At 37.4% G+C, this 545,386-nt stretch overlaps 7 protein-coding genes and 1 long non-coding RNA gene across 33 annotated transcripts; 1 reads left to right on the plus strand and 7 right to left on the minus strand.

Moving 5' to 3' along the window:
* Positions 1-37,098: 37,098 nt before the first annotated feature.
* Positions 37,099-58,459, minus strand: ARL5B (ADP ribosylation factor like GTPase 5B). 4 transcript variants are annotated; one of them, XM_039388503.1, is made up of 8 exons: positions 58,253-58,458; positions 50,866-50,953; positions 48,032-48,092; positions 46,730-46,877; positions 43,728-43,811; positions 41,928-42,079; positions 39,980-40,019; positions 37,099-37,238 (listed from the first exon to the last, which is right to left on the minus strand). In XM_039388503.1, exons 4-8 carry the CDS (start codon positions 46,871-46,873, stop codon positions 37,119-37,121), a joined length of 540 nt encoding a protein of 179 aa, XP_039244437.1. In that variant the 5' UTR covers positions 46,874-46,877; positions 48,032-48,092; positions 50,866-50,953; positions 58,253-58,458; the 3' UTR covers positions 37,099-37,118. The 4 variants fall into 4 exon arrangements, with proteins under 4 accessions (XP_039244437.1, XP_027576359.2, XP_027576357.2 ...); XM_027720558.2 differs by lacking the exon at positions 50,866-50,953 and having other exon boundaries at positions 58,253-58,459; XM_027720556.2 differs by lacking the exons at positions 50,866-50,953; positions 58,253-58,458 and adding an exon at positions 56,036-58,205.
* Positions 58,460-58,664: 205 nt separating this feature from the next.
* NSUN6 (NOP2/Sun RNA methyltransferase 6) lies at positions 58,665-86,012 on the plus strand. 9 transcript variants are annotated; one of them, XM_039388502.1, is made up of 13 exons: positions 58,665-59,306; positions 61,226-61,315; positions 62,020-62,175; positions 63,837-63,916; positions 64,633-64,742; positions 67,439-67,592; positions 68,923-69,004; positions 70,003-70,122; positions 73,846-73,990; positions 75,716-75,864; positions 78,457-78,582; positions 81,461-81,665; positions 85,906-86,012. In XM_039388502.1, the coding sequence occupies exons 2-13, from the start codon at positions 61,241-61,243 to the stop codon at positions 85,995-85,997; spliced, it is 1,494 nt and encodes a 497-aa protein (XP_039244436.1). In that variant the 5' UTR covers positions 58,665-59,306; positions 61,226-61,240; the 3' UTR covers positions 85,998-86,012. The 9 variants fall into 9 exon arrangements, with proteins under 9 accessions (XP_039244436.1, XP_027576313.1, XP_027576310.1 ...); XM_027720512.2 differs by lacking the exon at positions 85,906-86,012 and having other exon boundaries at positions 63,840-63,916; positions 67,436-67,592; positions 81,461-81,965; XM_027720509.2 differs by lacking the exon at positions 85,906-86,012 and having other exon boundaries at positions 58,668-59,306; positions 67,436-67,592; positions 81,461-83,178.
* A 1,722-nt stretch (positions 86,013-87,734) lies between these two features.
* Positions 87,735-338,627, minus strand: CACNB2 (calcium voltage-gated channel auxiliary subunit beta 2). 9 transcript variants are annotated; one of them, XM_027720503.2, is made up of 14 exons: positions 338,410-338,626; positions 327,000-327,092; positions 171,814-171,933; positions 128,401-128,523; positions 123,934-124,070; positions 122,051-122,127; positions 117,968-117,987; positions 114,628-114,708; positions 114,292-114,350; positions 111,229-111,338; positions 96,777-96,928; positions 95,997-96,092; positions 94,581-94,766; positions 87,735-89,935 (listed from the first exon to the last, which is right to left on the minus strand). In XM_027720503.2, the coding sequence occupies exons 1-14, from the start codon at positions 338,506-338,508 to the stop codon at positions 89,447-89,449; spliced, it is 1,842 nt and encodes a 613-aa protein (XP_027576304.1). In that variant the 5' UTR covers positions 338,509-338,626; the 3' UTR covers positions 87,735-89,446. The 9 variants fall into 9 exon arrangements, with proteins under 9 accessions (XP_027576304.1, XP_027576302.1, XP_027576300.1 ...); XM_027720501.2 differs by having other exon boundaries at positions 87,735-89,938; XM_027720499.2 differs by lacking the exon at positions 117,968-117,987 and adding an exon at positions 118,133-118,266.
* A 26,718-nt stretch (positions 338,628-365,345) lies between these two features.
* SLC39A12 (solute carrier family 39 member 12) lies at positions 365,346-399,244 on the minus strand. 7 transcript variants are annotated; one of them, XM_039388505.1, is made up of 14 exons: positions 399,069-399,169; positions 397,850-397,968; positions 397,616-397,725; positions 393,445-393,726; positions 390,751-390,958; positions 389,151-389,353; positions 385,123-385,294; positions 382,338-382,510; positions 380,431-380,583; positions 379,114-379,224; positions 376,777-376,840; positions 372,572-372,730; positions 371,084-371,271; positions 365,346-366,812 (listed from the first exon to the last, which is right to left on the minus strand). In XM_039388505.1, exons 3-14 carry the CDS (start codon positions 397,703-397,705, stop codon positions 366,684-366,686), a joined length of 1,932 nt encoding a protein of 643 aa, XP_039244439.1. In that variant the 5' UTR covers positions 397,706-397,725; positions 397,850-397,968; positions 399,069-399,169; the 3' UTR covers positions 365,346-366,683. The 7 variants fall into 7 exon arrangements, with proteins under 7 accessions (XP_039244439.1, XP_027576370.2, XP_039244438.1 ...); XM_027720569.2 differs by having other exon boundaries at positions 389,151-389,323; positions 397,616-397,968; positions 399,069-399,244; XM_039388504.1 differs by having other exon boundaries at positions 379,114-379,221; positions 397,616-397,968; positions 399,069-399,244.
* Positions 399,245-417,515: 18,271 nt separating this feature from the next.
* Positions 417,516-419,831, minus strand: LOC120324698. Its single transcript, XR_005566199.1, has 2 exons — positions 419,763-419,831; positions 417,516-419,237 (listed from the first exon to the last, which is right to left on the minus strand). It is a non-coding gene; the product is annotated as an uncharacterized LOC120324698 (long non-coding RNA).
* A 6,051-nt stretch (positions 419,832-425,882) lies between these two features.
* LOC113987639 (macrophage mannose receptor 1-like) lies at positions 425,883-457,970 on the minus strand. The gene is made up of 30 exons (XM_027720579.2): positions 457,881-457,970; positions 455,243-455,638; positions 453,963-454,136; positions 451,959-452,117; positions 451,039-451,152; positions 449,523-449,669; positions 447,926-448,108; positions 447,222-447,379; positions 446,713-446,823; positions 445,441-445,556; positions 444,863-445,011; positions 443,643-443,842; positions 443,226-443,353; positions 442,996-443,083; positions 442,274-442,403; positions 440,042-440,080; positions 439,772-439,935; positions 438,699-438,766; positions 438,207-438,307; positions 437,425-437,567; positions 437,120-437,225; positions 436,142-436,338; positions 434,558-434,660; positions 433,636-433,868; positions 432,272-432,437; positions 430,528-430,680; positions 428,902-429,018; positions 428,471-428,638; positions 427,358-427,393; positions 425,883-426,931 (listed from the first exon to the last, which is right to left on the minus strand). Exons 1-30 carry the CDS (start codon positions 457,948-457,950, stop codon positions 426,732-426,734), a joined length of 4,317 nt encoding a protein of 1,438 aa, XP_027576380.1. The 5' UTR covers positions 457,951-457,970; the 3' UTR covers positions 425,883-426,731.
* Positions 457,971-459,777: 1,807 nt separating this feature from the next.
* LOC113987640 (macrophage mannose receptor 1-like) lies at positions 459,778-490,452 on the minus strand. Its single transcript, XM_027720582.2, has 29 exons — positions 490,338-490,452; positions 488,963-489,136; positions 488,415-488,576; positions 487,387-487,500; positions 486,145-486,291; positions 484,747-484,929; positions 483,701-483,855; positions 482,417-482,530; positions 481,427-481,542; positions 480,382-480,530; positions 479,340-479,533; positions 477,976-478,103; positions 476,698-476,785; positions 475,991-476,135; positions 473,688-473,723; positions 473,423-473,586; positions 472,851-472,918; positions 471,936-472,036; positions 471,415-471,554; positions 470,395-470,509; positions 469,596-469,771; positions 468,805-468,907; positions 467,217-467,446; positions 466,556-466,721; positions 465,052-465,198; positions 463,875-463,991; positions 462,873-463,040; positions 461,055-461,084; positions 459,778-460,671 (listed from the first exon to the last, which is right to left on the minus strand). Exons 1-29 carry the CDS (start codon positions 490,423-490,425, stop codon positions 460,427-460,429), a joined length of 3,963 nt encoding a protein of 1,320 aa, XP_027576383.2. The 5' UTR covers positions 490,426-490,452; the 3' UTR covers positions 459,778-460,426.
* A 2,244-nt stretch (positions 490,453-492,696) lies between these two features.
* On the minus strand, positions 492,697-526,417 carry LOC113987641 (macrophage mannose receptor 1-like). The gene is made up of 30 exons (XM_027720584.2): positions 526,324-526,417; positions 524,196-524,597; positions 522,372-522,545; positions 520,960-521,118; positions 519,928-520,041; positions 519,309-519,443; positions 518,178-518,360; positions 517,409-517,566; positions 516,641-516,754; positions 516,195-516,310; positions 515,750-515,898; positions 513,402-513,601; positions 511,851-511,978; positions 511,150-511,237; positions 509,767-509,908; positions 508,683-508,718; positions 508,389-508,564; positions 507,760-507,827; positions 506,086-506,186; positions 504,266-504,402; positions 503,139-503,253; positions 502,436-502,632; positions 501,151-501,241; positions 499,542-499,774; positions 498,560-498,725; positions 496,786-496,938; positions 496,231-496,347; positions 495,862-496,023; positions 494,148-494,180; positions 492,697-493,517 (listed from the first exon to the last, which is right to left on the minus strand). The coding sequence occupies exons 1-30, from the start codon at positions 526,379-526,381 to the stop codon at positions 493,348-493,350; spliced, it is 4,275 nt and encodes a 1,424-aa protein (XP_027576385.2). The 5' UTR covers positions 526,382-526,417; the 3' UTR covers positions 492,697-493,347.
* Between the last annotated feature and the right edge of the window lie 18,969 nt (positions 526,418-545,386).

Genomic DNA, 545,386 nt, shown 5'->3' on the forward strand with positions numbered 1-545,386 from the left:
GTAAATTTATTCAATTAAATTAATTTATTGTTAAAAAGATAAAAACAAAAACAGGAGGAAACCTCAAAACTTTAAAGTACATTTACTAAAAGTGACATCTGGTGGAACAACTGGGTGGTGGGAGGTTCACCTTATGTTTGAGCTGTTCACATTAATGAATTTCAGATAATCTGGTGTTTCATGCATTCATGCATTAGTGACTTTGGCTTTTTGAGGTCACCAGAATGGTGAGGACATCATAGGCTTCTTTGTTAATAATAGATTAAATATGATTGCAAAGGAAATTTCACAGGTGATTGGGGGATTTCAGTAAAGACATTAGCTCCAGCTAAGCACTTATAGATTCAAGGAGACTCTATGTCATTATTGGCATTTATGAGTAGCTTGAATAAAGCTCTTATAAATTCTGACATACTGGTATTAGTGGAGTGACTTATTCCTGACACTATAGGTCTTAAAAGTTAGGACTATTAATAAGAGAAAATGCAGTTGAGCAAAACACGACCTGAATTAGAAAAGGGCCAGGGTTGGGTAATATGCTACCATCAGTTACAATAGGCTGAAAAAAACCTCTATGAGAAAGGCTATTGGTAAATGCAGAGTTACAAATAATAAATAGAAATACTACATATTACTATAGTACCCCGCTCTGTTTTTCAACCATGGAAATCATTTCTTTTGTACGAATGGGAAAGCTGATCGAAAAGGATATGCTAAAAAAGTCAGACACCCGCTTTTAGTCCCTTGAGGATGTGACTAAAATAGTAGAATCTTGCATAAACAGATTTATAACCACACACATCAAACATACATTCACACTGATTTTATTGGCATACACAAAAATGCACACAAAGTAATACTAAGAAGGGCAGTCGTATTTTTGATGCAATCACATGGAGTGTAATGAGAAGCACCAGATTATTTTTCCTTGTAAAATGTAATCACTCAGCATTCCTTCACCCTTCTGCCATTTAGTACTATATGATATGTGTGATCTACTGCAACCACTACAAAATGAAACTTACTTTTTCCTAGCTTGCATTCAGTTGTTGGACTCCTCTCATCTCAGTAGTCATTTTTGCAGTCCTAGTGGACCTCTTTCCTTGGATGACATCTACATTGTTACATGACATAACAATGCTAACATGGAAGTGCTGCTGCGACCAGATCCTATTTTGGAGCCAGCAGGTCCACCAGATGAGATTTTTTTCCTTTTACAGCACTAATCTTATGCACAAGACAAGGAACAGAGCTGCCAAAAAGCCACTGAACGTAGATATCTGCAGTTCAATGACTCCATCACTTTACACAGCAAAAAAGTATTCAAAATTGAACAGGGGAGACTATCTGCCAAAAGTGGAAAAATATATTATCTAGCAATGCTGAACAAAATGATACACTAAAAATGGAACTTCAAGCTCAGTAACATTGCTTAACAGTCCAGAAGAGAAGTCTGTGTGTTTTTTCAACATAAATGATTGAACCACACAATTCATGATGAGAGTCAACATCATCAGTTGAGGGATGGAGCATTGTAAAATGACAAAGTGGTAGTTTCAGACAGAAGTCAGAATTGGGCCTTAGCTGTGAGTCTGGTGCCACTTTAACCAAAGAGAGTCAGTGGACATAAGAAAGTCCATAAAAGACAGAGAAAGAAGTTCTGAATGCTTCTGGAAAGAACAGCCAGGACAAATATAAAGGAAGATAAAGGTAAAACAATATAATCTAAAAAAAAAAAAAAAAAAAAGGCAAAATAGACTGAGATAAAAAAAAAAGTAACAGAAAAGCAAAATAAGGAAAAAATGGATGAAAAAAAGGCAAGGGAATGTTGTAATATTAAGTCATCTAGCACATTTTGAGATGTCATATTGGTAAGGGTATGATTTTCCCCAAAAGGAAAAAGATTTAGCAGGAATAATTAGGAAGAGTATTAACTCATATTCTTTCCACGAGTAAGGCAGCCCCCTTAAACTGAAAGCCAAACAAATTAAGAATAAAACAGGGAAAATTCAAAGAAGCTCCTCTGGGCCACCTTTGACATCTTCTCTATGTAGTTTACAGTGAAGGTCTAAGAACAGATTATATTAATACTATGGAAAACACAAATTAAAATTTCTTCCACAGGAGGAGTTCAGATAGGAGTGTTTTTGCTATATGCATGATTGTCATTCCAGGGTAAGATTGCATCAACTCTTTGTTCATTAATTCTTTGAAAGAGTTTTCCAGTTCTTCTAAAGGCACAGGTTTAATGAAGGGCATTTCAGTAGTAGACATTTGTAAATTGATCAGTCTACCATAACAAATAATGAAAACGCTGAGATTTGTATAGTACTAATTATGATCTTTCTGGATGATGTCTATTGTGGTTCTTTATTCAAGTACCAGTGAGTCCAATTATCCTTCTATCATATCACGTTGCGCACCTAGACAATTTTGATGTCCTTTGCTAAGTTATCTTGTTATTTAATGCAACTTTCATTTTGCAACAGTGACCAAAATATCCAATTTTAGAAACATCTTAATAGCTATATTTTGTAAACAGTGTACTGTTTCCACTCTGCAGCTGTCAGGTGTATATTTTTTAATGTATAACTTCATTAATTCCCAGTTAATTACACTGAACTTATCTTAGAGCAAACCTCAGCTGGTTTATGCTTTTATACTGAAGACCAGAAAAAGCTGAAATTTTTACTTAATTTCTCTTGGAGTAACAGAGGTTCAAACTCACTTAATTTGGTATTGGAAGAAAAGGATCATCAAATGACTTCTGAAAGCCAAAATGCTCAAACTGAGTACACTTCTAGTGTAACATTTCCTTAGTGTAGATGTCCCTGACAAAATTTCCATGGAAAAGCAATTTGTGTACTTTGTATCTGCCTAATAAAAGGGAGGGGGGAGGGCTGGGGAGGCAGAATACAGATGAATTTAAACTACTCAGCATCCATTATTTTTTTTACTTTTGAGGATTTTTGTTCCAAAAAGAAAAAAGTTCTGCACTAGTTTCTCCACATCAGTCCCACTCATAAAAGCTGTACACTACCCCTGTTCACCTCTACTCATAGCAGCACTTCCATGAACAGCTTTCTGTTTGCAAGAAAAGTGGACAAAAATTAAAGTAAAGCTGCTGTAGGAGATGATGACACTTTCATTTTTTCATAGCACGCAGCCATGCTAAGGTAAACAAGTGTGGAAGTGTGTTTACATTTAGGCTAGTTCTAATTTCTCCGGAAAAGTGCTTCCCATAGGACTTCAAGTTCTATGAGCACACCAACTATCTTCTTTATGGAATACAAATTATAAATCTGTTTTGAAGATGTTTGTTTGAAGAAACTCTTGTCTGGGTTTTCATTTTGTGTGGTCAGTTGTTTTTTTACAAGCCATGGTTTAAAAGTGTTTATAGCAAGTAGCATTAAGTACTCATCAGCATATCAGAGTAAATACCACAGAGACACATGAAAGCACAGTTTTTCACCAAAGTTTGGTACATGTCCATGAGGGCTGCAAAATTCTGAAGTTTGCTTCAACTGTCAAGACTGTCAGAGACACAGTGTATGAAAAAGGGATGTCATGGCTCTACAGGCAGAAAAAAATCAAAGTCAGCTACTGAACTTCCAGCAAATTTATCAACAGAGTAGCATAGATTGTGGAGTATAGATTTCTTTTTTTCATATGTATGGAAGAACTGACTGAATAAAAAGGAAAATATTCTTGATCTCTTTTGGACATGTATACTTTGCTTATCTAAATAAAAATTTTGTTTTAGACATGTTAATGAAAAAACCTACAATGTACAAAACTGATAGAAATACTGAAATGAGAATGAGCATTTGCCTAAACTGTTTTTCATAGGCTCTCAGATGGATTTGTTCTTTTTTACAAAGCTTTTATTTACAGTTCCCAAGATTAGCCTCTCAGCAATCAATCAAGTAGCCCTCTATCACCCTGACACAAAAAGATTTGGGAATAATAATCCTTTCAATAAAGAGATATCAGCATTCAGAAGCATGCAGAGTTATAATAAAAATATTCACTTCACCTAGTGCATTGTTTCTAATTCTTTGATGAAAATCCCTTTCCTCTGCTGAAATGGCAATAGTGTCTAGACTTTGTGGGTTCAAGCAACATCTGGTACTAAATGGTGCTGTCCTAAAAATTTCAACAAACAAACAAATTTATTGTGGTTGAATCTTTTGCCCAGTTTTTGGAGCTGTATTTACAGACAGAAGCAACTGTGGATATTTCTAACTTCAAGCTCCTTTAGATTATATGATCAGTCCAATTACTTTGTTTTACAGCTTGGCAGTTACTGTATGGATTTTTCAACAGAATTTATAGAAGAAGATTGCTGGAACATCATATGCACATGCACAGTGCCTCCCTACACGTGCATTTTTTGATTATTCTTTCCCCTGAGGGCTGTGAGCAGATCAACTGTTGCAGGAGCCATAATTCTAATTAGTTTTAGATGGGAAGATCACATTTCCAAATACTTTTGTTCCTCTTGCAAGTAATTTGTCAAGTTTCTCTTCATTAAATTTGCTTCTGCTAGTTGACACAGGTAGGGATGCTGCAGAAGCCTCAAAACAGAACCAAAGTCTTTGGCTCTTCATCAAAAGCTTAAATCCTTTGGAGTTCACCAATCTGTACTGCACATTAATGAGTGTTCATTTACAAATTTAAAAGGAGACCATCAAATAGATAAGAAAAATAATGTGATAGTTAAAAGGTCATATTATCATTAATGTATAATATTGAATTTTTTTTTAAAGAAACAGTTTCTGCCTTTTACACACCATTACTGTATTCACTGAAATCAATTTTGGCTTTATAAAATACACTGTATGCAAAGTTTCCAGTTCTCAAAACACATTATCTTAGAGGGAAATAGAAATACCACACTCAGCTCTCACCTAAAACTATACCTTTTAGTCCTACTAACAGACATACAAGTTTTATGAAGGGAGGAAATATATTCTTCCCTTCAAATACACACTTATCTTGCACTTTTCACAAAACACACCTCCTTCTAAAATGAGGTTTAAATTTTGGGACATTTCCAGAACTGGCAGCCAAATTAGCGATGTCATATACCTACTGTCATGAGAGTTCCAATTAAAGATATTCCAAACATTTTTTCTTCTAACGTTTAAAATGCTTTATTTGCTAGCCAAGTGCTGGGGTTGTCCTAACCTAGATCAGATGTTTGTAATCTAGTAGAGGGTGCAGCTATCACCGATGTGTGCAACCTCTATGGGTACTCACTTGGAAAGTGAAGGCAACTATCTCATGTTCCAACACAGATCTGAACCAGAAATGGATTTGGTACATCAGATGTGGGGAATTCACTCTGTAGAGGTCTTCCGCGAAACAATTTGTTATCAAGTTCCCCTCTCCCCTCAGCTCTAAATGCCCATTTTTTCCAGGAATTGCCCAGAAATAGCTACTTGTCAGGACCGGAGAATTCTGAAATTGGCAGCAGTGGAAGGCAGCCCTGGTCAAATTAGTGATTACACCAATGAATTGGATATAATTATTTTGTGGATATATTGCAACAGAATGATGTGCTTACCATAGAAACCATGACTAAGAATACAGTTGCTATGTCTGAGGGAGAGCGTTCAGCCATAATTGACAGATTATAGTCCAGGAAGCATTAAAAGCTGAATGAGATAAGGTTTCACACACAGTTCTAGAGCATATTTGGGTCTATTCTTACTTTTGCCAATCACAGAACATTCACTATTCTTTAATGTTTACAGTTGTCCAGCAATTTACTCCAAACAATACATATATATATGTAACTCTATATGATATGTTATATGGAATATAGCATGTAACATAATAACACAGTATCTCATTTATATTTTGGGACTATTCATATATACATTTTATATATTATAGATGAAAAAATCTAAACCCAAATGTTTTTATGTATTTGCTATCAATATTATCCTTCCTCATGGTATCATAAGCAATTGTACACACAGTAGAAAGAAATCATATATGCCAGTTGGGGAACTAAAGGATGCACATGTTCTTCTGCACCAGATAGAGTGCTCTACTGCATGTTCACTTTTCCTATTGGTGTTATACCTCAAATTAAACTAGCAATTTGCAGGACAAAAAAAAGATGTGAAGTTTTGCTTATTAGTGCTTTATAAGTCCCACAGGCCATTTGTAGGAAAACTTTCCCCTCGGACAAAAAAAGGAAGACAAAACCAGAGTCTATCAGATTTATATGACAGCCTGAATACAGCTTTCAAAAGCACAATAGTCAAACAATTATTACAAAGTGATGAGTATCTAGAGTTTTAATTGAAAATAACATGATTCCCAGGTGCCCTAAAGCTTTGAAAGCCATCAAATTATGTCCAGTTCCTTGAAAAAGTACTCGTGTAATTCAAGACATCCAATCCTAATATCGTCTTATACTCTAGCACAAAGTCGAAACCATTTTCTATCAGCTTCCATGTTTTTTTTCTAGACAATAGAAAAAAAAAGACTCGGGGGTCAGGTTGTGACTATTGAGATGAAAAATAAAGGAAAAAATTATGTGAAGCACAACCCCAGCCAAAGGAAACTGCTAACTTCTGCAGCAAGTTATCTGTTATCCAAAGAGGGGAAAAAAAAGTCTATGCTTCAGAGGTGGAATTGTCTGACTTGTATCTCTTTAGATTCCAGAAAACACTGGAGTGTGGAAAACAGCAAGATGTGATGTCACAGAAAACGTACAAAAGGAACAGACAAGTTTTATGAAGCTTATGTTATTGTGCTAGTTTTATCAGCTTCTCCATAATTACAAATTATGTCTGTTTCATTATTGCACTATGTCTCTCTCAGCACTTTTAAAATTGAAATTACATGGGGCGGAAAGTTCTGAGTAATATAGTGTTAATCTAACAACTCTTACGATACTTTAAAAGATTTGGATCTGTGCTACTGAAACAAATAACAAAACAAAATAACCACATCAGCTGCTTCCACCTTTACATTATAATGATGAACTATTTATTTCTTACGTACAGGCTACACAGAAATCACACCTCAGTTTTATAAAATGCATGTATAACTCACATACCGGTGAGACATCTCAGGTATGTCTAGGAATTGTTATGGAGAACACATCCAACAAAGCTGGATGACTAATGTAAAGAATTTCTTTGTTTTCCATATCAAAAATTGTGAAAGATTTTGTAATATATAAATCATCAGAGACAAAACTATTGCAGCCTTGAGCACAGTTTTTTGCCAGCAACAAGAAAAAGAATGGCCTCAAAGGTAAATACGTGCTAGAAAAAAATAAACAAACAAAACCCCTGTATGTGTAATGGAAAAAAAAGTTGTAAGTAAATGTAAAGTAACACAAGTGAATGAAAACTCCATTTGAATACTTAAGAGCTAATCCACACTAGGGAGATTTTTTTTATCTGTTATTCCCTTTACCATTACTTAATCCACTTCAGTCAATGCACTTACAGAAAAATGAGGGTTTTAAAACACAGTATAAAAATTTGCCCTTGGAGAAGGATTATAAAATCTCACCAGAACAAACCTACAGGGTTGAACTTCACCAAGGAAGAGTTTCTACTATTTGTAGCAGAAAAAGCCTTATGAACATGAGTGGTTTCTAGGAAGACTCTTACTAATATTCAGTTAATGGTGGTAGAGGGGAACTGGGACAAGAAACAGGTCTCCATAAGAGTCCTATTCCCATCAAGACTAATACCCAGTAAATGGCAAAGCCTCCAACCATTGCACTCAAAACTATAGCACACCACAGCTGTGGTGAGAGAGGGAGGTGATGAATTTTCAACATTATATATATTAAAGTCCATAAAGTCATATAATTTATATCAGGGACACATTGAAATGGACTGAGTTACCAGCTAAAGGATTGTCAATGAATCTGAATAATACCATGTACATTTCGTAGCCTGTGCACTTTCTTCTCATATAGAAATTTGCATTAGTTTTTGTTGTGTGGTTTCTGACCTAATCTTTTGCCCTTAAAGGCTGGGAGCAGCAAAGCAGAAAAGCTTCAAAAAGTTAAGATCTACAGATGTAGAAAGCTTCAGCTTTGCATGTTCCCATGGTCTCTTCTCCATGTCTGCTTCAATTCCTAGTTCATAGCTGAAGTCTGCCTTAGTGGATCCTGAACAATTCAGCTTTCCTTTGTTGCCCACAGTGGAGGGGAGCCAGAGCAGCACTGCAGGATGCAGTTCAACAGACTGGCACATGCCCACAGCGAGACAGCCAGGCAGTGTCAGACTTCAGGGAGATGCTTTGCAAAGCCAGCACATTTATTTTGCAAATGAGGAAAGGACAAAAGCCATGGCATCCTCTGCAGTGACAGTACAATGTACAGATTTGGGAAAGTGAGGAGTCTAGCAGGTTTTTGCTGGGAACAGCCAATTTGAGGAGCCACTCTTCCTGCTGACTTTTCCTGTGGAGCCTATGGAGTCCCCAGAGCTAACAGCACAAAAACTACTAGAGCCTCAGCTATATAATTCCTAAGTGTTTCGCTCTGCATTATATTCTATTAGGAATGAATAAAGACATTTTCAGCTATCCATTTTTGCTTAAAACTAACCACAAAATAAAATAATAAACCACAGATAAACAAATAATTCCAACATAAAGCAATATCACCTCTGGCTAACTTCACTTCCTTGTCTCCCATGTTCCCTAACTAACTGAGCACAGAAGCAGTAATTTCAATTGTGCTTTCTCACTTTCACATTTCAAAGACATAAGCTATGTCCCCAGCTACTGAAAGGTGTATGAGAATATATGAAATCCAGAGTGAATGCTCCATCTCGTGGCACATCATTATGTTCCCTGTATACAAAAATACACTCACAAAACCATGACTGTATAGTTCTGTTCAGATTGAAAATGCAAAAATGAACAGCTTTTCCCAGAATTAGAATAGAAATGCACGCACATACGTATGTGGTGGTAGGAAGCAATTACAGTTTGAAATCCCCAATTTGCAGTAAAATTTCTCCCCATCAAAAAATCCCACAAAATCCCCAAAACCAAAGGTCATAACAAACCAAAAAAACCCAAACAAATTAACAATAAAATAGAATTTCTGATATAAATTCTTCACAGATTTCATAGAAAATACAGCCAAATAGAATAACTGGATTAGTTAATCTGACTTCTTGTCTGTTATAGGTCTTTAAGTATTGATCAAATACTCCAATATATACAAAAATATTGTAGCCTTCCAAAATTAAAATCTATGCTCCAAGAAATGTGTTGCCACCTTAATTCTCCAGAGATAAACTTACCTAGCTATTTTCTGCTCCACACATAAATAAAATCAATCATCAAACCATTCTCTGGTTCATTTGCAAAACCAGCATTGTCAAGAAGCTAGAAGCCCTTGAAATTACTTGGATTATATCAATATCAAATTAAAATACTGAATTAAGCCAAGTAATCAGAAAGTCAAAGAACTTGGAAAACCTAACAGCAATTCTTTGAATATTGGGAACATGACACCAAAGTATTCTTTTCTTGACAACCATGTGAACAATGATAGTTCTTAAAAGTCCTGGAAAAAATCCACAATAGTAGAGTATTACCCTAGCACTATTTCATATATGGAGGTTTGCTACCCTTAAGGGCTCAGAGAGATATTGTTTTTCCTAGGTTCAGATTGTTTTAATCTCTTAGTTTTCTAAGAAATTCTAATTTTGCTTCAAGAACTTCTGCTTCATCTCCACAAAGTGCTTCAGGAGATATCACAGGTAGTAAGCACCAAAAATAATTTAGCTTATCCTCCATGATATCCACTGTAGGATCACATCAGGATACATCTATACTATTGGAGCCTCACCTGCTTTGTTGAATTCAAGTGTGTTTTCAAGTTCTCTGGGAAAAGTGAATCTGTAGGCAGCCCTAATGCTTGCAAGCCTTCTGCCTCTTCTTCTGACCACAGCTAAGACCTTTATCAGAGAAAACCCCATGCTTCAAAGGGAGAAATCTATTACTGAATACCTATGCACTGACAAAACACTAAAGAAGCCATCACACTACTGATGCCACTAATTAATGTTTCACAACCTAGATTCATTTTCAAAACAATACTAAATGGAGAAGTTTATAAAAAGTCTGCTACATTATCGAGACATCCATTTTCCTAAACAACACTCTGTGAGACTCAGATCACATGAGAGGCATAGGGCATGGCATTGCACTCACAGATCATCTCTCCTTTATCCATGATGGAACACCAAAACAGAATTCACCACTACTGCTGATAGCAGCCAACTGGTTAAACTGCTTTAGAGCTAAAAACTAATGGTGAATAATCACTGCAAACTGAATCCAAAGTGTGACTATTTAGTTGTTCATTTTCAAGGTCTTTAAAGAAAGTACTAAGCCAACAGAAATGCATGAGAAACTCCTCCAGATGTCTAGTTATATTAAATTTGAGGGACAGCAAATCCCAGCCCATCCACCCCCCAAGCCTTGCTGTTTTACTTTTGATAGAAGAAGAAATATCAAGACAGACAGGCAGAAAGGAAAAAAAAATTCTTTTTTTTTTTTTTTTTACCTCCAACACAAAGGAGAACTTCAAACTTAGGATTCATTTGAAGTTTTTATTACTTTGCATTCCCATTATAGCTATGGTCATCTGTCTCTGATGGTGGTGACAGGAAGCTGTCTCCACCAGTTGAGATACACACAGTCGTGTTTCAGACACTCATGATCTTCAGCTGCAGTCATCATGACTATAGTTCATAGCTAAGAATGTCTAAAAATAGCAGCAACCAGTCCTAAATAGTGTAGTCTACTAAGTGTCAGAGGTCACCATAAATACACCAGACTACCACTCCACTGTCTGCACTGAGTCTCCAAAGAATAGTGCAATTCAAGAGCCTTTTTCTGATATGCACAGACTTCATTGATATTAGAACCACTTGCTTGCTTCCCAGAATGGGCACTGAAACATTGATTAAAAATTGTAGGAATAGCCATCAAGAGCCAGTTTCATTTTTAACACTATATTTATCCCAGGAAACTCATATGAAAAGTGTGACAAGGACATTTATAACAGAGACAAGGAGAATGCCATATGACTTGTTTGTGATTAAAGCCTCTCAGATATCCAATACTTGGACAAAGCTATAAAGTAATTTACGAATCAGTATTCAGTCAAGATTTTGCAGTCAGCATGATCAGCTTAACCCATTCTTTTCCTTGTGGTAAACAATATTTGTGATTTGTGATAAATGATAATTTTTTGACATTACAATGTTATTCTAAGAGATAATGAGTAAAAAAAACAATCAAGTGGTTCATAAGCAATCATTTATCTCAAACTCGTTACTACCTGTTAGTAAATGCCATAACTTCAGCTGAAAGACTTACTGAAGCTTATAAAGTCTAAAGTACAAACAAGAAGACAAATAACCAACAGAATGCTAAGTTCAGGGGTCTCTAAGAAAATCAATGCTCTGATTATGTAAAAGATTCCTGAGACGGAGGGGGAAAAAAGCTAATTTAGAACTAGAAAAAAAGAGCATTTATAGATCTCAAGGAAAAATGTTTACCTTACTAAGTTTTAAAATCATCAGAATTAGATTGTACAGGCAAGCTAATATAAACAGGGTAGGTGCAGGAATTAAATATGACTTTCTGATAAAATCTGATTAAAGATAACCATAGAAACATTTTCAGTAATGTAAGCAATCTATCACCACTATTTTATCTGCTATGATCTTGCTTCTACAGACAGCACATATTTTAACTTAACTGAAACAAAATTAAAACAGCTCCAAATTACATTCTGACTAACTGAATCTCCCTTCCTGTGTTAATTAGACATAATGTTATTCACTTCATGCTCCCTTACTCAACAGCTGATGTTTACAGTCCTAAAGCAATGTCACGTCATTGTAGGTGCATCAATTTCTATGTACATAATCTATCTGCACCTTTTTATGCCATAACATAAAATTACTCTGGATGTATACTTTTCCTTTGGATAAGTCAGTGTATCTGGACTTCATAAAGTTCTCCTATAAATATGGTTAAGCCTCCCCACCAACAGCTGTATCCCAGAGACATCACGCTGCTCACTGTGTGACCACACACGTCACCCTTCTATGGCATTATCTGGAGACTTCTCACCAGAGACAATAATGTGACAATGTGTATAGGAAGCACAATGAAAAATAACAGAAAATATGAATATGTAGAGGTGTTAGAGGGAATTAATTTTCCTCTTACATCACGAAATAAAGTAACTCCTAAAAGGAAATAAAAAACCAAAGTGTTTTCACAACCTTCCAGTAGAAAAATAAGCGACTATGGATGTGGAAATGTGATGTTCAGGACATCTGGCTGCTTGATGTATTACTAAGAAATGCTTATCTGCACAAGTTTTAGGTAATCTTTGTAAAGGTGACATAAGCTACATTTCTGCTGGACATCAATTTGTACATCTGACATTTCACCTTAAAATATACTGGGATTTCTCAAAGACCCAGAAAGAAAAAGGGTTCCAAGGTAGTGGCTCATTGACAGCTGTCCATGACGCAAAAAATTAGTTCAAATAGACTAATTAACTAAGTGTATTTTGCAGACTAGCTGTCCAAACCATTTCAATTAAAAATATTTAAGTTGAACATACTAGACTTTGTATAGTATTTACTACTGAAAGAATAGAAACAAGAAGAAACTTAGATTATTATCTGAAGCACTAATGAACCTTTCCCTGGTAATGCCACATCCTGTTTCTGCTGATGCTTTAGCATGAACATTGACAAATTGGAGATCAGAAAAGAGTTGCAAAAACCAGTCCAGATTTGGGAAAACTATTTTAAATTGAGTCTTTTTCAAAGGTCTATTTAAGATGTTTCAAGGAAGGTCAAAGTCCAGAATAAGCTCTCTAACCAGAAGACAGCAGAAAGCTTTCTCTGTTAGTCAAATTCCTCCCCTCACCACAAAATAAAACCAGTCAACTGAGAAGACAAGCATGGAAGCATTTCGTCAGCCCTTTTTGTGAACAAAAATTATTAAAAAGAGGAAAGCGGCAGGGAAGAGAGTGCAGTACAAGTTTGAATAGAAGGGGATAAATGAGAGATGGATTATTTGTTTTAATATGTTAATATAGTATGATTGAGAACTATTAATTTGATAACAAACTTCTGCTTCCCTTATTACAACAATCCTAGTATTTGAGCCATAAGGGAATAAAATGTTTTATCATCTCCAGTATTCATAAGCCTTTACCCTTTCTTAAACCACAGTTAAGTCACTAATCTTATCTATTTTCTTTTTAAATGATTGTACAGGATACCCTACATAACACAGGACAAGGGAACTTTTATTCCTTCTTCTCTGTGACCCTTCTGTAGCTTCTTTTTCCAGTAAGCTTTTCTTTCTCATGCTTATTCAAAATCTGCCTGTGCTTTATCTACCTTTTGGGTTTTTTTCAGCCCAGTAAGGGGCCTGAAGTTCATTTCAGCTGTGCTGCTGGGAAGAGCTGTAACTGAGGAGCACCAAAGACACCCAGGACTGTAGAAAAGAAGAGCAGTAGACACTGTCTGCAACAGTTTTAAGAATGAAGTCCAGAGAGTCAAACATTGCTGGACAACATCTGCTTCTCATATGTCATTTTGTGGCAACTTTAATTTAGATGGAAACATACTGGAAAGCAGGAGAACTCTAAAAGACCTGAAGGTCACTGGAAACTGGAGGAGCATAGCAGTGAAAAGCTACTGAATATTTGCTCAGCTCTGTGTCTCCTTCACAGGTATCTGCTACAGTTCCTCATAACAAAGAGGATACTTGGGAACAATTTTTTGGTCTAATTCCATCCAGATAACTTTAAGTAGGAGCAAGGAAAATACAAAATAAAGAAGGGGAGAGGGATTAAAATAAAATACATAGATATTTCTGCATCAACATGACTTGCACATTTCTCGTTAGTTTTTTGACTACTTTTTATCTTGCATCCTTAATGCTAAATGAGTTCCATACCAGCTAACTAATTTAATCCCTTTTTGATTTCTGAATGCTTTCATTAACACTTACTTCAGAGAATTGTGCAGCCCATGGCTACAGTGAATAGCTGTTGCTGTCTTCAGAGGGAACTGATGTGGGCCAAGCTACAGCAGCCGTGCCGAGTCCACACCATGCCACAGCAATTATTTTCACTTGGAAAGAAAGGGAACAGAGATTCAGTACCTGCACTCTGCCAAGTTGGCCATACTTTCTTTTTGTTAGATACATTTTTTCCCTTTTGATTCTCATTAATGATCAGGACAACTTCATGCAAAATGACTGCACACACTTGAAAATCAACAGCACTGTTTGTCAAGAACCAAAGGAGTGCTTTTGTGCTACTATAGTTATGTAACTATACAAAGGAGAAAATAGGAATTGTTCCTAATCAGTTCCTCATCTGTTCCGAATTAGAAAAGCACGTCTTCATACAATTCCAAGTCCTTCAAAACCTCAACCTGTGGAATACATAACAAAAAATTATCACAAATGGTTGCATAAGAAATATTTGTTGTATAGAGAGTAATCACAAGTTTTCCATGACATGATGCATTATCATCAGTATGACCTTGAGTGTAAGTCTGAGAACACTGAAACTGTTGACAAAAGGTAAAAAAGTGAGCTACCTGAAACTTAGGACCCCTAGATGCTACAGTATTTCACAATGAGCCTCTAAATAGAAACTGATACCAGCCCCAGAGCAGAGGGCAGAAAAAACATGAAGCAGAGTTGACCAAATAATGCTTTGGTGCCTCAGAGCATTGTGTAAATTACAGTAAGCAGATTTAGGCATTCCATTTAGGAAGAGCAATAGAGAGGGAGCATGAACATGCACTAGAGGAAAAATCATTATAAGAAAATGAAACAAAATCAAATGAGAAGCATATATATACAAAGAAAATCTATGAAAAGGGAAAATGTGGATGCATATATTGTGATCAGACTGAAATTTAACTTCATATTTGACACGTTCTGCGTGTTGCAGTTACTCTCTCATACAATGTTTGAAGTGAAAGACAATTTACTATGGGAAAACAATTCGAACCACGTATCTAGGGGAAGAGTTCTTTAAGAGCAACCTTATTCATCTTCAGACAAAACATAGTCCTTGAATTCAGATTTCCAGATTTCCAGAGCTGAGCTGATCTCCCCCTGGTTTCAGTAGAAGGATTTGATTTGAAATCTTGCAAGCTCCCTCAAGCTCCTGCCCGTGTCCCTCCTGTCCATCGACTTGAGCTGATGAGGATCATCTGGGTGCTGCCAGGCCATCCCATGCCTACATGAAGACCCAAGCTGCTTTTCCATGGCCAAGGGGTCTGTCCTGAACATGGATGACAGTTTTCACTGAAGTCATACAAAAGTCATACAAAAGATAGTACCTATTGGGTTTTCATCACTCTGACAAATTGTCAGGAAAAAAATAGACTCTGAAGTTATTAGGCAAGACCTGACAGTGAAGAGAAGGTAGGGGATTCAGCTGCTTAAATACTGGTGTATAGTGCCATATTTACCTCTCAAGCACCCACAATACCCACACTGGACTATCAGATGTGACTCAGCACTTATTGGACTCCATCCCCATTTTGAGCTGCAGCTAGTAGCCAAATAGGAAGGGTTAAAGTATTGAAAATTATTGCTTTTTCTTTTGTATGGCACAACAGATTTTTACCTTTTTTTTAGATGAATGGTGGAAAAATAACAGGACAATCCATAGTTTTTCCTTTATCTTATTACAAATTTTTTACATTTCTGGATACACTTCCACATACCAAACACTGTTCTATCTAGGTTTCAGTTCACTTTCTCTTTTTTATCTAGTTACATTTCTATGGAGAATAACAAACATTATTTTTCATTCTTCTGTGCTATAAAATGCAACATTACCAAGTGAAAAACTGAGCTATCATTATCTGCCAGATATCCCATCCGCTGATTTAATTCAAGATAAAAATAGCCAAATGGCTTTATATATGATAAAAAGTGGGAAAGGCAGATTGCTTATAAGATAAAAAGAAGAAACTATGATAAGTCAATCATGAGCACAGGAGATGAGAGTTAATACGTGTTGGTGTGATGAAGACTGACATGCCCATTACCAAAGTGGAACAATTTTTAGCAGTAAAAAGATTAAGCATGATGGTGTGAAATAAAAAATTGACTAGACTTTACAGAACATGGAAGTTCAGAGGCTTCAAAAGGGTTATTAAAATGTGCTGTGAACAGAAGCTTCACTGAGTAAAAAGAATCAGAGAGATTCTGCTACCCCTTAATGTAAGAAAAAAAACCCCAAACTTAATTTTTCTACATCCACAAAAAATGCAGAGAAATTATTTATAAGTAAGAAACAGTAAAAAAAAGAGTGAAAAAGAACAGTCAACTGCAAATTGCTGCAGAAGAAAATGACAAAAGTAGAAGATGACTGCCAGGCAAACACAAACCTCAGCATTGCCAATTAGTGACCTAGAACTTGAGAAAGATACTTTTAGCCACAGATGTACCAGATATTAATTTATTGGATATTATTTTAAAGAGTTGGTCATTTACTGCTGATCATCTTATGAGAAGCTGCAACAGGTATTACTTTATTCTAGCATCTTCATGGGTCTTTGATTTGTGTTTATGTTGGATGATGCAGTAAGCAGCAAGTTCTCTGTCTTCAGAGCATCACTTGAGCCCTCAGAGGACAAATGACAGAGTCTCTTCTGCACTGAAACTGCGGACCAACAGATTTCCACAGCACTGTGGCTTTTGAGATAGTGAGCCACACACTGATTAAGGGTTTTATCCAGCTTTAGAGGTGCATCCAAGATGAATGTTTATAATTTTGTTCATTCACAATTATACAGTGAAGACAACAGAACTGGACCATGGTATCAAACACCATGATACTTATATCATACTGATGATGTATACCACCCCAGGTTCAGACCTTTTACTCTTCTTTTCATATATTCAATTTTATACTTATCATTGAAGTTTTTCTAAACTGGATTGACAAGCCTTTTGGTCTAACACAAAAGCAAGCCATTAGAATTGTAGGCTTTACATTTGAAATTATGACCTTTTAGTATATTTATTTACTCTGTCGAGTTTTATGTAGTATATATCAATACAGTATGAGCATTTCAAGATGCCCAAGAACCCTAACCTTAGGGAAATATTATACCTTACAAAAACTTCATTATTTTCTCATTTAATTTTTTTGTCCAAATACTTATGAATTATACACAAATGAAGTAACTATCTTTGTAAGCCTACTTACTCATAAACTAAAACAAAACCATCAAAAATGCATTCTTTTCAATGGGATATTGATCTCAAAAAAATAATGATGGTATAGGATGGGATTAATCTGAATTGGTAAAAAATCTACACTTGAGCTAATCATGTACAATTACCTTCAAGTGACATTTAGCAGACATAGTCAGAGGTAGGCAGGGAAATTCATGTCATCCTAATGCTGACATCTAACACAGGACAAGTGAACCACATGCTATTTCTTTTAGATGACTGCAGAAGGAGCATAGTGTAAATATCTTACCAATGTACAACAGTAATATTTAACTGTCTAAATTTCGGATTGATGATTCTCATCCACAGTGTCTACCAGGCATTTTTTCTGTTTGCTTGTGTTCATTTTACCACTATTTGTTGGAGAGCTGCTGATGCCCAAAGAATGTGGTTGCAAGTAAAGACTGATGGAATGAATGTGAAAATTCCAGTTATTCTAAACCTCATGCTGGTCACAGATCATCACTGCTTGACAGTTCCCATTTCTGTGGAAGTTTGCTAAGCCCTCATGACTAGGTCTATAAGTTTAAAAATGTGGTCTGAAAGATAGATAAAACTGCAGAGATACTGCCCTCTGGATTTCAGATAGCACACAACTATTACCTGCAGTGAGAACTTTGTGTTTTGCTGAAATAGATGTTTAAACTATTTTTTGCATCACAGCACTCTGGAGAGATCTTAAAACTGGGATTTGCTTCAAGCTATAGTTATTAGAAAGCATAGAACAAAAACATAAAAGGAAAAAAATAATCTTATGCATTTCCATTAGTAATATTCCTTCTATGAGGTCAGCTTAATTGCTTTCAATGAAGAATCAGTAGCAAATTTCCATTTATATAATTATTAGCTAATAAGGAAGACCTTTGAATTGGAGAAAATACCGAGGAAAAATATCAGTTATGAGGACATGGTTGTATCAACTGAAACTTTCCAATTGTTTTTTTTAATTGTCAAATTTTCAGTCATCATGATACTTCGATTTGTGTGTGTGTGTGATAATTGTTGGTCTGACGAAACAGTTGCCTTAAGCACGTTCCTAAACTCACTAAAACCAGGCTGAAACAAGCAATAGCAAATACTTATGCAAAACACTGTATTGTTTCTCATTATTCAAGCTTCTGGGTGAAGTAAGAAATTTCATTGTTTCAGTTTTCTGTTTTTTAAACACTCTCAGGGTCAACTAATGCCCAGTCATTGTGCAAACACCAGTTTTCCAGTGATCCATCAGCAGGACAGTGCAGAGTACTGTCATTACTAGCACAGTGGAAGTGGTTTAGGATAGTTCTCTTAGAAAAAATAAAAAGCTTAAATTCATGAATGTAGTTCATGACTACTGAAACTAAAGTTAATTTCTGTCCTCACTAGGGGGATTGAGTCCCCCTGAGTGCACTCCAAGCCAGGGTTCACCTCCTCTTCTACACAGGGCTGCACTCACTCCAAGGATTGTTCCAGCCCAATGAGGCAAGTACAGTCACACACATAAGAAATATGTTAATTGTAAGTAAAGATAAATTATTTTCTATTTGAACAGGCAATAAGAATTTTTCAGAAGGCTCTGATAAATTAAGGCTCATCAAGATAAGATCTGGGCTTTGGTTCTCACAGCATACATTATTACCTGACATTCCCTACTGTGTAATACAAAATAGGGCAAGGTTAAAACTTTCTGTATTTTAAAGCAGATGTGATCTAAGTAGATATCAGGAGAAACACATATTTTATTTCTTTACATAGTGCATGCCCCAATTCCATTGTTTCTAAATGAGACATTTTTATTCAAACAAGAGAAGTAAGTTGGTCTGTAACACATCAACCACACATTTCTTTTATTGTAATTTATTCCTTTAAGAAATAACAGGGTCTATGTCAGTCAAAGAGGAGGGGTTGACATGCATTTCGTATTTTTTTTATTATTATTATTTTCTTCACAGTAATTTTCCTATTAATTAAAGAAACAAATATATCAATTCAATTGGAACTGTATAAGGGAAGAAAATATCAGCTCTAATTCATTTTTTTGACATTTCTTGTCATTTAGGTAACATACATTAATATTTGGTGGTAATATATTTAAGAAAGAACCTTTATCTATTTCCTTCTCCTCTATTTTCAGAAAGGTATAAAGCTTTGTTCTTTCTCTTTGCTTGTTACAGAGATGAAGGTATAAAACCTGTATCATAGTCTAATATCAGTACCTCAAAATTCTTTCAGTTCTTTGTGCCTTTCCTGTGGTGCCTGTGATTAATCTCATGCAATAGGGACTATTAAAAATAGACAAGAAAGCTAAAACTTCAGAAGTATAGGAAACTTGTTTCATTAAACCACCCTCTTTTTCTCATACATAGCTGATGCCATTTCTGGAAAAATACCTGTAGTGTAAGCTCAAGGTACAAGCAAATACAGCAGGGCATACTATTAAGAATTATTACTTCCTGTCATGAGGAAAAAGTAATTTTAGTGTCACGATGGTTGAAACTTTTCTGCAGTTCATTGAGCTAATAAGAACACTCGTGGGCACCTCTCTCTCTTCATGAGGAAAATAAATAAACAAACAACAGCAGCTTTTAACAGCTTTTAACAGCAGCAGCTTTGCGATCAATACTCCCATTGATTTTGTGTCAAGATCTGAAGATTGAAGAGAGAGAAACGTTATGCTACTGAATTATGTTACTGCATGTCCTGAACACCTGAGGACCAGGATAGCAGCTAACCTGCAAAGATGAGGAATGTTCCTGTTGTAAGTGTCACCTCTGGCTCTGAGAGGAGAAGGATGTGCGCTCAGTGCTTCTGTCTGGCTCATTCCGGCCGCTGCTGCCTAATCATGAGCAGGATTTGGATACCAAAGTGAGCAGCTCAGACCTTGCACTGCTTCCCAGGCAGGTTCCAGCGGGAAGGTGGAGGGCTAAACTGGCATGACAGAGAATGGGGCTCAATTTCCAGTAAACCAAACCTGTCCTGCCCATATCACAGCAGAGGAGGGAAGAAATAAAGAGCTTAGAGGGATTTTCACATTCAACTATGAAGTGTCCAGGAAAGTTTTGGGATAAGCATCTTAAGACTGTAGAAGCTTCCACATCAAACGTTGGGGAACTTCTTTGGGAGATGGATGTATGTAAACTATTTGAGATTTGAGCAATGTTACATTTTATAAACAGCAGCAGCGATGTAGGGGTTTCAGCAATTGATGCTCAGAAATAAAAAACAAACTGTAGCCTGGGGAAGACTGAATGTATAAATGCAATAATTCTTTCTTCCCCAAATATTTTCATTACACACTTAAGCAATAAGAAGAGTCAGCTTCCTCTCCAGTAGAGAATATGGTAATCACTATTTTAATGTTAACAATTTAACAGTTTTATCCAGGCAGGTCTGATTCAGGAACAGGTCAGTAGATACACCGGGGAATTTGTAACCACTTTCAACCTATGCACAGGTCAAAGTATAACAGATGTTAATTCCAAAACCATGGTGCATCAGGAACTGACACACTATTGCTAGTGTGATATTGAGGAAGAGGCTGTTGGGAAAGATCAGAGTTGCAGAAAATGCTGATCGAAAGCAAATGGAAAAGATAAAGAGAAATAACATGGGAAATACACCAGCACAAATGATCTAGACCACAAACATCTTCCTTAGATGGTGAGATGTTACAGTTTGGAATAGCTTCCAAATGTCACAGTTTCACTAAACATGTGCCAGAAGTTACCTTTTTTGTGATAAATTTTAAGATAGTTTTTATTCATCCAGGATTCCTGCGATATCCCGACACCATTTCTCAAACAGAACAACTGTGCAACAGATTCAACTAGGTTCCTGTTTGGAATATGGACTTTTCTTACTTATTTTTTTTTTAGAAAACCTGAGTTTATGGTCACAACACACACACAAAAGGAGATTAGAGACAGAGAAAGGTGGAGAGAGCAATACCTGTTGTATAGTGATGTCATAGGAAGGAACACAGAGATTAGACTTAAAAATCCCCTCAGCAGCTTTACTGCACCTGTCAGCCTGTGTTCTCTCAGTAGTTTCTAAACTACCATTATTTCCATTTTTTCAGATAGGGAAATGGGCCAGAGAGGTGAAGCAACATTCATAGACCAAGTCAGTAACACTTTGGCAATAAGTGCTATTTCTAATATGCGAATTTTAAATTCAGTCATTACTGTAATACTTTTTCTAATTATTTGATATTTTACAAGTTATCAAGAAACTGTTTACACCTTTATTAAAGTACTTGTCTTACCTATTTCCTTGTTGTGAAAAAGACACTTGATAGCCCAAGGGGAACAACACAGGATTTAAAAAAAATATTTACTTCTACCACCTCAATGCTAGAAATAAATATTATTAGTAACAGCAATTTCTTAGAACAGTGCAAAACATGTCTTCAGTGTGACAGGTTAGGAGTAACATTTCAGCAATCTCACCTTGCCTTCTGATTCAAAAAATTACTTGGCTCTTACAAGCACCACTTAGCCTTTAGCAATTTGAGTGCAAGTTTCAAACTAAACACAAAATTTCAGATTTCCCTCACAGCGATGTAACTATATGGTAAAACATTAGGACGAGTTTTCTGAGCATCACTTTAATTTAGAATTTTAATATAAACATGCAATTACTGATATGCACTGGTCTGCGTGCTGCCCTTAATTTATGGAAAATTGCTCATGACCTGTGGCAATCTATCTGAAGGGGTGGCCTATGAGAGACAGAAGAGTTGAGAAGTGCAGCCCAGCTGGGCTGTCACCACAGTGCCCTGCTGGGTGGGCTCTCTCTCACCGTTTGAAGTCCCACTGAGTGGGGTGGGCTGGAATGGGGGAGCAGGTGAGGGCATTGGGTGGGGGGAGATTCATTTTTAGTGTGCTTGCAGATGTGAGGCCAGGCTGCTCGATTCTTTCAATACTGAAAGTCCATACCAGTCTGTTTTCCAATCTTTCTTTCAAGAAAGGAAAGGTAGAGCCTAGCTTCTTTGTGGGGAATAGAGGCTAAGCCTTCTACAAAGTGATCAGCAGCCTCCACGTTCACCCTGCTTCCCAACAAACCTGTCCTCCTTGATACAGCTCCCTCCATCACTCAGGTTAAAACCTCCCCCAGACAGTTCAAAGGATCAGTCATCATCTGTTTCTCCTATATCTCTGATTTCAGGAAGTCCTCTTGCCACAACCCAGAACTCCAGCACCCATTTCCAGCTTTTTGTTTCAAAGTCTGTAGCTCTCTCACAGCATGAAGCACCTCTGCTACACTTAACCAGGGCTACATTAAATAATGGAAGCGATGAAACACTCCTAGGAAATTATCCCACAGTGCTAAATTCAACACTTAGAAAATAATGCATCACTCTCACCCAGGTAGAAATTACTCCAATAAGAAAAAGTGATTTTAAATGGAGCTTTGACTACACAGTTTCAAGTAACTATCAGAAAGGCTTTATCATGAAATGTTTACATTTTAAATTTTGACAAATCCAATTAATGCATTTTTTTCTCTTTGAAGTATTGTAACTTGCTGCTTTTCTTTTTAAAAAGGATTTAAATAATTTATTTTTATTTCTTTTCCACTCTCAGTTCCCCATATAGTTGTATTTTATTTTACCAATCACTTATGCCCTATTTTCAGAAACTTCAGTCACCTGCTTGTGTGAGAAAAGTTAGGCAGCTGAAAGCATGTTTGTTAAACATCTTTTTACAGCACCTCTGTACACCGAAACAAGTAACAGTTAAAAAATAAATCCCACTATCCTTTGATAAAGAATGATTACTTGTATGACAAGTAAGGCAAGTAATATTTAGGAAAGAAATAACAATAGTTTTAGAAAGTGTTCCCAGGCAATGGTTCCCCAGCAGTAATAAGGGCAAATTAAAAAGTCTTGGTGAACTCCATCTTTTGAAATGTTGCATGTCCCACAACTCTAGCCTCCATTTCCCTATATTTATTCACTCAAGATAAATAATAAAAAACCAAACCAAACCAAACAAAAAAACCCAACCAACCAACCAAAAAAAAACCCACAAAAAACCCCCACAGAATCCCCAAACCACATAACCCTCACTAAAAGTAAAACTGCTGGACTGTTGCTTAGGCGATATGTTACAATTTTTGGAATGCAACAGTGAGGGGACACTGAATCAAAATAGGGATGTTTGAAGTTGTAGGCAATCAAGAAAAGCTGTATAATCTGAAAAAAAGGCTGCTACACCTACAATCTACAAGACAAATGCACGGGTTTTGGCTGTGGGAGGATTCAGGATGATGAAAATTTGTTTTGTTGGAACTTCACTCTAGGTGTTCTGCTCTACTGCACTTGTAATTGCCTCATCTCTTCCTTGGCTGTCCAACGTTCATGCAGTGCCCTTGGCACCCTCTCTTCATTCCTGGCTGCATTTGCTTTTTCCTGGTCCTCCTAAGCAGGGAGGTGGTGGCTGCTTCACACGCAAGGAAGAAACCGGCACCGCTGAGAGAGAGTCTGGAGGCAGTAGCAGAAAAATGATGAAGAATGGGGAGTGAAGTACTGAATTATGTAGTTTTTATGAGCATGTTGAGGACATGCGAGCATACCTGAATCTCTCAGGGATATCCCTGATATCCATCCCCACTTGGTTCAGTGAAGGGAAGCAGCTTTCTGGTCTAAGGCAATCACATTGTGACAGGATGCAGATACCTCCGTTGGAGAAAGTGTAAGAATCTGTCCCTAATCTGAGCACTGGAAATGGAACATACTCCAGCCACAGCTACTTCTGCATAATATAGCACCAGCTGCTATTATTTTCTGTCATGTTATTTTGCTCCTGAAATTCATCTAATTGGAAATGATGACAACTAAATAACAATTGAACAGTCTACAAACTGTAGAGATAGTTATGGGGACATTTACAATGATACCTGTACTAGGTATGCAAAGAAATCTATTAAATCAGTTGGCTTTGGATTATATTTGAAATAAAAGTCTACCCTCAAAGGGAATCTGATTGCTACTTCCTAATTTTACATAACATTTTGAAGGAGATTTAATGTACAAATATAAGAAACAATGAATAGAGAAACACTTCTATTTTAATGTTCTTTCTCAACTGATGTCCTTAATAAAGAAAAAAAAATAACATCACCTACATATTGAAATCATTAAATAGCTCTGTAAAAAAACCCACCTATAACTCTTCTTCGGCAGCACTTTTCTTTATTTTCTTTCTTTATTTTTTTTTTTTTTAATTTTTCATCCTGATGATGAATGAGAGTGATTTACTCAGAAGTGTTTTCACAGCAAGAGAAGGACACACAGCCAGGCAGTCCCCAAGAAAGCTTTATCACACTACTACTGTGCCAAACTGCAGGATGACACTGGTGTATAGATAATGTCCCCTGAGGACAAGGGTGCAAATTCATTTTAACTTGTGACACATTCCAGATTTGAATTCAAGCTGGTACCTGAATACACCAGGCTGGGGAGCTCCTTATATGCAATTCTGCTCCACTCTCATCAGAACAGCTAATTTCATACCAGAGATCAGTCATATAAGTAAGGTCTTGTCTTTTAAACCTCAGTTGTGCCTGCAAATAACTCCCACCTGCTCTGAAGCTTTTTGATGCCTAAGTTATATCTCCAGCCCTTTCACATGATATTTTCTTGACATTCTATCATGTAACATTCCCTACTATAAGGAAATGGTTGAATGAACCTTTCACTATGACAAGTGAGTAAATAGCCAAAGTGGGAAAAGAAAATGAACTGAGCCATCAACACTCACACATAACTTCCTGAGTAAGAATTACAACATCACTAGTTTAGAGGACTACTCCTTAACTGTCACTTACCAGGTATCAGTTACATTAAGAAGATGGTTCTTTTCTCAGAGTAGCGATTATCTGTTAATGTCTTAATGAAACACACCTTGAATATCCCTGTGCAGACTCAAAACATAATTAGCAATATACTAATATGCTGGCTCCAATGTCAACATATAGGAATTATCCAAGCAGTTTTAGAGACATTTCAGTGCAATACTTTCACCATCACTAGATCTACTACTTTCCTTTTAGCAATTTTAAACTTTTTATGTTATGTCACATTGATTTTTGCTGGGGTTGACAAAGACAGAAAGTCTTAATTTGATCACATAAATTAGTGGAACTGTTAGTGTGCTTTAATCAAGCAAGCAAAACAATTTCTTTGCAACTATCTCCTCCTCCTCTTTTCTTATGGGAGTGAAGACAGACATAAACCTACAGGGTGAGATAGTGACAAAGAATACACATCCAAACACAGCTGTGTCTGTCCATAATTTTGTTCATATTTAAACACAATTTAAATTGTATGCATTATGCATTTTTAAGACATTTTCCATACAAACAGCAAATTCTGCAATCCTAAGAAGCTCAGCACAGCTGCACATGGCTCAAGCCAGTACACATTTCTGATGAAGCTCTTCATACAGAATGCAGCCCCATTAAGCAAACTCACTAGAGAACATCCCTTAAAGCTATTAATTATACATTAGGTGGTGTATACAACAAAAATAAAACAGGTTTTATTATTTAACATCTACTTAGTGTTTAAAAATGCATGCTGCTTGTTTGGACAGTTTAAATGGCACTCAGGTTCCATGCACTAAGTCAGATTGAGTACTTTTGGTGACTCTCAAAGTCAAACCACAAAAGAAATGTTATTTGGCACTTGCCTGTGTTTAGCAGATTCTTGAGAGCTTTAAGAGGGTTGATAGCTGCTGATAAACTTACTCTCTAGCTCAGTAAAGCATATTTACAATTCTGGAAGTAATGCGGCACATTAAATTTTCACAAGTTATTTATATCATCGACATGACCTAAGTTTTTCAGCAAGTCATAGAAAACTACATTGCACTTCCTTCATGAATTTGATTACATTTTATTGTTTCCTGTTCATTCTTGTTGCTTTACATTGATGGTGATAAGCAGACCATTTTACGTGAAACCTTTGCAGTTTGAATAATCCACTATACAGTACACATTATGATCAGCTGCCAAAGTAATTCACTGATTACCATGGAAGACCACATATCAGTAAGACAAGCAAGAATCCACAGATTCAGTGGAAGGTTGTCAGAATTGAAGAATATTAGATTATAATTTGAAACATTGCATTCACACAGAATAAACCATGCAAATTTCATTACACAAGTACAGATGGTGTCAGGGTATCTGCTGAATGATGAATTTGTTGTCAAGTGAAAGAGGAGCTGAGTCAGCATATCAACCATTCCTGCAATCATTGCTCTACAACAATGTGACTGTTTTTGAGAGATGCTTGACACCTGTAATGTTCACGGTTCATAGCAGTTAATGTTGTTCTTCTAGCTTTTAACTTTTATTGCCTCCAAGATACTCAATCTCAAAGTTTGCCAGCTTCCAATTTGCAGCTGAAGACATGCATAGTGTCTAAATTGCTATCCATTAGAAGGGTCTTCCTTTAACATCTTTGTAGAACCTAAGTTGTGTCTTGTTTTCAAAGCACATGTTGCTGTCATAAATACAGGCATTTAATGTTAAATTTGAGCTGCACTTCCAATAGCATTCATATTTTTATGAAACTTGAGTTTTTTTACCATATGATTATTTTAATGAATATAATATTTCACAAGCGTGGAATAAAAATGTCTATTTTACTGTAGCAATTTGCAAACAGATATTTATGTACAGAATATGGTTTGAACTACTCAGTGTAAGAGGAGAACTGCTCTATAACAGTATAGAGAGGCCCCTTCTTCCAGGGAAGCAGTTTATAATAGATGTTAAAACTTCTTATATTTTGATGGTAAATAAAAGGAAAGTTGAGCTGAAAAAATAAGCTGAATTAAAATATAGTTATATTTACCAAATATCTTTAAGACTTTAAATTTTAAGATCCCAATGAAGCTCTGTGTCATTACAAAGTACAGAATACTGGATGAAATAAATTGCTAAAAAGGAACTCTTTGATCTCTAGAGCAAACAACCAAGATCAAATAAAATCATGAATAATACTATTGAATAAAGTAGTTTAAATCTTCAGAAAAATATATTTTACATCACAAGTGCATCTCCTTTAGGCTTCATCCAGTATCTAGTGGGGGAAGAACAGAAGGCAGGACTGGTGCATGTGGGAAGTACTTAAAATACGTATTTTCTATATTTGCACAGGTCTCAGGTTACTAAGCACCATTTTATACTAAGGAAACTGTTCAAATGAAAAATGCATGCAATACAAAGACAGTATTAGTTACTTGAGAATGGCATTTACAGTTATAATACTCTATGCTATTCAGATGGCCCAATTTATTAAGTTTCAGCTCCACTATAATATACAAACCTTGAAAAGGAAACTCAAAATCTTTCGAGTTGATGCTTCACTTAGAAGCTTGGGAAGGAAAGGACAGAAACAAAGAAACCACAGAAAACAAACGAACATTCAGAGAATGATGAAAAACAGAATATAAATTAGAATTGTGTCTATTTTTTTGCATACACCTTTATGACACCTAAGCCTTCCCCTTTCACCACACACTCCCCCAGGTCCAACCCCACATCCATTTTCTTTGATCACATTGTCCTTGTGATGAAAAAACCCAGGGATTTAAATAACAGAAAATCAGGATCTCTGAACTAGACCTGGTTGTTGAATTTAAAATACTATCTATTGCTAAAACTTCATCCCCTTGATGTTTTATTGTCCTGTTATCATGGTATGTGCGTCAGAAACCTGATGCAGTGCAGCAGAAATCATTTTAAAGTTATTTATAAACAGTATAAAGCACTGAACAGCATGAGAGTTAGCAGACTGACACACAGAATCAGAGTGAATGTGACAGGTCTCCATTCTAAGTTCAAATATCCTAGAGGGTAAATTAAAGGTTTTTCTATACCAAAGAATAAACCTCAGAGAACATTTTGGCTGTCATTGAGCTTAATATTAGGCTATGGAAAAGTTGAGCAATATCTGAGACAGAAAGGTTCTGTAAGGCTTTTGTTTGTTTACTAAACACCACAGTTTGGATTTCACATATATTTTTCAGAACAAATCCAGATTTAGAATTTGACATGAACTGTAGCTTTCAGTGAGCTTTTACATGAAGCCTAAATTTGAGATATTGCTGAGAAAGGTACTAAGCATTTTGAATTTTTATTTTGCGGATTGTTTGGGGAAGTAAAAAGAATTTAATAGCTTCTGATTGTGCTGTCCATTCTCCCAAAGCACAATTTACATTGGTAAAATTTCTCACATGCTTAAATGCAAGAAGTTTTCTACACCGTTCACCTGTGTGTGCATTGTGGAGGGAAGAAAGAAGGGACAATGTTTGCACTTGCCAAGTGGTTGTTTCTTTTCTGCATCTATCCATCTTACTTCTCTCAGGAAAAGTCAAGAGAGGATGTTGTTAACACCAATGTTGTTATTATTTCTCTTGAAGTCACTTAATGGTTGATTTTTAGCCAAATAGGCTTCCTGAGTCTCAGTGTGGTCACATGAATTCTCAAACTGATGCCCTGGGCATGGAGACAGGACTGCAGGTGAAGAGGCCAACGTAGGCAAGCACTGGCACTCAGTGCTTCAGTCAGTGCAGACCAAGACAACTGGACAAGGATACAGGCCTAAGTTTGAAGCTGGCCCTGCTTTCGGCCAGGCACTGAACTCAGATGTATCTTCCAGCCACAGTTCTACTCCAGCTGCCACAGAGCAGGGCTCTCTGACTCACACAGACTTTGATGTTTTCTTGCCTGGGCAGACTCAAGGCATTTCCACCTCTGAGGCCTTTTCCTTTTTCCTTTCACCACTCATTTCTCCTTTTACCACATATGCAGTATCCTACTCAGACACCCTATAAGACAGCCAGCAAAGCAGGCATCTCCTTTTGAACAATTACTGAAGAAGGTATCAGGGAGCACATGAAGCTAAGAAAATACTCTCAATATCTGTTAACAGTGAAACGTCTTGGAAATGTGAAGGACATCAAAGAAGGTTTAAAAGAGCACTTCCATTTCTGGCTCCTAGAAGTGGGTTCAAGAGAGAAAGGAAGACAGCCACAGGACACTGTTGTTCCAAGCTACTAATTCTGAAATGGCTTCAGCACACTTTTAAATAGACAGTATAAGGAGTAAGTGAAGGCAGAAGGAGTCTCCAACTAAAGACTGAGAAGATAAATATGGTTTTTAAACTTATTCTAGAAAGAATCCAATAAAAAAAAATGGGAGTGTGGGACAAAATGACCCAGAACCTTTAAGGAAATAATAAATTTCCCATTCAAATATCACTCAACTAGACACGAAATTTGATGACAGAGCAACCTACAGCACTGGAAACATGACAAAATGGCAGAGCAAGAGAGAGAAGAAGGACTTGCAGAGTCTAACACTGGAGTCAAAACAAGACAAAAAGCCGCACAGACCATTAAATTATCTGGCAGATTCACAAGCCAATAATATGCACATCACTTAAAAATAAAACAATAAAGACGCTCCATGATTTCCCAAACAAATGCAAACATTAACAGAGTACAAACAGCACGAGCAGGGCTGGAAACAGCATTATTAACATATTGGAAGAAATGAACAACACTGCACTAAAAAGTGATTGGGCTATCAATTTTAAAGAAAGCAGAATGTTAACTTCAAATTGGACACAGATGAATAATCTGGTGTTATCAGGACATGGTAATTGTTGCTTTTGAGAGAAAAGCTGCAGGAAAACAGATGAAACTCAAATGCTATAATAAAGATTTTATTCCCAACCAAAGAAGTTTATGAAATAAAATGAACAGAAAACTAAGACACAGGAAAAGGTACAATCTACATACAGTATTGCCAAAGGGGGATAAAAAGCCTAAAAGAGAATAAAAGATGTACCATGGTCTGTGTTTCTTCACCGTAAAGCCCATATGAGGGGCATCAAGTCCAAAACAGCTATGGAAAGAGTTTGAGGGTTTTCCTCGGGGAGAGAGGGCCTGACAGAGCCCATCTACTTCCTGTTCCTCAGGCACAGAGAGCAGAGGAGGCTTTTCTCATGTGTGGGTCTCACCAGTTGAACTTGAACATCTGGAAAAAAAAAAAAAACAACAAAAAAACAAACCAAGAAAGACCCCTGCCTACTGGTTTCTGATCCAGTGGGCTGACCTTTTACCAACTCCCTATTTGGTTCAGCACACCTTGTTTGGGCCCACATACATTTAATTTGTTCCTGCTTCATCAGGATTCCATCCATAATAGAAGTAGGGCTTACAGGGATGCCCAAATACAAAAATCGTACACTAACCTTTAACTACTCCATTTATCACACAGTACCATTTTACAGTCAATGTTTTTTAAACAACAAAACCCAAAAATTCCATTATATGATTCTACCCCATCAGTAGTGATGATAGATATGTAACCGCTACTTGAAAGCGAAATTCGTATATCCACAGGATTAATACTATTTCTGTGCATTACTCCAGTGGAAATTTCTCCAATATCTGTTTTTCTAAAAATAGTTAATAGGAATTTTATTTTAAAAAGTAAAAAAAAAACTTTTGAGAGCAGAAAAAGGGATAACAATTTTTGGATGTGTTTGGAATGCCAGTACCACCCGAAAAGGACACAGTGAGGGGATAACTGACCTTGTCAGCTAGAAACAGTCTTTTCTTTTCCTTGGAACATTTAACTCATTGATGCAGTCAATTACCTTCAGGTAATGCTTGCTTCAGGGGTTTTATTGCTGTATTCCTTTGAAATGAAATAGATTTACTACTCAAGTTAGACATATCTTGCCTGAAGTTCCAACAGCACTTTAGCATAATTTTAGCAATATTAAAATTCTCTCTGATTCTAGTACTGTACATTAAAAACAAAGCCACTGACATCTGTATCTCAAAACAATCAAATATTTATGAATCTTGCAAGTATTTTTGTCCATAACCCTGAATTCATTAGTATGTATAATAAAGGAGATTTATAGGTTCAATAGCTAATTGTTACTCATCCCATTATAAGTGTATTGGACAACTTTTAAATTGTCTTTATACCTCATAAGTGGTTGGGAGAGTCCGAGGGTCTTTGTCTTAAACCAGAAATCCTGGCAGAGTCAAAACAGGGCACAGCAGTGTGCCATGCTTTATGACTGTCTCCAATACAGTCTCTGCCCAGGAATCTTAGAGAGTTCAGTGCTGAGAAATCCCAGATGACAAGTCCTCAATAGAACAGAAAAGAGAATGGTTGGAATGTAAAGCCTGTGGCTCACACATGGGGCCCTTGTCTAGTACTTGTTCAGTACAATTAAAAAACTCAAATTCTTTTCCCTCCAAAAGAAACCCAGGACAAGGCAGACACAGATTCACATGAGGCAAAACTGGTTTGACCTCAGATGAGAGTACTTCTGCCCCTTCTTTATTTCAACTTATAGTTAATATTTTTTATTTTTATTTTTCCTTCTTTTTTCCTTTTTATTTAGTAAGAAAAAATTATAAACCTATACTAGAAGAAACAGTCTTGACTCCACAGAAGAGACAATCAAACCAACAACTGAATTAAGAAGGTACTGAATTTAATTGCTTATTATCCAGACATAAACAATTCATGTTAATGTAAAATCCCATTTTCATTGCAGCTAAAAAACAGAGCAAAAAGAAGATTCAGAGGAAGCAAAAGAAACTTTCTACAACTCTTGCAGAAAATCAGTGTATGGAATTGCAAGCAGTCCAATACTTTGTTCGTTAACTCCTAATTAGATAGGTCTATAAAGAAGAATGAGTACTGTTGGATTATGTGTCCTACTGCAAGTCCCCAGACACTTCCTATATTGTTTATTTTCACAGAAGCAATAGGATTTAATTCTACAGTAATTACTTCCCAATTTTCCTCCAGAACAGAAGTATATTACATTTCCTACTAAATTGAAAATGGATTATATCAAGTAGCTGCCGTCTTGCAACTCACTGATAAAAGAACAGAAGGAAAATATTTTAAGAGTTTGTATTAATCCTTGAAAGGTGCTGAATCCAACAGCAACTGTTGGATGGGAAAAGCAGATCTAAGAACTGAGTGTTTGGGCCTCTGTAGGATCAATACTAATCTTGTTTAATACTCGCCGGAGAGACTATAATATGTATCTGCATCAACTTCCATTACATGTAAGAGAAATTTATATATATCTTTCAAAAAAATCAGGCATTCATATTTCTTTCCAAGTTTTAACATTAATCTTTCAATTAGCTTCTTCAGCCTCTGTCTAATTGTGGTGTACTCAGCTGAAATCTACACCAAATATCTAGCAATGCCATTTTTAAAAAATGCATTCAAAGTTTTTCCCAACACCGGAGTATTGGCATAGTTGTTAAACTTCGAAGCTTGACCAAAAGGTCTTTTCTCAACATGAGATTAGAATAACAAAGCTCCAAGCCTAAACTAGTGAACTAGTCTACAGAATGGAATAAAACCTCAAAGGGGATGTGGGAGTTGTTGACGGAAAAAGAAAAACGCTCAAATGATTCAGTGAAAGGACTGCATTAAAAGTACAGTCTTGAAAAATGAGGGGCCAAACCAGAGCTTTGTTTTGTAGAGAAAAGGTGTATTTTTTCTTAGAACTGTCAAGGATTTTGAACAATGTTAGCCAGTTACCAGGATTTTCTTAAGTCACTATCAGTTTTAGCAGCACTATTTTTGAAACACATTCTCTGAGGCTCTTTGAAAGAACTCAGTAGACATTTTCCCAATCAACAGTGCCTTTTTATTCACTAAATTCCAAAAGCTTAGTGGTTATATCTGAAAATTTCAATCAATACTTTCACTACATTTTATCTTTGTACCTTTCGTTTCAGTTTCCAGTGTCTTCAACAGTCATCATGGCCATTTCTGGAGAGCAGTGCAGTGAGACCAAAGTCATCTCTGGAGACAGATCCTCCTCATTCTTTGTTGATCCAGCATGTGCATCATGTGCCTTTGTAGAGCACAGAAGCCTCTGCACAGGGCTTTGGAGACAGCTCCTGTGGGCTGGACAGCCAGCCACAGAAATTTTACCTACACAGTCCGGGTGTGGGGATCTACAGGTCAGCTTTCTTAAGAAATCCTGCAGTTTTGACACAATTCTGTGCTAGTACATCTCACCCTACAGACTCAGAGCACAGCTAAACTATGTCATGACTGCTCCCAACCGCCCCACTAGATGTCTAAAGTTTTTTCCATTAAACTCTTTGATACAACTTTTGCACTGCCAAAACTGATAGAAAGTGAGTTTCAAGAAGTTCTTGCTCACCATTTCATTATGTTTAGAAAAGACCTGAAATTATGATCTTATAGACTTCACTCCCTCTCAAGGTGCCCCAATATTTTTTACCACCTCTTTTCTTGTCCTGTACAGAGGATGAGTCCTCTGAGACCATACAAGGCAATTCTACCTGTAATGAAGATTGGCTAGCAGTAACTTTCAATGTGGGCATAAAAATGAAATGCTAATTATTAGGCAATACTCTCATCAATAGCAATAACAGAAATAGTTTTTTACAACACTAGAGAGAGAGAAATACACAAAATACAAGAAATATGAAATATAAAGAAAGAATCATAGCTTCCCACTTGAATTTATATAAGACTGTGTTTTCCTCTTGTGCATATTTAAATGTATTTTACAGAAAATCATTTGAAATTCTGTACACATGCTGCCCAGTTGAAGACTGAATACTATATTCCATGAGTAAATATGATGACACTGGGCTTTGCAAAGTCAGAAAGAAAGATTTAGCAGGGACCTGAGACCATTTTGCTGTTTTCCCAAAATTAACATTGTTTCTACCTTGTGAACAGAGCACTAATTCTAGTCTACCACTTCAACTGCAAGGTCTTTGTGCTGCCACTGCCTTTTGCAAGGTTTCCTTCTTCCAGACTCATTCCACCTGCCAGAAACTCCAAGTTTTATTCAAAGAAACAGAACTAACCAGACCGAAATCTGCTGGATGTGCAGAGGGAAGTGAAAGGAGTATTCAGAAAAGGATGAACTGAGGAAAAATAAAGCAAGAAGCAATGGTAGAAATAGATGAGTAAGAAAATGATACTTTCTTCAAGTGCAGCACTGCTCATCACTGAGTAACAACATCCTATCACTGCTCTTGCTTCCCTGCACTTACTTCCACCAGTGTCCATCTCCATCCCCACTGCACACTATTCATCTTGAAACTCCTTTGCAATATTGCGCAGAAGTTTAACTTTCAGAATGTGCCAAACAGAAGATACTGACATTACAAATACACACTGAACTAGCACACTCACATGCTTAGCTTGTCTCTCTCTAAAAATATAATTAGACCAATTTTTTTCCAAATATTTTCATACTGCCAGGCTGGCAATGTTTTGTATAAATCTTTCTTCAGGTCTGAAACAAAAACAGTAACTTGTGAACTACAAATCAGTTGAGAACAATTGTTTGGAAATCAGTTTGATATTGTTCATCAACAATTAGAGACAAGGCAGCTCTAAGTGTCAAATGGGTGGATGCCAGAAGGGTGAATGTGGTGAAGCACCTCCTCTAGTTAGTCATAGAAGAGCAGTGCCTCTACCTCCATAAGGAGGTGACCATGAACACCTACCAACCAAGTCTCAGGTACAACTCAAGATTGGCCAAATTCTACTGTCTTCATTGAAGTCATCAATAGGACGCTCCTTAATAGAAGCCAGCATCCTCTTCTACTGTAGTCAAACAGCACTACCTTTATTTTCCTATTATGAATTATCTTATCTAAACCAAATGCACACAGCTTTCCAAATGCCAGAATTACTGAAGAACTGGTAGCAGGACACATAATCAGGCAGGACACATCCTCTCACCCCTATCTGAACTTCAGAGAAAGAAAAATCTTTCAGGAACAACTGTCTCTCAGATACTTCACTGATTTGCATTAACCTTGCCACATTTGGTACCACTATACATTCCTTAAATCTTTAATATCATTTTTTATTAAATACTGAATCATTTAACAACTATAGTGGAATTAAGAACTGTTTCAGAGGAGACATCCATTACATCAACTGCAACAGAAACGACATAAGCCATGAAAGCCTATTGGTGGTAATGACCACTGTGACTGTTGCTATTTTGAGCACTGCTTACCATTAATGATGATCTAAACCTTGCACCAAAACTGCTATTTTACTTGAATTTAGCCTTCATATGCAGTAAGGATATAGTGAAGACTACAAATCATCATCACAGCTAAACACATAGCAAGGTGACAGTTCAAATGTTACAGATCCCTGCAATTTCTGAGAAGTAGTAGTGCAACTTTGCAGCACACTAGAGGAGCAACTGTCAATCAACTGAAGTTCAAAAAAAAATAAGGCATGTCATGGACAACAGACAGAAGTTATAATGAAATATGCCAGGAATTGTATTCATTCTTTTTGTTGTCTGTATTCTCAGATGCAGCAACAATAAAAGGTGTGGAATATAATTCTAAACATAAATTGAGGTGGTGAAGCCACAATAAATGACTGAGACAAAATGTTTTTAAGATATAGAACTGAGTTCAAATTTATTCATACCTCACCGTAAGCCTCCCTCTCACGGAAGTGATTCAACTTTCCCGTGTCTCAGGTAGATGCTGAAGTATGCAAGCAAAAGCAGATTTGGTACTGGTTAACTGATCCTTTCCTGCCATCTAGGGGACACAAACTGGTGTGCAGAGGACTGTCTTCAGTTACATACAGGGAAACTTTCTATACAAAAGGTTTCTCTCTACCCAGCAAAACAAAAATCAACTTAATTGAAGAGTAACACACCTACCAAGAAACAACCCTAACTGACAAATAGCACAACTATTTTATTAGAGACCAAACTTGTAACAGTTTAATTCTGGCATAACCCTAAAATTTTCTACAGTAAATTTCAGTTAAATGACCAGCAAAAATATTGAGGTGGTAATTTAAGCCTCGCTTTTATGACATACACCCATGTCTTCTGAGTTACACAGCCATGAGAAAAGCCTTTTGATTTTCCTTGATTCCTCAAGACAGCAAGATGTGTGATGCTATAAGCAGTGTGTCACTGTCAACAGCCAATACAGAAAGAAAAAGGATTGTCTGTCAACCCAGAAAGTGAGGAAGTCAGAAAAAGCCTAATTGTTTCACACCTGATATTACGAAAATTTAGCTTAGAAACTTGATTTCCAATACATCACTAATGTGAAGTCTCCAGTCTCCTGCCTGCATGGCGGGCATACACATTGTGTAAACATCATGCACCTTTCCAGTGCACCACCCTCTAGGAAGCGAAACATAGAAACACTCAGTGTTGAAAGACCATCAAGGTAATTTTGGAAAAAGTTAAAGGCTTTTCCAAGATGCAAGTTTCTATTGATAATGTTGGCATTGTGACCAGGTTTCTCATACTTGCTCTCCTCACTGTTGCCTTTCAGACTCTTTCATAAGGCAGACTCTAAAAACGAAAGGAGCAAACTCAGCTAAACACTAAGCATAGTCAAATGCACAGGCAAAAATCCATACAAGTTTTTTCCCACTCTTTTGTTTGGATTTGTTTTGTTCTTACTTTGAAAGGGAACAGTACACTAAAACAAACTCCCTTCACTAAAACAAACAAAGACCCACGCTTCCCATGGCTGAAACGATGTGACAGTCTCTTCTCCCAAGATGAAAAGAAGCAGGTGTCCAGCCAAGATGTTTTGAGAACTGGTTACAGCTGCACATGATGCAGGCCCTAAGTCTGCCCCACTGAACAGACTGGAGATGAAATTAAAGTGACAATGCTACCCTTGTGAGACACCTATTCACCAAAGAGCACTCACAAATAAGAAACCTCTCAAATTTAACAGAACAACTCAATTTTATTTTGACAACAAATATTTTGAGCAGCTGTGCCCAAGTCCTCTCCCCCTTACTGTGTGCCGTGTGTTTAAAGAGCTGGAAAGAATCACTCGTTTGGGAATACTGAAGCTCTTTACCACCTACACAAGAAAGTAAAAAAAAAAAATAAACAAATAAAAAGCCATGTGCCAATGCATTTACAGCAGTATAATATAAATCTGCATAAGACATCTTAATTTCTTGAACTTAAGCTGATTAACACTGTTCTTTGGGAACAACACATTAAATACAGAATACTTTCAAAGTGCAAAACTATCAGCAATATATTTACTACATTCAGACTAGCAAACATTATGCAGTATTTGGCAATGCAAAGACATGCAGTATTCTAAGGTACACCTTTAAAAATAATTTTAATCAAATCACTTCTGGTTTAACGGGCACCGAAGTTATTAAAAACAGACCCCCAAAAATCCCACACCAGGCCTTTTTAAAAAAAAGACCCAAAACAAATCACAGCAACAATGCTGTGAACAAATTGATATTATCAATAAAACTGTTGTAGAAAATGAAGTTATTAGGTGATCAAAATCATAGCAATTGTCAAGAATGTTTCAGTTTTTAAAGATATTCAAAGGTTTTAAGTGCTAAGAAATTAAAAAAAACCCTTCCATTATTCTGATATTTTAAGGCCTACAATCTGACCATTTCCTCCTAATCAAAGTTATATGTATTCCCTCAGGTGAGACTGGATTTAGAATCAAACTAGAGATTTACAAATGGTTTTAGCCAGAAGGCATTAAATACAAAATCCTTTTTTTTGAACAATCAAAAGGCTATATATTCAGATAGTGCTCTTTATAAGTATTCAGGGCTACATTTCGAATTACATAAAAATAAACTTGAAAATAAATTTAAATTGCAAACTGAAATTAAGTCACCAAAGAAGAAACATCATTCATACTTTTATTTTATTTTTTTCATTTATGATTTTCTTCCCTAAGAACAAAAAAAAAAAATCTTATTTTCGCACATTAGAACAGCTGAACATCAGAGCAAGCAGTTTTATATCAGATCTTAACCTTGCCTTGCATTCATCTGTTTTTATAAACTTTTCACTGATTTTCATTATTTTCTGAGTTTTTGACTTAATACTCAACAGTCTTTCTCCTAAATGTGACTTTTGTTAACCAGCAACAATATACAACTTCATTCAACCAATCACTGTTTCCACATGTATTCAAAGTCTTTTTAACATTTATAACAACATATTTGTTGATACTTTTAAAATTTCATTAAGTTTTGTTCAAGTAAAAATGCAAGCAAATTGAAATTTACAAAGTTTAAAATTTTATTAAAGAAAAATCCATGTGCTTGAATTATCAAAACAAGATTTAACAAAAACATTTTGTCATTAAAGGCCTACAGTCAATTCGCAAAATGGTTCTGGTAACCAGACTCCACGTGGCTTTTAGGCATGCAGAAGTATAGAACGGTACTTTTGGAAGGCCTGGCAAGCATTTATGCAGGTTAGGTACCTGACTGCTGCTGGGACTTCACTAGGAATTAGGTGTCCACTATTGGTTTCGGTTTGTTTTTTTTTTTAATCCTCATATGACTTTTTGGGCGTTTAGTGGTCAGGTTTTTTGATCCTTAATGTTCTCAATTAATTCCGTATCTTTACATTATCTTGATAGATCTAACTTCATTCTCTTCAAATTGAATTAAAAGTTGCTAGGTCCAATCCTTCACCACCTGTTTTTCAAATTTCAGGTGAAGGAATCTAACTCAAACACCGCCAAAAGTTCTCTCCTTGTGCAAATAAGACTAAAACCAAAAATTAAGGCAAAATAATTTCTCTGCAAAAAAGTCTGAAAACAAACGTGATAGTAGGTAAATAAATGTCAAGATTAGCTTCAGTCTGAAGTCTACAGACACAGCACCATGGTATTGTTTTGTTTATAAATCTGGCTTCCCTTTTGATTTTGCATTCATTTAGAAAACAGCATTCTCACTAAAAGGTGAGGAAGGCTCATGTATACAGAATTAAAAACTTTAACAATATACAGCAAGTCTACACGTAACACTGGCTGCTGTGATCCCAAATTTAATTATTGAGAGATTTATTTTTAAAAAGGTATTCAAGTTCTAAATGACTACTCTAGCACTTAATAACAAAATTTTTTATCCTCTGTACAGAGATGTATTTTCAAGTAAAAGAATCATCTCCTAGAACTACATATCAGAGAAACTGAGACTGAAACAGATTTTTTTTAAGGCAGAAGTTCCACTGTATACCAGGTTAAAAGCCACCACAATATTAACTATAGCTAACTCATTAAGGACTTAAAAATTCATATTCGTAACTATTAATTCCAGTGCTGGCTAGAATGCTACTGATGTTCTGGGAAGTCTAGCTGGAGATATGGTTATCCTTAGAGGTTAAAGAAAGTTATGGCAGAGTAAAGTTAACCTAATCACTACTTTTAATCATTAAATAAAATGTGCTCATTTATGTTAGTAAGTTATACAAACTATTTAGAAAGAGGAATTATGAAATACTGACAATGACAAAACAGATTTTAAAAGGCTACCATCAAAAAAGTTAGAATACATATTCAGAGGAATTTCAATGCCTAAAAACAGATTCACATATGTTCATCCACCGGAAGATTAGTGTATTAAAAAAAGTTAAGAAAATACTTTTGTGTTTCAGTTCAACTGCACTTGATTCAAGCACAGCTTAGGAGTTGGCTGATATAAATTAAACATGGTCACTGCCTCAGCAGCCAAAAGTACAGAAAAATGTACATGTTCACAGGATAAATAGAAGTCTCTTCTTTTGGAGGAATAAAAAAAAAAAGTAAAAAAGCTATCTCACTCCAATACGGGAGGTCATCCACTCCAAGCCTTGGCATAATCTGAAAGATAAGAGATGTTATTGGTACTAGTTCTATCCCAAAATCTTGAAAGTATTTTCTGGTTGACTTTATGTGTAAAAACATCTACTTAAAATAAATTAAATCAGCTGGAAATGGGATTGAAAGCTGAGCAGAGTAAGCAGTGTTTTAAGCTAATTCTATAGGCTTTAACCACAAGGAAAAGGTCATGCATACTATTTTATTGAAGTCTGGCAGCACTTCAATTTTTTTTCCTTGTAAACCTGAGAGACACTACTCCTAAATGCTAACTCATAAGCACCTGGAACCAAACAATTTTTTTCTTTTTCTACAGATTTCCCAAGAAAGACTGCCTACAGGAAAGCTAGACCTTTATATACTAACTAAAAGACAAAGGGTAGGTTAACCAGACTGAATTGTTTAACGAAAAGGCAGTGTATCAAGAATTCCAAAATCGCATTACAAAATTAAAAGTATGTTTATATTGAATAATAAGACTGCATGGGATCTAATCTGCTTACTAACTCAATCTCCATCTCCATTTAAAAGTCTTCCATTTTAGAACATCGGCTTTCCTTTGATTTTCTAGCGATCTAGTTACCTTGTTTGTGCCCCCTAAACTTTACCTTTGTAAAGTAAATCATGACTTAGCTATCCAAGAATGCTAACTTCATGAACACAGGGTTAATCTCTCTAGACTTCTGTCAGATCTTTCCAAGGAAGACTCAGCTCAGCAATCTAACTCTGGGATTTTTTTTTTATATATTGGTCTTACTATTGTCACAGTTTAAATTATTCTAAATATTCACTTTTTTTTACAATAAGAAAGAAGCAGCCTATGATGGCCTCTCTTTCTAAACTAAAGTTCATATTTATTAATTATTACTTTCTTTCAAATGTCAAGTTGGTTGAAGACCTTAGTACATAAACTGAGTATTTAAAAGTGACTTTAGCAAAATTGGTAGAAGGAAACCAGAATTAACTCTTAGAATGAAACAGACTCAATGAAAAAACCAGTTTGTCCTCAGTAATGCATCCCACCCTAAGGAAGTTAATGCCATCATTCACTCTTCAAGATATCTCCACTACATTAGAAAATACTTCATATTAGAAAGCTCTCACTTCCCAAATACTCAGTTGGATTCACTATTTTTGATGTCACAAGACTGCATTATTATAAAGGTTGTACAACACAGTTGAAAAAAAATCTCTAAATATTACACATTATAAGACTGCTTTAAAAATCAAGATGAAAAATTAACGCATTTTACACCTACAAGCAAGGCATTATTCAACTTGTTAAAAGGCATCCAAAATTGTTTTTTGATCTTCACAGACAAGAGATCTAAGGAAAGTTCAGCTTCCCATTTTAGTAATTGCTGGCATAAGGTATTCAAATTTCAAAATTAGCTACATTAGCCAGATATAAACAAAATGTTAAGTATTGATAACAATTTTGGCTTTTTATACCTTTTCATCTAAACTATGTTTCAATGCTTATCAAAAAACCCAATCAACCAAAAAAACCCCACCCCAACCCACCAACTTAGAAGCTTCCTACAGATTAGAATGTAAAGGAAGAAAATAGGAGCTTATTTCTTTAAATACACCAAGACATACAGAATAAAAGAGTAGGGCACTGAGAGTAGACAGTTATGCCAACAGCTACATATTTGGGTCAAAGAGTGTTGTCTGTTTTTTGTTTTGGAGTTTTTAACAATAAACTAAAAGACTTTCATACAAACATGGAGTTCGAGCTATGAAAAAACCCACAAAGTTAAAAAAAAAAAATGAAAAATTCAAAATACCCCTCTTAACTGTAAAGAGCAAAAAATATGTTCTTTCAGAAAATCCACACTGGCATCAAAAGGATTCTACATCAGTATTCTCATTTGCCACAAATTGCTGTACTAAGCAGTAAGCATTTACCCTTCTCCTGTCAAAGCACAACAGGATTGAATGTGCCACGGGTGATCCTTTATGGAGCTGAGGGTGAGGTATGTAGATATCTCGGCAGCTGTCATGCAGCCTTTCATGTCCTGCTTGTTTGCAAAGATGAGAACTGCAGCCTTCCGTAAATCCTAGAAATGATTTAGAGTACTCATAACAGTTATTATGAAAAACTAAAAGGCTATTGTGCTAATTTAATTTCTTAAAAGAACTGTATTCAAACTAATCTACAATTACACAGGAGTATGGAGTTTTAACCAACTTTCTGTAGTAAAAATTCATTACATTAAGACTGAAGAGACTAATTTATTCAGTTCTCCATCACAGAGGATCAAATTGAAATGTAATATGAGTACCATTTTGGTATCGGCAACATGTTCATATATAACTAATGAAAGTCTTGTTAAAATATATTTCATAATGCTCCAAACCACCCAGCCAGCAGAATTATTACTGGTAAATATTTCAAACTCTACAATAGATACTATTCAAAGGGAAAAGCCTGCTAGATATCATTCCCTTGAAATCCCTTTCAACGTCATTAAACAAGTTCTGCAGTGACTAAAACAGTAATAAATTAAGAAAGCTATCTGAATTCATGTAAGTTTAATCCTGGTGTTCCAAAAAGGGAGCTGTAACAATGCTGCAGCAGCTTTAGTAACTACTCAAAAGTTGCTTTGTTTCAGTGTGGAATTTAGGATTCCAAACAGCACTGAGGCAAGAACTGGGATGTATGGCTTTAGAGGTGCAGAAGGGTAAACAAATGCAATACTCAGGAGGCTGACAGTTGCAATTAAGTGTTCAATATGCTTCAATGTATATTAAATCTGGGACTATTTCTCCATCAAGAGGAAGAAAAACAACAACAAAGTTTTATGATCTAAAGCTGAAAATTCACTCCTACAAGTAGCCCAATCTAGGCCTACCAACTGTTTTCAAGAGATAGCAGATCACAATTTCATAAGAGTTTAAGACTGGAAACTAATAAACTACATGGGAAAACTTCACCACAAGAAGTCATCTTCCCACTTCTTTTGGTAGCGTATTTGTTCCTTACTACTAGACTCAAACTACTTTAATATAAAACCGTAAAGCAAAAACTCACTTATTCAAAACAAAGCAAGATTCTCAGAGAAATGAACAGAATTACTTGCACTGTACTAAATCCTTTTCTTTCAAAAACGAGGGAGAACATTTAGATTTAAAACAAACAACTTAGCTTGAGAGTGTTTAGCTAATCCAATGTACATGTTAGTTTAGAAAGTTTGAGGGAGTTGACCCAACGTTGAACAACTCAAACAAAAGTACAAACAAAACAATCCATAAGGAAAATGAACTGAAATTAATTTATCCATAGTATCATATATGTTCCTTAATTTTAAGGAACAGGATTAAGACAAACAAGAAAAAGTAAGGAATTCCATTTTTCTAAAATAAAAATTTAAAAAAAATGTTTCTTGAAGTTTTAACCATTTAACTGAAAGGAGACTGTGGTAGAGGACAATAATTCCTTTTTAAAGTAATATGAAGCATAAGATATTTTAAACTTCAACATCTGCAAAGATTGATCTGATTACAATCAAGCAAGCCTTAATAGAGAGTGCTTCACAATAATTTTTCTGCTTATTTATAGTTTATGTGGTTGTAAAATGTGACTAACATGCATGCACATTTATTCTCAGATTTTTTTTGTGACAGTATAATTTTTGTTAGCATAGGAAGCATGTAATGTTATTTGACTGTTCTCATCAAAACTATTATCCCAACTCCCCACCATACCTCATGAGCCAGCATTCTATAAAGTTCTTCTTTTGTAATAGAAAGTCGCTCTCTATCAATGCTGTCAACAACCAGAATGATGAACTAGGAAAAAAACCCAACAGTAAAGTACGTAAGTAAAAAGTATAAATTACAGAAAGCACATTTTCAAGAGATCACTAACTGCAAGTCTTCCTCTAGAAGAGACATACACTTGCAGGACACTAGAAAAGTTTTATTGTTAGTCTTTTGCTAGAGTTGTGGGAATCATACATGAAGATTATAGCTAAAAAAAATAATCTAACGCATGCTTGCACATTTCAGCACTATTATTAAGATCTGCCTATATGTACTACGGCTAAATCTCCTTTCAGGCTATATATCATACTCAAAATAGCTATGTTACTACCAAAAAGCACCTACAGATAGTGGATTACATTTAAAATGTGGATGACAAATGTGCTACAGATGTCATCAATGAAAACAGCTGCTACTGTCCACTACTACTTGCATACTCAGGAAATTATAAATCTGAAATTGAAATTATGTACTTTTAAAGAAGCATATTTTACTTTACGGTTCAGCATCATTTTACTCACAAGGTTTAAGAAAGATTATTTCAAAGCAGTACATCAGATGTCACAAAGCTATGTATCTGTAGGGCTTAGCACTATGTTGCTGCAAACTTCATTTTACCAAGGACCTGTGCAGTTGGCCTCTCACAACTTTGCACCCTTCCATCTTTTGGTGAAGCCCTTCCAGGCTTTGGGAGACGGCTGCAGCAGTGATTTTACCCTTACTATTCCCGTTAGGCACATTATTCTTATGGCCTTGCACTTGTGGACTCTGGGACACTGCTAGGTCTGGTAGATCAGGCCTCCCATAGAAAGCAATTGTCACTGGTATGAAAATGACTGTCTACTACCCACTCTTTCTGCTCCTTGTTTTGTACCTTCTATTTTATAGCCTTGCACTAGAGAGGAAAAAGACACAGCATTATGCAGTAGGTAACACTCAAGCAAATTCTCCTAAGCATCACACAACAGTATTTGCACACAAAGCATAACAACTGATCAACACTTCAATACTTGCCCTGCCCAGTGTGCTCCAAGCAGTGCTAACAGCATCATGGGGGGGACAATGAGTAGGGAGACCAAGCACATTCTGATGAAAATTATGCAGATACTATAATAACAATAAAATAAATTACAGGGAACATATGCTACACTGGAGAGGAAACCAGGAAGATTACATTCATCTGACAGATTCCATTACTTCTATGCCCAGATGACAGTACTTCTCAACCCCTTTTCTGCTTCACTGTAACTCTCTTTGTTCACCCGCAAACCCAATAACTTAACCATGGGAGCTCCCTCCCCTTTCCTGTCCTCCCAGATTGTTATCTTTAAGTCTGTCTTAACATCCTCTCTGTAAGAATATGATCTAACACTTAAAACAGAAGTGCAGAACTAGCCATATTAAGTTGAAACTAATTGGGACAGGTATGCACTAAAATGCTTATTTGTGGGACTTTTACATTACTCCAAAGATTTTGTGTAGATTGCTCCAACTTGCACACAAGGAAAGAGAGAAAAGAGAGACAGTAACAGAAAAGGAGAATTAGAAATCACTGCTATAATTCTCCAACATATGCTCCAAATCTCTTTGCCTCAGAAAATTAAAGAGATTCATTAGCCATTGAGAATGACCACAGAGAATGAAAAACTAAGTCAATTTAATGCTGCTGTGACTTTGAGATGCCTAGCAGATGAGGAGGAACAGTAAAGGAATTATTCATATCAGGGAGGCTAGGATTGGCATACTAAACAGATCTCTTTTCTTCCTCAACTGTTTCCAGCGGACAAAGCTTCTAAGTAAAAGGGAAGTTCTTCTTTCCAAGTACTAAAAGGCACTGGATTTCAAACACTTACTAGCCAGAGTATGATGAAGAACATCACAAAAGTATCAGAAAAAGAACTAATATATGCATCTCTCCAAATTCCAAAATCAAAGGTACTCAAGGGACAAAAGCCAAGAACTTACTGCTCTGTAGCAGATAGTGCAAGCAGAAGTGTCTTCAGCCTCATGTGTGTCTTAGATGTAGCTATACTTTTCCAGAAAAAATTAAAAATTACTTTAAAACACTAGAGATGAAGGTTGAGATGTCATCACCAGGCTTTCAGTAGACCTAGGATGGTTGCTAATCTCATCTCTCTCCAAGAGAAGCATAGGACAGAAAAATCTCATTTTACAGGAGGATGGAATACTTACATAATGAGCAGTATCTACAAGAGATTTCTGCTTTTAGTAGAAATTGTAAGTAATTAAGCCTAAAATAGTTTACATCACTGTAGATGTCTCAAAATGAGTCCTCAGAGATTATATGTGCATTTTGTATTGATAACCTTTTGGCAGCAAAAAGGCTGGCATAAAAAACAAACCCCCAAAAGACAACTGACACTGAATTCCAACCTTTCCAGCAACGGCAGCTTTGCCAGTACCTCATGAGTATTGCAAAGCTAGACTTTCCTTTACCCTTGGATAAAAGCCACAAGCTGGTGAGCTTTTTAAATACCGTTGCCTAGGGAAAGTTTCATTCTTCATCCTTAATTATCATTATCTCAAAAACATTTCAGACTAGATGTACAGAAGTCAGGTTGACCACTGCAAATCCTCCCTAAATTTGCAAATTACAATGCAAAATTTTCATTTTAATCTACTTAAAGAAACCATGCAAGAAATCTGATCTGAAATGTACATTGATATCATTTATTGTCTAGGAAAAAAGTCTAACTTCATAGTTTATATCATAGATCAAACAACAGTACTGTAAAGTAAACAGGAAAAATACTTCAAATATTACCAGAGAATTGGCTGCATACCAGAGATACCTCACACTTTTTGGGTTTGTTTTTGCTCAATAAGATTTAAAAACAATACAGCTGCAATCTTTATAAAAATGTACCAATATTCCTAATAAATAAATATAATTTCTAACAAACTTGCAAAGCAGCTTCTCATACCTCTGTGTTTGAATAATAGGTATTCCACGATGACCGTAATGATTCTTGTCCTCCAATATCCCACATTAAGAAATGAGTGTTTTTCACCACTATTTCTTCTACATTGCTTCCTATGGTTGGAGAAGTATGAACCACCTCATTCATTAAACTAAAGGAAACAATATCACACAAAGGACCAATCAAAAAAATCCACAAGGCTTGTTACAGCTCAGTTATAATAAATTTGTTGTAGAAAAAGTAAATATGTGTAACTGATAAAAAAAATAATAAAAACCAGGCATATTTTAAAAAAGCTATACATTTGAAATTTATGGAATGCAGTGACTGTAGACATGCTTAAAGACATCAGCAATGAAAAATAAGCACATAAAAGGCATAACAAATGGATAAGCATCTGCATTTTAGGAGGACTCTCTTTTTAAAGGACATTAACAGATACTTAAAAAGCACTTGTCTTAAAGTAGAAGCTGCTATTCTAAAGATCCCAAATATGGGAATGTTGAACTGTGCAAAATACAAATCAAAAGATAATTTTATCAGAGCACTCTACTTAGTAACTCAATATTACAACCAATCCCAAAGGACTGTTTGGTTACATAGCCGAAAATTCCTCAGTTCTACCTTTAAACTTTCTCAAAAATGCTTAGGGAAAAAAAAGTATTTTTGGAAAACATACTCTGCTGCTTTTGTATCCAAATATACGGACAGTAATTTAGCTCCATCCTCCCTCTTTTCTACAATTACAATAGTAATTATGGTCCTGCTGACATTCTTGAATTTATCATGGATATTCTTGTAATGCTGGCAAGATTTGGGTGCAATGATGCCATTGAAAATGCCTAAGGTAGAACCTGGGCAAGATGAAATACTATTTTTAGGAATTCTCCATCACAAATTTTAGACACAGGAACAGGGAAACATTTGGAAATATTTATGGATTTTTGCAGAGTGGCTAGAATTTCCAATTAATTTAAAAACATGCTCTTCTCTGCAGTTACTGGCAATAGGATTATTTCTACGCTTACAAATTCAGATAGGCTTTGATGGCAAAAAAATTGCAGTTCACTTTGTGCTTATATGTACAATTTTGTTATTCAATTTACAGTTCAGTTTTAAAGCATGGCAATTGCTTCTCTTATCCTTTAAATATTTACTCTGTTTAGAACAACTAATACTGTTAACGTACAAACTGTGATCTGGAAACCTAGAGATTCTGCCAGGTTACAAAGCTGAATTTTCAATGATTAAACAGTGACAAATACTAAAATGCAAACAGGAAAACAAAGTAGTTCATGTACTTACAACTGGTAAAGAATAGTAGTCTTTCCAGCATTATCAAGTCCCACTATGATTACTTTGTGCTCTGGATATACAAAAAAAAAAAGAAGACAAAAATAAATTACTGGAAACAGCAACAGTTATAATTCTGGTAAATCACTTTTCCTTACTGAAGAAAGCAACAGCTTGTTTGCCTTATTTCAATAGCTTACATAGAATAGTGGCAGCTTCAAGACAAAAAAAAAAAGCCGAACAAAACTACAAAGCCTCATCTTCTCTTGAGACTACAATCTTGGGAAAAGTCAGCACTGGAGATCTTCAGAAAGGAATAGTTACTTCATCAAAAAAATCTAGTTTTAGAAAGAAAAGTACAATGAAAAAATGTAACTCGTAGCAGCGTATCATCTTAAGAACATCACCAAACATCCAAAGACTGCAAAAACATTAGCCTAATGGTCAAGGTTCAATAAAAGCCACTTGTTAAGGGACCACCATTATCCATATAATAGAATCTAAGAGGAATCTGCATTTCGAATAGACTGCAAATTCCAACTTTTCAACTTCTAAATTGAAAGTCACAGAATGACAGAATGGTCACAGAATGACAGAAGGCCTAAAGACACCTCTGAAGGTCACCTAGTTCAACCCTCTATCTCAACCAGGGCCACCTGGAGCCAACAGCCTAGGATCATGGCCAGATGGGTTTTGAATGTATCCAAGAATGGCAACTCCACAGTGCCCCTGGACAACCTGTGCCACTGCTCAGAGTTTCCTGATGTAAAGAGAGAACCTCCTGTGTTTCAGGTGCTCTGTTGCCTGATCCTGTCACTAGGCACCACTGAGACAATCTGGCTCTGTCCCTTTTGCATCTCTTTTCTCATATGTGAGATGTTCCAATTCCTTAATCATCCCTGTGGCCCACCACTGGACTCTCTCCTGTATGTCCATTTCTCTCTTGCAGTAAAGAGCCCAGAACTGGACACAGTGCTCCAGGTGAGGCCTCACCAGTGCTGAGTAGAAAGAAAAGATCATCTCCCTCAAAAAAAAAAAAAATAAAAAAAAATAAAAATTATTATTAAAAATAAAATCACTTTTTCCTGCATCAGACAAACCCAGACCCTCTCTGCTGCAAAGTCCAGCTTATAGAATAGTGATCTTTCAACTGCCGCAATGTCAATTTTTCCAGGCACGGGGAAACAAAACAGAAAACAAACAAACAAAAAAACCCTTCAGAATTTATATGCTTCTCTGTAAATAATCCTTCTAAGAATTTCAAATCCAGCAGCACAGTCTATTAGAATAGTGGTTCTTCTGCTACATGTGTGAAGTTAAAGGGTACCAATCCACTTACTGACAAAAAGGCAAGTCACTTGAGACCGGAAAATTTGCAAATAGATACTAGAAGTAAAACGTATTTACAAAGTCTGTGAACAAGCTCACTTTTGAAGGGATAATATTTACAATGTTAGGGCACTTACTCTAAAGCAAAACATGGTTCACAGCTTAAAGATTTCCTGTAAAATACTGCACTTGATTTGCAAGACTTATAATAAGTTGGTAGAAAATCAGAAGATCTATCATAAATGTCAAATTGGTAGGGCTTTGCCCACAAGTGGGTGGTTTATGGCAGTATTAAAGTGCTTGTTTTCTGGGTTTTGTTTTGGTCTTAAATCTATTGACATGTAATTACCTATATCTTTTCATACTGAAAGTGACTGTAATGAAAGATTCCAGTTTGGGAATTTTAGAAGTTTTGCTAGGCAATACCATCATAGCAAATGCTGAAATGTATTTCCTTGTGCCAGTTCCCCTACTACTGCATCCTGTCAACACATTCTGAGGAAAGAATTTTTCCTGGCCTTAAATCCAATAGTACTTCTAGCACCATAAGCAGCAGCGCCAGTAATTAGTAACATTTCCCAATACAGAAATACTACGAAATCCTCTCTGCTTTCAATGCTGATAAACCATCCCTCATAGTTTGACTGTCCATCTCTTATTCAAATTCAGTCAAAGAGCTCTCAAAGTTCAAACACAGAAATACTCTTTGGTTGTTTTCAAACCAGACATGTTGTCAACCATTGCCTGGAAGAAAATGACCCTACTTAAGCAACATTCGTTTTGAAAACGAATTCCAGTCAGGCATTACATTGCTCTTTCTCACCTTTCACTATAATACAATGCTTAGGTGTGAATTACTGGAGTGCTGGATGAAACAATATCACCCTACTTAAAGTAATAAAAAAGATCTCCATTGAGATGACTGTTTTTGAAGTGTGAATGGTTTGACATTATTTGGAAAAAAAGGCACAGCTTATCTGTGTTACCCCATAGTCAAATGGTATTTCACACAGTAACTGAATAACCACAATATTCAGACAAGAAATAGTCACACAAGTGTTAATTAATGGTGATCTGGAGATGAACATAATAAGGTGAACGCATTGGTATCTCACACAAATAGCAGTTTCCACCTTTTATTAATGGCAGTTGCTATTTAATATAGTAATGGCAAACTCTAGATATATATTCTAGATTATTATTCTATGTTTCAATTCTATATTTCCATTCTATAGTTCTAGATATAGAACTATAGTAATAGAAAACTCTTCACTTACAAACGCATTCAAAAGTTGAAGTTCTGTCTAGTTTGGTTAAAATACAGAACATTAACACACAGATGTGCATTAGAGGAAAAACACGTGAACTTAAAAACTGCCAAACCAAGAGAGAACAGAATTTTAGCAAGACAAATACTTGTTTACAAGAGCAACTAGTAGAAGACAGATGCCACATTTAGGAGAAAGGACAGTTATGGGGTAAACCATAGGCAGTGTTTATTGGTGTTCTGTACTTACAGACTAACCCAAGTTTCTCCCTTTCACTGGCTGGTATTCAAACTCATTTTGGGTTGTATTCATGAATATCTTCCCAGTCCACCATGTTCTTGGCAAAGGAAGAAGAAAATCCATAACAAAGTTGACAGAGCAGAAGACAAGAGTCAGGTAGGAAGGGGGAGGAAGTATAAAAAGTAGGCATATGTGGGGGGGGGGGAAAGACAGTATTAGACTACTCTTTAAAAGAATGCAAAGACTTCTGTTATATCAACCATTCTTAGCTCACTGTTAAAAAAATAAAGTAGTATTGTTAAAAAGATTTCTGGCAGTCTAGTATTACAAAACCGCAGGACAGTGAAAATGATCTTCTTGAAGAGGTTACAAGAAAGACATAATATGTTCTTTTTTTCACTTACTCATATATATTTCTCTGTGGTAAAAGGGCCCAAAACTGAAGATTCAGTTCTCACAACTTTGCCCTTCCCTCTTTTTTCAAAAGTTAAATTAAAAAAAAAAAAATAATTTCTAAATACAATAATGAAGAGGCTCTTCCAACACACTTAAAAGAAGAAATGGGTACCAGAAAGGTTCAGACAAAACACACACATCTACTTTCGAATAGTAAGGATCTTGGAAGCTTCAAAGTTGAAGACAGGATGCAGATAGAAGTCTGCTGAAGAGGAGGCAGGAGGAATAGCATATTTCTAAATGTCAATGGGGTTTCAATACAAATACTCAGTTTGGATACTAAAAGCTACCTGAGAGTCTTCTTTAAAGCACAAAAAAACCTGCTTAAATACATCTTGTATCTCCAGACTTGATTACAAGAAGGCAGAGAAACTGTCAATAGTATTTAGTAGTCATTTGAACCAAAATCTATTTGGTTTTGCAGATAATGGTCTCTTCCAACCTGACTGTTCAGTCTGGGAACTGTCAGCAAGCCTAAGTGACGTGAACTGTGGAGTTCCAGAAGTTCCTTGAATTAGAGCTTACCATTAGTTTTCTTAAAGCAATTTTTACAACTGTAGCAATTATTCTGAGCACCCTGAAGACTTTGAACAACCACCATTTTAAAATAATTAAAAACCAGATTTGTGAGCTTCTTAATGAACTTACTATACACACACAAAAAACCCCAAGGTATTGACAACTGTCAGTTACCTTTATCAGCGTTGTTGACATTCACTTCTGGTCTTTTCCTTATAGTTTCATTAAGAGCAATCTTGATAGCATTGATAGAATACGTCACCCAAGTTTTACTCAATCATGTAACACAGCAGTAACTTAAGCTGCTCCACCATTTATTCATATTACTACATGTTGGTTAGAAGACTGTGCCATTTCAGTACTGCACCATAGCTTCAGCAGGTCATTTTTGAAATCTGATTTTTTCTTCAAACTTCCATAAGTAAGTTATTTTTATAGTAAGTATAAGTAAGTTCAATCTTAAGTCACTTAGTAATTAGCCTTAAATGACTGCGGGGCACGAAATTTTAAACAAAAGCAACACTTGAGGCAATGTTTTTTGTCAATTTCAAAAATAAGGAAAAAGAATCAGGAAGCCATTAGAAAGTCACCTAGAAAAGAGACAAAAGTCTATTTTAAGCCCAATTGCTTCTCTTATGAGTAAAAGTACCTCTATTTCAATTCACATCATTCAATTACTACTTGATTATGACACAATATATATGGAGAGCTGAAAGACACAGAAATGCTTATATTCTTCCCTCCTTCAGGCCTAACCTCTGCACTGAAAAGGCCCAGAAACCAGAAAACAAGATTAAATCATCATGGCTAGGCTTTGCGAACGAAGATTTGGGAAGGGCTCTACCCACGTTTGTTACAAGCGCGTTGGTGGTTAAAAAGGCCAATACGAGACAGGCACGTCCAGTTGCAAAAGGCACAGCAGAAAGACTCCTTAGGTGGTAGATTCTGCAAGACAACATTCTTTCTGCGTTGTCTTTTCTCCTCAAGGGTGATCCTGCGTGTTTTCTCAAAAGCATCAGCAGCGTTATAGATGCTGTGTCTCCAGACCTCCCGATTGGAGGTCAGAGTAGACCAGTTATGTTGATCAGTATGGCCAAGGCTGAGATGTTGTTCCAGGGAGTCCTTGTATCTCCTCTTTGGGGCTCCTCTCATGCGGCAGCCAGTGGTAAGTTCACCATAAAGCAAGATCTTAGGGAGGCTGTGGTCCTTCATCCTGGAGACGTGTCCTGCCCAGTGAAGCTGTGTTCTCAGTAACATGGCCTCAATACTTGTGACTGTTGCTTGTTCTAGAACAGATGTATTGGTCACATAATCTGACCAGTGGAAGTTTAGGATTGTACGGAGACAGCGTTGATGGAAGCGTTCTAGGAGTCGCAGGTGGTGGCAGTAGATGACCCATGATTCAGATCCGTATAAGAGAGTAGACAGCTCTATGGCTCTGTAAATACTGATCTTGGTACTTTTCTTCAAGTGTTTATTTTGCCAAACTCCTTTATGAAGCTTTCCGAAGGCACTATATGCCTTTGCTAACTTGTTGTCTATCTCTCCGTCAATCTTACCATCCGAGGAGATGAAGCTACCTAGGAAATTTAACTGCTGGACTGATTTGGGCTCTGATTTGCCAATGGTGATATGGGGATGATGGAAGATGTCCTGAGGCGCTGGTTGATACAGAACTTCTGTCTTCTTCAAGCTGACTTCCAGCCCAAAGAGCTCAGCACCATCTGCAAAGCAGGATGTTAAACGCTGCAGAGCTGCTTCTGTGTGTGCGACAAGGGCGGCGTCATCAGCATAAAGCAGCTCCCGGACAAGATGATTTAAGGTCTTGGTGTGGGCCTTCAATCGCCTTAGGTTGAAAAGGCTTCCATCAGTACGGTATCAAATGTAGATACCGTCCTGATCATCGAGGTCTGCCGTGGCCCTTTGGAGCATCATGCTGAAAAAGACTGTGAATAGGGTTGGAGCGAGAACGCAGCCTTGTTTCACACCATTCTTTATTAGAAAGGGCTCAGAAAGTGCATTGCCATAACTGACTTGGCCGTGTTGATCCAGAAAACAAGATTAAATAAGGCCCTGGAATACCACCACCACCACTCAAACAAAACCAGCCACTGCTTAAAGACTATTGACAAACTCAAACCGGAAATGAACCCTTCCAAATGTATCAGAGCCAAATAGATATTCCTTGACAGACTGTACTCAGACTGTTAACCTTCCTCTCTTTCATTAGTCATTGACTCATGGATCAGCACAGGCAACACCCAGTTTCCTTAAACTGCTTTGCAATGCAGCTTTTCTTATTTCATAATCTCACATACCAGATTTGGAGAGTAGATTGTGCACTAGCCACATAACATTACTTTAACTGTTGCATTTTCTTACAAGCCAGCTTGGGTTTGGCAAAATGGGGTAACCATAATCAAAATGGGCTGAACCAACTGGAACAACTTCTGTTGCATGTACAGTGACTTGAACAGACAGATTCAACTCCCTTGTAGGAAATACTCAGATGCTACCCAAGACAGAGGGCTAAAACAGCTGAATACAAGTAATAAGAAATGCTGCAGGAATAGTTCAATAGATACGCTAGTCAACAGACACTTAGCAACAGAATGTCTTTACACACAAATTAGGTCCAGTCTCTTGACCTTCCTTGTAGTATCTTATCCTTACCACTGGAAACGCAGGTAGGAGAATCAAATTGCAAAAGTTGTAAAGAACATGTGTAAATTAATAAGACAACATTTATAGCTTTAGTAGGATCTAAAGGTATCTCCATTACAAGGTTTTCCTGCCAGGCAGAAGTCACTATGAATGAACTCAACTTTATCCATACCATATGGTTATTGCGACAGGACTGAACCCCAAAGTACAAAATGAAATGTTAGTTATCTTAAGATGTGCATTTTTCTGAAAGCTACACATATATCTTCTTCCTGCAAGTTAACAGCATTAATTCACTGGGAAATATTTCTTTAAAGTTGTCCAGACATTACTGATCAAGTACCTTTCAAATTGGGCATCTTCAGCTTGGCTATTAGTCACATTTATGTAAAGCAAAACTGCAGTGCATAATTAATAATACTCAAATGAATTGCCAATGATGCCCTGTTCTGTATTTTCGAGCACTAAGGTACACCTCCTCCCCCATGCTCTATTTGATGGAACACAGACAGCACTTTTCAAATCTTTGCTTTGTTTAACCTTTCATTTTGCCAGTATCAAGTGCCCCAAACTATCAGCACAACTCACACTAACCACAACAAACTGAAAGTATCCTCCTCCCACACTGAAGTCTATTTGCATCTTTGGAATACTGCCTCTATACAGTCAAAATCAATGTGTAAGGTACTGTGCTGGTCTGCTCAACAAACAGCTTCATGGGACAGCCTATGAATTCCCCAAGGAATTGTCTAGATTTGATGTAACTAGAAGAGTAACCAAAACCAACTCATAAATTACTATCCTTTATTATTAGTAATGATATTATTTAGAGAAAAATAGTTGTGCAAATAGAGCATAATTTCCCATTAGATGGGTCGAAACTTTCCATTTGAAGCAAACTTTCTAGAATAGAAGTTCAATTTTGGCCATGAAAAGAAACTAATTTTCTTTTCTGTGGTCACCACAAGAGGAAAAAAACCAAATCAAAGCAACAAAAACCAAACCAACAATAACTCCAGCAACAAAACAAGATCAGAACATACCCCAGAAACTTCTTATTGGGATAAACACCAAAGAGTAAATATTTCATGATATCATCTCATCTATCTTAACTGTGAGACAAATTTTCATTAACATTTTAAATATATGAATGCATTGGGTATGCATGGTGAGGTTTTGAAAGCGGGGAGAGCTACAAGGGTGTTTTCTGTGAGAAGCTGCTAGAAGCTTTTCCTATGTCTATGGAGCCAATGCCAGCTGGCTCCAAGGTCAAGCCCACCAGCAACAGGAGTAATGCCTCTAGGATAACATATTTAAGATGGGGAAAAGTTATTGCACTGATGCAACAGTGGCAAGAGAAGAGAGGAGCGAAAACATGTCAGAGAAACAACTCTGCAGACACTACGGTCAGTGCAGAAGGAGGGGGAGGAGGTGCTAGAGGTGCCAGAGCAGGTATCTCCCTGCAGCCTGCAGGGAAGACCACGATGAGGCAGCTGTGCCCCTGCAGCCCATGGAGGTCCATAAGGGAGCAGATACCCACCCGCAGGATGTGGAGGACCCCATGCCAGAGCAGGTGGATGCTCAAAGATGGTTGTGACCCCATGGGATGCCCATGTTGAAGCAGTCTCCTTGCAAGACCTGTGGACCCATAGAGAGAGAAGCCTATTTTGGAATAGGTTTGCTGGCAGTACTTGTGACCTCATGGGGGATCCACGCTGAAACAGCCTGTTCCTGAAGGACTGCACCTTGTGGAAGGCACCCATGCTGGAGCAGCTAGTGAAGAATTGGAGACCATGGGAAGAACACACTTCGGAGAAGCCTGTGGAAGACTGTCTTCCATGGGGGAGACCCCCCACCAGAGCAGGGGAAGGAGTCTTCCTCTTGAGGAGGAAGGAGTGGCAGAGACAATATGCGATGAACTGACCACAGCCCCCATTCCTCATTCCCCTGAACTGCTGCAGGGAGGAGGTAGAGAGAACCGGAAATTAAGTTAATCCTGGGAAAAAAACGGAGGGACGGGGGAAGGAGTTCAGAAATTCTGGTTTTATTTCTTATTACCCTGTACTGATTTGATTATGAACTAAATTAATTTCACAAGTTGAGTCTGTTTTGTCCATGACGGTGACTGGTGAGTGATCTCTCCCTGTCCTTATCTCGACCCAAGAGACTTTTTTTATATTTTCTCTCCCCTGCCCAGCTGAGGAAGGGAGCAATAAAATAGTTTTGGCAGGCATCTGGTATCCAGTCACCATAATGAAGAATAACTTTTCTTGCAGGAAATAATATACAATAACAGAGACAATGTGTTTTCCTGAAGATAAATACTGACATCATAAGGTACCACACAGGACAACACTAAAAGCCCCCAGTTATCGCCTGATCAGTTCTTTGCTTACAGATCTCTCTGGAGTCTTTAGAGTTCTTCACAGAGGGAAAGGATTTGCAGATTGCACTATCTGATGAAAACCAAAACAGTACTCAGTATTTTTCTGGAGAATTGGGGAAACCTTACCAAATAGGTTTGAGAGTTCAGAAAAATAAGAAATCAACAACAGCAACAAATTTAGAAGACTGTTAGATGACTTCAGGAATGATGTGGTAGGATAGTAAAGATAAATGATCTGGGACTGGGATCCCTCCCAATCTCATCCCATGAAAGACAGTTTGATACACAGATGTCAATGTGTACACACACTGAGGTTTTGCTCTGTTATTTACAAAATTAGGACGGGTTATGTGCAAACACAGTAGCAAGACTATTAAAGGGATACCAGGTGTATATGCCTCCAAAAACTTGCAACAGAGCACTGAACAAAAAAGTTTATCTGCATTCTTAGTAACTTTAAAATGGAAATGAAGCGTGCATGTGGAAACTTGATGAGAAAACAATTAACATCAGTTTGCCTTCTCCAAGCTCAGGCCCTCAAGGAAAAACAATACAAGCAATAAATTCCTCGACTCTTTATTTTCTAACCAAAGAAGGCTAGGTAAACAAAATTCATTAAAACAAATAAATTAACAGATAAACTATAATTTTCTATTTTATGATAACCACCTGAGTAAAGGTGGTGGCAGCCACAAGTTCTGAGCTCTGGACTACAGCATGAGTCACAACTGCGGGCCTGAGCTAGAGAGGAGAGAATGTAAAGCAATCCTATCCCCTTATGACCTTTTTGTTTTTGGCTGGAGAAGTGATTTTCTTGGGACACTAACTGTATTTAACCAGCATCTTTGCCAAAACACAAACAAATCTTCACCTCGAAGGCCCCAACACGTTTAGCGGGTTTTTTTTCCCGTTTAAACTAAAGACCAAAATAACATGACTTTAATAGGAGACCTCGACTCAAAAAACTAAGGTCTGCAAACAAACACGACCGTCATCGTCCATCAAAGCTTCAGCCACGATCGCGGTGGCAAAACCCGGTCCGAGAGGCAGAGACGTGTCCGCCGTGCGATCCCGGGAGCGCAGCGCCCGAAGGGCCGCCCGGGGCACACGGGGCGTTTAACGCGGCCAGGGAGGAGGGGGCGAGGAGGGACCACCTCGGGAACTGAGACAAAGCGACCCCGAGCATGAGGCGCCGCGGCACCAGCGCTCCCGGCACTGCACAAAGGAAAGACCAACTTTAGGCTGGGCGGGCCCCTCAGGGGAGACTCGGCGAGCGGAGCCGGCCCCGAGACCCCCCCGGCTGCTCGCGGCCCCCGCAGCTCCGCGGGCTCCGCTCGCCGTCCCGCAGCCGTCCCGGGCCCGCGCGCCCACCTTGGCTACCGAAGAGGCTCCACAGCTTGGCGAAGATCAGGCCCATGCCTGGCCCCGGCTTCCCACCGAGCCTCCTGGACACCCCGGGCTCAGCCAGGCGGCGGCGGTAGCGGTGGCAGCAACACCAGCTCCCCCGGACACCTCCGGCAGCGGCCCCGGAGCAGCGGGAGTGGGCGGGCGGCGGGAGGGGCGGGCACGCGGCACGGTACGGCACCGCCCCGCCCCGCCCCGCCCCGCCCCGCCAACGGCCGCACGGCGGGGCCGCCCCAGCGCCGGCACGGCGGGTGCGTCACTGCTGCGTCAGCGCGGGGGCGGGTCGGGGGCGGGCCGGGGGCAGCGCCTCTGCGGGGCCAGTTGCGAGGAGAGGCCGGCCGGCCGCCCAGGTCTGATGAAAGGCCCGCGGGGCTGGGGCTGGGCACGGTCGGGAGGAGGGAGCCGCCTCGCCTCGCAAGGGAGGGGAGTCGCGGTGCCCGGCGTTGCAACGGGAGGCGCTGGCAGCGCACCTCGCCCGTCCCCGTGTCCTTCAGCCGGGCAGTGCTGTGGCAGGTCCGCGGCCTCTGCCTTTGACAAGCGTTGCGGGTTTCAAGGCTCACAGTTCTCTCCTGTGTAGTAAAGCGTGTAAAAACAGCTGGGCTCGCTTTCAGTGCTGTAGTGCAGGTTCCTGCATACTGAGCTCTTGAGCGGGTACCCGGGTTTTATCACTCAGGAGAGGTCAGTCGGAGAGCACGAACCCTGCTCCGCCCTAGACGGGGAATCCACAGGCAGGAAGGGTGGAAGAATAAAACGTTATTGTAATCCACGCATTTCAGCTTTTTCAGAGGGAAAACATTAAAAAAAAAAAGCGCTCAGCAACGTCTTGTCCAATGAGCTCGGGTGCCCCCGGGCTCTGGCCCCGCCCTGTTGCCGCCCTCCCTGTCCCCTAGTGGAGAGCGGGTGCGGCGGCTGCACCTACTCCCCGCCCCGGCCCCGGCGTTCCCGGCTCCCATGGCGACTCCGCACAGGCGGGACTTCCTGCGGTCGTCCCGGATGAGGCGGGACCGGCCCGGGCCCGGCGGTAGGTGGGGGGCTGGCGGCGTGTCGGGGTTTGCGCCGGAGGGTCAAACGCGGTCCGGCACCGGCACCTGTGTGCTCCGCCCTTCTCGTGGTGTCCCAGCTGTCCCTCGGTGTCCGTCGAGGCTGAGGGGGCGGTGGCGGCAATGGCACCTCCCCCGTACTCCTGGGCTGAGGTGCCTCGCAGGGCGGCGAGGAGCTGTGTGTCCTGTCCTACCCCGTGGTGTTTTCAGTAATGGACGGATGGGGAAATAAAGGTGGGCGCCCCAAATTCCGCTCCCCACAGCAATGAGCCGACTGACTTTTTCCTCGTGTGTGGAAGGGTGGAGAAGGAAGGTTTGAAAGAGTCGGCATCTCTGGTGCTGACTGCGTTTGACAGCTCGCAGTGTCCATTTGCGTAGTTAGATCAAAGCGCTGGTCCGGCGTCGCGTTCTTCGCTGCAGTTTCCTCCCCACTGAGGCACAGAGAAATCTGCAAGGAGATGGTGAATAGGGAGGGGAGGCTCCCTCAAGGGCTTTCTTCTGAAGTCCGTCAAGCCTTTACTGTGTACGGCACAGCAGGTCTGGGCAAAACAATACCTCTCTCAGGTGTCGAACCTGCCACCTGCTGAACGCTTGAAGTCCGAGTCTTGTAGTTGGAGGGGCACTAAGGCTGTCTCCCTCATCCGCCTGGCTTCCTGCCGTGTCTGAATTTATAAGCTTCTATCCCCTCTCAGCTCTGTTCCCCATTGAAGATTGCAAACTGTTTAGTTTTTCCGTATTTGAAAGCATTTCATATTTGAAAGCATTTTTTCTAAGTTGCATTGGATCTGTTCTGAGATAATGGCCGCGGAAAGGGTATACATACTCTGCTCAAGCTGAAGGTTATGTGGATGTGCTCTGAACCTCCAGCTGTGTGGTTTTGACATTTCCAGGCAGCTTACAATGATTTTATTCTTTTGAAAGTTCTTTTTAACTGAGGAATTGATTTTCATTTGTGTTGTTCCTCTCCCTGAAATAAGCACATGTGATATTTGTCATTCGAATGAATGTCTTGAGTCCACATACCTTAGAGTTTCTGTGACAGGGAGCTGTTCTGCAGTCATGTTTCATACCAGGTCTGATGAACTAGTCACGGTCAAGTTTTAACTTCTCCTGTTACACATTCTGTAACTTCCTGAAATGTTCATCAGCTGTGGTTAAAAGCATAGATCTGGCATCATGCTTCTGTGTGAGTCTGCCTGTCTATACTGGGGGAATTGAAATCCCCTGGGTACTCTTTTTACCCACTGACGGATGCCAGACCCCCCTTCCCAAAGCCCTTCTGGGTAACTCCCACCAGATTATATACTGGGTAGACCGTTCTGTGGTGTGGAATATCCCTTTGGTCAGCTCGGGTCACCTGTCCCGGCTATGCTCCCTCCCAGTTTCTTTTGCATACTTCCTCACTGGCAGAGCATGAGACAAGAAAAAAGTCCTTGACTTAGGATAAACACAACTTAGCAAAAAGTCAAAATATCCGTGTGTTATCAACACCATTCTCATTCTAAATCCAAAACACAACACTGTAAGAGCATCTGAGAAGAAATTAACTCTACCCTAGCTGAAACCAGGACAATGGGACAGGATTTGGAGGTGGTAACACTTCCTTCATATTTCAAACAGTGATACAGTAGCCTTGGAAGGTATGACTTGGAAGGATGTGGCAGCAAGGAAACCAGTAACCTCGCTGTAAGTTGACTGCAAGTGCTAAATATGTTAATGAACATATTCTTCAATGTAATTAAGAGTAGTGTTGAGTGCAGTAAAATTGCATTACTAGAACAGAAGAATCAGAAACCTCGGCCTAGGTTGTGAGTACATCTTACGTTACATTTGTAAACTTAGAGAATATGATAAGAAGCACTATGAAAATATTTTGCTTATTTCCATTCCTTACCAGCAGATTTTATAAAGGAAGATGTCCTTTTTCCCTAAAATCTCCTTCCAGTGTGAAGTTGAAGAGTATCTCACCAAAGTGTTCAGAAATAACGAGGTATGTGACATGGATACTACTAATCATCAACAAATAATCAAATTTTTTGTGTAACTTTAAGACCTTACAATAAAGTAATTGTCCTCACATTAGAAAGAGTTTTTATTAAAACATATTTATATTTAAAATATAAAATTAATGTTTATGCCCATTGGCTCAAAAGAACATAAATACTTAAATTAAATTTAACACAAATCAGAGAATTCAGTTGATTCCACTGAAGAGAGATTACAGATAATTAACCACTTATTAACCACGTAATATTTACAAGACATACTCCTTTACCCCAGTATAGAACCAAAAATATGATAGACAATCCTTTAATTCCTAATGCCAAAGGATAAAATAATTACATTTTTGTATATCAATATGAAAGTTACTAATTCATAGTTTTGAATCTACCCTTCCATTTCCTTAGGACTGCTTTTTGTACAGTATCTCTATCACAGAGCAGTTACTTTTGATACTTACTGCAGACTATTTGAAATGATTTTGCTAATACAACTGTTTTTCCAATGAGTGCTTTTCAAGAAATTGATGAGGCTTCCAGTGGAATTAGACTTCCAGATACTGACATTTCTCACTATTGCACACCATACACCATATTCCTCCATTTCTATGGAATGTTTATTCAGTGGTGTCCTTTTGCACTGAGCAAGAGGCTGCTGTGTGAATCTCTTTAATATCAAATCTCTTCCTTTCAGCTTATCACTGCTTTAGGTGGACAGGAGGCAGAGAATAAATATCAATCTCTATTAAGTCGTCTGTCTCATCCACCAAGTTTTACAACTGTAAGAGTTAATACCCACTTGGCCTCAGTGAAACATGTGAAAAAATTGCTGTTTGAAGAGATCCAGAAGGTTTGTGCAATTTCTTTGTTACAACAGAAAGAATAATTCATCTTTTGCCTGATTATGAGAGCTTTTCATTACTGGAAACTACACCTTACCTTAATGCATGTCTGGTAGTATTAACATTATGCAATCATATCCATTTCCTGTCAGCATTAAATGTTAAATGAAAATTCACTGTCTAGCAGTATTCCTCATCTAACCCATCCAAGAAAGGCAATAATAGAGGGAAAAGGCAACCAACTTTTTTCACGTGGCAGATCCAAACCTTAGGATTGAGGTACTACTGTAGTAAATGCTGTCAAGGTGTCATAGGTCTATAGAGAAGATGGAAGATAAAAACTGTAGTTCAGTATGCTGTCTTCAGCATGTTTAGAACATTTTTTATTTAAGATTAAAGGAGAATGCCTGTATATCTCATTGCAGAAACTGTTTAGGAAAGTGAGAAAATCTGTATGTTTTAGAAACTGGAGACAAAGTGATGCTTTGCAGCTGCTGTATTTTATTTTTTTTTTTAACCTGTTTTTAATTTTTGTATAATTTTGTGGATTTTTACTTACCTTACTTAAACATTTATTTATATGATAATATATAAGCCATCATGTTTAAGAGGTTTATTATTTTGAAACTGTGTCCTAGATCTTCACTCTGTCTGAAAGGATCCAGTTCTTCTTTAAGTAAATTATTAATGCTAGTGGGTGTACAGGGAGCTTTTGCATGACAGGAGCCAAGATGTTTCTGTGATGCAGAGGCAGTTGACAGTTTTGTGCTGGCTGGAATGGTAATGAGCTATGCTAATTTTAGCTTGATTGTAGAAATCTGCAAGTGGGTATTGCAGTATGATATTTTGCTTCAAGGGAAAAGGCTTTGCTGAAAACTGACTTAAGACTGGCTTTTCACAAACTTTTTGTATTTTGAAGTGTGATTAGAAAAGGAAGCCACATAACACAGTTTTGAACAAAATTATGGTCATGGATTGTTTTCTTTTTTAAGGGAAAATACTTATTTATCAGAAGCAAACTGATTTATGGTTTGACGTGCTTTAAGGTTATAATTTAGAAGGCTCAGGAGAGAAGACATTTTTTTAAAATCCAGGAACCTTTATAAAATGGCAAGCTGTCATTTTTTTTTCAACTATCTTCACAACTCAGCTCTCAGTATCCAAAGTTAAGCTGACAAGAAAAATGAAAAGTAGTGCCAACCTGGCATGTTAAGTGAGACAGACAATACACGAGTAGAGTTAAACAGTGGTTTTAAACTGATAACATCAAAAAGATAACACAGATTAGACCCAAGCTTCTCTGGTGGTGTTGCTGTGTTCTGATGACAACTCGACTCAACCTTCTTCGAGAAAAAAGAAAAAGCCAGTGGTAGGGATATGAGTGTTGAAACACTTTCCCACTCCCTGAAATCAGTTCTCAGTCAATCCCTTTGTGGCCTTGTTATTTCTCAGTTTATTAAATGTTTAGACTGTTACACCAGTATTTTTAATATTGAATGTCCCCTTACACACTATTTCTCACTCAGTTTTATCTGTTTTCAATACCTTTGTTTTTTGTGCTCTACAGGTATAAATTATGAATGGAAAAATAGTTTTCAGTCTAATTAAGTATTTAAATATTAAGTTTATTAGCAGTGCCTAATAATTACGTCTTTTGTTAACGAAACAGCAGTTCAAAGGACTATGTGTTCCAGTTCTTGAGCACCCAGAACTCCAGGACATCCTGTTAATTCCTGTCATTGGACCCAGGTTTGAAATTTTCAGTCTTTCACCTTAAAATGTTTTAAGACATTTTACTTACAGATTTCTTGTTAAACAGTTGTGATAGCTAACTCACTACAACTGAAGCACAACTTCATTTATATTATGACCTTGTGGACCATCATATACTAATCAAGTCAGAGTTTTAGTTATTAAAAGATATAGGAAAACATAGAAGGAGTTTTGTGCTTATTTATGAGACTAATGTTTTATAGGAAAAATGTAACATGAGTGCATCCTCCTTGGAAAGCCAGGTAGGTGGCATACAGAAGAGCTGAACTTTTGCAGCGGAATATAGAACTATAGATAAATATGGGCAGGTTTTTTTTACACTGGAAGAAATCAAGTGGAATCAAGAAGTACTGAGAAGTTTTTAAACGCAAAAAAATTACTTTACAATCACCTGACCTAGAAAGGGATAGAGGATTATTTCTCCATCCCAGTACAATTTTTTTGTATTCCTGTGTTAGCTTCTGGCAGAATGTGCCATAATCCGCATTATTTTGAGGACTTTTCTTCTTGGCTCTTTCCTTTGACTTCTCTGGGACTAAAATAAATCTTTTACATGTAATACATGATATTTAAGTACTTTTTCTATTATATTCTGACAAAATCAGTATTTATGAACTAGAGTTTACTTGGGGAGTATTTGGCTTTTTTTCAGTATACTTTTTTTTTAACTGAACTACATTTTGTATTTCTAGGCGAGACTTAAAAAAACATCCATCTGAAGTAATTGTTGGAGCCCAGTGTGGATATGCAGTACTTCGAGGAGCACATGTTTATGTCCCTGGAATCGTATCTGCCTCAAGATGTAAGAGTTCTCTGAATACACCCAGTTAAGTTGTAAAGCCAACAGAAAAAGTGTCAGCCTTTGATGACAATTTCCAATAAATAGTGACATGAAATTTTTTTCTATTCACAGCTGAAATTAATCTTAGTTGTAATTTATGCTAATTACATTTTTAAGGTTTTTCTGGCTTTTTTTTCCTTCCTGAGATTTTCACTATTTTTCATTGTACTTGTAATGAATTAAATGTAATTATTTCTCACCTGGCCTGTTTTAAATTCCTTTTTCCATATGTAATTTCTACCTTAAGTATTAGTTCTCAAGGATTTCACTTTCTTGGTCGCATTTCAAAACCTTTTTAAAGAGCATTTTCAAAGTAAAACATGGCTTTTTAAGAATTTTTTTGAACTAAATACTGTAACTTTTAATATGGATGTTCAGTTGAATAAATTTACAGAAGTTAACTGCTTTCCAGTCTTGTAAAGAAAACCCAGAAAACACAGGATGCCACATCTGGATGGTGCCTGGATGTATCTTGATTATTCAATAGATACTGTTTCCAGATATGTTATTTCTTCATTCAGTCACAAAGCCACTTACCTTCATCATCTTGTCAGATTTTAAGTTACAGATCTATAAAAACCCTAATTTCCTTTTTTTTTAATCCATTGAAAATTCATTTGATACTATTTGTGTATGAGAGATCTAGTAAAAATCTTTTTTCATTGATGAGAAAAAGCTTCAATTTTAATGTCAGATTCTTAAGAAATGGAAATTATGTTTCAATGCCTGTGAGACAAGATTAAAAAAATCTACATATACATGCTTTGTGTTAAGCAGCCTATTTATTTTTTATTTAAAGGTCAAATTATCTTTATGTAAAACCAGTATAATTTTGGGTGATTCACCTTATTATTCTATTGTGATGAGATCTACTAATCATCATGGTTCTTATTATTAAACAAAGTGAGTCAGGAAAGCATTTACGTAGTCACTTCAATTCTCTTTCAGGAAAAAAAGACTTTAAGAAGTTTTGAGCATGTGCTTAAGTCCAATTCATTGAACAGAAATGTTTTTCAATCTAGGACTCAATAATGAAATAAGTATATTGCCTGAGCAGTTGTTGAAGCTGCTTATTTAGACAACGTAATAAATATTCAAATCCTGCTTTGAGTCAGCTAGTGATTTATCATAATTGCTGCATGTAATTATGCATGCAACATCAATTCAAAGAAAAGAAAAGATATTATAAAACTTCAGGAACACTTCAGGGGAATTGCAGATAAGAAAATAAAATTAAAGGGCATGCTACCCACTTGATGCCAAATATAATAAGGCTGTATTAAGCACAGATGGTCTAACTAGGGAAAAAAAATAGTACAGCAAGAACACATTTAATCACCGAACTTCCAAGCCAAATGAGGGTAAACTAGTGATTGGGGGACTTTGAGTTTAATTTAACTAATCAAACCCTAAGCTTTATGTTTATGGAATGCCAGAATAAGCTACAAAAAACTGAAGAACTATATACGGTACTAATGCATTTTGAAAGGACAATTGTCAGCAGAGAGTGAAATAAAATCATTTCTGTTTGATTACTGCAAAACATAATTGGCAGATATGCTGTAGGTTTTCGTTCAGTGAAGTTTGATCAGAGTGTGAGCTATCACATAATATTTTGTGTCACATTGTGTAAAAAGAAGCTATGCAAAAAAAAAATATTTCAGTGTCTACCCAACAAATAATACCATTTAAAATTTTCAGGGTATTTGTGCATAATCAGAAGGCCACTTGAAAATGGAAAAAAAAGGATTCCCAAGTGCAATTCAAAGAATTCCTGGGAAGCTGAACTGTCATTAATCTTACTTGTTATACCATCTGGTTCCTCCAGCTTGTCACTCATGTCAGAAATGTAATTCTGGAATATTGTTTATTGCTTTCAGAAGAGACCTTAACTTTTAACATTTTTCATCCAGTCAGTGCACAGACCTTGCTCACTCTTCTACAAAATCATCTAAACCATCCCCCTTTTCCATCTATTTTTGTTCTAACTCAACAAGTTTTTTAAAGTCTGAATGATTACACTTCTAGTGTTTGGTGCATATTTACATACTTCACTGATCTGGTAGGTTTTAATTGGAGATAAAAAACTCTCTAAGAGGATTATTGAGAACAGCAGTTGCCTTAGAGGGAAGAAAACCAGACTAGAACGAGAATATATAATCACTTGTATTAAAGCAATAGTTAGAGAAAAAGCAGCTGTAGCTATGTTCTACCTAGCTATTGAGAGGTCATTAGACAAATTTAGCATTACTGTCTTTGTTTAGTAAGTGTGAACTGGTCTTGTTTGATATACTCATGTGCTTGGAGCGCATGGAGAAGACTGCATCCTGAAGAGCGTGCTGAAAATTTATGGGTGACCCTGCTGTGATCAAATAAATAAAGTGCATATTTTGTAACCTCTTAGAAAACAAGGCCCACTATCTGACTTTGAGCTTGGTGTTTCTCAGTAGCTCCAGTCATCTGGTAGCCATCATTTACCACCTAACACTATAATGCTTTATATCGGTTAATCGTCTTTGATTACATGAAGAAAGTTTAAAGCTTGATAAGATACAGGAGTTGAAGTAAGTAGTCTACTGAAAATCCTAAATTATGTGGTCACTACTGTCTTGTTAAGTGTCATGTTGATCTCAGAGTTTCTGTTCTTCTATCTGCAGTTGTGAAAGCTGGAGATCTGGTCTCAGTGTATTCAGATATTGAAGGGAAGTGTAAAAGAGGAGCCAAAGAATTCAAAGGAGTCAAAGTTTTCCTTGGAAATGGGATTTCAGAACTGAGTCGCAGTGAAATCTTCAGTTCAAGTGGCCCACTGAAGTAAGTCCATTGTAACTTCAATCTACACCTACAAATTTGCAAAGGGAAGGAAGAAGCTGGGAAAAGATTTGAAATGTTCTGGACCCTATGTGAAAGCATAAGATGGCCTTGACTGAGACCTATATTGTATGTTGGGATTTCCAGTTGTTTTTGGGGAAGCGTTTAGTTTCGTAGTGGTATCCAGATACCAGTTTATATGAGTGGTAGGAGGAAATAAGTGGGAGCTTTTTCATAATTTGTGTACAGCATGTGACTTCAGCAATACAGAACAAACAGAACTGACAAATGTTCTCACTGTGGCAAAATTGCATTTTGGTGAATTATTCTGTGCCATTTCCCTGTTTGGATGGAACAGAAGTCAACCTTGCCAATTTCTCCATCTTTTAAAAATATCTGTGAGGGCCTTTGTTTTGGTGGGACAGGGGACAGAACATAAGGTTCTAGATATCTTAAAGAATTAATAGCATCTGCCAAGATAGTTATTTATTTCAAGATTACTTGCTTTTCTATTTTGTTGCTGAAGCATATGGTTTATTCCTCTCCTGTCATCTAAAACACATATAAAAAGTGAATCTGGTCTCTACAAGTTTGCTTTCTCATACCCTTCCTTCTCCATGTTGAACTATCCAGTACATATGCAAAATGATACTCATTCTTGTTGTCTTCAGTAATCTTTTGTTTTCAGGCTCAGACTTGCTTTTTCTTGGTTTTCTTTTTCTTGTTGTCAATTTCCTGATACATTTGTTTTAACAATTAAATCTGTGTCAGGATTTCATCCATATTTAAAACCTCGGGTTGCTTCTAAGTTCAGACCTTTGCTTTGCAGGCAAATCGATGTACCTGTAAGGCTTTTCATATAAGATTTCTGTAGTTATTTGACTGAAACCTCGGATAGTTTACAAAATGGAGGAAAATCTAAGTAGGAAATCATATGCCAGTGCCCTGGTGCATACATGGCTAGCCAAAAGCAGTTATGGATTGAAGCTAACATATTTAGAACTGTTTTTATGCATTTCTTTACAGTATCAAGGCTTGGATTAGATCTTGGTTTGTCCTGTGTAGAAAAACATAAATTTGCTTTATGCAATTTTACAGATGATTCCAACTTACAATGTAGTGCATTTTTTGTCATGGTTTACTCAACTTAATGATGTCATTTTTAAGAATATCAGATTACAGAAGTATGAAAGTATTTTTATGTCATTTATAAATTCTTTCATTTTTGTAAGATTGTTGTTTGAAGCTGCTATTTGTAAGCATAACAATTTTAATTGAATACTGTTAAAATTTATAAAACCGAGTAGTTGAAATTTTTTTTCATGTTTTTCAGGGGGCTGGGCGTAAGAATGATAGAGCCAGTCTACCTTAGTCCTTCATTTGACAATGTGCTCCCTAGTCATTTGTTTTTACAGGTATGTTTGTACAAAAATGAAAGTCTGTACTATTTACAGAATAATGAATATTGTCTTAGCACACACTAATTATGTATTCGTTGTGTATTTTAGCATCTAATTCAGTCTTTGGATTTAAGGAAAACAAAGCATTTGGAATGAAGTCAGTATCTATATGTAGGTGGTTTAATTATACTGTGTCTGAGATATGATAAGGGACTTCAAAGTGACTTAAGAGATATTTAAAAATTTAGAAATTCTTTTTGCACAGATACTCTGCATAGAACTATTAGTTTTTGGAATCTGCCTATGAACTTTAGTTCATATTAGTTTTTGGAATCCGCCTCTTTCAGGGTACATAATTCTGCAGACTATCAGGAAAATCTCCAAATATTAGGTTGGCCTTAAGCTGTTATTTAAGTGCTAAAGACAACTTTAAAAGGTTTTTATACCTTTGTGTTGAACTAAGAAGAGAATATTTCCATATTGTCTAAGATGCAATACTGCACACAATTATTGCACGTTATTTCTCTTCGGAGCACCTATTCTGTTTATACGATTAATAGTGCAGTTCAGCTTCTTGGTACTTTAGATCAGCAAGTTTAAACTTCTGCCTGTTGATCTTACTCTTCTTCAGTGTACTGCATCAGTATATTAATATACTAAATGTTCCAACAAACAGGTTCATATATTTGTAATAGAGAGAGCTGCTCTGTGTCTGAGACAGTATCAGCTTATTTTATTTTGACTTTTAGCACTGTAGTCATGAATTCTTAAACTTCAGTCATAGACACTCATATATAGCTTTAAATGAAAAACTAGCCACTGGAGACTTCTGACCTATACTGTCCTTTTTATATTATGCAAATAGTTAATTTTCTGTTAAAGAACTGAGAGCAATATCATAGGTATCTTCACTGCTGAATGAATTATTTTATTCAATGAGTTTGTCGTTCCTTAGTAAAGGAATCGATGCAGGGTATAAGGTTTGAATTCTCCTATATTTGTTTTTATGATAGAATTTACCTTCTGTGGTTGTGAGCCACATTTTAAACCCTCAACCAGGAGAGAAAGTTTTGGATATGTGTGCTGCGCCTGGAGGAAAAGCAACCCATCTTGCAACATTAATGCATGACCAGGTAAGGGAAGTCATTGGAAATTTTCCGTCTAAAGAAGAAAGTCTGACCATTGTTCATTTGTACAGCTCCCTTCACTTAGCTGTCAGAATGCACAGATAATTTACAACAGCAAACAATATTTTGACATTCTGCTTACCAGTATATTTTGCTACACATCAGAGTTACTGAAATGGGCACAGTCTTTATCAAATAGTCACCATCACATTTAAAACCTTATTTGCTGCAAATTGACTTGTTGAAATATGTTTAATTTCACTTTTAAATGCTATTAATTTACTTTTAATCAAAGAATTTGTAACATGCAAGGCAAACTTATGCAGGAATATGCTGAATTCATGAAACTGAGATACATGAAAATTGGGAGTTACTACTACGTGCAAAAGAAATGCACAACTCTGTACAAAAACATATTAAAAAGTTCCTAATCTGATTAACTTTCTTCTCAGTAAAAATTATCAATTATGCATACAGATATGAATCTTAGACTGAATTTCTAGTCTGAATTTGTCATTCTGTGGTAGAATGTCACAAATCCAAAACTATCTCATGAGAAAGTGACAAAAATGAGAAGCAACAAAACAATACATAGAGAAAGACAAAGGAAACTAGCACATAATCAAATAAGAATGTAGGAATAAAAATTTGCATATATTAAGTTGCTATATGCACAATGAAATACAGAAATGCAGGTTACTCTTTTCTAGCAGAGAGGGGAAAAGCACATAATGTTTCCTCTAAAAATTTTGTAAGGTGTTATTATTTTTGTTGGTATAGGGTTCACTAGAATATATCAGATCATTTAGAAGTCTTGCAGTTTCATTATGTGGTGCTTTGACAGTTGCCTGTGCATTAATGGGAAGTACAGTGTTTAATGATATGAATGTATTTAGAAAAGGCATGTATTCAGTTCTGTGGTGGTTTTATCTGTAGAAGTGTTTTCTTCCCTCAATATGGAACATTTGGAAAAGGCATTAGACAGTCATTAGACATTTATTAGATAAATATATAAAGCTTCCAGTAAAGAATTTTAGTGTGATAAATAAAGGAAGTCTGGAAATCACATATTTCTGTCATAGATTCATTTACATCTATAGTTTTTCCATCTGTGTACGTATCCTTAGTCACTTTACATATTTTGATTGTGCTTACCTCCAGTTGAAGTGGTAAAGAGTAAGAATACAGATAATGAATATTTATCTGGATTGATTTTCCTTTTTTGAGTATATAATTTTAATTTAATATATGGAAAGATAAAGACATTGAAAAAAGCACTGCTTTTTGGTTTTTAAGTTCCATTCACAGATTTTCTATACTGAATTTCTATAGATGGTATATTGAATTATTAGCATTTCAGAATATTTGAAACAATCTTACTTTTTTGTTTTATAATTGTAGAAATTGGTGTATTGTTTTAGATGAGATAATCAAGATGTAAAATTACTCTGTTAAGATCTTTTAAATAGGAATTTGGAATAGTTAAAATTTGAGAATTTATTATTATCTCTATCCTCCTTCAGACCACTGTTTTTTCCAGATGTCTTTTACATAGTTGTTCTGGCAGTGGGTGACATGGGTCACATGGGGAAGAAGTGTTGTCTGCCAGCTCATTCTTTTTTCTGAGTCTCTCAAGATGCAGCCAGAGAGTTTTGGCCAATGGCTCTCATGTCCAGGTGAGGCCGATGATGAGCAGTGTTCCTCACCAGTCCTTTTTGGCACCGGTGCTCTTTAGTATCTTTATCAATGACAGACAGTGAGATCAAGTGCATCCTCAGCAAATTGGCCAATGACACCAAGCTGAGAGGTGCAGTTGATACACCTGAGGGACAGGATGCCATCCAAAGGGAACTGGACTAGAGAAGTGGGCCCATGGGAGCCTCCTGAGATTCAGCTAGTCCAAGTGCAACCTCCTGCACCTGGGTCCAGGCGATCCCAGACAGGAAGGCTGAAAGAACTACTCACTGAAAGCAGTCCTGCTGAGTTGGGGGTGCTGGTGATAAGTAGCTGGACATGAGCTGGAAATGTGAACTTGCAGCCCAGAACCAACCATATCCTGGGCTGCATCAAAAGCAGCGGGGGCAGCAGGTGAAGGGAGGGGATTCTGCCCCTCTGCTCTGCTGTGATGAGACACCACCTAGAGTACTGTGTATGGTTCTGGGGTCCCAGCAGAGAAAAGAAGTGGACCTGCTAGAGTGGGTCCAGAGGAGGCCATGAAGGTGATCGGAGGGCTGGAGCAGCTCTGCTATGAAGACAGACTGAAAGAGTTGGAGCTGTTCAGCCTGGAGAAGAGAAGGCTTCATTGTGGCCTTCCAGTACTTAAAGAGGGCTTATAAAAAAGAAGAGTGATTTTTACATGAGAAACACAGATATTAGGAGGGAATTCTGTACTCAGAGGGTGGTGAGGCGCTGGAACAGGCTGTCCAGAGAAGCTGTGGATGCCCCATCCCTGGAAGTGTTCAAGGCCAGGTTGGATGGGACTCTGAGGAACCTGGTCTAATGGAAGGTGTCCCTGTCCATGGCAGGGGAAGTTGGAATGAGATGATCTTTTAAGGTCCCTTCGAGCACAAACCATTCTATGATTCTGTGATCTCCTTATATCCACAGTACTGCACATGTGCTGCAAATCCCATTATAGCAACAGACATAACTTTGAAGCACAGTCAGTTCTTAGTGGACATGTGCAATGGGTTGAATGGTGTTCGGGGAGAAGCAGTGGCACGTGGTTTGTGAGTGCTCCTGTAAGAGGTGATTTGGCTCACAGTACCTGAAGTCTGGACATCATTGATGCAACATATATCCTTTTGTACTTCTCAGTCGTAGACCTACATAATGGCTAACATGACATACAGACAACATCTACATTATTAGACATGTTACCCTTCCATAAGCCTTTAGAGAGCTTATGGAGTGGAGAAAAGTTGTCATGTTTCCTCAGCAGATTCTATTTTGCTATAGCAAGTCTAGTAGAGGGTTTTGGTCATTTTTTTGGGTTTTTTTAAATAGTATTATGGTTCTGGATTTTACTGATGCTGCTGTTTGCTTTCCTTTCTGTTTACAGGTTTGATGTAGCAGTTAGTGGTTTGTGTCTGTTTTAATTTATCTTGGGAGAGGGAAAGAAACATTTTGATTTCCATCCCCCCACCTCTAAATTTATTCTAGTATTTACACTATTTCCCAAAATAAATTGAGTGGCAACTACTGCAAGTATAACAGTATGTTATGAGTCTGAGCAAGTCAGAGGCAGGGCTGTGGGCCTCATTTCCTCAGGACTGACTTGTATGTTGTCATGTTTGTTACCATCTCCATGCAAATTTAAACCTGTTGACCTATTTTACCGTGTATTTGAGGTTTTTACCCTTTTCAAATGATTACATTTTTACTTTAGTGCCCAGTAAAACAGTTCAAAACAAACAAAAAAGAAAATAAACAAAAAAACCACTTGCCAAAGTCAGACATTATAGGGTCCCTTAGACTGACAGTACCGAGTCAGTGCCAGTCAGAAGGCACACAGCTTCAGACTAGTATCTGGACTAATGTGGGTATCATTGAGACTACGGGCAAACAAGGACTGTAGGAGTGTGGATTTAAGAATAAAATGATTCCGTAGGGAAAACTAAGCTTTATTCATTTCACTGCTCATGGCTGGGGGGGGGAAAGGAAATCAAAAAATGCACATCCATTTAATCCCTATGCTTTTGATGAAAACTTTGTTGTTTTTTTTTTCAGGGTGAAGTAATAGCCATGGACAAGATAGCTAACAAGGTCAAAAAAATCAAGCTGAACGCTGAATTGCTGCAATTGAATTGCATTAAGGCCTTTTGCTATGATGGAACAAAGGCTCTTTCAGTTGAGAAACGAGAGGATGAACAAGGTAAAATAAACAATTTGGCTTTTCGAAGAAAATAGGAATGTTTTGCACTAATAGTATTAAACCTGCCACAGGTCTACAAGTCCTTGAAATTTTGGCAGATTCCTAAGTTGTTTCAGCACTGTGAATGTGCTTTTATTTTCTACTCTTGTGATTATCAGCTTCTCTATGAAGCAAATACAAAAGTCAAATGATCTGTCCTTATCACAACCTAATATGCTCAAAGGAAATGCATTCCTTTCCCAGATAATATCAAAGAAAGAAGAAGCCTTAAAGCTTCTTTCATGATCCTATTTAACCCCTTACTCTCAATTGTCTGACCTAGTCTTAGAAAAAAGCTATTTGTGCAGACTTGCTTGGCTTTCCTGCCTCATAATCCTCATCAGTAAAACTGGGTTATTAATACCTAACTCCCAGGAGTGCTGCAAGGTTTAGTTCATGGATGTTTGTTCAGCTGTTCAGCGAAAAGTTATATAGAAGCCCGGTGTATTATTTTAAGTTCATTTCATTTGCTTTTCTGAAGTGCTGCAGTTATGATACTGGTTCTGTTCCCATGACAGAATGATTTAAACGGTATCTGCTGTCTTGATTATTTTTAGTTTGTTGTGTAAAGTATGCTGTTCTTTCTCACTCTATTTTATTTCAGTCAGTGGTTAGCCTAAGTAGGAATCAGATTGCATAATTCACCTTCTTTGTCCCTATGCCTTGCAGTTATTCCTGCTTTGGAGGAACAAAGATACTTTCTTAATAGTCTCTTTACGAACATTAAATATTGTAGGTGGTGTGTAGCAATTACACTGATGAACAAGAGCAAGATGTACCACCCAGAGATCCTGAAGTCTTTTTTGTACATCCCTGCAAGCAAGACATGACATATTTTGAACATTTTAGTAATGGATCAGAGGTAGATAAATCAGATAGACTCATTTTGTAGTGCAGGAACAAGCTAGTGAGCAGTAGTATGATAGTAGAAGTATGGGAGCAGTAGTACCTGGAGATACTGAGCTGGACAGCCTCTCTAGAACTGAGGAGGTAGAAACTTTTGGGCTGTTGAGCCAGTGGGGTTCAGATTAAAGCAGGCTCTGCGTGTAGAAGATACATATTCCCATATCATCCAAGTAGTAGTTAGAAATTGTTCTTGTCTTTTCAGTCCTTGTTTATTGAATTGTCCTGCCATGGAGACATCATGTCACACATTAGAACTTGTAATGGTTCATGTTATTATGAAGTGCTTTATTTTCTATGGATATGCATGCATCACAAGAAATAGTTATCATATTGACATTCCAATTATTATTATTTAAGGCAGTCGTAACAATTAACTACAGGTTTCTCTCAGTAAAGGTTTGTTTCAGTTATGAGCTAACTGTGGTTCATCACAGCCTATATGTACAACTCTGTACTCAACATCTCTGACCAATCATATTTCCACTTACTTGTTTGATTACTTTTACATATTACTTTCAAATTACTAAATTAAGTTTAAAAATTATTATTGCCTAAAGGGATAATTTCTGAGCTCACAAAACTTAAACTGTTTAGTTTTCTGGGAGATGAAAACTGCCACCAGCAGAGCTGAGACTTGTCTCTAGCTGAGACTGCTTTTGCAGACACTGTCTATACTACATTAATGTTTTACATCAAGGAAGCAGTAAAAGCTTGTCCTTTTCTGCAGCAAAGTCTCAAGGAAAGAAACACAAATTTTACATTACTATGTGCTTTTTACAGAAGGACCTCCATTCTCACCAGAATCATTTGATCGAATACTTCTTGATGCTCCATGTAGTGGGATGGGACAGAGACCAAACATGGCTTATTCTTCAACTTTAAAGGAAGTGACCTCTTACCAGCCACTACAGCGCAAGCTTTTCACTGTGGTATGTATTAAACACTGAGTAGATAAGCTAAATTGAACGTAAATGCTTCTGCAGCATAAAACTTCATACTGAAAAAATGGTGCCTTATTTTCCCTACTTTTTCAGCAGCTAAGAAGTGTAAGGGTCCAGTTAACCTCTGAGCTCCACCATATCTATTGCTAGGTGAAGTCAATTCATTGGAGCATGGGAAAGGTATATGTAATACATAGTAAATAAAAACCTTTGTGTTTTTTTAAATCCCTCAGTTCCATCACTTTTAGTTTATAATAATTGCTAGGGTCTAAGTCACAGAGAAAGTTTCTTAGGAACCTGCTGAGGAGTGTGCTTGGGCTGATGCTGAAAGATAAAATTTAATGCAACTTGTCTAAATCTGAATGACACCTCCTTTTTTTATAAAACCTCCATTATTCTTTATTGGACATAGGCAGGAATATGGTTATCAAAGATGAGGAAAAGGCTGAGGTATTTAACACCTTCTTTACCTCAATTTTCAACAGTAAGGGTTGTCCTGAGGACAGCTGGCTTCTGTAGCGTAGACAGAGCTAAGAAGCTGAATAGCTCCCCTGTAATCCAGAAGGAAACAGTTAGTGACCTGCTGAGCCACTTGGATCCCCACAAGTCTATGGGACCAGATGGGATCCACCCAAGGGTGATGAGGGAGCTGGCAGAAGAGCTCGCCAAGCCACTCTCCGTCATTTACCAGCAGTCCTGGCTCACTGGGGAGGTCCCAGATGAATGGAAGTTGGAGAATGTCACGCCCATCCACAGAAAGGGCCAGAAGGAGGACCCAGGAAACTACAGGCCCATCAGCCTGATCTCAGTGCCTGGCAAGGTTATGGAGCAGATCATCCTAAGTTCAATCACACAGCACCTACAAGATGGACATTGGATCAGACCCAGCCAGCATGGATTTAGGAAGGGCAGGTCCTGTCTGACCCATGGGATCTCCTTTTATGATCAGGTGACCTGCCTGGTGGATGAGGGGAAGGCTGTGGATGTGGTCGATCTGGACTTCAGCAAAGCCTTTGACACTGTCTCCTACAGCATTCTCCTGAAAAAGCTGGCAGCCCAGCTTGGACAGGGGCACTCTCTGATGGGTTAGGAACTGGCTGAAGGGCCGGGCCCAGAGCGTGGTGGTGAACGGTGCTGCATCCAGTTGGTGGCTGGTCACTAGTGGTGTCCCCCAGGGATCAGTGTTGGGCCCAGTTCTATTTAATACCTTTACTGATGATTTAGATGAGAGGATTGAGTCCACCATCAGCAAATTTGCAGATGACACTAAGCTGGGGGGGAGTGTCAATCAGCTGGAAGTCAGGAGGGCTCTGCAGAGGGACCTGGACAGACTGGAGAGTTGGGCTGGTTCCAACGGGATGAGGTTCAACAAGGCCAAGTGCCGGGTCCTGCACTTTGGCCACAACAACCCCCTGCAGCACTACAGGCTGGCACAGAGTGGCTGGAGAGCAGCCAGGCAGAAAAGGACCTGGGAGTTTGGATTGACAGGAGGCTGAACATGAGCCAGCAGTGTGCCCAGGTGGCCAAGAAGGCCAATGGCATCCTGGCCTGGATCAGGAACAGTGTGGCAAACAGGTCCAGGGAAGTGATTCTTCCCCTGTACTCAGCACTGGTGAGGCTACACCTCAAGTACTGTGTCCAGTTCTGGGCCCCTCAGTTCAGGAAGGATATTGAGGTGCTGGAGCAGGTCCAGAGAAGAGCAAGGAGGCTGGTGAAGGGACTGGAGCACAAGTCCTATGAGGAGAGGCTGAGGGAGCTGGAGTTGTTCAGTGTGGAGGAGGCTCAGGAGAGACCTCATCACTCTCTACAACTCCCTGAAAGGAGGTTGTAGCCAGGTGGGGGTTGGTCTCTTTTCCCAGGCAGGTATCAGTAAGACAAGAGGTCTTGGTCTTAAGCCAGGGGAGGTTTAGGTTAGATATTAGGAAGAAATTCTTTTACAGAGAGGGTAATCAGGCATTGGAATGGGCTGCCCAGGGAAGTGGTGGATTCTCCGTCCCTGGCGGTTTTTCAGATGAGACTGGATGTGGCACTTAGTGCCATGGTCTAGTAATCATGGTGGTAGTGGAACAAGGGTTGGACTTGATGATCTTGGAGGTCCCTTCCAACCCTTCTATGATTCTATGATTCTGTGACACATATTCAAAGTGAACGACAGCTTGAAAAGCAGCATAGATATAGCTTCCATGCCAAATATGTGGAAACAGTTGACATCTAATATAACTGATAAAAGTATTGTGTATCCATGGTTGACAGCAGGTGGTGAAAACAGACCTACTAATCTGTCTGGGATATGCAGAGCTGTATAAATAACAACTCTTACAAGGTGAATCATCTCAATGGCATTAATAAACTGCATGAGCTATAATGCCTGTTTAGAAAGAAGAACCTTTCTAATCCGTGGGATCCTTTACTGTATTCCCTGAGAAGAATTAGTATCCTAATGCCTCTTTTAGAGAGATTTGAGTTTAATTAAGTGCTAAGTTTTAATATTATAGCTTAACGGATTCTTGCTTCATGTTGCTTAATATGAAAGTTTTTACATTTAAAAATAAGCTGTACTATTGATTATTCTCCTTGCAGGCAGTGAAGTTGCTGAAGCCAGGAGGTGTTTTAGTATACAGTACATGTACGATTACACTTTCTGAAAATGAAGAGCAAGTTGCTTGGGCCCTGAAAAGATTTCCATGCCTCCAGCTTCATCCACAGGTAATAGTATTTTTAGGGTACTTCACGCAATCTAATGAGCTTGTTTTGGAACTGTAAAGTTATACACTATATTTACTATCAATAAATCTCTTTTTCACTGTGGACAGTTTTAACTGCTGTGGATAAAAATAACGTGAGGATTTCAGCTTTTTTAAAATCTAATTTTGTGCTTAATTGAGCTTCGTTTAGGGATCATTAAGTAGTTTCCCACTGTGTATTGTGGTTATTTTGATTTGTGCAACAGTCTTTTAAAACACAACAGGGATGAAAGATAGTTCAGACAGATTGTCTTGCAATTGTTCTTTAATGCATATATTTTATTCTCTTCTTTTGCACATTGATAGGAAAGGTGAAAATTATTTTATTAATGCCATTGAAGTCGTGACAACATACATAAAGGATGGGACATAAGTGAAAATAAACTTGTGTTTTGAAGAAGGAGGATTTTATATGTATGGGTGCTATTTTTGCTTTATTTAAAGGAATGAGGGAACAAATTTATTTCAGGCTAGAATTTTTTATCTATACCACATACTCTGTACAGTTAAAAAATATCTGTTACCTTTATTAGTACTTTGAGGGAGTCTGTCCCTCCCACTGTATGCATCCCTCTTCCTCTGATGATGTGATGAGCTGGGTGGGGTAGTTGTTTATCGTCATGGCTTTAAGGAAAAATCTACCTCCAATCCCTGTTTAGCTTACTTATACATTCTGTGATGACTTGTACCTGTCTTAAGAAGTTTAGATGAACCTTTTAACTGAAATTAACAAAATACATACAACAGGTATACAATAAGAAATTATATGAAGACTGGTAAAGATTTAACAGAATTGAAGCTCTTCAACAATTTGTTTGTTCTGTTCTTCTGTCTGCTTTCTCCCCATCCATTTACTAGGAATTTTTCAGTTCCAGCCATTTCAACTAAGATTATACATTTTACCTAACAATATAAAAAAATTCTCCCTGATAGAATTACAAAGTGAAACACAAGCCCTATTAACTCAAATGCAAGATTAATTCTGGTTTAATAGACTTTCTCTCACCTGTAATATCAGTCTTAAATAAAGCACTGTTCTTCACACACAAACGCCATAAGAATAAATTTTTTGTGAATAGTATATTTTAAATTAAATGACACTGAATTGTTTACCCATAGATAGTTTCTAGTACCTTATAACAAGTTCTCCAATAGTGTAAAGTAAGGTGATATTTTCCAATGAACAGGAACCTGGAGTCTAAGGTCTACTTACCTCATGTTCCTTTATGTATTTATTTCCTATGTTCTTTAGTCACTTATTGGACACCTCCTTTTATGCCCAGTCCATTGTTTCCCCATTTCTCAGTTTGGCAACAGATCCTGGAATCATGTTGGGTAAGATGAGTAAGGAAAGGAGATGGAGCCATAGGTGTCGTTCTCATAGGTGGAAGTTACCACGTTGCAGCTGATCCTTTGTGCAGACTTACTTCCTCTTAGGCATTACACAGGAGATACTGTAGATCAGCTTAAATGCAGTAACTTAACTGGAAGGAAAAATGAAAAGGTATACGAAAACACTGGTCTTTCTTTGAGCAAGTTCCTTGAACCTGTGCAGTACTGTTTTTCATAGATTTCTACCTTTCCATCCTTCTACTGCATTACTTCAAGTTGCTACCCTTGTCTCCCTTTGTATGTTATTTTTCTCTCAATTTGCAATAGACACCTCTTTTTGTCTTTTACCTGGAAAACATTGAAATCTGTTGAGGGGAAGGAAAAGAAGAATCAGGCTGCAACCTTTTGGCTGTCCAGCTTTACTGCACACAATATGTGGTTAAGCAGCTAACTCACATCATGTGCTGACTGGGTGAGATCATGTGTTTGCAAAGTGTGATGACTGACAAAATGCTCTGCTGCAGGCTGCATTATAGACTACATTAGACTAGATTGACAAAGGAGATCTACTTTTGATATTGCAGTGCCAGCTTTTGTACATTTTTTCTATTCCTTAATGAATGCATTGAAAGCAAATCCAGCTAAGAATTAGATTTCTTCCAGGAGTGTATTAAATAAAAAACAGTCAAGGCTACTCAAAAGAAACACTGAGAAAAGGGCTGTGATTTTAAGCCCTTCTCCTCTCCAGAATTTTGATGCCAAATGTCATCTCCTGAATTCAGATACCTAAGCGTTGCTTTCTTTTTTTATCTGCCTCATAGACATACACATGTAACAGTAGTCCCATTTATCTATTAGTCTTATTACATGACATATAAAAAATCTGAAGTTCAGATTTTTCTGCTGCATCGTTTGCCAGAATGATGCTTCCTCAGGCAATAAAGTATTCTGGACTGGGGCTTTCAATCTCTGCAGTTCAAGTTTTCAATGTGAAGAATCCAGGTATTTCTACTACTGTTACTGAGTATATTAGTAATGGGCTAAGGAATGACTATTTTTTACTTAACTAATAGCTATTAGTCAGTACACAGCTATTAGTCAGTACACAGAAATGCTGCATCATTTAAAAGTGGCAACCTAAAACCTTTGGACCAGCTGTCTGGTGATAACAGCTTTCTTGTGATGTTTCAGTCCTTTGAGTAATGAATTGATTTAGACCTGTGTACTCATCATCAACAAGTGCTCTAAGCAACGGGTTGAAGTGGGTGAGGGGCACCACCACCTCCTCAAAGTACTCTGAACCTTGTATATATGTTTGTATAATATTGGCCAGATGAAGGCAAGAAAAGAAGGCCACATTACTTCTGAATCCCACCTGGTGTAAATGATACAAACCTAGCTTTTCCACATTACCAGTTAAGTATTCTGCATATACTCAGCAGAATACATATAAGGCCTTTAAGAATTTTACAGATGCAATAATTTGCTTTTCTTTGTTACTTGAACAGGAACCTCACATTGGTGGAGAAGGCATGAAGGGAGCTGGACTGAGACTTGATCAGTTGAAGCTGTTGCAGAGGTTTGATCCAGCTGCTGTGACATTGCAAGGAATGGATATTAATTCTTTGCAAGATTCCAGAGAAGATGATCTGATCTCATTGGCAAATAAGGACTGTATAGGATTTTTCATTGCAAAATTTATTAAATCGAAGAGTAAATAAGGATCCGGGAATGCAACCTGAAAAAATACCTCAGTGAGTCTAAGAACAGTTCAGACGTGAAGTGCGTTTCTTCCTGCTGCAATGTTACCAAGCCAACGGACTGACGGCAGGGTTGCTATGGCAGCAGTAAAATCTGCCAGCTGTTCTGATGGGAAAAAGCCACAGGTTGCAGCAAGAAAGTCATGGCTGGGGGAAGGGTAGTATCATTTTTAAGTCTTCCTTCGCTTTTGTATTTACAGCAGGTCAGTGCCTGAATGACAAGTATGTTCACTCATACTGGTGTTGCTTATCTGGTGCAGCAAGCATAGGAAGGGGATGTAAACTACTTTATGAAATGAAAACATAAATAAAATAAATGGGAGCTATTATAATGAATTTTTGAAAAGGAAGTTTCTGTGGAGGTTTACTGATAGTTAATGTTTCATTAAATAGTGCTTCACAAAACACTGTAACATGTTACAAAGAACTGTTTTATAAATTGATACTTAGAACCTCATTTCTCTTTTATTTTAATACAAGCAAGATTCTCTGTACACATAGTATATACACAAAATACGATTAGGCTTTGTAGCATGTCTTTTATAGCAGCATGAATATATTAAACCATCTCACTCTGGGAATGTAAATAAATATTGTTTCAACATCAAACTTCCCATGCATAAACTGTATTGGTTCTGAAATAGGCTACTGGACTGGCTGACAAGTGACAATTTTAAAATCAAACATTTGCAACAGAAGGGGCTACAGTTGTGATTAATATATTAAAAGACAGAAAACAATGCATAATACCATCTGAAATGTTGCAAATCACCTTTCAAAGAACTAAGAATATTAACTCTTTATTGGTTAGAAAGCATCACCAGCTAAAATCATGTGAAAATTGAAAATGGAGAAGCATGCTAATGAGAACTGCCTTAATACATTGCTCAAAGATTTAATAACCTAAATTTCTTAAAGATGTTAGCTGTATTTGAAAATTCTGCTTCAGTTCCAGTTTGAACAGGATTCTCTTTTCTCAGACCTGCTGGAACTGACAATAGCACTAAAATTAGAAGGAAAGGTAAGTACAATTCAAAAACGTAAACTGACATCTGTGTGTGTTTGTTTCTTTCCTCTCTCTCATCAATTTCCAGTTTTAAAAAACATTATCTGAAAAATGTCTGTCTTTTCACACATAACTATTTGTTGGATTAAAAAGAGCGACAGTTCTTTTATCATTTGTCTTTCTGCTGTCAGAAGTGCATTTGTATTTGCTTGCAATCAAAACAATCTATAGATTTGTTTCTCAGTAGTCTGGTTGTTTACTTATATTTTCTATAAATGTTTTGGTACCATATGTTTTCTACTCTTCTAAAATAAAAAACAAATGTCTCCTGTTCTGCCAAGGTTGATTAGTACATCCTCTGTAAGTCCTATCCTAGAAGGATAGGAGGATGGAATTCTTGTGTACTACTCTGCTTTTGTTGGTCACTCCTTGCCATTAAACACAACATATCTAAAGAAGATTTAAAGTAATTTTGTTTCATCAGTAGTAGGTGAGATATCCTATGTAGAATCATGAAAGCTTGTACTATAAATTACGGTCTTTTTAGTCTAAATATGGCTAAAATAATTACCTGGTAACAAATTGTTAGTATGTGTTGAAATCTTTAACTCAGTGCTAGTAAAAAAGCATTTTCTTTTTTGCAGAATATATAAATTTTGTAAACATTAATCAGCACACATAGACTATATACTGAAGTTTGTATATTTATATAAAGTAAGGAACTTTACCTCCAGTTTCAGTAGCAGGATTTGTGCAATGCAGAATTTGAAGGAATTAAGATTGCTGAATTTTTAGTGGAAGATTTGTTGAGACTTTCCCAGATTTCTTTAGTTTTGGATGATAAACAGGCTTTTCCAGAAGGTGACCTCACTTGATTTTATATGAGAAATTTCTTGGGGGTGAGGAGTGCGAAGAAAAAGTAGCTAACTTCTGTTTGATTCCAGTGTAATTGCAGACCAGACTTCAGCTGAAAAAAATTACTGATAGATGAACTTTAACTAGTAGGTTTGTTTCTGCAAAAGTCAACTGCTAGACTTAAAAGAGCATTCAGCATATTAAAGGAATAAGCCTCAGCTCTTTCCACGAGGCTGCTTTCCTTGTTGTAGTTGGGGAGAGACTTCGTCATGCAGTTCAGAACAGAAAGTCAGTTGAGATGCTCCAAATCACACCTTGAAGGAGCCAGCATCCTTTCTCTGACTACAGGTTTGGCTAATTTAGATGACTAAAGTTCGATGGATGCCCTTCTTTTTTTTTTTTCTCCTTTTCCAATCTTACTGTGACTTTAACTAGAAGTGTAGGAATGCTTTCTCATTGACACATTTCTGATGTATAGTGTATATATGTTTTAAATACATAATAGGATTAGTTTCCTATAAGAATCTTTACACTCTGAATAATTATACTTCAGTGATTGGTGCTGAAGCACAGCTGAATATATATATATATATATATGTGCTTATATATACCATATGAGATATTTATATAATAAATTTAAAAAGTTATTGTTCTTGTCATTGTAATGAAAGATTAATCCTACAAAATAGATTAGGCATGCAATCAGATCCTGTCTGTAAGAAAGTCTGAAAAGTAGTTTTCTCTATCTGCAGAAAGAGTGATTAGTAATAGTGCCAAATCTAAATATTCATCTTGGTCAATATAAAGATACTAAAATAGGCAGCCTCATATATTATGAAATTATTATACAGCTTTTTCCTGTTTCAGTGTTATGGAATGCACCATTTTTTGGATCACAGGATTTCATATGTTTTTTAAGGTAAGGGGAGTATTTTAGTAAAAAATAGGCTGGTGATGGTGATCAACAAAAAATTACTTTGGAGTGGGTAGTTTAAACTATAAAGAACCTTCTTTTTATGTTTGATTGTTCATGACTAAAAAGTTTATGAACAAATCCAATTTTGTACTGCATGATAGCATGATAGATAAAAGTGGCAAGAATAAAGTAAGAAATGAGAACATGGATGAGTTAAAAGAACCAGCTTAATCTCTATTATATCTGATATAAATCTTTTTTGAGTTTGCGTAGGAACACATTTCTAGGGCGGTAAGTTATAAAAAAAAACTGTCTATAAAACTACTGTAAGCTCATATGTAACAGTTTGTTATATAAAAGTGGGGAAATAAATTACAGACAAATTGCCAAGCAATAAATTTGATTGAATCACATTTGATTAAAAACATTCACAGTAAAAATGGCATCTGTATTTTACAGATGATAGAAGAACTAAAATTTTGGTGAAAGATCTGCAATAAAGTAATAAATATAAGTAAATGTACACCAGAAATGTTATATTACACTCTGAAAAATAATTTCTCTGTTTTCCTTTAGACTGTATAATCAAGTTTTTTGCAATGTGCTTGATTTTCATGGATGGAGAAGAATTTAAGTCAAAAACATTTGGGAAATAGCTTTCAGCCTGATGTGTTAAAGCAATCAGAGGTCAAACATAACCACAAACCAAAATAAATCTTGAAGAGTCTTTAGTAACTAACAAACACAGGAGGTGGTTTACACCAATTTTTTTACTTTGAACAGACATTGATTAAAAGCAGTCAGACCACTCCCTTCATTCCAGCTGAGGGAATCATAGTGGACCCCATTAAAACCTTTGCAGGTGTCACAGAACGTGAGCATAACTTTACAACAGAGCTTAAAAATTATATTTACTAACAAAATCATAAAAGACAGGAAGTATTAAGGGGCAGGGTATTAGACCTGGGCAGGAACTGCATGCATAGGAAGAGTAACCAGGTATGCAGGGAGAAGTAAGAATGGGTCTTTACTTTTATTCAGGGTTTAGTGAGTGGAATTCTATTTCCTTATCCTCCATTTATAATAAGGGCTATAGGTTTAAGAGTTTACAGATTTCTGTGAAGAGAAATGCTCCACTGAAACTCTCTGTGGCTTTAAAACTGATCTTCATTAAATAGGTCCAAAGCCTTAATTTTATACATTGAGAAGCAAAAGTTACAGAACTCTCTTCAAATTCTGAACTCCGGATGCCAGACACAGAATATGAATTCATGAGCATTCTAGAAGAATTCTTTAAATTCTAGGCAATAATTTATGGATTGATTTAATAAAAATAGTTACTTTCAGCTCTTAACTCCTACTGATGCTGCCTCTGTGCACAAAACTCTCATTCTTCCCCACTGTCCTGTCCTTTAGCTGGTCTGGAGACTGTTACTGTCACCTCCTTCCAGTCCCTCCTCAAGAATTCTTTCTTCCATGATGTCTGTGTGACACTAAACAACTGGTAAAAATAGACTCAGGCTACTCAGCACTGATGTATATTCATTTGAAAAAAACCACACAAAATAAGATTCATGTCTAACGTATATACATGGAAATTTGGAAATGCATCGCATTCCTTCCATGTACTAAAATTCTTTAGAAAAATATAGTTAGAGCTGCCAAGACTTACATATCACTTAACTATTTTATCTTCCTCCCCTTTCCTTTTGTTTCACTGATTTTATTGTATTTTAGCTCATTTGAATAGAAATTTTACAGGTTGCTTCGTACCACACATACATAAGAAGACTCTGGAGCTCACTGGGACCTCTACCATTTCTCAGATTCAAAACCCTGAAACCAGATATAGAAATACAAACTCATTAGTATCCTAATGCAAACAGTAATATTAAACTTTCTATTGGCAAAACTTTGCAAAGACATTTCATCACAATAACCTTTGATATGTTCTCCAGCTGGAGTATATTTAAAGCTTCTTATTGACATAACTCTGTTAAAGTGCTTTTCAAAGTAGTGCTCAGCAGGCAATTGGTATTGTGCAATATATGTAGTACAAGCTCACATTACAAATGATTTCCCACTCTTAAAACAGTAACTGAAGGAAAGTATCTTAGCAAGGCTAATAAAAACCTATTCAGTGAGTCTGTCTAAGAAATATGCGTTTTTGTTAGTACATTGACTGTACATAATCAGCAGCACTATACAAAACATGTTTCTATGACTAGCTGGATTGGGACTTGTCCTTTTTTGTGATAAGATGTTTATACTCCATAAATCAATTTATAGGCCATACTTAAATACTAGTGTTTGGACTATGCTCTTTATTTTCTTATGTCTATACATGGCTACCTACTCCATAGTTTTCATATACTACTCAGTGCTGTGAAATTCTGCCAAATATTCCTTAAAAATACTTTAAGAAAGGTGAAAAATAAATACTCTCTGGAGCAAAAGTAAAAACAAACAAACAAACAAAAAAAACCCCACAAAACCCCCCCAAAACCAAACCAAAAACCCAACAGAAAAAGAACAAAATATTCAAGGTATTGAAGTGGAATCACTTCTTAGAGAACATAGCCATCATGAGTTGTAGAGAGCAACAGCATTTACTGAAGCTGGCAAATTAGCTAAAGCCAGGCAATATAGAGCAAGACAATATAACTTCTCTTCCCACTTACACATGATCTGATATGATTCAAACAACAAAGTCTTGCAATGTTATTTTTCACAGATACCCTGAAAATTCTCTTGCATCAAAAGCCACTGTTTATGTACTCTTATATATCCATTTACTAATACAACAGATCTACTTACCTATTCTTCCTTTGTCTACAAAGTCATATAGTGATGTTTAGAAAAATGATGAGAATTTTATTTCTAGAAAAATAACCCTTTTTCTTGTGTTCCCTATAGTTCATGCTTTGAGCCAAAACCTACCCCTGAATAACCACAAGAGTCAGCAGCACTGGGAGAAATGGCCAGATATCTGACAGCAGAATTTCTTACTCTCAGGTTGTTGTAAAAAATGCTTATAAAGCATCAGGGAGAGGGAAGGGAGAGGGAGAGGAAGGACAGAGTATGTTTAAAGGAGTTAAACTGAATTACTTGGATGCTGAGATAGGAGATTGGAGAAAACATGCACCTGCCATATATCTTATCCATTTCACTAAAATGATATTCAAAATCAGGCAATGCTGATATTCCCAGAATTTAAATAATAAATAAAAAGAACTTCCAGCTAATTTAATTATTATCGCACTACAGTCTTTATATAACGTGCTATTTACAGGGAAATACAAAAAGTATTTCATTCATACAAGTACTACAAAGACTATATGTGATGCAGAACAGCTTTTACACTAGGCAAGGGTATGGAACCTGGAGTCAAAAATAATAGTGAATTTGCCCCCACTTACCAGTGCAACAGGTGTTCAATGCAAAACAAACTGTTCACTCCCTTTGATTTCAATGCATTTTCTTTAGAAAGCTCCTAACAAAGCATTTTGTCACAGTCATTTTTCTATACTCTCACCAGCAGCACAACATCTTAGGTGAAGGAAAAGCAGTGAGCTGGCTGCAGAGTGGGAATGCAGAGGAATTGGCAAGTGTAGAAAAAGTGGAGAAGCTACAAAAATTTATTTTCCGACAAAATATCTCTCCACAAGCTGTGTAAACTTTTCTTGCTAAAACAAATAACTCTAGAACAAAGATTTTACATTTCCAGTGAAACTCACAGTAACATTTGCCTGTTTTTGCTCTCCCGAAGTCTCAACAAAGAGCCAGCAGATTTCTACTTTCCCAGTTACTTGGGTCAGTAAACTCCCTCATATTCCCTGACTGCAATTTGGATTTTTAAATTAAAAGACAGAATGAAGAAGCAGACTTTTTGGGCTGTTTGAGTAACCTTTGTTTTCTTCAGTAGATTCTCACATTTCACTGCCTAATGTGCACACGCACACGTACGCCCATCCACCACCCACCACTCACATACACACCTCCAACATGTGTGCTCTAGTATACTGACAACAGAACAAAAATTAAGCTGTGCCCATTGCAATCTTGTGACCTGAACAGAGAAGAATAATTTATAGTGGTAAGTCATTATCTTTACCATAACCTTGAAATGCAAAATTGGGTTTGCAAGGACAGCATAAGGTAAAAGAGTTACACCCTTTATCTCAAGCACTCATCCATATTTACAATAAGTATAAGCTTTCTGCTACAGAAGAAGAAGTATTTAGATTGAACACTGTTACAGATTTCCTAAGTGAGGCTAGTTCCAGTTGCCAGTAATTCAAAAGCAAATCTGTTGACTTGGCATTAGGACTCTAAAACAGTGTGATCAAACTTATATAGTAAGAAGGTGTCTGCAGAAATAACATTTATAAACTGTATATACAGTACACAGTACCAGTACATAGAAAATAGATTTTGACTCCATGATCCCCTGTGTGTAAGGCAAGACAATTCTGTCTTCATATGGAGACCACCAGAGGTACAAGCGACAGAGTGGTGCTTAAATCAATATGCAAATCAAGTGCATACAAATTAAAAATCAGAGCAGACAAAAAGTTTTAGATTCTTTTATGTGCTGATCTTGGCTTGCTGAATACACGGGAAGTTATTAAACATCAAATGTACCTTTTTTTTAAAAAACACTAACAACACCTTGATGGCAACAGATATTGTTCAAGTGGCAGCTACCAAAAACAGCTTGAAAAATGTCATAGTACAACATCAGGAACTCTTCAGTTGTACCACACTAATTCATATAGCACTAACCAAAAAAATAAGTATATGAATATTCTATTTCATGCTATTGCTATGCAAGCAACAGCAATACAAATCAGCATACAGAAGGATACCATGTGTTCTGCAATGAAGAACTCAAAGATATTTTCAAGGGCCATTGTTACAAGACTTCAAAGAAACACAAGACTGCCAGAGGCAAAAGTTACTGACGGATGTAAACATCCCTGTTCCATTCTCCCGCATCGTTACGTTTTTTCGATATCACTTCCCCATCCTTGTCACAATATTGGTCCCTTGATTTATGACGACTACGCTGTTTGTTGCATTCATTGTGGTCCTGCTCGCGGTCCCTCTCCTTTGAGCGATGCCTTGATTCTCTGTGTCTGTGATCACTGCTCCCATGGGACTCGTCTCTGTGATTATGATCCCTGTGAGAATCATAGTGGTCACCGTGGTCATGTGAGTAGTCCTCCTTTGGCTCTACATAAGCTGAATCTCTGCTGTCTTGTGTTTCTGAGTCAAAAGTTTCTTGCCTGTGAAGGCCTCTACCACCACTGCGATGGTTGTGGTGTTGGCTTGAGGAAGAGCGGTGCTGGGATTTCTTGATGGGTTCAACTCGTGCTTCCTCTTCAATTTGTGAACCACTGCGTTCAGGGACCGAATGGTCATTCCTCTGGTCTCCTTGAGATCCCTGCTATCAGAACCAGCAGTAAGTTCATGTACGTGAGGTACACACTGAAAAACTTTCTCCAATATCAAATTCAACTAGAAAGTACCATGAAACCAATAAAATTCGAGTACACAACAATCCACTTTGAATCTAAACTAGAAAAAAAACCATTAGAATTCAACTTTTACTGAAAATTCAGTATTATAATACAAACAATTCCTTTCACTCTCATCAGAATGGAGGGTGGCACTTGGGTTATTCTATGACACTTTCATGTCTCTTGTGATGTTTCTGATTATTCCAGTTAGCAGTAAGTGCCACCACCCTCCAAACAAAAAGAGAGCATATGGAAACAAGATAAACTGCAGAAAAATTAGAGAGGACATATCATGCCAGGAAAGGGCAGGTATCAGTCGAGAGTTTACAGACGTCAGCTTGGAAACAGCCACTATGGGAAAGTGATTTTAGTGGGCTGAGGAGGTTGATTACACCGAAGAACCAAAGTACAAAACCTTGGCTCTTTTAGAAAAGCTTATTTTTTAGGAAAAAAAAAGCAATTGAATCTGGTATGAATAAAGTTTGTATTATGATACTAATAGTATCACTGACCTTTTGTTTTCTCAGCAATCATTTCATTTCTTCATGGTAATGAAAAATTAAACTTTGACCTTATAATTTTTAGAGCTTGAGAATATAGACCATTGCCAAGAAAAGCAGGAGGAGAGTGATATTATCACATACAGAATTTCCTAACACACAACTGCTATTAAAAGACTTAAATAAAAATTACCAGGTAATAAACCTACTCTTCACCCGCATAATGCTTTGAAATCACTGCAAAACGAACAAGTGACATTATTTAACTCATCTGGGGGTTTCATTACATTAACCAGCTTTTGTTGCCAAGCCACAGCCAAAGACTTTTCAAGCTTAATTGCAACAATTTTAAGAAATAGTTTATGTTGAAATTGAATTATCCTTCTCATAAAAGGTGAAGAATGTCAAGACAAAATCATCCCTGCTGGCACAAAATTAAAATAGGTTTTAACAGAGGCATTTGTTTGTGAGACTGCTCTGAATTTACCAAAGTTAGGCTTAAGTTTGCCCTTCAATGTTCAGAGTTGTCTAAAAATAAGGATTGCCTCCAGAAAAGTTCATGAACATATCTTCCTTCTGTCTTCTGGAAAAGAGCTAGAAAATTTTGTCCTTCAGCCACACATCCTGGAAGGTGGGTTTTCTAGCAACCCAAAAAGTAAAATGACAGGAAATTGGACAGGAAAAAAATCTGTATTTCATCAGAAACTTATAAAAAGCAACATATTTCAAATCAGCAATTTGATAAATTTGACCAATTTTAATTTTCTAAGAAAGCATTTTATTCTGTAAACTTTCCAGCAACTAGATGGCTTATTCCATGTGTTCCTAATTTGAAAAAAATGGTATAGATGAGAGCAAGGTAACAGGAACAGCAGTCAAATTTCTTGTTTGTTCTTGTTCTTATGATTCTCAAGATGATTCTGATTTGCCAGAAAGGAATGTAGTAATTGTAAACATGAATAGATGTGTTCAAGGTGAAATGAAATGACTCAACAGAGGTGAACTGTAAACGAAATCAAGTGAAAAGTGAGAGTCCAAAGCAGTGCCTGTTTCAATGTGTAAACACAATTTTTATCAGTTCATCACCATGACTGTTTTTAAGGCACATAAATTTGGTATACATATGAAACCCTTTCATTCTCATATGGTCAAATGACACATATGTATGTACCTATATATGATCAGGACTACTAAAAGCCATCATTGCTGTGGTTTGAGAGCAAATGCAAAATGTGAACCTGCTTTGAACACAGTGCTACTTTTACAAGCTCAGATGCATCCTTTCTGCTATGACGAGTACATGTGAAGGAACATAAGGAATGAATTTAGACAGTACCTGCAATTTCAAAACAGTGTAGGGCTGTTGGATTTTATGGGCAAATTCACTTGCCCATAAATGTTACAGGGACACTGAACAGGTAATGTTTGAATCTGGATTAGAGTCTGGCTTTGTGGTTCATAACCACATTAGGGCTCTGATTTGGATTAGATTCTGCTGTGCTGGAATTTTATGGCCCAGTCTCATAAGGCCTTTTGTCTAAAATGGAGAAAGTTTGAGATAAGCCTATTTCATTTTTTAGGCTGTAATTTCAAAGAAGTAGAGGTTCTTAGAAAGAAGTTTAAGGAGTGTTGAAAGAGGAGAGAGAAGTCTGTGTCCACCAAGTGAATTTGCCTTGCTCCCTATTTCCGTGCAGCGGTCCCTGATCGCCTGCACCGTGTGTGTGTGAGGTTGCTCCAGTCTTTTTGGAATTAGTCAACAATTTCCACACGAGTTTGCTGCAAAGCTCTCCATCAGGTGGACAGGAGGTGTATGGTCTTTGCTGATTTAATTTCAAACAGTCCCAGGAGGCCTCACACCTTCAAGCACCTCGTGCCGTGCAACACAGTCAGGATCATTCTATAAAAACACGACTCTGGCAGCTGGCAACACAAATCTTTCTTTACAACGTACACCCAGGACTGAAAAATCATGAAAAACAAGTATGTTTCATTGCAAAGGGGCACTGCATTGGACTTGGGGGAGGATGACTCCAATGCTTTGCAGTGCAGATGTGGCTCCTCCAGGCTAAACAGCTGGTGGTTTGGCCTTTCCCAGCAGAGCAGTCCACAAAAACAGCACAGGCAGAGACTTTAAATTCTCTAAATAGAGGATCTTAACACTGTTGAGAGAATGGGTTATGCCACCATGATAAGGAAATAAAACCATTCTGTGCCAAGACAGTGACTGGCTCAGGTTTTAGATGTCAGCTGAAAATGTATCATAGGAAAATGAAACCAAAACAATGTAAAAGTTCTGTGTTCCATAAGGCACCCCTGTTGATTCACACTTCTGTATTAGCAGACCTACAAACAAACTGTGACACTGCAAATACACTCTCATTTTTAGTCCTTAAAATAAAAATGTTAGTTTGTAAGGAGCACAACATTCAGAAAAGTGTTATTAAAACTCTTGTAATAGTTCCTCCAGAGAACGTGGTTAATAAAATGAGTAAGTGAACTATAAATCCACATCCAAAAGGCATAAAAAAACTTAAGCAAAATAATTAAAAAGTTTACAAAGCAAAAAAAAAGTTTATCTAGCAAGTCTGCACACAATAAAACTGAATTTCATACTCAGAAATTCTTCCAGCTCACAATTTTTTCAGGGCGTTTCAGCTCTGAGGACAGAAAAAAAGGCAGAAATGAACTATAGCTTACAGTCTCTTTTCCTGCAACTGCTTTTGAAAGCAAGAGGAGATACCCTTCAAGGTGGCTAAATTTTTCTTGTTAAAGAACAAAACCGTAAAGTCTGTGGTTTTCTAATGGGAAATTCTTTGACACAAAAAATGATTTTGCAAGACCATAACAAAAACCCCACCATTTTTTTTGTATTTTAATTGGGGTGCAGATACATTTTTTTCTTTGATTTTCTAAAAGGAGCCTTTTTTCTTAGCCAAAGTTATGAATTGCAACTTGCATATGTATGTAACTTATGGGCATATATGGAACTCAGGTAGAAATTTAGATGTATTTAGCCATTATTTTATCTGGGACAGATGTATTATAACCCCCACTGTGATCTTCTCAGCCTCAAGGCAACACTCACTATTTAAGTATCATCTTTAAAGACCTCATTTTATGCCATGCAACAAAAATACAAATGAAAGCATCTCCTTATGCTGAGCACCTTAATATAATTATACAAACAAAAAGTTGAAGGAGAATAGAGGGGACATAATATGCCCATATCAGTGGGCACATCAGTGTAGAGGTGGGAATAATGCCTATTTTTCCCAGCTCGCTAGACAGCGTCCTCCCTGTTCAGAACATTTTGCCTCTCAATGTCTTTCTGCACAACATGTGCAGCAGGACTCAAGTTTTATGTCAGAGTTTGGCTTGAAGGAAATATGTACTTTTCACAGCAGTGGCCAGTGAATAAAAGAACAAAGAAAACACTAGAAGGGCCACTTTGACCTTGAGACTTTACCAATAGAGTCAGTCATTCTCAGCCTCTACAACTCTATAGCCTATGGGAAGATTGGAACAGATTTCCCTCCAACATTTGTGGATCTGCTCTGTACATAACCCAATTTGTCATGTAGGGTCTCTGGGGCTGGGATTTGCCTTTTAGCAATAGTCTGCCCATCAGTCAGAGAGTTACCAGAGGCTGTAATGTGCATAGTATTAGCCCATTTTTATTTCTCTCACTGGATTACATATGACCAGCTACAAAAATGCTTGTGGCTGGTACACATATTACTGGCACAGTGGTGTCCTGGGCACAATAAAACCTGAAGTATTCCACTTCACATCAACATATGTTTTCAGTCAGGCTGGCTAAGTCCTTGAAATCAAAACCAGCCCCCTGGTCAGTACACAAACACATGCTACTATGAATACAATAGTAATAACAATAGCATGCTTGTGTTTGCCTTTTATATTGAAAATGGTTGAATGTTCACTGAAAAAGCTCTTACTCTATCAACAGCAGTGAAAAATATCCAGCATATTCTAGTATCAGCCTACCACTGTGCTTTGGAAGAGGAAGAAGTTGACAGAAAAAAAAGAAGAGATAGTATAAAAACTGTACCTGTAAATTAATATTTGGACCTGGGCTAATAGGAAGAGTGGCTGTTGCAAGTGTGCGAGTGAGAAGCTGGTTAGGAGGATTGCTGCTAGGTGGATGTGTAGCCTTCCAGTAGGCTTCCAGATAGTCAGCAAGGTGTTCACAAGCATCTTCAAGCTGGTTCTCATCAAGAATTACATCGAACATTTCCTGATAAAGGAGAGGTTATAGTGAGAATAATCACCAGCTAAAGGGACATCAGCTAGAGACATTGACCACACTTTCCATTCATCAAAAATGAACCACATTTCTAGTACCTGTATTAAGATATTTTACCTTTTTTGTTTGGTTTTGTTGTTGTTGTTTGTTTTTTGTTTTTCTGAATGCAATTGATACAAAAGACAGCAATCATAACTACCAATAATGTTGCTAAAACAAGTCCTCATGACTTCCACTTAGTAATGCACAAACAGTCAATGAAGACATGAAGAAGCAGCTTGAACAAATCTTAAAACTCAAATATGCAGAAAGAAGTGTTAAATATTGAAGTATTTAGCTATAGGAAAAAAAATGAAACTGCAAGAAAAGGGATCACTCCCTATATCTAGAATAACTAAGAGAACACTAAGACAAACTAAGACCAATAACTAACAACAGTAAGAAACACAAGTAATACAGATACTTCAGTTTCCAAGTGTCGTACAAATACTAGGCAAGAGATTAGTCACATGGTCTAATTTTAGGCTTCTGAAGTTAGGAGGTGAGTTTCCTCCACTTCCTCCCTGTTCAGGGAGCCAGAAGGCATCTTTGAGCGCCTGTGCAGGTCTCTGTGAAGGTCACTGAACTGAACCTTCATTTTCTGGTCTCTTACCCATACTCTTGACAGCTGAGTATGCCGGTAGCAATGCATGTCATGTTTAAAAAACAGTTGGGGTCTCATCACCTCTGCTTTATGGTTGAAACTGAGAGAATTTACTTCAGTGCACATCACCAGAAGAACTGCAGAGCTCTCAGGTACCCCTCAGCTCTTTGCCAAAACTGTGACCAAGAACATCAACAGTAGTGGCCACGGTGATATATGCCCCAGGGGAGCTACTGAAACCATTGGCCTTATCCTAAACTACCAGAGATAAAGCGTAGTCACTGAGAGGGTTCAATTTTAGGCCAAAAACACCCTAAAACTGTCAAGTAAAACAAACATTCAGTTTATTGAAGCACTGAATGTATCAGCGCACATCCTAATAACTGCTTGTGACTAGGACTTTTTTTCTCCCCTGCACCCTTGTGATGAGCCCGGAGTCCTCAGGAGGCATTCTGCAAAAAAGCAATAGTGAAGCATGGCCAGAAGAGGGCAAACATTCCTGAAAATTATGTAATAAACCTTGTGCTTGAAAAGAAAGGCACCTTTCAAAGACAAGACATAAATTAACAGTAACTCACGGGAGGACACTGTGCCAGTTTATCAGCTGCCACCATCTGAACATTAAGGTGTTTGGCCTGAGATTTCCCTCGAGATTTTATCAACCTCTGTAAAACCTGTGAAAAGTAAGACATTAATGAAAGTGACCAAGTTCAGACTTCATGTACATTTATAACCACTTAAAATGTTTACATTTTAAACTGCTCACTTGCGCAGAGCAAAATCTTAATTTGCTGGCTTCAGGAACATTTCCCATGCTCTTTAATCCAGAATGAGCTAATTTTCATTAACTTCCAGACATCTTTTTGTTACAGTCACTAAAAGGTCCCCCTCCTACTTTGCTCTGCTGCTTCTATTTTTTTTTCTAAGTTGAATTTTTTTAATTGATCTCCTGAGTTCTCTTCCCACAAATTCATCCTTTTCTTTCAAATGCCTCTTCGCAAGGTCTGTGCATGGTTTTTTCAAGGAATGTTACAGTTTAGCAATCGTGTGAAAATGTTTCTTTCATTTCTGTATTATTTTGATTCAACAAACCATTAGCATTACTTTACGTGATTGATACTAAAAGTGCAATCCCAACTAAAAAGCCCATTGGAGCTACAGCATCTTTTCCAAAATGGATCTTGGTAACACTAGATCTGAGATACCTTTTTGATTAGTAATACTTCACCATCCAAAGAGAAGCAATAACAATATATAGCCTCTGAACCGGAGTGAAGACATGTGATTATCTGAACTTAAGACCAAAAAATAAAATTAAAAAAAGACTGAAAGAGCATGAAAGTGACTACAATACTTACTTTAGGAGAAGAAATCTTCACATATACTATAATGGGAGCCAGAGAGGTTTTGCTTAGTTGAGCTGGGTGGTTAATGGTATCAGCATCAAGCACTACTAACTGCAGTGTCCTTGCTAATTCAAAAATCCGTTCGATTTCACTTTGAACTTCAGCTGCAGAGAAATAGAAAATTAGAGTTACAAAAATACTAAGAGGTGATTAGTTTGAAGAAATGTAAAAATGTTGTAAACTGGTGTGCTGCTCCTCCTCTGCTTGCAGGAGTTGTTATCTGTGCATGTCCCTGGCCCACTACAGTAATGAATGCAACATTAATGAGAGCATTTCATCCCCGGTTTGCTGCCTTGGCAGGCAGCACAGCCTGCCTCTTTCACCTCACCGATTCCTGCCATTCCAGACTGGAGAGATACTGTTAGTGCCTTCTTACAAAACCTCGGATCATGTATGTAAGAAAAAAAGAGGTATGAATGCCTGCTGCATCAAACAGTAATCTTACTATGCCACAAATTTCCTACATGTAAATAATTTCAGTTCAGACTTTAATCTTAGGCAGTAACGAGTTTGCTCAAACTGGAGTGCCTGAGATAGGCATTAGGAAGTACTGAAGTGCCTATATTAGCAGAAACTCATGTTTTTCCATTTATTTCAACTTATCAAAGCTCTGGAAAACAGTTTCCTTCATATAGTGGCCTCAGTAAAAATTTTGATTATTATGTGTAAAACACTTTTTCAGGAGAAATAACTCAATAATCCAAATAATGCTATGGTGTCTTCCTCACAACCCCAGAAGATCTGGTAAGGTGATTTTCCCAGAGAAAAATCTTCTCTTCTGGTAGTCATGCTCCCAGCTCCTCAGCACCCTGTCTGATTGGCAGTACTTTTCAGGACAAACCTCTCCAAGACAGATGGGCTGCATCCACTTTCACAAGTGGTGTAGAAACTGTCTTCATTCCCCAATGAAACAAAACTGAATCTTGTAATAGCAAAATCATCCTTGAAATGGAATCACATTTTCCTGCTCAAATTTTGCTATAGGCTGGGAAATTACAGAAGCTGGGTGATTTGTGCAAGTCTGCAAAGAAAGTCATCAGGTAGACAAGGCAGTAATTCATAAAGGTTTCCCTTTAAAGGTCGTGCACGCTCCATGAACCAAAATCAGATTAGGTGTCTTGCCCATTCAAGGTAAATATTAGAGGACAACCAACAGAAACTTAAAGGTCAGTAAGAGATACCAAAAACTTAATAGAGAGTTTCTTGAAATTACACTATCAGCCTTTTATCCATTGTACTGGCAAAAGCTTTACTTTTGCTTGGAAACACAATCTATGTGATTAGAGAGGGTCTCTTTCAAGACATGTGAAGAGATCGATTTTTGATATCTTAGAATAGCAACTGAATAAATCAGGTACCATAATAAGGCTGCAAAATTTCCAAGAGAGAGCAAGGCATCCCAGCTAGTTTAGCTCAGTGTTTTGGTTCCAGATCAATAGGTGATTGCTATGGTCATTTTATAAATGAAGTAACCTCTAAATGGTCACCAGAAAAATCTATATATGATATCCTTTATTGGAGGAGGTTGACATTGTTTTGGATCTATTAGAGGTCACTTCCAAATGTTTGTAGTTATCTCCAGTTTTAGGTGAGTACATGCCAATCAGCCATTTACAACAGCAAACATCGTGAGGTGTGCATGGCCTGTGGAAAGCATTAGTGCATGCTTTTCTGCTGGTCAATGAAAACACTGTGGCCCAGCTGCTGTCTAAATTAGGACCACATTTTTTAAGGGAGAACTGATGGTTCTTGGCACATTCATGATTACATTTTCTGCAACTCTGCTGTGTAGAGACACTGCTGAAGTCACTGAACACTGTTGTCTCAGAGTTTTGGTAAAAGATAGTCGATAATCTATGCCTAATTTAAGTCCAAATGACAACTAGAATAAACATATCAGAGATAACTTGTCATGCTGTTCTGATGACAAGTTTGGATTCCTTTCCTGCAATTTCAAACCAGGCTCAACACTTCAGTCAGTATAACAATATCAGTTAATGTATCATTTAAAAACCATTCCAGACTGCTAAAAAACCCTTGTTCAAGACAATTTATAACCAGCAAAATCCGCCTCTATGCCATTGTATCATAATTTTTTCTGGGATAGCAGTATTTGCTACTTGCTTCTTCTTGCTGGAAGCACTTTTCTGCCACTATAGAACACATCTCTGTGGACTAGATTTCCTGATATACTTTTTGAATCACCCTTTGCCAGAGCATGCCTCAGGATATGTTCTATTGTGAAATATACCCAGGGCAATAACTGCAGGTAACTATGGCTCTATGAACCAATAGTTTCCACTTGAATCTGAAGATGGAGAGATGTCTTTTTCATCGACTAAAAAGTATTTCAGTACTTATTTTTCTAAACTTGAATGTAGGAGAGAAGGTCAAGGAACTACACTGCGTGATTGGTGAACTGATATATGTGCCTCATATATCATGTGTGCCCACTCAAGAATGGATGGGAAAAATGCCAGAGACTGATGAAGAGGTCCCTATCTCCTGTTCCTTAGAGCACTTCTTCAGCATCTGGAAAAGCTTTCATTTCACTTGAAATCTTCTTTGAATTCAAGCTTTACACATAAGATTGTGCCAATTACTTACATAATAGTAGCTTCTCTTTTTAGATGACAAAGACTTTATCTACTGCTATAGCTTTGGTTTTCATCTTTCTTTAGTAACATCTCTCAAAAACCTAATTCTATACCCATAGATTCCTTCACAACAAGACACTCAACACAAATCTTCTCTCAGACGTTTGCCCAAAGTAAGCAAAGAACTCGAAATGTCATCTGGGGATAGTAACACAAATGTCACTGATAGTTAAAATAGGGAGCTGAGAACAGTGACAGAGGGGTATCTTCAAAGCAGCACAGCAATAGCTTTGCAATCTTCCCACCTCCATGAATACTGTCTATTTAGAATAATGTCCCTTCTTATGTACTGGAGAGGCATAACTGGAGTGAACTTATAACATTAAACTCCAATAAATTGTATTTGCAAATCATGAGAGGCATAAAAATAATTAGATCTACTATGACAACCATCATGAAATGCTGGCAGCCCAGCTACAACACTCAAACCCAGAAATCAGCTATCAAATTTTAAAGTCACCCTTACAATCTATTTCATATGGCCTCCTTAGTAACCAGAAAGCAAACATATTTTAAATGACAGGAGCATGTAACTAATTATCCCATACAACTCTAAGAAACAGTAAGTACACATCTCCCAGACATCTTTACATATAGCACATTTAAACTTATTTCCAAATATTAATTCTCAACATCCTTACTGCGCCTTGAAATGAAATTCAGTGCAGTGAGAGCACTAGTAAAGGGCTTATCCCATTATGGGGGCAGACAAATATTCTTTACACCAGGTGGACCTTACAAGTGAATTTCAAGCAAAAGTCTTTAACAGTTCATTACAATAATCTCACCTGAAGTAAAGGCAAAAACACAACAACACTGCATTTTATCTATGTCAATTCACTAGTAACATGGTGAACTATGGTGGAATTTAGAGTCACTTATATAATGCCATGGTAAAAGAACATTCTCTATGCTCCACAGTTGGAGAAACATAACCCTCCTTCAGACTTGGGCTGAAAGCATCCATAGCAGCCAGGAGTCACTGGGACACTCAGCTTGACAGAGCAGTGGCTATGTCAGCACTTTGTTTTAGGAAGACCCTGATGAGATGGAAGTTTCATGACAGGGATGAGACACAAAATGGACATGCTTCTGGCCTGCAAAGGCCAAATTAGAACCACAAAATATTGCTTAAAAGCAGCAAAGAGACTTTGGTCTTCACAAGGAGCAGTGAGGTTCACAAACTGTCAACTGTGCACAGTATGACTTTTATATCCTATTTAATTTGACCTTGGCTACTGTCTATGGTATCAGTGGTTCTGTTTTGTTCATAGAAACAGATATGTAAATTATTGCTTGGATTCCAACAGCTACAGAGACAAAGCATTCTAGTTTTTTAAACGGGGCTCCTGATACTACAAACATATGGCATGAAAAGAACTCACCTAAGTCAACATATGCCATATAAAATGATTAGCAGCACCTTGCACAAAGGGCTTTCAAATAATTTCGTAAATTAAGGAGAACAGCATCAGTTGCCATGATTTTTCTTATACTAAGTCTTTTATACAAACACAGTTGCTTGAAAATAACTAATTACTAAATTCCATTAATATAATTAGAGTAATGAGAAGTTTAAGGCAACCTCTCAAATTCACAATCAAGGCGAAAGAAAGAAATGTGGTTTTTATTCCCAGTGCCTTAAAAGCATGTAGATTGTCTTGCACCAAAAAAAAAAAAAAATGCTGAGAAATGAATAAAGGTCATATCTGAAATCCAAGAAAATGAAAATGAAAAAAAAAAGGAAGCGATAACTATTGAGCTGGGCCCACACAAGTCTCAATTAAGAAGAAAATCATGAGCTTGACTGACAGAATTAAAATTTTAAATTTTTTTGAACGTGTGTGTATACAAGGTTATATTGAGTGAAAAATCACAAGAGTGTCTACATTAGGTATTGCTGTAAACCAGAATGCCACAGCAGGCTACCCTGGACTGCACTAGATATTTGTGCTCACTGTATACAAAGCGAGGAGGCCAAGAAGCTACCAAGGGTAATCCAGTAAACTACATAGTGTTTGAGCAGACCAGAGCAAGCCAATAAGAAAACCCACACGTACATAAGTGTTTGGCCTCTTCCTTCTCATCTTCCTCTTTCCTCCCCTCAAGCACCATGCTGCTCTGGGCAGGCAGGGAGCTAACAGAGGGGTCATACTGGGTAGGGTACAGAGGGTTTCTTTCCTTCCCCAGCCAGGGAGGTTCAGTCCTGCAGTCTCCAGGCAGGACTGTGTTTCCCACTCCACATTGTGGGGGCATCCCAGTGCTGGGGAGCAGAAAGCTGCAGCCTATGCTGCAGTGTACCCAGCTAAGAAGGAAAAAGTCTTGGAAAACATAAGCAAGTAAGAGAGAATAAATGCTTCAGCTTAGTCCTCAAGGTAATTTGTCAAAAGATACCTGGATTACAGGTGTTTTAATCAAATTTCTAACACAAATGTAGTTTAGTGAATATGCTTTCATTTCCCTGATCTCCACCAAATACCTTAGCCACTAGCTTGCTACATAAAAAGTGGAAGGTGGAAGTGGGAGGATGACAATATTTTCCAGGAAAAGTGGCTGCATGTGTTACTCATGCCTAACAGATGGGGCTCCTGCAAGGGATAAGGCAGAAAGGAGAGAAGCATGTCTGCTGCTCTGCTTGGCACTCCCGTCTGGGCTCTGCTGAAGGGGAGATGTGGGGTGAGGTGCTGCAGGAAAACAGGGTTTTCCTCTTCCTGCCTGCTGAGGCTCAGTTTAGGCAGAATTCAGATGGCTTTTAATGTACACACATGTCCAAGTGGTATTGACAGATACAATGCCATGTTTGGGAACTTCAGCATAACCAACATCTATTTATAATGAACTAACATCTCCTGAAATGCAATACTATAATTATGTGAAAATATAAAACAGATAGTGTCATTTAAAAATGCTAAATAGCACATAAAAATATCTACATCCTCCCCTATTTCTCTGGGCTAGCAAAACAATAGCATTCATGGAATGATGCTTCTTATGCCAAGTTTAAACTGGAAGTAAATTTTAATGGCCTATGACTGGAAAAGATTGAAATCAGCAGATTGCAGCTGAAATAAGTGGTTGAGCACTGCACAGGGGAGAGCTGCACTGAGATGGAGATGACTGTGCCAGGCAGAAGTGGAGCAGCTCCAGAAGGTGCCATGCAGTACCATGGCGCGGCTCCCATCATTAGGCTTCCCTACACTCTGTTAAGGAGTAATTGGGATAGTAAAACTGGGCAAAGAAGTAGTCTAAAATTTATATTGCCCAGGGGACCAAGCAAGTCTCTCTGCCTAGTTCAGAAGGGATATCATCACATCAGGTTGGCACTAACTTGGGTACTTTTGTACCGCGCCTCATTACTCAGTGCAGTGCTACAGACTTTTACAGCTCTGGTACATACATAGGCACTAAGTAAGTGTTCCCTAGGTCTGTTGTTTTTTTACAGAACAAACATAAATAAAAATGTTCAACATTTCTCACAGATAGAATATGGAACTACTCTATCACTGGCTATTCAACCCCTCCTGCTGATGGTGTGCCACTCGCAAAACATTTGCGTATTCACTGAGTGGGAGAGATACTGACTCTGCAGCCTGATGCTTAGAGTGGGAGGCAAAACACATGGATTCCAGTTCCTTCTCCAGGGAAAGTTTAATTATTATGCGAAGTGCGTACGACTCAGCAGGACCAACCAACAACCATCCTAAAGGTGATCATAGCCCTGTCATGGGGATGGAAATTATGAGTTCATACCAGAGAACAGGAGTGAACCCAGACTTCTTTGCATTCTGCTTAAACAACTCAGGCCCATAATCTTGGATAAAATGAGGATAGAGATACCAACTTTTAATCAGTTGGTGAGCCCAGGAGAAAGAAAAAAACCTGTATCCATTCAGCCTACAGTGTGAATAGTTTTAAGACATGCAGATTGTACTCTGCTTTTAAGCAAACAGCCAACTGGCTAAAAATATTGGTTTTTATATTGATATCTGTAACCTTAAAAATTATTCTAATACATTGCTATATTCCTTTGTCTCTAGCATGTTTTGTTTCAATATAATTACCAATTACACATATTTCTGTGAAGTATTATGATAAAATATAGGAACATGTTGCTGGGAGTTATCTCTAATTTACAGAAATTAAGATTTTTTCCCTCCATATATCATGGGATCATAGAATCAGCCGGGTTGGAAAGGACCTCTGAGATCAAGTCTAACCCTTGATCCATTGAAAACACTCAGGAAATTTCATTAAAATACTTTGTCAATACTGTATCAAAAACTTATTTGCAAGTTATAATACTGGAAAGTTAGGACCAAACTTCTAATCCAGAACTACCTAAAGAATTCATTAAGGAAACTCTCACCTTATATGTTAAGAAAATCTTGGCTGGCCTAGCAGGATAAAAGAGCATTTTGGGACATGTGAGATTGATAAATTATAACCGGTTCAGGAACTTCATGCTACTCTTTCCCCATTTGTGTGCAAATAGAAGTGTAGCTACATCCTCATGAAAACCCCAAACCTCTTATCTGCTATATTAATTACAGCATTCTGGTTTAAGGCAGGTTTAGGTTTAACAGATTAAAATATCTGAAGATTTAATGCCTGAAAGTGAGAGTTATGGACATTTGTCCCAGCTACCTTGAAGATAAAATTAAAAAAGGAACAATCAGGATTTTCCACAACACACTGAACACCTTTTCTGTTTTCTTTAACTATATTAGATCCTGGAACACACTCTTGGTTAAATCCCAGTTTTGCATTCCTGTTTCCTGGCCTCTGGAAGTAAGGAGGGATTTTTATGAGGCCTAGCTAGCACTCTTTTAAGTTTATCTTTGATTTATAGTTGGGGAAGTATTTACTTCAAACAACTGTCATTAAATTACCAAACATGGAGAAGACATAATAACATTTCATATATGGATATAATATATAGTGTGTATTCATATATATATATATATAGAAACAAAACAAATAAATTGTTACCATAGTTTCAAGCATTCAACTGGCTTTTTACACAAATATCAAGAAAATAAAAATATGAGGCTGAAATTTGCACAGGAAATCCACTACTATTTCTTCAAGCATTTATATTTCATTTTCAGAAGACAAAACTTTGGAATATCAACCTAATGATGTAAATGGGAGCTCTATACGTTTTCTATAGACAACTTTCCAAAGGTTGGCACTCAATTGCACATGCAAACTGTATGTAATTGCACATGTAATGCCTGACAGGTTATTGCATGTGCACAGAGAAAGCAAATAAACAGATTCCCAGGCATGTGACTGCAATTGATTTAACACATACAGGATGACATATTTTACATCAACATTCATACATCTGTGTCAGAATATGCAGATTAGGTGCACATACCTTAGAAGTATACAGTAGAATACCTAATCTTTAGCGTTTACTTGTCAATGTCAACTCTATTTTTAGAATTACTTGAAAATAAATAAGGAAAACCAGCAAGGTTTTTTAAAAGAAAGACTTAGCAACACAGTACAGGATCAGCTTTTGTCTATCCGTGAGCCAGATGCAAGAAACACACAGTGGTTCTGTGAGGTACAATAAAGCACTGAACACAAAACAGCAGGAAAAGTAATTTGCAAGCTTGTATACATACCTAAAACATCTGGAAAAGGAGAGCATTAATGAAGCAAAGAATGGAAAAAGCCAAGACAATCAGGTTTTGTACGAAGCATACAGCATGAGGTAAGGTTATAACAAGTGTAACATACACAGAAAAAGGTTTGGGTTCTTTTGACAGAGAAATGCAGCAAAAGCACAAAGCTGGTTCAGCAGTTTCTGCAAATGGCATGTATCCATATAAAAATTTAACTAAGCCAACTGGGGCTGATTTTCAGGTGAATGAGATTTAACCATGTACTGTACCTTGTTGGAGAAAAAAATTCTGTTCAAAATGACAGATTTCTTCCAGGCTTTTAAAGAAATTAATCATTTGCCCTTTCCTTAAATTTAGTTCTAGCATCTCACATGTTAAACATGTATTGACAAGCAAACATTTCTCTTTATATACAAAACAATTTTTCACATAGGAGAGGAATAAGACTGTACTGTCCTCCTAAATCTTTACAAGTCAAACACTATTTTTTAAAAATTCTTGATAACATTAATTTTGTACTAGATATGCAGTGGTAGCATTGGTTTCCAATGATTCAAATCCCAAGTCTATTTTTAACTGATTCCATTACAAAAGCAAACTGTCAGTCGATAGGTGTATGTAGCATTAAGCTGATTGAGACTACCCTATAATCCTGTATATCCAGTTCCTCGTGGCTATTCCTACTCCTGGTTATCACATTGTTTGTCTCTGCCTCTTTGAAATTAATTCTGGGTTATCTATTAAATCAGTTCCAAATAATAGTGCTCACTTCACTGTTTTCTGTGCTATCTACAATTATGAACAATATACACAATATCACAGATCTACATTGGGTGATAAGGTAAGAGTTCTCAAAAAGGGGGTTATTTATTTCTCAGAAAAAAAGTATTTGGTATTAATATATCAAGCACACTACCTTTGTAACATATTAAGTAATTGACAGAACACTTATTAAAATAATACTTAAAACCCAACAATATATTTTCAAAAGTCTAAGAAATAGCCTTCTCTGCTGCAGTTAAAATGCTGGTCACAAATGTGAGCATAAGTGAGGGATAAATCAGTGGCCTGGCTGTCTAGCTGCGTGAGGTACCACTTCACAAAGGTGGGTGAGTAAAGGAATAGTTTCCCATTGAATCTAAAAGGAGGTAGGGATTTGGATTAACATAAAGCAGTTCTGGGGAGCTGTATTTGCTATAATAAACAGCCACTGAAAAGAAGCCATTGAGTAATTTAATATCTCTTCATTGTCAAATATGTGTTTCAGATCTCATTTAGAACACATGGTTCTAATCTTTCTCTGAAAAGAGAATGAATAAACTATTTATGGGCTACTTTATGGAACTTACTGTGGTGGTACTTCATTGACCCAATAAAACAATTTTTCACTTTGAAACATCCTGGTTAGGTGAGAAGCTGGAATTATTCATATTTTCCAGATAGAAAATTGAATTACAAAGAATAATCAGAGGTTATGAATAATTTGGGGGGATTCCATTTCAGAAATGGAAATCCTGATTTCTGGGGATTCTTTCTTCCAAAATGGAACATAACCTTGAAGCTTCTTTTAGAAGTCAGTACTAAGACTCAGGACATTCCTGATGCTGCTCGGTACTGTCAGTACAGGATACCAGTACTGATCTGAGAGGAGGGAAGAATTCTTTGAGCTAGGCTTGGAATGACAAGAATACCTCCGAAGTTAAATGTCAGCAAAGAGAAGAGCCTAAAATAAGAGGATTTCTGGGGAATGAGAAGTCACAAGGCTGGTATTTCACAAGGTGCCCAACAGAAGCTCCAGTAGTCCATAGGACAACCTGGTTTCCATCTTCCTTTTCCAACTCAATGTATTACCATGTAACATGCTGATTTTAATGGCATAACCTATTGTTGACAGGTTCAATGCTTGTATCTCTGTTTCAGCTACAATACTTAGTACTTCTAAAAAACATGCTTGAAGCATGCAGAAAACATGAGGGAAAAATAGCCATCTTTATAAAGTCTGTAAATAACTAGTCCAATACTATACAACATTTCTGTATCAGAAGCAGCAAAAGCCACTATTGCACTGGGCTCTTCAGTTAATTCAGTAAAAAGGGAGTCTCCTTTTGTACCCTTCAGCACTGCACCTCATCTCTGACTTGGTAAGCCATGACAGCCAGTGACAGGATGGGAGTCAGCGTGGAGGAACCCAGCAGGAAGGGAAGGAGGGGGATGCTCCTTCCCTCTGTGCCTCCATCCTCTGCTGGCACCCACCCTGGCTTGAGGCACCGGCAGTCACCCCGGTACATGGCATACTCTGCACTGCCTTGGTGAGCTTTAAAGGCTGTCATCTCTGGCACTAAGCCTTCAGTGGTGTCAAGGGGCTACTCGTTGGCCCTGGGTGAGTGTGCCCGCTGCTGGGATTCAGAAGAGAGGCCCATGGCACACTGTGCTGCAGTGCTGTAGCTTGCAGGCCATCAGATACAGCAGATCCCCCTCTCACTGGGGTCATCCCATTTTTCAACAGAGAATTAACACCTGATGAACCACAGAGATAAACCAGTGCTCAGTACGCTTAAGACTGAAATTTAAATCCCTTTCCAAAACAGGAATATAAACTGAAAATGTCCTGTTGTGTTTTTAGAGAGTTTCATTCGCCTTCCTGATGTTTCTTGCCCCATACACTGTCAAAGTTAATATGGGGAAATAAGGGAAATAGCAATATACTGAACAATTCCAATTCCCCACATTAGTTTGCATATTTTTTTCAAGAAAACTAAGGCAGAGGATTGGTGGAAAAGTAGTGTGCAAACACTTAAACAAAGACTGAATCACAGCATACATAAACCTAAAGCTACTAAGAAGCTACACAGTTAGCCTTCTTACTATCACTTCCTAACCTTTATTTTTCACAACTTGAATTGTAAATTATTAAAAGAATAATATTCTTTTAACAGGATTTAATAGGATTTTTTGTTGGCTTACAGCAAATTTGTCACACAAACTAAAGAAAAAAAAATCCACTATATGGTGTGAAATTGCCACTCACCTCTTCTACTTCAGCCAACTAAACACTCAAAGAAGAGGTATGTTGTTGTCTTCCTTGTGAACCGCTGCTAGGAGAGGCCACCTACCATCAGATTACAAAGACATTTTCTGAGTCTGCCTCTTATTTCTACCTTGAGGTACATTTCAGGTAAGGAAGGAAACAGGCTGTTACACTTCTTGTACTTTTTTAATTTTGCCTTGCGCAATGGTTTTCCCACTGTCTTACAAAAGCAGTTACCTTTTCGGACTCCAGCTTATTTTATTTTATACCAGTTTTCCTTCCAACACACTGCTGCCACATCATTTCTCTGCCTGACTTCCTTCCTGGCTGGTTTTTGTTTTTTTTGTCCTTCCATGGTTTACACCATGCCTTGAACAACTATCCCAACTCCTTCTCCATAACTCCAACCTTTTCCATAATGGATTTTCACTACTTGCCTTCCTCCCTGAGCCTGGTCAGCCACCTCTTCCTCCAGGTAAACATCTTCAAAGAAAATGTCTTTTTATGCCATATTCCATGCTGCACAGCAAAGTAGGGATTGCAACTTGAAAGATGAGCATCTTTCCACTTTAGTTCTGCTTGGCTGACCTGATTCAATCTGCTGGGAGCAGGTTCTGCTCAGCATCATTGCTGGACCTTGCCCAAGAAAGGCTGAGTCTTTAGGCAATTCAGATGCAAAGCTTGGCATGTCTTAATGGCAGCTTCTAACAATTTGGTAGTTTTCTTGTTATTTTCATTAAAAATGCCCACAAATATGTAACTGAAATTTCATTCAATTCACTAGCAAATTTCAAAACCCTGTTAGTTTACTGGAACTACAGAAGTGTTACAGCTTCTGAAAAAAAAGGTTTTGAGAATATTTTGGCATAGGTAAAATTAATTTTTGCCCTAACTCCATGGTTAAAATGACTCAGTTGCTCTATCTAATATTTCCCAAGATACTTCAGAATTACTTTGTAAATCAGTTAATTTTTAGAACAATTATAAGCAAATGAAGACCTGATATGTAGCAGGAAATCTTAATTAATAATAACAGGCCTGTTACAAAAACTAGAGAGACATATCTATCTATACACATATTTACATATACACATAATTCCTGTCGTCTTTGAGTCTCTCCAACTGAAGTTCTGTCAGAACTTCCATTTTAAATACCTCTATCTAAAAAAGTACCTTGACACAAAGAAAAGATGTTGATGCTCTCAAGGGTAAGGTTCTACATGAGAAGAAGGTGTACAAGATTGGGCAGCATTTAATTTTTATAAAATTTTTTTCCTGTATACATTTTTGTGAGAGCTGTTTTACACATGTGAGAATATTTTAGCATGAGGAATAGATGATATGCTTTTTACTGCTGCATATATTTGTGCAATATTACAAAATTGCACACACTTTGATGATCAGGTTGGGAACTCAATCATCATGATTCTGTTCATTCCATGACTGGGTGACCTCCATCCTTATTACCAATTTTCAGTTCTATTCAAAACAAGTGACACTTCATATTTTCAGTAGATTATTAAACAGACTTTGGTTACAAGACTGAAATTCACATAAAAGAATATTTTTGTGTGTAAAGATATTAATTATGTTGTTACAGTACATTGCGTTTTGCTATTTGAAAACACTTAAAATAAGACACTCCTGGAAGCTATCAGACTACTTGCAAGCAAAAATTCAGACTCCACGTAGCTGAGAGCAAAGGTTTTAAGAAGTAAATTTTCAAGAAAGGGAGGTAAAACTTTTTAAGGCAGAGAAGCTTTTTCTAAGAAGGACAACTATATTAGGCAAGCGTTAAACATTCAGTCATGGCACAGGTGGAGTCAGAAATTTTTTTGTAACAAAACTGATAAAGAATCCACTTAATAGGATGAATGAAATTCCTTTCCTGTTCCACAAAATTTACAAGTTTTCAAGATACAATGCTGTGTTTGGGGGAAACCAAGCTCTCTCGAAGGGTACTAAGAGGAACCTGCAGCAACGTAAAGGCAGAAGGATGACTAGAGCATTCACCTGTGATCTAGCAAGTTCCTCCTTTTTTTTGTATTTGACTGGGGAATTGAACAGGACTTTTTAGGGGACTTGTGTCCCATATCTCAGCTGGGTGCCCTAACAAAAGTATATAGACTCCTAGCAGAATTCATCTTATATTCCTAGAACAGTTTAAGTTGGAAGGAACCTTAAAGATAGATCATCTAGCTCCAACCTCACTGCATGGGCAGAGAACCTTCCACTATACCTTCTAGCTAGCTCCAGGTGTCTCTACACAGGAAATGCACTAGTGGTAGCAGCAGAGTCCTGGATATAAAAGACCTCACACTATAAGATCAGTCAGGAATTACGACTCCCAGGTGTCCACCTTTTCCTCTTTGCTCTAAGGACACCTTATGACGACAAGCTCCAGTGGAGACACCTGTATTGCAGATGGTAACATTTAGTTACAACTTCCCAGCTAAGCTTGTTTTTTTTTCTGGCTAATAAATGTTTAATTATTTATACAACTGGACAAGCTTCACTACAAAATGACTCATGTAAGATGACAGACGTGTATGCTATGAACCTAGCTATACAGTTTTTAAGAAACATTTAAAAAATATTTTAAAAACACTTTTGCATCCTTCTTTTTTTGTACCAACCTCAGGATTAGTTTAAACTGATACAAAATTCATAAAATGTGTACCTCGATAACTTTTTTCAGGCCTCATATCAGTAGCTGTCATTACTAATAATCTTATCAAAGATAATGCACAATATAATAACATCCATATAATTCCAAGTATTTGAAAACTGTTACTTTTTTTGAACTGGAAGAACATGTCTTCAGATTTTATATGGATGGTTACTTCTCCCCATCAAGGCAAGCAGCAAAACATTGAAACTGAGCATAAGCAGGATAAACAAAAATCAGGACTTTATGAAGTTTGCATGGTAGCGATTTTAAAATGATTTCTAGTGGCAGGATTTCTGGATGATGGGAATTGTGATTTTCTCACAGCAGAGAGAAGGCTATTTTTAGCTTACTCATATGAATTGAGAGTCGTATACTTTACAGGCAATTTGCAGATAGCATCATTACAGGTACTTACCTAAGCTTGATCTCGTGTTGGATCGCTCTATTATCGCGTGCTTACTGGGATTGTTTAACACTGAGCGTTTGGCAAGCGAGATGTCTGCTGTGACTCGTGTAATTGATATACTGCAACAATAAAGACAGTAAGATAGTACAGAATGTTACTTCATTTAACACTAGAAGATGGCTAAGACCATAGGAAAATTACTTCTTCTCAGAAGAACAGTATGCTTCCCATAATGGGAACAGAGGAAAAACTTTGTCTAACTAATACTGCTACAAGAACTATTGATAAGACATCATCCTTCTGTACAGTCCTGAAATGCAGTATGACCACTGCCTGCAAAGCTACACATGCCTGGGGAGAGGGGAAGCAGGAGAAGGTCAGAGATGTGCTGCAGAAGATGGGACTTCCCTGGAGTGCCTGGGTCCAATGAGTCCGTGCAAAGTCTGACTTTGCACAACTATGCCCAGTATGAAAAGGCTGGTTTCTCTTTTCCCCAATTTCTTGAATGGTACTGAATGACAAGCTGGCATATTTTAGCCATACGTATAAGACATATGGGGATAAAATGGTAACGGTAAGTCTTAGCAGGGAAACTAATACATCAATATAATCTATTTATTTATTTAAATTTTATTGTTCAGTTTACTAGCATGTGTTTTTTAACAGAGTGTAAGAGTTACCTATGATTTTCCAGAAAGATCCAGCAATATGCTGGCCACCTAAAAATGGGAACTGTAACACAGAGAAACATGTACTTGAAAACTGGCACGCTCAGTTTTGTGTTTATGAGGAAAGATGGGCCAAGAAAGAAGTGGTTACTTTCAGTTTGCTACATAACCTTCTGCATATTCTTCATCCTAGGAAAACAGTTACTTTGGTTTGTTTCGCATTACAGGGTCAAAATACACTCTTAAGTTCCCTTTCAAATTCTGGTCTAACGGGGTTCAGAGGTCACATTTTTCCAGTGCTGAAAGTTAAATCAGACTGATGATATTCCCTTGTTCTTCCTTGTAGGATTTTACTTGCAATTGAAAAGGAGGAAATGGATTTGCTAAGAACAGGGAGGGCTCCTCTCTAGCAAGCACTGTCAGATGCTGTTTGTTCGTACGAAATGTAATCCAACAGGTCATTTCCCAGTGAGCTTAACATGTGTATACCCTTATCTAAAACCCTAAAAATTGTAACAAAGCCAGAAGTTAATATGGAAAAGCAGAATTATTTGGACAATACAGATCAGTAATGTAATTTTGGAAATTTAGACATGATTTAACTTAAACTAAAAACGTAACCAAAGATTGTGATTTCTGGTACAGCTCCTCACAGATAATGCCATTTGTCTTAAAAATAAATCAAACTCATATTGGGGTAGTCATCAGTTATATTTATTTGTTAATGGATATACACTAGAAACTTCTACAACTTTTTGGGTTTTTGGTTTGATTTTGATCTTTTTTCCTGCCAGTCTTCCTTCCTACATGTAATAGAAATTTTTTGTCCTTTTTAAATGCAATTATGGTATATTGAACCAAGCCAGATTTATCAGTCTATTTTTCTATCTATGAAAAATGCTATTTTTCATTTTAACGTCTTTCTAAGGTCATTTTAATGTCTTTTGAGACATGTCTCACCAGAATGACCAAGTCTGCTCCCAAAACAAAGGACATGTATGTTCATATTGCGAAACAATTGCAATGAGAGCAGGGACAGCAGTGTGGCAGCTGAAAGCAGTAGTATGAATCTAAGAACCTCCTGTACAAATTTGTTCAGGACCTTGATTACCAATTCAGATTGCTAATAAAGTTTGGAATGATTCAAATCTGCTATTGTATTCAGAGTATTTGTGGATTCACCCTGCCTCAATGAGATCTACAACTGAAAATCAGAAATTCTCTAAAATACCTAAAGACATAAAAACACAGTATTTTTTTTTTGCTTGCAACAACCACTGTTTTGTTAACTTCCAGTCCTGAAGGTATGCGTTTAAGGTTTGACGACCCTGAATAATATAAAGAGGGATTTATAAGTGGTTAGGTATCAACATCACTATTCTGACTGAGAAAATCCAACGGCTTAAACAACAATGCATTTTAAAGAGCTGAAGCTATTGACAAAAAACCTCAAGCTCCCTCTTCAAAGTTTTGACTGGACAGATAGAATAGTGTTACTGATCTGTCCACTTCCAAACTAAATAGAAAGTTACAGATATTATAACACCTTCCTGTTCTTTCAATTTTCCCCCCACAATGTCAACCCATTAGTGCATATTAGTCTGTAGCTTGATCCAGTCACAAAAAACGTGTGGAAAATGCACCTGATGTCTCTGCTCCGTGGGTCCGTGATGTTTGAGCTACAGATCATGCTGCTGCTTTTAGAGGCAGATTATCATTTGACACATGTACTACAGTAATGTCTGAGGGCTCAAACACAATCTGAGTGGACCTTGCCTAGTCTGCTGCCACAGCGCTCAGATCAGAACCCAGCGAGTGCAGCTCGTCTGCTACCAAGGGTGACCATATTTCAGCAAAGTGGGGGACTGCCTTACCCCTGCATCCCAGTCCTTCTGAAACTTCCCACTACAGAGCCCAGAAGTACTGTCAAACCAAGATCCTATCTTGAGGGATCAAATTTGGATTTGACAATCCCATGTATTAGATAGTCAGAATCTCATAACACTCTTTCCAAGTTTGATGCCAAGTAAAGAATTAGAGCTGAGGAGAAATGGTGGCTCTTGTCATTTTGCTCAGAACCTGAGAAGCACTGATGAGGTATCACTTGAAAAATATATAAAATAACTTTTTAATTTGTAGATAAATATCTAGCAATTTGGAGTGTGTATGTTGCAGTCATCAAGGAGACATCCTTTTTTCCACTCAAAGATACACCCCTGAACACTTCCCACTGCCACACAACCTCTGCATGTTCTGCCAAGGAAACTTTCAATACACACTAGAGTCCACTTATCAAGGAATTATCCATCATTCTTGATTTTCTACAATGTCATAATTTCTTAAAATCCTGGTAGTACCTAAACAGAACTTGAACTGAAGTATATTTACATTGCCAAGTACTTACCGCCCTTCGAATCTATGTTTTAAAAAATCAAATAATGCTTTTTGCATCATATCTGTTACCTAGAAGCAAACAAACAAAAAATTAATAATCATATAGGAAATTCATAGTACTTGATGCTAATAATATTATATAATAAAGCTGACAGTAAATCATATCTGAACAACAGGATCGGAATGCAATTTATTCTTCATCTCAATTCTGACATGAAGTAAAATACAAATAAGCGTCTACTTACTAGGAGTAAAAACTGTCTAGATATTTGCCTATGATATAAAATATCAAATACAAATGAAGCACAGTATTTTGGCAAATAAAACATTCTCAACAATCAATTACCTCATATCCCTTCAGAGAAGGCCCCACTAAAACTACTGGTCGCATAGAAGGCACTACATCATAGGGAGGGATGTGCTCTGTCTGCAAAACAGATAAAGTTTTCAGTGTCACAGTACCTAGAGAAAGTTTATACACTGTTTAGAACATTAGGAACTATGAATTTCCAGCGATGTCACCAACACAGGAATCTCTTTTAATTAACTTTTCCCAAGAACTTGTAGCACAAGATAAGGACATATGAGGTTCAGGGATTTGTTTTGAAAAAGTTTTTTTTTGGACTTTAGGTTTTCCCACTGTTTTCACATTTGCTCTGGATAGTTACAAAACTCTATTTCTCGGACATGCATATGTTCCTTTGCATAATTCTTAACTGGTAAATTGAAAAGGTTATTTCCAACAGCTAATGATTTGAAATGATTGACTCGAGAGATGTGACATCTGTTTCCCGCAAAAATTTTATGTAGGAAAATGATGAAAGGGAAAAATAAAACAAAATGGGATGGAAAAAGCATAACATCTCTTTTTTTAATGTTCAGATCTGCCCACTGCTTGACAAAACATTGTGACATCACTGCAAATTCCCACGGCAGCACTCATAATCTGACATCCACATTTGCATCCATGATTCAGTTGCAAAATGAAACCAAAATAATGACTGATTAAGTTAGTACTTCTAGAAAATTATCATAAACAGAGCTTGGGATAGCAATTTTTCCACTGTGGGAAGTTCCTGTCACTACCCAAGAATGGATCCTGTTAGTACAATATTTATCAAAGTACTTACTGATGTATCATGCACAATTTCTAAAAAGTATTTTAAAATACAAAGATAAAAAGATTACTTCCTTCCAAAGATTGCAAAGGTTTTATATTGTTATCATAATGCAATAGAAACAAATTAAACTGTTGGTTTGGGGTTTTTTTTCTTTGTTAATAAATGGCTATTTCAACATATATCAATCACCAAGAATGGGTCTTATCAGAAAAAGTTTTTTGTTCATATGGGAAGTTTTGGTTTATCTTTGGGAAAACATGATTGAAATCCAAATCCAGAAACATTTGAGTGATATGGAAAAAGGAATGCTGGATCTATTCTTCTAATGCTTACATAGTACAAATACATCAGTCAAGATAACAGAATACAGACACTGTTCATTGTTCTAGTACTCAATGTATCCCAAGGTGTTTCACAATAACATTAAAATAAGTATATACATTCCAAAACACAAACCCACAAAGACAGACATTAGTACAGTGACAGCACACGGTGCTACACAAGCAGCAGTCTAAAGCAGTCTAAAACATAGAAAATATTTTTGTGAATGTTCTTTAACATAATTTATTTTGGTTTTTGTTACCTGTAGTTTCACCAAATAATTAGTAACATAAGAATGAATACCAGTGCCCAAGGCATCATAAGCATGTGAAATGGATTTATTTTACACAGCACAGAAACTGACTCAACACATTTCAAAGCAAACCCCTGCAATTAAGGTGTGCCAGTATCAAAATGCAATCCTCCACTGTTCTTGCTAATATTATTAATAATCTGGTAAGTGTATTAGAGACAGATTCAATGAAAAATTCTTTACAGATATGCAAGTGCTTATAGAATGAGTGTCCTGATGCAACAGATTTTTGTCTTAATGTGACTAACTCAACTGAAGGCATACATGCTAGAAGTTGACCAGCTATTTGACAGTTAGGGCAGGCATAGAAATTACCTTATTTGATGGAATATGAATTATTCTTAAAATCTATTCTGTCAAAATGGGCATATTTTTTCTCTAATCTTTAAAGCTTGAAATAATGAAGCTCTCAGCAGAAAATTGAGTAAGAGTTATCTAATGGAAGCATTAAAGTTCTTTAATTTAGCATTAGAGAATCTAATGTCAGTGAGCTATACAGTTTTCACTGCAGATTTAAGTTCAAATAGTAACTCATCCTGAAAACCAGCAGTTTTGACACTATGGCTTTTGCTCAGTGGTTTGACTATGTAGATTAATTTGAAATGCCCATCCAGTACTTAATGCAACTTAATCACAAACCTCGCTATATCCAGTAATGATTCCGATATGGAAGAAAAGAGGCACCAGAGAGTAGAAGAAAGAGATGTGACTAACCACCATCCAGGTCTAAGGTGGTTCATCTAGAAGATGAACCTTTGAAAGATGCTTATGCAGACAGCATCCAATACATGTCAACATGTATTATTCTTCCTTATCATTTTTGTGTGGTTATAAATATGATTAAGTAATAAATTACTCAGAAACAAGAAACTGTTGTTGATTTCCATACCGGGCATAACAGACCCTACTGAAGCCAATGGTCATGACTTCGGAAATGAGAAGGATTCAATATTATTTAAAAGAGTTCAAGGAAAAAAGAGAGACAGAAACAAAGTTCTATTTACTAAACATGAAAGCATCCACGGCAGGGACAACAATGTCACTTGGCACTATTTATAGGCACTATAACAGTCTGTTATTACCTGTAGATTTAAGTGACTGGTTAAAAACAAGTGAATAAGAGCTATGAAGTCTAAAGGTTCTAAAACAACAAAAGTAGAAATATGGTATTTCACTGCATAGTTTGGTTGCTACCTAATGTCTTGCCAACTTATTCCAGCAAGATCCTAGAAATGTATTGCAGCTTGTTGTAACACAATGCCAATTGCATAATTCTTTAGTTATCTGGGTTATCTATGGAGAGACATTGGCTCTTCTGGAAACGACCAGTGCCATTTCCAATAGCTGAGATACTAAAAAGGTCTGACTGATGGGTGACAAGAACATTTGGCCGATAATTTATACATGACAACAGGAAAAACTCAAAGTAAACTGTCAAAACAAGTCTGAGGTTTTCCAATGGTGTTGTGCACCTGCAGATTTTGCACTTAGTGAACTGGAAGCTTAAATATGGACTAAACTAAAAATACAACAATTTTGATTATTCATTTTCTAAGTACAAACTGAGTATCTGATAGACTCCAATAATGATTTCAATAGACTGAGAAATAAAAAAAAATATAATTGAGAAAGATATAGAAAGAATAAACAGGCACTAGAGAGGTGAATTATATGGATTTTCTATAAATAATTTTCTCAAACTTTCAGAAGACCTTTCAAATGTGTTCTATTATTCCATCAAAAAGGATAAGTACTGTAGCAGAGTTTCACAGATACACTGAACTCTTGCCTGTTTTCTTGTACTGAATCCACTAACAGCTCAATACATCTCTTCCTCCTTAATTCTAGAATAGCTGCATTGTTAATCCGGAGTAACAATGCTAATGATGCCAGTGGCAGGATAAACACAGGCAATGTCAATATAAACTTACCGATTTCTGCTTCTGCTTAGCTACAGCAGCATGGAAAAGAAACAAAGAACAACAAAGCATGCATGTTATTGGCTTGTCAAAGGACGCAGACAGTTAACAGGACTAGAAATGTGACGCAGTGCAGGTGAGCAGGTGGACAGATGGGAGCTTGGAAGTCGGTGTTACCTTCTTAAAGAAGGGCATTCTTTTCTCTTTGGAGTGGGGTGATGTTACACTGTTTGCACTGGGTTTGGGGGAGCGATGGTTTGCTGGAATATCATTTTCTTCTGCATCTAAGCCAGTGGCATCTATGTCTATAGCTACATACAGACAAACAATTCAGAATTATCAGATGACAGGGAAAGTAAAGATAGGTTAAAAAAGGAAATTACGGGTAAAGAGAAATAAAACTGTCCAGAGTAATAAATAAATAAAAACTAAAAATCAACCATGAGAACAAAACACAATAAAACAAAGGGAATAATTTAAAGGTGCAGGACATTAGGATTAGAAGACAGAAAGTGATCTGTAACAGCTATTGTAACATTTACAAAATAGACCAATGGCCAGGTTTGTTCTTCTTACACCAGTGTAAATCCAAAGTAGTTCACTGGAATAGATAAGACTTTCACCAATGTAAACAACAGAACTTGGTCAAAACATTTGGATTGTTTTATAGCAATGAACCCTAGTTCCAAATGGGCATCATCAACTGAAATTTGAAATGTCACTAGCATGTCTATAAGAAATGAAGAAACAGCAGAAAAATCACTTTTGAAGACAAAATCATCCTGATATTGGTACAATAATATCTACATTTATCACAGGGTGGACTACAATTGGCATTTTCAACCCCTTTAACTAAAAATGCATTGTATCCATAAGACACATTTATTAGGAATAATTAAATTTGATCTACTAATAGTGAAAACTAAAATGAATGGGTAGCAGAAGAGCAGAAATTTATCCCAGCTTGACTCAGAGACATGGATCCTTTTGTAAAGAGTGAGGATGTAGACAGGGCAAAATGGAAGCAAATACAATAAACCACTGCTGTTCAACCTCTACTCCAAAAGAATATATGGCAAACAATACTTATAATGTAACTATGAATAGTTTACCCTCTTTAGCAAGTAAATAGTAACAGTTTCAATAAAAATCATCACAGACTCAGTAATAAATATAGTATCGAGACGCAAAGCCACGTTATCCTGAATGCTGAGTCCAACAGATACCTGCCAACTACATGTAAAACAAACCAAAACAAACCAAAACAAAAGGTTTCTTGTTTACTAGGATCAATTCTGATCTTAAGTAGTGATTTAAATTTGTCTTCAGAAAGCAGGTAGGTGCACAAAAGTGAACCAGAAGTGTGTTGTACAACATCACTCTTGTGTGTGAAGATTTTACCCACCTTTTAACGCACTCGGGTAACACAGGTTTATCTTGCCATGCCATTATGTCAAACTGAATCTACCACTAAATAGATCTGTAAGCAGAATCGTTTGCATTGACTTTATCCAAACCCTTAATTAATCATTGCAAACTATTATGAAACCATCTTAGTGACCTGCTTTCATCTGCTTGACGAGTGGGACATCAACTAATACAGTGGCATGTGGTATTAAATTATGTAACAAATAAATATTTCTGTCAAGCCTACATGCAGCTACTGATTTAAGAGACAACTGGAGCAGTGATTTCTTTTGTTTGTATAAAGTATATTTTCCCATTTGAATTATCCACATATCCCTGAGTCACTGTGCCTTTGAGCTCGCCCTTCCCAGGAAAGCCGGTGTGTAGATCCACATCCTGTTTCTATAATCCTGCTCCTAAAAACAGCCACAGAAGCCACGTAACATTTTCTTCTAGCAACACTGTTCCTTCATCCTCTTCATAAGTATAAAAAGAACATATTATCTTTTCTTGAATACAGGCCAGCACAGATGCTGTAAATCACTCATAATAAGGCATATTAAAACTCCTTCAGTATGTTCAACTAAAATTGTCAGTAAAGAGAAATCAGAGTTGTTAAGCTTTTCCTGTAAAAAAGAAATGCAGAACTTGATCAGCTAGATATCAATATCTCCTTTTCTCATTCTCAGTCTTCACACTATGTACATTCTTCTGTGACAGTTCTTATGCTGTTAATTATCTTTATTTCACTGTTTTTTCAAAAGTCATTTTCACCATTATGATCACTCAGTTTGGTGGCCCACAAGGACTGTATGAATTGATTACTATATCAATATAATATTGATTATTTAAATTGATATGAGCCTCCCTTTCATTTGTTTTTCACTGGGTCTTAGTCCTGTTTGTGGGTTTGATTTGATTTGGTTTTTTCTGTGGCCCTATTTTATACTGAAAAAAACCATCCCTGACTCAAGATTAAAAAATGAAATTAACTTGTTCAGTTAATATTCTTCAACCCATTAAAAAAATTATGTGTTTGCAAGTGTACTTTCAAAAAGAGGAGGTTTCGGAACGATAATTGAATTGTACTTCAAAATCACTTGAGTTCTTGTGTTAGTCACAAACTATGTCTCTTTCACCTTTTTTAGGATGTCTTAAGATAAGCAAAAAACTATTGTAGACTCAAAATCTTATGATCACAGAATCAGCTAATGTGCACTATTCATATCAATCTTCCAAATCTTCAATGTAACTGAATAAATTTTACCAGATTTCCTTCTTTCTCCAGAAAACCATGATTTTGAAAACTACCACCTGAAGAAACAGCTCAATGCAATGAAAATTACAGGATGGCTAGCAGTCAGCTGGTGACATAGGTATGCTATCTGTTCTCTTACCTCTAAATTCTGGGCAACTTTCTGGAAATATAAGTAATGATCTTCAAGTGGGTTTTGGATAGAAAACAATATTACAGCATTTCAGATGTTCTAACTATAAAATCACAATATAGGTCCAAAATAGATAAGTTTACTAAAAAAATGCAATTGTTGAAAAAGTTGGCCTTAACAGTAAACATAACAATTTAAAGTCATCATAAAATGGAAGATTAAGGTGTAGTCTACCCACTTGTGATGGACACACATTAATAAACTAAAAAATATTTTCAAAAAAAAGAGAACTTAAATGAAGCTGGAGTTTTGATAAACAAACTGCAATCATAATAAAGTTGGTTGTTATAAACAAATTCATGGTTTCACAAGAAAGACAGAAATATTTTTCAATTCATTTAATCAAATGAAGCTACTAACATAAAATAACTGAATTCCTCTGTCTCTGTTTTAATGTCCACGTATATTCCCTAAAATCTTCAGCCTGATTTTAAGACACCTGCTCAGTAGGCCAGGCTATGTATAAATGAATATGATTGGAAAATACATCTTTGCCCCAGCAGACAAGTCACTAGTAACATTCATTAATATCTTCTGCTTTCAGGTATTCAAAATGTACATGCAAAGATAAAACATCCAGCAATGCAGCAGCTGAATTCAATAGAATTTTTTTTCTATTGTAATCTGCTACGCTTTTTTCAAGGAGCTAATGCCAGCTTTCTCCACGAACTCGCCATGTATTTGCTTCATACCTCTTGAATCCAACCCACCTGAAGTTAAATCTATCTGTTGATGCTCTAAATGCAATAGTATTTGTGAAAAATTTGTCGAAGAAGGCAAAGAAATATCCAGTATCCTAGAATTATGTGAAGAACATTCTCAGAATTGTGAAACCAAAAGTTGCTGATGTTTTAAAAGACTGTCTTTCTTGATGCTACTGCAGAAACCTTTCAAGAATTTTCATTTTTATTGCTGCTTTTTCTCCTGTACCAGAAGGTATTTATTGTTCAGCAGGAGTGCTTTAACTATCCTACTGTAATGTAGTCTCACCAATTTATTATGGCTTTGCTATAAAACTCCATGGTAGAAGCAAAGAGGGAATATTGTGCCTGTCACTGCCTGAACTTGCTGGCATTGACTCCATTACTTCAAGTCTACCCAAACCAGCCTTACATGCTAGTGCAACACTAAGGTTCTACCTATGAAGTATAGGGAATAAGAAAAATAGAACTAAATCTATATCAATTTTAACAGATTAGGTTGATTGGCCTGTAAACCAAAGGGTTTACAACCTACTCACCAGATGATGGAGGCGTCGATTTTCTGGAGCTAGGAACGATGTCACCCAAACTGGATGAAGAGTTTCCTCCTGATTTACTGAAGTAAAGTAATAAATTAGTTTGAAGTTCTGTAGCTTTCTCAGTATTTATTCTAGTTTATTTATTACCTGCCTTCTAAATGAGGTGTTAGCTGTGAGACAAACAGCAGTTCTGGCAGTGGTATAAAATATACATCTCGCACAAAATGCACGTACTGCGGACTGAGGAAATGCAAACATCAATCATGCTCCTTGTGCTACTTCATGATCTTAATGTAATCCAGTTATTAATATGGTATATAATTATAGTTATTAATACTGGTATATAATTATTAATATTATAATCCATTACTAAGACTAATTCTTAAGCCAGTAAGCATATCTGTTTCCTTTGACTGAAGAGTTATTGATAAATCCCTAATGAAGATGTGACTGTGTTTGTCTACCTTTTTTCAATTTAATTGAAGTACAAATTCTTTTTGCTTTCTCAATACAAGATAGCACCTAGGAAAAAAAATCTCTCAAAGTTAAAGCAGTCTAGGGTTTTGTCACGTTCCGCTTTGTGAAAACCTACTCAAGTTATGAAAATCAAGCAATACTTTTAGTCATTTATTTCAGTTACCATAACGAGAAAAGCCCTGAAAAGTATGTAAGGAAGCCTACTTCACTCTTCAAATAATTCATGTGATAGTACTAGTTTCCACTTTCTCTATTTTAAAATATTAATAAGCATTAAGTTAATGCCTTTGTGGTGTAGGACAATGTTATCTTCGGTGAGAAGTTCTGGAGAATTTGGAAAGGGACCAAATCCCTGGGACAGATCTGGGTGTATCAGAAGTGTCCCAAGAGGAATAAGGAACCCAGCATCCTTCTGCTGAGGACAGCACACGCATGGGAAAGGCATTTCACAGCTGGCAAATGCAGCTGAGTGCTGTGGAATCGTGGTGTCCTCCTAACACAGACATGCTCTTCAAACACTCCAGCCCTTCCTGTTGAGGATGGACATTTTTGGAAAGCATTTTTGGCTTCCCAAATTGTTTCTAGTCCAGTTCAAGGTCTGTCCCACTCAGATACACTGGAAATATTTGTTTCCTATATACCTACAGGTTAACAATTGGTATTTGCTTCTACATGTGTTACTGGAAAGCTACTTTATTAAGAATTCTACAGCAAAGATGGCATTATTATTATCTTGCAGTATTGTTCAATACATAGATACTGACTCTTTTTCTTATGCAATGATGGTTGCAGTCAGACATAACAAATTACTTGACATGACATTTCCATCATAAAATGTAGCGGTTTTAAAAGCTGTATTTGTAGGCAATGAATTTGACAAGACCATTTTTTCCCCTAAGAACTAATGGGCACTGGCTTTGGCTTACAAATAAATTCATCTTAACATTTTCTCTAATTTATAAAATGAGCTTTAAAACGACTTATAAATAGCAAGATCATGAAAACAAGTAACAAATGCTACAGAATTTAGATAAATTATTTTTTAAGTCAAAAATTGTGCATGTACATTGTAAATGTACTAACTGAAAGGTATATCAGCAAATAATTTATGAAAAAAATGGACCAACTTCCATTGTAGGTCACCACAGATCAACAATTTAAATATCTACTTTTTCTCTAAAATAGCAACGACATTAAGTGTCTTATTAATTAATAATTTAACATGTAAAATATGTTATATATTCTATAATAACGTATAACCAATTATATATTAATTCCTTCATTATTTCAAAGTGTTTGTAACTGCCATTTACGATAATTAATCATACATACGAACAATACATAGCACTAATTTCCAAGTTGTTTCACAGACAATGCTACTATTTTTAATGATTTCTTGTTATTACCTGGAGTAGAATTTTCCTTGTTTTGCCTTTTGTTCATGCTGCAGCCTCATGTTTTCTAGTTTGACTGGACTTGGTATGAATCCTATTTCACAGCCTTCTTTTACCAATCGTCCTATCCACCAGTCATTATTAAATTTCTACAGATTAGAAAAAAAAAAAAAAGAAAACAGTAACATACTGAGAAATTACTAGATCCGGGATAATTTTGTTATTAGTTTTAATTTGCAGCTATGCCATTTTTTTTTAATTCTTCCCTGCACTTAATCACTCTGCTATGCTATTACGGCAGTGAAGAATTGTGGTAACATTCAGAAATACATTAAAATAGTTATTCCTTTTAAATTATTAAAATCCACAGTGCTTAAGCAGAAACCTTCCTTCATAGACTTTTTGTTTCCTTCTGGCTTTTGTTTTCACCCATTTCACCATCTTTATTTTTTCTTGCTTCCCAGTATTTTTCCCTCATACAGGAAAGTTGCTTTTGTTTTCCCTTCATGGTTCTCCTCGGAGAACATCAGAGACTTCTTCTGATCTACTCTGACCTACTGCTACAATTTTTATGACTCTGTAATAATCTATTGGTTTTACTCCATTATATTCAGTTCCCTATTCAAATTAAAAAATACTGCTTCTCAAACTCCCCCACTCCTCCAAAGTCACCAAAATCTTCTGAAATATGACCAAATTCTGCTGCTCATATATGCTCTACTGCATATAGCTCATGTGATCTGCATCATAAACTATGATAGATCCAGAAGGAATGGATATCTTTAGATAACTAAAAAACCCTTACAATTATACAAATCCACAAGTAGTCCAATTAACTGAATTTAAGCTCTATGTAATATGAGATAATGACTACTCTAATTCAATACATTTATTCATACACACACAAGGGGGTTGGGAAGGAGCTTTTTTATTTTTCAGAGGTCTGAAGAGCAAAACTATTTCCTTTTTCCATTACTATTTATTCACCATTTTTGGATGAGAATAGGTCACCCTTTTATATGGCCCCACATGCAATACTCTCAGTGTTCCATGGGAATAACTACCACCAAATATGAATTTTAGATAATTTGGATTATTTATGAAACTGTAGAAGAACATCTGAATGTGAAAAAAGTTGCCTTCTTGAATTTGAAGCTCCTAATATAAATATTATAGTGCTTTTTAATTATTTATTAAGTAGCTTTAACAAGTGTATAGTTAGGAATAAAACATAAAATGTGTGGGCTCCCACACAAAGGAATTAATTTCACCACGAATACATCATTGGTGGATCATTGATACACAACCTAAATTGCAGTATTATCTTTCATTTTGGCAACTATAGAAATCTTGTGAGGCTTGAAACCAACTATAAGATATTTAACTCACAAAAAAAATAGAGATTAAAATAAAAGCACTTTTAAGCACATAATATATAAGAAGATCTGTAAAATATGAATCCAATGGGATGCCTTTATGAGTAAGAATACCAGCATTTGATAGGGAGCTAATCTGGAATAGCAGTTTCTCAAAGACGTATTAGACTGAAACATATAATTAAAATTATAACCTTTCATTGCAAAATGCTAACTAAATCATCAACTTGGTAAAAGGAGGAGACAGATAATTAAAAACCACCATTAAATTACAATTTGAACAGCCGCTATTATTTTATGCTGTCCTACAGTACAACAGATTACTACATAACAACGTTAATTTTATTTGAAGTTATAGAAATGTTAAATACATAGAAATTTTTCTTCATATAAAAATAAGAGCATGTGGAATTCACTTTTGCAAAGTCTCAAAGCTAAATGCTGTGTCAGTATATGAAAAGGAATATAAGATACTTTTATAAGTAGATAATACCATACATAATACTTCCTAATTTTAAAAAGCAACAATGGAAATCTTGGTAGTGAGGTGTCCAGCTCCCAAAGTGCTGGCCAGGGTGAGCGATTTTCTGTAATTCACCTGTGCTTGGAGTGCCAAGGGAAACACAAAATATGAATTAAATGCAAAGCAAAATTATGACCATGAATTAAAGCCTCAAAATATTCAGAAGTGATCATGATGAAGCACACATTTCTTCATGCAGGAAGGAATCCTTCATCTTTATGTCCACTTAGTTTTAATGAATGTAACCTAATAATGAAAATAAATTTCCCTCATACATAATCATTGCAATACTTTTCACCATTGTCCATGTACATTTTGAACTGAGTTTTTTCTTTCTTGAGCCCTCTCAGCAGCAGAAATTAGTGAACAGTCCTCAGGGACAAGAAGAGGACAGCATTGGTCCAGTACGGCATCATTACACAGGCAAAACTTATTGGACACTAACTTAGGTTTCTTTATTTCTAGCGACAAGTTAGGTATAAAATATAAAAGCAATACTTCATTTTATTGTCACATATGTTTTTTTTACTTTTAATCTGCATAAATCATTGAAGTTTGGACATTTCAGTTCTCCCAGCATTAACTACAGGGAGAACCAAAAGTACTGAAGGAGCAATATCTGTTGGGATACAGAGGCCTGAAGAGCAAGCAGGACATGGCCATGGAAGATGGAGGGGGAGGACAGAACTATGCAGGAAAGGGGCTGCTGCTTGGAGCACCCTTCTGGGGAGGTTCAACCCATCCAGACACAACAGCTGCTGCCAAACATGGAACCAGAGAGTCCAAGTCTGACTTGCAGATCCTTCCCTGCTTTTCCATTCCAGTGGTGCGCCTGGACCCGGTCACAGGGTCCCGTCCCCAACCCATCTCTGGCCTAGCACTGCTAGGCAGCCAACTTTCCTTGACAGCTTAGAGAGAAAACCAGGCGGTTTTAAAGGCTATTCGCACAGAGTGCCTCTTCTATTACATCTGAGACTGCAACAACATTTTAATCTATTTTTCCATCTCTCAGTGCTACATGTGGCCACAGATATTACAACAACTCAGTTGAGCTAAGCTTCCTTTCAAGGTATTTTTGGAGATTCAGAAAAGTTCAGAGAAATTTTTCATCCTGATGCTCTCCCAGGTATCTGTACATCTGAGACTAAGTTGTGCTGTGAGGAAAAAAGCATAAACTTTAACACAAAACTGCTAACACTGTGTTTCTGGTTCATATGGAAACAGGGAAAACACTTGATGTAAAGCCTGAGATTACCACTTCATCTGAAGTACAGATGGAATAGATGACTACAGAAAATCATTTGATCTAACCAAACTGAGCCATATTTTCCAGTGCTTCAAGACTCACCAGAGAATGATAGTTTTCTTTTGCCAGAACTCTGTGCCTTCTCATCTCTACTTCTATTATAGGACAGAACAGAGCAATTCTTTCACACTACTGTCAGACAGAAAACATATGTCCTTCACTATATACAATTGGAACCAAAAGTATCCCCTTTTTGCATGTTTACTATACATGGAAAATTTTCACCATTAGTCATCAGTATGAAGGCACTAGAAGTCCATTTCTTGTGTTTCTGTAGCCTCTGTCCACCTGTATTTCTACCTCTGTATTAGGAATGTTTCTTGCTTCTGCAAAGCACTTGCACTACCAGAATCAATCACTGTGCATCATCTATCATAACTATTGAGGGATTTTTTGATAGTCTAAAATGGGGCAAAGCCATAATTTCACATGCATGGTTAGGTTGCTATCAACCCAAGTTAACTTTCTAGTTCTTTTGTTATAAATTTCCATTTTCAGATAGACCATTTTGAAACAAACCCCAATGGAATATGAATAGAAGCTGGGAACCTCAAACAATGAGGGAATGATTCAGAAGGCAGCGGCACGCTGCAGAGGACGGCCTGCATGGCAAAGTTACCAAGTTATTTCTTTGGGATTGTCTTGCAAGGAGCAAAGAAATAAAATTACTCTTGGTGTTTGAAAATGTTAAAATTCAAACTTTTCAAAGCCAAACTACAGGAAAAGAAAGCCAATGCAGCAATCTCAAAGCACCTTTTATGAAAGTTGCTATCATCTTGAAACATCATACCAGTTCTCCAGCATGTAACTGTTAATAAAATATTGTCTGTGCCAGGGAATTAACTTCAAAGAAAAAAAAAAGAGACCTGAGGATTTTGGAGTTAATTGAGATGCAATCACACAAACAAAAGAGAAGCAACCCTGGACTGCTGAATCACAATGAACCCTCATAGTACTAGGTTAGAAAAAAACCACAAATATTTTATCTTTGAATAGTCAGACACACACTTTTAAAGCTATAAATAAGGGACTTTTACTAGACAAGAAAAGTGCTTGCTTTCTGAACTTCATTAATTTGATTTTAAGGAATTTGTGTCTTTGCTTGTAGGAGGATAGCATTTAAAAGAACATTCAATTCCTGATACAGTTACCTTATTTAAATAACATTTGAAAAGTGCTTTAACAATGTGAAGTATTATCAGCATTGTGAAATATACCTGTTACTCAAATATACCCTTAAATAGAGATTCACTTACTCCTCTGGTTTTACTTACTTCTTTAACATGAAGAAAATCTTTAGCCTCAAATGAGATGGCCATGCCTGGGACTGGAACATCGTCATCATGAGCTGCACTGTACCCAACATTTGTCCGAACTGCAAATGCAACAGGTTTTGACTGCAAAAAAAAAGATAAACAGCCTGAAGACTTCCCTTGCGAACATATATTTATGTACAAACACATACACAGAAAAATTCTGTAAGTTATCCTTTTAAAATCATAACAGTTACAGAGAACTCTCATTGCATCCATGCAAAACATAAAGAAGAATCGCATTTACTGATACCAGTTATTTAATATCAACACATTCCGTAGAATACAGAGTTTTAGAAAGTGATAGAGCTCTGAATTAATTTGAGATAGGTCAAGTCAGTAATTAGAAACTACAATTCAGTTGGTGATCCATATATTATGCTTAGTTTGCAGTTCTGCTTCGAGTTCTGTGCTTGGGGCTGCCATAAGAGGTAGGGTTCCAAGAGCTACAAAGCCTACAGCCCCAGGGACACTGGGGCTGAAAAAGGCATGCCAAGGGGAGCACAGCATTGCACCATGTTTTTCCCTCCATACCTTTCTTTTCTGGGCTCCCACGTGCTGGTCACCTCAGCCTCATTGCTAAGGCTGCCATTAGTGAAGCCCTCTCAGCCTCAGCCCTCAGATAGTGTTCAGGGAAAATACAAATTTGGAGAAGAGGTGCCAGCAGCTGTTAGTGACCCCTATGCAAGTCATTCACTGCAAGCCATTCTTAGAGCACAGCAACGTGCCCCAAGATCGTCATGTCATAACTAAATACCAACCACAGAGAGATTTGCTCATTCTCATAACTCTTTCTATAACTTTTACTGCTACATCAGTGAGTTTAGAGGATTTTCCCAAGTTTTGTTTTCAAGAAGTCGTTGCTGGAAGAGTCAGTGCCCCCACTGGCCCCCAGCCCTGCCTTCCACCTTCTCCTTCCAAGCACCACTGGTGCTAAACACTTTTCTGCACAGGTATGGTAATAAAAGCTGCCGTCCAGATCAGCTCAGACTGTAACTACTGAGGGCTTCCTCCTCTCAAAGGTACAACCAGAATACAGGAGAACTTATTCTGCTTTATTCTATGCTAAATATCACCTTGACCTTGGTCTCCCAACAAAGGATATCACACACAGTATCCCTAGGACCCACCATTGTCCTACCCTAGGCTAAACCTTCAGCCCATCCCAGAACTCTCCACACCACACTTATTATCTAGTCTGAAGTGCCTATACATTAAAGCTGGTAAAATATTCTTTAAAATGTTGAACTAAGTCTCAGAGGTGCTCACAAGTGATTGAGGAAGGCATGACATAACTCTTCATCTTAAAATATAGTAAAACTTCTATCAGACGACAATTTTAGCTTTATTAGTTGGTATCCATCATCACTTCAGCTCGGTAAAAAGTATGGTATTTTGCTGAGCTGACAAGCAAAAAAAATAAATCTCATTTCCTATGTAAGGAATTTCTTCCCTTTCTTCTCAACGTAGAAGTTATGAAAATGCACCCCCTACTTCATGACAGCAAACATGAATACCTGAAAACAAAAATCATTCTCTGTTTTTCTGATTACTAAAAATCCCTGCCTGCTGTACCCACGATTACTCACATGGTGCCAGAGAACGGAGACCTGCCACATTAAAATACATTATAAAATAATGAGGGAGATACATAAATAATTCTAAAGGCAGGATGATGCCACCTAGCCTGGAAAGGACAGTTGGAAATAAATGGAGAGAAGGATCCCTTTATTGCTTCATTTAGGTCTAATGTGCTGTAAAACCCACAGGGTCCCAATAAAGCAGACTTGAAAACTCCTTAAATAGGCCTGTATTTGAATGAACTACCACAAACAGACAATTACATCTATGAGCACATTCTAGGAAGGCTTTCTAATTTAGAAAGCTCTTTCATAACAGTGGGGTCAAGAGAGTCTCTGTGTCCTGCAGAAGTGAAACTAGCAGTTTCAACAAAACTAAATTTTGCAATGGGACTGCAGAATTGGCTTCATGTTTATGTGGTATTCTGGATCTAAATACATGTTTGTACAAAGGGATGATCAGGAAATTATTGGAGAAGAACTTTATCCCATCTGTTCTTTCTTCTGGAGTCAGTGAAAAAAATTTTAAGAATCTTAGGAAAGATTTGGGTAGAAGGGCTCTAAAAACTGAAAGTGTCACCACTACATTAATCATTGGACTCAATGATCATAGAGGATTTTTCCATCCATGATGATTCTATGATTCTATGATTTAAACAGACACTCATTTAAACCAGAAAGCCAATGGCAGATTAAAAAATGAAATACAGGTGAATATATTTACAGGTTGAAATAACACATCTCAAGCGTTGACTATCTCTCTTGCTGCTTAGCCACAATTAGAACATTGCAAATAGTCAATGGGTTTTTTTTCCAGGTAACCTGTTCTAGGAAAAAAATTAATTTAAAAAAAATTAGAGTAATATGTGAAACACAACAATGAAATAAACAGACAATAATTTTTAAAGTCTATTTTCTTCCAACAAGGAAAATCCTATTGCTGTTGAAACATGTTTCGTATATTACTCAATGGATATAGGTTATATAAACAACTTGATTATATTTTTATCATGCAAGAGAAAAAAAGTTCAAATCACAAATAATATTTTTAAAAATATGTTTACACAACAGATAGGCCAATCAGATTTACCCATTAACAGAAAAAAAAAGTAGAAAAACATATAACAAAAGGCAACTGGTTTAGATGAGTTTAGTAGATGTATTTATTAGCTATCATACTATGTTAGAAGATGATAGCCATAGTTTTTATATATATATATACATATATAAAAATATATGTAATATATATATATATATATACACATATATATATGAATATATATAAACACAATAAAAAACTAAGAGCTGTCTTAGCTCATTGTGTTGGGCATCTTTCTCATACCCTGATCTTTTCCAGTGTGTTGCAAAAGGAGTTTAGGCACTTAACACAAATTTCTGGACATCAGTATAAGAGAAAGGTATGTAAACAATAAATCCTTAGTGAGTTAACCTTGTTGTAACCAGATAAACTGTTAGAAGGGCATCATGATATGATTATGCATTCATGATTACATTTCTGAAAATGGGCATTTATGAAAGTGATCATCCAAAAATAAATTTTGGTGATTTCTCCACATCAATTAAAAAATCTTGCATTGTTGATGCAACAGGTATGTCCACTTCCTAGCAACTCAAATTTGTCTTATTCATCTCCTTTACAATTCTCTCACTATTACTACCGCTCATTTACCTTACATAGAAGATACCAAACTATTATAGAACTAGACATGCCACAAAGAAGTAGTCACACAGGCACTGAATTCAGCAATATCACGTATCTTCCTTAAAAATAAAAGATAGCATAAGTTACTGGTTTTTAATATTCACACAAAACCCGAAAGCCTTCCTGAATGTAAAAATTACAGACCAACAGAGGTGATGCTTTCTATGCTATTACAAATTTCAACACTGAAAATACAGATATGAATAAGCATTAAATTGTCAAATGTTCTAAACAATTCTTAGTATCAAATAGTATCTCATCAAACAAATAATTTGGTGTTATTAAGGAAGATAATTTTCTAAAGCATAGGAAACTGTCATTGTAGAAATATATCTCAGAACAAGAACTGAAATATTGCGGAACAATCTGTGCCTAACACTGATAGGAGGGACACTATGCTTGCTTATCCATTCTCACAATTTCTGTATCCTCTAGCAAATATAAAAAATTGCTCAAGTGTTGTTACTTACTCCTAATAGTATCAGTGGATGAAAGACTTTAGGCTGACTACAGACTTTAAAATCTTTGCAGCATTGCAACAAATAGACATCTTCAGTAAGTTAGTGTCCTTGACATACTTAGAAGTGATCTAAAATTTCCTGTTAGAAGACAACACCTGGTTATCCAAGAAAAAGAATAAAATAGAAACTACTCCAGAACTATCTTAATATGAAAAAAAAGTAACAGGTAAAACTCCTCTGTCATTTTCTGCCATCAAAAAATTAATTTCTATGAGCAGAAAAACAACAGAGAACATTGAGCTACAGATATTCCCAGAAATGGAATGTCCCATTTTAGATACTTGTCATACTGGTAGAAAGGGAGACTGAATTATCATGGGATTAGACTACAATACTTCATCTAATTGAATATTTAAAACTAATTAATTTATAGAAGTTAAATTCTAGTCTTTTTACATAAATAAATAATTCTGAAGCTTTCCCAGAACTGTCAGATTAACTAGTTTTCCTGAACTACATTGTCTTGAACTAAAAAAGCTCAGTTGTTACGTAATTAGGGTCTGATGAAAAAGAAGTAATTTTTTTCACATATGCATATACTTTAAAATATATCTAGAATTTGGTTACATATCCTACAGTTCTAAAATTAGATTGGGTCAAAACAGTTAAGCACTTTCTGTTCATTCTCTAAATTTATATGAAAATGGGATGACAGTTTAGCACTCAGTTAATCCACAGACTGGACTACAAGGACAGATGCTCTGAGATGTTAAACAGTTTAACATTTCATGTCTCTCTAAAGAAACAAAGTAGCCTGGAGAAGTTCATATCTCTTCAGAATGAACACTTCCACTTTGTTTTTCTTTTTTTCTCCTGTAAAAGTACAACATTCAACAGACTGAATAAACCCACAAGGAGAACAACCAGACACGAACATTACCATCATCTGTACCACTAGGGTAGCAGGGAACACACTCTGGAATGGGGTTCTTCATGAACCAGTTTCAGCTTCCAATTTAAACTCAGAATATAAATCAACAAAATTGTATTCACCAACTGTTAAACCATCTTTGGCTTACACTTTGACAACCAACACAAATTAAAGTGAGTCTAGAGTGACCTTAGTCAATTTAATCTTTTTCTATCTGGATCTCACTTCTCCCTTTACAAGTTATATTTACTTTATACATCTTCATACTAACCTCATTACTAAGTCCATACTATTTGCAGTATTATTATACTTTATTACTTATGTTCCCTCACTCTTGTGTTATGACTAACTCATATTGAATGCATACACAAGCACTTGCACATTGTACCTGTCTCAGTCAATTTGTCAGTTTAAACAACTTTGCACCTGCTTGGTTGAATTTGTATTTGAGAAATATTTCATTCAACAGCACAGCAAAATAATACAATCTCTTTTTTAGTAATGCACTTAAAACATAATAGGATCCTTTTTCCTATAACTAATTTCAGATATTTTATTCTGTGCCATAAACCAAGCGGAGGCAGTGGATCCCAGCCAAGATGACAAATTTTTTGACACAGAATTTGCTCACACAACAGGTCATCTCCCTCATGGCCACTAATTTTGGGAATTTTGCTTCATAATTGAGGTATCTCTATTCCCCATATACTACCAAGATGTAGAAAAACTGATGACAGCATTCTCCAAACCATTTTCATACACCTGGGTTTGATCTAGGATCTCTGATCGATCTCATTTCTTTCTCTATTCCATCATTCTCACAGTAAAGGCCCTTCTGTATTTACACCAGTTTATATGAAATCAGAATATACCTTTACAAAGGCAAGAACTGACTCAAAAAAGTACTACAGTTACCATTTTGACAAAACACTTGTCAAAGCTGGCATCTGTGTTAAAGTTCAGAAAATGTATCTCAAAGCAAGTCCACTCCTTCCCTACTTCTACATAAAGCTACTCATCCTTCACCCTAGCCACTTTTCACAGATGCATGTAACCTTATTCGGAAAGCAAGGAATTATTTTTCTCTTGGGTAATGAATATAATGGGTCTCTATGAAACCACTAGCAGGTTTGAACTCATGAAAATTTAAAATGCCATGCCATTTCTTTCGGCTCAGGGAAAGTGATTACTGCTACTAAACTTTTCATTAGCAGTCTTGGTAGGGAGCAAATATGACAAATGATGGCCTATGTTTGGCACTATTTCCACAGAGTAGCCCTGTACATAGTATTTGGGCCATAAACAATATTAATACTCCACACAGGACAAAGATCAATAGCACTCTGATGACCTAACGACTGCTGTGTTAAAAGCATGTCACTGTATTTTGCCCTGCTAATGACAGTCAGACGTATAAAGCAGAAATAGTTCAAAACCTATATGTTTTAGAGAATTACATGATTTTCATTACTAAAGAAATTTACAATGTTATGAAATATATACTGTCACAAAAGTAGCTTGAGAATGCAAAAGCAAAAATAATAACTGTCCTATTTTATTTTGTACATTAATTTATACATCTGTTACACATGAAACAATAATAAAACTCACCTGAGAACATAGACAATTCACAGGTAATTTTTGTTCTAAATGCTGATTATTGCTGGAGCCTCATTACAGATAAGTAATTGTCCAGTCTCTAACAATAGCATCTGCTCAGCAATCTCATTGCTAAGGAAGCAATGACAATTCATGGATGTCCCAACTGAAAACTAGAGCATACGAAGCTGCTGTCACTAAAAGCAGGGATCAATAATTTGACATCCCAAGAAAGATCAGGTTTTCTTTTATTAGTGTGGGTGCATATACCAAACAAGTCTGATAGCAAGCCAGAACCACAGAATAATTGAAGCAGGAAGGGGCCTCTGGTGTCTCCTAGTCCAAAACAGATCTCCCTGCCCAAAACAGGTCTGGTTACATCAGGCTGCTCAGGGCAGTGACCAAGTGAGTCTCGAGCACCTCCAAGAACAGACAATGCAACCTCTCTGTGCATCCTGCTCCGGTATATGACCACTGTGATGGTGAAAAAACATGCAGTAACTATAATTCTCTCACGTATCAATGAGTGAGGGACATAACAATCTATAATGGATAACAAATACTTGATTATATACTCTAGTACATGCAAAATGAAATGTTATTACTAGTAGAAATCACCAATTTACAGTTCTAAGTGTAAGGGGTCTAAAAAGAAGATTTGTGCTCTATTCAGCACTTCCAACAAAATGAAGGAGCTGAAAAGTACAGAGGGAGAGCAAAACACAATACAGTTGTAGTTAATAAGTAGCAGCCTAGGCACAACAATGGTAGAATGACATTCAAACTCTCCTGAATTATTAAGGCTTTTGATAGCATGGATACCTCCTGAAGGATTGGGAGAGAAGTGGTCAGACAGGAAGTTATTTGATCTGAGTGCATTTTCTCACCTGTTTCCAAAATTAGGGCAAGGTGAACTGTGCCCAGCCATTACCTTACAAAGGGTTGGCTCACCAAATTCTTGCCTAGGAATTGTCACAACTGCTGCTCTGGTGCCTGACACCAATGTGCACCATCCTGTAAGAGCACCCAGCAAGGAGACGTGACCATTACACCAGCCACTGCCGTGATCAGCCCTCCTCTTGGACTCTGGGCAAGCTATAAGTGTTGCTGCATGGAAACAGCTTTTAAAGCTTAAGTGTGATTTTCCTTAGGATTGAGGCCCACTGGTGAAATTTTCTGAGGAAATCTCTGAATCCTTCTAGTTCCTTGGAATCCCTCCTACAGCAAAGCCTGGTTTCAGTGCTAAAGAGAAAGAAAATTTAACACATCCAGCTGGTACAAAAGAGAGTCTGCCAGATTCATTTTTTCTTAACAATAGGTAGACTTCAGAGGAAATTTTTTTTTGTCCTCTAGTACTCTCTAGAGATACTTTTGTTACTATTTTAGCTCATCTTCACACACAGCTTGAAAGTCAAGTTTCCTACTTCCTTTTGCGAAATCGTATTTTAATAGAGTCACCGATGTCGGTTTACATTCAGCTCAGGAGGCAGCAAAGACTGAAATAGCTTTACTGACGCACACCGAGCTTTCTCATATGAGCAGGGTCTTTTTTTTATTAGAGCATAATGCCAAAACTCGATGGTGGCCATGTGTTGTCTGCATGCAAGTGTGCCAGAAAGGTGGCTCTTCAGTACCACCCACTTGAGGAGTTAACAGGAACCGCTGGAAACAGGCACAGCTGAAAAAGTCTGTTTGTGCTTGCTGAAAACATGCTTATTCTGGCAGCAAAAGCCAGCAGATGAAAACTGTCATTTGCAATAAAAATACTGCGCTGGGATTTCAAGTTCTTTTTTTCAATGTCAAAATGAAGATATTTTATGCTTATGAGACATTTTAAGCATATGAGACAGCATTTTAGTAGATCTTAACTTTTTGGCTAAACTGAGGTTCACATAGAGAGAAGATCTGCAGTAACATTTTCAGGCTATTCACAAACAAATATATTCCAGGAAAAGCATAAATCTGTGACACAGTAAGCTAAAGTAAACACTAAATTAATCAGCAATGCAGTGGTTGGTTAAAAACGTAGATACTATTATCAAAAGCTCTTGAGAAAATGCTGCATTGCTGAAAATGTTTCTTAATTCAGTATTATGCATGCAAGTTTTATTGCTGGTTTCAATATTTAAATAATTTTGCAGCTTATTTTTTCAAATGTATGAGAAAGTCTTTATGATTGCTACAGCCAAAGGTTAATATTTATTACAATGTCTCACTTTTACAGAATATGTTAAGTGGTTTTTTTTAAGAAACAATGCTGAAAAATTCTTCCTCTGTTCAAAACATACATTTTGTAGCTAGACTGCTCTATTTCCAGGAATTATATGAATATAGGTTCCAAGGATGATATTTTAGAGTCGTAAAAGTCAAATGTTCTATTAGCTGTTAACTTATATGCAGAACTAAAACTGAGAAGGTATATGAGGACATGATACACACCATAGCTGACTCAATGCTCCTGCCCGTTTCACATGATTACATTTTATAGCCATAGCTTATGTTATCCTATCCCTCACCTGAGTTATCTATTGTTTGTGTAGGTCTTGCACTATCTGAGATACTTCTCATTTATAAATTCAAATGGAATCTCAACTGCAAATCTCCCTGACAGCCCAGATACAGATTACAGAAACATAGAGCACAGAAACACAAATATTTAAAGCTGTGGTAAATGAATATTTGTTAAAACCTGAAAAGTTGAACATCTCAGACTTAGGAAAAGTGAAAATGGGGCTACCTTTAACTCTGGGGAATGGTTGTGGTATCTTTACCTTAGCCCTCAATATGTATAGTATTATAGCTCAACCATTAACTTCACAATCCTATATTTTCCCTCACCTCAGTACTATAGAATCATAGAATCATGAAATCATTAAGGATGGAAAAGATGTACAAGATCACTGAGTCCAACCTTTGACCGAACACCACCTATCAACTGAACCATGGCACTCAGTGCCATGACCAGTCATTTCTTGAACAAGTCCTGGGACAGTGACTTCACTACCTCCCTGGGTAGCCCATTCCAAAAAATTCTTCCTAATGTCCAACCCGAATCTCCCCTGGCACACCTTGAGGCCGTTTTTCCTCTTGTCCTGTCACTAGCTGCCTGGGAGAAGAGGCCAACATTCTTTCAGGTAGCTGTAGAGAGCAATACGTACTATATCTTACTTGCATGCAGGAGGGATCTCTCCTTACAACAAACCAAGAATGTGTAAAACTCAAGAAGCTCTCTAGAGCATCCTACACCCCTCCAATGGATTAATTTTTGCCACTAAAGAGTGAGGCTCCCTCAGTTCAAAAGAAAAAAGCAAGTGGTCACTAAGGTATGATTTATCTCTTTTTAAAATGGCATGAATAACTTTTTGCCTCTCTCTATCCCCCAAGCAGGGAACTAATGAACCAAACCCTAGACAAGAAAGGAGAAACAAAACAATCAACAACTAGCTATTAAATATAATCAGACTATACAGTAATGTCTATAGCATTATAGACATTATATATAGCACAGGAAAGCTAAGGTAGCATAAACCACTTTACATCTGTCATTTTCTAGCTTTAGAGCACCTGACATTACATACACAGTTTGCAGGTTTTTCTATGTAATTATGTGTGCATGTGTTAATTTTCCACATTTAATTAAAACAAACAACAAAAAGATCACTCAGGCAATGCATTTGTATTGTCACACTGACGTTTTCAAACACCATCAGTACGACAGAAATTTCTATATCCACTGCCAAAAAATCATTGCAACTTCCATCACAGAATTGACAGACTGCAAATGGTTTAATATTTTGTAAGAGGCAGAGGACTAGAATTGAGGCACAGTTTGGCTCTGCTCTTCAAATATTTGCTAAAAGCAGAACAACCATGAGTCTGGGGAACTAGAGCTATCTAAAACAAAGAGAAACAGTTTTATCTAAAACAATTTTATCTAAAACAATTTTATCTAAAATTTGTCCCTTTTTTTGTTGTTTAAATAAAATTTACATAAAGCTTATAAGAATCATATAAAATATTAGGCCAAATATCATTATTTTGGCAGAATGACAAACATAAGAAGAATAAATTCTACATCACCAACTTTATCTTTTATGATTCTCCTGTATCTGTTGTAATCCTCCTTTTGTGCTTTAAGCAAAAGGGCAATTTTTGAGTCCTCAGCCTGACTATCACTGTGCCTGTGCCCATCTGGGAGACCACTGAGCACTTACCCCTTCCCCGTCTCTTTGAAGGGAAGAGTTCCCAGGAAGTTTAGTACCAACAGAGCTGCTGTTGCACTGCAATTCTCCTGCCCTGGTACAAGAAGAGTCATGGTCTTGTTCATATGTTCTGGAGATCTCTTTTTGCCAGAAAAAAATCCTCCAAAGATTTAGAATTAAGCTAGAGCAGTACTAGGGGTTCTCTGACATAAGCCAGAAACCAGGCAGAACCATGTAGGAGAGAAGCCAACAAAAGGACAGCTAAAAGCCAGGCTTTGGGCCACTCTGCATCTGAGCTGTGCCAAGAGCAGCCCATCATCAGCACCTACAGACTTATGAGAGCTCTCATCTCATTCCTTTCCAAAAACATTATCTCAGAGTAATGAGATAAAAACAGAATTACTTCTCTTTAATATTTCCTAATATTCTTACTTACTTTTCCTTAAGACATCCCATTTGTGCTCAGAGCACAAGATAAAACGTGTTTCCTGGTGGGTGTATGAGATGCAAGAGTGAAGTGCTATGATGATGATATCCTTACAGAATATATTATACAGCTGGTGCACAGCTAGTCATCTAGCCAGCAGATGAAACATTAGCTGGCAATAAACCTTACTCTTATTATAGCGTAGAACTGTTGAGGTTTCATTCCGGGCTGGATGCAGCAAGAGTTATTATAAAAGCATAAAATAAAATGACAAAGAATTGTAACTATTTTCTAAGAAAAAGAGACATGGCATTAAAATGCAAAGTGGCAGTAAGAATTCTAATTTGGGTTTCTAGACATTTTTAATTTACTCTACTTTCTTTGGCTTAGTGGACTGAATTTTCTGTGGGTATGCAGGGACACAGTTCCTCAGGCTGAACCAAAGCAAGCAGAGCTGCCTGTGATCAGTCTTACCAGGGAATCCACCCTGTGTGATACACCTGCCTATCTGCACAAGCTGTTTTATCCACAGACAACAGGTATTACACATGCTGGTGTCTCGTTCATAAGCAGCTGCCATTTACACACTCAACATTACACAAGGTGTCATCACCTGTTGCTGCAGCAGGTTCTCCTGGCAAGTGACTGTCAACAGCCTGAGAATCAGCCCTTCTCCCCTCCAACCCCCAAACTGTCTTGCCCTTTATTTTGTAGGGTCTAGTTTATATTAGAGTAATCCAAAATCTAGTTTCTCTCTCACTGCCTCATACGGTAGAGGGGAGAACACCCAGAGGAGGACAAGGACACTCAGCAGGGGATCTCATCACTTCTTTCTCCAGCTGGCCAAAGCTCTCCTTGCCTTTTTTCTCTTCCTCTCCCCTGTTTTTTCTTGTTTTTCCCCCTGAAGTACCTTTCCCTGTAAAGAGCTGACGTATGTCACCAACTATGGATCTGGTGATACAGTTCTGTGCATGCCAGCGTGCCTCAACACCCTCAGTGCATACATGCCGTTGTATGCCATGTAAATGGCTATTATGACACAACCCATGTGCACAAAGTGGCACCAGGAATACAGGACAACAGATGGTAGAATTCTGCTCTTTATATTTTTTTTAAATTTAAATGAGTTTTATTAATTGACATTATATTTCCGTATTTACTTAAAGAAATTAAGATACTGGAGTGAAGCTTAAGAGTAGAATATTAAGCTGCAATGCTGTCAAAACATTCTGCTTTTTGTGAATAAAAACTTTTTGCAAGATATGGAGAATGGAAAGACAATAAAGTCAGTAGTTATTATTTAAATAATACATTTCAAGCTTTTTTTACATTTGTATTTCATCCCAAAGAAATATTCTTCGTTGCTAGCATGAAAAACTTTTAAAATTGGTTGATCCGCATCAAAGTAAAAATTTCTAGTATATGTTTTCATGGCTGTGTCAGTTTTTGAGTCAGACATTGGGAGACAAAAGCGTGTTTTACTCGTTTTCATCTAAAATGAATCCTTTTCTGCATAATGAGAATAAAAATTACTTAAAATGAATAAATATAAACACAATATTAACTTTACACAGCTTTGTAATTTTCATATTACTCTAATGCAACATGTGCTTAAGCTTTCAAATATTCACTGTAAAATAACTTATTTAATAGTGTATGGTATCATGGTGGGTTTGTAAAGATTGGTTTCACATGAAGCAATACAGATGTATCTAATTAACCAGCATCCAGTTAAAAAACAAAGAGAATTAATTCTTCTGCTTATGTATCACCAAACAATTTACACAAAATTTTTGTTGTCACTTTTTATTCTCACCGATATGGTGGTGGAAAGAAGTGGAAGTCCACTGCACAACAGCAATCATGTCTAATTAGCAAAACAATTATGTGATAATTGCATAATCAGAGTTTACATGAAGAAGATAGCATTTCCTGGATTGGAGAAGAAGTATGCTTCCTAAACCAACAAATACGTAGGCCTTCTCTGAAGTTCAGAATGCACTATGGGACAGACCATCGAAACTCTTTGATTTAAGGATAAAATTAGGAAAAAACCAACCAAACAAGCCAAGGAAGATACATGAAAGAGACACATTATAAGCAATCAAGTTTAGAGAAGATAATAAGGGTTTTATTTGAATAATTAACAATTATATAAGGATAGTTCATTGTCTTAATGCTATATTTAAACTCTGTAGACATTTATGGAGAATGGAACCAAGAAGGGCAAGAGTAACCCGTTTGAATGTGCTGGAAGCCACAAGGAGGTAAAACAAAATAAAGGGGGCTGTTCTAGGTTTGCTTCTAATCAATTGGTAGAAACTGTTTAAAACATGAAAGTGGAAAGAAACAAATGATCAGGAATTGGAAAAACTCACCAACAGTGAGGAAAGACTGATAATAGGAGAATGAATACAATGGTCTCCAGGAAAGCAGATTTTATTACACTTTCAGTGTATTCTCAAGTATAAGTGCTTCCCATGGGAAGCAATTCCCAGGGAAAAAAATAGTTCAGGAAAGTGACAGGTCCTCAGTGAAATAATATTAAGGGCACAAGCACAAATTAACCAACATGAAAAAAGATGGAAAGTTCATAACCTGAAATTTAGGAAAGTATATTAAAGGGGAAATTATATTAATATAATAGAATCAACAAAAGGGAAAAATCAGCATAAAATTATATTCAAATAGTAATAATAAAAATGTTTTTCCTCCTGCTTTTAATTTATACTAATAGTAAAAATAGATCAAGAAAAGAGTTACCGCACCCAAGAGAAAAGTCTAAACTTCACCCTGATTATGAAGGAATAAAAATTAAGGGTATACAAAGAAAAACAGAAGTGAGACAGAGGTTTAATAAACCTCCAGGTATAGCATATTTTGCTCTGGCAATTTTTGAAGCATAGTAATAAAGAAAAAAGGACTAAGACAGATGGAAAAACAGTTGAGCTAGCTTCAGTTTCTAGAAAAATCACATTAACAAAAAAAAATAGCTTATGCAGAGAAAGCAAAGATAACAAGGAAAGTCTCTGTAACAAAATACGTCACACAGCCCTAATTCTTTCCATAGGAGAATACAAAGATGGCAGAGAACCCTCTCTCTGCTGGACTGACTGATGCTCTGAACTTTGCTCCTGTCTCACAAGCAATTTTTAAAACTAATGCTAAAGTAAGGGGACTGCACAACGGATTGGAAAAGTTAACAGTTGCTATGAAATATGAAAAACAAATTAATTGATATTCTGCAGCTTTGTATTTCTTGTCTATTACTATTCAGAATTTCCTTTACCTATCTGGATGATGAGAGACAAAATGTCCTTCTTAAATTTACAAATACTGAACTGGGGGAAACTAAAAGACCCTGAGATTAGCTCAGTCGGTTAGAGCATGGTGAATTCAATCTCTGCATGGGCCATTCACTTAAGAGTTGGACTCAATGATCTTTGTGGGTCCCTTCCAACTCAGAATATTCTGTGATTCAGCTGTGGAAGAAAGCAGCAAGTCTGCAACACTGTCTTACTAAACTGGAAGAATAATCTAAACGACAAATAGAGCACAATTTAATCAGGAAAGCTGCAGATGGCCAGAAACTTATCAACTTTGTAAGAAAGAAATGTTTAACTGACTCAATGTCTTAATGACAGGATTGAAGAATTGGATCACAATTAGAAGTGACTGTCATAAATGTGTGAAAGACAGCACCCCATGGAAGATGACCAGGCAAGAATACAGCCCACATGGCCCAAAATGATCTTTCCACACAATTTGAGAGCGGCTGGGGCCTCACGCAGCACGTGCTGCACCATCTCATGGAGAAGAGTTAATAGTTTGGACAGGAGCAGCAATGATGATAAGAGGTGTAGAAAACAGCAGGGAGAACACAGAAAATTACTTATTTTTAACTGTCAGGTTTCAGGGAAAAGTTACGTACGTAACTGTGTGGTACGTAGAAGAACAGTCTTCTTGGGAATGCCTTGAAATCCATTTAAGTCTTAATTTTATTTTACTCTGTGAAGTTTTTCACATTTACAGAAGTCTATTTTAAAAACCAAAATATGTCCATTTACTAAATTATTTTACTTTTAGAGTTCATCTCCAGTCTTTGCCAGCTATTATGTCAAAAGTTTGATCACTTATTACTACTTAAATATTAAGGAGAAAAAGAAAGAAAGAGAGGAAGGGAGAGAGGGAGACAGAAGTAGGAAGAGAGAGAAAGGAAGGAAGAGAGAGGAAGGAAGAGAGATGAAGGAAGGAAGAGAGGAAAAGAGGAAGGAAGGAAGGAAGAAAGGAAGGAAGGAAGGGAGGGAAGGAGGGAGGGAGGAAGGAAGAGAGGAAGGGAGAAAGAAAGAAAGGAAAGAAAGGAAAGAGGAAAGAAAGAAAGAAAGAGAGAGAAAGAAAGAGAGAGAGAAAGAAAGAGAGAGAGAAAGAAAGAGAGAAATAAAGAAAGAAGGAAGGAAGAAAGGAAGGAAGGAAGGAAAAAAGGAAGGAAGTAGCATCAACCACCAGGCAACAGACTGGAAAATCTAACACTCACAAAACACTCAGATTCTCTCTGTTTCACTACTTCCACTTTGGTCAAACTCTTGCTGGACTTCATGGTGTCAACAGCACAGCAAATCTCCTCTCCTGCACCTCATATTATTTTTTTCTATGAACGGAGATATTTCTAGTGAAGTATTTCTTACCTACCTTTTGTCTCCAAAGCAAACACACAGCTCTGTATCCATATATATTGGATTACTTAATTACCTTTTTATGGTACTCTATGAACTTCTCATGTGTTTATTAATGTGGCATCTAAGGTCTATATATCAAAATTCATAAAAGCATTCATAGTCAGCTCACAGTGGCAATATGCAGGCAGGGACAGACTGGAACCAGAGGGACAGAAGGAAAGATTTATTTTTCTTGGATCCTACAAGAAACAAAGTGGGGTTTATTCAACTAAAAAAGTTAATAAATTGCTAGGCAGAAAACAAGCCTTAAAAAAAAGAGCAACCTTACTCAGAGCAGAAGTCACCTATAGCAGGTCGGGTCAGGTAGCAATTTACTGAGATACAGAAAGTGCAGAAAAGTGGCCTGTAAAGCACCCTTTAATCCCTCACAATAAGGAAGCTGCCCGTGTTTGTATGGAAGAAAGACAGATCAAGCCAACTACAATGGTGGTAGGCCTATCTGTGAGCATAAAGATTACAAAAAGACAGAAAAAAAGTAGAAAGTACGTCAGGAGATGGAAGCTCAGAGGAGCCAGAAAAATAGCCAAACATCCTGGACTGCTGAGCCCAAAGGACATTACCAAGAATTTAACATCGATATTCAGACTTTCCCACAGAGTCAACCCTCAAAACCTAAGGCACAGAGAGAAAAGTCTAAGGTATCTGCTACTCCCAGGCTGGTCCCAATCCTAGTCTCCTGGCAGTGCAGTGATTTCAACACCCACTCTCCCAAGAAACAGGCAGGGAAAAGGACAAGAGACGTGAACAAGGTGGTACTCCAGAGGGCATTTTGTTCATTTGTCTGCTGCTTGGAAGTCAGCACAGAGGGTCAGGTAACCAGTGATTGGCCTCCATAGGCCAGACAGGGAAGTGTTAGAATTCACTCATTCAAAGCTTTTTACACCCGCCAGGAATGTGGCATTTAAAACACCCTGAAGACTGACAAAACTGTCACAGAGGAAAAATAAATAAAGAAAAAGGCAAAGAAGAGAGAAGGAGTGAGACAGCTTAAGCTGTGAAAGAGCGAGTTAGAAGAGAAATTGGTAGGATGCTGTTCTGCCACTTGTCTTTGAGCAGCAGCTGACTGAGCTTGCTGGGCCACTGGAAGCAGCCCCAGCACAGGAGCTAGCACCACCCCGCATCTCAGCACTGCCCATGGAGAAAATCAGTAGAAGTAGTGCTAGATCTGGCCTTTAGCTTTACCTCTGATGTGATTACAACACAGCTCTCCCCAGTCAACAAAAGCACAGCAGCCAGCAAAGCAAGGACATTTGAGCAAGCCTATTGCTCAAAATATATTTTAAAATTCATTCCCCCTCCTTCTTTTCCATCTGTACCCCACGTCACCTTCAACTGTTGTGTCAAGTGCTAAAGGAAGGTCACAAGAACATCCAAGTTCAAAACTGTTCACTATCTGTGTCACTTGCTCTATGTGGCTTGGCAGACCTTCTTGCCAAAATGTTTATGTGACAGACCTAGGGGCCACAGAGAGGAAGGAAAATCTTGTAAGTGACCAGAATCTTAAAAAATTCAGTGTCGTAATGCAGTGCAGTTCCTAAAGTAGCTGAGGCATTTTGATGGAGAGTTGTCAGGCCTCAGTTACACATTTTTGTCATGCTTCCATCCTCCTTGACTGCAGCACTGCAGCAAGGTGGCAGGAAACAAGGAACCCTGGCAAACACAGCCCTGGGTGGTAGGGCTGGCCCTGGCTGTGCTGCCAGGCCAGAAGCAGATAGCTGCTGCTTAGGCAGCAAGTCTGTCATCCTATGTACTGGATTGGGGTTTTCTGTTCTATAAAAAAAAAATAAAAAAAATAATTTCCGTATAAATTCTATCTTTTCCAGCTGTTTGCACTTTTGTGATTGGAGCTACAAAACAAACACCAAGTAACTCTTCTCATCAGTTACAACTGTAAACTGATTACTTTTATTTATTCTCATTTTATGTAGCAAGTCAAAGGCAAAAGTTATAAACAGAATTTAAGCTGGAAGTATTCCCCCTTTCTTACAGTTCAGCTTGTATAATGTGTTCTGGCCATGTAACTCAATGTTCTCATAAATCTCCCAAAGCCCAACCCCTTCTGACTTTTTTTTCCCCACTTTTCTTCCTTTTTTTTTTTTTTTCCTGCATAGGATCAAATTGGCCAGTTCTGATTTCAGGAGGCATAAGAGGATGTTTGGTTTATGTTGGTCTTTGTATTGAGACTTTATTTATCTTTACTCTGAGCATCAGTACCACTGGAATTACAGGAAAGCAATAAACCAGAGGAAAAGTGTTCCTGAGACTTTTACACTGCGTGTCCAAGAGAATGAGGCTCATGGCATCGTACTCTAAGGTGAGTGAGACTGCTCTGGTGCTTGCCCAAGCGGTCATCCCACACACCATGACCTCTGCAGCCAGTGGTTTTCAGTTTTTCACACAAATTTGATAGAGGGAGTAGAAGTCCTACACATAGCAAGTACGCTTAAGTTTTGTGGTGATAGGTGAGCAGGTAAAAGCAAAATACGTGTAACCAGTGTGACCAAAACACAAATGTCCACCACACTCTGTGATTAACCAAAAGCCAAAGTCACAGAAAAAGAATGTTTTATGGTAGCACTGGGGAACTGCTTTCCCTTGGTGGTAGTCCAGTAACAGTACAGCCTCAATAAAGAGAAATTCAGTATGAAAAAGGATCTGGGGTCTACAAACTGCATTTATTATCCTAAATATCAAATTCAGTTAAACATTAAACTCTACAAAAGATAACATTAAGACATTATGTGGAAAAACTGTGTTTTTTCAAGCCACCTGAGAGTGTTTTTCCGCCCTGTTCCAAGCAGTGAAGAACACGCTGCCTTTCACTGGCTTAGTACGTTATACCAGATTTGAACCATTAACATCAAAACTAACCAGTGAATTCCTCAGGAAGCAGAAGCTGTAGCTGACCCAGTAACCCTTGAGAGGCTTAGGAAAAGCTTAGAGCCTTTAAAAGCATAGCAGAGACAAGCTTCTAACAGATCCTTCATTATAAATACTGTTTCTTTTCTGGAAAGAGAAAATCCTACCACCCCAGTGAAAAGACCTTGGGAGACACATCCTTCTTCTCTGAGGGGGCTATTTAGTCAGACTGCTGAGAGAAGCACCATCCCATGGGATGCAGGAGGGCAAGGAACAGAGGGAGGGGACTTTAATTCCTGGGAAAATGCCTCATGAGGTCAGGACATTACTGCTGATCCAGCCAAGAAAAGGGACGCAACTGTTCCCAGAAGGAAGAGGGAAGAAGCAAACAACATGAAACCTTTAACCTTTCTGTTCACCATATCAAAGTGGTCAAGCAGAGGGTAATGGCAGCTGACTAGCTTTCACTTCCCATAACCTCACAAACCACTAGACTCCCTGGCCTTGTCATTTCTCTCCCATCAGTATTTCATGAACTGCTTCAAGTATTGTGAAGATTTTACTTTTTTTTTTTTTTTTTTCCAAATTGTAAATTATCTCTTTTATCACACTGGTATAGGTCTGTTGATTTGTTTGCTTCTTCGTCTTACACATATAAGACTGGTTGAATGAAGTTCAAGCTATCAATGTCTGACTTTAAAGAAAAAAACAATTAAGCTCATGATACAAAAACTTGTACCCAGTACCAAGAATAGAAAAAGGCCAAAAGGCCAGGAAAGTAGACTTGCATGTTAAGCCAGACATAGCATTTCTGTAAATGGGCAATGCATATGAAGGAAAGGAATAAAATCTTCTGAGGCTTAGAAATTGCTACTCTTTCCTTTGCATATAGAGGAAAATGAGAACATTCACAAGTAACTCGAGTCTCTGAAGTAGAGGATAAAGGGTATCCTCTGAACAGACAATATGACAATACCTTAACATTACAGCAAAACAACCTGTGACTTATCCGATTTTTTTTTAACGTATGCTACAGAAGACATGATTTTTCTGTCATCTTTACAGGTAACCTACATACAGGCTAACTGTGCTACCAGACAGAAGACATAAATGAAGACAGCAATGAAAATATAGCAGTTCAGGTCTGCCACTCCTATGCACTTCACTAGTTCTTGTCCTCGAAAAGAACACTGCAGCCCCTTCACAAAGAATATCTTCTCTCTTCCCAACAGGACACCCAGCTTTAACTACAGGCATCTTCTTGGCCCTCATAGACCTTTCTGCAGCTTACACAAGTTCCCAAGTGCCTCCTGGATTTCACTGTTCTGACCCCATTCCTTCAGCCTAGGGCGAAGCAGCAGCAAAAACCTCTGCTGCTTCCCTTGCTGACAGGCTGTGTGGGGAAAAGACACAATTCCCCTCCAGTACCCAACCCAGCTTCAGTGTTTCCAACCTATCTGCTCTCTGTGACTCTGGCAATCCTGTTCCTCAGAAATCTCACTGACCACTGCAGTGCTCTCACCGACTATTGCTTTCCATTCAGTATCATATCCGTCCTTCCTCCCGGCTCCCTGGTTTCAGAGAGGATGGAAAATAATTGGAGGTTTTGAGCTAAATACTGTGGTTGCAGTGTTAGGACATCCTGTCAACACTGAATAACCTTACTGAACTCAGTTTGCTACCTTGGCAGGAAAACAGAAGTTAATGTGATTCCCTGGTAAATTAAAATTAGCAGGATCAGTCTTGGTTTTGCACCACCCTTTCAACAAGGTAATACCTGACAAAATCTTTCTATTAAAGTACACTGAAGCACAACCATCTTCCACATGCATGTCCAAGGAAGATGGAACAGCACAGCAAACCATGACAACAAATTACTTAAGTGAAAAATGAAAATACGAACTGTATAAAAAACTTGAGAAAACACTGCATTTCTCTTGACCAGAACTCAGGCGATAAAATCCTTATTGAACTTAATGGAGTACATTAGTTTTGGAACAGCAAGGTGACAAAGGAGGGAGCCCAGAGCACAGCTAGCTGCTGCCCGAGGGGACAAGGTGGAGTGGCTGTTGTCTGGTGCTGCTCTCCAAATGTACCCCCACAGCAGTGGCTCCTGGCAGCTGCAGCTCCATCTCCTAGGAGGCTCATCCCTCCACATGGGGCATAAAATGCCTCTTCTCACCCTCCTGTTTAATTCAGATAAAATACAAAACTGAACAGATAGTATGCCCATTAATTAATTTTTTTTAAGAAGATACTATACAGGATCTTAATCAACAAGACAGTTCAGGGGCTGAAGCAGATATTTCCACTAAAACTGTTAGGAGAGATGCTTCTTCCCAACCTTGGTTATGGCATGCGAAAGGCTGTTACTGAAAACAAGCTAAGGGAAAGCAATTCACTATCTACTGTATAAGCAGTTCATGAATGACAGATCTCCAGTCTCTCTGATTTTGAGCAATTTTCTCTTCCTAAAATAAAAAGTGAAATTGTTCTACAGGCTGTGAATTTTTATTTCATTTACTTGTTCCAAATTGTAACTAAGCTGTACTGATCAAAAGTTACATACTTCTTTCCCCAAATGATACTTAAAAATTGATTTGGATTAGGGAGTATGGGTTTTAATCAAATTATTAGCAAATGACTTCTAGAAAAGTGTAAGGATAGTTTTACTTAAGTTACATAAGAATAAATAATAACAGTCACTTTCCAGAAGTTATTCTATTTCAGAGAAAGTTAATCTTCTCAGTCTTTTGTAAGGAAAGGAAAAAAACCTGATAATTCTTTAAGTAGTTTTATCGAAACCCATAAGGAATCAGATGCTTAATTTTGCCTCTGACAGCTTCTATATCTGTCAGAAAGTTCCAAGACAACTGGAAATATAACTCATTAAGATAAAACAATCTATATGGTAAAAATCAATAGTGAAGTATCCTCTAAGGTGCTATCATGACAGGAGAATACAAATAACTAATTGACTGTTTTCAAAGTGTCATAAACCAGATGCTTTGAAATAATGTCTGCTGCTAATTTAAAATGAAAATGTGTTTTATAAAGATGTGATAATCAAATGAGAGTGCTCAAAAAGAAAAGGCTCTTTTTTTTTCATTGCATTAATTCACCAGTAACAATTTGGCATTTAATACAAGATTCTTGAATTTCAATTAGCTATTCAAGTATATGACTATATAATCAATTCCAATTTAGCAGGATTACTGTCCTCCATTCAATATTATTATTTCCATTAGTAACCTTTGCAACTAATATGATAAAACCTATGAATTGTGAAGGCCATTACTTTAATGCAATAATCATAAATTGCCTTTCATTTGACATTAGTCCTGGACAAAAAAATGACCAAGCATCACAAAGGGTAATTAAGAAATCACATATATAACTTCAATTGTAAAGAATATCACATTGAAGAACCAGTCTCAAAGGGGAAGTTGGTGAGACAGAAATCCTGAATAACACATCTTTCAAGGACGAAAAGGTAAGTCTCTTCTATAAAAATACAAAATTACTAACACAGTAAATTCTTACTTAGAATAATACAAAACAAGGGTAATTAGTGAGCATGCATAGACTAAGACCAGGGCAAACAATTTTTTCTTTGTTCTTACTCTGATGTGTAACCAGCTCAAAGAATAGGAGCATTTTATCATGGAAAAATGCTGCACAGGTCTAAAAGGCCACAATAAGAAGCTTATATTGCTAGTTGCATGCATTCATGATTGACTAAAACTTGAAGTTCACAGTAGAAACTGTGAAGTCACAGGTATTCAGATCTGTGATGTGCTCTAAATATAGATAATTTAGGTCATAGCCATAAGAGATACAAACAGTCCTCTGAGATAATCTTCATGTGACATTGTTATTACTTTAAAAGGAGTATTTCTATAATAACTCTTGATTAAATATAGAAATATGACAGCAGTGACTAAATCTAGATGCTATAAGGCTTTTCTGTAAGGCTCTTCACACAAATCTGGTGGTGCAGTCAGTGGACAGAGAGCACTAAGGCTGCTCACAACAAAACTGGTTTTCTTGTTGGTAAATGGAAGTTGCCTTTCCAGCTATTTGCATTTTTTAAAGATATATTCTATAATATTTTCAGAGATACAAACTCACATCAGACAGAAAAACCAACCAACCAACCAACCAGCCAAAACCTCCAAGGCTGTGTATAGCCTTTGTCACAAAAAAAAATTTGAAATAGATACTAATTACTTTGTATTTCACCTATTGTCATCACTGTTTCGTTAATTCCCAGAACCCTTGAACTCATGAAAGGAGTAATGTGCTGGAGTACCTAAGTTACTTGCTCAAGTTATTCAGATAAGAAGTATTCAGATAATAACTTCAGCTGAAGTTATTCAGATAAGGAACATTTGCATTTCTCCACTCCCTTTCAGTTAATGGCTTTGCGAAGGCAAGAAAGTAATGTTGGCAATACCCATAATTTTAAAGTCTTGGATTATTTGATTCTTATTCCAAAAGTCCATGGTCTTAGAATTTTATAATTTAGTTAAAATCCAAACTCTCATTAAAATAAAATTAAAAAAGCTAATATTCTAGTCCTCACAATTGTGAAAGAAGGCTTGAAAATATTTCCCAGGCCTTTCCTAAGGGGTCAGAAACTTGGGAGCATATTTAATAAATGACATTGCTTTTAGTGTTAGTCTTGTGATTTCTTGAGGTCTGCAACTGGGGAAATTGCATTTACTTCTCTGATATTCCCCCCCCCCCCCCATTTATTCCCATTCCTTCAATACCACCTCATCAAAAGCTGGGCTTCTCAGATCTCCTAGATTCTGCTTTTTTGAAGTTCTTCGGGGTTTTCTCTTTCCTCTCTTTCACAGGGCTCTCACCACATCCTCTCTCCCTTCTCCCACTGTCTCTGTCAGGATTAACTAAATAAAACGCTGCTCAGCCCATCAGACCTCGGTCCCACTACGATGCCTCTCTGGCATCTGTGCAAATCTTCTTTCAAAGGCTCACTGGGGCCTTTGACTGGGAGAAATGTCACCTGGCAAGTGAAGGAGCAGATAAACAGCAAGATTCTACAGGCCTTGGAGACAAAGAAATAAAGAACTGCTGTCTCTTGTGACCGGCCAAAAGCTTATCGTTAAATTAACACCACAGGTTTGAGGGTCTTGTCTTCCCCTGACTGGAGAGGACTTCTCCTAACAGATATTTTCTGTTCCCAACAGAAATTATCTAAGTCCAGGTAATTGCTATGCACTTTGTTTTACCTTTTGCTTAGCTCTGCACAACTGTGTTGTGTAATACCTATTAGATATTTTTGCAACTAATGAAGAGTAATAACAAACAATGGAACTATGTGGAGTGCACAGTCTGTATCTCTAAAATAAAATGTAGCAGAGAGGAGTCCAGGTATGGGATGAAGGCAGAGGCTCTGAATGATCCTTGGGGGCTCAAGGCCTAAAAGCAACTTGCCTAGTGATCTATAACTGGCCACTAAACAAGTGTAACTTTGGGCATTGTGTGTAACCCACTCTTAGAGGTAAACGGAGAAGAACCCTTATCAGCACATGTGAAGCACACCACACACAGCAGCTATGGTTGTAATGCAGAATTAAAGCCCAATGAAGCCCCAAAGGCAAGATGGATCCTATATGGATGATGAAGAAACCACCAGTCTCAGAACTGGGCTCCTCCCAGTAAAGGACACTGTGATGACTCACTGTACCCCCACCCTAAACACAACAGCTGCCACTGACCTTAGGACCCAGTGGTGCAGAAGGAAGAAAAGGGAAGATATTAGAATGTTTGTGTGTATATCTTTTTAACTGTTTATAATGCTAAACTGTTGAAATTGGAAAGACAATAGTTTTTTGGTGAAACTAACGATAAATTCCTGACTTTCCATACAAAGTGCTTCCTTTTGTTCATTCTTTTTATGAGTCAAAAGCTGGTGATAATTTAGCCAACCTTTTCCCAAAACATCAGTTCTCCCAAAAGAAACATGTTGGTGTTTAAAATGAAAAGTAAAATTCAGCTCATTTTTCCTACAGATTACAATAGAGAAAGTTCAAAGGTTTTTTGCCTCCTCAAAAAATTGCATGTTGTTAGCTAAACTTAGCTAGATAGATAGACAGCATTAAGTCATGGGTCTTTATTGTATCGCTCAAATTTTTGCTTCAAAACTCTCCAGTAAGCATCCAGCCAAATCTTTTCAGCATCATATTTCTCATGTCTTTCTTCTACTCTTTATAAGATTCAAGATTTACAAATACATTCACTTTTTTATTACTACAATTCATAAATAAACCAAAACCAAAGTTCACTGCGGTTATATTTAGATTTTTCTATTTTATAGAGAAAACTGTTATTTGTAGAAATTTGGGCTAATTATTAAAATTATAATTATTATACTTTTTAAAGCAAACTATAAATACAAAGGCACATCTTAATGCACCAGGAGCAGACAGAACCATTCCCATATCTCTTAAGCTATACCTGTACCGTGTTTTCTTTCATAAAAAGTTAAGTTAGAAATGCTGATTTTCTCAAGCATGTATGACATTCCAATTAACCTTCTTCTTGGTCTCCTGAAATTTCAAACCAAGCAACACCATAACATAAGGTAAAACTTGTAATAAATTTTGGCTATGCAGGACTATAAACTAGATTTTCACTCTGATATTTTTTTGTGTGCATGTTCATGGTAAGTAAAAGAATAACAGAAATCTTTTGAGTGAAATATTGTTTAATTTTAAATTGCCAAGAGCTATTTTTAGCCTTTGAAAGTACCAAATGTTCCTAAATAGGAGAATAAAGATAAGGATAGAGCCACACCCAGCATTCAAGAGACAAATATTGTCTCTGTCTTTATCCTTTCCATGTATAATGCTGAGGCTATAAAATCAGAGCCTCTCAAAAATTCATGTTTGGAAATTCTCTACTTCAGCATAGCAAACAGTCCTTTCAGAGTTCCTGATCTGAAAGCTAGTGCCAACCACTATATGAAAGCTAGTGCCAACCACTTACAGAAAATGTTTGATGGTTAGAGTGAAGGAAGGCAGTACCTTTGCAAACTCAGAGATCTGACCAACAAATAAGGCATGAAAACATGAATCATTTTTCTGTTATTTAGTAATCTTGAAAGGATATCTATAAAAATATGTTTGATGTATGAACAGTTTAATACCTCACATTCCACTAGATTTGCAATCACTGCACCTTCTTTTATACGAAAAGACAACATTCCTTTGTCATAGAAAAAAGCCCATAAGCAAAGGAAGCATGGCAAGGGACACTCACTATGAGGAAAGCAAACACAGGTGAATGCAGTGGCATTATTTGCAATGGCAAACTACACTTTAAACATCAGAAATGTAAACTTGCCTGTGTTTTTTCACTAGACCAAAAGAACATAGTAATAAAAAAAGGTATCAACTACAGAGATGTCCTATTCTATTTAACAGACATGTAGACCACTGCTTTTACCAATATTGCACATACCTTGCAGTCTTTGTTATCACAACACATAAACTGGACAGGAAGAAATGTTTCAACCTTAAGGAAGCAAGCAGGCAAAGAAACAAAAAACCAAGCAGCAATAGCAACACTACTCTCATACTGTGGACCACTGATAATTTTCAAGAAGATTATTAAAAAAAGTCAATTAACTGAAAAAAAAATAATACCAGCAGAAATCTGTTAACAGAGTTTGAAGAAGCTACCAACTTCTTGAGAAACATCCACAGCTGATTCTGAACACACTATCAACAATATTTTAGGTGGATGACATATGATGAGAAAGAGGTGCCAAAAGTCAGGGCTTTCATGGTTTTGGGGCCTCAGTGCCAAGCCTGTGGTAACTTGCATGTCATCATGCAAGAGGTTTTCCTATCTTGAAAATCAGGCTTAGTAGAAGAACTAAGAAATCCACCACAACTCACTATGTTTACATAATAGATTAAGATAAGACATGCAGGATAACTAGCAAATGGCATCTGAGGTACCACAGAAGTTAATGGTTTTCAGACTGTATTTCTGAAAGGTGAAAGAGTACTGGATATTAAAAAAAAACAAAACAAAACAAAACAAAACAAAAAACCAGCATTTTTTAAATCAGCAAGGAATGAGACAACTATGAAAAGTTTACAAAAGAAACCCAAGAAAAACAAGTCTGTAAGGACTAGTAGGCAGGGTTCTTGTGCAGCAAGTGGGCAGGAATTAGGAGCGCTGGTCACTACGACTCAAAGTTGTGACAAGTTCACTTAAAAGTCTCCACTGAATCCATCACATATGTTGCACTAGATCATTCATGCCAACTAGCTAAGATATCTTATCTGGAAAAATAGAAACAAACCACAACACATAAACCTTCCAAAAATCAACCAAAACAGAAAAACTCCAAATATACAAAAAAATAGAGTATGAAATGAGAGTTTATAATGTATACTTGTGACAATTGCTTAGCAGTAGCAAGCAATGCATGCTAAGGAAGGAGTATATATCTGGCATATAGCCAGAGAGATGTAGGTGGCAAAGAAAGATGTAAAAAAGAAACTATTTTTCAATAATGTGAACAGGGGAGAGAACAAGAGGAAGAAGAAGGAGCAACCATTACAAAGTCTGAGCCCAAAAGGCTGTTTCACTGACTTCATGTTTGGTTAGCATTCAGTGTTCGGAGCCCACAGCCTTACACAAGCCTTGACTAAAACAAATTAGGTACTTTTTTTCCCCTTTATTTCTACAGATTATTCATCAAGCAAATATGTCCTAAAATAAATGTGAGGTGCTTTATAAATATATGGAAATAGCTTGTAATTATGATTTATAAAGCATCATGAAACACCAGAGAAAATCCTAACTCAGTCTAGAAAAATCAGCACTGAATCAAGTTAGAGCTACCTTAGAGGGAGGGGAAAAAAGGTTCATGCCTTGAGAAGGAATCCAGATAAGTGAAAAAAATTTTGTTATATCTGAGATATTTAGTCACTACATTTACAGTCTCCTTTACATTTTAAAATGGAACTGGTCATTTATTTCACATGAATTCAGCTACTTTTTCACACAGGACACCAAACAGGTATGATTTGACAATCTGTTATTTGAAATACGAGTGGCCACTTTTAAAAGATTTAAGACTTGAAAATAATTGTGTGTCTGTATATACAGACACACAATTTTAGCTCTGGCGATATGTTTCCATCTTTTTGAAATATAAGCCTTATATTAAGCACAACTACTTTTCACAGGTTAAAAATAGCCTTTAGAAAAAAGACATTCTGAATTTAAAGAAAATGTGGACTCCTGTTACAGAAAAGCAAATGGAATGGATTAATGCTCTATTCATGATAAAATTATATAAAAGAGAAGACCAAAAAACTGTAAGAAAATCATACAAGTGTGCATTTGGATGGAATTCACAAATTCAATGATCCCTTTTGTCACCGCTGCTAAAAATAAGAAAGTTCCTGTTCTGTCTCAAGGCAGCTTAATTCGTGTATTGTGAATTTTACCCAACTTACTAACTGATCAGCAAACACATGAATAAAGGCAGTTGAGAAAGACCCTGGAAACTAGACTAGACATTGAAGGATAGATGAAGTATTCTGTCTACACAGTTGGGTTTATTTCTACAGCTGAGGAGACAACTACTGGAGATGAAGGAATTCTGCAAAGGAGGTCATAGCCTTCCCCTCATAATTTCCTCTCTCCTCGTTAAACAAGAGCCAGTTTTCAAGATTTGTAAAAATGACATTTCCTTACTCTGACTGGTTACTCTTCCAGGCGACAGCAGCTCCCAGCCCCTCCTCACCCCCTGCATCACCACCAGCCTGCAGAGATGCTCCAGCCAGGCAGGGAGGAAGGGAGCAGACTGCCTGGGACTTGACACCTCATCACCATGATTAACAAGGAGAAATTGAGGAAAAGGGGAAAGGAAAGAATTAGAAATCTGAAGAGAGTAACAGGTCAGGTAAAATATAGAGAGAGATGGAGAAAAATAGGATAAAAATACCACCAAAGAGAGCTGTTGTAACTGTCCTACAAGATGTTGATCTGGACCCACTCCTCTGTTCTAATGAAATCTAGAAAAAACTTATACTTCAGAAAATTTGGACTAGTCAGTTTATGTCTAAATATAAAGTAGCTATCCACTCTATAAAGTATCTTTTTGAGAAACACAGAGGTGAGATGAATGCATCAGATGTCATGTACTCATTTTTTATGAAGTGAAGCAGAAGTGTTTTAAATGTACTTTCAAGGGTATTTTATTAATGAAATTGAACTCTAATTCAGAATGACCTTCATGTATGGCTTTATGCATATTTTCAATTCCTTTCAACCAACATTCTCATCATAATTAAATACTATCTTCCTATGACCCCCAACTTACGTTCTCCTACTGCCGTACAGCCTGTCTCCTGATCCCAAACCACAATCTGGATGGCAATGGAGTGAACAGGATCACAAAACTGATACTGCTTATATCTATTTTTATTCATTAGGTTACATTTAACTCTAATACTTCTCAGTTTTATTTCACCATGTAGTCACATAAAAGCTGTTCCAGCACAAGAACTGGACCACAGCATTCATCTGTAGAAAATATTGTATTAATTTTTACATCATTAACTGATTAGTGTAGTCTGATAGAAAACAAAAATAACTGTAAATGAATTCTGATTAGGAATGTGTTTAAATACAGTATATTTCGAATATGTTCCTTTTTCAAATGTAAACTTCATTTGGCTGATGACTTCATGTCTTTCTTTAAGTCACTGTGGGATAAAAGCACCTGGTTTCATGGACTACATTTTGACTTAAAGTTGAAAGAATTTCTTTCACTATTTAATGTGCAGAAATTTGCTGCAGCCTACTAACAAACACACAGACTTCTTTCACAGTCAGTGTAGGCTCATTTCTTTACCTGTATCTACTATTTGCATATATGCATTATACATGTAATAAGTGCCTGCCTTGATAGACATTCTAAACTGATCAGAGTAATTTTAAAAAAATTGCAAATGCTTATCTGCTAACTTCTACTTTAACTAGGCTAAATATAATGACTAAGCCAAGGCTGGAATACAAAATTCATTTTGCGATTTAAACATTCTACAGTAAACAAAATATGTTACTCCAAACTGGCTTTCTGCATATGCAGCCTACCTCCTCTCAGCTTAAGGGAAGTAGGAAAGATTTAGGGTCCATTTAATATACAACAGGGTTTTTTTCTTTTAAGTCCTACAATGACATTAAAATATACTTTTCCTGTTCCTCTGAATTTGACTCTGAGATGAATGAATAGTTTAAATATGGTATATATGTTACAAAATAGATCTATCAGATTTGTTTTGTAATTAAGCTGATCCAAGAAATTCACCTTTTAATGGGGTCGAAACCACATCTCAAAGCAGACACTGGGAGCAAGACAGTGTCAATATGGGTTTCAGCATCATCCACTGGCCATGGCTGGCTTTACACATGCCAGTCTGAGTTGGTTTTTAGCAAGGATGTTAAATCTTTGAGCTACTGGTTAGGCAGTGGAAGCAATTTCAATGTTTTCTACCTCTAAAAGCCGACTGGAGGAGAATCTGGTGTTAAAGCTTTTCTTGCCCATCCCCAGGGTGGGAGATACTGAGAAAGTGTGTGTTGGGACTCAGAGGTGAACAAAAAATGAGAAAAAGATCAGAAACATCTGCAGAACATTCAAAGAAGATTTGAGAGATTTTATCCCCTCTGTCCTCTTTCAAAATGAAACAACTTTCTGCAAACAAAGAGTGCCTCAGACGATGTACAGTGAACACCAAGTAGTGGTTTATTATTATTATTTTAACTATTTTCTGAAAAACCACCATCCCCAGCAGTCTCTTACATATGAAAGAGTGATGGATGAGATGCTCACTGCTATGATACAGTGTTTAGTACCCATTATTTGGCCTCTTACAACTAATTAGAGAAGCCTTACTCTTCACGCATAAAATTTCTTTGGGTGTTATTCAACTCACTGCTAAATTTGACAGTGTAATGCAAGAACATGTGCGTCCCCCACCTCTGCAAAAGGTTTCTCTCCTATGCATACTTGATACTGATTTCACACACAGCCCAGCATTTGCTAAAGCTGTTTTTGTCCTCAGTAGTTAAAGCCACACATAGCAACTGCTCAATGGTTACTAAAAGGAATCACATACTTAATTTTCTGAGACTTAAACAATTTATCTTCCTTTTACTGTACTAAAGACCTCATACCTCACTAAAGATCTCAAAATTTATATAAAATGTGAAGAATCAAAGTCACAAGAAATATTGAATGTACTGAAAAAGCTACTAGAAAACAAGGCCTTTTTATTTGAACAAAAATCTACTACAATAGTGACAAGTAAAAAGCATCTTTTTAAGATTTAGAATTCTGGAAAAAATTGACAGAACTCTACAAAAACACATGTTTTGACTCCCTGGAAATGAATCTGTGTGACCAGACTGATCAATTAAATTTATAGTCTTTGAACAAGATGAATTTGCATTCTTAGACCTTGATTAGCCGCTTAATTTATAACTTAAATTCAAATAGTATGTTCTGAACTGCCTCAAAATATTGTAAGACATTACCTCCTATTTCTATTCACAGTTCTTCCACTGAAAAAACAGCATCAACAAATTTCAGTGATTTGACAAGATGTCCTTCCACTTTTATTTCCACCTGAACTTTCAGAATGCTTCATAAGAAGATGGAAAAAAAACCTGGAGTAAAAGAAACTAATTTAACTCCCTGAAATAAATCAAGGAAAATGGTATCCAACTAAGGTCTCCCATATTTCTCCTAAATGCTTAGATATTTCTTAGCCCTGCGCTGGAGGAAGGATCAAGACATGAACTTTTCTCCAGATATATTAACAACACATAAATTCTCATGTGTACTTTGTCATTTGATGTCTTTTACTTCTACTTAACATATTCAAAACAAAACAAACAGGGAAGAAAATTGTTTTGACATGGAGGTTCCTGAGTTAGCTGTAGTTTATAGAAATTTCCCAAAAGAAATGAGTTTATTGACGACAATCAACACTTCTTTTTCAGATCTTTTTAAAAAGAACCAGCATAGCATTCTTTTATAATGTCTAGAGCTTGATGCTATGATTATATGGATAAACAGAATCTAAACAGGCAGTATCATAGCAATACTGACATTGAATACTCTATATGAGCACCTAAATTAACTATCTGACAAAACAAACATATGTTTTATGCATCATTTCAAATAAATGAATTTAGGACTTGAAGTTATTTTTATTTTGTATTGATGCGTAAAAAACTTGACATTATCAGTAAGACACCATTTTTTTTACAGTTTTTCAAAAAGAGAAGTGTTTCTGTTTTGACAACTAGTAAAAATTATACTATTGATGCACACACGATGACTTTTAGTTTTGTACAAACACTTGAGAACAAGATACAAGTTATAGAGTATTTAGTGGCCTTTCTTCTCTTCAATTCCAGGCTCTCACAAAGGAGTTTCCTTTAGTGGGCATGGTTTGTTACATGTAGTGTGGATTTTTTTCCTGTCAAAAGACCACTGTGGTGAGAACTTCAAATCAGGATTAAAACGCACAGGGAGACTCTGTGGGAAGTCATGTACGAGAACAGACATTCATGGTGTCTAGAATTAATGATCATAGCTTCAAGAACCCAGTGGTAGAAAAAACTCAGAAAAAGGTATCAAAAACTGTCTTTGAGATGACATGAAAGATGCATACTGGATGGTATCTATATGTTCCAGCTGTCAAATTAGGCTTGTCTTCATTCCTGTCTGAGTATGCAACAGTCCTGCATAATGGCAGAGAGCCTATTGCTCATGAACACAGGGAAATTGCTGCAACATACACTGAAGTTTAAGAAGAAACCACAGTTTTACTTCTGACTGTTAGAACACAACTATCAACCAGATTGCATTAGACAAAATTTCTAGCCTGGATGTGCCAGGGCCATCCAGGAAGAAACACTGAAACGTCATTTTTGAGATCGAAATAAGATTTTCTCCATTCATGACAGAGTGAAGCAGATACATTACTTTATGCCTTTTTTTGTCTCGATCATATTCGTGGAATTAACTAACAAGTGTATAGCCATGTCCCTGTTCACATCAGACAGCTTCTGAAGGAAAGTCCTGAAGTGCAATCAAATTCATTGGCAACTGGTGAACACCAGCAGCACGTACATGTGCTGCTGTATCAGAAACTAGGATTAGAGGTAGGTTAAGTGCAAGATCCCACCCCACAAAGGAGAAAATGGATTTCTCAGCCAAAAACGCACACTCACTTTTCCAGCCTTGTGGTTTGGAGCACTGACTCCACCCGCATCCCCATGCCACAGCACACCACTGCCTATGAAGTTGCACCACACGCACTGTGCCTAACTAACCTGGGCTTTGATTAACCTTCCCAAAACCAAAGAACTGAGCAGATGGGGATGGAAACTTCTTAAACTAATGCTTCGGAGCCATTAGTAGCCACTGCCATGAAACTGCGCTGCCAAAGAGACATACCAGTCAAAAGGTGCAAGAGAAACACTGCCAAGGGTAAGAAAAACTGTCAAGAGTGAGAAACACAAGATAAAAGTTGAGTGTTTCAAACCTGCTCAAGAATACCAATATTCAGCTCCCCATTTCTCCTTCCCACTGGATTTTCTGCAAGCTGAATCACAGAACAAGGCTGTGTCAGTCAAGTCCAAAACTCTTTTGCCCCCTAATTTCCCCTCATCCTGAGGCCTATGCTGTAATCACAGGCTTCCAAATAAAGCTCCTGGTTTGAGAGCTTCCATTGGAGATTTTACCCAGCACTGAGCCTAATGTCAAAACAAGCTCTTGCTCCAGAAGGCAAACAGCAAGGATGCAGATTATGCTGGGTGATTTAATCTGGCGATTTTATGCTGAGTAGAGTTTAAATTAGGAGTAAGGAACCTTTTCCTTTCTGAGAAACACATGTTTCAACTGCATTAGAGTTCACACCTATATAGGCGTGTATACCAGCGCAGCTCTTCATGTTTACCTCACGAGAGGCAACCACTCCTTTGCCACAAGCTGCTGGAGTTACTGGGGTCCCCAGGTCACTGCCAGCTGAACAGCAACAGAAAATGAAAACATTCCTCTTCCCCATCTTCCTGTCAGGAAACCTCACATCCCTGTGCCCACAGAAGGCAGCTTGGGAGCTGGCAGGCAGCCGGAGAAGGCAGGCCCACGCTCAGCCCCAGCAGACCAGGTCCAGCAAACACACCAGGGCTACTTTGAAGGCAGCACAGTTGAGCACTTCCATAGTGGGTCTGTGTTACATTTCAATTGGATTAAACAACGAGGAAACACCAGGGCAGAAGGCAAAGAAATGTGTATTTTGTGGGTGAGTCACGTGCCTCACTGCAAAAAGGGCATAAAGGGTCAAAGTAATGAGAGAGCTGGGATAAGCACAGTACATTCCCTTACAGCTCCTCTGGGAAGGATACTTTCAGCTGTAATTTGACTGCTACTGAAAGTCAGAAATAGATTTGCCTTTCCAATTCCTGCCATTTATTACTGCTGATAATTAAAAGAAATGTGCACAGTTGATTTGCAAGATGGCAGATACCCACGGCTGCTTCTCATTTTCACTTCAGTGAGTGTTTCTCTTATGACAGACAGAGGTGATGGTGAGACTGAGTAATCCTAGGCACTTTACATTCATCTATCTTACCCCAGGTGAAATATTAGAATCCAATAACTTTTAAAAACTCAGTTTTCAAATAATCGGCAGAGTGGATGGAGCCAAAAAGCAGCAGGCACACCTCTTCTCTGATTTCAACAACCTGACATCTCCAGTCAAAATAATCAAAGCAGCTGCAGTTTAATCCTTCATCTTCCCTTTCAAGATGTTTTTTCCCTTTGCTTTTCCTCCAGTCATTGAAAAATGATGACTTGCAGATCAATAACACAAGTATATTTGCACAACAAAACTCAAACCATTGGGTGCATCCTTGCTGTTCATACCTGTCAAATGCAGACTTGTTCAAAATACTGAAAATAAGGCATCAGTTTTCAAACTGGATTTTAGATTCTAGATGTAATAAACAACAAATCACCTTGAAAATATGTATCTTATCTAGTAAAATTCCCCAAAAGAGAATGAACTACAGTCTCACTGACATGTACTTAAGTCATATATCTACATTCCAAGAAGTAAGACAGAGTCTCAATTCTAAGAATAATCAAATAAGAAGTTCGTATTTTAATGTCAGTTATGGGAAGGAACCAAAAGAATAAACAAAAAAGTAATATAATAATTACAGTATGCTAAAATTAGCCAAATATGGATAAGGAGAATACTAAGTAAATTAAAGATGGAGACACTAAAGAAAAATAAAATAGGAGAAACCCTTGAATTCTCTGCAATAATATTAATCTGAATTTTCTGCACAGTTGTATTGCTTGACACTGAATCATTTTTTAAAACAGGTACCATTTTCATGTCTTGCTAAAAATAAAATTGGATTTAAATATGACCCTCTTTAGCTATTTAGTAAGGAGATGAAGGAGTTTTAAGAAAAATAGCTCCAAGAAGTAATATTTCAGTGGGTACTATCTCATCTAAAGCTAGTGAATAACATCTGAAACATATATGTTAAGATTTCATATCGAATGCAATAAAAATATTTGATTGCTTGCTTACTTATTATTAGAACTGAATTTGTTCAATCAAGTAAGTAAAAATAATACTAGGTAGTTGTAAAAGTTGTAAGACTAAAGCCCATTGGCAACACATCACAAAAGTTAATGGAGAAGAGTAAACGGTTATGCAAACTTTCACAAAGGATAAATGTCTGTTTAATCTTTGATGTTTTGGGGCAGCATAAAATGTATCTCAGTACATACATTTTAACTCGGAGTTGATTATTTTAAAAGTATAAAATAGAGGGTTTATCATATTTAATTTGGGAGTACAACCCAGGTGGCTAAGAAATGCTGAAGGAAATGTTGATGCAGGATAGGAGGTTAATGTACAGAGGAAGCGTTCAGAGTTTTCTGTAGGTTCCACAGGTGAATGTTAGGGGAATTTCATGCTATGTTTTTTGCTCTAGGATTTGCACTGGCTTTACACCGAATATAGAGGAAAAGATGGCAGGAACGCATCCAGAAAGTATCCAGAACACAACCAGAAAAGCGTCAGTGTGGCCTCTCTGAATCTTCATTTTTAATTAATTTCTCTTATACTATGAATTATGCAGAATTCAGACACTCTTCATAGTTCAAGATGGGTTTTGCACTTAAAATGTTCCTACCCTGGGAATGCACAGCATCTTCCTTGCAGGTATCACAGGATTACTTTGGGCTCCTACTGATTTTTCTTAAGTTTTATAGAATCTGTGACTAGTTTATGTAACAAATATTAAATTTTCCAAGGGAAATGCTTTTCAACTGACATCTAATGTCAGTCTAATTTTGTACCAAAGCACTCTAATGCTACCTATAGTTAGAACTTATTGGCATCTTGCATGTAATGTTACCAAAAAAGTTGCAATTATGAAGAAAAAAAGAGATTATTTTTGAAGCTTCTTTCCATTTTTTTTACATACAAAGCCAAAACTACAGATACCTGGGGGTTTTTTTCTTTTTTTCTTCCTTTCTGTTCTTTTGGGAGGGTGGGTTAGTGAAAAGGGAAGGGATTCAGATCTTTGCCAAGGACTAAAGAACTGTGACTAGAGGTTTGCTTTCATTGCAGATGAAGTACTTTTCTGCATAATAACACACATCAGCTGGATGTCTGCTTGAACAGAAATCGGGTTAGTTCCTTCAGCATAACAAGCAGAAAGCATAATGCTTTGCTGTCCAAACTAGTCTGTCTCCAAGGCACTGCACCACATCATGTGGGTCAGTGTTAGCTGGGGCACCTCTGCAAGACAAACCACTTGTTGCCTGCACTGAAGTTCTTACTCTGACTCATTCTTTCTTCCAAAAAATCCATGACAGTCCACTACCAGCTCTGATCACAGGATAACTTTATTCTCTGACAAAACCTTTATATTTTCTCACAAGCTCTCCCTGTGTATAAAACAACCATTTTACAGCCAGCTGTACAATATAAATGGCCAGTTCAAGTCACCAGTGAAAGTTACCTAATGCATGCAGACATATATAAAAATGTATATCCATATGTACACAGGGATATGTATAAGGATATATGTAATGCGTACATATATGTATAAGCACACACAGGTGCAGAATCACAGACATTTAAAATCAAACATTACAATCATTATAGCTACCATGGCCTGTGCCCTGAAATCCTATTTTTCCCTCTATATTTAACTCAGTATTCTCTTTCAAGTGAAAAACCATATGTTAACCACTAAAAAACCCATGGTATCCAGGTAGCTGGAACAGCTGCTGATAAAAGCAAAGCTCTAGATTACAGTGTACTGTCTCAGACCCTATAAACCTCAGGAAAGTTAATGAACCAGGTCATATGTGTCTTAAATGGAAATTACTTTGCTTAGAGCAACCAGCAGCATCTACCTCTATCTACATCAGCGAAAGCACTCGCCTTTGTGTCAGCCTGAGCAGCTGCAAAGGCATATTGTAATTCTTCCTTTCCCATGCCACACCCACTCGCCACCAGTCATAAAGAACATCCCCAAGGCCACTTCTCATACTCTAGTATGACTCCCGTGACCCTCAGCAACTTCTGTTGACCCCCACATCAGCATCTGGCCCGACACCCAGACCCATCGGTCACCACCACAGGGAGGGCTGGCCTGAGCACACCTTATCTGCAGCTTGGCTCAGCAGCCACAGGTGGGATGCAGGCACATCAGGGCTTGGGAGCCTCCGCTGTAACCTGTGCAGTGCCAGCTTGCAGCAGAGGCTGACAGTTAGCTGGCTGTGTCTGCCAGAGAACAGGAGGAGGAGCACAAAAATGTACGGGCAAGGATTTAAGACGTGCAGATGTTTGCACATGACTTACAACACCTACTTTGGTTAAAATATTTCTTTGAGAATTCTTTTACACAAAGTACCACTGGTATTTCTGTCCTGTATATGGTAATTTAACCATACAGAACAAGTCAGAGAAGACATCTCATCAAAGGAGCGAGCAAGCTCATGTGAAAGCAGCAGGCGAGAGCAGACAGAAGAGCTGTGCTTGTCCTCAGAACTGCTTCTCAGTATGGCCTCTCTTCCTTGGAGACAATTTATCTCTTTTAGCTATTATTTGAAGAATGTCAGGACATTAAAGTATCTATCTGCAGTTAGGTATCTAAATGTAGGCTGTGTTAACATCATTCCACTCCTTTTTTTCTACTCACACCCAAGAAGCAGAAACGGAAATGTTATGATACTTAGTAAACAGGTCTGATCACTGTGTAATCACAGAATGAATGGGAGACGACAGATGTTCTTTAATTAGAGACGGTACTGTCTCTGGGGCATTTGATTCCAGGTTACATGAGACCCCATGGGAAGAAAGAATTCCAGTCCCCAAACAACGCAGCCCAATGGTGCGAACAGATAAACTGTTCAGGGAAATAACCAATATAAAGACAGGCACTAGTGTAAAATAGGTGTATACACTTAAATTGAAGACAAAATAGATCATGAATAGAAACAAACAAAAAAAAAATATAGGTCACATACAGCATAAAGGAAGTTGCTTTATATCCCAATGCTGCAGCCCTAAGAAAAAGCAGCCGCAATTAATGAAGAAAATGAAGAAAAAGGGTACCTGTAACCTGATTCGAGCAGATCCAGCAACACAGAACTCACCTGCAGCTAAGCAACAACCAGATTTGCAACTGTACTTTGGGATCAACAACTAATTTTTTTCTAGCTACACCACTGTACCAGCTCCCATGTAATCTCAGCAACTCTGACGCACAACATTAGTGACCTAAATGATAACATGCAATGAAAGTATTCTAAAACAAAAGGAAAAAGGGGAAGAAATGAATGAAAAAAATATTACCATACACAACATCCAACACAAAGTACTATCCTATGTTGTTATAGCTTTGGGTGCTGTTCAGCACCATGATGTTCTCATAATTGAGAGAAAATAGAAAGAGTCTCCATGATGGAACAAGCTGACATAATATAAGGATACACATCAAGGTGATGGGCAGTTCTGGCCTGTCAAAAATGCTACTGCAGCTTCAGCAGACATACCTCAACTAGCTTTTCAGCTGCCTGCTAACAGCATGGGGTCATTCCGAGGCTGTGAAACCTGTCTGAGAGTGAATAAATACTCAGATAACTAGTCTTGGCACATTGCACTGGATAATTACATCTGACAATCTTTTTCATGCCTTCATCCTGCTACACTTTTCAAGCTGTGGTCCCCAACCCATGCATGGAGACACTTATTACTCGCAGTCACAAGCCATCACCACTACTACAGCACACACCAAAAAAGCAAAACACCACAGCTTATATTATTGCCTAAGAGGCAGCAAAGAGATGTCTGTTATCAAAAGTTCAGTGGTTAAGATAAAAAGTATTTAAATGGCATTTTAAGCTATGGCTACGTGCATTTCAAATTTTTACAAACTCCTAAAAGGACGCTTGGCAGTGGAGCATTAGGTGGAGTGAAAACAAAGAAGAGCTGAGAGGAACTGAGATTTCCTATTATGAACACAATTACTGACTTCTAAAAGACCACAATCTGATTTTGACAGTCATTTAAGAAGTTTCAGGAGCAAAGGATGTTGGGAACAATCTGTAACAGAGAATAAAAAACTGTCCCTTAGTCCCAGAGAAACAGAACCTGAATTATTAACTGGCACTTTCAGTACCCAACGTACTGAAATAACTGAAAAAAACCAATTTTCTAAAATGGTGAAAATATTCTATAGATCTCAGCTCAAAACTATCTCTCAATAAGGAGCTCTAAAGCTATGGGAGGAAAAAAGAGGCAAAGTTTAAAAATTTGAAGAGATTGAAGGGAAGAAAAAAGCTACTTTTTTCAGAAGAGAAAAAAGGCTTACAGACTACCTGACTAATTGTATTTCAGTCAAAAACTAGGTTCACAACATATGAAGTGCTTGAGGTAAAAGAAATCAGTGGCATATCTGAATTGATTTTACCAGCATTGAAGGGGACCAAAAATCATTCCTGAAGTCCCCTTTCTTATGTACAAATTTTAACTCAATCAGCACTGAATTTAAAGGTCTCATTAAAACTTGTACTTCCGTTTCCCTTTGATCCCTCTCGCTTGGTGCAATATTTTAAGGGATAATTAATGGAATACTTCCAAGGAATGGACAAAAAAATCCCCTCTACTTACTATAATTTTTCTTGAATCTTCATCCTTCAAAACTATTTGTCTGTAGAAATGACAATTTTTTAACCAATTAACATTAAACACAATTAATATCATTCTTTTCTGGCTTGTGAATGCTTAAGATTCATGGTTTTGTGGAAATAGGAAATTCAGTAAAATATCAGTACAAGCCTTTAGATTTGTGTTATGTTACCATGCCCTATTTAGCCACAACACAGGTCCTCTCTCTTTATCCTAGATGCAGCCACATCCTATAGTCTGTGAGGAGGATACCAAAGAAATCCTTGATGCCTTGAAATGTTGTTTTTAATATAAAACAAACAAGCAAACAACAGCAAAAACCCCAAAGAAAGAAACAAACAAAAAAACCCAAAAACCCCCCACCTTTCTGCATTTTTATTCCTAAACTGTTTTAATAAAGAACATTTCATCTCAGTTTGGGTTTAACAGCTTCATTTGAAGATCTGTTTCTCTCAGGAGTAAATATTGGCCTGCAGGTAGCCTCATCGGTTGCCTCTTAAATTTCTGTCCCTGGACGACTCTGAATATTCACCCATGGCCCCACCTTCCTTACAGTAAGTCACATGCCAAAGTGAGTCAGCAAAATATGCTTAACTGTATTCCAGAGAATCGATGCTTCTATTACATAAATGAATAAAAGCGGCCAGAATATGTATTTCCTTACGAGCTTTTCTGGTTTTATTCTCTCTGTTTGGGAAAATGCAGAGATGTGTATTACATTCCAGCTTCATGGCACACAAACACTTAGACTCTATAAAAACCCAATTTAAAAATCTTAAAATCATCCTAAAAATTTGCCACTGTCTACTATATCACTATATTTTTCTCTTCAGTTTAAGATGTTTTCCCTTAGCTGTAAGGATGGAAAATGGATACCATTAAACTGTTTTTGTTAAGTCCGTGACAGAGTTCAATAGTTTTTTTTCCTCCCCCCTGAGTTCACCATCATCTTTCCTCCACCAGTGCATTATTCCTGTGTGTCATCCTCTTCTAATTCCTGTGACAAATATAATCGTAACGATTTTATTTAGGATCAACGCTCCACTCACAATGCGAAAAGGCAAAAAGTTAAAGCAGCTGTGTCACTTGGCTCTGCCTAGAAGTCGGTCAGGGCAAAGGCAAGGCAGCTGTGGGGAACAGGCAGCAAAATCTGTTGCCTGCAGGAAACAGATCTGGGGACTGACAGGAGCCAGGCAGCACCACCAGCAGCTACTGCTTTATTAATTTTACTGTGTTTCAGGGAGGTGAAGGACTGAAACATCAATAAAGACAGAAAAACACACCTTGTCATATTTTAGATCTATGGCGTTAGGTTTAATTTAAACATATATTTAAACATTTATTTCAAACATTAGCACCAATTGTACGTAATATTTTATTTAATAGTATTAATTTAAATATTATGCTAGACTAAGTATTACACTGTTATAGCCTCTAAATAAAATTATTTCCATACATTACAACCTGGAATGACTTTCAACATTTGACTAGAGAAACAAAAATGCTAGTGTAATTACAACCTTATTCCATTTTAAAGCACAAATGATTTAAACAACTAATTTTGTGTTTTCTGTTTTCTGTGACTGGAATAACCCATTGTTATAGCAGGTTGATTTTGCCAGCGCCTTTACTACTTTGACTGTTCACAAGTTGTCTTACAGTTTCAGACGGTGTCAGACCTAGAGACTACATCTTATGCCAGCTGGAGTGGGAACATTGGTTTGATGTATAGAAATGCAGCTTTTAAAAGTCAGGGTCTGCTAGCAGTTTCTCTACAAACTACAATGGCAGCTGTGCTAGAGGTCATGAATATTACATAAGGGCTGTCCATGCATTCAAGCCAGCATCAGTAAGCCAAATTCCCATAGCAACACTCACATAGATTTACTCATTGCTAAGAGATGCATCAGTTCAGCAGTAACGCTGCACTGCTACCCTGATTAATCTGCAAGATACTATTACTTCAACTCTTCTTTTAAAGATTGTGCATTTACTGATAAAATTCAACACTTCACCTGAATTCCAGGGCAGCTTTTATCACCCTTCTCAGAGCAAAGAAATCTCCAACCAGCAAAAATTAGCTCTGATAAAACTGAAACTCCTGATAGAATCAGCAACATTTCTGAGATACTAGGCTGAAGGGAAAAAGCAGACTGCTTCTGTTGAGTTTCTGCTATACTGATCCCAGGACCGCAAGAGATGTTCTTCAAAGAGATGTTCAGCATCACTTACAGTTGGCACATTCCAGCAGCTCATTAAAAAGCTGCTTTAGGAGCTCTTATTAAATATCAGTTAACAACTACATTTTCAAAAAAAACCATTTTTGGCTTCCCTATTCAGGTTTTCTGGCCCAATGAAGATGTTTGCTTGTATATTATAGTCCTGTATTATTTACAGAGCTGGTCCTTGCCATACAATCAGCTGCATAGCTCAGTGATCTGGACTCAATGGATTTCTGAAGAACTCTTGTAAGACAGGTGGCCTAAATGAGCAGAGGGAAAGCTAGCAGTGGAAAATTAAATGGAATGGGAGATGGAAGGGAGATAGAGAAATAAAAAAACAAGGCAAAATGGAGGAGGGGAGTTAGAGGGAAAGAGAGAATGCAGATCAGGTAGATCTGAGGAGGGATCTCAACAGTGTATTTAAATATGAGATATTAGAAAGAAAAACAGATTTTGGAAAACAGTAATACGCTGAAATCTGGCAGGTAGCTTACAAAAAAACTAAAACTGGAATGAAGTGATAAATGAATGATAACAATTAAGATGAGCACAATTTTCACAAGTACAGTAGTATTTAAAGATACAGCATGGATGAAAGAAAAAAAAGCCTGTTGACTTCCACTGCTAAAACCTTCACATTCCTAAATGCATCTCATGGAAAATATATAAACACACATCAAAAACCAAAAGTTTATTTAGTGTTTTCTTACTAAATTGTCACTATTTGCCACGAGTATGGAGATAGGAGACCTATATATTACTCATGGGGTCATTTAACACACAAAGTATAAAGAAAGTCAATGAAGTCTTCAGGAAAAATCACCCTTGTAACAGATTCTCCCAATTTACATATGATTTGTAGGGACTGATCCTTCATTGAAGGGAGATGAATACAATGTTTGAGGGCTGATTTTTGGAACTGCAAGCTTTGAATGCCATAGCAATCCATAGGCAAACTTTCACAAACATCTTCAGTAAAAACTCATGGTTTTGACCCTATACACTGCAATAAATGCATATATTTAATAAAAGAATAAATGCACAGGTTTAAATAAGAATGTTCTGAAAGACGCAAGTCAATCAAATCCCTTTTATGGAAAAGTTATTTCAAGTGATTTGTCACGGAACATATATTTTCACCTGCTGCCTGGAGTATGTTTATAAGAGGTCTAATCTATATGTTAGCATATTAAAAACATTTTATGAGTAATAGATGAGATGACAGTCAAAGAATCATAGCATGGTCTGAGTTGGAAGGGACCTTAAAGATCCTCTAATTTCAATCCCCCCTCTATAGCCGAGCATTTTATGAGTTTGTGACTGGAAGTAACACCTTACCTTTGCTTTCTCAAGCTGTGCCTGGGCCTGTCGCTCTGCCTCTCTCCGCACTGCTTCCCTATCTTCTTCCAGAGATACATCTGAATCAGATGGACGGCTGGTGTAGGAGTCCGCCGAACCCTGCACAAGAAAAAGAAAAAATATGTCACAAGTTCCTTTGATGTTTAAAAAACAACAACAACAAAAAAGTAGAAGTGGCTATACACTTTGCCTTTTTTCTTACTTCTGTATCCCTGAAAATAGAGTAACTGTCCAAAGCAAAAAATCACTTTGAAGAAATTATGCCTAGGTTAATATTTTCTTCTGGAAACTTTCCAAAAGTGCAGGTGTCTTCCCCAGTGTTTTGTTTCCTGCACTATCCTTGCACTCTTATTTGTGCGCTTTTCAGCAAGCAGAGCCAGTTGCTCTGTAGAGCTACAGCACTGGTGCAGTGCAGGGCTGAAGGACACACAGCAGCTTCAAGGATGGCTCCACAGAAACGAAAACTCTAAACAGAGACAGAAATAGCAAGCTAATAGACTTTCTATAATCAAAATGCAAATTCAGTATCAACAATTACCATTACACAATATCACTGCTAAGAGATTTAACCTTTTCTATGCATTTTTATTTTAGGGCAGCCTCTTTACCTGACACACTTTCCCCATCAGAACTGCAAATGGCTCATATCCATCTCTGCCCCTCAGCAAAACATGCAAATGACCACAAATCAACTTCCAACTAATAAAATCCGTCTGGACTCAACACATGTCCCCGTATCGCCACAATGGAAGCAGCCACAATGCCAGAACAGCTCTATAAATAATGACAGCTCTGCTTTCCGTCTGCATCTCCCTGCATACAAAATAGAGTTCTGCTAATTCAATCAGAATGAAAACAACTGTCCTCTCCTCACCGTCTTTTTTCTCTCTGTCTCTGCAATACATACAGTATAAGCTGATAAGGAAAATGCAGGGCTTACACAGATATCAGAATTCTTCAGACGTCCTCCTTTGGCTCTTTTCAGAAGCCTGATCCAGGTGGCCTTCATTAGCCAGACAGCTCAGTTACTGTCCGCAGCTGCAGCGCCCGGCACTGATCTCATAAAACATGTGCACACTGAGCACTGCAGAATCACAGCTCCTTTCCTATCCATGCTCTGCTGTGAGAGCCTTCCTTCTCTTCCCTCTGCCTTTCAAGCTTCCAGCCTCACTGTTTCCAAGTATTCTACTGCAATTAAATTCTCAAATTTTTTCATGCCAGAAAAAAAATAAAAATATTCATTCCCAAAAAATCCACACCACCTCCAAAAATCTCAACTTGAATGATAAAAACATAAAATAAAACCGGCTTCAGGTAAATGTTGTGAGAGATGCTTCAGCTGATCAGAAACTCAGATCGATGACAGAAAAATACCTAGGGCTTTTTCCTTTCTGTTTTGGGGGGCGGATTTGGCTGTTAAAAATAGTGCTTGCAAGAGAACCTTTTAAAATCCTGTTCAAAATGTATTCAGTGACATTTGCAAGTGCAAAGTTCATTTCATCTCTTCCTAGATTGGCTGGGGGTGGGGTAACAGGCTGTTCATACCACTGGGCATGCTCCATATGTGCAGCCTTTTACGCAGATGCTCACATCACACCGGGCTGTTAGCCTATGCCAAATTGCCATTTTACATCTCCAGGGTAAACAGCTGGAAAACGCAAGGTCCCTGTGAAACTGGAAAAGCTGGTACAGCGTCTCGTTCCCTTCATGTATGTCTGCTGCCAGCCACGTTTCCTTTGGACGCTCGGTTCTGTCACGCAACGCTGCCCTCCGCTGAGCAAAGCTCTGAGCTCCACTCACAGCTCCCTTACAAAAGCCAAAATTATGCCTGTTGAGTGGGAATTTAACCCCCTGGTTACTGTTTATATTTTTTCTGACATTAGCAGAAGAAAGAAGCGAAGAATAACTGCAACACACAACACGTAAATATTAGATCCTAATATGGCAAAAGCCAAACAAAACATTAAATTTCCCTATTCTGCTTTTCCGAGTTACCCTCTACCCTTTAATAAATTGACATGGGAGTAACATGGTAAGGCATTTATGATGTACTGATGGACATACAACAGCCAAAAAGATTACTGTAGCTGACTGCAGTGCCTGCCTTCAATATAAGTTCACAGTCACAAGATAAACAGCAAATAGAGATTACAGCTGAGAACAGTAGTCATACATATGTTGTAGCATGTGTCAGGAAGGTTTGAATTCTGCCATGGTTTATGTCTGTATAACAATGAAATTGCCCATCACAAGTGATGCAGCAGCCTACATTTCACCATTATTAAAGCAAACAACAGTTGTCACTAAACCCGTGGTTTATAATAAAGCAAATTTTTAACTTTCCAAATGTTTTATTTTTTTTTTCCTTTTCTGAAGCCTGTAATTGTTACAGCATAGAGTTTTATACTCTGTGTTTGAACTGACATAAAAAAAACCCCTATTCTCCAAAGGGTATTTTGCTTTTCAGAAGTTCAGATACATCTGCTATGTTCCAGTGACTGTTCAAATCTAAAATGCCTCCTGAGCTAGAGCAAAAGGAGCAGAAAACAAAGGACAATACACTCAAACTTTCTTGAATTTTTTAAAATATCTCGTTCGTTAAGAAAATGCAGAGGCCCTGTAACATCCCTGTAACGTCCCCAAATCCTGTCAAATTTTGCTATTCTTTAAAATTTCCCTTTGCCACAACTTCTGACACACCTGCCAATGAAAATAGTGAGAAAAGATGAGCAGCAACAGAAGTTTAGTGTAGAGTTTAAATCCTGTCATGGTTGACACAACAGTGGTCTATGGACAAAACCATTTATGTTACTACAGCACTAATCAAAGCTGAGCTCCCCCATAGAGTCCCAGCCCTCAGGACACTCTGCTGTCGTTCCTTGGTGCCACTCTGCTCCCTGAAGCAACACTACCTTTAAGTAAAAGGAAAACAAACAAAGAAGCCATTAAGCCTGACATGGCAATCAGATGATGGCTAGTGTAGGTGTTCCCTTCCTACAGCACTTCCATGGTGAGCACATCATATTTGACACTGACCAAGTGGCATAGCATCAGTTTTACTGTCCTTCATTCTGCTGTCCACAAGGGATGCTCCCTAAATGGTTCTCACCCTATAAAAAAATTCGTGAAGCACAGTAACATAATTCTTATCTCCCCTAAGGGGGCAAAATGCCTTTTGGGTCAGGCCAGAATCACTAAAATTGGAATTTCAGCTTCCAGGCCACAGAGATCATTTACAGTGCTGGTCATGTCTTATGTTGGCCACAGTCCCAACACACATCCAAAAAATCATAATGACTCAATTTATTTTAATTATATTGACAAATCACATGAATCAAACTCAACATTACATTTATTTTCCCAGTGGGATGGACATGGTCATGCAAATTTTCTGTGGAAAGGAGAAGTTGGAAGCTTCTTTGCTTCTTAAATATGGAAAAAAATCAAGTCTTACAGCAGAGTAATCCAGGAAAATGGGTAGCATATAATTACATTTAATTCATTGTATAAACTTCTGAACATTTTTATTTACACTAAGAATGCAATCACTTTAAGATGAAAAAAAATCAAGCTTTGATAAAAACTGTGATGAAATTGTAATAGAAATACCCTACTATTTAAGAAAAATAATGACAAGTGGATGTGCATTGTCCATTCATGACAACCAAGGAAACTACATTTCTTCCCTGTTACTTAAGCTTATGGGGTTGCTCTGGAGAACAGTATGAATCTTTTCCCAAGAGCTTCAGAAATTCAGCCTTTTTGAAATTCTGCAGGTCTCCACCTTCTTCCACCGCAAAATGGAAGAGCTGTAGTAATATATGTACGTAATATATTGTACTGCAGCCCCCAGTTCATCATCTTTCATGGGAAACTGTCTAAGAAAAGTGAGATAAGTCATGTTAATAATTACTCCATCTATTTATTATTCCTCTTCTTTTCTTCCTTACTTGGCAGGTTTACAAACTCATTTTGTTCAAAAAAGAATTTCCTGTTTTAATAACATGCTTGACAAATATTTGACCAACCATCTTACCACTTATTATATCAGAGTACTTTCTATGAGCTATTCTCATAATGTGAACCCATGTTTTTCCCATTGCTAGTGGTCATATGGGATCATATTTGAACTCCTTTTCCTTCAAGACCATAAATGTCTTATGTTCTTCAGTATTGTAGAAGTTCTACAGTATTGTAGAAGTGCGTCATCTTCAAACGATTGGGTTCTTCAAGTAAGAGGGGTTTTTATCATTTCCCTTTACTTGCAGGTAGAAACTCTTTAGGTAAATTAGGTGGTGCCTCTAGATCTCTTAATTTTCTTGCTAGTTTTCTGTACTCACGCTTAACTTTCATCTGTACAGTTGGAGCTTAAGTACAGATTTTGACTGCAGTGTTACATTAGTAGCGTAAAATCTGTTGATGTGTTTGTTCTGGTAGAGTAATAAATTCTCACTGGGTTAATACAACTACCATTACTCTTGCCAATTCAATCATAGCTTTTATATTGTATCTTTGTCATAAAAATAAAAGCAATCCTCTGAGTACCATGAGTCTTTAACAGACTCTAATCCACTTATTAATTAGATATCATTAGAACAGATAATTTTCCAAATTACTGAAAATTCTCAAATAATTCCCTTTTTAGAAAGATCAAACAAGTTCCTTCAAGTTAAGACTTTTTAAATTATTATTTATTAAATGAAGGCATGAAGCAGTAAGCAAACATGTAGCAAGATTTTACCAGGAATAAAGAAATACATATGACGGCACATATATATAAAACTCCTCATTTATGATACTGGGGTCTTCTCTGAGGTATATTTGTCATCTTTTCATTCATTTAATGCTGATGAAAATTTTAAATCCAAAAGGAGAAATATATTTATGTCTTAATTTGATTTATACTTTGAATATGGAAAACTCAGGCCTCACTGCGCCAATAAGAAGAACAATTCATTTCAATATTCAGAATGCATAAAGAGATATTGTTAACTGCTTATCTTCTTATCCTGTTGCAGTAGTAAGAATGACATCACGTCCTGCTAGGACATGATTTGAGATGGTATATTATGTCCTTGTGATATGCAACTACTTCTGGAGTGCTTCAAAATATGGTAAAAAAATATATTTCCATAAAATGTTTACTTCACTTAAAATCTTTTAAAATTGATTCAGAAGGTAAAATATGTAAAATGTCAAAGTTTAGCATGAAGTGAAACTGCTAACACTGGCAAATTATAAAATGCCAGTAAGGAATACAGATTGTCCTGTTTCATCATAAACTGATCAACCTGAAAAGTGTGAGCCACACAGTTAGATGTCAGAAGCACTCCCACAAACGCACCATGAGTAAGGACCTCAGTTTGGCGGAGTGGCAAAGGTGGTGAATGTGAAAATTTCTTGTCTATGAAGTTTTCTCTAGATGTCTAAACAGTGTCATTGTTTTGAAGAAAACATAAAAGGCTGCTCCGAGAATGCTATGCAACGTTATATTATTTAAATATAGTTATTTATTAAATTATTAGTTATTTAAGGGTAGAAGTTAAAGTTAATTTTTTGGGGGTAGAATTTTTATAGAAAGACAAATTTAATTCAATTAATTGTTTGCAATGTATATTTGAAGTGTATGACAAACTGAAGAAATACCATTTAGCAAAGGAAAAAAGGAAAGAGGCCATGTTTTCATTCAGGGGATATCAAGCAGGAATTGTTAACTCCTTGTGTAAGCACCATGGACACTTCACAACCTGGCAACTACCAAGTCTACACCTGATGTCCAGTCTCCACTCCCACCCCTCTCCCTCACTGGCATGGGCCCTTCGGTGCTTGGCCATTTGCCCACACATGTAAATAAACAATTACTATGCAAGGAGGGCTACCAGATCCTACAGTAGGCATTGAAATACTCTGCTAAGTTTGCATTAAAAAATAAACCCAATGTTGATTAGAATTTTTTTTGTTGTTGTTTAGAGTGAACAGGGCATTGCTGGCATCTACAGCCATGGGGGATGTTCAAATAGCAGGACTGAAATTTTAGAACAGCTGGGAGCTTTAGGGTGGCAATGTGATTAAAAAAGGAGATTATATAGGAAACCAGTCTTCTCTTTACCCTTAACATGACTTTGTCAAGCTTGATTGCAGCACCCAGCTCGACAGTAACTGTATTCCAAGGTGCTAATCCAACCTACAGCTGGATGAAAGTACAGGTTTTTTTAAATAGCCCTTAAGTTTGCAGAAGACTAGATTTTGGTATTCATGAACCAGGTAAACAGTTGTACCAGTTACTTTATCAGGAACAAACTAAAAAACAAAAACCCAAATAACCCCCGACACCAAGCAAACCCACATATTTGCACCCATATTTCATTATATTGGCCTAAATGTTTGCTCTTCTGTTGTTTCACTACAAAAAAAGTAGCATGAGTAGGTTTTCTTAGAGGACTGATGGTCTTCTCATGGCCATTTTCTGAAGAAGTTTCTTCTTCAGAAAAATTTTGGCAATATGCAAAAAGGCAGCTGCAGAGCTCAGCTTAGTTAGCAAACAAACAGAGAAAGCCCTCATACTCAGAGCAAAACTTTCCCCAAAACTGTGGGATGCTGTGTTGTGTTAGTTTACCTTTTTTAAAAAAAAATCTAAGATGGAAAACTCCTTGAATCCCTAAAGTACTATGCACTATCCCTACTGTGCAGTCACAAAGTGAATGACAAGCCCTGCTTAAACAAGCTTGCAATCTAAAGGATGAGAGAATATGAGCAAAAAAAAAAAAAAAAGGGAGTAAGTAAGAGATCAAGGTAGCAATGGAATAGAAAATAAAGCATTTTTAAATATTCGATACCAGCATTATGACTCATCCCTTGCATAACCGTAGTGGGTTGTTCTTGAAGTAAGTTTCCTATATGTATTATGGCAGAGATTAGTTCTGTGAAAGCCTCTGAAGGAGGATAATCTGGTTGCTCTGTATATTCTGACAGAGAGATTCTCACATTTATGAAATAAGAGAAAGTGCTTTTGAGGGAGAGGTCAATGACAGGAATAGAAGGAGGACTCCAAGTTTATAAAAAAATGCTTTATCAACAATATAATCACATAATTGAGAACTTTAAAAACAAAACAAAAAAATCCCCAAAACTAGAGAAAAAAAAGGAAAAGGGATTTAATGTTTTGAGACAGTTAATTGGATCTAGAGGATGGCATTAAACTATTAATATTTTGAGCTATAAAGAAAAGTCAGAGCAATGACAGAGTTAAGATGTTGCCAGTGGAACAACTAAGAAACAGGTGTCAAAGGAATAAAAATACACCAAGGAAATGATTGCAAGCAACATGAACCTGAATCATCTCACTTTTGTCTCAGACTGTCAGCAGACACATGGATATTGTCATATCAACTTGGTTGACTCATGGGAACTTGATTATATGTTTAAGTCCTTAGGTAATGGTAAACCAGGCATATTAGTAACAATAAGCTGACCTGTGGTGCTGTTTACTGGAGCAGAAGGGGGTTAAAAATTAAAGGTTTCCAGGAAAAATGAAAATGTAATTTTTGAGTGTATTAATTAATAAGCAGCAAATATCACAAAGGAAGGATTTTATTTGCAGAAATACAACTCAAAAGAATAATTTAGAATTGTGATGCTATGTGTTGAGAGAAGAGCTTAAACAGAAAGACAAAGATTGGGTCAGTCACAAAATTAAAAGGGAACAGTTAAAATGAGGAAAAATGGAAAACACATCTGGGATGTCAACAACGAAACAGAAAGACAACTAGAAAAAGAAAGAATTTGCAGGAAAGCATGGCAACCATCATCTTAATTTGTCTCAGCTCAGTTAAAAGTGCCAATTTAGATTCTGTGTTCCGGATCGTCAGTATATTTTTATCTGGGATTTTGGTTCAAGTCATTAAGATTTTCTGCATACTTAAAAATAGCTTCCTTGAAAATTCAACATGAAATTCTGTCAGCAGTGGAGAATTCTGAAGGGAAAAAAATATTTTCTTTGAATTTTATCAGATTATCTCAGTACATGCAATCTCTACCTGGTTTTTAAATGTCAAATTTTTAATCTACTCCAGATAACAAAGGGAAGATTTGGGTGCTGGCTTGCTTGTTTGTTTTTTTACCTTGGTAAAAATATTGATGTTAAGCATATACAGTGAAGTTTTCCTTATTTTACTATTTCACAGAATCATAAAGTATCCTGGGTTGGAAGGGACCACAAGGATCATCAAGTCCATCTCCTGACCCTGCAGAGGACCACCCCAAGAATCACACCATGCACCTGAGATCACTGTCCAATGCTTCTTGAACTCTGGCAGTATTGGTGCTGTGACCACTGTCCTGGACAGTGTGTTCCTGCACCCAGCCACTCTCTGCGGGAAGAACCTTTTCCTAATATCCAGCCTAAACCTCTCCTGACACAACTTCAGGCCATTCCCTTAGGTCCTGTCACTGGTCACCACACAGAAGAGATCAGTGCCTGCCCCTCTTCTTCGCCTCACAAGGGAGTTGTAACTGCAATGAGGTCTCCCCTCAGTCTCCTCTTCTCCAGGCTGAACAAACCAAGTGCCCTCAGCCGCTCCTCACATGGCTTCCCCTCAAGGCCCTTCACCATCTTTGTTGCCCTCCTTTGGACACTCTCAGAGCTTAATACCTTTCTTATATTGTGGTGCCCAGAACTGCCACAATATTCAAGGTGAGGCCGCACCAGTGCAGAGCAGAGCAGGACAATCCCCTCCCTCGACTGGCTGGCGATGCTTTACCTGATGCCCTCAGGACACAGTTGGCCCTCCTGGCTGCCAGGGCACTGCTGACTCATATTCAGCTTGTCATCGACCACGACCCCCAGGTCCCTTTCCATGGTGCTACTCTCCATCATCTTGTTCCCCAGTCTGTATACACATCCAGGGTTGCCTCATCCCAGGTGCAGAATCCGGCACTTTCCCCTGTTAAACTTCATACAGTTGGTGATTGCTCAGTCCTCTAATTTGTCGAGGTCTCTCTGCAGCCTGTTTCTGCCTTCAAGGGAGTCAACAGCTCCTCCCAATTTAGTGTTATTGGCATACCTTCGTGTCCTTAGTCCAAGTTATTTACAAAGATGTTGAAGAGAACTGGTCCTAAGACTGAGCCCTGCGGAACCCCAAAACCCCACTAGTGACAGGCTGCCAGCCTGATGTAACCCCATTTACTATGACTCTTTGTGCCCAATCCATGAGCCAGTTGCTCACCTATTGCAAGATGTGTTTATCCAGCTGTGTGCTGGGTATTGTGTCTAGAAGGATCCTGTGAGAGACAGTATCAAAAGCTTTAATGACATCCAAAAAGATTACATGCACTGACTTCCCTTGACCAACCAGGTGGGTTGCCTTGTCATAAAAGGAAATTAAGTTCATCAAGCAGGACTTTCCTCTAATGAAGCTGTGCTGACTGTGACAGATGACTGTGTTGTCTTTGAGGTGTTTTTCAGTAACTCCCAGAACAATCTTCACCACCACCAATTTTACCAGTCACTGAAGTGAGACTGACAGATCCCTAGTTTCCAGGGTCATCCCTCTTAGTATTCTTGAAAAACGGGACATTTGCCAGCTTCCATTCAACTGGGATCTCTCCAGATTATCAAGGCCATTCAAAAGTCATTGAGAGAGGTCTCGCAACGAAATGAGCCAGCTCTTCTGAGTACTCTTGGATGATTCTCATCAAGCCCCATAAGCAGCAAATCCTGCACAATTTTGGGGTTGACAGATTTTATCATTCTCACAGTCATGGTCCTGCAGCTCAGGGCTCTGGGACCCCCATAGCCCATCACCACTGTTGAAGCAAAGAAAGCATTAAACATCTCTGCTTTTTCTATGTCCCCATTTGTGTGGTGACAATCCTTATCAAGTAATAGGTCAATGTTATTTCTGGATTGCCTTTTGCTAATAAAATATTTAAAAAACCACTTTTTATTGCCCCCCACATTTCTGGCTAGCTTCAACTGTATTAGAGCTTTGGTTGCACAAATTTTCTCTCTACGATAGTGAGTACCATCTCTGTACTTGTCCCACATCACCTGACCTTTCTTCCATTGGCTTTTTTTGCCCTAGTTTCAGAAGAAGATCACTGCTCAGCCAAGTTGGCCTTCTGCTTTGCCTGCTGGACCTCTGACATTTTGAAATTGCCTGCTTCTCTGCCTTTAGGAGGTGGTGCCTGAAAAGCAACCAGTACTAATGGACCCCAATACCTTCAAAAGTGTTTTCCCAGGGGACCTTACTCACTAGTTCCCTGAACAGTCTGAAGTCTCCTCTCCTCATATCCAGTGTGGAAGTTTGCTGGCAGTTTTCCTCCTATCATGAGAGATTTTTAACTTGACTGCTTCATGATCTCTTTTGCCAAGGCAGCCACCAATCACCACGTCACTCACAAGACCCTCCCTGTTAACAAGCAACAAATCAAGAAGGACATCTTCCCTAATCACTTCCCTTAGGACCTGTACCATAAAGTTATCATCTAGATGTTGTAGGAATCTTCTGGACCTGTTTTTGCTAGCGGTGTGGTGATCCCAGTTAACATTTGACAAGTTGAAGTTCCCCATAAGGGCAAGGATGAATGATTTAGAAGTATCCCTTAATTCCTTAAGAATAATTCTTCAATGTTGTCCTAACTGAGTGGCCTAGAGAAGACTTCCACAACGATATACACTTTCTTTGTTTGTCCCTTAATCCTTAGCCAGAGGCTCTCAAGTGTGCCAATGCCAACTGAAAGCTCCAGCACTCAGATGTTGTCAGCTTTCAAAGGTAACTACTGTTTTTACATATAGCTTTGCTTGTTACCTTTCATTTCTATACCATAAATATAATGTTCATCTGTTTAAATAACTATCTTTTTTCCCATATCTCTTAATGGGTTAGTCTGACAATCACGCACTCTGAAAAAAGTGCCATCACACACTAGTTGTCTAGTGCTAAGTTTATTTTCCAGTCCATCATCTACTACAGACATTTTGATTTTCTAGTCATGATCTTTTGTTAACAGCAGTCAGTGACTGTCATGACATAAAACACTGCAATTTGCTAACTGCTTATATTAGGAGAGGTTTTCTTATCAACACCTTTGTTAAACTGTGCACAGTGAAGATTAAAGAATTAATTAATTGGATTTCCCTAACCTAGGCTCACTGAAAGCCCAAACCCATCAAACAGAGGGTCGTTTGTGACTCAGTCAAGGTATATCTTGCAGATGTGATGACTCTTTAAGCATCTGCAGCCTTCCTCTCTTTGATATTGCCAGAAACACCAAGTGAGCAGCTTTCACACTGCATGGTATCATTTACTTCAGGATATACACACTGCAAAAAATACACATATCCTCATCAATGGGCTAAATGTAAACCCAGTTTCCACGAGTGTCAGAAGTCACGTGAGTCCTTGTGGTTTCAGGTGTTAGTCCTTTGTTTCAGCCTTCATCCTTGTACACTGCTAGAAAAATATCAGGACTGCTTCTTTATACCCATTACCTATCCACCAGGTATAGAGTAAACTGAAGCAAACTACTTACGATTTTACCAAGAGGACAAGGCCCCTTTCACTATTTACATACTACAATTATTATCATCTAATTTCAAGAATGCAACAGTCTGTCATACTTTAACATCAATGGAAAAATCTCTGGAAAGGCCTTTTGTCCCTCTTGCCTATCACATATCAAAATGATCTTGGAAAATTCTCTCTCTCCAGCATATATCTTCATAGTTTTTGTTCTAAAATGAAAATATACCAGTTAATGTATAGAGTGATTGATGCCAACTGTTGCCATCCATTGGCTCCACTGTCTTTTGAAAGAAGGAGAGCAAGACAGAGTTTGCGATTCTAACTCTGCTCACTTTTAGAGCACTCTCCCCATCTCTGTATGTTGCCTCTGAAGCCTCTGTATGTTATGGTCCCCATTTTCCATCTGCAAGGGAACACAGGAATGTAAAGAGTATATATAACACTTGTTTACAAAAAAGAATTAGTAAAAGGTTGTGTATTATAGTATATAATATACTATATATAGTATTTTCTTATAGCTAAAACAGATATTGTACTATGGATTTATATTGGCACTACTGAAATATGACTGCTTAAATAAAGATGAGAGGGTTAAAAGAGGTTAAAAGAGGTATAGCCATGTTCTGTTGTAGGTAACATGGAAACAGAAATGTGTCTACTGCAGAAGATGGTGATAGTGATTAGATGGTAACCTGAATGGAAGTAAAATATAAATGAATTGCAATAGAAAAACTAAAGGAAATCATAAAAGCAGCACATGTTGTGGTGAACTTTTCCAATTCAATGTTGGAATATTTTGTGTTTTCTGAAACATTTAAATGTTAGGACAGTACAACAGCCACTTTCCAGTATAACAACTAAATCCAGGTTTCTAAAATTATTGCAACCCAGAAGACTAAACATTTTCTGTTTTCCAGACGTAAAGAAACATCAGGAACAGACCTCTTTCTGATTCAGAACAGACTTTGCCTGGGTCAGGAGAGCACATTATATCATATAATATCCCTCACTAAGCCATTTCCTCCTCTAGAAGATGCACCACATTTTTAACCACTGGTTGCTCTTTCATCTGTTGTTGCTATACTGAATACTTACAGAAAATACATGCTTATTGCCCTCCCACCACATACCTCTGAGGAGACTGGCTCTGTGCTTTTGCTAACCTCCTTGCATATGCTGAAGAATCTTGTCTCCAGGCTGTGCAAGCCCTCGTTCCTCAGCCTACATCTGAAGGCCAAGTGATCCAGCCTCAACCATCCTTGAGGCCCTTCACTGAACCCTCTCTGATTTGTCCACATATTTCATCTATTGGGGCACCAAAACTGGTCACAGTAAAGCAGGTATGTCCTAACGAGTGCTGTGATCACTTCCCTGGATATAATGCCTGTGCTCCTGTTCATACAGGACTCAAGAGTTCAGGATTTCAAAAGAATCTGTGACCTTGGAAATACAGTAGAATTCTTCTAAAAAAAGAGCAAACATACACTTTGAGCAAACCTCCATTTATAGATTTCACATGAGCTCCACAACAGTCAACTTGTTCAAAAATTTTAAGACAAGCAGTACCTCAGATTGCTGTAAAACAGCATTATTAATATGCTAACAGGATCAATTAACTTTGTAAAATCTCTCAGATGAAGAGATTCCTTCCAACACATCCCTAGCAAGTTCCTACTTACAAGAGTCTTCAGCACCTGCAATGATGAAAGACACAAGAATGAAACTCCAGTTCTGCAAGCCTTAAGGTCTCAAAACATGTGCTAACTCTCACCAAAGGAATATAAACAACCCCATGTCATCCCTGACAATTCATTTTTTTCAGGAATTGCACTGGCTAAAGCCTGTTTTTCCTCTCTGCTCCATTGTTTGGTAAGGAAATCAATTCCCTCCTTAAACTCATATTTTTATGCTCAATTAAAAGTCATATTTCCTCCAGTTTACAGAATCACAGAATCTGCTGATTTGGAAGGGAGCCACAAGGATCACTGAGTCCAACTCCCAGCTCTGCTGGAGGACCATCCCCAAGAGTCACACCATGTGCCTGAGAGTATCATCCAAATGCTTCTTGAACTCTGTCAGGCTTGGTGCTGTGACCACTGTCCTGGACAGTGTGTTCCTGCACCCAGCCACTCTCTGCGGGAAGAACCTTTTCCTAATATCCAACCTAAACCTCTCCTGACACAACTTCAGGCCATTCCCTTAGATCCTGTCACTGGTCACCACAGAGAAGTGATCAGTGCCTGCCCCTCCTCTTCCCCTCACAAGGAAGTTGTAACTGCAATGAGGTCTCCTCTCAGTCTCCTCTCCTCCAGGCTGAACAGACCAAGTGCCCTCAGCCGCTCCTCATACAGCTTCCCCTTGAAGCTCTTCACCACCTTCATTGCCCTCCTTTGGACACTCCCTAAACAGCTTAATACATTTCTTATATTGTGGTGCCCAAAACTGCACACACAGTATTCAAGGTGAGGCTGCACCAGTGCAGAGCAGAGCAGGACAATCCCCTCCCTCGACTGGCTGGCGATGCTTTGCCTGATGCTTCCCAAGACACGGGGTGATAGCAGCAGTGGTACTGATGATAAGTTTGGCTTATCAACACTCCTGGCTGCCAGGGCACTGCTGACTCATATTTAACTTGCTGTCCACCAGGACTCCCAGGTCCCTTTCTGGGCACTGTGTTCCAGCATCTCATTCCCCAGTCTGTACAAACAGCCAGGTGCAGAATCTGACATTTTGCCTTGTTGAACTTCATATGGTTGATTATAGCCCAGTTCTCTAACTTGTTGAGGTCTCTCTGCAGGGCCTCCCTGCCTTCGAGGGAGGCAACAGCTCCTCCCAGCTTTGTGTCATCTGCAAACTTGCTTAGTATCCCTTCCAGTTCTGCATCCAAGTCATTTATGAAGACACTGAAGAGCACAGGGCCTAAGATGGAGCCCTGTGGAACCCCACTAGTGACAGGTCCCCAGTCTGATATCATCCCATTCGCTGTTACCCTCTGTGCTCAACCAGTGAGCCAATTCCTCACCCAGTCCATGATGTGTTTATCCAGCTCTGTGCTGGACAGTTTGTGCAGAAGGATCCTGTGAGAGCATTGAAAACTTTATTGAAATTCAAAAAGATTACATCAACTTGCTTCCCTTGAGCAACTAGGTGGGTTACCTTGTCATGAAAGGATATCAGGTTTCATAAAAAGGACTTTCCCTTACAAGGGAATCAGCTCTTGCTTGAGGTATTACCACCTAAACTTATTATCAGTACCACTGCTGCTATCACCGCTGGATTTCTGCTGAGGGACAGGAATATTACGAAGATGTCACTGAGATTGCTGCTCTGCTGTCTTAATCAGTAAGGCAACTCTTATTTGGATGAGAGTCCTAAAAATAAAAAGAGTGAACAAGGAGCCAGCAGAAAGCAGGTGGGCATCATCCATATCACCCAGAAGAGGAGCACCATTACAAAGTAGCAAAGAAGGGTTAGAGAGGAAAAATCTCAGAGTAATAGAAGAGAAATATAAGATAATATTTCAAGAATGTAAGAGATGGATGGTAGTCCAATGAGCATTTCTGAGCTTTTACTAGTTCTTGCCACTCACTCTCCAGTTTAGCAGCAGAGAAGATCACAGAAGCAGAAAGGTATCTTTTCTAGGATGGAAAATATTGTAGAAAAATATCGATAAACAAAAAAAAATTACCTCAGTGTTATTGTGCACTAAAAGGAGAGTTAGTAAGCTATCTTCCTTTTTTTTATTATTTTTAATAATATACATTTTTGTAATATCTAACCACTTCCATCTCTGTACTGTATGTAATTTTCCATTAGAGCCAGCCAATAAATACCAGGTGGTTCTAGGCTTCTGAATTGAAGCATATAAACAGAAAGCTAATTCCACAACTGTTTTTTCTGCTTACAAGCATTCAACAGTCTCTCTGTGTTCATCCTGTTTTACATGAAGTCAGTTCCCAAAGTACACATGGGCAAACAAATATTACAAAATTCTAAAGAAACCCAAGATGCATCATATTTTCTAGGTCACATCTATTGCCAGCTTAGTAGTCACGTAGATTGTATATGTGCTGCTATATCACAATTCAAATATATTTGTACTCAAACCCCTTCAAGGATTCTTCAGACACATTGTGAGCTAAAGTCAGGCTAAAGTCAGAAGTCAACACTAAATGCAACACTAGATTTGCACTGCTCTCCTTCCATCAATCCTTCTGTAATAGTTAGTCTATCAATATTGAGCAGTAATTAATACGTTAGCATCTTCCTTCCTGTTCAAAGTTTTTGAGTTTACAATGCATAAACCAAAAATTACGGCTTATTGTTTCTTTCATCATGCAGAAGAAAAGGAAATGTTTGTTGCTGTAGTTGGCACAGTAACACAATATGGTCTTTTATAACCTCTCGTGTTTTGTCAGTTGTCTGCAGGCAGAAAAAGGCATCAACATTTTTTAGTCCTGTTCATTTTCAAAATCATCATAGCCTATGATCTCTATAGCAGTTCCTTCTTGTTTCCTCTTTGATTAGGCTAAAATAGACCTTATTTAAATAAAATAACATTTCACTCACGTCATAAAATCTACCAGAGAAGTCCAGGAACAACACTTTCAATTGTCACAAGGCAAGCTGATCCACAAAACATGTTGTGTAACTGGCAGGACTAATCTCTCCCACCACGCTTACAGACACAGATGTCCAGGTTTATTTAAAATAGCCCTAAGCAAAACAGCACAAATTGCCATGCTTGGTTTTTTTAAATATATGCATTTTACTGGGAGGCATTTGATTACAGAAATATCTGAAATTTTTTTCCTGTGCTGACAAGGTTACAACAGCTAGAGGAAATATTATCAGGTTGGATTGTATTTTCTCTCTCAGGACACCAAGGACAGTCCCATCTAAACCATTTTGCAGATGTTCTGGCCTGAAAATTCCACCAAACCTCTGGATCCAAACTGATAAGAACATTATTTTCTACTAACATGATATTGCTGAACAGAATTGTTCACTTCTCCTTACAAATCTGTGTTACTGGGAGAGGTGGGGGATAACATTCACGCATGCATAGGAAAACTCTTAGAAGGCAAACCTGCTTAAGTTATCAGGAAATGGGTGCATGTGGTGATTATTTAAAAGAAAAAAAGCATTTTCTCACTGTTAAGTTCAAGTGAAATTTCAATCAGCAAAATCAAAATGTCACATACGGTATAGAGCCTTGTACAATGAGCCTTATGATTTTGCTTTAGCATGTCTGAAGGCCACCCATGTTCTTGCCAGGATGTCTGTATAATGAGTAACAGAACTACAGCACACAGTCCAAATAATTCCACTTAGAAGGAATCAAGGGAAACAGAACACAACTTTCTTAAATGTATGGAGTAAACCACAATAATATACATATGATAAATTGACTATATTTGAGCAACAATCTGAACCTCTGTCCTTCAGATCGTACTTTATAGATATATCCCTATATTTACATGGAATGGAGATGAAGGTAAAAGAATCACAGTGAAGTACAGATTAGAGGCCTAAAATTTCAGAATTATATTGGGCGTCCTTCAGTAACAGGAACTAAATCATGGGCAACTGCTGGACAAGATGAAAACTTCTAAGAGTGAGTTTTGACTTATAAAAAACCTGGGAATTTCTACTTCGGTGCCCTTAAGACTTCTACATAGCTTGCATGCTCTCAATGGAATCACAGAAAAAAAGTAGACTGGTGAGAGGACATCTGGAGAAAAGACATCTAGTTCAACCTCGTGCTCACTAGTGCCAGATTCAAAGCCCAATTAGCTCACTCAGGGCCTTGTCTAGTTGAGTTTTGACAATCTCCATGGATTAAAATTTTTCAAGTTTACAAAGAATTTTAGTTGTTAATCTCCTACACCAGAAAAATAAAGAAATTCTAAGAGTAATTAAGATCTAAAGATAATAAACTCTGAAGTTATACGACATTTAGCCTCAAAAATTAGCCACTGAGCTGCCTCCACAAGCAGATAAATACAAGTCTATGAATTTAAGCACTAAGTCAAGTTCATTAAAGCCCATTTCTGCACATAAAATAAACCTCGAATGAAAAAAAAAAGTTTATAATTTCCCTTCAGGCAAATAAACTTTATAAAAGGACATGTAGAGAACCTTTTCTTATCACACTTAGTTGTTACTTAAAGGAATAGCTTTGAAATACAATTATGTTCTTATGATACATGCATGCCTTGCTCCTATAAACTGACCTAGAATTTCTGTAATGATCTACCTGCCCTTAGACTTCAGCACTCAACTGAGTAGGTAGCATTCTCATTTTTGATTTCTGAATCAACATTGCTTAGCTTGTATCAATACACAAATTTAAAGAAATTATTTTTATATAAAGAATTTATTTCTGATAAGAACATTTATGTAGATATTTAGGAAAAAAACACAAAAAATGCCTTAAAAAAAAAAGTAAAACAAAAAAAGTATTAAAACCAATTAACTCCATTTGTCTGGTTTGTAAGACCTAACAGAACTCTAAAACTCTATTGTAAATCATAAAATTTGATATGTAATTCAAGCATTTTAAATGCCAAAAAGTCCTATGTATTGTTAAATTAAAACTTATAGAATCACACTGTGTTGTAAACAACAGTGTACAATGAAATATGCACAGGAGAATTTATCAGGGAATTTATTATTCCATTTCTCAGAAAAAAACTTTTTTAAATGTCTGGTTCCTATAGTCCTGTAGTTACAGCAATGAAAACGCCCAAGTTTTGCCAAATTTTCTCCTGGCAGAATCTTACACGTTAATTCTGACCAGAGATGTATAAAATAATAAACAATAATAAGCCAGTTTGGCTATCATTGCCCGTTTCTGTGTAAATAAAAGGCTTGCTGAAAAAAGAATTGATGATTCCTATCAAAGATTAGTTACCTATCTCAGCATTTTGTAATTCGTATTCATCAGGTGAAGTCATTATCTGGAAAGTAACATGTATTATAAGTAAACAAACAGCACTTCATTTGGTCAGCCCAGTTGCCCAGAGCTTGTTTATAATTTAGAGAAGACATGTCTTCATGAAGATAGATGTCTATGGCTTTGGTAAGGAGGTAGATGGATTCTTTTCCTGTGAACCAATATTAAATAAAAACAAATGGTAGGTTTACTGTGATCAACTGTTTCTGAATTTGTTCAGCAGACCTACTTATTATTATCAACTGGAAAACAAAAACATATTTCCAAACAGACATAAACACAAAACCTCAATTGTAAAAGAAGAGGAAAAAAAAAGGAGGGGGAAAAAAAAAAGGTATTGTGCCTGGAAAAGACTAACAAAGAAACTTCAGATCAGATAATCTGAAATAGGATTTTTGGCTCTTGATTTCCCTGTGTGGAAGGTTCCTATCAAAACGCTACTGGACTATATCCAGCCTGCACGCTAGGAGTGCTTAGTTGAGCTGTCATAACTGCTATAGTTTTGAAAGGTCAAGAGAGCAACAAACTATCTAGACTGCCAGACACCACCTCACACACCACTGATGGGAGGGAAGTAGTTGTGCTACCTGGGATGGAGCATCCAAAACAGGCAGTCTGCCGCACCAGGCAGGCAGGCACGTAATGCAGACAGAGTGAATATGCCTTCTTGACTTTAGTTTTCCATATGTGCTGCAGGGAAGTCACGATTTCAATTTTGCACATAAAACATCTTCTGCTAACCCTTCTGCCACCCCTTCTGCTACCTTACATCCATCCACAGGCTAAACAACATAGACATCAAAATGCATGTCATAAATACTTAACTGGAAAACAAATTTTAACATAACTCTATTGTTAAAGGCACCACACTGGGGCTCCTGCAAGATCTGGATTTTTTTTGTACTATATTCATGCACAGCGTAAGTCCCATTTCTTTAACCAAAGACATTCAAGCTACCTTCTTCTCAATAGCTCCAACTTTGGGCTCCACCCCAAGTGTTATAAATGGATCACTTAAACCACACATGCCATTAGTATCTTTTACCCAGAAGACTTCTCTAGCTGCATGGGTCTCCTGATATCTAATGAAATAAAAAGTATGAATATATGCAGTGTAACAGGGAGGAAGTTGTAAATAATTCCCAAAAGCCTGGAAACATACACAGACACAACACATGTGCAGAGGAATCCAAGGATTAAGTGTGGTTTTGCTACGTAAATCAGAGAAGCGCAGTCAACTAGTTTATTGCCAGCTCTGTGCTGCCCTACCTAGATTACTGCCCCTACCACTAACATTTGAGTACATTATGAATATGGAATAGAAAAACTCAAGTATTCCTGTTCACGAAGTAATTAAGTTATTTTTTTCCCAAAGCCTGTACTGGTTCACTTCAGTGAGGCAAACTATCCCAGTTAACACAAGAGGTCGATTAGTGCTTTGCCAAGATGCAGATCATTATCACAGTCATTTCCTTCAGAGGCAAAAAAACCTGAATCCAAGACCAATTAATGAATTTACAGATTTCATCAGGACTTGGTGCTATCAACACGCTCAGAAGCCAGATCTTATGAGAAACTTACTTCCCTCCTTCCCACTGATATTTCAAATGGAAAAGTAGCTGAGAAGTTCAGAGCTACCTCAAGCAGTTTGGTAGAGGACATGCAGAGACAGGTCTCTCCACTCATCTCCACCCTTTGGGTTTTTTCCTTCAGTACTTACTACAAGCTGAAAGATGGAGGTGGAAGCAAAGAAAGGAGCTACAACAAAAACACACAAACAAAACACTCAGCACTGGTGAGGCCACACCTGGAATGAATGATGTGTCCAGTTACTGGCTCCTCAGGAAAAGGAAGACGAAGACGTTCTGGAGAGAGTCCAATGAAAGGCCACAAAGATGATGAAGGGACTGGAGCATGTCTTACATAAGGAAAGGCTGAGAGAGCTTAAACTGTTCAGCCTGTAGAAGAAAAGGCTCTTTTTGTTTTATATAAATACCTGAAAAGAGAGTACAAAGAGGTTGGAGCCAAGCTCTTCTCACTGGTGCCCAGTCACAAGACCAGAGGCAGTGGGCACAAACTGAAACACAGGAGGTTCCCTCAGAACATCAGAAACTTTTTCACCACGAAGGTGACTGAACACTGCCATATACTGTCCAGAAAGGTTGTGGAGTCTCTATCCTTGAAGATTCTCAAAAACTGCGTGGACATGGTCCTGTGCCACTGGTTGTAGGTAGCCCTGCCTGAGCAGGAGGGTTGGACCAGATGACCTCCAGAAATGTCTTCCACTCTCAACCATTCTGTGATTTTGTGAAAAGTGTTCACAAGGCTGCTCACCCACACCATCTGTGTACTCAATTTGTAAGTACTCTGTTTTTGTTATTTTGACTTCGTGTTTGTGAGGTGAACTGCACTGGTCCTCCCAACACAGGCCAGTTTTCACTCTTCACACTTCTTAGCCTCTGCTCTGTAAACAGAAGTAAACTTCCCCCTTGCTATTTCGTCACCTGGAGCTGGTCAGTGTGGTTGGTTTCTAAATGTCGAAAACTGTTTGGTCTTTGTTCACTTCACAGGGCTCCCTCCCACGCATGCCTTAGGTACAAACCTGCTTCTCAAACATCGTGTACTAACTGCAGTCCTCTTCCACAATGATAGATGTCTTCATTCCCTTCCTCCATTGTCTTCAGACACCTCTCAGCACTAGCCCAGTACGGAAGGATCCACGTTAATTGCAGTTGTTGATTTGCTTCCTACTTTCTGTTGGAAATACCTATTTCTAAAAGTTAATTCCTGAAAGTGGAACCCTGTCTTTAATCTCCAAGAGCACCACATACCCCAGGACACTAAGTTATAAAACAGGTATGCTGTGCTCTACATGAGGGGCAGCTGATCTACCGCTCACAGACTCATGTACTAACAGGGCTTACACCTCAGTGTCTCCATCTACAACCTTCACAGAGCCCCCTACCTTTTTCTTGACTGTTTATGTGTTGGATTGTGGGAACAGAGTTAGAGGAAGGTCAGACACAGTAAAAATACCTTCAATGTATTGTCAATAATATAAAAGGCTCTATCCTGAGTCAGTGAAATTCAAATTAAAGACAGCAGACAAGGAAAAGAAAGCCATATGAAGCTAAAAGAGTAACATCATTATTAAACAATCTATTCCATATACACTACAGGAAGTTAGATTAAAAAGTGATTTTTCTCTGGGGAAAAAGGTGTGGTTGCTACAGTTGTGCAAGTCACTAACTGGAAAGTACACTGGGTATACTTTCTGACCAATACCTTTCTCTGCACAGGTTTATTAGAGTTTCCCTCTCTAGTGTTTCCCTATTCTAAACTGAAACTGCTTCAGGAGCCATTCTGCTAAAGGATCGAAACCAGCAGCTCTTCCAGGCTTCCCTTGGGGGAATCCCAAAACTCACATGCAGTGCTTAAAACACAGCTGCGACGTCTCTGAGCTTGTCATGAGGAATGATGCCATATAGAATGACCCTCATTTTTCCAATTTAGGAAAGAAAAACTGTATTGCTTCTACACTTTGGCTGCTGCAGAGAATCCACAGGGGAAAAAAGGCTTGCTAAGGGTGACTGTTTCACGAATTTACATCCAGCTCTGGATGTGAACACATCTATCTTTCATGTGTAAGCAATTCCTTCTTCCACATTAAGTGTTCTTCTTGCCAAACACACAGTTTTAGGCATGAAACTCCATTCCTAGTGCTCCTGTACACCACTTATGATTGGAAATTAATCAAATGCTAGCATTTGTTATGTATAAAGCTGGTATTTTGAAAGAAATTTACGAGGTTTAAAAAATAAACATCTATTGTTACTAGAAACGAACCAAGTATCTCCTCATATTTAAAGACAAAGAATCAAAATGTCAAGGGATTTGTCCAAGGATGGACTCATGGCTCTGATGTTAACCTCAGAGGCCGAATTTAATTTGACTACCTTTCAAGTCTGTACTTCAAGTTACACTCACATGTTGTACTACTTACCTATTTGAACAAAGCATTAGGTGTTGTTGCCTTAGGTTGAACTAAGGTGAACATGGAAAAGTAACTCCAAAATGTTATAGTTACCTTTTTACAGCATTCTGCCACAGGTAAAATTCAAGGGAGAGGTTCCCAAAGAAGCAATTCTGATTTATAATTTTCAGACATGTTCCTGTGTCAGTCCACAATATGATTAAAACTACTGTTGCTAAACAGTTACACATGACTCTCTCCATTTTTAAACAACACCCTTATTATCTTTTCTCCCTTCATTCAGATTCTGAAATAAGGTAAGTAGTAATGACTCAGAACAAACACTGAAAACACATCACTGTGTTCTTCCTACTGATTTCTAGGACTTACAATAGCATATTTCTAAAATAGGTGGGGTTTTCCCTTTACACAGCAAAATCAGCCCTATCAGCTGAATGTCTGTGCACACGAAATTGGGATTTGTCTGATTCACAAATAGCAGTTAAAAAGTAAGTCTTCTCAAACCTGAATGACATTTGACTGCTTCAAGATCTTTCCCTCCTTTAGAAATTTAGCAGACAGATTTTCATACTTTTTAGAAGATAATGCTGCCCTGCAGGAGCCATGAGTATAACTGGCGTCTATCAACATCATACTTAATATTCCATAAGAAGTGCTCCATCCTGCAAGAGGACATAGGCAAACTCCAGGGAAGTGAAGATTTAATTTAAATAGACAAGTTCAAAACTTTTGCCTGGAGAACATAAGTGACAAATGCTGGATTTTCAAGGCAACCAAAACATTTGCTCTGAATATCACAACCACTGGATTTATAAAGAGGTTTCCCATTCTTTGCAAGAATATTTTCCAAAAAAATATCTATGGAGATCAAAAAAAGCTGAGTTTTGAGTTTCTTAAGAAATTTAAAAGCAGCTTCTTGTTTGCAAAAGTTTGAAAGTCTCATGCAATAGATTGAATGAAACGCAATGATTTTTCTTAAATGACCAATCACCATGAAAACTCCTCCCTGCCCTTGAATTATTCTGCTAAAAAATAGTTTTCCAATGATTAGGTTGTTCTCAGAAGAAATCCTAATTAACCCTATGCTTACCATCATAGTGTTTGATCATACTGCCACAACAGAGCCAAAAGTTTCTGCCAGGCAAGACTGCCGTCAGGAAGGAGAGATGAAATGCTCAAGGTGTCCCATGCCCCATCAGAGACAAGTCTGCATCAGTCCTGGCCCACATACCTACAGCCAGAGGCCCCTGGAAAGGCAGTGGGGGATGTAGCTGGAGATGCCCAGCACCCACAGCCCTGGCAAGGCCACCTGAGGGAGGAAGAGCAGAGGCTCTGCAGCCATGGGAGAAGTGTAGCCTGGGGACACAGCAGAGCCAGCCAGGCCTCCCAAACATGCAAGCACTAGCTAGCACTAGCATCATCCCTTAGCCATCAACTCAAAAGACTCTTGGGAGTAAGTTTTAGATGCTTTTGCTTTTGGTGATTTGTGCAGACTATGATCTACCAGGTATCTGGGAAAAGGAGCTCCCACTTCCTGCTTCATTTTCGATGAACTATTCCAATTCTGTTTGGTTATCAGAGGTTTATTTTGCAAACAGACAGGAAACACAAACAACTTAGAGCCACAAATGGGACTGTTCGGCCTGTAGCATTTTATAGTTTCCTGTATTTATGAAATTAAATCACTTATATAGCCAAGCACCTCTACAATGCCAGGTACATGGCATAAAAAAATGCCTCAAAAGGTACTACATGTTTATTCCACAAGTTATAAAGAGCTTAATAAGCATCTGCCTAAAGTGTTAAAATGCAATGTCAAAGACACTCTGCATCCCAAGCCAGAACATTTATGAAAATACTAATGGAAACAGGAAAGGACCATAGCTACATGGTTTTATTATTAATTTCAAAAATATAGCTTTTGTCACTGTGTCATAAAATGACACTTTGTTTTTATTTTTAAGATGAAGTGGTCATAAACCCCAGTTTTGTCTTTTGATAACTGATTTTTAAGTGATATTATCTCTGTTTAGCTGGGGTTGGTGGGAGATGGTATAAAAGTTGATTATCAGTACTGTCAGATATCTAGACTTATTATGCACTCAGAATAAGCTAATAATCCAAGCTTGTTTATAGACAGGAACAAAAAGAAAGCAAAGTGGTCACCACATGCAAAAGCTGGTAGCACCAGTCTACACTGTTTTGCTATTAAATTTAACTGAGTTACAACATCGCTTCAGCTGATGTTTCTGCAAGTGTGTATGCAGGCTCATCTGGACATACATATGTGCATGTGAAATGCACACAGGGATCACATACAGTTCCATTTCTCTATTACTCTATTTAAAAGTTGAGTTTTTAAAGATGGATTTCCACAAAGAGATGCTTTAGTGATGTTTTGTTTCATTCCATCAGGAGTCTCCTTCCTAGGATAAAAATCAAATTTTATATCCATAGCTAGAATGCCTAAAACTAAATTAAAATTCCTTTAAATTAATAGCAAACTTAAAATTAAACTCTGAGATTCTTCACTGTCACTCTTTTTACTCACTTCATCTTTTAGTGACTCAAGTAATTGTTTGTGTGGAAGATAAAACAAATGCCTTTTCCACAGTGCAGAGCATATGGTTTCATGAACGACAAATCTACACAGATAGAAGTTTCACATTGATTATAGCTTTTACTGAATAATAAATGTGTTTTTAAAGCTTTATGTATGCCATCAATTCTACTGTACTTCGAACCAAATAAAGCAAACATCTTGGTAAGTATGGCTGCCAAAATAACACCAAAAAAGTGCATCTCTGTTTTGCCCTGAACTATTTCACTTTAAAGAAAAACGAAGAAGAAACGACCAAAATGATGTTTCAGTTTGCACTTAATGAAACATTTTATTTGAACAGGTCATTACACTTCAGTTTCAGAGACCTCTAGAGATACCAAAAAGAACAAAAGAAAAAAAGGAAATTAAAAAAAACCAACCTGACTCCACACAATTCATGGTGGACTTCTTACTTTTTCTATTGATGTTATTTCACTTTGCACAACTATGTAGTAGAAAAGGGACTGGAATGACATGGCCCACCTGTCTGGGAAAGGTGTCTTAAACATTAAACTATGCTCCATGACACAGAGTACTTCAATACTTTCTAAAAGTTGAAACAGCATCAGGAGAAGAGATTGAGATTTGAGTCCAAAGCCCTAACACCATTCTTCAGTAATCTAGGTTATTTTCAAGATACTTTAAAATTTCAGACTAGCTATATAAACCAGGAAGTAACTCTACAGGCTACAATGCAATGAAGAGACTGTGCAAAAATCTAAAAATCTGTTAAGAGAGATTTGCAACCCTTTACAAATACCTACAAAATGTAACAAAACAAAACAAAAAAGCTTCAAAGCAAGCAAAGTCTCTTTTGCTTTACAGTTTTTATACAGAAATAAACAATCTACAGTATAATGACTTCAATGCTTTGGAGAAGCTAAGTTCTTTTCAGTTGCCTTTCTTGTTTTGTGAAAGTTTGTGCAAGTCACACATACAGATGAGTTCAATGTGCAGACAGCTGCACTTAAATTATTTTCCTGAATGTCTTCTACATTTTTTGTACCTCAAAAACATAGGTGGTTGGAATTTAAAAAAAAATAAAGAGGAAGAAATCCAAAATAACTGAATTATACCTTGAAATGAACCCAGACTGCCATAAAAGGCCCTTTCATACTTCGAAGAGCAACTAATAATCAAAACAAAACATTTGCAATTGTCAGTTATGTGCAAAAAATGTGTCACTTTTTAACATATGAAATTTATTTTGATGTCCTATAGTAGAGTTCATACATATTTTTCAGTCTCATTATTCTTCCCCAAAGCTCCTCAGGTTTGGACTCAGTCACGAGTAGGTGGAAGAATGCATCCATTTTGCTTACAGTGTAGCACTTGAACCACAGGCTACAAAATTTTATGTCAAACTTTTATGTCATGCAACAGTGTAGAGCTATTGGTGAATTTCTTCTGGTCTTCTCTGATGTTATCAGCTTATTTCAAATGCTGTTTTACAAACATAAGTAAAGATTTGTCAGATCTTAATGTGGGTGTGTTTGGGTTTTCTTTTAAGCCAGTTTTTTGATGGACATTGCATTACATTACAATGACAGGCTTCGAACTGCACGAAAGAAACAGTTTGGCAACGTCCCCACAAACATACTATTAAGGGCAGTTCTGTAAGCTCCTTGTAGTCTATCTACATTACAAAGTATGAGACAAATTCTGAATGTAGGCATGGATTTGCTTAACTCAAGAGTCCAAATTGCCTCATAATATTCAGTAGTTAAATATTTTCAATATCACCGCAATGCAATAAACAAGACAGAGAAAGTAAATTGCATTTTATCTAGCAAATAGTATCTCTACTCCAAGAACTTACAGAAAAATGTCACTTTGAAAAAGCAATCGAATGAGTGAGTACTAAAGTTCGACCGCTGTATTGACAGAAATTCAAAGCTGCCCAACAAACTCTGAAGACAGGAACATTAAAAGTAAATAACAATTGAGGGGAAAAAAAAATCCATAGTTTACATCTTACCGCTTCGTATTCTTCACTGCCAAAAAGGTACATAGTTGCACCTTCACAGCCTGACACTAGTTGCCCAGAGCGCCCAAACGCCTGAAGTCAGATCTTCCACTGCATGCTCAGCTCCAGTGTCCCAGCCGGGCAGACTTCCCAGCGGCGGCACAGCTTTCCCACGCCTGGGCTGCTCCTGGAGCGCTGCTGCTCTCGGGCATGAACTCCGAGTCTCTGCTGCGGGGCCGCGGGGCCGGCGGGATGGAAAAGTGCTCGGGGAGCCAAACTCTCCGGACGGCGGCAGCGGCGGCGGCAGCCCCCGAGCCCGTCCGGAGCCGTGCGGGGCGGGCAGCCCCAGCCGGGGCGGTGCGGGGCAGCCCCAGCCGGGGCGGTGCGGGCAGCGGGAGGCGACAGCGCCGCGTTCCGGCCCTGCCCCGCCTCGCACGGCGCCGCCCAAATTGTGTTCGAGGAAACGCGTGGTTGGGAAAACGCGAGTGGGGCCCGCGGAGCCGTGGCTGGAGGTGGAGAGCCCGCGGGAGCAGCGCCTCGGGAGCGGCCGCTCGGTGTGCTCATCACCGAGAAGCTGAGGGGGAGGATGCTGCGGCCGGAGCGCTGGGGGCGAGCCAGCAGCACTGGGTGAACCGAGGGGTCACACTCTGGATCACCTAAACCTACCCCTCGCTCCTTTGAGAGTCCTGCAGAAACCCATGGAGCTATTTCACTATCTCTTAAAAAAAAAAAAAAAAAAAAAAAGAAATTCTCTCTCTTTTAAAAAACCAAAACAAAACAGAAACAACAACAACAACAACAAAACCAGCCCACGATTCTTTCCTGTTTCTATGTTTCACTCACTTCATTTTCCTTCTGCTGATTAGTACCAGACTGCTCTGTAAGCGAGACACGATGCAATTTTATCTCTGTAGCACAATGGCACTCAGGTAACAGAAAGTTATACCTGCTACATCCAGTGCACGGGAAGCAGATCCAGCATGCAATATCACACCGTGACAGAAGAATTCAAGACCCTGCCTCGCTCCTGGACAACTTCTAGTCCAGGCAGAGCAGGCAGGAAAGAGTAAAAGCAGCCAAAGAGCAGAATAAAACACTTAACACTAAAAGACTTCAAAGACTAATTCACCAACAGCATTCCCAAACTAATATTAAAATGGGGCTTAAAAATAAATCCCATTAAAAATGTTTTAGGACAGCATAAAGTAATCCAGGATGAAGAAATAGTGTCCTCTGGGAAAATCTGTTCTTTACAACTGAGGAAAAGGCCACCAGCTGGCACCCAGTAACATGACCCCACTCAGAACTGCTTTAAAACAGTACTAGGAAACCCATCCCCTCTCAACTCAGTCCTCTCAATTCCTTATAGTTCATACTGCTGCTAGCACTATATCCCATAATCAGAATTATACATAAACCCTAGGAAAAAAATACAGAATATGTAATGTCTTAAGGAGGAAATGTGTGGGTGTATGCTTGCCCATTTATATCTATAATCGAGTTAATATAATATACACATCTCATGACAAGATACACACAGAGCACTGAAAACCAGTTTCTGCTCCTCAATTTCCTTCTCTTCCACATAAGAAAGAGAAGAAGACCTCTTTCCTAACAAAAGCACTAAATGAAGCAGTTCAACTACATTGTAAACGTCCTCCCTGTTCCTTCTCCTGCCTCATCCGCTGCTTATTTTAAATAGACTTTGTCTTGACTACCTCAATTTCTTTGCATGAGTTAGTAGGATATTCTTCTCTCAATCTGCCTTCTCTGTCAAAACAGACCTTTAGTCCTCTGTTGACTATATGTGATGTGACTCATGACTCTGGATTTTTCAAGTTCTTGTATGTATTCACAAGCTGAGTTAAAACCAAGAAAATGGTTGTAAAGGGCAAATTAGAAATCAGAAGACACTAATTTTATTTCCAACCATATGTTTACAAAATAGCATCAGTCTATCTGTCAGCCAAACTGGTCACTTCACATTATATCAACTGCAAATTACTCTTCAAACAAATAATACCATAACATTGTATTCCCAGAAATTAAATAAAACATGCACAACTCCTGTATGGCAGGAAATATCAGACATCAGACACCACTAGTGGAATGTAATAGTCACTTGCCCAAGTTTGTTGTCCATATCGATGCTGAACAAGTGTGGTCACATATACTTATTAGCTGTAATATAATTGCCTCAGCTTTACTGCACAGTGTTTTTAGCATGAAACCACACCTGTCAATACTAGGCAAAGCCAGTGTCATCATACATTACTTTGTTTGTCAGATACAGCTCTTATAAACAACTGAATTTTGGGTGCCATGGCTTAATTGCTCCCTTTTGGATATGGCTCTCCTAATCAAATTTGGAGAAAAAAAAATCAGCAGGAATGTTACAAGTGCTCCTACCATCAAAAGTAAGGAAAGCATATTCCTTTCTATGTATGAAAATTATTATGATTTTATTTTTTTTTATTAATTTTATCAGCTTCTCTACTTTGGGCACAAATAAGAAATCAAGGGAGGATTGCAGTTTGCAAACACTCAACAGAGACTTAGGGCATTATTCAGGCTGTCACCATAAGTGACTTTCATGTCACAAGTAATTCTCACTACAGACAGTACAAGCAGCCAGAGTCTGGCAGCTTGGACAGTAAATAAGCTGAATTGCTCATTGCTCTGTTGAATTGAAACATCATGACAGGTAGCAAAGCCTGTCTCAGGGCTCCACAAAGCAAATCTGTATATAGCTTTTATGATTCAAGAGTTAAAAGTCTGCAAAAATGCCACTCCTGTTGAGGGTGTTTAAACTTAGCATAGCACTGCTGGATGACCTCTGCTCCACTCCCAGCTAAGTGATAGCAGTGGGTTTTTGCTGTGCAGCCTTCTGCTGGTATCTTAGTGTGACATGGGACTGGCCAGCATAGGGCGGACAGTGTCTAGCCAGTGCTGACCCTTGCAGACCAGAATCCCATGATCCACATAGAAAGAGTGAGCACAAAAGTGGAAATTAGAGAGAGAGAGGTTGGAAAAAGGAATTTGGCAATGATGGGGCTGGAAATGTGGTGGAATGAGAGTACAGAACAAAGAAGAAAGCAGTGTGACTCTGTGACCCACAGGGAGGAGAGTCTAAAAGCCAGGCCAGAAGACAGGAACTAGGATTAGGCAAGAAAAGCATTCATGGCAGGTAGGGAGCACAATAGGATTTGAAAAGACCTTCACAGAGACAGCTGGCTACCTGACTAGCCTAAAGCTAGGTGGTAACCAGGGAAGAGGGGAATGGTGAGGACCAGGGCAGAAATGCTGAAGTGGGATGTCTGGGTAGAACTGGTTGATCTAGCAAATATGGGCTATTGGAAAACCTGTAAATTGGAGACTTCAGGAAGAGACAAAGTTGCAATGCTATTTTTAGTATAGCAACAGAACTGGGATAAAGGCAGAAAGTGTCAAAACCGCAGCAAATGGTCTAAAAAATGGAAGGCAGAAACAATGCTAAGGGTGAAATTGCTCCTCTCCACCACTGGTACTTTTCAGCAGGACATGTTCTTGAAGATGTGTGACAGAGAGCTACACAGGTACCCAAACCCAACTTGATGAAGAGTAGCCCTTAAGGAGCAGCATTCAGAGTAAAGAAAAATAAACTACTGTGACTGTGAGAGTCAAGATTATAGTCTCAAATGATGAAGTAAATCACAACAATAAAATAAGTAACTTATTCAGCTTTCTACTGTATGCAAGCACTTTTAGAGCAGCTCTTACTCATCTGTAGAAGCAAGGACAGCAATAGCAATCCTAATCATCTGTTAACAGAGCCAAGCAGGTACAAATGCATGAGTCAATATGTGTGGACTTTGTTTTCTCTGATTGCTTCCCTAAATTCTGTTCCCTTTATAAAAATCTATTAAGGTATATAGCATCTGGTAGGAGGGGAGTAAAGAAGACAGAGCCAGGCTCTTCTCAGTGACTCCTAAGGAAAAGGCAAAAAGCAACGAGTATTGTCTGAAATACAGAAAAATCCATTTGAACATAGGTATTTTTTGGTGGTGATGGTGGTGTTTGTTTTGTTGAATCTTTTGTACAGGGTGACTGAGTACTGACACAGATTGCCCAGGGAGGTTGAGGAGTCTCCATCCCTGGAGATATTCAAAAGCTGATCACAGTCCTGGGTAACCAGCTCTAGGTGGCCTTGCTCTTAGCAGGTGACTGGACTAGCTCCAGAGGTTCCTTTTACTTCAATCAGTCTGTGAACCTGTAACAAATTCATATAAAAATATCTGATTCACATTGATATTGTAGCAATTCTATCCCTCCATTTCAATATTCCAAGATTCAGCATAACGACTTTTCAAACTGTCAAAGAGAATAGGATTTAACTCTGGTATTTAAACTCTGACCTATGTCTTTTAAGCATAGCTATGAACTGTCTACAGTATAAATAGCTTTGTATATCATAGTACTTTAACTTAGTGCCTTTGGGAAAACAACAGAAAAAACTGCTGACATGGTTGTCAAGGTTAATAGACTAAACAGACCTTTCTTGATAAACAAGAATCTTTCAACTTGCATCCAACAGTAACAACATTTTTTTCTTCAGGAACTCTAATGGAAAGCAACTGACTCTCTCTTACCTAATTCAGATTCAAATTCAAATCCCAGTGAAGAATATCAACAGCTTGTAACTCTCTTACACAGCTAGCAACAAGAATTGTCTCTTGTAAACACGACAGTTTCATTTTAAAGGAATTTTGGCAATGCTGCTATTTTCATTTTTCATTTACCTCTGGCAAAAAATCTCTAAGTAACTTGTCCCCTCTCACATATGGGATGAAAGAGCAAAAGCTATTTCAGTTTAATAACCCTCCATCCAAACTATCCCATCCCACACCAGCACCTAATAATTTCTTAACAAGGTTACTTATATGGGAAAATTATGATTAGCAAAAAATTTTTCAGTTTTTATATGAATTTTAGCTCTTCGATTGATTTTCTCTCATGGTGGTCATTCTGACTCTGGGCAACACACTTGCAGCAGCATGAACTGTGGTTTGTTTACACCTCCAGGAGGGTGGCTGCCTGAAAGAGCTACAGGATGGATCTGAAGCCCAGGACACCTTGTTCCTCTGGACGTCAGCACATTTAGAAGAATCCACCTTTTCCAGTTCTTCTCATTGTTGTTGTAACTCCCTGAATGCAGTGTGGTGGTAACCACAGTGTCTTGGCAGTTAAGAGCAACTGGGAAATAAGACTCCATGTTCTAAGAAACATTCAAGTATTTTATGAAAATGACAGGGCTGTCTCAGCAAGGGAGAATGAAAACATGTTAACCCAAAAGAGTTAACAGCTTGATCATAACACCATGCTCATATACTTTCATAACCTGTTACTTAATTAAGAGTTTCTGAGACTCCTTCTAAACACCCTATTTGTTTGCTGGGGGTATGAAAGGAGAAGGATGGCAGGGCCAGGACACAATCTGGACCTCTTCCTTCTTTTGAATGACACCTTTCTTTCTTTTTAAAGCATCCCTTAAAAATTAGCATGGTTTGGGTCAAGTTAAAGAGGGGGTTTTTTGTTTGTTTTCATTTTTGTATCAGCAGAAGTGTTGGGCAACATCCCAGAACACGATACAGATTCCAAATGATCAGGATGCATTTGCAGCAAACTTTATATTTCTTTTCTGAATGTATGCATTTTACATCCAACCATAAAATCAGAGTCCATCTCCTTCCATAAAATTCCATACATCCTGTAGAATGCTTATAATTCTCCCTTATAGATGGTGTACATCTGAAAGAGGGTTGTTAAGTAAGATTTTTTTGTGAGATTTATTTAGGTATATAAAAAACCAGTGTGAACTAATTCAAGATGCACTAATGAAACACTTCCTTCAGATTAATGCCAAATCTTAAATCTCAAAACCAAGCTTAAAATGAATGAATAATAAAATAAAATCTGAAAGTATGCCATGGAACTATTAGAATGCTATGTAAATTTTATTTTTAAACACTGAAGTTGCTTATCATTTGCAGATTGTTATTGGTTATTATGGTTACCATTCTCTAACACAATCCAATCTGCCTGCAGTTTTCTATTTCAGGATACAGCAGTGATAACATTAACAGCAGACTTAGCTTCTCAACTTGCAAACATACATACATTAGGGGCACATGCTATCTCCTGCTGCACTGAAAGATAACGTAAGTACGTTCTCACAGTGTCACAGAAATAACAAACCTCTGTTCTCCTTGCAGTTACATATTAAAAGATCTAACCCAACTCACAATGAGTGTCAGAAACTTAGCAAAGGTTTGATATCATTTGTATTACAGATACATAATACCAATACTTGTTGTATTATGAATCCTCTGCATCACTTGGATATTGGAGAGGTGCTATAAATGCTATAAAGTTGGAAGGTCTGCTCACAGGTGATTGTTCCCATGTGTGGGCAAGACTTTTTATTTTTATTTTTTCCATGTGATGTAGAGTCATGTTGAACATTGCTGCAGTGAAACACAGAGAACAGGGATATAAACAGAAAGAACAATTCAAGCGTTCAAAATGCTGTTGCTGGTCTAGGATGGTCACAGAAGTCACCTGCAGCCAAATGTTCTGCCAAACACTTCTGAAATAGCTTCTGAAACAGTAAATTCTGTCAGAGCTTTAAGTGGTTGGAAAAAAAATGTCTTCAAAAACCATATTTAAGAGAAATAATATTTTGAGTACTAAAACAGAGAGAATGTTCATTTTGCTATACTTCTTAATTGCAAGAAGGGAAATGAATATGCTTTTGAGCATAGAATATCAATAACAGAACCAATCTTCAAAGAGAACACTAAGATCTTGAAATAAAACATATAAGCCTCACACAACCCCATAAAAACGGCCTGTCCTAGCTATTTTTCCTTAAAACATACAGCTTTCCACTGAAAAGTTACTAATTTATAGTGTCACCACTACATCCTGCTGCACTGAACGCAACATCAAACAAACAGTGGGTTTTAACCTCAGTGAAAGTCTCTTAACTCTCACACTCAGCATATGTCTGCTTTTGGGGGCACTGAAATGTTTCAAGTGCCACGAGCAGCTCCATGAGCACCAGATGCTGATCCCCCAGAGCTGCAGACTGAGGAGTAACGTTGGCTTGTAGCTGCGTACAGGAGCTACCACAAACTACCACAGATATTAACCACCTCTGGCCACATCCACATCCTGAAAACTGTGCTACAGTTACAAGTTGTCCTCGGGGTATTATTGTTGTGCAATTCCCATACTCAGGACATTAAATTAGTAACTAATAGTTCATAGAGGAGATGTCTGAGCCCCCGGTCCTTTAAAATGTTTTTGTTTTTTAAAATGTCCAACCATATCTCAGAATTGCATTTATAGAAGGGCTTGTAAAACTTGAGCAATCGAAACCTCCAAATTCTGTTCTCATTTCAGAAACTAAAATGCACCTAACCAGGAGAGCCATAACAACAGGCCACAGCAGGCATTTTAGCTTACTTTGCTTTTGTTTATTCATTTTTGGCACAAGTCATCATTCCAAAATTCCATCAATTTAAATTATTGGTTATCACCAAATGTTGTGGTTTCTTTGGCCTCATCACTTCTTCATATCTCAGTTCCCATTTCTCATTTTTACTGTGTTTGAAACCTCTGGTATTTCTGATGGTCACAGTTTTTCAATCCTATTAATTAATTATGTTTAATTTTTGGTGTACTGGCTTGTACAATTTAACAAACTCCAGTGAAATGTGAAATGTGAAAGCTGGAAAACTTGTCTCTGCAGAAAGGAGTATCTATCACTTGAGACCCACTTCAGAGTTCAAAATAGGAATAAAGTGGAATTTAGGCAGCATATGTGCTGTTGTAATGGCTCTCTCATCTATGAGACTGGGTGTCACCCTGGCACAGCAGAAACGTACCTCAGTTTGATGAGCAGGAAGCCAGATGTGTAACCCTGGTAGTAACTCTCAGGGTCTTGTGGTGAAAACACAGTATATCAGCATATCAGCTAAGTGGGGGCAGTAGTTTGAGATGTAATGGATGAAAAAAGTACTGTAAGTTGTTCCTTACAGAGAACTAATGCAGCATGTTACAACGTCTTCAGAACTGCCCTGATGAGATGCAGCATGAAGGTAAGGTACTTTTAGTCAATCTTCCTTGTCCACTCAAATTAACAGAATCTTGTTAGCAGAGAGTAAGAAGGTGAACACTTAGAGCAAGGTGAAAAGGCCTTCCTCTTCCACACTGAAAGGACACATTTTTTCCCAGTTATAATCTAGATTGGTGTAAAAATGTGATTTTGCAATTACATTTTTCTGTTTGGCACTTTTTTTTACCCTTCTCTTGCTACAATTCATAATCAGTGCTTATAAAAAGAATGCTCCAAACAGCCTGGTTCCCTTGTGCTGACAGTGGTGACAGCTCATGCATCAAAGCAAAGAGCAATCCTTCCAACTGCATTTCTGTGTGAGGCTTGCCTTCTCTGTCTGACACCGCAGGACTCTGATACTCCAAAAAAGGCACTTAGGTATTATTTTCTACATCCTAGTTAAGAGTTTTAAAGGTGAACCTGTTCCTATGATACAGCAGTCATACTCTACTAACTTTTTAGGTACAAACCTATGATACATAATGAGTTAGATGAGAATTTCTGAAGTCACAGAGGAACTCCTAAGTGCAAAAAACTTACTAGGCAATTGATTTAAAATGAGGAAAAAAGGCAATATTACAAGAATTCTAAACAAATCCGTAATTGTTGATCTTAATATGGTAGTGACCTATAAGAAGACAGTATTTTTAATTCCAAGCTGCAAGAATTTCTCCTCTCCTAAATTCATACAATTGAACTCAAATTGTATATCGTGCTGTACATGACATGAATGGAATAATGGATTTACAGTAAACCAGCATCAATGCAGAAAGTTCTTTTTAAAATTTAATAAGGAAATTATTGTCTCAAGTGGTTTAGTTCCAACGCCTTAAGCTTTTCCTAAAATAAAATATTTCCCCCATTACAATGCTAGTTGCTTTTTTTATGTCTATACAAATACTAATGAAGCAGGGAGATCCATGTGAAATCACAGCAATAGAACCTGATCACATTTCCTTGACAGAAAACATTCAGCTAGAAAATATAATGATATTTTGGGAACTCACTGATTTACTTTGAATTTTGCAGTAAGTTACCAAAGTGCTTATTTTGAAAGTGACTTTTCTAGCATCCCACCATAGCAACAGGTATTGAAACTATTATATAATCAAGCATTAACCTATTTCTTACATACCAAAGTGACCCCGTTCCCAAGACAAACAGGAAATATTGCTGAAAAGTTGCTGAAATAAAATATTTTATTTTAAAAATTCAAACATTACTTTTTCTAATGCCTCATATATATATTTGTTTGCAAGTTTCTAGAGAACAGATACTGAAGAAACTACTCTTTCAAATAACATTATGGTTAGAAAATACTTGTTTCATTGTTAGCTTATAAAAAGAACATTATCATTTTATAAAAATGATAAAGTAGATGTGAATGTGACATGAAAAGAAATAACCAGAATCTTTCAAATAAATATCAGTCACTGAATATTGCTCATAGAATCATAGAATAATTTGTGTTGGAAGGGACCCTTAAAGGTGTTTTGGTCCAAACCCCACCTGTAAGGTTTTTAATAAGAGGGAAAACTGTAAAGCCTAAGAACATCTTGGTCACAGAGATTTTCAGGGAAACTCTATCTTGATGAACTGGGACACTGAATTGTGTACTAACAAGACAATTCTGCGCAGGAATTGCACAGAAATAATAATACATACTTAACTGAGAACTTTGTCAAACTAAGAAGACACTAAGTTACAATTATTGCAACTGTAAGACAGTCTTTCTACAGGCATTCTTTGATCAGCACGAGCCTACTCAAAGAGAAATTTAGCTTTTAAATCTAGAATTGCTACCAGAGCTTTAAAATGGTATTTTTTTCTAGTAATTATATTCCATTAATACCATTAAGTAACAAGCTAAAATTTTTTAAGGGACAAATATTATAAATTGTCAATCTGACAGCATCCTTTCAGCAGCCTCAAAATATTCAGGAAAAAATAGATGCTTATATCCACTAAAATACTGCAAAATGCAATGTATCATTAATGAGCTGCAGAAAAACAAGTTGTTTTGTGACAGCAGAAGAAATGGAGCTTGGGTTCCCACACACACCTCCACGGTACCTTCAGCTCTTTCTCATTTTCCCTACACACCACATGTTCTGTACCCTCAGCTCCCCTCCCCAAACTTCTCTTCCCTTTCCATGAGCTGCTGGTTGAACAAGAGGCAACGTTCATTTCAGCTATTCCAGAGTAAAAGTCGTGCTCCTTGGCTGGCTGGATGCTATCTTTTGGATGCCAGAGGAGTCCAGAGTGTCTTAGGTCTCCGATGCAGGCATGTTGAGAAAATGGCTTTAACAACTCTGTCCAGCCCCAAGGTCTGTTATAGTCACTCAGCACCTCTGAGACCTCTGCAAGGCTGATTTAAATTGGCCATTGGATTGAAGTTCCTGAGAAGCACAACTAACAGATGGAAAGTGGGATTGCATAAATCTTGTCTTAGGAAATAAACCTAAAAAATCAGAGCTGTTATACAAAGACTGTCCATACACTTTAATACTCAGCAGCTTGTTTAAATATAAGATGATGGCATGAGCTGCAACGTAAACATTTAATCTGTCAGTCAGAAGATTTCCAAATTATCATTGTCACAGAACAGTGGTTGCTGTTATTAAGCAGTTACAAGTATGGTATAAACCATAGGCTCTTGTGCAGTGTACATGCAGTACCAGTGGCGCATAAAAATTTGTAAACAAATGCTGAACTTATAATGAAGAACTTAAGACTATATATTCATATGTAATTAGACAACCTGTTTTCAAAATTCTGATCTCTCCTGTATTTTGGCCCATAGCAAAAAAATAATTTAAAAAATATTGAAATAAAGCATCCTAGTTTAACAGCCTATAAAATGGATATCTGAATGCAATTGAAGTTTCAAGGCACTTTATCACCCCTCCTTTTACACCCTTTTTTTGCTGCATTTCCACACCATGGATTCTGGGAAGTAAATAGCAGAATTAGCCTTTTCAATTTCATGAATTCCTAGGCTTGTTCACTGCAACTTGAAAACAGAATGAAAAATAGCAGCAGCAAATATATATTTCACTGATGATAAAAACATAAATTCAGGTAAATTTGGGTAAATTGGAAAAAGGCAGGGTGCCACTTCTCTGCATAGAGGGTGAGGTAAGGACAAAATGACAGCCTCAGGAGACTGTAGAGAATTACTGTGCCTGATGTGCTTACACTTTCTGGCAGTTACCAAAGTTTCCATATTGAAGAATTTTTATGTTACAATGACTGTGTTGGTGGTGAAAACATATCAGTGCTTATGCAATAAATATTGTTTTATTTCATTCAACTATAACATTCTGTATTAACTTGAATACATGAGGGGTCAATCTGCTACAAGGGACATCCTGAAATTTGGCAATTCCGAAAAATGTATCAATGGCCAATTATGCAATTTGTATCCACCTTTGATGCAACAACTGTCATTAAAAGACTATCATCAATAATCAATTTACTTAATTATTCGTGCCAAGAAATATGAAAGTTCTCAAGCTATCTCTCTTTTTTAATCTTTGCAATTACTTTCCTCAAAGACATTTAAAAAATTCATTTTTTCAATTAGATAATGTCTGAGGACTAGTACTGCCAAAAAAAAAAGCTAATTTGCAAGTAGGTTTTCCATAAAATGCTTCTGAACAAGAAGTGACGACAGCCAAAATTCACATTAGCAAAGCTAAATGGTCTTTCCCTCATGACACAGCTAGAGGTTAGGATAAAAACTGAGGAAACATGAAAAGAATGGTCATCAACTATCACTTTGAAAAAAGCTTTGACCAAATGTTGACATATCCATGCAACATACATGGTTGAATCCCTTTTATTCCTTGCCACCTGTGTTTCACTTCACCTATCCCTCTTTATTGCTGCTTCTCAGTTCACAAGGGCTGTACATCCACAGCACCACCCGCTGTGATCCCCTTACCCTGCCAAACAGTAACTTCTTCCTCCATCTAACAGGACCTCTGTGATCATGCTAAATAGAACTTGGAGTTCTTCGTGATGTGCTAGGAGGGAAAAGCTTCACTTTACTCTATAGCCCAGATAAATCAAACTCACCTTTTCCTTGATGACATTATTTGACAACCAGTAGACAGAGAGATGAAAATGTTGCATGGACAAGTGGACGTTATTTGTGCTAAGTTCTAACATTAGGTTGCTTCTCTTTAGGAAAACAGTATTTTCCAATTTGACTTTTTTTTTCATTTTACAAATTTTTTCCAAGGAAAAAAAATTATGCTCCAATTTTTCCCCATTTAAGTTGTATTGGAGTTGTCAGAGAACCCTAAAATATAATTATTCATCAGAACTTTTAATAATTGCTTGTATATAAATTAAAACATAAAGACTTAAGCTTTCAACTGTAGTAATTAGATAAGAAAAGACTAAAGGTTATAGCTATGGTTGGACTCAGTGATCTCAAGGGTCTTTTCCAACCTAAATGGTTCTGTGATTCTATTAGTAGCTGATTTCTACTGTTCTGAACATCCATGCTGAAAACACGTTCAGTGGAGTTGTAGATAGTATTTGTACACTTTCCTACTTCATGGCATACTTCCTGTAAGACTCACCATTGCGTTATTGCCCCCACAAACATATGAGCACATTATAATTGGAGTAAAAAGAAGTTGTCCATAAAGAAAAGTTGTCCATAAAATGAGAACAGAATGGATGTTAGCAATAACTACTTAGTTTCCTATGTGGTGATCCCTAAATAATCCAGGAATAAGAATGATCCAAATCTGATTTCCTGCTAGAAAAAAGCTCTGGAGCAGCTGTTACACAAGACAATGCCCCTGAATTTTCTCAGAATAACCCTGGAAAGCTACTGTCATGTCTATGGTACACTTCTTTTACTGCAACTTTATTCAAATCTCTCATAAATGTTATAGACAGCAGCAAGCTTAAGCAAAACATTTGACTTAAAATTACATTTATGTTAATTTTATTTTAATCTCCTTCCTTTGTTTTACAGTGCAAAAAAGAAAACAAAGCACATCCATTAGAACTTTAAAAATAGTATTTGTCATTTATTTATATTTTATTTCACAAGCACAGCTGTTGTGGGATATCTGCTGCTATAAGTCTATGGCCCCAGGATACCTGTACCTGGTCAAATGCTTCAAAAAAAAAAAACTTCTGAGTGTGTTCCAACATAACCCAAACAAAAATAGTAGAGTATAATGTTTGTGTCTGTAAAGAGAATGTACTTCAAGCTACTGCCAGCAGAGAGTCCCATTGCACTCATATTGAGGAGAAAATAATTTAGCACAATCCCCAAAATCACGGAACAAACAGCAAGCTACTTCATTTTGACTACATTAATAGGGTTATAGACAGAAGCTCTCAGCAACAGCCACTTGCAAGTGCTTTCCCTCCCCATCAACTAATTTTTTTTTCACTTTTTCAACATTATAAGTCAAGTTAGTATGTTTTAAAAAAGTATACTTTGGACTTCCATAAAAAGGCCGACACACTTCTCAACAACATTTCAGATTGCTAGATGAGAACAAAGTGAAACAGTTTAACTGTAATTAAGTTAACTTGCAAGCCAGCCTCTACATCACATTGTAAAATTAAAGGGCTCCCGAGCATCTGGCCTGCACTCCTTCCGCATATGCTTACCCCAGGAGTAATGTGCTTAGTTTGAGGAGACATCAGGCGTCTGTCAAGCATGTCAGCCTCACTCCAAGCAGGCCAGCCCTTCCAGCAACAGCGACACCTCTTGCAGGACCAAAACCTCCGAAGCAAAGCAGTGCACCAGCGAAAACTTCAGCAACTCAGCCTGCATTAACCATTATTTAAAATACTTGTCCAGCTAAGGCCTGGTTTACAGGGCCCAGCTTTTGTCTGTATGGAGCAAGGCTGATGGCGATTTCTCTCAGCTGTTGATCTGATTCAATCCCTATGTTAGGTTACAGCTCAGCAGAGAGCCCGTCACCATCAATTACCAAGGAGGAGTGGGAGGGCTCCGTGCTCACGGTGACGTCAGGCGCTGTAGGAACGAAGCCTGCACACTTGCTGGAGTAACATGACATTTTATTAATCTCAAACGCATGCCTTGCAGCATGCATGGCCCCCTGTTAACTTACAACTGGGTGTGCAGCCAGAAACAAGTCCTGGGGAAGCACCTGAACATAAACACTGTATAATCAATTGACTGATGCTTGTGGATACAGATCTTTTTTTTCTTCTCCCCCACTCCCAGAGATATTTTGCACTGGAATTTCAAGCTGTAAATCTCAATTTAAGTAGCAAATTTTCCCTGTAAAAGGAAAGTTCTGGTTGACTATAATTAAGATAGAAGATATAGTATGGTAGAAGGTACATGTAAATGAACCTTAATCATGATTCTTTATATAAAACACCATCCTAAAAAAGCCTCATTAGACATATCAGCATGGCAATATTTCAGTGCATTCGCCAGTCCACTGAAATCATCAGGAAAACTCACATGCATAGTATTATTGGCCCTAATGAGTTTAAGAATTTGCAAGATTAAGGTCAAGACTTAAAATAAGAGCATAGGTTAGATGTGAATAATAAGAAGGAAAGATATATGTTTGTATTGGTCTGAGGGTTCTGAGTGTAATGAAGAGGAGAAAGCAGCAAGCAGCACAACAGGCAAGGAATGGTACAAACAGAGAAAGAGTTCCAGAGAAGATGCTTTCTGCCTCTGTTACCACTGAGGTAATGAATGCTGAGACAGTGACTCCTCAGAGTAGCAACAAGCACAAACATTCTTTTGGCTCCACCTGCTCAGTGAGCTAGGCAATCTTCTCCTCTGCCTACATCTTCAGACTGGTCTTTAATAGGCATGCGAGACAAGCAAAGCCCCATAAAGTCCAACCAGTCCAAACTGTGGTCCATGAGAGCTGAAAACATTGCCTATTTTCAAAGGCCAAACTCTTAACACTGACTTTGTGAGTAGACTCTGTAAAGTCAACAGGACTTGGAGAGGGAAAGGCAGATCCTACCTACATGTCTCACAATAAGAATAAAAACAGGTCTTTTTGTTTTTTTCTTTTAAACAGGGACTTCAAACTGGCTTCCATTTATATTAACTGGCTTCTAGACATATTTTCACACAACCACTTTTAGGGTGTACCAAGATTGATCAATATAAAGTTAACATCTTAAAATGTAATTTCTTATTTATATTATCAGCATACCACATTGTTAACAATTCTAATTCACTGAAACAAGAAGTGACTTTTGTTTAATACCTGATCAGGTGATTGTTTGTTTGCTGTGTTTTTCCTGATTTTTTTTTTCTTTTTAGGGAAGTATGGGAATGCAGGATTGTTGAAATTTTATCACTGTTTCATAATTCCGTATTCATATTAGGTCCAGTTTGGATGCTAAATAAGTAGAAACCTTGCCTTTCTTTCTCATTAAATAGACATTTCTATTTACCTGAAATAGATTCAGCAAAGAAAAATACACAGAACATTGACAACCTCTTGCATAACTTATTTTGACTTCCATAAGGCACTTCTAAGGATGGATTATTAAACTCAAAATGTTGAAACAACTACCAGTTTCCGAAGAAGCAAACAGTAAACTTCAGCAAATAGAATTTTAGAAGGCTGTGAGAAAAATAGCGATTTCTGATGCAACACTGTATTAATAATGTCTGCGGTTTTACAGTTAAGTTACTGAGCTAGCTTTTTGGTAAAATTATTATCCTTAAAAAGTTTAACACATGCTGTGGGACATAAATACCTTAGGGCAAATCAGAACTACTCTGAAGAACACACAATCACAGTCCCAGCTGGAATATTGCAATTAGGACAGGGCAGCTCCCATTCCAGAAGCTTATTTTCTACCCTTTGGCAGAATTTACAGAATACTGAAACTAAGCTTGTAAGACCATGCTGTCATCATGGCAAATTTTGGTATCACAATATTGAAATTAAAGAACCTTGTAGTAGAAAACACAGTAATAAGATGATTTAAACTGTGGAAACAACAATAGAAAAATTCACCGGTACCAATCATAAAGTTTCCAAATTTTCCTCAATCTTCTATCCATAGAATAATAGAAATCACCTCTTTTTCTTCTGTTTTTTTTTGTTGTTGTTTGTTTGTTTTGGGGTTCTTTTGTTTGTTTTGTTTGTTTGTTTGTTTGTTTTAATTTTTTAACTTCTGAGCAGACAGTCATGGAATTAGTATACAGTAAGTGCTAGATGACTTCTGCCTATTTTTGCCCAACAGGGTGAATCATCACCTAAGAAGTACCAGATCTGTTAAAAGCTGCCTGCTGTGTATCCTGACAAATTAGGGTACCTTAGAACAAAAGTAAGTGACCTTCACCCCCTTACAGAAAAATATAACATCTTTACTTAAAGAACAGAACAGAATTAATCCAATTATTACTATTGTAATTCATTCTTTAATCCTGTATAGCTCTAATGGAGAAGCAGCCTTTAAATCTAATATTCTGTATTTACAAAATGATTTCATCAGAAGCCTCAAATAATTTTAAACACAACTTTATGAAATTTTACTATGTTTGGACTATAAATGCCATTAAGAATATCAGAAAACAGAAGTACTGATTAACTAAATGCTTAGTAACATACTAATACAGGCTTGCTTGTGAATGTTTAAGTTTTTTTGGTTTTGTCTCTTTGTCTAACAAAGCAAGATATTTGCACTCTGCCTCTTTCCATCCCAAGTTAAGCATGGATGTCAGTCTATAAAAGTTCTTGTTGACAAACCAGATCAAAAATGAGTAGTTAGAGATCACACAGTCAATAACTCAGAAGCTGATAAAACTTTAAGACATATGAGTAATTTTTCTCATCACCAAGTTATTGTGCATCAGCTGATCCATATGTGAACATGTGGGCATGCCTAGCATATGGCAAACAAATTAAGGCAATTTATTGTAATTCTGCCGCATTATGAATTATGTTATCTGACATTTTCTGATGGATTTATGCATGAACAGGTAATGCATGGCAACTTGTAAATCTACATGTCTAAATCTAATACATATATATATATACAGGAAAATTATTCTATTTCTTATTTCTTTCCCATTTTAAAGGCAGATAGTGCATTTGTTTTTCTTCAGTTATCTCAGATATCACATTTGTTTTTATTCAGTCACCAAGTATCTCATCAATCTTACAAAATTTTTCAAAACATAACTTCATGTTTCTGAGATGGCTCAGTCAAACCTTTAGGTATCCAAGTATCCCATACAAAGACCTCAGGTTGTGGATTAACTACAATCCAAGTTGTTCCCTTTTCCTATTTGAATATTTATCCCTTTGGCATAAATATTTGTCATATATTACCAGCTCTTCTCATCTAGTAAGATTCAGCTTCAGAAGAGTTTGTTTTCCCCTTTTAGAAGACCTGAAGTCTTTCCAAAAGATATCAAGGTACTAAAATCCCTTATTTATTTATCATGGCAAGACAGTAGAAGACTGCATATGCCTACGCAAAGTTGATATATATGAATTTTGACATCTAAAAAATTTTTGTTGAGAAGACAGATGATAAATTAGTCAAAGATCACAGAGTCAACAATTCAGTAGCAAACAAACCATACTCCGATTTTCTAAATTTTTGCAACACCTGTCCACAGAAAACACGCAAAACCACCCAAGTCCTGTCAGCAGGAGGCCACTCAGTCCCCTAGTTCATGTCAAAGTCCATGAAAGTTTCTCAGGTTCATCCTCCCCTCTCAGATCTCTACCAAAGGGCCAGTCCACTTTCTGCTGTGCCCACTGACACAGCAGAGCCCCAGCTGAGATGCTGAGAGAGCATCTGGCTAATACTTCTAGCAAAAGACAACAGCCCAGTTGCTCACCCAGCACACTGGGAGCTGAGCTGTAGGATTGCTGATCGCTTTCCAAGTACACTCTGTCCAGTTTGAGTAAAGGACAGTTTTTCTCTCCATCGCCAATGAAAAATCAACTATTTTCTGTAAGTGGGAGAGGACTCCAGATGAAAAATTTGTCACAGAATAAAGGAGAAAATTCTGTAATCCGTAAATATTTCAAAATAGGTTTGAAGGTTTGAAACATTTGAAATAGGTTTGAAGGTTTGAGTGTTCAAAGCAGCAGTGTTATTGGTTATAACAGACAGGGAAGAGTTAGACAGGTGTTTTTTAACAAGGGCAAGATGACTTGATTAGATACTACTGTGAGAAAAAAAGTTCACAGCTGTGTTTTACAGCTGAAATGCACAATAAGAGTGCCTGGCTTACTAAGAACTGCACCTTGATATTTCTCACTTTTGACCAGCTAGCTTGAAGAAATTGTCTTGCAAACTGTTGCTCCTGAGACCATCAGTTGCATTCAAGAGTGAATTGCTGCATCTTCATGGATGCTGATCTTCCTGGCTTCAAGTAAACACTGCTTTGCCAAAAATCAATTTCATGGAAAATGTGGAATTCCACCAGTCTAAGTAACTCCCATTTTTACATGACAATACCTTACTGCAAGATCCACGAAGTAGGATCAGAGTCCAACAGTACTTCAAGGTTAGGTGTTAGGCAAGCAGGATTCACAGAGCACCTACAGTTTGGTTTAAATTTCTGCAGAGAAGGAACTTCAGCACTAGATGAAATTTTAAGTTACCTTTACAGGAGTCTGATTGCAACACATAAAAGACAAACATCCCATAAAACAGTTAAACTTAAATTTAAAAAAATTAACACTACTGCTGGGAGCAGAGCTCTTGGTCCTCTCCACTCTTGCCCCCAGCTATGGTACCTCCATCAGGCCCTTCCCTCCCCTCTGCTGGCCCCAGCACTTGTTAGATCCCTCCAGGAGGACAGTGACATACCTGGCTTAGTAGGAAACTACTTGTTTGTTTTGTGGGCTTTTTTTTTCAGGGTCAGTAAGATGAAATAGCTAAAGGAAACAAAAGCAGGGGAAAGGATGCTGGTAGCACTGGAGCAACAAGCCTAGATCACAGCAAAACCTTACGAGATAACCTAACAAGGGCCTAACCCCCTTTGTGAGCTTTATTTCTATTTTGTAATGCATAGCAATAGCTCTGCAATTTAATACTGTATCAGTTTAAAAGCAGAAAAGACACCTACTTCATAATAAGTGTCTCATATTCAAAATACTAATAATTTACCACCCCCACAAAAATGCTTAAGTAAACAGGAAAAATGATGGCTTTTAAAATACATACAATTGGGCTAATGTTTAAACGAAGGCTTTTTTTTTTTTAATTAAAGATAGTTCATGCCACATTTTTCCCATTCAAAATACAAATTTAACTCCATCCACAGTGAATAAGGCACACCCCTTCATCCATATATTTTAATTTTATGCTTATAATAGCTACAGACAATGTTAGCTTACTGCAATCTCCTTCAATGTTAATTCTTTTGAGAATGTTCTTATTGGCGTGATCTGAAGCCCACAAGGCTCTCTTCATTTGGCTTTAGATTAGGCCCTTACATAACTGCAACATCTGGGGCCCATTTCAACTATACAAGTTCCAGCAGACACAATTTCTGGGTGTATAAATTAATTTCTGTTTAACAGGCACCTGTAATTTGGAAAAATTAATACATATTCTCCAAGAAAATAATGAAATAAATACTGCAATTCTGTATGACATACACCCCCCCGATATTCCAGTGTAGGGTTTTTTTATGTTCTGTGCTTTGCAAATTAACAACCATCTCTGAACAGAGGATAAAACCAACAGCAGACCATTATTACCACATCTGGAAATACTGGAAGGAAGAAGGTCCAGGGTCATTACTCTTCTCCTACGTTATTTTTATGCAAAGTATACAAAGTATTACATATCCCTTGTAAATTCTAGATTAGTCTGTGATCTTAAGCAGGAGCCAGCAAAGCAATCTAATATTGAAGTACAAAAGACACATCGCACCATGGCAAAGCCCACATGGAGCAATTGTTATTATGTAAGTGAATGCATATTTGTTTATGTGCAACTTCACAGTGAAGTTTGGAAGAGATTGTTATCAAATAGTGAAAACTCCTCACACAGTAGCCCTTAAGATATGTGTAATGTAGAAGTATGAGCTCTTATAGTCTACTTTCTTCTTAAGCATAATTTTGCTCTAGTGAAGAACAATTACAAATTCTTGTTAAATTGCTTTTTTTTCGTACCGATAATAAAAAAATCACACAAGGATATCTATATCCATCCTTGTAATTGCACAAGCAATAAAATATTAACAGGATTATCACTAAATCCTTGTGAAGCACTCATTATTACTACTATAGAAAAAAGCCTTGCTGAAATAAATAGATAAGCCACAACTACTACCCAGTAAGGTCCACTGATTTACAGGGAATCAGAGAACGGTCTTCAGATTAAAGCCTCAGAGATTATATCAAAAATAGGTCAGTACAACAGAACTAAAAATATGCTATTTTAAAATTATTTTCTCAGCTCTTATCAATGCAATAAGAGTGGATTATTTACACTCATCTATTTATTTCATGTTCCCAATTTATCACAGAATACTACAGCCTACAAATATCTGAGATTATCTTTCCATATTGATAGAAATTATAGTTTATTAGGCTGATAATGCAGTATTTTCAGTGATCCTTCGCAAACAATAGTAGGGTCTCCACCCCTGAATCTAAAAGGCACTGGGCTTTGCAATTCACAGTTCAAGACTACTTATCTGGATTAGGAAAGCAATTACTTGCCAATTAAGACACATAATTATGCTAAAGAAAACAATGTAACACAGCAAAAAGAACGCTAACTTACTCTTTTTAATAATAACAAACAGTGGAGGGTTTTTTTTTCGTGTAAGCAGGGAAAGAATGATAAGAAACACAGTCATACCAAGTTTAAACTACAATATATTACTCACAGAACCTACTTTGACAGAAGACTAGACTGCAAAATAAAGCAATTAAGCATTTGGTCAATGTTAATTTTATTCCCTTGTCCTCATATAATCATATTCTCATTTTCAGGGAGCTCCTATATTTTTTAGCAATCAGACAGATGAATGTTTAGTGATCTACTACCTTATATATTCTTTCTCCTCTTCGTTCCCCTGAGTATTTGGGACTCAGGCCTCCTGCATTGTTCTGAAACCTTTGTTATTTACTTCCATTTATTCTGTTTTCTGAGAAGCTCGTCACTGGCATTCTCTATAGTTTCAAAAATTTATCTTCACAATAAGAAGTAAGATGGAGGAAACGTTTTTCCCACTTTACAGATGAGACTTTAAGCGGGCAGAATATGGGCAAAAAGGGACATAATATCTTGTCAGTATTTGAAATTGGAGTATGCAGTCTTTTTGTTGCCTGCAGCACCATAGTTTGTTGTGTAAGAGAAAGCCTGGTGCTTCCCGTATCAGTGCCTCACCTCCGAACAGCTGACAACATGAACAGATCCTCTTGTAAGGAAATCTTTGGAAGAAAGAACTTAAGCCATTACAACCATCTGCAGTGTAAATTCAGAAACCATATTGCTACTGAGTAGGTAGCATACACAGCAAATGACAGAACTGGACTCAAAAAGCGACTGGACACAACACATTCTTGGAAAACAAATACAGTGAGAGCCAGTAAACACAGAACAAATAAACCTTAGAGGTAGTATCACAGCTGCAGTTCTTGTGCCAGTACTCATGGAGAATAAACTGTTATGTGGAGGGGTATGACTATCCACTTGCTTTGGGCTTACGTTTCTCTCTATTTCTGCTACTGGCTACTATATCTACAAGCAGCTAGATAAATCTTTGATCTAACTTGGTACAGCATGTTTTATGTGAAGTGCTAAATTAATAGATGAGGGGAGGAAAGAGAAGAAAAGGAGATACACACCGAGTTCTTCAATGTTCAAAGTTAGCTTAAAAGCTGATATAAAACATAACTCCCAGGAAGTGTTGTGGTGCTAAGCTGCTCCTAAGGCTTCAGGGTTTAGAAATGCCTCTGCAAAATCTTCTAGGGAAGGAGGCTGATGTTAAATATACTTAAAGTTTCCTTTTCATTCCTTTTATGTTTTTCTCTTTTAACTCTGGGTCTCTTTTTGTGATCAAGGACTGAGTTTTCCCTCTGGTAAAATAAAAAGTGACCTCTTATTGTGTTAAAGTACAAATTCCCCAGACACATCACACCCAAATGTGGGGTACTAAGTGCAAGCAATCCCTTTACATGATTGCATACACAAAAAAAAAAAATGCACAAAGAACTGCTGTGCATTTTCACTAAACTACATAGGTTAGTAGAATTTTAGTACTGTGAAGTACCAGATTATGGGAAGGAGTTTTCCCTACAGCATTAAACAGTGCTTTTGACCATGAACTAGGCAGCAGAGGGACAAGCCCATGAAAACAGGAACTGGACAGAAAGTTATATCTGCAAATAGAGACTTGAGCTGATAGTGTTATTTTATTTTCCTGATTAATATAATTTAGTACATTTTTTCCCATGACTATTTCCTTAATATTCTCGACCAGTCAAGGACATGATATACCCTGCTTTTAAACCTGATTTTGCCCATAACCAGAAGTTGTAGTAGACACTGCACTTCCTGTTTAATTTTGCTGTATAGTTAATATCAGTATTTTGTTTGAAAAGCTTCATTTTTAACACAGAACATATTTGTGAAAGTAATATTTTCAAAAGTAGAAGAATGTGGAGAATATGGAAACCAAAGGGTCATATGATTTTTTGGCAGTGAAATACCACTTATTGCATTTCAGATCATCTGTTCAGTCAAAAAAGAAAAGTATTTTGCAAAACATCTACTACTATGTGAATTATCAACCACTATATGACTTACAAATGATTGCTAAAATGCAGTCTTGGCCATGCAAATGCCATCTTTCATACAAGGACAGAAACAGAAATACTTCTTAATAAACACTGAGGTACCTCCAAGGCTGGAGAAAGATCAGGACTTTTCCTCTTGGATCATTGGGCTCCTGGTTCAGTCACAGCAGTTAGCAGAGCAATCACTGCAGGGCCCCAGAAGATAAATTGGTGGCTACTGTCATGGAACAGTACTTCTGGTTCCTCTTACTGGGGTCTAATGCATCAAACATACCTGGACCATTCTCCTGAACCAAAGCCAATTGGCCTGGAGTTGCCAAGTCCATAGTATTTAACTAACTCTCTTTCCCTTCAAAAGAGGGTGGTTGAATCCAAACTGTCCCACAGAAATACTACCTGGCCTGTGCTGTCTCACAAGTGATGCCAAAGAGCTGCCTGGAAGATTGCAAGTTAGTCTTGGCCAAACGCACACCAGGGACTGCTCTGACAACTCTACAGAGTGTTCCTTTGCCAGGAAACCTCTGATGCTCCTCAGCTCCCATGAACAGAAACAGCCTTAATGTTAGACAGCTTCAGTAACTCTACAGGCAACGCCATGGCCCATTTCTGGCCACAAATGTACTTTAAAATGCCTTCAGGTAATTGTTTCACCATTGTTTCTAAGCCAACTCAAGTGTTCCAATTTTATATTCTCACCTGCTCACCTAGAATTTTTTTTCAAAAGACAGACTCTCGTGCCCTCAGCAGGCAGGGCCAGGCCATCAGCTGCCCATGGAACATCTCACATGTCTCTTAAAGGCTTCAAGACTTTCCAACACATTTGAGCACTGCTAATATCAGTTTATTTCTGTTCTGAATCTTCTTACTTTTTGCTTTTACTCAGTTAATTACTTCCATAAAGCTCTGGTGAAGTATTTAAAAGGAAGCTTACAAAACAAAACTGTGTTAGATGCAGCACTGTCATTTAAATGCCTGGTTAGATTAATGCAGTTGACATTTGTTTAAGACCTGGTAACATACACATCTATCACACATCCAGGCATTTTACACACAGATTCAGGATTGCTGAAAACATCTATTCAGAAAAATACATATTTATCTCCTTGCAACTGGGTTTATTTCTATAAACCTCTTTAAGACAAGTTTTCCCTGATATGGACCCAGCCCGATCACTGCTTCCCTTCTCATCGCCTTTCCACACAAAATTTCCTTACTTTTTAGACATGTGACATATTCAGATCAGTATAATATAATACAAAATAAAGCACATGTTCACTTTGCATCCCCTGGGGAGAATTTCAAACTGTATGGTCCTCCAAGACTGTGCCCCCTCTTGTACAGCTGCAGAGAGAAGAGGTTTGGGTGTGGAGTTCTTTTGTTTGTTTTTATTCTTGGCTGATAAAAGATTTCAGTGGCACAGCAAATCAAACATATGAAATCTGTTTGTTTCAGCCCCAGAGACTGGTTGGAATCAGAAAGTAATCAGAGACAGGAATTAAGGGAATGATTTTGTGTCCCAGATCTGGGGAATGCCACAGGATTGCTGGGCAGTATTTAGAAAAGAGGCTGCTGGAGAGAAGCTTCTAGAAAAGAGAAAACAAAACATAACACAAAATCAAACCAAAACAGAAAAAAACCCCTCCCATTTGCTATTTTTGGTACATAAGAGATATTTTGGGATTAGCTCATGATGCAGAGAGGTGGCTACATTGTAGAAAAGAAATAATGTGAATTGTAAAAACAATTAGGCTTCTTATGTAACAGAGATAAAAGAACGGACAGGAATTAAAGAAGAAAAGAGAATGAATCAAATGTATTTTCTAAAAGAGTATATTTTACTACAGAAATGATTTTGAATCCGATGCACAGCTGCAGCGTGCTCAGTGCTGCTCTGCCCACCCAAAACCCTCTACCCACCCCACAGCTGAGGCTGAGAGGGAGGAGACATATCCCTTTTCCAGCTCCTGGATGGTGAAAAAACATGGAATTAATCTTTTACACCTCTTTCTTAAAGTATTAAAGTATTAGAAACTAAAATCATCTCGTGGACTAAATTTTTAATGTTACATATTTGGTTCATAGCATGCATATGTCAGAAATGAAGCACTCTTTATCTGATCGTGTTGTCTTCCATGTTCTGTGCAAATGTTGTTGACAACAGAGAGAAGTTTTGTGGTGTCTGACAACAATAAGCCCAAAGTTACAGGTACAAAACCAGTATTCTCAATTTACCACCTCGGTACATGTTAAAACATTAACATGCCAACCACAGTACCTTAACAGAATATCTATAAATCAGATGAATTTTTAAGAATTTGGTTGTTCTGGTTGCTTCTGTTTCAGATTACAACTTCTGCATCAATCAAACATGGTTGTTACTCAAGTTGACTTAAAAGCTCACCTTCAATTCTGGATTAATTCTTTTTTGTGTCATCTTTCCCTTCTACCTCTACATCATTTGCTGCTCTCACAATATTTTGACTTTTTTTCCTAATCCATATGATTTTCTGTTCTTCTTTTAAATCATTCTCGCTCACCTTATTGTGTTATTCTCCTATATTGGTGTTCCTTGAAAAACCAACAAAAAACCTGTAAGAAAACCCTTTCTCCAAATCTTACTTTCTTAAAACACCCTGTAAATTGTAATTTAATCAAACACTAATATATAATTCTTGTTTTAAAGACCTGAAACCTCACTTGAGAGCTGTCAGCAAATACAGTTACCTTAAAAAAAAATTCTTAATCCTTTTTCCTTATGAAATCCAGTAGACCTAAATAAAGATCCATTACTTGCAAACTTATTTCTGTAGTAAATCTATTAGATCAGCCCTGACAAAAATGAATTTGTAATGAAGAATATAAATCATTTTGGTACATGAAAAAGTCAGGTCATTTGAAAGGTGCTACATCTCTAGTATTTTTGTTTTAGAGCTGCTTTACAGGATGTTTTGTGACAGATAACTTTTGATGGAGGGTTCAGAGCCCCCTCTCTCTCCTTGGTTATGTATTTCTCATCTCCTGATACACTTTCACATCAGTCTATGTGAGAAATAGTGCACAAGAGAATGGGAATACTCAGGTATCAGTTTGCCACTACCAAGCTCAGTATGATCACGAAACAGGTCATGTCATGGCTGCAAAAGTTTTATTTTTTTTCAACTGAGACAGAAAGGTATTCTTGCTAATAAGCGGCATCATTTCAATTTGTCCCCTTCTTTGCAGTGTGGGATTATTTAAAGGAAGCAAAATGCTGCAGTTCTGTTCACAAAAACAAAAACAAAAAACAAACAAACAAAACAAAAAAAACCTAACTTTGGGTTTATTGATCCATCGAGGTGAATTCCCATAGAGAACAGAGAAATTAACTTTTTCTTACATTTGTTATTTTTACAATTTACTCCTTATCTTGCTGTGAGAGGAAATTCAAGCGCCGTTGCACTTCAAGTAACCGTTTTGAACCACAGTTTACTGCTTTGCGCACCCCATCCAGCCCTCCGGCAAAGGCCACGCAGAGGGAGAGCAAAGGGAGGGAAGGGAGGGTTTGGCTGCCGCTCCTCATCCTTCTCATTTAGCAAAGCGCCTCCGACGAGCGCCGGTAACACAAGGCAGGCGCTTGTCCTGACACCGCTCTGCCTACGAGAGGCGTCTCCTGCCCACCCGACCCATCCTGCCTCTCAGTGATTGTTTCTTCCTAAGGAGATTTAGGCAGTTTGCGTCAATCAAGGATTTAACACAAGACATAAATGCCATCCCCTCTTAACATAAACAAACAGCTGCCAGCACCTTTCCTGATGAGCCAAGGGTGCATGGGCAGCGGGCAAAAATTATAAGTTAGTCACTTCTGTGTACTCTCCTCTTCTACTACCTAATCTTATCATTTAATCATAGGACTGATTTTAAAGGTTTCCAGTTCTCTGCAGTAGCAAAAACAAACTACTTAAAAAACTATGAAGGCAAGTATAAATGAAAGGTAAACTTTTATGAAAAACAATATTAAAAGCCCTGAATTACATACATAGTATGAAAACCATTAACAGAATAAACATATGCAATCGTTAAACATTTTTCCAATGCCAACTATCAAAAGGAAAGAGATAGAACTCAAACAATGAGTTATTGTATTAGGCTTGATCCTTGGTCCATGAAGTAGAGTATATCTGTAGCAAAACTACAGAAGAAATTGGCATTCACAAGTTACAAGGTTTCAAGCCTAGTCAGATTTCCCCCCCAGTAAACTGAATAATATTAAATATTAGTCGATTAATATTATTAATAGTATTAATATAGTATTAGATATGATAATACTTAATTGCACAAATATCACTTGCATCATTATTAAGTATAACTATGTTTAATATATATAATATTTAATTTTTTTAAATCTTTAGTGGCTTTAAAATTGCAAAATGAGCACAAAAACCTGCTTGATTTTAGAAGAACAGCTTCTGCTTTTTAAACCTGTTCATATTCAATGCATACTAACAAACTGAACAATTAATAACAGAATTATAAAGTCTTTAAAAAAATGGCCCAATTATTCGCACAATGAAATTATCAGGAAATTATCAAGAAATTAGCAGTTTGCCAGATGTCCAGCAGAAGGCAGACAAGAAAACACCCCTGCCTCCCAAATGATGTCACTTAATGGACAGATGCATTTCTCCTCCTCCTCACCACCAGCACCCGTCTGCATTTTTTATCCCAGGTAAAAATGAAATGGCCTAAATACAGCTCACATATTGTCTTATTACCTCATAAAAATAATTTCAATAAAAATACCTCTTCTTTGCCCTGGATTCTCCTTTTAATAAGGTGTTTGGTAGCTCCCACTGAACACCATTAAATCAGTAACAATCACCCTTTTAGCTACAGTTCCAAAAGTTCCCTTCACTATGTTAGAAGCTTATTGCAATTATAGCACCTCTTAGCACTTGAACTTTTGATCTGACTTTCTTAAAAATAGCAAAGTCTCCCAGTTGAAAAGAACATTGTTGAAAATAACGGTATTAATGCTATTTAATCAGCTCAATTTTCTTCTAGTCTCTTGAAGCAGAAGACAGCAGGCTGCATATTCTATTCTACACTCAGACTGACTAGAAATTTAAAGTTGTGTCTTTTACTATTTCATTCTGACACTGTTAAATAGCAAATTGGGAGTCATGCAAAGCATCATGCTAACATTTTCAGATAAAGTTTGTCCATCCTAACTTCCCATGTTCTTCTGCTGACAGGTTTTGGGAGTAGAATCCAAAAGTTTCCATCCTCAATTTCTTTCTTTCTTTTTATGCTGCTGCAGAGGCTGGGATGGTTGTAGGACCAGAAGAACTGCCTCGCAGGCTCAGTATCTACTCTTCACTCTGTGGCTTCCTTAGGATCCTTCTTGCCTTTCTGGAAACCTCTGTAAACAGCATTCAATTGTGTTCTAAGAATGTTTTGGAAACCTTCAAACCTCTAGGTCCTGCTCACAGGGTAATATTGCAGAGTTTCTAAGAAAAAATTAAAATCAGATATATTTCTATTGAAAACAGGGTCCTAAACATATCCAAAATTTCAGAAAACAAAACAAGTGCTGTGACTTTGTAGAACAATTTTGTCAATACATCATCTAATTGTCTTCTTTTTTTTTTTTAAGTAAAAGGGATATAAGCCCATTCCTACGAGAAATAAATAGTGTCATAAATATTCCACAGAGATTTAAAAAATAAAATGGCACTCACTGGGATAGTTCATGTCTCACTTATGTTCACACAATCCTAATTAACACCGGCAGAATTTGGCCCGCTGCACAAGCCCCATATAATCCCCCCACTGTAGTCTGCCACACCAGAAGGTTATTCCTTGAAACACTCCCCAGTAAGCCGGATAATTCTAGAAATGACATTTCAATGCCACTGAATCAGTTTGCCTAGTGCTACAATTTAATTTCCAAGCCTTTTTCATCTGACTTGTATTACAACATAGAAATGGTGACAATAAAATCTTTTTTGAGAAAGAAGTCGATTATTGTTGTCTGCAGATTGGGACATTCATTTGGAAATTATAGAGTCTTTGCAAGGGTAGCATCATCCCACATTTATTGTATTTATACAAGGTACATCACAAGTTACAAAATACAAGCAAGATCATTTAGAAAGAGAGTTTCAGAGAACCAGAGAACCATCTAATGAATAAGATAAAAATAACAATCCCATTTGTTTAGTGTCTTAGGACTGCATTTAAAAAGAGACACTGGAGCAGCAAGAGCAGAGCAGTGGGAACAGAGCAGCTGTTTTTACAATATTTAGCTCCTGGCTCCCAGAAAAAGGGCCTGTGAGAGGAGGGGAACACAGGGAGAAGTGATGGACTGAGCATCCCAGAGGCTTCTGGAGCAGAGCCGGGAAGTTTAGATTCGGTCATGTCATTGTCCCAAGGTTGACAGCTCAAGAGGCCATTTTGTACCTCCTCGCCTGAGCTGCACTTACAGCTCACTACCTATAACCCTGGATTTAGGAGTGAGGGTTTAGCATAGGAAACTATGATATAAATAAAACCAGATCCTGCAAACAAATTGGTCATCTCTACTAAATGGAAACCATTTTTATAAACATTTCCAAGTTCAGCTCCCTGCTCTGCTGACACTATAATCTATTTGGAATAAAAGGCAATCTGCACTGGTGCCGTCTCTGGGCAGAAGTACTCTGCTTTCCCATTCATGCCATGTAGGCATTAAACAGGGCCAGCCTCTACCCCAAGTCCAGGGTTTCCTGTTCTTTGGCAGCCTGGATTTGTCAGCTTCATGTCCAGCTGCCTACAGAAATGAGGAAGAGCTCACCTGGCTGCACTCGCTGTTTATGCACAGCTCTGCAAAATGGGCAGGTCACAGAAGGAATGAAAGAAGATACTGCTGCTCTGTCTGATGTCAAAGCCAGGAACTCCACATTATGCAGATAACTACACCTATACTTTTCAGGATGTTCCTGTCCTCATGACATAAGGTACATGAGTGACATATCTCTTCATTTCCACTGATGACTCTGCTCGGAGCATATGGGTACCATCTAAAGACCACAGACTTTTTTACAGCTTCAATTTCACTCAATTTCTTCATCTATTGTCTCTTGCCTTGTTTAAAACACTCAAATTTAATAAATATTCATGGTAAAACTAATTTTTAACTCTACAAGTCCTGAGACTGCTGATTTTTTCATTTTTCTTTTTTTTTTTAGCAAAGCAGAAACATAAAAACCTTGAAAAAAACCACAGTGTAGCAGCATAAGGAAATTTGTATCTGCTCTGCTAGCACTCTACACTCTATCACACTCCCTTGAAGACAATTTTAGTAAGAAAACTAAACTATCAAGTCAACTAAATATATAAATATACAGTTTTCTTCAAGTCAGACAGATATCTGAACAAATAAGCATATGTGCAACAAAACAAATTCTGATGAGTAATTATTTCATATTCATCATAGACCATTTTTAAAGTTATCTCAGTAAATAAATTACATTCAATAGCAACAGAATTTTCTAAGTTCTGCTACAATAACACCAATACAGTTTTATAAACCAAAAGCCACAAAAGAACACTAAAGCTGTAACACTAAAATGTAACATAGAAACACTGAAAGACTTGGCGTGCCCCTCACCACATCATATATCAGACCAACTGTCTGTAAAAGACATATGGATTTGGGGAGGGTTTCCTGTACCATCAACTGGACCTGAGAATGTTATATGATAAAACACTGCAGCCAGCTATAAATATCTCTGAAGCTCAACAAAATCTTTAGAAAGGGGTCAGGATAGTGAAAGTTGTTTGCAAAAGAATAAGAAAATCCTTCAGAGCAGAGAAGAAAGTGGGCTTCAAGAATGTTATTTTGCTGGCTCTGGTGAGGCTACTTTTCAGAGGAACTCAGGATGATGTTTCATCCTTGGGATTTTAATACAGCTACTTTAATATTTTTTTCTTATATGTTTGATTCAGACTAATCTATTCAGATTTACTAAAGAAAATTTAAAAGACATATTCTTATTATAATCTCTCTAGAATTCATCTTCAAACTGGGACAATAGAAAATATGGAAGCATAAAAACATGAAGTTCTGACAGCAGCATAAACTCACTGTATGGCAGGATTTTGTAAAAGGTAGAAGTGCAGATTTCGGACCTGATTCTGCACCTCCCAGCACAAACCAGTGAGAGGCCCCAGGGACTCCCTGCCACAGCCACAGCCAGCCTGGGCAGCCTTGACGCAAGCCAGGAAGCTTGTTTAGATTTCTCAAGAGTATAGGAAAATGCAACTAAAACATCTCTCTCTCTGAAAATTTAGGACCTGAAAAATATGACCTTAGACTTTTTCAAAAGAGTTTTCAGCTCAGCGCTCTGCAGCCCTTTGCCATATCAACATGGATATTACATTTCACCCTGCCTTTTTGCTCTGAAATATATTCTATGATTTCATCTTTTCTCATGTCAAACTACATGGAAAAGAGAAAATCAGAAGCTCAATACAAAATAGGTATTAAATGACATCCCAAACGACAATTTTTATAAGGGCTGAAATCTTCCTGGCACAATATAAAAAGACACTGTAGAATGTTTTAAGCTTAGCATAATCCTAATATTTATTATACAGCATTTTTAGATTGCATTATCCCAACCCTGAAAACAGCGTAATGCATGGTCAGTGCTAGAGAATTGAGCCGTACAATCTCCCACCATGACAGGTGTTCCCAGCTGGGTTTGGGCATGCTTACACACAGCTGGGCATTCCTATGCATACTCATGCATAAAGAGCAAGGAACAAGGGGAGTATCGCAGCATTGCACTTGGACAAATTTCAAGCTGCCCTCCTTGACTACATTTGAGAGTTACTGGCACTTTAGGCCATTCTGAGTGGATCCACATCCAGCTGTGCCGAACAGATAAGCCCCATGGCAAGGTACCATATGCTCATGAAGGATGGGAAACACCAGATCCAGAAAAGGATGTGGCAAAAGTAGAGGCCAAACCTAACATTTCAACCCTGGAAGCTCTTTCCTGGAAACTCCAAAATTTCTTAGGGGAAAGAAGCATCTTACTCTTCAGACAAACAAGACATCATCTCCTAACGCTGAGATCACAGAGTGTCTCTGCACCATTCCCCTGCCAGACTTCATCTGGCAGCTCCAGAGCATGCACAAGTAGGACCAATTTACTACAACATAACATGGGAAAGAGTGAGATCCAAATACATAAAAAGTTTAGGAGAATAAAAATAATTACTTGTAGCTGTATGAAAAGTAGGGAAAATCCACTGATTTCAAGCACTTGATCTGGTGCAGGAAAGCAGTGTTGAAGGTCATGTTCCACCACTGCTAGTTAGTGCTGCTTGAATCATTTTTTTGTGGGAGCAGGGGCCAAATCAGTGTCTTGGAACATTGTATAATGTCTTGTAAAATACTAGGAATACACCAATTTTTTTTTCTATTTACTTTTACTGAAATGCAAATGCAAAATGAATCATTCAGGTTTAAAAAAAATTAATTTAAATATTGTTGTCCAATTCAGGACTCGATTTGAAGAAATGTCTGAATTCAGATTGTATGCTACAAATACAAGCCCCTTCAGAACCTTACAGGTATCTGGGCCTCGATAATGAACAGTGTCATGAATTCATTGATTTCCCTTTGCATCTCAGTAACAGTTAAACATGTTTCCCTTCTGCCAGACCATGGAATACTCAGTTCCCGTTTCCGCACTATATACTCATTATCTCAGTTAATATTAATTGGTAATCAAACAGAAAAGCACCTGAACCAAAGAAACAAGACAGACTAATATTTTTCTTCCCACCAGGCAAGAACTGAGACACAGCACTAGGGCAATATGCTTACCATTTATGTTTACCCTTCTACATAATAAAAGACTTCCTCAACCAGAGTAAATAGACATTTTTGATCAGCACTTTTGTTTTTCAAATGGTAGGCTTTTATTACATGCAAAACTGCATTAAGCATGTATAATGACCTATTCAGTGATTTGCATAAACATCTTCCATGGCGTGCACAGAAGCTGACAGCTGTGGTTTGCTTTAGCCATGCATAAAGAACAACAAAATCGGCCCAAAGACTTTTGCTTCACATTTTAAATGTGAAGCCTAACAGGGTAAAGAAAAAGGTTATCACTTCCAGAAACACTGGAAAAACACTTAGCCTAGACCTAGCAAGAAAACACTAGAAACAGGACAAAAAACATGATATGGAAAAATTATAAAATTCCTAAATCATAGGAGATTTGTACTCTATTGATCTCGATGCTGAATAGGGCATAAATTTAGTTATAAGGGCTAAATCAATAGATGTTTCTTTTAAATGGTAAATAATATTTTAACTGTTTGGAGAACTTAATATTTCAAATATCCACCATTTTTATAGTTGGAGAAGATAAAAATATTTCAAGTCTTCAACTTCTTAAAATAAAATTAAAATATTTTCAAAATACTTTAAGGACTTTACAGGAATTTAAAGTATTTTAAAATACTTTGGTTAATCTATTCTACGGTTAAACTTTAAGATATTTTATAAGTCTACAAGGAGTAGTCACTGGCTGGAGTTTACTGAAGGTTTGTTATTTGCTTCTTTCTGTAACTATTTCTAGCTATTTAAAATGTGTGTAAAAGTAATTTTTGCTTTAGCCTAGGTGACTACACTTTGCCTATGGAAAGGCAGGTTCTCTGTCAAGGGGGGTGATTTTCTTCAGATTTAACTAACATTTAAAAGGCAGGAGGGTATGGAAGAAAATGACTTGTATGACCTTTGCCTTCTTGCACTATCAGGTCTAGACCATTTAAATACTTTAGCCAAAGTATCCTCTTTAAACAATACAGGCTTTATTTAGACAATAAGCTGATCAAGCCAGACAGGTTAATTATTTGCCTTCAGCAGGATATGTGCACCGGTCACGGCTGAAAATCAAAACCAGTTTTGAAGTAAGTTCTACAAAACAATACTATAATGTGAATAAAGAAGTCAAAATTGAATCACAAAGTGAGAATTGTTGAGTAATAAGTCTTAAATATTTAGAAATAAAAGGAAATTAGTCAAGATATTTTTTTTTAAATTCAAAATATAACAGAAATATAATTAATTAATTATATTCCGCCCTATCCAATGGAAATAACTAAAAATTCTGCAAATTTATCAGTTTTAAAGGTTAACCGCTCCCAATTCCTTTTTTTTTTGCCTTAATTTTTATTTACATCTTTTACAAAATTACATGGTTTCTTTTTTTTTTTTTTTTTAATAAACTTGTGAAAGTATAAATCAGGACAGCTTTTAGATAGCAATCTCTTGAGTTTCTAATTAGTTGCTTAGAAGGAACCTTGCAGAAATTATGTTGCCCATCTATATGCTAAAAAAAGTTTTACAGCATTTGGGGTTAAGAACAATATGGTCTTGACAGTAGTTTGCTGTACCGGAAGGCATATAACATAACACAGGAAAAGAGCCTAGAGGCATTAGTGTAATCCATCGAGGTTAAAGTAGGAAAGCTAAAATTATTTAATACTTTTTAAGCCCATAGTACAGTAAATGGTCCGTTGCTAGGAAGCAACCCCGGCTAAAAATACAGTTCTTTTTAATATGCTGACTTATGCTTAAAGAATGACGGAAATGGGTCTCACTGAAGGCATTTCTTACACTCCTCTCATTCCACAGAATCCCCAGTTCACATTCACAAATGTGTGGACCTGACACGCTTCTGAGCCTGGAGGTTGTTTGACCAGGAAAAGGCAAGCTGAAAAGATGGATGATCTTTACTAACATCTTGTAGGAGTGCCTACATAAGCAGAACTGTGGTAATAAGCAAAAGCTCTTTCAAAATGTTAAAGTTTAAATTTCTGATCCCCTACTCTGACCATGGGTTGGCCACCATGAAGGAAGACTTTCCCCCCAGAAACCTGAGAGCCCAGGAAGAGGTTGACTGCCTGGAGAGATCCCCTGGGGGGGAACGAAGGGATGCAATAGATGGTCCCAAAACCCTCCCTGTATGCTATGATAAATTCCTATAAATAACCAATATTTGCCCTGTTCTGTCTGTGAAAAAAAAATAAATAATGCATTCAGCTGTCCTAATTTACAGCTGCAAACAGGTGAAGCAATTCTTAATCATGCAAATTAAAAACATCAGAAACAGAAAGAAGTATCTGGCAGTAACAGTGCTAAGGAGTTGCACCCATTTAGCCAGAGAACTCACCAGTTCTCCAGTTATATTGTACCACGAAGGTCAGTACCATTAAGAAACACAACACACCAAAAGACAACTTGCTAAGGACTAAAGTGCCATGGATAACTTGAAAAATGTGAACACAGACAGGATAGTCTGGGTGAAGCCACAGTTGCTACATTTTGTGCAACAGAACCACAGTCACATTTCTCGGGTTAAACAACATATTAATGAAAAAATAAAACATATAAGCTTAAGCACAGAACTGCAAAGGTATCATGAATTACTGGAAGCAACTCAAAGACCTTGAGTACAAAATATTACATTGGTCTGTTCTACAGTGTTTAGTTAATGCATTCTTTAAGTAAATGGTGACACAAACCTGGGTTTCTAGTACCTGCATAGTGTCCCTGAAAATGAATCTATGAGTAGAAATTGATGATGGCCTTAAAAGAGATAGTAAATAATGTATATTATTTTTTTAATTACTATATAAATTTCCTGTCAATAATTAACGCTACTGCTGAATTATTTTGCAATTCAACTTTATTATGTTTTCACTCTGCAATCTTTTCTCCTTTCTAGGTGGTTTTCTGCTAGAAGGAAGATTGGTTGTTTTTGACTGCAAAAGTACTTCATTTACTTTACTATTCTAACCCAAGACGCTGCAGTTTAACAGGCAGGGTTAAAGAGGAAAGGTTGAGAACTATGGTATTTTTTTTTCCACCTTAAACTAACTTATAATGGGAATTGGTCACTGTCTCAAAGAGTGTGGGATCGGATCCGGGTCCTGTTGTCTTACTGAGTCTTGAAAGTTAAGCTCTGACTCTAAACATTGGCTATTCTCCTTGGTTTCTTTTATGGCCATGCTGCATGATGAAGAGGAGAGCTGGAACACCCTCTGATGGTTCTGCAAGGCCACAGCTCATATATGGGTCTAATCCTTGCCTAAGAAATGGCCCACCATGGATGTTTACAGTTAGTTCAATCCAGTTACAGATAAAAATGCAAAGATTTCAACATTCCTGAACGTCCGCTGCCCTCTGGATTAACTTTTTCAGTTACTCTCTCTTTTCAGATTATCCAAAAGCTTATTATTTTTTTGTTAAAATCCTTTTCTCCTGTCTTAAGTAGAGAACAGCCTGGCCACTCTCTTACATGAGATCCCAGTTTATCCCCATCCAACAAGTAGATGAATGTCTCTGTTATGCTCATAAACATTAATTTGGAGTCCTGCATTTATCAGTTAGCAAAAAAGTCTTTTGCATCGCTGAGGTATAAAACTCTCTCTCTTCTCGTTCTTTAACACAATGACTACTTGGAATCTTTAGGGAGAATTTTTTTCTCTTTGGGTTTCATATTCTCTGTCAATTTGCACATTACGGCCACACAAGAAGTGAACATCTAATTAGGCTACTTTTTGTGTAGCTTAATACAAGTCATGGCCAATACCAGAAAAAAAAGAAAACATTCACTTTGGAAGCACAATGGTTTTGAATGGATTTCTTCAACCTCCTCCTTTTAGTCAGGCACACTCATAAAAGAAAAATCCTATCAGAATGCATGCGTTAAGTAGTTAGTTACAGACTTGAGGAATTACCTACCTATTTTTACAAGTTACACAGTCTGTCAAGTCTTGAAACTTCAACCTAAACTACAGTTTTAACAGTGCCATTAAGTCTCTTGTTAATGACAGATGCAACTGGGTCAGGGCAATTGCAAGCACGAATACAGAATGGGCAGAAAGTGGATTGAGAGCGACCCTGACGAGAAGGATTTGGCAGGTGGACGGGAAGTTCAGTATGAGCTGGCAATGTGAGCTCACATCACAGAAAGCCAACCACATCCTGGGCTGCATCAAAAGAGGTGTGACCAGCAGGTTATGGGTTGTGATTCTCCCCCTCTACTGTGCCCTTGTGAGACCCCACCAGGAGTACTGCATCCAGCTCTGGGGCCCTGAACATAAGGACACGGACCTGTTGGAACAAGTCCAGAAAAGGCTACAAAGATGATCAGAGAGCTGGAGCACCTCTCCTATGAAGACAGACTGAGAGACTTGGGTCTGTTGAGCTTGCAGAAGAGAAGGCTCCAGGAAGACTTCAGAGCAGCCTTCCAGTATGTAAAGGGAGCCAACAAGAAAGCTGAAGAGGGACTTTTTACAAGAACATGTAGTGATAGGACAAGGGGGAATGGTTTTAAAACCGAAAGAGTGGAGATTTAGAACAGATATTAGGAATAAATTCTTCACTGGGAGGCTGATGAGGCACTGGAACAGGTTTCCCAGAGAAGTTTTGGACGCATCAGCCCTGGAAGCGTTCAAGGCCAAGTTGGATGGGCCTTTGAGCAATCCAGTCGACTGGAAAGTGTCCCTGCCCATGGGATTCGAACTACATGGTCTTTAGGGTCCCTCCAATGCCAATCTAAGATCCCGTGCCACAAGGTATAACATACTTCAGAGAAAGTTTGCCCTTTGTTTCTAAATATACTCCAATATTATTACCATTGCAAGTATTTACCTTCCTATTATTTACCTTAACCTACATGTCTTATGCCTGAAATAACTGTAGAAAGTTAACTCCCCTCTTTCTCACACCACAGTGAGATTTGGCCTCAAATCTTCACTATTTCAAGTTTCTGTGCAGATTTAGAACTGTAGTACCATTCACTGTGCAACAATACAAAGGTTAATACAACCATCCAACAGCTATAAAAATCACACTGCTAAAACCCATCAGTAGGACATTAGCACACTACAATATATCAACAATAAATCAGCTACTAGTACTTGAAGTAGAGCCTGAGTTCAAAGACCATCACACAACACTATAATTAATTAATCTGAAATGCCTGAGTTGTTGCTAAAGAGCTTTTTCATTCCTTTTCCTTAAAAATGCCATATTTACAACAAAGTTTACACCGTCACTAGGAGAACATCTTTTCCCAGAGCCAATGTGTTCATTACTCATGATGTAACTTGCAGCATGAAGAGTTCCTTTAAAACTGCATAGTACAAGAATACAGTAGTTTCCATTAGTGTGGGAACATACCTCATTTCTCAAAGGATTCAAAGTATTTCCCTTAGCAACAATAAATATACAGAGAAAAAGATACAAGGGAGCAGTTAAAAGCATTGGCTGCAAGTGAAAAGAAGTCTTTAATTCTCAATCATGAGCTAGTCTAGCACTGTTCCAGTTATAAATATGCAGAAATCACTCCAATAGTTTAGAGCAATTGGGTTTTGGACTTTTTTATTGTTTTTTTTCTAAAGGAGGCAATGTGCACATTTTTAATATTTATTTTAGTTACAGATACGTTTCAAAGAAGCACTTTGAAAAACAAACCAGACACTTTGTCCCTTGGAAGAAGTCACCTACAAAATATCTCAAAATAATCTCTTTCCAATTTACTAAGATCTTAAGGTAAATTTACAGGAAAGACTGCAATTCTAAAGCCATTTCTTCATGAGTGTTTGAATCACCCACAAAAGAGTTCAAATTAAAACTTGCATGTTTACTTGGATCTGATCACTTAGCATGTTGTTTCCCCAGTAGCAGTTCAGATTTAGAGAGGTACTAGTGCCTCATTTACCCATCAGCATATGAACCTCAGTGTGACTGATGTTATTTTACTCATCAGAAATATAGAATAACCACACCTAGCTTTGCCCTTGCACTTACACAGCACACAGAGGTTACACTAGAACAGATTTACTGACTTCGAACAAGCATTTAGAGATAATTACTTAAACTTATAGGACTACATTAAGCATGTGACAAAGTTGATGACATTTGAAATTACACTTGAGAGTACAGTTTGTTCAAAAGAAAGTTGGAAAGTCACTTAAAAGATTTTGCTCTAATCTTTGTGTCATTTTGCCAGGAACTCAAGAGCACATTGCTGCTCTACCCTGTCCCTTCTCCTGCTGCTTTCTTGGCCCTGGCACTGGGAACACTTTGAAATTTCTGGCAATCCAACACTTTTCTACTTACTTGTCATATCAAAGCTCGAGGAGAACTCAATTAAGTTTATGAGCTTTTTTAAGTGACCTTGCAAGGGCCCTGCAGTGCTGAAATAGCTGGCACACAGTTTGTTTAATTTCTGTTTACAATGGGAAAAATCTCCTAACACAAGTTTCCATGATATTGAGAAGTATTTTACAATTTTAAAAAAATAATAATTTGTCAAAACTCTTAAAATGAAAGCTACCTAAATGAAACTCAATATAGACTATAATATTACATTAATAATATATCCATATTACATTAAAACTTTTAAAAAGTTCAAAACAGATTTGAAATTAAATGTTTTGTTTATTTTCCATGAAAGAATACAATTTGTCTGTTGTCAAATTGCAGATCTGCTTTAGATGGCAATGCGTGATTGTGTTTCTCCTTCCTCTGCAAAATCTACTCCTAAAAATATGTTATTTTAAGAGGAAATTAATGTCCATTCTATAGTTATATTTTGCCTCATTAGCTTAATTCTCTATCAGTTGTTAATGACTCCAAAGAACATCATGATGTATTAATGTCTTCCAAGCACAGTATTCCATGCACGTATGCACACCAAGAACTTACAAATCTTTGTTTTGTCAGTGTTCAGAAACCACTAATTAAAATCTCAATTTCTGTACAATAGAAAGTCTGATAAAATTAGAAGGAAGTGCACTTTTTTCTAAGTGATCAATAAAACAGAAACAAAAAATTAGTGCTGTATATATTTCACAGAATTACGGAATAGGTCAGGTTGGAAGGGACTACAGTGGGTCATCTGGCCCAACCTCCCTGCTCAAGCACGGTCATCCTAGAGCAAGTTGAATAGAATTACATCCAGATGGTTCTTGAATGTCTGCAGTGAGGGAGACTTCACAACCTCTCAGTAATCTATTGCAGTGCTCAGTCACTGCACAGTAAAGAAGCTCTTCCTCACATTCCAGAGGAACTTCCTGTGCATCAGTTTCTGCCCACTGCCTCTTGTACTATTACCTGGCATCACTGAGAAGAGCCTGGATCCATCCTCTTGGCACCCTTCCTTCAGATAATTATAGACAGTGATGAGGTTCCCTCTTAATTCCTCGCCATTCCTCGTAAGAGAGATGCTCCAGAGCCCCAGTCACCTTCATAGCACTCTGCTGGACCTGATCCAAGAGCTCCATGTCTCTCTTGTACTGAGGAGCCTCGAAATGGACACACCACTCCAGACTGGGCCTTGCTAGGGCTGAGCAGAGGGGCAGGATCACCTCCCTCGCCCTGCTGGCAGTGCTCTTCCTAGTGCAGCGCAGGATATCCTTGACGTCCCTGGCCACATGGGCACACTGCTGGCTCATGAACACCCATGTCCTTCTCCACAGAGCTGCCTTCCAGCAGGTCAGCCCATAGCCCATACTGGTTCATGGGGTTATTCTTCCCCAGGTACAGGACCCTGCATTTGTCTTGGTTGAATTTCATGGTCTTCCCTTTTGATTACTGTCTCCTATGGTGCATATGAATTCTTTATTCAACACAGAGTGGATATAGAGGGAAATCAGACAACAAAACCTCAAAATGACTGGAAGACTCAAGGGAAGTCACATCAAAAAATACAAATAACTGTTTGTCACAGCAATTCTTCCAGTGGAAGAAAAAGCCCACAAGATAGAAAAACCTGCAAGTAATACACGTAGATGAGCCTGTAATAAAATAATTCGCACATGAAGAATATGGTACTGCTTTGGAATTCTGAAAACTAAAAAATTGAGGTATGGTTTGCAAAGAAACTCCTATTATTTTCTAAAAATTCTGTAAACAAGGTACTACAGAAAGTATCAGAGTGTCTGTTGAAGTTTATCAAATTAAATTTGCTTAATAAATTCTCACAGAGTTGATTAAAAATACTTTATGTGCAAGAACCAGGTTCTATAACACAGCAGAAATCTCACGGAGTAGGATATTCCTGGAAGAGAAGCCAGACATATTGAAATGAGGAAAAAAACATTTGGTCTGGAAATACGGCAAGAATTCAGTATGCTGTATCCGATAGAACTGAATCTATCATAGTACCCAAATACTTATTTACCCAAGCCAACATGAATTGAAAGAAATTAGGAAGCAGAGATAGTGGAACATCAGATATAAGGCCATCCTTTGAACTGCTGCAGAGTAGGACTCACCAACAGGCTCTAGGTGCAAGTTTGGACTTCTGAATTCTTGAAACCTAGAGCTTTTACACCTATATTTGCTTCTTTACTTTTTTTCAGAGCAGATTAATGTCACTCTCTATTGTTCTTTGAATTTCTTCTTTCATTTCCAAGATGTTTCACTTGTGACTGAAAACATTTAGAAATCATGGATAGTGGGAAAGAGATATTTTCATTGCCAGTGTGTATCCACATACATAACCTTTTTGCAGGGTATTTGTAGCTTTTTTTTTTCTGTTTGACATACCTCTGCATATCTTTCTTGAGATTTATCTAGTCTAGTAATCAACTATTATATTCTGTGTTAACAAGTGATGATGCTGTTCTCATTATATAGAAGACATCTTACTACACAGCTTACTGACACCTTAAGAGGAAACAAATACACACTTTATAGTAACTAGGTAAGTATTTCCTGATGACCATTCAGAGAAACTATGTTAAATGTGCTGATTTTTTTTTTTATTGTGGTAATTTTTATCATAGTTCTTTCTACCACAATAAATAATAAAAATAAATGGTGTACTTGGCTTAGTTTTCTGCACAGTATTACATTCAAATTGGACCTAAATACTCAAAAACAATTTCCACATGGGAAATACTGAACAGGCCACTGAATAGAAATGGAACTTCAGAAGGCTTTCAATGTAATCGGAACCCTTTAGGAATTAGGTATAAAATAGTTAATGGTTAGATAAAAATATCCTCCTATGAATGAGTAAACACAGTAATAAATAAACAGATGCAGAACAGTTTGAACATGAAATTCTGATCAGCTGTATGGACACATTTCTTGAACATTTCTCATGAGCCTCTTTTATGATATGCATAATTTTTGTTCCATATCACACATTACTTGAAGGACAATATAACTTAATGGTATAAAATAACGGCAGGACATTACCAAATCTATATACGAGCAGAATTCCAGTTGAAATTCAGCAACTGTGATGAGGACAAGTATTTTTAAAAGGGAGAAAGATGAATCCAAACTGAAAATATACAGCCTTAACATACAGCACTAGTGTGTTCAACAGAACAAAATATTTCCCTATCATCTGTAACATTAGGCAAATATGAATGAGTTAAAACTTCTCTATCTTCTTTAGTTTTTATAGAGTATTCATAGAGTTGCAGTATTTTCTCAGCCCTAAATGTCCACTATCCACTCTCTTGCCTACCTTTCTGTTTCCCTTGGCTACCATAGTTTTAGGAATAATTCTCCCATTAGTGCACTAATGTTTTGAGTTACATGTTTAAATTTGTCATGCATCATTGAAAAAATAATCCATTTACACTTTATTCACTCTGGGCCCATTTATGCCTCTAGAAATGCGAGATATATCTGGCAATTTGTCCTAAATTGCAACCCCAGACAGTTTTAATCTTTGCAATTTAAATATAGGAAAATTACTGTATACATTTGTATTGCAAGCATCTCCAATTTTTGCAGGGGCAAAAAATTTATGAAAGAAAAAATGAAATTACAATAGAAATAACTAAACCACTGGAATATACAGCTGGCATTCCTGTGTCCAGATTGTAATGTCAAAGGCCAATAAAAATACTGCTGAGAAAAACAGGTACAATTTCCTTTTATGCACAGATGCTTCTGTAATTTCACCTTCTATTTAACTCAGATGACATTACCTTCAAAGTCAGGTTTGTTTTTTTTCCTACACTCTCCTCTGTCCCAGAATAAACATAAGGCCTCTAAAAATTTCAAGACAGTTCAAGGTAGCTCAAATCAGTTGTGACTGGGTCAACTGGTAACTTCTTCTTGTTTTGTTATTAACTCTTGATAGTGAAAAAAACCCACCTCTAACTCTTACATCTTAAAAAGGGGAAAACATATTCCTCTTACCTTCCCCATTATATTTGTGTGGTGACAGAAGTCCACAGAACTTAGAAGTAGCAGTTAGAAGTCTGTGGTAAATGCTTGTATATGCTACTGCATGGTATTCACAAAAAAGTATTCTGGGAATGTTAAGTCCTCATTACTGTATGAAGTCAGTTAACAACAACTTTCTACCTTTAACATAAATTGCCCTCCAGACTCTTTAAAATTGCTGCCTAGTAGTTGCAAACTCAGCACACTCTACACAAAGATGAAGTGCTAAAATTAATGATAGATTCCAATTTGGAATGCCTCATTAATTTTTCAGACATGATTGCCTAATGTTAAAGACCAGGCAGTCTTGCCTGAGTCAAGCAGTGTTATCGATGGGGATGTATCACCCCCATCCATCCCAGACTCCCAGTGCCAGCAGACCAAGTGCAATTGCAGCCTTGCATATGGGCCAGTACTTCCCAAAGAAGCTGCCATCCATGTAGCTCTGTTTGCTGGCACAGCCCAGCTGCTCTGAGGATGTGGCAGAATCCTGGTTCCCCTGATTCAAGGGAAAACGTTCAGAAATGTCAAGGGAAGCAAGTCCTCTAGCTTACAGCAGACTGCTCAAAGTTCTGCATGCCCTGATGACCTTTTTGCTAATCGGATTATGAATGTACCTCAAACCAAAATCAGTGGGAATTACACTGATAAATAAGTAAAAGAAAAAACAGAGGAAGGGATAATATGCAGCTAAGCTTTTTGCCTTTTCTTTCCTAGTGCTTTGAATCCCCCGAACTTTCTGTAGCACACCACGGGAGCACTGTGCAAGTGAAGAAAGACAATTCAGCAGCCACAGGAGCTTTCTCACAGGTTTGTCTCTGAGGGATGGAGATAACCCAGGCCTGCCTCTATTAATAGAAAAAAAACCTGTGCTGCCAGCAGAGAGAGACAAAGTTGACATCAGAACTTAGCTGAAGAAGCTTGGCCTATTACCCAAGAATGCTAAGAGTTGTCTCCAATAGAAACTGAGGACTTGATAACAACCAGGAAAAAAGCAAATTACAATGTCATTTCAGTCCATGATTATTTGACAGAATGAATACAATTTTTCATTAGCATACACTAAGCTCAGGCCAAGACAGAACTAAAACAGCAACCTATCAATCTACTGAAAAGAAACACCACTTCGTAAGCAATGTAACACACAAGATTTGTTTTATTTTTCTGTTTGTCACCAGTAATGGTACATTTCAGCCAAAAATACCTACAGCTGTTTCAGCTATGTTAATATTCAAATTGCAAGAGTCATGATTTTTCAAAGGACAAAGTCCTCCGTGCAAGCCAGAATTGAAGTATCAATTGCCTCAGACCGGTACAATTATTGCATGGATACCACAGAGATACTGTTGCAGTCAGTACCTATCTCCTTAAACCTTCCATCAGATCCTTGCCTACCCTCTTTCGATAACATTTTAAAACAGCTCTATAAAATGAACAATAGTTTTATTATTGTATCACAGAAAGGTGACATGTGGCCTTCAATATTTCCCGACCTCATTTACTTTTACAGTCTCTTCACAAGATTGTTACTAATCCAAAACACAGTAACAGCATGCCTGTGAATAGTAAGTTCTCTCCAAGTTTTCCTCTCATTCGCGTGCCTTGAGAACCTCAAGCAAGACGACTCATGCAAGGGAACCTTTTGTCCTCTTTGCTAGAAGCACATCAAATTTCATTTGTATTACCATAATCTTTCATGTTTCATGGTAAACATGAAATCATACTTAGGTAACTTTCCTATTATTTCCAGGCTTTTTGCACTCTCTGTCCTTCAAACTACTTGTTTAGTTTCCTATTTTCAAGTTGATACCAAATGAAGACACAAAAATAGAGCTCTTAATGTAGCTACATCCTCTTCTTGGTATTTCTGCATTTGTGTAATCCTTCCTTTCTAATACTATCACATCTCTTTAGATTCAAAGCTCTACTTTGCCTTTTTCTTTATCTTCCTTTTCTACCCTAGAATTTTATCTCCTCCTCTCCCTTTTTCTTTGACTACATAATCTTCCATTTTTTCAGGTTTCAAGAGTTTCAATATAACTGAACTATTCTATAAATGTTCCACCAATGACCCATCCTATCTTGAAATATTCTGAGCTAGAACAAGCATATTTCATTATTTGCATCCTCTTTTACTTCTTTCTTCACTCACTTTCTGTACCGTTGTAATACTATGTGGATCATCACGTAACTTCTTAAGTAATAAAGTGAGATAGAAATATCAATCCCTTTTATTAGCTGAGGGAATTCACTAGGAATTAAAATTTAGTTAATTACATTAAAGTCAGTATTTCTCCTCTGTAAATTCCATTCCTTTGAACTTGAGTGATAGTAGGTGTGCAACAAAGAGTGTTAATAATTAAGAAGACAGAGATAAAAGATACTTTGCAATCAAGAAGATTTTGCTCTTAAATACCAACACTGACAACTCAATTTAAATGTTAATAAAAGCAGAAACATACTGTGTACGCACTCATAAGCATCCTACTTACAGCAATAGCAACGCAGCAAATTTCCCACCCACCCCAACCTCTGTTTCAGGGAAGAAGAGTTACTCTACCGAAGTGGCACGTAGATTTTGCTCTTTTTTTGCAGTGGGTGCCACAATCTATAACTACTTGCAGCAGAGCATGGCGGGAGGCTCTACAGCTTTCAGCTAAAGAGCTAGAATTTATTTTTGTGCATTTATGGCTCAATGACCTTTCTGCTCAGTAGGTTGCCTTGGCACAGAGTCAAGGTTTGTGGCCCTCCAGCAGGGCTCATAAGGTTCCAAAGACCAGAGGACGTTTGGATAGGTAAAAATGATTGTAGTTAGAATACTAAAATGATGCTACCCTTGAAAATTACATCAGGTACACAATTAGATGTCTTTTATAGAATACTGGAAGGTGTTTATTCCTCTAATATGCTGGTATAACAGACAAGCCAAATAGTTTAAAGAAACTATAGGGGAGAAATCTTTCATTAACACACATAAAACAATATTTTGAAGATGCTATGGTACTTCAAATTTCAAAGTTCCTAGTTCAAAGTTCTCACCAGCATCTGATGCCTAGGTTGAAAACATGGTTTAAAGAAATATATCATGTCACATAGCTGCATTTATTGTAACCTACTGGTTTTTCCACAGTTGTAGGTCCTAACTACAGTTGTCACAGAGCTCAAAGGTAGCTTTGTTACATAAAGAAACAAACAATCAAATTGCTTATGTTAGACAATGAAAATTAAATTCATGTCAATAGGAGTCAATTTAACAAAATTATTCCATTAGGGATAATTAGATGAATGCATTTTGCAAATCAAATATAAAAAACCCCAAGGCACTAGATGACAAATAGATTTTACAGTCTTCTTGTCTAGGTCAGCTTCAGTTCTTCTCAGTAACTTTCAAAAACATTCACATGTGGCAGCACCAACAGCCATTAGAGAGAGAAGTGAAAATATTCTCCACATAAGTTAAAACTGAAGTCCCCACAGCTCCTAGGAGGCCATTTACTGCCTTTAAAAAGCCAGACATCACACACAGCAGCAATCAAAGCTTTCCTTGAGATCATATGCACAAAACCATGGCTGCAAGTCACAGAGTCTGTATCGAGGGCATGCAGATCTATCAAATAGTATCTGAAGAGCTTCTGGGGATGAAACAACACACTAAGAAGTCGTTGACTCCTCAGTGCTTGAAAGATATGAGATACTAATTTTTCAGCCTTGCTATTTCTGAGGTGAGGGTCCTTGTAGTAGTCAGCATTGTCAGACACGTTGGTGCAAAATGTTGGCAAAGGTCCCAGAAACTGCCTAGTTTTCAAACATTGTAGCAGGTTTGGATTTTCTTTTTCACATGGGCAGGTACTCAGGTAGGCACTTCAAGTCCCTGAAGAGAGACTACGAATTATGCAGGTAGCAGTTTTTTGGTAAAAAGATACACTAGCACAGTGTGGTTTCTGTCCTTAAGAACATTGTATGCTAAAGATCTAAAGATGGAATGTCAACTTCAATCACAGAATAGCAAAAATTTAGCAAAGACTCTGATTCAGCAAAGTGGTTGGCCACAAGCTCAATACTGTGCAGGTGAAAAATTAGGCAAAATTTCACCAGATGTCAAAGTGTCTTGCGAGATTACAGCCAAAATTTTTTTCATGCACTCATCCTTGTGATTCAGCCTTGGACCCTCATATTTTCACTGCATATGCACAAAGGTCAAGATCAAATCCCCAGACAGGTAAAACTTTCAGAGTCAAAATCCAGATTTTCAGGGAGTTGAAGATAATCCCACTTGCTGGGATTTAAACCAAGTGATACTTTGAGCAGGTATCTGATTCTGTAAGGTGCCCTTGTACTTCACTGCAGGATACGTCAGATTTTCAAAACATTAGAGCACTAAAAAAAATCACTATTCTCATTACTTGTTTTAAACATTCTTGATGCAATAGGTATTCTTTTTCTTTTTTTTTTTCATTTAAAATACTTATCACAAAAATATACTTACTAAAGAAGTGATACCTTCTATCACTTAGTAGTGAGTGACTTTTACCTTATATTGCCAAAGATGGATGGAATGATTTAACACACACATCCCACAATAAAACTGAAGAGCAAGAGATAAATGCAAGAATTAGATGAAACTATCTTCATCTTTTTATAACTATGAATTTCTTACTTTCGCTCAAACAGCTATTCAGTCACAATTATAAATTACTAATAGAACACACTTAGTTCAAAACAAAGTCAGAAATCCTTACAGATAACTTTTGCAGGTTTGTTTGTGGGTTTTATTTAACGTGAAAATGGTACATGAAGTAGAAGTAATACCAAAAGCTACAGTGGTTTGGATGCTGCATCTATTTCTTTATATAGCACATAGTTGCAATCATGTAAGTTGTCATATTTGCACAGGAATTTTCAAATCAGTTTATACATTTCATGTGTGCAACTATGGGTTTAGTGAAACAATTAAAGGTCATTAATGTCTACAACATAGAGCTATGCTATGATAGATAAAATCTGTATCAATCACACAATTGAAACAATTACCAAAATTTACCATTTCCATGACAGCATATATCTGATTCCTTTTTTATGCAAATTGGTAGTGAAAGCATGGAGTGGGAGAGAGGACTTATTTATTTTATTCTTGGTAATTATTCCATGCTGCAAACCCATGGGTAATAAGTACCTCAGCATTCTCCAACAGAAACAGAAACACATATCTCAATACTTAAATATACCGTATATTTAAATACCCAAACCTGGAGACCATCATAGCTGCAAACATACGAGATTTCTACTTCCAGGAAGACACACTTTGTATGTGAGCAGTTTATCCCTCAGTACATAATTTGGGGGATACAAACACCTCTCAACTGTGCTTATATACCACCACAACCTGCTTCATGAACATACTTAAATTTCTAATTAATCTGAAATTTAATGCATTTTCATAGCTATTAATCACCAAGCAGGGAAGGGAAGGTATCTGTATCCTCACAACTGGCAGCAACATCCTTTACTTCGAAACAACCCCAGCACTGTAGAAAAGGCAATGCAGTTATGGTGAACAGAGTCGGGGCGGTATTTGGGACTCAGAGGTCACTGAAGAAGCCCTAAAGCTATCTACTGAGCAGTTGTCAGCATTTCCAGGACTCCACATGGAACTGGGATTTGATGATATTCTGCTTATTTGCTAGAGCAGGCTGTGCACTGGTAGCGTTGTATAATCATACATGATGGGGGTTAGGAAAGGGCACTGTTACTTAGGAATTATATTTTGTGGCTTACTTTATTCCCCAATAGAAATCCTAGTTTCTGGCACAGAAATAACACATAAGAACAAAATAACAATGTATTTTCTTAGTAAAAAAGAGGAAAGTCAACAGAAAAGACACTAAAACGGACTCCCTCATCCCACTGTGTATAAGAACAACATACTGAAACAATTCCTGGACTTTTTAAATAATGCTTAAAGATGTGAATCATACCACACAGAAGAACACCTACAGTATCAAATTACTGAAATAAAAGAAAATAGAAATTAAACTATAATTGGTCATTGAACCCCTCGAGATCTTTAAACCATAAAATCTTGACCGTGCACCCTGAAAGCCACAGCAATTTTGCAATGGATTTAAAAGTACACAGTATAAATCCTTTACTAGCATAGATGAAAAGTATATATAAAAAACAAGTAAGCTGAGAGGCTCTAATTGTAAAATTTTCTAATACAGTTCCTCCAAAATTCCAGTATTCAAAATACTGTATGCTTTTTTTCTTAATTCTTAGGAATATTTTAAATAATTATGATATTTAATGATTTATAATCTTTTCATCTACCTTACACCTCAGTCTGTATAAGTTTATATTTCCACATATATAGAGAGAAGCATATTCATATATATATGAAAAAATGTATATTTATAGAAACTTTTTTCATCCTTTTGTACTTACCCAGGACACATTTTTAGCCTTGGGTGTTTTTAGCATGGCAACATGCAAGGCTGAAAAGACCAACAACAGCCCCACCAGCATGGAAAGTCAGATGGAGGGGTAGTCCAGGTGCCTTGGTTACACCAGGGTGTATCTCCCTTAGCCTGGCTGACACAGGCACTCTGAGCATGTGGTCAGGTAACAATAAAAAAAGTCATTTTTCTTCCCGATGTACAATCCAGTCAAACCAAGACACATCTGTCTTCAGCAGCAGCTGGCTGTACTTCTGTATATCCATGAAATCCAAAGTTGGCTCTTCTCTTGGAAAAGTTAAAATCAAAAGTCAAAAAGACTTATTCTCACAGACACTTCATCCTTTCAGTGAGAAAATGCAGAGTTCAGTTATCCTCCAAGCTTCCACCCAAGCTCTGAGGTTGTAGGATAACGAAGCCCAACACTGGAAGCCACTTGCCTTCAGAGGATGTCAGAGATACACAGTTGCTGGATGGATGCACTGTTTAACTGCTGCTATGCCTGAATATTTCACGACCCCAGGATCTTTTGAGTAATTAAGAGAATTAGGATCTCAATGTCAATAAATAATGCATGCCAACAGATCATGCAGGTACCTGTGGCACCGCCAGTGCCCGTGGTGTGGTGGCTGCAGCTCTAGCCCTGCGGAGGGCACCTGTTCTCCCAGCACCTGCCGCCACGCTGGGCTCACCCGCCGGCACAGACACGCGTCCCAGAAGGGGAAGCAAAGACAGAAAATCACTGTCCCTGCTCGTTTCTCTTTGTTCCTCTGCCCTTCTGTCCTTTTACTTTTACCTCCTGTCAATCTAGATTACCAGAGCAGATCCAGGCTAAATTTTGCAACTATCAGTAGTGATTAGAGTGAGTTGATTGAAATCGGATTATACAGGAAGACCTCTGCTCCCTCACTCAGCACACAGGCCAGTACCATTTGCAAAATACTTATGCTTCACTGCACAGTATGAGAGCATTTGGAGCAGTCCATTAGAAGAGAAACAGTGCAGTGAAAAAAGCCAGACTGCGCTGTCTTTAAAGAGAGAGAAAATGGATCCTGTTTTCAGTAGCTGTATGAATTTACAGGGGAATCTTTCAAACCATTTCCAGATGGAAGAGGTTGCTGGGGTCTCATGGATTCACCAGAGAGCATGGTATATCCAAGAATGGTAGGATGTACCTAAAGTGCTCTGTGTATCTGGTTGCTACTGCTCAGGCATGGATCCAGTACAAGTGTACCTGCACGGCGTCTGAGCACCGAACTTGTGAGAAGGATCGTCCTTTCCTGGGATAACATCTGGAAATCCTACTGCTGGTATCTACACAACTCACAAACAGAATCTAATTCAAAAGTTCTTTTTCCAAAGCATATAATTAAATGTATAAGGAAGATACCTGCTTGAACCATATTCAAAGATATATATGTTAGTTTATTTAAATATAAATACAAGTCAGCAGGTAAGAAGTATCATAAAACTACAGTGCTATCCTGAAATGGTGATATTTTATCTTGAAAAGAAGAAAACAAAAAAATAAAAAAATAAAATACAGAAGGAGATGGTGGAACAGAACAAGAGGGCAAGATGATAAAAAACAATTTAAAAAATGTACAAAATTAAATCCAGCTGACAGATATTGAGAATATGACACACAGATGCAGCTTGCATTACAACACCCCATTTTTCTAGGACTTCCTAAATAATAACTTAATATTATTATCTGCTGATGATACAGATCTAGATTATGTTTCAAGCATCATCTGTCACTTTACACTGATTATTTAATGTATTTGCATAAATGCAATGGGTTCAGGATTCCACAAATTCAATTTGTGGATGGTCCATAATTTTTTGATGGGTATTAGAATAATATTAAGGTCTTTTCCCAGGTGGCAACATAAATGTTTTACTTTGTTAAAAAAACCCCAAAACTCTAGAAACTGCTTATCCTGACCAGGATAGACATAAAGTGTGCGTATTTTCCAGTGGAAATAAGTATCTGATTTCAAAATAATTACAGTCTTCTTCAGATCCATGTTGAAGGTAATAGAAGAAGTCTGGTACACTTTGCTTTGCATATACTAGAATGAAGGTTTATATGCACACAGTTTTCAATTAGATACTTCTTTTCTTCATAAGTCCACTTAGTCTCAGAGCTAAAGAACTATCTGTAGCTTCAAATGATTAGGGCTCAAATAAAACAATGAATAATTGCCTCCAGTAAATGCACTGAGGTTCCAATTCTAGCAGATGGTAAGGAGGAATACAAAGGTATATGACTGGATAGACACCCATCAATGTAGCAACTTTATGCAGTGAAACACAAGTACAAGAAAGATTCTCAATGAGTTGTTAGGCATTTATTAGAAACAGTTCTGTTTCAAATATGCCATGTCTAGACATATTAAAGAAAATATTTCATGGAGAAATTAATTACTTTATTCCATTCTGAAAGTTAAAGAATATAAGTCTGTTACATTAGTACCTAACACAAAGGTATCCTACAGTACTGTCACTGGTGTAGAACAGACTGCATCAGATCTGTCCCTATATATTGTGATAATAAACATGAACTTGGTCCCATACATACCAGCTGGAAAACAGCTGGCATTTGAGCTTTCTCTTTCTTAATATTAACTCAGTTCACAGAATTTTAGAGTAGCAGCTGCTAATGGCTTGCCAGGCATGTGCTCGAATAAAATGAACTAAATTTATTCTCTCACACAGAAGGATTTTGTAATACTGGATTTTACTTAAAGCAGTTAAATTAGTGCCAACGGCATACATTAAACAATTCTTACTGTAAAACTATCATGAAATAAAAGACAATAAGGGTTAAAAATTTAGATGCTAACAAGACTAGAAAGTCTATAAATTAGCTGTTATATGTAGGACCTATGGCGTAATCTTTAATTCCAGAAGACACAAATCTCACTGTAGAAAACAGATAGTCCTCATAAGAGGAACAATGCTGAACAATAAATATAAAATGACAAACATATTCTGTATGTGTTCATCATGCATCCTTTCTCATGATGCATTTCTTGTATAATCACTGCAATATCCAATAGTTTTTCTGTCTGTAATGAACATGTTTTCAGAAGATGTTTGTGAGGGGAGATGCTACTGTTATTCTCATTTGATAGCTGGAATATAAAATCCAGATGAGTCCATTAGTTAATGAGGAATCTAGTCTGAGAGGATTCTGATCTGATCCTTTCAAGAATTTACATTCTGTAATGTTTTCTGTATCTAGAGCACATTTGCGGACTTTTGCTGTTTTCCATACTCAGCAGTTCTGCAAACAAATCTTCAGCACTTCAATTTTGAGATCATAGAACTGTTTTAAGATGGATATTCCCAAATGCTGGTACACAAGATACTTAGACTATTAGCCAAATCTCAATTTAACCAAAATGTTCAGCCTCACCAAAAGCCCAACAAGTACCAAATCCATTTCCATTCTATTCATAAAACTATCCTCTCTCTTCCTGCCCTACATTGACTTAGTGAGCTCCACCTTCAGCAACAAAGTGATGTCTCACATCAAGATAATTGTTGGGGTTTTTTTGTTTCTGAGTATCAGTCATTCTGTAATGAATATAGCTATGGTCTTAGGAAGAAAAGAATGTGGTACTTGGTCTTTAAATAGCACATTGAAGCATATACACAAAATTCTAGGGTGTTTCGGCTTTCAAATAACTGAATTCCTAATCTCAATACTTTCTTCAGAGATTTTGCTTTTTTAATAGGTTTTAATAAAAGTTCCAGCACCATCACCACCAGAAAAAAAAAATATATATGAATGTGTGCATTGATTCTGATTGTAACAATCTTCACAGTACTTCCTGCAACTGTCCTCAGTTCAGAGCTGTGACTGAAACAGATGTATGTTACCCAAGACATTTCATTTTGGCTCCCCAAAATTACCAGACACTTGAATTAATGTGTCTGCTTTCTCAATATAAAACAGAATAAGAATGTAACCTTGCAAAGAAATGCGGTAAATTTGCTCATTAAAGTTTGTGAAGCAATTAGATGAATATTATAGGACTGCACTGCTTAATGAAGATCATTAAAGAAAAGTCTTTGTATACATAACACAGGAATCCATGACATGGTCTGCCAAACTGTATTTGCTCTTCTTTATGCAGAATAATGGCCAGACCCTCAAAAAGGATGAGATAAATGGTCTTCTGCTTACTGATAGTGGAAAGATATTGCTGCTTAGACAGAGTGCCCTCCTCCTGCCGTCCCTGCCAGCTCTGAGTTTTGGTGCTCATCTCCTCCCTGCCACCAAATGACTTGCGACTGCACAGCCCAGTTGCCGGCCTCCCCTCCAACTCCTCTGACTTCCAGCCTCACTGTCCCTCCCATCAGTCCCAGCCACCAGTGCTGTCACCACGCAGCTTGGCCCACCAAACAAAGAACAGCAGCAAACTGACTCCTTGCTCTAGACAGATCCCCACAGCTTACTCCAAATCATACTTGTAACTAATGTTTCTCAAAGGATCATCTCGTTTCCTCTAATCTCATTCTAAAAAAACTTCTGGAATACAGGCCATGGTTGTAGAAAACCTCCAAGTTGCACAATTTCGGAGTCAATGTGTATGGGATGAATGAAGGAGTCAGGTAGCAAGGCAAGAAGCTGCTGCCACACTGGTACAGCCCAGCAGGCAGGGAAGAAAATGGGATGGATTTACAAGGAGCCAGAATATCCCTAACTGCAAAGGTCTGAAGCCAACCAAAATTCAGATAAGTTGAAGTTTGATTTAAAAATAATTCTTCAGTATTTGTCATAGGTTATAATCATCATTCATATTTTCAAAGTGTATTATCTGAGATACTGCAGCTGACTCAGGGATTATGTTTCTCAGAACAGGAAGAAATTCTATGGCTACTAACAGCATGCAGTATCTGTTTCCTGTAGCTAGTTTCTAAAGCTGGTAGGACAAAAACTTCTTTCTATATCTGTCCTATTCAGCAGTACAAAGAAAATATAGAAATGTTTCATAATAATGTAGAAAAGTGTAAAAAAAGTGGTTCACCAAAAAAATGTGAAACAAAAAATATCTGATTTTTACAAGGTTTTGCATGATGCTTTAGAGGTAACTGAAAAGTTCACATTAGATATTTATAAGTAGAAAATTAATGATATGCTCATGGCAAAGGAAAGCTTAAAGAGTATGCAAATGTAATATTTCAGTGGTATTTCAGTTCATTGCATATAAAGAATAATGGAATTACTAAAAATACTTAAAGAACTGAGGTTTAATACTTGGTGAGTATTAAATTGCATTTGAAATCACACAGAAAAATAATCAAAAGCCTCAATCAATAATCAACGGCAAGCCAAATCAAATCTTTCTGTGAAAGATATACTACATGTTAAGAAAGGTATCAGTTCCTGAAGTAATATATTAATTCCAAGAATGTTTCCATGAAACAAAATTCCTCGAGCCTTGGGGAGTAATAAGAATTCTGGTGTCTTTTTCAAAATCTAGTAATTGTTTCTACTCCTGAAAAAGTTTCTATTATTCTTATATAAGAAAATCAAAAGTACAGTGAGTACACTATGAAACCTACTACCCCAACCCATTTGTGTGCATCTCTCATCCAAATACATTTACATTAAATAAATGCTTTTTAATGCATTTATTTATTTGCAATTTTGGGTAATATCCTTTACTATGAGTTATTGATATGACTTGAATATTTTCTTTTTTATTTTTCTGTTCTTTGTCTTATGACTATTCCAACAGTTCCTTCAGAATACACACACAGAGACAAAAAAAAAAAAAAAAAAGGATCTAAGGATCTGACCCATTTGCAATATTTTATATAACAAAACCACTGAAACATTGTATACACACAAGCAAAGCCATGAAGAGTATAAGAGACAAACAAAAATTTATTTTAACTTTTTTTTACTTCTAACACTAATTAAATACACCATCAGATGATACTATTTTCCTGTGGCCATCTCTTGCATTGATTGAAAAATTTCACAGTCTGAAAAGACAAACACCCTAGACTATGAAAAAACAGAGCTTATTAGATGTTGTTATTAGAAAACATCGAGTATTTCAAGCCAAAATTGCTAAAAATGAGCAATGAAGTTTAGAGCAGTGATATTCAAAATTATTACTAGAACTGTGCAAGCCCTTCAGAGAGACAGTTTCATTTTAAACTCTCACAATGTTGTATTTTAATCAATGAAACCATCAATGAAAAGCAAGTACAAAGCAGAATCTGTTCTACCGTGTCACATCATTCCTCAGGGACAAGCAGCATACTGCAAAGAATGGCTTTCTAAACAAAAATGCTCTGAAACATGCTATTAAAAGATTACAATATTTGCCATCTTGAAGACCGTGTATCAAGAAAGATACTGGCTTATACAGCCTTTTTTTTCTCGCCTTTCTCATGTCTATTTATATTTGCTATACACAAAGTGACATGATGGACCTGTATCTCTGCTTCTCGTGTTACAGCATCTACGTGCAGGGAAGACAGCAAGAGTGGTGTGAGCAGCCAGCCCAGGACAGATCAAGGGAAAACACTTGGCTCTGGCTTATACTACCTTTGTAGTTAGTCAACAAGACTGGGGTGAAAAGGCAGAACAGGGGACAAAGAAAAGGTAATTAAATAAAGTTCAGCTTGTCCAGGTAATATTTATGTATTATATACACAGATTATCCTCTTAGGTTGCCCAACACGATCCAATATAATCAAGAGTATTGTACTGGAAAAAGGCCATGAATTACATCATCTTTCATGTACCAAATTAAATGTTCCAGCACAGAACAAGCTCAGGAGCACATCTTGGGCACTGCTGGCTAAAAGCGACCAGCATGTGACAGAATGATGTGCAGCAATTTATGCTGCCTGTTAACAGGAGTGTCCTATCAGTAGTGCCAGAGAGTGGCCTCCTGAGCTAAGAGAACAGCCAGTGGGACAAACCAGCCTGCAAACCTAGAAGGGCTCATGCAAATTAAAAATGAGAGAGAAAGAGATTCTCATAAAGCCCATAACCTAACAGAAATATCTTTATCTCAACATGATTCACAACATGTAGCACTGGGGCTGCAATATACCTTCAACTTAAGCTGATGAAGAGCCAGCATTGCTCCAGCTCCTCCTCCTCCTCCTCCTCCTGCACAGGGACAGCCATTTCCCACCCTGGTGCTGCCAGGCTGTGGTGCTCTGCAGGCAGGAGGCAGGCAGGAGGCAGGCAGGAGGCAGGCAGGAGGCAGGCAGTGGCTGCAGTGGCAATGGCCTCTCCTGAGATCCCTGCTCTGTCCTCCTTCACAGCAAGGTGCAACCATTGGCAAAGTTTCGAAACTTCACTTTGATAAAATGTGTGAAGCCAGATATTCCGATTGATCTCCAAGACTTTAGAGTGTTTGGAGGCAGGTTTACCTTGTGCAGCAGCAGCTCATGTATCCCTCTTGATACTGACATCCTGCCTCAACAAGTTGAAACCGAACCAGGACAAGCAGTCTTGATGGTTGAGAACGGTCCTGGCCATACCTTTTCCAGCTTCCTGGAGTTTGCATCTAGTTTCGGCAAGACACCATTGCAAGTCCGTCAAATAGGCCTTAAATTTATCTCATTTGCTTGACTTGGGCAAAACCTTTCTGAGTTGTGAGTGATACATCTTATTTCCTCATCCCAGTTCTTACTGGGAAACGCAAGTCCTGAAAGAAGGAATTTTTTATAATTTTTCCTGGGTCATAACATTCACTGTTGCTGGTCAGCCCTGCAGCTTGGACAAACTGGTCTGTAGTGTTGCAACAGAGATAGCACATTGTACCTACTCAGTATGGGAAGTACACTGAGGAATCTCTGAAGCTCAAACTGAGAAAGTTAACCTGCTGAAATCATGGTAAGAGTATTGTATTTATCTCAGTAATTTAGTCACTTATATTAAGAGAATCATAGAATGGTTGGAGTTGTAAGGGAACTAAAAAATCCTCCAGTTCCAAGCCCCCTGCCGTGGGCAGGGATGCCATTCGCTAGATTAGGTTGCTCAGGGCCTCATCCAACCTGGCCTTGAACACTTCCAATTTCTCTAAGCAAAATAAATTTGTATATTTAGACTTGTAAATGTAATTTGCTAAATTGAATCAAGGAACCAGATAGTAATAATTTCTTAAAAAAAAAATTACTTTTCCACCTCTTAGGTCAGAAATCCACTTTTTTTATTACAAAGTAACAGAGAAGTTACTTTCGATTTGTGATTCACACACTTCTGTATTTGAAGAGCACCCCAGAAACTTGTCACATACACAAAAAAAGAATACAAGCTCCAAAGAAATTACCATAACTGCAAGTTTTATTTGTCTAATTTGTCCTTTTTTAGTATGCTTTAAATTTAACAGCATGAAAGTACAGAAATTAAAGAAAACACACAGGCACATGAACATGTGACCATCATTGAATCAGAAAATTGCTTTGGGTCTCACTGACTTTGGCAGTTTTACAAAATTTTGATTTCCAGCTGGTTGAACTCTTCTTGAACAACTCTTTTTTTTTTATTGCAGTAGTCATAAACTGGTTTTTCTGTCTCGTCTACCATCCATGTTATCTGAATAAATGTATTTTTGTCTAGAACATATATGACTTCCCTAATGCAAACCAGCTACACTATTCCTTCTGTATTGTTACAGTATCTAAGAAAACAAAGAATTTTTTTCTGCCTGTAATCATGCCATTTCTCAAGGGGTACAGAAATCCTTTTTGTTCAGCATTCCTGCAACACAGCCTTACAATAACAACTGGTACTGTGAGCAAGCTTTGCACAAGAAGGTAGAGAGATTTCCTTTGAATCCAGACACGAGTGACTGCAGAGATCACCTCTGTGATTGCAGCCTGTACCACAGGTAAATATCACTATTTCTGGAAACAGTTTTTATCTTCTCTGTTCTGCCTCCTTTTTATTTATTTCTTTCAAGAAAAATTTATTTCAATTGATGTCCGAGGTTTATTTCAGTCTACTGTACTTTGGCATTTTTCTTCAAAAGTTACAAGGACCACTTTATCCAACTTAGAAATGTAACTATGACGGGGGTCAACTCCTTAACTGTAAGTAGCAGTATTAGTAAAAAACATGATGACATGATGTCTTATCTTTTTGAATCCAAAGCAATTTCAAATATAAGTATAAAATAAAAGGAGAATATTTGGCCCAAACACCCCATTTTCAAATGCACACCTGGAGGAAGGGTCCTACACAGGAAGTCCTGTGTCTGCAGCTGGCAGGAGCTCAGCAATGGCAAGGCTGAGCCAGGTCACCACATTCTGACCAGGAGAGATTTGCTGTGCAATCTTCCAGCTCTCCTAAGAAGCTTTCTTGATTTTGGTGGGGGTTTGTTTATTTCTTTGTTTTTTAATATTTTAACTTTTAAGAAATCCTACTGCATGTGGATGTGAAGGTGTAACACCATAGATCATAAAAAGGGAAACAGTTTTAAAACATTTTTTGGCAACCTCACTGGAGACCAGTTGAAAAATTGCTGTCTTGATTCCCTCTGGTGACTAGGACACACAGACTTATGCAATCCTGGGACACCCTTTTCTAAGGCAAACCTTATTACCTTTGGCCACCCTGGCAGATGCATTGGACAAACAGAATATTTCTTAAAATATGAATTGAATATATTGGGAAGTTTGACTTCCAATAGGCTTGGATGAGGCATGTTATTACCCAGGAGCTTTCCAACCTTTGACAGAAGCCAGTTTAAGATTAAAAAAAAAAAAAGAGAGATTTTCTTTCAACTTCCAAAGTAGTCAACAGTTAAATTTTTTTATTAAGACAAAAGTAAAGAAGCTGAATCTCTTCCTTTGCACAATCTGTTTCTATTGCATTTTCCATCTTTCTGCATCTCTTAACCCTCAGGCTGCAACCCTCATTGAGTATCTCTTTCTGGTGAAGCACTTAGCATTTTATAATTAACCTGATCATTGAATCCCCCCTCAATGTTTGACACTGAGACTTAATTTATTTCTTCCTGATTTACAAAACTCTGTGGTCATTTTTCCTCTAAAAATAAATCCTGTTTTGTTTCCTCGGAGACGTAAATATTTCCTTCTTAGACAAGGTATCATTTCATGCGCTTTCCTGGTTTAATGAACCCTTCTTTGCCTCAGTCAGGATAACATTTCTTTCATTCTGCTGCCCTTTGGTGACTTGTTGCAACTGTTGTCTTCTCCTAAGGTATGTATTGTAATCTATAGGCAACCTTCACAAAAATGAGCCTTGGCATATCTAAAGTATGTTTTACCAAAAGCTGGAAAATTCAAGGTATGGGAATTACACTTACAACTGTTGCAGTCCAAAATTCGAATACCAGCAGAAAAAGAACTGCTAGGATTAAACAGGAAGCCTTGGGCCACAGAGGCTGGGGAAAAAAACACCATTTAAAAGACCAGACAAGATCCATTGTCCTGATCTCCCCCAGCAGGATGTAGAGAGACTTTGCATGATGCTATCAGATATCCCATTGTTTTCTCCCTCCCTGAGTAAATCCTTCTTTTGGGTAAAGCTGATCACCCTTCCGGAATGTAACTGCTTACTGGAAATACAGGACCTTTTTCCCCAAAATGTAAATACTGTATCTGAGAAAGGTAAAATTATTTTTCTCCTTGTGTCACCCCTGTTACTGGAAATGCTAATAGATTGTGGAAACCTCTGTTTGGAATAACCCTGCCTCCTCATTAGCATGTAAGCCCCTGAGACCCCTAAATAGCACTTGCGTGTTCAATAAATCCAGTTTTTGCCTCTATATCTGGGATCGTGATAGCTTTGTTGGACTGTTACATACAACATAACCGCTGAACAGTATTTTTGTTTTTTAATATCTATAGCCTAGTAACAATGTTTCATCACTTGGTATTTCAGTATTATTATGTGGTAACAAAGATTCTACAAAATGAGTAACAATCCATTGCCATATCTCCTTCTGCTCACAAGGCAGATAGGATAGCATCAAACAATGGACACAGTCTTAATTGCCTGACTAAGCCTGTCTTTCCTTAGCTGCTGGGGGCCAAGAACCAGCATCTTATAGTTATTTACCAATGCTTGTTTTGTGTAAAACCATGGTATTTCAGCACACTTTCAATATTCTGGGAGAAAATGAAGACTAAACCCCATTAGATTAACTGTATTAAAATATTTTTCTTTCTTGTCTTTTGGACAACTTTTTGCTCTGTTTGATTCTGAGTAGGCACATAGTTAAACAAACTGGTCTATCTTCTGAATCTTTTGCATGGCCTGCAGTGAGACAAGTCTTGCACATAAGTAATGCTCTTAGAAATAGCAAAAAATCCAGTTTAATTAATATCTGTGGCTCACAAATTAATTCAATAAAACCAGCAAAGAGTACATTTTCTAATACATGTAGCTCACATTCACAACTGGAAAAATGAGTAAAACAGAGTATTTTAAGTCAGATAAAAACAGAGAAACCTTAGAAAAGTTGTATTCACAACTTACTGAAAAAATCCAAGTGATCAGAAAATATGGGAAAAATGTTAGCAAAGAAAAAGAAAGCTATTTTACCTGGGATAGTTTCTAGAAGTAACAAATGGAAATAGAAGAGCAACAAATGAAGCAAGATGTTTCTGCTGAAAATAGACGCGTCAATGCCTGGTATAGTTGAGCGAGTTCTGTGTGCAAACTCATAAACAGAAAAGACTATAAAATGTGAGGATGGTGAGTGTTATTGCTAGCAGTCTGGTTATAAGCTCTGAAAAAGACTTTACAGAGATGAGGGATAAGATGAAGCATTTTGCCAGATGTAGAATAAATAGGTCACTATTCCCATAAAGATAATAATTTTCATTGCTTTATAACAGATCAAAGCTTGCAAATGCTACCTTCAAATTGTTTCCAGAAGGAACACAAACCTAAAGAACATTCCTTGTTTTGCATTATGCTCTAATGCCACACAGTGTGCTCCTAGTCACACTTGTGCACGTTAACATAGATCATGACTGCAAATACATACTGCAACAGTTTCTTCAGCTGTTAAACTAATAGTATTTCATCCAAGTGAAGTAGCAGAGTGGTTCCATCTAGAGGAGGAGTGTGTAAACACTACTCATTCCTGATGACTGGCTGTTTTTAAGTAAAGAATAGACATAAACCATTAACACAGCACACTCAGTATAAAGGTCCTGCCACCTGGTACCACAGCCCTACAAATAATCTGTTTCTTACAGTAGAGCATGCTTGGTTGAACTGAACAGAAATTACAATGTTATAAGCATCAAAACTATTAACATTTACAATCTAGATGGTTCAGGGCATATCTGCAGCCATGAATAATGTTAAAGTTGATGTGACTGGAAATGACATATAAAAGAGCTCTACAAGTGAAACTGCTCTCTGAGGTATAAATCAAACCGATGCTTCGTTCACTCACTAACCAACAGCTTACTTTTTACAGAACCATAGAATGGTCTGGGTTGGAAGGGACCTTAAAGATCATTCAGTTCCAAAGCCCCTGCCATAAGCAGGAACACCCTTCACTGGAACAAGTTGCTCAAATCCCCATCCAACCTTGTGTTGAACACTTCCAGGGATGGGGCAGCCCAAACTTCTCTAAGCAACCTGCTCTGGTGTCTCACCATTCATATAGTGAAGAATTTCTTTGTAACATCTGCCCTCTTTGAGTTTAAAACCATTCTTCCTTGTCCTATCACCACAGGCCAGTAGAAAAAGTCCCTGTCCGGCTTTCTTGCAGGCCCGCTTCAGGGACTGGAAGGTGCTGTAAGGTTTGCCCAGAGCCTACTCTTTTCCAGACTGAACAATCACAACTCCGCCAGCCTGTCTTCATAGGAGAGGTGTTCTATGCCTCTGATCATGTTCATGGCCCTCCTTTGGACTCACTCCAGCAAGTTCATGTCCTTCTTATGTTGGGAGCCCCAGAGCTGAATGCAGTGTTCCAGGTAGGGTCTCAGGAGAGCAGAGTAGAAGGGGAGAATCACCTCCGCCAACCTGCTGGCCACACTTCTTTTGATGCAGCTCAGGATACAGTTGAATTTCTGGACTGCAAGCACACATTGCCTAGTCATGTTGAGTTTCTCATCCACCAACACACCTAAGTCTTTCTCCTCGGGGCTATGGCTCTCAGTCCACTCAGAATACTCTCTGCCCAGCCTGTACCTGTGCTTGGGATTGCCCTGACCCAGATGCAAGACCTTGTACTTGGCCTTATTGCAATTCTTGAGGTTGGCAAAAGCGCACCTCTCAAGTAGGACAAAGTCCTTATGCATGGCATCTCTGCCCTCCAGTATGTCAACTGCACCACACAACTTGTTAACGTCAGCCAACTTGCTGATAAAGTGCACTTTATCCCACTGTCCATATTGCTGACAAAGATGTTAAACTGTCCCAACAACGACATTGAGCCATTGGCCACAACCCTTTGAGTGCGACCATCCAGCCAATTCCTTATTCACCGAGTGGTCCATCTGTCAGATCCATGCCTCCTCAGTTTAGAGACCAGGATGCTGCGCAGGGCAGTGTCAAATGCTTTGCAGAAGCCCAGGTAAATGATGGCAGTTTCTCTTCCCTCATGCACCAATGCTGTCGCCCAGATGTAGAAGGCCACCAAATCTGTCAGGCATGATTTTCCCTTAGTAAAGCCATGTTGACTGTTACCAATCACCTCCTTATTCTCCATATTCCATAGCATATGGGATTATGTTCCCCCTTTTCAAGTCAGTGAGAACTTCACTTGACTGCCATGACTTCTCACGTATGATGGACAGTGGCTTAGCCACTTCACGTGCCAGTTGCCTCAGATGCATTTCATCAGGTCCCATGGACTTGTGCACCTTCAGGTTCCTTAGATGGTCTCAAACATGATCTCCTACAGAAGGTAGTTCTACATTCTCAGTCTCTGCCTTTGCCTTCTGTGACTTGGGTGCTGTGGCTGAAGCATTTGTCAGTGAAGACTGAAGCAAAAAAGTTTTTGAGTACCTCAGTCTTCTCCATGTCCCAGGTACCCAGGTATCTTGTTTCTGTCTTCAGAGGTACTACATTTTTCTTTGTTTTCCTTTTATCACCAATATACCTATAGAAGCTTTTGTTGATGCCCTTGACATCTCTGGATAGATTTCATTCTGTCAGGGCTTTGCTCGGAAAATTTTTCAGTATTCTTTCAATGTTCCTGCTGGAGAGGGGAGTTTAATCACACCAGACCATTGCAAGACTTTTGCCATAAGAGATTCTGCTCAGTGAAGGACTTTTGCTATGTTCAGCACTTCACCGAATCTATCTTTTCCATTCAAATATAAAAGTATTCTTTTATTTTCTATCATTTCCCTGTCAGTAAGTTACTAATTTTGCCACTTTAGTATAAAGATAGTAGGAAAGACATTAAACATTGCAATCTTCCTTAGAGAATTCAGGAGAGTCAATTAGTATTGTAAGACAGCCAGTTAATTTATCATGACTTCACAGTCTCATAAAATTGTTATGGAATGCCAATTCATCAGAAAATGTATTAAAATTGCCAGGAGTACTTAAATTTTTCCTCTACCACTGAAGTCAGTAAGTACTGTACTCAAAGACGTTATATCCAAGAAGAGCAGAAGGAAAAAGTAAGTGCTGAAAAGGAAAACATACAGTCAGGAAAGAACAAAACAACCAAACCAATAAAAGCCTAAGAACAAAGGAGAAAAACATTTTTACCAACTAAGAATGACAAAGTTCACTGTGTATGAAGTGGGAGAAAAGGCAGAGGATAAAAAGACTGTGAGCTGAAAAGACATGAAATATGAAAACGGGTTACATTTTACTTGTAGCAATCTCAAACTAGTTTTAAGTGTTTAGTTTCAACAAATACTCTTCTTTTCAGGTTTCATACAAAATATTATATTTCTGCACACATCCTTGTGCAGCAGGATTCTCCTTCCATCAAAGAGTCGGAAAGGAAGTGCCCCAGGCCTCTTTCCATATGATTTGTTCACAGCCACAGGATGAATCACTGGTGGGTCTGGAGACAAAGGTTATAAGTCCTGATTCCCACTTATTAACTCCAATACCCTAATCATAGAGCGTACAGTGGTTTAAATGTATAACTTGTTGCAAATTTGCAACTTATTTTCAGTAATATACCAAAGGTTTCAGAAAACACAAAGCTTTTCTAAAAACACCTTATTTAAACAGAGCTTCAGAAAACTGTAATATTAAAATAATATGCATAAAATAAAGTCAAGGTGGGGGAGGAAGAGGAGTTTACAAGTGAAGAAGGTTGATTTCACCAGTTTGAGCTTTTCTTGCTAGTAACAATGCAAATAATGCCACCAATTTGATATATCCAAATTAGAAGGGAATAACAAAATAATGCCCCAGTTAAGCAATTAGTGAAATAGTGATAGGATTACCAGAAGAAATAGGAATTCAGCCTTAACAGATGAGAATAGAGGAAAGTCATTAAAATGGGGTTCTATAACTCTTTACTTCAGTATAACATTAAAATTGTGATATTACTCCTGTCTTGAAATTTTAGCTTTTTAAATATATTACTCAAATAGCTACATTATGTATAGAATAAAAAAGCAAAGCCAGTAGACCCTTACTGCAGATATTGCCTGCAATATTTTACCCACCAGTCATATTGTTATATATATTTTTTACTTCAAGATGCAAAATGAGCTATAAATGTTCCATTTAATTCTCCTAAATGTAAGATTTATTTTTTTTTCAAAAGAAGCCCCTTTTGCTAGTTAATTAAATTCAAAGGCTGTACCTAGGGAATGCAGCAAGAAGAAAGAATTTAAAGAAGGGAGACAAGAAAATGTATTTTCTTTAAACAGAGGTTTTGTAGTCCAAACTCTGTGCTATAACATAGAAAGCAATCATTTAAATGGAGCCACAGAGTCCAAAAGAGAAATTATGACTACTTAATTATGGGACAGGAAAAACAGTAGGAGCAAATGTGTGAATTTTCGTGTGAAAAGACCGGAGTTGTAATCTAAACAGTTTAGCTTCAGTACTACTCCCCAGCATAATGAATAACAAGTTGTTAGACAATTGTAGCAGAGTAAATGCAGGTAAAGGGAATTTATTTCTTTTCATTTCATCAGTGCAAAGTTTAGCAGTCCTAGTTTGACTGGTATTCAACAACTAACAGAGTCTTGCTTCAGATCACTTTCCCCTTAAATATTGCCACATCAGTTTATTCCACTTTATTCACTTACTATCTTCTTTCCACACTACCAAAGAGAAATATTAGAAAATTAGGGTATAGAAAAAAAATGCAAAAGAACTTCAAAAAAATATTTTAAATACAGAAAATATGCTCCAAATCCATAGATTATGTGTTGCTCCATAACAGTACTGAGGTACCCAATATTGAGGGCAGTCCAGTCACTAAAAAAGGTTAAAGGACTATTTTTCCTTTTCCAGCCAATTCCTTTAAGTTATAAATATAACAGGTTTATGCTAAAAGAACTGCTCTAAATCTCATCATCAGTAAACCACAACTTCTCTATACTTCCTTTCCTCCTTCTCAGCATGTGCTTTTCTGCCTACAATATACAAAGAGAATCACAGAGGTAAATCCTGATAACATCAGTTCATCCATGGCTGCCTTAGCCTGCAACTTTTACTTGTGAACAGCTCAAACTCCCACTAAAACTGATGACAGCAGCAATGGAAAAAAGAGGGATCGATGCCAGAGTAGGTTTAACAGCACAGGACTGTTAGGGATCATAGAAATAGCCCTTCAGGTGCAGTCCTAGGAAGGGAAAATACAAGGCTGAGACTAATGTCAACAGAAGGAAAAGAAATTTAGAAATGTGAAGCAAGAATTCCGCAGGTCAAAACCAGAGAAGCATGGTGGAGAAGAGTAAAAAAAGTAGCTATATCTGGAAAGAAACCAAAACTATAAATCAGCAATGAAGAAGAGAAAGGGAGGTAGAGAGCAAAAGGAACAAGGGAAAGGACAGCATCTGCTATGATAAAGAATGGTCTGGGGAGGAACATGATTAAGTGATAGATGGAAAAGATTACAGTCTCAAAAGGAACAGAAAAAAAAAAGCCCTAGTCCAAATCTAACACCACCAAAAAGAGAACATTTCCTCAGGAGGTCTGAAATATCCTCCAGACACAGGCACAAAAAGCCTACCGTCTGGATTCTGCTCACTGCTGCAGGCAGAAAGCTCTCCAATTACAGTCCCCACCGTTAGACAAGAAGCATCTTGAAACAAAAATGACACCAAGGACCTTAATTACGTTAAACTAAAATACACGGTACAAGCCATACCATAAATTTCACTACTTATATTTAAATAAAGTTTATATTGTTTTGAAATGCATTTTTAAAGAGTTTTACCCCCCTTTTTTTCATGGCAAATTACAGTAGTCCTTTGTTAAGGATGAGAGCCAGAGTAACGAATATTTGCCTTTCCGACGTCATCTCCAGGTTTTATCAAATTAGTTCTAAAGCTAAGGAAAATATTTAAAACATTGGCTCAATCTTATTCTGAATAGTCCATCCAGCTAAGCAAAAAAGTCATTTGATAATTCTAGAAAAAACCCAAACCAAAACAAAAAAGCACACAAAAATTCAAAAGGTCAACAACATGAGTTTTCAAACAAATTAATATTTTTCAAACAAATCACTATTATATACAATGTTGTGAAATCCAGACAACTAAAGATTTTAAGCTGTTATTAAAAGTACAATGGATTCCAGTTTATGGCTTACCTATCCAGATTAGCATTTGTTGGTCCTCCATGGCTACATCCATACCTACTCTTCTGTAAGAATGGCAATAAACAAGTACTCTGCAAACACACCTGCACCCTGAGAAGCCAGGAAGCTCTGCAGTACACTAACACACTCAAGGTGCTTAAATTTACCTGTCTGTGTGCTCTGGTAGATGACTTCCAGATGTGTATTTCGTTACTTCCATGTTCACTGACTTGTAGAGTCTTTCAAGAAACAATATGGACTCTCCTCCTTGATTTCACTTGCCATGGAAAAAAGTTCAGAACCAACTCCTATTATGTTGCCATAAAAACAATTTTTCCAGTTTGGTTGGAAAGTTGCATCATTGCAAATGAGATCACTCACAGCAGTAAGAGAAGGCAGCACATACAGTCAAGCAAAGAGGTTGACAGAATTGCTCTGTTCAGAAACGTTCAGACTCTGGAATTATCTTGGACTCTTGTGTTCAAACAGCCTTCATTTCCAGACACATCCAGGGAAAACAGCAGAGACCTGGAAACAGTGTAAGATTTCTGAGTGACCTCCATCAGACTACAACTTCTCTTGAAAGTTGGACCAACAGATGGATAGACTGGACTAAAGTTTGAAAGTGAAATAAACTGGTCAGTCTTCAGGCTCCAGTGCTTTTAGATGTTCTGTATCGTGCAGACAGGAAGAGTTGTGAGAACATTTCTGGCCAACATACAATTAATTTTAAACTCCACTTCCAGAAAGAGATGAGATTGTTCACTGGAAGGACTCCACACAGCTGGTCCTCAATACTACCCCAAATAGACCCTGTCTGACAAATGGCATGACCCCATCTCACACACATGACTAGTGGAATAAGGTGAAGAAGTTATTTGGACTTATCTCCAGCTTTGCCATGAAAATGTCCAATATGAGAATCATTATTTCTGGAACTGAGTATTAGTATGCAGTCATAATGTTCATATGGCACATCCTACCATTAGAAGCTGCAGATTATTCCACACCATATTAAACATATTGCATTAAATGACACTTCAGCCTCCCATCACCCTGATTACCCACCAACCCAGAGAAACTGCAGAACAGGACGAGAAAGAGTCAGGACTTAATGCAGGCATTACATGGTGCCATGATGAAGGAAGAGTTAATGAGAGAAAAGCCCGGAGAGAACTCCTGAGCCAAATTTCATTTTGTTACCATTGTGTGGTCTGCACATCACTCAACAGCCACAAAGCCTGGAGAGAAGGTAAAGATGGATACAACCCATCCAGGCCTTCAATTTTATCCCTGCACACAGCTGCAGGACTAATGTCTGTGCATGACAGTCTAACATGCAAGCGATCACAGAAAGGAGCAATGTATGAATACAACCATCTTCTTTACCAACAATGCTGCACCTCCAAAGAAACAATGTGAGCCTGTGTAACTAAGGGTAATGATCTATTCCTGACCCAAAAGATCATCAAAGGGATTGATTATGCCAAAGATCTGCACCTGGACCAGAATTTTTAGGACCTGGACCAGAATGAGCTGTTTTGGAAGCAAACAGTCAGTTAGATTTGGTCATATGTTTTTGGTTACATAAAGTACAGAATCTTAAACTCCCCAAAAAATGAAAAAACACCCCAAAGTTCTAAGGTGGATCATTCACCACTACAAATTCATAAGCAATTTCAGAACTGTACACTAATAACCCAGAATAAAAGTCTAATGTTTTTCCCCAGTGACTCAGACGTTAATAAAAAGGGTCATATCTTGGCTCACTTTAATTTCAGTGCTTTCGTCCCAAAAGAATCACGCAGTACAACCTCAATTAGCCTAATACCATGGGGAACGCCAAAAAAATTTAATAATAGTGGGTTTGGATAATCAAGGATTCAAACAACAGTGAGAATTTTTATTGTAATTAAGTTATTTAAGAACACGGTCGTCTTTCACGTAAGAGGGACCGGATCAAAACGATCAAGGGCAAACTTCATTTCACTTGTCCTAACTAAGACAGAGCAACCTTCTTTTTTATAAACATTTAGTGGGGTCTTCAGAATACCACAAGATCCATCAGCATGGCACAATACTATTTACACAAAAAGTATCACAAAATAAGGTACAAACCTTAATACTTTATAAAATATTCACTAAGCATCTTTTTCTCCATTGCCCGTAAACATCAAAAAAATGATGGTATTCATGGGGTTTAATCTGAGACTAAAGCTGAGTAGATGTCATGGTCATTCACAAATGAGTGTTCTGACACTTCCAGGTTGTGAAACAGGCAAATATTTTATTCTGTCTAGATAATATTATTCACAATGGCTGGTGCTACAATAACAAGGAGAAATGAAAGGTGATGCATCTCAAGAGGTCAGTATTTTCAAATGCCCTAAACTCCACTGGCTTGAGGGAGCTAACAATTAATAAATACATAAAATGTATTTGTATTTCAACTTCTACATAATAGTGGGAATAGCTATAATGTCAAATAAGTATCTGTATAAGCGATGTCCAAGTTTTGCTTTTATATTGAATTGATGGCTAAAAGTAACTATGCACTGTTTTTTACCTTGTTTATACAAAATGCTGTACTATTTTAGTTCTTACCTTCATCTTGTCTGATGCTCCATACTTCTGTCTGCTTCTTACAGAACAGTATCAACTATTGCACCAGTCAGAACAAAATACATCAAAAGTCAAATTAGCTGTACAAAACAACTATGACCACACTCACATTTACAATTGGTTATATCTCTGCAATATGTTATGAAGAGATGTGTTTTCTTTTTAATAATTTTATTCTCTTCATCAATCCCCTACACAAACTTTGACCTAGATTGCACCTATTTATGACCTTGCTTGTTCTGTGATCGATTTTTAAGCACTGCCTAAAAGACCTTTCTACGGCACAGAGTAACACACAGCATTTCTGACAACAGAATTATTTCTCCTGATGCCTTTGCTCTTTCCTTCTGCAACAAGCTACAAGCTGCTTGTTGCTAATACTCAGAAATTTCAATTTGCAGCTTAGCCTGATCATTGCAACCTCCTGCTTCTCATCATGTCTCTCTGACAACTGAACAGCAGAATAGAAACTGAGTGTTAAAACACAAATTAATTACTCCGGAGATTAGCATATCAGCTGAGTATAGTTCAGACATATTTCAACTAATAGTCAATCTTTTTCATTACTAATACTTGAGCTTTGGTGCTGGCCTTTCTTGTGGAATTTGTTGGAGACAGCCATTTTGCAAGACAGAGCAGTCATACCACACCAAAGTATTGAAGTACTCTGTTCTGGAAAGCAAATACACTGTGCAAACCAGCAGGCAATACTTCTGCCACTGTACTACTGCTCTTTTTCAAAATAACTACCTCATAAGATTATTTTTATGTTCCTCAGGGTCTTTCAAATAATTTTTGTGCCCAGACCCTAATTGCTTATAACTTTAATTTATTTTCATTTATCTTACACAGATAAATAGATGTCCTTTTCTAATGACTCCACTTACACAGAGCTACTAGCAAGAATAAATAAACAGCTTAGAAAAAGAAGTCAGAATGGTCAGAATTCCAGTCTTTTAACACTACAGGTTTATTTTAAAATAAGATATATTCTTGAGAATATGAACAAGTTAGAAGAAAATAGATGACAAGAGAATCATACCTGTGAAAAAGATCCTTGTGTCTTTGGGCTGTAAAAACTTACTTCACTTGTAGTTAGCACTCTGGTCAGTCACTCAGCTATACATTAAAATACCTGCCTCAGCCATGCCATACCATCTAATATACTAGGAGTTGAACATAGAAGTTAGCATCATTCTTACACAAATCAAAACTTACATAGGAAACCCGTACTCGCCGTCGGTGCACCAACCCACAGCACTGCATGAAGAGGACAGCAGACAACAATCAGGGTATGCTTTCACCAAGCTTCAGTCATTCCTGTCTCGTCTGAGACACTGTCCATCTCTCCTCACTTTTCAGTCCCAAGTGCAAGGGAACAGGTAATAAAACAGTCACCCTTCAGCTCCCAAGATGTTTTAAATTACGTCGGAGACAGACGAAACTTATTCTCTCTGAGTAAATCAATCTCTTCTGTTTCCGATGATTTAAAAAGGAAGGCAGAAAAAAAACCCCAACAACAAAAACCCAGAGGCACGTCTTTATTTCCTCAGCATCCAGTTATTACAAAGCAAATTCCGTATTCGTATGCATCCTTTACTACACGTGGCGTAAGGTTTGTATCAACCATTCTGAAGTTGGGAGAGACAGAGACATAACAGGATCTTTATATCTCAGACCACTGCAACCCTGGCTTTCCGAAGGTCTCTTGCTGCTGCTGCTGTCGCTGCTGCTGTTGTTATTGCTGCTGCTGCTGCTATTACAGCTTTCTTCCCAATGCACAAACCAGCAAGAGCATCCTTGCTTCAGTGTTACCTCTGGTCTTAGGCATATCTGATTTGTTAATTAACCCTTCCCAACAGCCTGAAAAAATGATGGAGTGACTTTAATTCACTCTGGATTCACAGGACTACAGAACCACCCTCCAAATAGGCAGATGCTTTGTCTGGCGATACGTGTTTCACATGAACTGTAGGCAGGACTGCTGAGTGGCCTTGCTACCTGACTTGCATCAGAGGCACAGTCTCCTCTGCTGATACTGTTTACAAAAAGAACTTGAGAGAACCTTAAAACTCAGAATACACACTTCAACCTTTTTTTTTTCTTTTTACCAAAAACACTGAGAGAACTAATTAAATACTTGGATAATTGAGACTTATAGATAATGATTTTGAAAAGACAAATATAATGAAAAATTATTACCCTTAAAGTAATAAGGGTACACTTCTGAAATCAGGTCAGATTAAATTAACCTGTTTATGATCACAGTTCATCACTTTTCTTCTGGGAGAGACTGAGTATTCCAATATTGAAAGGGCTTAATAGGTACATTATATCTCAAAATTAAGTCCTTCACTACTTTATAGCAGTGGTCTAAGAGTCGCAAATGTCTCCAGTATCGCATATCTATGGTCAGACAAATATATGAGGCACTTTTTTAACATTGAGGTGTACTTAACTCTTTCACTACCAGCATTTTGCTAAAAAGTAGAGTATGCAGTATGCTGAAAATATTTTTAGTACAATAACAGCTATTATTACTAAAATACTATTTAATATATTAATATTTGTTACATTGATTATAATAATTTTAACTATAATTATATCATAATATTATTAAAAGCTGCAATGAAAAAATTAGAGATTATACAAGACATCTTTATCTTGTTTTTATGTAAACTGTGTGATCATGACTAATGAAAAGGTTAAATCTTTTCAAAAAGGTAAAGAAAAAGAAGATGGTACTCCTCAGAGGCTGGCTTGGGTTCCAAGCTTGAAAGAGGGGACTCTAAAGAATGTAAGTTATCTGTGTGTGGGCAAAATGTTATCAGATAATCAAACCAGTTGAATGGTGAGAAGAGTTTTATTCCAGTGGAAGATAATGAGGTTCGGCCCATAGAAATCAGAAGTCCTCTGACTGTGACAAAATCATGCAACTAAGAGAGTTAACATTTACAGGCCCAAAGTGTGGCAACTCAAACTCACTTCATGCACCTAACTCCTGCCAATTTCTAGTATGCTTTTTTTTTCATGTGCAACATCCCTCTTAAAAAAATTAAAAGCAGTGGTGCTAAGCATCAATGTGTCTTTGGGGAATAAAATGCCTGTTTAGTCATTCAAATATCACTAGCTTGACTGGTTTGGGGTTTTGTTTGTGGTGGGAGTTTTTTGGTAGTTTTTATTCCACTCTGTCTAACAACTAGCAGCTCCTACAGACACCAATGGGTTGACTGGTCTTTCTAAGTCAAATGTAGTTTTGGTGTAAAGCCACAGCTGTTAGTGAAGATGTATTGCTGATAACTCATCCCAGCTGGATCTGCAGATCCTCTCAGCATCTTAAAAAAATATAATAAGACTAATAAAATTAAAAACAGGAAATTGTGGCTATAAGGACCTAATCTATACACCTAAATCTAAGTTATCTTTATTTTACCTCTTAACACACAGTCAGGTAGGTATTGATTTATTAGCAGAAGAACAGAAGTTGGTACTTCACGGTGACACATAAGGAAGTGTCCTTGTAACACTTTCACAGTCCAAAAGCAGCATACCAGATCAATAAACAATGCAGACCATTAATCTCACTAATCAGGACTGTTTAGAGTTACTCTAATAAAACCATTAATAATACCAATAATGACAACTAGCAGGAAGAAAAAAGCATTGTGAAGTCAGGACATAGTGAATATTACCATAAAAAAGTATCATTTTTTAAAACAGCTAATGATAGAATAATACATTAGATACAGCTAGACAGAATAATACAGCAGTTCCTTACATATATACATAACAATCAGTTCTCAATTCTCTCCTTATAATGACTACTTTTTACTCTTTTGGAAGATCCATACATAAACAGAAATATAAAAGCCATGCTTCAGCTATATGTTATACATTCAACTTCTTTAAAGATTTGTGAATTTTGTTTGGAAATCATCAATAATATTGGCTTCACGTAAGTGTTGCACTCTTAAGGCAAACAATATGAAAAGTATCAATTAATATTAGAAGTTTCAATTGCTTCTAAAGAAGATAAATGCATCTATGTTTTTAATTATTCCTGAAACTCGTCAAGAAGACCCATAGCAACCACGGCCATCTCTTAAAAAAACAGTAAAAGAACTCTTGCTCAAATTAGTCTACAACTACTCTCACAACCAAAGATTTCATAATTTAACCATAAAATCTTTCCTTTCAACAGAGACAGGAAAATTACTTCGATTTCTCTCTCCCTTCCTACTCCCAAATTACTAAAATACTTTGTCATGACCTACGTCAAACAATTACCAAAGTTTCTTTTTCATTGTGAGTCCCAATCGCTTTTTATGGAGGGATGAGGGAGGGATGACTATTTTGGAGATAGAAGGAACACAAATATGTCCAAGTCAAACTCCATTATAGTTGAAATCCAGTAAAATTTTATGTTCAGCAAATATGACTTTTCCATAGTTCCCATAGGACAATGCAGTGAATACAGAATCAGACCATGTACATTTTATGTTAAATTTTCTTCAGCACACACACTGTGCCGTGAAGTATCTTACCTTTTTTTTTTTTTTTTTGGTCTTCCACATTCTCATTACAAAATGTATGATGTCTAGCAGTCTTTATTGCATTTAGAGAAACAATGATGACTACTATATTAGCAAATTTTATCACTATCTTCCCTGTACTTTTTGGGTAAGCTTAGTCTTAAGGCAAACTGCAAGAGTCTAATGATTCTCAGCAAAATTGCAACCAAAACTCCCCTTACCATTGTCACTCTAATAAAAAAACTTCCATGCTGCCTTAAATTGAAGGTGTAACAAGGCATCTAACACAGGAATAACTAAAAATCTGAAAACCTCACTAAAAGACAGAAAACCACCAAGCCAGTGAAAGGTATTTTTTCCATGCTCTAACACTGGAAAAGAAAAATAAATATACGAATCTTGTTTTTCTTGTGATGTATTTTTGAAATGACCTTTTAGTTAGCCATTATCATTAAGACAATACCAAGGTTAATGTACTCAGTGATTGATTTTGTTTTTGCACACAGGGCAAAACAATAGCATCTTCAAAAAAGGAGCTTATCAGATACATAGAAAACATTCAGAACACTGGTAGAGACACTTGGGAAGCAGGAAGAAACATTGACACATATACCGACAGGTACAATAAATAAGGAGAAACTTCAGAAGTAATAGGTGAGGCTGATTTTCAAATATTTAGATGCAGCTTTTCCAATACTGAAACAGCACAGAAGAAAGGACAAAAGTTCCTATCTGAAATTAAATGAATGGGTTGGCATGAAAAATTGAATAGGAATGAACCTTTAGAAGGTAAATGAGGGATACAGTTATTTGTATTCTCCTTAAGTGCTTCATCTCACAGGTTATATAAACTGAAGAGTGGGAAAAGAAAAAGAGGCTGTCAGAGAATTGTTGTCGTTTACTTTGATTGGCTTCCTCAGCTAACCAGCACTCTCTGGGTAAAGCCTCTGCCATCTCACAGTCACCCAAAGCTCGTGGCCAGACCGTCCATAATCTGATCAAGTGACTGCCCAGAGCTAATGAGATGGATCTGAAGTGTTTAATGCCAGCAAGCTCAAGGAGCAGCTGCCTCAGCTACCTCAAACAGCATTGCATGCATTCCAAATGAGAGTAATGACAGAAAAAAACTATGCTGAATACTTTTTCTGGATGAAAAAAAAACCAAACCATAGAATAAAACCTCCCCTCAAAACACCTTATAAGAAGTCACAGAAAAAATGATTGCGCACGCTGTGCTACCTTCAGAATCCATTACAGATAACTTCTTTACTATTTCAGTTTATCCACGGAATCACAAAATGGTTGAAGTAGGAAGGCACTACTGGAGATCATGGGTCCAACACCCTGGTCAGAGCAGGTTCAGCAAGAACAGGTTGCTCAGGGTCATATCCAAGGGAGTTTCAAGTTATCTGCAAGGATGGAGGCTTCATAACCTCTCTGGGCAACCTGTTAAAAGTGTGAGACCACCCCCACAGAAAAAAAGCTTTATCTTATGTTTAATTGGAATTGCCTGTATTTTGTGGCTCTTGGCTGGTGTCACTCTAGAATGTCCATGTCTCTCTCATCCAAGGGAACCCAGAACTGGATGAAGCACTCCAGATGTGTCTCACAAGTGCTGAGCAGAGAAAGATCACCTCCTTGACTTGCTGGCAGTACTCTTCCTAATACAGCCTAGAAGGCTCTTGGGCTTTGCAGTAAGGACATGTTGCTGGCTTGTGTTCACTTGGAGTCCACCAGGATCCCATTGCCTTTTCTACAAAGCTGCTTTTAGATGATCAGCCCCAGTATATACTAGTGCACAGGGTTATTTTTTTCTGGGTGGAAAACTGTGCATTTCCCTTTGTTGAACTTCGTGAGGTTTCCATCAGACCTTTTCTTCAGCCTGTTGAGGTCCATCTGGAAGGCAGCACAATGCTCTGATGTATCACCCACTTCTCCCAGTTTTGTAGCACCTGCAAACTTGCTGAGAGTACTCTCCACTCAATCACCCAGACTATTAATGAAGAGGTTACTATATTGGCTCCAGGACCACCTCTGGGGCACAAAACTAGTGACTGGACTCCAGTATGGGCTGCACTTCACACTGCTAAACACAACCCTTTGAGTCTGGCAGTTTGGACAAGTCACTTCACCATCCATTTATTCAGTCCATCATTTTGCCTATGAGGATGTCCTGGGAAACAGCTTGGAAAACTTCACCAGAGGAAGGATAAACAGCATCCATTCTTGTACCCTTGTCTTCTAAGCCTCATTGTAAAAGACTGTCAAGCTGGTCAAGCCCGATTCGCCCTTTGTAAATGTATGCTGACTGGTCCCAGTCACCTATTTGTCCTTCATATGTTTAATAATGGTTTCCAAAAGGACTTGCTCCAGCGCTTTCACCAGGATCGAGGTAAAGGTTACCAGCCTATAGCTCTCTAGATTCTTCTTTTTCTTCTCAGCCTTCATGGAGACCGTGGTTATATTTGCTTTCTTCCAGTCCTTAAAAACCCTCCCAAATCATCATGACTCTTGGAAGATCATCAAAAGCTATTTTTCTGGGACATCAACTTTGTATTATGGATACTCAGTGTAAATCACTGTCCCTCAGAAAGGCCTCTCCCCCTAAAAATTTACACATACATTTGGGTTGCATCATAACTTCATTCTAAGTATGTGAATGGATTCCTAAATTTGCATCAGAATGTTTAATTTGCTTCTAATTGTAATCCTTCTAAAGCTTTTCAGGCTCACTTCTTAATAGTTTACCTGAGTCAGTGTTTATGAAATAATGTATTATTTTTAGCTAAAGGTTTTTGGCATATTGGTCAGTTGCTAAACAGACTAATTTATGCATCAACATTTAATGGGAAGCACTTCAGAGAAACTGATTTGAGATATTTTAAGCCACTCAGTTATCCACAAATAAAGCATTAAAGCATCCATGCAAAACTATATGAGGGGTCTATGGTGACAGAGAAATTATAACAAATACGTCTCAGACTTTTTGGCAGAATAAGTTGTTTCTGAATCCCTCAGTTTTCTGAATTGTACAGAAAGTGATGCAGTCCGCGCCCCTTAAAAATCAAAACCAAACCAAAAAACACATTCTGCTTATGAAGTTACAGGTAAAAAACCCATATGAGATTCTCAAAAGTCCAACTTTTACAAAGCATTTCCTATGTATTATGCAATAAATTACACACGCACACACACACACACACACAAAGTATGAAAACTCTGGCTCTTAAAAACTGCTGGAAATAACCTTAAGAATGTGACTTCTCTCAAGGAGTGTCATCTTTCTCCACATGACATTTTACTGATCATGTGCTGCACTTGATTCCTCACAAGGCTTTTAAAGAACCTACTTTTTTTGATGTCTAACTCTTCCACTGCTTGAAAGACCACAATATTCTTCAGTCAGATGCCTTTTTAGTGGTATCCCAAAAGAATAAGTCTACTGTATCATCCATACATGATCTCTGTTGTCCAGGAAAAAAATTAATGTAATATAAAAAATATGCAATACTAGCTCAAGAGTTCTGCATTCAGATTACATTTTTAAGTAACAGTTTGCTGATTTAATCATTGACAAGGAGCTTTTGCAAAGTATGGCTCCCACCTTTCTCTCTCCTACCAGAAATGAATGTTGTTGACTTTCTATTAATGTTATAAATGCTTCTTCTCTGCTCACCTTTCTCTGGAAAAAAATATTGGTGTTAAGGAGTCTTCATGTTCATTAAGATCTCTTCATGTTGGCTGCCTCTACCTCAGAGCTGTACTGCTCAATTTCTTAATTTTTTTTTTAATCTTATAAAGCTAATGAAGTTGCACTCAATTTTTTCTAAAGAGACTGGAAAGGAGCAAAATGCTTTTAACCTGAAATATTTTGATTTTTTTATCTATCACTATGTTATTTTTGTTGGTTCAAATGTATTAATTAATCAGCAATATTTAGATCTTGCTTACAACTTCTATGCACACATAATTGGTGAGCAAAAATAGCTTAAATAATTTAAAAATTATCTTTAAGTAAAACAGTTCCTCATTGTTATAATAGCTGATCCTGAAAAGAAGCAATGTATGCAAACCCTACTTTGCCTATTAATCTAGAGAGGTAATCCAAACTGCAAATTTTTTCAAGCTCATTTTTTGATGTTTAAAGCTCTTCAAAGACAGATCATAAACAATTTGCCTTAAATTATCACTAACCTTGATTTATACGAATCTGCTAAGGTATCATCCAAGTTACAGCTGCAATTTTTCTCACACAGATTTACGTCAGAGAATTGCAACCAGCAAGTCATAGTTTAAACTTTCTAGGAGATCAGTTTCAAACAAGTAAAATAAAATCAAACAAATAAAATAAAATATTTCTTACAACACTAGACATGAAATTTTGGTATTTGCTGCCACTGGCAGTACCACAGACACTACTGGAGAAGAGAGGACGAATTCAAGGACAGCAGATACATAAACTGACACAAGTGTAAGTAGTGAGGGATATACCCTGTGAAAAAACAAGGAAAACGAGGGACCTCAAAGATCTGACAGGCTCTCTGCTACCCTCTTCAACTAGTATAATTTTTAACTACAGTTAGAGATCGACTACTGTGCTAGGGCCACTGCTCTGATGCAGGATATTTTATGTGATCTGCTATCCAAGATATCTAGTCTTCTTTAAAGGGAGTTCTGCTCACAGACACATGTTGTCTTCATGCCAGCTGAAGTTCTTTATGTCTGCAGTTCACTCTGCCTCTTGTTATCCAAAAACATCAACTGTATTTCAACTTCTTTCCTTGTGATCCTCTACTTGTATCCATCACCCTCTGTATTGGCAGCCTGCTTTTCAGGTTTTCCTGTCACACGGGTATTTGAACACACCATGTTTCTATGTGGTATCCTCCCTTCTTTCCTCCAATTTGTCTACAATCCTACTGTTTCCACCTGAGAACTCTAATGTTCAGATATGTTCTGCCATCAGTTCAGGTCATATCTTACATATACAGATGTTATCAGAAATTCATTAGCAATGCACTTTTGGCAGCTTCTACATCCAGTCATCTTTGTTTTCTCCTTCAATGTGAAGGTCATCTCTCACGCCATCTCAGACATTCTCAGCACCTCTCTCTAGTCCCCAGCTCAAAAATCAAGGACTTGTTTCTTTCTCATTAAAGACAGTCTGCACCACCCCCTCCTTTTTGTTCTGCTCTTATGCCTACTCATTCCTGTACTTTAGGAATGTATTAAACAAGTTCCAAAAGTTAAATAATTTGCTGCATTGAATTTGATAATATGACTGTTATGAAACATTAAGAAGATGTCCATGCTACTTCTTACTGTTAGTTTCAGTTTCTTATTGTAGTTTCTTATTCTCTCTTGGCCCTATTTTGACCAAGATGTATGATAACCTTTCCCATTCCTTTTTAGATGAGATTTCTTACGGGAACAAAGCTTTATGTAATTCTGTGATTCTTCCTTTCATCCAGCAGATGGTTCTCTCTGTCATCACATCATCAGTTTCTCCACCTGTTAATCAATTTAATTCATGTACTGGAAATTTCAAGGATACTTTGCTTCTGCAGGCTTGGTGACTACTAGAAGATGGATAAAATAAGAGATACCCAAACTCCTGATAATTACAAAATCATATGAAATTATAAACAAACATTACATGCTCTGCTACAATACTATATTGTGCCTATATGTGTGGGAAATCACCATATATATATAACTTTGGATCAGTCACATCACATGCTGTCACTTGCCTAGAAAGATTTATTATCATTGGGATATATGAAATAAAAAAAGGTATACAACAAAAGAGAATCAAGTTTCTGTAGCTCTACTGTTCAGAGAACAGCTATTTTTTTCCTTTGGAACTGAAAAGAGATTGAGAGAAGATAATTCATGTTTAAAAATCAACTTGCTGCAATGGCAGTTTTGACATTTTCAAAAATTAAATATCACTGTTAATTTCAAATGCCCATGTTATGGATAGAGATGCTTTTTTTTTTTCTTGATGAAAGAATTAACTTTCCCTCAATCTCTCTTTAAGCCACTTTTTCCTAAATTTAAACAAAGCATATGAGCAAGAAAAAAAAAATAAATGCTTCTAGATTGAAAAAAAAGAGAGAGGAAAAAAAAAGATTACATATCAATTGAGGAGCTGCCTTGCCTGTGGCTTGGTGTAGTTCAGAGAGAGGATGGCAGCTGGATCACTGCCCAGAGGTTTTAGGGGTCATTACTGCACCACACATTTCTTTGCTGTAGTTGTTCACAGTTCATGCCATTGCAGGATATGGAAGATTGAGGAAACAGCTGTTACAGTTTCTATTTTAACGGCAGTTCACAGAAAAATAGGCAGTACAATATACAAAATTACAACTTAGAGTCATATTAATTTCTATTTCTCTTGGATCTGGTTCTGCATCAGAACTAAGAAGAAGAGGAGAAAACAGTATTTATACAGTCTGTGGACTCAGCAGCCTGCCAAGGTGTCTATAAAGCATACTAGGAGCACAAGCACTGCAGCTGCAGGCTTCTCCTTTCTCTACATTGTAGGGATGATATCTGAGGAAGGATAATTTATCTTACATATGCTACAAGGATATTAAAGGAAAACCAATGTGTAGTACAAAAAGAAGCCTAAAATGACACCTTTTCATGAGAGATTTTAACAGGGATCATGTTTTTTCTTTTGATTCTATTATGAGAAGACTACTTTCTTTTAAAAACAGAAAATGAATGTACCAAACTCTCCTATACTTGCAGTCACTCCTTTACTAAGCTTTTAAACATTAGAAGATAAAGTGGTTATTTTCATAAGCATATTGTGTGTGGTTTCAGTCGCATCTGAAAATTATGCCAACTCAAAAATGATAGAATATTCGATGCGAAGAAAAAAAACCAGCAATACTGTGGTACATTACTTTTTGTTAAAAAAAAAAAATCAAGAAAATGAGCGGTTCTGTTTAATTACAGCCGCTAGATGGCAAAGTTGACCAAAGAACTGTTACTAGTAACTAAATATTTGAAACTTGACTATATCTCTCTATTTAAATATAAAAGGCTTATGTAAAAAATGCCACAGAAAATAAAAAAGTGTAAAGTGATAAAGTCAATAATCATAAATGTATTTTATGACATTATCTGTAAGTATTATTACACTGCTTCATCAATCTATTAAAATCCTTAAAATAAAAGAAGATAAAATAATTTTAGCAGATGTTCTTGAAGTCACATGGAGAAATTACTGCACTGGGCAGCAAGAAAAATACTGAATACAGATTTTAAGTTTAGAAAAGAATACCTATTAACACATACGCTATCTTCTGACTTGACAGCAGGCACAGTAATGCTATCTTTTGACTACATAAGACACAGTACTCCTTATGTTTCTTGACATAAAAGCTGCTTTTCTTCCTTTCAAATCAGAACAGTCAAACTCTCCATCTGGTTGCCTTTCAGAAAATACTTTAGAAAGACAGGCAGTCTTTTAACCTTTTCTTGTAGTACTTTACTCTCCTTAACCTGTTCTATCTAGTTCTTATTTTTTCTCTTTATTTTAGCACATCTGCTTGTTGATTCATGCTTTAAATTAAATTCCAAGCTGTCTATGCTTACACATCCCAATGTACTGGGTTCAGTGGTAGCTCCAATGCAGCTAATCATGACATGAAATGCACATTAGTTAATCCACAAATTCTCTGCAAATATACTGCAAAGCAAATCCCACCTGACTCATCTGTAACTTGTTAAAGAAAGGAGTTTGGAAGAAGAGCTTTTCTGTCCCACAGTCCCCATAGGGCTACTGAAGCATCACTTAGTAAAAATCTATTCACAGTATTAGTATGTCTCTCTACCAAAAACAAACCAAACCAACCAAACAAACAAACAAATAAAAAAAAACCACAAAAAACATTAATCAGGAGCATGAAGTGCCCAAAGAGTGCACAAAGGCAGGAGGATCCTGGCATGTTTTCTCATGTTTCATGGGAAATATCTGCTTAGCCCCAAGATAGAAGTATGGTAAACTGCAATGTCAAGGACTTTAGGCTTGACTGAACTACTTAACCAGTCAGCAAATTATAAACTTACTGTATTGAGTGTGTGTGCTAATGGTAAGCTCTTGTCATATTAAGCCCCTTACAAGCCACTGGGGCTACAGCATCACACTGTCAAGGGAGGGAGACAAGAGAGAAAAAGGAGTGTGAGCATCAAAGGGGAGACAACCACTGCAGATAGGAACTGCTCAACAGTTTTGATTGTATTCTTTACAGTAAAATGGGACAAGCTACTGCTGAGGATCAACACTATTTAGTTTGCATTTTCTATTAAGTGACACTCATTAAAAAAAATCCCACTCAGAACGAGGAGGAAAGAACACAGAAGAAATCAGCCCAAGAACGAGTCATTCCAAAGCAATGAGCACTGCCCATTTGGAAAGTTACCAGCTACACGCAGTAGATGTGGAATGTATTTTTGCTCAGTAGCATCCACTTCCATTCCTAGATGTGTGCCATTTAACATGTCAGTAAACCACTGATCACACTGACACAGCTACAAAATCTATGAGCTTCTGTGTAATGCGAGAGGTTAAAATAAACAGCCAGAACCACGTTGAGTTCTTAACCTAAACTGCTGCATTTCTCTATCCAGAGCACAATATGAGAAGGAGCAGGGGATGATAAAGGAGGAACATAAGACAAGGCACCTGCTAAGCACATTTGAGCACTTCAATTTCAGGAGTAAATGAGAGACAGAGCAAGGTACTCTCACAGCTAGATACATTTGTTTTTCAATCCCCAAAAAGGCAGGATTCTGCTGACAGGTCACTTAGAAGCAGCTTATAATGATGTCCACAGTGAGGGCACACGTGAGCCCCCACATCTCAGAGGCTCCAAACCACTCACTCACGGCGCTTCTATGAGGTGTAGAGTTCATCACACATTCCTAGAGGGGCATAATCTTGCAAATCTTCTTTCCTGCAGAAAATCTTCTTCCCCAGGGAAACACAGCATCATCAAGACATATATGAACAGACTGGAGTCAGTTCAGCCAAGGCCCATGAAGATGATTAAAGGCTTGGAGCACCTTACATGAAAGAAGAGAAAGCTGGTAAAGTTCAGCCTGGAGAAGAGAAGGTTCAGGGAGACCTTATCCATACGTTCACATACCCAAAGGGACGTCACCTATGCAGTGATGCCCCATGCAGCACACGAGGCAATGGGCACAAGCTGAAATACAGACAATTCAAATTAAATATTAGAAAACTATTTTATAGTTAGGGTGGTCAAGCACATTTAACAAGTTGCCCAGAGAGACTGTGCAGTCTCCATCCTGAGACATACTTAATCAGCTCTAGCTGAGCCTGCTCTGAGAAGGGGGTTGGACTAAATGATCTCCATCTATGTCTTTCACAGAATTTTGCCTAAATTTAACTTGCAGCAGTCTTGTTGCTTAAAGAAAGAATGTACAATCTCCATTTCTTATACTACTTAATGTTTAGCTTTCAGAATACAATGGGAGAGTAACGCCCTATTATTTCTGTATTGTAAGAAAGGGCATAACCAGTTTAATTTTTATTGAAAAGAACTCTGGTTTTCTAAATCTGTCCTTACTACTAATGGAAAAAGAAATGTATTCAAAAGACAATTACATGATGCTTTACAATTGTTTGTGAAGTTGTTATAGACATTGAGAAGAAACTAGAAAGTTGCAAGAATGCACTGCTATGAAAAAGTAAACAAAAACTACAACATTTAAAAAAAAACCCAACAAAACATAACAGAATTTTCCTTTTACAGCAGTTTCACTATCTTCCAAAGCCTTCTTCAAATATTCCCTCCATAATTAAAAAATTTGTTGGACTCTTGGAAAACAGCTACTATATTTCTACTGAATTGTGTTGTTGCTGATTGGTAAACCATAAAATAAGGAACAGAAAAGTTCAAGTGCCACACAAACCATATTTTTTAAGAAGTTCACAGTACTCGGTTAAATTCCCTGATAGTTCTTTCTTACAAAATAAACAAAAACTCCAACTTTTTCTAAAATACATATCACAGTTTATTTAAAAGAAACATTTCTAGGAAAATAAATCTAGTACAGTAAAAGCAGCTGGTGCAATATGCAGTGGATTTTCTGCGCAATATTTCACTATTTCCAAACAAATAGAAGTAAATAACAATCACGTCTTAGACTGGCTTCCTAATAAAATAAAACTTGTCTCCCTCTTTGTACTGGGCTCATTTGCCAGTTTTGGTAATATTTGACTAAGGGAGACAACCTCACTTAACATTAATTTCCAACAAATTTCCTTAAATGAGCAGCCAAGTGAAAAGAAACTGCAGATTCTGTAGAAAACACTGAGGGATAAATATGGCTCCTATTACACAAAGGGTCACAATTTTGGATAAAATGCCTTAGAAACTAAGGCTAAATATATTTGAATAGATTTTGAAATAACAAAATAAATCCTATTTTATTATTGAATTTTCAGCACACTTCATTAAAGTAATTCAAAACATTCTTTCTTCTCCAACCTGACCCAAGGCCCAAGAAGGATGTCTGTGTTACGCAATGGTGAGTGAAAATAAACACATTACTACACTACTACTGGGCTTTGCCAGTCTCTGTGGGGATGTGGATTTCCCAATCTCTGGCTCCATGGGCAGCTACAATACCCCAGACCAAAAAAACCCAGAAGCCCTTGAGCTCCAAGGCTGGGGCTATGGGATAGGAGGCAAAGAGAGACAGAAAACCATAAGTTACACTTCTGACACCCTCGGGCTCTGCCAAATCAAAGACTTTTCCCAAATTAACATTTTGCAAGTAAAACCCAATTGAACCAGGAGACCCCAAGCTCCATCCTAGCAAGCGTATCCAATGACAAGCAAGATGGCTAAGGGATGTCATCAAAATGTCACAACGACTGGGCTGATTATGCTTGTCTGGAGTTGGCAATGTTCCCAAAGTTTCTATAAACCCTACTGGAGACTCTAGTGGGTGCAGAGAGGCAGAAAAAAAAGAGAGGGAAAGAGAAGGATATGCTGATGATGGTGACCTATTAGCAAATTTAAGGGATAACTGGATGCAAAGTAGAAGAAAAAAAGGCAGTGCTTGGAGCATAGTAGTGAGGACAAGAGAAGTTTGGACTGGTTTCATAGCGGAGAAGGGTAACCTGGGCAACTCAGATGAAAACAGATTTTTTAATTATTTATTTATTTTTTAATAGAGACTTTCAAATATTTCTCCCCATTTTATTTTGGGCACTTCCAAAGCAACTCAAATCAAGCACCTCAGAGCTATTCCGTGTCCAAAAAAGGATGCAGCATGTGAATGAACAAGAATTTCCAGATGGCACATCTTGTGAACTCAAATAAGATATCCCTAGGGTATTAACTAATGAAATCTCTACTTCCTCCAGCTACTTGTTGCTTGGAAGAATTCAGATGGCATTAAAGCATTTCACTGGAAATGAAAACATTTTAAACCTCACAGTCCTACTTTGCTTGAAACCTGATGTGGTGTCAGGAAGCTCTTGTCTCCTGAGACAGACTGCATACATGATAACTTAAGTCTGACTAATCTTGGCTTCTCTGTTTGGATGGTATATTGTTTTGACAACAGAGTGATCAGAAGTTCAAATGGACTGGAATGAGGGAAGAGCAGCAGAGCATGAACTGCAGGTTTCATAGCCATGTAATGTATACATAATAAAGAATACAGCACAATATTGTGAAATGCAGCATGCCATTATCATTTTTTTCTCCTAGAGGCATAATCAAGTCAAAAAATGTTACCACTTGCAAACAAAAGTATGATACAGAAAGCAAACTGTAATGCCATGTGCTGCTAATGCCTTTACATTTCCTTGTAGATGCAACTTTGAATCCTAAATGGGTATAACACTAAACATGGAGTGATGCCTAAAATAACTGAAAAATAGCAGCTCCATTCTGAGAAGAAACAAGAGTAAATAACTGAAATCATGACAGAATTCACAAGATGTCCTGCATAAAATAGGTTTTGAACTGTTCACAAATTAAGAAAGTAAATTGGTTTCCAGTAAAAAGAAAAAAGTCAGATTGTTTACACAGACATGAACAGTTCAGGAACACTATATTAAGAATCCCAAACCTTTTACTTGATCTATAATGAAATGTTTAGTTTCTATATTCTTAAACTACTTAATTAAAAAAAAATAAAAATATGGTCAACCTTGAAAACAAAAACTTTGTTTTGAAGCCAGAACTTAAACCCCCTTGCACCAACTTTACTAATTTAAAATGTAGCTTAATATCCTTCAGGGCCCTGCTGGCAGCCAGCCAAATGCTTTCCCACTCCACCTCCTCCCCAGGGAAAGACCGGGAATTGGCATCAGCAGCACTCAGAGACGAGCAAACACAGGCCCCTTCCCACACCTGCCAGCAGTCCAACCTGGATGGGAAGCAACAGGAGAGATGGGGATGGAAGACATCTCCTTCTGACCATGGGCTGCCCAGTGCAGTCCCTGGCACTGCTGTGCCCAAGCTAAAGTCTGCAGGAGTTTCAGTATTGGGATCTGCTCCTGAGCAGATGGCCCAGTTTTCTCCACTTTAAATTTTCCTAGGTAGAAGGCTTGGGGTGGCCCAAGAATATCTAATGTCAATCTATTCAACACCACCACTAAGTTTGGTCATGAATGGTTAGAAAATGGCTAAGAAAGACCAGCATACCCTTTCCTACTTCTATGCCACACCTGAGGGCTGGTATTTCAATCTCTGCTTCATGAAAGTCAAAAGAGAACAAATCTTTATGCAAAAAGATGTTCTGCTATCCTCTCCAGTCTCTCACCTACTCTTCACAATGCATAAAAATCTTAGCTTCTGCTAATTCAGGAGTGACTATCCTTATTTGAGGACAATATATTCAAAAAAAGTATTGCTATAACTCTTTTAAAAAGCAATACAGTACTTCTGCTGCTTTCATCACAGTTTTATGAGGTCACTACAAGTATTTACATAATCTTGCTTTCTCTCATCTTTTGACATCATTCATTCTTTTTAGGACTTTTCCTCTACAAAAGCAATAATTGTTATAGTTAAGCTTAACAGAATTTCCTTCACATGTTCCAGAGGGCAGAAGTTAGATGTCACCTAACTGCATGCAATAATTAATGCACTTTGTAAATAGGACTAAAAAAAAAATATCTTCCAAGACCAATCTTATATCTTCACTTTTTTCCACAGAGTGCAGCTTATTTCACTTACAAAATGGTTGATTTAGACTATGTCTGCATAGTGCTTTGGTTATGACAGAGCACATAAATTATATTAACAAAGAGTACAGCTGGATTCAGATCAATTGTAGATGTGTTCCTGTGTAGCATCAGGTATACTAAGTCTTGACACCTCGTAAAAGGCTAAGCACCACTATCATGTAGCACACACCAAATGCTTACTCCTGGACAATTACTCCCTTGGTTTCATTCACTGATGAAATTATTCAGAAGAATTTGTCTCAAATTCTATTTGTCCAGGATCACAGACACAGGAAAGCTTGTGTGACTTACGCTTAGTCACACCTTCAGCTTGTCCATGATGTGACACCAACAATCAGCAAGCTAGTGAGCTTATTTTTGAAAAAACAAACATTAGCAAATGCACAATATTCAAAAGGGGAATTAATGAAATATTTTAGAGCTTTACCTTTTTATACTAGGGACTGAAACTAATTCTGAATTTACAGCTCTTCCTCCTTTGAAACACAACTGTGGTTCCTAAAAGGAGTACCAAAAATTAATATAAAAATTGTTTTGCATACCTCTGTTCTCATAATCATTTCATAGGGAGAATATGGCAAAAAGACTAAAGTAAAACAGGAACAGAGGTTAAAATATATGCATTGATCTATTTCCTGATCTTCACCATCAGAAAAGTAAGCAGGTTAAACGGGAAGAAAGAGTCCAACTCGTCTTCAACATTTTGAGCAGCTTGACATTTTTGCAGGGTAGGTGAAAGAGTATGTGCCTCATACACAGTAAGCTGTCACTTCCCTCAGCAGAATTAAAGACAGTGATAGTGTTAACGAAGTGGCAAACAGGTCCACACTATGGAGAAAGATGCATCTCATGAAAAAGAAAGACATTTCTTAACACAGTCCTACATCTTAGAAAACCAAGAACATTACTCGCCATTACTCATGGAGATGAGTATCTGTTACACTGTTCACAGATGTCACATCGTTGGCATTGCATTTATCATAAGGACAGCAACCTTCCAGTGCACCAGCAACTTTCAACTCACTGTCAGGCTTATCTTTTCAGTACCAATCTACCTTGACAAAGAATAGAGAAAACAAACCCATAATTACAATTCCAGTCCTGAAGGACTTTTTTTCCTGTTCTCCTTTCCCCTTCAGATGGTACCGGACTTTTCTTCCACCAAGGGAAATTATAGCTGCAGCAATTAACTATATTCATGGTATAGGAAATCGTTCTATACAGCTGCTGCCACACACACAATAGGCACAGAATGGTTTTGGCATCAAACAAAGGAGGAGGCCGTTTTCTCTTGATTGAAGAAATTAGTTGTCAAGCACGCTTATGGACTTGCTGTTTGAATTTATACTGTGCTCCAGCAAATCCTGTAGATTTAATTGCCACTAGGAATCTCAAGAGTATATTCACTATTTTTGTTAAAATATAGCAAAGCAAGTTTTGCTTCCTGCAAGTTTGATTTTGAATTTAGTTCTGTGTGCTATATCTTACACAAAAATTGTAAAAGCTGAGCAGTGGTGGGGATGCTAAATTAAGTCCAAAATCGCTCCTGAATTATGGAAGAAAACAAGAAAGGATATTTTTTCTTTCCCTTTTTTTAAGTTATAAATACATTTTTCCATTTTCTTTCCTTTAAAAAAAAAATCTTAGTTTAATCTTGTCTACTTTTCACCATCTAGAATGTGAATTGAGGTATTACTTCCAACATCTGATAATTTTCATTGCTCCAACTGTGCGAAGTACTCCAAGGAACTGAAATAGAGCAAAGTATGTGTTCCAAAGAGATTGCAATGTAGTTTTTAGAAGTAGCACAAGCAGAAGGGGGCGGGGGGGAGGAAGGCATGAGGACAGAAGAAAGACATTAGTAAAATCAATCAGAAGTCTACCACTTTCATCAAAGATGCAATAAACATGTAATTTCAGGAGCAGCTTCATTACACTTTGCCTCAAGTCTTCAACAGAGAAACTTTCACTTCTAGAAATACAAGTGCACACAATATCCATGCCACATCTAGTATTCTCCAGAAACAAATGTAAAAGAAACCTACCTCCACAGCTAATTATAAAGCACTACTACATCAAGCATCAAGCACCTCTCAAAAAGAAAAAAAAACCTGCACTACTGGTAATATTTTGCCTACAGTAAGCACCAACCTAAACCCCACAAATCACATGGGTTTTTAAAAGCAAGTACAGCTCATCACAACCAAAGAAACAGAAGATGTCTCTCTTTTGCTGAAGAGGGATTAAGAGAGCTCGAAAGACATTTAAGTAATGCAACAGCCTTCTTTAGAGTATAAAGGAAATCTCCCTAGGAAGTAGTCTTGTACATAATCTATAAAGGCTATGCTCTTAAAAAAATTCTTTAATGATTTTTGTTGGATTTTAGGTGTTTTATCAAGTCACTTAAGAATTAAAATACTACAAACAGGCTCAATCTGCAAGAAATAAATTAAAACTACTTCATTTGTAATTAAAGACTATCCAGTTGCTACATAGCTACAAAAAGTAAAACTACTCAAAATTATCAAGACATGTCTGAACTAATGTATTTAAATGCATTCCAGTCAATAACTGAAAATTATTTCAGCCGGCATGGTGCAAGTAACATTTCCTGCTCAAGAACACATGTGTAACTTGGAAATAACCTCTGACTTCTAGTGGTTACTATAATTTTTCTGTTTTCCCTAGATAACAGTGATACAAAGAAGCAACTCAATCTGGACTTCTAAAATAAAACCTTAAAATTTTAAGAACGATCTCTGGATTACATTTTATATGACATCAGATGAGCATCCATCTGCATACTGATCTTCAATACTATCCACATGGACATATATTTTAAGACAAAGATTGATTTTGGAAACAGCCCAAACCATAAACACACCATAGGAGTTTTAGTAGTGTCCTCTAAAACATAACCACTTAAAATGACAAGATTAATATACCCTGTTTCCAGATGTCAGATTCTCAATGCATCTTAGTTGACTAGGCTCAATTATCTAGATTAGAGGTCTTTCATTTTCATTAGGTCGCGTGCAACAATAACAGAAAGAATGAACGAGATAGAACAAAAACATATGCTACCCTCCATTTCAATTTTGACTCTTACAGCAACAGTTTCAGACAGCTTTCCTCAATTCTGTAGTGTGTTTGGTGACTTAATTTTTAATTAAGAAGACTAGTTAAACAAGACTTAAACTTTTAATATGAAAAATTATGCTCAAATATGCACTACTTTACTGTTGCAATTTATCCTCTCCTTTGTAAATATTAATAAACTATTAGAACTCTGAAAATTCATATTATTAGAATACAACAGGGCCCACACCCATGGTCCATAGAGACTGTGACAGACAGATCCTGTGAAACATAAACCCTGTGACTGCCATTTGTACACGTGTGTTGGAAAGGATGCAATTTAGAAGCCAGTTCCTATGACATGACAAACATCTCTCTCAAAGAATGAAGAATTGTGCTTTGCATTTGTAGCTATGTAAGCCAATGTTTCTCCAAGATGCAAAAATTTGTATTTTTTCTAAACAAAGGCATGAGACCTAAACTAGAAGTTTTGCTTATTTCATTTTAAGTTCAGTCAAGAAAAAACAGAAAAAGAAGTGATTAAAAAACCAAACCAAGAAACGACAACAGTGGAAGGTGTAAGTGCTATGACTATCTCCTGATTTAGGTGCTCAAATGATAGGTAATAGGCATATGTGCTACTCAACTTCAGCACTGTAAATCAGATTAAGAAAAAACTCCACATATTTATCACCTTGAAAAAAATAAAAATGAGATGAAATTCTTTGGGGAGACTTTAACTTGCTGGATGTCTGCTGGGAACTCAACACAGTGGAGGGAAGACAGTCTTGGAGGTTCCTACAGTGTGTGAAAGATAAATTCCTGACACAGCTGGTAAGCAAACCTACCAGGGACGGTGCCCACTAGACCTGCTGTTTACTAACAGAGAAGAGCTGGTGGGAGATGTGGTGGTCAGAGACCATCTCAGGCATAGTGAACACAAAACAATGAGTTTCTGATTTTTGGTGAAGCAACAAGGGGGTCAACAAAACCTCTGCCTTGGACTTTTGAAGGGAGGACTTTGGTCTGTTCAGGACACTGGTTCAGAGTCCCTTGGTTAAAAACAAAGGGGTCCAGGAAGGCTGGACATAATTTAACAAAAAAGCAGGACAAGAGGAAATGGCCTCAATTTCACCAGGGGATGTTAAGGTTGGACATCACAATAAATTTTATTCACTGAAAGGGTGGTCAGGCATTGGAATGGGCTGCCCAGGGAGGTGGTGGAATCACTGTCCTTGAAAGTGTACAAAGGCATGTAGATGTGACAGAGACATGGTTTAGTGGTGAACACAGCGGTTATGGGTTAATGGCTGGATTTGATAGTCTGGAAGGGTTCAAGAAACAACTGGACATGGCACTTAGTGCATAGTGCTATGGTTTAGTTGACATAGTGGTGTTTTGCCAAAGATTGGACTCTAGGATCTTGGACTCTAGGATCTTGGAAGTCTTTTCCAACCTTAATGATTCTATGAGTCATGACTACGAAATGTGAGCTGTGAGGTAATTAGCTATGTTGAAGATGAATTGTCATTTAACTTATACCAGGCTTAACTCTGAAAACATGATTATGCTAACATATAAATAGTGCATACTGCATACATTGGCAGAGGGATCCTGATGTTTCCAAAGGTTTATCTTATTGCACTTCCAAAGAGCACACATCATTTCCTCTAAACTTCTCTTAACAGAACAAAAAAGTTTTCTTCATTTTTCTTTACTTCAGGTTAAATAATATTAAAGAATACTTCACATCTGAAAAGGGACTATAATTAAGCTTTCCTGCCTCAAAGTGAGTGCATGACTTAAAGTCTCTCCCTTGAAAACTCTACCAAAGCCATACACACATGCACCCTGATGGTACCATTTTCCCATCTGAAGAGACAGCCCACAGAAGCTTCAAGACGCAGCTAACATCATCTAAACACTCCTTGCTGTTTATTACTGAAACTGTGTGGGGAAAGTGGGATGAGGATTTTGAAGCCTCTCTGGGGTGACAACACTTGGGAACAAAGGAAATCCCCATGAAACTCACTTTATTTGCACAGAATGTGCTCCTGGGGAACACACTGGCGCTTCAGGCCAAGGTGCTGTGCCAGCCCACCGTAACGGCACAAACACGACTCCTGATCCCACCCAGCACAGCCCCTTTAGGGGTTGGTCACCCCAGAGGGGAGGCAAAGAGCCACCACGTTCCTATGGCGTGGACTCCTCCCGACCCTTCAGGTGCAGGGAAAGCTCTGTTATTTTTCTGTTGCGTTAGCAGTGGGGTGCGAGCAAAATAAATCAAGGAGGAGCTACAACTAAACCAAGTCTGGTGGTAGGCAACTGATCACCAAACGTTTGCCATAGTACATAGATGTCCTCAGTGACGTGCTTCAGATCAGGCTTTCTTCCTGTATACAACTGCTCTGCATAAAAATAATCTCATCTTCACCTCAGGACAATGAATGACAAGATCATCATCTTCGCCAAGGACTTGTTCATGCCATCCTTAGAGCATTTCCTGAAAATTTAATTTTTGAAGTCTGACAGAAATTGAATTTTATTTTTTCTAAATTTTTAGTTACCAAATCCAGGTACAAAAACTGCAACATGGAAGGGTTACAAGTCTTACACCCTACCCCACACTGGTTTTATTTCAGGCTGACAGAAGGATGAAGGTTGGAGGCCACGACAGCTGCGATCCAGCTTATTCACGCTTACCGATCCCAATTGCTGCTGCCTTTGGGAACTGCCAGAAGGCTACAGATGCCACTAGCAAGTGCAGGTTGCAAAACCAGCTTCTTTGGTTGGTGTAGCCTCCCTGAAGACCCAAGGTTTCTGCCTTCAGAGGTTCTGAGTGCCTTCTATACACTCATCCTCAGTTAGGGAGTGTGCTATTGCAAGAAAAACAATCCTGCCTAACAGCGAGTTAACAGAGTTATTTTCTTCTAATATTAGAGCATTTAAAGGAAGCTGTATCTGCAGAATTCATCAAACTAGCTTTGCAACTAATTTCTGCCAAGCTGTTGAATCCAACAGTTGGTGGCAGAAAGCATTAATTAGCATGTCACATTACTGTATCTGCCTTTAGAGAATATTGATTGCAAGTTAACTATTACATGGAGTATCACAAAAAATTCTAAATGACACATTACACATAGCAGCTCTCTGCACACCATAGCAACAGGGAGAGATTGAAGTAAAATGGTCTGGTTTCTATAGCAACTATCACACAGACCATCTGTAATCAAAAGGAAACGTAGCAAAGGAAACAAAATGGGGGATTTTGCATACTGGAAGACTATTCATATATTTAAAATATATCACTCTTTAATGTCCCACTCTAGTCCCAAGATATTATTCAAGTGCAAGAAACCTACAAAAGCTTCTTAAAAAACTTTTTACTTAATAAAATACTAATTAAAGCTCACCAGCACTATCTCCGTAACTACAAAAAGACACTCTCATAAAAAAGCCAATGTTTTTCAGATCCCAGACATATATAACCTTCAAGATCCATAATCCATGTGCTCATCAAGTATTTGGTTACTATTTCATTCTGAAACTCAAATACTGGAAGAGGGCTACTGGTACAATATTTCTGACTATCTACTATATAGAACTGTTTTTAGAAAGATATCAATCTCAACAGAAACATTTAACCACACTGTTTCTAAAACATAGAATATGAAGACTTATCCATCTTTTGGGGGAAAAAAACAAACAAAGAAATGCAGATATGAGAAAACAACAAAGAGAAAAAAAGTTAAACGCCTCTACAACTGGAGAGACACTTTTGTCCTGCAGTTCATGTCCTGAACAGAACAATATTATATTAAGGCACATAACACATGAATGGAAGGTAAATTCAATGTCAGGGATGCAAGACACTCTCTTCTTTACCTTTCAGTATTTTAAATCCAGAGAAAATAAAAGGGACTCTTAGATAGGGAAATACTTTCGTACTAAATGTAATTTTTGGTGGAAAGTAACTGGCTATACACAGGCTTTTAATAAATTATAGAACTAGCAATCAGTGAATAAAACTTATTAATATCAGTCCATTTCTTTTGCTCGGGAAAATGCTGATTTGCAGAACATCAATCATCCATATGCTGAAGGTTGGCATTACAGCGTTCTGGCTTCATTCAAGGCAGAAAGGGGCAAACTGGAATAACAAAACCTCTTCTCTCTTCAGTATGTGGAAGGGGCACTAAGGGAGTAGCATGGTGATCCTATGCTGTCAGAAGTTTATTCGTCACTAGAGTTTGCGTGACATAGACTTCCATTGCCACCCAAAGCTGTAAGTTACTTGACTGACTACAGTACTACAAGAGAATTAAGAATGAGTCTTGTAAGACTTCAATCCAGAGCTAAAGAGAGTCTTTCATGTTCTAGACCTTGATAATCCATTTTGGAAAGATATCTATATTTGTTTAGTTGTGAAAGTAATCTCAGTGCTCAAGCAACCTTAGGTTGGATCTATAATTATCCTGAAAATAAACCACCAACTGTAGTGAGTGTAGACTTCTTTCACAGATTTAGGCAAAATTAAATAGATCTAAACTGTTGTTTTCATAATTTTGCCCACAAACCCATTTTGTGGGTTTATCATATTCCTGATGTCAGAGAACATAGAAACAAATGTCAGGATGCTATACATCCTTCCTGATAATACATACATGTAGGGAGCAGTTTTCAAAAACAAATCCTCTGGCTGCACAAGTACCTTATACCACTAACAATCCTTATTCTTTTTTTAGCCAAAAGTCAAGGCAATATCATATCTTCTAGTAGGTTTGCATAGTGTGCAAGAAATGGAAGCCAATAACTGAAAAAATACCCACCTCTATTTAACTCAATAGTAACAACTTTTACAAAATGTACTAGCATTTAAAGAAGGAAGAAGTGGGGAGGTTGTGGGATGCTAAGGAGGAAGCTTTGAAATTGGTTATCTAAGGAAGTAATTAACACCAGTAGGAGATTACATTCTTGGCTATGTCTCCATTAGCAATTATGTAGCACAACAGGAATCATTCAGTAGATCAACAAAAATTGGTGCCAAGGCCTCTATAGGCCTCCACTACATACAGAAAGTTTTTTATTTCAGACAAGATTTAGTCTTGGACAAAATGTTTTCAGCACACGTACAGTTCAGTCATTGGTTTAGACCCCATAAAGGATTGGGGTACATTTGGGGCACAACTAAAGTTTCTGCTTTTACACACAGCTGCCACTTTAGTGTTTTATCATGCTTATCAAAACCATTCTATAATCAGGAAATTTACTTCCAGTTCAAATTTTAAAGTATTATTAATATATAAACAAAGAAGTCCCTGAAATCTTACAGTAGACTGGAGTTGACTTGTATCTCTTCAGCAATATCATGTAAAATTTTCAGCATGAAGTCAAGGAAATTTATGAGTTTTGTTCAGTTTTTATCTTTCAAACCTCACAGTGAAAGTGGGAACATGAGAGCAAATGAACTGTCTATGGAGAAAATGATAATTTGAAAAAAAAATCCGAACCTTAAAATTATATGAAAATGTTCCGTAAAGGTTTAGTAAAAACAGTGTTTGATCCAATTTGCTTTACATTTTCAAAATATATGTCTTACCAAGTTAATGAACATTAATAGCAATTATACACTCAGATACTCAAGCACTGCAGAACTTTTTCCCTGCAATTGTGCGACTAATATATAATGTATGATATCTGGGAATTCTATGCTGCTTCATTGATTATGACTTAATTGCTTTGTTGCTATATCTATGATAAATGTGTGTGCACTATCAGAGAAATAAAAATTTATGAAAATTTAAAAAATAACATGCATAAATTTTAAACACAAAATAATCCTGTTGGAACAGAGAACTACTTTAGCATACGATGGTGCAGTTTAAGATGGGATCAAAACGATTCTTATTAGAAAGTTTTCTGACATCTGTAACACTGCAGCATGAGATATATTTGATTTTAAATGACACTGCAAAAGGTCAGAACAATTCTCCTAACCTTGTCAAGGCTGGCGAGATTGATAATTGTTTTAGGTAAACTTAGCATCCATGTCATGTGTATTGGACTAAATATAAAATTCAGAGAACAGAGGGAACAAACATATATTTAGAAATTAAAAATGGAATTTCATTTTCCAGACCAACAGTTCTGTATCCAAGAATATAATTCTGTAAATATTAACCAGTTCACTGTCATCTGATTGTTCTGACAATTTATGTCGAAGTTGCACCCAATTGCATGGAAACTGAGTGAAAACATTATTAACCTCTTTGCTGGTCTACCCTTTATAACTACAGTAGAGTTTCTTAAGACCTGTCTTTTTTTGTGTGTATGTAACTGTTTGAAATCCAAAACAATCTCTGCAAGTATACAAAAAAAAAATTAGTTGTGTTTCATCTTCTTCCTAGATATGCTCAGTAACCATTTAACACTGGCTTCTGCCTATTAAATCTTCATTTTAATTCAATGAAATTGATTTACTTAACATTCAATGTTCATTAACAAAATTTCTTTTGTGTCTAACTTTTTTAACTGCAAAATTTAGAAGACAGTGGAAACATTTGCACTGTACTCAAAGCCATTTTTCTTTTCATCAGAGCATAAGACAACTGACAAATCATTCTCTATAAACATTCTTGAAACAGTGAATTAGTACTCTATATGAACTCACTGCAGCCTAATTCAGACAGAACCAAGTAATAGCCATGCTTTTGTTTATTCAGTGTATTGAGAAACTTTATAAAACATTAAACTGTGAAGAACAAAAATCAGAATTATGGCATTGCATTTTTATGTATTTGTGTTCTTAAGCTTAGATATCCCTCAGTTGATACTTACAACACTACAGGAACCAAAAAGTCCATAACATTTGGGGTCACTGAGAGAATATATTCTGAGTATTACAATTACATGTAGCAAAAGATTTGTCCTCAGAGGATACATGAAAACAAAACAAGAGAAATTCGTTACGCACACACATGTGCTGCTGGCCAGTTCATGCAGCAGAATACGTATTAGGAAAAAAATATAAGTGTCCTGGCAGTACACAGCAACTTCAGTTCAACCACATTTATCTCTGTGCTACTCTGATGCAAAAATGACAATATTTTCCATATTCAAAGGGACTTAAGCCTGATTGCTGAGTAGAAAAAAAGAAACACATTTCACAAAGAATCTATGCAATTTAACATTTTAAAATGCTTTGGTTTTATTTACATGAATAAAAAACCCTGTAGTAATTATGGACACAGTACCTTGGCCATTAAAAGATACATATATCATATATTATGCTTCTCTAATAATGACTGATGGTTTAGAAAATATAGCTAGACATATTTTCTATTTCCCTGAATACATGTTGATGAGATACTACAAAAACAAATTACACAAGTAGGGCATCACCTTTGTCAGCAAAAAAAATATTATCATTTTCTCAAATGAAGCTATTGTACTTACACATTGAACATTATCATTACATTTTGAACTTGTCTTTTTTAACTTAGAATATGTTGTAGGAAATTTTAATTCTACTTTATGTTGTAAATAACTTACAAAACCTGGGCAATAACAAACATGAAGAGTTAATTCTTGTATGATAAACACGGGGGGACACAGTTATGTTTCATCAGTGATCATGAAGAGAGAATGAATTACAGAAACCAACTCTAGCAGCTTCTCTAAATTATGTCCCAATGCACACTCATGGAGACTGCATTTTGCATTTACAATATACTTTGCTCAGGTATTACGGAAGTGAACATGACTTCTTATCCTTCCTCGTCTGATTCATTGGTCACTGTCTTTGATTAATACAGTTAATCTACCTGACTGCTTTTTTCAGTCACAAGAATAAAAACAATTCAAATAAACCAAAGAGAACAAAAAGCACTTTAAAAACCTCCAAAAATAATATTGATGCTGTCTTCCTTTTTTTTGTTTTTCCCTATGATAATTTATCCTGTATAAAATTCTTTAATGTGTTGGTCAAAAAAAAAATAAACACCTAGCAAAAACTAATTTTATATTCAACAGATTAATCCATTATGCTCACATATCTGGAATAACACTTCCTTGTAATGTCTTTCTTCCTTCTTACCAGCTTTCAATAACACTTTTAAGCACTTTTTATCACTTTGAGTAGTATTTCCAAAAGATGCCAACTGCAGCATGTAGCTCAACTTCACAGAGTTTACAATCAAATGCATAGTATTTGACAAGAAATTAAATGTAAATTCTGGTGAATTCACTTTCATGCACAGAATAGTGTGTATTAAATTTCTTTGCCCATTTTTAAATGTGTCTTTTTTAGTGTTTCTTTATATATGACTAGCAGATCTCTTGAAGCAGGCCAAGAGTAGATCACTGGACACTGATGTTTACAATCTGATTATCTGAACTACTGGCTGCTACTTCGAGGCAACCAAAGGGGCATGCTTAGCTAGTAGGTGAGGCAATTTATTAACAACACAATATTTTTTAATTCTTGCAATCTAGGTCTAATTCCATCACATGCTTGCTGTAAAAAACTCCCCTTGAAGCCTGACAGCTTTTAATTCCATTTCCTTGCATGGTAAAGAGATACCCCTCTGAACCACAATAAAAAGAATATTTCATTAAATTCACCAGGCAAAACAGGATTCTTGCGGCTATATTTTGAAGGATTGGTAACAAAACAAAACAAAAAAATCATTAAATTTTCTGTATTAATAAACCAGAAAAATATAAGCTGACTCTCCAATCAATTATTGCTAATAGTAGGCATAATAAAAACTTAACCTAAAATATCATGTAAGAATTTAACAAACGTAAAAATCTGATTTGTTAGACACTACATAGATAGAAATGATACAATTCTGGTCTTAATGTACTTAAAACTATTCCTAAGCACTTCTTCACAGAAGGACGTTAAATCTGCATGGGACCTCATAGGTTATGTAAAAATGGAGTAGAAATTAATATCATTTGGACATTAGTGGATAACAGAATGGGGGGAATACAACTGACCCAGTTTCCAAACCAGTAAGAAAAGCAGTCTTCAGAAACAGTAAAATATTTCAATGGTCTGCTTTTACAGCAATTTTCTTCATTTTCATGATAAGTCAAAAATCCCACAACATCATCTTTGTATACACTTATACTGAACATTTGACCTTCACAGTCAAATGTTCCAAGGCCAAGTGCCTTAATCTTGTAAGTCCTACCTTTGTATAACCATAACAAATCACCTGCTATGTCAGACTTCAGAGACATTATTAGAAAGTTTATTTGAACAGTGCTTGGACACCAGCAAAATATTTAGAACAGATAGCTTTGGTAGAGCAAATTCAATGAGCAAATCATTTAAAGAGAGCATGCAACATGAGTTAAGGTCTATATATCATAATGCATTATTATTTAAAAGATATTATTTAAAAAAATTGAGAGAAAGTAACACAGAAAAAGTTAAGTAATCTAGCCCGGTAACTTTCTGAAAACTTGTTCTTAAAGATGCAGTTGAAGTTCATATAATATTTTTATCTGTTTCTTCTATATATACATGTCTAGAAACATTTCTGCTAGAGTATTTTTAAGAAATAAAATATTATTTCGACAAAAATATAAAATACAGCAACCCACAATCATTAAATGATGTTTTTCAAAATTGAACCACTGTCATCAAAAAAATCTACACAAATTAATATCTTCTCACTGTCATTCCCTTTTTTGCATTTGGCTTTCTGTACAGCAGAGAATGGGGTCTAAAGGGCCCCATAACAGCACAACAGAGTCCTGATCATGTTTCCCCATGGCAAGTAATGGCAAGACTAGATACTACTGATCTGGCTGGCCATATGTAACTATCAGCAGAAATCTATACCTCTCCCTAGTATCACATGAATAATGCATTAGCTGTCTAATCATGTAGGATTTGTCTTTGAAAATACAGGCTAGCTCTTAAACAGCATTCTAATCAATTTTGTCATACAGTACCCAAAGTAACACAACACTAGGTTTCTTCTACTGCTCTAAAATATTTGCTTAGTGTTTCTAGCTGTGACTATCTCCTGTTTGAATTTTTCATTGAGAAAAACTAGGATAGTACAATCATTTTTTTAACTTAAATAAAAATACTTTTTTTCAGATAGATTTGGGTGTTTAGTGCACTGACATATAAAAAATATTTGACAAACAATCACATTTCTATCTAAATATGCAGCCCAGACCCATGACAAACCTAATATGTGAACATAAGGATGGTAAACCAGTTCAGTGGAACTAATGGCAGCCTAAAACAGTAAAACCTGCATTTGTTTAAGTCCTTATGCATTTCCCCATCCCATCCATTGCATTAGCCCAGTGACTCTGATTGTCGAAGCCCCCTCATGCATCAAATTGCTATTCTTGGCAGCACCACAATGCTCCCTGTTTCACCAGTATCCTTTCCTACCTCTGCAAGGGCAAACTTCAGATGACAGCAGCTGTCCTGAATGTACATATGTGCTTGTTGCTCCACAACAAGTTTCACATCTACTCACCATCCAACCACTGCCTTACAGAGGGGACAAAGATCAGATTGCACCCATCTGCTCACTGTGGAACTACCCTTTTCTGTCTGCTTCACAGCCCCTGTTCTTTTTTTCACAACTTCAGCATAAAATTAACATCTTTGGGAGCTCCACCGCTCTGCCAAATTTGATGGACTAAGGCAATGATTTTGCAGAAAAAGGATAATCAACAAAGTGGACACTTCACTGGTAGGTTGGTCTGAAAACCCTAGGATGCAAAAACAATGATGGAGATGACTCAATTACTTTGAATTTGGCCTGACTAAATTAATTTAAGCAAAACACATAGATCTATTTAAAAGGGGAACTAGGTAACAGAATATTTTGGAAAGGAGCAATCTAGAAAGGATCATGAACAATATTGGTTTCACACAAAGACTCTTTGCAAGTCTGCAGCTTAGAAGGTCAGCATGATATTTTAACCTATAAAAAAATGTCAAGAGAGAGCAAGTAGGTGATGTTATAGTAATAGCAAGATTATTACTATGATAATATGTGCAGGACAGGCGCCCACGTCTTTTAGGCTGCCGCTAAAAACTGTAAAATCTTAGAGGAGTGATGGAAAAATTACTTCAGGCACGTTAAAGCAGTTGAGTCTGTTTATTGCAGTGAGAAATTTTGGAGGTGACTTGAACAAGGATTACATACAAGCTAGAGCAGGAAGGGCTTATAACAGTAAATAGGTCTTTAATCTAGTAGAAAACGTCAAAACAAAAGCAAAGGATTAGAAACTGAAGCTAGACAAATTATGTGAGAGTAACTGCATTTTGGACAGTCTTTAAGAATTAAGGTGGATGACAGCTTTAAAAAACTAGGAAAGGCTATTGGGGGCAGGAGGGAAGAAATGTCGGTGAAGTGATTTTTTTAGCATTAAAATAGTGAAGAAATTTGTGATGATCACCATTAACCACATAAATACTGAAATGTAGCAAAACACTTTTGACCTGCATAAGTAATACAGATAATATAAGTTCTAAACTAATGTAATTTGAGACACAACCTGATTAACAATGGTATGATCTGAAAAAAAAGCCTTTTGTAAACTAATCTCAACTTCATACTTTCTTCTACTCCTAAAAACTTGGTATTGATTTATGAAACCTTCTAATTTTCATCTAGAATCTGAAATCATGCATATAATTAGAGTTTGTGTTTTGGATTATTTGGCAGTTAATGGGCCATTTTCCACTCCTTGGGTTGCTGAAGGGAGGTTGCTGGGCATTCATCTACCTGCCCCTCTGAAACTAATCTGCTGTTCTCTGTTATACAATTCACAGTGTCCCCTGAGTCACCATTTATATTTGCCTAAGTTATGGCTCCTCATTACGAGCAATGATCACAATTCTCCAGCTGCTCACGCAGGTTTCACAGAGGACTTGGTAGACTGTGATTGTAAAGGGCTTTAGCACTGTAGGCTAAGTCATGTAGCACACTTGCTCTACCTCTTCTAACACCAGCTTAACTGACCATAGCCAGGGACAGCAAAACTAAGCTTGTAAGCAGCAGCTCTTTCCTGATGGAATGTTCAACTTCAAAACCAATGGCTTAACCTCAGTTCAGACTTGCGAAGTAATGTGTCAGTACACTACAGAACCAGCTTGAAAAGCCAAACTCAGTTCCAGCTACTGGCTTGAGATTCAGAAGGTTGCATTTATAAAACAGGACCCATTCAGGATGTGCCAATCATCATAGATTCATGGAATTATTTGGATTGGAAGGGACCTTAAAGCTCATCTTGTTCCAACTCATCTGCCATGGACAGGGACACCTTCCACTAGACCAGGTTGCTCAGAGTCCCATCCAACCTGGCCTTGAACACTTCCAGGGATGGAACATCCAAAACTTCTCTGGGCAACCTGCTTCAGTGTTTCACCACACTCACAGTAATGAATTAAAGAGTAGAGGGGCAGAATCACCTGGCCATGCTTCTTTAGATGCAGCCCAGCATACAATTGGTTTTCTGGGCTGCAAGCACACACTGCCGGCTCACGTCCAGCCTCTCATACACCGGCACTCCCAAGTCCTTCTTGGCAGGGTTTAATCTGCCAGCTTGTATTGAAACCAGGGGCTGCCTGGACCCAGGTGCAGCACCTTGTGCTGTCTTACTAAATCTCATGAGACTCCCAGGGGCCCATTTTTTGAGCTTGTGCAGGTCACTCTGAATAGCACCCCATCCCTCAGGTGTGTCAACTGCACCACACAGCTTGGTGTCATCTGCAAATTTGCTGAGGGTGCACTCGATCCCTTCGTTTATGTCATTAATGGCAATAGTAAACAACATTCATCTCAAGGATATAGGACATTCATCCTGGCCTGTATCAGGAACAGTGCTGCCAGCAGGACCAGGGAAGTGATTCTTCCCCTGTACTCAGCGCTGGTGAGGCCACACCTTGTGTTCTGTGTCCAGTTCTGGGCCCCTCAGTTCAGGAAGAATATTGAGGTGATGGAGCAGGTCCAGAGAAGAGCAAAAAGGCTGGTGAAGGGACTGGAGCACAAGTCCTATGAGGAGAGGCTGAGGGAGCTGGGGTTGTTTAGCCTGGAGAAAAGGAGGCTCAGGGGAGGCCTCATCTCTCTCTACAACTCCCCGAAAGGAGGTTGTAGCCAGGTGGGCGTTGGTCTCTTCTCCCAGGCAACCAGCAGTAGGACAAGAGGGCATGATCTTAAGTTCTGCCAGGGGAAGATTAGGTTGGATATTAGGAAGCAATTTTTTATGGATAGAGTAATCAGACATTGGAATGGGCTGCCCAGGGAGGTGGTGGATTCACTGTCCCTGGAGGTTTTTAAGATAAGACTGGATGTGGCACTTAGTGCCATGGTCTAGTAACCATGGCAGTGTTGGATCAAGGGTTGAACTTGATGATCTCGGCGGTCTTTTCCAACCCAGTTGATTCTATCATTCTATGATTAATTACCCAATATCCAAGTGAACCCTGTTACAACCAGTTGAAGTAATAATCATTAATTCAGACTGGAAGAAAAGCCAAAAATCACAAGAGCTATCTCAGCTACAATTAAATTAATTTATAAAAACTCAGAAAGCATTAGGCAGTCTGACCTGTACATGAATTTGTACATGATTCAAAATTTTTACATGAATCCCCTTAAGGGAAGAAAGCCATTATCACAGGCATTGCAAATTCTGACAAGTAAGATTCTAATGTGAATAGCGAACAGAAATCAGGCTGCTTTGGATGCATGATATCCATCACCACAAATATATTTTTTCTTCCTCCAAGGATATTATCAATCTAAATTGCTCCTGACCACAAACAGAAAAAACAGCTGCACATTCTTTGGGAAAGAGCACCATTCACTCATAATGTACTCTGACCATATGTGAAGACGACACACGACTGCACTCCCTGAAGAAGGCATGATGTAACAAATGCTGGGAATGAGCCAATGTTGCAGACTCCAAATCCTTTTAGCGTTGCTTTGTGATTGCATCCAAAGAAAGCACTGACAGCAGGAACAGTGGTATTGAATGTCTAGGTTATACCAAGGAGCCAGTCTGCAGCAAACTTAGTTTCTTTAGGTGAGATCTATTAGACTAATCTGGAGCAATCAATGAAGTTATCCTCATGGAGGAAGGGAGCAGAGCAAACAGTGCAGAATGGGGAATTACAAGGGACTATGTAGAACACCTTGAGAGTAATAAAACCCAAATACTTGGCTGAGCATGTCACTTGTTCTTATTTAAGCACACTCACACTTTACAAGAAACCTTATCGGAAACAATCCTCTCCTGTGCCCCAGTCAGTCTATGCTCCCCCAATAGTAGGAGTGTCTGCTATTATTAGGGGCAGTTATTGGCTGCTAATGATTCCCCACTCATAGGCTAAAATTGGTAAGATATGGTGGCTTTGCCATCTGCATGATGATGCTGGATTGTTTCTAGAGAAAAGGAGCCAGAATTTCCTAGTCCATTACATTGGCATTTCTAGCAAGCACTACTGGCATTTTAAAGAGAGAATAGTGGAATATTTGAATCATTACAAAATGATGCCAGAAAAGGAGGGACGGAGACCAAGAAACAGAAAGAAAAAGACACTCAAGATCCATAAATCTACTAGAAGTCCCTGAATATAAAGGCTGGGGAATGAATGGCATTCACACTGCTGTGTTAGAAAACAAACTGTATTTAGTCTAGGCTGCTAATGAAACTGCAGGTTCTAACTTCTGTTTACTTTCTGTCACCAGGCAGAATCTGCTGTATCTCAAGTTGAAAAGTTCATAAACTAAACATTATTTTAAAAGTTCAAGAACTACACACACATCATTATATAATGCAAGTGCTTAGTGTCCAGAATACACTGAAAGTTTGCCTCTTGACAGTCCTAAAAAGGCAGAAATATTTTTAAAAGCGTTGATTGAGCATTTTGTATCATTACTAACAATAGCATTCTTTAGTTCTTTATAAATGGTTCTTTGCTTTTATTTATCTAACATTAAAACCCTAATGGAAATAATTTCTTAACTTATTTATATCCAGTTCAAAGTATTAAGACTAAGAAATTTCCTAAGAGAGAACACATTTTCTAATGAATCCCCTCTTTTTTTAGCTAAATTAAATGTTCACTAGAGAGCTTAAAGAAATGTTAGGATGCGTTTTAAAAACAATAAAAAGAGCTTCTGAATATAAGCAAGAACTCCTGAGCACGTGCCAAGAATTTTGCAACTTTATCAACATGATTAATAGTTTCATTTTGAAAGGGGCCATGAACACATACAACCCTGGAACTCATGAGGTCCCACACATGCAGTCAGCAACAGCAAAAGAACTCAGGAAACACTACAGAACTAAACAGCAAGAACTGTTCCCAGCTATTAGAGAGAGAAAAGTGGAGGGCTATGCCAAAGTGAATGTTTTCACAGAGCTGTATTTTTATGGCCTGAAAAAGCATGTTCAGTGGCATCAGAGCAAAGCAATAAACTATGCCAAGATTAAATCGCAAGGTTTTGAAAATAGCCCTTGTCCTTTCCTTACTCCATACTTGAAAATGCATATTAGGGCTTATTTCCTCTCAAAACCAGCCTCAGGAATGTAGGGCATATGTAATGGGATCCCAACTGCTAATTAATCAATCACACTCTTCCATTCAGCAATACTTAATTTTACTTGGGTAAAAAGATGAACTGTTAAAGCGGAACTTAAAGAATTCCCTCACACTTTAATATTACAGATGGAATAACATTCTTATTTAGTAAATAAACAAATTATTTGGCAAATAGGAAAATCAACCATTACAGGCCAAGATTTAGAGTGAAGTCTGTTCATACCAATAAATCATTTTTAGAAGTAGAAAGAAAGCCATGTTTCAGCAGCAGTTATTCTTCAAAATTTTAGTACCTGAGTTGCATGTGTGCTGATTATGATAGAGTTAATTTTCTTCACTGTGGCTAGTGTGGGGCTGTGTTTTGGATTTGTGCTGAACACAAGGTTACTAACATAGAGATGTTTTTGTTATTGCTGAGCAGGGCTTACACAGAGCCAAGGCCTTTTCTGCTTTTCATATTGCCACGCTGGTGAGGAAATTGGGGATGCTGGGAGGTTGGGAGGAGACACAACTGGGACAGCTGAACTAAACTGACCAAAGGAATATTAGGTAGCTTATGGCATCATTCTTGGTATAAAAAGTTGGGGGAAGAAGGATGGAGAGGGGGACATTTGGAGTGATGGTGTTTGCCTTCCCAAGTCACTGTTATCGTGTGATGGGGCCCTGCTCTCCTGGGGATGGCTGAACACCTGCCTGCCCATGGGAAGCAGTGAATCAATTCCTTGTTTTGCTTTGCTTGTGCACACGGCTTTTGCTCTTCCTATTCCTACTGAACTGTCTTTATCTCAACCTATGAGTTTGCTTGCTTTTACCCTCCTGATTCTCTCCCAGATCCCACTGGTGGGGGAGTGAGTGAGTTAGTGAGTGGCTGTGTGGGGCTTGGCTGCTGGCAAGCCTGACAGCATGTCACATCTCACCTTGACCCTTCTCTCTAAAACTCAGGCAAACCCTTGATAAGAAAATGAAAAAACATTCAATATCAGAAGTTCAGATTTTCCAACAGTCAAGGCACTCTGTAAAAAATGTTTTCAGATTCATGAATTATTAGAATGTCAGACACTTGTTAATTTTCTTGTTGCATTATTAAATATTCTTTCATCCAGAAACAAGACTCATCTTTTCATTCTGACAGGGAATTCTTCCTAACATTTCTCAATTAAGAGTTTTTCAAAAGAACAACACTGTAGATAAAAGCAGTCAATCTGTCAGCTACACTTTCTGCAACAATATTCTATTTTTAACAAAAGCTTCTTTGGGACAGACTTCTCAAGTTCCAGATAGGACTGTTGGTGAAAATCTCAATTTAAAAAAACTCAAAGCACTTATCACAAAACATAGCAAGCTGAGATCCAACTTCCAGTAGATTTGGACTATTGACTCAGAGAAAAAGACACAGAGCCACTCACCTGCTGGGTAGGACACTCACCTGGTTTGTAAGAGAGGTTTTAAATGCTTGCTACAGAGAGAGCTGAACAGTTCATACAAATGGGGGCAGAACCCCATCCATCATTTAGGACATGTGTGCTTCTTGCAGCAGAGAAGAGCACGGACTTGTTTTACAATGAAGGATCAGATCACCAGGACTGTTCATCAAAGCCTGTCTCTCATTCCTGACATTTTTTTTTCACTTGTTTGGAACAACACTGAAAAAGATTTTAAGTTTGTTCCAATACAAAAAACCTCTTTTACACCTGCTGTACTTGAAGCTCCCAATATTCATGTTTCTCTTTGAGCTGTGTGATATCAAAGAGTGCAGTTTTCTGCAGAGGAACACAGTACCACAAATATCATAAATAGAAACACATATTTCTAGCCTCACTCTCAACAGAGGCTAGTAATATCAAATTGTACACAAAAGTCCATCTCATATTAGGATAGCTTCAATTTATCCACTATCAGCATTATCTCTAGAAGCTGGCTATGTAGGTCACCTTGCAACAGATACTCTCATTCCACTCAATTCACCTGAAGATGACGGGACATACGTAAACTTCTGCCTAGCTAGGGCAAAAAGGGCTTGCATGACATGCACTGCCTTGTTGGGGCTTCACAGATCCGACCTCTTAGAAATAACAGGTTGAATCCACAAAACCCGAGCAAGTCTTCTCAAGTATAATTGAGAAAACAGTAAGATTATAATTGTTAATAAATACATTACTGTAGACATAAAATTGCCCCAAACCTTTAACCTATAGTACCCCTTTGCTGTACCTGCCCAGTCCCAGGTTTAGTGTCCTGCGTTGCTTCAGCAGGAGTAGATTCTTGCAAATCTTCAGGTTTAAGGTCTCGAACTTCTTCCACAGGAATTGTTTCCAGCTCATCCTTGGGTCTAAGACTTAGAGTGTCCTCTACAAAGTCTGAAATATTTGATTCCTGAAGCCTATCAGGTGTAGGGCCCCAGGCCTCATCTCCAAGAGCCAATTCCATTGCCCACCCTGATGCAGCAAAAGGCAGAGTGCTCCTTGCAAAGCAACCTGGTAATGAGAGCATCGTCACTCACAGGGAACGATTACAGACACCTGAACCCTGCTCCCAGCAAGTAAATAAAACAAAAAGCACATCTGCTTTAAAATAGTCCTATTTTAAAATCACCACTCAGCAATCTTTTATTTCACTCTTGAGCTGTACCTATTAAAACTGACACAAATTACTCAGGATTACTGAGGTTCAGCTCATTGATACTGGTCTGATCCAAGGAGCCTTTTTGAAGCTTTCAGTAATCAGCTCTAGAGTTCAAAGTAACTGCAAAATGGGGACAGGAACAGATGTGGAAAGAAATTTCTTCCAATATGCATAGATGGGAAGGAAACTAGATCTCAGATGTCATGTAAGGGAGACATTTTTTTATGACTGGGGTGGTGGGACACTGAAAAAGTTTGCCCAGAGAGATGGTAGATGCCCCATCCCTAGAAACATTAAAGGCCAGGTTAGACACAGTTCTCAGCAACATGATCCAGTTGAAGATGTTCCTGCTCATTGCAGGAGGGTGGGACTAGATGACCTTCAATGGTCCCTTCCAACCCAAACTATCATATGATTCTATGAAACACTTGATACCAAACTCTGTCCAGTATGATGGAACTTACAACACTGTTGGAGCTCTCAGGCTCAAAGGTCGAGTAACATGAAGAACAGTTACCCAGTGGGTATTCAATTTAGTGGTATATCAAACACAAGATGCTATAGTAGGAATTTGCTAATTAAATTTATGCAATTTAAGCAGAAGATGATGCAAGCTTCTGACAGGGAGATTACCTATTGAATGTATGTGGCCAAATATGTCGTACTAGAAAAGAGCAAGGGAAATGGCAAATGGAAAAGGCAAAGAGCAAAACCTGGCTACATCTTCAATCGACTGAATATATTTAATCAGCATTTTTCTGAACTACCTGAATTGCAATGAAAACATATATTATTTGACTTTCTAGGAAAAAAGGAAATTCCATTTTTGCCACGTCTCTTAAGGTGAAAGTATATGTCTAAAAAACTTAAGTTACACAAACTGGGTTTCATTATGAAAGTATTATGGCAACTTAATAGCTGGTACTATCAATTATTAGTAATATTGCTAATAGAGTTCAACTATTTTCCTGCAGGATTAATTAGAAGAGGTAGTATCTGGTAGCTTATATTAATAATGCATGTAGACTAACAGTAAACCAAACATTTAAAATTTTTTATTTGCCTAGCATGCAAATGAAACAACAAGCTAACACGGGTTAAACTTTAGTCAGTCCATGATTATTTCTTCAGGACAACTTACATATATCTCATTGCCTTTTGCAAATTGTCCAGACAGATATATATAACAGAATCTGTATCATAAATATTAAAAACAGTAGGATAATTATTTTGGATTGCTGACTCAGAGGAAAAGACATGGAAAATGAAAAATAAAAAATGCCACCTGGTATCATAAGTAGCAATGACATCAAAACATATTTTTGGTGATTCTTCCCATATCTAGAAACAGATACCTTCTTGTTAGCTTTTGATGTTATTGAGAAAACTTAAAACTCCTCATCGTTTCATTATTTTATTCCATTCCACTTCATATTTAATTTTCTTTACTTTTGGAAACAATCACATATAAATTAGAAAACAATGCACAGATTTCTGCATAATATATTATATATAACACATCTTGATCTCAGCAAAGAGAATATTTTATCTTCTTATAGAGTTTGTTTTCTTTCTTCTCAAGTAAAAACAAAGCCATAAATTTAAAAGCATCATGACTAGAGCCAGTTTGTGTATCTAAAACTCCAACAGAAGTAAGAATAAAAATGAAATATGTTTAACAATTCTTTGGTAGTCTACCATAACAGCCAATATCTTTAGATAAGAGTGGAAAGTATAGGTTATTCCACAGACAAAAGAAGTAGCATAAGCTGTGTATAAGGAACAGAAGGAAACATGCCTTCAGAATTAAAGATATACTAAGTACCCCACTCAATATCCTTAATTTGATCCACCTTTTGTGAATAACTGTATGCTGCCAGCTAAAGAAACAGATGGATGACAAAGTGATGTGGACACAGTAAGGGAAAGACCCGGAGCAGAGGAACTGTGGGGCAATGTATGAAGCTTAGATGTAGAACTGATGGAGAGCACTACAAGATAAACCAGAAATTTTCCCAATATTTTGAATAAATATATACCTACTCCTTAATAAAAAAAATTAGTGTATAAAATTTTATATTTTCTTCAGTAAATTATGCACACCTTGCACTACTGTTCTTAACATAGTAGACAGATTTTAAGTCACAGGATAAAAAGATCAAATGCCATTTCGTAAAGCATTATAAAATGAAACAGGCCTCAAAAAGAAAGATCAAGATTAGGATGCACTGGTTTAAAAACCGATGCCTCTGCTTCAAGGGGGCAAGAGCCCTTCCTTCAAGATACTACAACTCTCACTTGTGTCTATCAAGTCTGCATTCCATCAAGATCAGGGAAACTCACAAATACAAAGGCTTGCAGCCTTTGCAACCATCTCCCACAACTTATGTACCAGGGTACTATTTCAGAATCTCTGATAAAAGTAATTCAAACATACGTGGAAAAAAGAAATAAAGTCATTTGTGAGGGCAGTGAGTTGTATCCTTGAGGCATTCTTTTCCTCCTCAAAATAATCCATTACTTACAGCCAAGATGACAGATCCAAGAGGGGAAAATGGCTGTAATAAATCGTGCTTCTTTAATCCTTAAATTTCTGGGCAGATACGGATATTAAACACCAAATGCACCTGTCAGATGTTCAAGAACTTCATATTTTTTCTCTCCCTCCCTGCCCATTTAACACAATTAACAGGGTCACACACAGGAGAGCCCCTCCGCTCCCTGCTCACATGGCAGACACCACCACCTGACACACGTGCCTTGCACTCATGCTGAGGGAGGCTATGAACAAAACACTCCTGGTTACTTTTCAAGCTGAAGAAAAGAAAACAAAACATGGCATACATTTTCTCTGGCTGGACACTCATGCTCAACTTGGTCTTCACAGATCTGCCCCCATGCTTGTAGGACACCAAAGAGATGGCATGAGAGACCACACTTCCCCCATGTTTGGGGGAGAGACCACTTTCCCACCCATATTAACCTTTTTACCTGTTGATGTCACTGCTCAAGGATAAGGCCCTCACCAGCCCCTGAGGAGAGAAGGGCCCAAGCAGGACCCAAGGTATCCTGCTCCTGGTGCACACCCTCTCCTCACTCCCTGACTACTGAAGGCTGCTGCTTCACATCTCAAAGGTTGCTCCAGGGTGGCCCTCCTTGCTATGGAAACTCATCCACACCCCACACATCATGAAGTCCATCCCAGTGCTGAAGCACTTGTCTCAGCACTTGTCTCAGCATTTGCCAAATTTTCATCATGTTCTGACTCCCTCTCATTCCTCTCGCTATTTTCCTTGCTCCCAAACATATGGTAAGAATTTCAATATCAAATTTAATATTTCAGTTTAGCAGACATTTGAATCATCTGGGTAATAATATACTGCCTTTTCTTTTTTCTTTTTTTTTTTTTTTAAAGAATATGCAAGATATTTGGCATAAAAAGGTGTTATATAAATCCAGCCTGAAAGACTTTTTGTATCTGAAATGAAGAAGAAACATAAAGACAAATCCCAGTACTAGAAATATTTCTATATAATAATACAGCTTTTACTTTAAAAAAACCAAAAAAACAAAAAACAAAAAAGTAAAGAAGATGTACTTTTCAAAAAAATTTGAAAACAATCTATTTTAATTCACATAAATATTTTAGAGAACACTGAAAGCAGGTGTCTGACACACTCTAGAAATATTATGTACTCTGTTTTACTGCCTGTAGCACACAGAAGATGGTATTAATCACAGTTTAAAAAGACATTTCTATGGAAACTAAAAAACAATGAAGCTTGGATAAAAAGATTATAAACATACCTACAGTTAAGCAAGGTATATATTTAACTTTCTCATCACGTTTTCCTTTTTGGACAGGAGAACTTTAACTAGAATTTATATGCAAAACAACACTATGTCATCAGCTGTGAAAAAGAATAAAGATTTGGACATAAGCAAAAAGAAAAAAGGTGACTATTTTGGCATTTATCTTAGTCTAGAGGTTAAGAACCCCAGGTGGACAATGGACAGGCTACAGAAGAAATATATAAGGTTATCGGTGGACTTCAGGTATCTAAAAATCAATTTATTACAGGTAATTATGTCCACACAATTTATCTGTTGCTCACTTGCTCATTTTATATTTCTCTATCTTGAACCAAGAAATGTTAAAACACTGCCTACTAGGCTGAATTGCATGTAGGTATACTCTCCAATCTAAACTGGAGGTTATTATCTCAAGTTATAGGAAGTTAAAGAAATATTTCTTCAATTGGAGTTTCGGTGCCTAGTCTTATATTTGCAATAAACAGAAAGTCCCTGGAATGCATACAAAGTTGAACAGAGCAGATGTCATTTACACGAGGCAAAACAAAACAAAAACAACAACAACAAAAAAATCACTGTGACTTGAAGAACATTGCCCTCCAGAAACTGTGGGGCAAATTTACACATCAGGTGCTCACCAGTCTGCCCACAGGTGACTGGTGACAGGGCAAGAGAACTTTTTTTATGTCCTCTGGATGAAAAGGAAATAAAGCATGTATACACACAAATAAGTTATCCATAGATAACTTAAAAAAAACCAACAAAGCTCAAGTTCAGTTTGCTATCTTAGGTGCTCTACTTCATCGTGTGATCTTCTTATATTAGAAAAAAATTTACAAGAACAGAGTTTGGCTTAAGTTGAGAACTGCCCATACATTTTACCACATTCTGAATTTTCACCCTTGGTATGTTATCATCACTTTACTACCTAAAAAGGTATTACTTTCAGAAGACAAAAAAAAATGCTGCAAACTAGCATTCATCATGAAGAATGTTACAGCAAACACCAAGCTTTTGCTCCACATAGGGAGTTTTCAAGTTCACATGGGGGCAGGCTGCTCAGATCCCAAAAAACAGGTTGCTCTGAAGCCTGGCCTAGTATTACTATCTTTGAAGTGAGAGGTTTGAAGATTGACTACAGTAAAATGTTTTCCAATGGACCCTCCAGTGGTTTTGCTTCCTACTTTTTGCTTGTCTTTTCTACAAAAAGCACATTCCTTTACAATTAGTACTGAGAATGATTGTTTGCCATGTCACATGTTACCTTCAGCTTCTCCTCACTTCTAGAATTTTTAATACTGAAAAGATGGACTGTAGGGATCCTTCATTAGCTCTTTCTTGTTTGGAGTCTTTGGGAGGGGAAGGGAAGCAGGGGAGACATGAGACACTATATTCCAAGACAAAGTAAAAACAAATAGTCAGTGAGACAAGAAGATAATCAGTTTAGTGCTCAGAATTTAAAAAGTAGCTCACTTAGATATTTTATACGTTAAAATGTTTGTCTAAATGAGAATCACAGAATCATAGGGGAGCAAGGCTGTATGTGGGTTTCCATTTTTTTAATTATTCTGTATGACTTTATGGACTACCATTACATAAAATAAGAGCTTTAAAATAGTTCTAAAACCAATAGCTTGATGAATCTGGTGGTTGTCACCAATTTCCAAGATTTATGTTGAAAAAGAAAGAGAAGTGTCACTGCTCAGAAAAGCATAGAAGTTGATATTAGTGACAATTAAAGGTATGACTAACAAAATGAAACTGCAGCCTTTTCAAACCCTTGATCCAATGCTCTCTGAGGTCTGAATTCCAAGACATCAATTTTTGGATTCTGTGAAGAAGTCCTTGCATTGTATTTTCATTTGATAGAAAATTGCACCTAGGTTTGTTACATGCAGACCATAGTACTAACAATACAGTAAAGCTCACCATGCACCATCTTACCAATAGGTTTTTTCAGTGTAATGTTTCTTGGGAATTACAGTATTAGATTAATGAGATGTGCAAATGTTTTATCAACTCAGTCTCCAGAGCAATGAGTCACTCCTAAATGCAGAACAGCAACAAAATTAAAAACAGCTTATGTGCTGCTGTATTCTACACCCCATAGGTATAGAACATATGATTTCAATAGAGCAGAACAGATGCAAAAAGGTTCCATTGAAACAAGAAAGCTGCAAAGACACAGAAAACACTGTAGCAATGTGTGCTAAATCTGTGCACAATAGCTAAAAAGGTGCTGTTAATGCTAAATAGCTCCAGAAACATCAACTGAGAAGAGAGTCTGACCATCAGACACAGGTATGAGCAAAAGACACTGTTCACAGCAACCAGCCACAGGCAGTTAAGCGAGAAAGCTGGTTTGCTGATGTTCCCCCTGTGCTCAGAGGAGAGTAATTCCGAGTAATTCAGAGCAGAAGACTAATTTAGGCAATACAAATCAACTTCTGGAAAAGATGGCCTGTCTCCATAATCAAGCACACACAGGAATGCTGCTAGCTCGGGTGAGAGCTCAAACAGCACTTTCTGCCCTGGCTGACGCCAACAGCATTCACTGAAGACAGATAAAATGAGCTAAGCAACAGAGGCTGTACCAGGTTCTCCATTTCTCCTAGAAAAGCAGGATAAAAGCAGAGAAAAAAGGATTGTAAAAATAGAATAGTTCAAATTGTACCCTATCTTCTCATGAAAAAACAGACAAGTTTGCAAAGTGGATAGTAATTAATAGATACTCTCTTAGACAGTAAGGATGTACCATATAAGGAAGAAACAACATTTATCCAAATGCCTCAGTCACCCTCATTTATGGTGCCTAGAGACCTAACAAACAACAGACTGCTAGCAATCTGATAAATCAGTTCTATTCAGAAATCCCTAGAATACTCCATACAGCAAATGGGCCGTACAAAATGTTTATAGGCACAGTGGGAAAATTCACTTCGTTTACCCTGATATTCTGGGTTTTCTGCTTAAAAAGGTTGGGAATTTCTATCTGTGCTTATATATTAATTTAATTTCCATGTCTATCTGCTTCCTAATGTATCTCATACTGAACACCTGCTGATATCACAATTTACAATACATTTTTTGTCAAAACATTAATTCAAAACTGGAATTAATCTCTCCTGCTAGTACCTAGGGACGTCCATGCCCCCAGCACAGGTGTGAAATTATCGGAGAAATGTCCAGCAGTCCCAGAGAGAGAACAGTCCAGCCATTGCCCAAACTCAGAACCTTCTGGAACACACAGCAGATTGGGTCTCCTTACAAACTCACTTCTTTCCAGGAAAACTGCAATAAGGGGGTGAGGAAAAAGGTGTGTTCACACACATTTCTGCTTCTCATGGTACAGGTAGGGTGGGCTCCAAACTCAAGGGCTTCCCGCAGTTTGAACAAAACCAGAGAGACTAAGACATCCAAATTTGATGAGTTTTGGCATGATAGGGATTTCAACCACACTCTTCAGCCCTGGGCTGTACTGTATATAGTATACATCCATGTGACTGTTCCTATGGTCCATCCTGTGGCTAAGCAGCAGCATGCAGAACTTGACCTAAAACAGCCTACCAGCAATGCAGAGGCCACCTGGGACTGGAGAGGACACCCGTCTGAACACAGCATCCAGACCCTTCCCCTCACCACCAGGTGAGCAGCCCGTGCAGCCTCCCTGGCCCAGCAAACCAGTGCAGGTGTAGTTTGGTGATTTACAGCACTGGTAAATTACTCTTCAGTGGCTCCTCCTCTTGTCTGAGGGCTGTCTCCTTGCCTCAGTGGCTGGCAGCACTCGTATCGGCCAAGTGCAAAACAATAAGAAGCACTTTCTCAAGCTGGCAGAGATAGGTTTATACACCTTTCAGATTTTCATAGTTCTTGTTTGGGGATAACTTATGTAATAAAACTGATGATGTATTTTAAGACAGATCCTGTCTTCCTGGAAATACAAGGGATATTGTATTTCCAACTCTTGAATGACCACTAAAATACCACTTTCACAGAAAAATTTAGTGATGCGTACACAGTTAAACAGGCTTGAAAGGAAAGTCCAATAGTACAAATAAGACCAAGTTAAGGTCCTGTTCTGCACCTGGCAGAACAACTTTGGTGAAAGTTTTCAAAAAGCCTTATAAAGAGCTAGTAGAGAAAAATCCCTGAGTGATACTCAGATTAAGCAGAGAGGTAAATGTTTGCCAGATTAACTGTAAATTGCAGCTGCTTGACTTCAAGTATGTGTTCTGAAAAACCATGAATAACACCAGTCTTATAAATACAGTGAACTTTCCTAGCATGAAAAATAAAACCTTATGTGTGCTGCCAAAAAAAGTCTGCCTGGGAGCTTTCTGTTTAAGTTTTGTACTAGCTAGGAATAGGATTTCCCCCAAGTCCACTGTCTACCAAATATTCAGGCAATAGGAGGAGGTCATTCAATGTCTAAATCAAGAACTCTTCTTTTCAGATGCGTAAATTGATCCAGAATTTTAAGTTGACTGACTACAAATTTCCCAATGGTGGAAAATGAAAACTGCCTTGGAAACAGCAGAGATAAAAATTTCATCTGGCCAAAGTCTGTCTCTTTTTGTAAATGGCCTGTGGAACGAATAGTACTGGCAAGTCAAAACAGGTTAGTATTTTACAGCACAAAAATTAGACAAATGGAAAAGATCAATGCCGTTTTCTGAACAACATGCTTCAGTCTTTAGTCGGAAGCACAGTACAAGCAGATCCATTTCAGAGCAACCCCAAGGGAACCATCAGAGAAGAAAAACTCTCTTTCCAACTGGGGCTGGGGCTTTTTTCTGCATTGGTGATAAAAGGACAAATGATACACACATCTCCCAAAATCATAACATCTCAAACCCTTCTTGATTCCATCGATGATCTTTCCCTCTTTTATTTAATGAAACAAACACTGCAAGAGTAAGTTTCATTATTATTTCATCTCTTAGTAACTCTTGGCTAAATGTAAGCCACCCACAAGTGCTTTCCCACATCAACAATGAAACAACCATAGCTATAGTAACAAACCACAGTTACAGAGATATGATGTACCAAAAATATGTATTTTCTAGTGGACGTTCTCCAACTGATATACATTTGATGCATGATGGAAATAAGCCCTGGTTTTAGCTGACCTTTTGCAAGAAACTACAAGGTATAGGATAAAGAGTGTGTGATATCAAGGAGACAAAAGGATTTAGCTCTGGACTGATGTGATGAACCTTGCCACAGCAGAAAGCAGATTTGTGATAGAAAGAAGAATACTAGATTAAATGCCAGATTCTGAAGTTCCATTAAACAGGATTTTACTACACTGACTTTTAGCCATATAATGGGACAAAATTAAGTAAGCTCTGAGTTGAACTCTGAATAGCAAAAATTTGTAGGAAAGATAAAATGTAGTGTACTTCAAACTGCCAGGAGTTTTTCTAAAATAAATAAATATCACATGGAGGCTGAACACTGTGCAAAATTTTCAAGCATTGGTCTAAGTAGCTGTTGCTTATGAGCAATTAATCAGTAAGATTAGAAAAATCTTAAACCTTCCAGAGCTAAGTTGTTTCCATAAAAAAAGCACACAGCACCCTGCCAATTCTCTCACACTATCTCCAATGAATCACTGCTTCTTAGGCCTCAGACTGATGCTGTCTCTCTTCCACTTGGCTGCATCATCTCATTCCAAGGCTTTATATCAATACCACAGTTTATCATCACATTTATTATGTAACATGTTGACTAATTTTATGCATTCACATTTTAAAGTATAGTAACAGAATAGTTGGGCAAATCTATCGATGTGCTTTCATTTCTTTGTCATATCTGTAACAGCATTTAAAATACTGTTCACTTTTCTCAGATAATAACAGGAACTTGAAGATTTTACAAATTTTATCCTTCAATAACTTCAAACTGCTTATGGAGTTTGAGCAAACATTATTTCTCCTAAGCATGGGAAATTTTATTTCAACATATTATTTCAGGACATTATTTAATAACACAGGCAGCTTAGGAAAGCATCTTATTTCCATTTCAGTTTAAATGGCAGATGATGGATAAATTGTAGCTAATGTTGGAAAGAGATGTGTAAAACGAACAGACTCCTGATTAAACGCTATTACTAACTCTAGCAATTTCCTTGGCAATTATTTCAAGGACAAGGCTGAAATAGTCTTTAATCTTTCCTTATTATAAGCAAACATTTCCTTGACACATTACTGTTTTCAAAAGAATTCCTAAAAAGTAAATAAGGTCAAAGAAGTTGGACAAAGACTGATTTATTTTTCAGAGAGCTACACATGCAATAAGATGTGTTTAGAAAAGTAGTAAGGGGAATAATAAATACTGAATAAATACTATAATTTTCATCATTTTTAGGAAAAATAAATCCAACTAGCTATGTTTCATGCTTTCTACAGGAGCCTGCATTAAGCTCAGTCCCCCCCAAAATCTGGGTCTGATAATGACATTTTTGAGAGCCAACTGATCAACCATGGCTTAAAGCTATATTTCTAACATAAAAGACATAGCATTTAAAGCTAATTTGGCCTAAAAGCAGAAGGCTAATTTTTATCCTTCAACAGTCTCAAGTTCAATCTGCAAAACAACTGAAAACTCAAAACCACGACTAGAGACAATAGGAGGAAACCTATCAAAGGCATATCTATATATATTTCTGCCTTTTCTACTTCACCCATATTCCCCTCTTTCAGCAACTCACTTGTTTGCAAGAACCAGTTCTCTCTCTTTCCTACCCAAGATTTGATTATCCTATGAGTAAACCAGCTGTTGAAAATCATTCAACACATAGGGGACTACAGGTTTATGTGGAACTTAGAAATAATACTATGCATCTCAACAGTATTATTAATGACCTACTTTGGAAGAGGTGGAAGAATTGAGATATTTTACCATATCAGATTTTAAGAAAGTGTTTTTATATACCTAGGATTGCTTCAGGTCCTACCTAATATTCCAGCAAAGTCTGAGTGAAATGACACAAAAAAGCAACATTCAAATCTACAGGAACATATAATCAGTGCTGGAAGTACTGTCTAAGCGCATAGTCCAAGAGAAGACAGCTCTGTGCTGCTACTGCCCACAAAACTGGCAATTTTGTGACTAATTGGACAGAAATGGCTCTTGTATATGTTAAAATGTATCTACTTAGTGAGGGACGAAACAAAACACTCCTGAGTTAAACAGGAATGTACTGGTGGAGTATCATGAAAGACAAAAGGTTCAGTAAATCCCTCTGGCTAATTACAAAGTATCTTTCTTTACTCCCTGAATCCTGACAGCGACTAGGAGCAGTCCGGCTTCACAAGGGGGAGAAACTAATGCTGCTTGTGCACATTCCAACGGGCAGTTATTTTCCCTTGAAAACACTTGCATTTTGGAGCAGAGGATGACATTTGCTTTACAGAGGACCAAGCTGTTCCCTTGTGTTAGGTGTTTGTTCCAAATCAAAACCATACAGCATCAAAGTAAACCCTGAAAATCGGTGCAATATTTAAAATTACAAAAATCACTTCAGGTTTACTTTTCCATAAAAGGAATTATGCAGTTATGTTTATGGTGCACTTACATGTAATTATAAGCTGAATTTTGCAACTGACTTATCTTATATCTAAAAAGAACCCCCATATTTTAAGGTCTTGTTAAAAAAACCTTCCAAGTAAATAGACCCACAAGAAAATGTTGTGAAAGTACTGCATTTATCTTCATAAAACATTTTCGACAGTCTCTGCATTAGCTGTAATTAAATATGTGCATCAGAACCCTGGCCCCATTGCAGATACTTGTATGTATGTTTGTGTTTACCATAACTAGAAAACATTCGATGATAGCATATAATAGACCTTGCATCTCACCACAATGTTCAAAATTGTTAAGACAATGCTACATACAAGAACCAGAAACCACAGTGAATTTTCTGGGAGAAGCAGGGGACAAAATAAAACAAAACACTTGATTTTCATTCATTCCTATTCCTAATTTTGATCTTAACTATTTACTACTGTGTAGTTTTTTTTCTTGGAGCTCCTGCTATCCCCCACCCAATAGACAAGCAAAAACAGACAAGGAGTTTCTCAGCACACCTGTAAGGCTTTGAGAGGTTCAGCTCTTGCAAACCCACTCTGATTAGAACAAAACTGAAAGAGAGAGACTGTCAGAGAGCAGTCATGAAGATATTTGGCCAAAGGGAAAGCCTAAACAGTGAGTTAAGCTAATCCTTTCTTCTCATTCCATACACCACCCACTGTGACGGAGGAGTCTCCCACTGTATATTTAGCAAAGTTGCAAAGATCATTCTTAACCTTCAGCAGTTTGTCTAACCCTCACATTTCTGCCTGTCTAAATAACTAAGCCCTTACCTCCTCCTCCTCTGCAGAAGTCCCGCCAGGCTCAGTGATGCACAAGTACTGCCACACCCTTCGATCGCCCTGTTGAAAAGGGGAGCACCTGATGCTGCCAAACTGGATTGAGTGCAGGCTCTGGTAGATCCTGAGCAACTGGAAAGCCCCATTTCTCCTCTCCCTCTCAGACTCAGAGGAGAAGCACATAGACAGCACGCAAGACAGCAGCAACCGGAATGCCAAAGAAGGTCCAACAGCTGCCACTAGTAGGGATGCCACCCACCCTCCTTCAGAACTCGCATCTCCCCTGTTCTCTCGCAGGAGGCCACATAGGACCTCTCAGACACCTTGCAACACCCACCCATCACCTCAGCAAGATCAAAAGCAATGCTAGCAGTCATCTCAGAAGCCATCACATATGAGCCCCATCTTTGAGATTTCTACTGCTGCTTGGAAAAGGATGTGTTGACTTCAGGTGCATACAGAGTAACATCAAACATGTACACCCATTCCAGGCTGTAAAGAGAGCTCCTATCCTTCAATTTTTAATAAAGTATTATTTAGTTGTTCCCCCCTGTAATTTTCTCGCACCCTGATACAAGAAGAGTAAATGGACATGTAAGAAGAGCTTTATGATGTTTTGCCTGTTTGTTTTGGTTAAAGGGTGTGTGGGTTTTTTAAATACATGGCAACATTTTGATTTCTATTCTTAGAAACCGTTTGAGGCAAAAAGGGGCCCATGAAAGAATTGAAGTCCACAAATGAAACTTCTTTTCTGCTGGGTTTTTCTCAGCCATCTCCCCTCCAGTCATGCCTGCCAAAATCCCATGCTTTATAGGGGCATCTGTTCTATTCTCTCCAGGCCAAAAAAGGAGACTTTTCAAACTCTTACTACAGCTGAGGAAATCTATAGCTCAATGAGCCTAATGCAATTCTTTCCCCCATGTCTGCAGCTCCACAACTGCCATCAGAAGGGAAAGTCCTTTTCTCCTCCCTCCCTTTCTGCAGCCACACAATCCCAAGCCAGGCCTCTTCTAAAGGCTGTCCTACTCCCACTCCCCATCTTGCTGGTTCTTACCACATGATTGAGGAACAAATACAAGCCGTGAATGAAACTCTGCATCAGCTGCTGAACTGACATATTCTTATGAATCCCTGCACTGTTCTAAGTGCTTCACACACACCTTCTCGGTGAAGTTGGTACACTTCACACAACACGAAACACATATAAAACAGTTGCTTTCCCATACTAGTACTCCTCCTAGTGACATTATGTAATTTTGTATCATAATAAAGGCAGTCTCACTTTATTTGACTAAAAACTGATTAACATTGTATGATACAAACAGCAGGTCACCCTGAAACTACATTGTCTGCCCACAATTTAAGGTCAAATTAACAGCAAAGTTTGGTTGCTCCCGCTAACACCTGAACAGAGCAGTACAGACATCACACTCCATATGCCAGCCTCACTGTAAGGTGGCTTCATCCAAGTGCAACACATTTCCTTCAATAACTTATAACTTGGAGTGAAAAACATAGGGCACCACAATTCCATCAATTGCCCATGAAATAATAGTTTTAATGTGTTTCAGATGTGTTTTAAATAATCGGACATTCTAGTATTTATCACTTGTGTAAGGCTTCAATGTAACCACAATTACAAGCAGGGGCCACCAGCATCACTGCTGTGGCTTTCAGTGAAATCAGCAAAAAGAGATCAGAAACAATCTGAACCTAACAAAATATTCCCAGACATTTGCATCAGAAACAGATGAGAAAATTAAGCTGAGGAGTAGATACATATTTTCATGTATTAAAATCAGTGTTTGTACAATACCTCCAAAAATGCCTTCATTTTGTTATGGGTAAAAGCTAAAGTCTGAAATGCTCCTTTTTTTTTCTCTGGAAGTAAAACACATCTCATCATTTGAGGCACACAAAGAATGTAAGAATATATCAATTTACAAATGAGTTTTTTTGTAATTATTTATTTAGATCTTCCATCTAGCCACAATCTTGTTCACATATAGTCTTCAAGAAGCAGGAGTAGCTTCTAGCAGGGAAAGCATAGGCAGGTATTCAGCATAAGATTGTTAGTACTGGGCATGAAGACCAAAGCTATCTGTGCCCACTCTATACAAGCTCTTTGTGGCTCAGCCCGTAAATGCATTGCCTCACTAGTGGGCTGCACGTATGAGCTGAATACATAAGCTCTTCCCCTTGTGCAAAGAAAAAGAAAAATTAAAAAATCAAACATAAGCTCTACATCAGGAAAAAAAGGCAATTAAAAGAAGAGGAATACATGTCTGACATGGACCAGTTCTCTGGTGAAATCAAGATTAAGAGGCATGTTTATGAGCAAAACTAAATCAATATTTTCAAATTGGTTTTTAGTGCAAATCTTAGTTTTACCATTCATAAAATTCAATAGGTAATTACACAACTAAGCAAACGTCCTTAGAGGAAAGTAAAAGAATAATGAATTCCCTACATAATTATTTATAGCTATGTTTTCGAGTGAACACAGTGTAACAGGCATCAAGCCAATATTTAAAGGCAAAAAAACAGATTTGTAAAACCTTAAATATTTCTGTAAGCCAGTCCATAGACTACAGCCTATTTCACAATCTAATCTGCCCTTGCAACACATAAAAATCCCAACAACTCAGGCTGCCTCTGTGATCAATCATTAAGATTTAAAATAAAACCTTGACAAAGACAGGTCCAGAAGCACAACCACAAAATAGGTAATGCTATCAGAACATGCAATTTGCTTAAAATAATGTTCCCGGGAAGCACCATAGTGTTGTGTGCAAAATATTTTGTCTGATCCGTATTTTGAAAAAACCCTTGGGAACAAAATCATTACCAAGCATCAGTCAAAATAGCAACAAGTAGAGATCAGATCCAATTCAGTCTTTCATAACTAACCCTCAGAACAAGCTGCTTATCACTCAAAGCTCAAAAAGATGATGAAAACTATATAACACAATGTCCTTTAGCTCCCTAAAGACAACTGATTAAATTCAGTTAGGAGCTGATTGGAGAGCAATGATGCTTCTGCTTTCCAAATACACGGCTTAATTGCCAATACAACTTCACAACAAAACAGACAGGGAAAAAAAAAGTCCCTCTCCTGCTACTGAAAAGTCAAGAAATAGCTGCTGGCAAGTGAAAGAAAGGCCAAGTTGTTGTTATTTTTTTAAGCTCCAATATCATCAATAAATGGAGACAAAACTAAACAAACAATTTTTTGTAACAAACAAATAGAACATGATCCAAAACATTCTTCTAAAATCTCTTGGGTTTTCTTAATGTCGGAAGGAAAAATTAAAATATTAATCTATATCAATACATAAAATTCCCAGCACAAAGGAGGCTTAACTGGATTGAAAAGAATGGTTTTTTAAATGTGTATATTATATAGAGATGCTCTTGCTCCATTTTAAGGCTTCTTCTATGTACATTAGAAACAATACTGGACAGATTGCTCTGCTCTCTTTCAACACTCTGCAAAACAGATTTAAAAGGAAAAGATCACTGTGCACAGAATTTGCAGAATGCATTTTCTTCTTATACAACAGCAGGAATTTTCAACCAATTGAGTAAAATGTTACTTTGTTCTCTCTCATTCAAATAAAATTAAGTTGGCGTTATTTTTACCACTGTAGCATTTGGTATGCATAGCAGGAAACTTGCCAGGTATATATTGGAGCTAGAGGGGCATATGTCCTTAAGGAAATAATAAAATGCAGACACAACAAAGCTTTATCAATGTAAGCAATAGACAGTAAGTCTCTCCCTCCTGTAGCAGCTCTAACTTAAATGCCCAGCAACTCTGTAGGTGCAAAAGACTGAATCCTGTATCTTTGCTCTTGCCAAATACCTCCTCTGACTTCAACATACATAACATTTCTTTAGGATTAGGCATATTTGTCTCTTTTATCCAGCGCCAATACATTTCTCTGTTAGGAAATATCCACTTCCCACTGATGCTGATGACAATCTGCATACCTTTCACAGCTCTCCCAGTTTAAGGACAGGTCAGCTAAATATTACGCAAAAGCACCTTCCAAACATTCTTTCTTCTTTATGAAGAATGTAGACAGATCTTAGTGATAAATGTTCAAGACAATCCAAGGATTCTTTCTCGAGTGCAGAAGGGAGTACTTGTAGAGATGCACACAAAAGGTGCGGGACAAGTTAACAAGTAAACGGGAACGGAGATGACAGGAACCAATGGGGGGAAATGAGGTTGGAGGGAAAAAAGGCAGTTACAAACATCACAAGTATTGTTGAAACAAACAGGTTGTGTGTATCCCATGTCTGCATTAAAACAAGTGCCAAATAAATCCACAAATCACTTTTATGCAAAAACTCACTTCCTGGTTTTAAGACAGAACTGAAACAAAATAACAGAAAATAAAGGGTCCATCATTGATTATACTGGGTTTGAATTCATTTATCCTCTCTGCTTTTCTGCCACTTTCATCTATCTTGGGAGAAACACATTTTCTCCTGCAAATAAATGATTATTGCAAAACAATTCTGTTCATTTATACCAGGCAAAATATCCCCCAAGACAGACAGGAACAAGCAATGTGTAGCACCAAGGTAGTTTCTGGGAAGGACAGAGCAGCTGAGCCCAAAAATGACTGCACCCATTTTGTTTAATATCTGGGACACTGGGCATCCTGGTCGTCTTGGCAGCAATTCTTTATTACTGCAAGAGAAACAAAGCTGTCCCAGGAAAAGAATCAGAGCAAGAAAGCCTGTTGAAGATGTAGCCAAACTCTGAAATAAACCTCCCAGAAGTAACTGTGAAGAGACATTTCTCTCATACATCTACTACAACTTGAACAGCTCTGCCTGCACATTACTTGCTTGGAATGTTTTGTGGGGATTTTTTAAAATTTATTCTGGACAATGTCACATAACATATTTATTCATTAATTCATTTATTCATTAACATCTCTTCATTATCTTCAGTGACAATAACATCGCAAGACTGAGTTTCTCTTCAGCAATCTATGAAATCTCTGATTTTTCGCAGAAGCCTACTCACCTTTCAATCATTGGTATTATGTCACTAAAGTAATTACTAAATTTGGATTTATTTCATGGAAATATATAAATCTCTTCTGTAAAAATCAACACTTGAGGAAGTCACACTCCATGTTCCCTTTAGAGACTTCGGAAAGATACAGGCACACTTAGACTATAGCTCACCAACCCTGCTTTATACATCTGTTTTAAAGATTTGATAAATCATGCCTCAACAGTCTTTAGAGACAGTCAGATCTCCATTGACTACAGGAGTCCACCTCAACATCTCTATATTATTTGATGATCCACCTCCTTGTGCTACACATCCTCTTTGCCCCGTTCCCCCTCATGACAACAAGAGGAGATAAACTTGAGACCAACTTCAGATTTCATTTAGATAAACAAGAAAGGCAAAGAAAGAAGCATGTGCAGCTGGTGTAAAATAAACACTCATACTCTGCTAAAAATGTTCCAGGCTGAATGCAACATCCACGAGGAGCTAAGTTAAACAGCAACACAGAATTCCTCACAAAGATTCCTTGGAACGGGGAGATCCTGTTGCTGCTCCCAAACACAACTTGGACTGTTTTTTTCAGAGTATTTTAAGACAGGACAAAATGTCACAAATAAGTAATTTACTTGATCTGGGGTTTATACCTTGATATTGTTTACTGCCACTGAGAAATTACCGTGACCAATTAATACTTCATGCCTATGTCTAACCGACACTGAAATGCAATAGGGGCCTGACTTTATCAAATCCACAGGCTGTCACAAAACCTATCAACATGGTTACACCGGGACAAAGTAGAATTTTACAAACAGAAGATGTGTACTGATACAACCAATGCAACAACAGTGGAGATGCAGTTTTGAGATGAAGGAACATGCGTAACAAGCAAGTAGAGAAGGAGGTGTGATGCCCGCTTATGGTTAAACCAAAAACTCTACTATGAAAGCTCCTAAATTCAAGAACCCCTCTGAAAAAGATGGCAAAGTCTGTATTCATAATACCATGACTTAAATCAACAGGACATGAAGAACTGTATTTTGGACTCTGCACAGGCTCAGTCACTGTGATGCTCCGCGTATCATTTTTGCTCTCCAAGTTGTTTACGACCACAGGCACATCAAAACACACACTCCCTCCCCAAAAGCATAGTCTCAGTAGCACCATTCTTCAGCCAAAGACCACACTGGGCTCTGGATACCCTCCCAGATACCTCTGTCAGCCAGATTGAGCTGTCTCCAAGCACCCACAGTGGGCTGGGATCCCCATGAGGTTCCATTTGGATCTCTCCTTCTGAGGGAGAGACACGCAGACACCAGCCATGGGAGTCTACAATACCGCCCCATCTTTGACAGGCTTTTTTCAGCATCAGTGCAATGGGGACAAATGTTGCCAGGGATTTCCCCTCCAAACTATGCCTCAAAATAACACTGGGATGTGGGAGGAAAGCAACTAGGTTAACAGTGCCTCACACAGGACTATTTTAAGTAGGAAAACCCTGAGGATTGATAGGGTTTTGATTCTTTCTTCCAAATGTTGCCACTTTAGGCACTCCCATCAGACTGCCTCCTCCTCCAGCTTTAATCACCTGATGGAATTAGAGTAACAAAAATAAGGAAAACTACTATACATGGAAATGAATGAGAAATGAAAAAGTATTTTCCTGCCAAGACCAAAACAATAGCAACCAAATATTTTTCATTGTGCTGGGACAGGCTTCTGCTATTTCTCAGGCTACAGCGTCACTCTTCGATTTGACAATTTCCAAAAAAACAAAAAAAAAAATTACTTGAACATTTACATCAGTAAATCATCCAGTCTTTCAGAAGCTGAAAAACCCATACCTGGCGTACAAAACTGTTAGAGGTAGTGTCAGAAGATGTACTCCCATCTGATCCTTTAAATCGGTTTTTCCTTCTCGCCCCTTTACCATAAGACTGTAAAAAATAAAAGAAAACAAAAACAACCACAGATTAGAGGAACAGCATTACAGCATTAAAGCATCAGTTTGTCTCACACAGAAAGCTTTCAGTGTCTCCTAGGCAAGCAAGGATTCAGACTATCAGCTTTATGACAATCAATAAGCAAATTTTCAATAAGTAACTGATGGGATGTGAGCAAGTGCTTGCCAGGTTTGGTCAATTGAGCCTTAAATGCTTTGCTGTTTTTGGTTTTCTTCACATTGGGGTTTGGAAAAGCATTTATAGACTTGTATAGATGTAGAATTATTCACTCAAGTCACAGTGATTAAAAAGCACAGTTTGTTTTGCAGCTAGTTTAAATAAACAAGGTAGGAAAGGAGATACTAAAAAACAGCTAGTTTAAATAAACAAGGTAGGAAAGGAGATACTGGAACAGTCTCCAATATACCACAGCAATGAGCCAAGTCAGCTGAGGGAACACTAAACAGCAAGAAGTGACCAACAACTTGTTGATTGAGATACAATCTTATAACCCAGGGAGAGTTTACAATAATGTTTTTTTTAAAAACTTGAAGAAAGTAAAAGTAGAATAACAATAAAAAAAGGAACACAGGTGTAACTAGAAAAGGAATAAATGCAGCTGAAAAGCAAGGCATCATTTTTATCTATGAGGAAGTTAAAAAGACATTAGGAGAAAGCTATGGTTTGCTTAAGCAAAAATTTAAAACCATAGTTTAGAAATATAGTAAACATGTGTTTGTGTCCCTCCCCCCAAAAAACCCCTATTTGTTCTGTGTATTGAATATTGATCATCAATAAATATAATTAAAATAAATTTTAAAAATGTAAAAGAATTCAAAACTATGTTATTTGCAAACACTTATTTATGTGGTGACTGTAAACTGTGCCATGACACCACCTCTGACCAGGGCATCCTCCCAGGTATAGAAAAGTCTCACAGATTTGTTCTGCAGAATGACATTACAACACAGACCTTCTCATGCTAGTCCAATCATTTAAGTTCATCTAAACTTACAATAAAATTATGTCTTGACTATTTAAAACACTATTTTCCTTGAGGCTGATAAATACAATTTTTTTCCTCACTCATCGTGCTGCTGTAAAGGTCATTTTACTAATCCATCTCTCTGGATCATGTCTCCTCTCTTTTAATACCTCCCACAGTTCCCTGAAATAAACAAGGTCTTTGTCTTCTCTTTCAAGGTCTATGTTGGCCTATTCCCAGTCTTACCTCTCACCCTGCATTCAGCACCCAACTTTCGAATTCCACAATAACTCAGGGGAATAAAACCAAAACAACACAAAACCAAGCACCAGCCTCCATCACCAACATGCTAAATTTTCAGAAAGTAATTTCATATCCTCTCCCATAATACTTTGCAGTCCTTCTCCCAGGGACAAAAATTCCTTTACAGAAATCTTGTTGTTCTCCTTTAAATATATAACAAAAAAAAACCCTTAGTGTATCTCAAAATATCATACTAATAAAGGAGATTATTTATCCACTACTACTTCCTAGGATCCCAAGTCCATGCATCCACATCCTGCTGTTGACTTTGGTCATAAGCTGCTCTCGGTCTCAGGTTTAGACACAATGAGAAAATTATGATCAGCTTACTGGAGAACATGGCTGTGCATGCATTACAGCACAGAACTCCTGATAACCTGGCCCTAATACAGCAAACCCTGGGATAAAACCCTGCCTGGTGCATAAGGTGTGTCCTTCTTCCCTGGGCCTGAGCAGTCTTCAGAGCACCATGCTAAGCTTTGGGCCTGAGTCCTCCGGTTCTCATGGTAGGGAAGGATGGGCTCAGAGAGACGCTTAAAATCTCATACTGGCAGATTTTTCAGATAATGACTTCAAAATCTGAACTGTTGTTCTTAGCAGTAGTAAGTATGGTAAATATGATGAAATATTTTGCAATTTAAGAGTAACTGAGGAGGACAACATATAGTCACTACAAACGTCAGACCATTTGACAAATCCAGGTAACTTGCCTCCATGAGATGCAAGAGAACAATATCAAGTTGTATCTGGATCATAAATGTTGGGTCTGGGCAAGTTTGGAGCACTGGTTGAAACAGAACATACCAATCTTTTAGAAAGGATGTCTCAAGCAACAATAGTTCTGTTAGCCTGACACTCTCAGTAAAAATAATATCTGTTATGTCACTGACCTAACAATGACCTACAACAACAGCAATGCTTTATCCCTAAAAATACAACTTTATGGGAAAGATATTTTGCCAAGCTCATATGATTTTTTCAAAACTGTAAAACAGCCACGTAAGAAATTTCTGAAAGGCACACAAATTGATTCTACACATGCTGGTTAGGGCGGAATCATAGGAAGATCAGCATGTTACTTTCTGCAGAGTCTAGAACTGTAACCCAGCAGGTCTCAAAATGTAAAATTAAATTTCAATGAGGAATAGTTTTACAGGATTGCATTTCTAAAAGAAATCTTTGATAATAGAAGAACTTTTTGATAATAGAAAGGTCTTCATAGATCAATAAGAATACAAAGTAGGTTGAAACCACCATTACCAGCAAATTCTTCAAAATATTTTCCAGTTACGGTTAGAATAGACAGTTCTATCAGAACCATCTTTTTTCGCATAATATAATAAAATATTTCACCTAATATAATATATTATTAAAGTACCTAAAATACATTAAAAGTATCTTTAATAGCAGTAGTTCCCACATACAACAACATCTTAAAATCAAAATTAACTCTTAAAAATGGTTCTTATTGAGGTAACTGACTTTGGTCACCCACAAACATTCTGAACTCCCTTTCTACAATTTTTGTGGAAGTAAATAGAAATGTACTAGGGAAAAAAAAACAAAGAATTTTTAACATTCACAAAGGAGCTCAAGAACATAAAGCATTCATATAAACATCACACTATACAGGCAATTTCGTAAATGGTGTATAGTATTGTGTGATTCCCAAGGAGATACTAGAAAAAATGTACACATATTCTCTTTCATGTTTTGTTTGTATTTGTCCCCAGTTTATACAATATTATTTTATTTAAAGTGTCATAGTGTTCACTTTTATAACTCAAAAAATTATGACAAAGGCAAAAGAGGGACTGAGTCTAGAGTGATGAGGACAAAACAAAGAGCAGAATAAAACCGTGTTACAAACAGAGATAAAATGCACACCTCTCTATCTGCATAGCAATGACTAAAAGCATTTATTTCTGGAAACATCACACAGCAAATGCAACTTACACTGAAACTCACCTTGATTTTTCAGTTTGAGAAGGTTTTTTTTTGCATGGTAGAACATATGTTTTTGTTCTAGTCTTCTATAAATGGAAACTATTCAGAAGCACAAGCTAAATACTGACCTTAAATACAAAAAACTGTTGACATGATGGCAGGCTGTGGCTGCAGAGTGTAGACAAAGTCAGTTTTACACCTGCTTCTTTGCACAGACTGATTCTCAGTCAGAGGAAAGGGAGACAACTTTGGCACAAGAGAAAACTGGGATTTGATGACTCCTTTCATTATTTTAAAAGCATGCTAATCAGGGACTACATTTGTCTTCTATGTCTTTCAAGCTTATTCCCACAGTCAAAAATGCATGAAACTGTCTTCTGAAAATAAGTCTTCCGTAAACAAAACAGTCATATATTTTTAAAACTTATTAACTATCTCATCCTGTCACAGTCGTTATGTTTTGCTTTTTTAAGTGTACTTTTTTTTCCATAAGAGCTTGATGTGAGAACAAGACCTCTGTACAACAACAACAAAAATCTACCAGTTATTTTCAATTTTGGAAATAAAAAAAAAAGAATTTCTTTTAACAATTAAGCCAATATGTTACTGTGATTTTTATATTAAAATTAGCTGCCTTATCTGTGTTCTGTTCAGCAGTTGGCTGCAATTTAGTAACTAAAAATAAAGGGCTGAATCATGATGCGTGGACATTGGCCAATAAAAGCAATAACACAAGGCAATTGTTCTTAATCTATATGGTACCCAGCAGACAACCATTGGAGACCAAATGCTTCCGTACCCCAGTATACAGTGCCCGATGGTAACAATCCCAACACCCAGCAGAGGCGGGTGCCTATGGCAAACCAGTATTTGCCCCAGCTAATTTGAATTCAACTGACTCCAGTCCTGCAAAGAAGCCTGTTCATATAAAAACTTTGCTGACAGGAACATTCTCACTGGATTTTAGCAAAACATCTTACACAAACATAAAGTTATGTATGCATTTAAGTGTTTACAAGATCAAAACTGTAGCTTGGTTTATTAGTCAGATTTGTGAAATTCTTTTAAAATTGTCTGAGCTGCCAGAGACAAGAAACAAAACACACACATTTATGTTCTACAGCTTCTCAAAATACCTGGCAAACAATGTGAAACCTCACAGGAAAAAAAAAAAAATAAAAAAAATCAAAGTAACTTTGTAAAAAAAAAACATTTCATCAACAAAGTCTTTAGAAAGCAAAGTCTCTGCTTTCCAACTCTGACTAGAAAGTACATTGTGCAATCATTATTCAACCCATGTAATCAAATTAAATATGGGAATCATATGAAGCGTTAAAGGCATACCTAGCAGTTTTCAGATAATTAACAGTTTTATATACATTTACTCATTATTGCAAACAGATGAGATCAATGTCACTCAGTGAAACCCTTTCATACTAATGAGGTCCTGCCTCAACACATGAAATCATGCATCTATAACATTTAATCCTCTAACACACATGACAAGCAGAAGGCATGGTTTATCCCTGTAGGCAAAATACTATCATCTGGAAGACGAAATATAAAACATTTAAAATTACCAACTATCTACATCCAGGGAACTGATCTTCAGCAAGAATTTTAAAATGCCCTTCACCAGTAACCACTCTCATGGTATTTTATATTAAAGTAGAGTGAGCCTGAACCCTTACTGTTTATTATAGGTAAAATAGCTCCTTAAAAAATATCTTACTGTTCTCATTCCAAGAATGATGAAAAGACATAGAAGATATAGGTAGTAGAGTCACTGATGTCAAGTCAGATCTTTAAACAAAGATGCAAGAGAGAAATTGGAGAAAAGAAGAAAAAAAATCAGAGCTAGAATGTATCTTACATGATCTCAGATGAACAAGTGACCAATTATAAAGATCAAGAGAACACCTAAAGGTAAAGAGTGACCCCCCTAAAGGATTAGAGAATTGCTAGAAATGTCAGAAATGCAAGGATGAACTAAGTATTTTTCCTTCCCAGGCCAAAGCTTTGAAAATAGTTAAAAATGCCCATGTTCTAGTCAAAGGATAGCAAGCCGGGATAGTGCAGAACATACACATCCAGCTCTATCCTCCCCTTAGAAGAATAAGCCATCGCCACTTTAAACAATTCCTTACAACAAGGCAACAAATGTTTCCGTAGCTCAGCCCCCCTGAGCCCTCTCTGGTCCATGCCAGGCTTGTCGCCACTCAGAAATGATACCCTTCAGCTACTGGATAGTGTAGCCTCCAGCATCAGCTGCCTGGCTGCAAACCCCCACACCCTCACTCTACAGAAAGGGACGTGAGTATTTCTGATCTTAGCACCACAAATCATACTAATCTCATAAAGGAGATGAGGTCAGCCTTCTGACAGCACAGCCAAGGGCTAGAAGTTGAACACAGACCTTGATGATGAGCTCCCCAGCACTCCATAGCTCCCTTCTGTGATGGGAACTTGGAACATAGTAAAATATTCTGGGTTGCCTCCATCTAGGGCTGGGGTTTCAGGTCATCCTACATGGTAAATATTAGTGCAGTTCTGTGACAGGCACTCAGCCTTGTGACATACCTTGAGCAAAGAAGTTGCCTGAGCAGCACAAACTCCTGTCCCCATAGCAGAGAAGAAGTTAGGTTTCAAAACCTGGATTTCTCCAAACAAACAACATTTGCCATAAGGACACCATTCAGAAAAGACAGGGCTTCCCTCCAGGAATCCTATCAAACTGAGGATCTTCATATACAGTCATCAAGTTCATGCAAACTACAGTGATAAGTTTGCAAAGTCCATTCCATAGACATTTTAGAAAATCCTCCACCTACACCAAAAAAAAAAATCCATAGAAACAAACAAACAAATTATTTATTTCTCCAAACTTGCATATATAATACACAAATAAGTATTTGACACATGCTTCTTTTTCCCCCATGTAAAAAGGAAAAAAAAAAAAAAAACAATTTCTGCTGAGAAATCTGTAACAGAGAAATCTTAGATGCTCTTTTCTGCTGGCCTGTGATAAAGCCTTTCCAACACTGCAGCTAGAAATAGCCTTATTCTCACCAACTCCTACACTCCTAAGCCATCTCCCAGTGCTCTTACCCTGGCCTCAGACCAGGTCACCTGGCAGTTTCCATCTGCCAGACAAGAAGCTGGGAACTTGGCTTGCTCTCCTCCTCCACAGCGTCTTGGAAACCCACCCCAGCGCAAACCTGTTGCACATGTATCTGTAATGCCAGTGATGAAGATATCAGCTCCCAGCAGCAGAAGGTGCTGAAGCTCATGCCCAAACCGCTCTGTGCTTCCTGCAGCTTTTTAAGATTGGCAACTACAGTTGCAGGCCAGGTGCCTGCACATACCCACCTGCTCTCCATGGATCTCTTTATTTCTCTTACATGAGCAAACAGAAAAAGAGATCTGATTCTATGACAGAAAGTTACTTGGAGGGAGCAATAGCCAACTATGGGGAAAAGACTGAGGACCTCTGCTAAGGGTCTGCTGCCCTGGGGACAGAAACCAAGACCTTGGAGGGCAGAGAGGGTGATTTTCATTGCTTTGTTTTATTTGGAAGCTCTTCTATCCTGGTATAGGAAAGAACTGAGTAAAAGAAGCAGAAGAAAAGTAACTGAGACTCCAGAGAAGCCAACCTTGGAAGAGTACAGGAACTTTTCATCAGTAACTGTCTGAAATTAGAAACATAGAGACAAAACAAGACAAATCCAGAGATTGCCTCTGGAAGACAGTTGCCAGATACAGAAATAAGTTAGGACTGAAGCTGCTGAATTATTTTTGAGGGATTTTACACTCTAAGAAAAAGTAAAGAAAAATTATTATAGCCCATATATAGCTGATAATGTGCAATACCCAAATGGAATATGTCTCAGGAAGAGATGAGCATGCAAAATCACTTTTTAGTGGTAGAGTTCAGAACATATAAACCCAAAGAGCAGAGGAAAATCATCAGAAAAGTAATAGCAGAAATCGAAAGGGCTTTCTTCAGTGAAGGACTATTAAAATTTATTTTTGTCAGTAAGGAGTACAACACTGAAAGGCGATTACAACATTGGGAGAGAAAACACCACCCCTTGCTGAGAACCAAGAGAAAGTTCAATGAATGGAGGATTTTATCTCTGTATATATTCCACCAAGTTGCTGCTACGTTGGATCTGGATTCCAGGGATGCTGCCAGAAGAGAGTAAAACCTTCCATGCCTCTATAATGAATGGGTACTGTTATTATTTAAGTAATAAAAGTGATATAATTCTTGTTTGTTTATGGCTTACAAAGTATTCTTGTAAGTCAGTACTGGGAAATACACTTGCAAAATGTTTGTTTGAAGAATAGGTAAACACGCATGAATTGTGATACATCCGGCTGAAAGAAAGCAGCAGAGGGCAGTGTGATTAGTTTGCTGAGAACAAATCTCTGGATATTCTTTCCATTCCTCATCACCACAATACCGGTAGTGAAGGGATGGTGCTATGCAACTGGGAAGGTAGCTGGAGATCGAGGAAGGACAACAGTCAGTCTAAAGGCCAAATAACTAAGCTGATATTCTAGAATCACCACATGCACATCACTCTAAAATTCATACTAACATCAACTGTATTTGATACAGGAGGAACACTGAACAAGCCTGTCCCTAGCCCCATGCATTCAGTTTACCTTCAGCAGTGCAGCATGAAAAACTAGTCAAGCACTCCAGGGAGAATGAAACCTTTAGACTTGGAAGGTAGAAGCACTTAACAGTACCAGGTGATGGAGGAAATCTAAATGCAAGTGAAAGAGTTGAAGAAAACAATCCAGAAGAGAATTGTTTTCATTTAAAATGTGTCAGGTTGTTAGGACCTGCGTCGACGGATGATGCATAAGAAGGCAAGAAAAAGAACAGGAAGAAAATAATAATGAGGAATAGGGAAGAATTCATCCAGAGTAAGATACCTTTTCCCTCCACAAGATAGTCCGTAGTTGCTTGATAGAAGGTTTCATTATATTTTCTTTGAAACATCTTGTGTAATTTGCTGATCTGATTTGCTATGACTGTTCCTAATGCACAACACAGGAAACTTTATCATAAGAAAATAGCAATAGAAATTGAATCTAATGATTTCTGGGGACTGAGGGACTTTGAAGTAGGATCATAAGAAAATTACATGGGAGGGAGAGGAAAAAACAAGAGAGGCCAAGAGTTACCATGAAAGGCATTAATATGCTATGTTATAGTATAAACAAATCAACATAGCATCTGGGTTAATTAAAATTATTAAATAAAATATTCTACTAATTCAGATTCCTCAAATAAAGGGGGGTTCTTGAAATTAAAAACTAAAAAGAGGAGTTGAGTTGATTTTGTTTAAAAAAGATACTGATCATCAGTGATGCATTTGAAGAGTTTGATACCCTTCAAAAAGAAGCAAAAGAGTTTGTTTCTTTTATGATTTTAGAAAATCACATATGTTAATTTTATTACAAAAGGGTTACACCTAAAACTACCACTTTTCATTGACATATCCCTGAACATTGTGAATAATTCCACAGTGTAACTGTTAGCATGTACATTTGTCTGAATAAAACTGGACATCTGAAAATATACTGCAACCCCATCTAGACTAGGATCACAGTGAGTACCTAGAACTATATTTTTATAGTAATATGGACCTAAAAGCCACAGATAATAATAATACAGAATAATGCACCAATACCTTGTCCCCATTGCAAAGAACTTCCCAGGGACAATACAGTATTACTGTAATGATCAACACCCAAGGAGATTTTACTTTGTTTGTAGATCTTGTTAGGAAAATGCATTATGAAAATAAAAAATAGATTTTACACAGAGGCTATCTAGGAATATTTCACACATTTAACTACCTTTTAAGTGTAATAATTCCAGAATGTTAACTACGTTCACTCCTTTTGCCACAAGTTTAGCCAAAATGGATGGACAGGCACAATCAAAGACACCAACCATGATTGTACAGGTAAGCTAAAAGAAATCTCAGCTTTGCAAAAGTAAAAGTCTTGGATAAGAGAAATTTTGAGGCTTGTTACAACTTTACAAATGCTCTTCAATTACATTTTGCTAAATCGTAATTCCCAGAAGTAGTACTTCAGAGCAAATACTTTTAGGAGTGATATCACTCCATAAGCTCGCATATTGAGGTTTTTTTCCCTGACACATTACTTGGCATGAAATGTTTCTAGGATTGCTACTCAAGTACCTTGGTGAAAAAGATAGTGGTGCGCATAGCTGAAGTACCTGTAGGCAATCTACTTGATGATTCACATGTCCTTATTAAGCCTCTCCTTGTCACTGGGAGTGTGTTCTAAAGCAGCAAGATTCTGCAATATTGATTTTTTAAAAAATTACGTTAATGGAGCAAAAATTCAAATAAAAATAATTGTCTCTCAGTGCAGTGCATGCCAAGGAATTTAATTCCATTATTATTCAGACAAAGGGCTCTTTTTCTTCCATAATCTTATTTCCTCTATACAAAAGGTTCACGTATGACTAAAATAAGTACCTATTGAGGAGATATGATTCCTGTTTTGCCTAATATCTTTGATTCCAAAACTGAAAAACACTCCTGAAACAAAAAGCTGCATTATTATTGTCTCAAGAAGTGAATCTTTTTGACTGTGAGTGTTGTGTTCAGAATCCTCTTTTATGAAACAGAATCTAAGTTTATTACCTGAAACATAAATAAAATGGGTGTTAACAAACTATTCTCCCTCTCTAAACAGAGGTTTTTTATGCCTAGTTAAAAGATGGGTGAGAAATCAATTTTATGATCAGTATTTGACATTTGTCCACAGCAGAGAGGCACCATATGACTTGACAGTTGCCGATTCTGTGCTTAGGGCTGAAAAGATATAAAAAGGGGGGGATTTGTAGGTCAAAAATTAGTTCCCTTGCCACTGCTTCTAGAGAAGCTGGCAAAGCATATGGTCCTACTGAAATGTCTGTTCTGTGCTTGGAGGCTGCAGACAAATTTACATCCAAAGAGACACTTTTTCTTTTTTAGCTTAACCTAGTCTCTGCTTCAGTGTCTGGATTTTGTTCTATTGTCACCAGTCCCCAGTAAGTAAAGATCAATCAGCAAGTCTTCTGACATACTGACAGTATTTTCCTCTGTCAACGCAGTACTTCTGGGATGAAACTCAAGCACCTTCTCAAATAAAGCATCAGAGATAGCTGTGGCAGCAACAGTAAAAACTGCCGCCTCAAAATGAAAAAAAAACCTGTGTCCTAAAAGAACATGCATGTTTGTAATTTAAACTGCACACAATCAGATTTTACCACCCTTTTACAGGTTTTAAAAATAGCACCGTTGTCTTTGTAGTCAGCTATTGCAAACTCAAAGAAATTATACATTCATTTAATAAACAGGAACAACCTTTCAAAATATAAAGTCTTTACCAAGTGTGCAAGCATCCATACCCTGCCTCCCTCACATCATCCATCCACCTGAACACTGTGCACATGGACCGACTTATTAAAATTTCAGAGATGACTGTACAACCACCCTTCCGCACAGAAATCGAGCTGCTTAAATCTGCAGTGTGCTTAACACCTTCAGCCTTCCCAAAATTCCTGCTGAACAATCGGCGTGAATCGCCTATCCCCACCAACGCAGACTGTCACCAGCCCGTGTAACAGATAAGTGAGGTTTCAGCAGCGCATGGTAAGCATCAGGTACAGATACAACAGGTTACTGAAACAGGGGGAAATAGCCGTAACCCGTGAACAATACACGCACAAAAGAGCAGCTCAATAGCACCGTAGCAACATATCCACCCTCCAGACAATCGCAAGGTTTTTTTGACTTACGACGCTTCTATGGCACAGAGCACCCCATGTATGTTAATTACCAGGCATTTGGGGGTGGGGGCGAGAACAGGGGTTTCGGGCGCCTTAGGGGAGCCGTGAAACTTTTCTGACGGCGGGGACCGAAGTTGAGGACGGGGAGCTCCGGCAGCCCCACCGCCCCAGGGCGAAGCCTCCGAGCCCAGCCCGGCCCCGCGCCCCCACCCCGCTCCGGCCGCAGCCCCGGCCGAGCCCCGCGGTACCTGCGCTGCCGCCGCCGCGGGCAGGGGGTTGTCCAGCAGCTCCATCTGCACCTCCTGCGCCGGGCTGGGAGGCGATTTGGACATGTCTCTCTGGACCATTGGCGAGGAGAGCGGGCGGCTGGGCGCCGAGCCCCTCGGCGGGACAGAGCCGAGCCGAGCCGGGGCGGCAGGCGCCGCTCAGCGCCCGGCCATGCCGCGGAGCGGGCGGGCGGCCCTGCCCTGCCCAGCCCAGCCCTGGCTGTGCCGGCGGGGAGTGCGCTCGGCGCCGGGGGACGGGGCAGCGCCGGCGGCGGGCGCGGGGGAGGGCAGGGGGCGGCGCTGGGGAAGAGAGAAAGTGACAGCGAGCATCTCCCTCCCGGCAGCGCAGGGCGGGGGCGGCGCCGCGCTCCCTGCAGGGCTCCCCGTCGGCCCCGCTGGACGCGCGGACGCGGCGGAGTGGCCAGCGGGAAAGTTGAAGATGGGGGCAGGGGAGGGGTCAGGCCCTGCTTGTCCTTTCAGCCCTGCCGGACATCTCGACCCTGGCCGCAAGGCATCGCCTGCCTCAGCCCTCGTCTGAGCCCAATCCATGGTTTTAGTGGGGAAACCGTCACTTTCAAAGATAAAGTTCTGTAGATCTGTCGTGTTGATACGATTTTTGCCTGTACTTGGACTTTTCTGTGCACATATCAACAAGAGATGAGCGAGATGAAACCCACCTTCTAATTTTGTACAGCCTATAGCAGCACAGTCTCAATCGTGCCACCGGTACCCCACAGGAGGCTTTTGAAAGACCTGTTCAAAACCTGACCTGGGAAAATCGCCTTCCACTGCTGAGATGATCTGTCATGCCTAAGAAATCTTTGTGACACCCAACTTAATGACTGTCTTGATAAACACTAAACCCCATAAAGCCCACTCGTAATCTTATTACTTTTCCTTTTGATCACTGGGTTACACCTAGCTGTGCTCCATGCAGCATGAGAGGGTAACTTAGGTTTTCAGTATCCCTTCGTGATTGCTTGTGAAATCTCTTATCAGCTGATTGTAAACAGTGAAAAGGCAGTAAAGACACTAAGTGGACTAATGTTATATACTTAAAATCACAACCATTACTAAAAGCAATATAATAGTCACTTACAGGAAAAGAAACCAGTAAAGCAAAGCCATCACAAAAGCCAGATCAGTTTCAAGACATACTTTCATGCTTTGTCTCAATTGCATGGTTGATTTATTTCATTTTTCATAATAGCTAATAGATTTTCTCTCTGAATTAGCTTACCCCTATGGATTTTCTCACATGAATAGTGAAAATCCTACAGGAACTGCCCACTTTTTTTGTGAAGAAATTGGCTTTCTCTGCAAGTGGAAGCACTCCAAGGTTTGGAGAAGCTTGAGAACTTTCACTTGTCCAAAAAGTTTCACATTTCATTTTGAAATGTTGTAGTAGTATTCTTCAAAAATAATTTCTAAAATTTTGTTCTTGTCCATGGCAAAATAGAACCTTAATGTTAAGTGAAAAGAATGTCTTTTATGTGCTTAACTTTCAAAAGATGCATATTTCACCTTCTAATAGAGGCCTCAAAGCACTTATTTCTTTGTCACTTCAGATTAGATTGTTTTAATGGAATTACTTTTTGTGACCATCATCATAATTAAGGAACTTACTGAAAAACCTGAACACAGTATTCCTGTTAATGATTGCTGAGTCGGGTGTTGTTATCAAAAGATGTTGTCTTTGACTACCAATTCCTTGATTGCTTTGGAACCATTTACCCTTCTATCATACTCTAGGAAAGGCACTTGATGATCTGCCATGATTCAGTACCTTTACTTGGTAGATTTTCAGGCATCTGTCAGAGATTGCCTGTTCTCTCTCACACAGAGAAGGGAGTGGAAGTTATTTAATCATGTAACAGTGGTCCTTCGTATTCCCTTCTGGATTTTCACTTTTTAAAGGGTATATAAGCGACAGCATTTTTTTTTTCAAGAACACCGTCCTTCTTTAAGAGTAGCAGTGACCATTTTGGAAATATTATAGTTTCTAAAACCATAAATTGCACATCTGGATTGAAAGGGTATTTCTACTCCCTTATAAATTAGAGATTGAATATATCAAACAAAGGTAATTTTTTTTGTGTGCTTTCGTATATTTTTATGATTAATTTCACTTTTTTTCTTTACTTTATAAAAATATAATGGCTATGATTTTGCTTGTTTATGTACACACATATACGGGCTGCAGAAAGCAGGAAAAAAGTTTTTAAGGCACAAATAAACAGAAGGGAAATCACTTACTTAAAATAAATATAAATATTTATGTTGTACATTTTTCTCTAAATAAACCCACAAGAACCCCCTCAACACACACTAATCACATCTGAATTTCTAATAAGTTTATTTTGCTCTTCTTCCTGTGGAAAAACCTTCTACCTAACTGTTCTTTAGCAGCAATTATAATTTTTTGCCTTGATGTAATGAGTGGCTTGAAGATTAGCCTAGAAATACAATTGTAAGTGTCTTACTCTGCTTCACTCCTTTTGTCTAGCAGTTGACCAGTGTTCTCTAACCTTGAAATGTGCGGTGAACACTATACATGTAGTCATCCCTTTGCATCCTGTTTTTGGCCCCATCTGCTCCAGGATAAGGATCAGTGTGTAAAAACAATATGCAGAGGTCCTAAATTGCTTCTTCTTTCTCAGGGGGAAAAGCAACATGGTATGCCTAGCCACTTCTCAACAGAAAACCACACTGCTGCATTTATTTACACTTTTATCTGCAATGGAGAGGTGTTGTGCATGCTTATTTGCGCTTAGCTAAACATGTAAATTTTAGAAAACCAGACAAAAATAGAAGCTGTTTTGTTTGAAATTGTTTGTTTGTTTGTCTGGTTTGCTTTAAAAAAACAACCCCAGACCTTAGGTTGACAAAGAAGATAACCTGATTGGGGTGCCAAAAAATAAGTGGGTTTGTTGCATGAGAGATTAGATCTTATTTTAAAGCAAGGAGGACTGCATTACTTTGCAGGTTTAATTGTTCTTTACCACCAAGATAAGACTGTGGTGCCAGCACCATGTCCTAACCTTGTATGCATGTACAGCAAGTATAGGTTTGGTTTAGTCTGTAACTATCACTTGAATGTGCAAATTCAAGGCCTAGGAGGGTTGGCTGATATTTGTGCAAGTGCAGCTAAAAGCTTATAACTGAGACCCAACGGATTTCATTTAAAACTTACATAAATACAGATCAGTGAGCTTACAATGACTCTTATGAAACTACTAAAATGTTTCTAATTGAGCATATGTTTAAAACCCTGATACAGCAAATTTCTTTAGGACTATCAGTTAAAAAGAAATGCTGGCCATCTATTACTGTGTGTCACATCCTGCTTAAAATCCATTGTAGATAGAAATTCAATATTGTAAAAAGAAGAATTCACTTGATTACCTGCTTTTAATATCTGAAAACAGACATAGTTCATCTTCTTCTCCAATAATAAACCAGGAGCTGGCTGTCACAATTGCAAACTGAAGGGATTTCTCTTATTTTTGTACTTTATCTTTCACACAAGTCTGAACAAAACCACTCCAAACAGGCTCACTTATGAATCCGTTATCAGTCTGTATCAGAGCACAACATCATCTGGCTGAATTTAATGAACTGATCCATTCTTCCACCTTGTGTTTATTATGTTTTCTTATTTCGGATATAGGTGTCATGCAGCAGAAAAGTCTTTATTGATATTGTTACAATATATTCAAGATGGGATCGGAAGGAGTAAAGTTTCTAGATGATGGAAGATAGAAGCAAGATATAAACACTGGCTAAAATGCTTTTAATGCACAGAAAGGCTCATGATACTTGAAAAAGCAACAACAACTACTAAGCACATATTTTCATCCCTTTGCAAAACATAACCAAAAAAGGCACACTCCTGCTTGCAAGCTGTTCACTTTGTGAGAGGCAAATTTGCTGTCAATGGGTTGTATACAAAGTTCATGTTTGATTAAGCACTTCTGCAGAAGTTGCTGGTTTCAGATGATATTTTCTTTCCTTTTTCTTTCCCCTCCTGTCATAACTGAGACTGCATATCTCCTTTTGTATTCCCAGTCCTTACCAACTATGGTGTTCCTATTTATAGCATTATTGCTCTCTTATTATTAAATACTTGAATCACAAGAGCACAAAAATCTTTATAGCACTCTCACCCACAAATATGCTCAGCCCGTGTGACTTACTGACATGAGAGAATACTTTTAATAGACCATGCGGCCTATGTCCAAGGGCAGCATCCGAGGTCTCCTCATCTCCTTGAGGGTTGCCTTTCCTTCAGCCTTCATTAAGCCCTGCGCTCAGCTTGGGCTTCTCTGCTTTTGGGAAGATATTTTTTTTTTCCACACAAAAATCACTTATTTGTGGCACTGAAGCAAAAATTCATTCACAATAAATGGTGTAAGAAAAGACAATGACAACCTCTAATCTGTGTGAGGATTGGAAAACCTTCAAGGTGGTTGACAGTTAACTCATCATTACCAGGTTGTTGGCAGTGCTAATATGCCTAGGAGTTTATAAATTCTTTGCCAATTTAGACATGCACAGATCTGAAGTGCAGATCGCTGATGGCACTGCTCCATGTTACCATCAAGTCGATTTTAACAGTGAATATTTGCCAGATGTCATTCCCCTCCCTCCTTGCCTTGGCTGTGTTAACCTGATCTTCCATGGCACACACTTGTGTCTCTGAGCGTGAGGGACTCCACTCCAGAACTAAAGGTAAAATGCAGCAGAAAATTAACTACCTTTCCATAGGGTATGTCTGCTCCTTTACCTCCATGAGCCATCCTACCATGAAGATCGAGTAGTGCAACTGCCAGGGTGAAAGGGGGAGACAGCAGGAACACACAACTCAGAGCAGGGCTGAAAAATTCCTTCCTGGCAGCACACCAACCCTTAAAGCAGCTTAGCTATAAACATTAAACTGCAAACACGGTCAGTTTTGAGAATATTACTGCAGAATAAGGTTCATTTGGTTTCACAAAAGTAATTTTTGGTAAGTACTTTGAGTTTATGTAGCAAAAGGAGGGCAAAGAAAGACAAGTCTTCAAACTTTAGTTTCTTCCTCCTTTTTCTCCCTTATTGCTAAGCCTCTTTTACTCATCTTTCCCCCAATGTTTATAAAAATAAAGATTCTAATTTTGTAAGAAAAGAGTTTTCAACGAAGCACCCTTCAAGTTTCATAAGAAAAATCATTCTGAAAAATAAGATATCAGCAGTCACATTAATACCATGATATAAATTCTTTAATAGCCACAGTTAATTAATTGCCATCAAAACTATCTTATCAATTTCCAGAGAAAAATTTTGGAGGGAAACCTTTGTTCCCCTGAAACACAAGATGGTGCATAAAACTTCACCATCTTCTCTGACTGTGGTGCCCTAAATTTTAGTAAGATAAGTGTCATTGCAGTGTCCTTCAAAAAGCCTAAGAACCAAGTTTTTACTGAAATAATAATTTTCTATTGTAACATTGCAATGGTATTCCATATGACTTCTCTAGGAAAAAAGTGCCGAAAGCCCAATAGCAACATTTTGATCCCAGTGCAAAGAAGAAAACAGTGGCAGTATCAATAAAATTTACTCTATATTTTGAAACTAAATATATACTTTTATAATATTTTGAAACAATGTGTTTTAAAATAAACTCTCAAGTACTTCCTATGACATGTTTCTCAAATCTGTATGGTTTCCTTGTATCATGAGATACTAAGAAAATGAATTTCCTCTCAAATTTACCCTGGTTTATTTTTTTGGAGGAAAAGCTCAAAATAGACATAGTATCTTTTTTTTTTTTTCCCTTCATGATGGAATTACACTGATAAAAATAATAGGAAAGGGTCAACTTTTAAAATGAGTATCTATTAAAAGAAACAGCTAATGTACTGGTGTCTAAGCCTGTGCCACCCAGGACATTAAAAACCAAACCATGCTGTACTACTGTTGTAGTCAGTGTATAAGCTTCTGCTTCCAATGAAAGCTGTGGTGAAACACATCCATATTCACTCTTGGGCTAGTTTTCTGAATTGATATTTCTGAAAAAGGCAGCAAAGAACACAACTGATGAAGCATTGCTCCTTCAAGGAGGGCATTTCAGGCCATCAGTGATCTCATAAAGCATCTATAAAAACCTGAATCTTTAGTATTACTCAAAATAATCCCTTAATAGGAAATCTGATCAGGACCTGCTTTTCCTTATGGCGTTTGTGAAATTCTGTGGTCACTGAAGACATGTGTCAGTGACAGGCTACATCACCTCTGGTGTGCCATCTGAAGTCTGCCCAGGTGAATTCAATAGGGAGAGCCAGCTCCATGGCAACAAATACTAAAGAAACAGCCTGTTAGCCAGAGACCTAATTCTACAAAGATACGTGGAGCGTATTCCAGCACAACAGGAAGAAAAATACATTTCAGAGAGTGATAATGAGGAAAGCCTTAAAAAATTTCCTCCTGAAGAAAAGAAGCGTATCATGGTCTCTGGTAATCAACCATAAAGGATTTTTCCTGGGAGCAAAATATATTCAGGATGAGATTTTACGGCCTTTGTTTGGACAATATTCAAATAAATTTCACACAGTTGTTTTGTTTCCTTTCTTTTTTTTTTTTTTTCCTGGTATAGTCAGTGTGACTCTGTTTATACACTCAAAGCTCATGAAGTCCTACGATTTTTCATGCTCACCTGAAGCATCAAAACCCAGAACTATTCATGTTCAGCTATTACTTAAGATCTAGTTTTCTAAGATTTGTGAATGAGCTTTATATGAAGGCACCAAAAGGACTCCTGAAAATCACTCATGGAAGTAGCTTCACTGGCTTCATAGAACCTTTCATGAGTTACAAGGTGCTCTACTTTAGTCTTAAACTGGATGCCAGAATCCCACACATGTTTTCTCACATATTTCAGTATGGCTTATAAACGCTAACAAAATTCTTACTTCATGAAAATATTCCCTAGCAATTTATACAAATTAATGCAATATTTACTGTAGCAAATACAATTATATCTTCCAAATGCTTACCTACTATTCAACACATAGCAAAAACCCATGTTTTCATTTCTAGAGGCTGACACAAAATATTTAGAATAGGTCAAACACACAAAAAAAGACATGACTGTGTATTAAAGTAAGTCTCTTAACAACTGAATAACACATCGGTGAATGGCTGCTTGCATAATTAATAAGGCCAATGTCATAAGTATTAGGTAGTAGTGTGAATCTCAAGGGTTTGCAGTTCGGTTCACTGTGAGATTGTTTCTCTCAGAAAAATCTCTCTTGCATGGTCTTACAAAAAGACAATACTGTTTTATTTAGTTTTGCTATATATGTCACCCAGCATAAAGGAAACAATGACAGTAAACACAGTGAGATAGTCAGAACAGAAATTTTAGCTGTTTGTAGCCAAACCATTGTTTGTGAATCAAATCCTGAACTCCTGCTGCTTTAAATCCAGTATGCTAATTTAACACAAAATTAATTCTTGGTTCTCACTTGTATGTTGAGTGTAATAGTTCTCCAAACAGTAGCCATTTGGCCATCCTTTTTTTGCTGAAGCAGCAATGTCCTAAAGCAGCAAAGTGGCCAGCTGAGTGTGACCCACTCAGTGATTCCAAATTCATTTGCTGTGTAGTTCCTTCTGGAAGAAACATCAATTTGTCTGCAGTGTTTGTTCAGCCACTAGTGTAAACTAAAAGGGCTTTTATTAGGAATCTTTGCCAGAGTAAGTGTACTGGATAAACTTTCTTTTTTTTCCCCTAATTAGACAAGGTTAAAGTTGTACTAAGGGCTTTTACATGTCATTTTCACCAATTAGCAATGAAAACAGACTTCACACGAAACTATCTACATGAAGATCATGTAAAAGAAAGAAATTTCTTATATCCTTCTTGCTCTGAGATTTCAGAAACAGAAGATTAGATGCGGTTCATAAGTGCTCCTTCACACTGCAGACTTAGATCACTATGTAGCTGAGTGTCTGCTCTGTTTTTCTTGGATTGTACATATGCTGTTGTACAACAAGTTTATAAACTCTTTTTAATTAGCATTCATGTTGCTGTTTGCCACTGCAATAAAAGTTTATTTATCACAGTCTGCTATACTGTTTATATATAATCTCTTCATGTGCATAGCTACATTCTCTGTGTTGTAAGAAAATTCACCCCTCTTCTGTATTTGCTACTGTGCTTCAATGAGAAAGGGAAAAACCAACCTTAAGAGAGGTGTCTCTCATGCACAAAGATGTGTTCCAGTACATTTAATGTTTTAATTATTCTGAATGTCTTATAGAATTAGTAATTTTGCAAATGTCTGGCACTGTAAAATTTAAATTTTTAAAATATTTCTATATATAGTGTTGATTAGAAATAATACTTTAATTAGCCAGTGAAATTATAACTTACAGATCAGGAAAAAAAGTACAGAAGAGTTCAGTGTTTCCAAGGTGAGAATATTCTGGCTTTTTAACCAAAATAGCCATTGGATAAATTAAAATGTCCTTTAAGAAAAGGAATCAAATTTCAGGATATTCCAAACTTCTTGGATTATTCAACCATCAGGCTAAAAATCAATATTCACTCTTCCTCTCATTCCTAGTCCCAATAAGAAGTGTTTTCAGTGCAGACCATTCATGATCAGAGGAGCATAGAATAACAGAATGGTTTAGTTTGGACAAGACATTTAAAAGTCACCTGGTCCACCCTCCCGCAATGAGCAGGGACATCCCAACTAGAACAGATTGCTCAGAGCCCTGTCCAATCTGACCCTGAATGTTTTCAGGGATGGGGCATCCACTGCCTGTAATGGTTACAGGAACCTCCTGACAGATAAATGATGTGAATCTAAGCAACCTTATAGCTGTTTCTTTGGCAAAAAAAGTTATCTAGTCTTTGTTCACAAGTGTATCTTGAGAAAGAAATGCGACGTCCATCAAGTGCCTTTGAGATGACTTGGCACACCAGCAGAGCTTTTCAGGTTTGCTCTTTATTACTGCTGAGTTTCAATTCAGATCCCATTTTAGGAGAGTAATCCTATTTTTGGATCAGCCCATACATTTTAGAAGTAGCTTAAATTTCAGAGATACTGCACAACATCTTTTAGAAGAAATCCAATCTAATTGTTAAAAAAACAAAAAAAATCAATTCTAAGCAGAAAAACATGACAAATGTATTGAAAACACAAGCGGTAAACAAAGCTGATATAACACACAGAAAAATGTCCTTTTTTGGCTTTTGGGTAATAAAACAGATATCAGATTACAACCCAAAATATCCTTAAAAACAGAAACAAAAACTCTTTCAGCGCAGTTACTGTTTATTCAGTTGGTCTATACATCAACTTTTTTAATGATGAACATCATAAATATTAAAAAGATAGATTGGATGTAAATTTAACATACAAGTGCAAAACTATAAATGTAGAATGTTTTAAAAATAATTCCTTTAACAAAATAAATCTTGAAAATAAAATCTCCAGGAAGTAAAATGATGTATTGCAACTTACCAGTGCTAAGGAACATTGAGCATTCATTAATATTTTCATATCTTCTTTACTAAACATGTGCTTCAGTAAAAAAAACATGGAAGAACAAACTTAGGTATAATATTATGAAAATGTAGTTTGCTTGTATTTTCAGAGCTCAGAGAGTTAGAAGTAGCACTGCATTACATTTAAAATTAATGATCAGACTGGGACCCATTTGCAACTAGTGTAGAGCATCATTTTATTACAAAATGAAAAACACCCTCCCACTCCAAACTAAAATGAAATCTTTCAAGGTTTAGTATCTTAAAATTGTTTGCTGCTACCACTGTCATTGCCCAGACAGGTGGAATCAAACTTCTTTAAAATAATTCAATGCCATTACTTTATAAATGGGTTTAGCAATTGTACAAAAAAGGAGGACTAGATTTGACTGGCCAACTTTATTGGCAAAAAAACACATAGTAAACCCTACTTGTAACCCTTAGTTCAGGTTCATCTATCAGTGATCTAAGATCAAGTTTGGCAAAAAAAAAAAAAGGAAAAGAAAGATGGAAGGAAGAAAGAAGCAGACAAAATAAAATTGCTGGTAAAGTAAAAACAATGAAAGCCTTAAAGACTTGAGAAGAGAAAGCACAGACAGAAAGACATTTGATAAAAGGCAATTGTTTTCTATAGAATATAAAATAGTTTCCAAGCAGTTTTAATATTTACTTAGCCATTCAGGGTAGCAATAGGAAAATCAGATTGTTAACATGGACAGGCCATGGACTTTATTAAATTTTCTCATTTCACTGGTATGAGAGTAGTCCTGTAAGTTCTCAGAAAGTGTGAAGCCCTCAGGCTGCACAGTGCAGAAGACGTACATCTGCTGCAGAAGTAAAATCAGCAGCTTTCATTGTTTGTTAGGTGACAGGGACCACATGACCTTTGAATCATATCTTTGTCAGTAGGAAATTACTGTTCTCTGTGGAACCTTTGATTAACAAGAATCAGCCTTGTCAAGAGGCATTTTCACAACCTTTATTTCAACTTCCCTTGCTCTCTGAAGAAAACCTCGATATGTTAATGCTGTGAATAATTACATCTGCAGATAGATTGCATTTTTGCATTTCTAGCATAAAACATTTGAATTGTTAAATGTTTGTCAGTCAGTGGCTTTGCTGAGAGCAAAACAGTGCAGATTGGGAATCCAAATTATTTCATCACCTTCTCCCCTGCTTCAAAATTTTTTTTGAAACGCTACTGCTGATCCACAAAGATTTATAAAGCCTAGGGTAAACGAAAGCTTGCTCTGGAACAGTGGCTCTGTGACAACATGGTTTAGCAAAGTGTGTAAAGGTGTCTCGCAGCCTGTCCCTGGCAGCCAGAGGTCTGTGCTGCAAACAGCTGAAGTGAGCTAGCATGGAAAACAGGAAAACACTGGGGTTCAGCCAGGGCTGCACATTCCGCCTGAGCAAGCTGGTAGTACTCAGGTGGCTGGCACATACTGCTCTCTGTCCTGATGCAAGCATGCTTCTTCTGTGCTGGCCAGCTCTTATAAAACTACCTTTGATTTATGGCTTCAGCCTGTGTCATCCTTGGCTATAGTGAGATATGAGCTGAAACTCATGGGTTAGCTAAATGTAGGGCTTTCAGAATGAATCTAACCCTTCTCGGGTTCATTTGCCTTATTGTTTCAGAGGGAAGATGATTTAACTGAAGGTTGCTCCATGTGAATACGACTTCATATGTGGAAACTCTGAGGCCAAAATGCCCTAAGATAAACATAGCAGAATGTCATGAATGGGAAGTGATGCCTGGCTACTCTCTGGATCCTGTGAGTGAGTCTCACATGCAGCTTCTTTTAGCACTAATTCCCATGCATTTAGAGCACAGACAGATCAGACTCCTGTAGTGGTATTTTCCAGATTGCACTATCTAATCAAGAGAAACCATACAAACTTCTGATATTTCCTACAGCCTAAAAAGGTGTGCAGTAAAATTAGTTTGTACAAAGAGCCATGTAACTGCAGCCCTTTCAGCCCTACAGGAAATAATATACAGTGCCAAAAAGGCAACAATCACATATACCACAAAGCAAGGACATCAGGACTGACTGGACTGATAATAAAGTTTCTTGAACATCTTGCAATTAATCTTAGCTTGGAAGGATTTTAAATTTTGACTTTTATGACTAGTTCCCTTTCATTCTAGTAAGTATGTATATGCCAGGAGACCTTTGTTTCCACAGCTCCTCAGTTGCTTTTCATTAAGTTTAAGAGAAAAACATGTTGAGAGCTGCACATGCCACTTAGAAAAAGGTCAAAATGCCAAAAAGCTACACTGTGCCGAGAGGTACCACAGAAAAACTTTTAGCTGTAAGCAGAGCACAATCAAAAAATAAGATTCATTGATGCAGAGATTAAGTGTGATTCTGCATTTCAGGGTTTGGAATTCATCTGACTGCTTATACATACCTACCAGGTTGACATATTGAGTACCAAGCAGCCGTGTCTATGGTTTTGAAATGCTGTTTGGTCCAACACCATTGAAGCCACCATATACAATGAAAATAATTTGTTAACTAATAAATCTTGTCACTTCCTTGAGGCTAAAATTCCACAATCTGCTCTCTGGTGTCTCCTTACCTTTTCATCAAAGCAGCAGTTTCTCTACTGCTCCATGTTGTTCCATATTATTCCATGCCCTTGTACTTTGGTATTTATTCTGATTGTAATTTTTGTTATCAATGCATTTCTACCTGGCAATTTTATTACTAGAGTCTTACAGCTCTTGTATCCTGGTTATTTTAAGCACACATTGGTTGTAGCACATACAGAGGCTTCTCAGATTAACAACACACATGCTCAAGAATGCTGCTAGTAAAAACACTTCATATGATAACACTTCCCAAAATAACATTTCACCAGTATTACTTGTGAGCAACAAAACTATCCTGAGAGACTTGTAAACATCATACCCACATTATTAGTTGTGTCACAGACAATCATATCACACTGCATCAGGTCTAGGCATAACTTTTTTAAAATTCAGTATTTTATTTCAGCTCCATAAATATAAGTGCGGTCTAGTAAAGGATATCTTAGCAAGCAGGCTAGTAAAAAAGTAGTGATAATTAAAACAAAAAACCAAACCAAATAAACAAACACCCCCCAGCAACAAACAAACAAAAAACCCTGAAACAACCTTTCTGTGACATCAGATGTCCTAAAATGACTACAGCCAAGGAGGTATAACTTACTGGGATAACTTATTTGTTATTTTGATTGATGAACTCCTATAGAAGAGCTCTGAATTGAGGCAGAGGCCAGGCAAGCTCTAGTTATTTAAATAAAAATTTAAAACTATCAATTATTCTCAAAAAACTCTTCTTATGTATTTTGTAAGGATGAACAATTTTGGAATTATTATCATAAACCTCTAAGAGAAAAAGAAAACAATAACAATATCAATACGCACTCTTATATACAAAGTCATCTCATTTAAGTGCAATAGGGAGTGTTTCAAGCTACTACAGAATGCACGCTTTAAATTGCAATTGTCTTTAAAATGATGAGTCATTTGGGTTCCAGCTAAGACAGCTCAGTTTGTAGAGTTGCCTGCTGGGGTAATGAGATAGGATACGGCCACCTCTTGCCCCTGATATTTTATCAGGAATAGTCTTTAAGTGCTTTTGTCACATTTCATATTAGCATGAGTGCAAGAAGCGTAGTTCAAATTAGGTCAGGTTCTCTGAGCATTGCCAGATAAGTCACTCCAGAGAAGAGATCAGATTTTTCTAGTTTGATTGTTGCAGTGCTCTGGGCTTCTATCAAGTATTAAAACTGCCATAAAATGAAGCTGGTTTATTGCAGTTCTTTAAATTTGCTAAAACTATTGTTCTTCAGAGAATTTATAACACTGACAGCTATTAGATAGCCCTTTTTGCATAGTAGCCTGAAACCCAGGTCGAAATATTGAGTGTAGGTCTCTCCCCTATATGGATGCCACAATGTCATACCATTATACCAAAGAATCCAAATTTGAGTCCTAATCAACAAACCTGAGTGACATGTTTATCTAATTCCCATTCTGATACAACTCCCCTGTACATTGTAGCTGGTGGTGTTTTGGGACCTGGGGAAGTAACGTAGCAGTGCATTACCTAGTCATGAGCTGGACACTCCAGACAAAGCCACTGCTATCACTCTGATATTGTCTTGCACTACATAGTGACGAAAAAAGCAGGGAATGCTATAGCTACACTTATTACCATCTTTTCCATTTCTCAGTAGTAATTTCGCATGAATGCAACTTAGCTTACTTGGTAATAAATAAATAAATAAATAGATACAACTCTCACTTCAAGATTTTGTACCAGCCACTGTTTTAAATACACAAACCTTTAAAGGGGAATCTGTTCAGAGAGCTATTATTATTTCCTTGCAAAATGTAATCACTGAAGAGACATGAGCTATCCACCTAAGCTGCTGGACCTCTATAAGATCTTGGGTAGAAAACAAGCTTCACATGACAGTAACCTATTTTTCACAGCAGCTCCCAAATCTTCTCTTCTGTTATTTTAAAAGCCGCAGACAATTTGATCTTGCTAGGAATTCCCAAATGAGAGGCAAAAATGCAGTTAAAAGAGAGGAATGCTTTAAAATGAGAAAAGATAAATATTGCTTCAACATTTTTTGAAGGTCTAAAGTCTTTTTCTCGCTTGGTCTTGGTACAGTAAAAGAAAACAAAATACAAAACAAAACAAAACTAAAAAAGCACCCCACAATCAAATGTCAATATTTACTGCAAAACCTGGTTTTGTGTATCCAAAAATTTTAAGGATGACAACCAAATGTCTTGTCAATTCACTGGGAGAGCCCACATAGAAACAGCCCTTCTTTGTTGTGATATCTAGTGCATATTAAGGGAGTAAACTTTCCTGCCAGAAAAATGCCTCTTAATTTTCTTTTCTGCTATTTTGCATCTGGCCCACGCCATAAATAAGGGGTTAGTATGAAGTATACAGTATTTGTAAGAATGCATTTACTACCACTTTCATTATCTCCAGATTTTCTTCAGACCATAAATGTGTTCTCAGGGCCGACATGCAATATACAGGTAGAGTCACCACTAAAATTGTTAGTATTTTTGTACAATTTATGATATGCACTGTTATTTGGTATGATTTTATGACCAGAAAAAAATTACAACATTTAGAAAAGAGAGATTAGTTTCTCTAGAGCATCCATATCATCTACTTCTGTTTTGTATTGTTTATGACTAAAAGATGTTTATGACTAAAAGATGTCAAGAAACAATATTCAAAAAATCCCATGGATTGCAAACCAATGAGCTTATAACAATGAGAAGAATTACACTTCTCAAGGAAATGCATTTTAAAGATTTCACATTAAAAATTTACTTGGGATTAAATATTATTGAAACATAGCCTTCCTTGGGTGAATAGAATTATTTTAGAATTACATTGCTATTCACAGCACAAGAGATTGTCTTTCATTGTATCACAGTAAAATATGAATCTTAGGGTGAATAAAAGAGCTTTCCCTGGAGGAACCACATGTTGAACATTTTGGAAAAATTCAACAGGAGTAAATATTGCTGCAAATCCAGTCCAGTCCAGTGATTACCCTCCACTTTACCTTGTAGCACCTTTGTGAAGTGCCAACTAGCTGTAATTGCCCAATAAACCTTTGAGAAAGTGTGTGACCAAAGCACTAAATGTAACTGAAACAACACAGAGGTGTATATTTGTGAACTTTCAAAGAACACTGTTAATGAAATTATTTAATTTTAGTTTTCTACAGATGAAATATTTGGCATGTAGCTACAATTGCAACTATATGTACTGATAAATTTTTGACAGCAAGAAATAAGCAATTCAATTTTTTTGTGTGAATGGATAAATTTATGAACTGAGTGCTACACTTAGAAAGAAGCAATGTTTTCTCTTCATTTTTAAAAAATCTTACCATTTCATTAGTCTCATAATTTTCTACACCAAAGCAAAACATCTTTTCCTGTCTGTATAACTATAAAGTTAGCTAGAGACATCCAACTCATCTGAGAACATGGAAGACTTCATAAAGAAAAAGTGATTTAAATTCACTCAGTCTACAAAATACAAACACAGTATCAATACAGCACAATTCTTCATTAGAGGTTAATCAAATAACTTAATCTTGCTATTATATTTTAGATAACACTTCCCTTCTAGGCTTTTACCAGACTAGATGGGCCTCTCAATTCAGGAAGGTAACTGAGGTGCTGGAGAGTGTCCAGAAAAGGGCAAGGAAGCTGGTGAAGGGTCTGGAGCACAAGTCATATGAGGAGTGGCTGAGGAAGCTGGGGGTGTTTAGCCCAGAGAAGAAGAGGCTCAGGGAGCAATCGAGACCCTATTGCTCTCTACAACTACCTGACGGGAGGGTGTAGCCAGGTGGGGGTTGGCTTCTTCTCCCAGGCAACAAGTGACAGAACGAGAGGGCATAGTCTTAAGGTGTGCAAGGGGAGGTTCAGGTTGGACATCAGGAGGAATTTCTACACAGAAAAGGTGATTAAACATTGGAATGGACTGCCTAGGGAGGTGATGGAGTCACAGTCCCTGAAGTGGTTTAAGAAAAGACTGGATGTGGCACTTAGTACCCTGTTCTAGTTGGTGTGGTGGTCAAGGGTTGGACTTGATGATCTCAGAGATCTTTTCCAGCCTGGTTGAGTCAGTGATTGATTCTGTGATTTTTTTAAAATTTCATTTGAACTTTTAGTTTGCATTTTGAGAATTGGAGTGTTGGTTTGGATATTGTCACATTTGAGTAGTGTTGTAGAAGCTTGACTTGTATTTAAACAAACTTTCCTGAGTAGGAAGATAGTAACTTGGAACTGCTTGTTGAAACTCAATCTTCTGTTAAATCTTTGAGAATCAGGGTGAACTGCATCCTACAGTGATCCTTTTAGTTTACTTTTCAGGGGCTGTGTGATCAAACAACCTAATAGTCTATCGTTGCTTCCTCTCTCAACTAAATTTTCCAAGCTAGGGATAACAAAGTTGCAACATGCCTTATGAACAGACGGGAGGAGCAGCACTACCCCCACCACGGCTCCTTCAAAGAACAATCAGCCAGTGCAGTTGAATTTCCATGACTTAAAGCAGGAGTCAGTCCTGAAACTGCTAAGGAAATGAACCAGGGGCTCTGAAAACTGTTCTAATTAAAGGGTCTCTGATTTATGACATTTGTATTTAATTAAATTGTACAACCAAAATGTGTTGAGATCATCTTTGAGATATATTCAGTGCATCATTGTAATTCAGTCACATTTATCTTTAATTTCTTCCCCATTTCTCTTAAGGTGATTTCTGAAATATAAGGGGCTATTGCTTTAAATGGGGACACATTCACTTAGATAAAGAGACATCTTATTAACCTGGCATTTTAAAGCTCATGTTCCAGAGTTATGAGCAACTTTGGAAAGACAAGAAGTGCTATCCAAATAGAAAATTTTATCTGATGGGCACATTTTGGGGTTAACAAAAGCATTTAAAGCTCATAGTACAATCAAATCTGTGCAGTGTAGGAAACTGAACAAGTTTATTGATAGCAAGGAAACTGTTAACCTATGAAAAGAAAATGTTATTCTTTGAATTTCAGTTTTCAAACAAGCTTATTAATGTGTTTGGGTACTTTACATATTGACATAGTTTTGGCAGAAATGAAGACAGTTGCAAGTAGAGTTTGCAATTTTTATTTAAATTTTTCAAAAAATGCTTATTTGTTTAAACTTTAAACATAAAAATCTGCAGCTTTAATGTTTCTTGTGCAGCATAAACTGTACTAATTTGAAAGGATGGGGACTAGCTGGGACTGCTAGACAGAATGAAATAACTATGCAATATCTGTCTCGTCTCATCTCCCTTTTCTAGAGTCTGTAGCAGTAGTTTGACAGAGAACACTACACTGTAGGGGCTCTATAAGGCTCGATAAAGAGGACAAAGTTAGGGTAAAGTTGTTATATATGCATGATTTTTAGAGTTACATAAGCTTGTTAAATAACTCCTTTCAATTTGTAAACTCCCTAAAATTCATCTTCTGTCACAGTCTGAGCAATTTAGAATGTATCTTTCAAGGGTTCAAGACCTAGAAATTAAGCATTTTCTACGGCGCAGTTAAGACATCGCCTAATGTGTGAACTGTCTTCTGACAAAAAGTATGATCACTGCCTTTCCAGAGATGGTTAAGAGAGAAACACAGATCCCTATGCTTAATCTAATGCATGAAGAACTTTGCTGGAGATAGTAGCTTGTTGCTTTCATCAGGAGGAGGTTGAAATTCCAGCCTCCTACTCCCCAAAGGACTATGTTTACATCACACTTAATGGCAATGCAGAGGAGCGACACTCCTCTACTCTCATTAGAATTCCATAAGAATTAATTTAAGGTAGTAGGTCAGAGAAAAAGAAAAGAAGGAATGTGACTTGCAGGTGGGTTGTGCTGCCATTCAGAGGGACCTTGACAGGCGAACGGGAGTCTCATGAAGTTCAACAAGAGGAAACGTTAAGTCCTGTCCCTGGAGAGGAATAACCCCACGCACCGTTACAGGCTGGGAACAAGCCTGAAAGTAGCTTTGCAAAGGAGGGTTTTGCCCTTATTTACTTTAAGGACATGTTGTTGGCTCATGTCCAGCTTGTCCATCAGCATTGCCAGCAGGCTGAGGGAGGTGACCCTTCCTCTCTACTCAGCTGTATGAGTAGATGAGACGTATCCGGAGAGCTGGGCCCAGTGCTGAACTTCTCAGGGCAAGAGACACTTGCACATACAAGGTCAGCAAAGATCTATAAAGATGGTTAAGGGCTTGTAGCATTTGCTGCATGAGGAGAAGCTGAGAGAGTTGGGACTGATCAGCCTGAAGAAAAGACTTGGGTGCATGATATTCATGAGTATGGATACTTGAAGTTAAATAGTTCTTGTGAAGAAGATGGAGCTAGACTCCTCTCAGTGGTATCTAGTGATAGGACAAAAGGTGATGTGCACAAATTGAAAGAGGGTGACTGAGCACTGGCACAGGTTGCTCAGAGAGGTCGTGCAGTCTCCATCCGCGGAGATCCTCAAAGCCTAGCTGTACAAGACCATGGACAATCTTCTCTATCTGAGCCTGCTCTGAGCAAGGGTGGTGGGACTAGAGAATCTCCAGAAGCATCTTTCCACCTCAGCTCTTCTCTGAATCTGTTACTCTTCAGCCTAGCGAGCAGTTTATTCCCTGGAATTGGTACTAGCTAGTTTTGGACTAGCTTTTGAGTATTCTGATCTGCTGTTAGGTTTTATGCAATTTGGCAGAACTGCTTTCTTCAGCCAATATCTAAAAGGGAAGAGTGACCAGATTCAGATCTTCGATGGAAATGGTGTGTGCTCTCAGGAGAGGATTAGATCCAGTTCTCCAAACGCAGACTGATTGAAGGATTATCCCTGCAATCTCAAAGGCCTGTGAACTGTAGTGACAAAGGTGAGACTGAGATATTTTGCTCTTTTTTGCATTAGCCATACTTAGAAACAGATGGTTTCTGTACAGGATATTTGGGGCTTTTCACTGACAGTTCTTTTCTGTTCTATTGCCCTTGCGCTTTCTTGCAAAGTTTAGTGCAGAGGTAAGACCATACACATAAGAGAGTTTCTTTTGTTGTATATAACTACTGATAGACAATTTGCAAACTTACCAAGCCCTTTCCAAAGTGTTTGGAAGTCTCTGGGGTTTGTATTCTGTTGATCTGTAGTAGAAGTCTTTACATTTTCTCATCATTCTGAAGAACTCACCTGATGGGATAACGTGATAGACAAGGCATGGCAAAATCTCATTTAGGAAGGAACTCTCTTCTTCATCAGATTTTTCCTGAGAGAGTTTGATTGATTATTTTCTCATTTAAGTAGGTAATATGGAACACTGTATAATTAGAGTGAAAAAGGTACATGTAGCCAACAATAGTAAAGACAAGCAACCTAGTGCCAAACTGTTACATTATCATTGATGATTATTATCTAGCATCACAGAGATACCAAACACTGCTTCTTCCCTGTCACTGCATGGGGATTTGTTCTGTCTCGTTTGTCTTATCTTCATAGACCTAAAAACTGCAAGGACCCATTCACACTGTAAGGTGCAGTACCATGTCATTTAGAAGCTTACTTTCAACTCCTTTTTCTTTTCTTCACCTTAGAGCAGATTAATTATGGTAGCAGTATTTGCAGCAGCCTGTCTGTCACCAGAAAACAATAACACAAGGCAGCTAGAACTGTAGGGGCAGACTTACTGGAAGGCTATTACATGATCTGTTTAAACTTAACAAATCAAATTTGCTTCTATTTTGTTAAAAATCAGTTCCACAATGGATTAGCTAATGAAGTGTCATTGCAGTGACTGAAGGATGTAAACCAGATATAGGTTTTTGAGTTGGTCTGCAGAAGAGATGTTTATATCTTACATTTTAAATAGACATAGGGGATAAATGAACATGCAATGTGTTTTTCATCAAACTTACTGCCTAAGAACTTTTAGTACTTGAGAAACAGTGCTGGTTGCCAGCTGTATTTCAGATGATCTCCTTATCATGTAGATCTCAGTAACAGAGGCACTGTGCAGACTTGTGGGTTTTGTTATAAAGAATGCAAAAGCCCATGTTGTCTTTTGTTTAAAATATCACAAAGCAGAAATTATTGCTTTTAGTAAAATTCTGCTGATATAAAACTAACCTGAGAATTCAGAAATGGTTTATGCATTTACAGGCTACAAAGTAAGCACTGATTTTAGGAGCATTAGGGAGCAAAGTCTGAATCTGATATCTGATGCTATTTTGTAACCATAAGTATAGTGAACGTGAATGTGTCTTCTGCCAAGAATCTGTGTGTCTTACCATGTGAACCACCAACTTCACTGGGGAAAAACTTGGCAATTCTTTGTAAAAGGTGGTTATTCCTGAAATATGTAGGACAAGACTGCAGAGAGAGAGGCTATTTACTATTCAAATAGCCATTTTGAACATACAAAAATGTAATTCTTGAGAAAGCCAAGGGCCTGAAGGTTTGTTCTTCCTGTCTGACATACCTTTTGTGCTGTGAATTCTGAAGGAAGAAGGAAAGATATGGAATATCTCTTATATGACATTAATACGACATATTCAAAAGCAACTCTTGATATTGCTGTGGTTTGCATTCATACCAGAACTACAAACTGCATGAACATATTGCAAGCTCTTATCTACTTCAAGTCCTTAGAAATTTTCAGTTTATATTGTCTAAATCAAATAATTATCCATAATTAGAAACTATTTTTCTATGGCTTTTTCTGTAGTACTAGTAGGCTGTAAAAGTGAAAGCAGTTAGCAATTATTTTACTGAGAATTTGCAAAACGTCAGGCACTTGCCCAGTGTCAGCTAATATGTCTCAGCTGGGAAGGAATAACTTTAAAATAGAGTGATTGAAGATGTGCAGGAGACCTGATCACTTGTAGTCTGGTGTAAACTGACTGGTGAACACCAGTGTTGGTATTTGCACCACAACACCACAACACCACGAGGTTTAGAGAATTTGTTGGGGTTTTTTTTGTTGTTTCTTTATTTTTTTGTTTTAAACCTGGAGTATGCTTTCTGATAACAAAAAAAAAAAAAAAAAAAAAAGAAAATATATGAACCTCTTCTGACAAATTAGATTTTTTTCCAAGATTGAAACTTAACATGTAGAAGGAATTATACTGGGGGGAGAAATAAAATGAAAGGAAGCAAAGGAGACAAAGAGCACCACTTCACTCAAATGAAATATGTAACAATTACTTCTAGAAAACACTTCTGTTCTAGAATTACTTCCATGAAGGAGAATCAGGGTCAAGAATGAGGGGTTAATTATGTGCAATCCAACCTAAGAATTTTTATGATGTATTAAAATATTACATGATAGAAAGGAATTTACAGCAAACAGTCATGTGCCTTCTTAGTCCACCCTAATAATGCCAGAAACACCAGATACTCAGCTACTCTGTTGTCTAGAGAGAAAACAAATGGCATATTTTTGCTAATTACAAGTAAAGAAAGCCAAATTGAAAACTAGGTTTTATGGTAGTAGAAAATGATAGAAAATGGTCTATGCTCTCATAAGTTTATTTTGCTTCTCATTACTTGAGATGGAACTGAAATCCTACACACAAAATTATACTGATTTCATCAACTATGAATATGTATTTTCCAAACTATATGGCTATGAACATATGGATCATATTTTTTTTCAATGCCTGTCTCAAGTTTAAGAGTTATTAAAAGTCATCTGTTTAGTAATATGTGAACTGTTTCCAGTATTAAAGCTCAACTTCTCAGCCATAACATTTTCCAGAAACATTTGAGAGAATTGTGGGGTTTGTGTTTGCCAATGAGAATGGACTACCATGAGGAGGGAGTAATATTTTTTATGTATTTTTTGTTTGTTTTGTCACTTACACTTTCATCTACAAGAACTTTCTCTTGGACACTTCCTAGTTCTGGTTTTCTTGCTATGTATCTCTTTTACCCTATTTGTCTTAAAGTGAAAAGGGAGATTCTTTGCATTTGTGCAGGATGATGAATCACTGTGCAATTTAGAGTGTGTTCCCACTTGTGTTCATTTCTTTACCATATTAAAGAAGAAACCTTATTCTCCATTGCGTCTTTTCCTCTGAAGCCTTGTGCAAAGTGCACAAAAAATTATCATCAGTGAAGTTCTGGAGTATAACAGAATGATTCTAACGTGCTTGGGACTCCTCATGTGGATTGTACCTGAGAAAAGAATAGCATTCATGGGTCTAGCTCAGTGTGGATGTCACGTTTTCTGAACGTTGCTATGCTGTCCTGGGCATACTACACTATCATATGTATATTGTCCGCTTGCAACTTTCTAACCTTGCTGATAATTATAGCTACTTTCTACTGAGTCACTGTGCCATGTATATAGCTGATATTAGGTTGTATACTTAAGTGCAATACCCACCCACTTCTGGTTTGGGATAGCAGCCATAAAGTAGGTGTACTCTTGCTTCAGAGCTCATACTACACCTTTGCACAGTAATATGTAGATGGCCTTTGAACTCCTGAAATTAGGACACACTACCAGCTGTTAATGATGAAACCACCCAAGACCACCACGACACCACCAACACATTTCAGTGTGGAATCAAAAGACTGATTTACTTGTATTCAGTACAAACAGCAGTGTCTCTCCAATAAGAGCTGTATTGCTGGTACCACTGTGTAGATAATATCTCTTTCTGTGTGATCCTCAGTGAAATTTCCAACATTCTGTTTCCCTTTCAGAGCATAAGTCATGAATAGTTGCAACACAGTGGTCCAAAACCACCAGTGTGGGTGGTGGAGGAGAACAGGTAAGAGCTCATATCATATGGGTTATGGTATTTGCATAGCAGGTCACAGGACAAATATTAGAAAGTCCTTGCCAGAAAACTTAAAATGAATTTTCCTCCAAGGTGGTGTGCTGGCAGATACAATGACAGGGACACCTGGGACACTCTGAAACAACTGTCAGGCCTGAGCTATGGCTGCTATTCACCTTCCATGTGCCCCAGAGAGGACAGCCTGGGCATCTACCCAACACACCAGTGCAGGCATTGTCCTGGTGACTTCCCTGAAGCATGAGAGTCCATGGAGACAAAGTTGGTACGATCTTAAATTAAGACTGGAATATGTCATAATAATTGACTACTCTATTCCCCTTTGCATATCTCTTGTCATCTCTCTGGAACAGGTCAAATTAGGTCCTGCTGACCCCTGGGAAAAGGATGAGAGAGGGTTCCCCAGCCAGCTGCAGTGATACAAAATGATGTCGCATGTAGAGACATCTATAGCACTGCATTAGCAGTTGGTTGGCATTATCTTGGGCCAGTATGTAAATGGTTGCTAGGTGCATTTAGGGTGACAGGTAATCCTGTGTTTGATGCTCTCTGGCAATGTCAGAGTTGAGACCCTGGGGCAGAGAGACTGCCTAGACGCGCTCCCTTTAGGTGCCCCGCAGCTGTAATGTGGAGTTGGAGCACCCTGGGAATCCCTTGGGTCACCCTGGCTGCTGGGGTCCTGTGGATTATTGCACTGCAGGAGCCTGCACTCACAGGGGTATCAGTCAGACTGCTTCCATGGTATCTTTTACATCCAAAGCCAAGACAACATGAACCGTCTGAGAATTTGCCCTGAAGTGAGCTGTTGCAGGGTCCTACAGAGACAGCTATAAAACCTTTGATCATCCTGCTGCAACTGCTGAAGTGCCACGCTGAGATGCCCCCCTCTAGGTTCCCCCTGCCTGCTCTGTTTCCTGTCACCTCTGCAAGGAGAAGCAGCACCAGCACTCTAGATTCCTGCACCAGGATGCTGTTCTCCACTGACGGAAGCTTGGCAGTGATTTCAATGCATCCAGACGTCTAGGCAGGGTCTCCCATTGTGCTTGGTCCTGTTATCAGGGACATAAAAGGAAGGAGGCACTCCTTACATTCCCCTACGTGACCCAAAGCAAAAGTTCCATGTGTGGATTTTTTTGTTCTTTTGGGGAGAAAGGAATGTAGGTGGGTCTAGTAAAATAAATTGCAGGACTTTTTGTTTTGATTAAAGCTATTGTGTAACAACTGCTTGTATTTTCTGTAGTCACATTCCTACAGCTACACTCACAATAGAAGGCAGCTTATTTTCAAAATGAGAGGAAGACTTGACAAAAGGTTACAATTAAGAAAGAAAAGCTAACAACATTGATAAAATATGCCCTTATTATAAAATTATTAGCCCTAATCCATACTTCAGACAGCTATAAACCTGGTTTTGGTTTCCAGCTGCTGGCTAAAAATTGTTACAATGATAATGAGCTTTCTCAAATGCAATGCATGGTGATAGAAAACCAATCCAAATATAAATAAGAAAAATATTTTTCTTAAATGAAAGAGGTATTTTTTTTCTCCAGAGAAATGCCACATTCATGTTTAAAGTATAAAATAGAGTAAAGGAATAGACAGCAGTATTTAAAACATGCAGATGAGCTCCAGAAGGCATTAGCATAGCTGGCTGCAAAGAAGATATTATTTATCTTAGGAGTCACTGGGTAATGTGTAACATATACAGAAAAGAGAGGTACAAGGTCAGCTCTCATGCTTAGAAGTGATGGTAGTTTGGAATTGGAAATATTTTTTATGAGGCCTTCTGCCACTTAACTTCCAGGAAAAAATACTGTGGCAAACGAATTTTTTCAACCTTTCCTTTTCTCTCTAATTTTCTGTGTAGGAAAGCAAGATATTTTCTATATTTTTCATCTTGAGAGTTCCTGAAAACTAAGAATAGCTGAAAGGGAGACATGCTAACCAGCTTCTTCCAGAAAAATTCCTATATCTACAGATTCATTTATTTTAGGGTTTCAAAGGAACACTGTGATTATCTAGTCAGAACTGCCTGAGAGGCTGTAAAACCACACCGAGTAATCTCTCCATCTCTACATCTGTTTGAGTAATTGCATACCTCTTAGAGAGATACCTAGTCATGATTTAAGGTCTGCAAGTGATGAAGTTCTGCAGTCCTTACTCAGGATTTGACTCAGAGAAAACACTGGCATATTATGTTCACTGTCAGTTAGGTTTGAAGGAACAGAAAGAAATTTAACTTGCTTTAAAACAGTTCTGTTTCAAATCTGAATGAACAAACTCTACAGAACTTAAGACAAACTGAAAGAGAATGCATAATAAGAACACTTGTGCACAATCTTCCGTTTTGTAAGGACACAAAAACATATTCTATTATTTTTCTTGAAATTTTTAAAGAACATTGACTGAAAAGATGAATTCTGCAGGTGGATCTCTTTGGTTTTAAACTTATTTACTTTTCTATTTTAGTGATCTCTAGGAAGAGTTTCCAGCCCTCTGTATGACATATTGTTCCTAATATACATTCTAGCCTTTTTTTACCTTCAGTATCTTTTTAAAGACACCAGTGTAAAGAGATTTACAGTAGAGGCACTAACTGTAAGTAGTGAGATAAGTTCTCTCACAAGTGCCACAGGATTTCAAACTTCCATAAACTAATGAGACTTCAGGTGTTTGGATTTCACACCAGAGCAAAATAATGACTGAACTGCTCACTTACTGACAAACACCACAGAAGCATAAGAGCTCTGTTGCAGAAATAAGGACTAACTGGCATTCTGATCAACATATCTGTGCCTGTGGCGGGAGCTGTATAAATATATTTGGTTGTTAATGTGACCAAGCTACCTGAAAAATACATATAGACAAAAGATGGTATTTTCTGAACAGATGTGGATAAATATGTTCACAGATCATGTCAGGATGTGAACCTATGCTGATATGCAACTTTAAAGTACACACTGCCAGAAATTACTTTCCCTATTTCATATTAATAAATAGTAGAAAAATATTTCAGAATATAATATTATCAAAACATGTTCATATTGGTAATCTTGTTTTCTGTGGTAGTGAACATTAGGCCTACATAAACATTCAGACTATGGTAGCTCTTCTCTTTGAAATAACAAATGTTTCCAATATTCATTCACACCATCTGATACAAGAATAGATTTTGCTTACGTTCAGTGATGCCCTGCTATTGCTTGAATTGACTGTCACAGCTGAAGGTCATGGAGTGACTCGGTGCCAATAAAAACAGATGAAATACTGGGAAACCACTTTTTAAAAATCTTACCTTGCTAAAAGGAAGCCCAATTGCCTGAAAAAAATGTAAACTTTGAACAGATAAGCATCAGTCATGGCTTCTCAGCTCACCTTTCAAAGTTACATCAACAGAAAAAGCAGTCAAAATATTTGCACACCTAAATGAAAAAGAAACTAGGATTTTACTTTGGAGCTTAAAAATAGCTCAGTTCATTCCCCTAATCAGATAGAGACTTCCTGTGTGACTGGGAGTAAATTGCTTGGGACAAGGTTTCTGAAGGCATGTAAATGTCTACATTTAGATGTGCATTGGAGTATTTCCTGCAGATTTTCATAACCAACAAGCACTGAAAATCTACCTTTAAATTGATCTTTAAGTGTTTTTTTCCTAATGGTTAGTCTGTGAGTTCATTAGGATCATCATGAATGTGGGCTATCACTGAATCATAGAATATTCCGAGTTGGAAGGGACTCATCAGAATTATCGAGTCCAACTCCTGGCCCTGTGCAGGAGACCCCAAGAATCACACCATGTGCCTGAGAGCATTGTCCAAACGCCTCTTGAACTCAGACAGGCTTGGTGCTGTGTTTTCACTTTATATTTTTTGGATAAGTAAGTTTGATGACTATGAAGATTTTGAGAACTGACAGGTTTGACAGTTTACTATAGGAGTGTAGACTGTTCCCACCTATAATATGAGAATAATTGTACCTTCACTAGGAGCTATCAAATAAACACAGGACACATTGTGAGAAAGTTATTTTGTGTCATGATGTAGCCATATTTCAAGCTTGACTTAAGACACGGAAAAGAAAATTTCCAGTTGCTGCATAAAGAATATACGTTTTTTTCTGTAACTTGCTCTCCCTATTTCCACAACTCATCAAAGAAGAAAGAAAGAACACAACATAAAAAAGTGTAAACTAGGTAGGGGAGAAGTCCTCAAATCAGAATTTGATAGTATGTAAATACCTGAAATCACACAGCAAAGTGCTGCTCAGTACATCCTGGTAGTTTCTCAGTACCTCAGAATTAGGGCAGATTTTGTATATTTGTTTCAGACTTGATTCTTGCATACTAAATTAAATGAATCATCTCAACTTATGCAGAATTTCCTTGAAATCAAGAGGACTAATTACACAAAAATCACTCACGATTGGAGGAGTTGCAGTAAGGCCACATGCACTTAAGCCAATTGAAAAAGCTCTTTCCAGAATGCACATTGCATATGTATGAATAAGCTAATTGCTGACAGGAAGGCACTACTGGTGTTTATTAAATGCGATGTCTCAGAAGCAACATTTGGCTCAAGGAATTCCTTCATCTGAGGAGCTTGGAAAGGATATCAGTGAAAAACAATTAAACATATTTCTTATAATCCTTCATAAGCATTTGCTATGAGCAATCATCAGGGGTGAGATAATGTAAAAGGCAGTTAGGTCAGTGCTTGACTGTCATAGATTCCATCACAACTGTATTGCAGTTTGAAAAGATTTCTACATCACAAACTTTTACACTTGTCATTTTTTTCCTGCCACGGTGGACCAGTAAGATATGACTGCTGAGGATCTTTATGTTGACGAAGCAGACAGTGCAGATATTATGAGATTGGTACATGCCATTTAGCAGTCTAGTTTCCCTATGCTTTTTAGATTTACAGAAATACTTTAATTTTTTGTACTAAGAGGCAAAAAAACATTTCTTATCCAAAATATTCAACTATGGTTAGTCCACTTTAATTATTGTATATAAAAGTGTTTTATTCTTTTCTTCAAATCAGACTGGCAGAGATCATTTAGAGCATTCAACTAGAATGGTCTCAATAAAAACTAATCAAAAGCTCCTGTGAGTTTGAGCATGGGATCTGGTAAACTCAGTAACAAATAAAACATAATTCTAAACATTCATGTTCACAAAAAAAAAATAATTACAAAATCTGAACAATAAGTTAATAAAGTAAAATAGTTATCTACTCTTCAGATATAAAATCCCAGCAACTTAATTTATATATCACTATAGCAGATATGATAAAATTATGAATAATGCTATCCACTGTCATAAGTGGTACTTCAAGATTTCCAAGAGAAAACTTATATTTTAATTTTCTGTTCATAAATAGCCAAAAGTAAGAGGCAAAGCCAGCCTAATAGTAATCCAAGGTTCTGTAGGAGAAACATCAACCAGGGTCGCCGCGTCTGAATATGAGTCATTTCAGGAAGCTAAAAAAAGAATAAGACACCAGAATGAGAGCCAGATACATTCATCTGTGGGAAAAAAAAGTTATGGGAAAACAAGGCAAACTTCATTTAAAAAAACAAAAACTTTTCAAAATGCTGAGCTTCTGAATGTAGTTATTAACGTGTAGCATTTTCTGTACATTGTAACAAAGTTGATCTTTACAGTGAAATATTTAAATTAACCAAATATATGGGCATTAACCAAATACCCATTTTGGTTCTTTTACTAGCACTGACAAGAATTATAAATGAGATTCTGAAATTTGTTAGCTTCTCAATAGTTTGTAGCAATTTCATATAGCTGTCTGCAAGGAAATGCTTATTTAGTAAAATTAGTGATTCCCTTTTGTGGGAATAAATTAGTTGGAGTATTTTTTGTTTGAGTTCTAAATATAGGGTCAATCGTGCTCTTTCTGAAATAACTGGCAACAATCCTATTTACTTGGGCTTTAGTAAATGCACAAGAGGAAAAGAGGATTTTTTAAATATGCTTGAAAAAAATGTGTTTAATATTTTTCTCTGTGAGTTTTAAACCATATAATCATACTTCACTCTAAAAACCTTCCAGTCTACATGGTCTCTTTTATCAAAGTTTTAAACTAAATGTATGTCTAAACAGAGCCTGTGAAAATGATGCCTCAGGCTCAAATTCTCTTAATATTTTTGCTTTATGTCTTATAGACACCAGGGGAAACACTGATGACTGCTAATACTTTCACATCAACTCAGGAAATAAATATAAAGCAATGGTCTGGTGCTGACCTCTGGGTTTGGTTGGGATTTTTTGTCAGCTCCACTCGCAGCCTGCACTTGAACAAAGCTACCGAGTTCCTCTGCTCTTTCGAACCTCTTCACAGTAGCTGTAACAGCAGCAGCCACTGGGAGACAGTGGAGTGGTGCTGACCAAGGAGGCTAACAGGAGTGTTTGCTATGCTTATCATTCCCTCTGTTCAGAGAGGGGGGGTCTCTGGGGCTGCTTCTTTTGCACTCTTCTTTCTCTGGAAGTTGTCATGGGCCCGAAAGAAAACTGTGATGGAAAATCAGCCTCCCCTTTAAAGTTTTGTTTGAAAATAACAGGCAAACCCGAACGTCCTCGATCTTCATTACAACTAGGCAGTGGTTTAAATTATGGTACAGAAACTCATGTAGTTATACTTGATCTGTATTTAAAGATAATTGGAAACTTTTAATCCAAAGCAAGGGCAAACACTTCAAAGTTCTGGATGTAAATCAAAATCTGAACTGACATTTTGTAAATGCCCAGAGCACATGGTTTTTGTTGTGTATTTAAGCAAAAACTGTTAATTAGACCTAAGCCTGAATTCAGAGTTCCAGTCTAGACATTCGGTCTTTCTTATTTATCCTTATAATCAGTCTATTTTGTCCTCTTCTCCAGTGCCTGAGTGAACAAGTTCTCCAGACTGGAAACTTTTCCTCCTCCCACTGCAAAATTTAGTCTTTTCTCTTATTGCTGTCAGTGACAATTTCTGAGTTATACACAGTAAGTTTCTAAGAGAGTTTTTTAAAAAGAATTCTCATCAGGTAGTGCCCTTCCCATGTCTAGTGCTGGTGTCTGCTCCCTCCATCTAACCTATGTGCGTATTATCAACACACAGACCATTTCTATAACCATACTTAGTGTGACATCCCTGCTTACCTGTAAAAATAAAAGCTGATTGCTGTCACAATATCAGCTATGGTTCCCCAATTCTCTCTGAATGACAAAGTGTGCGGTACAGCAGAGTGAATCTCATTTAGGAAGCATAAGCCTATTCAAACAGCAGATGCAAACCACTTCAAAAATTGAGGGAATGTAGCACCACATCAAGGGACTACTCTATTCTCACTCCAGCTCATGTTATCATGACCACACAAAAGATAAGAAGAAATAGGAAGCAGCATGCTGAAAGGAGGCATGATGGGCCATGTACTGGCTAAAGAGTTCTACCAAGCTGGGGCATATATGGCATGACTGTTGCACTGCAACAGCCAAGTAAATCACTTTAAACACTTCTCCTTTTTTTTCAAAATCAAAAATATTTGTAAGGTTCGTCAGAGCAAACATCAGTTTTGCATAATTTCTTGGTGAAAAATGATGAAGGATATAAATGATTTTATCTTTTGACTTTTTTCAATTTCTAAAATGATTAGTCTACCCTGCTTGCTAAAGGAGCTAGAATGCCATTTGTCAAAACGAAAAACCTTTAATCAACCACAGAAATAGTTTTGTGCTAACTTGACTGCAGCAACTGTTTCACAGTGTTGTTCTGTCAATAAACCTCCACTCATACCCCTCAATGTTCCTCAATGCAGAAACCAGTGAGGTTGTTCAGTTTTACTGAACTGCTGCTCTGACAAGCACATGAATATGTGAAAGCCCATGAAACAAGTACCGAAAATTACAGTCAAGCTTTGTATTCTATTAAGTGTTTGTACACCATTGGCAGGAACACTGATGATTGCTGTTTGTAGATGAAAATGCAGCAGAGAATAGAAGCTACTTCTGAGCAGAAAGTTAAAAAATACATAAAGAATGGCTCATTTTTTTGACATGTACTATACAAACATACAAAACTTTTCAGATCTATAGATTCCCTTAGTGCTACATGAATAATTTTTTAAAATAAAATAATCCCTGGGATATTTGACACTTCCGACATAGATGAGCAAACCAAAGAGAATATACAGAGAAAGAGATACAGAGATACAGAGAATATATAGAGCCTATTAATAAAAGGTATTGAGAGAAATAAGATCCTCCCTTCTCTCTCCCTTCTTTCTCCACATCAAGACCAAGATCACAGTGACAAGCTGAGAACAAGGGAAAACATGTCCCTGTCTCTGCCTGGAACTGTATTATCTCTTGGGATTTACAGCTGGCACAGTGCTTTGAAGACTCAGGGAAAAACATGGTATTGTTCTAGAAGCTTGTGGATCCCTGATGAATGCTGATCCTACATTGATTGCAAAATATGTCTATATCATTCTTAGCCTATTAGTAAAACCATGCCTACTCAGCAGGTAGGCAGCCTCATTTCCAAATTTTGCAGTCTCATACCAAGCTGCAGCTTGGTACACAGTGTTCTTGTCTGTTATTTACCACCTCAGTCAAGACTGTTGACACATCCACAATCCTGAGGCAGTTCCCTCTTAAGCTCTTAGGAGTACTCTATGTTCACTTTAGCTACAATAGCAAAAATAGGATAAATACTACCAAGGTCTGAGGTCAATTATTATAAGCAGGATTTTAAATAGGTTTTAATACTGGAATCAGGTTTAAAGTATTATGCTTGAACCTGGTAACTAATGTCTCAGGCATAAGGTGGGGGGTAGTAGTGAACACAGCTGAGAGACAGCTAGGCTTGGGGAAAACACAGTAATAATTTATGAAGTGACATTTTTTTTCTCCGTCTTCATCTAATCACTCAAAATATTCCATCTCTGTTCAGGAGCTTGTAGGCAAGTTTACAACAACACATGAGAGTGAAAGACCATGTGACAAAGCTGGGAAGGCAATCAAGTTCTGCGTTGCTACAAGTGTAACAGTTTGCCATCTCTTCAATAAATGATGGGGCCCGAGGCCTCTGCATGAGCTAGGATACTTCTGCATCTTTGTACAGTCCTTAGACCTTTCTCCTACTGCATATCTTCACACTTTATTTTTCTATAGTCAGATCATTGCTATTGAACTGGGACTATGAAAAACATTGGGCAAATACAAAAAAGTTGAGGCAATGTGATGGCTTATGAATCACTTAGGAGCTCAGCCAAACCTAAGACAGAAAGGAAGAGTGCAGGATAAGCATCTTTGCATTTTAGTTCAGAAACAGCAAATTTGTATTGCAACAATGGATGAAAAATATATAAAGAGAAGGGCGCAAAAAAGTAACCAGCTTCTTCAGGATTTTAAAAAACCCTGCAGGTTCAAATGTTTAAGTTTTACTAAGCAACTAAAAATATATTGTTTACCTTTCCCCCTTTAAAAGTCCTTTATGCCTTTCTCATATATTAGCTTCCTAATGGCCTTTATTTCACCTTTTCATTACTAATGACACCTAGCATGAGAAGGACATAAAACAAAACCAGATTATCGTTCTAAGTACTGTACATGCACAGGGTAGATGACATGCTCTTCCCAACAAGCCTATGAACTCTTTTTCTCTCCAAGTTCATCCACCTGCATTTGTCTGACACTCATCTATGATGTGTGGCTAAGCTGAAAGGAAAATATACCCATAGACTGAAGTTCTCACCATTTCTGCTAAAGATAAATACAAGAACATTCCAGCTGTAACAGTAAAAATCCAGTTTTGAATGGATGGGTCAGTTGATAGAGAAAGGCCAATATAAAGTCCTAAGAATGCTGTCAGTGCACTTATAAAATTCATCAGAATTGCAATCTTCGTGGGGAGCCCTGTACTTAGCAGCACAGCAAAATCTCCTGCATAGAGAAAAAGACAGAAAATTTATTATTTAGCTGATAAATGTATGTGGAAGACTCTTGGTAATAAAACATGAAGGAAAATAATTCAGACATGCACAAAGATAGTAAATGGTGTAGGGCTGCCTTTAGCTTTCTGTAGAATTAGTTATAAACTCATCTCATATGAAAAAATTCCCAAAACCTCAAAACAACAAAAAAGTAATATTTACTTTATTTGTTTAGCTGTTCCTAAAGATAGCATACAGTATACAGGAGCAGCTTTCTGTTAGTTCTCGATGTTCCATGACATTTCCAACTTGGATACAAGCAAAAGTGAAGTCACATGTTTTCCCAGAGTTTCTAAATCTTTCTCCACTGGGAACTTGCCAGTTCCAAACATGTGGGTATATTTGCAGGATGATGTTTGAGTGTTTTACAGGTGCTGCAAGTCAGAGTAACCTATGCCAGTCTGATTCTAGTTTGAGATTTTATAACAGGCCCACAGAAGAAGATTTTAAAAATTCTACTCTGTGACTGTAAAAATGCCACTGACACTAGGGCATTACTGCCCCAGAATTAAGAAGGTCTGTCTTTGGAGGTAACTGTTGAGTATTTAAATTTTCTCTGCTATGCAAACAAGAGTCACCAGTTTTACAGCAATCCCCCATCCCATCTCTTTGTTTGGGGAAGTTTTCTACATAGTTCATGAATTCTTCAATCATTTAAGGATGGAAATGAGAATCTGCAGTTCCCATCTCAAACTTTCCAGTTTATGCGTGTTCATCAACACAATGTGAGGAACAGCTTCAGCTATGCTGAAAGTTTTACCACAAGAAGTTAATTGAGGACAATATTCAATAGAACAATCTTCCTGTCCTGTCCACTGGTAAAATAGGTCATATACTTTCTTTTAGTACCTTATTATTCTTGATTAGTAGCAGGAAGGAGGGTAACATGGGGAATATTGAAACTGCTGCATATTGAAAGTCTTGGATAGCCCATTGTGTAAGGCATGTCCATTATGCACACATGGCTCTTGCTCTCAGCTTATAATTTTTTGTCTCTGTACACATAAGAATAACAGGTCACCCTTGGCCTGATGTCCTTTACATTTGGAGAAAGTGAGATGGGATGGCATTCAATAATGAGTGCAGAAGCCTTCCCTGGGTTTTGGGAAGGGGAAAGAAAGTAGGAGTCTTGCATATTAATGTTATAGTTCATGATGTTATAAGCAAGAATTCCCACAAATATCATACTCTTTGGGAAACCTGGAAATACAAAGCCAATCAGGAAAAATACATATATATATATTTCTTACCCATTTCATGAGGAATTTCATGGCATAAAATAGCAACAGTCGTTGTCACACCTGTTTCTGTTGAGGATGAGAATGCTGCTCCTATCACTAGGCCATCAGCAAAATTGTGAAGACTGTCACCCACCAGGACCATTATTGCTAACAAGCTGATTTTCTTACCTCAGAAAAGATAAAAAAAGAAACAAACAAATAAAAAGCCCAGAAGTTTTAACACAAACAGATATTGCAATTTTTGTTATTTACAAATGATTTGGTTTTTTTGTGACTTTGCATTTAACATTATGATAAGTCATAATAGTCGGAGGAAAATTGTGTTTAACTTCTTTTCCCTTGTTACTGCATTTCCTTCAATACATTTAAAACTAAAAAAAGTGGCTTGCAGTACAATTCAGAGATGCAAATACCAGGAAGTAATTTCCTTATTCTTACTAGGTTAACTATTAGACAAAATGTTAGGTTTGAGTCTAGTCTCAGGATACATCCAAAGGGTTTCTATTAATCATTCTTTATTTATCAAAATTCACACAAGTTTTCCTAGATGTTATTCCTAGATGTTATTTTTCTGGAACTCACAGGATTGCACAGCTATACTGAAGATGAATATTTGGTCTCAGGCAGCTGATTGTTTTAATCCTGTAGAGCTTGCTAACACTGAATAATATTTTCAGGGTCTATTTTTTATGAGACTGTATTTCAGTGAAAGATAGAGATGAAAGACAACAAGCCTTAGAGTATCACTACTAGTACAGGGTTACAGCATGCTTATTTCCAAAGTTTGTTCCAATCAATTAATGGCTATTATGCTCATAATACTCCTATCTGGAGCACCACTGATGGGTGCAGGTGGGTGACTGTTTGTCTTTCCCATTCTGTTCTGTGACCTCATTTTAGCATGGAACAATATACTGGCTGTTCATGATAAGACATCTGACATGAGTGGAAAGGTGCTACTAGGGATGCAAGCACTGAAATCAAGCTAGAGAATTAGGGACAGTCTCTCTGTCCAGCCTGTAGCACAGACAGCTGGGTGGCATGCTGAATGGATTCACAGGGAGAGAGTTTCTCTCTTCAAGTAGCAACAAGGCTCCATATAGGTTCAATGTCTAAACTTAGCAACACATAATGGGCTCCCCTATCCTGTACTTTGTTTTATTCATTCTATCCACAAGCTCACAAGCAGGACTGCCTAATGTTTCTCAGGAAACTCATCCAGCTTCCCTCTACACAGAATGGACAGAACATTTTGAAAAGGGCTGGTTTCATGCCTGAAGAAGCAGGGTCGTGATTTGGGCCCTAAATATGTATTTTCCTGACTTTTGATGACCCCCATAGTCATAATATGACAGACTAAGGACCTAAAGTGGAGCTGCACAAAACTGCCTGAATATAGTTATTACCAGGTTTCACTTCAGTAATGTTTCTGAGAGATGACTATTTTATAGTGACAGGGGAGATGTTTTTCTTACAGAAACTGGCTAGAAATGAACTCTTCAGACTATTATAAAAAAAACACACAGCACATAAAAGCTTAACAACCGTATTCAGAAAATCCTCCCTAGTTGCCTGGGAGCTCTGTGGGTTCAGAGGAATTGGCAGGCTTGCTAGATTTTCCTGCCAGCTTACAGAGCCGGACGTGGATGTCCCCAGCTTGTTCAGTTCTTTCTAAACACTATGGGCAGTTTATAATCAATAGCGCAGAGCATGAATTACATAGAAATAATAGATTATTGCACTACATTAAGTTTGTGATTTGTAATAAGCACTAGTAAGGACAAAATTGTGGCCTGCCCTGAGATCTTATTAGTGTGTTTTGTTCAAGTATCTTATTGTTGAAGAAGATATACCATGATTACTGGAACTCACTCCAGCATGTTGTGTGTAATGTAACATAGGGATCAGGTTAACATTATGGCGCAATTGCAAATGTAAGCTTCGTGAACTTACTTGACAGAAAGTTAAGAAGATGCATGTATAAACAAATCTGAATGTTTATCTTAATTTACTTTCAGCCTATTTTAAAGCAGCTTTGTTACTGGCAATTATCTCACTGCATTATATTCCAACAGAAACTATTAACTATAAACTTATTATCTTAACTATTTCTACAAAGCCTCTTCTTCTTAAAAAATCTTATACTTATTTTTTATTTTTTTTTTCACTTAAATAGAGGACCAGAACTCATAGCAAATTCTGTTTCATAATTTTCATAAAAACCCCAAAACTAATGGGTGCAGGACTTCAATCATAGATTACACTTTTAAAGTTTTGAAAAAGAGTTTAAAGCAAACATTTATCCATAAATAGATCTTTTTCCAATGTTTCAATGCTCATACTGAAAAACTATTTCTAGTAAATATAAAGTCTCTCTGAGTATACCAAATATAAAATGCTACTGTTTGGTCTTTTCAGATATTGACAGAATAATTGTGGATAAAAGAGGAGGGGGCCTGTGAGACATCTTTCGCTTCAGAAAGCTTCTTGCTTCCTGAGTCATTCACTGGCTATCTAAGGTGACTGACTCCTTTTTCAGTCCTACTTGACATACATTTACAGTGAAGCCTCCCAGTGGACAAAATGCCAGGCTTCTGCCTTAAAGCTGCAGATTCCATTCAGTTTTGGGGAAAAAGCACCTAAAAGTTTAGCTCAGTACCAAGGTACTCAGGTATGTTTATGCACGGAGCCATTTAAAAGAACTCGAACAATACAAACTTTTCACAGAATCACAGAATACGCTGAGTTGGGAGGGACCCACAAGGATCTTTGTGTCCCACTCCTGGCCCTGCACAGGACCATTCCCAAGAGACACACCATGTGCCTGAGAGCATTGTCCAAATGCTACTTGAACTCTGTCAGGCTTGGTGCTGTGATCACCTCTATGGGGAGCCTGTTCCAGTGCCCAGCCACCCTCTGGGTGAAGAACCTTTTTCTAATATCCGACTTAAACCTCCCCTTACACAACTTCAGGCCATTCAGGTCTTATTACTTCTCACCAAAGAGAAGAGATCAATGTCTGCTGAAATTATGTATTCACAAAAAAACCCAAACCCAAACAAACAAAAACCAACCCAAATAAAACAAACCCCAAAACCCCAAATAGCCCCTCCTTTCCTACTAAGATTTCATTTACTGATTTCTAATTTGGAGGTAAGACTGAGGTATCAGGATAAAATGATACCAAACAAAGAAGATTATTGAGAAACTATCACAAAATTAGTTACTTAGAACAAATAACATTGGGATGACTAGAAATTAGTGTGTGCTTAGCACATAATGATGATTGAACTGAGTGGAAATATCTAGAGATGAACTACGAAGTCACACTCAAACTGGCACTGGATTGTGTACTACTGGAGACTCGAGACTGAAGAAATGAAAATCCAGATTTCTAATGCCTCAGAAATGGAAATTAAGTCCACAAGAACAGAGGAGAACATTAAAAACCTAGAAGATAATGACATCATTAAATAAATCACACTAATGATCTGAGATCTGAGATCACAAAATTAAGGGGAGTTGATTATAGTAAATAAACTGATTTCAATTAAAATATTATTCCCTCAGGTGAATGACTGCAATTCTACTGAATTTACCAAGGTCACAAGGTACAGTCAAAGGCAGAATTTGATTTATACTCTATTTTCCTATTTTTTTTTATTAAGCAGTAACAAACACAGAAGACAGGAATTATCTGAAATTGTCTGAAGAAAACAGATTATACTAAAACTGAGAGCCATCAGGATCCTGTAATTTCATACCTGTAATAAATCATTACTGGTTCAAAGAGGCTATTGCTTTACTGCGTAAGAGAAGAAGGAAGCAGAATTATATTAGTATAGCGAGCCAACAAAACAAGCATTCCACCACCTTCAGAAATAAAAGCCTGAGCTAAGTTTATAATTACAAAAATCTGTTTTGCATTAATTTTTGAATGTTTCCCTTTAAGAATAGGCTTTAGAAAAATAGATTGCAACAGTTAGACAACAAACACTAAAGCAAGGACAGTATAAGACTAACGAACTTCACAATTACAGGGCTGGCAGCTGAGAAGGTCTTTGAGTAGAGATTAAATTATGTAGCCAGGCGCCATCAGATGTGGCGACGTAGCACACAGCAAGCACAGAGCTAAGCCAGCTTCAGACTTTCAATTCCATCTTAGGTCTGAAGGATTTTCCTGTTACTTGTCTAGTCTTTTTATTGATACTAACTTTTTTTGCTGATCGCCTTGCTCTCCGGAGGAACTTCAACAGATTCAGAATCTTCTGGGCTTCTCTAGTTAAAAGTAAAGATAATGGATCAGTGTTAATGGGCTCTTCCAATTGCTGCTATAAATACTGGAAAATGTCAACTAAGTTCAAGCTATTTGAATAAAAGATAGTCAATTGTTATTTGCACAGATATCATTAGAATAATTTATTGACCACTGGCAGTGTTATTGGTAGTGCAGAAACACATGAGAAAGAAATCTCCCTTGACCAGAAAAGGTGACAGTCTAATTCAGGTAGGAAGATATTCAAGCACTGTTGTTGCCCAAGAAAACCATATTTCTGCTTGAATACCTAAAAATCTGAGCCAAATGTAAGACTAAAAAGGAGATAATAATTCAAATTACACATTTTGATTTTGTCATGACTAGAACTGCAGTTTCCTGATGGAGAAGGTGTCCATAGGATTTCCAAGGAAGAATAGGTAGAATCTCTTTGGCATTCACGTTCCTCACAGTTACTCTGTGAAAACACAAGACTAAGAAAGATGATCATAGATAGGTTTCACCCCCTTTCAAAATATAGGGGGTTTCCTTCAGTGTGGTGCAGCCTCCAGCGCCCTGACTCTTGGCTTTTATCTGGGGCTTTGTCTTAGCACTAGACATCACTGAGTGGGCATAGCAGCACATGAGTAGACTTCACTACAAGGAGCAAAATTTACCCTTATTTCAAGTGAAGAAAGAGGCAGTATCTTCATCCTTATCCTAGAGAGTTAATTTGATGCATCTGCCCCAACATTTAATTAACAGATATTGCAACTGTGGGGAGAGAAGGGAGAACATGAGCAATCTTTCACTCTCCCTACCTCCCTGGGGCTTTGTTTTCTGACTAGAGAAATTATTAGAAATTCATGTGAGGGAGAGATAAGTCAAAAAACTTGTTTACTTGAAACTAGAAAAACTGAATTTATCATTGCTACTTTTTTTTCCCAAAAAAAGTGGGAAAACCTATTATGGTAGCCAGTGAAGAGTCAACAACAGCACAAGAGTTCGGTGTTGGGACAGCAGCTACCACTCCAAAAACTGTAGCAGGGATGTATGTTGAGTAGAAAATAGAATATATTAATTGTCTGGCATTATCCTGCTTGTGATGTGGGATATGTCCTGTAGAAGTGTGAGGAAAGAAGGAGAAAGAATGTTTTTCAAATTCTGCATTTTAAAGGAAAAATAAATGTCTTTAATTCCTGTGATTGCAGCCAGTCATACGAATTCCAGTAATTGTTCCACTTCTCCTATAATATTTATTCACATGCCACTTCTTTGAACTCTGAGTCAAAACTGCAAGACTAATCACTGACCTGAAGGATTTATAAGTTTTTCTTAGTCAACCAGTGTTTGTCTTAGTATTACTCACATGATTCTGAAAAATTGGCTGCTCTTGTACAAACCAGTTAAGCCAGGATAATTCATGTGATCTATATAGAACTTTGGGGGGATCTTGCAGCTGAGTGGAATGACATGATCATTCATTATCATAAACAGGAAGCTATGACGTGGCTCACAAATTAGTAAACGTTTCACTTGTCTGTTTGCTCTGTTTTCAATTGAGAGTTTCCCAATTGTGTTTTAAAGATTAGCAGTGACTCATGAGGCTCTTGCCCATCACAACTAAATTAGTAAAATGGAGTTCACATTATGGATCTCTGGAGAAACTGATTTAAATAACCTATGTACATAGGTACTGCATATAACTTGTTGGGAAAAAAAAAAGAAAAAACAGGTTAAGAGTTATGAGTCAATGTAGTTTGCAAGGATTTATCTGTCTGGATACTATTTATAGGCCAATATAAAACCATGTAACTTTTTATAAGTAAGCACCATTCCCATATATCCAGCTTGCTTATGCTACCCTTAAAATCTGTGGAAAAATGCTCAAGAACAGTCCAAAGTTTAATCTGCTCATTAATTATGCACTGAATTCTCACTGTAGAAAATCATGAAGTTTTTCCCCTGGAGAATCTGCCTTTACATATAATCAATTTTTTAAAAGAAGGAAAGAGGAAAATCTTCAAGAATTTTATTAACAAAATGTAGTGCAGGAGGTGAATTGTTATATCAATCCGAGACACACTGAAGAAAAGTTATTGTAAAATATCTGTACTTGAAATCTCTGTACAAACTTCAAAATCTAGAGATTCCTAATAATCATGTCATGTAAGAACACCAAATCAATATAAACTGAAAAATATTACTGATTTATTACATTAATTTGGTTCATTTTTTTGAGGAATAGAGAAAGAAGAACATAAAATCAGGGAAGTATGTCATATTGGTAACCTACCAACTGTATGGTTGAAGTAGATTTGCCTCTGCCTGAATGTTCATTTAATTCAGATTCCACTGGAAGATCATGGGAATGTCCCCAGTGCCCATTAACTAAAGAAAGGCCCTGCTGAATGAAGATGCTTTGCAATTAGTTCTGAAACCCATGAACACAGGTGTAGTATTTCTCAGCCTTTTGTGAAAATTTAACATTTTTAAGAATTAATTTTTTCAAAATGAAATCTATTTTAAAAGATTGTTGGCTGGCATCACTTGTTTCCTAATGCCTATTTTCTTAAAAAACCCTGAAAAGTGAATCAGATAAACCAGTGACAACCATATGGGTGTGATACGACTTAATTTTTTTTAAAAATCAAATTAAAATTTGAAGCCAAGATGGATATAAAAACTAGCTCTGAGAATTAATCTAGTTCTCAGTAGAAAAAGTTAAAAAAATTGTGGGATAGTGATAAACCCCTTCTCCCAAATAAGTAACAAAAAGGACTTCTTTTTACCAAAAAAATAAAACATCACCGGCATCAAAATATTCTCATTCTATTAATCTCACACAATATTCTTATGGCTGACTCAAAGATAGTGGGAATAGGGACTCATTGCTGCATATCTAAATCAGGCCATTCTTTGCACACCCTGCAAAACAGAACAAGCAAAGGTTTAGCCTTCTTAAGCGACATTAAGATTGTGTCTCATGCTGAGAAACCTAATGAGCCATCACATTTTGTGTTACATTATATCCTTGTGCATAATCATATTTTTAGGCTCCATCCACACTGAAATAAAGTAATAGAATTACTATAAACATGTCAGTGAGCAAGGAGATAATATTAATATAAGAGGTTGGGCCCTACTGACTGCAATGTACATATTAGATTTTCAAATCATTGAGATCAAAGACAATTTGGAAATTTTAAGATTTTCAAGATCATTCTTGAAAATATCTTATGCTTACATCTGTGTCTTTCTCCTTGTCAAACAGGGCCTACAGTAAACAACTGCCATTGCTATTTCACATGGATACATACTTTTCACCTGCTCCTATGTGAGTCATAAATGCATGCTTATGGAACATATTTGATCAACTGTTCCCTTCTTGAGTTATAAATATATTGAACACATTCATGTAGCATTGCACAATCCACAGAGCAAAGCAAAATAGAAATTGAAGGTCAATCTGGTAGGAGCACTTAGGAAAGCAATTATCAATGCTTCATTTAACTCACACAAATTATAATTATTTTCCACAATCATTTTAACACTTTGTGTACTGTAAAATCTCAAAAGAGATTTTTAAAGGATAAACTGTAGAAAGCTTTACCTGTTCACGCGGTGTTACCAAAAGAAAGAAACACTTTTCTATCAGAAAAAAACCATGAATTCCTCCAATTATTCCCAAAAGTTTCCAAATATATTCTTTTCCCTCATAGAAATGTTCTATGTCTTGTGCTTCATGTTTATGTAAACCAAGAGTCTGAAATAAAAGAGACAGAGTTAAAAAAAATGAAATGGCAATGTTTTAATTTTTGCTAGAGCAAGCCACAACGTGTTAATTCAACTTATTCTCAAAATTCTCTTCTCTCAGTTCTTTCAAATTTAAATTGTGTTTTGAGCTAATCCTCTGAATAATAGATAATGAAATTAATTATTAGTAGACTCTGCTATACTTAATCTCTCAGTGGTGGAAATAACATTATGTTTTATGAAATTGCCCTTTATGTATGTGTGTGTGTATATATATATATATCTCATTTGGAGTACATTGCCTATAAAGTCTATAAAAAATTACTTGCATCATCTTAACATGTAAGCTTCATATTGAAAACAGACAAGGAGCTACTGGAGAGGGTCCAGCAGAGGGCCACGAAGATGATAAGGGATCAGGAGCATCTCTCTTATGAGGTGAGACTGGGGGAGCTGGGCCTCTGTAATCTAGAGAAGGATCTAGATCTCTTAGATCTAGATCTAAGAGAGGATCTCCTCAATACATACAAATATCTCAAAGGCTGGTGCCAAGACACAGTGCCAGATTCTTTTCAGTGGTGCCCAGCAACAGGACAAGGAGTAATGGCCATAAACTAAAACACAAGTTCCACATCAACACAAGTAAGAATTCCTTTACACTGAGGTGGCAGAGCACTGGAACAGGCTGCCTGGGGAGGTCGTGGAGTCTCCCTCTCTGGAGACATTCAAAACCCACTTGGATGTGATCCTGTGTCATCTGCTCTAGGTGACCCTGCCTTGGCAGGAGGCTGGACTAGGTGGTCTACAGAGGTCCCTTCCAACCCTAACTATTTTGTGATTCTATGAAAACAATACATAATTTATTAATGCATAACTAATGCATAAATCCATTTCTACTGGTGGGTGTACTTCCATTTTTTCCCCAGTGGCACAGCACGGCAGCCCTCCCTTTGCTCTGAAAGTGAGGTCTTTAAAGGCTCTGGATGCATCACTTAAAACTGATGAAAGAGAATACTTTCACACTCCAGAGGTGTTTCTGAAATAAATGCATTTGTCTGACGTTCACTGAGAACTGCCTTCCTTAAATCATTCTCCCAAGTTTTGCTTCCAGAGATGATGCATTGAGTACAAAGAATATTTTGACCAGAATCTCAAGTGAAGCTGTGAAGCTCTCTTTCTACAACCACTACAATTCTACTCATAACGTCTGTGTCATATCAGAGGAGACTTAGTCAAAAGTAAATGAATACACGATGGAAAATTTGGTTCTGTTTTGCATGCTATCCTGTTCTTAAAATTTATTTTATGAATTTAGGACAACATCATAGCACCAATTTTATTACACTTATAGGCTGACAGCTCTTGGTTCTCTGGAAAAACATGTGGAGGGGACTGTGGATGCCTCATACAACCCTTGAAAAATTTCTCTTGAGACGTGTTACAGAATATGCCTCATGAAAGAAATTAATACACATCTAGAAACTTGCCTTGCACAAGACTTGTGGGGATTCTGAAAAGTTTGTTTTGAAAATAGGAGCCTTATTTTCTTTGAATTCATCATTCATAGATTTCAGCTTCTTACTACTTGTAACGTCTCTCTGAACTACAGAGTGCAAATGTAACTGGAGTGCTGGGTAGATTCAATGGGAAGTTTATTTATAAACAGATGAGCATTATCCAGGTTTAAATAAAACTTTTCTGTGTGTACATGCACACACGCATATGTGCCAACATTTTAAAAGCACTGAAGTGTCTATTATTTACCTGAGGAATAAGATGTAGCAATGCATCTCCAGAAAGGGTTCCAACAGCCAAACCGACAAACAGCTGTAAAACGAGTGTATAGATTTCTTGACAGGAGTTAAATAAAATGAGAGTTGTACCAAACATAGATCCAATAGTAATAAGTAAAACAGCAACAGTGCTGTAACCATATTCTGTAGGGGAAAACAAATGAAACAAAACAAGGGCGCCTTTAATCATCCAGTATTTGTATTTGTGTTTGAGTATTTGTTTTGTATTTGTAATTGGTTTTGAGGGTGTGTTTTGACACTTCTATGCACAAGCACACAGGAGAAGTGATTCATTGTTCCACTGTCTGATTTCAGCTGGGATTGAGTTAATTTTCCTAGAAGCTGGTAGAGTGCAGTGTTGTAGATTCAGTATGAGAATAATGTTGATAACACATTCATGTTTTGGTTGTTGCTAAGTAGTGCTTACCTCAAGTCAAGGACTTTTCAGTGTCTCATGCTCTGCCAGTGAGGAGGGGCAGAAGCTGGGGGGAGCACAGCCAGCTGACCTGAACTGGCCAAAGGGCTATTCCATACCACAGAATGTCATGCCGAGTATATAAACTGGGAGACTTGTCTGGGAGGGGATGATTGCTGCTCACATATGGGCTGGGCATCAATCAGCAGGTGGTGAACAATTGTGTTGTGCGTCACTTGTTTCTCTTGGGTTTTATTGCTCTCTATTTTTTTTGTAAACAAACCAAGGTGTAAAACCTCAGATGGATGTAGGGATCTAATTTAGGTTCTAAGCAAAAACATTTTGGTCCAAATTACATTTACAAATCTGCTGTGGACATGCATCCCTTTAGTTACCACATCAGGACCACCAACTTATTTTTCTGAGGTTACTAGGATTTTTTTGAAGGTTACTCATAATTCTTCAGTTACACACCACTCACATTTCCAACCTTTTGCACAACATAAATCCTGATTAATCTGTATGAAATCTTACGATGGAGGTAAAAGAGTGAAGAGAAACACACATAAAGGAACTAATGCCAAAATATTCAAAACTGTCACTTAATGTTTCACACTTTAAAAGCACTGCAAGTGCTCAGCACCTCATAAAATCAGACAGTAAATTTCACAGACTGCAAATCCAAATACAGGGTATAGTAGATATTTATGGAAGGTCAGGCCTTGGTGACTTAGTCAAAACAGCACAGTCTGTCGGTAAAATAGAACTGAGAATAAAATTAATGAGCCCATGCTCAGGTCACTAGGTCATACATAGGTCAAACATGGAGTTCTTTATCTGTATCAAGACAGCAGAAGTGTTCCTGTGGTCACGAAAACCTTCCTTTGTCAAAAAGCAGAGAGAAAGGGCTGCAGAAAAGGCTCTTATTAATTCCATTATGCACTTGAATAGTTCAGTTTTTCTCATCTCTCACATTTATGAGATCACTAAAATATCATTGATTAGGCTGATGGCTTTAGACTTGGAAGGATCCTACTTAACAGTGAATTTTTCATCAACCTTGAATTTGACCTGATTAAATTCCTTTATTTTCTTTCTTTTTCTCTTGATTCCCGATCTCAAAAAGGGTCATATCTCTGTAGCATAGGAAAGATCAAAGCAGTAAAGACTGCAAAGTGTTCGGGTAATGAGAAGAGAGAATTCATTAGAAAAGACTGCTGCCTGTTGAAGACCATAATGATTTTTCCTATTCTGTATGTTTTTTTTCTCCTATAACCATTATTGGAATATCCATGACAGTCCTTCCACGTTTTTTTTTAATTTATATGCTGTTCCATAAGGATCGTTGGCCAGCAGGCCATGGGGAAAGTTTAATAGCTCCTAAAAGATGTAGGTATTGAAAACATTGATTTGTAGCCTAAAAAGTGCTGCTCTAGATGCAAGTGATTATGGTTAGATACCCTTTCCTTTTTGTTCATTCCTGACTATTAAAATTAATGTCCCCTGTAATACACCAGCACACCTTGGTTTGTAACCACTTCCCAGATATTGTTGGTTTAAAGTAAAAAAAAAAACAAACCAAATAACAACACATTAAGAAGCCCTTAAGTCATATCAGATTTAGATTTTTTTTTATAAGGTAGAGTGAGGGTTGATTACAGGAGAAGTGGAATCAGAGGAAGAGATGGGGCAGAAATCACTGGAAGCGGTGACATGTGAAGGCTACAACTGTGACTGGAAACAATCTGATTATACTCTAACTCAGTTCTTATTCCAGCTCTATCACACAAGTCCTGCTGCCCTGTTACTGTTCTTTTGGATATTTTCCTCCCCACAGTAACATTCTCAAAGCTTCTCTGCTGTAAACTATGTGAAAAACCAGTAACATTCATGCAGAACTTATCTATATCAAGCCTTTGCCACATCATGGTATAAAATGCCAGGCAATGTAACCTTGAAGCTATACGTGTAAGCAATGCAACGTTTCCAATATAAATCTGGTAAAAATTTCACAAAACAAGTCCTTGCTGCCCAGCAACCCACAGATGAGGACTTGTTATGGCCCACTTGCTGCCAACGTTGAGTAGTCCCCAAATGGAGAGAATAAAGCTTAAAACCTTACATAGTGAAATAGAATTCCATCTAATATAAAATTAAGACAGTTGAATCCCCTCACTTTTCAATATAGAACTACTATCTGAGATGTATGTTATGAAGTTATAAAGTGCATAAATCTCCTCATGTTTTGGTTTATTAATGAATGAAATGTCTCCAGAAGTTAAGTCCCTGCACCTCTTTACCCAAATTTAAGCAATACTTTGTTAATAACAACATAACTCACTTTCCACAGTTGTTGGCGGAAGTCTTGTCTGCTTGAAGTCAGGAAGCTGACACGAACAACTTAAAAGTTGCTGAATGATAGCTGGACTGATTTGCTTGAAGTGGTCTTTGGAAATGGAGGAAGAACCATTTTTCAAAAATATCTTCACAAGTTCATTGGCAGAGAAACAAACCTTTGTAGAAGAGTATACAGAGTTACTGAACATGTTGCATGTACCTGCATTTAATGTTGAGGTTAAATATGGAATCTTAGAGGAACACAGGGTGGTACAACCTAGAAAAAACTTGGGGTTTATATACTCTTTTTTTATTAAATTAGTTTAATTACTTCAATTAATTCCATTTTTTTCCAATTAAACTTGATGCTACTATATATTTCAGAAAGACCAGAATCTTTGGAATGAAGCAGGACAATATCTATGGAAACTAGTTAATATCATAAGGATCTGACAAAATAATCTCTCTGAACCTTTTATTGTCATATGTGCTAAGAAAAATATTTTACAGAATATCACAGAATATGCTGAGTTGGAAGGGACTCACAAGGATCATTGAGTCCAACCCTTAGCCCTGTACAGGATCATCCCCAAGAGTCACACCAGGTGCCTGAGAGTATCATTCAAACACTTCTTGAACTCTGTCAGGCTTGGTGCTGTGACCACTTCCCTGGGGAGCCTGTTCCAGTGCCCAACCACCCTCTTTTTAATGTTAACACAAATCATATTCTTAGTCATTAATGTAAAACTTCATTGTTTGCAATAATAGTGCTATTAATATAAGATACTACATCAAAAGCAATACTTAGATTTGTTCTTGTGCTGGATCTTCAGAAAGATATGGAAATACATTGGAGGTTTTTAATTCTTTAAATAATGTCATGTCACTTTAAGGTCAGCAAACTAGATGTTACATAGTCTAAATTTGGTCTAAAGATTGTTTAATAATTGTATTATTAGAGGTACTTCAGAATTCCAGCTGCTTTTTGTTCTTGTTTGGAATATCTCTTTGTCAAAAGAAGGATCTTTTTCTTGGGAACCTTTATATTTCAACAAATTTTCATGAAGAATTGCTTTTCCACCTCTGTGATAAAACTTATAGTAAAAACATGACCACTTAGCACTAGAACACACTTCTAGTGGAAATTTCTGTAAACGCTTTTAGAGGAGTCCAGATCAAATATGTTATCTTACTTAAAGGAATAATCTTCATTTCTTAATCTCATCTGATGAGTTGTGATTCAACTTAGAAAAATATTTTTTTCTTTCACTTAAATTGGTCTACATCTGAGAATCAAGGGGTTCCTAAATACTTTTTTCTAATCACTGAAGCTTATGCTTCTTTTGAAATAAAATTGCTATTTAAATTAATTTTTAAAAGAAAAGTTGTTAAATATAGTTACTTTTAAATAACCAATTAAAACCCAACACCTTCCTTCCTTTGCTGATCCATTAGTGAAGTAAAATATGCCTTAAAGTTCACAAAGAAGCTGAATTAATGGAGCACTGATAAATTTATTCTGAAAACCACATTAAAGTCTTCAAGATAACAGATGATTTTGTCACCTGGACCTACTGTGTTCTGCCTTCAAGCCAAAGGAGAGCATGAAGACAATGAAGGAGCTACCATATTGGAAAAGACCTTAATTTTGCCTATGCTAGGCAGAAGTTTTGATGCTAGAAGTAGGGAACATCAACATCTGGTATCAAGCTGGTGGTTATCAAGCTGTTGGTTGATTACGAGCAGCATTGCTGACCAGTCACAATAGGAATGATATTATTTAACACCTTCACTAACAAGTTGAGTGATGGAGCAGAGTGCACCAGATAGCACCGACAGCTGAAATCCAACTGGACAACTAGTTGTATGCTGACTGGCATGGCTGCTGTTTAGAGGGTTCTTGACAAGCCAAAGAAATGGGCTGACAAGACCTTCATGAAGATCAGGCAAGACAAATTTATTGTGCTTCAAACGGAATAACCCCATGCATCAATGAAGGCTGGGGAAAACTGACCAGAAGGAAGGTAGGTTTGTAGAAAAAGCCCTTGGGGTGGGTTCTGACAGATGGTTTGAACATGAGCCACCAGTGTGCCCTGGTGGCAGTGACCACTAACTGCACACTGGGCTGCATGAATTGTCCCTGGGGGACACCACTTGTGACCAGCTGCCAACTGGATGCAGCACCGTTCACTATCACTTGCAAGCCCCAGCCTTTTAAGCTTTCTAACATAGAGAGGCAGAGCACTAACTCTCCATTAGTAAAGCAACTATGTGTGCACTCCTGGAGGATGGTACTGAAGAAACAAGTAAATAAAATTTGCATATTTTCATGTGAAAAACTGAATGGATGGATGATTTTGGTTTGCAAAATCCATGTTTGTTTATTGAGAAATAGTAAAGGAATACAGATATTGCGACACAGTTTAATGGAACTTAAGATCATTTGTCTTATTAGATCACCTGCTACTTTCTTGTGTTATACACATTTTTTAAATGTAGAGACAATGACGACTTAAAAAGAAAGCAATGACATTTTTCCTGCGATAATGTTTCAAATAATGATTCCTATCTAAAAATTAGATTACAGATCTTAATGTAGTTAGCAAACACAAGCCATAAAAAAGCAAATTCCTTGTATGTAGCAGAATCTGTCACTAATGGAGCACAATTACTATGATAAGTGCAGAAAACATGGGACAAAATTAGCAACACAACAGTGAAACATGAAGAGTTCTAATGAAATATATCAAGGAAAATAGGTATAGTTAGAAAGAAGAGGAATGGAAAAAAACCCCAGAGAATCTAGGAATTAATACAGAAGAGCAATTATCTTCTCTCCAGATGTTTCTTAGTGATTTTTTTTTCATATATACAGAATACTTGGCTCTCAGTTGACTGCTCAGATAACTCCCCTAGATACTTATCTTTTGAGCTACAGTCAGTATCAGAAGTTCAAGAAATCAAACACTGAGGTTCATAAATTCTTCTATTACTGGAGAACAATTTTTCTTCTTTTATGGACAGTGTCACAACTGATTTCTGTCCTTCCTAGTTTAAAGTTTATATGAAAGATATTTAAAATGACCTTAATTTAAAGTTATTTTGAGACCCCATTAAAAGCCTCATCATGATGATCAGCATGATTCTTTTTTGTGGGCAGCAGGAAATAAAGAAATCTGTTGATAGAGTATGCATTTCACATTCCATAAAATTACACAGATAAATATCTCTCTGAATGGCATTTAACCAGATGCAATTTGTCTCAGTTCCACATCATATAATGACCACACAGCAAAAGTCAATTGCATATCACTCGTTCTCCTAAATGGAGAATAAACATTGTCACTGAGTTAATGTAAATTGTAAAAAATTGTAAAAAATAGAAATGTGTCCTTTGAAGCATATATTTCAAATGTATACATCAAAATATATACCATTTATTTTTAAATTCTTAGGATAAGGATAAATTCACCTGCACCGAGCCTTCAAAGTCCTCAAAGAGGATACTGGGTAGTAGCTAGGACTCTGTCTTACAGACTCTCTACTTTCTAAAGAAACCTTCTGGATTCCATAGACGGCTATTAAAAGAGTTTGGAAATGCCCAGTCTTCTGTTTACAGAAGCCTTTTAAAAGCAACTTTCATAGAAATAATTTACTTTGTTTTCCTTAGTACAAAACAACCCTTCTTTCTACCAGGTCATTTAAGGGGGCCTAGAAGCTCTATGACATAAGAGCACAAGAAATCTCTAATAACTGTATGAAAACACTTCAGTCATATTACTAGTCATCTGTAACTATTCTGTTAGCCCTTCCCAGCTACATTAATCATATGGTAAACATCCATAAAGTTCTTTCCCCAATTAATATTTAAACAAATATAACTATATAAAAATATATTTCCATCAGTATCAACATGACTTTTTGAAACTAATACATTTTACCTCAGAAGTTATGTACTGTTTGCAAAACAATTTGAACTTTTGTCACTGAAATTCTGTGACCAACACTATAATAACAGAAAAAGAAATTAACCTGGTCCCAGTCTGTGTTCCTTTCACGATCTTCAAAATAGCCTTTCAGAGAGTCTCCTTTTGTATGGTTTCCTTTGAATGGACTATTTTTTCTTCCAGTATCTCTGATTGCCATACTGTAACGTCTTCTTTTGTGACTGTGGAATTGTCCATTTACAGTGCAGGTCTTTTTGGCTGTAAGCACATTTAGTAGTTGTTCTAGTTCTAGTAATTCATTAGAAAACAGATACGTTACCATGGGAAAACACACATTTAAAAGATAAAACCAAAAATAATTATTAAAATTTTGTTAGTTATAACATTAATTCTATTCCTCATTTAATACTCTTTTCTCAGTTTGGTACTGGAGGCAATTTATACTTAACAACTCTAGAAGTTCAAGACACCTAGATACTCAGCCTTTCTTGTTTTCCATGCCCCACTCAGATGTTTTGCCTATGACTGTCTCAGAAGAAAACAGATGGGACTGAAAGGCACTTTGTCTTTCATTTAATTATCAATCTCTTACAAAGTTATCTAGTTATTGCTAAAGAACTTCACTGTTCTTAAAATTTTCCTGTGTAAATGGAACTCCACACTAAGTCATCATGGCCAGGTATTCAGATCAGAAGACAGATCCTTCACAGGGTGTCCTGAAGTCAATCTTCAGGACACTGTGCTGCTCTTGCATTTCAGAAGTGGAACACAGGACAGCAGATTTTCACTCTTCTTTGGTTAATCAAGAAGCATGCCTGCTCATATCACTGAAATAGGAAGGAGGGAGTCAGGATCCCTAATCCAAACCTGAGATAATGCAGGGATGTACGCCATGACGTAGCTTAAGTGCAAGGGGTGCTTCTGGTGATGAAATTCTTGGTTATTTGAGGGGTCGTACCTTATCCTATCTTACTTATCACCTTCCTTACCCCCTCATTTTTAAATAAAACCATAGTGATAGTTTCTGTAAACCTTAGTTTGTCCATTAGAAATGAAAGCAGCCCACAAACTGATTTCAAAGGAGCTTAGGTCAATGAGAATAAGAAAGTTTCTATGTGATAATCCTTTAATGTTGCTAATCAGAAAATATAAATGGTATACTCTTAACAAATCTTACAAAAAGGCTTCTGATAAGATGTTTGACTACTTTTTTTTGGCTACTTAAGCAAACAGATCTGTATATCTACCCTGAGGTGTGAGTTACTAAAATATCTAATCTGGCTACCGTACAAGAATTATCCATCTATCCCTAAAAGAGTCCTGCAATGTATGAAGATCTGCATAAAGAATTAATGTAAATGAAGCCCCAGTGAACTCTGCCCTCACAGCTAGATTGCCACCCTCAGAGCTCTCTTGGGTAGTTCAGACGGTGCTGTGCAATTCAGTTATAAATTATTGTTGAATAAAATGTAATAATCTCAGTAGCAATTTGCTTTATACCTCTCTGACAATTATCAAAATAAGGAGTTTCTTTTCCAACCTTGTTTTTAAATTTAGAAGAGACTACTTAACAACTTTAAAATGAGGACCTAAAATGAAGTGCAAAACAGTCATTTAGGTACTTAAAGATAGTTTACACAAAATGTGTGTTGCAAAAGGCAACTAGAGATTAATAAACAGCTTACCTGTCACTTGGAGCTCAGTGGTACTGTTTAGAGAACTGAAGATATACTTTATAAAGAATTCTGGGGAAGGCAAACTTGCTTTCCCCATACAGACTCCCTGGAGAGCCAGAGTAATGATTAAAGCAGCCAGGCGTGGAAGAGTGTTTTCATCGGCACCATCTCTGTCCATTATATCAGCATTTTTCTCCAGAGTGCTCACATCAACACACTGAAATCAGGAGAAAACAGCATGAAGACAGCCCTGGTCACCTTCATTTAAATAATCAGAGTGACAAGAGGAGAAACTGGGGAGAACATTTTCACAGACAGCCAGAGTAGAAAAAATTAAGATTGAAGTTGTAATTGACAACAGGACAGTGAAACAAAGGACATTTTCATGAAAACAGACATAGAATTAAAAATCCTGAACTTTTATTCTGTGTCTAGTGGGGAAGAAGTACAGTCCTTCATTCCAGTTATTTGTGGTTAGTGTTATTTTCACTTAGTGTTATTTTCATGCCATTTCTATTATTCCAGTGTCCTCAATTGCATCTACATCTACTTCCAGAAAGTGGCAGAAAAGGGAGGAATTTTCATTAAGGCACAGGCAATTGACTTAAATAATATAGATTTTAATTCTTCATCTTAAACTTCAGTGAGAATTCTCTAAATGTTTTTAGTTCCCTATATATTAAATGGAAACAATATTTTGTTATGGAGTAGTTATCTGGGGACAATATGGAAAGATATAATTTTGCAAATAAATAGTGACTTCTCTGTTGGGTGACCAAAAAGGAACAATAGTCAGTGGTGTACAACCATGCGTGTGGATGTCTGCAGGTCTGTCTCCATTACCTGGAAACTCATCCCTGTTTTCTTCCATTTTTGCCTTTCTTCTTACTTTCTTTCTTACTTCACACATTAGGGTTTGAAAGAATACAAAAACAATACAACAAAGGCAAAAAATATTTCTTTCTAACTCATAATAACTAAACTAAAAAGACAACTAGATGAGCGAGTACAGCAGTCGTTTATTTTATTCATACTCATCTCTCTGTCTGTAGGCCATAAACACTACAGAGAGGATGCTGGCTGGCATTTCTTTTCCTGTTCATTCATTACACGTCAAAATTTCCCCAACCCAACATTTAATCCCTCATTTCAAATAAGATATTAGGTGCTATGAATGAGAAGAGGATATTTTCTGTGAAACCAAAACACATAGTCACTAAAAATTCTTTTCTTCTATTACTACCTTGCATCACTGGTCCTTTTTCATAACTCAGGTGTTGTGATTCTAAGTATTATGCTATTATGTTTTGAGTGCCTTTCATAAAAAACCCTCTTTTCCCTCAGGTCAGTGAGTGGTGCAGTTTCAGTTACTGGACAGGCTTGACAACTGATTGTACTGCCAGCATAAGCAAACAGAATCCACAGTAAAGCACTTTCTGGGTTGTTATTCTATCTTGACATTCCAAATACACACTGATGCCTCTTTACAGTTGCTCAGATACCATTGGAGTTCTTGGAAATCGGCACGTTCACCAAGACTCAAAAACAAAAGTACTGGTCAATGAATAATTTATGATGGGAAATGTTTACATAAAGAAGACAGAAAGAGGAACTGGAGGCCCTCGATATTCTGGACACAGCCAGCACTCCTACCCATCTTCTGTTTGTGCAGAAAACTCTACTACAGTATAATGTAAATTAAAATCTAATTATATGAAAAAGAAAAGGGCAAATTCAAAGCTTTGCAGTATACGAAATTTTACATTATGAACAGATCTAAGGGGCTACAAACAGGAGGTCAATCTGCACTTCAGGAGTTATCTTAACAGACAAAAAGCTATTTTATTGCCCATTACAAGGAAAACATTTTTTCTTAGATTTTGAACTCTAAAATATTATTCTATTATTGTAGACGTAAGGAATAATACTTGAGGTAAGGAATAATAAACAGCAATAAGAAAACTCACTGCATGTTTCCTGACTCTAGTGAGGATGATCTTAGCTGAAAATACTCAGTATGCTTTTTTTTTTTTTAACTTTAAGCTTATCTGTATCAATCTTTCTACAAGGTATATCTGTGCTGGTAGATAATTAGCCACAAATGTATGTGTTCCAACTGAAGGAAACCATCATTTGGATAGATTCCTTATTCCATCCTGCTTTGGATGGACATGGAAGTGTAGAACCTGGCAAGGATTTCATCATAGCATAATGATTAGTTACTTCTCCTGTACAGCCAGATCCTTTGTGGAGCTATTCTGCTTTATACCATTTAAATACAATCACTGCTAGTGTATACATATGTATATATACATACACTATAAAATACTAAGAGATGAGAAAGTATTTTCTGTCCTTGGAGCCAAGTGCAGGATCTTGCATCTACACAGCTATGCTCTTTACCATCTGCTTTAAGCTGGTCAACTGCATCTAAATTACCTATCGGGAATGGCCCCTGATATGCAGCATCTCCCTAGCCATGTCTCAGCAGACCCTGTGGAAGTGCTAGGTAGCCAAAAGCAACTCAAGGAAAAGGCTAACATTAAACAGCATGTATAGCAAAACACCAGTGTTCAGCCTGTGCTCTCACACTGTTATTTATGGTTTTCTGGCAGACCATGATACTGACACAACGTCTGCACTAACATACAGGCATTATATCAGTAGTAAATATGAAGCTATATTTACTTATGTTTTCTTTACCTGGGTTTCAGAAGTTTTAAAATGTTGCCTTACTGCAGTTAAAATATCTTCAGTTTCATTCCGTGAAAAATAATAACAGTCTTCATCATGTCTTAAACTAAGCATACTCTGCAGGTAAAATTTATAATCCTTATTATTCAAGCTGAGTTCTGGAGAACATACATCTCTGCGATGAAGAATGTAGTAGAGAAGAATAAGAGAAATTCTCTCAAATACTTCTTCACTGAGATGGTCTTCTAAATCTCCTCCAGCTACTAGCAACAAAGCATCTGGTTCAAGGCACTGTGAAGAAATAAAAATAAATAGAAATTCAACTCAAGTAATACACTGCCAGGCATCTGCAAATACAATTAGGAAGGATAGAAGGAGAAATCAACTTTTATATTCAACTACACAGATGCAGGCTGATGGAATGGCAGGAAGAAGGTACAGGTAATTCATTGCAGTTCTGTGGCCGCAAGATCACACTCTGGTTTTTTGTCCAGTGCCACTTTTGTTTTTAAGAAATATCCCAGAGATGGGGCTTCGAGCAACCTGGTCCAGTGGAAGGTGCTCCTAGTCATGGCAGGGGGTTTGAAGTCTCTTCCAACAGAAATCATTCTATGAGTCTACTCTGTGATTCAATGATTTGATGATTGATCTGATCAATCATTGTAGAGATTAAAAGCCTTCCACTGGCTTCAAAAGATTATACTTCTTGTTATAAATATGTTAGACAAGGGTTATTAGGTAAGGCTATTCATATTTTCATCTGTGCATTCTACGTCATAAGATAAAAACCATAGTTAACTCAGGGTATGTAAACAGAAGTTACATCATATTTGATGCACTGTTGAAAGAATTAATTGACCCTGTAATCACACAGCTGTTTTTATGTTTTTCTTAATGAATTCTGTTAACTGCAACAATGCAATACAGTGCAGAGAGCCAGCACAAGGTCTCAACACCATTTAGTCCTTCAAATACATTTCAAAAGGGACTGAGATTACGTACTCACCCTGTCCAGGCTTTCTCTCTGAGCACAGATTTTTTAATACATGTATATATACATATGTATATTTACATATGTCTACATAAACCTCATTTTTTTTATACAAAGACAGTTTCCAGAAACTTTTGCTGGCTCAAAAACAAGTTAGTCTTTAAAATTAGACAAGAAGACTAATAGAGGTCTATGTTAGGCTATGAGAAATAAGATACTGAACTCCAGAATAAAGAATCTTCCTTGAAGAGATCCTGTAATTAATGTCATTCACTGTTTATCCGCTTTTTTCCAACAGACTCCTTTCCAAGCATGATATAGGTGTGTCAGCTAATCTCAACCATTACGGTAGAGTAGCCGAACTGTACATTTCAGGGAAGAAACTACAACATATGAAGGTACCATTGAAGGATCAACACTGCACTCTAATAAATTCATGCACACATACAGAGTCTAGTTTTTCAGAATAACTTGTTTGTGGCTACCAGCATGATATGTTGGTCAGTGTGGTTCACCCTATATGTTAGTTCATTTTTCTGCACTGAAGCTGGGTCAATGAAACACACAATGGTGTGTTCAGAATCCAGTGTTCCTTGGAGGGACTGAGAGAACTGCTACTTTTTAATATAAATAACTCTAACAAAAATTCTCAAAATACTGAGTCTAAAAAAAATCCCAAGAAAAACCCTGTGGGTATTAACATCTAAATTAACTATTTATACTCATAAATTAACTAGATTGCAGTATACTCTGCTGTGTCCTGCTTACATTGCCTATCAAGGTCTGTAAGTCTAACTTTTTCTAACACGTCTCTGAGAATTAGTATTTGGGCTAGGAGAAATATGGCTGTTCTGTTTTCTGTCCCAAAGACCTCAAGTTAGTCAACCAGCCTTTATGAACACTCAGTACAATAAGCACACTGCATGTAGTGGAAGATTTTCAAAGATTTCTGTAAGATTTCAAAATCCAGTGAGGGTAAATTGTAATCAATGAAGCCATTGTTTGCTCTTGCAAGAAAGATGACTAAAAAGAAAATTGCTAATTGGAAGGAAGCAAGTGCGTTGTAAAAGATGCAGTTACTCCACAGTATATGCCTAGCCATAGAGAGTGACTCTTGAAGAGATATTAAGAGGATATAAATTGGTTCATCAATGGTTTGGTTTTGTTGGGTTTTTTCTGCTACTGATATTTTAAAGGAATAACATCTGCATGTCCTTGATTTAGAAATTCTTATTTGCTATAAAAGAGAAGCCCAGAATGTGGGCAGTGAACTCTGAGTTTATTTTGTTTAAGGGGCCAGAAGTTCAGAAAAAATTGTCTTACCAATGCAAGAAATATGTAACTTCTGTGTGCTTAGGAGATAAAGAAGTGTCAGATGCCACTCAATAGCTGCCAGCTCCTGGCCAAAGAGTCTTGGGGCCAGTATGTAAAAACAAACCAAAAGAAGTCTAAAAAAAGTGTTAAAATTTCACTGCTTTTAAATGCCCATTAGAGACATCATTAAAAATAATAGTTAAAAAATTTTGAAAACAAAGTCGTAGTATAAACAGAATCCTGGATTCAGAAGAGAAAGTTGAATCTGAACTCAATTAGTGATTCCCAAAAAGTATGAGAAAAAAAATGCCAAGTTAAGGTGGGGCATTCTGTTTCAAATTTTGATGATCTTGAAGGATAGCACTTCTTGCAGAGTTTTTGCTGTCTTGGTTTACCAAACCTTGTTAAATCATCATGGAAGATTTAAGCACAGTGCCATGTGGGCTCCATGTGACTGAAGATGCCACGTCTCTCTCATGGATTTCCTATAGGCAACTGTGTTCCTGTGGCACTGGCACAGAAACACTGGTAGTACAGGATGTGTGCAGTGTTTCTGACTCAGCCAACACCGAGGAGCACTGGATATGGTGAAAGTCCTCAAATTCTTCCCACGGGAAATTTCCAAGATGAAGCCTGAAGAGAGCGGCCACACTGACCAAAGTAAGTCCCAGCTAAGTTTCCCTTAGTTCTCTTCCATCCAAGGTCATAGTGGGAAGACTCCCCACAAATACAGCACAAATACATATGGAAAAAATATGACAAGCAAGAGAAGAAAAACAAAGAGAACAAAAAAAACCTAGAGCCCTGTTTTGCGAAATTTAGGAGGACCCATGTTTAACACATTCTCAACTTTTGATCTGGGTCTATATCTGATATATATCTGTTGCCCGTATGTGTATAATCTCCTTCATAAAAAATATATATCCATTTAGGTATCTACATTACTTATGTACAAAATTTCACATTTGGGTTCATATAAGAAATGCGAGCACTTATTGAAAGGGTCAATTATGTAAGTAGCTGTCTACTGCATAGGATAAAAAGATCACCAGTTCATTGGCTTGGCAGATTGCCAAGAATAGTACCTCATGAAAGCTTCACCTTTATGACCACCCTCATTATTGTGGTATAAAGTGAGACTCTGCTCTATGTAGGTCACTGAACAACAGTGCCAGAGCCAGACTAATGTCATTGAAAGCCAAGACTGACCAAGCCCTTTGTCGTCCTTTTCAGTGAATTACCCACTTAGCACTGTGTCTGTCCTTTCTTCATTGAATCATGAATCAGTTCTGCAAATATTCTCAGCTCAACTAGACAACCAATCCTTCTGTGAAACTGTACCCTGGACTATTTCCAGTTTTAATTTGGATTTGTAGATTCATTGTTCTGCCTTTGATTTTCCTTGACCTGAACTGCTTACCAAAACCCTCCTCTAAATCTTGAATGATTCAGTGAGGTGGCACATAAATCTGAGACAATCCTGTCTGGGTTTTATTTTTATGAAGTAAAAGCAAAAAGAAAAGCAGAACTGGTCCCCAGTGTTTACCTCTGTCTCTCCGCGGTGGAAATCTTGTGCCTAAAATTCAAACTCATGCTTTATTGTTAGATCAGATTTAAGTAGAAAAATTTTGGTTGGAAAACAAACATTTAACAACTTCAAAAGGAAAATTATTAGTGTTATGTGACTGAAGCTTGGCATTTTTAAGGAATGCATGTCATGTTTGGAATATCTCTTCATGAGCTTAAGCAAGAAATAATTCAAAATTAAAAAAAGCAGGGACAATTTTTTTTTACAGGACAGTATCACTCTAATAAATAATGTTAGAACTCACTGACGATGCTGTAAAGATATCCTTCATTAATTGAAGCACTAACCATATTACAATCCTCTTGCATGCCATAAATCCGCTGTGGGCATTCAGCTCTCTCCAGTAACATTTTGACCAGTTCTCGTGAATGGTTCATGTGGAGCTCAGTGTTCTCAGCTGAAAGAACGCGTAAAACTTCCATCAGATAGCCTCTGCTGGGAGCATAGCTGCCATCCTGCCCATGCTCTTCCCCAGGCTGTCCTTCAGCAATGAGCACGCTGAATATGAAAGCAGAACATACCACCCCAAGAGCTGAATGCTTGGTCAGAAAACACATCTCCTCTTCTTGCAGTCAGGGATCTGCACTGAATGTTGGATTGTTGTTTGCACTTCAGAGCTTAAAGTGGAAACCTGAGGAATCTGAATGGTAAAGGGGAAAAAGAAACCCCAACCCCTTAATTAGTGTGAATGCAATATGTTTGAAAGGATTTATTAATTGGTCGGCTAAGCTGATTTGCAGTGACAAGCTGTTTTTGAACAACAGGGAGCCTGTAAGGGCTTTACAGCATGGAACAGCAGGAAACTAAGACAACCATGGCCTTAAAACTTCTGTAGAATTACCAACAAGAGGTCGTCTGAAAGTGCCCTTCCCTCCTCTTAAAAATAAAGTGTATTTCTTTCACTTTAGTGTTATTTTACTGTATTCACTAATAATTCCTTTTGGTAAGAACAGGAAAATACCATTGCTTTCACTTTCATTCCATTATGAAACAGGTTTCTAGTAGCAAAAATAGCTGTAAATAAATATTACTAGTGTAATACTGATATGAATGTGCAGTAATTACGTTATATAGCAATGATAGAGAGCAGGTTATATTTTCAAAACACTTTACCTATGTTACTAAACTCCAGCTATACAGAACAAAACAAGAATGAACAGGACATACTTAAAATTTAGTCATGTTTTATGATCAGATGAAAGAGTTACAAAGCTGAGGTCTTAGTTTCACTCAAAGAACTCAGTGAGTAAACAAGACAAACACACCTCAAGCAACAAGTTTAACTTGTTAACTCTAGGTGCAAAAGACATTTTGTGCTATAAATCCGTCTTGTCGCTATCCTTCCTAATAAACCACCACCTCTGTTTTAACACTAATCTATCTCAGTAGCTAATCACAAGAAAAATGAGTTTCACCTCTGTTTTCCACAGAGGTTTTGATTTTATTGATGGGCATATGCTGGCAGTGACATGCATACCCAGATAATAATGCACATGTGCTAAACAGCTACACATACATTCAGCTTCTTCTATCTGTGTGTCTTATTTTTAAGGAACCCCTGCTGACAAAGTATTTAAAATGAAAAAGAACGACTGAATTCAAATGGGCATTCACTCAGATAAAGGTTAAATGTTAGGAAATCCATTGGTCTTTAGATATATTTTACTGTTAGCAGTTAGGAATATGTATCATTGTTACAAGGATGTTACAAGCATTTATTTCTAAATGTTATTTTCTTACCTTCTGAAGGGAAAAAGAATGCTCGTGTATCTAGCTTTGTGGCCTTCTGAATCCTCAGAAGTATTTAGCTGCTGGAAGTCCAATGTTTTTAAAATTCCTTGATGGTGCTCTGGAAGTTGGAGAGGATTAGTTTATTGCTGCCTTGAAAAGTTTTCAGTTGCTATGGAGAGAGCTGCTCTTAAGGTAACAATGGAGGTGGATAGGAATTAGTACATGTTCTTCTTGGCAAGTTCTAAGCATCGCATTGTTGAAGGTATTTCACATATTTTAGTAGTTATCATTTTATGTAAACAGTATTTTAGCAGCGCAAGATGTATAAAATTATGAAAGAATGTATTTCATTACGGTGGATAATACATGCAAGCACTCAACTGTTCTCTACACTACTAAATTATCTGATCAAATCTACAACAATACCAAATTTCTTTTTTTATTAAAATATTACTACTTTTTGAAAATACGAGAACAGAGTAGAATAGAAATCTTTTCAAGCACCTCCATAGAAAAATTATATTTTTTGTTTGCAAAACACTGCCTGTAGAGAACAGTCTCTTTCATCCCCACTTATTCTGTGCTGCATTTGCACTAACTAAAAAACTGAGATAGCTCAGACTGCAGTGAAAAAAATTTTTTTCACCCACTCAGATTTTCCAGAGGGATGCTGTTGGCGTTTACCTCACCATGCCATTACAATATCATTGCGCTGGAAGTTAGTGAAAACTGTCACGGCTGACAGATTTCCCCAATGACAGGTACACCAGTCATATCATTCTCCCACCTTCCAAACCTTCAGTGATATTATGAAGGACTATCAGCTCAGCTGGCTCAACAAATCCTGTGAAGCAGAAAGCCTGTAGTAATAGAAACACCATCATTCTCTTTAAATCTAGATTGACAAAAAAATCCTGGGTCCTAAACTGTATGTAATATCTCCTATAAGGTGGTGAGCTCAAAGGGAACAGCCTGAGAACTGACAATGGATACTGACTATAAAAAAATTAAACTGTTAACACCAGCTTGAAGGAAGAGAAAAATGTAAAGAAATGTTCTCAAAAATACAAAGTACAACTGCATAGAAGTATGCACAAATTCTCGTGTGACCAAGGCTGAATATTTTAAAAATCAGTCCTATGATTAAATATTCTTTTATTTTACTTCATAAATTACAAACTATATTTATCAAACTAACATTACTAAATATGCAACTTTATGCAAATGAGAATTACAGAATTTTTTATATAAAAATTTATTTTTATATGAAAGACTGAAAAGAAGAAACACATGATAGCATGCATGTTCCCTGGCTATTAAATAATATGCTCTATCAAAAAAAGCTAACCAGATCCAGATTTGTTCCACTAATAAAAATAATTCCTGAGATAATGGAGGAATAGCTTCCAGCATTTAATTCTGGGGATTGCTCAATCTCCAAATAAACATAAAATAGGTTTATCTGTATATAATTTGGTGGTTTGTATATAATTAGAAATTGAAACTAAGAATTCATTCCATCCAATTAAAGTGTACAAACAGTGGGAGAGTTGTTTCAGTTTACTGAGAGAAGCTAACATTTAAAAACACATTTGATGATTTATAGCTATTGAAAGTTGCTGAGAGATTTACATAATAATAATGGCTACAACTTACTTTAACATTTGTATTACAGACTGATGGTAAAAAAAGGAAACATTCAGTACATTAAAATGTAACAGATAATATTTGATACATGCTATTACAGTTGATTCAAAGGAGAAAGGAGAATTCACTTCCCTTTTTATGACTAAGTGTTGCAAGCCTTCTCTGGCTTGGAAATGAATTTCTCAGTGGTGGCAAAATCACTGATGGTGACTTAAGGCTCAGCTTCTGCTTTTACCCTTGACACTGTGATTTCAGTCATGCCATTGTCATCAAAGGATTATTCTGTCTACACAGCACTTGAATTACTACTTTTGAAGTAATTGCTGGCATCAGTCGCTAAGTCCTTTTTTCAAACCCTTCAGTAGCAGCATTATTTCCCTACTAGCTACCCATCCTGAAGCTGTGCCAACTGATAAAATGGGACAGCAATAATAACTGAGCCGTGTAGTTAGATGCCCATTAGAAGTTTGCTAAGATACACACACAGAAATAAATCACTGGTACAGTTTAATGTCTTAAAACCTCCCAAAGAACCTATCACTATTAATGTTGTCTCGTGTTATGAGACTTTACCATTTTGGCTCAAATTTTATTGCATGTCTTTTGGTGAATTTTAATAAAGGGGAAAAAAGGTTCATGCACAATGCTCATAAGTTAAGCCAGAGACCTTCCATTTAGTGTAGAATGATAATATGCATGTAAGAAAGAACTTTAAAAGGAACTTGAGAGTTGGGGTAACTCAAATTCAAGTAGTTTACCATTCTAACATGACAACAGACGCTATATGGCAAAACTAGAGTTATGATGAACTTCCTGATTAAATAAGCAACTTAAACATTTTTTTTTTAATTATTCCATTCCATTATTTATTATTGGATTCTACACTACACAAGGTACTTAAGTACCTTAGCATGATCAAGCAAGGATCTGAGCTCAAGAATTTGTAGAGATAATATTTTTTAATTAGTTTGAACAGTTACCATGGGAGGGTACTTGCAAGAGAGTAACTAGTGCTGTTGACAGACATATGTCCCAGTTAAAATATGTAACAGAAGAAATAAGATAAAGAGTGATAAAAATGGTAACTTCATAAAACTCTTATTTTTATTTTACAATTGGATTCATGATCCCAGACAACTGCATACAAGATTTTATCCACGTACAGATACAATTGTTTGTATTTAGAAAGCTCATATTGTAATATCCTAACTTCAATTCTCAGTGAAAAGGAATGAAGGGAATTTTCAAATGGCATAACTAGATGTAGAGCATGCAGCAAGCCCTCTTTGCTTATAGGATTTTTATTTAGTTAGTTTTAAGTGAACCAGTAAGACTTACTGCAGCTTATCTTGTTTCTCCCATCCTTGCACCTGCTGCAAGAATAAAAGCAAGTTGCCCCTTCACAAATACCATGGATAACTCCACTCTGCAATTTTCTGGGTTTCAAAGGATTGGTGAATAAATTATGTAGGAACAGAAAGCCTCTTTAGAGATCTCACTCTGAGATGACAAGGACATTCCCATGAGCTCTACCAACATGACAAATGTCTTAATTTTATTTGCACAGTAGAATGGGAGTGGATATAGGCATAATTTTAGCAAGACCCCTGCTGAACTTCATATCATACTGAGAAATGCAGCTATATAACTCTTATTCCTTCAATACTGTGTAACTCTTTTTGACGAACTAAGCAAATGCCTTTTTTACTTTTTACTAATCGCAGCAATTACGGCAAATACAAGAGAATCCTCTGGTACTGCAGATTTCCTCCATGTTATTAATGTGATGTGTGCACATTGTATAATTACAGCCATAGGCAGCATATTGACATATGAAAGAACTACATTTTGCATGTAATTTGTGTAGAATTTCAATATATAAAGCATCTATGCCAATGAGTCAATGCCAGAGCACTGTAATAAAAAATGTCAGTACTTTAAAATTACCAGTCAATTAAGCTTCTTTGGCATCACATGTCAATCCAACAATATTGCATATATTAAGGTTGCCAATGAATTAAAATAAATAAATGCTATTTAAATTATCTGAATTACATATATTAACATAGAGTTATATATATTAATATATGTGCCTGGAACTAGTCTTGTTTTATTTAAGGATTGCAAAATTCACCTGTTATTAGAAAGTTTTTCTTAGACTTGGAAATCTAGTTACATTAAAGTAGAACAGAAAGAAGCCATAGATTACTTCCACTCTAGGCCAGCAAAGCCCTTATATTTTATAAAATATACCTCCAGAAGGGCCTTCTCACATATTACAGAATTAAGGTGACATTTATTGTCCTAAAATACTACTCTCATGAAAACTGAGTTTTTAAATGAAATTAAAGTGTTCATTTATATGGAAAGTGTAATCTAAAACTTCATTAATTGCCTCCATCTTACTACAGACTTCTCCCTCACACAATATCTCTATTGCTCACAATCTGGCTAAATTTAAAACAAACAAACAAAAAAAACCCAAAAAACATTGAGATGTAGAGGTAACTATCAAGACTATTCAATGATAACAATTATGATCAAGAACCTGAACACAATGGATAGTAGTATCTTGGGCAGGAAAAAGAGGGGTTTTCATAAGGATGGATATGTTGTTTCTCATTTTTAAGTTTAAGAACACATGGGGAAAAAAATGCTCTTGTGATCATCTTTAGAAACTTTATCAGCCTAACTTTATTGAAGGTATCTAAACATCAAAGTACAGCCACCAAACTATCTAAGTCAGCTTCAGTTATCTCACCTCCCCTTATACTAAACAGATGCAGAAATCAGCTACTAAGCTTTTCACTGCCTATTGTGTTGTTTTGTCCTGGAGTGTTATCAGAATATTATCATGTATACTTTCTTCCTGCTCCTTTAGGTTTCCAAAGAAACTGGGCTAAAAAACCAAGTTGATCTTTCTAGTAGTGTCTTATCCAGTCCAAAGCATTGACAGTCCAATTACACATGTTGAACTATTAATTTAAATATCTCATATGAAATATTAGTATGTAGTAGAAATGTAGTATTACTGTATAGAACACCAAGTGATATTTTAATGGGAAAAAATAGGTTTTAAAATTGAAAAATAACCTTTGACAGTTATACTGTTCACCTTGCAGGAATCTGACATGTATTGTACGTCGCATCTTCAGCCATTGACTTCCGACCCCAAACTATTGATTTGTTCCTTTCCTGCTGATACTCATCAACTTATGTTTGAAAAGCACTCTAATGTTCTTTATGTAATCTGCATGTTTTTTCCTTTATGTAAATATTAATAAAATATTTATAAATAATTTTTACTATTAGAGAAATCGAGATAACAAGTGTTTACTCACATTACTTTTTGTTTTTCAAACTATGACTCAGTGTTCAGTTGTTCTAAAGAAATTCTCACAATTGGGGGAAGTCATTGCAGGCAAACACCTGTTGCCTGAGAGAAGACTGATATTTGTCAAGGTCTACTAGTCTACCTAAAAAGCAAAAGAAAAATATAAGTTTCTGGGTCATGAATACAAGCCAGGATGAGGGGAGGGAAGACAGTTTCTTTCTTTCTCTTTGTCTTAAATTCAGGAAGTTTGTAGTTGGAACCAATACTATAAAGAACTTACAAAATAGTTGAGTGACTAAATAGGCCTCAAGTAAAAGATGTTGAAGCAATAAAGGTGAAAAGAAAAAAAAAAGGAAAATCCTAAAATGAAAGGACAACGAAAGAAAACAATTTAGCCAAATACAAACTTCATTGCATTACAGTGACCTTAGTTTTCACCTTTATTAAAACTGCAGACCAAATACTATCTCCCTAGTGTAACCGTGTATTATATCCATTGTTCAAAGGTTTGGTAACAAGAGTAGTAAGAGGGAAGTTTGTTATAATGTTCATATTTTATGAAAGAAGCTTTTTTCTCTCTATATAACCTAAGTAGTTAAGCTAAATACCAGAATTCTCGATAAATGCACATATGTAACGTTTATATTCTAAATTACATGCTTTCTTTTTTCCTAGCCTATAAGAAACATACAAAATCTCAACTACTATTTTAACTTTGCAAATACAGTTTGAGTTATATTCTTGTAACATTGTTCTATTCAATTTAGGATAAAATTCTTATTTTATCATCAAGACACATTGTTCATTCTGCTCTGTGCTGGCCAAAGAATTCTTTGTATCCTGGTTAGTAGAACAGAATTGTTATATTTTAATAATACTTCAATTAATTTAGCATGTCTTTGTTATTGATTGTGCGATTTTTTTGTTTCAGTTGTGGAAGGTTCAGTATGTATTATACCAAGAAGCACCGGAATAACACATCATACTGAGGGGAAATATTGGTGTCTTCACTGGTTCCTCTCCTGTAAGTGAACGTTTAAAGCAGTTTAGGAAGTGTATATTAGCCCTTCTCATGATGGGCAACAATACTGCTTATATAAGCAGTTTTTACGTCTGCATGTTCTCAGTACACAAACATATATAAGAGGAGTAAGAAATAAATCCAAAGAATATGAAAAATAATCAAAAAACCCTAGGTCTAATTCAATATGATTATTCTGTCAACATAGCAGGTTTTTCTCCACTTACTAAATTCACCTGATGAGCATCCGCGATTATAACCATAAACATTATTAGCCGTGAAGTATTTTTAAAATAATATTCAAATGTTCATATCTTTCCTCAAGATATTTGGCCATGTGCATGCAGCAATTACATTTTCCTCTTTTACGATTGCACAGCCTACTTCACTCCCAACTCCTGTGGATGAGTGATGAATGCAGGTCTTAACCCTCCATTATTTCCTGTCTTAGAAACCCTTATCACCCTGTAATATATGATTGTTATGTACTATTACATTTCACAGCATATTTAAAACTCCAAGTCTCTAATTCTTTCTGCTTGAATACCTGAATATCGCCTGTAATCTCTTGACCCAATGTCATCTGCTAACTTCATGCCAAAAAAAAAATTAAGAAAGTATAAGAAAACTCTAAAGATTTGAATCCTGGGAGATCACACTAGCAACATCATGGCATGCCAATCAATGCCTTTTCAAAGCAATCTACAACCTTCTAGATTTTTACCACTCCAAATAGTTACAGACTTATTATAGTGAAGACCTGGCATATCTGATCCTGGCATCTGCTTTGTACAGAAGATCAGTCATTTAAAAAGAAACCAAAAATTTAGCTTCCTACTAGTTTATTAGTTAGTCCCTCTTTATCAGCTTTTGAATGGAAACAATTGCTTATTTTATAGCCAAAAACATTTGCTTTCATAAAAACAAAAATTAGCAAAATATAGAATTAGTCTTATCTATTTGTGTAGATACAATAATAAATTACAATATTGAAATTATTCAAATATTGAATATTGAAAATATTGAACATATTGAAAATAAAACCAATAGAGATGTAGATTATAAGAAAAGCTTTATTTAACGTACAGTTATACTATATCAAAGCACTTGGCAGTAGTAACACTTTCTCAGATCTTTTTCAATCTTTTTTATTGTATTCAAACTGTTTCTAGGTTAGTAAATTTGTTCCGGCAAATTCAGCTGGAAGCTATCAAAAATATATACATCATGGAGGGCTGCAAGTTGGAAAGCAGATTTCAGGCATGGACCTTGAACTCCTCTCCTTTGTTAAACATCTCAAAATCCTCATCTTATTGCCTGAATATTTTCTGAAATCTCTATAAAACGACTGAAGCTACAGTACAGTTTTTTTGCATTAAGGCTATTCTTGTATCACAAATAATAATGGGGAGCTCGCTTCACTTACTAGTGAAGACACACATAGGGATCCTGGCCATGATGACAAGGAGTGGGAATAAACAAATAAATAGTGGTAATGCAGAGACATTTTGGAACTAATACAGAATGATGCATTTCAGGGCTGAAGCCCATCCCTGTTGGGCATCAGAACAGAACATTCTCTAAAGCAGCTGGTAGTGGGACCAGTGGGACCTGAATTTCATCAATCATGGAAAACCTGGTAATACTCAGCTGCAAATGATCAAGCACATATCTCACTCATTGTGATGTTGGTTGGTATTTTAAGCTTTAATTACCAATTTTGAACTGTTACCACCCAGACAATCTATGGCTAATCAGCACCTGTAAGCTCCCACACACTGTTCCAAGAACTGCTTGTCTGAATTTTCTATTTAGTTCTAATTATAACATCCTATATAGGAAACAGTAACAGTCTATATTAAAGTTGTCTTTTCATCAAAACAGCAGTTGAAGATTTAAAGTAAATAACTCTTCCAGTTTCTGAGCATTTGTGCCCACAACTTATCTTGAAAATGCTCCATGATGTATAAAACTTCCACTGTCAACTTACCAAAACCAGCTCTTTGAAAACACATTTTATGGAAAATGATGTCTTTCAGAAAACTCAAGATAAGATAGAAGTCGACTTCATATAGTTCCAATAAGACATTACATCCTACTCCCTTCTATTCAGTTAAATGGAAGCATTTCAACCTATGTCTTCCAGTTCACAGTTTTTACAGACAAGAGGGATCATTTAGGAACATTACACAGTTCTGCATTAAAGCAGGACAAAAAAACTATATCACAGAATTTCTGAAATAAACCCACTGCAAGTTTGTATTCTGTGATATATTTACGTACAAAATTCAGGTCTTATGAAATCTTCATTTGAAGATTTAACTCATCCATCATCAGGAACATTTTTTCAGACCTTTGTTAACCTCACCTTTAATATACATGTGTCTTTCATCCAGTGTGGATTTGTTTAGCTTCAGGTACTATGTTTTTTTCACTGTAACTTCAGCATGACTAGACATTAACATCAGCCTTTTTTTTTCTTGTTATTTTAAACAGTATTTGAGGGCATATTTATATTTCTCTATATAGACATACAATTAGAAGATGACAAAGTACAAATTAGCTAATTGTGTTGATAAAGCAAAATACAGGATTTTTGACAATTTTTTTTTATAATTGTTACTGCATCTTCTCTTAAATATTATTTTTTAGGATAAATTTTCCTTTACTAATGAATGGAGAATTTGTATTGTTTGTGTTCAACAGGACATCCTTAGTTACTAATAATCATCCTCATTTAATTTTTAAAAACCTCCACTTGTCCAGTTTTGCTCATCATTATTATCAGCTCTAATGAAAGAGTCTTTTTCAAGTATTAGTCATGTATATTTTGTTTAGTAATATTCATATACACATACACCTATATGAAATCAAGAAATCAACAGGCATCTCTAGGCATCAACTTTCAGTGACCAATCCAGTTACGATGGCCTTTAATTTTGAATTAGGCTGTGTACATTTTGGTAGGTCTGTAATGCTAACTTCAAAGCACTGTGCTTAAGATAACATGGTCAGCCTAAAGCTAACAAAAAGATTAAAATGAAGTAAAACGGACATGAGTTAGAAATCCGCACAAGTAAGAGTAAGTTACATCTTAAAAAGCAAACCTGCAGCATAGTGACAATTTCATACCAACAGTCCTATTGTAAAGATTTTTCAAGCCTTTCCCTCTGCTGAACAAATTCCTCCAACAGTACAGAAAGAACTAAAGGCTTTTAGTTTCTCCTTTGTTCCCCATGTCTCATCTCTACAGATAAGGACAAGAAAAACATCTATTAAAAAAAAAAAGATTTAAAAAAACAGGGTTTAAAATTATATTTATGAGGCAAACACTTACTAGCTCCAATACCAACAACTATTCAGGTACTCTTGAAATGCAGTCCATGCTAACTGTCTGTTAAGCAAGTGCTTGTACTTTGAGTCAGCAGCTAAGTAATCTCTCATGTGTGCTACAGATTTGTACTGAAGGGCTCAATGTGAGTAACATTGAACACTGAGGCAGAAACTTGCCTGGACCTGAGGGTCTGCTACGAACAAATTATCTGCTTAGTATGACAGTAAGCAAGCCTCCTGCAGCTCTGCTCCTGCTGTGGTTCTTGTTCCCATGATGCCTTCCCTACACTTGGAAATATGTGCAAGATTTTGAGGTATGCAAGAAGAACATTTATTCTAATTGCCTTTTTCCCATTGCCCTTTTTAAACATACACACACCCCCGACACAGGAATTTGGAAAACCATAAATATAAAGCGTAATCTTATTTTTCACATTTTATTTAGATGAACTTAGAGTGAGTGTTTATCAACAATTAGATATATTTTCTTACACTTAACAACATACAGTCTGCAACCCAGTGTGAGGTTCAAAGTAGCCAAGTAAAACAAGTCAATGGCTGGCACTCATAAGCTTGAAAAAGAAAGCCTAAGTGGATTAGTATGCAGAGCATTAGTGCATTGAGGTAATTTTTAAAATTAACTCTCTACAAGGAGGGTTGTGGGGTTTCTTTACCAGAATTTTATTTCAAAAAGCTGTTTTGTTTGGGTTTTTTGTTTTGTTTTGTTTGTTTGTTTTGTTTTGTTTTTTCTGCAGAAATTCCAAAAAGAACTAAAGAGGAAGCCGAGACAATGTTATATAAGTGGAAGAAAACTAGGATTCTCCAGAAACCAGTGGCAAAGTGAAAAAAAAGGGAGTGTGAGTCTGTATTCACCTTCAGATGGAAGTCTGGAGAATGGATAGATCCTATACACTGGCTTTCTGCTCCATCTTCTGAGTGATGACTCTCATTGAACTGTTTCTATGCCTCCTTTTGAGTGACATGGAACTCTTCTACAATTAAATTTTGTCAATTAAAGTCAGTAAATAACACTAATATATTGGCTGCCTGCACACTGTTCTCTCCAGGTATTAAATCTAGTTTGTTTTCTTACTGTGGAAATCTGAGATTCACCTGCTAAACACTACTGTCACATTGAAAGAGGAAAATATATGTGCATGAGAGAGGGAAAAATACACTCTGCTCCCTTTTGGCATGCTCCTTGATATTTTCTCTTCTTTAACACATCTATAAGGCTGAATTTAATCTTTCAGAATTCAAATTTCTAACTCTATGTCAACTAATCAATTCTTCAAAAACCTACAACCTTTACAGTAGAGCTGACACCCTTAACCTGCCTGCAACTCTTTGGTCTCTGATGGGAATATTTTCTGTGAAAGCATAGTTCCACAAGGCCTTTTAACATATGCACAAAGATCACTAATTCGCTTTCACTTATTTTTTTTAAAGACCACTTTGCTGCCCTTATTATACATAATTTAGTATAATCTTAATTGTCTTTTCTCTTTCTTTTATTTTATTTTCATTTCCCCCCATATTTAAAGAGGAGTGGGGGTTTTTTTTGGTTTGTTTTTTTTTTTTCCAGTGTGATCTCCTGAGGTAGTCAGGCCTAAGCTGACAAGATCTGTGTGTGTAGTCAGGGTGGATCTTATCTAAATTTGCTGTATGTGGAAGTATCTGGACAAGTCACCCAAGGCTTCCTATACAGACATTGGAGAGTGAGGCATTTCAGGAGGCAGTTTGTCTGGCCTATTTCACAACAAACTTTTGGATGAGAGGAATTGCACTGTAGCCTCTGCAATTATATTTATAATAACTTTCTTGACATCTGAGAGAGCCTGGAGAGATTGTCTTTGTTGTAGACATCTGTACTATTGACTACACTTTGCCAGTCAAATCACTCCCGGTCTCTATATGAATTCCCCCATTCCTTTCACCCCAGCAACTCATTAACAATTTTACCACTTCTAAATATATTTGACAGAGAAGCAAAAATCTCCAAGATGTTTAGTTCCTGCAAGTTTTGTGCAAAATAAGGACTAGAAGGAGCATTCTACTAGTATCTACATGCGAGAAAGCTGTAAACATAGGACTCAGCTATAGACATGAAAGAAACTAAGAGAAATGTTAAACCATAAAGCATGCTATTCAAAATGAAGAGTTCAAGGAAAGATTCAAAGCCATTGGACATGATCAGTCTTCATTCCATCTGATACTTGTTTAATTTAGAAAGGCTTTCCAATAATTTTTATATTCATGAAAAAGAATTCACAGATTGAGAGGCAGTTTAACAGGATGTTGACCACTAGAATGTAATGGAGCAATCCCTAATAAAAAACATCTGTGGAAGCAGTTATTTATGATTTCAGGAAAAAAATATGCCCTTTTGCTACTTCAGAACCAGATTTTATTTCATTTTTTGAAAGAAAAATAAAAATTTAACAAGGTAGAAGGTTCATTGATCTTTTTAGGAAGTGAAAACCACAATAATTCTAGCCCTGGATTTAAAAAATATGTATAAAAATAAGAAATGATAACACGAACATCATCAAGAAAACAGAAATAAAGGATTTAACCCTGGGTTTGTTTAATAGTTTTTATTTTTACTGTTTTAGCTACATTATATTAAAGATTATCAAGGTAGACATGCTGTAATTATCTCCTTCCTATCCCATTTTACCACTGCTGCCCTCTGCTGTATGGAACAGTTTCCAAGTGTCTTTATTTCTTACTAAGCTTGTGAATGATTAGTTTTAGAGGTAGATGTTTAAGTGCATACGCCAGATTGCTTTTGTTTCTTCTTTTAACTTGCAAAGAAGTTTATTTGGCAACAGAGGAATATGAATTTTTCAGTATGACTTAAAATTGTCAAAGTAAATAATTATCAAAGATGATATATGATACATAGAAGAAATGTATTGTCAAATTTGTTTTGTAAAGTAGAATGACTTATTTCAGGAGATATACGCTGCAATATCCATGACATTAATGTTAATGTCTTTTTAAATGTCATCTTTCAATGAATGTGAGGAGGCAGTAAGAACAGAAGAAAACCCAACATGAACAATCTATGAATTCATATTCTTCTCCAGTACAGTTTGTTTCCAACATTTCTCCCTTTCTTACTCTTTTTTTTTTTATTTTTTAATCCATCCATCCATCTGTACATCTCAGGAGAAAGCGCTATTCTTACATGCCATGTTCCCAACAATAATAAACCTGTTATCTGGGAAGATGTAACTTGCACTGCAAGGTAGCCCAATTACGTTATATACCTCTGAAAACACACCCTCAAATGGGTACACACCAAACTACCTATGCATTCAGCTAACAAAAGGCATAGGTGACTATATGATGTTTGTCACAGAATCTTAGCAATACCCTAAAAATGAATATTTTTTTTTAATTTTCCAGCACAAAACTTAGCCTACGCTCATCAATAATTTAGCCATGTTTACAAATTATGAAGCAGCTTTTTTTCTTCCCATGCATTTTCTACAAGATTCTTGATGCAAACCCTACAAAAGTCCACAGCTTTTGTCAATTTTATTCTGTTTAATAGGGATCAGTATTTTCAATCACTTTTTGACTGGAATCAGAATAAAACTGCAAGGCAAACCTTATGAAGAGAAGGATGGGAAGTGAAATGAAAGGAATAACCCAAAAGACACTCAGAGCAAAAGACCATAAGATATAAAAAACTTCCGCTGGCCCTAAGAAATGTTTTACACAGATTAGCTTCTATCACAACAACAGAAAATGTTATTTAGGCAGTGCATGCAAGCCTGACACTATATGTGGTCCATTCCCTTCACATCCCATGCACATGCAGTCATTAAAATTAGCTGTTAGAGAGTACACCCATGACCATGATTGTTGCCTTTAGCAAACATGCTTACAAACATGTTTTCCACATATCTTTGTGAAAATTCCTCTTTGCACTGCCTTCAGAAGATCCTGCACTAAATTTTTTTGGAAATTCCCTACCAAGTGCGTAAAATAGGATTTTCTTTCATCCTTTTTAAATCAGTCTATTAGTTTCAATTTCCATACTATAAAATTTGATCAATAATGTTTCTGTATCCATTTTATCCATAACCTTCATGATTTTGCAATCATTACCAATATCTCTCATCAGGTTTCTCTAGACCAGATTTAAGTATTTTCCTTCTAGTTCATCTCTCCTAAGGCAGTTGTTCTATCCCTAAATAATTTTACTCGCCTTTGTCCCCATTGAAACCCCATGTCCTTCCCATTCAAACAATATTTAGGATGTGGAGAGTACACTACACTCTCGATAGTTGAAATCGAATGTACCTAAGCGGGGCTTTTTTGTAGAACTAGCAGAGCCCTTTCTTATCCGCCTGTATTTCTAAGCAAGCACTGACAACAGACATTTAATTTAGTTTACTATCTTAATATAACACAGTTCCTGAAATATTATGTTGTTTTGTAGGTCATCTTAACATTCATATTGATGGATAAAGGCAGTAATCTGTGACCAGTTAAGCATTTTAAAGGCATTTACTCAAACTACAAATATATGTTGCTTGGATTTACCAGAGTTGCACATGAACGGCATCCTGTATTCCTGAAGAAAATCTTGTTTCTAAGCATTTTCCTGGTGTCTTGGCGAACATTTTCTGTGAGCCATTATTAATTTCATGCAGCACTTAGCTAGTTCAGAAAAGTCAGGGTTGGTATTGCTTCCTGTTGAATTGAAATTTGTTGAAAATTACCAGAACACTTTTATAAAAATAACTGCTTATAATTTGGGTATTTTCTACAGAACTTCATGAATTTTAACAAATTGAAATATGACCTTAGACTGAGTGTGAACAGATTCAGTTCTAGGGGATAATATTTAGAGTTGATGACTGACAAGTTTTACTTGCCTAGCTCCAGTTTTTCTAAGGAATGAATACTTGTTTGAGTGACTTCTCTTTCTCTCTCTCTAAACTACTCAATCCTACTGCCTTCCTAATGTTCCTGTTTTTCAAAATACCCCTTGTTAATATCTAACATGCTAAATGCGATCCTTGGGGCACTTAAAAAAAATACAATTTCCCCAAACTGAAACTAATAACTGCTTACTTTCAAGCTGTTTAAAAAGATGTAATTTTTCTTTTATGTTAGTGTCTTTCAGGTTTCAGCTAGCTCCATACAAACACAGGATACAGTCTGCTTCTGTTTTCTTCCATTTTTTTTAGCAATATAGTCCAATTTCAACAGGCAAGTCACTTGGAAACACCATTAGTCTGAAAGCAAAAGAAATTAAAACAGCCTGTGTAGTGATTCATGGGAAATAGGAGTATAATATCTTTATTTTTTGTAGTGACTGCTTCCAGTTGCCATATAACAATACCAGAATGATTAGTGAGAGTGTTTATATGTAAGACAGTGGCACAAAACGTCATTCTCAGTAATGCTCCACAAATAAGGAAGTCACTGCTCAATGGAGTTTAAAGGTGTTACCCACTGTACCAAGAACACAATAAAGCTTCTTTAGTCTAATACTGCCCAGGATCCCTGAGTTTCTACCTAAGCAGAAACTACTTAAACTAGGAAATACTGGGCATGTGTATAGACACATTCTACCTTGTCAGTCCTGGGTGATTCTGTTGGCTAGGGCTTGCCAGAGTGATATATCCATTACATTACTTGCACTATTAACATAGTTCAGCAAAGAGCTGCTCTGGAGGGAGTCAGTGTGAGAGAAGACTAGATAAATATACTAACTTCCTCTGTAGACTCATGCTATATTTTCTTATTTGTCAACATGAATTCAGGTGCTTTTTACCAGAGTTTGGAGAGTTGAACTGACAGGCACCAACATTCACAGCCACAGAGGCAGTGCCACACACAAGAGCAGACGTGTCTTGTCACAGAGAGTTGCAGACGTGTGTCAGCAAGTGCAGTACTAGACACCAAAACAGAGGACATGCTAGCAGTACTAACCCCTACCTGCTTGAGGGTGGTACATTTGAGTGTATACACCAATATAGCCAGCCTTTGTTCTGTTAGCCTACCTAAAACACAGTCGTTGCCTGTATAAAGACATCGGCCAACAGTTTCCTTTACAGTACCGCTGTTCCCAATCATCTATGAGAAACACTCTGTTGTTTGACAGGGATGCACTAGGGCCATTACTGATGAAATTTTTAAGGTTCTGTTCATCAAGGAAATGGCCATTCATGCTTTTAATTCTGATGGTCCTCTTACAGTGACTGGAACCTACACCACTATGTAATAACACAATTCCAGCTGCTCCAACAGGAATCTGGCCTTATTCAACCACAGGAAACTGAAGCGTACAGTTGTACACCTGGACACATTCCATGATATTTTATTTAAATGTTCCCATCAAGTAAGCATTTTTGGATTTCAGTTTCTAGCCTTAGCCATAACTCAAATTGTGAATTCATCCCGAATAGTACCCAAGGCTGAGAATCTTAAACTGATAAGTAAAACACCTTCATAAGTGGTTAGTTTAATAAAGAATCCATTTATTTTGATAAGAAGGGAGCTTTTAAATCATGTATCACAAAGAATCACACACGAAACATTAAGGATCACAACAAAAATTATCGAGACAAAGAATTCATTAGAGTTTGATTACATATTATTCTACAAATATGGAAGACAGCTGCAACACTATCACTAAAACCTACCAAGCTTTCATTTTTAATTTGCTAATTGAGCCAATGAATATTCATGATCCCAAACTTGTAGCAATTCCGCAGTTCATTTGTCTGCTATGTGATTTGTAACATTGCCATAAAAATCCAGACTAGTAGAAAATGTCAAAGAAAACTAACAGACTGTGCAAATTTCCCTTCTTTTCAGATTGTACCTTCGCCTCTATGCAATAGTAAAGTACTATCCTGAGGATCCTATTCAGATTTAAATTCATGTCCTTCTGAACAGTGAAAGCAACTGACCAAAGTTTATCATTTAGGGCTCTAAATTTGTACCTTTCTCTGATTCATCACAGAACTGGCTTTAAATTTTTTTCTTAAAAAGATGGCACTTGCAATGGTCCATAACTTATCTACAACAAACATAAACTAAAGATAAAATAGTAAAATTAGTGAACACAACAAGTACTGCACCAATAACTTTGCACAACAATTCCTTAATATTGGCAGTCATTCTAGATTACTCTCTTAATTTAATATAAAGCACTGGATTAATGTTTAATATAAAATGACCCTTCTAATAAAAATTAAAATGTGCGACTAAATATTAAGGGATTTAAACTGTGTCATTTGAAAATATTTGTTTGTCCATAAGTTATTCATCTGTGAAACAAACCATCATAGTTTGTTACCACACATTTTTAACAACGTTTGTTTTAATAATACATTGTGGGACATGCCCAAAAGATAGGATTTTTACAACCGTAACAAATTTCCCTGACAAAAGTATTTACAAAAGCGCAATTTATGCCATTCTAAAACCAATTTAAATACAAAAAATAGCTCACTGGTTGGGACTGACATTTGCCATGCAAAAATCTATCACAACAGATGTCTCAAATTTCCTGAGACATTTTCTTAAGGAAGGAAAGATAAAAGTATATCGGCTAGATTCTCACAAATTATTGGACTTCAATCCATCGATATATTTATATAAGGCTCCAGTACTGCCACTTAATGCATGATCTTCAGCCTAGAGCACTTGACTAGAATAAGCAGAGCCTATGCAGGAGCACGAATAAACACAGTTTACATTAGGCATACTAAACCCAGCTTACATTTTTAGCATCAGTAGTTTCAAATAAATTTCCCAGGAAGCAGCTGTACATGGCTACAGGCTTGTTTACATGTAGCACTTTTATTTCAGTTTTGAGACTGATATTTAAACTGGTTTTGCTGAAGTTGGGAAAAAAATGTTAAACCATCATTTGTTTTTATATAAATAAACTTTGCATTTTTTATTTTCAACTGATTAAAAATCAAGTTACATTTTAGTGAATATGAGGGTATCCAGAAGGCACCTATCTCTGAATAAGTGATAAGATGGTTGAATGGATGGTGGTTAAAAGGCTGCTATGCTGAAAAGCATTATTAGTTGCCCTATTCTAGGTCTTTACAGGTTAAGTAATTTGCATTTTAAGTATCCTTAGATTTGAGGGGGAAAGTAGCCTGTCCCGTATTTCCAGCATGGTGCACAGACAAAAACAGTGCTGAAGGTTCAGTACTTAGTCCCAAAGCAAGATTAAAGGGTATTTTTAATGTGAGAGGAATAAAAGGCCCATACAGGAAATCTTGCAGGAAATAAGACAGCATATTTCTGAAACAAAGTGGACATTAGAAAAACAAGGAAGGGAGATTGTTTAATGTTCGTTTCTCTTGTTGATGGCAGTGGGAAAACATGTAATCTCTTTGTAAAATAAACAAAAGATACAGTAGAAGAATAGCTTGACACAAATTGACTCAGATAAGTCTTACAGTCTCTGGTCTCTGATCAAAGCAGGTGATTACCATGCTGTTTTCTGACCTTGTAATCTATTAATCACGTGTGTTATACAAATATTTATTTAAATACAAGCAAGTTGGCATAGCCCTACATATTGGCTAAGCATATGAATCAATGGAAAAATATAAGTAGCATCATAGAATCATAGAATGGTTTGGGCTGGAAAGGACCTTAAAGATGATCTAGTTCCAACCACCCTGTCGTGAGCACTAGATCCAGTGAAAACACTCAACATTTTCAGAACACCAAACATATGGATTTCTACTCATGTTCTGAGCTCCTATTAAAGCACTTGTATGGGAGTCCTCAAGATAGTCTCTTAGTAAACCAAGCTAGAAGCCATCCCTGATGAAGCACATTTGTGGCTTTTAGTGTTACAGAAAACAACTGACTGTTAGTCAGTAAAATCTATCTCTATGAATGATTCCATACAAATACACAGATCATATTTCAGGTTTGTTTTTCAGTGCTGGAAAACCATTATGAAAGCAAGCATGGAACTTGAATGTTTATTTTCTGCAGTAGAATACACTTGGCAATGTCTTATGAAAAGAGGTATTTTCTTTTCCAAGACAAAATTAACCATTGCTATGAACTGTCAGAATTCCTGAGTGGCAGACAAAGGAAAGTTAGCTGAGTATTTTGGACAGTAAAGAAACACTTTATTGAAATCACACCAGTGGACACATGCCAGAGAGAGAAGTACATTTTATAGCCCTCTGAGATACTCACTGTAAAGTATTTAATCCCTTCATGTCTCTGAAAGGACAATACACCTGCCTGTGTGAAAGAAGTGATGAAGACAACAGTCTATTGCTCAAACATGACTGTTTCCAAAAACAACAGACTCCATAGGCAGTAGCTGAGAGTCCTTTTAGAAAGGTTTTCAGGCATCTGACACGTTTATTTAAAAGATATGTCATAGGGTCATATTTGATACTCAAGATTTTGAAGCTTATTCTTCAGTTGAGTGAAACTCACTTTTTTCCAACTTTGTCAATAATCACAAGAAGAGTTAGTAGAATAAGCAGTACTACAGTACCTTAAACCAGAAGTCCCTCTATTAAATTGCCTTCTCTCTTACAAAGTCTAATAATGGACACTTACAGGAGTGTAGAAATAAGTATATAATGAAGGATTCTTCCTCGCTATATCATCCTGTTTTCATTGAATTAAAGGTTTAGGAACCTCCTGAGCCAGTGGTCAGTCGCATTTGGATGACTATGTTCAAGAGCCCCTCTCGACCTATTCTCCAGAAACATGGTAAATCCATTTTTGACAATATGACATCCTATGGCAATTAGAAAGCTCATGATTGTATAGGTTTCCATAATATTTACCCTTAATCACCTTGTCTTACACCGGAAAACCTTGTTGCATCTAGTAACCCTGTAACAATGTTGCTAATGTTAACTGTCACTGCACAGGTATTTTTAGGGTTAATTTTCCCAAATACATTACTTTGACTTTCACAGCACTAAATTTAGTCTCCATGTCATTATCTCAGTTCAGCAGTAGACGAATCTTCCCCAGGTATCCATACTCAAACTCTGCTTTTGACAACCATGAATACGTACGAGTAATCAGTAAACTCCATCATTACTTCTTTCTTCCAGGTGACTCAGGACTTTTTGAATAGCACATGATCAATATTCTCCATGTCTACTGGAACCTTCTAGTAGAGTTGCTAGGCCTGATTTTCCAGTACAAACCCCACATTTACTCTTCTATAAACTGTCATAGGTATTTCCTCATTCTTTCCTTATTACTGTTTTTACTGTTCTACCTTGTTTAAAATTAATTATCTGTCTTAAAGTACTCAGGAAACAGTGCTTGTATTAGAGACCAATGTGGTATTTGTGACTTGCTATTCCTTTGGCACTCTAGACAATTTCAAGAACAGGTTATGTACTACAGCAAACACCAATTTCTAGTTCTTTCAGAACAACTTCAAGGATTTTTTTCTTAAATTTTTTTCTTAGTATATGTAAAATTTGAGGAGAATGCAATTAGTGTTACAGTGACCTTGACCCAACATAATCAGGGCCTTGTGTTCTTGGGATGGATTAACCTTCTGTTGTGAGTTTTTGCTCCAAAAAGCAGTGATGTATGAGAACACACACATGTGCTGTCTGCATGACAGCCCATCCATATGATAAATATAATGCTATGTAAAGAGAACTGAAGTCTTCCATTATTACTTTCTTCTTCATTTGAAGTCTCTCAGTCGCTAGTAGTCAATAGCATCTTAGTGAATAGTTTAAAAAGACAACAAGAACAGAAGAAAATAAATGCTGTTGCTCTCTGATGTGTCAAAACCATATTGCTTCTAAATGCAATTCCATTTCACTTCTTGAGAAATCTGTAAAGAAACAAATTACCAATGTTATAGTCTGGGAAAAAAAACAATAAAAACAACAAAATGGACATTTACCGAAAGACAACAAATGGACATTTACAAAAAGACTAGTGATGCAGGGAGATATATTCATCCTACATTAAGACAAAAAAGTTGGAAATAAAAGCGACCATATTTATATCCTCAAGAGGGGCAAGTCTGGTGTGTAAACAAGTTTCTGAAATTGAGCCAGAAGAATTCCTGTCAGTTCTGTGTCTCTAATGATAATAAGCTAATGTTTTTGTAGACTTTTCAATTTTAAGATTTAAAAGCAATTACCTGATCTTGAGAATGCTTCTGTGAGATAAACACACATTATTATCCCTTTATTATCCCTTTATTAGCAAGGGCAATGGAAGAATAGAGTTTTTGATTTGCCACGTAATTAAGTGATTACCAGAACCAACAGTGAATCACCCACTCATCCTCTCTCCATTGCTAATATTGCTCAAACTGACCCTAATAGTGTGTATGAAAGCAAATGCCTACCTGGAACATTGCGGTGATGGTCCCACAAGACTTGTGAGAAGAAAGAAAAAAAACAACAAAAAAAAAAGAGAAACAGAGGAAAAATACTGTTTTACTAATTCTGTTTCACTTACAAGTCACACATAAGAAAAATTTGTACAGACCACCTTAAGCTAAAAAAAAAGAGACAACTCTAGATGGAGAGAGAAGACCAGGGTATTATCTCATTTGTCATCCAAAAAATTAATTATGGACTCTGAATCCCTTCCCTGTCATCCCCACCGCAGCCCATCCTTGCCCCCAGGCCCTGCCTGCCAGGGCCTCACGCGGCCTGCTGGGATCAGCACACGGGCAGCGCGGTTCACGTCCTGGACACCTCCAGCTGAGGGAATTCACCCCTGCAGCACAAAAAGCCTCCTGTCAAGGCTCAGGAGCCCTGTCCCGGAGCTCCGGCCAGTGCAAATAAACGCCTCAGCCAAAGCCGGGGCGCAGCAGAGCCCTCGTTCTCTCGCTCCCCCGCTAGATGGCGCCGCCGGCTGCTACGGGCCATGGCGCCGCTCGGCCCGGCCGCCATCTCGGGCGCGAAGCCCCAGCACATCTTGGGGGGTTCGCGGCCGATCTGCTCCCACCGCCCTCACCTGCTCTCCGCCCCCGACCCCTGGGAGACTCCCCGCCCCAGAGAGCCTGACTGGCTCTGGCAGCTCCCATGGAGGCGGCAGGAGAGGTTCCCCCGCTGCCGGGCAGCGTATTTAGGCTGGCGGGGGCCCCGGCCGTGCGAGCCTGGCCGGGTGTGAGGTGCGGGCCGTGCAGACCCCGGCCGGGATGAGCCCCGGCATCGGCGAAGGCTGCGGGACTTTGAGACCGGGGCTGCACATGAATGGGGCAGTCGCCCCACGCGTTCCTTTGTGAGTCTTTGCTCGCCACGTGGGACATCGGCGTGGCTGCCCTTGCAGTGCGGGAGGATGGCCAACTCAGGGAGTCACCCCGGGGCTGGGGTTGGAATGGAAATCACACAGTCCAGCCCTTGGCATCGAGAAACGCTGTGAATATCTCCAAGCCTGAAGATTCCACATCCCCTCTGGCCGGCCTTTGCCAGGTTTGGAGACACACACCAAATCTAGGTTCTTTTATTGTGCAGAAGATACACTCTCCAATGGTCATTCCTTAGCCCAGTAGCCAGCCATGGAAGACATCTAGAAGTGCTCCAGGATGGAGAGGATCCTTCTTCAGTTGCTTTGCAGTTCTAGGAGGTAGAAATAAAAGCTTACTTGTCGGCTGTGTCTGGTTTTTGATGAAGCCCTGTCTTCGGTGCCTGGCTCATGGAGTACTTGGGATGCCACTCCAGACTTGTCATCTCAATGTCTGTGTGATCTTATAGGAAAAACATTTTCCATATTGCAGCTTGTCTAGAAATACCTGGAACCTCACTCAGACAAAGTTCAGAATTATGCAAACCACTCAAGTTCTGTTTCTATTAAAGAAGGGATCAGGTCATGAAGTTGAACAATTTCCTCTGGATGTATAGCAAACTTATGAACAAGGAATTATGAAATTAAGAACAGATGGGAACTGCTGAAACCCACTGAACAAATCTAATGTTGAGTTAGGAAAAAAAAGTCTTGTTTTGTGGTACTTGAGTGCTAATGAACATAAAACTGTGTCATCTCTTTAATTTCAAAGTCTTTCTCAACCATAAAACTTTAAAAAAAAGTTTTTAAGTATTTAACAAAAGTGCTGAGATTATTATGTGAAGAACTTATGTTTAAATACCTTTCGATACGTGTCTTCCAAACTTGTATACGGTAGATAGGAACTCTTGGGAAATAGAGTGATTTTTTTTTCTTGAGAATCTTATAACTATATGACCAGTTAGTCCACTCTCCTTGATACAGCATTCACTAAAAATCTGTGATGCAATACATTGATTTCCTTTTGATGTTTAAATTTGGAACTTAATACTGAAATTACAACAGGGAAAGAAAATGAGGGGGAGAGAATTCATAATTCTTAAGAAAATCATTCAAAGTTGTGCCAGGAAAGGCTCTGACTGGACATTAGAAAGCATTTCTTTACCAAGAGGATGGTCAAAGACTGGAACAAGCTTCACAGAAAGGTGGTCAATGCCCCAAGCCTGACAGTGTTTTAGAGGTATTTTAACAATGTCCTTGCCAACACACTTTAACTTTTGGTCAGCCCTGAATTAATCAGGCAGTTTGATTAGATGATCCTTGTAGGTACCTGCCAACTTGTAGTTGGTAGCAGTAGGTAGTAGTCTTGTGTACTCTATTCTTAAGGAGGAAAGAAATAACCTACATTCTCAACACTGCCAGTAAATGGAAGCAGTTTAGCTACAAAAAGTTAGTTTGGATGTGTTTTGGAGGATGAGAAGTGAAGGACCAGTGTTCCTTTGAAAATATTTTAAAAAATAATTGTTGAGTCAAAGTTTAAAAATGGCAAGATTTGGGAGAATAAAGGAAAGAGAATAAACCAGGGGGAGGAGGAGAATGTACAAGATGCAAAATAAGTCAATTTCATAGAAGCCCAGAATGGTTTGGGTTGAACGAGACCTTAGAGATCATCTTCTTCCAATGTCCCTGCCATGGCCACAGACACCTTCCAAAGACCAGGTTGCTCAAAGCCACAGCCAAACAGACCTCAAACACTTCCAGAGATGGGGCATCCACAGCTTTCTGGGCAACCTGTTCCAGTGTCTCAGCACACTCACAGTCAAGAAAGTCTTCCTAATATCTAATCCAAACCTGCCCTTTCAGTTTAAAGCTGTTCCCCCTTGTCCTATCACTACATGACCTCATAAAAAGTCCTTCTACAGCTTTCTTATAGGCCCCCTTTATGTACTGGGAGGTGCTCTAAGTCTTCCTGGAGCCTTCTCTTCTCCAGGATGAACAGCCCCAAGTCTCAGTCTGTCTTCACAGGAGAGGTGCTCCAGCCTTCTGATCATCTTCACGGCTTCCTCTGGACTCACTCCAACAGGTCAATGTCCTTCCTGTGATGAGGACCCCAGAGCTGGATGCAGCACTTTGGGTGGGGTCTCACCAGATCAGAGTAGAGGGGCAAATCACCTCCCTTAACTTGCAGGCCACGCTGCTTTTGATGCAGCCCAGGATGTAGAGTTGGCTTTGAGCTGCAAGCACATACTGCCAGCTCATATCCAGCTTTTTATCAACCAGCACCCCCAAGTCCTTCTCAGCAGGGCTGCCCTCAATCCATTCTCAACCTACCAGTACCTGTGTATTTTTTTAAATAATTTGAAAATTATTTCAAATTCAAGTTCAAGTAATGAGCCATTTCTGATCACTTTTTACCAGTGGAACATGTAATAATTTGAAACAATTAGGAAAATAATACCCCATAATTCAGAAAGGTTTCATACATGGGATGAGGGCATCATTCAGTGGAGTGGCTGAGATATACAAAATCTTTTACTGTGAGATAATTGGTTTAAGCTTTCTTCTTGCCAGTGAGAGTCTAGGAGTTCTCGTCACTTTCTGGACTAGATCAAGTAATTGTACCCTCATGTATCCATCTCTCTGTGCTGACCACAGTGATGATCTTGGCTGAGTAGTTAAGTGTGATATGGCTGCATTTTAGATATCTACATTATGTGAGATGAATTCCATCCTCTTCAGGTGCCTTAGATAGCTGAACCTACATATGAAAGCGATTATGTTGTTATTGCAAATGGTAATGATTAAAAGTGAGGAAAATCAGGCACCATTTATTTATGGAAATGTGAGGAAAAATCCTGCATGCACACATATCAGTATAAACACATATAAACACTTATGTTAGAAAATCGATGCTGAAGTGTCTTCTCCACTCTGAAACTAATTTAAACAGCAGCATTCATAATAAGCAATATTTTTCTTATGCCAAACACTGGTTTTAAAACCACTGGCAGTGGTTTTAAACATACGAAACTCTTTGAAGAGAAAAGAGAAACATGCAAACAACTGACTTGTGCAGAAACACTGGGATTTGGGATTAAGCATTTAAAGAGGTAAGGGCCTTCTCTGCCCTGTGGAATTTAAACAAGTGCAACCCAGCCCTCTTCTGTATCTGAGCAATGTGTGAGTTGTGTGGGTGATGTCTTACTAGTATCCAATACCAAGTCCAAATAACAGATACAGAGAAGTCAGTGTTCAGGTGCATTGGTCTCTTCCCCAGTGGCTGTTCAGTTGTTTGAGACACTAGATTGAAAGAGGTGTCCATGCTCCAGCAGTGCTGTCCCATGCTGCAAGCAGCAGGTAATGATGACAGTGCCTGCCTGGAGTGAGCAGGTCTGGTCAGGGCTATGGCTCTCATCCCTTTCTTTCCCCAGGTATGAGCCTCCCTGCACTGGCTCACTCTGGACTCATCTATTTCCACTGCTGATCTCACCACAATCTCTCTGTCTTTCTGTAAGGGGCACTTTGGATCAGTTTTTGTGGTGTCTCAGTATCTTGCAGAGGGATCAGCAACATGCTTTGTGTCTAGTCTGTGATCTTGTCCATTTCTTGTCATTTCAGTCATGGTGTTCAGTCTATCTACAAAGTAGTTGTACATAAAAATGTATATTTATCAAAGTATTTTTATATAATAACACAGAGAGCGAGCACACACAGCAGCCTGACTGTAGAGCTCTGCAGACTTCCTACCTGGTGGTGATACCAGCCAGGCTTCTCCTCCAGAGGTCCCAGGCTGTGCTGAATTTGGTCACCAGAATACTTCTGTTATGAACTCCCAATTTTTTATAGTTAAATTACAAATAACTTAAAAAGAATAGTCTCTTCTATTGTGTATTTCCTTTTTTCTTTTGGGAAAGGTAACTCTAGTTTATCAGATTCACTAACCTGGGCATATATATGGTATTATCCAGCAACCTGTAGTCTTTGTAAGCATAGAACAGGAAAAACACTCACTATTCACTCATCCAAAGGGCAGGCAGAAGCGTATATTCCCAGATATCTGCAACACACACCAGGAAACAATTTTATCTCTAGTCATCTCCGTGGGAAGCAGGTGTTGTTTTTCTAATTTGCACAGTTTTGTGCAGACCTCTTTCAGCTATTTCCTATTTCCTCCTGAAAATGGCAGTGACTTTCTTTATTGCAAGGAGTTGGTATTACAGGACTTATTCTAGTAACTTAAGGAAATTTTATCTAAGGGCTGTTATTTCCGGGCTTTACAAAGTGTTCAAAGGACATTAGGAGTAAAAATTAATTTTGGTTTACTTAATTTTTAACTTTATTTTAGATAACCTATAGATGGGTGTTTTGGTTTTGTTTTTTTTTTTTTAATGGTGGTTTGGTTTGGTTTAGTTGTTTTGTTTTGTTTTGTTTTGTTTTAATCAGGTCTTGGTTAAAAGACCAGGAAGGGACAAGCCATACAATCTTCAGATATCTTTGTGATTGGTGAACCTTCTTTACCAACTTAGACAAAGCTGTAGAATAATGTTTGGAATAATTTGTGTCCATCCAGCAAAAGAGTAGGGGGGGGTGGAATCTGAATGCTCAAGAGGAAATGTTAGCATGTGTGACTCATGTTTTAAGATAGAGTTTGATAAAACAACTGAAGTAAGTATTCCTGAAGAAAGGGGATACCTGCATTCTAAGCAACTATCAATAAAATTTTTACTTAGGAGCTTTTACTGTTTTCTGGATATCTAGAAGAAATCTAAATAGTGGAGATAATTCAAATGTGTTCTTAAGATGAGCAGGCATAGACACAGATATCCTGAAGATCAGAAACCTATTCCATTTTCTCCAGATATTTTTTTCTCTTTAGCAGAGATCTTTAGTGTGGTATCATCTTTTTGTCAGTTAGAGACCATAAGCATAGGGAGTGGGTAAGAAATTCTGACAATTCTCACAGAATGGCCAAAGAAAGAATCTGTTTCCCAATACATATATTTGGTAGCAGCTGCTCTGCTCTAGCCCTACTGCTCCATATGCTTCTTCACTGAGGCCTGTTAGTGCCATGTGCCCTCCCATGTCTTGGAGAAAGGTGTTCTCATTCCTCAGGAGGCATGATGCATGTCTTAAAATATGCAGAATGATAAACTGCCTCCTGAGGCAGACACTGCTGCTGGGTACAATGGAAGAAAAGCTGAGAGGGGTCTAGGCAGCACATTATCAAATGAAATCACAACAAAAATGAAAGAGTTTATTTTCAAAAAATACAACAGTGATTTTATATCTCTAAAGTGGAGAGCTCTATAATGCAGGATAAGATAGCTATTTATTATACATACTTAGATCTCAAAAGGGGCATCTCTGCGTACTGAAAGCCTCATTACTGAAATAAAACCCAATGAAAAGATCATCTAGTCTTCTCTCTTTATTATTAATTTGAACTGCAGAAAAATGTAGGTATTTGCAGAATAATAGAATCGTGCAATGCTGTAGGAAATGGCATAATTATTCCAAAAAGTAGGACTAGAGGTAGAAATAAATGAGACTCTTCAATTTTTTTTACAACTGTCTGTCTTGGTTTTTTTGGTAAGCAAATAATACACAAATGCAGGTATCATAACGGATTTTGCATGAATGAAAAGATACTGTGAAGCTGAAAACCTGAAATGACCAATGCATCCCATCATAGTCTAGGTTCCACTGAAGTAATACATAGAGAAAAAATAATTTGAAGATATGAGTAATTATTTCCCCTGTGTGCAAAAAGGAAAGTTTCTTCATTGAGTTAAATAGTTTTCACATAGTTAGTATGTGTCCAAGTTTTCCTGTAATACCTCTGGAGCCAACTTGTCAGCCATGCCCGTTTATGTAAAAATATATATACACTCCCCAAACTCAACAGCTCTCTACCACTTAGGAGGGAATTTTGGAAGGCGTATATATGTGTGTGTATTTATATAAATCCATGAACTTTGTATTTGAGGAGAGAGGAGACTGAGAGGAGACTAGGAAAACGTGAAGATTTCACTGATCCATAGCCTGGTTTTTGTTAATCAGAACATGTGGCCATTTGGTCAGACTACATGCCGGTATGTGCATCTTTTTCTTGAATATCCACAGTTCCTTCTGATCCACTCATTCTGGTTGAAACATGTGGCAGGTTTTGTCTTTTCCTCCTCAAGTAGAAATAAATTATACTTCCAGCCCCAACTATAGAAAGAGCTAGAAGAACGAACAGCCAAATGACCCCGGTGGAAAGTACTTTCTCCGTTTTCTCTTCTGTAAGGAGATACAATGGAATCAACACCTTTGATCTTAAAAGATTTCAGAATCTACTAATAAATGGGACTTCTTTAACATGGAAGCAGAAAAAGGCAATATGCCTGTAGATTTGCACTTCAGCCTATGGGTTTGGGTTTTTTTTACTAACAAAACCAAACAAAATGTAATTAAATCTGATTAAAGACCAATATTAAAAATATGAATATGAAAGTGAAATAAAGCCCAATATTAAAAATCCAAATATAAAAGTAAATAAATGTTTACTTCAGGGTAAGCCCTATTTCCTATACTGAGGCACAGATATAGCGTATGGACTTTTTATTTTTAAATACTCTCAAAACTGATACTGAGAAACTATGTAATTATTTTTTTGCTGTATTTGAGCACCTCCTTATAATTCTACTTAAAATGAAGTATGCTTACCTATATTTTCTGTTGACACCTCTGTGCTTTCAGGAGCTTTTGAAAGGAAAGAAAATGTTTATTCTGAATGCTTTAAAAAAAGAGGCATTTCTAGCTTCCTAGGTCCCAATGTTTCTGACAACTCCCCCTAAATTCATGTGCTGGTGACAGTTACTCTCCCAGAGAGATGGAGCTAAGCATGTGTAAAACTCGAGTAGGATGACTGGCTCTTTGATTCCAAGAGCATCTGGCCTCCTCAGTTGAGATACCCAAAAAAGACATGAAATTAGAGTCAGATTTTTGTCATATTGAAAAGTGTTTTCAGACATGTTCATTTTTTAGAACTGGATCCCTAAAAATTTTAAAGTGTTTCCTGAAAGAAGGTATTGAGTGTTAGAGATGCATCATAAGCATTTTACTTGAGCTGAAAAGTACCTTCCATTGTGGTAGCCCCATCTGTCATAGACAACCATTCCACGTGGATGTGGTTCCTATGGTAATTGCACTTCCTGAACTTAGCAAGTAATGGAAAGGTGAACAGAAATATGAAGTTTAACCAAACAAAATGTCCATTTTCTGAACAACTTTCATTTATTCTCGGCAATCGAACTCATGCATTTTCTTACAGATGATAATTTTCCTATCATGATACTACCAGCATTTTATTAAACCTGATTCTATCATACTGTAGATAAAGAGTGCCACAAGAATGTGTGTTATGATATTCCTGTAATCCATCAGATCAGAGGTCAATAAGAAAAGGAATCACCAGTTTCAGGATTTCTACGAGACAGTTTTCATTGCACTTATCAGAACAAGATTTTTTTTGAGAATATATTCAATGAAATTAAACAAAATGTTGGTTTTGAGCTTAGCTTGCTGAAACATAGGGGTCTGAAGTATTTATGAAGGCTGCATGGGGCTGATGGTATTTTTACAGGACTTATGGCAGATGCAGCCTTCTGAGAAGGCAGTTGGAAGCCGTATGGGGTTGTCAGTATTTAGGCAGCCACATCCTGCTATTAGAGTCAGTTAGTTTTGCTCACAAACCTAGAATATTTTGCATTTTTTGTTCTGCAATGAAAATACATTATCAGGCATCATTAACCTTAATGCATTAGAAATATTACTTACTTTTTGGTTTTTTGCAGATATATCCTTTTTTGAAAGAACAGACATTGGTTATCCAGAAGCCAGACAATGCACATATTTCTCCACAGTATTTATGTCTTCTGTTTGAAGGTTCTCCCATTTGCCAGTTGACAAAATCCATTGCAGATTTGTCTGTCCATACCCATTGGCCTAATATTTAAAATGAGCATATATGTATAAACCACAGGGGTTTAGACAAATAGAATAAGTTGTGATGGAGAAAATGAAAATTTGTAACATGAATAGTTAAATATTTCAGTTACATTTCTAAGGAAATGTGGGCATACTTGGAAATAAACTTTGTAAATTTTTTATGTGTATGTAATTTCAAGTGCATAAAGTTGATTTCTTTTTAATATAACACATAATTTTGTATGCTCTGGTAACGTGTGATTCAATATTAAAGATATTACCTCTGTCATTTTTCTTTAGCCCTGTCCAAAAGTTCGGTGATTTTCCATGGAGTATCTTAATGGTGTTTGCCAGAAAGTTTGCTTCAGGATAGTCTTCTACTGATACCAAATCAGCACCTGAAAAAATATTAAGGAATACATCACAATATCTCATTTTACTACAGCTCAAGTCAATATACCCATTAAAAATATGCAAAAGTATATAAAAGACACCAATTCTTGCATATAATATTCACTAGTCTTGTTGTGGTTATTAAATCTCTTTATTGTATTTTGAGCATGTCTGTGTGTTGTATGGATGCAAATCAGTACAAAGACATGGATTTTCTGAAATTTTCTGGATTTTTTTAGTTTTTGGTATTTTAGAGAAGCAAAATTGCTCTCCTGGGATACTTTGTGGCTAGATCTGACCACACTCCAGATTGTGGTGCAAATAGGCTAAAGAGATATATGTGATGTAGTCAGCACCATGCCTCTTGCCACTACAGCTCTGTCCCCCATCAGTGGCTGGACAGCAGTTTTGGCAGTACCTGATGACAGCATCTGTGAGGTTAGGTAGAATGTGTCAGCAGCTGGAGGTTGCAGTCCAGAAGATGTCCAGAAGTTGATTTATAATTGCCATATGCCCTGGCATTGCAAGTACACAGAGCTGTGTTGGGGTCATCAGGAAATTGCCACCTTCCTGGACTGGCCACTGGGTAAGAGGCAGGCAAAAATGTAGGAATCCAGAACATGGAGCACTGTCCCATTGTGACCTTGCATCCTGGTTATTAGTGTAATATTTACTTTTTGTAGTAGTTATGTCATTTATCTTTCTACAGAACAACTTCAGGAATTCTGTTGTAGAGTAAAATGCCTTTGCAAAGCTACGCTTTCTGTTTACTCATTCATAGGTCAGTGTTTTCAGACATGTAAGGAAGTGTTTCTAGAAATCCTTTCATCCTCTTACATTTAAAAGGCTATGGCTCAGACATATAGCGCTAATGTATAGAATGTTTCCTATTCTTACTCACACTGAAATGTGTGTTGCATCACAGTAATTCTCAGAACCTTGGAGCAAAGTGGCTTTTCCTTTCCTTGATCAACATACTGCTCTTCTCTCCATGGGAACAGCATGGAGGCTGTTCCAGAGCAGGAGCTGCATGCCTGGGTGTGTTTTGCTGGTTCATGAAAGCTAAACAGCTCCTCCATCTCATTTGTTGTCCATCCAGTGGGATCCAATTAATAAACTGTGCCCTGGAACTAACAAAGACAGCTATCCTATGACTTTGTGTTTCCTGGTTTACACTGCTTATGGATTCCCTCTCGTTTGGGGAAGACCAACCCTGCAGCCAGTGCCTTAGTAGATCTGTAAAAGTGTTCATCTCCCTACCTAATTACTGATTGCCATAAAACTAGTAGAAATTTAATATTTTTGAGGTATTCATATTTCACCTTATATTTGAGATAAGAAATGCTTCTGTCTCTGACAAAGTTTACTTTTATTGTGGAAAAACATGCTTGAAAAATGCAACTAAAGAAGCACTAAATGGGAAGTTTTAAAGTAATTTGAGATTTGCTTAGAATATTATCCATTATTTCCTATGTTTAATTACATCTTCAGTCTTTGTAAGATAGAACACTCACCTAGCCGGGCACATTCCTGATGAGATTGAGACCAGCTTCTTTTCTTGGAGGCCTCAAAGTAGTAGCAGTGACCATGGAAAGGTATCCAAGATTTGTGTCCTCTTGACTCAGGGCATTTTCCAGGAAGTTGTGGGGGCTCAGTAGGGGCCATTACTGATAAGAGATCAGGTAGTTGGAGTCCAACTATTTTATAACGTTTGTTTTTCCCATTATACTAGTAAGACAAAACTAATCAGACTGTTAGGTTTGTAATAGAAGAAATGAAACATGTCAAAAAAGAGCTTGAATATGGCTCTGATTTTGTGTTTGAGACAATATTTTACTTCATAATTATTTATCAAGGTGATTAGGAAGATACACTAGTCTGTAAAAAGTATAGATTCTGTCTAATGGTGATTTTTGCAATTACTCTAGTCAATAAAATATACAGTTGCTTTTCTGGCATAAATATCTGCCTAAGTAGTTAAAACTGCTATTTTTTAAAATGTCTTCTGTCATTTCTGTCTCATTTTTTGATAGGATCAAAACCATATAGCAGAAATTGTGATTGTGTATGAAAGTCTTGGTATGAAAGTGTTGGTATAACTAAGCATGGCTTGCAGGATTTTTTGTTAAACTGCATCCTGAATATGCTCCATAGTGATTGATATAATAGGAAGATTTGGATGGGTGGATAAATGCAGATGGAGTGAAAATTAAATGTTCTGCCAAATTACATTTTCTTCCTGTGAGTCTTCTGTCATTTCTTTCCCTATTAAGGAACATTCAGCTCTCAAATGAGATTTCAGAATAATAACGTGAAAAGAGACATTATATATAAAATCTGAGGATTTTTGTCAAATTAAAACAACTTACAATGTAATTTGGCATGTAATTTTAAATTTGGTAATGATTCAAGATCTTCTGTAATGTTGACAAAATCAAAAATATAACTAAATTGTGAAATCATATTTATAGTTATTTCCATATGAATTATAGAAGTTTGTGGTTGGAATGCTCCTCAAGGGGTTATTTACTTCATCCTTGTGCTCACAAGTGACATGAAGTTGATATCTGTTTTTAACAGATGTTAGTCCTGCCTAGCAAGTTGTAGTAATGGAGGTTCCCCAATCTGTCCAGAGTATCTATAAGAGTATCTATCTTCAGTACTGATAAAATCAGAAGGTTTTCCTTGCTGTATTTAAGTCTGTTACCCCTTTCCAACCTCTATTAGACATAGGGAATAAATAAATTTCATTCCATAAGGTTCATTTTTAATATTTAGACAATTCTAAAGTACTATGGTTTCTCTTAAGTCATTTGTTTCTTAGTCTTTTGTCCAACTGCAATTTTTTCTTTTAATTCTTGTTTTCTGGTCATGTGAAAACTCTAGTTGATTGAGAACCTTTTCAAACTTTGGTGCCTCAAACTGGATACAGAATGTCATGTAATACCTAATAAAAACAGATCTCATAGCAAGTGAATTACTTTTCCTATTAGAATAAATAGCTAGTATTCAATCCTTTGTTTCTTAGGCTTTCAGTAATTATTATGAATCAACTTTGGTAATTATTATGAATGAAATTATTATGAATCAATACGAACTTCTGAGAAGAGTTCATGTCAATATTTAGAGCTAGTTGCTACTTATGTCTTCCTGTACACTAGTATATAAGCCAGGTATTTCTCCAGTGGCTTATTATACTTAGAACAGTTGATAAATCTATACAACCTCCAGTCAAAACATTTGTATGGAGTTACTTACCGTCTGATTTTTTACAGACAGAAAAGAGTTTTTCCATGCAAGAAGCTGTCTTCCAGGTGCCATCAGTGTCTAGGTAGACACATGCTAATGTCTGTTTTGGTTCTCCGCTGGACCACTTGCTGTAAACTAATCTCCATCTGTCAATCCATTGATACTTGCCATTCGTCTGGAAGCAAAATCTATGTGGCAATTTCAAAGTTTTTTACAGTGACATAGCTACTACACAGGATCCTCAAGAGGACTCTCATGTAACCAGTATGGAATCATATGCTTACTACTGCCCCCTTTGAGCTTGTAAATACTAACTGCATAAAATGTACAGTGTCATCCACAGAGCTGAGTGCCCTTGAAAAAGTATGTAACATTAATTTAGAGCATTTTTCAAGCATTGGGAAATGGAAGGGAAAAAAAGAAAGGAGGCATGAGAGAAGACATAAAACTAGGAGTCAGATAAGACATCGTGTTGGTATGACCACCCAAATGTCTGCATGGAAAATGGAAGTGTGGGTGGGAGTGTTCTTAAGCAGCGCTGTTGTACTTACCGTGACTGCAATTCATGGTGAAGAGTGTAGCATGTCAAAACACACCTACCCTCCAAATGTTCATCCTCTCCTGTCATACAACTGGTGTAGACATCCCACAAACAGAAAGAATTATTTCTCCATAATATTCTAACTTCTTAATAGGAGCAATTACACTCACAAATGGAAGGGTTTTTTTCCATAGTATTCTAACTTCTAATCAGAGCAATTACACCAATTGCATTTTCAAAAATAGTCATTGGTCAATATGTACCATATTATATAGCCTCCAGATTCCTTTAACTAATTTTTACCCTATTTCTATCCACAACTATATTTTGCTATTGCTACCATAAATAAAAACATTCTAGTAAAATATGAACATAAACACACACGTAAAAACCATTCCTTCTCAGGCCTCAGGTGTGTGACCTGAGATACCTTGGCACTGATCACTGAGGTACATAAATACATGGCAGGAGGGTAGGATGCATGTTGTTCCTGCAAGAGCTTTTAGATAACAATAAACTCAAAATGTAGGTGATTTTACAGTTTATGTTTGAGATACTTCAAATGACTGCAAACAACATACAGCATTGTTAAATACTGGTTTTCAGGAATATTTTCTTGTGCTAAAACTTGTAAGAGTTCTTAGGTCATTAAAATCTCCACTACACAAGTCTTATTTGAAGATTTCCAGTGCAAAGAGGAACTATACTGATCTAACATGCTGTTTTCAGCACTACACTGGCAGAAATTCCTATGGGTAACAAGATGAGAGCATAAAGTAAGATCAGCTCTGGTGCCATCTTAACTGCCTGTATGTAATGTACGTGTTCTTACCGTGTTGCTGTTAAGACCAATCCACAGAGGCTCTCCATATTCCTGTGCAAGTAAGAACAACAGTGCCTGGCTATAAGGGTCCAAAATGCTGGCAAGTTCTGAGGCATTGTTATTGCAGCTTTTCTGTGCTTCCTCCCAGTTCATTTTGAAACGGGTGACAGAATAGCTAATGCCACTAGAATGGTCAGAAGCAAAGTCCAGCACTGTTGCTGATGACTGAAAGAGTTCAGGATCTGTAGGAAGAAGGGGAAAAAAAGCACCCCAAGAGCAGTTTAATCTGGAAGTCACATATTTGAATTGAGCAACTGAATAGCATCTTCATTATTTACAAACCTAGTATAAAATTGCTAATGGAATGGAACACCTTCTTCTTAGCTGTTTATAAGTAAAAGATGACTTTAAAACAACAGTGAAGTTTCTGGATGAAAGAAATTTATTTTCAGCATCTGACTTTTGAATCTATAAATGCACAGTATCTTATGTTGTAAAGGCAGATTCACCCCATCAGTCAAAAATAACCTGACTTGCCTGTTTTCAAAATATTCTTTGCAGCTTAGCAGCTTTGTGACCATCAGGTTTATTTGGATAAGTGTAAAACATACTAGTTTTGTTATTCTGTAGATCCTTATAAGCGTATGAAATTAAAATTTCTGTAGATTTTAGCTATTAAAAAGAAAATAATTTTCATTTCCTAAATTCTGCTGTGGTTTTTATCATTCCCTTCTCCAAAACATTGCTAAGTAACACTGGGAGGCAGGATGGGCCCTTAGGTTTTACTGATACTTTACTTAAAAAAAACCACCAAAATGAAACAAAACAAAACCAAAGGAAAACAAACTCAGACTGGCATAAAGCATATTAAACAAGAAAAGTGATTTAATCGTTGTGTTATAAATATCAAGACTAACAATACAGAACTCACCACTATTCTTCTGGCATATAAACCCTCTCGAGTTATAACACTCCTCATTGTTCCATTTTCCCGTGTCATCAGCAGGTCCTCTCTTCAGAGAAACACAATCAAACTGTTGGAGAAACAAAAGATATGGGTACATTGATATAAGAAATTATGAAACAAAGTACTCCCTGAATAGTTTCACTCCTTTTTTTTTCCTTTGAATTCTGATGTTGTAGGGGGTGTGTTACAACTCTAGAAACACCTTTCTTTGATCCTTTTCTGTTCTTTCTGGCAGCCAGCTCCCCCTTTGTACACCCTTGCAAATCTTTGTAATCTTCAGCTCAACCTGCTTGTTTATTTGGTTCTTTTCAAGGAGACACACTTGAAAAGCACTATTATTTTTGAGAACTGTCTGTGACACTTTCTGTCCCAACTAACTAGCGACCATCTGATATGATTTTGAATAAGAATGAAATGGAGGTCATGCTTTGTATTTAATTTGCAATGCCATCTTTAAAAAGTGGTCATTCTTGACAAAATCACCTAAAGTACAGTCCTCAGCAGAGCTATTGTCATCTAGTTCTTAGTATTTCTTACAAAGCTGGAACATCAAGTTTATTACAAGCTGCAATCACCAACTAATCTGCCATGCCGAAATTTTCCATCCATTAAAAAGGATCCTCTGAAGGAGAGATCTGTTAACGTCTTGAAGGTGAAGGAGAAAAGTAGAATGTACCTTTACACACTTTTTTTTCTGCTTGCTATTTCCTAGGACTGTTATTAGAGCTACAGTGGAGCTATGTATTGTGCAATATCCTTATGTCTTCCAATATGCCTTGGCCAGGGGCTATGTGGGCAAGAGCAGCTTGAATTGACTCAGATGCAGATTAAGCTTGATGTCTAGAGCTATGATTTCGGGGTTCTATGAAGGTGTGGATATCAAAATGAAGGGGGGATGGGTAGTGAATGGAATGGCATAGTGTGAAGGGCAAGTTTTGAAAGCAAAATATAGAAATAAATGGAAGAAAGGCAATGTGGGTGTGCAAATCAGTCTATATTGGTATGATTATGTAGAATGCTATTTTATTTACAGCATTCTGTTTGATTTCAGTGCTAGCAGTGGAGAAGGTTTTATTGGTTTAGGGAATTGACATCTATTGGCCCTTAGCAATTCAATTACAATTTTAAATAGGGAAACTGTTAAAAAACGTTGAGCTCTTTCCTCTTGCATTCTCCCCTCCTTCCTTCCTAAACGTGAAAATGATTCTGTGTGTTAAAAAATGTAATGTTGCATTTATATTCTCTGAAAAATGAACAACAGATTACTATGAAAAAGAAAACTTTATTCAATATATCCAATCTTTATTAAATCTGTACATTGCTGCAATTTTGCTGAATACTTTGGCAAAATTACACTAATGCCATTTTATGCTCTTAGATAGCTAGAATACTCAAACATTGAAACTTTTTATCGCTAGTCCCATTGTAAAGATAGGTGAACAACTTGCGGAGAAGGCTGGGTAATGTCCGCAGTGAAGTGAGCTGTTTATTTGAAGTGCTATTGCTCCTCAGATTTAAACTTCGTGGTAAACAGTAAGTGATCTTTACCTGTTGCAGATGGTTGCCATCTTCTGGATGTAGACTGTCAAACAAAACAGGTTCTACAAGTTTTGGGGAATCTGGAGCCCAGTTTGTGTATGAGACAGCACTTCCATCAGCCCAAAGAAAGTTGAGTTCACTGAGTAGGTCATTCAAGCCAATCCAAGGATCATTTGAAACATCCTTCAAATGGTAAGTGAGAAAAGCTAGGAAAAAAGCCAATAGAAATGAAAATTAATGTGTCATGCCATCAGTCAAACCTAAACTCATAAACAAATACTTAACTATTTTGTTCATTAAAGTCTTGTAAAAAACATTTTAATTAGCATGTGATCAGAATTTTACCTGACTTCATTATTTCAAGGTTATGCCAAGCCTTTGCCCGTGAAAAGTCTCAGAGTGTATTTGGAACTACAACAAGATTGGAAGGAGGAAAGAGACAAAACACCTGTCTGACCACCATGATGTCTAATGAGTTCACTTATTTCAACATTCAGGATGAGTCGCTTGAGTGATGGGAATGTGCAGCTGTATACAGCTGCAAATGGAAGCTGGGGAACACAAGCAAAGTGAAAATGTGCTTTTCTCTGACATTCTACTGAATTAAGTTGCAGAATTTAGGCAGAGGTATAGTAGTATATCCCTTTCTGTTTCTGGGAGAAGCAGACCATGCATTCTGTTTCTTTCTCTGTGTCTAAAGCTACAAATGCCAGATCTGGATTTTTAATTTTATGTTAATTCATACCTATAAATAATGTAAGGCAGTTTGCATGGAACAGGAAGAAGCAATCCTTAGCATCACTAGCATGCCCTAAACAGATTGTTCCAGTTCTAAAAATATTTCATGCCATGGCCATATAACCAATGTTGAGTCGACATACTATAAAATATATACATTTACATACTGACTCTTTCCTTCTTTGTAGGAAATGTCCACTGTATACAGTGTAAAGACTGTCTATTACTTAAAGTGCTGTTGCACTGTACCTTGTACTTGTTCATTATGTATGCTTGCCAGGTTTCCTCCAAGTCTCATACAAGTTCTTCTTGCAGTAAACCAGTAATCATAGGAAGAGCCAAAAAATTTGTAACACTGGGGGGAAAAAAAGTGTAGACTGTTAGAGTAACAGTAAAAGGAATTTTATGTTTGAAATGTAAAACTGCCATTTTGCAATAATTAGGCAAGTGGTTAATTTTTTAATACAACTGTCAAAAGACAAAAAGCCTCTTGTATATCTTTAAGTACCTTCCTAAGGATTAATCTAATTGTGCTTAGACAAAAGTTACCATACCTGATTTTTAAATAACAGCCAATCTGCAGGACATCCTCCTGGAGGTGAAGGTACCTCTGAAGGAAGTGTTGCACTTATAAAACTTCTCTGCCTCTCACAGATATAGCCATTGGGGAAGCCACAACTGACATCATTCCACAAGCCTGAAATCAATTGAAGTATAGGTAATAAGACACTAAATAAGACTGAAAGTTGTGGGTAAGTGAACGGGCTTCTATGGTTGTAAGTTCAAAAGAAATTTGCCTGGGAATATGGGTTTACATGTGGCTCCACTCTGGTTCCCAACATCATTGCTTGCAGGGGGACTTTGATCCTGCTGTGACCAGGGGAGAAGTGGTCATAGGAGATGACTGATAGGACAACTCTGTGACCTCTGAGTAGAACTCACCCAAACAGCTTTGTTGCACTGAAAGATGCAAGTGTAAATAACACCTTATTGGTGAATGTGAAACTCACTTTATGTTCTATTCCTTTGCTAACTATTATCTAATTATTTATTAAAAAAATTGCAGGTGATTTGAATAGAACATATTTTTGTGCATTTGAAAAATCAGTGATTGAATTGTCCCTGCATTCCTCATTAAAATCAATATCTTATATTCCACTTTAATGGCTAATATTGCTCCTGAAGAAACCTCAGATAAAATAAGTATACTTTATTGTGCATATTTCTCCAAAGTGCTGGGAAAGAATGGGTGAACATTGACAAGACATGTTTAACAAACAGAGGAAGAGCAGTGCCCATATAATAACTTTAAAACAAACAGAGTTGTTTAACTCACCATCCTTTTTATTTAAGACCACACAATTTTCCTGAGCTTTTGCAAAGTTAGGCTCACCCTGTGCCCAAGCTGCATAGTGCACTGGGCTTCCATCCAACCAACTGAAAAACAGTAGTGGTTACTCAGAAAATGTTCATGGAACAGTTGAGAAAAATCTACCTTAACATGCTAAAAATATGTTTAAAAAATTACATCTGAGTCTGTCTGTAAGTGGAGATTCCATTAGGATCAAAAGACCTTAGATAATGAAATCCCTGCCTATCAAGTCAAATACCAAAATACCTTTATTTTTAAAAGTTATGTATTCATAGTGTACCTATTCCCTATAAAAATTCCATTTAAAACACTGTTAGTACAATGTAGTTGAATGAAGGGAGAGCACACATTTCAACATGCTTTTAACTCCATTGCAGTGGTTCCTTCAGAAGGAGCTCTGGAAGTACAACACTTCCACAACCACCTTTTATGAATCTTGATGTGTTATTTACCTACCTGAACTGTTGATCAGCATTCTGAATTAATCCTATGAGATACGAATCCAGTTTGCCGTTTTTTAGGATCTAAACACAAAAACATACTTTTTAGTCAGTGTTTTCTAATATTTATTAGTCATCTAAAAGGAAAAGTGTAAATTTTATGTTATGGAAGAAAAGAGATGAATACTCATTGTTTAAATGATCATGCAAAGTCATCTGAGATACCATACAGCACATATTTTTTGCTTTATTATTTTTATTGATGCTTTCCCAATTTTGGCTGCATTACTGGTATGACCAAAGCTTTCAAAGTTCTGTTCTCAATTTAAAAAGGAAATGTCATAGAAGACTTGAGGGAAAAAATTTACTATAAAATTTTTGGTGCTTTCCTGTACTTAAGCAGCTATGTAATTCTTGTGTCTCAAGCTGTCTGTCCTCTCCTCCTTTTATATCTTTTCTCACATAATAAAAGTAAGCTGTGAAATAGGCAGGAGTTTGTGTGGCTGCTTTGGTATTAGCAAACCAACAGGATTATGGCAGAGGTTTGAGGCACCATCCAGGCTTTTAAGCTGTTAGCATGCCCCTGCCGTGCTTTGGCCATGTTGTGGAAAACTAATTCATGAAGGTCCTAGTTCATCAGTCTAACCTGGACCAGGTTAAATCTTTCTTCTAAAAGTTGTTTTGGAGAGCTAATATGACCATCAAAGCTAGACTCTCAGTTGCCTCACATTTACATACAACACTGTATTCTGGAAGATGATATTCAGATGAGAGGTAACCACCCTGTCGAAGGGAGTTTTCTGAGTATACATCTAATCTGCCTGTTCATTGCTCCTTATATTTTGGTCACGAGTAGAACTCCATTCAGATTAGAATGTACAAGAATATACCAACCCTAGTAAATGGTAAACATTCTTTTGTATGTTTTTTGTTAAAGTGAAGATCCATTTTGTAGGATAAATATTTTTTCATAGAATATTTAAATCTATTCCTAATAAAATGTAGTAATATTATGCAAGAAGCACTGTACTTCACAAGCAGAGGGTATATAGGCTATATAATATATAAGATTGCCAACTTTCCTCTTACATATTTCCACAAAAATTTTCTTTCATTATTATTTCCAATAGTAGCAAGATCTCCATGATTGTTTCTGCAGAATGTTCTGGCTTTCTCCATAGAAATCTTTTCTGGGCTGAAAAAATATTGTTTGTCTCCTTTTATAATCCAGCCATCTTCTGTGACTTCATATGCTGCAACACAGAAGAGGAATGTCTGTATTCTTCATAGTTCTTATGCAAAGCTGCTGGTATTACATGATACCACCCTTTAGATAAGTGAAAATTAACAGAAGCTTACTGGCAGAAGGGCCCAGAGGTTCTGGTTTCAAGGGTGTCCCTGTAGTGAAATGGGGGGGAAAAAAATGAAGATGTAAAACATTTGCTAATCATTGAGCCAATATAAGTTTTCAATCAATGGAAATTATCTTAGTGTCTCATTTTTTCGTATCTTACATATTCAATGCATAATATATTTATATAATATATTTGGTGCAGAGAAAATAGTGGATATTCAGATATCCACTGAATAAAAGATGCATTACAGGCCTACATCTCTGTCTGGGTAGATTTTTGGTAAGTGCATCTTGTACATCCTGAATGTTGCTTGAATTAGATGACTGAAATTAGTCTAAAACAATATTTGTTTCTGAAAGAAAATTAAATAGTGAAAATACTTCAATGTTGGTATAATTTGAACAATTCTTTATGGACATTGCCTTGTATTTGAACAAGAAATTCCAATACTAAACAAAGTTTTGCTTCAAACTATTTTACATTTTAATACTATTTATTTGTTTGTGAAACTTTTTTTCTGTGTAGCTGCTTTGAGAAGATTCATACTTGACTTAAAGTCCACCAGCTTTTGAAAAATAAAACAAAGGAAAAATTTCCACTTCCATGGAGTATGATATTGGAGCAATGTTTCTTTAAACATGCAAGGCCAAGAGCTATAAAAATGTAAAGCTAATGTCACCTTTATAATCTCAAGACCAGACTGAATGAAACTTTAAACAACCTGGTCATAGGTAGAGGGTTGGAACTAGATGATCTTTAAGGTCCCTTACAACTCAAACCATTCTGTGATTCTATGTTTCTTCCCCCCCCCGAATTCATCATAATGTTTGTATTGCTGTGTAATTACATTAAATTAAGTGTGTGACACACGTGCTTGGGTGAAAAAGAAAGTTAAGTCAACTTTTAAAAATAATCTCTTGTGTGATCAGTGACAGTATTTAAAACAAAAACCCCAATATTTCTGTTCTGGAAGTAGGAAGCATTATGTCTGTTTCAGCATCTTTCAGCATGCCATTATGCACTGCTGACTAATGATGGTAATTTCATCAAGCTATAATTTCTCCCATTCATACACTAATAATAATTAGCAGTATACAGCTATGATTGACACTTATGCTAATGATTTTTAGTTATGATGATCATGCAGGTGAAAACTTACAAAGGAACTTACCAGGAAAAGTATCTTTACGACATCTCTTTGAGATAGAGGTCTATGACTATTACTTTTTAAGTATGAGAAGCAGAGACTGTGCCTTGGTTAGAATAAGATTGTTTTGAATAATTCACCAGCACAGAAATGATGTTATTTGGAAAAGTATCACTTGAAACATTAACCATTACTGCTTTTGTCAAGGAGCCCAGGGAGCCACCAAAGCAACACTGCTGTTAGTCTGGGAACTAAAATATGTAGCTAAACACCTAGTTATGATTTATTCCTCTCTATTTCACTGAATATTTTTCCCAACAGTAGTTTAATTTGGGAAAAAAACTACAGAAATATAAATGGAGAAGATATCACTACTTATATAAGAGGAAGATGTGAATCTGTCTACTGTCTTCAAGTATATGAATTTTTAAGCTTTCATTACCTTTTTTTTATTACAGCAAGCCTGTTACGGGAGTGTCTTTAAGTGTCATCTTACAAAAAGATTCTACAGTGCTGTAATCTTGTTTAAATTAGAGTAGGTGACTAATGTGTTGTTGTGTAGCATCCTAGAGACATTTGAGCAGAGGAGTGAAGTTTCATTTCACAAAGGATATGGAAATTTAAACTAGTGTTTCATTTTTTTCAAATTGTTATCTTCTCTTTCTCCCTCTTTGTCCCCTTATCCCCCCCAACTTGGATATCCCCTACAGGTAAAAGTTCCAAGAAACATGCAGTTTCATATCAGTCAGAACTTATGTTTTGACAAAAATCTGCTTTTGTGCAGAGCAGTGGATTTTACAAGGTAAGCTCTTCTTTCAACTTATTTTCTATGTTTACATAATTACATAAAGAAGTATAATTTCAGTAAAGTATATCATGGATTTTTTTCAAAATAAAACAAAAAATTTTATCACTAACAGATTAAATGTTGTATTCTGAAAGTATTTATATATCTTGATCTATTTTTCTGTATGCAAAATTCCTGTGAAATCAACAAATTTTTTTACCAGTATGAAATATGCAGAGCTTCCTGTTTTAATTCAGCTTAAATTTCTTCCTAAAGTGAATTTAGGGTAAAAAGTAACCTACCTTTCTTTATTTCACAAATCCAGTTATGACTGTATTCACAGTGCTCCATAATCCATGAAGGGTCTTCTGTGATCGCTCCACAATATTCAAATGCAGTATTGTAAAAATACTTATTTGCTTTATAATTCACCTACAGAGGTGAATAAACACAGCTTTAGTTTTTATTCTTATCATGCAGGAGAAAAAAGTTGTACTCTGTAAGGAATGAGAAGTGGTGCCAAAGTTTCAAACCACTTCTTTCTTTCCTCTTCTGTCTGTGCAGCCAATGTGGGCTATTAAAGCAATTACAGACACTACACAAAAGAAAAGAAATGCTCTGAGTTTATGCAGCATTTAACAGACTGTAGTAGCCTCATGAAAACTGGAATCAAATGAGATTATAAATAAAAAGCAGGGGAAAGGAACATGGCAATATATCACCAGTGACTAATAAAAGTTAGGAGAGACCTTTCTCATGTATTTGTGACTTGGATAATCATCTCCGTAGCCAAATGTAGTCCTCTATTGTAATCATCAGTGTTGTGATCAGGGTTCATTGGCCTTTTCTTGTTTGTTTGTGGTTTTTTTCCCAATCCAGTGTGAAGAATAATGATTTAGAGTTACCCAGTTGCAAGGTAGACAATTTTTGAAACTCTTATGCAACTTAAGTACACTGGTCATGGAAACAGCTCCAGCAGCAAAAAAGTCAGAACAGAAAGAAACTAGCGAAGTGAAACACTCACCGGTGATCCGTCACTCCAGGAAAGCCCACCGTCAGGATCCAAACACTGCAAACCTATCCAGAAAGGCTGAGATGATGGCAATTTTTTTCTAGAGTGTGAAATTATGATGATGAAAAACAGATAGATTTTCAACTAATTATTTCAGGAGCAAAACAAGAATGATACAATTTATTACTATATAATGTGTTGTTACACCAAATTATCAGTTATTAGGGAGCTCGTTTGCTTACTTTATTAAGTTTTCTATCACTGTTTGCTCTTTTTCACTACTAATGGCAGCCAGGTCTCCTCCTATTTCTCTGCAGAAATCTCGGGCTTCAAACCATGTTTTTTTTTGGTTTCCTTCTCTCACAAAATCCTGTAGATGCAGGTAGAACACCGTATTTACAGTGTGTTAAACATATGCCTTGTATAAGCAAAACAGGAAAACTTTCCATTACAATTATCATGTATAATATGGATTAAAAAGTATGCTAATTGGATAACCTTACATATTGATAGAGTGAAAACTGCAGTGATATTTGAACAGTTGTGTAAAAGCTTATTACATTTGTGCTATAACGTGCCCTTCTGTGAGGTTTAGATTCCCTATCTATTTGGTGCTCTTCTGTTTAATGAGTAGGATTGTTGCAAAAACCAGTACTTACTCTGAAGCATGCATTAGTGCTATTGCTTGTATCCCAACCCAAGGGACATTTGGAATCAGGAACGGTTTCAGGAATAAGCGGAACAGTGACTTTTTCAGCTAATTTTTTGCAGAGAAATTTTGCCTTTACTTCACAGTTCTGAACATCCCATAGTCCAGCTGCATTTCCAGTCCTTAGGGCAACACAACCAGCTTCACTCCCTTTGTGAGATATAAAAAAAAAAAAAGAAATGTGTTTTCCAGTGGTTCCCTTGACATTTTTGCAACTCATGTGATTAATTCACAAAAGATTATTTGAAATATTAAGTGTAGTGTCCACTTAGAAGAAGAGCTTTGTAAAAAGAGGAAACCAGCAAGTCAAGTCATTCATCATCTGCCCTCCCCTTTGACTGCATGAACAGCCCCTTGCCTCCCTCTTTCCTATGCCACTCATGGCAAGGATTTGGCATCCTGTCACCAAGGATGGAAGGGATTTCACACTTTCTTCTCAGTTTGATTTTGCTCTTGTAAACAACGAGGAGTCAGAAAAGAAATATTTTCATGGCAACATAGAAAAATCATACAATAATTTAGGTTGGAAAAGATCTTTAAGATCATTAACCTAGCACTGTCAGTCCCACCACTAAACCATGTCCCTCAGTGTCACATCTACACATCTTGTAAATACCTCCAGGGATGGTGACTCAGCCACTTCCCTGGGCAGCCTATTACAAGGCCTGACCACCCTTTCAGTGAAGAAATCTTTCCTAATATCCAATCTAAAAGTCTTCTGGCACAACTTGAGGCTATTTCCTCTTGCCCTGTTTCTTGTTACTTGGGAGAAGGGACCAGCCTCCACGTGGCTACAACCTCTTTTCAGGTAGTTGTAGAGAGTGATGAGGTCCCCCCTGAGTGTTCTTTTCTTCAGGCTAAACAACCCTAGCTCCCTCAGACACTCCTCATCAGACTTGTGCTCCAAACCCTTCACCAGCTTCATTGCCCTTCTCTGGACACATTCCAGCAGCCCAATGTTTTTCTGGTAGTGAGGGGCCCAAAACTGAACTCAGAATTTGAGCTGCAGCCTCACTAGTGCCAAGTACATGTATCAAAGACACTTCAGTTTCAAAGGCAGAATGTTTGTGTGGGTCATCATGGATGTGGTTTATCAAAGTTGGAAAACAGTTTAGAAGTAGAACACAGGAAGTTCCTCAGTAGTATAAATTTAGTCCAATGGTAGAGTACCAGGCATTGCTGCGTTCCAGTTTGTGTACAGAACACCTTCACCAGTCACCCACTTGAAACTCCCTTGCTCTTCTTTGTCTGAGAGACCAATCCAAAAATACTTCTCAGAGCTCAGACCAGTGAGGCTGGTTAGGTAGGCTTGCTCATATCTGAAATGACAGGAGTCACATGGCATTAAGCCTAGCTTTCCCTTAGTTTTCCGTTCCTCAGCATCCCAAAATTCACAAGACTAGAGTGAATGGAGTCTCCATTAGCCTTTCTCTTACATGGAAATTTGTTGTTTAACTGGGTTTCAGATGTTAGTTTCAATAGCAAGTGAAGCTGTGCTATACTGAAAAACTGCTGTTTACAGAGCAGAAGTTGCTTTTGTCTGTCCTTTCAGAGTAAAGTACTGTAAAACATCAATGTGTAAATTATTTTTAGTTAGAAAAACCATGCTGTGCTTATTAATTATTTTTATTTCAGAAAAAGGATATTCTGTGGTTATCTGGGTTTTTTTTCCCAAAAAGTTCTCAACTATTTTTTAAAATTCCAATATTGTTGCACCAGATATACAGTTTTTAAGCTTTTTTTCATACCTGTCTCCTATACTTGTTAAATAACCATTGCTCCTTTCACAGGTTTTCTTTGCTTCTGAAAATGTTACAGAGGTATGTCCGACTAGGTAGCAGTAAAAACCACGTCTTTTCCAGCCCTGTCAAGAACATGTGAAATGTAGTTGCAGTAAAAAAAGGTATATGTTATAGTACCTGAACTTCAGTGAATACTCTTAAATCAACATATTTTTAATATAACCTAATGTGTTAATGTATTCATTTGAATTCCAGTGAACTAATGGAAATTAAACTTAGCAAACATTAAGTGCAGAAAGAAGACATTTCATGCGTATAAATCTCACTTTTTGGCAACTAATAATGGATACATTTTTACTGCTAAAAAAGTCAGAGGGACTTAGGACTCTCCTAAGAACGGAGAGTGCATTCAGAATCAGGTGAATAAAATATTTCCTTGCTCAGAATCGAAAAGAGTAGTCTGTGTTATAGTAGAGATGCTGACTCAAGTTTCCTAATGTTTCAAGGCTAAAGGTACAATAACTAGACTAATCAATTGCTTTAATTCATCAACTCACCTAAAAGTCTGACTAAAGAGGTAACATGAATACAACTGAAAAGCAAAATCCTCAAAATTACAGGTGAATCCTAAGTCATTTTCCCTTTTATGGCAGCTATAGATTGCTTGCTGCACCAAAGAAAGGTAAATAAAATCTGTGTTCAGTATTTGGCTGCTGCCTACTTCCATTGAGCACAATGAGTCTCAACTCTACTCCTCATATGGGCCTTGTGGGAAAGGTTACTAAATATAGAATAGTAGTAAATAGAAAAGTAAAAAGAGGGAAAAGAGAAGGAAAAAAACCTGAGTAAGATACAATAATCTGTTCAAAACAAATTCACTCAAAAGTGATTTTATTGTTTTGATTTGTCTTGAATAGTGAGATTTGTCATCGTCTTGCATCATGTCACGTAGTCCAGAAATTGTTAGCAGTCCCTACTACAGCTTCAATAACCACAGTTGGTTATAGAACAATATAAAAAATATGCAGAAAACCGCAGTAATGGCTTTAGCCCCTTTCACAGAGAGTTCTGAGATAATAGGCCTGACTCATATTCTCTAAAAAAAAATTCAAAATAACTTTATTTTAAATAAGGGATTGTAGTGAAAATTATCACCCTGAATTTTTTGTAGAATCACACTTGTTAGGGAAGACAGAAAAAATAGTTTCAGTGTCAAGTGGAGTTTACGAAAACAATGGATTTTTGCTAACCAGATTCTTGGATATGCTTTCTTCTTACCTTCAGGCAGGCAGGATCAGTCTTTGCTGTTTCAGAAACTCCTTGCAGTGGGCCCCTTCTGCAGATGTAACCTAACTTTCTGTCACAGGCATTGTCTGCCCAGTATCCATCCTAGTTGCAATTTGGGAAGAGGTGAAAAACAGTGAGGCAGAACCTGTTTCCTTTAGAAACATTATTATTTCTTTTAAATATTGTTTCAATGGGACAATGAAGATCTGTACTTTTTAGTGAATTCTGAAGAGGTGAATTCTGAAGAGGTGAATTAATGAAGAGGTTAATGTTATTCTAAGTGGCACTGGCAGGCTGTTAAAGTTTGCTTGGTATATATCATCAGATATGAATGTTCATCTAGTTATATATAATTTCATTTTAAATTTCATTTAGGACAATCATATGTCTGAATGAAGATACCACTCTCTGATTTGTTGCTAAGTTGAATTAAAAGAACCCCCTAGAAATATAACCAAAACTCAAATAGTACAGTGCTACACAAATGAGGAATGATTCACCTTTCCTGCCATAATGACGCAATTTTCTTGCCCATTGACTTCATGGGTTGGTTCTCCAGGCAACCATTTGGTATATGTAACAGGAGTCCCATCACTCCACTCAAAGTACATTTGAGTTTTGAGGTCATTCAGGCCAATCCACAGCTCATCCACAGCTTCTAGAACGGAGATTCATCTGTGTTATTACCCAAGTTGAAACAATCCATTGGAGCAAGATTTTGTGGAAATGAGCTGAAATTGCAATGTTACAATGCAAATTCTTCTATATTGAAAGACAGAGGAGTTTATTTTAAATCCTAATTCACATTCTTCTTTCAAGAAGTTAAAAATGAGATACCAGTGGGAAATAAGATTCCTCGGCTTTATCAGTAAAGTCCATTACTGTATCTACAGCTACAAGGTGTCTGAGGCAGATAATCAGTCCAAATGCTGCAGTAACTAGAGCTGTTATTTCCTTCAAGTGATTTCATGCAGTGAAAAACAAATGAAAATCAAATTGAAAAGAATGAAAACAAAAATGAAGAAAGCATAATGATTGCTCTTGTGGTTTGTTGGTGTTTGAGGTTTTTCTAACCCATGTATCTGTGGCCTTCCCTATAAATGTTTGTAATAAACAAGTAAGAATTATTTTATTTAAACCCTGTAAGATTTCTAATAATACAGTTCTGCATTTGTACCAAACACTGCCCTGTAGAAACACTCACGGTAGCCAAGCTGAGACAGTATGAAGCCATGCTCCTCAGGGTTGTGGATACTGGCCAGATTGCCATTACTCTCATTGCAGGAAATTAGGGCTTCTCTCCATTCTTTGGGGTCTCTGTGAACCATGAAACAGTGACCTCCATAGGGTAACCATCCTTCTGGGCATTTAACAGGCTCTGCATTCCCTCAAAATCAATAGATATTTCAAATTTTTAAAGTGCAAACGGAAGTCTAGAGTAACTGCAATTACACTGAAAATTAGTTAATTAACTAGTTAGAATTAAAGTTATTACAAATAAGCAGTACTTCTAATCATTCCTCACACATATATTTTAGTCTGTGTGATTTTGCTCACTGTACTTTTACAAAAAACCTACCATGTTTTAACAAAAGAGGAAAATACTGGAGCCAGTGGTTACTGGGCTTCACTACTGTGAAGTATTCACTGTTGGACAGAGGAATATTTTGGAATTTCGTATATAGTGTTTCCACACAATATATCCTACCCAGTTATGTTCTGCATATTTCATAAAGGCATTATTACTGTAGCACAAGTAATTCTCTGCACACGTGGCTTCCCATACTGAGTCTCATTAAATAAATCAAAGAGAAATGTACTAGAAAAGTGTTCTGAAGGAACTTGCTCTTTTTTGCCATCTTTCTAGGTTGCAGGCAATGTAGCACTACATCTGATGAGAAACTTGTTTAAACATGTCTTAAAATGGGTCTTTGTGGTCCCTTTGCAAACACGTGTTTCTTCTTCCCAACACCCCCCCACAGCAACTGTTATCTCCCATGCAGGAATGTCCTGGGAAAGGTGTCCTGAGGTGTCCCATTGGTCCTTTGTTTAACCCCTTCCTATTGGCTGTTGACCCTTTACCTGATGGTTTCTTTTGTGTGACCCTGAACTTGTGATTGGTTCCCCTTTGACCCTCCTAAAAGCTTTATAAACCCCTTCCCAACAATAAACTCTCTCTTGCCCCCTCTCCACGCCCGGTGTGCTGTCTCTGTGCCTGCCATGGAGCCACGTGGGTGCTGGGGGGAGGGGAGGGCACCTCTCCCCTCCAGGCTCGGGGCCTGAAAAACCCTGTCGCTGGAGTCCCCCTTCCCCGTCCACCAAGACGTCGGAAATGGTTCTTCAGACGGAGAAGGAACTAGAGCTGGGCTCCCCCACGTCGAGGATGGGGAAAGGGAAACCCAGAAGGCAACACCACCAAGATGTTGCTTTGAGCCTACCAGTGCCACTTTGCCAAGCCTTCAGTGATAAACTTCAGTGTTTTCATTAGAATGCACTGCAGGAAGGATGAGGCATCTCTAACTGTATTTTCATGTCCATGCAGACCATGACACTTTGATGATAGTGTACGGCTTATCCCAGTAAAAATGCTTCTGTGGTTACTGGGTACCAGGAACATTTTCATTTTTTAAATATATTTGGCTAAAGAAATTACAGTATGCTTTTTTCTGTACCCCTCATCATAGCAGAAGAACAAATTACAATGCCTACTTTTTAAAAAAATTTCAAATAGCCATTAAATATAATTTTAGTGACACAAATTCTGTCTTTATCAAAATGGTTTTTTTATTTACTTGACATACCTGATGAAAGAATGAAAGGATCCATTGCAGAGTTTTCCTTTTTACAGATATAGCCAAGTTTCAGATCACATGGCTTGTTTTCCCATTTAGCATCTCTTCTGGGATTTAGTACTGCACAGAGTTTCTCAGACTCAGGCTCAGGGCTTCCTTCATGGAATAAAAGCCAAATTATTTTTATGTAGCACAGGTTTTATGTCAGCGGCTAAAAGAACAACTTACATCCAGCCTTCTAATGTGTCAATTGTAGGGTCGTGACTTCACTGCTACAATTATTTTTCTACCAGAGATAAGAAAATGTAATTTAGAAGTACCCATCAAAACATTTCTTTATATGCTTATTTCATAATTCACACTTTCTGCCACATTTGATGGCAGCGTAACGGTCTCAAAAATAAGACAGTCCTGTAAGTTTTGTGAAAATTGCTGGGTTGCTCAGAAAAGAGACTGTACTATGCACTGGTGGAAAAGCTGCATTAAATGGCCCTTTGTAAAGGTCATTTCTGCATGCCCCTTTGGCAACTTGGATGCAGATTTGTGCCTTGCTGCAAGCAGAGCCTCCTCACAATTGCTGAGTGTCTCTCCTCTGCCTGCCTCTTCAATGAACCCTCCAGGAGTTTCTCCAGGACCACGATCCCTATCTGGGGAATGGTCAGTGTTTTCCTCTTCTCAGAGAGGTCCACAGTGTGATGAATTACTTTTTTTATTCCCCCTCCCCCGAAAGTTACAACTTAAAACAACTTTGCAGTTAACTGGAAATGTGTATATGAACTCATGATCACAGTCATCATGTGGGGATACAGGAGCTCTGGGTGGGCGGGCTGCTTGACCTGAGAGCCAACTCCTCTTCTCTGCAAGGCTTAAGGAATTTGACCAGCTCAGCAGAAGGTACAAAATCCTGTACCAGACTCAGCAGCTCTGGGCTTTTCCTTCATCCTTTGTGCCAGATAAAAGCAGGTGACATCTCTGAGGCTTAGAAAGGCCGAAAGATGGGCTATGCTTGGATTTATTCAGCATTTGCTGCAATTGATTGTTGCCATGGCAATCATTAAGAGGCCTTCAAAGATAAACTGACAGTGGTGTGAACTCTATTTACAGGCTCTCTTGAATGCTGAAGAGGATAGAAGAGTAGAAAAGCATAAGAGGAAGACTTTCCAAGAGTGATGCTCACTGACAGCTGAGTCCTTGCAGGTTGCAGGATCTGATAACCCTTGTGACAGTTGTAAAGACACAGAGGATTTAATGACTTGGAGGCATTCCCAGTTTGCTACAGCTCATCTAGTGCTTTTTACTTTATCTGCTTCTGGTAGGAGATGAGACTATTTAGCTCTTCTTGAAATTCCATAAGGTACATTTAGTGAAGGAAAGCATAATTCTCAGATTTTCCATCTCACATCTCCCATACCTTTTGGCTCCATTTCCTCATGTTCATGGGGAATACTACAGGACTTCAATTAATATGCATTCATCATACTGATGAGAAATATTAATTCCTAAAACTGTTAAAAAAGATTATTACCTGGTGCCCAGTTAAAGTATCTGAAGGGAATGCCACCACTCCACTGCCAGCCACTGTTGAGATTCAGGCTGTTAAGCCCAATCCAGAGAGAGGATCTCTTGCTGTCAATCAAATCTAGGCAACCAAAAGAATTGAATTCCGATAAGATTTGTTAGGAAATGTTCCTTATTTTCAAAGGTTAGAAGAAGATATTAAAAGCCTGCTTAGTGATTTCTAAGTTCAGTACAGAATCCATGTTTACTGGTAATAAACTCAAAGGGGTTTTTCTGTAAATAAAGGGTAGAGAATTGCAAAAGACTATTTTACAAAGTAGTTTATCTGAATTTAGTGCTATTCTACAGTTATATGTAAACAATAAGTTTGTAAATGGAAAGACTGAATTGCTATTATTAATACTGTTACAACTTTTCTTGATTGTGATGCAATTGACATTGAACTTTCATCCTACAGAATGTGCATACATCCAGAAAGTCTTTAAATTTTTATGAGTCTTCTGTATAAAATTTGCATGGTATTTTCAAAAAACTATTTCATTAGATATACATGAAGAATACTGATTCATTAACATGAAAGTCATATAATGACTACCTCCTAAAATGTTGTTTCTTCTTCTAAGGTCCCTTTCTAGGACCTTTCTGGTGTTTTCTGAACTTGAGCTAACTTTTGCTTAATTATCTGGAAATTCTTAAATAATAATATAAATAATTTCAAATGGCAATTCCACAACTTACAGAAGTTCCACCTATAAAAAGTTTAATTTACAGTAATTTTGCTATTTCTGATTAGTACATATATATAATATACATGTGGTTTTTTATATCAGCTATTCATTGTAAAGTGCTTAAACCCCCGAAACCTTTGAAATCAGTTACAAAAAACCTCTCTGACACATTTTTATTGAATCTTGAATATTAGTTCACCTCTTAGATACATATGTTCATGTATCTCTGTAACACTGAGTAATTCTGCGTTCTGTTGCTGACAGCTCTTCCTTGCTTGGTGCCATGTGAGAGCTGACTGATAGTTTATCTGGTAGTAGGTTCCTGTCAAAGGATCTGTACTCCAAAATCTGTCATCGTCTGTGTGAGAGAAAGGAGATTTAGTATCTCAGTTTGTAATAAACGTTTTACACAAAATGTTATGGCAAAATTCTACTGCAAGCTTACTTGTGAAATGACACTCTGGAGCAAGCAAATTAGCTTGATCTTTGTTAAGTAAAAGAGGGTTTGCAATTTAAAGTAGCAGAGATGGACCTTCATTCTTTATTTTTTACTTTCCTCTTCAAATTTTATAATCTCCAGATTAAAAAAAAAATTTGTAAAGATATCAATAAAGCAAAACTGTATCTTGGTCATTGTCTACTCTGAAATCCTGTTCAGCAGCTCACAGATGATGTCCAAGTTTATTCTTGGCTGAAACACAACTGAAGTACAAACATTTCCAGTAATGGAAACTTTGCTTTTGAAATTATGCCATCACTAATTACATTTATGATTCTACAGGCTTGGAAGAGAACAGCTGGAAAGCTTTCCAGTGGAAAAGAACTTGGAGGTGTTGTTTGATAACCAGCTGAACATGAGCCAGCAGTGTGCCCAGGTGGCCAAGAAGACCAGTGGCATCCTGGCTTGTATCAGGAATAGTGGGGCCAGCAGGACCAGGACAGTGATTGTCCCCCTGTACTTGGGGGACACTGGTGACACCACACCTCAAATATTGGGTTCAGTTCTGGGCTCCTTGCCCAAAGAAAGACATTGAGAAGGGCAAGAGAGCTGGGGAAGGGTCTAGTGAGGAGCAGATGAGGAGCTGGAATTGTATTTGTTGTCTGGCATGTGTTCTGGAGTTTAGAAATTGTCTTCTGAGAGCTCACTGTTAGCAAAACTGTTCCCTGGGCAAGTGCTGAAATAAGCTCTGATTACAACTTGTCCTAAATTTTGCTTTTGTTGAGAAAAAGATATTAAATTTCTCGAATGTTTATTAGAGGAAATGTTTTCTATTTCTTATTGTGTTTCTTTTTTTGCTGATTCACAGATTTTTAACATTCTTTTTTAACTGCAGACTCAAATGTTAGTGATAATGTCCCATCAGTTTTATAATGCCAAATACTTCATGTTTTCTAGTTTATATAGAGAGGATGTTATGGGATTTTTCAAGCTACTCCTTGCAATATTGCACCAGGGAATAATTTTCACCGAATCAGTCAAAATGATGGTGGTAGTTGGCGGTTGTGAGTGAGATGAACCTGATTTCCCAGTGCAATGCTCCTATCAAAATGACAAATGCTGATTCTGTGGTATCACACTGAAAAATTAGCTTTGAGGCAGCATTTTTAATATCTTCATTAACACCGTATTTTGGTGTTCTTCATCCTGCACCCCAGTGCACATACTTTTATCTGTTCATGTAGCATTATCTTGTAATGTATTCTGAAACGTTACAAGGGAAATGCTGACAGTGCTACTATTTCAGTAAGATCTTTGAGCCAATCTTCTTATTTTATGTCTTTCAGAAGACAAAATACATACTTCCCTGTACTGTAGACCAATCTTGTTATACAGAACAGGGCTTTGTTTGGGTAGAAAAGGTTATACTACTGCTACCACAAGTATCAATGGGTATTAGTCTGTGAATAGCATCTCAATTTTCAGGTGATTCTATGCTGAAGACAGTCATATTAAAGCACACTGCTCTTTTCCTGTGTGTTGACTACTGATGGACACACCCAGGCAACTTTCAGCCTGACTACAGACTAATAGCAAACAGATTAATTTTTCTGTTAGGAATGTTATGTTGTGAGAGAGACATTTTTGAGCAAAATTAGGTCATTATAAGGTTTTTCCTTTCCGTATTATTGACAGCATCTCAGTATTGATCTAGTTACCGAACAGTGTTGTGTTATAATATTTATGTCAGCATGTGGGACTTACTGGCAGTTGGACAGAACCCATACAAATGGTCCACATTGAAGTCGGGTGTTGTTGCACACCAGAGCAAGCCATCTGACCTGCCAGCAGCAGTGCACTCGACATACCATCTACCACTCAGCTGGAAGGGGAAGGTACACGGAGCTCCGTTGGAATTTCCTAACAGTGTAAACAGATCTGAGGGGGCAAAGATAAATTTTATTACATGTACATGAATCTACGTATCTGTACACTCCATAAGACTGCATGGAGAAAGCATGGCAAGTGTTACACCAGTGTAACAGGGAAACTGCTGTCACCAGCAGTGTCTTTTGTGGAAGTTCTTGGTAGGGCTTGCAATTTACCGTTTCCTTTTGGGGTACATCATCAGCTGTAACAGCTGGAAATAGAGCAGTTTCATACTGTAGCCAACTATGAAAGAACTGTAGAGATTTTTGTCTTATATATTTAAATATAATTTTCTAAAAGTAGAAATTGTTTTATTATGTAACTTAATTTCCTATCATTCATTAAAAGTAAGCCATTGATTTAATTGTTAAATGTTGCGCGATTCTTGGCATCTGAAATCTTGTAGAGCAACTGAAGGTAGCATGAATGGGATTATTTCCATACATTTAATACTGGTCTATTACTTAGAGATTTTTGCCTTTCTTCCAACAATACTAATACAATCTCAGTAGTAAGAGTATACAGTTAAATCAAGTGCTTTGATTATAGTCATAGAATGACAAAATGGGTCAGGTTGGGAGGGACCACGGTGGATGATCTGGCCCAACCTCCCTGCAGGGCCATCCTAGGCCATATGGCATAGAGTTGTGTCCAGACAGATATTGAATGTCTCCAGTGAGGGATACTCCACAACCTCTCTGGGCAATCTGTTCCAGTAGTTGGTCATTTGCACAGTAAAGAAGTTCGTCCTCATATTCAGGTGGAATTTTCTGTGCATCAGTTTTTTTCCACTGCCTCTTGTATTATTGCTAGGCATCGCTGAGAAAAGTGGTTAATGCTAACAATTAAAAATAACCTTCACCTTTGCTTTAAAAGTAAAGAAAAAATAAAGCACATTTTTGGCATATACTGCATACTGTCTGAACCTAAGCAGCCGTGTTTCTCCAGGATGGAGGATACAAGCCTGAATATGTGAACTAATCATCCTCTAGTCCACCATTGCCTCAGGGGGAACAGTTGATGTTAGACTAAGGGGAGCAGAAGTCATAGAACCATATCTGTGATGGCAAACAAACGCATTCAATAAACCATCAAGGTTAACCTTTAAACTTTACCTTCATGGCCTCGAGAACACAAATCATCCATATTTCCATAGATCTTCCATTTATTCATTGTCTCTGATCCTGTTTTCAGCACAATGTTTTCTCCTTTTTTGCCAGCACTGAGAAAGAAATCTTCCCCTTGGATTGCCAAGGTCTCATTTCTGCATTCCCATTTCTGGAATTCACTTTTCTTGTTGCATGGGTACAGAGAAATTTTAGCATGGTTTTGCTTGTAGGGCACTCCCAAACATTGTGCAAATGCCACGCTCATCAGCTGATGATCAGAGACCCACCTGAATTTTTGTAAGTCAGTGTTTTTCCTGCACGTGGCTATAGTGACTGCCTCAGAACTCTGAGCACTTAAACAGAGCTTAATATCCTCATTGTATATTAAAAATATTTCACCGTCTGTAAAACAAAACAGTCAGGATTACTGTATTTATGGTGAGCACATGGTGAAGGAGCTTGTGCAGAGAAAGATGAGCTGTTGATTCTATGTTGATCTGAGTCATGTCAGGAGACTGCAAATATGAGTCACATTTGAAAGGATCAAATGGTATTTTCAAGACTTATTTCATTCTGGGAGGGAAAAATAAGTGCAGGTCATGTAAGTACATGTAAATACAATACAGAGAAATAAGAATACAGAAGACACATTATGGCAACTTCAAAAATGCCATCAGTATAATGGAATTTAATTTTCTCCTGAAATGCACATTTCATTCAAGATTTCCAAAAGAGACCTTACTGAAAATTTGTAAGTTTGCCATCACTTCATGCATTATAGATTTAGCTCATGTCGCATACACTTCCGTGGGGTGGCATTTGTGCTTAATACAGTTAAATGAGTGAGCCTTCTGTGACTCTTGCTCCTTCTGGAATTGGCATGTTCTGTTATGGTTTGGGGTTTTTTTTTAGAATTAAAAAACTGAGTAATGGTGACTCGTTATCTTGCCTTATTCCAGTATCCTTTCATTAGTATGTCCATCATAAGAAGTCAACACAATTCACACAATCAAATCACAAACATTCTCACAAGAACTGGGCAGCATATGGAGGTACAGATGCTACAGGTGTGGGCCTCTGTGATAGTGCAATGTGAGTGTTGAATAACGTGCTTAACACTCTCAAAGAGTTACAGGCAGCCTAATTTAGTAATCCTTTGAAACAAGTATCCCCTGCTGGTAAGGACTGTCCAGAACTGCAGCTGTACTATTGACATGCAAAGTAGGTCAGCCTGAGCACACAGCTGCATGCTTTTCAAAATTCCAGGAAGCATACAGCTATCACATGGCCTTGGGTCATGAGGGATTGGAATTTGGACTACAATATTCTAGGACCTATGGAACAGAAGGGCAAAGCTTTACCCTTCAGTTCTCTGTACCTCAAATCCCTACCTGGAAACAGAGATACAGCACTGTTCCCATATCCATCTTATGATAGAATAAGACATAAGGGACAGTGAGCTACCCCTCCAAACACTAAAGTAAATTTCTAGAACTGAAGGATGTTAGGGCAAGCCACTGTTAAGTAGTGAACAGAGGAGAAAGTGTCTGGAAAATTCTGGGATGCTGTGACTGAAAGAATAGTTCTTGAGCCCTCACAGAAAGTCCCTGTATTACTTAGATCAGCTCAGTAAAACATGGAAGTGCCACTTCTGCAAATCTAAATTTGAGGCTGAGACCTAGTTCCTTCTTTTCTTGTCCATTTTGGCAAAATGTTTTAAATATTATTAAATCTTTAATTTCTTACTGCTAAATAAATAGGTGCTTAGTGTAGTCCCCTAAGTTTCAGCTATTGTCCCTCATAGTATTTTTGGGACTAATAATACAAGTTCTTGCTGGAAACTGTGAGGTTCCTACTTGTGGGTTTGGTTCCCAGCTCACAGACCAGGCAGGAGACCCCCTTTTTGCCCAGGGCAGTGCTGGCGCAGCTCACATGGCACAGCATCTGCTTTTGGAAGCTGTGATATGTATCCCACTCCACAAATCTAATGAACTGAAGGATAAAGAAAAAATGTCCTTGAACATTGTCATCATCCTTACATCAAAAGGGAGCTGTGATCTGTCTTTAGTCAACTTCAGAGACTTAACTATGCCTCTCCTCCTTACTCCAAAAGCTGTAATGATTATTCCAGGGCTATTCTTGACTCCCATATATTTCTAATTTTTTTTCCACTGGCATCTGTGCAGCCACAGTGCTACATCTTATATCAATCCACAAGTTCCATCTCATCCCACACAATCTCATGCTAAGGCTACACATAAAACACCCTATTTAATTCCTTTTTCTTTTTGATTTTTTCTAAGTCAGTCGCATATACAGACAAGGACTACGGAGCACCCTGTGAAGTCCATCTACTTCACAGAGTAGACATAATCAATAACTAATTTTTACCCAAAAGTCAATCTTTATGCACTGATTCCCAGCTTTACCCCTTTTTTACTCTTCCCAACTCTTTTAAAGTAAAAAGAACATCATTTGTATCTGTCTTTTATAAGTTCCTGTGGATCACTCCTGTTAGGACAAATATGAAATGTAGAGTAGTCAAGCTGTGTGAAAATCTTAAAGAGCCCGAGAAACCAGCAAGACAACAAAGATGCCCACTTTCACATCCACTTTTTCAGAGGATAGGAAAAAATAGACTCACCAAGTGTCTGAAAAGGAGTACAAACAAATGAGAGGAAAACTAAGACTGTAGAAAAGGTCGAGTGTTTCATTCTGTCTTCTTATTTGCAAAGAGATGAGCCGAAGTTGATTGCTGCAGTGGAGCTCCTTAAGGAATCAGTTGGTGCTGGTTCCTTCTCAGTTTTGGAGATTTTTAGTTGAAAGAGAAAACTCTGGGCTCTAAATAAGGAAATATCCTGTCACATGTGGTATTTTGAAATCTATAAATAATTACAAAATTCAGACTTTGCATCTGAAAGTGAAATTTCCATCCATTCAAATGCAAGTGGCAAAGTTTTAACAGTTCAACATCGTTCCGATGAATTATTATTAACATTCTTGGTTCTGCTTGAAATTGCAACATTATGACCCTCAAAGACAAAGAAGTAGGGAGTGCACTTAAATGGAAGTATTTTAAATAAATACCTAGGAAACTCAGAGAAAAATATATGCAAATTTCTCAGGCAGATAAGTCTTCACTGCTACAAATGATGTTTCATTTGATGGAGTGAGCAATTTTAACTATTTCAGTGAAAAATTAACCCAGACAGGACAATTTAATTTTGCTTGGTGTCTTGACAAACTGGGCACTATGTATATACCTGGCTTTTATCTACTCTGATTTATCAACTAGTAAAGCTACTCTGCTGTTATTTCATGTGAATTCATCTTAGAAGAACCAATACAAATTAGCCAAATCTTTACAAATCCTTCTGTTAACCAGTGATTTTGGCAGAAAAACTCTTTCAAAATTATTCAATCCATAAAGTACAAATGAATTTTAATACCTAATTTTTCCTTTATACCAAGTGTAAAATGAGACAAGGAAAGAGGTCTTTTTTCAAACTTTACAAATGAGCTTCAGTCCTTTATTAAGTGAAAATGAACTTCAGCTATGATGCAAAATCCCCTATTTATTTTGAAGAAAAAGAAGGAAAAATATTCAACTGAAATTGCCTTTCAAATTTTTCTTGGCTTTATTATGTAGACAAATCTCACAATACTTTCTGCAAGGGCAAAGCATCACTTAGTGTGAGAGAAGTACAGGGTCTTCAGAGCTGTGTTATCAATATCAAGATTTTAAATGATGATATCATTTTTGGAATTTTTTTCATCTGTTAACTCTTTTCATTTGCTTTGCCTTTATTATTAGCCATCAAACAGCACTGAATCCAATTCAGCCTCAGTATTTACAAAAAACTCTAAAACGTGTATATATTATAACTTATATGAAGGGGAAAAAGAAGGTGTAAGATCAAGAAGACTATCAGTAAAAGTAGTTTGAGTACAGGATGTCTTTTATTCCTTATCTTTTGCAATATGTTTTGTTTAATTGCCATATCTATAAACTATCGATCCAGTGCCATGTGACATCTCCTCTACTGTTCTTATGCACTTTCTAAAGGTTTGTTTTTCCCAGAGATCCCTGAGATCTTTTTTCCTTCAGTATATCATAGTCAACAGAGAATTCATAGAAGACTTAAACACCACAGTAAACCTCTGAAACGTTTCACACCAAGGCACTATGGTGTGCCCCACTGCTTTACTGGCCTGTAGCATGGACACAGTGCCCAGTTGTCAGTTTATTTATCAGAGAGGTGGAGGATATTAAGCAAAGACATCCTAAAATGAGCAGTCAAGTGAAATAAAACCAGAAATGGATTCTCCCAGCTTTATTTGGCATCTACTTTATTTTATAGTTTATTTATGCCTTTTTTAGTCACGTGCCTTGTTCATGTTTCTGTGTTTCCTCCTGTTAGCCTCTCTTTTAAGGTAGATGACTCATTCGGTCACCGAACTGTGTAACATCTCTGCATGCTAAATTAAAAACACCAAAGTATTATTATGTAATATATAGATCATTTATTGATATACCTCCATGTTCATAATTGATAAAAAAACATTCAAAGCCATAGAATAAGACTGTTTGCCAAGATTTACTTGTTTTGCAAAATCCAAGTTGAAGCCATGAAGGACAAGTATTTGCATTTCACTTGTAATATTATCACAAGCAAGATATATATTTGTGTAAAGAGTGAAGACAGGGACAACAATGGGGACAGACAGTTCATGTAAATCTCTGTTTGTTCCAAACATCACTTTACTTGAGTAACAGTGTGCATGCTTCAGTACAGTATGGTTAGATATGCTCAAGGTGCAGGCATTAGGGTTGAGTGCTCAGCAAAAAGAGTGCTCAATATTAGTTTTGACTCTGTATGCACTGCTGCCACAAATCTCTACATAAAAACAACACTATGGTATTAACCCATAACATTTAAATCTTAATTCCCACTAGTTCTGTTGTTTTTCATGTTTGCCTAATTAGCCATTTTGTGCAGTACCAACTTAATCAATACCTGAGAATATTTATTGAAGTGCATAGAGCAATAGTTCTTCATCCTTACCAAAGGAATAACTGCCAGTTTTACTTCATAGTAGAAGTTACATGCATCTAATAAACACTAAGATTTACTTTGTTTCAGCTATATTTTTTTAAGCTTAACCATTTAGTTTGGTTGGTTTATCCCATCAGACAACACTGTGTTCATTTTTTTCTTTTTTGCTGGTAGAATCACTTTCATTGTCCCTTCCAGGTAGGGCATGGCTGCATTCTGTCTGTCTGCTGCACCACCTCTCCTTTCTTGCAGTGCCACTTTGAGTTTTGATCTTGAATGCAAAATAAATCATGAAGCCCATCCCTAATAAAATGATGAGGACCAGAGTGAGTAGTATCCACATATTCAGGTGACCATTGGTTTTGTCCCTTTTGGCATCTGTAAATAAATACAAAGCAAATAGAAATGGATTTACTGTAGCCATAAATAAGTATGAAAACTATAATTTCCCCCTTTTTTAATTACAAGGGTTAAAATCTATTATATTGTCTCTGGGTCAGTCCTCCTCATTGATTTTAGCATGCAGAAGAAGGAGCAAGGAGGGGATGATCAATTTACCAAAGCATTTGCTTATCCTGGGATGCCCTCTGTCCTGTAGGTACTGCTATATTATGCTGGGAAAGAATTCAATGTCAACTAAGTAAATTAATCCATATAAATAAATATAGATAAACCAAATAAATAATATTAAGTTAATTAAAAACCCCAAGTTTTTATTTTCATGTATCTTTGAAATAATTTGGAAGGAAAAAAAATCCTACCTTCCACATTTGCAGTTGCTTTAAGAATAGCTGTCAAAGATAAAGACAAGTGTTTAGTCGAAATCTAAAAAGGTCACATTTTTTCCTGACAGTTTCGTGTTAGCAAAAGGTCTGGTAATCTGCACATCATAATTTCTCCTGGAAACACATCTGCTAAATTAACAGAGATGAAAATGTGTGACAGATATTTCCTTTAATAAAAATGCATTGTTTTGCATATTAAAGCCCTCTTCTTGCTTCTTGTTTTAAAACCAAAAAGTGCCTAAGCACTGGTAGATTCTGACTGCTTTAGATGGACTGCCTTTTCTCCCCTGATTAACAAACCACGTCCATTTCACTGGGTCTGATTCCTGCAGAGACTGGGAACAACTTGATCAACTGCTGAGGATATTTGAGTGTTCCCGTACTGCACACAATTGCTGTGAGACCCAGCAGGCCTTAGTTTACCAAAATTCATTTGCATCTGTAATTAAATTTGTAAGCTCAAGTTTTCTTGTGCAGCTTTTCCCGGCTGTGCACAGAGGGCGCCATCTGCAAGGTTTTTCCTGGGCGCTGGATGTGAGCTGGTGGGAGTTGGGTGGAGGCCACGGCAAGGGGGGATCTTCCCCATGGGTGGGACCCCCAGGCAGAGTGGGATACACCAAGAGCTGGGCTGCTGCGGCAGCAGCAAAGCAATGCATTGAGCTTTCCTGTGTTTGTGAGCACGAAGGAAAAGCAAGAGTTGAATTTGTTCCGTGAAAGTATGCAGAGCTGGCTGTAGTGGAATGAGTATTTAGTTGTGCTGAAACATTGTTCTGCTGGAGAACCCCGTGTCAGGGAATATCCTCTGTACTTTAGCTTGCATGTCGGGGCCACTCGCAGCCAAACCCGTCAAACGAAGTGTGTGTTGACAGTGAGTTTATACTTTCTGACACATCTGGTAAGAAAGAATTAGCATTCAGTAGTGTCCATTGCCTGACTACCAAAAGAAAACTAGGAGTTTTCCTAAAAGCAGGATTTTCCTTTCCAGAACATGCCCTGAACACTGCTGAACGCTGCTGTGACTGCTGCTTCCCGCCTCAGCTGCAGCTTTGCTTTGGGGGCAAAAGGATTGAACCTCAGAAACATCCTGAACCTCAGTGTTGTGAAACAGGGCAGGAAATCAGGCTTTTTTTCAGAATTAACAGTTAGACTTCAAAATAACCACATGGCTACTTGGCTCAAAATATTCTGATATTTCTACTTCCTGACCAAAGCAGATGGTGCTCAGTTACACAGAAACACAATATTAAAAAAAAAAAAAAAATGCTAACCAAAACACTTCTACTCTTTTCAAAGGTCACTATATGCTCTCTGGATCATGCTTCCGTTCTGTTGTTATTTAAATAGAATTGCTTCATCCATCTCCTACTGGAACAGCATGTATCATAGTACAGCAAGAGGAAGAATAGCAAATTATTGATGCGGCCCTTGTTCCACAGAAAGACAATAGGAATGTTCATAGGAAAAGATGGGGTTAGTAGGAAAAGATGTGTTTATGTTGGAGGGGAACAAAACAACAGAGGAGTTTAATTTTTTTTTTCAGAAAATATTGATAATTTTTAATTATTAATTGAATATTCATCACAGAATGTAAGCAAATCTGAGGTTATGAAGCAAGGAATCATGAATAGGGCAAACAAAAAAAGGATAACTCAATATAAAAGTATTTTTGTCTGAACACTGTAACAGGTGATAAGCAGGACTGTTTTATGTTGATCTTTTGTAATGATCATATTGTGCTAGTACTACTAAAAAAACCCTTAAACATCAAGAACAAATATTAAAAAATTCACTTACTCTTTGGCTTCTTACAAATAAAACCCTTTTGGGAAGAGCAAGGAAGGATACTCCAGTAACCCGTGGACGCAGACAACTCCACGCAATAATCAAGCTGGTCCTCTGAGGGGGTTCCTTCACTCCAGTTGACAAAGTCTAAGGCACTGTTGTCTTGCCAAAGCAGTTGCCCTAATGTTGCAAATGTTAGTATCAATACTAATAGGTCCACATGAAAGGTCTTCACCTTAGTGAATATTAATGCAATATTACTTTATTCAGCCTAATAAAGCAATAATACTTTCTTCAAAAATTCCATCTGCAGTTGTTTTCTAATGCATTTGATTTGATTTGATTTAATTCTCTTTTCAAAAAGGGTATAATTGCTTTTCCACATTATGATTTGCAGATTTTTCAGTCATAACTTAGTTTTAATTTATATTGCTCCATATTTTTGTCTAGGATACTAAAGTTTCAAACTGAAAAAAGCTAAATCTATGCTTTTTTATTCTAATTTCTAAATCATTATTTCAGCAGCATCCAGTGAAAATCAAGCAACTTTTATTGCAATGCTTAAACACGTGGTTAGTTAAAATTAAAACTTTTCTTTTTTGTATAAACTCTGAAAGAAATTTTTGATGTTTCAATGAGCTGAAAATAATCTAAAGTGAAATCCTTTCTGACTGTCTGTGGACTGATACCGATGTTTTTTTCCAGATGCATGTTTTCCACTGCACTCTTTAGCCAGCAGCCTAAATTTCTCCATACAGAGACAGAGAGAAGCTTAATGCTGTGGGTTCTAGCTGGAAACCCCCAGCTCCTACATGGGTGCTCCTCAGCCAGAACATGTTCCCCACTGGGAAAGGCTTTCTCACAGACCAGGAATAGGAGGTGTCCTCAGGGAGGGCTGAGGTCAGAACTTCTACTGTACTTCAATTAGTTACTTAAAAACAATGTATCTTATTAATATTTTTGCCCATTTAATAAAGTCTATTTATGTTTATTTATAGTACTTAGAATAGTTACCCTTTACATTTCTGTAGATTCCTATCCAAAAGCCACTTGTCTTGCTTGTGTATAAGTCTGCATGTTCTACTAAAAAGTTAGATTCAGCTGGATCTTCTACAGAAGTCAACATACCACCTATTAACAAAACAATAGAAGATGATTGGAGGTATCTCCAACATAGGTACAGCTTTTGAGATAGGGTAAAGTTAATAATAAAACCTCTCCTGCAGGCAGGGAGTAAACAAGTGTTTGAATAGAAACCACAGAATCATGTCCAGCCGTAGAGGAACAGCACAGACAGTGACTGATGTCATCAGAACTGAAAGATGTGAAAGCACAGTGAAGATGATGATTTTTAAACACCAGGCAAAATGCACTATATTTTCAAGTGATTGGATGATATTTTTTATAGGAATTATGGATGATTATTCATTTGCTCTTTGTGGTTTGACAGGATGACATGTAGCAATTCAAACTGGCAATGGTGGTAAAGTAAGAGGGCCAAGAGGATCTAAAAAGATATTAAACAAAGGATCCATTTCTTTTGGGCAGTATAGTGCTTCCTTTTCTCTTTCACAGCCTCCTGAGACAGGGATGAGGTAGGTGATGACAGCAGCATAGGTGAAAGAGTGCCAAGGTGCAGCTACTGGCCTTGGCCAGGAGCAGATGTCCCCAAGGAGGGGGAGGGAAATGTTTGTCTTCCTCTGGCTCTGCAGTCTGCCAGGGAGCCTTGCTGGTCAATCGAGGGCTTCCAGGCAGCACATGCAACCCCTTTCACATCACAAAAAGGTGATATGTGTTAGAAAGGAGTGATTGTTATTATGATATTTATTTCGACTATTGTGTAGGGCAAAATATGGAAAAGAAGGGATAAGGCCAGAAACAGGTGTTTTTCTTTGTTTTGTTTTGATTTTTTTTAATTACATAAAATTTAAAATATTACTATAAAGAGAAACTTTGTGAAGGAAGAAATATAACAGGAAACAAGCACAGCTGAAAAATAAAACAAGGAAATCTGATCACCTTAAGTTCAACATAGCTGAAAAGCACAGAATGGTGGGAAATAAATGAGACATTTATTTTCCTTTTTTTTAGTATTTGTAGATTTTGCAGTATTACTTTTCAAGACTTTTTTTAAAGTCTTCTTTTTTATGTCAAGATTGAAATCCTATCTTTGGGTAAAAAGAATAATTACCTGATTGAATGCACTGAGTCACAGACTGAGCCCAGGTCATTTCATTGGCATTGAAGTAATAGCAGTGGCTTCGGAAAGGAATCCAAGATATGTGATCAGATTCAGGACATTTTCCAATATCCTGTGGGGGATCAGAAGGAAGTACGCCTAGAAGAAATGAGATATTATGAATACTTTCTTTCAGTAGGGATTGTAGTTCTTCAGATATGAAACCAAGTATTAAAAACACCTTTTCTTAAAATACTTAAAATATTCTTTGGCACATAGTGCTAGAATTATCAGTGACTAAGTCAAGACTGACTATGAGGAACAGGAATACTCAGCAGCAAGTGGATGACTCAGTGTGAACCTGGACTCTTCTGTGTTAATAAGTGAATCAGACTTGAACTGTCTCAAGGATATTTGAGTGTTCGGAGATTTTGGTTCTAGTTTATGTTGTTATAATCAACAAATTTGTATAAATAAAAGAAACAGTAAAAAGCAGAAAAAAACCCCAAACCCCAAACCAGATAACTCCCAAACCCTCAAGATGTTCAAATAAGTTTGTTTTTAAATGAAATGTCATCTAAACACTAGTTTACTGTGGAAATTTCCCATTTAATATTTTCCTCAAGATAACAATCCTTACATAAAATTTCTTTCACTCTGACAATGCATAGAATAATTTGAGGCTCACTGAACGTTTATGTAGTAGCCCCTCATTTTCCTGCAAGCAATGATGTTATGGAAAGAAACAGCAACATTGTCAGTTAGTACATGTGTTTTTAAAGCAAAGGTTGCAAATTAGCAGATATGAAGTTCAAAGTATGGCCTGGAAAAGAAATTAAAAAAAAAAAAAACAAACACAAAATCGTATCAAAATAAACTCTGAATTTCCATTAAGTCTGTGTCACTAGAGCTAAAATATGTTACTGTATTAGAAATGAGAAAGCAAAAAGGTTCAGTCCCATCCTGAGGTTTGCCTATAGCTTTAACTGTGTAGTATTTCTCAGTGGTACCCATAGAACCCCTAGGAAGTATGAACTTTTGTTTGGACCAATACAAGACTCTTTTTTTATTAGATACAACTCTCCCTCCTTTACCCAGTTTTTAGAATCTTATAGAAATGATGTAATAATCAGTGTATGAATGATGCATATATGTTGAAGAAACCAAATTTATTTTATACTCAATGGACTTCATTTATTATAGGCCTTCCCACAAACCCCCTGTCAGCAAAACATTTTACATTCTAGACTTCATGTGAAATGTTTAATGCTCCCACAATCTCTATGAGCTGTCTGCCTGCTCCCAAGGCAGCTATCACTCCAGTCCAGTAAAATGGCAATATCTTGGCTGGTGAATGACAACACCATCAAAATAAAGTATTGTTCTTGCAAAATAAAGGTAATGACATTACATACTCAGGCTTATTATTCCTTTATATGTACTTAGAAATTTATATTTTGGTCAAAGCAGATAAAGCAAGGTTTCTACCATAAAACCAAAAATCACCATAGCTTACCCTCAAATTTTTTGCAGAGAGGAAGATGTTTTTCATTACAAGATGCTGTTTTCCAGGCCCCAGAGAGCTCCAGATAGACACAGGCTACTTTCTGTTTTGGTTCTCCATAGTCCCACTTAGAAAAGCTTATTTTCTCTTTATCGGTCCATCTATAATAGCCAGAATTCTAAAATTGAAACAGACATTTAACATAATTTTTCTACACTCTTCATCTGCTGTTTCAGGTAAATGGAGTTACACAAAAGTACGTTTTCAAAGTGATATATACACCTCAGTTTGTATATCTGTCCTAGTACTGTTAAAATACTGGTTTAAAATACTGAATCAGGATTCAGCAACATAAAAACAAGACACAGCAGTATGCCTCCCATGCTGGGAAACATGAAATCTGTGGAAAACTCAGGTGGAAACAGGTCTCAGGGCTGGCTGTCAAACAAGTACATTAAGCTCCAGTGGAGTTTTGAGGAGAAACATTCAGGAGTAAACTGCAGTTATCACTATGAAAAACCCGAGAAAATTATTACTTTGTAAGGAAGAAAAGATAAATATGCAGGAGTAGAAATTCTTGAGTCTATGTTTAGTATTCCTTTCTCCTCTTTTTTGCTGATAGTAACCCAATCATAGCATTTAACTGCACTAACTACAAATTTATTAATCTTACCACATTGCTGTTGAGCCCAATCCATAAAGGCTCTCCATATTGCACTGCCTGCAGCAGCAAGAATATATTACTGTAATAATCAAAAATGCTGGCAAGCTCTGAAGATTTCTCCTTGCAGGCTTTTCTTGCTTCTTCCCAATTCATTTTAGAAGGAATGATTAAATAGCTGCTGTTACCATAATGGATGAAATCAGAATCTGGAGCACTTGTGGAATGAAACAGTTCAGGCTCTGTAGGAAAGAGGTACAAATTTGAGAGGAAGGGGAAAATTACTAGTTCTCAGACGGCAGCATCACTTTGGAGTAACATATGAATATAATGCATCAAGTAAAAGCATTTCTTATTTAAAACCCAGGAGACTTACTTTAATGGTAATTTGGAATTATTTTAAACTATAGTGTAAATAGTGTATTCAGGAGTTAGGGGGAGGCAGAAAATGAGCTGTGTGTATCTACAGACATACACTGACCAGATGAAATTATGTGAATACTGGTCCCACCAAGATCCTCTGCCCAGAGTTTTCCATGTCCCCCACCTCCCAGGCACAAGCACAGGACAGGGTCTCCACGTCACTTCAGTCTCAAAATAGGGGTGAATTTCATTCTAAGCAAAGTTTGTGACCCAACTGCTACATGTAGGATGAAGTGAAAAAGGAAATTGCAGTTGTGCCTTAAATTATATATGCGGAAGCAGAAGGCAAAGGCCCTAGAGCCAGTGATGGGGACAGAAAAAGGGACAAAAAGTGTCTTTGTGTTCAGCTACTGCTGAGGATGCCCTGGCAATTGTTTTTGCTAGTGTCATCCTTGTGCATCTTTCTGCACTTGCATGGGACAGACCGTGAAACATCTGGCCCAGCTGTGGCTTCTTCCTGTATTTTTACTTGTTGCTCAGCAGTTCCCCGGTTTTATTCCTGCAAACTCTGCAGTGTAGCTGTGCTCCGGATATGTCTCCCACCCTGAGGCTACACGAAGAAAATTAGAACTTTTGCCCTTCTGAGTATTGCTGTTCTTATGACATGAAGGCGTTGCTAGGGCCCGACAAGCAAACTAACCAGCTTAACTGGCCTCACTTAACCCCTCAGCTGGAGGTCACTGTTGGATTTGTCTTTCTGTACTGTACTTGCAAAATAATTGGATTCAGACGCCTATATCTGTGATAGCTGGGTAAAGCACAGATGGCTAAACCTTTCTGTCAATAGAGAACAGGTATTTTGAAGGCACAGCTCTTTTAGGAAGCTGGTTTGGGCATCTTTCTCATGATGACGCAGGTGAATCCTTCCTTCAAAGTATCTGCTTGCCACATGCAGGCAACTGATTTAAGTGTGGATATCTACAGGGTAGGCGAAGTCAACCTCTCTGAGTGTTGATTGGTGTGCTGATAGGGTAGAGGTCATAAAGCAAAAACTTTTCTATAGTCCTTATTCTGAAGTGACTTTCATGACTGGAATTCCTTAGCTGGGGAAGTAGCCCTGCTTCTCTCACCCCGCCTGCTACACTCACAGCTGTGCAGTTGCAACTGAGGACTTAAATGCTCAAATTGTTCAGTAAATGTCTTGCAACAAAAAATACCCCTGAAAATTAAAACTTACTGCTGTCCAACTGGCAAATATAGCTTTTTTTATGCTTGCAGTTAGTATTTTCCCAAAATCCTTCTTTATCTACAGATCCTTTCGTCATTGCAATACAGTCAGTCTAGGAAAAAAAACAAACAAACCCCCAAGTTGTTGCTGATAAAGTGCAAAATGTCCAGAAAAATAATAGAAATAGATGTGAGGAGAAAAATGTAATAGCTTTCTTTTCTAATTTTCTGGCTCTTATTTCCATTTATTGCTTCTTGGAAATTAAATGTATTATATTATATATCTTAAGCAAATGTGCTTTCATTGGTAGACTAATGCAAGAACTTTTCTCAGTTTATTAAAATTCCTGGGAGTGTATTGACGTTATTTTTACTATGTAGTTTATGTTAATCTGTACTGAATTTGTTGGAGTTTCATTTGGACTCATGCCATACAAGGTAAAACAGTAAACCAGAGTAAAAATCACAGCTATTAATATGGAATGTTTTCAGTAAATATAATAATACTAATAAATATAATTAATTCTAGCAGTACACATAATACAGCATTCATTTTCTGCAGTTCTAGACTTCCAGAAAGGAATGACAATAAGCGTGGACTCTAAACATGCCTATTAATCTCTGAGTACAGCTTTAAAAATTTGGTCTTCAAAATATTCAGTTGCCTTCTGCTTTAAGCTATTGAAAGCAAGATCTTAACTGAAATAGAAGTCAGGCTGGTTACTTGGATCTTGAGTATGTTATCTAAGCTGCGCATTTTCTGATTTTTTTCTCTTTACTTGTATTATTTTTTCTGTTTACCTCTATATACTTCCTGTCAGCCATTACATATTCATCTCTAAATGGGAATCCTCGTGCCCACTTAGAATAGTCAAATATGCTTCCATCTGTCCAAAGATATGTACCCTCAGAGATAATGTCATTCAGTCCAATCCATGTTCCACTGGCAATATCCTTTAGCTGGAAGGTGAGGAAGGCTAATAAAAAAAATAGATTAAAAAATAAATAAATAAAAAGTAGCTAAGGAGTGTCCTTTCTTCAAATTCCATGTAAATGAAAGTACAAATAAAACAACCAATCATCTTTTAAAAATATTGGAAATATCAAGTTCAGTATTGTTAGACTATGAGCTAATGGTAAAATATAAAAATAACAATGGGTAGTTGAACTGAAGCAGTTTGATTTCAGAGGAAAAAAAGGAACATTTTTTGATAAAAATTATTTAGGCTTCCTGGAAGTATTATAGAAATGGGGGCTAGGAGGGACTTGAAAGGATTATTCAGTCTTCCACAATGTAGCATCAACTGCACATAAGTAATTTCTGATGGATGTTTGTTTACTGTCTAACTTGAATATCTGTGAGCATTTCCTGGCTATAAACCATTACAATTTATCCCATCTTCCAAGTCCATGGGGAACAGATTATTCTTTTCCTTCTGCATGATGCTTTTGTATCTCACTCCAGTCTTCTGTCTGGATCAAGCAGTTCTGGGTCTTCCTTTATAGGTTATACTGTCTAGATCTGGAGGACATTTCAGCCTCATCATTGGATTGTAAAATCTGGCTTCAAACATAGTGCTGTAAGGCTCAGGTGTCATACCTTGCACTTGATCGTTGTGTATGGAGGCTAAATTTCCCCCTGATTCTATACAAATTCTTCTTGCTGAGTGCCAAGTTAGTCTCTCTTCTTCTCTGGATCCAAATATTTTATAACACTGCAGAGAGAGTAAAGGATTAGAAAGAATTTCAGGCATCAAAACCCTTGATTTGGATCAATTCAGTGCTAGACCCTACATGCATAGAGCAGCAGATAGGGGATTTGCTAAACATGAATCCTGTTGGCCAGTAAGAAGATGACACAGCTAATCACAGCAATGTGTGCACAGTACTTACACACCTGTGGGGTTTGTACTGAGGAAGAGCAGAAAACCTACAAAAGCTTTTGAGGAATTAAGTAGGTACCCAGAGTGCACAGGTAATTTCAGGGACATTACTGAAAGGTGAGGGCTTCTCCCTTTTTATGCCCTTTGACTGCGTAAAAAGCTTTTCCTATTGATTGCATTGTGGGATTGATGTGTGGTTTTCATTTGTTGTTTGTTTGTTGGGGTTTTTTTAAGTTCATATGTTCAGGTTTTTTGCTTAACTTAGCAGAAAGCAATGCTTGCTTGTTTTCTGTATTTGATTTGACATTTATTGATGTTTGTTACTCAGCTTGAGTTCTGTGGTAGCCAGTTACATATGGAAAAGTGTGACCTTTCATATTTTCATCTCAGTGTTACTCAGAAAAAGGGTCTTACATTTACAGGTAAGGATAATGAAACAAGATTTCCATGCAGTAAGTGTGCTGAAATAACCAGAAAATTCCAAAGACTGGAAAAGTAAGTATGGCCAAAGGCATATGGACATCTACAAAAATTGTAACTTCAAACATTCAAATCACCTTTTTTTTTGAGATTTAGTTACAAATTTGCCAACCTGGAAATTTACTACACTGCTAACTAGATGCCTCTTAATAAATTGGTATATGAAGACAGAGAATTTATATGGTGAGATAAAAGGGATAGTTGGTTTCTTCATCTATAGAAAATCTGCTAAATATGGCTGAGATTTATTACTGCACCTTATTGTTAAACAAAAGCCAAGTTTCAGGGCATCCTCCGAGAGGTGGAAGTACAGTAGGAGCAAATCCTGAGTAAGTTGAATTATGCCTTTCACAGATAAAGGCATTTTTCACAGCACAGCTTATATCTTTCCAAAAGCCTGTAAAGAAATGGAATACAGATAATTACTGTACAGATTACAGAGAAACTCTGGTACCACCACTACAACACTACCTGAGACAGCATTCATAAAGCACAGATGAAACAAACTCTGGTACCACCACTACAACACTACCTGAGACAGCATTCATAAAGCACAGATGAAACACATTGACCCAAATACACTCCTCCTTCCTCTGCCATCTGTTTGTCTCCTGATAGTGATGGCACGGTTTCAAACCTCAGCATGTTTGTTATGAAAAAGTGTCAGTATTTTGAACTACCTCTTTTTGGGGTAGCCTCAAATTTAAATATATACCAAACATTTCAGATTTTGATGCTAAATTTTTACCCAAATATTTCTTGTTACCATTTTACTCACCAAAATCTTGTGACATTATTACACAGTTTTCATCATTATTTACAAAATTGGGTTCGTTTGGAGCCCAGGCAACATAGTTCACGGGGGTCTCATCCAGCCATCTGGAAGAAACAAGGGGACAGTGGCTGCCAGACAGACATCTCCAGCAGTCAGTCACAAGGTCTGCTTAGACAGAGGGCTGAGCAAGGTATCAGCGGTGACCAGTGGGTGAAGGCTCTACATATCCCAGAGAGGACGTAGCCCCAGCATTACTGCTGCTTCTCATCTGTCTAGTACTATCACATTCAAGGCCCATCAGCAGTCCATGGACTTCCTTTGCATCCCAGAAAGGTGTCCTCCTGAAAGTCTTCTACAAACAGATTGTTAAAAGAGGTTCACTACCAGAAATTTCAGAAAGCCTATTGGATGAGATGTTGCTTACTCTTCTTGCTTCCAGCGCACATAACTTGAACTACTGAGATTAATCTGATTAAACATTTCTATATACTTTTAATCAAAACTTCTTAGACTTTCTCAGGCTTTCTCAGACATTGGAGATCTGGTCAGAGTAAATCTCATCCTTAGGTCGATGTCTAAAATGAATCGGGTGAATAACATCCTAAAACGAGCTGCCTCTCCTCACTAACTATGCAGATTTGCTTGGGTGCTTAACTCAGTTCTTTCAGTGTAAGATATTAAGTAAAATGAGTCAGCCTGAACTTCTATTGGGTTTGCTCTCCCAAATTTGGAAAAAAAAAGACATTGCTTAAGTATAGAAGTGTTACACTTCTGATGCAAGACAACTTGTGAAAACAATCCAGAGGCCAGTTGCACAAGAGTTACTATCTTGTAAAACAAAAACACACACAAATGCTCCCTAAAAGCAAGATGAAATTACCATCATTTGTTGTCCATTACCAGTTTTCCTTTACTCACCTGAATTTCTTATCAAAGCTGACAACTAAGCCAATGAAATATGATTCCCATTTGTCTTTTGTGTAACTCTAAAACAAAAATAATTAAAAGTTAAGCACTAACTCTTCCTCAACATCAAGCAAAAACCTGGAAGCCAATTAACCATGCCTGTGATTATTTCTTCCTATTTCCTTTTTTTTTTGTCCCGCAGGATTTGAGCCTCAGGTAAGAATAATGTGGGTTTAGACCCAGATTTCAAGCAGGCAACAGGGATATGTGGAACATCCTAGAGTAAGGAACTCAGTGGACAAGAAAGCAATAATCACTGTGCTGAATACTACATATATTAGAAGAGATAAGCAACCTAGGCATGAACTATCCTTTTGTACACCTTTAACGTTTGCATGCCATTTTTCTCTACCTATTAAAAACAGCAGTAATTTCTTTGCAGGTCCTGAGCAAGTCTATTGTTCTATAAATAAACAATGTGGGACAATAGCTCAGGACTGCAGCCTTGCCGAATAGTTAGGCTGTTTCTTTTATCATCTACTCTGCTTCAAAATTCAATTTTAATTAATAGGCTCAGTGCTTACATATTTCCATAGAAATTGTCTTTTGCTTTCATTGTCAATGACAACAAGATCTGCAAAGTTCTTCTGACAAATTCTCCGTGCTTCTTCCATGTGGACATGTTCTCTGCTGAAATAGTACTGCTTATCTTCATATATAATCCATCCATCACTAGTGGATTGATATTCTGAAAGATAAAGAATCATATATAATACATTCATAATCTGGTCTGTACGAAGTCTGAAAACTATACCATAATCAACTTTTTGAAAGAGGAAAAGATCCTACCAAGTTTGTAGTCTGGTACAGGTTTTAGCAGTGTACCTGTAAAATAAAAGATCATCATGAGCAACATTCCAAATACAAAAAAGCAGAGGGGTTTGCTTTATGTAGTTTAACATGCTTTATATAATAGAGGGAAAGAAATTTCAACAATGAATTATGCTAATGCATTTTCAAGAATTTAGAGCACATATCACCATATTAAATTATGTGTATAATTTAGAAATATTCATCTAGTGAAAAACATGTATTTTGCAGTATATATGTATCACCAAAAGCAGTGACTTAAACAATCCAGAATGCACAGTAAACTCTTGGTAAACTGACTTTACTATGAAAAAGTATTTTAGCATTTTTCTTGACATGCTATGATTAACTTTTTTTTATATTCTTGGGACTAGAGCCAAAACACATAATCCAGCCAATATAGTAATTTCTAAATCTTATCTACATCATAGTAAACTATTCGCAAGTACTGAAAGCTTAGTTCTTGTATATTGTTAATACTACACATAATTTCCAGTGTCTCAATGCATTCCTCCTTTCCTGATGTCTGTTTTTAAGAGTTCTGTAGAGCCAATAGATATGAAACTGAAGTTTCTAATTACAGAATGGACCAGGAGGAAGCAATTAAGCTGCTACTATTTCAGAGCCAGCTATAGACTCTCAAAAGTAGCTCTGCTTTCATTTGGATGCCTGTTATTTTGTACTTCTGGACTACTAATTCTCCTAGATTTCTCCATTTCTTCTGTGGAATAGAAATGACAGGAACACATTAGTATAAAAATGACAGGAACACTTTGATGAGAAATAAGTGGGGAAAAAAAATGAAAAATTGAGTAAAATTCTTTTGGAGTCTTTCAAATATTTTATTCTTAAGTAATTAATGAAGAACAAAGCTAAAATTATTTAAATATCTTAATTATTACTTTACAGACTTCTTGTCATTTTGATTTTATTGTTTAATCCTAACATAGCTACAGCATTCATTGGTTTTCTGAAAAATGAAGTATCTCATGTAAATATGTGTCTTAAGTGAATATGAGGGATTAACATCTGAGTCTGTCTTCTCTCACGTTAATCATCATATAATCTAGACTTGCAATAACAAGATCAATTTCTTTAATTTTTCTTGCTTTTGAAAGGTCATCTAGGATCAAGATAAATTGATCAGAGTTTTTGTGTCATGGTTTCTGAAGTACTTGTGAGTAATCTCACCAAGAGCAGAGAACCACATCTGTATAAAGCAGCAAGTTCAGCACACCAGATAAGGCTGCACAGGATGTGCTGCTTCAAGCTGGTGTGCAGAAATCAGTGTTTGGATGGTACATTTGTGTGACTAATCTACCCACAAGGGAACAGTGATTCTTCCTTCTTGATTAAGCAATTTTTCAATGTTACCATGGTGCCTCATTCACCCTTTGAGGGTAATGGTTTGTTGGTAGTCATCAAGTATTAGACATACTCAGTGTTTTTTATATAACTGCTTATCCCTTCCCCTCCCTACTGTGCCTCCTACTAGTTCCCTGTGTGCATCCAATTTTCTTTTCATTTCAAGAAGCTTGTAAGAATCTCCTTCTCTATAGAGATGCACACAAATACTCAGTTTACAACCGGGATGTAGAAATAGGACTGAGTAAACAAAACAAATTCTTTCATTATCACTTGTCACTTGTGGTCTTCAGCCCATGCAGACCCCATTTTCCACTGACAGGCACCCCAACATACATCAGCCAGGTCCGTTTTATGACCCTGGTGCCAGTTTTGGGAGTCTTGGTGTTGGGGCCTTGCTTTCCAGGCAAAGTTGGTGGATGCAGGAGTCCATCGGGGTTGCACCAGACTCTATTTTTGATCAGCTTTTCAGAGTTTCCAGTTCCTATAGCAACTGATCACTCTCTTTAGTTCCCATTATTTGTTTCACAGTGGGAAGCAAAGCTTTTGTCTCTGTTGTACAGAGAACTCTAGTGTCCTGCATCTTTGGCTATCCTGGATATGCCTGAAGCAGATAGAAATACAGGGAGGAGATAAAAGGAGAGGAGATAAGTACCTTTGCTTTGCAAATTTATTCAATCCATGACAGAAGGAGATAAAGCCAGAGATAAAGTAATAGGGACATCTTTAACTTCCTGCATCTGAGTACAATTGAAATATCTCAATACATTTCTCTTGCTTTATGTGTTGCCTTCACTATAACCGGTTTTAAAATGAACAATTCCCAGTATTTTTCTTCCTTTCAATTTGTTTGAATCCATAAAATTTGCTTTTGAAACTTGGGTTTATTGCTCCAGTTAAATGAGGAAGTAATATACCTTTTTTTGTTTCACAAATCCAATTAAGCAAATGTTCACAGCGCAAGTCGTTCCAGCGCATTTTGGGTGATCTATTAAACATAACACAATGTTCAAGTTCTTCACGGTTGTTGGGTTCATCTTCATCCCAGTTCTCATAAACTACCTGTGTTGGAAATACATATCAATTACCATGTGATTTGAGCTGAGTAGAAGTAATTGAGATTGCCAGTATAACACAATTTCAGTATCTTATCATCTCAAATGCCTTGTTTATGGGATCAACAGGAGTTCAAATAGGTCTGAGAGGGCTGTGAAAGTCATGATAATCAACTGAGTTTCCCAGTCTCTCCCTGAAGAAGGTGCAAAGATCACATGGTACAGAAAAGCTGATGAAAGAAAAACTTATGGGTGGAGGGAGTCATGTTTACCTCACTTTGTGAATATTGGCAACCTGACTTCCTGTATTGCTATACAGCACTGTCTGTTTTGGGATGCTGTGAAGGTCTAAGAGCATGGACTGTTGAAGATATAACATGGTACCGGGAATGAAACAGAGGCAATTTTGTACTTCCATTAGTGTGTTAGGACAGTGCACTGGAACTATTCAGCTGCTGAATTAAGGGTTGCCATGCACCTGATGAAGATTTAAAGAGATTGCAAAAGATGGCATAAAAAGATGAAGATCTTTATATAAGTCGATTAATATACAGCAAATAAATACTCACAGGGGAACCATCAATCCAAGCAAATCCTTCATCAGGATTTAAGAGAAACAAACCAATCCAGAAAGCCTGAGTGTTCAGTCCTTTGTCCCTAAAATAATTCATACAATATAGATAAATGCGTGTAGAAAGAGAGGCCGTGACATAAATGCTGGAAAGCACAGACATGCTGCTTTCTATCACACCTGAACTGGAAACTGTGGCCCATAGCCAGGCCCATCCCCTGCACTCTGTCAGGGAGTTTTATAGTGCTCTGTACTGGGACAAGTCTTACCATCTTTGAATATTAGGTAAAGGACAAGTGATGTGACACAGAGTCAGCTCAGGCTCCCGTGCCTGTGACTGCAACAAAACTCTTGGCTGTAGTATGAGTTCAAAGACAGAAGCTTTAGCAAAAGTAAAACATCAGTAGAGTTATAATACAATTTAACTAATAAAAAATAGTGGAAAATGCTTTTCAACTGCTTTTATTTGCTTCTTGGCAATTTCTAATTAGTTTATTTAACAGTTCATGCTATTTATCTTGTCATACCTATGAACCAAATAAAATAGAGTCCTATTTCATTCACTGCATAACACGAAGGTTTCCCTCTACAAAGATTTCATACTCTAAAGCAAAGAGACTTAACAGACAACACCACATTCAACTTCTCACAATACTGAAATATATTAAAATGAAGAAAGGTGAGATCACAAAAACTTCTCAATATGACAGTTTTTAATCTATTTGAGAAAGTAAACCTAGATTCATCACTATATTAAACACTTTTGGTTAACTAGTTGTATATTAGATGTCATTGAGATGTCTTGGTATTATGGAATACAATCATAATCTAATTTGGGGGGAAATAATGTCATAGCTTATCATGAGCAAGACATGGCATCTACAATGCTATAAAAATTAATTAAAATTAATCACTGATTTCAGGAGTCTTCAGTTTATAGTCAGAAAAATTTCACATTAAGTCCGTGCATTTTGGTTTACATTACAGAGTAGCTGAAGGGGTTTTTTGAATGAGTTGGTTAAAGTATGAATTACAGCCAGTTACAAAATATCACAGAGCTGAACATTTTATTTTCTCCCTTTTGGCAGAGGGACTAACTTCTTAAAAGTTGATCAGATCTGGACAACAGCCTTGATAAAAACCTGTGATGCAAATTTCAAAAATATCAAAGCCTCTTTGCTTTGCTCAGCCTCTTGCTCAGCTCCAGATATATTTTAAGGAATTTTGTATTTAACATAGCAGGAACATGAAAAAGAGCTGTTATGCAAGTACTCACGATGCTAATTGCCATAATAAAACTTGATCTTCTCTTGTATTGATTGTGACTAGATTTCCACCTATTTCTCTACAGAATTCTTCGGCCTCAAACCAAGACTTCTTTTGGTTTCCCTCTCTCACAAAAAACTGTTGAGAACAAAAGATAAAAATAAATTTCTAAATGTGCAAAGGATATAAAATACGTGTAATTAAAATCAGTGTCACTTTATTCTTGAGTGAGACAACATAACATCTGCCAAAACCTTTAATATTAAACATTAGAAATGTAAAGTGTAAGTATTTTTTTCTTAGCATCATCTATTTTAAAATAAGCCAAGAGTAGTATAGGCATCTGAGGAGAACAAAAGCTATCAGAATGTACAGAGGAGAAAAAAATAATCTATAATCTAACTGGAATTTGACCACTGAAAGGTTCAAAGAAAGAGAAAACTTTAGCCATGACACTTCACAGTAGAAAGCAGGAGATTTTTGAGAAATTGAAGGTGAAGGGAAAGGCAATAATTTGGAATAGAAAAGATAGTATGGATGGAGAAAGGTATTTGGGAGAATGTGGGCCGTGGCCGGGGAAGAGGTTTTTGCATGGTGGTGCAAGCACACAAATAGCTGTACTTTTTGCTATGAAGTGCATGCATTCTTGAACTAAGGACATACTTACTGAATAAAATGCTTGACATTTTATTGAAAGGATAATCAACAATTTGGTAACTGGTGGAACCAATACAATGTTAATTAGGCATGGCACAGAAGCTGAGACCCTTGTAAATACAGAACTAAAATCAACTCTGGCCTCCCAACAGGCAGAAAGTCTCAAGAAAGTAAGAAGATACTTATATAAAGAACTGGAAGAGCAATGCTGCAAATTTACTTTTCTTTGATCTATTTTGCCTTTTCTTTCTCTGTATTTTTTTTCTTTGTAAAGGCATTTAAGTTAAATCAAGAGAATGCTCAAAAGCTTTGTTTGCTGAAGAGTCACCAACTAAACCTGGATTTAAAAGTGTCACTAAGAGTATTGCATGCTGTGTGAGAAAAGGTTGGCAGAGGGGCATGTTTTTTCTTAGAAACATTATCTTTTGCAAGTGACACTGACAGTTCTTGAGATGCAATACTATGTTTTTGCTGAAGTTTGAAACTCCTGGAAGCAAATAAATTAGGTGAGGTTCTCATCTGGCATTTAGACAAGAGAAAGCATATTTCTAGCATTCTGTGTTCATCGTTTTCTGCTGTTGACTTTTGTTATATTTGATGGATTTTTTCTCTTTTTTTCCTGTCCTCGAATACCAAAGAGAAGATCATTCCCAAAAAGTGTCCCAGCATCACAGAAACCCACGCTCAGGCTCACAGTGCAGGGAGACACACACTTACTCTGAAGCACGAGTCTGCCTGGGAGGATCCATCCCAACCTTCGGCACAGGTGGCCACAGGGACCTGTCCTGGAGGAGCAGTAGGTGGCACTCCCACTGCCCACTGTTTGCAAAGATAATTTGATGTCTTCTCACAGCTAACAACATCCCATAATCCAGCTGCAGTTCCCATGGCAACACACCCTTGCTCTTTTCCTTTGTGATATGGAAACAAAATGAGTAAAACCAAGCCTTAAAAGATTTCTAAGGAATGAGACCTATGCTTTTATTCAAAGATGCAGATTATGCAGATTAAAAAAATGTCCTGGATATAAAACTATTCTTATACCTCCTGCCAGAGGCCAGATATGGGCCAATGAATCTCACAGACACAGCTTTGCCAGAATCAGAGATTTGTAGCTTTAGAAAACAAATCTTCCTTATCTTGCCACTGCAGGGAAATCACAGGGCAAATGGCTCTTGATTATATTTACATATGTAATAGATGATCTGACAACTACTTTGGTGTACTATCCTTTTAATTCAATTTCAAGAAGACTGATACCAAGTGCAACAGGTTTGTTTTAAGGCATAATTAGCTGGTGTGAAGGTCAGAGCTCCCACATAAGTGGTAATCGGTATCACTGAAATGCAAAACAGCTGGATGGCTGCTGCTCATTTATCCCATATGCACCTCGTGGGTCAAAAAACTGCCCAGAATATTTCTTCTAAATCTGATGAGTTGTTATTAACTGTTATTAACTGGTGTTGAAAAAACTTGAAAAAAATGAGACCATTGACGTTGTTAACTCCTGCACAATATTGCCTTCAGTCTAACCTATTAAAAATCTGTTTCTGTACAACTTTGACTTACACCAACACCTGACACGCAGCTGTGACAGTGCTTGTTGCACTGATGTCAAACACAGGTGTGAGCCACTGACAGCTACAGACAGAAAACATAGTGCCCACTCTAATTTCTAACTCCAGGGGATTGAAAATAGAAACCCATGTGAGTTGCAGCTGCACTCCTGTCACAGGGTTTGAGTCCATGCAGAATTTACCTGGCATTGCTGTGTTCCAGTGTGTGAAGTGAGGAGTTTCACCATTGGTCCACCTGAAACTCCCTCGTTCTTCTGTGTCAGAGAGACCAATCCAGAAATACTCTTCAGACCTCAGCCCCACCAGACTAACCAGAAAGGTTTGCTCATTTCTGCAGCAGAAAACAGGGTTAATTCACAGCCTGTTACCTTGCAATATTGATCTAAATGATACAAACAGAGTTATGCTAATGTGATCCCAAAGCAACAGCTCCTCAGTGAAGTTCAGGCAAAACCTCAGTAGGCTTTAAACTGCAGTCGAAAGAATTTCATAAGGAACAACTTTCTCTTTTCAGCTAAAGGCATCTGAAAGGTCACAAATCACTGCTTATATGGGCTTCTAGTTGTATTCTACTATTTTCATTGTCTTGCCAAATCTTTGAGGTGCCTCAAACAGACCACCAAGACAGGACCAAGCCGTCAGCTTTGCTAGCCATCACCTCTGACGGCAGTCATGTTCCTCAGAGGCCATGAAGCCTGCAAAGCCTGGCTGAGATTTGGGTAGGTTAGAGATTATACATTCTGGCTTCAGGAGGAGGCAGGTTCTGGGGAAGATTTCCCACATTTGTTCAGAATTTGGCTTAGAATGTAGTTTAGGAAAATATTTTTTTAAAGCTTTCCTTTCATAATGCCGGAACACCATTCAACAAGCAGATGAAAAAAAACCAGAAAACGGAAAAAAAACAAAACCAAAAAAACCATCCCCAAAACAACCAAACCCCCCCCAAACCAGAAGTTGCTTTAATTATTAATTGAAAGATAACAGAAAACTCTTTAACTCAAGAACCCCCTCGAATATGAAAACTGCTATAATAAAGTAGAAAACCCTAAAACTTTGGGGTGTTTGGTTGGAGGTTTTTTCCTGCATGGATGATCTTTATGTGGCTTACTACTATAAATTTTTTTGAGAAGTGCTGATAAAACTCTTTAAAGGATTCAAAAAATGGACACATTTTGCAAGTTTCTCCATTAAAAGCACTGATTTTTTTTAAAAAAAATATTTTCCCACCTGCTTTCCACCGTAGCTAGATAAGCTTTGCTCTGTTCACATGTCTTATTTGCTTCTGAGAACGTCAAAAGTGCAGAACCCACCAAGTAACAGTGAAAACCATATCTTTTCCAACCCTGTGACAAACATAAGGCTTTTAATGTGCAATGGAAAGAGACTTCAGTGTAGAAGTTGTTCTACTCTTCTGTGTATAAATATTCAATGCAGCTGAGCTTAAAACCAAGATGAGACTGGGCCAATCTGTTAATAAATAAAAGCTATTTTTGGTGCTGTTCACTCCTACAGGAGGCTTTTTTTTGTTTAAGGGATGACATTAACATCTTAGTTTTCATCTCTTTTACGTGTACAAGAATTTTCAAAGAAAATTGTGACTGTGATATTTGCTATTGCTTTGCAGTGTTCTGTAAGGATAGGATTACACAAACTGAGTCTGTGAGGAGCCCATGATTCATTCAGGGTGACCTGCAGCTCCAGCTTTCCAGAGCTGCAGGATAAGATATAATGAAATACAAAATTATTGCAATATGGAAATTAATTCACATACAAGCACAGCCTCCCAAAGCTGCCCCTGCCATCCCCAAGTGCAAAGGGTGAGATTTTCTGAGCCACGAGGAATCCAGATAGTGCTTGTTTGTAGGGAGGGTGGAAAGGAGGAATATCAGTAAAACACTCCTATTTCTTCCTGCTCTTAGAGAGAACTGTGCTGACCAAAACAGATACAATGGTTTTCTGAATCACAGGGTGGCTTATCTGGAAATGGAGGGAAAGGCAGTATTCATGTACATGTAAATGAATCCGACTTTCTTGAGAATTTTCAGAATAAAAATGAAAAATGCACATATATTAGTAAGTTGCTAGGAGGAAAAAATTAGATCTCCTCAAGAGTAGATTTTCTAGAAGATACAAACACAGTATCCAAAAGAAACAAGAACCCGTAAATTAACTTCTGCACATTTTTCCAAACGTTATTATTTATGAGACAGCATTTACTTTCTGGCAGCCTGGGTCCTCAGTTGTCTCTTTTTCAAAGGATTGTGATGAAGGCTTCTTTTTACAGATGTAACCAAGTTGCTTATCACAAACATTAGTTGCCCAGTATCCATCCTAGAATAGTAGGGAGAAGAAACAAATGTAAAAACAGGGCATTCATAAATATAACTAGTGTTTTTCCTCTTTCTTCACAAGGCTGATTAGAGAGTTATTAAAAAAACCCCACATCTGTCAGTATTGATTTAAAATCCTTTTAATGCTGTTTTCAGGTGAAAGAAGGAAATAAATAACATTGTTAAATCTCAGCATTTCTTCCTATCATAACTATTTAATGAGAGGGTTTGTAAAGATCCACCTCATCTGGGGCTAAGGTATCTGCTTTTAAAGTAGGATTATTTCACTACACCTTTAGAAAAAAGATCAGTTAAACTGAAATTACGCACATCTGATAGGGTTGCAGTAAATCTATTTTATCCATCAAAGACTCTGAATATGACTGATGACTTAAAAGAATAGATTATGTAAAAGATAAAATTGAAATAGGAGCTTTTTCTCTCCATGAAATCTGGTTTAGGATCAATTCTATTGATGCCTAATCCTGGCAAGCATTAGCATTATTTTGTGATATAATGGTTCTTTCAATAATAGCATGTCTTTCATAGTAGCATTTTCAATTTGTTTATTTCAAAATTCATTACACTTTTTTGTGTGCATGTACATGCATGTAGATATATCAAGCAACCATGTTTAGCAAGAAAATAAAGTTTCTGAGTCAAGCAGTCAGAAATACTATAGAATTTTACATTAGTTGACAGGGAGGTGACAGCTGAAGAAACATGCCCTAGTGCCAGGTCTCCCTGCCTCAATACCATGCCTCAGTGATGTGACATTGAGGGACATAATGGTCTATTGGATTGGAACATGAAGCATGCAAATAGCATATAAGGTACTCACACAAGGTATTAACTAGTTCATCCCCATTCCTCTCCCAGAGCTTTAAACTTTTTCTGTACTGCAACCAAGGGAAAGAATATAACATAAAATTTCTAGATCAAACTTTTCACCAGATAAGGAATTTCAGAAGACAGCACTAGGAAAATGCTGCCTCTCTCTTTCTGATCTCTCCTGACTTCTGAACTTCTCTTCTGGTTAATGCCAAATTTTGGAGGAAAACTATTTAAAGTTAAGATAAAGAATTATACATACGTAAGCATATCATGTAAGTGATTTCAGGTTGATATAGTTATTAACTTACATTACTAAAAAATGAGTGCATGCATATACCTGCCCCTTCATAACAACACAGTTCTCCAGACCATTCCTGTAGGTGGGATGCCTGCGTTGCCATTTGGTGAACGTCACAGGAGTCCCGTCACTCCACTCGAAGTAGAAGTGAGTCTTCAGGTCATTCAGACCCAGCCATAGCTCTTCTGTTGGCTCTGAAGCATGACAAGAAATAGGTTTGCTTACTGTCCACTGTGCAGTGAATGTTTTCATATGCTGAACAAGCAGGGACTGATAAATTTGGGATGTGGTACACAAGAGGTAGTCTTTGTGCTTTAATAAAAACGCTGTTTCCCTCTGAGGTCTGTATAAGATGTCTTGTGAAACGGCATCAGATGCCATTCAGAAATGCTGAGTTTAATAAACATAAGGTTCTTTACAGCTGGCAGAAGATTTTTGCAAACTTTCTGTGATTCAGAACAAAATGGTCTTGAGTATGGAGATAGTGAGTGGCTGGAAGTGTCCCACCTCTCATGAGATCATATTAAGTCCAAGCCATGAAGACACCTGTTAGTACATCTCCTTATTAGGGAAGCATTGGAGGATTTGTATTGGCCCATCAGGTGTGTTCACCAAGGCCAGCATCTGCAGCAAGTGTCAGGACTGGTTACTGCAGACCCAAGGAATATCGGAAATGAAAAGATATTGTTTTCTTAGAAGGATATATAGCAAGAGGTTAGCCTCAGAAAGAGGTTTTAATCTCAGCAAGAAGTTTATCTTCTAGGTTTGGAGCTCAGTAATGAAGCCATTGAACATAGAATGTAGGTGCCAAAAATGCAATCTTTAGAGATCTTCATGTGTCTCTGGGAGGAATACCTTTTTTTTTTGTTTTCTTCTCCTCCTTTATAATGTTTTACAACGTAGATTATTTCTTGATAAACATAAAAATGTTTCTATGTTTATGCAACAGCAACAACATAAATGAGCACAATCAGATTCAGCCTTCCACTTATGATATTTCAAAGGAAGCATTAATATTTAATGTGAAGTTCCACTTTTATGTTAGGGATGGGGCAATCCCAGTACAGGCCTACATATATACTCACTGTAACCAAGCTGTGACACTAGAAAGCTGTATTCAGCAATGTTGTGGATGCTTGCCAAATCTCCATCTTGGTTCTTACATGAAGTCAGAGCATCTTTCCATGTTTTGGGGTGCCAGTGAATGCTGTAGCAGTGACCTGCGTATGGCCGCCAACCGTCTGTGCATTTAACCGGCCTCGATTCCCCTAAAATCCAAGAACAATTTTTCAGAACAAGAGAAAAACAGAAAACACTAGAAAGAGGTCTCTCAAGTACTCTTTACAAAATTGGGACTAAATGAATAAATATAAAGCTGTAGTTGGCAATGCAAAATATATTCAAGTGGTAACCAAATATCATTAAGGCAGAGTATGCTAAATATGCAAATAGAATGATGTCTCCTTAAACAGAGAACCATTGAAAAATGCTCACATTATGTGGGCAATGCAATTTGAAACAATGCTCTGGGAAGAAAGAGAGACCAAGGCAAACATCAGCATCTCCTCTCTTAGTCCCTCGGAGACATTTGGTCAGTGTGTCGTGGTTTCTGTGCTGCCTGTGGTGGCTGACATTGGGCTGTGCCTGCTGCTCAATGGTTTCTTGCAAACACACATATTTGTCAGATATGGAAGAGCATAAAGTAATTCTTTGGTAACTGCAGGTCACTAAACCTTACAAATAAGCAGAGATCTGGTACTTTGCATATTAACTTAGTGGCTTTTTTATTACTTAGATTCCTAAAAACTTACCTTAAGCTTACTTTAAAAATAGAACCCTGCATTTCTTTTTAAGGTTAATACAGCAATAAAGATTTTCTGAAATTGTTTCTCTACTTTCTTTAATAAAACTTGTTCTTTAAAAGTAACTTTAATACCATTCCCAGACAACAGTTGCCAGTGGATCCCTCCTGCATGGGACATGTTCATGACCATGCTGTTGGGTTGCGGTGGCCCATGAATGCAACAAGGTCTATATCAATGTTGTTGCTGCTCCTGCTCTGCTTGTATGAACCCAATGCATTGCATAATGTTGACATTAGATGAGAAATATTTTTCTTATGAATATATGAGTAACTGCAATTACTTAATTGGAGTAAATGAGAATAACACTTCTACTGTATTTATGCAAATTTGCCTTTTGGCATTGGCTACCATGACAGGGCAGCTTCCAGCTCTCTTGCGAGAATGAATGATGGAGTGATGGAACAAAACAATAACATTCTCCTATGAATGTTTAATACACAAAGGGAGGACAAAGGCAGCATATAAAAGTCTGTGTGTCATGTATAGTTGTATTTTCTAAAGGTTTCTAATATCTTGGTTGAAAAATAATGTTGCATACCTTTTACCATTTGCTGATCTTTACAAGTTGCTCTTTCTAGGAGTTGGAGAAAAACCTTTCTTTTTGTTTTACCAACCTACCTTTGGATATAATGTCAGGCTTTGAACTGAAGATACCCTTTTCACAAATGTAGCCTAGTCTCTGGTTGCAGGCTTGGTTTTCCCATTTAGCATTCTTTCTGGGGTTTAGCATTCCACAGATTTTCCCAGGGAGAAGGAAAGGACTTCCTTTGAGTAAGAGAGAAAATAGAATCTCACAGCAAAAAAAAAGTAAAAAAAAATTAACAGAAAACATAATATTACCAGTAGAAACATCAGCTTTTCCTGAAAGCTTGAATCATTATTATGATGAAGCCCTTCCCTATAGGGTAACTACCTTGTAGTTTTATAGGATGCTATTTTTAGTCTATGCATTGAAAGTGAAATAATGACCCTCCATTGACTTTTTGTCAGGATAGCACTGGGAAATTTCTAATTCTTTTCCTGACATCCTGGTGCTCACAGGAAGAAGAGCTGAAACTAGACCTTCAGCCTTTGTCAAAAACTTTCAAACTTTAGAAATATTGAATTTTAAGTTATATTGTCCTTTCAGTATATCTCAAGAGTTTCACAGTTCTAAGTTCCTAGGTAATAGCTTTTCTCACTTCTGTTGCAGTGTGTACAAACCTCTGTAATCAGTAAAGTGAATTTCCTGATACAGAATATTTGAAAACTTACAGGAGAGTTTAATTACTCCTTTACTACATCGTAACTTTTCCAAACTAAGAGATGGCTTGGAATACTCACGGCACAAAGGAAACACAGAACCAAAAAAGCCAACAAGCAAAGAGAACTCCCTAGCTATGAGGAGCACCACAAACTCATTCTGTCTCCCTTCCTCAACGTGGCCCAGTGCAATTTTGCATGCACTGTTGAGGAATTATGAGCTGGTTCCATAAGACTCTCAATAATATCAAGAATCTCTAGAGCCGGACAACATAGTGCCCTTATTTTCTAAATATTTTGTTACCTTTGGAAGATTTGATTTACATGCATACTCTTGGGCAACATGCTATGGAAAATTCTGATCTTTGATGTGTAGGATTGTACATCACTCTAAAGGATATTCTGCTTTCAAAACAAGCTCTCTGTTTAGGTTAGGAAATAGAATAATATGCTATAGCTGATGTCCACTGTGAACTTTGAATTTGAAAGTGCAATTCTTAAAATATCTGTTCTAAATTAGAATTGGCTTTCCTGAAATAAAGGTAGCTAAGGTAGTTTTTATTTTTTAGTGTCTTATCAGAATCCATTCAAAGATTAAAAAATAGGCACAGTTCTTACCTGGAGCCCAGTTTAAATATCTGAAAGGGCTGCCCCCAGCCCATTGCCATCCACTGTCAAAATCCAAAATGTTCAATCCAATCCAGAATGCAAACCCAAATTCTTTAGTTAGCTCTAAATTAGAAAAAAAAAATATCCCTCAGTTTTATCTCCCTATTCTCATTCCTAGTAAGGTCATCTAAAAGAAGTTAAGTCAAAAGTAAGAAATTCATATTTCTTAGTTGAAACCAGCCCCAAAGCAGTACTTTCTGCATTACTGAGATGCACAGATTCCAAAAAGTAAAATATGTAAATGAATCTGTGTTGATTTAGTGAAAGTCTCAGTAGTTAAAAGGGCAAATTAACATCTTATTTCACTACTTAAATAAGAGTTTATTTCTTTCACTTGGTTTCATTACAACATAAGAGATGCTGAAAATACCTGATTTTCATCAGGGAATTGTACTAAATTGTACCATATTCATGGAATAAAAGAAGACAACAGTGTGTCAATCCGTTGCTTCCAGACTTTTTTCTATGTGAGTGGTTTCAAAGCCTCCTTTACACTGTTTATAACCAAATAGATATCGTGATACCAGTATTTGAAATCCACTGAAATTATCTGAAATTTAAGGATGGAAATGTACCCATACTAGGACCAATCTAACTATCATCATATGATCTTCCGAAAAGATTAATAATCCTTGAAACACGGAAGAAAAAGGTATTTTGAGGACCAGACCATAGCCCTGCTGAGGAATGAGTGCCCTTGCACAGAGGTGAGCAGAAGAAACCCTCCCCTAGGACAGACTGCAGAAGGTGCAGGAGCTCCCATTTGGAGCACAAAGCTGGGATGGGGATTCTTCCCCCCCACAGAGGTTTGTGACCAACCTTTCACAAAAAACCCACCACCTGGTGGAAGGGCAGTTCAGACCATCCCCCTTCTGGTGGCTGCTGAAGCACTCCTGACACCCTGTCTTTGCTGAGAGAGATGACCAAGTAGTCAACTTTATCACAGCATTTTAAGGTCTTGTTCTCTATCTTTTTACCTCTTATATATGCTTGCTCCTGAATCTCTGTGATGCTTAGTAGTTCTGCATTTTGCTGCTGACAGCTTTTCCTTGCCTGGTGCCATGTTAGAGCTGATTCTGAATTTATCTGATAGTGAATGCCAGTTGAAACATCCTCCATCCAAAATCTTTCTGTGTCATCTGGAAGAAGAAGTGACATAGAGCACTATTCTAGTAGATTCACATCGCACCAACTGAAAGAAAATTAAGTGTGTAATGATGCAAAATATCTAAAGATGTACACTGTTAATTGTAAGCATCAGAAAAAAATGAAATTAGTCTAGGCATCAATTTTTAAAAATGTGTAATGCTTTTGAAATTTAAAACATTATTTTAAATTTCTAGGTTTTTATACAGGAGTGAATTTTTTTCCAAGATTTGTTTTTTAATTTTTTCATACTTAAAATGCAAAACTAGGTAAACCAGATGTATCTGTTGATTGGGAAAACGAGATTCCAGAGTGAGGTCATAGGAGGAAAGTGCATAGATGAACCATAGGCTACTCTAACATGGTATACAGGACTTACTTATTAGTGGGCAAAATCCATAAAGTTTATCAGCATCAAAATCTGCAGTTGTTGCACACCATAGCCAGCCATCTGTCCTACCAGCATCTGTGCACTCATTGTACTGTTTGCCTTTGTATTTGAAAGGGAATACACAGGGCTTTCCATTGGCATTTCCTTTTAATGTAAACATATCTAGTGGGAAGAAAAGGTTAAGAAAATAATAATAGGACTATGAAAATAATAATAAAATCATAAATTTGACTTCCTGGTAATGGATCTATCTATCTATCAGTATATCTATCTATCTAAACTGAGAGGTCACACAATTTTTTAATTAATTTTTATTATAATTTCCTCCCTGATGTAGCTAGAGATTATAAATAAAATCTTTTAGTAAAATCGGGTGTTTAAATACTGTGTTTAGAACTTGAAATATACACCTTGTAGGCAAGTCAAATTCTGTGGTAAATTGCAGATACGTTGTTGTTCCTGAAGACAGAAAAACTTCAAGTAGAACTGAGACAACTAGTGAACTGCATTGCTGTTTTCTGCATGGCTTAATCTATTACCACATCTATTCATTAACTGTTTAAAGAAAAAGGATAGCTGATCAGAGAGAATATAGATCAGGTAGTCATAAGCAAATTTACACAGTAAAAATTTCAGTTGTAACATTTCTGCACTTGAGAGGTCTTGCATATTCACCCTGAACTCAGATTCTTTAAGGTTAACAGTGCTTCTTATTTTTAAACTATCAGAGTATCATGGGATTGTTCTTTTATCCTGAAATTTCTGATATACGCTCTCAGTCTCAAATTCAGAAAATCTCATTCCTTCACTCAGTTCTACATACATTAGTGCTTTACCATGTCTCTCTATAGCTATAACCAAAGAGTGTTATACATCTTCAGACTAGAGCTATTCTTCTAATTTGGTCAGAGTAGAGGGGAGGAGTCAGATCTTCCTTCTCCTACCTCATGTCGTGGGGCAGAAAGAGAAACTTACACAGCTATCATGAAAACATGGCTCTAAAACCCCTTGATTGTTTACTGCCCTAATGAGAGGTGCGATGAGAGGGTAAACAGAAAAAGCTCCCTGCTTCCTCATCTCTCCTTGCCATCCCACATAGTGCCATCTGATTGAATATTTCTACAGAAAGAAATTCCAATTTAAAGATCCTGCTCTTATTACCTCCATTTTCTCCAACATCCCTACTCCTCCCCTCTTATTCTGTGAATCAAGAACTGCCAGGATAATACCCAATATACTATTTAGATTATGTATCAAATCTTATAACAAGTACAAAATGAAAAATCTATGCATTAAAACTGTCAATCTTCCCAAGACAAATCATTTTCATATCTATTTAGCACAAAAACAACAGGAAACTTACCTGATAACTGTAATGAACCATGCATGAGGGAAAGAAAAACTAGGAACCTGGAGAAACTCATTGCAAAGATAGCTTGCTTCTCATTCATCTAAAAGTTGGACTATAAAATTGTCAATAAATAAAAATCCTTCTCAATGAGGATAGAAACGGGTCCTTCTCTGTGCCAAAGAGTTGATGGATAAAGCTCTGTACTCTAAATAAGGAAATGTCCTGTCACATGGTATTTTGAAATAACTCTAGGGCACATTGTAAACACTTCTTTTTGAAGAGAGAGTCCCTTCCAAAACTAAAGTCTCTGTCCTTGTAACTGGAGGTGGTGACATTTGTCTTCTTCCGTGACACTGCTAGTATTATATACTGGTAGGTTGTTGAGGTGCTACACAGCACAGACCTGGAAAAGCAACTTCAGAATTGGTGACAAGAAACCTGCAGTGAAATATCATTGATTAAAAACCTCAGTCTCTGATTTAACCCTTATATCCCAGAAAGAAAGGGAGATAAAACCCTGGTAATTCAGTATGTTGCTATAATGTCACAGCTCTACATATCTAGAATAAAGAGCAAATTTTACAGGATCTGCAGTATTTAGTGCTTTATGAGTTCTTGCTCACTTTGAGACTAAATTTGCTATTTTTTCACTGTCACACTGATTGCTTTGATCCCAGTTTGGGGCTGGGCTGTTCATAACTGCTTGACAAAGACCTGAAAGAAATTATCTTCAAGCTGTAGGATGGTAGTAAGTCTCACTATAACAGAAGGGAAACTTTTGCCTGGAACACTTCAGTACTTTTATCAAGCCAAAGGGTGTGTTTTATCTATCTGAGAAATTCCTAATGAGGCTGTTCAAAGACAAAGACAAACACAAGCTATATTGGGAAAACTCCTTTTAATCTGTGAGCAAAGTGCTTATCTGAAGACTCATATTGGCATGGCAATTCTTGTACAACTATGTTGCAAAGCCACACTGGCGAAAGTTCACATGCAGATAAGTCCTGCTGTTCCTTCTGTTTATTTATATAAGTGAAATTAAAAGAAGTTGTGATAACAAAATAAAATCGAGAAGTGAAATAGTCAGTAGGGAGATATATATATATAGAAGCTGAAGAGTAGATGTCATAGGAGCAGCAACTATCTTTGGCTTTATTTTTAAGGTGTTGGGGAAAATTGTTGCAAGAACTGGATAAATTTGTTGACTTGGCTGTAGAAAGTAGTGAGAGAGAAAAACAATTTCTGGAAAAAAAAAGTCTAGATTACAGGAAAAGTAGAAATTGAATAAATTGTTTAATAATAACTATTCTATTTGCAGGTGACAGCCAGGGAGGGCTTAGTGTGAGGAAGGCTTGCAAGAGTAGCCATATTTCAGATACATTTGAAATAACAAAATGAAATAGCTCTGACAAAGGGGATCCCAAGGAAAATACCTGAAGAGCAAAGTGCCAGCCTCAATATGGTCCTGGTTTTTCCCCCCTTCTCCTTTAAACAGGTGCTTGTGACGATTCCCCCCAGGGCTACAGTGATGGGGGAGTTTAGTGCAGACACCGGGGTAGGCTAAAAGAGGAATCCGGAGCTGCTCCTTTCACATGACCGACCAGGTTGATGCTGATTACAAACCTTTCGGGATCAGTGTCCTGTGTGCTGCATAACACTTGTGCAGTAACCTGTTCTCACCAATGTGCTACATTCTTGTCTGCATTTACACCAAGAAAACAGGATTTCAGTGCGTAAAAAAGCATCTTCATTACTCTTTTTCTTTCTTTCTTTCCTTCTTTCTTTCTTTCTTTCTTTCTTTCTTTCTCTTTCTTTCTTTCTTTCTTTCTTTCTTTCTTTCTTTTTTTCTTTTTTTTTGCTTGTTTGTTTTTTAACTTTTCAGCTTGCTCAGTAGACCCTGTGCTGCCTGGGGAAGGCAAGAAGTTTCTTGGGGCTATGTGTTAATTACTCTTTCCCATAAAGTGTTTAGTGTCTGAATTGTATTTGCAGCTCACTTAAAAGCTACTTTGTACTGCTTTCCACTGTTTTTCTGACATCTTAAACTTAGTCGTCTTGGAGATTCCTAGTACAGAATCATCTGTTTCATTCCTTAGTTTTCAGTTCCCTTTTCTCACATTTAAAAATGGCCACTTGATGCTTATTCAAGCTGAATTCAAAGTGGTGGGGAGAGAAGCCCTCCTTGTTACTGACAAAAGAGTTACTGCACTGACAGGAGCACCTCCCTTCCCCTTTCCCCTCACTTGATTCACAGGGAATGCTGAAGCTGAAAATTATAGTAATAAAAATTTTATTTATTTATTTCAAAGAATTAACAAAAAGAAGCAAGAACAAGGGTGAGAGTATTTTAATTCATATTAGTGAACATAATAAAAACAATCATATTATCGGATTGAAAAAAAGGTTAAAACCTACACCTGAGCTTAATATCCTTTGCTAGTATGTACTGTATTTTCTTCTGTATTTTCAGAAAATGAAAATGACAAGGTTTTCTATCCCAAAGATATTTGAGATAAGTATATGAAGCACTGTTTTGCAAGAGTAATAGGATGTAGCCATAAGGAACAATAAAAGGGCTGGTCTGATGCAGTGAATTTTGTGGGACAAAATGAATTCAATTTTTGAGTTCTTGCCAGTGTCCACAAAATCATGGGAATACAGTTCTAAATAGTATTCACACTGGACATTCATTCTCTCTAGTTGACTTTTATAGTCTTTTTTCATGTATTTGTTTTTTACAAGTTTTTTTGCATTAGTGTCTTTAAGAAGGCACTTGAGAACTTGACTGTTAAAAAATTACAACATCAGTACATAATTCTGATTTTGTAAAATATGCATGATACAAAAAAATCAGCTAGTGCAGAAAGAGAAAAGGGATTTAGTTTAAGATTACAGTAGATCTCATTTAAGGGTCTCACTAGAGACTTTTAACAGATATATCCTTTAGTTTCAGCAAGTAACTCGCTTCTCTGAATTGGTACATGCCACAGGACCCATTCTCACCAATTCTTCAGTCACTGGCACATCATTTTAATAATGTCTTATTGCCAGGATGTGTTGATAGTTGGTTTTGTCTTTTTCTTTTGTAGAAATAGGCTGACATGCCAGCTCCAAGGAGAGTTAAAATAGCCAAGAAAATGAGCAACCAAACAGAGACATGAACAGGTGGGTGAGTCTCTTCATTCTTTTCCTTGCCTGAAATGAATCCATATAACTGTCAGAGACCATAGTAATTTTTGTTCCACATACAACATGAAAAACATGGAGAAGATCAGCTCTCCTGTCTGAACTTGAAGGCTGTAAATCTGAGCCCTGAATTGTCACTGATCAGTAGCCAGGTCTCTGTTCCTAAAGCTAACATGGTTTTAGTAGATCTGGATTACAGTGACATACAATGCATGCAGTGGATGCTTGTAAGAATTTAATGAAAATGTATGCTTTTGATGGATATGGGATGCTAATTATTTGGATATTAGTTTTACAATATATTTCTGTTACATTATTTACAATAATACCTATGGAAGAAATTTGCATGTACATCTACATAGTTTTTAACAGGTTAGTTAAAGCACTCTGTAGCTGTTCTCAGTCACAAGCTGGGTCACTGCTGAGGTTGTCAGCTCAGGGTCAGCCCTGCAGCAGTACAGTTGACCAAGAACATCTGAGAGCTCTTGTGAATGTAAAAGGTATCATGGAATTACCCTGTATGACTGCTAATCATGCATCCCTGTCAGTAGGACTTATTGTCCAAAAGACTGTGATTTGGGAAAACTCAAGCTCTTCTTGTATTTAGATTTTTGTTAATTTTCTTATGAAAGCTCTTACCTTTTTGCTGTACAGGACTCCTGCTTGGCTCAACTTCAATGAATATCAGAGAGAAATTATATGAAACTTTATTAGAATTCGTAAGTTTGACTGTTTTGCTAAAATAGTAAAGAAACAAAACCCCCTGAAGTACACCATTGCATTAATAACATATATCGCTTCTATAAAAGGTAACATAAATGAGGCAAAAAATACATTGCTAAGGTTTTTACCTTCCTACTTAACATTACCAAACTATTAATATTCATTCTTTTAAAACTTTATATTGTTTTTATATCTACCAACATTCAAATACTGACTCTTTTCTATGTTCATTCAAAAATACCTTTTCATATTTTTCCTGAAATATTAATTTTAATGTACTAGGAACATGATGTGCCACTCTGGAGATTAATTTTACATAGCATATTTTAGGAATATCTGCATGTCTACCAGGATTCTGCACCTTATGATTCAATGGATGGATTTTAAAGCTGCCTTATTATTTTAGTACTATCTAAGATGGGATATGATGGAATATAATTTGGATGTTTTTAGTAAATCTTTACTAGGGATTAACAAATTGACTGCCATGGGCATGTGCTGATTTAAGCACAGAAATTAACAATGCATGGGATATGACAGTTTCTTGGTGATATTTCAGTTTGTTTTTCTAATTAAAAACTGCATTGAAAAATGAGTAAACGCTAACCCAAAATTTTCAGTTATTTTTCCATGAACTACTGTGTCTTGAGATGTCTTTAGTATTGAAATCAGGTCCTTTCAATTTTCCATCTGAATAAAGGAATCTTAAAACGGCCTTTGCACAGGAAATGAGATTTTGGCATAGGACAGAGATGTTCCTCATGATTTAATGGAGACAATACAAAATGCAAAAGTTGGAGAATTAAACCTGATCTCACAGCTACTACAAAAGAAAGTAGAAAGGTTTAAAGATTTAAACCTACCATTTTTTAGGTAAGACAGATTGATTTTTAACACCTAACTGAAGAGAATGGAATGATAGTGCTTTCTTTCAGACAATTACTTCCTTTGTATCTCCACTTGGGAATATAATATGTAGTGTTTTACCTCTGGAATATTAGTCTGTCATATACAGTATTGCATGAAATTTTCCAGAAATGTTGGTAAGAGAGTTTCTGTATTGACTTGAAGTTTTCATTTAGAAGGGAAGTGCTCTTGATATTATTATTGCAATACAGATGACCTTTCAGTATCCCTGAGGCATTACTACTTATTTAACTTTACTTATAGGTTGCTGAGCCAGGGCCAACATGAAACCAGTTTGTGACATTGGATAGTAATATCACTTTTGAGAATAACAAGCTGGGAGAGGAAAATTGATTATTCACAGTGATTCCTCCCTGCAAGAGTATAACAACTGCTACAACACATAGTTCTTGCAAGAGTCATACCCTTGCACAGGTGTTTGAGTGATGCCATATCAATGCCTTTATTAGGTACTCTAGAGTTTCTGAAAGTCTCATTCTCAACTTAGAGTACATACAGGGTGTTACCCTATTCCCATATGAATGTAGACAGTGACATGAAGAGCTTGCAGTCTGCAAAACCAGGCAACTACAAATGGTTAGAGAAGTGGGATATGCCAAACAAAGCTTCCAGAATTTACTTCCAGACATGTGGTGGAGGGCTGTAACAGTTACTAGTAAACAGATCTGCTCTGTCACTAAGGGCTGACTCACTGAGGACTTACCTTTGGGTTTTTTGCAGATAAATCCTTTCTCAGAAGAGCAATCACTGTTGTCCCAATAACCAGATGGTGCAGTTATTTCAACGCACCGATGCTCCACATCAAATTCTTTCTCCTCCCAGTTAACAAAGTCCAGTGCAGCATTATCTAGCCACAACCACTGATCTACAGAGAAACATAGGAAGTAAAAAAACCAAAAACTTACAATTTAACTCATTAATATTTTAACTCCTCAGCTCAGCAATTGACTCAAAGATCTATAGCAGGACACTTTTCAGCAGAAAGCCATGTCATTTTTTGTAGTACAGTAATCCTCAATTTTCTCATATTCGCAAAGCACATGTCCACTAAATATTGAAAGTTAGACATTACCATCCACATTTTGGTAAAGTCCTATCCAGAAGCCTCCTTCTTTATTTCCAAGTGGCTGAATTGCATGGATCAGAAAGTCGGATTCATCCATGTTTTCTACTGAAACCAAGGTAGCATCTGAAAGGCATTAGCAGGTAAATAACCATAACCTACATGAGCAACTACTGGACTGACCTTCGCTTTTAAGTCTGTACAAACAGTAGCTTTCAACAGTGTTATGCATGCTAGACTGTTGGTCTCTCCATTGCTCCTTTCAGAGGGCAGTGATCTGGAGGTGCTCAGTGGCTGTAGCACCTCACAGCTGCCTCCAGGATGCCCAGAAGCCAGGAGCTGATAGGGAAGTCTACACCCAGGAAAGCTGCAGTCCCTGAGAGGACAGAAGGCCACACAAAGTCACTTGTGTCAGTTTATTTTCATTGTGTCAGATTTACAATAGCTTAGTAGATAAATAAAATATTTCAAATATATTTTTTTAAATCAATGTTTTTATATTTTTACATGAGTTTTGTGTGAACTTTTGTACAAATCTTATTATTTGATAATGAAGCCTCTCACCTAACCGAGCACACTCAAGGGAGGCCAGTGCCCAGCTTCTCTCAGCTGATGCTTCAAAGTAGTAGCAGTGACCACGGAAAGGGATCCAAGCCTGGAGTTCATCTCCTTCAGGACAGTCTCCAGGCAGCTGAGCAGGATCAGTAGGAGCCATCTCTAAAGAAGTCATATGATATGAAATTAGTATTGCATTATGAATCATCTATGATTCCATGATAAGCGTGTAAATACAGTGGGATTTCTCTCACCCAGCTTTAGCTATCTGGACCTATGCTCTTGACTCTTCCTGCATTCCCCTAGTTCAGACAACGGGGAGAGCCAAGCAGTAAAAATGTGAAATATCTTATTTCTCCAATCATATTTCTTAGGACAAGGAATCAAATTGCATCCTGCAACATCTAACTAACTGCCTTGGCAACACTGTGAGGAACACAAACCCTGAGGGATGATGTAGATCTCAAATTTGTGTTATCACAACACAGAAAGCTGTTATAGGCTAATGAATCATTAATGCCACAGTCTCATGGTGTTTGGCTGCCTGGTCTCTGCATGTGTCACTTTATGCAAAAAAAAGCTATCAGTGGAGCATGCCTCTGCCAAATTAGACTGTTTCCAATCACGGGTGCAACTCCAATTCACTTTGATGGATCTGTGGTTCTTGCATGGCATATGCAAACCAAATGTATGGCTAGAAAGTTTAATTCAGAAGTCACTTTCAAGTAGCAAAATCTATTATAAATCTCACATCAGCAACAGACTATATTATGTAGCCTTAAAACCTAGAGGGAAAATGACACAATTCTACAAAATCTAGAAACAAACATGCCTCTGCATACATCTGCAAAGAGTTAAAATATCATTCACATTCCCAAGTCTCTTACACCTGTATCAGCACTGCACTAGTGAATGGAAGTGAAACTCTTGCCTGTATTTTGGCTCAGTGACACTTGTGTGTGAACTTTCCCAGTTCCTGCAGTCCACATAGTCAGTGCACATTCCCAGCACTTACTTATATCACACACAGACTTGTGTGATTTATGGTCACGTCTCAGAAGGAGCAAAAAAAACAACATTAAGCTATTAGAGAGCATCTAAAGGAGGGCCACAAGGATGGTGAAGGGTCTGGAGAGGAAATCTTATGAGGAGCAGCTGAGGTCACTTGGTTTGTTCAGCCTGGAGGAGACTGAGGGGAGACCTCACTGGGGTCTTCACCATCCTCACGAGGGGAAGCAGAGGGGCAGGCACTGATGTCTTCACTCTTGTGACTAGTGACAGGATTTGAAGAAACATCATGAAGCTGAGTGAGGGGATGTTTAGGTTAGATACTAGGAAAAGGTTTTTCACCCAGAGGGTGGTTGGGCACTGGAAAGGGCACAAAGCCTGACAGAGTTCAAGAAGGGTTTGGACAACACTCTCAGGCACATGGTGTGATTCTTGGGTTGTCCTGTGCAGATCTAGGATTTAGACTCAATGATCCTAATGGGTCCCTTTCAATTCAGCATATTCTACAATTCTATAATAAGATAGAACTTCATCTTACGGAAACAGTTATGACTACATGAAAGCAGTGCAGCCATATCCATTGCACCAGAGCCTTTCTTGTGCCTTAATTCATTCATCATCCAATAACAAACATTCATATTCTGCAGGGAGGTAGGTGCTACCCTGAAGCATACTCCTCTGCAGGGTTAGCTTGAGCTAGAGTGAAGTCTCTAGGATTAGGCAGACTAGTGGAATTAGGAGTGTGTTTCTAAAATTGTTACATGCCTTTGCTTACCATCTGATATCATGCAAACTGAAGAGTAGCTTTCATTGCAAGATGCTGTTTTCCAAGTACCATCGAGATCCAGGTAGACACAAGCATTTTTCTCCTTTGGTTCCCCTGCTGCCCATTTCGTGTATTTGATTTTCCAGTTATTGGTCCATTTGTAATAGCCACCAGTCTGAAAACAAAGAAGTTCTGGTAAGATATTTATTTTTTTAACATAAAAAGCTCTGACACATAGTTATAGTGTAAATAAAATCCTACGTTCATTTGATTTTTTCAGCAAAAAATGCTGGTTTTTTAAATCAGAGTCACTGTTCTAAGCAATGTCACTGGCCCCTCCGAGTTATACGAGAACTACATATGAACAGTGCATTGCTTTTGAGAGGGTTTTTCTGCAGTAACACAAACTTTTACAACATGGCAAGAAAGTCAGATGAGGCCAACTTAGATCATTTAGTAAATCCCATATCAAGAGAAGCAATTACAGAGAATTCATCCCCTCTGCCCTGTTTTATTTAAAATAAAACTGGGAGCTATTTGGTGAATAAAGATTACTTGACATTAAACAGCCAGCTTAAATTTTAAAATATCTCTCTAATACTCATAATAACTTTTATTAATATAATAATAGCTATAAGTTGCCCTCTGTATAGCAGGGAGTTTGACTTTCAGAACAGCTAACAGTCACTTTATGACAGCTGCACGTTCTGGTTTGTGACTCAGTCTGCGCCTTGATTTCTTTTATTGTTTCTAGAACTTTCTACTTTCATCCTTTGCTTCTTGTATAACCTTTTCTGTGATTCTTCAACCCATTTGGTGGGTGAAAGTCCTTGACTAACTCTAACAGCACCACTAGATTTTTATGCATTTGCACAGTGAAGCCATGCAGGATACAGTTGTTTCATCACTGTTATAGACTGGTCATCCAGAGGACTATAAAGAGCAGGAGAGCTCACCAAGCACCCGCATCTTCCATCTATCTAGCACTTACCATATTGCTGTGAAGACCAATCCATACGGGTTTTCCATATTTCAACATCTGGATCCACAGGAATGAATGGATGTAGGCATCTGAAATTCTGGCAAGTTCTGCAGATTTGTCTTGACAATTTTTTCTGGCCTCTTCCCATTGCATTTCAGATGAAATGATTGAATAGCTACTGCCACCATAATGGGCAAAGCCAGAGGGTGGGTTTGTTGTTGGTACTTCAGGCTCTGTGGGAACTACAGAAGAAAAACTAAATGCATGAATTTACAATATATTGTTGTCTATCATGGGAGCTAAAAAAAAAAATTGGTTAAAAGGTCTAGTCAATAAGTCAAAATCTTTATTTAAGCTCATGAATAAAACAAAACAAAACACCTAAATTAAAAAGCAAAACAAAACAAAACAAAAAAACCTAACAAAACAATCCAAACCAAACTTTTAAAACATGGATCAAACTGATTAATGTAGTAAGCTGAGTGAAATCCTAGATGAAATGAAGTAGAGAGTATGCTTGCTAATGATTTGACTGGCCCAGACTGTCTCCTAAATTGGATATTTGAGCTTCTGTGCTTTCAGATATTTGACTAAATCTGGAAGCCTGAGTACACACCTATTTCAGATCACTGGTGGAGAGGACTTAGGGTAAGGCATTTAAGTCACTAACTCTTGTACTCTGCAGTCTCCACCTGAGACGCTGATGCCTGATGTTAATTGATCGCCACTCGTTACTGACTCCAAGTTGTTGGTCTGTCTGTAAGTCTGTAAGGAGCACCAGAATGTTGCCTGCATGTTTGAGTCAGGCAATGTATATTTCCACCCTTGAGATCGTAAGTATATTCAGAAGAGCTGTAACTGAGATTAAGCAAATTAAAAATGCCTCCATAAAACTATACATTTGCTGTGCAGGGAAGGGGTCCTCTCACAAGCAAGTTATCTGTGCTGAGAGTGAACAGGCTGCGGGAGTTAATTGAAGTGAGGGGTCAGGGAATAATTTTTTCTGAAGCTGTAATAAATTTGAGGCAAGAATGTTTGGCAAAACTGTTCTGCTATCTGTGCTTTGCCTTCTCTACTCCCATTATATGATTGGACAGCTGGGATTTTTATAATTACATTTCTAGAGGAGGAAAGTCAACATTCATTACTCATTTGTTGTAAGAAAAATAACAATATTCTTCTACAATGAAGACACATTCAAGAAGCTGTACATTTTAATTGACATCATATGGCATTCAGTAGAAATGTGAAGAGAGGATTAAGTGCTCTGCTCAGAGACAGCCAGGAGAATGGGAAGATCACTGTAAGAACACAGATTTGCACATGCACTTAAACAGGATGCCTGTAACCGTCATATTTCAAAGAGAAGAAATTCATTTTCATTTATTATTATTATCTAGTATTATTCATAATTAGGTACAAAACCCCTGTTAAGACAGTGATTCCTCTTCAACACTTTCTGTGGAACAAATTATACTCTAAACATAGTACTGCCTTAAGAGTGGTGGAGTTCTGAAAGAATGAGACAAAGCTGGAAGAAATCGCATTGGTTTATCTATTCAGCTTATCTAACTAAGATACTCTTTCTGGTTAGGAGACTGGGTTGAACAGAACTCACGTGAATTCATCTGGCATATATAGCCTCTCTCGTTGTCACAGCTATCATCCCTCCATTTCCCATCTGACTTCATGACAAACACACAATCTGTCTGAAGGAGAGGGAAAGATACACAGGCATTTAAAAGAGCAATCAGGAGATGGTGAGCTGAACCTCTTATACTGTTGCTGCAAGCCTAATAGCAGAGAGGAGAGAAGCTCATTGAACACCTATGTAATTAGTTCAAAATTCCTAGGTTTTTGCCAAACAGCTTGAACTGGTATTTATTAGTGACCTCTTAAATTTGAACCAGGCATTTACCAGTGCCAGTCAAGGTCTGAAAGAAGTCAATTGAAAACTACCTTACCAGTTTTATTAAGAATCCTTTAATGACTTAGAAAAGACTAGGGTACCTATAATATAACTTCTTAGTTCTGATTTACAATTATGTAGATCTGCTTGGAGAAAAACAAAATAAGAACTATTATTAAAAGTACTAGTCTGGATTTAATGGAAGCACACTCTCTTGTAGAAAGCAGATACTCTTTGCTGGTGCTTTGTAGTCATTATCAAGTTATGACTATCAGACATCTTTAGCAACAACCAAATATTTCCTTTACTTCATTATGTTTAAATGCTTCAATATTTCCTTTATTACTCCCCTGATTTCAAGTCTGGCCATGGTAGTCTTTCAGCATTTAATCCAAGTTTCTCCCTTATGCTGATTTAAATAAGTTTTAGTCATCAGAAAGTTGACTGATGGTAGATGTTAAAAGTCTTGGGTGTCTAGCTGCCAATCATTTTCTCAGAAACTCTCTCCTTTGGAAAAGAGATTGAATTTCAGCAGAGAAATAGTAAGTTCATTGAATATATCAATTTGTACCATCAGAAACTAGTAAAGCAGTGAGAGAGCACATTAGCCAGGAATGGGATATATACACAGACAAATTATTGTTGAATGAAAATCTTAATTTTGGTCTATCATAACTTTTCTGTGTTTGGTGTTGTGACTTTAAAATTTGTGATAATGCAGCTTGTGGGGGAACTGATGTAATATAAACCTCTCCCAGCTTCTTCTACAGAACTGGTCTTTTGTAACAGGTCAGATGGAAGGCATGAAGCCCCTTTTCTTCAGAACCATTGCCAAATATTTTGGGTGTATTTGGAATCTTTATCAGACGATTTGCTAAGCCCCATTTTGCTTACAAAAAAACTTGTTTCAGCATCTTGTTATTGCTGCTGTAACTTCTCTTTTAGAAAATCATCTAGCTGCCTAAGATATACAGGTTACTTAAATTTCCTGTACCTCCACAGTGACATCTGTCAAACTTTCGAAGTCATAATAGTCAAAGTAGCTTTGTTTCTGTTCTGGGGCACCATTAACCCAGTTGGTGTAGGAAACAGTGCTTCCATCCGTCCAAAGAAATGTGGACTGTTTGTTGATGTTGTTCAACCCAATCCAAACATCAGTTGTGGCATCCTTCAAATGATAGAAGAGGAAAGCTGAAGGGAAGCAAAGATTTTTTTATTAAGGAAAGCTCCTCATGACTTACTTTCCCCAAAACCAGGAAAATGTGCAAATGCCCAGAACTGGGCCTGTATTAAAAGGATAACATTTTCTACTAAAGAGCCCATCTGCCTTTTAATTAAATATTTAGATAAGCATCCCTTCCCCACCATGTATACACAAGTAGTGTTTCAGCAAATCATATTGCCAGTGAGAGAGACAGAAAATACAGATTTCTATTAGTTTGAGAGACCTGTGCAACCACATTCAAAACACATAGGAACTTTCATGAAAACTGAGCAACTGAAAGATCTAGAAACACACTTTATTTCTTATATGTAATAATTTAGCTATTGTTTTGCACTTTGGACTTAAAACAAACCATAAATTGACATGGCTGATAAGCAATTTTCAGCAGTTAATCCCATATTCTGTAGTGGACAGTATAGCACATCCTTTAGCTAGAATTTAATATATTTTTCTTTCAATAGAGCCCATATACCTTGTACATGTTCATTTGGTATGGTAGCCAGGTTTCCTCCCAGATTGATACAAGCATCTCGTGCATCATGCCACATGAGCTTTCTTGTTGTATTGGAAGAAAATACTTTGAAACACTAGAAAAAAAAGCAAGCACATCTTTCAAACTAGCAAAGATTGGAACTGTAGTATGTGACTAATATCAATTACATATGAGATGTACATTTCTCCTAAAAGAAATCAGGGCTAAGATAAGTAACGGAGCTCAAGAGTAGAAAGTCGGTATGTCTACCCAGGCAACCCCACTCATTGCACAAGGTGTAATGCAGGAGTCTATATCATTTGAACTTATTGTAGTGAGGTCAAGTATATAATCCCTTTTCACATTTTCATCTGCCTTCTTCCTGCAATAACAGAGGGATCATTTGAAATCAAGAAAATTTGGCTTTGAGTGACACAGCTGCAGGGAATGATCTCTACTGTGCCTTGTTCTGCTTCCAATGAGTGTAGCTACGACTGTTCATCCTGCCAAAGTTATGAAATATCCTTTGGCATATTGACCTAACATTTTGAGGATGCAATAGCAGTGCAGTGTACATAAAGTAGACAAAACAACCTTTTGTAGACAGAGCTTCAACTCAAATTGGTACAAATTCTTCAGTTACAGCAATGAGGACTTCCGGACCACGTCTGAATGAAAAGCTATACTCAAACCAATTGTAGTTTGGCATCATATTTCTGAACTCAAAGCTTTGTCAACCCTGTACAAGCCAAAGGGATTGCTCAAGTACATTCTCTCCAAATCTTTCCACCTGAAACTCTCATTGACCATTACAAATTTCCATTTCTATCATAAATATATAAAAGAAGAGAGAAGAGGTTTTCTAAAGCAGTAACAGTGTATTTTAAGCCACCACAAACTATGCTCTCTGGAATCTATTTAGCATACATCTATTTTTACTGTATTTCTCCACAAAATTAAAAGTATATAGTCAGCTCCAAAAAAGCCTAGCCATTCAGGCCACACATTCTGACTAGATAATTAATCTCCGGATTTATTTTATAATCATAAAAAAATGTGGGTTTTTTCAAGTTTTTTTTTCAGTTCCATTCCTTTACACAATTTAATGAAGATACATGTTGACACACCTTGTTGCCAAAGAAATCCCAGCTTTCAGGACATCCTCCAGGAGGCAGGGGTGAAGCAAATGTTGAATTAATAGAACTGTTATGTTTTTCACATATAAATTTATTGGAGGAGCCGCAGTTTATGTCATTCCACAAGCCTGAAATAAAGAAATTGAATAAACAAGTAAAAATGTTACAGTATTTGTAACAATAATTTCTCTCTTTTTTTAGCTTTTTTTTTTTTTTTTTTTTTAGTTTTTTTTTTTTTTTTTAGAAGAAGAAGAACAAAATTTCTCTATTTTATATTTCAGGCTGCAGCTTGATCTGAAGACAAAGTAACTATGGCAGCTTCAAATGAGACAGTTCAAGCTGTAATATAGCACTCTTTGTACTTAATTTGAACTTCCCGACCCTTCTGCTACTCTTTCAGGGCTCTCCACAGTGCCTATACCTATTCATGAGTATATATACCTATTTATGGGTGTATATATATAGAATTTGTTTGAGCTATGGCATCATCACATTGCATGCAGCAAAGGAAATATACCAGCAAGCAGCTTTAAAAAGAAAATGTATCAGAAATGGATGATTTAGGAAATACCAGATCAATCTAAGGGCATAGGATGGTGTTCAAACATACATTATGAAATATGTGCCTTCTCCTGGGGGGGTAACATGTCAGGTTAATAGAATGTTAGCTAGGGATTCGGTTTGCAGATTAAAATACTTCAATTGTCAAGATTTCGAAGCTACTATAATGGTCAATAGAGAGATAGGGCAAGATTCATTTGTCTAAACAGAGGTGCTTAGCACTGTTTGAGAGGCTAAGCAAAGTTCCTTTAGAGAGCTGAGAGATATGGCACTGTTTCTGTGGGAAACACACAGTCAGATGGGCTAACTAGAACACAGCAGGTGGCTACAATCACCTACACACAGGTACTTGAATACTGCACTTGAGTAAACTGAACTGCTCCTCAGGCAGTGCTGACTGTGGAGGTGAGATCTCCACTTGACCATAGGGAGACTTCAGACACTGCCAACTCAATCTTAGTGCTTCCCTTGTCATCCAGTTCAGTTCCTCACATGTAACTTTCCAGCATTGTCTGAGACAAGCCCAGGAATGCTGAGCCATCTCTATGGAACTGGTAGATATGGAGGGGAAGGTGGGATAGCTGTCCCTTTCTCGATCAACAACTAAAGGAGAGATGCATCTCAATCAGATCATATGTCTATGTTTAGAAAAGTGAATCTTGTTCTTTCTGTCTTCATAAAAAGGCAGAATTGCAGGTGAGATTGCTGCATGAACTCTTTATAAAACATAAATTGAGAGATCAATATTTAGATACTAAATTCCCATTAGCCTGTTACATTGCAGAAATAGAGCCAAGAGGAAAACTTAGCCCTACGCTTCGCAAGAGATTTACATTTCAGTGTACTTGTAAACACTCCTTTAAGTTGACTTAAGTCCCTTATTTCCTGTAGTGTTATAAGTGTTTTCTTAAGTTCAGAGGAAAGAAGACAGGCCATTCAACTTTCTACTGAAAGAAGTAGTGAAAAGCCCTGTAAAAAGGTGCAATATCAATCTTATAAATCCAGAGAGAGACGTCTGCATTAAATTACATGATACAGAAATCTCCCCATGCTAAGGACATAGACTCTTCCACTACTGGTGGTCTCCATGACTGCAGACAGTTACTGCATTGTGTTGATTTGTGACTGGAAAGCAATTAGAGAAAACAGCTATCAAAGATTGTGTGACAGTTGACAGCAGAAGTTTGGCAGCATCAGTTATAATCGAAGCAGAGACAAGTAAAATCTAATAGTTTTGCTTTGTTACTTACCATGCCCTAACAACATTACCACACAATTTTCCTCATTATTTGCAAAGTTAGGTTCATTAGGAGCCCAGGCCACATAGGTTACTGGAGTCCCATCTATCCAGCTTAAAGAAAATAAATGCAAATAGTTATTTACTAATACACTTCAATTGTGAGATGATACTCCTAATTAACATCTCAAAAATAAGAATATCCATGAGCATTAATGGGAACTGGCTAAAACTGGAAGGACTGTTAAAGATTTTCCTCTCTTTATCTGATTATTCTAATTTGAAGCAATTTCTGCAACATATTTCTGGATGCAAAATAGGAAAAATAATACACCAAGCACATTTTTGTTAACGGGTAGGAGTGATATGACATCATTTAATAAGAGAAACCATTTTCAGTTAGTCAAAATACATAATACAGATAAAAATATTAAAATTTTATTTAACTTATTTCATTGTATCCCTAATTAATATTATGCTTCCCAGTCTGAGCATTCCTGATGAAAAAACTTTTCTGTGGATTTTACCCCAAAGAAAAATGCCTTTATAGGTATTTTTCTATTGAGTCTTGTGGACATTCTGTTAGCTTTAAAACCACCATTTCTGAAGTATCAAAATTGACCTTTTTTCCTTTATGTTTACATGCTTTGTACTTTAATATATTGCTACTGAAGGAAGGAGAGGTTGGCATTGCATTTTAATCAATATTTCAGAATTTAGGTCAGTAAGCCTGAAGTGGGAAACAAATTCAGCTCTTCATCTTCATCTACCTCTTGCTGCTGATGATACACTTGATCTAAATAAAGGAGATACTCACTGAACCCAAGGAACGCCACATCTCCCTGATTTGTCTACTAAATCAGGTTAGAATCATGTATTGACCCAGTCACTATCAACTTATCTCTCCCCACTCCTCTTTTACATACTAACACTCTGTTAGTGATTTACAGACATTCAACAGTGGCATTAAAATAGAAAGGTTAAATTCAGGTCTCCTCTAATCTGTTTCAGGTCAACATCAGAAGCATGTTTTTCCACCTCCAATATGTGTCCTAACTAGCAGATGGGAAGATAAGCAGTGTATCCTGCTCTTCAGTATCTTTTACTTTAGTTTTGAGTTTATTTGTGTGCAGGTTTTTTCAGAATACTTGATAATGTTTCTGTAGTGTAAACTTCTGCTGACTTTTTTCCTGGAACAGGATTTTGCAGAGACTACCTTAGCAATCTCTGTCAGAAGCAGCTTTTGTACTCATTGTCCACATTTTCCTAACTCTGAAGGACCTCTCTGAAGCTATGACATATAGATAAAAAGCATAAGGAAGCTAGGCCCTATGACAGAGAGAATGTTTTAAGTGTGTATGTTTAGAGGTATAAAATTCAGCATAGTGAAGTATCACTCCAATTTATGGGACAAAGCTTTGAAAGAAAATCAAGAATGTATGGAGAGTAGAGCTGCCAAGCCTTTCTTTGGATAAGTGCTTACTCAAGAAAAAAAGGTTCTTTTCCTATTTATTTTTGGTGAAAACTATTGGATTTCAGAATATCCTACGACTATTCCATTTTGCTTTGTACAAAGTATGTGGAACTGCCTTCAGACCTGGAAAATAGCATATTCAGTACCTCCAGCTACATAAAATATTGTATTTCTTTCTACATGTTAAAAGCTGCACTGATCATCTTAACTTACCTAAACTTTTTATCAAGGCTTACTTTTAGACCAATGAAGTACGCGCTTGACTTTCTCCAGTATGGCTCCTAAAGCAGAAAGATACTATTATAATTTAAAAAAAAAATCTTTGAAGTAAAACAAGCAGAAATGTATACACCCTTGATTGGGCTCACAGAGCAGTGACTGAAGTTGACAGCAATAAAGCACATGCTTGCAGTTCAGCACAGCAATGTATTTACATGCTCAGACACAGAAGTCAGGTTTTTATCTGGGGCATCAGAGCTGAGTCCTGCAGCAATGAGGGCCCTTAGGATAGGGTAGGAAAGAAGCAGATCTTGAGTCAGAAACAGGTATTCTGCTTTCATTCTCTCTCCAAGGCTGCAGAACTGTCTAAAATTCACCTCACACCAGCTGCTTCCCAAGACAGCACATGGTACCTTCCCACATTGCTCTTCCCAACAGCTTGCCTCACTGCCTCAGCACAGACAGCACAGAGCAGGAGGGACCAAATCCCATGGGATCAGAGGGTGCATTTTGGGAGATTTCACTAGTGAAAATGCTGATGGCTCTACTTCTGAGACAAGTTTTACATGCAGATTGTCACAAGCATTTCTATAAACAGACTGTCTGTTTATAATGAGTCTTACATTTTCTTGTAGCGCTCTCTTTAAGAACCTTCTCTCACTGTTACTATTAACAACAGCTAGGTCTGCAGAATTCATCCTGCAAAACTCTTGGGCTTTTTCCATGGAGACCTGTTCTTTGCTGATATAGTAGAGCTTATCTTCATATATGACCCATCCATCTTCAGTGGTTTTGTATGCTGGAAGATAAATAATGTACCTTTAAATTCTCTATCTGTAGAACACAAAAGCTTAGTTTAGAATAACAATTTTAGGAAAAAAAAATTAATAATAAGATAAATGTACACAAAGACCTACCGTATGTGTCAATTGGTTCAGATTTTAATGGCACTCCTGCAAAAAGAAGAGAATAGAAGGTGTGGCACATCTCTGTAGCGTGTTTTATGATGTATCTTGTTACTGACTTCAAGGAGAAGAGTGAGGAACAGAGCAGTATTCTCCACTCCTTTACCACTGACTAGAAAGCAGGCTTAGCCACACATTATGCAATATGCATGGTCATCTACTTTTAACTTTGTATCATAAACTGTGCTTCACATCAATAAAGTCGTAGCCTTGACTGAATCACACTCCCGAGCAGAGCAAGGCAAGGAAAAATTGCTCTTCCAGTCTGTAAGTAAGAGTAGGTCTATCTGAAACACTTTAAACTTTAGAGTACAGCTCCTTTACTGATCAATCAGTAGACATTCCATAATTCACCAAAGGGGTATTTTTATTAAGAAGATAATTTCCACTAGATTTACTTTAGCTCTATCAAAAAAATTCTCCAGTGCCAAATATTCATAAGCAAAAGGAAATATGACTCTCTCTATACATATGTTTATTTGTTTATATATATGTATATATGGATGGGGGTGTGTGTGTGTGTATACGTACTGTGAGTTATTTCTGGTTGTGATAGAAAAAGAAATGACACTGTTTTGTGCTGTTGTATTTCCAAAAGCAACTGAATCCTCAAGAACGTGAAAGGACAACTTGGAGCACCACTAAATCTTGGTGTACAAAGATATTGTATTCAGTTTTTAGCTTTACTAGTGTTAGTATAAAAAGCAGTATTGTAAGGAATACAGTACAACTCTTTACAACTCCTTACCTCCTACAATACAAAAATAAAAACAAATATTTCTTAATATTCAAAAACTTTGCATCTATTAAACCCTTGCAAACATATGGATTATTTATACACCCTAATTTATGTAAAAAAATAAATCTATTTATTCTTATCATCTATCATTGAAAAATCACAGCCTATAATATGTTATTCAATGCTCCCCATTTGCCTAAAACAATTCTTCAAAATTTTGTCTTGCACCAGCAACTTAGAAATAATTGTTTATTTAAGTTTTTTAAGCTTCTTGCCTAGAGAGAAGAAGAAATCTACCTTGTTTTATTTGACAAAACCAGTCGAGCTGTACTTCACAGACCGAAAGAGACCATTGCTCAGAAGACGGAAAACGAAGTGAGCCACAGAACTTGTGTCCTCCTGAATTTCTTGAGCTATCATCCCAGTTTGTGTACCTAATCTATAGAAGAAATCAGCTTTGTTACTCTTTCCATTTGTTTCAGTAGTTGTATTCTTCATTGGCAAACAGAAACAAACTGGTTTTATCTGAAAGATTATGGTTTTAGCTAGAGGTGGAAATGTGGGGAAAGCAATAGGTATAAGAATTTTACAGTGGGGCAATAATATCAGTAATCAGAAGATCAGGCTGTCTTGGCATGGTGGGCTTTTTCTCTTGTTTGTGCCTTGAGCCCTAGACACAGAGAGAATAGAAACAAGCAAATGGACTGTTTCTACTGAATTTCATATAGTATGAACTTTACCCCCATGACACTCATGCTAATCGTAGCATGAGTAGTTTTCAATTCATCAGTTGTGACCTGGTTGAAAAACACATTGTCCAGCAGCTGCCTGGTGACAGTGACCTCATCATGGATCATCAATTCAACATTCACTTCTTCCCTTTCCTATGGTTAATGAAGATGGGAGTGTGACTTCTGGGAGGGAAGACAGGTCCTACAAACCTGGTGGAATTACCTCTGAAGAAATTAACATCCAAATGGGAAGGGAGACCCATTTGGTACAACCTACGTGGGATTTTCAAGAAATCTGTGATAAGGTTGCTTCTTGAAACTTTTATGGAAAATAATGTGAACAGGATAAGAGGAAAGTCCTTGCTTTTGTTACAAATAAAATAAGCAAATAGAGAGTAGGAGTAGAGAGAGCATAATAAAGAGTGAACTACTGCAGGAATATTTCCCACAGCTGTGGATATCTGCATGGGCTTAAGAGATGCCTGGATAAATTAAAGGAAATAAATATATTAAGATTACAGATCTGAGCTCCAGTTCTGAAAGACCCTGAGCTATCACTTACTGGACGATGCTGGATAATACTGGAAAACACACTTGCTGTTTGATTAGTTCTTAGGATGTTTATGGCCACTGCCAGAGACAGGATACAAGATCCAGCATAATGAATTTGTATGTTCTGACATTTTGTGTTCATATTATCTTCTCAGAAGAGAAAATATGTTGGAGTGCTGCACAGAAAGCCACAGATTCTGATGAGATACAGATAATTACCACGTATTAAAATGTTTTGCTGTGATATTAGTCATGGCAATATAGGCTAACAGCCATGTGAATGTTTGCAGGACTGGTGTTTTCTTTGATGAGGACAACAGCAAAAGCCCAAAAAGTACATGTACAAATCCCAAAATATCTTAAGCAAACAAATATGATGGAAAATTAAAATACTCACTGGAGAGCCATCACTCCAGGCAAATCCTTCATCTGGATTCAAAGAAAATATACCGAGCCAAACAGTTTCAAAACTACAGTGAGAGGCACTAAGAGAAATTACAGAGCAGAGTAGTGTACAAGCATCAACACAAAAAACCCATCCAGAAATACATAACTGAACTTTCTAGAGCACATTGTAAAAGCAGTAAAGTTGCAATAATTACCCTATTACCTTTGGTGAAGGGCATACATATGTTCTTCATAGAAACATGTAATACTTCTGTGGTTCAGTGGCAATGGCTCAGTTATCAGACTTAATATTAGTATTGATCCTGTATTTCCCTAATGTTCTGTTTACTTAGGGAAGGCCTTCACAGATTTAGAACATGGTCTCAGCATTGACTACTTCAAGGTAGGTCAACACTAGATATACTGGTCATGTTTTCTACCATACTAAAAATACCAACAATTTCATGTGTTTCTAAATTCTATCTAGTAATTATGATACTGGTGGATGTTTTAAATTTTTCCAGACACAAACAACATATTTTTTTTCATGGAAAGGATAAAAACACTAAAGAGTATATACATTTCAAAGTATCTGAGGTTTTTTGGCTTTTGAGGAATCCATATGCTTCAGAAATCATCTAAGATCATTCATAATAGTTTATATGAGAAGTCTTTTAAATCTGGTAAGATAAATATACAGCAAATACTCACCGTATTGCTTTTATTAGTAACGGTATCTCCTCTTTACTGTTAATGCTGACCAGATCTCCTCCTATTTGTCTGCAAAAATCTCGAGCTTCAAACCATGATTTCTTATTAGTATGTGATCTGTGAAAACACTATGGAGAAATTACTGTAAAAACACTGTGGAGAAATTACTTTAAAATGTATCATACATGTGCTATAATAATAAAATAAAGACTCATAGTCTTGCTCACCCATAAATGAGATTTCACGCAAGCCAAGTGAAAGTCCATAAGAGAACTGTCATTACCTACTCTGTTCATAAAATTTTTGCACTAGAGTTGCCTACCTAGTTAGCGTAGTGCTGACCAAAAAGAAAAAAAAAGGAAGGAATTGCTAGAACGGAATACAATTCCCTTTAATTTGTTTTATCTGGAGGAGGGCCCGTGTGACCTTATAGGTGAACGGAAAGGGTTGTGATGGAGAGGCAAGATGGCCTGAGAGGAGTCTGAAGATATAGGTAAAAGAATTACCTCATGGTGGTTTACATCTCTCACTTTACATTTGCAGTATGTTGTCTCATTAGTTTAAGAGAGAAAAAGCATGACTTTGACCAAAGTTAAAATTATGATTTGAGGATAAAGGAGCAAAACTAAATAGCATTTCAACTGAGTTTGAAAAAAAAAATGAAAAAAAATAACAAAAGGAGAAGAACTCATTAATTCAATAAAATGATAAGAAATATTAACATCTCACACTAAGTTAGCACATTTCAACTCTGCATGATCCCAAATCAGTGTTTGCAAATTACCCTCATTTCTTGTTCAAACTCTTTTTATGCCTGCTCAGACACAACTGAGTGTACTTCAAAACCAAGTTATCTGTAACTTTGCATCAGAAACTCTCAAATAAATGCCCTTCATAAACACAGGTTTAATTAACCTTTCGTGTGACTTCTTATCGTTTATTTCGGGGGTAATGTGCTTATTTTAGCAAGGTCCAGCCTTAGGCATTGTGCTGCTGGAGAACATACCTCACTGTTTCTCTGCTTCTTTCCCCAAAGTCTCACAGATCTCAGACAAATACTGGATCATTGTACAACCTAGTGACCACAACAGATATAAAGAGCAAAGCCACCAGGCAAGTTTTGCTGATTCTGCTATTTAATACAGAATTTCGACATTGTTTTTTCAATAATTTTAATCTGAAAATGTCCCTTATTTTTCTTTTTGTTCTTTTCTCTATGTCTTTCTGGGGCCTTGATATTTATATTCCTTTTCTTCCATTTCCTGTTCCAATTCATTTGACCCCTGGGGCACAAACTTCCTCATTTTCTTTCCTGTGCCCTTCTCCCTTCCCTTGGGTCCAGTCCCTTCAACTTCATCTTTCTTCATAAGTTTCTCTCATCTTATGGATACTTCCCTGAGAAAAATCTTTGGGGATTTGGGATTTGCTATATTCCAACTTTAGATATTGCAAAACAAAGATGTCAGTTAATTTTTCTTTCTTTCTTATTTATTTTTTTCTCCAAACTAAGGAGTTCAAAGTCCTTCTTCTTATAAATACATAGGCACTTACTTTAAAACAGGAACTTCTATGATTGTTTGATATCCAACCTTCAGGGCATGTGGGCACCAGAGCCATAGTTGTAATAGGTGGAATTGTTGCACCCTTTGCCCACTGCTTGCAGATATATTTTTGCTTTGTCTCACAGTCCAGAACATCCCATAATCCAGCCGCAGTTCCAGTTCTCATGGCTACACATCCTGGACTACTTCCTTTATGAGAAAAAAAAACAAAACAAAACAAAACAAATGTTGGATATTTTATAAAGTGTGAATTGTTTAATTCTTTGCTAAAATCTTTGAGCAGCAGTCATTCACTTCTTGCCACATGATAGCACTTGAAAAGCAAAGTTATATTTTAGGTATTTTTCACACAGGCAGAGTAGTATTTTTTTTGAGGAGGTCATGATCCTTTTAGGATCCTGCCTTTCTTTTTTTTTATTTTGAATGTCCTGTATAATTAATTCTATGGGTAGAAAGTAAGGTGGGGAGGGGTTACAGTAAAATCCTGTGGTTTTGAGTGAAAACCTCATTTCTACTTACATTACACAGGTCATTAATGAGCACTCTTTCCAGTAAAAAATAGACCTTATAAAAAAAAAATCCACCTTCCACTCAGTGCCTTTTGATCAAAATATTTATTCATGTAAGAGCTTCTCTGTGTTAGGTCAAATTATCTGAAAGGCTTTTGGTAATTCAGAGAGACCACTCTGACTAAATTTCCCTTATTCGTATGCTTTTGGCTCCTGTGGGAAGCTCCAGGAGATCTGTGAGCATGACTTCCTTTACAGAAGCGATTTTATGTATCTTTCCCACTATATCTTCTTTATTACAGATTCAGCTAATTTACTAATGACTCACTGGTCTGTATTTCCTCATATGTTCTGGAACCGTTTTAAACGTTAGCACCAAATTTGTCTTTTTGCACCCCTCAGCTTTAACGAGGCAGCTTTAACACATTAAAATGAACAGTTCATTTAACATAATCTTAACAGCTCCCGGATGCTCTTGCAGCCGTGCTTAGTCCTGACTTCAGGTTACCTCTTTGCTCCATAATCTATTCTCTTGATCTTTCATCTTGAAATAGACTCTCCAACCATACCATCACAATGAAATTTTCCAGCACAGAAAGCCCACAGAAAGCGTTTTTCTTTACTGTTCCGGACTGACTGTTGAGGATTGCATTTAGTGCAGGTAGTTCAGTTTGCAAGCTGCAGTGACAGCTACAGATTGAGCTGTGGGTGGTGAGAGCCCGAGGCAAGAGGTCGTGATCTGACTCCGACCCTTTGCATAGCAAAGGGCACGGGACACTGGCCAGGTGAACAGACACGAAGGGACACAGCAGGAGCCCAGGACCACAGACTTTGACACCCTTAGACTGCAATGGTGAAAAAGCCCAGGGTTTCCTTTGCTCATGGTCCCTTCTCACAGACAGCCACTCCAGCTGTCATTTTGTTATTGCACCATTATTAAATTATTTTAAGGACTGAGACGGCTGAGACTCTGTTATTGGAAACCTGGGGTTGAGCCAGTACAGAAACCTGGTCTGACTGTGTGAGTGTGGGGTGTGTAGCTGTGAAGGGGCCTCAGTCTGCACTTAGGTGGTGCAAGTGTGACTGCCAGAGTTGCTCCTGGGTGGTCAGACAGGGAAGATTCCTTAACATGATCTCCAAGTGCTCTCTTCATACTCTGATCATCTGCTGGCACTACAGACTGCCTGGCAAGCTTTCTTCTCGTGGTGTTTACTGAAGTTTTATTAGTCTATGTATTTTGTAATTTTCTATTATTTTTATTTTATATTTTGTAACCTCACTGAAGGTTTTCAAGAAAGTTTTCAGACAAAGGATCACTGAGAGCAAATTCCCCTATGGCATTGTGAAATCTTGTTTTCTGTGTTTCTGCACAGTATGAACCCATGAATATAGTTTTCTTAGTATCACAAATAAAAACAATAATGGTACGATGATTTCTGATACTATGAATTTGTAATTCTCAACTTAAATTCCTTATCACAGTTGCTCTTTTTCAGATTCTTCTCCAAGACTAACTTTTCTACTAGAGGAATGAAAGTAGAATAGTCTCAGGACCTGTTTTTAACTCCTGTTATATCCCTGTGAAGATAGGCCAAAAGATTAATCTTATGGGTAAATACATCAGATATAATATAAAACTGCAGTCCTAATATAAAACTGCAGTTCAATTTTTAACCTTTGAAATTAAAAGATGGAATTTGAGAACTGCCAGATATTGTAAAAGATACTGAAAGTTTAAAGCATAAAATTCAGAGGACATCACCAATGCAAACCCAAATAGGGGCCACGACCTCAGAGAGCAGCTACCATCCACCATCCCAGCACCTACCAGGCATTCCTGCACCCCAGTGCGTGAAGGAGGTCGCTTCACCATCAGCCCACCTGAAAGTGCCTTGGTTCTCAACATCAGAGAGGCCAAGCCAGAAATATTTCTCAGGCCTCAGCCCAACAAGGCTAGTCAGATAGGCTTGCTCATACCTGTAAAAGGGATCATAAAGACACAAGTGAAAACAGTCATTTATCCAAATCCTACTTGCCTAACATGATGATGAATTCTTATCTCCTTTTCCTTGCTTCAGACTGCGGGAGAAGATCTTATGATAGGATTCTGATTCCACACAAACAACAAAGAAAAGCAAGACTTTTTTGTTGTTCAACTAGAGACCTCATCTTTTACTTAGATAATCTGCTGTTTGATGTTGTGTTAGCTTTTGAATATTACATATGATACAACCTTTACCTATTTAAAAGTCAAGGAAAAGTCATTATCATACCTACTTTCAACTGTGGCCAAATAACCTTCTTCTCCTTCACAAGTGGTGTTTGCTTCTGAAAATGTTGCTGGAACATGTCCAATAAAATAACAGTAGGTCCCATACCTGCTCCAGCCCTGTAACAAGATTTTAGGATTTCCATTCAAATTTTAGATAATTGTGATATCGTGTATTATCGTGTATCATTACTTAAAATTAATTAAGCCCAATAATCATGAATATTATGACTTAGATACTTTTTGCAGTGAAATTGCAGATTCCTTCTAAGCAGCTTTTGTAAACTGCTATCTAAAGTTTAATATAAGTGAGAGAGGGAGAAACTTCATAATAAATTAAAACAAAAAATCCATTCTACATAAATATACACAATTCAAACAATTCTAGGTGATTCAAGATAAGGTACTTATTTGATTTGAGAAACTGATGTTCCATTCTCATATACTTACTTTTTTGCAGCCTGCATCAGTTATTTCCTTTTCATTAGCTATTTTTGATATAGCCTTTCTTTTACAAATGTAGCCAGCTTTCCTCTCACAGACAGAGTCTGCCCAATAGCCATCCTGTGGCAGGAAGAAGTTTGCAATAAGAAGGAGATAAAGATAAATGATTTAAAGAAGATGAATAATGTGTTTCTTTATAATTGAAACTATTAATTTTCTTTCTCTTCTCATTTTGTAAACAGAAGTGGTTTTTTCCTTATCCAATTTCCCTAGATGATAACAAAACCAAATCTGTTCATATTCAGCAAAATATAGACTGGGCTATAGCAGTACAGCCACAGCTCATGTTGATAGGAAGGGAGGAGGGTGTATAAAATTTGTCCCCTCTTCTGCAGGGCCCTGCACAAACAGTTGTGCCATGAGATAGCAAGTGAGCAGGCACAGAGGAGCCAGCAGGAACCATGGATCCCCACATACCACCATTATCACCAGAGGAAAATGAAAGAATATGCTCAAATTACCTTCAGAGACCTGTTTTATAGCCCTAATAATTTAACTTTTGACTTTCAGATGTACTTAAAGAGAAAATTTCACCAATGTCGCAATAATGCTTTCTTTTTTGTTTTTTTTTGAAAGGTCATATTTAATCTCATCCTTTTCCCCCTACATCCTTTTTTTCAGCCTTAGGTCTTTTCTGAAATAGTAGAGCACTTTAGTCTTTTATTAAGATTTTAGTTTAAATGTGGAGGTAAAATATGTATTGGGTAATGTCACCTGGCCTTTGATCAGTACACAATCTTCTGGCCTGTTGTTTGTGGTGGATGGCTCTCCCAGGTGCCATTTTGTGTATGTCACTGGGGTACCATCAGTCCACTCAAAATACATTTGAACCTTACGGTCATTCAGCCCAATCCATAGCTTGTCTGTTGGCTCTAAACGGTGGAAACAAAGAACTAGATAAGACTTTGGAAAGAGAACTAAATAAGACCTCTTATGCCACTGCAACCCTTTCACAGCACCATTAAGCTTTGGACATATAATTCCTTTTGTAAATTTATGAAGCAGAAAATTATTTAGTGTGTTTTATGATCATTTTATAAACTAATATTTTGACATGGATATTAAAATTAAGACAGTATGCTTTGGAAAATTAGGCTGTAAAGAAATCCCTGCACTAGATGAAAAAATCTGGCTCCTCTTCCTCATAGCAGTGGGAGTAAATTACCAGCCTAATGTTAATACACCATAGTGGTATGATAGAACTGTGTGAATAGTAGTTACTTTTTAGGTTCTGTTGCACTGGTCAGATTTTAAAATACTGCTTCTATGTTATATGAAGTGTGAATGTTTTAAGCTTCTTTCAACAAAATGAAAAAAGGAGAGAAAGACCCTAAGCACAGCCTCCCAGCCCTAGCTCAATTATTTAAGCAATAAGTAAAATCAGAGTTTTGACAACATCCAAAACTCAGCTGGAAATCTCAAATAATCTGTCTGGTGTTCCATACATTCAGAAAAAGGCAAAAGACACCCTGGAAACACTCACTGTATCCAAGCCGAGATACCACAAAGCTGTGCTCCTCAAGGTTTCGGATGCTGGCCAGGTGACTCCCTTGCTTCTGACAAGAGGTCAAAGCTGCTTCCCATCCTTTGCTCTCCCTGAAGATCTTGTAACAGTGATCTACATATGGCACCCACCCACCAGGGCAAGTAACAGGCCCAACGTCACCTAGGAACAAATATCAGGGCTTTAGAGGAGTTCCATTGCCATGCAAGGGACATGACACTGAAAATATTTTCACTTAATCTGTGCAAAAGTTCTAAACTAAGAATTTTTTTTTTTAAATTTTCATTATAAGGAAATGATGGACACAAAACATAGTAAACATAAATGTGATTATGAATATGGCAATTTTAACTCAGAAAATGAAAGATTTTTAATACAAATAGTATTTAATACAATTTCTAAGGTCAGTCAAATGTCTATAACAAATACACTAATCTATTAGTTTCACCATCTTCTGTATTACTTAGTATTTGTCAGACAAATCAGACATTACCTGTGCTTAACATAGAAGGCTTATGAATTTTTAAAGGATTAAGTATATTGATAGAGTAAGAGTCATCGAGGCAGATTTATAGCCAGGTGCACACACAGGATCACACCAACAGGGAAATCTTTATACACTTAAAATATCTTTTCTCATTTCAATGTATCGATCTTCATTGGTGTGGATCTGCCATCACTTCTGCAGAGACCTGTGAACTTGCTAAGCTGGTTGACAACAGGTCGTGGAGAAGGACTTAGAGCCACACTGTAAGTTCTCCATCTTTCTTCCTTTTTCTGATTTTTACTATTGTCCCTCTTCTGAAAAATAATTTTTGGTTTTTTCTCCCCTTTGATGGTCAGCAGTGTATGTATTCAAGGGGTAGACCTGAACATCGAAACATAGACAGAAGGGACTAGCTGGACATTCTTCACTTTTATCTGTTTCATTCTGTGTGCCATGGGACTGGAGATCAGACTACAAAGGGTACAATGGTTGTAAAGAGTAAACCAGATAAACAAGAAATAATTTCTATTTCTAATAAAATTCTCCTGTTCATCATTGCAATTTGAATGCCGAGTGATTCAGATAACAGCTTCTACTCTAATTATCAACATACATCAACATACCTGAAGGAACCAAGGTAAAGTTCTTTTTCTTACAAATGTAACCAAGTTTCTGATCACATTCCCAATTTTGCCATTTAGCTTTTGTTTCAGGATTCAAAACCGCACAAATTTTTCCAGATTCTGGAGAGGGGCTTCCTTTGGGAAAAATACAGGAAAAAGAAAAAGTGAACTTTTCTGAAAGGCAAATAGAACTCTAAGTTGTAAAATGCACGGACAAATAACTCCTGGATGAAGTCAGAGCTCCAAAGGTCATGTCTTTCCCAGCTTTGGTAAGAGTTGAGGCAGGCCTCTGGTAATGGGCATGTCTGTATGAAATGTAATATGTAAGTTATGTAAGTGGATATGAACATGTAAACTCCTCATAGTTTTGTGGCTGGAGTCAAGCAATAGAAAACCAAATATTTTAGGGACAGGCGATGTGGCTTTCACAGCTAAAATATTTTTTACAATAGTTTCTGGCTTATACTGCTATAGAAAAGGAGACTTTTCTAAAGTTAAAGCAAGAAAAGCTAAAATCCTTATCTCATGGCATATCTATCTGAGAATAAAATTTACAGCAGTATTTGAGATATGTATATTTTCTCTTTGGAAGTACAAAATCAAACAAAGTCATATATACCTGGAGCCCAGTTTAAGTATTGGAAAGGGCTGCTTCCAATCCACTCCCATCCACTCCTCAAGTCCAGTCTGTTGAGTCCAATCCACAGTGCAGAATCTGTACCTTCAGTTAATTCTAAGTAACAAAACGAAGATACATTAATTTATAAAACACTTTCATATTATTAATAGTCACTAATAATGTCTCTAGGAAGACTTGCAGTTATTAAATATCTAACTACAAATATTTGCAGATATTGAAGTACTTGATAAATTGAAAAATGCCAAAACTTTGAGTACTGTAAAAAATAAACAAACACAATCCCTTTCTCTTATTCTCTCACTAATGTAAAATGAGACCAGATGATATGCACAGAGAATATCCAAAATGAAATTATTTCTGTAGAATAGGCTAAATGCTACACATTTATTTAAGTACAACATTTATTTAAGTAGAAATATTGGTACTGTGTAAATATAAAAAATAATAATAAATGTCTTAGAAGTTAAATTCATCCTTAAAAATAACAATAGATAGTTTCTTCCATACTATTCCTTCAGCAATACATGAATAGGTAAAGCTGCAATTTAGGATCTATGAATAACTGACATTATTTTTCTTTGCCAAGTCAGTTAAAAAAACAACAGTTAAACTGCATTTTATACAAAAAACATATTTCTTTTGTCATAAAGATATATCTTTTTTATTTTCAATTTTTTTAAAACTTTCTTTTTGACAAAAAGTGAAATTTTAAGTTACTTTTTAGATTCCTTTTCCCCATCAAAAAAAATTTTAGTGAAGTTTTAATATAAGATAACATTTTTAAACAAGAAGTCAAACTGTTACATTTGAAGGATGCTGGAATACTTTGAATTCTTCATACACTTAGCAGCAATTTTGATGTGAACTTGCAAATTCTAAAAGATTTTGTTTTTTTGCCCAGACATATTTAGGTCCAAAGACAAGGGCCAAAATCATACTAAATAATGCTTAGCTGTTATGATGGACTGAACAGATCCTGAATCTAACTCAGGGCTTTCTTTACTGCCTTACCCTTAAGGTATGTTTGTTCATGAATGTCTGTGATACTCAATAGTTCTGCATTTTGCTGCTGACAGCTCCTCCTGGCTTGGTGCCACGTGAGAGCCGAGTCAGAGTTTATTTGGTAGTGGACATTTGTTAACGGGTCTGTAGTCCAGGTGCTGTCTTTATCTGTGGAGAAAATAATTACATTGGGTGTCGTAGTAACTTGGCAACAGAAAAATGAGTTGCAGGTTCTCATTCTGCATGGCATTCTCCTTAAGCGTGACCTGGTCAGTTCTTCCAAGAGCACTGAAAACGTTACGAGCAGATGGGGAAGGACAAAATTAAGGCCAGTAAACTGACAGGTAAAGCAAGCCTATACTGCTTCCTGTTCCATGAAGATACATAATTCAGGAATTACCACAAGGGAAGTGATTGCATAGGAAAATATATTGTAGGTAGTGCTGTGGCAGAAATCCTACATGAAAACTCTAAAAAGATGTGCAACCTCTTCTCTTTCTGGACAGCAGTTCCCACTGAGAGCCATAAGAACCAGCTCTAGACCTAAATTTAGCATCAAAACAGTTCTTAGATAAATCCCATCCCCTTGTGAAGAGCTTCTGGGTATGTCTGTCACACAGCAATGGTGTCCTTGCAGTAACCTGGAAAGCATATTTGACTAGGGATTTGTACCACACCAAAAGACCATTTTGTATCAATTGGAGTAAAGGGGCATTCTAATAATAAAAGACATAACGTGTAACAGGAGTAATGGGGAGGAATACAGGGGAAATAAGAGATGTGTCAGGTGGAGACTTCATCATTGTGAATGCAAAGCTCCCCTGCCAAGAATAAGGCCATAAAGGGAGATGGAGAGGGAAGTGATCATAGAATTGGAAGAAAGTGATTGAAGTTGCAAAGAAACGCCAGGCAGATGTCAAAAAGGGTGGAAAGACTACTTCCCAGGCAATATGAATAGGGCTTAACAGCATGGATAAAAGGACACATTCCACTTTAGTAAAAAAAAAAATATTCACATGAAAGTCATGCAGATCAAAACATTAACTTCATCATTAATTTTTCTACAGTGCTCATTTTTGTGCCCACATCCATCACAATGGGAGTCCCTCAGAGAAGGGTTGTACAATGGTGACAGCACACATCCCGGCTGGGACACAGTGAGGGTCTCAAAATTATTGTGTTGCTCAGCAACACCCCCACAATTAGTGGGAAATGCATGCTGTTTTACTCTGCAATCACATTTTTTCCCACATCTTTATGCAAAATGATATTTCCTTGCATAGAGAGCTGCAGGGTGCAGCAATACATCAATATTAAAAAAAAAAATCTTTGTAAGCTGTAAGTTATTACAAAGGTAGCCATATTCTGCTAGTGCTGGTTTGCCAATACAGAGGGGAACCGTGTGGGAAGAGGTAACTTGCCTTTTGATGGGCAGAACCCATATCGCTGGTCCGTGTCATAGTCAGCGGTGGTTGCACACCAGAGCCAGCCGTCTGTCCGGCCGGCGGCCGTGCACTCCGCATACCACTGCTCCTTGTACATGAAAGGGAACACACAGGGCGCCCCAAAAGCATTTCCCAGCAGTGTAAAGGTCTCTGAGAAAACAAAATTATAACTTTAAATGAAAAACAGCAAATAAATGTGAAGAGTCAATAAAGTAAAGCCTAAGCTAATGGTTGAATTGCGTCTCAAAGTTCTTTCCCATAACTATAAAAAAATTCATTTCAACACTTTTCCAGACTTAAGCTGATGACATATGTTTTAGAGCAGTGTTATTCTGATGTAAAGTAATATTTGAGGTCCAAGATGCTTTTACAATCTTAATAAGGCTCCAGAGCTCCACTTTAAAATAATTCTACTTCAAACAATGTTAAGATTTATATTACATGTGCAAGAGAAGGAACTAATATTTATAAGTCCTGATTCATGGAAAAAAGTAAACATAGGTTACAATATCTATCTTTGGTTTTATTCCAGTGACTATTTAGGTATCTCACATACAGTGAGGCAGCTCCCACATGCAAGGTTCAGAGTTCAGATTTCAAATATCCTGTGGGGTGGTTTTTTAAACAATCATTCTGGATGTGGGAAAGCCATACAGAACAATCAGACTTCAGCTGATTATGAAGGGTAATTGTATTGGTGCTTATAATTATTCCATGAGCATCCTCATCTGCTGAGTCACAAAACCAACACTTTCTCCACCTCCATCGGTACTTCCAGACCTTTCTCAGCTCACCCATATTGTGCTTCTTTCATGAGGATGCAATTTCACATCCATGTAGCTATATAAGAAACTTATCAGTGTTTATAGACTCTGTTAATAATGTAATGACACATTATGGTGAGCAATAGTGACTTTAGAGAATACTTATACACAGTATAAGTATGCATATGCATAAATACTAATATATAATATATATTTATAGAATATATGGAGAGTACATATAATACTGTAGCCATAAAACCTATATTATATAAGTTTCTAGTATAATCTGTACAAAATTGTACAAAATTCCTAAATGCTGTTTATCATTCTTTTTTAAGGTCTCAACAGAATGAGGTAAAGGTTTTTTTAGCTGTGAAAATATACTGACAAAGGGACATAACACCTGATAGCCAGTCAAAGTATTCAGAAGCCTTGAAACCATTCCAAATGGCATGATACCATGTCAAAGGAGATGAGGAAGATGTAGAAAAGATGAAGAGATGGTCTTTTTGAGACCTCCATCTCAAATTCAGGACATGTGTCAGAGACGTGGAGAGGGTGGTACTGAGGAAGGGACAGTTTTGAAAGTGGGTGTAACAGTATTATGTAATGCTTTGAATTGTTAATTAGGTAACTAAATAAAAGCAAGAGGCTTTTATTTAGTTACTCAGGCATGCACACTTCTGAAGAAATTAGATTCTCGTCCATCCAACATCGTAATAGAAAGGAATGCTGCCTTCTAAAACTCACAGATTGAGTCTTAAGGGTTTTCTTTTAGAGTTGATTTTAGGCATTAATACTTAAAATACTTGAAATACTAATGTACTGTAATACACAGACTAAAGTAATGTGTGTATATAATACACACTTGGACATAAATATGACATTAAATTCAAGGCTAAGTCCTTCAGTACACTGATTTTCTAAAACTCTGGTGGTCACCGAAGGAATCAGAATAGTCAGAGAAAAAGATCTGAAACACTCTAACGCTCAGAAAGGAATTAATGCAAAGCATGAAAGAAACAATTTTCTGTACCTTCATATCCCTGGGAACATAAAACATCCATGGCCCCATAGGTTTTCCACTGACTCTTTGCACTCAGCCCCTTCTTTAACAAAACGTTATCATATTCTTCATTGCCAGGACTGAAAAACAAATCTTCTCCTTGGATTGCAAGGAGGCTTTCATTTCTGCATTCCCACCATTGGAGTTCACTTGTTTGATTACATGGATAGAGAGTGACCATAGCCTGATCTTTCTTCAATGGCACCCCCAGGCAAAATTTCAGTTTCACACTCATAAGCTGATGATCTGTGATCCACCTGAACTTTTGTGATTCATTGTCTTGATGGCAAGTGGCAGTTCTAACTGAGCGTGCAACAGATGCCTGAAGACAGAGCTTGTTGACTTTATTATATATTAAAAATGTTTCAGTGTCTGTAAAACAAAACAATACATAGTAAATGGTTAGTACAGAATATACATATAGCAGATATGTCATATGATTCTGTTTCCCATTCACATGAACAGGAAGTCATTGCATTCATTAGATAAAAACATGATGTTTTTCAAGAGTCCAGTGCAACATCAATTCTGCTGATTGAAAACTAATAAAGTAGACAATAGAATACGTGTGTCATGATTGTATGTCACTGTACTGTGGATCAGTGGTGGGCAGCAGCAGCAGAAGCACAGCTTGTTGGATTGATTTTTCTCAGTCATGAGAACTCCCTCAACCACGCTGCTATTACCATTAACCTGTTCCCACCTGTCCTCAGATGCATGGTTTTGCAGACCTCTGACCTATACAAACTTTCCTCACCCTGCCAGATCTCACAGGTGTCCTAGTGGGGACACAGCCATCTTTGCTGAGCCATTTGTCTCCCCACTCCCAAATCCAGCTTTCCTTTCCTTTCTCCCATACAAGACCAAGGAGCCCACAGGAATCCCTGAGAAGGCCAGAGGGCCTTGAATATAAAACCAGGAATGACATTGGGAAACCTATAACAATCTGAGAAAGTAGTAAGGACCAGGGAGTAGTGGATTGGCACTGCTTGCCAATGTGGAAAGGCTGGTGGAAGGTAGATGGTACACCTGTACCAGAAATTGGGTCCCTAGCTCTCCAGTTAATTTCTCTGATCATGATTACAGTGTCAGCTTTAAGGTAAAGCTTCAAATGCTTGTGGGATTCATAACCAGTTTTGGTCCCTGGTACATTTTGTGATCACTAGGCATCATATTGAACTAAAATGTATTTTAAAAGTTAAAGACATTTTATTAAAAAGCCAGCAAAAAATTGAAATCAATTTAATTGATAATATAGAGTACACTGAAAATACTTATTCTGGCCTGCATTGATACTGTGTGTGATTAAAAAAAAATACCATGTACTATGACACAACTTGTAACAGTTTTATTCAGAACTTAGAAGGTAAAAGAATTTAACCTTAAACATTCAATTCTTCAGAAGACATCTGTTTACACCTACAAGGGAAGTGCAGCTAAAGGGATAGCAGTAGTGTTACGACTGCAATTCCACAATAACTTTGCTAAATTTAATCCAATTTTAATTCACAAAAAATTTATTCCATCCACTTTAGCAATGACAGTGAATTCAGTGAGTCTGTTCAAAACACTGAATGAAAATAATCCTCTTTGTAAGCATTAAGTCTCTCTGGATTGCACAGCCATCATCTGTGAACGTCTAAATGTCCTACAAATAATTTCGCATTTCACCACTCCTGAAGTTTTTTTTGCCTGATTTTGCTAACCATTACCCAGACACCAACAGCTCAAAAATCAGAACACAGAAGTAAAGAATTAAATAAATAAATAATAAAAAATAAAATAAGCATTTAAATATATTTAATTACTTTCTTATATCTGATCTTCTGAAGGTATTGAAGTGATAGTGCCTCTATATATGAAGAAAACCATAAAGAATTGAGTCTCTGCTTCCTTCTTCTCTGGCCATTTCTTTTTTTCTATTAGATTCTTCCATTGCCTCTTGCCTGCCTGCTTTGCCTGACATTAAGAGGTTCCCCATCCCCAAACTAATAATGTACATATAGACAATGCACCAGAACCATGACACCCAGAAATGCCAGAGGACTGGAAGCACTTTCATGGGCACCTTCACAGGAAGTAAGCAGGGGGCACTTACCAGGGAGCTGCAAACCATTGTGAACAAGAGAAAGAACAAGCAAGAACCTGGAGAACATAATTGCAAATGCTGTTTTCTTTTCTTCCCTTCACCAAAATCTGGATGATGAGAGTTGTTGGCAATAAAGTCCTGCCGAAGCAAGGACAGTGTTTATCCTCCCCAGTTTTGCAGGCTGGATGGTAGAAAGCTCCGAGTGCTAAATAAGGAAACATTGTGTCACATGCCACATTTCAAAACAAGACCACACAGCACAAATTTTGCCCTCCAAGAAGAATGGCTTCTCACTGAGGGCAACCAGTGCTTCCTTAGGAAAGCAGGTGGGACGCAGAAGATTGTATTTCACTGCTTTCCTACTGTCTCTCCGTAAGAGACAGCTGGGGAGCTCACGGGATCAAATCAACAGTGAGATACTAAAGACAGAAATTATGCTCTAGCTTTTAAATCTTACACCTTAACTACACAGAGAAAAAAATACCATCAGGAAAACATATCAATCTCATATTTTCATGTGTGAGATGAGACAGGATTGAATTTTAGAGGATTTAAGTGAAATTCACTCTGCAGGACATCATAGAACTTTCTGCCCTTCTACAGGAGTTTGCCATTGATACACTGACCTTCATTGCTACATAAATGCAACCAGGAGACCAGCACCCAAAACTAATTGAAAAATGGTTCCTCGTAAAAACAATGCCCGTGTTTTCTTGTGAAGCAGGTCAGTTCTTGTGAAGCAGCATGATAGTCATAAGAAGAATCAGCCACAATTTCAGGAAATGCCACTTATTGCTTCTTAACCAAGTTGCAGAGCAAGCACTCATCAGTTTGGTTTCAAGTCATGTAAGTGGAAATCTGAGAGAAACAGCACTCCTCTCCTGACCACTATAGACTGTCCCTATAACTATGTAAAGGCCTAACTTTATCACAGTAGATTTTTACCATGGAAATATTTTGTTTTGTTTAGAAAAGCTTCTAAATCAAAAAAACAATCTGTCATGTGAAAATATAATTTGAACTGTAGTAACATATTTCATCAGCACCTGTAGCAAAAATGTGATATCAAGAAAATTGGGCTTCATCTCCTGTGTGTTGCCAAGATGACTGCGTTTCCCAAGTACAGGATTTGATCCTGCTTTTCTGCTCAGCGGAAAGACAATGGTCCCTGAGAAAGTCTACAGGATTAAAATAATAAGAAGAAATTGAACTGTGAAATAAGAAATTACAAGGACATGTATGATACAGATGTTAGGGCAAAGTTAACTGAATTTTCTTTTTCAAGTGATGACAAAATATACTAACAATAAGGATAAAGTCAAAAGCTTTTTCTGGAAAATATTTTTTTTTAAAAAAACATAAGCCTTTGAATCTCCTGCCAAAGATCTTGCCTAGAAAGAGCAAGTTTTCTTTGGCCTGAATTGACTTGCTTTAGACTTTGTTTCCTCATAACATGTGGCCTATTTATATAAAATGTACATAGTCATTTTGTCAGGAATTTTAAAAGCCTTGTTCTATTCTAAAGCTCATATGACATGAGGACAAGAGGAATTCCTTTTCTTCTCAGTTGGACATTTTGCAATAACAAAAAAAAACAAAAAGGGAAGGTCCAGTTTCTTCACTCTCTCCTGCTCCTCAAGCCACACCAGAGCCAGCTGCAGCCTGGCAGTAAAGCAAACATTTGTTCCCCTTCAGCCAGGTTTCAGATGGGTTCTAGTGCTAAAAATCTGAACAAGTCCACTTTGTTCTTGATACTCCAAATACACCTGGTGCACTTATACCTTTTCTTCTATAGCCAGTACTGTGAATTACAGGATGCTGTGCTGGTTCCTGCAAAGGGAATGCTGCTCAAGGATGTTGAAATCTTTGAGGCCAGCCTCAAGAGCAAAGTTAGAAGAGCCAACCTCACTGTGTCAGCAGCACCTGACACCTCCTGGTTACCAGAGGCATTCCTCTGGGAGCACCAGGCTGAAGGTGACACTACTTTCCTGCTCCTTTGGACTTCAGAAATCTGGCAATGTCAGACATCTTCCTCTAGCCACTGCTCAAAGCTGTAGCCCCAGCACAAGCTGCATCCAGCTGTGAACTGCAGTTTGGCCAGTCCTGATCTGGAAGGTCAGAAACTAGGCTAAAAGCACAGTTGTACTCCCTGGTATGAACTTAGACAATTCTATGGTACTTCAAATTCAATTGCTATACCTGAATCCTAGACACTAATCTTTTAATAAGATTACTGATAGTGTAAAAGTTGACTTGCTAAGGACTCCATGGAAGTCCTATTGAGTTCATTAAACTTCTACTACTTCAAAGATAAAGGGAAAAAGAGGAGCACTATATCAACAGCACCTTATACCTCAGCCTGTCTGATGGGTCTGAATGAATAGCAAGTGGGAGGTAACATGCCATGTTGGCTTAGCAGGTGATAATTTGCCAATTACTAATGTCAAGTGTTCACAGATTGCTGTAGTGACATAAAAAGACCCACACAGTGCTTTGGGATCCCTCAGGAGCAAAGATCTACTCTGCTGAAAAATCACTCCCCAGCAGGGTAAGTGTCCCCATGCACACAGCTGCAGTGGCTGAGAGCCCTGAGAAACTCCTACACTGCAGACCAGTCCCAGCCACTGGGGACTGATTTCAAGGGGATTGTTCTCAAGGGTTAGAGCATTAATTGGTCTTGCTGTGTCAAATTCAGTTGAATATTTTGATACAGAGGTGAGATGAGCCTTATATTTTTCTAGTCAGGTTCTAGCAAGAGGGATAGGTACTATTTGCCATCCTTCACAACCCTTCTTATTCAGACTGAAAAAAACATCAGTTTAAAGCTGCTCTGTTTATCAAAAGTTCAGACAATTAAATCCACACAGATCAAAATAAGAACTAACTGAGGGAAACATACCCTGGGACCAGAGGTATTGTGGCTATTCCATTGATTTACTTGACTTGTGTACATACCTAATGAAAGGCAACCACAAAGCATGGAGAAATTAAGCACAAAGATTTACTTTTTTATTTTTCACTACCCTACTCTAACTTGATTGGTAATACATTAAACTAGTCTGTTTTGCCCATGACAGTAACTGGTGAGTGATCTCTCCCTGTCCTTATCTCAACCCATGAGCCTTTTATTATATTTTCCCTCTGCTATCCAGCTGAGGAGGGCAGTGATAGAGTGGCTTTGGTGGGCAACCCAACACAACTACACAGGCAAAAGATTTTTTAAAAGTGTATTTGATGACAAACAAATATAAAATGAAAATTTAAATGAAAAAAACAACCTCCCTAATATGGAAATGTGAAATTCTTCTTCACTATTTAGTAAGGGAATGCATGAAAGGACTTTTATCCAGAATAGGAAGTATTAAATTAACTAAACTAAAATTTTAAAATGTCAGCAAGTTTTTGGTGGATAATGAAAAGCCAATTGTCATATTGTTATAAACTTGGAATCTTGGCTTACATTTTCTACAAAAAATGGTGTGAATATTTGTGATGGGATGCAGAATTTGGTCCATATGATCTAACCTATGTCATGCTAACAACAATAAAATCCAATTAGAAACAAAAAGTTGTCATATTGTTTTTGCAGTTAGAATTTATTACATATTAAGAAAAGGTCATGTAGTCTATAAAAATAATAGAAGAAAAAGGAAAACAAAATGCAAAGAAAGTATAGCTCCATTAATTGCTTGAACAACATCAAGAAGACTAAAATAAATCAGGGTTTTTATTATTTTAATCTTCACAAAATAACTTCATTGTGATAGAATTGTCAATAGTGTTAACTTGAGAAAGAACAGCAAGGAAAGGATGAGTATTGAAATTAAATTAGCTTTGTCTTATGGGCTTGTATTCAGACTAAAGGATGGAAAATTTCATGTAGCTACACTAAATTGGTAATGTAATATCTTAGAAATTATGCAAGTTGCACAACAGCTTAGAATGTTGGAGAAGAGAGTTACACGTTTAAATCAGTTTTAATGATAAACATGATTTTCTTTACAATTAGAAGGTTGTGGATCATGAGAAATCACATTGAATTTTGACTTGCATAAAGAGATGTTCCTTTAATACCTGCTTTGCTAGTGGTCCTCAGCAGTTATCAGAAAGTTATTACACTTATTATGCACTGTATGTTTGCAGAGTGAGAACAAGACATAGATGTAACACTTACTCAAGTGTTTTTATGAAAGTAAAAATCCTGACAAACTTCTTATCTTTCATCTAACTCTGAGATTTGGCAGGTGCAATTAACCAATATCAGTGATCTCATCTCAAGCAGAAATGGAGGAAACATGTTTCAGAACAAAAAAAATATCTTTATCTACGACCATCTAATTTATAATTTACCCTTTTGAACTCTGTAAGGTGATATACCCCAAAATACACTTGAGTAACCTATTCTGTTAAATGAGATGTACATTTGACACAGGAAACCACTGGATCACTCTCAGACCCCCACTTCTTGAAGTGTTTAGTATCAACCCAGCCTCATTACATAGACAATGTTTAGGGACAGCTGCACCTAAACATACTCTAAAATAGCACCCCAATTCATTACATTACCACTTTATTATTCCATCCATAAAGACATATGTGGTCTTCTGTGTCTGCTAATTTTTCTCCTTAAAAGGAGTACAATAATCCCAGAAAGATGCATAGGAATTAGATGACCTCTGAGGAGATGCTGGAAGAACTCAGTGCACGGGAAGGAAAACTGCAGAAATGATAACGGTCTCCAAAAATGTAAAATGTTGCTATATGAAGCAAGGTCATAAATTATCCCATATATCTACTCAGAAAAGGAAAAAAAAAAACCCACAGAAAAAAAGGAATCCATTTAACAAGGGAGAATTAGGCATCTGGAAAAAAAAATCTTAATGGTATAATTAAATACTTAGGCAGATTATTTAGTGAGAGACTTTTAAAAAATTACAATAGGAAAGTAGTTGTTAGAAATCAGTAACTTTTATTTCCTTCACCAAGAGTAGTCTTTAAGGTTTTCCACTTTACCTTTCTATCTCTAGAAATTAAGAAGTATTTTTCAGGTTTCTGCTCAATATTCAGATACACTCATGCAAAGAAGTATAATTATGACCTTGATTTGCAATCTTCAATCTTAACTTCCAAGCTGATGCAGTTCAGGGCAAATAAGTCTTGGGCACCCCTGGGACACTGGCAAAGGGCATGACAAGGGATGGGTGACTGCTGCTAGGAAGCTGCCACAGGTGGTGCATCTCCTTCCATGGCTTCTCAGCTGCTTTACCAGCCCATGAGGCACTAATGCTGCTCTAGTTTGAGGGTGGAGGGGAACAGCCTGTAGTTCCTCAGTCCAATGGTATAGCCATAGGGACACAGGCTCAATTTAAAAGCAAGAAAATTTGGTAAAAAATAACAATCACCCTTTGCAATAAGACCGAGACAAAAGTGAAGGGTGAAGGATATGTGATTTCAGGCTGAGCTCCACTGACAGCCTGAGTCAGTTCTCCCACGGTCTGCAGTGGCCCCTCTGTGTTCTGGGACCAATTGGAAAGAGGCACCCTCACCCTGGTGCTGGCATTGGGTCTGCCACCTTCTATACAGAGCCATTTCAGCACAGATACAGTCCTTTTTTTATCTTTATGTGCTGGAACAGCTCATAAGAAGGTTGAACTAGAGCCAGAGAGGGTGGGAGTGAGATCTGAAAAGCTCTGGTGTGAAGAACAAGTCTCTAAGTCCATCGTGCAACATCAGCCTTAGACTCACAAGGGATGATTAGACTTAACCAAGTTTTTCTTGGAGAGAAGCAGCAGCTGACTGCTTGAAAATTGCTCTTATTTCCCGCAATAATAGAATGGGGAGTTAAAATGAGAATAGCATGTTAAAAACACAGAGTAAACTACATAGCCAAAATCATCACCACAGTAATAGATACCTGAGGGAGCGCCAGAAGGTCTCGACCATTGTTTCCTGTGATGGAGCCACAGGTGCCACATTCGAGGGGCAGTAGACCCCTCCATCTAGGAGACTGCATCAAAGGGTGAATGTCACAGCTGGAGAGGTTGCATAGTTCTGCCAGATGACCCAAGGGCATCTGAACCTCAATATTTTGGCTGAGGTACAGCAGGCCAACATATGCACCTTGACGGCTGATTTACAGATACACTCATCAACCTTTTGTACTGACTGCCCTTTGGCTGCTTCTCATTAACTGAGCCTCAGTAATCACTGGAAATAATCAACATGCATTTTTGGACTATTGTTTGAATAATGGATTATGTAAGGAAAAAAATTAGTTTAGCCATACTTCCTGGATGACAGTATATAGTTATAAAAATTACTGGGAAAATGCCTGTTCTTTATATTATCTCTGTGATGAGTCATTGTTTTCTTCCTTTGCTTTATCACTGTTTCCTTCCTTATTAAAAAGAGTATATACCACTTTCCAGAAAGAAATGCTTCAAAATATTTCCCATGGGCGAATACTTCAAGGAGCATGTGGACAATGCTCTTAGTCATATGTTTTGGTGTTAGGATGTCCTGTGATGAACGGGGAGTTGGTCTTGATGGTCCTTATGGGTCCATTCCAACTGAAGATACTCCATGATTCTGTGCTAATTTTTTACATCTTTTAAATCCTTTTCTTTTTGTAAAATTCCCTACCATATCTAAATGTCACATTTGACTTGAATACTTAAGAGAAAAATGCTGAAGCAGAAAAGTTGGCAGAAAAAATGTGTTTAAGACATTTTCTTACCCCATGGCTGCTGAGGTCCAGAACATGATTTTTAATATGGGTAACAAGGCACATGAAAAATACCATTTCTGAAAATTCCAGCTCCCCAGTACAATTCATGATGTGACCTAACCATCAGTCTCTATGGAGGTAGGAGGTATGTAGTAACTGACGTTCCTTTACATCAACTGGCAAGGAAGACACTGGAATTCTTCCCCTCCTCACATACCTTCCAATTACAATTATATCAAACCTATTTTCTGAAAGAGGACGGAAATTTCATAATTAACAGAACAGGAGATAGAGCAGACATTCACATGGACTGTTACCAAAGGAATCTCTTAACTTCTTTTTTTTTTCCTGGTAAGTTGTAATCAGTAGTTCAAATAAAACACCAAAAGCAGTTCTGTGAATAACTCTCAGGATGGAGAGTTATTTAATCTGGATTTAATCTGAAATAGTTTCCGGATTTCTTTGTTGTAAAGGGCATCTAAATCTATCACAGCTCTTTCAGGCATAGTCTGAGTATGATAATAACACTGCAGTGTAGTTTCTTTTTTTTTTTTTTTTTTTTTTTTTTTTTTTTGTGGTTTGAATTTATAACTCTATGGGAGCAGAAGGTGATTTGCCTGAGGCTCAGTCATCAGTTCAGCTTACCCGTTCCTCAGGACTGTCTAAGGCTGAAGCTATCACCTTCCCAAACATGCCCTGGGCACACTACGTAGGTCACGCCATTTGCGCAGAATTGCCTGATTTGGACAGAAGGGCACCTATTCCTTGCCTAAAGCAATTCCTTTTTAGGCAGACAATCATCTGAACTTGAAAAGAGCTAGAAGGGTGATGGTGATGGCTGGGATTTATAGCTCAGATCTCATTTGCAGGACACATTTTTTTTGCCAAGTTAGTGCCAACAGCGCAAACCACACGTGCTGCAGGGAGCCGAGGCAAGGGCTCCATGTCTGTTGTAGCCCAGCCATCAGGCACAGGCACGCAGTGAGACCAGCCTCCCTTGACTCTTCTGTTTCTGACTCACCTATTCCTTGCTGCATGGACACAAAAAAGAGGGGTGGAGACTGATATCACCTGAGGTCAATCAGGCACCACATTTAGGAAACTTTGAAGGGTTTAAATTCAGCTTCCTTTACCCACTTGACTGTTGCAATTAAGTGTCAGTAATCTGCAGCCACTATTAGCACCATGTAACTATCTTTGAAAAGACTTCAGCATACCAGAGCACAAAATGCTAAAGGCATCTGATGCTTCTTGTTGAACCTCGCCTTCTCAGGAAAGTGGTAAACAGCTAGCATGGATGTACCAAGATGTTTTATGGGGTTATATATCCCAAGGAAAATGTTGAGAGAGGGAGAAGCACCTGATACACCTGAAGCACCTGAAACTCCCAATGAAAGGACTATCCAAGGCTACATCCTCTGCAGCCAATGTCATGCTGTTTTTGGTTAAGTTATCTCTAAATATTAATCTAAGTAGGAATATCATACATCAAAGTATACTTTTTTGGAGGCTGTTCCTATCACTGCATGTACAGAGCACTCTTAATTTAGCTGATTTTCCATATTTGTGAAGCCAGTGTGCATTTAAAATGACTTTGGGCTCCTGCCCACATTTTCAGTAATCTCACTCTTTCTTGGCAGCATCATACTCTATCAAATTTAAGTCTGTTCTGGAAAGCTTCAGTGCAGAATACATCTTTCTTCTCATTTTATATGAGGCAGTGTTTTTGCACTCATGAGCTTAATTTTTCATACCAAAACATAGAGAGCGCTGTTTAAAGTCTACTCTTCATTTCCACAACATTTTGTCAGATGCTTCATTAGTAGGTATGTAAACAATGGAAGACAAGGAAATAATTGCAAGATCATTTCCTATACTGTGAACATCTGTGCAACACTGTATAAAACAACAGTACAGATCAAAGATAAAAACCAAATGTGATGTTTTGGCTGCAGGACAACCCCATAAATTCTTATTTTCATATTTTTTCTTTTTTTTTTATTTCAAGAAGATGAATTTGATTATTCTTAATACTTAACGACACGCTGAAGCACTTGGAGAAATTTGCAATTCTCGGTAAACCCTGAGGAGAGCTAGACAAGATTTGAGCATATCAGAACACCAAGGAATTATAAGCCAGGTAGACTACCTTGAATTTCTGGAAAAGTAGAAGAAAAAACAATACTATTTGTTAATCATGAGAGGATGACTAGATAGTAAGGAATCATAGTCAATCCCTAAGAAAATAGAAGTAATTAGCAGCTTATGTTGAACTGGAAGGTATACTTACAAGGGTTTTATGGAAAGATTTAGTGCTATTCTGTATGTTAACAGCTCAAATAATGGAAAAATGTACTTAACAAATTATTTAAACTTGATGTCATTGTTTAAGCCCAGCTGGCAACTAAGAACCATTAATTAATTTAAATTAAACAGTGCTCAGGAAAAGACAATATTGCAGAAATGTCTATTCTGTAAATGAATGTAGGCATGTGTCCTTCACCCATGGCAGTGAGCACTTCCCAAAAGGGATTTCTAGGACCAGTTTGGCATGTCCAGCATTCCAGGGACCATTCCCAGCAAGCATTTGAACCCAGCCACTGCCAGCCTATTCTGGAGCAACCAAGAGCTTATTACTGGCTTATTACTAGATGTTGGCCACTCTAGCCAGCTGTCCTGAGGAGCCAGTGACATTGCAAAGCACACCAACATTATTAGTACAGAAACTTTGGGGAGGTTGCCCATGGGAAGGGTGAAGTCATCATCGCTGTTGGAAACTTTGGAAGAGATGGAGTATCTTTCAGCAGCTGCTTAGTTTTAGTTTACACTACCTTTGGGCAGGACGTTTTCAGTTCCCTATTTCTATCATCATCATCATGACTAGGCTTCACGAATGAAGATTTAGGAAGGCTCTATCCACATTTGCTACAGGCACGCTGGTGGCTAATAAGGCCAATACGAGACAGACATATCCGGTTGCAAAAGGCACAGCAGAAAGACTCCTTAGATGGTGTATTCTGCAAGACACGGTTCTTTCTGCGTTGCCTTTTTTCCTCAAGAGTGATCCTGCGTGTGTTCTCAAAGGAGACAGCTGCGTTATAGATGGTGTTTCTCCAGGCCTCCCGATTGGAGGCCAGAGTAGACCAGTTATGGTGATCAATATGGCCAAGGTTGAGATGTTGTTTCAGGGAGTCCTTGTATCTTTTCTTCAGGGCTCCTCTCTTGTGGCAGCCGGTGGCAAGTTCACCATAAAGCAAGATCTTAGGGAGGCGGTGGTCCTTCATCCTGGAGACGTGCCCTGCCCATCGCAGCTGTGTTCTCAGTAACATGGCCTCTATACTTGTGACTGCTGCTTGCTCTAGAACAGATGTATTGGTCACAAAATCTGACCAGTGGATGTTTAGGATTGTACGGAGGCAGCGTTGATGGAAGCGTTCTAGGAGACGCAAGTGGTGGTGGTAGATGACCCATGATTCGGAGCCATACAAGAGAGTAGACAGCATCCCTGTTTCTATTACGTATATAATTATAGGTTTCTATTCACAGGACATAGAACATGGTCTTTAACCATTAAATTACATCATGTCTTCTATTGCTAACTTTATCATTTGAAGAAAGAAATTCCATTTGCACCTTTCTTTCAGTGGCATGCGGAACAATAGAGAACACTTTTATTCGAGTGGGTTTGAAATCCCTCCTAAATTCAAAATAAGATATTATTGAAGATTACATTAAATCTGAAGTGATATATTGTGTCACAATACAGCTAGTGGGACATGAAAGTGACACCTCCCGGTCAGTAGTCTCAGAAAATAGTGTGCCTGTGTACTGAAGCTTTATATACTATTTGTTTTTATAAGACTGAAGCAAAATGCAATTGTATTAGCTAAGAACTTAACATTTGCAGCAACACAATAGATTTGCACAATGCTTGTGTTAGCAATTATAATTATCTTTGCAATTGCCTTGCTGAACTTCGCATTTTGAGTATCTCTAAGGGATGACACTTCTGTGTGCAGATCAGAATGGCTAAATAACTGCTCCATCCCCTGTGCAGCATCTTTGCAGACTCTTCCCCACACACCAGGTGAAGCACCCTCTGTGCTTTTCTCTCCTCTGTTGCCTCTGTCTCTTCACACAGATAGGAACGATGCAATGGCATCCTGGCCTGTTTCAGGAACAGTGTGGCCAACAAGTCCAGGGAAGTAATTCTTACCCTGTACTCAGCACTGGTGAGGCCACACCTTGAGTACTGTGTCCAGTTCTGGACCCCTCAGTTCAGGAAGGATATTGAGGTGCTGGAGCAGGTCCAGAGAAGAGCAACAAGGATGGTGAAGGGACTCCAGCACAAGTCCTATGAGGAGAGGCTGAGGGAGCTGAGGTTGTTCAACCTGGAGAAGAGGAGGCTCAGGGGAGACCTCATCACTCTCTACAACTCCCTGAAAGGAGGTTGTAGCCAGGTGGGGGTTGGTCTCTTCTCCCAGGCAGCTATCAGTAAGACAAGAGGGCATGGTCTTAAGCTGTGCCAGGGGAGGTTTAGGTTAGATATTAGGAAGAAATTCTTTACAGAGAGGGTAATCAGGCATTGGAATGGGCTGCCCAGGGAAGTGGTGGATTCTCCATCCCTGAAGGTTTTTAAGATGAGACTGGATGTGGCACTTAGTGCCATGGTCTGGTAATCATGGTGGTAGTGGATCAAGGGTTGGACTTGATGATCTTGGAGGTCCCTTCCAACCCAGCTGATTCTATGATTCTGTGAAAGTAAGAGGCTGGATCCATGTGTACTCCTCCATGGCAATTTACTTTTGCAGAGACCAGCCATTAGTGGGCACTCACTGAGGCTCCCTGCACATCAGTCTCCTCATGAAGAAATTGAGGAAAATGGGCAATTTGCAAGAAATGTGCAGGGATTAAGGCACTGACAAGAAGCAGAGGACTGAGAGGTAGATAGAAGTCTTGGAAGAGAATCTGATACTCAGAATATAAGTGACCTCAGGATGACAAACAGGTACCCACAGACACTCAGAATTATGAAGAGGAGGAAAATAATTACTTTTAGCTCCCATCTCCTTATTTTCTTTTCACAATTGATTTCTTTGTTTCGTTGGTATGTTTGGTTGTTGTGGTTTTATTTATGCTTACAATATAATTAGTTTCCTGAGGATCTGGGAGATCGATTGCTTGAAAGCTCACATCTGGTTTGGACCTTGATTTAGAATACCAGCTGCAACTTTTACAACCTACTGGAAGCACTCATTTACTTGGCCTTAGGAGTTGAATATATGGGAGCATCAACCCAGCTTTCCAAGAGGGTTAATGTAGTAATCATAGCCACAGGAAGAGATCCAAGGAGAGTATCTGATATGGGACATTGTCCAAAGAAAGGTCTAGTAAAATATAATGAGCGAAGATACACATATTTTGAAATTATTTTGTTTTCTAAGTGTTACTCTCAGTTGTTAAATTAAAAAAACCAGTCTGTATTAAATAATTGTAAGAAACTGGATTTGACAATGGTGCCCAAAAGGCAAGCCCCTATTCCTGGTATCCTGATGGTGAACCCAGCACTCACTTCCGTCCTGAATTGTCCAGCTGTAATGCCAGGCACAGCTTCACTGCCAAGCTGCTCTGAGCAAAATGTTAGAGAGCAGATCGGGGAATCAAGACTTGCACATCTGCAGTCTTGTTAAGGACTCCACTCAGTGGTAAATAAAAGATGCTGCAACTCTAAAGTGCAGCAGCAGCATGTCAGGGAAGCCACTTGTGGTCCACATGTCAAGGCCATCGATTCGAGCTGTTCTGGGATCACCTCACCCCTGTCTGCAACCAAAGCCTTGTGCCCAGGTTGACCTGCTTTAAAGAGCAAGAAAGGTGGCAGAGATCCTGTGAGCCATCCTCACACCTACTCTACCTCTGAACAGGCTGGGAATGTCTGTGCCTGGTCTTGTTGGCATCTCAGAGCTACAGCAGTCATTTACTCACTAATAGACTGGACAGACAGATTTCCCTGAACACAGTAAAAATCATGAGAATATTTTAAAGCATAGGGTAAGGAATTACTTTGTCTCACTACTATTTCTGGCCCTATTTCAGCAATCACCGAACTTTTCCTAAAGCATTACCAGTGATGCAAGACCTGGTTGCAAGACCAAGATGTTATCTACAGACCAATTGACAAAAGAGCTTGTCTCTTCTAGAGAGGGTTCCAGATTTCTTCCATTCTTGGTTTTTGTCGGTATCTGTACTTACTACTTATGCTAGCATGAATGTGGCTGTTTCATTTCAGGTATTTTTATATGAAAATGTATGTGGACTGTTTTCACAAATATTTACAAGAGGTCCACTCCTGCGCTTTCTAGGCATGTACATTTTGTAATGAAGTCCAAGTACTGGGGCACAGAGGGGCAGCAGGAAATATCCATAAACTAAAATGTGGAATGAACTTCACAAAGAACATACAGTAACTGGATTGTGCAATTAAATGTAAAATTGAAGATTCTGATGCAAGGAAAGACTGATCAGAGAAAGTTTCTTTTAATGAAAGTGATAGTAAAGGATAATTCACACACAAAGCTACCACTGATCTTAGTGGAATGGTGTGAATCTACATCTAAGTTCCCTGAAATAAACCAGAATAGTCTACTCCTGGGCTACTTAAAAAAAAGTGTATTCTTCTTCAAAGATGTTTCTATTAGAAGTTATCAGTTGAAAAAAACGTGAATCAAGCTGTGTTGACATGAGAAAAAAAATTAGGCAGGATTATAGAATGTCTTTAACTCTGAGGAAAAAACCCCAAAAGTCTCTTCAAGGACACCAGATCTGTGCCCTCTGATGTACAGATCACTAAAAAATCTTTTCATATTTTCAGACTTTGTAAATTACACTACACTGCCCCAAGCTGTTCACTCTGTGGGGCATTTAATAGGATGAACTTGTCAGAAAAGAAATTAAAATTTTGAAATGGTAAAAAAAACCACAGTGAAGAGGATTGCTGTCAGAAATTGTCTTGTTACATGTGAAGTATCAGAACATCCAAAGGGATTCAATATGAAGAAAAATTAAATAAGCCTGCTGAAGAAATACTTTACTTTTTCCAAGAAATATAAAAATAATATATTTTTTAACTGCTGACTTTCTGGAGGCTTATGTCTTGATTTCCTCAGAAATCTAGCTATAGGAAAATTTTGTAGCATTATACATTGAGTGCAGCCTGTTGACACGTCTCTATGTGGACTTTTTTCCCTATTCCATGCAAATCAGAGTAAATCACCTCACTTTTATCACAAATTAAAATTGATTTATTTGAGGACTTCCTCTGGAGTTGCTAGAGGAGTGTAAAATTCAAACCCAAGGTTAACTGCATGCCAATTTCTATATACAGATGAATTCAGAACCACTACATCTGGCTCAGGAAATCCTGGAGCTGCAAATGCTGAGGCCAAGAGTGGTAAATGAAGAGCTACCACTTGATGTTTGCCAACTCTTGTGCTCTTCATTAAGCGCTTGCTTTTGGACACCCTCAGGAATAGGATTCGAGATTAAATTAACCTTCGATATGACCTAGTAGAACTGTTTTTAAGGTGTGATAAAAAACCAAATTTATTGGCTTAATTCAAGTAGACGTCCCTGTCAATTCTATTGTGTAGGCTTGATAGGGCTCTACAGGGATCCATGTTGCCATAGCTGGAGAAAACCTCTCACAGAAGACAAGTAAAGACAAGAAAGCAAACTTTCCATCAGCCCCTTCTGCTGTTCTTCGTCACTTCAGGACACTCTATAGATGCCAGTCTGTAGACCATTTCAAGACAACTTTGATAAAATTTAGAAATCTGTTCAGGATATTGGGATTTTTACAAGTGAGTTTAAAAAAGATATTGGATAGAACTGCTGGGTTTTGACAATAAATTGGACTCTATACCTGACTTTAAACTGTATAAAAATAGGCAGCATTAAAACTAATTTCAGTCTATATTGTTTTCAAAACAACAATTATCCCCTACCTTCTCTGATTACTGACTTTATACTGTCTTTAGAGGATTTTGACAGATACCAAGAACTACTTAGAAATAGTATTCAGGCAGGAATTAAAAATATGAAATTTTTTGTAATAACTGACTTCTTCCATTTGCTTTAGGCATTACAATTGACCCCTAAGGTAAAATTTAAGCCAAAGCCACCTAATCAGCTTAGCTAGTCTTACAAACCCAAGGTAGAAGCCATTATTCTCAAAGGGCAGGACACAAGACTGAACTTGTTGCTGGCACTTGCCATTCCCAATAATGTTTTGAGCAGCCTGGGATAATTATCATACATTCCCTACTATTATTTGCAGTAGGTTATGACCCTCTCTCCCAAGTAGCTGGTTTGCTGGCCTCTCTTACCCCACTAGGAACTCCTCTGGCCCAGGTCTTGTGTCCCTTGTTAAATGCCTGCCGAGAGGAGGCCCTAACAGCTTCACTGATTTTCTTGGATCCAAGAGCCTATTTTGTGGTCATCTACAGCTAGAAGGTAGAGTCTATCCCTTTGTCTTTTATAATATTTTATGGGATGGGGTGCTGCTACAGGGACACAATGGCTATGGCTGAGTAGTCCTGGAGCATGTTGTCTTCTTGCTGCTTTGGGCACAGTAGCTGCCACTGCTCTATGCAGGGTAATTTTGTCCCATTTTGGATAGGGATAAGGACAGTGGAGAGAATAAACCACAGTTCTCAAGCCTTAGCACCTGACTGGACACCTCAAAAATAACATTGACAGAGGATGCTTGTGGTATCTGTGCTTTAATCTTGTATTAGTGGAAAGCTTAAGCCTGACATGAGTGCTAGGACTGATCAAACAGCCAAGAGTCATGCAGTCAGGAGAGCAGTGCTGCTTCCTGAGGTATTGGCCATGTCTCTTCCCTGCCTTTGCCACATTTTCTGCTTTAGCTCATCAGAAGTGCCTAGTCCTGGATCTGACCACAGAATTATAGAATAGTTCACTGTGAAAGGGACTTCTGGAGGTCATTTGGTTGAATGCTTTGCTCAAAGCAGGGCCTCAAAAATATATAATCTTTCAAAGGTTGCTCAGGACTTTTTCCAGATGGGTTTTGAGTATTTCCACAACCAAGACTGACATTTCCACAGAAAAATGTATCTATGTTGACACACTAAGTCTGAGAGCAGGTGGAAACCATTTACAAAATTCACTCTGACACTGAACTATCAAACATCGTATGAATAACTGAGGAAAAAGACACCTTATGAATATTTGAAGTTACGAGAAAATATTAAACTTCTGGAATTTAAATGATACTGGCATTCAGTGCAATTTTGATCAAACTATAGAAGTGCACAAGAAGCAATGGAAAATTCTTAAAGGAAGAAAATTCATAGAATGTGTTTTTCTCTTGTGATTCTTCAGGTGAATGCAAATGGCTTTCACACAAAATTCAAGGATTTCCTTCCTTTTTATCTTATTTCTTGCTTCCTCATTTATTTGAAATCCCTTCCCTATTTTGTGTCACTCTGCTGTTTCTATATCATGGAATATCACATATTCAGTAAAGTAAATAAAATGTAGCCAGTGTTTTGGCATAACCAATTCCATTTCCTTTGTAAGCCAACTAAGAATGAACAGTTTTACTGTTATGTACACTAAATGTACCTGCCTTGACAAACAGCCAAGAAGAGAAATGGTGTCTTCTTTCCCAGGCTTTCGTTATCTTTGCAACAGGTGGAGATTACATATTTCTAATTTCCCATTTCCTGTTGAAGTCTTTTTGTAAACAGATTTAACTCTAAATAGATCCTAAATTATGTATGCTTTTAAATACATCATTAAGTCAAAGAACACAGCAAACTGTGCCTTTGGCAGAAGCTTACTTTCAAAAAGCAGCCTAACAACCTAACAGCCTAACATTTCAGAGCTACCATCTCATGTGGTAGCTCTGAAATGAAAAGTGCTATCACCAGGAGAAAAGGCTGCTGTTCCCAATGCCCAGGAATGGAAAAACATTTTCTTGCAACATGAGGTGTAGGAGAAATCTTTGGGCAAATGGGAGATGTGTAACCAAGCCTTACTACTATTCCGCCTGCCTTTTGACAGATGATTCATCCCTTTCTCTCCTGCCGCTAATCACAGGCCAATATACCTTTCCTTCTACCTGTTGTTCTTGCTTCCCACCACCCACTGAGAGTTGACCTCAAGCTGGCCAGATCCAGGAGGTTGAATTATCAGGCCTTTTTCTTCAAGCAGAGGGGGGTTTGTTCTCTAATAGGTTGTTTAAAAACAAATGTTTCCACTTTCCACAGTATCTTTGCAGAGAAAGTGCTTGCCTGTAAGCTTTCTTTCAGTGGCTTCTTGGATTGCAAAACAGCCCACACAGTTCCTCTGCAGCTCTCTAGGAGAAACCTCTTCCTTTCCATTGCCCCAGAGGCTTCCCCACAGGTCCACTTTCTGTTCCTCTTAGGACAACCCCAGGTTTCCTCCCATCCTTTGCACGCACTCCAGCAAGATGATCTGAAACATCCCCCCCACCCTGTTCACACTCACGACTCTCAAGGAAGAAACCATCTCCTCATCTTTCTAGATGGCTTTGCCCTGTGAAAGACATCAGGATCCAGCCTGCCTTCTTCCCCGATCCACAGCTGGGGTCTTTCCAAAGAACACAAGAGGTACCCTGGCAAATAGGAACAAACATACCAATATCTTACACCTTCCAGCCCTTCGCCATCCACACCCCCCCCCTCTTTCCTGATCTGAATGGTGCAGCTGGGTTCCTGGGCCAACAGTTCACTTCGGACAGTTTTTTTCCTTCACTCTCTTATATGCAAAGTATGTTCAACCCTCTATTGCTTCCCCACAACTGGGAGTCCTATCCTCCCGCACTTCTCCCAGCAGTGTCTGCATTTCCCAGACCTCTGCCTTGCCAAGCCCAGCCTTGCCTGGCTCTCCAAGGGACAATCAGCACTTCTGGCCCAATTCAAACTCCTTCATTTCTGCTTTGGCCTTTCCCTTCAACTTTCTTTATTTGGACATCTTGCACTGCATTTTTGTACCATTCTCTTACCAATCTCAGTTTGTGTTTGTCACTGCACAAGCCCTTATTCCTCCAGTTGCAGAATATTATTCCCTCCTCTCTCTAGAACCTCTGTGCCATCATTACCCTCTTCTGGTAGACCATTGTACAACTGCAAGCCGTGCATATATATTCCTGATTATCTACTATAAAGAAAAATTGTGTCAATCGGTTCTAAAAGTAGGTGTGATGAATTTCGTTTAGCTGTCTAGACCAAGGGTCTGGTTAAAAAGCCAGTATAATGACTGTACTGTGTGTGTTCTCCTGAAATGAGAGCAAATATTTCCTCAAGGGAACCATAAGCACTAACCACATCCTTAAAACACAAACCAAATCCTTAAAAAGTTATTTAACGGATAACAAATAGTTGTACATAGTAAAACCTCGTGCTCTGCAGAATGTGACAGAAGAAATCTGGATACGTCAGATAAGGACACAACTGAGAAGAGACAAAATGAACACTAACTGTTCCTCTGTCCGGATAAGGTGACATCAGGACAACTTTATGCTTATGGAGCAGTTCAAACCTTTCCTATTGACCCCGGAAAATCTGGCTCTTGCCCATTGGAATCTGGCCTGAAGATTTCATTTCGCAGCTATCTATCTATTCTGTTTTTATTTATAGAACTTCCTTACATTTTGCTCCAAGTTACTCTTCACTTCCTTTTTCACTCCCCTAATTTCAGAAACTTAAATGACAGAAGTAAAGACTTGCAGTTCATAAACTTCTTTTTATATTACTGTTTTGCTAATATTTTCTTTTCTGTTTCAAATGATTCTGAAAGTATCTGAAAGTACTGAAAATATCAAGATACTCATATTAGCAAATACTTTCTCTGTAAATTGGTATTCTTTTGGAAGGCGGGAAATTCTCTCTAAAATGCTACCCTAATGTAAAGAAAACAAAGGCAAGTAACCAAGAAAGTAGGTCTCCACATCTTGCTTATGTGGAAAGGCATTTTGTAAATGCTATTTTATTGCATGTAAGACCAAATCCAAAAATCTATGTGGAAGTAGGACAAATTGACAAATTGTCATCCCCCCCAACTGACAAATTGTGGTCCCCCACTTCTGCTTACAGCAGCTTAACCCTGAAGATTCCTAGTCCTGGTAAAAAACTTGATTTTGCCACTAAATTCTAGGTCTCCAAGCACCTCGATGAGCACTTGTATCTTACCTCCACATCAATAGTGTCTTTAAACTAGGTACTAGGTCTGTATTGTCTGACAAGCATTCTTGGAGCTGTTCTATTAGCTAGGATGGCAGTGGCAACCACAGCTTTCCTGCAG

This window comes from Pipra filicauda, unplaced genomic scaffold (assembly GCF_003945595.2).
Source record: "Pipra filicauda isolate LSUMZ 115617 unplaced genomic scaffold, ASM394559v2 scaffold65_size3143899_pilon, whole genome shotgun sequence".
NCBI lineage: Eukaryota > Metazoa > Chordata > Aves > Passeriformes > Pipridae > Pipra > Pipra filicauda.

What these genes read in the sequence shown, in the direction of transcription:
- ARL5B (XM_027720556.2), bottom strand. Translation starts at nt 56,438, where the DNA reads ATGAGGAATGGGGGCTGTGGTCAGTTCATCGCATATTGTCTCTGCCAC. An exon ending in CCTATTATTCAAACACAGAG is followed by an intron (nt 43,812 to 46,729) that starts GTATGAGAAGCT and finishes TTTTTTTCCTAG; the next exon opens with TTCATCATTCTGGTTGTTGA. An exon ending in ATAGAATGCTGGCTCATGAG is followed by an intron (nt 42,080 to 43,727) that starts GTATGGTGGGGA and finishes AATCATTTCTAG; the next exon opens with GATTTACGGAAGGCTGCAGT.
- NSUN6 (XM_039388502.1), top strand. Translation starts at nt 61,241, where the DNA reads ATGTCCTTTTTCCCTAAAATCTCCTTCCAGTGTGAAGTTGAAGAGTAT. An exon ending in TGTTTGAAGAGATCCAGAAG is followed by an intron (nt 62,176 to 63,836) that starts GTTTGTGCAATT and finishes TTAACGAAACAG; the next exon opens with CAGTTCAAAGGACTATGTGT. An exon ending in AAAATTTATTAAATCGAAGA is followed by an intron (nt 81,666 to 85,905) that starts GTAAATAAGGAT and finishes CCTGTCCTTTAG; the next exon opens with CTGGTCTGGAGACTGTTACT.
- CACNB2 (XM_027720498.2), bottom strand. Translation starts at nt 338,508, where the DNA reads ATGGTCCAGAGAGACATGTCCAAATCGCCTCCCAGCCCGGCGCAGGAG. An exon ending in CTTCTCTGAAGGGATATGAG is followed by an intron (nt 114,351 to 114,627) that starts GTAATTGATTGT and finishes GTTTGCTTCTAG; the next exon opens with GTAACAGATATGATGCAAAA. An exon ending in AACTGGCACAGTGTCCTCCC is followed by an intron (nt 94,767 to 95,996) that starts GTGAGTTACTGT and finishes CTCCTTTATCAG; the next exon opens with GAAATGTTCGATGTAATTCT.
- SLC39A12 (XM_027720568.2), bottom strand. Translation starts at nt 397,885, where the DNA reads ATGTGTTTTCTGACCAAGCATTCAGCTCTTGGGGTGGTATGTTCTGCT. An exon ending in TCCGCCAACAACTGTGGAAA is followed by an intron (nt 382,511 to 385,122) that starts GTGAGTTATGTT and finishes TTTCCCCTACAG; the next exon opens with AATATGGTTACAGCACTGTT. An exon ending in ATTTATCTTTAGCAGAAATG is followed by an intron (nt 366,813 to 371,083) that starts GTGAGAACTTCA and finishes TTCTTTTTTTAG; the next exon opens with CTTCCTGAAATGACTCATAT.
- LOC113987639 (XM_027720579.2), bottom strand. Translation starts at nt 457,950, where the DNA reads ATGAAACACTCGACCTTTTCTACAGTCTTAGTTTTCCTCTCATTTGTT. An exon ending in TTAACAAGTATAGGAGACAG is followed by an intron (nt 445,012 to 445,440) that starts GTATGAAAAAAA and finishes CTGTCATTTCAG; the next exon opens with ATATGAGCAAGCCTACCTAA. An exon ending in GGTGTCAACAGAAAATATAG is followed by an intron (nt 426,932 to 427,357) that starts GTAAGCATACTT and finishes ATCTCCTTACAG; the next exon opens with AAGAGAAAACGGAGAAAGTA.
- LOC113987640 (XM_027720582.2), bottom strand. Translation starts at nt 490,425, where the DNA reads ATGAATGAGAAGCAAGCTATCTTTGCAATGAGTTTCTCCAGGTTCCTA. An exon ending in TCTCTGCAAAAAATTTGAGG is followed by an intron (nt 465,199 to 466,555) that starts GTAAGCTATGGT and finishes CATTTCTTCTAG; the next exon opens with GCGTACTTCCTTCTGATCCC. An exon ending in AGCAACTGCAAATGTGGAAG is followed by an intron (nt 460,672 to 461,054) that starts GTAGGATTTTTT and finishes ATTTATTTACAG; the next exon opens with ATGCCAAAAGGGACAAAACC.
- LOC113987641 (XM_027720584.2), bottom strand. Translation starts at nt 526,381, where the DNA reads ATGTTCTCCAGGTTCTTGCTTGTTCTTTCTCTTGTTCACAATGGTTTG. An exon ending in ATACTTAAACTGGGCTCCAG is followed by an intron (nt 519,444 to 519,927) that starts GTATATATGACT and finishes TTTTTCCCAAAG; the next exon opens with GAAGCCCCTCTCCAGAATCT. An exon ending in AGCCTTGATAAAAAGTTTAG is followed by an intron (nt 506,187 to 507,759) that starts GTAAGTTAAGAT and finishes ATTTTCTTTAAG; the next exon opens with CTGGATAGATGGGACTCCAG.